Genomic DNA, 466,895 nt, shown 5'->3' on the forward strand with positions numbered 1-466,895 from the left:
TCATGGCCATGAATTTGGTAGGGTCCTAACTATTGAATAACACTGAGCTCTGAGATCATCCAGGAAAGGAAGTATCTTGAAAGGCTGGGGCTTTAGGCCCTGACCCTGTCTAATGATCCTTACTGAGCACACAGATTAGTATGGAGTTGCAGGCTTCCCTGTCCCGAGCAGCTTTGGTTTGTTCCATGTGACCTGTATTAATGACAGATGTGCATGCTCTCCTGGCTCTGGTATTTAATATAAACACACAATGAACTGCAGGCAGATGCTTTCATTCTGCATGTTATTGTGGAGCAGTAAATTCATGTTAAAACATCTTCGCTGTTTCATGTACATCTCAAATCAATTTTTCTATGGTCACCACACAGACAAGAGACCCCACAAGGATGGGACTAATTTATTAAATATTTGGCAGATGACAGAACATGGCTTCCAGTTTACAGCTTTGTATTAGACACATTCCCAACATGTACAGAATCTCGTTTTTAACATTTATGTATGGAACACCCACACAGACATGCACTCAACCCCCCCCCACACACACACTCGCATGGACTTATTACACACACGCACACAGACACAGTTGCAAATAGTACAGCCATTCCACAGTGGTCTCGAATCCCAAGGCAGATTTCTATGCAGTACATGGAAGAAAAGGGTTTGGTCCCTGCCGGCTCGACTTGTGGCCACCAGACCGGATGCGAATGAGCCTGGCTTTGTCTACATCTAGGTGCTACAAGTTAGCAGGGTCTCTGAAGGAACTGGACATCCACTGAGCACACACACGCTGAAGTACTGTACGAGTGGCTGAAGCCAATCTTCTTCCTTTTATACATCACTGACAGAGAGTTTATGTGGAAAATAGCACGAGGGAGACCCCCGTCTGAGGGTACGCTGCTCCCAGTGCAGACTGCGCTGGCTGGGTCATGAAACTCCAGCTTCTGGTACCCAGGACTAAAGGGGAACTCTGCTCCCACCTCAGACGTTCACCTCCCCAACAAACACGAGGTGACACTGGCTGACGAACCCACGATTCCATCACAGAGCTGAAAAGTTTAGCTAGGACCAAAAAAAGGGTTTGTTTTAAACAGCAGTTCCCTTCCCTTGTGCAATGCTGGGCAGGGAGCCGGGTCAGCTCTGGCTTTCCTCATGGAATCTGTTGCTTTGGTTGGCCCCGCCCAGACAGCAGCTCTATAGACATTGCCATGGCAACTAACCTCGCATGTTGCCGTCCTGCTTCCACACCCCACCCGGGGCTCCCTCCCCAGCAGGCCAGGCAGGGGGAAGCGCTAATTCCTTCCCTGGGAATGGCTACGCTTTGCCCAGCTAGCGAACGGTTCTTGTTTTAAACCGGCAGTAAGATGCACTTCATAAAACCAAAGGAATTTTCCTTCCCTAGGTTAACAGCACAATGTACGAGCCTTCGCGGATTACTTGGAACATTTTATCATTCAATCTGACAGGCTGGTTGGCTGGGCTGAGCTGAGCGGACAAGGCGGTGCAGAAAGTGCACACCAACCTGTGTGTCTGGGTGTTCGCGCCCATCGCCAGGAAGGACGAGGCACCTGGGACATCAGAACCAGGGGACGGTGGGGGCTAGCAATGGAAACATGGGGGCTGATCTATATTTCTGCCCACACACATCATTCTGCTACACATCCTGGGAACCAATCTTCCCTGTAAACTGCATGCACATGGTGGGGGCTGGGGGGAGATGAAGGCAAGAGCGGGACCTGGAGTGTCTGTCGCACCCCTGGGATCAGGCTGGACAGTAAACAGGAACTGTAGTGATAGGGCCAGGACCAGGAGCAGCTATCCCTGGTGGCTGGCAAGAGACACGAACCTCTGGGACCTCCCTTCCCAGCCTGTAGCTGGCCACCCTCCTCTGCCCCCCTGCACTGAGTCTTACTCCCCATGCAGAGCGCGCATCCTGCTCCCCCTGCAATCCCTCCACCCCCCATTCAAAGTGAGCTTCCGCCACCTGTGGGAGGCATAATCTCCTCGCCACATCTCAGCCAGTTACAATCCTCAGACCAAGCCACAATTAATTGGGAGGCTTAGTCACCGCTCTTGTCTTTATGCTACAGTTCTGCACTGTGGACATACCTTCCGGTCACCTTCACTACACCTGTTTACACATAGCATAGTCCTTGGTCTGTGGCTGTGTCTTCACTGGAGACAGCCTCTTCTTTAATGAGTATCCATGTAAAACAAGAATTGGGGACATAGCCCCCCACCCAGCAACGAAGTTTCAGCCCCAGAGCATGTTCAAGCGTCCCTTACAAACAGAGCAGAGCCGGGATAAACTGTACTTTGTATGTGTGGCACTTCGGAGGGGTCATTTCTTAGAGAACAGAAGTAGGCCAGACTGCAGGAGTGACACGCACTTGGGTGCAGACAGGGAGCCCAAGGCCCCACCACACGCAGAGGTTGCCATAGTGAGGCTGTTGCCACCCTATGGCATTGCATTGTGAAGACAAGAATGGGTCCTTTTGGCCCCCTTCCACAAAAAAAACAACCCTTCACTGTTTTGTACAGTATTTGCTCAAAAAATGGGCCCTTTTCCCAGTGAAAACAAGGCTACTTTCAATTAAAAAATAGGATGGATTGAGCAGAGATGGCTGCAAAATATGAATTTTTGCCTGTTTCCAGCGTGAAAACAGGCATTTTGGTCAAAGCTCACCAAGACGTGAAATAGGAGGAGGGTGCAAAACAAACAGCCAACATTTCCACACCAAACATCACAGAGACAAGGTCACCAGTTGTTGAGCTTCACTGGAGACGGACAATGATTTCTGCAAAACGTCTCTCTTCTCCTGAGTACCTAGCCAGAGCCATGGCGATACTGCACATTAATGAGCAATGTGGCTTTGCACAATGGGCCTGATCAAAGCCTACTGAAGGTAATGCAAAGCCTCCCGTTGACTTCAATGGGCTTTGTATCAGGCCCTGTATCTTTTGCTCATGACTCTGATGTTATTACACATCCAGGAAAAAGTGTACAGGAACATGTGCAGAAAAAGCTCCACATCTGAAGGAAAAAAGGAAACATCTCTTTGGTGCATTTTTTCCCAATGGCAGCCTTTTGAAGCCGCTCAGGGGTGTGGAATGTCTGAAGGTGTCCCAGCAGAGATGGGCCAGAGGGCAGAGTGCGGGCGATACCTGCTTGACTGCAGTTCATTACATCAGTATCAATGCCGCATCTGTGTGGCCTGCTAGAGTTCTATAGGGTCTCTATATTACACACAGGATCAGAATTAGCTCTATTACATGGCTACTACTCCACTGACCTGGATGGAGTCGATCTGGTGTAGCAGAGAAGAATGTCACCCAGTCTCCAAAGGTTAAATTTTGAGTCCAGTGAGGACTAGCACAGATGGGTAGGACAGTGCTGTTTTCGCTGACATGTTAGAAACCGACTTAGTAAAGCGTGCGGGCATGTGTGACTAGCGTGGGGTAAAGCAAGGCCAGAGAAGACAGCCCTGTAAAATATATTAAAGCCTGGCCTGGAAGGTTGATCCCAGGGGCGTTAAGGCAGTTACTGCAAGGCAAACCATAGTTTATAAGCAGAGTTTCCAACGTTAGCATGTGTGAGTTATTTTCTTCCACATAACGGCATGTCATGTCACCACAGCAAGTGCTCTGCATTGGGGAGTGCAGAGCTATCCCAGGTGTCATGGCACATCACACAGGAATTACGCTGTGCTCACCAAGGGCTCGTCTATCCAGCGAGTTACTGCACGGCAAGCCACCGGGTGAATCTACCGCACTCCAGCTTGCCGCACAGCAACGTCCAGTGTGGGCGCTACTCCAGCACAGGGACTTTCACTGCGCTGAAGCCATGTCCCTGAGTGTGGCAAGCTGGTGTGCTGAAGATTCACACCCTGGCCTGCCGCCTAGTAACTTGCCATGCACACAAGTCCTGACATAAGTTCTCTCATGATGACATGCTGCAGGGGTTCCCAAAAGCTCTGGGCAACGGTACCCATTTAGTCACATTCAAAGCTTCCTCCTTCCCCTGAGCTGCTCATGCCATCAGGAGACGGGCATTTGGAGCAGTCTCATCTCCACAGCAGAGTGAAGGGAGAGCAAAGTGGCTGGAAGGTCGCTAGGAGGGCTCACCAAAGGTCTGAGTACTGAGTACCAATGAGCAGGACGCAGAGCTCCAGGTCCCCTCAGAGACATTCCTGTGTGACAGGTCATGACAACTGGCAATATCACAAGGTTGCTCTGCAGCCTCCTCGCCAGGTTCTCTTTAGGAATTGCTGGCTAGTGCTCCCTAGCAGCACTACGGCAACAGGATAAGGCTGGATGCAAACCTTGTTCCGGACTCAGCACAAATGGCAGTGAAGCTCTCGGGAGTGTACCAGGTTAATGAGGACAAATGTAACTGAAGTTTAGGCCTTAATGATCACACATGGGGAAATGGCCTTGGAGTTTGTAAATGACCCATTGGTGCTCTGCTTCCTGACACTTAATTCCCTAGTTCACCATTCCTACTTCAGGGAGAATTAAAATTGTAAGGTGCTTGGGGAAAAAAGCCACGTTTTCCCAGCTACTCTAGCATGAGAGTGACATAGAAATGGCTTCTGTGCAAGAGGTGGTCAGGTAAACCAACGACATCCCCTCGGTATCACATCCTGTAAGACAGGCTTACAGTATAACTGAAAATCAACCTGCAGACCCCCTCATTACAATAATATGAAGCATTTGCTGAATGCTTTGTAGACTAAAACATATGGCACTGTGGGTGAGGTAATCCAGAAGCATGGCACACAGGGTCACAATTAATATACACAGACTATGCACTGTCTCTGGCTGTAAAAGCCCATTGATCCTGTCAAGAGTTATACGAACAAAAAGCAGATGCCACAGCTTTCTGCAGAAATGACGTGTTTCACTGCATAGTGGAGCTTGCCTATTCAATCACAGAGTTCAGCGTAAAGAGAAGAGTAAGCCAACTCTCTAATTGTCTGATACAGAAAATGCTGTCACAGGTTCCTTAGCTGAGCTTACAACAGGCTAGGACGTGATCATTGTATTGTAATGTCTGCGGGCAAGTGAAATTAGCTTCCTGGAACTTTGATAGAGGAAATGCTCCTCCTTTTATAGTAGGCAGCAAACAACAAAACTAAGGAAGTGCCTTTGGTCCTGGTGGTGCTGCTCAATCGCTATTCCACTGAAGGGGGGTTATCATAACCTCTCGCTATCTGCAACCTGTGACCAAAGCACCCTGCCTGTCCTTCGGGATGGAGGGTGCTATAGATATGTAGCATCACCATCATCATACTATAGTTACCTCATCTCCCAGCTTCCACACACTAGGGCCTTATCCACTACAGTTACCACTAGTTCAACTCTACTGGTGAGAGCCCCAGTGCAGATAAGGTGGTGGCAACCACTGCTGTTTTAACCACTGTCATGTAGATCTGTTACAGTGTAGACAGCCTATAGGGACAGATAGTCCCTTTCTTGTAGGGAGAAGTGTATTCACCTCCAAGAGCTGCAAAAACTACCAGCTAGAGTGGAAGTTTCAGCCTCTAAATATTAGACTAATGGTGGCAAAAAAAAGTGAGGCGGTGGAAAATGAATAAAAAGGAAAAACTTAAAAAAAGAACGAGCAGCTATTTGGTTTGTCCATGTACCTTGCTTTCATGCTGTAATCATGTGACAGAAAAGCTGCAGTATGCACTGTTGTTGTAGCCATGTTGGTCCCAGGATATTAGACATGGTGGGTGTGGTGCTAGCTTGAAAGCTTCTCTCTCACCAACAGAAGTCGGTCCAATAAAAGATATCCCCTCACCCACCTTGTCTGTCTAGAAAAGCTGTAAATCATAGTCACTGGCTGATGTACAGCGTCTCCCCTTCCACTGTAACTCTCACCCAGATTTCTCATTTAGGGGAGAAAAACATATGTTTTCATTTGGAACATCCTAAAGGCAAAAACTTTCACCTACTCCTCTCCCAGACTTACTGTACCACATACTGCCTATTTCCAGCTTATCTTCAGCATCCACCAAGGCCTATTCTAGTTCACAATTCATATTTCCTTCCACAAAGATTTCCGCACACAGCTTTGGCAGTGGTTATTGAAGTTAAATGTGAAGAGGACCTTTGCCTGTCTGAAAGCAGGCTTGGTGGGTGTGACAGAGTGATCCCAGGTACTTGATGCTGTTGCTGGTCCATTCACAGTTGGAGCAATGGAAACTTAGAATCATAGAATATCAGGGTTGGAAGGGACCTCAGCAAGTCATCTAGTCTAACCCCCTGCTCAAAGCAGGACCAATCCCCAATTTTTGCCCCAGATCCCTAAATGGCCCTCTCAAGGATTGAGCTCACAACCCTGGGTTTAGCAGACCAATGCTCAAACCACTGAGCTATCCCTTCCCCCCTTATCAGATGCCAGCATTTTATTAATCTGACCTTCGGCATCAAGGTGGTAAGTAGGGGAAGAAGTGCATGAAAATCAAGGACAAAAAAGAGGGTCCACAGTGAAGATACGATGAAGCCACAGTCAGAATGTCTCTAAGCCCCGATGGCCTCCTGTCTATACCGGCAGGCCCTTGAGCAGGCCACTAGCAAAACTTTCATCCTTTAAAATTCCAGCACACACATCCCTTTCTTGCATCTGTATAGCCGCAATCAGAGTAATGTCTGGGTAACGATTCAGCTAATCATACTGAAAGCGTACAAAGACAGCTACGAACCCTTCCAAGTGTGTGGTGTTTGGCAGGCTAAAGCTAACACACTGAACCAGGTTATCCTCACTTTTCTTTCCTTCTTGACAGCTCATTCACAATATTTATATTTGACTAAACTTGTGGCCACCATGTATGTTTATTTTCTCTCCCCCAAAGAGTTATAGGTACCTAACGAGCACTTTCCTCCCAGAACCAGCATTGCATCTCGGATGAGACAGGGAGAAAAGCTGGGAGTTGGTTTCAGGGTTTATCACTCCATTCCATTCATCGCCCTTGATAAATATTTATAGATGCATTAGGGCACTCAGCTCTTCTGCTAAAAATAACATTCCTAAGCACCAAGAAAAAAGTAAAATAAAATAAAATCACTAGTGATTGGAACTGATTACAATGTTTTCTAAGTAGCTACAAAACTAGAGTCTAGCAAGGATCCAGGTAGTAGTGAGTTTCAAACCTCCGACTACACAATGTTGTTATTTCTCCTTAAATTTAAATAAAAATATACTTGCTTCTTGCAAATGAATGTGCAGGCACTAATCTGAACCTAGCAGTGGTCATCCCTGAATTCCCTTGCTTGCCAAGAACCATTCAAGTAATTTTTAACAGAGTCTAAACGAAAAATACAGAGTTGGGAATCCCCAGGAGGCATCTCATCCAAGTTTTATGGTCCTAATTACAGCCATTCCCCTCTCCTTGCTCTGCATTCCTCTACTCTTGGCATGCCCTGTCATTTACTCTCAGAATGACATGCAGTATCAAACACTATGGCAACCAAACATTAATAGACAGAGTGGTATTTTTAGAAAGTGTGTGTTTTTAAAGGATTTGTACTCAGAGTTCCCTTTGTATTACACACAGGAAAACTCAAACGGTTTAAAATCCATTTTACATGCACATCCAAGATCAAAGGTCATGAGTGAAACCACCAGCGCATGATGAGATGACACTGCTCGGGTAGGAAATCAGAAGAGATCAGTGCACTTTACAAGAGAACAGTTTTCTTTTGAAACCTTCCATAAAAACACTTTGTTGAATTTTTGATGGGGCATTGTCCGATTAGCATTGGCAAACACCTATGAAAATAGTACATGCAATAATCTAAGAGGAAAATGCCCAGAGGGAAAGCGCTTCAGTCAGTTAAAAGAAAGCTGCTTTCCCTTCCCTTACAGCAGGTGGTTGGTTGTGATCTTTCACAGTTGCACAATGGTGTATGTATCAGTTGAAACATGCCTCTTCCAAAGGATGTGGAGACTTCGTTAGAACATGAGCTCGCTTCATAACCCTCTGTGCCTGTGCCATTGGAAATACACACAACAGTTAGTGAGAAACACTTTCCATATGGACAGCATAATTCAAACTTGTGCATATGTTGTAAGGAAATGACAGTTACTTACCAGTAACTGGAGTTCTGCACATTCACATTCATGGGATCAGGGTTTCTATACTGTGAGCTTCCAGAATCTTCTGGCAAGCAGTGTCTGTTGGGGCCACTCACCCCCACCCCTGGAAGTGGGTCCAACCACTCTTCAGTTCCCTCCTAGTACCAGAATTCCTACTCTAGGACTGTCATGAACTGGGGAAACTGGGATGGGGAGTGTGAATTCTCCAGTCAGCAGTGCCAGGTCCTCAGTACTACACTAGGTCAGAGTCGAAGTGCGCTGGATCCTTGGCACCGGACTTAGCTGACCAGGATAGATCCAGAGACCTGCCATCTATGCCAGTCAGACAGCCTGTATGGAGAACATCTCTCCAAAGTCGCTGCTGGACTTACAGAAACCAGCCTTAGACAACAGTCCGAAGAGAAGTCCCTGTCAGCAAGGGGGCGAGGCAGCTCTCCAGCCTTTGAAGGTCCTGATATTGCCCCTGTTGCATGGACTTTCCTCCTCTCTTTTACACAAAGCCTGACTGACTGCCAATCTAACTGCAAAAACAGCTTCCAAGGGGCAGAAAGAAGAAAAACCAACAAGGGAATCGTCGAGGACACTGGGTGGGATCGGAGCCCACTGAACTTTGTGTGGCCAGACAGAATGGAACTGGATTTACACCCTCAGGAGCCTTCATGAGGGGCAGTGAACAGCAACAACACCGCTCACCAGAAGATTCCAGAAGCTCATGGCATAGGTACCTTGATCGCACATGTGGGAATGTGCAGAGGCCACTTGAAGGAGAACAACTAGATTTTAAAGGTGACTTGTAAGTTATTCTTCTTTAAAAAGGGCTTGGGTCCTTTTTTGAGTCACCATGAAGGACACAGAAAGCCTGGAAGGGGACTGGTTGGTATATTTCTATTTGTTTTTTAATTTAGCAATGCCAGGAATGTCAGCTCTGGTCCTTCCCAGGTTTGCTGGAGGACCTGTTGGGGGCTGCAGAGGATTGTTAGCGTTCAACTTTACACGGATGGTTGAAGGTGTTGAATCTTTAACAGAGATGTTCTTCTCTCCAAAATGGTAGCTAATCATTGTAAGTAATTAGGTATTAACAAAAACAAACAAAAAGTGTTTTTAAGCAGTCTGGTTAACAATCCCCTCCCCTCACCACTGCTCGACTTTCAACCTTGTGATAACTCTCCAGTTACCAGACACGTTCCCAGGCTAAACAGGAGCTGAATTTCTAATGTAAAAACAACCCTCCTCCTCCCCAGAATCCTCCGCTGCTCTCAGGCTGCCTTAATCCATATAAAAACCCCAACCCCCCAAAAATGCACAGGCCCCATTTTTCTCCCATTGCAAGTCACCTTAGATGACAATTTTGGTTTTGCTGTGTGGATTGAGAAACTTTTTTCACACAGCCCACTGAACAGATGTTAAGGACTTGGGCCCACTATGTACATGGGCTGAGTTTGAACTGCTAACTTAGAAGATAAAGTCTGTTTTTCTCCTGCCCACTTCTCATAGCTCTAGTCCTCTGACCTGGTGTGGCCTGGAAACAGAAACCTGGAAATGAAAGACTGCATATCCCATTCCCAGTCCCCTGAGCTAACCACTTCTGGATTATGATGTGTGTCTCCCAGGTGATGTTTCTCTGCTACAGAAGTTCTCCCCTTTCCTCACTGAACATGGTGAAAGATCACCTTTTGTGGGTATGCCAAATATCATGTGACGGCCTCCTACAGGCTTTTCACATGGAGGAAGATAAAGATCTTATTCAGGTTTTTCAGGGGCATCATCAACACAGGATCCAGTCTTTTACTGTTACGGTTATCGCACCCTTCCCCACCACCTGTGATGTCCTTTTATAAGCTAGATTGTGAGCTCTCTGGGTTAGGAACTGTATTTTTACTGCATGTTTGTACAGGTAACTAGAGCAATGGGTCCTGTTGCCTGACCTAAGCCTCTAAGTGCTCCTGCAGCACGAACAATAAGAGAATAATGATCCTCAACCTGCTCTCACTGAAGTTAATAGAAGTTTTCCCACTAATTTAAATGGAATCATGATTGGGTTTTAGAGTGAAAACCTGACACTTTAAAGAGGATGTGCAGTAACAGACCAATGGGGAATATTCTCCATCTTGTACATGAATATAAATAAGGAAAAGAACAATGTCAGGTTATGAGTTAGTCAGTCATATCCGTTACAGCAGCATGAATGGAGCAGGGTCTTTGGGAAGAAGAAAGATCCCCATACTTACTTGAATTACTGTACAGTCTGGGTTCTTCCATCTAACCTGCAACACATGGGGAGAGGGGGAGGAGGGGGAAATTTATAAGGCAGGTAACTGACTGCAACAAAATGAAAAAAAAACAACCCAACCAATGTTGCACTTATAGGGCACCTCTCATCCCAGGAATGCAAACTTTACAGGCAATGAATTAAGTCTCTCAAACTCCTTTGGGGTATGGAAGGTAAAGAACAGTTACTTACCTTATAGTAATTGTCTTTCTTCAAGATGCGTTGTCTACATGGATTCCACTCTACGTGCACTCCATGCACAAGAGATCACATTATTTTGGCTGGCAGTGTCCATTGGGGCCAGACCTGCACCCTAGATGTCCTCACCACCCCCACCCGAGAGCATAAAGGGAAGAACAGTCCTAACAGCCCCTCAGTTACCTCACCAATACAGAATCCCAGAGGAGTAGGACTCCATAGTAGCAGAGAAGGAGGGTGGGTTGTGGAATCTTTGTGGACAACATATCTTGGAAAACGAGTTATCAAAGGTAAGTAACCATTCTTTCTTCTTTGCGTGATTGTCCACATGAATTCTACTCTTGGTGACTAACAAACAGTTATAAATTCATGGTACTCCCCATCTTGAATACTGCGTGCAGATGTGGTCGCCCCTTTTAAAAAAAGATATATTGGAATTGGAAAAGGTTCAGAAAAGGGCAACAAAATGATTAGGGGTATGGAACAGCTGCCATGTGAGGAGCGATTAATAAGACTGGGACTTTTCAGCTTGGAAAGAGATGACTAAGGGTGGATTCGATAGAGGTCTATAAAGTCATGGTTGGTGTGGAGAAAGTGAATAAGGAAGAAGTGTTATTTACTCCTTCTCATACCACAAGAACTAGGGGTCATCAAATGAAATTAATAGGCAGCAGACTTAAAACAAACAAAAGGAAGTGTTTTTTTCCCCACACACTGCACAGTCAACCTGTTGAACTCCTTGCCAGAGGATGTTGTGAAGGCCAAGACTATAACAGGGTTCAAAAAAGAACTAGATAAGTTCATGGAGGAGAGGTCCATCAATGACTATCAGCCAGGCTGGGCAGGGATAGTGTCCCTAGCCTCTGTTTGCCAGAAGCTGGGAATGAGCAACAGGGGATGGATCACTTGATGATTCCCTGTTCTGTTCATTCCCTCTGGGGCACCTGACCTTGGCCACTGTCAGAAGACAGGATACTGGGCTAGATGGACCTTTGGACTGACCCAGTGTGGCCGTTTTTATGTTCTTGTGTACTGTTTGCTTAGAGGTGGGTAATAGGAGTCCTACTTAACCAGTGACTTCAGGACAGCGCTACTAAAGCGGACATCCAATTTGGAAGTCTCTACCAAAGAACAGCATCTTGTGAATGTAGAACTGATATACATGTAGCTGCTCTATAGATTTCGGAAATAGGGACATTCTTCAAACAGGAAACAGAGGCTGCCTGAGCTCTAGGGGAATGAGTTCCAACATGAGGAGGTTGCTCTAATTTGGAAAACTCGTAACATGTTCTTATACATGTGGAGACCCATTTAGAGAATTTCTGAGAGGATACTGCCTTATATCCTATCTGCAAAGGCTACAAGGTGTCAAAGTCTAGGTGTGCTCCTACATGACTTCATCTTATTAGGGTAGTATGATTAGTACAATAATGCCCTTACTACTATTTCATGATGTTTAGCTTCCCCTGGAATTGAGTGAGTGTTAGGGAATAAAAATGGGATATGAATAAATTGGTTCTTGTGGAACTCCAAACTACCGCAGGCAGGAACATGGGATGAGGCCTAAGGATGACCCTGTCCTTATGAGACATGATATAAGAGGGACCCACCACAAGGTTCTCTCCCCACCCTTCGAGCTGGTGTAAAAAGTTATTTTAAAAGGTAGCTTTCATTGGTAAGTGGTGTAGGGAACAGTTTACTAAGGGCTCCAATAGGGGACATAAGAACAGTCACACTGCGTCAGACCAAAGGTCCATCTAGCCCAGTGTCCTGTCTTTTGACGGTGGCCAATGCCAGGTCAGGCTTGATAAAGCCCTGGCTGGGATGATTTAATTGGGGATTGGTCCTGCTTTGAGCAGGAGGTTGGACTACATGACCTCCTGAGGTCCCTTCCAACCCTGATATTCTATGATTCTATGATTCTTTAATCAAATGGAGAACGACATACGAAGAACCAATGGCACTGTTTTATGGAGCCCAAGTGCCTGGGATGGAATCTCAGCTCTCTGTGTGCCCCTGGAGAGAAACTATGGGAGGACTGATGTTTAGCTGCATCTTTCCTTTCAGGGTCTGAGGAGGAACAATTTTAGGTAGACTTCTCTAGCTTTAGGAGTTTGTTTTCAGTAGGAGCAACTTATGGACCATTGGCTCCGGGACATGTCCCTCTCCAAGACAAAACAAGCATTGGGAATGCCCATCTTTAAACGTCATTGAAGCTTCAGGTTTTGAACCCTAAGGATTTTGGTTCTGACATCGTATTAGAGACCCTCTGTGGGGAGTAGGGATAGAGGTGGTCCTGGCTTAAAAACTAAATATCTGATTTTAAAATGTTTGGTTTTTTTGGTGCCAGTAGCAAAAAGACTAACAGTACTAACTAACTGTACTAAAGACTAACTATCATCTAGGGCGCAGGCATGTGCTCATCAAATACTGCTGGCCAAACTCTCACGCCTGGGTGCGTGTTCACCCCACACAGGACTGGAAGGGGCTAAGGTGGCCAGGTAGACCTATTAACTGCACCTGCAGGAAGAGCCAGGAAGCAGGGAATTGAGGGCAAGCAGGTTCAGCTGGGCAGGAACAGGCATGGCCCATTAACACCTCTGCAGTCATAGGAGAAAAAGGGGGTCAGAGAGCTACAGATCGTTGTAATAAGCCATATATCCAGTGTCTCTGTTCAGTCCATGATTTTAGTATCTAGCAGAGTAATGAATTTAAGTTGCCAGGCTCATCTTTTGAAAGTGTTGTGCAGGTTTCCTTTGACTGCGAAATCCTTAACAAACATCACATCCACCATAATCTCTCCATTGCGGAGAGGACAGCCGTGAGGTCCCTGAAATCTAACCACTGGACAGTGATCAAAGCAGCAGACAAAGGGGGTTCCACTGTATTTATCAATCGTGATGACTACATTAACAAGGCCAACCCACAGCTGTCCAATACTGCCTACTATGAAGAATTTAGAGAAGACCCCACACCACAATTTACCCAGGAACTTATGGATGTCATCAAATCCTTCCCCCAAACAACTCCAAGAGAAACTCTACAAACACATCCCCCACAAACTCACCCAGGGACCTTCGACATGCTCCCAACATACACAAGCCAGGGAATCCTGGCAGACCCATTGTATCTGGCCACGGCACTCTGACTGAAGGAATATCAGGACTCATAGAAACCATCCTCAAACTATTCACCACAGAAAGGGCCAACTACCTCCAGGACACAACCGACTTCCTCCTCAAACTCTGCAAAATTAACAGCATCCCTCAGAACACCATCCTCACCACCATGGATGTCACTTCCCAATACACCATTGTCCCTCACAATGACAGCATAGCTGCCTGCCTCAAATATTTGCAAGTCAGTGGACAACCCCCTAAAGCCCCTCTGACCTCACACTACTGGTGGTCACCTGCCACCTCACACTGGAGCCCAGATGCAGTATCATCGAACAACTACAACCCATATGCGACGGGGACCCCATTCTGAAAGAAAACTTTCCTGAACCCCTACTTCTGGCCTTTAAACAACCCCCAACCCCTCCAAGCTCATCATCAGAAACAAGCTCCCCACAGACAAGGACACCAATTCAAAGTGACACCAGACCCTGTCAGAACAACAGATGCAAAACCTGCAGACATTTCTCCAGTTCTACAACGATCAGCACCTCACACTGCATACTTTTCAAAATCCATGGGTCCTACACATGCTTATCACAACATGTGATATACCTCATCCAGTGCACTAAATCCCTCAATAAGAATTATGTGGGTGAAACCAGACAATCACTCTGCTCTCAAGTGAACTCACACGGGAAAATGATAAAAGACAAAAACTCCCTATTCCCTGTGGGTGAACACTTTTCACAAAGCGATCACTCTATATCTGACCTCTCAGGCCTCATCCTCAAAGAAAACCTGCACAACACTCTCAAAAGACAAGCCTGGGAGCTTAAATTCATTACTCTGCTAGACACTAAAAATCATGGACAGAACAGAGACACTAGATATATGGCCTATTACAACTATCTGTAACCCACCAACCCCCTCTTTTTCTCCTATGACTCTACCTTGAACGGTTTCTTACAATAGATGCTAACAACTTATGTTAAACAATCTGTTTCACCTTGCATTTTGCTGTGATGCGGGGAGTTCCTTCCCCAGACCAGAAGAAGAGCTCTGTGTGGCTCGAAAGCTTGTCTCTCTCACCAACAAAAGTCCAATAAAAAATATTACCTCATTGACCTCTAATGGTAGCCCAGCAAGTCAAGAAGGACTGGGAATTATGTATTGGCAAAGTCAGTTCAAACATTAGCCGAGGGTTCATTGTGTACTGAAGGCATAGGCAAAAATGGTACCTAGAAGTTACTGCAGTAACTGGCATGCTAGAAATACATGCACAGATTAAAAAAAGATTAGCGAATGTAGGGTAAATGAAACAGATTACTGCTGGTGGACTCAAACAACTACTTCTTACTGTTCAGTGATGACTCATAAGAATCTTCAAACTCCCTCTCTTCCCCCTATTTTCCATGCAAGGTACATTACACATTTGGAAAAAGAGAGTGAACATCTAATAAGCATCCAAAATATCTAATTAAAGAAAAAGATTCTAGGGATAAGAGCCTTGTATGATTTAAAGCCAACATGATATTACCTTCAAAAACTGTTGATTTCACTGAAGTCAGATGTGTTATTGCTAGTAAAAGAAAATCCAAAAGCCCAAACAAGCCTATCATTTCAACTAGTGATGGGCAAACTTCAGAGGAGTCAGAGAAGCCCCAAACATCTGGCTGCTCCTGTAACCCTAAAACCCCCACAATACCAACTGGCAAAGGTTTTCACTATTCTGTAACAGCAACTCCTATCAGGCCTGACAAACTCACTACACCTGACACTGCTTTCAGAGTATTTACCCAAGTGTCTTGTGAGGTATCAAACTAAAGCCAACACCACACTGCTTATAATATTACTATGAAATGTATATACTGACATTATACAAGGAATCTTCTTTGCTTGTGTATAAAAATTATGCTTTCAAGTCTGTAACAAGGCAGAGTGGATGAACAGGTCATCTGCCAGACAAAAGCATGTCTCTTCAGCTATCCCGGTCTCTGAGGTAAATTAAGCATGGTAAAGACGACACAAAGGAAGCCCCATTTCAATGTCGAGTCAACAGGAAAAACAGGTTAATGAGGGATGCAAACTCAACAGGTGAGCACCCCAGAGTATGAACCCCAGGCAGTTACCCTGACTCTGGGAACAAGGAGAACGGCCTTTGGGAAATATACGGAGAAGCAAAAGGACATGGTTATCCATTTCACTGAGCACACCCTTGGCAGAGGGGGATGGTTTGGGAAGGAATGGATCCTGGATTCAATGAAAACCAGTAAACTCTGCAGAGAGACTTTGAGGGTGAGAAACTACATTAGACAAGGGTTGTGGTCTACTAAGTCTTAGACTTGGTCTACACTAGCAAATTAGGTCTGTTAACTAAGTTGGTCAGGGATGTGAAAAATCCACACCCCTGATTAGTGCAATTAAGTCAACCTAAGACCCTGTGCAGTTATTCCATCGATCTAGCTACTGCCTCTCAGGGAGGTGGATTACCTACGCCCATGGGAGAGCCCTTCCTGTTGGCATAGGTAGTGTCTACACTGAAGTGCTGCAGCAGTGCAGCGGTGCTGGTGCAGAATTTTAAGGGTAGACAAGCCCGTAGTCTCCAGAATGAGTGTTACACTTCTGTTGTGTTTGTAACCATTTCTGTTTCCATTATTCTTACTCAATACTAACTTGAATCTGTGACTCTCTGTTCTTTGTTGTGTGGCAAGATGGCCGATGTTAGTATGGTGGGTCCTGCGCTTTTCTTGGCAGGGGGGCTAAGACGCCACCTCTTGCCCCTGCTCTTGGGCCACTGAGGTCCCCGCTAGTGGCCCGGGAAGGTGGTAGAGGAGGGAAGTGGGGGAGGGGTCTGGGTTTGCTCCTCACTCTGAGTCCCAGCCCCTCTCAACCCCCGCAGGTTCTTACCCTCTTCCCCTTTGGGTGGGGAACCTTTGGTCCTTAGATGCTGTGGGAGGGAGTCTCCCTCGCCTGCCAGGGCAGGGTCTCCCTGACTTTGGTTCTCTGGTTTTTCAAATCTTACAGCACACCTCCAAGCTCCAGTCCTCTCTCCTTCCTCCTCCTCCCATGACTGCCTGAAGCAGGGGGTTTTATTAGGTTCCTGACAGGGCTTAATTGACTGCAGGTGCTCCACTTAACCTGTAGCAACCCTCCCTAGTCTACAGGGAACCACACCTTAATTAGCCTAGGGCTTATATATTTCCCCTCTACCACTGCTCCCTGGCCCTCCTGTAACACAGCTGATAAATATATTTGTTTTTACTATACATAGATTACAGTGCTGTGTTGACATAAAGTGTGAAACCTGAATCATAATCTTCCAGCTGTGTATCTCTCTTTGGGAGGCAGCTTACTTGGTAATTTCTGTGAGCGTCCAGTGACAGGGGCTGGATGCTGCAGGGGAATGCTCTTCATGAGAGGCGCAGGGATTTGGGTGCATCTAAGGCAGTCTGCAAAGCAAGATAGGCCTGACAGAGTCCTGAGGACAGTGTCTGAATGGTTTAAAGGCTGGTGCTGTACAAGAGGTGACACCCAGCTACCATAAGAAAAAGTCCCTCACGCTGGAGAAAGGAGGTAACAAGGTGACTCTCAATTCTGGGTGCCCTGAGAAAGGGTCACACCTTCTCAGTACCTATTTGGCCTGGAGATCTTGTGAGAACAGTCTCTTGTGTGAAATGTCATCCCAGCCAGAAGCAGGAAGTGAAGAGGTGCACGGAACGATAAAGAATAAAAATCCAACATTGTCAAAGCTCAGCAAAGATTTGTCTCAGGTGAGACATGAATGTTTGAACTGATACTTGTCTAATCCAAATCTCTTTGTCCAACCTTAATTTAAACGTGGAAAGTGCGAGCAATCAGCTCCACAAGCAAATCAGTGTCACACTTAGGGGCACAGCCTGAACTGAAGAACCTCAGTGCAATCGAGACTCAGTGCAACTACTGTAAATTCCTTTCCTGGCAAAGAGGGAAGAAGAGGTGGTGGCAAATACCTTCACCCAAGCACCCATGGCCACACCAGGATAAGGGGTTTTCTGTTCAGTCATTTGAGGAAGGCACAGGTGAAACCCCCAAACCAAAGTCCAGTGACTGGTATTCCACTCCCCACACCGCTCGCCTGGGTTTTCTTTCTCCTGAGCCCTGTTAGATAGGGGATCATTGGTCCACCCACACAACAATGTTGTGACAGCCCCACGTTACTTCCACATCCTTAGAAGCCAGAGGAAGAGCTACCTGGGGAGGATTAGTTCTAGCTACACTTAGAATCATGGGATTAGACCTACTGTAAGAGGCCTCATTTTGCCGCCTGTGCAGGACTGTTCTCAGCAGAATATTGCTGAACACTGTGTCCAGACATGTTTTAAATGCCTCAACCCACAAGGCTTTTCTGCTTCCCTTGGGTGACAATTCCACAGCCTCGCACACCCAATTTCCAGAAACTTTCCTGATAATTCAGCCTCCATTTTCTATATCTAACCTCACACCATTAAAAGTTCCTCTTGTACCATTCAGAGTAACTCCTTTCCTGCCATGCTTATACTTGTACATGGCCACTTGCTGAAAGAAAATATTTCAATACATCTGAATACAGAGACAATGGAAACCTGGACATTACTAGTGTCCCAAGCAATGGCAGAAATGGAGAGAGCAAACACATAACAGGGCAGTGAGAGGAACAGAAAGACAAGCCTGATGGGCCCAGCTGAGTGTCTGGAGGAGGTGTAACAGCAACAAGGAGCCTCCATAAACTGCCCAAACCCAAAGCCATTACATGAACACCTCTGCAGTGCTTGGCACACTGAAGTGGAGACTTTGCAGACACACTCTAATCTCAGACACAGAAATAAATGGGAAAAGTGTTTTACAGCTGAGATCCTTTTACCTCTGTCCTTGCCATTCTGCATCTTTTCCTCTTCTTCTTCACCTACTTCCTCTGCTTCAAAAACAAACAAATGTCAGACAAACACGCATGGAAACGAGTTGCTAGAAAGCGGTTTTCTATAGGAGGGAGCTCACTAAGAGCCACATTGGCTTGTGAGACTCACACTGGGAAGAGGGAAGGGGCTGTGCTGGAGTGGGAGCCCTCAGGAGTACTTCAGACCGACTAAGCTGGAATTCTTTCATGCTGTAGTGGCAGCTGCACCATCCATTCAATTGGCAGAGCGTATGCTCCTTCTACCGACCGGTTTAATGACTTCCATTTTCACATTCACCCCAGCAGGGGGCAGTGCCTGCACTTGCCTATAGGACTGTGTCTGGCCACGTGTAGCATGATATACAAAGACCATCGGTCCTCTTGTGCACCTGTGCAGCCACTGTTGAGCCGTCAAAGAGACTCAGAGTTATATAACCCAAACAACGGGACACTGGGGAATAGGTCAGACACAGAAAGAAAATGGAGACTTACCTGTTGGGTCACAGTTGTTCTTCGAGATGTGGGTGCAGATGTGTATTCTGCTCAGGTGTGTACTGCCTTGTGCACTGCGAGCTGGAGACTTTTTACCACTGCTTGAGACAGTGCATATGCCTTATACCTCCTCATGGCCCTTCCTGAGGCTACATTAAGGTGGTTCCACCCTAACCACGCTCAGTAGTGCTCCAACAAACTCGAGTCTCTGGGCAGGAATCAGTGCAGACTTTCCTCTGTTCAGGAGAAGATGAAGGTGATTGAACAGGTGGATGATATAGTCAATGGATGGCAATGGACCTGACTGTGAGAGAACCCCTGGACCAGCCAACCATCATGGTAAGGGAAGACATGTATCCCGTTCCTCCTAAGAGAAGGCCACCACACATTTGGTGATGACAGGCCAAAGGGGAGTACCATGTACTGATGATGACAAGTCTGAGGAATTTCCTGAGGCAGGGTAACACAGCTATACTGAAATATGTGTCTAAAAGAACAAGGGCAGCCAACCAACCATTGCCATCTAGAGAACGGAGGATTGAAGCTAGGGTAAGCAGGCGCAATCTCACTTGCTTGATGAACTTGTTGAGAGCCCAGGGATCCAGAACAGTCTCAGTTCCACTCTTGTGTTTGGAGATCAGGAAAAAGATTGGGGGAACTTACTCTGTGCCCCCAAGGTGAGGAGAGCTTGACCCTCCTGAAGGAGCACAGACTCATGAGATGGGTCCCTGAAAAGGGACAGAGAAGGAGGGTAGGGAGGAGGGGTGGAAATGAATGGGACTGAATATCCCAGACCCATAGTACTTAGGACCCACTTGTCTAAAGATATTTGTTCCTATGGGTTGAGGAAGTGGGATAATCTGTCCTCACACTTAGAAGGGATGTGTAGATCATTGTTGGTTGCTATGCTGTCCTCGAAAAACAAGTCCAAAGAGTTGTGTCCCTACAGGAAGTTGAGAGCATGGTGTGTTAGTGGTAATGTTAGATGACCTTCTTTTCTGAAGCCTCTCTCTACTCCAAGAAGCATAGTATCATCTGGGAGGACAGAAGAGCTGTCCATGAAAATAATCTGAATATTTCTGCAGGGGCTTGTACTAACGCTTCTTGGAGGCTGGAAGATAAACCCCCAGGGAGCGGAGAGTCACTCATGAATCTTTAAAAGAGAAACACCTCATCTGGCTTGTCAGGAAATACAAACTGTCCATCAAAAGACAGAATTTCAGTGGTTTGCTGGATATCTGGTGCTATCCCGGAATTAAATAACCAAGATGCCCTCCTCTTGATGATGGCAGTGGTCATTGCTCTGGAAGAATCACACATTATGTTGACAGTAGATTGTAGTGAGGTCTTTGCCACAAGCAAGCGCTTTGTCAAGAAAGCTTTGAACTTCTCTCTTGAGTTGTCTGGCAATTTGTCCATGAATTTAGACATCACCTTCCACTGAAAGAGCTTGCTGGTTGTTATTCTCTCCTGGAGTGAAGCAGTAGCACACATTTTCTACCTAATGCGTCCAGTCTTTCAGGTTCTTTTTCTTTTGGGGTAGAATTAAATCTTCCTTATGGTGTCCTCGCATTAATCACAATTAACGAGTTTGGGTTTTGGTGTGAAATAGACACACTCCAGCTTCTGGGAAGGGACATAATATTGCTTTTCTGTTTGCTTGGCTATTGGGGCTAGTGATGCTGACGTGTGCCACAAAGATTTAGCTGTTGATAAGAGGGCATATGTGAGGACCTGGGGACTAGAACCCAGGCCTGCAGAGGCACAACCAGTGGAGACTAGGGGCCGCAGGAAGTACTGCTCACGAGACCCAGAGTGACAGTCCTTGTGGCCCTCTGATTGGCCAAGAGCCCCAATTTAATCCCAGTGGTTGCCCCAGGAAGGTATCTAGCTAAGTACACAGACTTTGCCCTGCTGCAACACCAGACTTTGCCTTGACTCCTGATCTCTGGTCTCTGATGCCAGCCTGACTTCAACCCTGACTCCTGATTCTAGCCCAGTACTGCCTCTGGTCTCCAATGGCAGCCTGACTCTGACCCCAACTCCCGCCTCTCGGTTCTGACCCAGTACTGCCTCTGGTCTCTGACCCCGGCCTGAGTCTGACCCCGATTCCTGCTTCTCAGTTCTAACCCGGTACTGCTGCTGATCTCCGGTGTCTGACCCTAGATTGACTCTGACTCCGACTCCTGCCTCTCGGTTCTAACCCAGTACTGCTCCTGGTCTCTTGTCTCTGACCCCAGCCTGGCTCTGACCCCGACTCCTGGCTCTCGGTTCTAACCCAGTACTGCCCCTGGTCTCTGGTCTCTGACCCCAGCCTGACTCTGACCCCGACTCCTGCCTCTCGGTTCTAACCTGGTACTACCTCTGATCTCTCGTCTCTGACTCAGGTTATGGGACTTGGCCTTGTAATTCCTCCAACTATTCCTTGGAGACTCCTAACTCTGGAGGGCAGACCTCAGCTCAGCTGTGACTGCTACAGGCAAGACAACCTACGCCCTGGGTCCCTTACAGCACCATTGATAGAGGGGGCAACACCTCCCAGGGCTGAATCCTGGAGGATGTCTACCAATTTGTGAGTATTCTCTTGTACCAGCTCAGCTTAAATACCCAGAACTGCAGCCATTCTCCTGAGCAGTTCCTGGAAGAACTTGAAGTCCCCTGGAACTGGGGAAGCCAAAGTCAGGGCCGCCAGATTGTCCTGGGAGGGTGTTGGCAGTGCTGCTGGAGCCAAAGGTGTCGCCTGTGGTACGGGTTTGTTCTCAGGCGGAAGGTTAACCACAGAGAATAGCCTAGGAGGAAGAACGTCGTCCTGGACTTCCACAACAGGCTGGTCCATGGCTTAGGCCATTCCCCAGGTAAGGGGATCTTACATCCAACCTATGCAGAGAACTGGATCTGTGTGAATGAGAAGCACCCCCAGGCTGGGATTATCAGCCTGGGGTACAACAGGAAGGCCAGTACATTGTGGGCCAGGCAGGTCTGTCTCTGCTACGGAAATGCCTCTTCTCTCAGTACCAGTGCTTACTCCCTGGGTGTTTGGATGGTGTATGTGATTGCATTCGCTGATGTGGGGAACGAGAAGAGTTTCAGGACACTGACCTGGAGTGAGAAGAACTGTCTGAATAATCACTAGGTGTGGTGGATGCCCAACCAGTAGGGCCTCTGGAAAACCTGACTTGTCCACTGTACAACACAGAAAAGGTAACATCGATACTCTGGTTGGCATCATAGACAGTCTTGCATGGGGTCCGGTACAGAGGACGGATCCCCTATTGGTGCTGAGGGGTCAAGATTCAGACCCCACTCTGATGTAGCTACTGATACGGAGGACGCTGGTACCAAGGCTGGTTTTGTAGACAGTGCTGTGAGAGAACGGGTGGAGCCTGCCTCTTCATTGGTACTGGAGCTGAAGGCAATCTCTGCCCCAAAGCTGAAGACAATGAAGGGCCTGAGATAGCCTGGGGCACCGTCTCTTCACTGATATCCTGAGTTAGCAGGAATGCCAGGGCAGCTAGACAAAGCAAGTCTGAAGCTGCCAGGTAACCTTGTCAGGTCAATGGCACTGAGAGCGATGGTGCTGGAGTTTCTGTAGAGACCAGACTTGACAGCAGTCCCACGGATGGTTCTGGAGTCGCTGGCACAGCACTGGGATTCTTCCATCCTGATACTGGGCAGACACAGGTCTGTTCTGGGTACCAGTCTTGTTGACAGTGAGGTCCTGTCTCGATGAAGAGGAGAATAAATCCCTCCTCAGTTTCTGGCACTCCGGTCCATTTTATGAGTCCTCTTATGAGGGATCTGTGAAATAATGATGGACCTCTTTCCTGCCTCCATGACTGATCAAAGTCCCGGGGTCTGTCCCCAACACCCACAGAGGTAGAGGATACCAGTTAACTGAGTGGTTGGAACAGGGTCCTCGTGTCAAGGCAGGTCTCACAGCCTGTTCCAACAAAATGCTGCTTTAGATGAAGATCTCTTGCGGTCTGCATTCTTTTCTTAACAGAACAATAGATACTTCACTATTCCTTGATGTGGTTCTCACCAAGGCACAACAAGTTGCATATGTGGGGGTCACAGGTAGGGACAGGCAATGCCCAAAGCCTGGGGTACACTCCAGAACTATACAAACTAACTGTACCACTAAATACACAAATAAACTAACTAATCTAACAAACTATGGGTGCTAACTGCCAGAAACGATTTACACTATGAAATACTGAATCACCCGAGTGTGACTCAGCAGAGAAATCATGAGGAGATTCTAACATGGGGTGCTCCAACCGAAGCCGCAGGTGGTAAGAAGGAAATGAGAGGGTTTAGGGAAGTGCCACCTTCATATAGCCTCGAGAGGAGCCAGGAGGAGGCACAGAGCATGCGTGCCGCCCCGAGGGGTACTCCAGTGGCAAAAAGTCTCCAATTTGCAGTGCACAAGATGCCAGCACACTGGAGTGGAATACAGGTCTGCACCCACTCCAAGCAAGAAGATCTGCTCTGAAGGAAAATCTGAAACAGTTTTATGGAGATCCAGGAGGAAGAAAACTTGATGTTAATGACTAAAGTTCTCAAAGCCTAATCATGTGGGGTGCCGAGAGACCTCAACACTCACGAAAGTCACTGGGGTGGCAGAGCTGTAACTGAGAACAGATTCTGTTCCAAGAAATACACTTCTCATTAGGTCTCTCAGTGACAGAAAGGAAGTGCATGCTGATGGAGCAAGTAGAGTCACAGAGTTTAATCACAGAATTTAAAGCCAGAAGGGGCCATCAGATTACAGCCCACAGGAAACTAGACTATTGTGTGTCTCCAGGAGAGAAGAGAAGAGACCAAAGAGCCCCAAATGCCAGATACCCCTGCAATGGCAGGGAAATGATTGAGCTATAGCTAGATATTATTGACAAGAGACCTGCACCCACATGCTGCAGAGGAAAGAAAAAACCCCCAAAGTTACTGGCAATCTGGTCTGGGGGAAAATTCTTTTCTGACCCCACATATGGTGATCATTTAGATCCTGAGCATGTGAGCAAGAACCAGCCACACAAGCACCTAAGAGGGAGAATGCTCCGTGCCACCTCACCCCTGACCACCCCATCCTGTGTTCCAACTTTAGCCGTATTGCTTCAGAGAAAGACCAAAATCTTCCCTAGAATACATGGGGGGGATATCTCTTTCTGACCCCCTGCAGATGGCCAACTGAAGCCCTGAAGCATGAGGTTTTAGGAACATAGGACAAACTGGAATTGAGCAACAATGCTCACTTTATTTAACTCAGTTAAGATGAAGTGAATTTATGGGCCAGGCTAGTATTTATATTGAGGAGAATGTGGGCAGAAGGGCAAGTTCCTTCTCATTTGGGGGGGAGGGAATCATATCTCTGTATATAGCATTTCTAGTAACATTATGTAAACAGATAATAGTTATTACAGGAAGTGATATTTCCCTTGACCCATGTTTTAAAATATATAAATAGAGTTTTGAAAGAGAAAAAAACACCTGTAATAGAAAGCACAACTTGAAAAGCTTGAGTAGTGTAAATTGGTTCTGACCAAAGGGGATCTTTAATAGAGAAGTAAAAGAAACTGGCGTTTTTTTCATTGTTCTGACTATGGCCAATTGATAAATATCACTTTGAGAAATCAGAAGTGCTTCTACCAATGGCCTTTTCCATGGTGCCCGACAAGTGAAATATGTAATAGGATGATGGCAGAAATCACTGACTGAAATGAAACAATATTTTTAAAAATCACAAAGGTGAACTGGGGCTCCAAGCAAGTTCCGAGTCTGGTGCTACACTTGTCTCTTGCTTCTCAAGCTAAGTGGGGCTGAGAAAGTTAGACAGCAGCCTGCTTAGTCCTTAGGATAAGGAGTATATGTTACCTTATGTTGCTTTTGAATGACCTATCTGGTCATCGCTCTAAGTGGTATCCAGTATTTCCTGGCCGGGGAAGATTGTGTCAACATGGAACTTTCCTAAGGGTAGGGAAAGGTGGACTGGGGGATAGTCAAACTTTTTGTGAGAAGCCCATGCTTTATACTCAAATCTGTCTACTGAATATCTGCAGAAGCAATTCTTCCTTTCCCTTTTTGCTCTCCTCAGGGCACTGTTTTTTGAATGCAGACGAAGATGCTATAGGGTAAATAGATGCTAGGTACTGTAGCTCATACCTGTGACTCACAAAAACATCCCAAACATTATGTCTGCAACTATAGCTGGCAGGGAATCCAGGCCTGGAGGAGAGTTATGTTCTCCTAGTTTAACTCCTGACTAAGATGTTAAATCCCATTGAATCTCATCAGCTGAATATAATTCACGCTTTTCCTAACTTACACAAGTGAAATTATTTCAGATATTTTCAAGGGATCTGTCTTCTTTAGTATCTGCATATAACCAAATACAAGATAGTAATTAATTTTATCTTCAGTCCCCCATGCATTATAAATGCCTTACATAACAAGACTGAAATAACTATCAACAGCACAAACCTTGCTGTGTTTGTATTTGTCAAACGCTGTACAGATTTCAAAAGAGGCCTGGAGATCAGAAGTCCTGTATCCCTGACACAAGTCACTGTGGGCCAGGGCCTGATCTCAGATACATTAGTGTAAATCTGCAGTACTATGAAAAGCAAGAAATAAATTACTGCAGACATCTGTCTTTGGCTGAGAGTTTATTCACCATGTTTCAGTCTGAGGGGTGATTTACTGAAGAAACACAAGGTCCCTTAAGAGAAGGTTACTCACCTTGTGCAGTAACTGAGGTTCTTCGAGATGTGTGTCCCTGTGGGTGCTCCACTTCAGGTGATTGTGCGCCCCTGCACCTCTAGTCGGAGAATTTCAACAGCACTACCTGGTTGTGCTGCACATGCTCTCTCCCTGTCTCACGCCTGTAGCAACGATTAACTAGGGCTTTGCGGCTAACCCCCCGTCAGCTCCTTCTCTACCACAGAGGACCTTACTAGAACTCCAAAGTACAGTGGAGGAGGGTGGGTAGTGGAGCAGCCACAAACGGCGCACATCTCAAAGAACCTCAGTTACTGCGCAATATGAGTAACCTTCTTCTTCTTCAAGTGATGTCCCTGTGGGTGCTCCACTTCAAGTGGCTGTAGAACCGTGCCCCTCAGTGGAAAGGAGGAGCTTCAGAGTTGGGTCTGTGATCGGTGATAAGACCGTGTGTCCTAATAAAGCGTCGGATGTTGAGTCCTGCTCAATCGCGTAGTGTTGAAGGAATGTTACAGTAGAGCCTCACAGTTACAAACACCTTGGGAATGGAGGTTGTTCATAACGCTGAACAAAATGTTATGGTGGTTCTTTAAAAAGTTTGCCGCTGAACATTGCCTTCATACAGCTTTGAAACTTTACTATGCAGAAGAAAAATGCTGCTTTCCCTTTATATTTTTAGTGGTTTACATGTAACACAGTACTACACTGTAGTTGCATTTTTTTGAGGTCTCTGCTGCTGCCTGATTGTGTACTTCCTGTTCCAAATGAGGTGTGTGGTTGACTGGTCAGTTCGTAACTCCGGTGTTTGTAACTCTGAGGTTCTATTGTATGGGCTTATGCCCAAGTGGATGCTTTACATATGTCTGTAACAGGTACATTATTAAGGAAGGCTACCAATGTGGACAGCAAACTGGTAGAATGTGTTCTAACCCTCAGTGGGTGTTGTAGTTCATGTTGGCGGTAGCAGAGATAAATGCACTGTGAAATCCATCTGGAGAGTCTCTGCTTAGATATAGCGTCTCCTTTAGATCTCTCCGTAGTAGAAAGAAACAGCTTTGGTGCCTTTCTAAATGGTTTTGTCCATTCGAGATAAAAGCCTTGTGCCCTTCTGACATCCAGAGTATGGAATGCCACTTCTGAGGTTTAGGGAAGAATGCAGGAAGATGGATAGGTTGGTTTAGGTGGAACAAAGAGGGTAGTTTAGGTAGAAACTTGGGATGTGGTCTCAGAATGACCTTGTTCTTGAAAAAGATTGTGTAAGGGGGGTATGCCAGAAGGGCGACAAGGAAGGCTATTTTCATTGAAAGGTGTATTAGAGAACATGTAACAAAGGGTTTGAACAGAGGTCCAGTAAGGGAATGAAGTACTAGATTAAGATCCCATGGAGGCACTGGGACTCTGAGTTCGGGATAGAGTTTCCAGACATCTTGTAGGAAACATTTTGTAATTGGATGGGCAAAGACTGAGAACCCATCCACTTTATGGTGAAAGGTTGTGATCGCTGCAAGGTGTACTCTGAGTGAGCTCGTTGAAAGAGCTGATATTTTTTAGCTGAAATATATAGTCTAGGGATAGCGGTAGAACGGAGGTGGTGGCTCTGATTCGTTTGTTCTTGTGGGGGTAGGTCAAATGTGTAGTCAATCATCTGCTGTTTAGCAAGATATCCTTCACCGCTTCTGAGCAAGGAAGCCATGCTCTCAGGTGGGAGTATCTTCAGGTTCAAGTGGAAGATCTGGCCTGCATCTTGTGACAGGAGGTGTGGAAGAAGTGGGAGGACAAGTGGGAGGACATAGAACATTCTGACCTCTGCTGTAGGTATGGAAACCAAGTTTGTCTTGGCCTTTTGGGGGCTATCAGGATGACCCTGCATTGGTTGGTCTTGATCTTTTGTATGACCCTGGACAACAACGGGGTAGGAGGGAAAGTGTAAAGAAGAGGTGCATCCCATCTGAGGAGGAAGGTGTCGCCTCTGGATCCCGGTCCCAAGCCTGCTCTGGAGCAAAATGTTGGACATTTGCTGTTCTGACTCGTGGCAAATAGATCTATTGTGGGGAATCCCCATTGTTGGAATATGTCCTGTGTCACCAAGGTTTACTCCCCACTCGTGATCGTGGGAAAACTTTCTGCTTAACATGTCTGCCGTGGCATTCTGATATCCTGGTAGGTAGGTGGCCAATAAGATGATGTTGTGTTGGATGCATCTGGTTCCACAGTCTTCAGTCCTAGGTGCAAAGGGAGTGTGACCTTGCTCCTCTCTGTTTGTTTGTATGGAACATGCAAACAATGTTGTCCATCAGGATCTGTACAGTTTTGTTTTTGATCACGGTCAGGAAGTGTGCACATGCACTGCAAACTGCTCGCAGTTCCCAGAATGTTTATGTGCAGTGCTGTTTCCGAAGGAGACCACCTGCCCTGTACTGTTAGGTTGTTTAAAATGGGAGCCCCAGCCCGCTAGGGAGGCATCTGTTGTAATTACCATTGTGGGGGAATCTGCAGAAACAGGACTCCTGCACACACACTGTGCGAATGGGTCCACCACTGTAGCAAGTCCTTGACCTTTGGTGGCATGTGGAGAGGCTTGCTCAAACTGTGTTTGTGTGGAATCTACACTGCCCTGTGCCACCCTTGCAGGCAATGCGCGTGCAATCTGACAAGTTTTGCAATATAGGTGGTTGCCGCTATGTGGCCTAATAGTTGGAGGCAAGTCTTGGCAGATGTTTGTGGCTGCTCACTGTAGTGTTGATCAGTGTGGGGAATCTGTGTAGTGGTAGTGAGGCGTTTGTCTCCAATGAGTTTAGGCTAGCCCCAATGAATTCTAGTTCTTGCACTGGTGTCACTGTAGATTTTTGAATGTTTATTTGGAGGCTGAGTTTTGTAAAGAGTAACACTGTCTTTTGTGTGGCTTCGATGGCTTCTTCCCAAGTGGGGCCTTGAGTAGACAGTCATCTAAATATGGGTATATCATGACCCTTTGTTTGTGTAGGTGGGCTGCGGCTACTGCTAGAACTTTGGAAAAAACTTGGGGAGCCATGGAGAGGCCAAAGGGCAGTACCATGTACTGATAATGATCTTGTCCCAAAACAAACTGGAGAAACTGCCTGTGTGATAGATGTATGGTGATGTGAAAGTATGCACAGAATCACAGAACTGGAAGGGACCTCGAGAGGTCACCTAGTCCAGTCCCCTGCACTCATGGCAGGACTAAGTATTATCTAGGCCACCCCTGACAGGTGTTTGTCTAACCTGCTCTTAAACATCGCCAATGATGGAGATTCCCACAACCTCCCTAGACAATTTATTCCAGTGCTTAACCACCCTGACAGATAGGAAGTTTTTCCTAATATCCAACCTAAACCTCCCTTGCTGCAATTTAAGCCCATTGCTTCTTGTCCTATTCTTAGAGATTAAGAACAACAAATTTTCTCCCTCCTCCTTGTAATAACCTTTTATGCACTTGAAAACTGCTATCCCCCCTCAGTCTTCTCTTCTCCAGATTAAACAAACCCAATTTTTTCAATTTTCCCTCACAGGTCATGTTTTCTAGACCTTTAATCATTTTTGTTGTTCTTCTCTGGACTTTCTCCAATTTGTCCACATATTTCCTTAAATGTGGCGCCCAGAACCGGACACAATACTCCAGTTGAGGCCTAATCAGTGAGGAGTACAGCTGAAGAATTACTTCTCATGTCTTACTTACAAGACTCCTGCTAAAACATCCCAGAATGATGTTTGCTTTTTCTGCAACAGTGTTACACTGTTGACTCATATTTAGCTTATGGTCCACTATGATCCCGAGATCCCTTTCCGCAGTATTCCTTCCTAAGCAGTAATTTCCCATTTTGTATGTGTGCAACTGATTGTTCCTTCCTAAATGGAGTACTTTGCATTTGTCCTTATTGAATTTCATTCTATTTACTTCTGACCATTTCTCCAGTTTGTCCAGATCATTTTGAATTTTCATCCTATCCTCCAAAGCACTTGCAACCCCTCCTAGCTTGGTATTGTCCGCAAACTTTAGAAGTGTACTCTCTATACCATTATCTAAATCACTGAGGAAGATATTGAACAGAACCGGACCCAAAACTGATCCCTTTGGACCCCCACTCATTATGCCCTTCCAGCATGACTGTGAACCACTGATAACTACTCTCTGGGAACAGTTTTCCAACCAGCTTTGCACCCACCTTATAGTAGCTCCATCTAGGTTGCATTTCCTAGTTTGTTTTTGAGAACGTCATGTGAGATAGTATCAAAAGCCTTTCTAAAGTCAAGATATACCACGTCTACCACTTTCTCCCATCCACAAGGCTTGTTACCCTGTCAAAGAAAGCTATCAGTTTGGTTTGACATGATTTGTTCTTGACTAATCCATGCTGACTGCTACTTATCATCTTATTATCCTCTAGATGTTTGCAAATCGATGGCTCAATTATTTGCTCCATTATCTTTCTGGGTACATCTTGCAGGTCGAAGGCAAAAAAACAGTGCTGAAATTATTGTTGCTAAAGTGACCATCCTGAACCATTATTCTGACAAACTTGTTAAGGTTTCTCAGGTGGAGAATGGGCCTCCAACCCCCAGTCTTCTTCTGGGTTAAAAAATAATGAGAATAAAACCCCTTCCCTCTTTGTTGTACCAGTAGTGGTTCTACCAGACCCAATTGCAGGAGATGGTCTACTTCCTGTCTCAGAAGGTGCTCATGAGAGGAGTCCCTCCAGAGGGATAGGGAGAGAGGGTGGGTAAGGGGAATGGAGGTGAACTGGATGGAATAGCCAGTGTTGATAATTTCCAGTACCCACTTGTCTGAAATAATAATTCACTCTGCTAGGTAGAATGGTGTTAAACATTTTGTAAATGGATGGTTCATGGAAAGTGGTTTCAGCAACTGGAACTGGGGGAGGTCTGTTGAGCCCTCAACCAAACCTTCAAATTTGATGCCAGTTGTTGCAACATGGAAGGTTGAGATGGGGTTGGACTATGTCTTGTGGGTCTTTGTCTCTGCCTCTGGGTTGTGTGTAGGTGTGCCAGTCTTGAACGTTGTTCTGAGTAATATCTGCCTTGTTTCCATTTTTGTGCAGGTGTACAGAATCATAGAATCATAGGATCGGAAGGGACCTCGAGAAGTCTTCTAGTCTAGTCCCCTGCACTCATGGTCGGACTAAGTATTATCTAGATACCTAAAGATCGAAGAGTTGTGCTAGAGTCCTTCAATGTATGGAGGGACTCATCAGTCTTACCCGCAAACTATTTTGGACCTTCAAAGGGGAGTTCCCCTCAGTGGATTGTACCTCCCTTGGGAATCCAGACAGATGGAACCAAGAGGCCCACTGCATCACTATGGTGGTTGCAATGGATCTCGCCGCTGTGAGTGCCGAGTCTAATGATACCTGGAGAGCTGTTTGTGCCAGGAGGTGGCCTTCAGCGATGACTGACCTAATTTGCTCCTTCTTGTTTTCTGGTATAAAGTCAATAAATTCAGACAGTTTCGAATAATTGGTGTGGTTGTATTTTGCCAACAAGGTCTCATAGTTGGCGATTATAGGCAACTGATGACTGGGAAGAGTTTGTGGTCCTGAGTCTGAGTCTGGGCTGAGAGATTTCTCCATAAGAATAAGTTTGAATTTAAGGTCCCTCACTTTCTTGGCATGGGCCTTAAGGTTGTGGCAATGGAAGTACTTCTAGGGTATGTGCGTTTCCCCCAAGCAGAGGACACACTGGGAATGTCCGTCCGAAACGGTGACTGCCTCTCGGCAGGAGAGGCCACATTTAAAACCCAGGGACCTGGGCAGTCGCAGGTGGAGTTATCCCAGAAAGGGATGAACGAAACATAACATAAAATAATATGTTTTTATTTATATTTTTAAATGAGAAGGAAGAAAAGGGGTAGAGTAGTTAGTTATAACTTGTTTCCTATCTTCTACTATACAGTTAATCCTAAATCCAGATCTGAGGTAAGTCGTGTAGAGGCACTGCTGGAGCCCCGACTTGGACCAAGAGTGGATGAGAAGGAACTGAGGGGGGTGTTGGCCGCACAGTGCTAGTTTAACTGCCGCTAGAGGCGCGAGACGGGGAGCGCGCACGTGGGGCCCAACTGGACACTGCTCTCGAAATTCTCCAACTAGAGGTGCAGTCACCTGATGTGAAGCACCTACAGGGACATCACTCAAAGAAGAACTATAACAGCACTAGTGATTGCTGCTGTAATACATGCAGAACTTTATTAACTCCACAGCTGCCTCTGCAGCCGAGACACAAGGTTTGGACTGGTGAGTGTACTGTTCAGCAGCAACCAGGGCATCTGTTAGGAAAATATAAAATCTGTGTTTAGATGTGAATGCAGATATTCCTAAAAGCACAAGGCCCTTTAACAAATAGCTGAAATGCTGAACAATGAAGTTCTTTACAAGCAAAGCCCTGAGAATCTTGGGATGGGTCTTTCTCAACAAGTTTGTAAGTTTATTGTGGCCCAATTATTCTGTTCACTGAAACCCACTATCACTACTATTATGCAAAAGGCACGCAGGCAAAATTGCCACTTTTTGCACAGCTGTTTAATTCCTGTGTTTAAGTTGAGCCAAATGTATATTTTAATTTTATATTCATGCCTAGAGTTCCCTAATGGGAATTCATTTTAAGTGCATTCCAAATTGCTGTTGCTGTCCAAATACTACAGAATCATTAAGTAACCGTTTGTGTGAACTCACTCAAAAATATATCTCAACTTCTAAGCTCATGTCTTTAAAGAGCTGCTGTAGTAAAAAAAATGACATAAAAGTGGCATCTCTGCTCCCTGGCAAGAGTTCTGAATCCCATATGCTTACTTTACAAGCAAAGAAAAGTTATTAGGGTTAGCCTTGTAGAAGTCAATACAGCTATGACTGAGCGTATTGGTTTCTAGCACCCTAGAATCATCAACAACAGTTTTCAGATTAGCAGCCGTGTTAGTCTGTATTTGCAAAAAGAAAAGGAGTACTTGTGGCACCTTAGAGACTATGAAGTGAGCTGTAGCTCACGAAAGCTTATGCTCAAATAAATTTGTTAGTTTCTAAGGTGCCACAAGTCCTCCTTTTCTTTTTATCAACAACAGTGTCAGCCAGGTTCTGTATGTAGAACAGAATCCTCATTACTGGTGACTTCTCATTGAGGGAGAATTAAATTGTAATCTAATTTTTCGATTTACTTTCTGGATGAGAACTATACTTTACAGATAAGTCTTCAACACATGGCTTTAAGATTACTATCGCTGGTTACATTGCTCTCTGGAGTGTACATGTATGTTAAAGTTTAACTCTCTCACCTGAATGAAGTTCCTTCACCAAAGAAGACATTGTATTTGTAATTGAATCAGCTGCTACCAATAAATCATTATGGAGGTTTCTTCGTGTACCTAGGAAAGAAATGGAGAAAAAGAAAATGAAAAGTTATGGCAGATATTAGACTTCGATTTCCCAAGCTATTCACAAAAGGATGTTCAATCAGATGTTCCTGACCAATCACAATGAGTGATTACTTTCCCTCTGTCAGGAATATAAGAGCAGAACTGCAAACACTCACCTTTGCCTGCAGATCTGCCATGTTGACAGGGTAGCTGTAGTGCAAAAACCCATTAAAACCAATCCTAGGTTAGTAAAGATTTCTGATATAAATGATCTGGAAAAAGGGGTAAACAGCAAGGCGGCAAAATTTGCAGATGATACAAAACTACTCAAGTTTCAGAGTAACAGCCGTGTTAGTCTGTATTCGCAAAAAGAAAAGGAGGACTTGTGGCACCTTAGAGACTAACCAATTTATCTGAGCATGAGCTTTCGTGAGCTACAGCTCACTTCATCGGATGCATACCGTGGAAACTGCAGCAGACTTTATATACACACAGAGAATATGAAACAATACCTCCTCCCACCCCACTGTCCTGCTGGTAATAGCTTATCTAAAGTGATCATCAAGTTGGGCCATTTCCAGCACAAATCCAGGTTTTCTCACCCTCCACCCCCCCACACACAAACTCACTCTCCTGCTGGTAATAGGCCATCCAAAGTGACAACTCTCTTCACAATGTGCATGATAATCAGGTTGGGCCATTTCCTGCACAAATCCAGGTTCTCTCACCCCCTCACCCCCCTTCCAAAAAACACACACACAAACTCACTCTCCTGCTGGTAATAGCTCATCCAAAGTGACCACTCTCCCTACAATGTGCATGATAATCAAGGTGGGCCATTTCCAGCACAAATTCAGGTTCTCTCACCCCCCCACCCCCATACACACACAAACTCACTCTCCTGCTGGTAATAGCTCATCCAAAGTGACCACTCTCCCTACAATGTGCATGGTAATCAAGGTGGGCCATTTCCAGCACAAATCCAGGCTTTCTCACCCCCCCCCCCTTTTTTTTTTTCCCGGACACACACACACACACAAACTCACTCTTCTGCTGGCAATAGCTCATCCAAACTGACCACTCTCCAAGTTTAAATCCAAGTTAAACCAGAACGTCTGGGGGGCGGGGGGTAGGAAAAAACAAGGGGAAATAGGCTACCTTGCATAATGACTTAGCCACTCCCAGTCTCTATTTAAGCCTAAATTAATAGTATCCAATTTGCAAATGAATTCCAATTCAGCAGTTTCTCGCTGGAGTCTGGATTTGAAGTTTTTTTGTTTTAAGATAGCGACCTTCATGTCTGTGATTGCGTGACCAGAGAGATTGAAATGTTCTCCGACTGGTTTATGAATGTTATAATTCTTGACATCTGATTTGTGTCCATTTATTCTTTTACGTAGAGACTGTCCAGTTTGACCAATGTAAATGGCAGAGGGGCATTGCTGGCACATGATGGCATATATCACATTGGTGGATGTGCAGGTGAACGAGCCTCTGATAGTGTGGCTGCTGTGATTAGGCCCTGTGATGGTGTCCCCTGAATAGATATGTGGGCACAGTTGGCAACGGGCTTTGTTGCAAGGATAAGGTCCTGGGTTAGTGGTTCTGTTGTGTGGTATGTGGTTGTTGGTGAGTATTTGCTTCAGGTTGCGGGGCTGTCTGTAGGCAAGGACTGGCCTGTCTCCCAAGATTTGTGAGAGTGTTGGGTCATCCTTTAGGATAGGTTGTAGATCCTTAATAATGCGTTGGAGGGGTTTTAGTTGGGGGCTGAAGGTGACGGCTAGTGGCGTTCTGTTATTTTCTTTGTTAGGCCTGTCCTGTAGTAGGTAACTTCTGGGAACTCTTCTGGCTCTATCAATCTGTTTCTTCACTTCCGCAGGTGGGTACTGTAGTTGTAAGAAAGCTTGACAGAGATCTTGTAGGTGTTTGTCTCTGTCTGGGGGGTTGGAGCAAATGCGGTTGTATCGCAGAGCTTGGCTGTAGACGATGGATCGTGTGGTGTGGTCAGGGTGAAAGCTGGAGGCATGTAGGTAGGAATAGCGGTCAGTAGGTTTCCGGTATAGGGTGGTGTTTATGTGACCATTGTTTATTAGCACTATAGTGTCCAGGAAGTGGATCTCTTGTGTGGACTGGACCAGGCTGAGGTTGATGGTGGGATGGAAGTTGTTGAAATCATGGTGGAATTCCTCAAGGGCTTCTTTTCTATGGGTCCAGATGATGAAGATGTCCTCCATACAATTTCTGAAACCCGATGCGGCCCTCAGGCCAAAAAGTTTGCCCGCCCCTGTGTTACACTATATTTTCCGATGACATGGACAGCACAGGTGGACCACATCACCATGGTCAAGTGTTTCTTTGTCCAAGAGAAGAGTGGTTTGCTTCTCTTTGAAGTGCAGCAGTGCTTCCATTTGTGTGTGTATATATATTGTGATGGGGCAAGACCAGATGGCCATAGTAAAGTAATGGGAGACAGATATATTAGCCACAGGCTAAACAAATCCCTGTTATCAGAATAAGCAAATGGCAGCTGCTCCAGGTCAATTAAGACACCTGGGGCCAATTAAGATCTTTCCAGAAGGTAGGGAGCACACTAGGTTGATTGGGACACCTGAAGCCAATCAGGGGCTGACTGAAACTAGTTAAAAGCCTCCCAGTTAGTCAGGTGGGCAAGCATGTCAGGAGCTGTAGGAGGAAGTTGTGCTGTTGGAGAGACTGAGCAGTACACACCAGATCAGGCACAAGGAAAGAGGCCCTGAGGTAAGGGTGAAGTGAATCTTGAGGAAGTGGGGGCTGCTGCGGGGAAGTAGTCCAGGGAATTGTACACGTCCTGTTTCTAAAAAGTCAGCTACTATAGCTGATACTATTAGGGTCCCTCGGCTGGAGCCTGGAGTAGAGGGCGGGCGCAGGCTTCCCCCTTTTGCCCCCCTGATTAATCACTGAGACTGGGAGACTGTGCAAGGGAGCATAGCTTTTCCTCACCTCCCTCGCTGGCTTATGATGAAAATGGCTCAGTAGGCTGTGACCCTTGCCTTTAGAGAGAGAAGGGCTACGTGGAGGGTCACAGGTAGCCTCTGAGGCTAACGAAATCCGCCAGGAAATGTGGGACCCACAGAGAAAAGGACAGAGCTTTGTCACTATATATATATATATATATATATATATACACACACACACCCCATCAATGAAATGTTTCCAGTCCCTTGTGTATAGTTCTTCTTTCTAGTGACTGATGGAGTAACTCTCTTTCCTGATGGACAATGCTCCAGTGGATAGCAGGCTACCTAGCACTCCAAATTGGCATCCATTGTGATGATTGACATGCTTGGTTTCAAGATTTGCAAACTTCTTGAAAATCTGTGTCCTGTCATCCACCACTGCAGGATCCTGTTCACCGCTAGGGAAACCTGAACCTTTGCCATAGGTTGTGTAAGCACAGATAGTGGCAATGAGCAAATTATGTGGTGTAAAAAAAATCTCATGTGAAACCTGATCCTTCTGATAATCCCTGTGCAAGAGGTTAGCAATACCAAGAGGGGCAGCAGGGTTTGTATCACAGACACCTGCGATTTGCACTTTTTGGATGGCTCTTATTGTCTTCTGTTGCCTCTCTGAGGAACATAGACACAGACTTTTAGGTTTCCCTGGGAGTGCTCCACCCCAAAGCCCTGGCCCTCTCCACCCCGTTCTCCAAGGCCCACACTCACTCCGCCTCTTCCCACCCCTGCTCTGCTCCCTCCCCAAGGCCCTGCCCTCACTCTGCCTTCCTCCCTGAGGCCCCACCCTTGCTGATTGGCAGCACAAAAACAGCTGTGGCTGGTAGTTGCTGAGCACCCACTTTTTTTTTCCTCATGGGTGCTCCAGCCTCAGAGCACCCACGGAGTCAGCACCTGTGCTGAGGAAATAAAGATTCTGGGACTGACAGAGTCTATCCATGCTCCCAGGTACACAATGAACTGTATTGATGATACAGCTGATCTTTCCCCTGCTTATCAGGAACCTGTATACTTCTAGTATTTTGATATTATTAACAAGCCCTCTCCTGTGCCTTGACTCTAAGACCAAGAGATCATCTAAGGAGGAGTCTTGCCTTGTCTAAGGATCACGCTGGCAGGAAATGCTAACAACTATTTCTCAAAAAGGTTCCCTTCTCTGGTCCTGCAAAACAAGCAGAGATCTTCCTCCATTAGCTCTAATAGAGAGGATGTTACAGGTAGAACAGACCTTGCTTTTGCTTTTTTTCTCATTTGTCTGCCATGCTGACTGCTCCCTGGAGCTGCAAGGGAGAAAACGCTGTGGAACCTCAGTGAAGAGCTGAAGGAAAACCTTCCTTCCTATGCACATACATCTGCAAGAACCCAGTAGTAGCACATGCTAGCAAAAATAATTTAAATGTTTGGTGAAAATTTTGGGTTAAATGAAACTCTTTTGGCAAGCATTCTTGGACTTCAGAAAAAGCCTGAGAGTTACTTGATTCTTTCGCGGCATCATCGCTAGTGACTCCGACTGTTGTATTTGAATAACTTGTAGGACCCACTGTACTATTGTTCTACTTCATGCTGCCTGGAAACAAGTCAATCTGCAAAGGGGAAAGGAAACCAGTTGCCAAAGAAAGCAGTTAGGAACGCTCAGCTGTACTCAAACTTGCCGCAGAGGCTAAGAAGAAGCAACTGGACCACCCACGGCAGCAGATGGAGTGCTATGCCTCTGGTATTTGGCACGATACCTCCCTGGGAATGCCTGCTTCTGCTATTGTTTCTGGAAGTGTTCAGAGGGACAAGGAGTTAATCCCTACTGCTGGAATCTGAACGACACATTATTCTTACAAGTGAATTGCAGGGGCCCAAGGTTTGTAGGGCTGACATATTCCAAGGTCTCATCTGTGTATTGACTAAAGAGGTTCTGGTCTTCAAGTAACAGAGCCTCAGATTTTGCTGGATATCATGGGGAATGAACCCTTTAATCAGTATATTCTTCTCAAAGTGTTAGTGTGGTACCAAAGGTATTATGTATTGAAAAAGAGACTTTTTAGCCACTTTTTGCCCCTCTGCTGTAATTTCCTTTGCCTTTTTCTTAGCCCCCTCAGGCAGAAGCCAGTCTTGGGGAGGAAGAATATAGTCTCAGCAATCTTCATTTGAAAAGCTAACAAACATAACACCATCTTCATAGTGAGGTCTATGTTCACAGACTCTGTCTTGAAGTGAAGACTGATTCATACAATTGATGTATTTGACATGGACACTTAGTAGCTACACTGACCACCAAGCAACATGGCACTATATGTGCATAAAACTACTTGTGTCCTTGTGGTAGTAATTGGTATGACTTATCATCTCCTTTAGGAATAAGTGGGATGGGTTCAGGAGTGAGCTGGAGGTCCTTTACTGACTCCAGAATACCATCATTCAGGAGAATTGCTACAATGTTTCTGTGCTGTAGAGTCTGAGATGTTAAAGAACCAGGGGCTTGTCAGGCAATATTGACAGTTCTGGATCAAGAGTTGCTGCCATGTTTGTGGTCAATTCCTGGAAACAATGAAAGTTCTTAGGAGAAAATGACAGAGATGTTAACTCTTGTAAACTTCTTTACCTCATTTTCAATAGGACAGGTGTGAAGCATGGGTGGATGTTCTCCCAAAACAGAGGGATTGCCAGACACTGATCCTCGTGCACAAGCAGGAGATGACTGACCAGGAGCTCCGTCTTCAGCACTGAGGCGTTAACATATGCAAACTAGGCCCTGTTCCATCTTAAAAAGGTAGAGCCATCATAAGGTCCTACGCAGAAGCTTTGAGTCATGGAGGAACAGAAAAGTCAGGTATATGCACCTTTAGTGGGGCTGTTCTAAACAGCCCTATACTCCCTCCAGACGCTGACCTCAGTGAGTTTACCTTGCGGTAGAGCTAAAGTACCTGCTCTTCACTGTGTTTTTACTCCAGAATAGTTCATGCACATTTATGTGCATTAGTTACTCTTGTTAGGATATAGATATTCAGGCCTGTCTGTAAAGGCCTAGACTCTAAGAATTTAGGTGTATTCTTATCACTTGGCTAGTGATAGAGGTATAAAAGAAAGAATCAAAATCACTGTCTGCTGGTGTAAGGGCCTTCTCTCCCCGTGACAGTCTGGGGCCCTGTGCTTAGGCTAAGGCCTTTGGCTAAGCAGCAGAGGCAGCCATAAGCTGGGAAGCAAACAGTCACATCCTCACATTCCACACTAGTCACACTGAAATAAGGTGCTATTCGGCTGTTAGGAATACAATCCTCTCCTGATAGTTCCTATCACCTCCAGAGAAAGGGAAGTGCCTAGAAAATGTAAAAGGAAACTTAGTTTGATAGCATCCTGTCTGGCAAGAACTCACTTATCAATAGCTGGGATGTGAAATCCTCACTTCTGTATTGTTTTGTCATTATAGTTCCCACTTTGCTATTGTTTGTCTGTATAATCTCTGTCTGGTTCTGTGATTGTTCCTGTCGGCTGTATAATTAATTTTGCTGGGTGTAAACTAATTAAGGTGGTAGGATATAATTGGTTACATAATCATGTTACAATATGTTAGGATTGGTTAGTTAAATTTCAGGAAAATGATTGGTTAAGGTATAGCTAAGCAGAACTCAAGTTTTACTATATAATCTGTAGTCAATGAGGAAGTGAGTGGGTGTGGGTGGGGGTGGGCATGTGGGTGTGTGAGATGGGAACAGGGAATGGGGGTAAGAAAATTGGAATCATGTTTTGCTAAAGGGGGAGATGGGAACAGGGAATGGGGGTAAGAAAATTGGAATCATGTTTTGCTAAAGGGGGAAATGGGAACAGGGAATGGGAGTAAGGAAGTTGGAATCATGTTTGGCTAAGGGTAGGAATGGGAACAGGGACACAGGTATAAGGCTCTGTGGTGTCAGAGCTACTAAGGAAGGAAACTGGAATCATGCTTGCTGGAAGTTCACCCCAATAAACATTGAATTGTTTGCACCTTTGGACTTCGGGTATTGTTGCTCTCTGTGCATGCGAGAAGGACCAGGGAAGTAAGTGGGTGAAGGAATAAGCCCCCTAACAACTCTGAAGTACAGAACCTGCCTTTTTTAGCAGTGTAGAGAAGGCCAAAGAGAGCAGTGGAGTCCAACTGCTGAAGCTATCGTGCCCAAAATTTTGTTGCCCAGGCAACCTCTACATCCCTGGCTTTTGTAGGGAGAAAATACGAGGAAGATTCTGGAATGGGACAAACAGAAGAGGAAAAAATGAGAGAGAAAGTATGTATGCAACCTCCGAGTCAATCAGTTTCTCAGCAGAATTGGGTTCTGGTCATTCCACGGTTGCTGAGAGAGCATTTCAAGATAAGCAGATGGTGCAGAAGAATCACTCATTTCCTCATACCGTGTTGATGGTTCCCTGCAGGGAAGAATAACGGGGTGCCAAGTATCTTGACATCACAACCTCAAACTTCTATTTGCTTTCCTTCTTGCAAGATTCTGACTGAAACAGAAGAGAATGATGCCTCTATTCTTCTTCAACACTGAGAAAGAGGTAGTAGTTGGTACCCAGCTCAAGTACTTTTCTTTGCCTCTGGATCTCCAACCTCTTAGACCTTTCTGGAGCTATTCTCTGCAGGTGTCTTATGGATTGAAGATGCCCCTGGCACCAAAAGGTTAAGCATCTCTGAAGCAGATGCCCATAAAGACTTCTCTAACTGGAGGAGCCTAAGTGTAGGCTCACAACAGCTGCAAGTACTGGTGTCATAAATATAAAGGGAAGGGTAAACCCCTTTAAAATCCCTCCTGGCCAAAGGAAAAATCCTCTCACCTGTAAAGGGTTAAGAAGCTAAAGGTAACCTCGCTGGCACCTGACCAAAATGACCAATGAGGAGACAAGATACTTTCAAAAGCTGGGAGGAGGGAGAGAAACAAAGGGTCTCTGTCTGTCTGTATGCTGCTTTTGCCGGGGATAGAACAGGAATGGAGTCTTAGAACTTTTAGTAAGTAATCTAGCTAGGTATGTTTTAGATTATGATTTCTTTAAATGGCTGAGAAAAGAACTGTGCTGAATAGAATGACTATTCCTGTCTGTGTACCTTTTTTGTAACTTAAGGTTTTGCCTAGAGGGATTCTCTATGTTTTGAATCTAATTACCTTGTAAGGTATCTACCATCCTGATTTTACAGAGGTGATTACTTTACTTCTATTAAAAGTCTTCTTGTAAGAAAACTGAATGCTTTTTCATTGTTCTCAGATCCAAGGGTTTGGGTCTGTGGTCACCTATGCAAATTGGTGAGGATTTTTACCAAACCTTCCCCAGGAAGTGGGGTGCAAGGGTTGGGAGGATTTTGGGGGGAAAGATGTGTCCAAACTACGTTTCCCAGTAAACCCAGTTAAAGTTTGGTGGTGGCAGTGGAAATCCAGGGTCAAAGGATAAAATTAATTTGTACCTTGAGGAAGTTTTAACCTAAGCTGGTGAAAGTAAGCTTAGGAGGTTTTCATGCAGGTCCCCACATCTGTACCCTAGAGTTCAGAGTGGGGGAGGAACCTTGACAACTGGGGAGTAAAGGTGCACATTTTAACCACTACCTCTTTGAATGAGTTTTTCCCAAGCACCACAGACCATATTATTCAGAAATTTACATACTGCCCTGGCAAAGCGTATACCATTTGAACCAACATTTTATGCTAGGATCAGCCACCAAAGAACTCAGTGGAACCAAAGGACAGGGCCCATAACCGGTACTGCATGGAGCTAAAGTTGACTGTGGAAACTACAATTGGGGAGCACTAATTAAACCTACTTATAGTACAGACTGTAAAACTAACAATATCACACCAGTAACTACGTCCGGAAGTGTCTTTTGCAGTTAGATGCTAAAGAGTAAAAAGTCACCAACAAAAGACAAGAACGGTGTGACTAAGGTTCTGCCCTTCAGCCAACCAGGAGGAGAAGGAAGTAAGGTAGGCTGGGGGCCGCACCCTCTTTCACACTGTTGACACTGAATGTGCGATGCCCCAGCAGCCATTGGTTTCTAGGGTCCAGCTGGCATATGCATACCCCACAAGTGGGGCTCCATACTGACAATACTCCTTGGAGAACAGTTTAGCTGGGGATGGGATATGTCACTGTCCACTTTTTAAATTTTGTCCACTACTTTTTTTTTCCCCTCATCTTTTGGCTGGTTTTACTCTTGTCCTCCCCTCTCCACACAGTGTTTTGACACTTTTAGGTTTATACCAGAGTGTTTGCCTGTTCAGAGATTTGCATACTGGTTAAGGGCTACATTCAGTTTAGCATTCACTTATTTGCAGTCCAAAATTTCAACTTTTTTTTTTTTTTACCTAGTAATCAACAAGGTGAATGTTAGCTGAACCCTCTGGTTGCGAGTGCTGGTTTTTTTTCCCTGATGGCTACCATTCTGTCCCTCTCTGCATCCTTTGGGACAAATTTTGGTAAGTGGTCTCCCGTTTTGCACTCAATTCACAGCACTGTGACATGAAGTTTACTTACCTGATTTAAAAATATACCTCCATTCTGCTTTGGAATATTCCAAGTGAAATAAGATCAGTAATTATCATATCAAAATTGCTGTATTATATTTGTGTAATAATCAATAATTTCAATGTTTGGCAACAGCAGGAGTTTTGGTTTGTGCTACACTCACCTTGTACAAAAGCTTCCTGCACATCTCCCCCGACTCCCACAAGTGAGTCCTGAGGTACATGAGTTGGGGTAGAGCCAGCGGAAGTGGCTCTGACAGGCATCGGCATTGGGCGACTGGCTCCATGGGTAGGTGAGGAGTGTGGGGAGCTTGCTGCTTGAGCCTGTAAAGGGAAATACAACACGGAGTTTCCAAACTTTTAAGTTTTATATGTTTTGGATCAATGTCTGTAAACAATTCTGTACAAAGCACTTAAGGGACAGAATACAATTCAGGCACTTTACGCAAATATTCATGATATGGGTATTCTGAACATATGAATGGTAGCCCTCACATTCCTTCAACATTAGGAGGCCCAATATCCAAAGCTCACAGAAGTCAATGTCAGTTCTGGTGTCCATAATTCAAGAAGGATGTTAAACTGTAGAGGGTTCAGAGAAGAGCCAAGACAAGGATTAAAGGGCCACATGACCATCTAGTCCAGTATTTTTCTCTGACAGTGACAAATGCTAGAGGCTTCAAAGGTGAGTGCAAGAAACCTCACAGTGGGCATTTACAGAATAACCTGCCTACAGGTGAAGGTTCTTCCTAGCCACCATCACATGGTGTGGGCTTATGACTTGAAGCATGAGGATTTATATCACATACATCAGACTTGGTCATTCTCATTATTCATATAAATATTAAATGGAGCAGAGAATGCTTCATATTTTCAGATCGTTCACTTCACAAGTGGGAAAAATGTAGGCACCTCTTTCCCCAGAGTCCATAAACACAGTTTCTTGTCAGGACTCAGACTACGTGGTGGACCACGTGACTTTGACCTTAAAGACGAGGTCCATGGTAGAAATCCAAGAGAAGGAAGGGGAGAACTGTTCCATTTTCTTTGGCAGAAAAATCCGTACCAGTACAGCCACCCATTTAACAAAATAGTGAATTTCCTTTTTAGGTATCTCAAGTTTCAGGGGACCATTAATTGAGGATAGAAACACTAATTATGGGAAAGGCCACCTCAGAGGACCTGATCTCAGTATGGTGTAATGGATGTTATTGATGGCTCTAAAAGATAAGATTCCCTTTATGGAAAAATGGGAAAAGGATCTAAAAACAAATATCTCTTTGGAACAATGGAAAAATAACTGGAGTAAAGACAAAGCCGCACCTAATTGTGTAACCATTAAGGAAAATTACTACAAACTACTTTATCATTGGTACCTCACTCCATTTAAGCTAAAGAAAATATATCAAAAAGGGTGTCATAAATGCTGTAGAGGAGGCGGAGGACTAGGGGCTTTTCTGCATATATGGTGGGAATGCCCTATAAGTACAGTATTTGAGGAAAATTACAAATAGAACTTTCAAATTAAAAAATGGTTATTTACCTTTCAGCAAATGTGGCTCTTCAAGATGTTTTTCCCACACAGATCCCACTCTAAGAGTACATGCACCCCAACACCATGAGATTGGATTCCTTTTTTACTAAACAGTGTCCATTGGGGCCACACCAATCCCTGCATGTCTTGCACCCCTCACCAGAGTGCATAAAGGGTGGAGCAGATCCAAACGCCACTCAGTTCCTTCACCAATACAGAATCCCAAAGCTAGAAAACATCACATTCGTGGGGAAGCAGAGTGGGTCATGGGATCCCTGTGGACAAAACATCTCAAAGAACCACAGTTAATGTAAGAAGAAAAGGAGTACTTGTGGCACCTTAGAGACTAACCAATTTATTAAATTGGTATTTAGTATTTATTTTTATATTTATATTTAATATTTAAATTTATTAAATATAAATTGGTTAGTCTCTAAGGTGCCACAAGTACTCCTTTTCTTTTTGCGAATACAGACTAACACAGCTGTTACTCTGAAACCAGTTAATGTAAGGTAAGTAATCGATTTTATTTCTTCCACTATGTGTCCACAGAGATTCCACTCTAGGTGATTGGCTAGCAGTTGTCTCTCTAAGGAAGTGGGTGTCAGAAGTTCTACTTAAATAGGGACTGTAGGACTGCCACGCCAAATTGAGAGGCAAATCTAGAGTTGCTACAAAGGAATAATGATTATTAAAAATACGTAATGAGTTCCAAGTAGCTGCCTTACAGATTTCGGATACAGGGATGCTCCTCAAACAAGTTAAAGAGCTTGCCTGATCTCTATTCTGAGAAGGAGCTAATTTATTCAATTCATATGAAATCCTGATGCAGTTTGACACCCACTTCAAGAGTCTGAGTGGAAATACCCTGCCCTCTAGACCTGTCTCTAACAGCTAAAACAGTCTGGGAGATTTGCATAAAGATTTTGTTCCATGGAGATAGGAGGAAAGGGCTCTCAATACATCAAATGCATGGAGTTTTGCATCTGCAGGAGATGAATGAAACCTAGGAAAAAATACTGGTAAATACATATCGTTTCAAGATTCAAGTATAGATTTGAAACTACTTTGGGTAGAAATTTTGCATGAGGTCAAAGAGTAACTCTGTCCTTGTGAAAAGTAGGATAAGGTGGTCCTGCCATTAACGTCCGAATCTCTCTCACTCTCCAAATAAAAGTATACAGTATAAAGAACATGATATAAAGCACATGCTATTATATGAAGAACAAAGGCTCAAATGAGGGTTCCATTAAAGACAGAAGTACTACATTTAAACTCGGGGGGGGGGAGGAGGTTAATTTCCTTAATTGGTGGAAATACATAAACCAACCCCTTCAAAAATTTAGTCAGAGCGAGGTGTAAAAATACAGTGTGACCTTGAATGGGAGCGTGGTAGGTAGATATTGCTACTAAGTGAACTCTGATGGAGCTGTCTGAAAGACTCAAATATTTCAGGGAAACAAATCATCCAGAATGCCTGGGATAGAAGTCTTCAAGGGCTGAAGGGGATATTGCAGCCCTCATTGAAAAACATTTCTACTTGGCTCTATCTGTGAGCCTCGCTGAAGCTATATTGCTCTGAATCAGAATGTTCTGCATCAGTGCAAAGCAACACCTGTCTTATGAAGTTAGCCAGCTAGCATCCACAAAGTCAGATGCAGAGATGATGGGTCTGGATGTAGAATGAGACCTTGGCTCTGTGAGATAATGTATAGAAGAAATGAGGGTGGGAAGCATGGCCCAAATGATAGATGGCTCAGTTTTGAGTCCCAAAATTGGTGTGCCACACTGGTGCTATCAGAATTACTCGGGCCTTGTTCTGTCTTATTTTCTGACGACTCTGGGAATCAGCGGAATTGGAAGTAATACATACAATAGATACATGTTCCACGGGAGCACAAATGCATCCAAAAGGGAGCCTGGGCTCTTTTCTCCTCAGGAGGGAAATATGAGACACTTCTTTTTCAAATATGTTGCAAAAAGGTTTCTGGTGGGACCCCTCCATTTCTGAAAAAATTGTTTAAGGACTGACTCTTAGAACTACAGAACCATAGGGTTAAAAGGGACCACAAGGGTCATCTAGTCTACCCCTCTGCCAAGATGCAGGATCTTTGAAGGCCTGTTTGTGAAGAAAAGAGTACTTCCTGCTAAGATTGACCAGCTAAGTTTTTCTGGACCCCAGGCAAGTGGAGGGCAATCAGACTGCCCCGATGTTGAACACACCACTCCTGTAGATGAGCAGTGTCTTGACATAGCAGGGATGATCTTGCTTCTCTTTGTCTGTACATCACTGTGGTCTTTAAAGTCTATCAAGACCCTATTGATGTGTAGGGGAATTCTTATGTATGACAAGGAATTAAAAATGTTGAATAGTTCATGGATGTTCTCTGGGATTATAGCTGTTTTGATATTCAAGTTCTCCACAATTCTGGACAAGAGATCCCAGAACACCTGAAAATCATCCATGGTCAGTGCTAAAGAGTGAGTCTTGTTGACATAAGAGGATTCTTTGAGTGGAAGGAAGTTGGAACATTTCCTGGGCCCATTCTGCCAGCTTACCCAGCTGCTCTTCCAGTATTGGAGAGGAGGTCCTCCATACTAATGCCGAGGAGGACCAGGATCTCTTCCTCCTCATGGGGACATGGGATGGGACTTGACCCTGGGACTGAAGATATGATAGGACCTAACATAATCCATAGGGCAATGGCAGTAGATCGTACTGGTGTTGGCCAGATTGTTGTGGCCCATCCACTGCCATTCTGGTCAGAGGCCTTGGTGCGGGGCACCTTTCAGTTATCACCTGGGGTGTCAGTCCAGTCTCCTGGAATCAGGTGGTTCAAAGAGAGGGAGGAGAACCAATGATGATGCCTGTGCTGTGCCCAAGTCAGTACCGGCATCAGTGCCAGGAGGAAAGGTGAAGGTGGATTCTCGGAGATGAGCCTTGGCCTAAGGAGTGCCATCAGTGCTGGAAGGGCTCTTGATGTCAAAGCCTCTTTTGCTTTTTTCATCATCATCAACCTGCTCCTGTCTCTAGAAGTGGATGGCCTCAATGGCCTGCCCTTGGATAGAGTCCTCCTTCCATGGCAGATGTGAGGTCTGCTTGGAGCTGTGTTCCACATCTGACACAGTGCTTGTGCTGGGACTGGTGTCAAAGAAGTTGGCACAAATGTCTTTAGTACAGAGGAGGAACCTGTTGGTGTCAAGTCACTTCGTGCCAACTTAGCTACTTTCTATGGTCTTTTGTCCCCACGAGAACCAGGGATTTACCTGCTTGCTGGGGCACTAACTGAAGAGAGTGCCTTAGGTTCCAGATAGGATTTTTCTTCCCCTGGGTCTCAGGCCACATGGATTGTGCCAGGAGGTGCAATTTGAGCCTCATACCTCTTAATTTCTCAGTGTGGGAGGAGAAGGAATGGCAGATGGAGCATTTTGGGGGGATGTGAGCTTCCCTGTGGCAGGAGTGATACCTGGTATGTCTATCTAACAGGGCCATCAGACTGCTGCCCAAAGGACAGGGTTTAAACCTTGAGGGCTTGAGTCTACCATTTTTAATGTTTGTGACTTTTCCCCACTCACCAGTGGGGCATCCGGGGTGTTTGTGTGTGTCGCTCCTTGTCATCTCTATTTCTTTCTCTTTTTTAAAATGTTAATCTAAAATGAAGAATTTAAAATTCAAACAAATGAAACGTATTTCTTCACAGCCCAGTTCAAACCTTACACATAAGCCATAGTGGGTTGGACAGTCCTGGGTCAGTAAATGGGTAGTAAGGGAGGGCCATGGCCACCCTGTTCTTTATGCCCTTGTGTGAGCACAAAGAGGCCCTGGGTGCACGTGTGGCCCTGATAGACACAGCTATTCAAACAATTCCCAGCTCGCACACATAAGGTGCAGGCATACCCACAGTGGGATCCATACTGGCACAGCTGAAGGAGAACTAAAGTTAGGCTACCCACAAACTCCATAGTGGTTCTATTAGGTTACAGATCAAAGGAGGTCGTTGACTTGGGGACAAGGAAAAAAATGACACACTTATATTGGGATCAAATGGATTTTGATCATGTATGGTTACCATTTTTAGAAACTGAACAAAATAAATACACAGATAGTACGAGGCTGACCAAACACAAATGGTTCTTTAAATACAGATGAATAAGATTTGTTAATACCCGTGTAGAAAGTTTATGTATGTTAATAATAAAATAATATACATAAACTTTCTGCACAGGTAATAAAATAAAGAGTAAACAAAAAATAGTGAATTTGTTTGGAAATCTCCTGCCATCTGGTTTCTAACAGTCAGACTGGCTAAAAGGCACTCTAGGCTACTCAGTGACCTTCAAAGAGCTGGCAGCACCCATTGTAGGTACAGTGCTAGTAGCATCCTGGACAAAACTTCCACCCTGCCTCTTGAATCAAATGTCTCTCCAGGACAGTCTAGATGGGAAATGAAAGTGACCATGCCAGAGAGCCTTTCAGTTGTTGGCATCCCATTAGGGGACTGCTCAACATGTGTCATATATTTCTAGAACTGCTGTCACTCATCTGGCTGTTTCTGGAAGTTGATTTGATGGCAGCTCTCCTTCCTAAAGAACCCTAAAAAGATATGCACAGTACATGACTAACAAATAAGATTTATCCAGTGTTGTTGTAGCCGTATTGGCCCCAGGATATTAGAGACAAGATGGGTGAGAGAATATCTTTTATGCAGACATATCTCCACTATTACAATGCTCAACACCCCCTACAACACACCTTTCAAGATCCATGAGTCCTGCACATGCCTATCACAACATGTGGCGTACCTCAGGCTGTGCACTAAATTCCCCAATAACACTATGTGGGTGAAACCAAACAATCACTCTGCTCTCATATGAACTCACACGGGAAAATGATAAAAGACAAAAACACCCTATCCCCTATTCCCCTTTTCACAAAGTGATCACTCTATACCGGACCTCTCAGGCCTCATCCTCAAATGAAACTTGCACAACAACCCAGGGCGGCTCAGACCGGCTGGTGGTCTGGTGCTTGGGCTGGCCAGTGTGGCTGGGCTGCGGCTTCTCCAGCTGCGGGGCCTCAGGTGGAAGGGGTGGGGCTGGGTGCTTGCCTCCCCAAAGAGGGTGTTTACCCACTGCCCATGCTGAACAGAATACAACTATATATGCTGACAACAGATTTCCAAAGGGGTGCACACATCCATTCAAAAATGTTTAGGGGTCTGCAAATGAAAAATGGTTGAGAATGACTGCAATTAAAGATATTATCTCACCCACCATGCCTGTCTAACAAATAAGATGACATTATTTCCATCCCAATGGTTTGCGATCTAAGAGCCAAAGCCTGTAATATTTACTCAGGGAAAACTCTCATTGATTGCAAAGGAAATTCACATAGGTAAGGGCTAGAGAACATGGCCTTAAGTTAGATGAAATAATGGCAAATAAACAACTAACCACGTGAAAGGGATAGAAGGCTGACACAGTAATTTAGACTGTTTAGGTTAGCTGCACTTGCCGGTCCAAAGTTTTTCAAAATATAATTCTAATCAAGTGTTTTGTATTTCATAATGCCAATAGAAGAGCAAGGGAAGAGGTCAGACGTGAAAGGCAGTGTATTAACAAATGCATCTGTTCAGATACCTCGTCAAATGTTTAGATAGTTCAGTTTCCCATTTCATTTTCATTGCCATTAGTTGTCAAGGGGCAGTGACAAAGTACAGGACTGGAGGCCAGGGATTCTACTTCTAACCCTGGCCTTGCCGTTGAATTGTTGCACGACTCTGGGCAGGTCATTTAACTTCTGTGCCTTCATTTCCTAGGAGGATAATATTTACCTATTTCACAAGGGCACTGAAGATTAGCCACAATTTATAAAATTCTTGGAAGAGGTAAAGTGCTAAATTTTAACAACTCTCTAGCTATCCTGATTGTGTATCAGTGATTTGCACCTTTCTACAGTCAGTAAATATTGTCACCAAATTTCAACTTGTGTCACAGACCACTCTAGTCTGATGTAGTTAGCACTGATTTATGACCTTTAAATAAATTTGTAGTCACACACTGTCTAAAGAATCTGAGTAATTACACACTTACAGCATTAAAACTTTACAGCCCCCACATGTCACCACCTGTTTGGTTTGTGCCATTTAATATGGTCTTTGTCTTTTTTTTTTTAAGTTCCCCTCAGCGTTTTCCCCTTTGAAGTGCATTAGTTACTATGGAAACCATGATGTCTTGGAATGACTACAGTTGGTCACACCCGTAAGTGCAACATAAAGTCAGTTTTTATAGTGGTTTGACATTAGACCATGGTTTGGGAAACAAAGCCATTTACACAAGGGCTTCTGGCCATGTATATGCTACAAATCTCTGTCCAGCACTAGGTTGCCTTTATGCCCATTTCCACTTCAATTCTATGAATTCTCTGGCTTGTCTTCATAACTTTACTCCTTTTTCAATGAGACTATCATAGACTCTCCTAGGGATTCTTGGTACCTTCTCTCCCACCGTTCACTGTGAATGCAGTCGCTGATACAAGACAGTGAGCAGTTTGAGGCTATACCTCAAAGCCTTGTGAAATATCAGTTTCCCTTGATATTTTAATTGCCAGCTCTGCCTACGATTGTCTTCCTTCACTGGCAGGCAATACATCAGCACACGGAGCACTGAAAGCTTTCTGGGGGCAGAGACTGTACTGTGGCTTCCTATGTGTCTGTACAGTGCCTAACGCAAAAGGGATCCTGACTGGTGTATTTGGGCACTTCTGCAGTACAGACAGTAAATAATAGCAATAGCTGTACCTTCAACAGGCTCTGCAGCTTTACTGCAATGAAGCGGCCTACAGCGAATCTGTAATTTTTGAGGTTATTTGGTACCCCATCCTCCCTGGGTGCCAGCAGCATGCCTGGTGTATTGTGTCTGAGGCCCGGTCTACACTCCAGAGTTAGGTTGACGTAAGGCAGCTTATGCAGATCTAATTACGTCAGTGTCTACACTTCAGCCTTGTCCCGCTAATATAAGTGCCCTACTACACCGACATAATAACTCCACCCCCACAAGAGGCACAAGATTTATGTCGGTGTAGCGAGGGCGATGCAGTGTCCGTGTAGACGCTGCGTTCCTTACATTGGCTGTTGGTTGTCATTCTTGTCCATTTCACAGTTTGATGAGAAAGGCTGGTAGACTCCTTGCTGTGAACCTTGCGCCTGGCTCATAGCTCTGGCTGTCACCCCAAGGCAGGTGGAGGGCTCCAGCTAGAGCCCGGCTGCACCCTGGGCTGCTGCCTGGGCTCCCAGGTCCCAACTCTGAACCAGGCTGCTGTCTGGGCTCCATCTTCCCCAGGGAGCCCTGCTGCCTCCTGGCTCCCTGCTCCTAGCCCGGCCGCTGCCAAGGCTCCCTGCTCCCAGCTGGGCTGCTGTCCAGGTTTCCAGCTCCCCACTAGCAGCCCTCCTGTTACCTGGGCTCCCTGCTCCTAGCCCGGCTGCCACCCTGGCTCTTGGCAGGGAGCTCTGTGCCTGGAGCCTTGGCTTCTGTTGGGCTCCCAGTGGGGTGTGGGGGGATGATGGAAGTGATGAGGAAGTTGGAGGATGGTGAGGAGGAAGGGGGCTGTACAGTGCGGAGGGGGCTGATGGAAGTTGTAGTCCCCTGCTTTTCAGATGCATGACACATCACTTCAAGTGTTCAATTAGTAGGGGCCTAAATCCCTCTTCATCCTTCCACAGCACTGTTATAATCTCTGCAACATTTCCAACTCTTTGCTGGCACAAGATATTGTGGTCAGATCTTGGGACCAATATCCACTACGTAACAAATGAAAAGCTTATACAATCTTGTCACAAGATCAGCACCTTCACAATTAAAATATGTCAGACCCTTATCACATTGCACTTGCAATTAAAACAGGAAAAGTAGAGGAGGACCCTAGCACCCAGAGAGCCCATTCTGCCACCCTCGTTCATGTTGAGTACTAGCTTACTCCTTGAATAGACTCAATGATTGCTACGAAACTTCTCAAGGAGTAACGCACGGCTCAAGAGGAAAATGGATGGCAGAGTCTGGCCCCTAATTTGTGTCTTGGTGTCACTGTTGTTGATTTCTGTCAATGGCGAATGGAAGCCTAAGGTTTATATTCTTATTAAATACACCGTGCAATACTACTGATAGGGAAAACGATCATTCTGAAGCCCCATTAATAGCGGATTTTGAAAAAATGAGCCAGCAAACCGTTGCCGCACAGCTACAGGAGGCAGGGGGGATTATACATTTCAAAGATTAGATCATTAGCAAGTAGAGAAAATGCTCAGGAGACCTTAACAATTTCATCTTATTTTGCACCACAAAAATATAAATAATTCAATAAAAAGACCAGCTGGATCTGCATAATACAAGTTCTGCGTGTTCATGACTGGCATAGCATTGTGGAGAGCTGTAGTGTTCACTGCCGGGAGAGTCGATTTTAACATGAGATTGGGATCATAGCCCTCGGAGTGGGACAGGACTGAAGAGGGAGGGAACAAGACACTGCAGTACCTACAAAGGCCCAGGCACTGGCTCTGGAAGAAGCTGCTCACTCCCTCACCTTCCCTCCCAGATCTAAGTAAAGTGTCAATCTTGGCAACCGTTCAGAAAAGAAAGAAAGGTCACGCATATATTAAGAATTAAAAACCAGAAACAAAATAAGACTTAATACCCACATCAAATGCAGCAGCCAACTAGCTGGAACTTACCTTTCTCTGAGAAGGATGTAGGAAGGATTTTATACTTTGAAATTAGTTACCCAGGTTACACCTTATAATTATGGGCCCTCATTACAGGTTACCATTAATCACTTAAGACATATTTATAGTGGCAGCTGTGGACGAGATTAAAAATAAGCAGCTTCTTAGAGATTTTTTATCTGGAAGAGTCCAATTTCTAGAAACAAGACCTTTCTCTGAACCCTGGCTCCCTATCCCCTACAGCAGGTTTGTCTAGGCCTGGTCTACACTATACGGTTAGGTCGACATAAGCTGCCTTACACCGACCTCGCTGTGAAAGTGTCTTCACTTAAATTTAGCTCCTGCCGACGTAAGTGCCTCTCTCTGCTGATCTAGTAACACCGCCTCCCCGAGCAGCATAGGATCAAGGATGACGTAATCAGATAGATACACTGTCGGTGCAGACACTGTGTTGCTTATGCTGACTGTTCATGGCCTCCAAGAGCCACCCCCCAATGCCCTACCCTGACAATACAATCGACGCAAGTGCTCCTGGTGAGGACATGTACCGCTGACACAAGTAGCCAAGTGTGCGCACACAAGCCATTTAGTAACTGCAGTGGCTGTATGCCGATATAAGTTAGGTTGACATCATTTTGTAGCGTAGACATGGCCTAAGCCAAGACTGGCCAAATTGCAGCCTGCAGGCAAAATACAAACCTGCCAAGTTCTACGAATGTGCCTCATGGCCACCTCATCTTTATTGCAGATGGCACGCTCCACCTGGATCCGGAGGCAACGTTGAATGCTTTTTGAGTCACTTAATATGGCAAGAATAGGACAGCTGCAACTTAGTACATTTTGTGTAAATTAGGGTCTCAGTCATGGAAACGCTTACCCACCTGCATAAGATCAGGGCTGAGGTGTGACTCTCGCTCCTGGCAACATGCCAATGGGACTAGCTTTCTCTCTGATTTCAGATGAAATCAGAAAAGAATTCAATTTAAATGTAAAGATCTTTTCTTTTTTTACACTTCATATTTTGTATGCACACACAAACACACCCATACTTGCCTTTTTACACACACACAGATATTGCTGCACACTGAATGAGACAAGAGTCCTGTGGAAAATATTGTATGTGATCTTTTCATTTAATTACTAGGATGATGCATATGCACAAGGGGCAGAATTAAGGCTGGATTAATCTGGCATTTTCTAACATTAGTTTGGTTGGCTTTGATTTGTCTCTGCAAATTTGTGGTCAATAATTTCAAATGCAACCTAAGTCATTTAGACCTGTAGACACCTGATTGCACCTGCAAATCAAGTACATAGGTTTTTAAATTAATTAAATTGCTCCTGAAAACAATTGCAGGCATGGAAAAGAGGCCAGTGTATGAAACATGTATCTTATCATCTTAATTTTTGTTCAGCATCTTTTTATAGGGGAAAAAACGTCAAACGATGCTAAATGGCTTCTTAGAGTAAGCACAAATCTTCAGCAGAGAGAATTACAGAAGTTGAATGGACGAGAAAAGGGGGTGGTGTTTTTATTTCCCCACTCACACTATACACATTCAATTCGTTACTTAGATTTACTAAACTTTCCTCCATCTCTGTTTAACTCTCCTGAAATGGCTCTTACGTCTGGCTTGTTCAGGTCAAGTACCATGGAGCTGAAGCTGGTTTATATATTCACTACCAGTAATTGGAGCTTCTCTTCGTGCCGCAGCGGCTTTTTTTAAAGCATAACACAAAGCCCCCTTTTCCTTCCCCGGTCTGTTCCCGGTGTGTCAGTGAGGCGCACAGCACTAACTGTTCCATGATGTGACCTGTACGTGGCTTGTTCTCTTGCTTCAGATGGGAGGCGCATATCTTTCCCTGTCTCAAATCTTCCCCCCTGCCTTGAGACACACGCTCACCTTACAGAGTAACAATAAGTTTAAAAAGCTGATTTTGACAATTTCTCTCCTATTTCAATAGCATTATGTCTGACACTGCATGACAAGCAGTGATGGGACATCATGCCTAACATTAGACGAAGAACCAGCTCATGCCCAGGTCCCCGCGTCTCTACTGAACACTGACAAATCCCTAGCTGGGCCCAGTGTGGCTCACCTGTGTGTTAGCATTGTTAAAACAGGTATTAGAATGACAAGAATGTGGTTAGTGTTTAGACTTTAATAAATGCTTGTGAGTTGCTGCAGGCATCAATCTCACTTACAGCATCTGTATCCCATATTGTAAGGTGATATTTGAGCGCTGGCATTGTAAGCCTTTGTGACTGTATAAATCACCAGACAGGAGAGAGACGTTAATTAGTGAGAAATGCTGGTCTCCAGCAGAGGCTGTTACGTCCTGCCCCAAAAGGAAAGTCCATCAACACCAGATGGATGAGAGTGGAACATTAAAAAGGACAAAAGACTCTTCTGTTTACTTTTCCCCCCAAGCAGATGTGTCTTGCAAGTGGATCCTTCCCATCAGCTGTGTTTGCTGCTCAGAGCACATGGAGGGAAGGGAATAAAAACCCTGAAGAATGAGGAACTGCTTGGACTCTGGGGGGGCAAGGTTTTCTAGGCATAAGCAAGGGATCACCAGCTACTTGGCCCAGGTTAGCCCTAAAGGTCATATGGAACCTGCTTATTATAAAAGTATTAATTACTCTTTGAAATTTAAGATCCATTTGTGTATGCATGTTTACCTGCTTTAACCTTGTAAATAACTCATTTCCTTTTTCTATTAACAAATCTGTATTTAGTTTATTACAGGATTGGCCCACCGTTCCTGGTCTCCACAGAGGCCTCCAGCAGCTCAGCAGCGGGGGCTGGTCCAGGGAGTGTGGAGATCCTGCAGCCTCTCTGAAGGAGCTAACAGACTAGGACTGCTCCTGTAGTCCATTCACCTTGACTGAACCAGGAGGCTCCCTTCTGAGCTTTGCATCCATTGTGAGTGGGCCCAGCAGATGCGACTGGGTGGGGCCCTCTGGGCCTAGAAATACTCGTTAACCTTTGATTCCCTAGTGTGGGGCTCATACGCCTTATCCCATACCAGCAGACTGGAAGAATGCTATGGTGCACCAATATTCAGCCTGACATCAATTACAGGGGAAAAAATGGAATGGCTGGTACAGGATTCACCTGATAAAGAATGAAAGGACAGGAATATAATTAATGGTGGTCAACATGGGTTTATGAAAAACAGGTCTTGACAAACAAACCTGACTTTATTCTTTGATGAAATTGCGAAGAATATCTTTGTAGTTTGATAGCAATAACTGAGTACAAGTAAAAAGAGCAGGAGGACTTGTGGCACCTTAGAGACTCACAGATTTATATAACTGGACTTTTGTAAGTCGTTTGACTCAGTACCACATGACTTTCTCACTAAAAAACCTGCACTACACAGTGTCAATAAAGCGTACGTTAAATGGGTTAAGAAATGGCTTACTGACAGATCTCAAAAGGAGTCATTAAGGGGGAATCGTCACTGAATGGGGGAGCTTTTACTGGAGTTCCACAGGGATCAACACTTGTCCCAGTACTATTCAATGATTTCATCAGTGATTTGGAGGCACGTATAAAATCACCGCTGATAAAATTTGCCACAAAGATTGGCAGAGTGGTAAATAATGGTGAAGACAGAACAGTTAGCTAAGAACTGGATTCATTCAAACAAAATGTGTTTTAATACAGCCAAATGCAAAATTATATATCTAGGAAGAGGGAATGGAGGCCACATCTATGGCATGTGGGACTGTATCCTGGAAAGCAGCGACTCTGAAAAGGGTTTAGGGTTATAGTGGACAAGCAGCTCAACATGAGCTGCCAGTGCTATGCTGTAGCAAAAAGGGCTAATACGATGCTTGGCTGTATATAACCATGGGAGTAGCGAGTGGAAGTGGGGAGGTGCGTTTCCCTCTGTATGTGGCATCTGGAGACAAGAACTGAAATACTGCATACTGTTCTGGTGTCCACATTTTTAAAAGGATGTTGAAAAACTGGAGAAGGTGCAGAGAAGAGCCACAAGAATGATTAGAGGGCTGGGAAAAATGTCTTGCAGTTGGAGACTTAAAGAACGAAATCTGTTTGGCTTATGTAAAAGAAGACTGACAGGGGCCTTTCAGTGAGGGTAGGATTTGGCCCTACGAGTATCTACTTGCAAGTTTTTAGCTCAACTCAGCTTATTGCTGGGTCTTCTCACCCAAAGAAGGTACAAAACCAAATCTCCCATTCACCCTTAGTATTAGTTTCTATACGATCTGACTTGCCCATTGATGATCTTTTGCCTCCCACATTTTTCAACGCTGTAAAATCTTCCTCTCCACTCCAAAACATTGTCTGTCTGAAACTATCAACATACTAGAAGAAACACTTCACTGCTATTTGCCTGTTTTGTAAGTCAGCCTCCCTCCCACCCTTCCACTTGAGGAACATCATCAGCAAAACAACAGAAGTAAAGAGTAAAAGTTAGCTGTAGAAACGATAGTAGCAAAAATAATAGTACCCCTCCCCCAGCATTTATCCACTCTCCTCTTTCATTCAAACAATGAGCTTCACCCCTTGGCCCTTGCAGACCCCACCCTCACTAACAACAAGTTTTTGTAACTTTAAAATATGTATGTGAAAAAGGACAAGGAACTAACATGCTATGTTCTAGCATTACTCTCCCCCAATGGTTACAATGCCATGTTCCTGCCCGGCCTCTGATCACTTGCTTGTATGTTGTATCCCATTCCTCTATCCTTGGTCTGATTTTGTCTTCTAGGCGATAAGTTCTTAGGGTCAGGAACATGCTGTGTGTGGGCGCACACACACATACATGTCCACACTATGCCCAGCACAATGGGTCTCTGCCTCTGATTGGGCCAGAGTATTATCACAATATAAATATTAAATAATACTAAGATTAAGTACAATCATTCTGTATGAAAGTTACAGAAATAAATTGCGTTGTACTGTAATTTAAGATACGTCTCCATTGCCAAGAAAGCTCAGCTATTTAGCAATGTGAAGGGCAGGTAAAGGAAGTGGCACAATGACGACTGGTTTGCTTGACCTGAAATGCATTGGGGTAAAAGGGAAAACTAAAAGTTATGTGCAAACTCATTTGCTTCAATACAAATTTCTTTAAACTACTTGAAATTTCAGTACAGCTCAGAAGTCAGACTAACACAAAGTCAGTCTGATATAATATCTTATCCTCAGTGTCCCACAAAGAAACTAGAGAGATACTGGGAACAAAGTAATTGGGCAGGCAAATGCAGCAGCCCTTATGTATTCAGCAGTAGCTCACACCCATGAAAACCCAACACACTGAGAGGGCATCTTGATGAGGGCACTGAACTTATTCCCCAAGTATTTAAAAGGGCCATGGAAACTTGAAGTTTCAGCTCTGCAGTTTTCAAACACTGGCAGACATGACCTCTGTGTAAAGTCTTATCTGAGGAATGGCACTTAACAGTGCAGCCCACACCTCTGCATGGTGCTGTGTGCCTGGACCACGGTGCTGGTAGGGGACATGAAGGAACAGCCTTCTGGCCCAGTGGTGCGATTCTGACCAACGCTTCCCTTATTTGCTAGTTCACATTTATGAATTCAGGTACGTGTTGTTAACTGTGGTTTTTCTTCTCCATTTTACAATAAAAAAGGTTATTTATGTTAACCAGAAATGTACAAGAAAATTTTTCCTTTTATTGTGCCAACAAGTGAAACCATTCCTTTCTGCGCTTTAACTTGCAAAGAATTCACTTGTACTGGAGTACGTGTGAAAAATCATCCAAACTCTAGATCGGATACTTTGAAGTAATGTTTAAATTTGAAACTAAGCTCAGTAAGATGGGAATATTTAGAGACCCTTCCAAATCAGTCCTAATACACTTACTCCTGTATGAAACCTGGGTTTTATTGTCCTCTGTGGCACATTAGCCATGGCTATCTCTTTAAATAGGCCTTAAACTTCCTGCCTCCTTTTTACGCATTACAGTAAAATGTACAAGAACAATCACATAAAGGAACGCATAAAAAGCTTATTACTTCAGCAGACTAATAACCTTTCTGAAGCATTAATAAACCCTCCCTCTAAATCTAAAGCAGGGCTGTTATCATGGCAACGGAATGAAAGAGGCACTTTATCCATACATTTTCTGTCTCCCAAGCACATGGAAGGCAGCCAGGTAGCAGATGGCTTGTGTGGACAATTACCTTCATTTTGCTGCAGCATGTTTAAATAAAACAAACTCTGTCCTCTTCATTACCAATTTTCAGAATCACTGCTCACATATTGCTCAGCAAACAGCATGAGAAAGGTACTTTAGACAGATAGAAGAGAGTACTTTAGAATGTATTTCTGGCATCCTCACAGGAATATATAGTATAATGTCTGTGGGTTTTAAAAAAATACCCCCCCATCCCAAAAAAAAACAACCCAACAATGTTCTATTTTGGGCCTTTGTTGGCACTGGCTTCTTTAGAACAGCACAGCTGTCTAATCAACTGTTGGAGTGAAAAGAGCAGACAGCATCGATGGGATTATTAGACAGTATATTGTCTGTCACACTGAAAGGTTTGTATTTAATTGTGCAGAATCACGTAATTAAATTAGATACACAAAAATACATTTAAATAACACTTGGGTTGTGACACAGGAAATCTGAAAGGAAGGGCTGCCACTGCAACCCTCACTTGTGGTGTGGAGCAGAGATGCGCCGAGGGAGGGAGGCAAGCAGCAGAACAGTGTGCATGAAGGACTCAGCAGCAGCCTTACTGGCAAACTTCTTCTTAAATTCTAGTATAAATTAAAACCAGCTAATACTGTTTTAAAAATGTGGTTCTCACCCCCCACCTTGGTCTCTTACAGAGAGAGTCTGCAAATGGAATTACAGGCCAGAGCAAATGATTAAGGAAGAGTTATAGTCTAACCCCTCTGAAAAGGCGGGTGAGGTTTCGTGGTAATGCTCACACAAACTTCACCATAATGATTAACTTCTGTGTAACAAAAACTGCTGACTTGCCATAAATAAAGGAGTGTGTTCTGTGATCTTCAAAGTTGAGCCATCACTTTGACAGAGTCCCAGTCTGACTTCCCCAGGGCAGGTCTACCAGTGCAAACAGCTAGTTTCTATGACACACAGACCCATGAGGATTGGAAGGGACCCTCAGTGGAATGTGCAGTTAATTCCTCAGCACTGGGTTAGGCTGATTTCACTCTTCCCAAACCACTGACAGATGGGCATCTAGCCTAAGCCTTGAGTATCTCCACCCCTTTCCTGAGCACCTTATTATATTGCCCAGCTGCTGTTACAATTCACTTCTCGGTTTACTACTCTGAAACATTAATATCACTTATTCAAACCAGGGATAATCCGAGGCAATTTTCAGACAGAAAATGAACATTTAAGTACAGTACACACGCCAAATCTGGCAAGCTGATAAAGGGTAACTGACCTCCGTTCTCGGGTGGAAGAGGACAGCAACTATGGAACACTTTTAATAGTTTGCAACAGACAAAAAATGACCTGCACATTTTCTTGGGATCATGCACACTCTTTGCAGAATTAAACACCATGTCTTCTGAAGGGAGAAGAGTAACTGGAAAACAATTTTCAGTGAACTATAGAATAGAAAAGGCAAAAGAGAACAAAGCTCAGCATGGCCATACCATAGTGAGTCTTCTGCTAGTCACTCACAATGATTGCTTTTAGAAAATCAGCATTTGTCATGAAAATCATGCATCCGATGAAGTGAGCTGTAGCTCACGAAAGCTCATGCTCAAATAAATTGGTTAGTCTCTAAGGTGCCACAAGTACTCCTTTTCTTTTTGCGAATACAGACTAACACGGCTGTTACTCTGAAACATTTGTCAGCAGTTACCACATAGTGGCATCTGAGAGTCATCACAGCTTTTCTTTATCCTTACAATAGGAAACAGCTGAGTGAGCTGTTGGGAAATTCTTACTTTTTAATGGCAACCATCATAGAGCGTAAGTCCTCCTTCCTTGTTGTCCACATTGGACTTTCTCTAGACACCTTCTGCTCTGATTTTGTTCAGTAGCTCAGCTGCAGATTTGAGATCCCCATAGAAATGGGTTTGTACCCACCCACAGTGTTGCTGGATATAAGACAGCTATGTCAACCCTTTCATCCATAAAGTGTTGTTTGTTTTCATTCCTTTCTTTCCCCCTGGCTGTAGGAGATAGCACTGGGATCAGGAAACAATCAGATCTTGGTTACCACATAGAATGCCTTTTTCTCTAGCTTCTTTCAAAGTCTAACATTTTTGCTTTCATCTATCCTTTCCACAGTTATAAGGTGTGTGCTGCCCCCCTTCAGCAGGGCCTCTCGTGGGGGTGCAGGAACAGCATCCAATATAGAACATTGCTCTCTCCACCAATATCTAGGATTTCCTCATAAATTCCCGCTGGGTTTGCTCTCTTATTTGCAGAGGTCCCCAGGACTCTTGCAATTTAAATTCCCATAAGGTTCCCCAGCTGACTCCAATTACACAAGATTGAAAGCCATTGTTATCTTTCAAAATCATCTTAGTTTTGTTGTCAGGCTTCTCAGTTGAGATCACCCTTTAACTTGTTACCTATCTAATGTTGAAAAGTTTTCCACCTTGTTTCCCAAAGTTAGCAATGCCTTTCTGTTAACCATTTTATTATGGAGCAGACACAAAGAAGCCCTTTCAGCCTTTGTGTTATAGCATCTGTCCTAGGTGGGGGTCTGAGAAGGGTCATGTTGTAAAGCCTGAATACTGGATGCATGTAAACAGATAGCTAGATCAAGCCCTAATACAGGAGGTTACTCATCTTCCTAGAGCATACTTGGAAATGGGAGGACCTAATCATGTGACAGACATTGACCTATGAATAATTGCATGTTATATTTTGTCATTAAATAACTAGATTGTGCTCTTGTAATTAAAGACGGTCACAATGCATTAGCACAAGGGTGCAGAGTTAAGGTTATGCATGCAATTTAATGCGGTCATTTCCTAATTTACGAGTAACTCAGCTATAAACAATGTTTTCTTAACATGGGTGATTTGAAAAATTGAATTTCCTAGGTTTGTTTGTATTTTTTAAGCAATAAAAGCTTTCTACAGACAGAAAATCAAAACGTGGAAGAGTTTACAAGTAAGTAGGCCATTTGCTTGAGTAACAGTGGAGGCATGGAATCTACCAACAGAATCAGAACATCTGAATGTATTAAAAGAGGATACTTTGAGGGAAAGCTCCTATTTCACAGGAAGGACACATGTCAGAAAAGCATTAACATTGAAACCATAATATCTGTTTGTTATTCTCAAACAAGATGGTTTCCTACAATACTGGCTTTGTGATTTCTCTTGGTAAGAACTGAGACGCAATATGAAGCTTCTTAGTTTGATAGTCTATGTTATTACATATTAGAGGGAAGCTGGGCTGAAAGCAATACCCTTCATAAGGCAAAAGTTTCTTTCAGATCCCCCGAATGGAACTCCTGAGTCAACCATGAGGTTATGATCAGAGTTTTATCAACCTAAGTGACTAAAGTAATTAGGGCCAGACTGTATCATTAATGCCTAGGCCCAGGACGGGGTCAGTGTGGTGCTGATCTGCCCCAATGAGCACTGGGAGGAACTGTGCCTCAGGGAGGCATAATGCCTATGTGGAGCTCCTCAATTTGCAAGGGATCATGTCTGCAGGATATACATCTCTGTGTTGCAGTCCAGCTCTGCTGGTTGGTCCCAGGGGTGGGAATGCCTGTCTATCTAGATCAATATACTGTACTCATCTCTAGAATATCTGTATACCTTGTCATTGTCTCCTCCCCTAGGTTTTTCTTTGAGGTTTAGGGGTAGCTAGCAGCCACTAGCAGGAAGCCATCCCTATAGCCATCCTTTGTGGAAGGTCCAGTTGGAGAAAGCTTTCATGCCAGGATTAGGAAAAATCTGGGCCTGAGAAATTTTCTAGTGATAGATGCTGGGAAGGTTCTGTAGAATGTTCTACAGCTTAGAGATGAACCACAGAACCATAGGGTTAGAAGGGATCACAAGGGTCATCTAGTCTAACCCTCTTCCAAAATGCGGGATTTGTTGTGTCTCAACCATCCAAGACAGATGGCTAACCAGCCTGTTTTTGAAAACTTCCAATGAAGGGGATTCCACACCTTCTCTAGGCAGTTTGTTCCATTGTCCTACTGTTCTTACAGCTAGGACTTTTTCCTAAGATTTAATCTAAATCTGCTATGCTCTAGTTTGAACCGATGGCCTCTTGTCCTGCCCTATGTGACGAGAGAACAATTTTTCTCCATCTTTCAAATATTTGAAGAGTGCTATCATCTCCCCCCTTAACCTCCTCTTTTCCAAACTAAACATACCCAGTTCCTTCAGCCTTTGCTCATACGGCTTGCATTCCATCCCTTTGATCATCTTTGTCACTTGCCTCTGAACCCTTTCCAGTTTCTCTACATCCTTTCTATACATTGGTGACCAAAATGACACAGTACTAGAGCTGAGGTCTAACCAGCATTGAGCAGAACAGTACTATCACCTCCCATGACTTACATGCTATGCCTTCAACCCAAAACTGCATTTGCTTTTTTTGCAACAGCACTGCATTGTTGACTGATGTTGAGGTTGTGATCCAACACAACTCCCAAATCCTTCTCAGCAATGCTGCTGCCAAGCAAGTTATTCCCCATTCTGTAATTTGTGCATTTGGTTTTTCTACCCTAAATGTACCACCTTACATTTGTCTTCATTGAATTTCGTTTTGTTGTCTATAGCCCAGTTTTCCAATTTATCAAGATCCCTTTGAATTTTTAGTTCTATCCTTCAAAGTATTTGCAACCCTTCAAAGTGTTTGCAACCCCTTTCCGCTCCCCCCCGCCCCCAGCTTTGTCCACAAGCAAATCTGGGCATGCAGAAGGATTCTAATCTCTTATGGAGCTCCCTCTGCGATGAAAAGGAAATCGACTCCAAAGCACTTACAACGGGATAACAGAGATTCAATTAACAAATATTTCTTGTTTGAATAGCTGACTAAGTTTTTACATGAGAAAGGCAGGCTACTTACCTTCCCAATATATTGCCTCTGCATATCCTCAATATAGAAGTTATTTGCCCAACCTCACAAGTCCAGAAGCAAGTCAGAATACATGAATACATGCTGCTCACAAACAGGGAAGAATTGGTAGGGGAATTGGTAGGGGACTATAAGGTGGATAGAAAGCTCGCTAGATCGTCAGGCTCAATGGATAGTGATCAATGGCTCCATGTCTAGTTGGCAGCCGGTATCAAGCGGAGTGTCCCAAGGGTCAGTCCTGGAGCCAGTTTTGTTCAATATCTTCATTACTGATCTGGAGGATTGGATGAACTGCATCCTCAGCAAGTTTGCAGATGACACTAAACTGGGAGGAGAGGTAGATACGCTGGAGGGTTAGGGATAGGATACAGAAGGACCTAGACAAATTGGAGGATTGGGCCAAAAGAAATCTGATGAAGTTCAATAAGGACAAGTGCAGAGTCCTGCACTTAGGACGGAAGAATCCCATGTACCGCTATAGACTAGAGACCGAGTGGCTAGGCAGCAGTTCAGCAGAAAAGGACCTAGAGGTTATGGTGGACGAGAAGCTGGATATGAGTCAACAGTGTGCCCTTTTTACCAAGAAGGCTAATGACATTTTGGTCTGTATTAGTAGGAGCATTGCCAGCAGATCGAGGGACGTGATCATTCCCTTCTATTTGGCACTGGTGAGGCCACATCTGGAGTATTGTGTCCAGTTTACCCCCCCCCCCCCCGCAACTACAGAAAGGATATGGACAAATTGGAGAGAGTCCAGCGGAGGGCAACAAAAATGATTAGGGGGCTGGGGCACATGACTTATGAGGAGAGGCTTAGAGAACTGGGCTTATTTAGTCTGCAGAACAGAAGAATGAGGGGGGATTTGAAAGCTGCTTTCAACTACCTGAAAGGGGGTTCCAAAGAGGATGGATCTAGATTATTCTCAGTGGAACCAGATGATAGAAAAAGGAGTAATGGTCTCAAGTTGCAGTGGGGGAGGTCTAGGTTGGATATTAGGAAAAACTTTTTCACTAGCAGGGTGGTGAAGCACTGGAATGGGTTACCTAGGGAGGTGGTGGAATCTCTTTCCTTTGAGGCTTTTAAGATCAGGCTTGACAAAACCCTGGCTGGGATGATTTAGTTGGGGGTTGGTCCTGTTTTGAGCAGGGGGTTGGACTAGATGACCTCCTGAGGTCCCTTCCAACCCTGATATTCTATGATTCTATGATAAGTGGAAATGGGTGGCAACCTGGGCAGAAGTGACCATGAGATGGTTGAGTTCAGGATCCTGACACAAGGAAGAAAGGAGTGCAGCAGAATACAGACCCTGGACTTCAGAAAAGCAGATTTTGACTCCCTCCGGGAACTGACGGGCAGGATCCCCTGGGAGAATAACATGAGGGGGAAAGGAGTCCAGGAGAGCTGGCTGTATCTTAAAGATGCCTTATTGAGGGCACAGGAACAAAACATCCCGATGTGCAGAAAGAATAGCAAATATGGCAGGCAACAAGCTTGGCTTCACAGAGAAATCTTCAGTGAATTTAAACACAAAAAGGAAGCTTACAAGAAGTGGAAACTTGGACAGATGACTAGGGAGGAGTATAAAAATACTGCTTGAGCATGCAGGGGTGTAATCAGGAAGGCCAAAGCGCAACTGGAGTTGCAGTTAGTAAGGGATGTGAAGGGTAACAAGAAGCATTTCTGCTAGTATGTTAGCAAGAAGAAAAAGGTCAGGGAAAGTGTGTGGCCCTTACTGAAAGGGGGAGGCAACCTAGTGTGGAAAAAGCTGAAGTACTCAATGCTTTTTTTGCCTCAGTCTTCACTAACAAGGTCAGCTCCCAGACTGCTGCATTGGGCAGCACAGTGTGGGGAGGAGGTTAGCATCCCTCAGTGGTGAAAGAACAGGTTAAGGACTATTTAGAAAAGCTGGACATGCACAAGACCATGGGGCCAGATACAATGCATCCGACAGTACTGAGGGAGTTGGCTGATGTGATTGCAGAGCCATTGGCCACTATCTTTGAAAACTTGTGGTGATCGGGGGAGGTCCTGGACAATTGGAAAAGGCAAATATAGTGCCCAACTTTAAAAAAGGGAAGTAGAATCTGGGGAACTACAGACTGGTCAGCCTCACTTCTGTCTCTGGAAAAATCATGGAGCAGGTCCTCAAGAAATCCATTTTGAAGCACTTGGAGGAGAGGAAGGTGATCAGAAACAGTCAACATGGATTTACCAAGGGCAAGTCATGTCTGATCAACCTGATTGCCTCCTATGATGAGATATCTGGCTCTGTGGATATGGCGAAAGCAGTGGACATGATCTATCTTGACTTTAGCAAAGCTTTTGATACGGTCTCCCACAGTATTCTTGCCAGGAAGTTAAAAAAGTATGGATTGGATAAATGGACTATAAGGTGGATAGAAAGCTGGCTAGATCGTCGGGCTCAATGGGTAGTGATCCCATTGGGATCTCAATGGGTAGTGACAGAGGATGTGGAAAAAGCTAATGTACTCAATGCTTTTTTTGCCTCTGTTTTCACTAACAAGGTCAGCTCCCAGACTGCTGCGCTGGGCATCACAAAATGCAGAAGAGATGGCCAGCCCTCTGTGGAGATAGAGGCGGTTAGGGACTATTTAGAAAAGCTGGACGTGCACAAGTCCATGGGGCCGGACGAGTTGCATCCGAGAGTGCTGAAGGAATTGGCGGCTGTGATTGCAGAGCCACTGGCCATTATCTTTGAAAACTCGTGGCGAACCGGGGAAGTCCCGGATGATTGGAAAAAGGCTAATGTAGTGCCAATCTTTAAAAAAGGGAAAAGAAGGAAGATCCTGGGAACTACAGGCCAGTCAGCCTCACCTCAGTCCCTGGAAAAATCATGGAGCAGGTCCTCAAAGAATCAATCCTGAAGCACTTGCATGAGAGGAAAGTGATCAGGAACAGCCAGCATGGATTCACCAAGGGAAGGTCATGCCTGACTAATGTAATCGCCTTTTATGATGAGATTACTGGTTCTGTGGATGAAGGGAAAGCGGTGGATGTATTGTTTCTTGACTTTAGCAAAGCTTTTGACACGGTCTCCCATAGTATTCTTGTCAGCAAGTTAAGGAAGTATGGGCTGGATGAATGCACTATAAGGTGGGTAGAAAGCTGGCTAGATTGTCGGGCTCAACGGGTAGTGATCAATGGCTCCATGTCTAGTTGGCAGCCGGTATCAAGTGGAGTGCCCCAAGGGTCGGTCCTGGGGCCAGTTTTATTCAATATCTTCATAAATGATCTGGAGGATGGTGTGGATTGCACTCTCAGCAAATTTGTGGATGATACTAAACTGGGAGGAGTGGTAGATACGCTGGAGGGGAGGGATAGGATACAGAAGGACCTAGACCAATTGGAAGATTGGGCCAAAAGGAATCTGATGAGGTTCAATAAGGATAAGTGCAGGGTCCTGCACTTAGGACGGAAGAACCCAATGCACAGCTACAGACTAGGGACCGAATGGCTAGGCAGCAGTTCTGCGGAAAAGGACCTAGGGGTGACAGTGGACGAGAAGCTGGATATGAGTCAGCAGTGTGCCCTTGTTGCCAAGAAGGCCAATGGCATTTTGGGATGTATAAGTAGGGGCATAGCGAGCAGATCGAGGGACGTGATCGTTCCCCTCTATTCGACATTGGTGAGGCCTCATCTGGAGTACTGTGTCCAGTTTTGGGCCCCACACTTCAAGAAGGATGTGGATAAATTGGAGAGAGTCCAGCGAAGGGCAACAAAAATGATTAGGGGACTGGAACACATGAGTTATGAGGAGAGGCTGAGGGAGCTGGGATTGTTTAGCCTGCAGAAGAGAAGAATGAGGGGGGATTTGATAGCTGCTTTCAACTACCTGAAAGGGGGTTCCAAAGAGGATGGCTCTAGACTGTTCTCAATGGTAGCAGATGACAGAACGAGGAGTAATGGTCTCAAGTTGCAGTGGGGGAGGTTTAGATTGGATATTAGGAAAAACTTTTTCACTAAGAGGGTGGTGAAACACTGGAATGCGTTACCTAGGGAGGTGGTAGAATCTCCTTCCTTAGAGGTTTTTAAGGTCAGGCTTGACAAAGCCCTGGCTGGGATGATTTAACTGGGAATTGGTCCTGCTTTGAGCAGGGGGTTGGACTAGATGACCTTTTGGGGTCCCTTCCAACCCTGATATTCTATGATTCTATGATTCTATGATCAACAGCTCAATGTCTAGTTGTCATCTGGTATCAAGCGGAGTGCCCCAAGGGTCGGTCCTGGGGCTGGTTTTGTTCAACATCTTCATTACTGATCTGGATGATGGGATGAATTGCACCCTCAGCAAGTTCATGAATGACACTAGACTGGGGGGGAGAGTTAGATACTCTGGAGGGTAGGGATAGGGTCCAGAGTGACCTAGACAAATTGGAGGACTGGGCCAAAAGAAATCTGATAAGGTTCAACAAGGACAAGTGCAGCGTCCTGCACTTTGGACGGAAGAATCCGATGCACCACTACAGGCTGGGGACCGACTGGCTAAGTGGCAGTTCAGCGGAAAAGGACCTGGGGATTACAGTGGGCCAGAAGCTGGATATGAGTCAACAGTGTGCCCTTGTTGCCAAGAAGACTAACGACACATTGAGCTGCATTAGTAGGACCATTGCCAGCAGATCGAGGGAAGTGATTATTCCCCTCTATTCAGCACTGGTGAGGCCACACCTGGAGTACTGTGTCCAGTTTTGCCTCCCCCCCACCGCCCACTACAGAAAGGATATGGACAAATTGGAGGGAGTCCAGCGGAGGGCAATGAAAATGATTAGGGGGCTGGGGCACATGACTTACGAGGAGAGGCTGAGGGAACTGGGCTTATTTAGTCTGTAGAAGAGAAGAGTGAGAGGGGATTTGATAGCAGCCTTCGACTACCTGAAAGGGGGTTCCAAAGAGGATGGAGCTCGGCTGTTCTCAGTTGTGGCAGATGACAGAAGAAGGAGCAATGGTCTCAAGTTGCAGTGGGAGAGGTCTAGCTTGGATATTAGGAAAAACTATTTCACTAGGAGGGTGGTGAAGCACTGGAATGGGTTACCTAGGGAGGTGGTGGAATCTCCATCCTTAGAGGTTTTTAAGGCCCGGCTTGACAAAGCCCTGCTGGGATGATTTAGTTGGGGCTGGTCCTGCTTTGAGCAGGGGGTTGGACTAGATGACCTCCTGAGGGCTCTTCCAACCCTTATCTTCTGTGATTCTATGACTCTCAATAGGGATCTGCAGAGGCAATTTCACGCAGGAGAAAGGAAGGTTAATTATCTGTAACAGGAATTTTCTGAATATAGCACCTCTTCTGATCCTCATGAGCATCCTCCATCTAGCAAGCCATGAAATGTAGCCCCTAGAGTGAGGCTCCTCTGATGAAGGAGAATTTGTCCACAGTTCTAATTCCAAGTTGAGCCCTTGAGTATTTACAGAAGCACATGAAGGGAAAGTATGTGGACTATTCCTCCAGGACTCTTACATGGGATGGCTTTGAAAATGACTATCGATTAGGTCAGGCCATTTAGTTTACTAGAATGTTCACTAAGGAAGCTAAAGATGCTGCTTCAAAATCCATGACAAGAGAAAATAGTGAATTAGTTCACAGGAGTGGTTAAATAATATCCTAAATGTATGCATTATCTAAATAAAAGGATACACTACCTTTAGGGACAAGCTCATCCTTGGTATAAATCCATGAATGTAGTGTCCAAGTGGGGAGGGGGGTAAGTCAAAAGAGGACTCAAGATTTGGGCACAGTGGAGCTTTGCTGATCCCTAAACATTTGACTAAGGAGCTTGAATTTGTTGGGAAAAGGGAGAGGAAGCCAATGAACAGAGAACGTGAGGGAGGGTCAAAAACTCAGGAAAATATTTGAATTCTTCATGGCATCCATCATGTCCTGGACCATTTATTTCCATGTTTTTATGCAGTCCTAGGGGATACTTTGGCCTGCACTTGGGAAGCTCTGTGCTGGTGCAGTGACCGTGCCAAAGCAGGTGTTGCTGTAGTCTAGGTTGGTGCCAGAATAATAAAGTTCAGTGCTGGTACCATGTGAATGGCTGAAGTTGGCATGATGAAGTCAGAAATACGTCCTGCAGCCACACACGTGTGTCACAGCTTGGCCCTCAACTTAACTTTGGGGGCCAGCAGTAGCACAGCACGTGTAAAAGCCAGTTGCCAAATGCTCCTTTGGTGGCGCAGGAGCCAAAATCTGCCTGGGGCTTGAAGAAAAAATGTATTATTCAAAGAAGAGCTCTCTGCTGCCTCTAAAACGGATACTGCTGACAAATTATAGAAGGCCTTTCAGAAGTTGCATTAGGGAGGGTACTGTGACGCTCTTTCTCATTTGGTAAGAGCCAAAAAGGAAGGTCTGGCTGCCTAGTCCAAGAAGTTAAAGAAGGAAATAGTCAGGAAATGGGAATCCTTCTTTAACTAGACAACCTAATGCAAATCTAAAATCAGTCTTTTAACCCTATCTTTTCTGGCTCTAAATAAAACCTTGGGTCACCAAAGCAAGGGAAAAACTAGTATAGGGAACAGAATACTTGGTACCTCACCAATCCAGATCAGCAAAGTCAAAACCACTGATGAAATAGTCATATCGTTTCTATTCAGCCTCAAATGCAGGAGAAATTCCCTTGAAACAAAACTATTTGTCAACAGATTAAGAACACACTGACGTTTTCCTAGAAAAGTTGATAGAGCTATGGTTATCCATGTTGTGAAAGTTCCCAAGACTCAGTCTTGGGCGACTTCAACATTCATGCTGACAATCTCTCTGTCACTAAAGGCCAAACTTCCAAGAACCTTTACACCTTAGGTTTCTCTCAGATAAACTGTGGACCTACACACACAGCTAGTTATGCTCTGGACCGGATCTTCGGACGGGGCATTGATGCAGAATGCAAAAATATTATTCCCCTGTTAGACAATCTTAGAGATGAAGCTCACTTTGGTATATTATCAGACTAAACTGCACTTGCATAAACCCTGCTTTGAGATGGTGCATCATGTCTACACTATGGGTCTGGAGAGAGTGTGTGCATGGGTGTGGGGAAACAGAGAACAAACTGGGGTGATGGAGGTAATCCTGGATGACACCATCCACCTCAAAGAGATAGAAATTTACAATACAGTTAGCAGCAGAGCAGTTTATGCTCAAATGCATTATTGTGCTATTTTAGACCAAATCTAGGTAATTCTGCTACCTATAATGTGCTTTAGCAAGATGTGCCAGGACCCACTAGAAAAGGAGAACACATATGAGGAAATGAGGTGGAAAGAGGGAGAGCATCCTGCAAGGGAACGAGCCAAAAGAGAGCAATACACTTTGTGTAGCAGATGACAAAACTAGGCCCAAATGGCTGCCATGTGCTACCAACCCTTTTCCCAGTGAAGTGGATTTCACGAGACGTCAAGTAATCCCATGCTGACATTTCCTTATCACTATTAATAAGGGCCATGTGACATATAAACCAATGCTAGATCCAGATATCATTCATGTGGCTTTAATTAGTCCCCCATGCTTGCATAATGACTGGAAGAAAAGTGTTACAGATACATATACAAATGCACTTAGTACTGATTTCTCTGCAATTACAGTAATAATAAGACCACCTAAGTCACACAGGAAGTCTGCGGTGGAACAAGGAATTGAATATGAATCTCCCACATCCTAGGCTGGTGCCTAAACCACTGGATCATCCTGTTAGCAGTATCTCACAGCTCTATTTTATTGGATGTTTAAAAATGTGCTATGTGACTATGACACTGGTGTAAGGTGCATAACTGTTAGTACTGAAGAAAGAAGTAATCTGATTAATCACAGAATAGGAACAGCTGCAATGTAAGTTTCTTCCACACTAATGTGTGTCTACTTGCAGTGAGAAGCAACACTGTTCACTAGAATAAGCTCTGGATCAAAAGCCAGGGACTTTGGATTTCTAATTCCAGTTTTGTCATTAACTTGCTGTTTGGTCGTGAACATGTAACAATCTCTCACTCTCAGTCTTCCCAATCTCTAAAATGGACACAACAATATTTATTTACTTAACTCAGAGATGTGAGGATTAATTTTATAAAGCGTTTTAACGATTTTAAATGCTATAAAAGCATTAAGTCTTACCATTATCTGTCCATGACATATATAATGCATCAGTGTTTAGTCACCACCCCAGCTAGGGAGCAGTTAAAGGAGCTCACGCTCTCAGGGGATGAGTATGCAATGACTCATGCTCCCAGGGGATAAGCATGCTTTGCCTACATCACTCCTGGCTGCTAGGTCAGACCTGCAACTTGACAGTTATAATGAGCAATTCTATTGTTGAAGAGACAGTCCCTATAGGGTGCAAGTTCTGCCTTTATACCTAATTCAATTTGTGGCCTCTGCTGAGACAGGCAACAAAGGGGGCTGTGATAGGCATATTTCCATTAGATGGAACCACTAGGAACCAGGCTTATAGCAAATGTCTTCTTGTTACAATTGACCTGGACTGGTGTTGAATTGGTGACCTAGAAAGCTCCATATCCTATTCCCCACAGCCAGGCAATGCATATCGCAGGAAATACAATGAATCTGAATCCTTAAATAATGGTGTTACACATTCAGATGTATAAAGGTAACGAAAACTGCTTTCAATGGCACAGAGGTGTCATCTGACCCAGAATGGCAGTAGCAGATTTAATTTAGAGCCAGGCTAGTGGAAGGACGTGTACAGAACAAAATCCAACCATGGTAACAGGTGGGTGCACAGCTGAATTGTCTCTTACAAAAGTCACATTTTATGATGTAATTGTTGCAAAAAGCCATTGGTTAAATAACTGTTTAGATTGTGTAGTATCAATCTCCTTCACGTGACATCCACTCCTACAGAGGGTTCCACTGACGAATATCCATTACCTCACCATGGAGCAAGTCTTGTTTTATGCATGTGCCTATGACTATGAAGCACGTTGCCAGGGTGAGAGATGGAAACAGTATAAACTTTTTAAAAAGTCCTCTTCTACCGTACCAACACACAGACTGCAGGAACAGTTCTTAGAGTACAATAGCATGTATTGTACTGCTTCAGGGCTGCTATTTCTATCAGCCAGAGGATTTATGCAGTTTATATAGAACCTTTTCAAACCAGCAGTCCCACCCCCACTCCCACCCCCGACACGGCCATACTATCATAGGTATTTACTGTGGAAGTTTCAACTTACAACACATCCTGTAAGAACTGAAACCCTGATACTTTTAGTAGAAGGGTGGGGACAGGAGACTGGTTTTTATTTTTATAACTTCTTTTTTTTTTTTTTTTTTAAATGATCATGTTGTTAATGACCATTTTGTTTTGGAAGTGAAAAGAGGGGAAATTTGTAAGTCTACCTGCCAAAGGATTACAGCAATTCTTTGTGATCCTTTTCACTGTATACAGACACTTTGTTAGATGAACAAGAGAGCAATAGCACCATAACATATAGAAAAGGGGTCGGCAACCTTCGGCGCACAGCCCATCAGGCTAATCTGGTGGCGGGTCACGAGACAGTTTGTTTACGTTGACCGTCCGCAGGCACAGCCCCCCACAGCTCCCAGTGGCCAGGGACATGCTCACTGCCGCTTCCTGCAGCTCCTATGGGCTGGGGACGGTGAACCGCAGCCACTGGGAGCTGTGGGCAGCCATGTCTGTGGACAGTCAACGTAAACAAAATGTCTCGCGGCCCACCAGTGGATTACCCTGATGGTCCGCGTGCCGAAGGTTGCCAACCCCTGATATAGAAACATATAAAGCCCTTTTCCAAAGGCTCCTGCTGCTGCTGTTATATGTTTTGAAATTATTAGCATCAAATTGGAAAAAAAAATATTTTTAGGGTAAAACAAGTCTCATAACTCATCACTTCTCTGATTATATGTGACCCTTTTAGCATGACCAGCTCAGGATTCTCCCTAAACTGTCCACAATAAAATTATAGTACCACCATAACTTTGCACAGAAGTGAATTCTAGAGTGGAGGTTCTTAATCAGTTTCAATTCTAGCCCTGTTTTCACATACAATATGTACGTTTTTAAAAAATTCATTGGTCTCTTTCTGAAGGTGAATCTGTTTTGAAAATTTGAGCAATCCCTCCCGCTGTTTTTGAGTTCTAAAGATTAAAACAATTCTAGCCACACTTCTTTTGTACAGAGCTGTGTTATAAATGACAGCAGCTTGAAAGTTGAAATTTGGTATTGGACATAGTTCTCAGTGAGGGCAAGGTTTGAAAAACACGAATTTGAACAAAGTCATGCCTATTTCACACTGCATTTGGAGTATATGCAGGACAAAATGTTGTTAGGTACAGAGGCACTTGATTCCGGAAAGACATGTAGAATGGCCACTTTGCATAAGGTTCTGAGCTGTGACTGATACCCCTTAAAGGGTCACAGCCAATTTAAAATCACATTTCTACCTGACAGTTTTTTACCTCGTTTTATGACAACCACCACCTAAGATTACTACAACTCAAAGCTATAGGGAAAAATCCCTCTCTCTCCCTTTTCAGTTTATTTTGTGCATTTGACAGCACTTCTCAAACGGGCATCCGCAAGGGTACTTCAGGGGTCTGTGGGCCCCACTGATCAACTCCACCCCCTCCCTCTCTCCCTTCCTCTACCCCAGCACCTCCTGCATGCCGGTGAATAGCTCTTCAGTGGGCGGCGTGCGGGAGGCACTAGGAGAGAGGGAGGGAGGGGGAGGAGCGGGGCAGGGTGTGCTTGTGGGAGGGGGCGGAATCATGTCCCGGGCCGCTAGCCCAGCTGATCAACTTCTCCCTCTCCCTCCCAGTGCCTCCTGCATGCCGGGGAACAGCTGTTCAGCAGCGTGCAGGAGGTGCTGGGAGGGAGGGGGAGGAGCGGGGATGGGGCGCTCGGGAGCGGAAAGAGGTGGTGAAGAGGAGGGGTAGGGGGGAGTGGGGACAGGAAGAGGTGGAGTGGGGACTTGGGGGAAGGGGTGGAGAGGGGCCAGGGCCTGCGGCTGAACAGGGGTCTTGGGGGTCCACAAAATTTTTAACTCAAAATGGGGGTCCTCGGGTTGCTAAAGTTTGAGAACTGCTGATATAGACAATCACTCTTTCTGTGTATAAGGGTCTTACACATGCTCCAAGAGGGGCAACAAAGACATTGTGATTGTAAAACCAATGAAGTGCCTGAAACTAATTTAAACTTATTTGCTGAAACTGACTAGATTTCAAGCTGACTATGTCCCTTTAAGCTGGGTTCTCCCAGCCCACCAGCCCTTCTGTTCTCCAGTATTGTGTTTATTTGAATACTTGGAATAAATGGTTGACAGTAAATTTACTGAAGTAGCAGAGAAGCCAGTTTTGGCCCGTTAAATTCTACAAGAAGAACCAGAGCTGCCTTTCGCCTCTCCTCTTCAGTGTGAAGAAGTACCAAGACCACCACCCTCTTCCTGAAAACTAATGGTCTCAGTAGACAATATGATGTGGGGTTCTCATTTAAGTGGCTTTGATTGAAGCAGAGCAATGCATGCTGGAACTTGTAGTTTTTTTCAGGCTGCACCTTTGTATTACAGATGAGGGCAGCTGCAACCTGCTCCAGTTCCTGCAAACTAGGCACCACACTCAGATTTATTTAATACAAATTACTAACGTGACCTTTGGTTGGTCTAAGTTTGGTTACTGTTATTTCAAATCCTTATAGTTTCTGAGGCAACAAATTCCAAAGCAGCAGGACTATATAGTGAAGTAATGTGCTGTTAACATTTTAGTAAGAGGCCCCCTCCACCCCAAGTTTTCTCTCAGTTGCTGATAAACACGATATCCCACGGTATGTGGACTGCAGACAGGAGGGAGGAAGAATTTGGGAATCTGGAAAAAGGCTAATGTAGTGCCAATCTTTAAAAAAGGGAAGGAGGAGGATCCTGGGAACTACAGGCCAGTCAGCCTCACTTCAGTCCCCGGAAAAATCATGGAGCAGGTCCTCAAAGAATCAATCCTGAAGCACTTAGAGGAGAGGAAAGTGATCAGGAACAGTCAGCATGGATTCACCAAGGGAAGGTCATGCCTGACTAATCTAATCGCCTTCTATGATGAGATTACTGGTTCTGTGGATGAAGGGAAAGCAGTGGATGTATTGTATCTTGACTTTAGCAAAGCTTTTGACACGGTCTCCCACAGTATTCTTGTCAGCAAGTTAAAGAAGTATGGGCTGGATGAATGCACTATAAGGTGGATAGAAAGCTGGCTAGATTGTCGGGCTCAACGGGTAGTGATCAATGGCTCCATGTCTAGTTGGCAGCCGGTGTCAAGTGGAGTGCCCCAGGGGTCGGTCCTGGGGCTGGTTTTGTTCAATATCTTCATAAATGATCTGGAGGATGGTGTGGATTGCACTCTCAGCAAATCTGCGGATGATACTAAACTGGGAAGAGTGGTAGATACGCTGGAGAGCAGGGATAGGATACAGAGGGACCTAGACAAATTGGAGGATTAGGCCAAAAGAAATCTGATGAGGTTCAATAAGGATAAGTGCAGGGTCCTGCACTTAGGACGGAAGAACCCAATGCACAGCTACAGACTAGGGACCGAATGGCTAGGCAGCAGTTCTGTGGAAAAGGACCTAGGGGTGACAGTGGACGAGAAGCTGGATATGAGTCAGCAGTGTGCCCTTGTTGCCAAGAAGGCCAATGGCATTTTGGGATGTATAAGTAGGGGCATAGCGAGCAGATCGAGGGACGTGATCGTCCCCCTCTATTCGACATTGGTGAGGCCTCATCTGGAGTACTGTGTCCAGTTTTGGGCCCCACACTACAAGAAGGATGTGGATAAATTGGAGAGAGTCCAGCAAAGGGCAACAAAAATGATTAGGGGTCTGGAACACATGACTTATGAGGAGAGGCTGAGGGAGCTGGGATTGTTTAGCCTGCAGAAGAGAAAAATGAGGGGGGATTTGATAGCTGCTTTCAACTACCTGAGAGGTGGTTCCAGAGAGGATGGTTCTAGACTATTCTCAGTGGTGGAAGAGGACAGGACAAGGAGTAATGGTCTCAAGTTGCAGTGGGGGAGGTTTAGGTTGGATATTAGGAAAAACTTTTTCACTAAGAGGGTGGTGAAACACTGGAATGCGTTGCCTAGGGAGGTGGTGGAATCTCCTTCCTTAGAAGTTTTTAAGGTCAGGCTTGACAAAACCCTGGCTGGGATGATTTAATTGGGGATGGGTCCTGCTTTTGAGCAGGGGGTTGGACTAGATGACCTCCTGAGGTCCCTTCCAACCCTGATATTCTATGATTCTATGATTCTTCATTTGTTTTCATATTCAAACTACAATGAGTTTCAATACCTGTAGTAGAGAGAGCCTGGAGCACTGGGCCTAGTGCAAGCCCTGAGGCCTGAACCAGAGGCTGTAAACCAAAGTCAGGCAATGTATTAAACCAGACGATTACAAGTTCACTGCCCACTGCACTGCCCGGAATTGTTGCTATATAATAAGCACTAAATATTTACCCAGCCAGTACAAATACCACACTAGGTAGTACTATCATGGTCTGCTAAACCAGCTATCTACACAAAGCTGGGGACAACACTAGGGTGACCAGGTGTCCGGTTTTCGATCAGAACACCTGGTTGAAAAGGAATCCTAGGGGCTCTGGTCAGCACTGCTGACCGGACTGCTGACTGTCCTATTGGCGGCTCTGCCCAGTGGTGCTGGCAGGCTCCCTGCTAGCCTCCACACCGTGCAGCTACCGGGAAGCAGCCAGCATGTCCCCCCTCTGGCTCCTATGCATAGGGGGAAGCCAGGGGGGCTCTAATAAGTGCAGCCAATGTGAGCTGCAGGGGCGGCGCCTACAGACAGGGCAGCATGCAGAGCCACCTGGCCGCACCTCCGCGTAGCAGCCAGAGAAGGGACATGCTGCTGCTTCCGGGAGCTACTTAAGGTAAGCGCTGCCCAGAGCATGCACCCCTGACTCCCTCCCATGCCTCAAATCCCTGCCCCAGCCCTGATTCCCCTCCTACCCTCTGAACCCCTCAGTCCCAGCCCAGAGCACCCTACTGTACCCCAAACCCCTCATCCCCAGCCCCACCCCAAAGCCCGCACCCTCAACTGGAGCTTCATCCTCCTCCGCAACACAACCTCCTGCCCCAGCCCTGATCTCCATCCCGCCCTCCAAACCCCTCGGTCCCAGCCTGGACCACCCTCCTACACCCCAAACCCCTCATCCCCGCCCCACCCCAGAGTCTGCACCCCCAGCCAGAGCTCTTACCCCCCCACCCCAGCCCCCTGAGCCAGCCTGGTGAAAATGAGAGTGAGTGAGGGTGGGGAGAGTGAGTGACAGAGGGAGGGGGGATGGAGTGAGTGGGGGCGTGGCCTTGGAAAAGGGGTGAGGCAGGGTCGGGCAAGGGTGTTCAGTTTTGTGCGAGTAGAAAGTTGGCAACCCGAGAGACCACACAACCCCACAACCCCCCCCCACACACACACACGCAGGCAAGCCAACTAACAACAATAACCAGGAAGGAGGCAGCGGCACTGGGAAAACAAATGTTAATTATCCTACACTTCCATGGAAATGTTTATTCCTGAAAATTATCCTGAAACCTCTCCTGCACATCATCAAGGATCTACAACCTATCCTGAAGGACGACCCATTACTCTCACAGATCTTGGCAGACAGGCCAGTCCTTGCTTACAGACAGCCCCCCAACCTGAAGCAAATACTCACCAGCAACCACTCACCACACCACAGAACCACTAACCCAGGAACCTATCCTTGCAACAAAGCCCGTTGCCAACTGTGTCCACATATCTACTCAGGGGACACCATCATAGGGCCTAATCACAGCAGCCACACTATCAGAGGCTCGTTCACCTGCACATCCACCAATGTGATATATGCCATCATGGACCAGCAATGCCCCTCTGCCATGTACATTGGCCAAACCAGACAGTCTCTACATAAAAGAATAAATGGACACAAATCAGAGGTCAAGAATTATAACATTCAAAAACCACTTGGAGAACACTTCAATCTCTTTGGTCACTCGATTACAGACCTAAACGTGGCAATTCTTCAACAAAAAACTTCAAAAACAGACTCCAACGAGACCCTCCCTCCCCCGCTCTCTTGCTGGTAATAGCTCACCTTACCTGATCACTCTGGTTACAGTGTGTATGGTAACACCCATTGTTTCATGTTCTCTATGTATATAAATCTCACCACTCTATTTTCCACTGAATGCATCCGATGATCATAATGGTCCCTTCTGACCTTAGTATCTATGAATCTATGAAGTGAGCTGTAGCTCACGAAAGCTTATGCTCAAATACATTTGTTAGTCTCTAAGGTGTCACAAGTCCTCCTTTTCTTCTTGAGTATATGGCAATGTTCAGCGTTTGCAATTTGATGGGGAAGAGGAGTAAAGACCTTATCTGGGTGTCTTGGGGTTTTTCTTCCCCCAGGAAACATTCTGTACCTACCTGTTTGGTGTAATCTGGTCCATTCCTAAAAGTCACAAGTTTTTTCACAGAGGTATTTTTATGAACCCCAGGATAAATCTTCTCTGAACAGGATGATTTAGCCACATCTAGAGAGGAGCGAACTCCAGCACAAGGAAGGAAATCACCACAATTTTCCCTTCAATTTGGTGAAGGACTTTTAATATGGGGCTCCCAGGAGCCACCAAAGGTCAGGTCCAGCACATTACTGATGTAGTGTGACTCAGAGGCTTCATCGATAGAAGCTGTATACACAGGTACATCTTCTTCCCAGAAATAAGTTATATGAATATTTTCAAGCTGTGTAAGGTATATATGGCAGATAAACCACCAAAGTGAACACAGGATTAATCTTCATAACTCTATGTGCACAAAGAAGAACAGCCAGGGTGTGCTAAAAACGTGTGCTGCTGAAGAAAAATAACTGAATATAAGGCTGTTCCTTAAACAGAAAAAGGGCTCCCTCTGGAGTGGATCACAAAGTTAACACTGGATTTAAATTTTAGTAGGAGGGTAATGGAAATGGAAATCAGTAACAGCAAAGCATTCTTGTCTCTCATTAGTTTGCACATTTTGTTTGCAATAAGCGCAAAACAGACTAGTCTAGTGGGACTATATCAAGGCTACACGACACGAAGCCACGCCTAGAGTATCAAAATTAGTTTTCATGCATGGACTTGTACATGGCAAACAGGCAAATTCTAGGTTATTCAAAGAGACAAGAAAGCTATCAAAATACTTCAGAGAAACTCTCAGAATATGGAGTAAAACAAGCTGAGAATCTGCCTTTTCAATCTGGTTGATCATGCACTTTTCTAAAAAACAAACAAATATTCTCACTGGTCATGTACTCAAGGCAATAAACTTAATTTGAAAGGGGAGGAAAATAAGCTCACAGTACTTTATTAAGAACATGCTCCACTGGGAACTGAAGAGCTCTGGTTTGGAATTTCAAAAATGAGAAAGACCCCATAGCAGCAACTTTACACTAGCCACGAAGAAAAAGTAATGCATGGTTTATTTACACATATCCCATAGGACAAAAAATGTGTTTTCATGCAGAACCCACCCCCAAGTTAGATCAACTACACACTGAAATCAACTTACTGCCTGCTTTTGTTCTTCTTCCTACAAATGTTGGCAACAGAAAAAGGTGAAAAGAAAAACAAAGATATATTAATCATCATGTTAAAAGGAAACAAACAAACATACAACAGAAGAAATGAAGGAACAGGCAGATGGTAAATTGTAGAAACATCTGTAGATGTAACATGAAACAAAGACACAGTAGCTGTGGGGAGAAAGCAGAGATGCAGTTTGTTCCATGTCTCAAAAGGAGATCTATGTCTATGATGTGCACCTGTGTTAGGTGGTAGAATACATTGAGCAGATCTCAGAGTGATCCCTTCCCTCCCAAAACACCCTTAGTGCCCTCAGCACCTCCTTTGGACTCAGGTGATCCATCAGTTCTCTCTCTTCAACACCTACACTCCTTGAGGCCCTCAACCTTTCAGCGAAGAAGGTCTAAACTAAATCTCTCTTTAAATCTATAAATGTTAGCCATGAAACTGTTTGAAGGGTACTGTTTGCACCGGAGTACTGTCATGGATAGATATAAACTGTTCAGGAAGGACAGGCACGGCAGAAAAGGTGGGGGAGTTGCATTGTGTATATATGTATATATGTATATATATATATATATATATATACACATTGTATGACTGCTTAGAGCTCCCATATGAAACTGCAGAAAAACCTGAGTGTCTCTGGATTAAGTTTAGAAGCGTGAGCAACAAGGGTGATGTCATGGTGGGAGTCTGCTATAGACCACCAGATTAGGGGGATGAGGTGGATCAGGCTTTTTTCCGGCAACTCATGGAAGTTACTAGATCGCAGGCCCTGGTTCTCATGGGAGACTTCAATCACCCTGATATCTGCTGGGAGAGCAATACAGCAGTACACAGACAATCCAGGAAGTTTTTGGAAAGTTTAGGGGACAATTTCCTGGTGCAAGTGCTGGAGGAACCAACTAGGGGCAGAGCTCTTCTTGACCTGCTGCTCACAAACCAGGAAGAATTAGTAGGGGAAGCAAAAGTGGATGGAAACCTGGGAGGCAGTGACCATGAGATGCTTGAGTTCAGGATCCTGACACAGGGAAGAAAGGAGAGCAGCAGAATATGGACCCTGGACTTCAGAAAAGCAGACTTTGACAACCTCAGGGAACTGATGGGCAGGATCCCCTGGGAGAATAACATGAGGGGGAAAGGAGTCCAGCAGAGCTGACTGTATTTTAAAGAATCCTTATTGAGGTTACAAGGACAAACCATCCCGATGTGTAGAAAGAATAGTAAATACGGGAGGTGACCAGCTCGGCTTCACAGTGAAATCCTTGCTGATCTTGAACACAAAAAAGAAGCTTACAAGAAGTGGAAGATTGGACAAATGACCAGGGAAGCATATAAAAATATTGCTCTGGCACGCAGGAGTGAAATCAGGAAGGCCAAATCACACCTGGAGTTGCAGCTAGCAAGAGATGTTAAGAGTAACAAGAAGGGTTTCTTCAGGTATGTTAGCAACAAGAAGAAAGTCAAGGAAAGTGTGGGCCCCTTACTGAATGAGGGAGGCAAGCTAGTGACAGAGGACGTGGAAAAAGCTAATGTACTCAATGCTTTTTTTGCCTCTGTCTTCATGAACAAGGTCAGTTCCCAGACTGCTGCACTGGGCAGCACAGCATGGGGAGGAGGTGACCAGCCCTCTGTGAAGAAAAAAGTGGTTCGGGACTATTTAGAAAAGCTGGACGAGCACAAGTCCATGGGGCTGGATGCGCTGCATCTGAGAGTGGTAAAGGAGTTGGTGGATGCGATTGCAGAGCCATTGGTCATTATCTTTGAAAACCTCATGGCGATCGGGGGAGGTCCCGGATGATTGGAAAAAGGCTAATGTAGTGCCCATCTTTAAAAAAGGGAAGAAGGAGGATCCTGGGAACTACAGGCCAGTCAGCCTCACCTCAGTACCTGGAAAAATCATGGAGCAGGTCCTCAAGGAATCAATTCTGAAGCACTTAGAGGAGAGGAAAGTGATCAGGAAGAGTCAGCATGGATTCACCCAGGGCAAGTCATGCCTGACTAAACTAATTGCCTTCTATGACGAGATACTGGCTCTGTGGATGAGGGGAAAGCAGTGGATGTGTTATTCCTTGACTTTAGCAAAGCTTTCGACACGGTCTCCCACAGTATTCTTGCCAGCAAGTTAAAGAAGTATGGGCTGGATGAATGCACTATAAGGTGGATAGAAAGCTGGCTAGATTGTCGGGCTCAACGGGTAGTGATCAATGGCTCCATGTCTAGTTGGCAGCCGGTATCAAGTGGAGTGCCCCAAGGGTTGGTCCTGGGGCCAGTTTTGTTCAATATCTTCATTAATTATCTGGACGATGGGGTGGATTGCACCCTCAGTAAGTTTACAGATGACTCTAAACTGGGAGGAGAGGTAGATACGCTGGAGGGTAGGGATAAGATACAGAGGGCCCTAGACAAATTAGAGGACTGGGCCAAAAGAAATCTGATGAGGTTCAACAAGGACAAGTGCAGAGTCCTGCATTTAGGATGGAAGAATCCCATGCACCGCTACATGGGACCGAATGGCTTGGCAGCAGTTCTGCAGAAAAGGACCTATGGGTGACAGTGGACGAGAAGCTGGATATGAGTCAACAGTGTGCTGTTGTTCCCAAGAAGGCCAATGGCATTTTGGGATGTATAAGTAGGGGCAGTGCCAGCAGATCGAGGGATATGATCATCACCCTCTATTCGACATTGGTGAGGCCTCATCTGGAGTACTGTGTCCAGTTTTGGGCCCCGCACTTCAAGAAGGATGTGGATAAATTGGAGAGAGTCCAGCGAAGGGCAACAAAAATGATTAGGGGACTGGAACACATGAGTTATGAGGAGAGGCTGAGGGAGCTGGGATTGTTTAGCCTGCAGAAGAGAAGAATGAGGGGGGATTTGATAGCTGCTTTCAACTACCTGAAAGGGGGTTCCAAAGAGGATGGCTCTAGACTGTTCTCAATGGTAGCAGATGACAGAACGAGGAGTAATGGTCTCAAGTTGCAGTGGGGGAGGTTTAGATTGGATATTAGGAAAAACTTTTTCACTAAGAGGGTGGTGAAACACTGGAATGCGTTACCTAGGGAGGTGGTAGAATCTCCTTCCTTAGAGGTTTTTAAGGTCAGGCTTGACAAAGCCCTGGCTGGGATGATTTAACTGGGAATTGGTCCTGCTTTGAGCAGGGGGTTGGACTAGATGACCTTCTCGGGTCCCTTCCAACCTTGATATTCTATGATTCTATGATTTTGGTGAGGTCTCATCTAGAGTACTGTGTCCAGTTTTGGGCCCCACATTATAAGAAGGATGTGGAAAAATTGGAAAATGTCTAGCGGAGGGCAACAAAAATTATTAGGGGACTGGAACACATGACTTATGAGGAGAGGCTGAAAGAACTGGGATTGTTTAGTCTGCCGAAGAGAAGGGTGATGGGGGATTTGATAGCTGCTTTCAACTTCCTGAAAGGGGGTTCCAAAGACGATGGAACTCAGCTGTTCTCAGTGGTGGCAGATGACAGTACAAGGAGCAATGGTCTCAAGTTGCAGTGGGGGAGGTTTAGGTTGGATATTAGAAAACACTACTTCACTAGGAGGGTGGTGAAGTACTGGAATGGGTTACCTAGGGAGTTGGTGGAATCTCCTTCCTTAGAGGTTTTTAAGGTCAGGCTTGACAAAGCCCTGGCTGTGATGATTTAGTTGGGAATTGGTCCTGCTTTGAGCAGGGGGTTGGACTAGATGACCTCCTGAGGTCCCTTCCAACCCTGATATTCTATGATTCTATGAATACTCAGTGATGCACAGTGCTTGTGACAGAACAGCATAAAATCTCTGCTGCACTTTCACTCTTTGTCAAACTGAAGCCATAGCCAGGGACCTCCTGTCACTGGCCCATAGTGACCTTTGCAGATCAGGGTAAAAAAGGCAAGTTGGTACAATGTCAGACATCCAAAGCAGTGGAATGGAAGGAGAGGAGAACTGGGAAAGTAAACACGAGCTCCAAAGGTATGGACTAAATAAAAAAATATGCAGGGAAAAACCTGATTCCTGCACCGCTATAGAGTAACTGTGATGAATGGGGGTCACTGCTGAAAGCGTGATGCTTGAGTAAGGCACGAATGAATGAAGTCACCTTCGTCTGAATGACAGAAACGTGTATTCAGTGACCTGCTGGGCTAGTACAGCTACACTTTTATTTCGACTGCTGAGCATGAGCAACATAATCTAGATTTCTTTTACAAACTCCTGACATTTTCAGAGAGAATTTGCCCCTGCACTCCATAAAGCAGTGGGAACACTGAGAGCAATTAAATAATAAATGAACCCAGGAAAACAACGAGCTATTCTCTAGCTTTAGTAGTCACCACTGCCACTTTTGAGGTTCATAGATTCCAAGGCCACATGGGACAGTTGTGATCATCTACTCTGACCACCTGTCTAACACTGCTATCATATAACATCTCCAAAAGAATTCCTTTTGAACTATGGTATATCTTTTAGAAAAACATCCACTTACGATTTAAAAATGGCAAGTGATGGAAAATCCAGCAAGACCCTTTGTAAAACTGTTACAGTGTATACTTTACTTCCAGTCTGCATTTGTCTAGCTTTAACTTCCAGCCACTGAAACTTGTTAAGGATTGTCTGGTAGACTGAAAAGCCTATTATCAAATATTTCTTCCCTATGTAGGGACTTTTACAGACTGTAATCTAGTCACCTCTTAACCTTCTCTTTGTTAAGCTAAATTAAACTTTTTGAGGATACTGGTGAGGACAGTGGCTCATGTCATACGTGTCGGTGCTACCACAATGTGAATAATAAAATTTGCAGTTTAATTTTGCCGCCTGTTTTTCTGTGCTCAACTTGAGTTCCCTCATGCCTGATTTTTAGAGGTATTGAAAGCATGCCGCCATCTTTATCTTCAGCTAGAGTTTTAGATGCCCTGCACCTCTGAAATGGGCATCCAAAACTGAAACACACAAAACCAACGAACACTTCTCCCCTTACTTTTTTCTTTCTAAGATATAAACAACAAAATTAGATACTAGCAATCGCTACTTGACAGTTATCTTTAATGCACAGTGGCAGGGTGCTTTCAGTGGTTGGCCTCTGGCTCTGGACTTTGCCCCTCCTACTGGTCTGTGAGAGTTTGGGTAGGCCAACCTCCTTTCCTGGGCTTCAGCCTGAGTGGTTGGTTATGGGAATGATATATAGATCAGCAGTGAATGAGAGTTTTCCAATGTAGACTTTGGTCATGAAATCCTATGTTATGACTTAATTTTGGTACCCAGAGACTCTGATTAATTCACCTTATGTTTGCATTATGCTTTGAACATGTAAATTATTATTAATTAGCACTTATACTTTTAAAAAAAGATAAATGGAATTCCGTTTTTCAGGTCATCATCCCATAAAAAGAGTTTTATTCTTTGCCTTCTAAATGGCCAAGTCATTAATATTTGAAATCCACTTTCTGCACACACATAATGACTAGGGCTGTCAATTAATTGCAGTTAACTCCCGTGATTAACTCAAAAAATGTATCACGATTAAAAAAACTAATTGTGATTAATCATAGTTTTAATTGCAATGTTAAACAATAGAATACCAATTGAAATTTATTAAATATTTTTGGATGTTTTTCTACATTTTCAAATATACTGATTTCTATTACAACATAGAATACAAAGTGTAAAGTGCTCACTTTATATTATTACTTTTATTACAAATATTTGCACTGTAAAAATGATAAACAAAAGAAACAGTATTTTTCAATTCACCTCATACAAGTATTGTAGTGCAATCTTTTTGTCGTGAAAGTGCAACTTACAAATGTATTTTTTTGTTACATAACTGCACTCAAATAAAACAACGTAAAACTGTAGCGCTTACAAGTCCACTCAGTCCTACTTCTTGTTCAGCCAATTGCTAAGACAAACAAGTTTGTTTAATTTACCGGAGATACTGCTGCCCTTCTTATTTACAATGTCACCCGAAAGTGAGAACAGGTGTTTGCAGGGCACTTTTGTAGCCAGCATTGTAAGGTATTTACGGGCCAGAGATGCTAAACATTCATATTCCCCTTCATGCTTTGGCCACCATTCCAGAGGACATGCTTCCATGTTGATGATGCTCGTTAAAAATAATGCATTAATTAAATTTGTGATTGAACTCCTTGGGGGAGAACTGTATGTCTCCTACTCTGTTTTACCCGCATTCTGCCATATATTTCATGTTATAGAAGCCTCAGATGATGACCCAGCACATGTTGTTTGTTTTAAGAACACTTTCACTGCAGATTTCACAAAAAACAAAGAAGGTACCAATATGAGGTTTCTAAAGATAGCTTCAGCACTCTACCTAAGTCTTAAGAATCTGAAGTGCCTTCCAATATCTGAGAGGGACAAGGTGTGAAGCATGCTTTCAGAGGTCTTAAAAGAGCAACACTCCGATGCGGAAACTACAGACCCGAACCACCAAAAGAGAAAATCAACCTTCTGTAGGTGGCATCTGACTCAGATGATGAAAATGAACATGTATTGGTCCACAGTGTTTTGGATGGTTGTAGAGCAGAACCCATTATCAGCATGGAGTCATGTCCTCTCAAATGGTGGTTGAAACATGAAGGGACATATGAATCTTTAGCCCATCTGGCACATAAATATCTTGCGGCGCCGGTTACAACAGTGCCATGCGAACACCTGTTCTCACTTTCAGGAAATATTGTAAACAAGAAGCGGGCAGCATTATCTCCCGTAAATTAAACAAACTTGTTTGTCTGAGCGATTGGCTGAACAAGAAGTAGGACTGACTGGACTTGTAGGCTCTAAAATTTTACACTGTTTTACTTTTGAATGCAGTTTTTTCTTGTACATAATTCTACAATTGTAAGTTCAACTTTCATGGTAAAGAGATTGCACTACAGTACTTGTAATGGGGGAATTGAAAAATGCTATTTCTTTTGTTTTTTACAGTGCAAATATTTGTAATAAAAATAAATATAAAGTGAGCACTATACACTTTGTATTCTGTGTTGTAATTCAAATCAATATATTTGAAAATGTAGAAAATATCAAAAACTATTTAAATAAATGATATTCTATTATAGTTTAACAGTGGGATTAATCGTCCGATTAATTGCAATTAATTTTTTTAATCACACGATTAATCGAGATTAATTTTTTAAATTGATTGACATCCCTAGTAATGACCCTTATGAACATAAGAATGCCATAGGGTCACACCAATCATCCACCTAGCTAAGTATCCTGTCTTCCAACAGTGACCAGTGACAGAGGTTTCAGAGAAGAGAAGGTTACTCGCCATGTGAAGTAACTGAGATTCTTTGAGATGTGTGTCCCTGTGGGTGCTCCATTTTAGGTGTTCGTGTGCCCTTGCACTTGTCCTCGGAGACTTTTGGTAGCAGTGCCCTGTTGGGTCGCACATGCGTGGTCCCCATCTTGTGCTGCTTCAGGCAGTTAACTGATACTGTGGGACCAAAACCCACTCTGTTCCTTCTCTACTGCAGAGACTGAGTAAGAAACGCCGAAGTTGAGGGGAGGAGGGAGCGTAGTGGAGCACCCTCAGTTACTGCACAAGGTGAGTAACCTTCTCTTCTTCGAGTGATGCCCTGTGGTTGCTTCATTTTAGATGACTTCAGAGCAGTGCCTTCTGGTGGAAGGAGGGGGCTTTGGAGTTGAAGTCGTGACAGATCACAGAAGAGAAAGTCTAAACGAGGTACCAGATGTTGCCTGCTGCTCTAACGCATAGTGCTGTGTAAAGGTATGGGCTGAGGCCCACGTAGCACCTCCACAAATGTCTGTGACGGGTACATTGTTCAGGAAAGCCGTGGAGGCTGACAGGCTCCAGTGGGATGTGTGAAAATCCCCTTGGGGGGTTGGCAGGCACACTGATAGCATATTTTTTTGCAATCAGAAATCCACTTGGAGAATCCTTGTTTAGATATGGCACTCCCTTTGGCACGTTTGGTGATGGAGATGAATAGTCTGGAAGATTTACAAAATGGTCTTGTTCTGTCTATGTAAAAGGCTAATGCCCCCTGTACATTGAGAGTATGAAGTGTGGACTGCATTCTATCTGTGTGGTGTTTGGGGTAGAATGTCGGTAAGTAAATGGGTTGGTTAAGGTGGAAAACTGAGATGACTTTCGGTAAAACTTGGGGTGCAGTGTCAGGGATACTTTATCTTTAAAAAATAGCCATGTATGGGGGATCTGCCTTGAAGGCCCCCAGCTCTCCTACACATCTGGCAGATATAATTGCCACAAGGAATGCCTCTTTCATGGAAAGGTGTAGCAGTAAGCATGTCGCCATGGGTTCAAATGGGGAATGGGTGAGGGCCTGAAGGACCAGGGTGAGGTCCCATTGTGTAGTGAGAGTGAGATGGATGCCATCTGTTTCTGTTGGCGCCATGCTTCAAATCACCACCACTTGAGCATGTACGTGTGTCGGGTAGTTGCTCTACGATTATTTAATAATATGTTTTGTACCTCTTCCGAGCAGGTCATCTCAGGTCCTGTGAGCCATGGAGGAGCCATGCTCTGAGATGGAGTTTTTGCAGGTCCGGATGCAGGACATGACCTGAGTCCTGGGACAGCAGATGAGGCCGAAGTTGGAGTGTGATTGGTGGATGCACAGCCATCCTAAGGAGGTAAGGACACCAGGATTGGTGAGACCATGCGGGGGCTATTAGGATAACTGTGGTCCCATCCTGCCTGATCTTGTGGATCACTCGGATCAGGAGAGGGATGGGAGGGAAGGCATATAGGAGGGAAGGTTCCACTCGAGGAGGAATGTGTCATCTAAGGACTGTATGCCGAGACCTGCCCTGGAGCAAAACCGGGGGCATTTGGTATTTTGTGTGATTGCAAAGAGGTCTATTGCTGGGAACCCCCACTATTGAAATATGTGTTGAAGTACTCTGTTGCCGAGCTGCCACTCATGGTCCTGAGAAAAATGCCTGCTTAAGGCATCCGCAGTGATGTTCTGGCATCCAGGTAGGTAAGACGTGGAGATGTGGATATTGTGTCTGATGTATCATTGCCAGACTTTTATGGCTTCCATGCATAGGGAGTGTGATTGTGCTCCCCTTGTCTGTTTATATAAAACATACAGTCTATGTTGTCCATAAGGATCTGAATGGCCTTGTCTTTGATGAGTGGTAGGAAGTGGGTGCAGGTGTTGTGGATGGCTCGTAGTTCTAATAGATTTATATGTAGAAAGGATTCTGCAGGAAACCAGAAGCCCTGGATAGAATGTGGATGCAAGTGTGCCCTCCCCCCCAAGAGTGAGGCATCTGTAATGATGGTTAGTGTCAGCGTCTTCTGAAGGAAGGGCACCCCTGTGCATACGTTGGCTCATTGTGTCCATCAGAGTAGGGAGTCCTTTATTTTGAAAGGCATCATGAGATGCTTGTTTATGCTGGGTCTGTGTGGGACATAATTCATATGGTGCCATCCTTGCAGGCAACACATGTTTAATCTGGCATGTCTGCCGACAAACATTGTGGCTGCCATGTGACCAACAAGTTGCAGGCAACTCCTGGCTGATATCTGTGGACTATTTCATACCGTGGATATGAGGCTGGTGAGAGTGAGAAACCGTTGCCTTGGTAGAGAGGCTATGGCCTCGGTAGAATTGAGATGGGCCCCAATGAACTCCAACTCGTGCACTGGAGTTAGGGTGGACTTTTCAGTATTTATTTGGAGGCCCAATCTCATGAAGAGGGTTACCATCTGTTCGGTGGCTTGTATTGCTGCCAGCTGTGTTGACACTTTTAGCAGGCAGTCGTCCAAGTATGGGAATATCAAAATTGCATTTTTGCGCAGGTATGCTGCAACCACAGCCAGTACCTTCGAAAACACTCGAGGGGCAGTAGAGAGGCCGAAGGGAAGGACCTTGTATTGGAAGTGGTCCTGTCCAACGGTAAAACCTGCGATGAGAGGGATGTATCGTTACATGAAAATACGCATTCCTCAGGTAGAGGCCCGAGAACCAATCCCCTCTTTCTAGAGCTGGGATTATGGTGCCTAGTGTGACCATCTTGAATCGTTGTGTTTTGACAAACTTGTTGAATCATCATAGATCGAGAATTGGTCTCCTTCCAACAGACTTTTTCTTTGTGAAAAAATAGTGGAAGTAAAATCCTCTCCCTCTGTGTTCTGTTGGAACGGGTTCTACTGCTCTTAGCTGTATGAGGTGGCTTACCCCCTTGAGCAGTAGAGACTCGTGAGAAGGGTCCCTGAAGAGGGACAGGGAGGGAGCACAGGTAGGGGTTTGGAAAAAAAAAAGGTGGGGAGGGAGTAACCAGTTTGTATGATTTCTAGCACCAATTTGTCAGATGTGATGGTCTTCCAGATTGGATAAACTGGAAGTAGACGATCTCCGAATGGTTGGGAGAGAGATGGTGTCACCAGCACAGATAGGCCTGGGGTTCTCGTGCCCTCAACCATGGATTCAAATTTGTTGTTTGGAGGTTGATGGTTGGGATGCAGCTAGTGAAAAAGTAGATTGGCATCCCCTTGGGGACCTGTGTTTGCGGGCTTATGACTCAAATCATGTTGTTGTTGTTGAGAATATATGGTCTGGCGGTAGCATTGGGGTACATAATAATTTCTCTATTTTTTCTTGGGTTTGGGTGTATAGATTCCCAAGGATTGGAGTGTCACTTGTGAATCCTTGAGCAAGTGGAGAGAGTCATCTGTTTTTTTGGTGAAGAGTTTGGGACCTTCAAATGGCAAATCCTCATCTGTGGATTGAGCCTCCTTAGGAAAGCTGGAGAGATGGAGCCATGAGGCCCTCTCATCATGACAGCCATCGCAACTGATCTTGCAGCTGTGTCCGCAGAATCAAGTGCGGCTTGCAGGGCTGTTTTGGAGATGAGTTGTCCTTCTGATACAAGCGCTGTGAATTGTTCTCTCTTGTCCTCGGAAATAAAATCAGTCAATTCAGACATTTTTGTGTAGTTAATATAGTCATATTTTGCCAGCAATGCCTGGTAGTTGGCTATGCGGAGGAGTAGTGTAGCCAAGGAATAAGCCTTGCGGCCGAAAAGATCAAGTCTTTTCCACTCTTTGTTGTGAGGTGTGGTTTTGGGCTGTTGCCTACCCCGTTCCTGGACTGCATCAACCACTAGGGAATTGGGTGCTGGATGTGAAAAGAGGACGTCTGTGCCCTTAGCTGGTACATAATATTTTTTGTCAGACCTCTTGCAGGTTGGAGGAGCAGTTGCAGGGGTCTGCCAAATGGTTTTGACAGGGTCCATAAGAGCATCATCGTTCATGGGCAAAGTGATTTTGGATGAAGCAGATGTATGCAAAATGTCAACTAGTTTGTGTTGTGTCACTTGGACCTCCTCAAGAGAGATGTCCAGGGAGCTAGCCACCCTTTTAAATAGATCCTGGAATAGTCTGAAATCGTCCCCTATATTATGGGGAAGAGGCATAATGGTGTCATCTGTGGACAGTGATGGTAAATGGGTAGGTGGTGCCCCTTCCAGGATCGGGGGTTCTTCTTCATCTTCCCCCGGTTCCCCTGCTGCCATCAAAGGTCCAGGCACCGAAGTTGCAGGTGACTGCTGTGTGCCAGGACTGGATGTGGCAGGCAATCACTGTTGTGTGGGGTATGCCATCCTCAGGTTCCAGTATGCCCACTGGGGGGCCCCCAGGGCTGGCCGTACCATTGAAAATACTTGGGATCAGTGTAATATGTCCCCTGAGGAGGTCCTGAGTGAGTCGGTTCACGGTAGAGAGGAGATTGCGGAGGGAGACTCGGTGCCGAGCCTGACATGTTCACGTTGGTGCCGATGATAGGGGAGTCAGGGGCAGAGCCGACTAAGAGACCCTTGTGTCTGAGAAACTGCTGCGATGGCTGTTTGATTGGCCCCTGAGGCGGTATCATTGTCAGTGCCGGGAGCTGCTGTGTATAGGCTGGCACTGAAGGCTGTGCTGCTGTGCGCACCGAGCATGCCTTTGAAGGAGCTGCCCTCTGTCCCGTGCTGCTGTGCGTGGGTCGCGGCTTTGGTATTGGTGGTGCCAGGGCATGGGGTTTAGATTTCCCCTTAGTGCCTCTGTTGGAGCCGGCTCTTTTAGAGTCCCTGGCTCTAGTGCCGGGTGGTCCTACTGGGTCGGCTACCAAGCTGATAGTGCAGTCGGTGCCGGTGCCGAGTGTCCACTCGCGGAACGCCACTTCTTGGCCGATTCCTGAGTGGGGGACACAGGTGCCTGCCTTTCTGACAGTTTTTTGGCGGGTTGCTCAGACCCACGGGTTGAGGTGGGACGCCTGTCAGAAGCCGTGGCTGGTGAAGTTTGATCAGGAGGGGTCTGGGCTCCGGGCTCAGATGCAGGTCTGAGAGACTTCTCCATAAGGAGGAGCTTTAACTGCAAATCTCTAGCTCTTCCTGTCCTGGCGGTGAGCTTGAGGCAGCGAACACACTGATCGTGGCCGTCTGAGACAGGTGTAGCAAGCTTGCCGTTGAGACAGCGTTTAAAGCCCGGGAAACCAGGCATTCCTGTAAGACGGGGCTTTCACCCTCACAGAGGCTGTGTATGCAGAAGTTCAACTGAAACTTCTCCCCAGCCAGTAGCTCAAAAGGAAAATTAAAGGAAAAAGTTTTGTTTTTTTCTGAACTAGGTGAGGGGGATAAAAGAAAAAGGGAAACAATGTAAATAGCTGCTAATGAGGAAACTAAGTAACTAACTGTTAAACTAATTAACTACTAAGTAGCAAGGCCCCTGACTCCTAGCCAAGAGCGGAAGAGAAGGAACTGAGCGGGGGCTGGTCGCACAGCATCAGGTATCTGCCTGAAGCAGCACAAGACAGGGACCACGCATGTGTGACCCAACGGGGCTCTGCTACCAAAAGTCTCCGAGTATGAGGGCAGGGGCTCACGAACACCTAAAATGGAGCACCCAAAGGGACAGCACTCGAAGAAGAACAGGGTAATTATCGGCTGATCCATCCTCTGTCATCCAGTCCCTGCTTCTGGCAGTCAGAGGCTTAGGGACACACAGAGCGTGGGGTTGCGCCCCAGGCCATCTTGGCTAATATGGCGGGGTGGCCTTGTCCTTCACTAACTTTCCTAATTCTTTTCTGAACCCAGCTATATTTTTGGCTTTCACAACATCCCCAGGCAACAAGTTTCCACAGGCCGACTGTGCATCTTGCAACAAAGTACTTCCTTATGTCCGCAGAAAGAACAGGAGGACTTGTGGCACCTTAGAGACTAACCAATTTATCTGGGCATAAACTTTCATGAGCTACAGCTCACTTCATCGGATGCATTCAGTGGAAAATACAGTGGAGAGATTTTATATACACAGAGAACATGAAACAATGGGTGTTACCATACAGACTGTAACCAGAGTGATCACTTAAGGTGAGCTATTACCAGCAGGAGAGTGGGGGGACGGGGACCTTTTGTAGTGCTAATCAAGGTGGGCCATTTCCAGCAGTTGACAAGAACGTCTGAAGAATAGCCGGGGGGGGGGGGGCGGGGTTGGGAAGGGGGGAGGAAATAAACATGGGGAAATAGTTTTACTTTGTGTAATGACCTATCCACTCCCAGTCTTTATTCAAGCCTAAGTTAATTGTATCCAGTTTGCAAATTAATTCCAATTCAGCAGTCTCTCGTTGGAGTCTGTTTTTGAAGTTTTTTTGTTGAAGAATTGCCACTTTTAGGTCTGTAATCGAGTGAGCAAAGATTTCAACAATTTCCATCCCACCATCAACCTCAGCTGGACCAGTCCACATGAGAGATCCACTTCCTGGACACTACGGTGCTAATAAGCGATGGTCACATAAACACCACCCTATACCGGAAACCTACTGACCGCTATTCCTACCTACATGCCTCCAGCTTTCATCCAGACCACACCACACGATCCATTGTCTACAGCCAAGCTCTACGATACAACCGCATTTGCTCCAACCCCACAGACAGAGACAAACACCTACAAGATCTCTATCAAGCATTCTTACAACTATAATACCCACCTGCTGAAGTGAAGAAACAGATTGACAGAGCCAGAAGAGTACCCAGAAGTCACCTACTACAGGACAGGCCCAACAAAGAAAATAACAGAACGCCACTAGCCATCACCTTCAGCCCCCAACTAAAACCTCTCCAACGCATCATCAAGGATCTACAACCTATCCTGAAGGACGACCCATCACTCTCACAGATCTTGGCAGACAGGCCAGTCCTTGCTTACAGACAGCCCCCCAACCTGAAGCAAATACTCACCAGCAACCACAAACCACAAGAACCACTAACCCAGGAACCTATCCTTGCAACAAAGCCCGTTGCCAACTGTATCCACATATCTATTCAGGGGACACCATCATAGGGCCTAATCACAGCAGCCACACTATCAGAGGCTCTTTCACCTGCACATCAACCAATGTGATCTATGCCATCATGTGCCAGCAATGCCCCTCTGCCATGTACATTGGTCAGACTGGACAGTCTCTACGTAAAAGAATAAATGGACACAAATCAGACACCAAGAAGTATAACGTTCAAAAACTAGTTGGAGAACACTTCAATCTCTTTGGTCACTCAATTACAGACCTAAAATTGGCAATTCTTCAAAAAAAAAAAAACTTCAAAAATAAACTCCAATGAGAGACTGCTGAATTGGAATTAATTTGCAAACTGGATACAATTAACTTAGGCTTGAATAAAGACTGGGAGTGGATGTGTCATTACACAAAGTAAAACTATTTCCCCATGTTTATTCCCCCCGCACTGTTCCTCATACGTTGTCAACTGCTGGAAATGGCCCACCTTGATTATCACTACAAAAGGTTTTTTCCCCCCTGCTCTCCTGCTGGTAATAGCTCACCTTACCCGATCACTCTTGTTACAGTCTGTATGGTAACACCCATTGTTTCATGTTCTCTGTGTATATAAATCTTCCCACTGTATTTTCCACTGCATGCATCTGATGAAGTGAGCTGCAGCTCACGAAAGCTTATGCTCAAATAAATTTGTTAGTCTCTAAGGTGCCACAAGTACTCCTTTTCTTTTTGCGGATACAGATTAACACAGCTGTTACTCTGAAACCTGTCCTTATGTTAGTGAAATTAATAGACGTCTGGTTTAAAACTAGGTGACCTCTGGTTCTTACAATATGTGAAGGGGTAAATAACACTTTCCTATTCACTTTCTCTACCCCATGAATGATTTTATAGACCTCTATCATATTCCCCCATAGTTATATCTTGTCTAAGCTGAACAGTTCCAGGCTTTTTGTTCTCTCCTCATATGGAAGCTGTTCCACACCATTCATCATTTTTGGTGATCCTTCTCATAATGAGCTTAATATGCATATCTGTATTAAAAGGGTCACAATCCCAGACTGTGATTTCATACTTAGAACCTTTTATCGTCAAAGCCCTTTATAAACATTCACTAACTAACCCTCCTCTACAATAGGGTGAACTTAATGTCCAGGCAGATGTCAACTGTAGACGTGGCTCATAGGAAGAATGCTAGACCTTCAGATAGCCCAGACTCAGAACAATGAAGCGTATTACAGATCAGACCCAACACCCTGAATCACACTCTAAAGCAAACAGGATATAGTGCAGGCTATGGAGAATTAGTGTAACACTTTCTTTTTGGCTCAGACTGCCAGCCAGGCAGGAAGCCACATTCTGCAACATAGTAGCTGTAGCTTCCAAACTGTTTTCAGGCTAAGCCTGGAGCATTCCATGATTACATTGGGACAGTACAGACCATAGGCTGACTGGTTAGTCAATTAACAAATCTATCCTCCCTTTCCCATACCTCCCAAAGCCTGTGAGTGTTCAACAACTTTAACACAAGAAGCAGCATGTGGACCTAGTCGCACATTAACCATCCTTCCCAATATGCAGAGCCGAAATGGAAGTGGCTTTTTACTGTTGTTTACAAGATTATCTGTACATGATCACTGAGGGAAGTAACGACACCAGCAATGTAGGAGTCTAGTGAGAGCAAAGCTCGGGCACATGCAAGGGAGGAAGGTCTGAGACAAAGGGGTTTACCTTGAGCAGTTTCATTAGCCCTTCAAGCTGCACCATCAGTTCCCTTCTGCTCTCTTGAAGTGCAGACATTCTCTGTTCTAGTTCATCCTTTCTCTGCCTATTCAAGTTACATGGAAGAAAGTGTCAAAAGAAATTCTGGCTGTTTCTGGGGCACGTAGGGAAATTCAGAGCTGGCTGATTGGCATATATACCGCATTGTTATATTTCACTTTGTTTAGTACTCCCCCTTAAAGTTAACAAAATCAGAGCAAAACGTAACACGCTAACCACGACTCCTATTGTAACATGGCATGCAACAATCAAATTTTTCACTATGAAATACAGACACCCAAAGTCAGAATTATAATGGTGGGAAGCACTTTTTTTAAACCAATGCAATTTGAAAAGAAAGCCAGCATCCTTTTAATGATGCTGTCAGACCCAGGCATCCAGCAGATCTTTAAGACAAGTCAGACTGAACCACCAAAAAAATGAAAACAGAGTGCAGAGTGCTGGAAGGAAGAGACAATGGAATGCCATTAACTTGAACTGAGAATTTACAGAGCTGCTTCTATCCAGTAATCTGACATACAACTTGTGAAGCATTTTCTGCAATAGAACCTGTGTAAAGTGCAACACAACACAAGCCAATCTGCAGGTACAGAAGGGAATTTTTCCTTTCTGGGTATTGAAAATTATTCCATTCTAAAGCCTGCTAGAATGAAAGTCCTATGTTTAACAGATTTGAAAGAAAAGTGGCTTAGTGTTTGTTTGTTTGAATTTTCAAAGAGAATTAAGTTTCCTACAGTCGGGAACCTAGAATCAAATTAGCATCACATGTCAAAAAGCTCAATATCTTATATGCGAAGAAAGTCATGCTGCATTATTTGAAACCATGAACAAATAGTACAATAACTGCAGAAAAAAACGATAACAGGAGGGGATTACTCATTTATTTCTGTGGTTTCATCCATACAATAATGTCAGGTCTAAGGTTAAAGACAGGATAAATTATATCACAGGCTTTGACCTTCCTTTGAATCTGGAAATTTTCCTCGTGAATCTATACCTATGGATGAATCATTACAAGGATCTTCGTAACCAACTCATTTTAGAAGTGAAAAATGTGATAGCAATGACTTGGAAAAGAAACGTCATCATCTCAAAACCAAATGGATCTACTGAGTATTGTTTGCAGTTACTATGGTAAATAGAAGGGTGGAGTATAGTATGTATTTATTCAAACCATAAAAGTACCAAGATTATATAACAGAATGGACGTCTTGCTCTGCTGGTTAGAGGTGACTGGATCACCATAACAACATGGAGAGAAGATTTTTGACAGTAGAGAGCTCTTTAATCTAAAAGACAAAGGCATAATGAGATCCAATGGCTGGAAGCTGAAGCTAGTCAAATTAATGATAAAAATAAGGTGTAATTTTTTAATACTGATGTTAATTATTAGTCATTACATTTCATTAACAACTTACCAAGCAACCGGATGAATTGTCCATGACTTGAAATCTTTAAAGTAAGATTATGTGTCTTTCTAAAATGTATACTCTAGCTCAACCAGAAGTTATGGGCTTAACACAAAAATTACTTGGTAAAATGTTCTAGCCCAGTGGTGGGCAACCTACGGCCCGTCCGGGTAATCCACCTGCAGGCCATGAGACAGTTTGTTTACAGTGACCGTCCGCAGGCACGGCCCCCTGCAGCTCCCAGTGGCCGCGGTTTGCCATTCCCAGCCAATGGGAGCTGCGGGAAGTGGTCGCCAGCATGTCCTTGTGGCCTGTGTTGCTTCCTGCAGCTTTCATAAGTCGGGAACGGTGAACCGTGGCCACTGGGAGCTGCGGGCAGCCATGCCGGTGGACGGTCACTGTAAACAAATTGTCTTGTGGCCTGCCAGCGGATTACCCTGATGGGCTGCGTGTGGCCTATGGGCTGCAGGTTGCCCACCACTGCTCTAGCCTGTGTTATGCAGGAAGTCAGACTACATAATCATGATGGCCCAGTCTGGCCTTAAAATATCTGAATGCTGCCTGAAACTCTCTGACTTCCAAGAGTCGTTCATAGATTTTAAGGTCAGAAGGGATCATTAGATCATCTAGTTTGACCTTCTATATATCATAGGTGTGAGAGTTTCACCCAGTTAGCCCTGTATAAAGCCAAATAACTTGCGTTTGACTAAGCATCTTTCAGGAAGGCATCCAGTCTTGATTTAAAGACATTAAGAGATGGAGAATCCACCACTTCCCTTGGTAGTTTGTTCCAATGGTTAATCACCCTCAATGTTAAAAAAATGTGCCTCATTTCTCATTTGAATTTGTTTAGATTCAGCTTCCTGACAGTGGTTCTCATTATGTCTTTCCCAAGAACCCTTTAGTACCTGGTATTTTGTCCTGAAGGTACTTACGCAACATAGTCACCTCTCAATCTTTTTGATAAGGAGCTCAGCCCGCTTAGCTTAAATCTCTCACTGTAAGGCAATTTCACAGACCTCAAATAATTTTGGTGACTTATCTGCTCTTGCTCCAATTTTCAATATCTTTGTAAAAATGTGGTCACCAGAACTGTATGCAGTATTGGTCTCACCAGTGTCATATGCAGAAGAAAAATCATCTCCTACGCCTATTCACTACACTCCAGTTTATCCATTCAAGGGTCACATTCGCCCTTTTGCCACAGATTCACACTAGGTCCAGAGCTCATGTTCAGTAACTTGTCCACTATGACTCTTAAATCCTTTTCATAGTCACTGCTTTCAGGACAGTCTCGAATTCTGGAAATACGGCCAGTATTCCTTATTCCTAGAGGTATGACCTTGTACTCTGATGGATTAAAACACATTTTGTTCAAATGGGCCCTGGTTAAAGTGATCCAGACCACTATGTATGATTGCTCTGTCCTCATTATTATTTACCGCGCTGTCAATCATTGTCATCTGCAAATTTTATCAGCAGTGATTTTATATTAAATTTAAATTGCTTAGTCAGAGCTTCTGATCAGTCTATAAAATATTAAGTAATTAGCAGGGGAAAATGTTAACCGGGGGGTGGGGGTGGGGAATGGGGATACCTAGCAGCCCCAGCTTTCTTTAATCTGGATCGCACCAGTCCACTCCAGCCTTCTCTCCATGCAATTCGAAGTACCTCTAGTTCTGGCATCTTCTGAAAGAGCGCAATCAGCACTCCTGGGATTGACATCAGTGCAGCCCAGTTCCTGGCTCCCCACTCTCCTGATCTTCAATGGAAAGTTGAGGGAGAGTAGCAGAAATCAGCATCTTGGTGGTGCACTAGTCCCTCCCTTTCTGCTTCAGAGAGCATGAATGGGCATAATTGGGGGTCAGTCTAAGGCACAGGAAGCAAAACCCCACATTTACATGTTCCCTCATCTGCACTGAGCTCAGTCTTGGAAACACAGAGTCCACTGTTGTGTCCAAGCCCCCCGGGAGTCTCTAGCCCACATTTTGAGAACTTGTGCTCTTGAGATGTTACCAGCAGATGAGACAAAGGAAATATTGGTCAGCAATGCACTGAGAAGTACCGATGGGGCTGAGCTGCTTCTATACAAAAAGCTAATAAATATGTTGAGAGCCTTTAATGTTGTAGTAGCGGGTTGGATAATGTCTTATAGGTAAGGCTGTACAAAAATCGTGGGCTGCAATATTGTTGTGGAAACAAACTTTTAACACACATTGCAACTTTTTATAGTTGTTGCAAATTTGAGTGGCATTGTGACCCTGTGCGCCAGGTCACAACGTTACCTATTTGTGGGGTTGCAATTTCACTCACCCAAATTTTGCCTGGCCGCCTCTCCAGTGCACTCAAATTTGACCCCACACCAAAACTGGAATTTTTACAAACTGTGGCTTCTGAACCAAAAAATCACGACTTTCTTACAGTCTTGCCTATAGGAATTGCCCTCTCCTGGGCATGGAGCAGAGCTGCCCCACTCCAGTGGCACTGTGCCTTAGGGAGAACTCCTCAACATGCACAGAACGCACGCGAACATACAGCACGGCTTCCCTTGCAATCCTATCATAATGCAGTTCTCAAAGGGCTGTAGCTGTCAAGAGCTTAAATTTCAGGATGTGCATTAGGTTTCATATGGTGTTTTTTGAAGGCTGAACTGAGAACTAACTAGCAAAAGAAGATGCAATAAAAAGCAGCCAGAGAATTCAACCTTGTGATTACACAGACAATGACATACTTTATTGCTAATACTGAAAAGTCTTCCCTTGTCACTTCAAAATGCAAACATAATCAAAGGAGTTCGAAGATTGCTCCTCAACTCTGGAGATGTGGTTGAATGTTTGCAGATAAGTGCTTTCAAAACCCCACTGACTAATCAAATCACTGACATTGCTCTTCTGTTCCATTCACTTGTCCAGTAAATAATAAGCAGATGGTCCCAATTCTACTGGCCTCCTTACAAATAACTTTCTTATTTATCTAAAGCAAGAATACACTTCAAGTGATGTTTCTATTTACTTTTAAATCCACTTTATGAAAGTCACATAGTTTTATATAACTGCTAGCTTTCAACAATCACCAGCAGAAAGATTTAAAATGGCTCCTGAGAGTTCTCGTAGATTTACCAGTAATACTGTGTTCTCAGTACCAGATAGGATCATCCATCCTGGAGAGCAGACCACACATGGCTGAAGGGTTAATATGTCACATGCATAAAAGTTTTAGATTTATTTTTTTTTTACCGTAGAAGCCTGAGTTCTGCCAGCAAAGTTGGGTTCTGCTGAGCTTTCTCTGGGGTTGGCTGGGAGGCTTGTTCATGCTCCAGTCTGAGGCGCTGAATTTCTTGCAGTATCTCTCTGTTGAAATAAGGAGACAAGGAGATCGCACACGAAACAAGGCAACAGTTCATACTGTGTTTTCAAATCCTAGACAAAAGCTTCAGATGAGCTTTCTGCCCAGCTCTGCAGCAGCAGTAAGTGCCGTTAATTCCCTTTCACGTGTGAATGGTGTAGGCTGAAATCCAGAAGCGGTGTGTAGTGGAGACCTAAACATTGCCACAAGACTAGCTGGTAGATCTATTACCAAAAAGATGATGAGTCTGAAATTAAACAATGTCACCACTTCTCCATATGCCAGCAATGTCGTTCCTACAATAGGGGCCAATAGAACAGCTCTGTTTTAAAGGGGGAAGAGTGGTATTTTTAGTCAAAGCGTGTTGATCTATTTGCTCCTGCTGCAGGAAATGTTTCAGAGATGCCAAGCCAGCATAAGCTGCAGTGGTGACAGTGGGTAATTTCAAAATCATCTTCACAAGGTTTTCTGGTAGGTCAGCAGGAATGTGAAAAACAACAGCTCCTGGCCACAGAAGCTCACAGTAATGGAGATAAACTTGTCATGAGGGCTCACAAAGGGAATGTAATTAACTAGCATCCCCAACTGCACAGTGTATATTCTAAACTGCTGTCGTACCCTGTACAGCTGGAGGTCAGAAAATATATTGGTAACTGCAAAGAAGTCACTTATTAAAATGTAAATTAAATCCCTCTTTCGTTTAATTGAGATGGAAAATTTATTCTTTAATCTTCATTTTTAAAAAAATTGTTGAACCACCTTCTCTGCCTGACTTCAGAGGAGCACTGAGCCTACAGTTTAGTTTATCTGCTGTATTTGGTCTTGTCATGGGGTGTAGCGCAGGCCCTTTGAGGCCTCATGCTGGAGGCATTGTGGTCCTACGACACTCTGCTCCAGAAAAGGAGCAGCGAAGCTTGGTCCTTCAGGCTTGCCTAGAAAGGCTTCAGGGGAGAAGCCAATCAGAGCAAGCAGGCTCAGATAAAACGAGGTACAGGGGCTGAGCAGGTCAGTTCCGGGCTGGGGCCAGAGGAGCAAGGAAGGGTGCTCCTTGCTAGAGCTCAAGGGAGAACCAGAAGATGGATTCTGGTGGCATTGACATTCAATGAGGAAGGAGAGGAGTGGAGACCTTCGGCCCTGAGGTAAAGGTGAAGAGGAAGGGGCTATGTGGGAAGCGGCCCAGGATATAACAGCAGTAGCTATTAAAGGAAGCTGCACCTGGCTGCTATTTGTTGGGTCCCTGGGTTGGGACCCGGAGTAGTGGGTGGGTCTGGGTCCCCTCACTGGCCATTGGAAGAGTGTCTGAAGCCTAAAGAAGGGGACAAGTTTCATGTAAAAGCCCAAGCACAGGGCTAGAATTTAAAGAGCTCTAGGATGGTGCTGAAGACCCTGCAGAGGGCCAACCATTTGTTGAACTCTGTTACCCTGGGAAGGGGACTGAACTTGAAGGAGTAACCTGGCTGGAGAGTTTGGGTGAGAAGAATTGATAAGGCAAAAAGTAGTCTCCAGGGAAAAAGCCCTGGGGGGCGCTGCTCCATATCAGGGCAGGAATGGTCTTAAAGCTAGCTCAGATAGGGCTGAGAACTGAGCCCAGACACACAGGGGGAGATACCAATGAGGGCACAGTGACAGACCCTGTTTGACCTTTTACCCCAGAAGGGGTGTGTTAGTGCATATTGACTGTGTGTGACTTGGTTGGAGGACTGGGCCACTGACACACACCTGATGAGGTTAACAGCCAATGTGGGGCGCCAGGAGCAGAAAGAGAGAGAGTGCATACTTACACCCAAACAAAGGAGGTGCTCATGAGAAGGGAGTTTCCCCGGTCACAAGTCTGCTCTTTAAGATTCATTCCAAACTCTACAAGCTGTCCAATAGAGGAGAAATCCTCCCTTTTCTCAAATCACATTTCCTCCATGAAGCCTTTCAAAATGCCCCCTTTCCCACACCAGCTGGCACCTAATTTATTATACTGCTATTTTCTGATTGGTTTATTCTACAAAATGTGGGTTCTAAATTACAAGATCATTGGGACAGCGACTGCAACTGCTTTAAGGTGTGTACCATGCTGGGCACACTGCTGGTGCCCAATGAATAAGACAGTTAAGTGATTTCTTGGAGCCTCAAGGGTTCTCAGGAACACAGGACATAAGGGAGACTGTCAACTTGACCAAAATGTTTGAACTTGGGAGCCTCTGAGGTATGTGTCTAGCTCCCACTGTAGTTATCAGGAACCCCCATCTTAGGGCAATGAACAGCACAAAGTATTTGGCATCAAATTCTGACCTAAGATGGGCCACTTTTTTCAAACTTGGGGAGTGGGGGGAGGTCCTAAAGGCAGGCCACCATGTCCATATTTAGACATCTCAAGAAAAAATGTGATTGTCAGAGGTAATTAACAACAGAAACTAATTGCACTAATAAAACAGGTGCACCATTCAACAAGGGAACCTATGAAACTCAGTTTAAATAACAAAATGCTAGAAATAATTAAGTAAGCCTGCAAGTAAATGTTCTGTCTCCACACACTCCCCACTAAACAGCTCTACATGTCTTACCTGTTTTTGTTTTCCAGTTCGGCTATCAGCTGTCTTTGTTGTTTATTGGCATCAAAATTGAAACCCAGGTCTGTTGGTGGGCGTGGCTAGAGGATAAGAATATGTCATATTTAATCACAGTGTGTACTGTGTGCTATACAGATAATGTGCTGCTTGGATCCAGGCTTCCTGAATGACATAGTACAATACATGGAGTATTGTTTGTTATGAAGAACGAACAATTAATAAAATATTGGTCCTAATATTGACTCTTGGGGCACACCCTCAAACTAGGACTGCACAGTTATGCTCATCAGCAGTTGCCCACGCTGGAGAGAAGTGGCTATGACTTAGTTTGTCATCTCTTTGGGAAGGGGCTTGAGAAAAACTGTATCATGTGTTTCGTAGCACACAATATTTCAATGTCATGCAGAGAGGTAGATGCAGAAGCTGGCAGTATGCTTATCGAGAGGTGGAAGGAAAGAAGGAAAAGGGTATAAAAATAGTTGAGAATTATAACATTTATAAAGAAAATCTGTTACCAGATACTGACCTTTTCATATGGCAAGTCCTGAAGAAAAGATACATGATCACCATAATACAACTGTGTCAGGAACTTAGGAAACTAACTATGGAATTGTCATAAATATAAAGGGAAGGGTAAACACCTTTAAAATCCCTTCTGGCCAGAGGAAAAACCCTTTCACCTGCAAATCATAGAATCATAGAATATCAGGGTTGGAAGGGACCCCAGAAGGTCATCTAGTCCAACCCCCTGCTCAAAGCAGGACCAATTCCCAGTTAAATCATCCCAGCCAGGGCTTTGTCAAGCCTGACCTTAAAAACCTCTAAGGAAGGAGATTCTACCACCTCCCTAGGTAACGCATTCCAGTGTTTCACCACCCTCTTAGTGAAAAAGTTTTTCCTAATATCCAATCTAAACCTCCCCCACTGCAACTTGAGACCATTACTCCTCGTTCTGTCATCTGCTACCATTGAGAACAGTCTAGAGCCATCCTCTTTGGAACCCCCTTTCAGGTAGTTGAAAGCAGCTATCAAATCCCCCCTCATTCTTCTCTTCTGCAGGCTAAACAATCCCAGCTCCCTCAGCCTCTCCTCATAACTCATGTGTTCCAGTCCCCTAATCATTTTTGTTGCCCTTCGCTGGACTCTCTCCAATTTATCCACATCCTTCTTGAAGTGCGGGGCCCAAAACTGGACACAGTACTCCAGATGAGGCCTCACCAATGTCGAATAGAGGGGAACGATCACGTCCCTCGATCTGCTCGCTATGCCCCTACTTATACATCCCAAAATGCCATTGGCCTTCTTGGCAACAAGGGCACACTGCTGACTCATATCCAGCTTCTCGTCCACTGTCACCCCTAGGTCCTTTTCCGCAGAACTGCTGCCTAGCCATTCGGTCCCTAGTCTGTAGCTGTGCATTGGGTTCTTCCGTCCTAAGTGCAGGACCCTGCACTTATCCTTATTGAACCTCATCAGATTCCTTTTGGCCCAATCTTCCAATTGGTCTAGGTCCTTCTGTATCCTATCCCTCCCCTCCAGCGTATCTACCACTCCTCCCAGTTTAGTATCATCCACAAATTTGCTGAGAGTGCAATCCACACCATCCTCCAGATCATTTATGAAGATATTGAATAAAACCGGCCCCAGGACCGACCCTTGGGGCACTCCACTTGATACCGGCTGCCAACTAGACATGTAGCCATTGATCACTACCCGTTGAGCCCGACAATTTAGCCAGCTTTCTACCCACCTTATAGTGCATTCATCCAGCCCATACTTCCTTAACTTGCTGACAAGAATACTATGGGAGACCGTGTCAAAAGCTTTGCTAAAGTCAAGAAACAATACATCCACTGCTTTCCCTTCATCCACAGAACCAGTAATCTCACCATAAAAGGCGATTAGATTAGTCAGGCATGACCTTCCCTTGGTGAATCCATGCTGGCTGTTCCTGATCACTTTCCTCTCATGCAAGTGCTTCAGGATTGATTCTTTGAGGACCTGCTCCATGATTTTTCCAGGGACTGAGGTGAGGCTGACTGGCCGGTAGTTCCCAGGATCTTCCTTCTTCCCTTTTTTAAAGATTGGCACTACATTAGCCTTTTTCCAGTCATCCGGGACTTCCCCGGTTCGCCACGAGTTTTCAAAGATAATGGCCAGTGGCTCTGCAATCACAGCCGCCAATTCCTTCAGCACTCTCGGATGCAACTCGTCCGGCCCCATGGACTTGTGCACATCCAGCTTTTCTAAATAGTCCCTAACCACCTCTATCTCCACAGAGGGCTGGCCATCTCTTCCCCATTTTGTGATGCCCAGCGCAGCAGTCTGGGAGCTGACCTTGTTAGTGAAAACAGAGGCAAAAAAAGCATTGAGTACATTAGCTTTTTCCATATCCTCTGTCACTAGGTTGCCTCCCTCATTCAGTAAGGGGCCCACACATTCCTTGGCTTTCTTCTTGTTGCCAACATACCTGAAGAAACCCTTCTTGTTACTCTTGACATCTCTGGCTAGCTGCAGCTCCAGGTGCGATTTGGCCCTCCTGATAACATTCCTACATGCCCGAGCAATATTTTTATACTCTTCCCTGGTCATATGTCCAACCTTCCACTTCTTGTAAGCTTCTTTTTTATGTTTAAGATCCGCTAGGATTTCACCATTAAGCCAAGCTGGTCGCCTGCCATATTTACTATTCTTTCGACTCATCGGGATGGTTTGTCCCTGTAACCTCAACAGGGATTCCTTGAAATACAGCCAGCTCTCCTGGACTCCTTTCCCCTTCAAGTTAGTCCCCCAGGGGATCCTGGCCATCCGTTCCCTGAAGGAGTCGAAGTCTGCTTTCCTGAAGTCCAGGGTCCGTATCCTGCTGCTTACCTTTCTTCCCTGCGTCAGGATCCTGAACTCAACCAACTCATGGTCACTGCCTCCCAGATTCCCATCCACTTTTGCTTCCCCCACTAATTCTACCTGGTTTGTGAGCAGCAGGTCAAGAAAAGCGCCCCCCCTAGTTGGCTCCTCTAGCACTTGCGCCAGGAAATTGTCCCCTACGCTTTCCAAAAACTTCCTGGATTGTCTATGCACCGCTGTATTGCTCTCCCAGCAGATATCAGGAAAATTAAAGTCACCCATGAGAATCAGGGCATGCGATCTAGTAGCTTCCGTGAGCTGCCGGAAGAAAGCCTCATCCACCTCATCCCCCTGGTCCGGTGGTCTATAGCAGACTCCCACCACTACATCACTCTTGTTGCACACACTTCTAAACTTAATCCAGAGACACTCAGGTTTTTCTGCAGTTTCATACCGGAGCTCTGAGCAGTCATACTGCTCCCTTACATACAGTGCTACTCCCCCACCTTTTCTGCCCTGCCTGTCCTTCCTGAACAGTTTATAACCATCCATGACAGTACTCCAGTCAAGTGAGTTATCCCACCAAGTCTCTGTTATTCCGATCACGTCATAGTTCCTTGACATCACCAGGACCTCCAGTTCTCCCTGCTTGTTTCCAAGGCTTTCCAAATGTTTGTTTCCAAATGGTCAAGAAGCTAGGATAACCTCGCTGGCACCTGACCAAAATGACCAATGAGGAGACAAGATACTTTCAAAGCTGGAGGGGGGGAGAAACAAAGGGTCTGGGTCTGTCTGTGTGATGCTTTGGCCGGGGACAGAACAGGAATGGAGTCTTAGAATTTAGTAAGTAATCTAGCTAGATATGCGTTAGATTCTGTGTTCTTTAAATGGCTGAGAAAATAAGCTGTGCTGAATGTAATGGATATTCCTGTTTTTGTGTCTTTTTGTAACTTAAGGTTTTGCCTAGAGGGATTCTCTATGTTTTGAATCTAATTACCCTGTAAGGTATTTACCATCCTGATTTTACAGAGGTGATTCTTTTTACTTTTTCTTCTGTTAAAATTCTTCTTTTTTAAGAAACTGAATGCTTTTTCATTGTTCTTAAGATCCAAGGGTTTGGGTCTGTGGTCACCTATACAAATTGGTGAGGATTTTCATCAAACCTTCCCCAGGAAGGAGGGTGCAAGGTTTTGGTGAGGATTTTGTGGGGAAAGACATTTCCAAACGGGCTCTTTCCTAATAAAATAAACATGGTTAGACGTTTGGTGGTGGCAGCGAAAGTCCAAGGGCAAAAGGTAAAATAGTTTGTACCTTGGGGAAGTTTTAACCTAAGCTGGTAAAAGTAAGCTTAGGAGGTTTTCATGCAGGTCCCCACATCTGTACCCTAGAGTTCAGAGTAGGGAAGGAACCTTGACAGTAATATTCTTCCTTGTTAGACTACACTAGAACTAGATAGTTCCACACACAATTTGTTGAAGCTTTTCAGCATGCTTTCTGGAAATTCTTTGACAGTTTCTCAGGTATAACCTAATACGAATATCTCAGCCAAGAATGTTATTTCTTTTAGGTCCCAATTCCTTACAAGATATACATGTGCTTAACTTTATACACTGAGTAGTCCCCTTGAAATTAATGGGTCTACTCACAAACATAACATTAAGCAGGTGCACAAGTCTTTGCAAGACCAAACACTTAATTTGCAGAAGACTTTGGTGCTCATAAAGCTAAGGACTGAAACAGGATGACACTTGAACTCTGCTGAGTCTGTTTTGAGCAGAAGGGGAAGGCTGTAGAAAGGCTACTACCCTGTTAACTTGCCAATTCTATGGTTACTCTTAGGAGAACTGCTGCACTGAGTTTCTCCTCAGGACAAAAATGCTAAAATATTTGTACTATGCACAATCAACATAGCCCTCATCCAATGGATTAAAAACTGGCTAAATTATAGATCTCATATTATAAGTGTTAATAGTAATCATCAGTTTGGGACTCTGCAGGAATCAGTTCACAGCCAACTCTCCAATATTTTTATCAATGATGTGGAAGCATAAAATCTTTGTGTCATTTACAAAAACTTTACGAGCAAAGATTGGTGGAGTAATAAACAAGGGTAAGGACAGATCATTTATATAGAGAGATCTGGAATGACTGATAAACTTGGCGCAATCAAACATGCTGTGATGCTCTGTTCAGGGCAGCCAGAACTGTAAGCCACTGGGTTACCTGTCTGCCTTAGCAAAAGGGAGCTTTGCTGGGGCTTAAACGGTGAGATTGCTCCATTCCACATCAGCCTGTCTGAATCACCAGCACACTCTTTGAGACTCTGCACGCTTTAACCTTGCCTTGTAGGTTAACAATCAGGGAACCCGAGTTCCCCAGAAATGTATCTCTACAGTGTCCAGTCACTCTCACTGGGCACTCTCAGTAATTAGTAAGCTTGCTGTCTCCAAAGAGACAGTGCACATACTAGGCTGTTAGTTTAGCCAAGGTCCCACACTTTACGTCAGTACATTGCACTGAGACGGTTTATAGTAAAACTAAGTTTGTTAATAAAGAACATAGATTTAAGTCATACCAAGCAAGAATAGAAGGGTTACAAAGTAAACAAAAACAGCATGCCTTCTCATGCCTAAAACGTAAATCGAGGAAGCTATGCCTCTCACTTACATCAAGCAACAGCATCTCCAGCCCTCCAAGCAAGAGAATCCCCCATTCACAGACTCAGAGAGAGCTGTCCCCTTTGGCCACTAAGTGATGCATAACTAGAACGTCATTTTTGCTGCCCTTATGTTTTCCGAAATCTACTGCCTTTGCTTCAAGAGCCATGAAGATCTGCAAGGGGTTCAGATGCTGGTGTGAGATGATGCCCTATAGGTTTATAAGTGGAACAGGTGGACTGATTGATTCATGCACCATGTCAGAGTACCTGAACTGATGCCTCCAAGCTGGAGTTATCAATATTACCTGAACTCTGCCCTGTAAAATCTTTCTTGGAACACTTGGGATTAACAGAACAGAGGGAAAGTCTAGAACAGGTTCTTTCCCCACCTAATTAGAAGTGTGTCTGACAGAGATCCTGGGCTTGCTCCTCCCTGGGAGCAGAACACTGGAAACTTTGTGTTCACATTGGTAGCAAATAGGTCTACTGAGGGAATTTCCCATTTTAGGAATACCTGACCTAGACTGAGTCTTTCTATTCCCATTAGTCACTGATGGAGCTCTTTCTGTTTAAGTGAACTGCTGTATCATTCTGGGCACTTGGAAGATGTAGGGCTACCAAGATGATCCAATGTTGTATGCACCAGTCCCATAGGTGTAGCTTCCTGACATAATGGGGATGACCTTGCTCCCCTGACAGTTTATATATGCAGAGCTGCTGTGTTGTCTTTCCCATTATACAGATTACTCAACAGAAGCAAAGAACACAACATTTAGTGTATTCACACACTACATCCGAGCAGAGAACTGAACCAGTCTGACAACAAGACCCCTTGCCTCTCTAGCTCTTAGACAGAAGTGGTCCTGTACAGCTGGTACATGGCAGTCCTGTTCCTTTGTGTATTTCATGGTGAGTTGGCTAGCCTGCGTCTTTCAGATCTTTGTTAGTTTGATACTGTTGGATACACAGATCATCAATAAATGAAACATCTTCTCGTTGTCCCTTTGAAGACAGGGATGCCCTTGGTGCTTCCCACAGGCTAGTTCAACTGACTCAATCTCTTTGACCTTGTTCACACTTGGATGTTTTCCTAAAATGTCCCACTGCTCCTGCCACTGCTTCAGTTTAACTAGATACAGCAACTACAAGACTTCTAGTGTAAGGAAGGAAGGATAATCCTGCAGTTAAGGCATGAGACTGGGACTCAGGGAGCCAAATTCTCTGGTAGTGTAAATTGACTTACATGGGCATAGAGTCTGACTCTGGAAATCTGGTCTCATCTCTCAGTGCTAGCGCAGACTTCTTGTGAGACCCTGAGCCACTCACTCAAACTATGGAATCATACATTTCGTTACTTTTGTAGGCTAACCTTGCACACAGCAGAGGTCCTTACATCCCCATCTCCATTCTCCCCCACAGACACCTTCTATGACACCCTCCCATTCTCCTCTGTCCAGGACTTGCTGCAACCTGGCCATCCCCATCCTCATGCCAGGTACTCTATGTCTCCCCATTCCCCCCATGCTAGGGACTCTGTGTGCCCCCCATTCTGCCTTCCCAGGACCAAACCATGGTCCTCCTGTTAACCGCACAATTTGGGGCACCCAGTTTATACCCTACCAAGATCCCAGGGTATGACCCAATTAATTTTTTTTAGGGCTTGGGGCATAAGGCACCTACCCTTACTCATGGGGCTTAGGGCTTTACGGGTTTGCAGGCCCTTTTTTAGTGAAAGAGCTTTATATAACTGTGTTTTAAATGTTTATTTATTATCAATATATACAGAATACATATGCTAAGCAATTCTATGATGCTTACCATTTTTAATATACAAATTTTATTTGATGGCTAGTTAGGATTTATTTGTTTGGGGGGGATTGGTGCTTTCATACGTTATTGTTGTGCAGGGTATGATATTTTGTAGCTTGTTGTATTGTAGTTTGAAGTTGATTTTTAAGGAGCTTTGTTTTTTATTTATATCATATAGGTAAATTTTAAAAAAAATTATGAAATCTATTATTTTTAAGTAACACGTAATTAATTATGCATTGTCTTTTGTTTTTTATTTAAGTTTAAATTGTAATTTATTTTTGTGCAGATGGTTAGCATCCATTTGCCGGTTAGAGCTTATTTTATTTGTTATTATTTGTTGGTGTTTTGTGTATTTTTAAAATGGGTAACGCTCGAGCGCTTTGATTTTATAATTTCGTGGGTTATAACTCTTGTTAGGGACATTCCGGGGGGGGGGGGGTACTTTATTAGCAGCCTAGCATTATTTTTCTTAATTTCAGTGATGAAATCCCTGAGTTTCATCCCGGGCTGCCCAAGGCTGGTTTAGTAAGGGGCTTAGTTAGGTCCCAGGCCTACAGTCCATCTGCCATGCACAGGTTCTGTGTAGCCTTCATGCCCAGGTCCCCCATTTTTCACACAGGCCAGAGGCTGTGTATATCCCTCTTTCCCTGCTTACAAGAGTCCCCCACTCTCACACTCCCAACAGAAGTTCTGTGTGCCAGCCCTTCCCCCCATGGACGGGGCTCCGTGTGTGCCCCTCCCCACATTCTTATTCTTTCTTTCTTTCTTTCTTTGCTTTCTCTTTCAGAGTGTCAGCATCTTAAGATCAACTGATACAGGCTGAACTAAAATGAGGGCTCTTGTGATGCTGGAATGATGTTAATTTGTGCCATGATCAGCTCTTTGATCCTTAGAGGATTATGGTGGGGGTTGAAGCTGTGGTTCTGCTAACCAGATGTCAGGGGCACTATATGTCCCCCATTTCCCACTCTTGGTTTCTTTGTTTTTCATCAAAATCATTATGGTTCTGACTACTGATGCCTAGAACAGTCTCTGAAATTTTGGAATCTAGCAGATGTGGTGTTCAAGTGATCATATTACTTCCAAACAGAGAAATGCCATCAATTTGAGCATACGCGCTTCACAAGCTCAGCCAATAACAGAGTATAGTAGGAGTCGGCAGCTCCTGGAATTTTAACCAGTGCATTGTCTGGACCTGCCCTGGTGTTAGCAATGTGTGAATTTACAGAGAAGCCTAATTTAGACAGTCTTGAATTTGGCAATCCATGAGTTTTTTTGCTAGTAGTATTTCTATCTTCATTACATGATTATACATCACTTTGCTAGCAGTAAAACCAAAGACATGAGTTTGTCTGTATTTATACTACCAACTTGTCTATTAGATCAGGTGTGACCTTAGTGCTTCCCACAGGCTAGGGGTCAAATTTACAAAAACTACTTCTAGCTTTAGGTGCCCAACTTTAAACATAAATTCTGCCTGTAGCTGCCTTTACCTTTGATACAGAGATGTGGCTGGCGGAAAATACAGTCCCCAGCATGCACGACTGTTTTCAATTCAGTGGCTCAAGAAGTGAACAGTTGGACCTGTAGTCCCAGCAAACTGCACTTCTCTAGTGAAAGTGAGGTTGGTTGCAACCTGCTTGACTTTATATACATCTTTTACTTTATTCCATTTAAAGTACTGATAATCTGACACAGGGATTTGCAGACATATCATTTCACTGATGCAGACAATTTCCTTGCCTTTTTTTTTTTAAAGGATTATTTAGTACATGATCATATCAACTGAAGAACAATGCCTACAGCTATCTTACCTCTAGGACAGAGCTGTTGTCTCTTTTATGAAAGTTTTTTCTGTGAAGAAAAAAGTATTAAAAAGCTTTTACTGCATCCCCACAAGTCCCTGCTCCTTTGCAATGAATGTCATAGAACAGTTGTCTTGCCTTGCACCCTGTATTTAGAGCTCATTGGGAAGCATTCCATTTGCTGGCTCTAGATATGAAACATTTCCGGTAGAATTCTGATCAGAATTGTTCAGAATATTTTCCTTTCCCTCTATGCACACCTTCTGAAAGGCAAAAACTTGTGATCGTGCCTCTAAAACTTACTCACAAAGTCCATTAGTACTTAGTCTTCATGATCATTTCAAATCTAGAATCACTGTGATAAGCAGAGTTAAATCATCTCCATTTTCAGTCTTACGAAATACATTGAGTTAACTGGGTGAACGGCTTCCACCTCCCTCACACTAGATTAAAGCAACTTTTCTCTTTGTCTTCAAGGCCCTAAAAGCCTGGCTCCTGCTCTCCCTTCTGCTCCCATCACTTTGCATTCCTCCCCCAGCTCTTCCCACACGCTGTAACTTCCCCTTTGCTTCCTTTTCTCACTCTTGTCTCTGGGTCTTCTTCCATGCTGCTCCATCTGTCTCAGCCCACCTTTGAGAAAAAACACACTTCTGCACGGAGGCCTATAAACCCCACCTGCTACCTCACCCATGCTAAGGCACTAATTTATCTAGTTTAAAGAAAGAAGTCTGGTTTTAAAAGACTCCATGCAAAAATCTTTTTTTTTTTGTGTCAGCGAGACTCCGGTTTAGCAAGCCCGGAACAAGAACCACTTCCATTTTGATAGGTAGGTGAGTCTGGTGGAAGGCTTTCTGCTACTTAGTAACGCCTGGTGAACTTGGTCTGAGCAAGCCTGTTCTCTGGGATTTAGTGGAGGACCATCCAGGCCTTTAAATGAAGGGAACACAGGTTTGGGTTGAGGAGCCAACAGTGGCCCTGAGTGATCAAATCCAGGTGCAACAGGAGTGAGACGAGTCGCCATTGAGAGGTCCAGCAGAATGCAGAACCAGTATTGGCAGGGCCATGCTGGGGCTATTAATATAACCCAGGCATGGTCCTGCTTGATTTTTAGTAGCACTCTCTGTGGGAGTGGGACTGGGGGGAAGCAGTTTCCATCCAGGGTAGCAGGGAGGTGTCTGTGATAGAACCCAGAAGGGAGCATAATTGGTAACATTTTCTCTTGTACTTGTTCACAAATAGGTCTATTGGGGGAGTCCCCCACTGCCGGAAAATGCCTTTGGCTACGTCCGGGTGAAGAGACCAATCATAAAATCCTAGAATATCAGGGTTGGAAGGGACCTCAGGAGGTCACCTAGTCCAACCCCCTGCTCAAAGCAGGACCAATCCCCAACTAAATCATCCCAGCCAGGGCTTTGTCAAGCCTGACCTTAAAAACTTCTAAGGAAGGAGATTCCACCACCTCCCTAGGTAACACATTCCAGTGTTTCACCACCCTTCTAGTGAAAAAGTTTTTCCTAATATCCAACCTAGACCTCCCCCACTGCAACTTGAGGCTGTTACTCCTTGTTCTGTCATCAGCTACCACTGAGACAGTCTAGATTCATCCTCTTTGGAACCCCCTTTCAGGTACTTGAAAGCAGCTATCAAATCCCCCCTCATTCTTCTCTTCAGCAGACTACACAATCCCAGTTCCCTCAGCCTCTCCTCATAAGTCATGTGTTCCAGTCCCCTAATCATTTCTGTTGCCCTCCGCTGGACTCTCTCCAATTTTTCCACATCCTTCTTGTAGTGTGGGGCCCAAAACTGGACACAGTACTCCAGATGAGGCCTCACCAATGTCGAATAGAGGGGAACGATCACGTCCCTCGATCTGCTGGCAATGCCCCTACCTATACATCCCAAAATGCCACTGGCCTTCTTGGCAACAAGGGCACACTGTTGACTCATATCCAGCTTCTGGTCCACTGTAACCCCTAGGTCCTTTTCTGCAGAACTGCTGCCTAGCCATCTGGTCCCTAGTCTGTAGCAGTGCATGGGATTCTTCCGTCCTAAGTGCAGGACTCTGCACTTGTCCTTGTTGAACCTCATCAGATTTCTTTTGGCCCAATCCTCTAATTTGTCTAGGGCCCTCTGTATCCTATCCCTACCCTCCAGCGTATCTACCTCTCCTCCCAGTTTAGTCATCTGCAAACTTGCTGAGGGTGCAATCCACACCATCCTCCAGATCATTTATGAAGATATTGAACAAAACCGGCCCGAGGACCGACCCTTGGGGCACTCCACTTGATACTGGCTGCCAACTAGACATGGAGCCATTGATCACTATCCCTTGAGCCCGACAATCTAGCCAACTTTCTATCCACCTTATCATCCATTCATCCAGCCCATACTTCTTTAACTTGCTGGCAAGAATACTGTGGGAGACTGTGTCAAAAGCTTTGCTAAAGTCAAGGAACAACGCGTCCACCACTTTCCCCTCATCCACAGAGCCAGTTATCTCGTCATAGAAGGCAATTAGATTAGTCAGGCATGACTTGCCCTGGGTGAATCCATGTTGACTGTTCCTGATCACTTTCCTCTCCTCTAAGTGCTTCAGAATTGATTCCTTGAGGACCTGCTCCATGATTTTTCCAGGAACTGACGTGAGGCTGACTGGCCTGTAGTTCCCAGGATCCTCCTTCTTCCCTTTTTTAAAGATGGGCACTACATTAGCCTTTTTCCAGTCATCTGGGACCTCCCCCGATCGCCATGAGTTTTCAAAGATAATGGCCAATGGCTCTGCAATCACATCCACCATCTCCTTCAGCACTCTCGGATGCAGTGCATTTGGCCCCATGGACTTGTGCTCGTCCAGCTTTTCTAAATAGTCCCGAACCACTTCTTTCTCCACAGAGGGCTGGTCACCTCCTCCCCATGCTGTGCTGCCCAGTGGAGTAGTCTGGGAGCTGACCTTCTTCATGAAGACAGAGGCAAAAAAAGCATTGAGTACATTAGCTTTTTCCACTTCCTCTGACACTAGCTTGCCTCCCTCATTCAGTAAGGGGCCCACACTTTCCTTGGCTTTCTTCTTGTTGCTAACATACCTGAAGAAACCCTTCTTGTTACTCCCAACATCTCTTGCTAGCTGCAACTCCAGGTGTGATTTGGCCTTCCTGATTTCACTCCTGCATCCCCGAGCAATATTTTTATACTCTTCCCTGGTCATTTGTCCAATCTTCCACTTCTTATAAGCTTCTTTTTTGTGTTCAAGATCAGCAAGGATTTCACACATGACTGGGGAAAGACCTACTAAGATGATCGACTAGCTCATTCTGATTGAATGGGCTTCATAAAAGTCCCATAGGTGAACTGCTTCCTGACAAAGGAAGGATGAGCTAGTTCCTCCTGCCTGTTGAAGTAAAACAGCATTGTGGTGTTGTCTGTAAGAACAAACAGGTTTCTCCCTGTGATATGAGGCAGGGAAGCCTGACAGGCAAGGTGAACTGCCCTGAGCTCTCTGATGTTGATATGGAGAGCTCCCTCGGTGACCAAAGACCCTGAGTCCTGAGGGATCTCTGGTGGGCTCCCCACCCTACCACCGACACATCTGAGACCAGAGTCATTGACGGTTGAGGGCAGATGAAGAGAATGTCCACCTGAATGTTGAGAGGATCCAATCACCAATTTAGGGAAATTAAAATTGAGGAAGGTATTGTGTGTACAGTATCCAGACAAAGACAGCTTTGTGAGGAAGCTGAGGCTAGCCAAGTTTGGAGAGGTTTGAGGTGCAATCTCGCATGTTGTATCACATATGTGCGCAAGGCCAGATGGTGTAGAAGCCTCATACACTTTTGGGCTGTTGTGACTGGATGACATTTGAGGTTTCACCAGGGTTAGGATCGATTGGAATTGTAACTCTGGGAGGAACACCCTGGCCTGGATAGTGTCCAACACTGCCCCAATAACTTTATCCTCTGTACTGGCCAAAGGGTAAACTGTCTGCATTGATCAGTAGGCCTAGGGCCTTGAATAACCTGAGCCCTAGGCTGGCCCTTGACTAGCCAGTCATCCAGGTAAGAGCAGCCCTGCACTCCTAATCTGCTCAGTAGGCATCACTTAAATCAAGGGCGGGATACCAATCTCCAGAATCCAGAGAGGGAATAATGGATGCCAGGGTGACCACACGGATCTTTATCTTTTTGAGATAGTTGTTCACTTGATGCAGGGTTAAAATAGGCCTGAGATGTCCCTTGGTTTTGGGGTTTAGAAAATCATGGAAGTAGAAACCCTTCCTTCTGAAATTCTGCAAACAAAGGAAAAACACAGTCTAGCATTATGGGAACTGGTACCACTTCCTTGAGCATCCCATCAAAACGCCTGCTCAGAACCCCCTGGATGTCTAGGTGGAGCAGGCATTGATGCAGAGGTGGAAGGGGGAGGTGATCTAATCCTATAATCCCTATTCCTTTTCCTCTGTAGGTCCTGATGGGTAGCCAGGGCAGAGTACCAGAGGGGTTGAGGAGGCATGTAGTGATTCCTGGAAGGGGCTGGAGTGTGGGGTTGCCCTTGAGTCCTTTAGACCAAGAAGCTTTGCATCCATCTGCTCCAAAAAGAGTGACGTTCCTTCGAAAGGCAGGTCCTATACAGTCTGTTGGACCTCCTACACGAGCCCAGAGGACTGCCACCAGGAACTCCTATGCATGGCCATCGATGAAGCCACGGACCCGGCAGCCGTGTCCAGAGAAGCTTGTAACAAGGCCCTTGCCCACTAGGAAGGAGAACCCTTGCCTCTCATCTTTTGGCAACAGTCTTTAAATTTTTGCATGGAGTCCCATATGTTAAAGTCATACCTGCCCAACAGCGTTTACTGGTTGGCAATCCTGAGTTGAAACCCCCTAGTAGAATAAACTTTCCTACCAAAAAGGTCTAATTTTTTTGAGTGTTTTTGTTTTTGGGTTGCACCCTGATGTCCCTGCCTCTCTCACAGTGGCAGCAGACGCTACTGGGGACCCCGGGGGAAGGGGGGGATAAGTCTAAAGGAACTCATAATATTTTCGCTCAGCCTCTTTTGAAGCGGGAGGAAGGGATGCAGGGATCTGCCAGAAACCCTTAACTGCACACCCTCCGGGGGTGCAGAACTCATATGGCCCACATTTTTCTGTGCCTCTCCCCCCCCCCCGAAAAAATGCAAAAAAACCCTGCTGGGGTACAAGTGCCTCTTCCCTAGCAGTGCGTCTGTTCCAGCTTGCGTGGCGCAGCCTGAGAGAGAGGGGGCTGACTGTGTGCGCCTGCATGCTTGATCGCCATTGGGCAGACGAGTGTGTGCCAACAAGTGAGAGAGAGAGACACAGACACTCTGTCTCTCTCTCTTGCGACTGCAGCTCCCTGGCGTGGAAGGTTAGGGCTTTTTATTATGCATGAGGCAGGCTAGAGGCACAAACGTAGCAGCCTGACTGTGTAGTAACATTGTTAAAGTTGCTGTTGATGGTTAATTGATCTCATTCTTTGAGGCAGAAATGAAGCAGCCTGCCTACATAGTAACATTGTTAATGTTCCTATTGTTAGTTAACTGTTCCCATTCTCAGTCAATTCCCCCAGGAGCATAAAGCCCGTGAAAGTTTTAAGGCCCCTACATTGCCAGAGTGATGTAAAGGACCCTTATTATAAATGACAGTAACGGACGCCTCAGCTTGGAAGATCTATGGGCTTCCTCACTTTTCTCCTGTGCCAAAGTGGCACAATGGGGTTAGATTACAGCTCAGGATTTATTTTACTTACCCATTTAAAAAAAAAGGCTTTGAGGGCAAATAAAACATTGACCAAGCAGTCAGTAAAACGGCAGGACAGTCAGAACCAAGCACTTCCCAAAGTCCCCAGCCAGGTCCAGGACAATGATTAGCAAAACTGTATGACTTTCAGGTGTGAAATTCTGAGCAATTTAAAATGACATTCTACATTAAAAAAAATTTTTTTTTATGTTGTTTGGTGTTCTGTAATGTAATTTAAATGAAAATCCAGGATTATAACTGGAACGCAGGGTATTAGTTACCAAGTGTTTGTAACTTAACTTTCATGTGTTTAGGAAATGCTGAATAATTATTGTGACTTTTTTCTGTATTGTAGTTTCAATAAATTACTAAAACAATTGAAACTGGTGTGATTATATTGTATTATTTTGACAAATAAAATATGCAGAATTTTTAATTTTTTTATGCAGAATTTTGAAATTTTGTTGGCACAGAATCCCCCCCGGAGTATTAACTGGGTCCAGAATGGGTTTACTGAGAGGCTGAGAACGTCTTCCCAGATGTCATGTAAGGTGGGAATTTAGATTGCTAAAAAGAAAAGCTACATTTTTTCTTGCAAGATTTTTTTCTCTTCATATTTTCCATTCTGTGCGAAAGCCCCTGGGAATGGCTAGGCTGCATCTCTGAGTGGAGTTTTCTAGCTCCAGCATGGTATTTATTTTAATCAGCACTCACTCTACCGACATAAAACCCTATCACTCTTAAACAGCATGAACTATGCAGAATCTGTTGAGCATTTGACATTCTTATCCACAGACACGTTTGAGTTCTAAATATTGAATGTGTGGTGCATCAGCATTTATTTTTATTTATTTATTTATTTATTTATTTGGATTCTTTGATTATGGGATGGTGTTCCAAGAAGGAGGAGTGCCAGGCAGAGATGGGCTCCACCTAACAAAGAGAGGGAAGAGCATCTTCGCAAGCAGGCTGGCTAACCTGGTGAGGAGGGTTTTAAACAAGGTTCACCAGGGGAAGGAGACCAAAGCCCTGAGGTAAGTGGGGAAGTGGGATACCGGGGGGAAGCATGAGCAGGAGAATGCGAAAGGGGAGGGCTCCTGCCTCATACTAAGAAAGCAGGACAAACAGCAAGTTATCTCAAGTGCCTATACACAAATGCGCGAAGCCTGGGAAACAAGCAGGGAGAACTGGAGGTCCTGGCACAGTCAAGGAATTATGATGTGACTGGAATAACAGAGACTTGGTGGGATAACTCCCATGACTGGAGTACTGTCATGGATGGATATAAGCTGTTCAGGAAGGACAGGCAGGGCAGAAAAGGTGGGGGAGTAGCACTGTATGTAAGGGAGCAATATGACTGCTCAGAGCTCCGGTATGAAACTGCAGAAAAACCTGAAAGTCTCTGGATTAAGTTTAGAAGCGTGAGCAACAAGGGTGATATCATGGTGGGAGTGTACTATAGACCACCGGATTAGGGGGATGAGGTGGACGAGGCTTTCTTCTGGCAACTAACGGAAGTTACTAGATCGCAGGCCCTGATTCTCATGGGAGACTTCAATAACCTGATACCTGCTGGGAGAGCAATACAGAGGTGCACAGACAATCCAGGATGTTTTTGGAAAGTGTAGGGGACAATTCCCTGGTGCAGGTGCTGGAGGAACCAACTAGGGGCAGAGCTCTTCTTGACCTCCTGCTCACAAACCGGGAAGAATTAGTAGGGGAAGCAAAAGTGGATGGAAACCTGGGAGGCAGTGACCATGAGATGGTTGAGTTCAGGATCCTGACACAGGGAAGAAAGGAGAGCAGCAGAATACGGACCCTGGACTTCAGAAAAGCAGACTTTGACAACCTCAGGGAACTGATGGGCAGGATCCCCTGGGAGAATAACATGAGGAGGAAAGGAGTCCAGCAGAGTTGGCTGTATTTTAAAGAATCCTTATAGAGGTTACAGGGACAAACCATCCCGATGTGCAGAAAGAATAGTAAATATGGCAGGCGACCAGCTTGGCTTAACAGTGAAATCCTTGCTGATCTTAAACACAAAAAAGAAGCTTACAAGAAGTGGAAGATTGGACAAATGACCAGGGAAGAGTATAAAAATATTGCTCGGGCATGTAGGAGTGAAATCAGGAAGGCCAAATCACACCTGGAGTTGCAGCTAGCAAGAGATGTTAAGAGTAACAAGAAGGGTTTCTTCAGGTATGTTAGCAACAAGAAGAAAGTCAAGGAAAGTGTGGGCCCCTTACTGAATGAGGGAGGCAACCTAGTGTCAGAGGATGTGGAAAAAGCTAATGTACTCAATGCTTTTTTTGCCTCTGTCTTCATGAAGAAGGTCAGCTCCCAGACTACTCCACTGGGCAGCACAGCATGGGGAGGTGGAGACCAGCCCTCTGTGAAGAAAGAAGTGGTTCAGGACTATTTAGAAAAGCTGGACGAGCACAAGTCCATGGGGCCGGATGCACTGCATCTGAGAGCGCTGAATGAGTTGGTGGATGTGATTGCAGAGCCATTGGCCATTATCTTTGAAAACTCATGGTGATCGGGGGAGGTCCCAGACGACTGGAAAAAGGCTAATGAAGTGCCCATCTTTGAAAAAGGGAAGGAGGAGGATCTGGGGAACTACAGGCCAATCTGCCTCTCGTCAGTCCCTGGAAAAATCATGGAGCAGGTCCTCAAGGAATCAATTCTGAAGCACTTAGAGGAGAGGAAAGTGATCAGGAACAGTCAGCATGGATTCACCCAGGGCAAGTCATGCCTGACTAATCTAATTGCCTTCTATGACGAGATAACTGGCTCTGTGGATGAGGGGAAAGCAGTGGACGTGTTGTTCCTTGACTTTAGCAAAGCTTCTGACACGGTCTCCCACAGTATTCTTGCCAGTAAGTTAAAGAAATATGGGCTGGATGAATGGACGATAAGGTGGATAGAAAGCTGGCTAGATTGTCGGGCTTAACGGGTAGTGATCAATGGCTCCATGTCTAGTTGGCAGCCGGTATCAAGTGGAGTGCCCCCAGGGTCGGTCCTCGGGCCGGTTTTGTTCAATATCTTCATTAATGATCTGGACGATGGGGTGGATTGCACCCTCAGCAAGTTCGCGGATAACGCTAAGCTACGGGGAGAGGTAGATACGCTGGAGGGTAGGGATAGGATACAGAGGGACCTAGTCAAATTAGAGGACTGGGCCAAAAGAAATCTCATGATGTTCAACAAGGACAAGTACAGAATCCTGCACTTAGGATGGAAGAATCCTATGCATCGCTACAGACTAGGGACCCAATGGCTAGGCAGCAGTTCTGCTGAAAAAGACCTAGGGGTTACAGTGGACGAGAAGCTGGATATGAGTCAACAGTGTGCCATTGTTGCCAAGAAGGCCTATGGCATTTTGGGACTATAAGTTGGGGCATTGCCAGCAGATCAAGGGACGTGATTGTTCCCCTCTATTCAACATTGGTGAGGCCTCATCTGGAGTACTGTGTCCAGTTTTGGGCCCCACACTACAAGAAGGATGTGGAAAAATTGGAAAACGTCCAGCGGAGGGCAACAAAAATGATTAGGGGACTGGAACACATGATTTATGAGGAGAGGCTGAGGGAACTGGGATTGTTTAGTCTGCGGAAGACAAGAACGAGGGGGGATTTGATAGCTGCTTTCAAGTACCTGAAAGGGGGTTCCAAAGAGGATGGATCTAGACCGTTCTCAGTGGTAGCTGATGACAGAACAAGGAGTAATGGCCTCAAGTTGCAGTTGGGGAGGTTTAGGTTGGATATTAGGAAAAACTTTTTCACTAGGAGGGTGGTGAAACACTGGAATGCATTACTTAGGGAGGTGGTGGAATCTCCTTCCTTAGAAGTTTTTAAGGTCAGGCTTGACAAAGCCCTGGCTGGGATGATTTAGTTGGGGATTGGTCCTGCTTTGAGCACGGGGTTGGACTAGATAACCTGCTGAGGTCCCTTCGAACCCTGATATTCTAGGATTCTATGATTCACAGAGAAAATCTCTCATATATTGGATGTACTCAGAGAACATTAGGACAAAACAAATATGGGACCAAAGAGACAATTCCCACCTTCTAAAAACATAGCCGAGTTGTACAAGTAATAGTCATGGAAGTACTCAAAGCAATGAGGGCCACCCATGTGATTTTGCCCACCTTGCCACTCCTAGCTAGTGAGAGAAAACGTATGTTCTAGGACCCTAACAAACATGGTGTATTCACACTTCCTTTGAAGAGGACAGCTTAACAAAGAGAAGGTTAAGGGGAGACTTGATTACAGTCTATAAGTAAAAAGAAAAGGAGTACTTGTGGCGCCTTAGAGACTAACCAATTTATTTGAGCATAAGCTTTCGTGAGCTACAGCTCACTTCATCGGATGAAGTGCATTTTTTTTTTGCGAATACAGACTAATAAGGCTGTTACTCTGAAACCAGTCTATAAGTACCTGCACAAGGAACAAATATTTAATCTTCAATCTAGCAGAGAAAGGTCTAATATGGTCCAATGGCTGGACACTGTAACTAGATACATTTCAGACCGGAAATAAGGTGTAAATTTTTACAGTGAGGAGTAATTAGCCATTGGAACAATTTACAAAAGTTGATGGTAGATTCTCCATCACAGACAATTTTTAAATCAAAATTGGATATTTTTCTAAACTATCTGCTGTAGGAATTATTTTGGGGAATTATTTCTCTGGCCTGTGCTATACAGGAAGTCAGACTAGATGATCACAATGGTCTCTTCTGGCCTTGGAATCTTTGGCTGTAGATGACTTTGCCAATTACTACTCTGGGTTGAACTTCTCTTATTAACCAAGATAATGAAGGAGTTAGGAAAAAGCAGTTGCAAATGCCACCTCTCAGTTGCCAGTATCCTGAATTCCTCTCAGCCAGGCTTCATGCCCGGATACGGTACTGAGACAGAACTCATTTCTTCAGTGAAAGAACTCCTGACCATCCTCCACTGATACCAGAGTTGTAGATGGTGGGTACTGGACTCAACAGTAGGGATGAGGTTGGCATCAAAATCAACTGTACCAGTGCTGAGGGCAATGATTCAGACAATACTGGGGAGCAGCACTCAGGGGCTCTTGCTCTTACTGGAAGGTTTATGAGAACCCTTATCCACTGAAATACAATGGCTGGAGTCCCCATGACAGGTTGAGGAAACTTCTTGGGTCTCATACAGTTTTTACTTCCAGAGACGTGGAAGTTTTGGCGGCCTTGGCAGATGGCCCTAGGGAAGGGAAGCAATGCCTCTTCTCTCTGTAGGTCTTCACGGGGTTTTCCTCCTTGAGAGAGCCAGAGAGGAAAGAGGAGCAGCCAGAGCACTTCTGGAGGAGGAGTACTCATTTAATCATATAAGAGTCCGGATCCAAAGCTGGAAGCATGGATTTCTCCATGAGGTGCTCCTCAGACATGCTGTGTTCTCCTAGTAAAGGACTTGCAGGTGCTGCACTTAGTCCTTACTGGCTTTTAACCAAGACAAATGAGGCAATGAGTTAATGGGCATAACAGCCTCACATAAAGTTTAAATTGTGGGACGTCTGCATAGTAACGTGGAACTGAAGTATCACTCCAGTAACAAAAACAAAGGAAGATGTATTGCTGGAATACAAAGAAAGCAAGCACTACAAACAAAACACTATGTACATTAAGGCTTGGTCTACACTTGAAAGTTAAGTCAGCATAGCTATGTTGGTCACAGGTGTGAAAAAACCACAACTTGACCGACATAGTTATACCGACAAAACCACCAGTGTAGGTGCAGCTGTGTGGATGGAAGAGTGCTTGTGTCAACAAAGCTAACTTGGTTCAGGGATATGATGTTCCTACACTGAGAGAAAATCCCCTTCTGTCGGTGTAGGTTGAGTCTACACTAGGGGACTATGCTGACATAGGGTATGTCTATGTTATGGAGCCTAAGTCCTAAACTAACACAAACTATTTACACATGAAAAGGTTACTGACAAGCTAGAAAAAACTGAGAGCTTGAAACTGTCCCCTGCTGTGATATGAAGTGGTAGAGCTTGTGAGATAATAAGGCCCTGTGGTATAAGAGTGCCAGTGAATCCTAGACTGGGCCTTGAGTTCCATCCCAAGTAGCAGCAAGACCAGTGTCGGGACTCGTGGGTACTGAGGCTTAATATCTTGGTAAAGTAGAACTGGTGCTTTAAACTTGGAACCTGATGGCAGGGAAATAAGCAATCTCACCAGCACTGATGAGGGCACAACTGGCACTTGTCCCCCTTTCCTGGTGCTCGAAGGAGCAACAGGGAGTGCTAAAGCTTCCACAGTTCTGAAGAGACTGACTCAGCGTCTGCACCTGTCTCATCCTCCCTCAGCATGAGGAACTATCCTGAGCAGCAAATTTCAATAAAATGATTTGTATTCCACAGCCTGGCTTGAGACAAACAAGAGTAATCTATTCAAAACTTTTCCAGAGCCAACATAGATAAAACCAGGATCTAAGAGTGTCTTAACTGGGTTGATTACATGTCAGGAGCTGTGCTTGCAGTATTCCAGCAAATAAACTGTGATTACTGGAGACAGAAGATCCACTGATTTAAGCAATAGGTTATATACTATAGTTAGTAGTTCTGCACTTTCATATTTGAGTTCCTTCAGAACTCTTGGGTGATGCCATCTAGTCCTGGTGATTGACTACTCTTTAATTTATCAATTTGTTCCAAAACATCCGCTAGATGAGACCTGAGTCTGGGACAGTTTCTCAGTTTAGTCACCTAAAAAGACTGGCTCAGGTGTGGGAATCTCCCTCACATCCTTTACAGTAAAAAGAAAAGGAGGACTTGTGGCACCTTAGAGACTAACCAATTTATTTGAGCATGAGCTTTCGTGAGCTACAGCTCACTTCATCGGATGCATACTGTGGAAACTGCAGAAGACATTATATACACAGAGACCATGAAACAATACCTCCTCCCACCCCACTGTCCTGCTGGTAATAGCTTATCTAAAGTGATCATCAAGTTGGGCCATTTCCAGCACAAATCCAGGTTTTCTCACCCTCCACCCCCCCCCCCCCAAACTCACTCTTCTGCTGGTAATAGGCCATCCAAAGTGACAACTCTCTTCACAATGTGCATGATAATCAAGGTGGGCCATTTCCTGCACAAATCCAGGTTCTCTCACCCCCTCACCCCCCTCCAAAAACCACACACACAAACTCACTATCCTGCTGGTAATAGCTCATCCAAAGTGACCACTCTCCCTACAATGTGCATGATAATCAAGGTGGGCCATTTCCAGCACAAATCCAGGTTTTCTCACCCCCACCCCCATACACACACAAACTCACTCTCCTGCTGGTAATAGCTCATCCAAAGTGACCACTCTCCCTACAATGTGCATGGTAATCAAGGTGGGCAAAGCCCGTTGCCAACTGTGCCCACATATCTATTCAGGGGACACCATCACAGGGCCTAATAACATCAGCCACACTATCAGAGACTCGTTCACCTGCATATCCACCAATGTGATATATGCCATCATGTGCCAGCAATGCCCCTCTGCTATGTACATTGGTCAAACTGGACAGTCTCTACGTAAAAGAATAAATGGACACAAATCAGATGTCAAGAATTATAACATTCATAAACCAGTCGGAGAACACTTCAATCTCTCTGGTCACGCAATCACAGACATGAAGGTCACTATCTTAAAACAAAAAAACTTCAAATCCAGACTCCAGCGAGAAACTGCTGAATTGGAATTCATTTGCAAATTGGATACTATTAATTTAGGCTTAAATAGAGACTGGGAGTGGCTAAGTCATTATGCAAGGTAGCCTATTTCCCCTTGTTTTTTCCTATGCGCGCCCCCCCCCGCACCAGACGTTCTGGTTAAACTTGGATTTAAACTTGGAGAGTGGTCAGTTTGGATGAGCTATTGCCAGCAGGAGAGTGAGTTTGTGTGTGTGTGTGTGTGTGTCCCTTGGAAAAAAAGGGGGCGGGGGTGAGAAAGCCTGGATTTGTGCTGGACATGGCCCACCTTGATTACCATGCACATTGTAGGGAGAGTGGTCACTTTGGATGAGCTATTACCAGCAGGAGAGTGAGTTTGTGTGTGTATGGGGGTGGGGGTGAGAAAACCTGAATTTGTGCTAGAAATGGCCCACTTTGATTATCATGCACATTGTAGGGAGAGTGGTCACTTTGGATGAGCTATTACCAGCAGGATAGTGAGTTTGTGTGTGTGGTTTTTGGAGGGGGGTGAGGGGGTGAGAGAACCTGGATTTGTGCAGGAAATGGCCCACCTTGATGATCATGCACATTGTGAAGAGAGTTGTCACTTTGGATGGGCTATTACCAGCAGGAGAGTGAGTTTGTGTGTGGGGGGGTGGAGGGTGAGAAAACCTGGATTTGTGCTGGAAATGGCCCAACTTGATGATCACTTTAGATAAGCTATTACCAGCAGGACAGTGAGGTGGGAGGAGGTATTGTTTCATGATCTCTGTGTGTATATAATGTCTGCTGCAGTTTCCACGGTATGCATCCGATGAAGTGAGCTGTAGCTCATGAAAGCTCATGTTCAAATAAATTGGTTAGTCTCTAAGGTGCCACAAGTACTCCTTTTCTTTTTGCGAATACAGACTAACACAGCTGTTACTCTGAAACCCATCCTTTACAGTGAAGACTGATGCAAAGAATTAATTTAGCTTCTGTGCAACAGCCTTGTCTTCCTTGAGTGCTCCTGTAGCACCTCGATCTTCCAGTGGCCCCACTGATTGGCAAGCTTCCTGCTTCTGATGTACATTAGAATTCTTTTGCTGTAAGTTTTTGTGTCTTTTGCTAGTTGCTCTTCAAATTAGGTCTGCCTAATTATACTTTTATGATTGACTTGCCACCGTTTATGTTCCTCAGTAGAATTTGACTTCCAATTTTTAAAAGATGTCTTTTTGTCTCTAACTGACTCTTTTAACTTTGTTTAGCCATGGTGGCATTTTTTTGGTTATCTTACTGCTTTTTTTAATTTGAGGTATACCTACAGTGTGAGCCTGTGTTATGTATTTTTAAAAAGTTTACATACAGCTTTCAGGCATTTCACTCTTGTGACCTTTCCTTTTGATTTCCACTCTAACTCCTCACTTTTGTGTAGTTCTCCTTTTTGAAGTTAATCCAAATTCATTCATTCATTTTACATATTTCTTTCATGTTCCCTCTTTCTCATCTCTGAGGTAAACAATCCTAAACTTTTCAACCTGTCTTCATATGAGTTTTCCATGCTTCTAATCGTTTTCATCACCCTTCTCTGAACCCATCTAACTCTTCAATATCTCTTTTGAGATGGGGTGACCAATATGCACCCAGTATTCTATATCAGCTCACACCCAGGGTTCAAATTCCTTATGCAGCCTAACATCTTGTTTCCTTTTTTGCCTGTAGCACCACATTGAACTGAGGCCTTCACTGAGCTGTCTCCGATGACATGGAGGACCTTTTCCTGAGTTAAATTGGTTAGTCTCTAAGGTGCCACACGTACTCCTTTCCTTTTTCTGAGTTGATACTCAAGACTAAACATGCCCAGTTTTTTTAACATTTCCTCATAGGTCAGGTTTTCCAAACCTTTTATCATTTTTGTTGCTATTCTCTGGATTCCCTCCAATTTATCCACACCTTTCCTAAAGTGTTGTGCCCAGACTTGGACACAATACTTCAGCAAAGGCCTTACCAGTGCTGAGCAGAGCAGGACAATTAGCACCCAGGTCTTACATACAACACTGCAGTTAATACACCCCAGAATGATATTAGCCTTTTTCGCAACAGCATCACTTTGTTGACTCATATTCAATTTATAATCAACTATAACCCCTAGATCCTTTCTAGGAATTCTACCACCTAGCCAGTTATTCCCCATTTTGTAGTTGTGCATTTGATTCTTTCCTTCGTAAACGCAGTGCTTTGCACTTGTCTTTACTGAATTTTATCTTGCTGTTTTCAGATTAATTCTCTGTTTTGTGAAGGTCCTTTGTGTCTTCTACAAATTTTACTACTTCATTATTCATCCCATTCCAGATAATTAAATATATTTAATAACACCTGACCTAGTAAAGAACCTTTAGGCTCCCTGCTTTTAACCTTTTGCCACAATGAAAATTTACCATTTATTCCTACTCTGTTTCCTATCTCCTAACCAGTTTTTGATCTATGACAATAATTTGCCTCTCACCACATAATGACTTAGCTTCTTTAATAGCCTTTTGTAAGGTACCTTATCAAAGTCCTTTTGAAAGTCTAAATAACCTGTCAACCAGTTCTCTTTTATCCCGCTAAGCCACTTAATACATGAGCTTCTTCAGAACTCCTGGATATACACCATCTGGACTGGATGACTTTCTGGTTTTTAAATCATCGATTTATTTCAGCACATCTTTTTCTGACATCACCAATCTCTGAGAGTACCTCACTTTTAGTAATTTAGAATAGGTCAGGGATAGACATCTCCCCAGCATTCTCTGTGGTGAAGATTGACGCAAATAAATTATTAAGCTTCTCAGCAACTTTAAGTTTTACACAAAGATTACTCAGATTACCCCGTTTCCCACCAACAGAGAACAGTCACTTAAATACTGTACCATTAGAGCAATACATGTGTGTGTAGTGAATTAAATGACTTCAGAAAATTCAAATACAGAGATTTCCTCGACAGCCCCATCAAAGGGATAATGAGGAGCTGATGTGTCCATTTCTAGAATTTTAAAAGATTTCTTGTTATTAAAGGTTTCAGAGTAACAGCCGTGTTAGTCTGTATTCGCAAAAAGAAAAGGAGGACTTGTGGCACCTTAGAGACTAACCAATTTATTAGAGCATAAGCTTTCGTGAGCTTATGCGCTAATAAATTGGTTAGTCTCTAAGGTGCCACAAGTCCTCCTTTTCTTCTTGTTATTAAAGCTCTACAAAAGGAAAATATCTGCTCATAACCCCTTCAGGAATTCAGATCACTGTATGAATGCATATTGATGGAGCTAGTAAAAGGGCCTACACACTGCAGGAGGAGATGATGAGAGTATTTATACTGCCAGAGGTAGCAAGAAGCATTCATATGGCTATTCATAGTCGTACTGTTCAATCCATCTTACACTGTGGCAGAAGAAATTCAGACTGTTCACTGGCTTGGAGTGGATAGTCCTACTTTTGAAGATTGTTTGAGGACAAGGTGGGTATTCATAATTCTGAAATGCTGATGAGGTAGTCATATTATCTGAGCTGGGGATGAAGGGATACAGTGGGGCTTTGAGTGCAAGACTCCATCAACCCACTCCACACCAACAAGCCCAGAGCTAATCAGAGCAGGCCTTAGAGTGTGTCATTAAGGCAGTGTTAGTTGTGCAAGTTTAGAGCTACTATTCAGGGTGGACATAGGAGGTATATCGTAAGGAGTCTGTATAAACAGGACATAAACAATCTTGCATTCACCCTGACCACAGAGTTCTGCATATCTGTAATCTCTACAATGGGCAGGGATCATAGTAGGGAGCATGGCCCCATCACCTGGAAAATCTGATTAAGTGCATATTTAGGTGGCCTTTGCTGTTGGTGCTTTTATAGAACCCTGGCTGTAGTTCAGAGCAGAACTTCCCAGCTGAAACCGGGGGAAGGTTGTCAGTCCAAATGCTATGTCTTCCCATGGGAATGCATCAGCTAGTGTGAAAAAGTCAAATATTTATAACCTTGATATAAACAGCTAATCTTCTATTAACTCTCACTAAATTCTTAGTTCTGCAGGTTCTCCAAGTTCCCTATGATATCTTTTGGCAATTAATTCAGATGAAAAGGGAACACTGGCCAGGAGTGAGTAGGTACAGCTGCAGGAACCAGAGTTCATTGCTGCTGAACTGAAGGATGCATAGAGAGTCCATGTCCTGATGGAAATACTGAGGGAATTCACAGGTAAGTTAATGCTAATGAAGCAGGGGTTCTCTGGGTTTTCCTGTCTGCAACCTCAAAATCACCTATGTTCTTCCCATTCCTAAATCCACATGCCAGATTCCTCTGGGCTCTTCCAGCTAAAGGTGCTAGAAGTACTATAATACATAGACATCAATAGTTATTACATAGTCCTGCCCTGAGTGCAGAGGACTGGACTAGATGACCTCTCAAGGTCCCTTCCAGTCCTACATTTCTGTGATTCTATGTGCTGTGTGAAGAAGTTTTTCCTTTATCAATTTAAATTTTTTGGCTTTTTAATTCATTGGCTTTCCCCCCTTTTTCTTGTACTATAGTGACTGATTTACATTCTCTGTAGCATATGATATTTTATATGCCTTTATCATGTGTCCACCTATTTGTCCATTCTCTACACTATGTAGGACTAATCTATTTAATTTCTTCCCATGTGACAGTCTTTCCATGCTTGTAATCATGTTGCCATTTCCTGGACATTTTCCCTAACCTTCTTGAGAAGGGGTATAGTGCAATACTGGGAAGGTGCTATTCATGCTATAAACAGTGAGAAAGGAGTGGAAAGGGAAGTAATGCCTCATTTTACATCAGCTAAGCAGAAAAAAAGACAATTTGTCTCAATTTAGCACAATATTAAGCTGCTAATCAAAGCTCTGAAAAACATTTTGCTACCTTCCTTAATAAGAAAAGAGCCAGAGAAAATCAAATTGGAGAATCAATGCATTTACTTACTGCATTTCCAGCTTCCGCAGCCAGCCTGGCAGCATATCGGGCAATAAGTCTGTGCTCCTCATCAAGTCTGCTAGGGCTGTCCAGGACACTGCCAAGGGAACAAAAGGTCAACACATCACCAGCAATACGCCTAGCTTCAGCACTGGACATGTCAAAGAAAAGGATGCATCGTTATGTAGAATCAAATTAATCTGAAATGAAAAACCCCTATCAGAAACCATCTACATCGTGCCCTTCTCCCAATCTTGAACGCAGGGCCTAGCACAAGATTGTTCTCTCAGTAGTCTATTCTCCATGGGTTTGTCCAGCCTAGTGTTAAATATTTCAAACAATAAGTTTTCAAAACTGAAAAAAAACCCTATAAAAAGATTGTTAGCAAAAAATATACTGTTTTCCCAATGATATTTTTAATAGACCCCGATCAAAACGGGTGATTAAACTGAATGGTGAAGGTGGAAAGTCCTGTACTTATAAGATCTACATGATGTGTCAAATTGAGAATGGTTTCCAAAAAGAAAAACTGAGTGAATCATGCTAACCAGAGAAGAATTCATGCTGTAACTGAAAAAGATAAACTAAAATGCAGAAATGCTGCTGATAGGCCAGACTGGCAGGAGTAAAATGTACAAGGCATGCAAGGATTCCATTTTGAGACCGAGAATTTGTCCTTCATTCCATGGCTGACAGAGGTTGAGGATGCTGCAGAAATGGCACTTTTAGGGCTTGACCTGACTCCGACTAATTTCAGCAGATGTTGGATCAGGACCATATGGCTGCAGGAGCAGAGGTAAGGACCTTCACATCACTCTGTAGAAATATTATTGCAGCTGTCTTGTGAGAAACAGTAAACGAGCTCTGGAAGCAAATGTCTCCTGCAATTTGACCCACATTGACAGAACCATGAAACAGTAGGAAAAGTTGGAAGTTGAAGGCTGGAGAAGCAAAAGCAAAAATAGGAACTCTGGTGGTAAACATACGAATGGCCACAAGGGGTCAGACGAATGGTCCATCTAGCCCTAATCCAGTTTTCTGACAGTGGCCGGCACCAGATGCTTCAGAGGGAATGAATAGAATGGGGTGATTCGCAGGAACCATCCCGTCATCCAGTTCCAGAATCTGACAGTCAGAGGCGTAGGGACACCCAGAGCCTGGGGTTGCATCCCTGACCATCTTAGCTAATAGTCATTGATGGACCTATCCTCCATGAATTTATCTTGTTCTTTTGAACCCAGTTATACTTCTGGCCTTCACAACATCCTTTGACAATGAGTTCCACAGCTTGACTGTGTTGTGTGAAGAAGTACTTCCATTTGTTTCATTTAAACCTGCTGCCTATTCATTTCACTGGGCGACCCCTAGTTCTTGTGTTATGAGAAGCGATAAGTAACACTTCCTTGTTCACTTTCTCTACACCAGTCATGATTTTATAGACTTTGATCATCTCCCCCCTTAGGTGTCTTTTTTTCCAAGCTGAACAGTCCCAGTGTTTTTAATCTCCTTTTCCATTTCTAATATATCGTTTTTGAACAGATGTTTTCAGAGAACTATCCATAATGACTCCAAGATCTCATTCTTGAGTGGTAACAGCTAATTTAGACCCCATCATTTTGTACATATAATCAGGATTATGTTTTCCAATGTGCATTACTTTGCATTTATCAACACTGAATTTCATCTGCCATTTTGCCGCCCAGCCACCCAGTTTTGAGAGATTCTTTTGTAACTCTTTGGAGTCACCTTTGCACTTAACTATGTTGAGTAAATTTAAGAACATAAGAATGGCCACACTGGATCAGACTAAAGGTCCATCTAGCTCAGTATCCTGTCTTCTGACAGTGGCCAATGCCAGGTGCCCCAGAAGGAATGAACAAAACAGATAATCATCAAGTGATCCATCCCCGTCACCCATTCCCAGCTTCTGGCAAACAGAGGATAAGGACACCATCCCTGCCCATCCTGGCTAATAACCATTGATTTTGTAGTGTCTGCAAACTTTGCCACCTCATTGTTTACTCCTTTTTCCAGATCATTTATGAATATGTTGAACAGCACTGGTCCCAATACAGATCCTTGTGGGACCTAGCTATTTACCTCTCTCCACTGTGAAAACTGACTGTTTCTTCCTATCCTTTGTTTCCTGTCTTTTAACCAGTTACTGATCCATGAGAGGACCTTCCCTCTTACACCATGATTGCTTAGTTTGCTTAAAAGTCTTTAGTCTTTGACAAGGTCCATCGCTTTCTGAAAGTCCGAGTACACCCTTGTCCACGTTTTTTGACCCCCTCAAAGAATTCTAATAGATTGGTGTAGCATGATTTCCCTTTTTAAAATCCCTGTTGACTCTTCCCCAACAAACCGTGTTCATCTATGTGTCTGATAATTTTGGTGGATGATCTTCAGGACTAATAGGAAATCTGTGGTGGGAGGAGAGCACAACATGGGTCTCAAACCATTTATATTTCCAGAAAAGTGCTTATACTAGTCTAGTGAGCCTGGCAGGGCCTACCTAATATATAACACACTATAAACTTTAGAAATGGTTTTAAACTAAACATCTTTAAAAAAAAAACAACATCAGGCTATAGTGGACAAACAGTAAGTTTTGAATTAATTGAAATTAGTCAATATAAAGACTTGCTATGAGCTCAGACTATGGGCTGCAAAGTTTCCATTACAACAAATCAGAAGTGAGATGCTATATGAAAGAGCAGGCTTTTCAAGTTAGTGTTAAATTGAAATATTTGCCTTTGTTGCTGGTGTCTGATTCAGTCACTACAGCATGTCTTTTTTCTCCACTATAGTTTGTCTTTAAAATCATAGGTAATAAAATATTTTAATGAGGCTCAATTTTGCAATGTAGCCTAATGCCAGAAGGGCTTGCTTCTTGACACTGGATCCACAGATGTAGTGCTCGATGTCCGAAAATATGCAGTGTTGTGCACCTATGCATTTTCAATCAAACGCAGGAACAGAATCAAGCCCTAAAAATGCAATTAAGGTAAAGAAATAAATGCTAAGTGCCTGGTAGAATACATTAAAAAATATCTGCATTACATTGTACAATCATTAATTACACCTTAATTTCACAGGCAAATATTCATTTTAATTAAACAGTAGAATTCAAGTTACATACCTCACATTTATTTTAAAATATGCATTTGTTCAAATTCATTAACTTGGACTCCTCCAGAGTTGGACGGTCAGTCAGAGGGGAGGTGTCAGAGGTTATATCTTACACAACAGGGAAGCATGAGGAAGCTGAGTGAAGGTAATGCTGTAATTTACACATTGAAAGGCTTGGAAGTAGGTGTAAATTACACCAGTTCAGATATACTTCTGAATTTGGCCTACTGTGTGTCCATAAACAGAATAATTTAAAGATATACAGTGATCTCGATGCAATAATACTAGAGAAAGAGGGGCCTGTAAGGGAAGGTGAAAATTGAGGAAAGTAGTATTAAGAATTGAGACAAACCATTGTATTGGCCTTGATGATCTTTCCCTGTTTCTATTCCCCGCCCCATAACACTGTATATTCAAAACACTTTTTCTGGACCATGGCACAGTTTTATTGTAGGTCCACCTTCCCTACCTTGCTATCTGAATTTGATTTTGATACTGTGAAAGTACAATGAATTCTATTGAACTTATAATTCATTAAAAAAATGCTACTTGAAGGGTTTGTTGAAATATAGTTGTCAGGAAGAGAAACATTAAGGAGTGTGAGACAATGGGTCCTCAAACTAATTAACTTAGAGCTCCTGCTGAGCTAGGAGATTGGTAAACGTTAGTATGCAAATAAGATATGTATATTTGTCAGTTTCTGCTTCCTTTTGTCTCTTATATTAAATTGGCTTTGGCTTGTCTGTATAAATAAGTTAGCTTGAGCTTTTGCAGGGACTCACATATCTGGGTGCATTGGCAAAGCGCTTTGCTAATAAACAGAGTGGTCTGACAAATTATGTGAGTCCTGAATCTGACTTTGACAATTTGGAGGTCCCACCGAGATGGCAACCGTCTTCACTGGGGCTGTGTGACTCCTGACTGTTCTTAGGACGGCCGTGGCAAGCTGGCACCTGGGCATTTGGCCCGAGCGGACCTCCGCCAGAATGGAAGGGTGCATGACCACAGTGAAGTCTACACCATCGAACCTGTTGGTTCCCACTCTGTTCTGGTACGGATCCCGGGATCTGACATCAGGAATCTGGTCAGGTAATTATTTCTGTGTTTTGTCCGGACTGAGGACTGTCTTGTCTCTGTGTCTGTCCATCCTCCCTGTGGTATGTTTGAGTCTGGGCGCCGTCTCCGTCTGGGGATCGGCTGACCAAAGGGTTCCTGTCCCCACAGTCTGAGTGAGGGAAATCTGCACAATCGCAGCCGCACCGCGCCTGGGGTAAAACCCTTGGTGTGAAAGCAAGGGCGATTGAGGCATTAGCCTGTGGGCTCCTTTTGTGTGTTGCACCGGGCATTGCTCTGACGAACCCGACTTTCCTTCTTGTGTGATTGGTGCGTAAAGTCCTCCTGTATGGGTAACCAGACGTCTAAGTCGGGACAGTTCCCTAAAGGAACGCTGGCTCAGTTTATGTATTTTAGGAACGGTCCGGACTCCAGTAAATTTCTGGAAAAATGGTCTAGGCTAACTCAGGAGAATCCCAAAATTCAGTGGCCACTGTTAGGATCTTGGGACAAAGACTGAGTAGACATCTTAAAAGACAAACTCGGCCAACCTAAAATTAAATTGGCAAAAGGAGAGGTTGATTGTTTCACGCAGTGGTGGGAAGAGGAAAATCATAAGTGGACAGAATCAAAACTTGCCCCTCTCAAAGATTCTGGCTTCTATCTCACCAGATGCAACTCATTTTACTGTTGTTGATTTGTGCTCTGCTTTCTTTTCTGTCCCGGTTCACCCTGACTCCCAGTTCCTGTTTGCCTTTACTTACAAGGGGCAACAGTACACATGGACCACACTGCCCCAGGGGTATACTGAAAGCCCATCGTATTTTTCCCAAGCATTAGTCCGAGACCTTGCTGACCTTGTTTTCCCGTCCAGGTCCATACTAGTCCAATATGTAGATGATCTACTCCTCTGTTCCCCTTTATTGTCTGCCTCTGAAACTGACTCTTTAGTGCTCCTTACTGCCCTAGCAAATAAAGGTCACAAAGCTTCTCGCTCTAAACTACAACTCTGTCAAGCTTCTGTCACATACCTTGGCTTTCTCCTCTCCCAGTTTTCCCGTGCACTTTCTCCCACCCGCGTCCAAGCTATCCTTAGCTTTTCCCGACCCTGCTCCCCACGCCAAGTCCGGAAGTTTTTAGGCATGGCTGGATTTTGCAGACAATGGATTCCCCAATATGCCTCCCTTGCAAAACCTCTCCAGGAACTCACTCGATTCTCTGTGCCTGACCCCATGCCGTGGCTCCCTAAGGCCAATTCTGCCTTTGTTTCCCTCAATCAGGGTTTGGCTTCTGCCCCTGCCTTAGGGCTGCTTGACTATTCTAAGCCTTTTACCCTTTTCTGACATGAACAATCTAGCTGTGCACTTGGAGTTCTCACTCAGATGCACGGAGAAAAGAACCACCCAGTATCTTATTTCTCTGCCACTTGAGACCCTGTTGCCCAAGGCTTACCCCCCTGCCTGCGTGCTGTGGCTGCTGCAGCGCCCCTAGTCGAAATGTCTGATTCCCTTGTTCTCTGCTCTCCTCTTACCCTCCTGGTCCCTCACTGACCTCGCCCTGCTCCAAGACTCTGCCCCAGAAACCGAGAAAGAATTCTGGGTTGCCCAAGATTGCTCTCTACATCCTGATTCTTTTTGGCGCTCGCCTACTGGCGCCTTTGTAGCCCCCTTTTCACTCTACCCGTCTCTGGCCGCCCTGCTACACGGTGTTTCGCATGTCGGAAAGGAGGGGATGGTCTCTGCTGTAACTAAGACAGGATGGTGGGCCCCCCCATTTTAGCTCTTTTGCAGCCCGCCACTGTGCAGCCTGTACCATTTGCCAAAGCCATAATATTGGCAAACCTGTAAAAGTGGCCCAGGGGTTCTGGGGTCTGCCTCAAGCACCGTTCTTGCATTGGCAACTTGATTTTGTACAAATGCCTAAGTGTCAACAATATGAATTTATATTGTTATGGTATGTTTATTCTCTGGTTGGATTGAAGCCTTTCCTTGTCGCAAGGCTGACTCACTGTCTGTTGCCAAATGTTTGTTAACTCATATTATGCCTGCCAAGGGAATTCCTGCTACTCTGTCCAGTGATCGGGGTGCACATTTTACTGGACAACTTGTTCAACACCTGGACTGTATATCGCACATCAGACACCTGCTGCACTGTCCCTCCCACCCACAGAGTGCAGGTGCAGTTGAAAGACGAAATGATGTACTTAAGAATAAGCTTGCTAAAATTTGTGACTCTACAGGATTAAGCTGGCCAGTAGCCTTACTATTAGCCCTTATGGGCATGAGATCCACTCCATACCAAAGGCATAAATTAAGTCCCTTTGAAATTGTTACGGGACGCCCTATGCGAGCTATGACTACCATTACTCCCGTTCCAGATTTGAACTTGACTCACAGTGCGCTCCTTCAGTATTGCAAGGGACTAATGCAAGCTGTAAGTCACTTCCATTCACAGGTTCGAGCCGCCTGGCCCACGGAACCCACCTCTGACGCTTGCCACAACCTCGAGCCAGGTGATTGGGTCTACGTACAGCACCATCATCGAAAGCACGCCTTGGAGCCCCGGTGGAAGGGTCCTCATCAGGTACTGCTTACTACACAGACGGCTCTTAAACTATCTGGCATCGCAGCGTGGATACATGCTTCACAGTGTAAGAAGGCACCATCCCCAGAGAACCAAGCATCACCTCAGGACGACGCAGAGTCAATTTTGACTCCAGAAGAAGACGTAGAGGAACAGTCTGCAATACCTTACAATCTACGCTCTCGTAAGGGTTGCCAGAAGCAGATGACCAAAAAAAAAAAAAAAGGCAGTAGTGAGCCTAGCGCCTACTGCCTGGTGGGTGTAAAACCGTGACTACGGTTCCCTCAGTTGAGGTTGTCAGAACCAGAAGAGCCTTGCCTCCAACATGCACCTCTGCCTGTTCCTCGGCTGCTGGTATCTTATGGTCTGGGGAGTCCACGATGACAATTCTTTTATCCAGCAGCAGGTGTGGACAGCTCAGACCCTAAATATTTCTACTTGCTGGGTCTGCAGCCATATCCCAGCCCACTCTCAAACTGGTGTTCCTGTCCTGGCTATCCCACTCAAGTCCCCAGACCTCACTGGAGGGCCTCGTCCGTTTAACAAAATATGGAACAGCAATGACACTTGGGAAGCGGTGGGAATAAATGCATCTCAATGGATAAATGTGGTGGAGGGAAAAGGTCATTGGTGTTGGGTGTGTAATGGGACAGGGCTGGATCTGGGGAAAAGCCATTGCCTTCAGCGTATTGTGGCCAATGGTGAATGGGATTATTCAAACAAAACTAAAAAGTGGGGGGCCGGGAATGGAGATATGAATTTTTTCTCAACCTGGGATCAAACAGAGAAATCAAACTCATGTTCCCCCTATAGTAACCTTAGTGAAAACAATACAATCTTTCAATGTCATGCAAATAACACCACTCCTCGTAAGGAGAATTACCCTGTACCCTTTGGGGGATACTACTCCTTTGCAAACACCTATATGACAAATGGGTGCAACCGACCCTTCCCGGCCTATAGTAGGCCATCACTGGGTGTGTGGGACCAGAGCTTATACTGCACTACCAGCTAATTGGTCAGGAATCTGTTATCCCGCCCGACTCTTCCCACAATTCCGAGTGCTAGGAACCTTCCCTCGAGAACGCCTCCGCAATTTCAGGAGAAAAGAAGGGACTTAACAGATGCCCAATGGTATGTAAATAACATAAGCCCCTTACCCTGGGAAGAGGCCATTGGCAGTTCCTTCATACCATTAGGGGGAGTAATACACCATGCAAAAAGGCTCCTAAGGTTACAAGCAGTAGTTGAAATAATGGCAAATGAAACCGGAGAAAGTTTAAGAGCCCTGGCCAAAGAAACAGGGGCAATCCGACAGATGGCCCTCCAAAACCGTCAGGCACTGGACATAGTGCTCGTGGCAAAAGGAGGGACTTGTGCTCTCATTGGAAAAGACTGCTGTGTGTATATACCAGACAACACCAATGAGGTAATAGACCGTGCTATCCACTTAGAACAAATCACATATCTTCCCCACGAAGAGCCAAGTTCTTTATTGAAGTGGCTAAGTAACCTTTTCAATTTCTCTGGCATAGGAAACTGGTTGTTTCAGGGAGCCCTAACTCTCTTGTTTGGAATCCTAATAATTTTTGTATGTTTTCAGTTACTTTCCTGTTGTATCCAAAATTGTGTCAGGCATGCTACACAGATAGCTGCCCCAAACCAGAGGGCTAATTTGATTATTTTAAATATCACTGATGAACAAAGAGATAAAGAACGATTGATATGTGGAACCCAGTCATTGTTGGTCATTGCGTAGCTTGACCAAAAGGAGGGATTGTGAAAGTAGAATGAATTATATTGAAATTATAATTCATTAAAGAAATGCTACTTGAAGGGTTTGTTGAAATATATTTGTCAGGAAGAGAAACATTAAGGAGTGTGAGACAATGGGTCCTCAAACTAATTAACTTAGAGCTTCTACTGAGCTAGGAGATTGGTAAATGTTAGGATGCAAATAACATATGTATGTATCAAAGCCCAGGCTGGGATGATTTAATTGGGGATCGGTCCTGCTTTGAGCAGGGGGTTGGACTAGATGACCTCCTGAGGTCCCTTCCAACCTGACATTCTATGATTCTGTATTTGTCAGTTTTTGCTTCCTTTTGTCTCTTATGTTAAATTGGCTTTGGCTTGTCTGTATAAATAAGTTAGCTTGAGCTTTTGCAGGGACTCACATATCTGGGTGCATTGGCAAAGCGCTTTGCTAATAAACAGAGTGGTCTGACAAATTATGTGAGTCCTGAATCTGACTTTCACAACTCCTGTGTGGATTTCATCAGCAATTTAAGTTGTTTGACCCCTTCTTTCTAGTCAGCTCTCTTGCTGCAGGATCTTTCATTCCCTTTGTTCATAATTTGGTATAACTTAACTGTCTCTCACTTCCTGAAATAGTTTCTCTTTATATTAAAATGTATTAGAAAAAATTATTCAAAAATTAATATTCTAATGGGGAAAACCTACAATTTCTTCTTCATTATGTCAGAAGTCTTATGTGTGCAGAAAGGTACTTGAGTTTGAACTTGCCTCTTATACCTCAGACTTCCACATGTCATTTAACACAGAATTCAGGCTTCATGTATGGAAACAGAAGGCACAATTCACCATTCAGTGCAATACACATGTACTATATCTAACAATACTGTAGAAATAACATAAAGGGTATTAAACAGCAATCTGTGAAATGTCACAGAATCCTATATCCTGCTTCATGAAGTAAAGAAAAATCATTTGCTTGTAGTTACTGCTGTGAAGCCAATCTCACGGGATTCTCACTCTGACGACTGTTTCTTCTAACACAAGACCAGCAAAACTCCCACAGCTTAGAATTTTTGGCCTTTGAGGCAGCAGGAGGAGGGTAGAGTGTGAGCCTGAATGAGTGATATTGGCTACCATGCACTACTTGCACAGGCTATTTTCAAAATGGCCCTTTACAAGAAATGATAAGATACTTACAGATAAGCAGTTATGTAGTAACATAATTTCCAATACTTTAAAGACATTGGGCCAAAGTCTCCAGACTGCTCTGACCACTTTGTGCTCCTTGAAGAGTGCCAAGTGGTCATAAACTCACCAGAGATTTCTAGCAGAGAATTCCTTTTATGGAGGGGAATGGCATAGAGTGAGCACCAGTCATTCCCCTTTCCCCAGTGTAAAGGGGAAGATAGGAGCATGTCAGGGACGACCTGAGGAGTAACAACTGAGCTTCACTATGCCTAATCCTTCACTGGGATAAAGGATCTTACCGGTGCTGTCCCTAGCTATTCTGGGGCCCTATTCTGCAAGGGGGTGGGGTCCCAGGCCTCCACAGGGGTGGAGTGGGGGGCTGGCCCCAGACCTCCACGGGGGAGGGGAAGGGAGGAGGGGCTGGCTTGGGGGCCAGGGGGGAACAACCCCCCAGCACGCCAGTACTCACTGACAGCGTAGCTACGGCCGGGTCCCTGAACTTCCTGCCACCAGTGAGTGTAGGCCTGGCCCTGCTGCACTCCTCAGGGTGGGAAGAGGCGGGGCTGGGTGGGGGCAGGGGGGAGGGATAGCTCATAGGGGGGAGGGATAGCTCAGTGGTTTGAGCATTGGCCTGCTAAACCCAGGGTTGTGAGTTCAATCCTTGAGGGGGCCATTTAGGGATCTGGGGCAAAAATTGGGGATTGGTCCTGCTTTGAGCAGGGGGTTGGACTAGATGACCTCCTGAGGTCCCTTCCAACCCTGATATTCTATGATTCTTTGGGGAAGGGGTGGAGTGGGGGCGGGGCCTGGAGAAGAGGCGGGGCAGGGACTGGAGCAGCATGCAGCCGCGCAGGGCACCAGGAAATTTGGTGCCCCAAGTTTCCTGGTGCCCCACGCAGCTGCGTACTTTGCGTATGGGTAAGGACAGTCCTGGATCTTACGTCAGCACCACAGTTTAGAGCAGGGTCCTTCTGCTCTAACTTACGCTGGGGCCAGGCAGCCCCAAATCAGGGTGCCACAACTGGCTCCCTGAGACCATCACTCTCCACTGCAACTTGGACATACTGGAGAAGAAGGGCCACTGTCTCGACAGGATTCTCACACTTGAATAATAAGAAGTTTGAGGATATCCCAAACAAAAAATAGGCTCCAAAAGGCAGCAACAGAAAAGACCATCAGAATCAATGAAAAATTTTAGCTGCTAACAGATACCACAGAGACTCTGACACTGGAATGTGGAGGTAGCAATAAAAATGAGAAAATGACTTCAAATAGAGATATTTGGCCACCATAACATAAAACCCCCCAAATAAACAAAACTCCTCTGGGGATGCAGTGGAGAGAGTTGGTTCTCTCCTATTTAGGAAATATGTTCTCTGGACGCTGTTTCTGATCAATATCACTTTATGGATGCGTGAAGAGAGGTCTGTGTGGCTGCTGTGCAGAGGACAGCCAGGGAGATTTCTTTCACACAGGTAGTAGAGTCAACTAAAGCTTGTTAACAAATTAAAAAATGTTAAGAAATATCTAAATTTCTAAGCTCTTTCCATTTCATAGGGTTCAAGACAGACCCATTTTCATTTTTTCAACATTTTAATTGCATTTTTATCAATGGTTATTGAAATTGGTTTTCCACAAAACCCAATTTTCAATAAATGAAGCATTTTTATAACAGTTTTGATGTTTTTAAAAAATTGATAGAAAGTGGAATGGGGACAGTTGGTCCATGTATCTCTCTTTCGTGTCCCTTGTGGATTCCTGGGTGTGTCCCAACTAAGAGCCAGCTTTCTTGGAGGGGTTGGAGGTGATCTCCATGACTTGTGCACACATGGTTTGATTCCAAACCAATTTCAAAGTCCCACACATTATGGGTGGCTTCCAGTCAGAAAATACAATGAATAAGGTTTACACTGTCGTGTCCCAAGGGCATCTCTTGGACCAGTGAGATCCCTTCCTCTTTTGAAGACCCAGCTATAACATGAACATAGATTCTAGAAAGAGATGAGACAGTTTGACTATTGATAAGCAGGAGCAAGGAATAGTATATGCTTCGCAGAACTGAGGCAAAAATATTAAAGTCTCAAGAAAATCGAGAGGGGCATGCCAAACCAAACAGAACTGATACAATGAGAAAAAATGAAACTAATTAAGAGCCATAAGGCACCAAGATGGGAGGGAAAGGGGGAAAGAGAGGTTGAACTTGAGACATTGAGGCAAAGGAAGATTTAACCATCGGTGGTGGATCTAGGCGTGCTGGGGGGGCTGCCACACCCCCTGGCTTGAAGTGGTTTCCGTTACATACAGGGTTTACAGTTTGGTTCAGTGGCTCCCAGCACCACCACTATACACATTGTTCCACCACCCCTGGATTCAACTCCCTGAGGCAAAATGCAGTGAGGCCCCAAGGCAGAGAAAAGAGACAAATGCAGTGAGGCACAGACACCAACACCCAAGCTTGGCCGCCATGTAATGAGGCAAAAAGAGAATTTGGGCAATTTGGAAGAAAATACTGGGTACTAAAGGGCTCCTTAGTCTCGCAGAAAAAGGCAGAACAAGAACCAAAGCCTGGAAACTAAAGCCAGACAAATTAAAATAGGAAGTAAGATACATTTTTAACAGTGACAGTCATTATCTACTGGAACAAACTAGCAAAGAAAGTGGTGAATTATCCATCTATTGATGACTTCAAACCAAGACTGGATTGCCTTTCTAGAATATATGTTTTAGCCAAGCACAAATTATTGGATTAAATATGGGGTAACTGGGTGAAATTTAATGGTCTTTGCTACACAGGAGGTCAGACAAGATAATCTAAAGGCTCCTTCTGTCCTTAAATTCTATGTATCTATAAAAGGAGAGGGAGTCATTAATTATTAATTATTATTATTAATTGAGTGTGTATGAGTCCTGGAATGGCAGGCCACCTCCACCTTTGGCAATGACTTTTTATGGTGTATAGAGAATCCCACCAGTTTATCGCAGACAGAAGGATGTAACCTGTACATGGGATTCTTGACTGCTGGGAGAGATCAAAAGCATGGATAGTGGAGGTGGAGGCTTCATCGGGGATGTGGAGGAGCACTCTCTCCTGCTCAATTCTGCCAGACACACTGAGGGCAGAATTTATTTACTTTTAAAAAAACCCTGTCAATATGTTTTGGAAGGAGCAAAATCCTCCCTCTGAGATCAAGTGTTCTAACATTTTGCAATGTGGCAGCTATTAGCTACATCTAGTAGTTTCTCAAATCTCATGTATGTGATCATGATCATGGGATCTGTGTGATCATGGGAGACTTTAACTTCCCAGATATAGACTGGAGGACGAGTGCTAGTAATAATAATAGGGCTCAGATTTTCCTAGATGCGATAGCTGATGGATTCCTTCAACAAGTAGTTGCTGAACCGACTAGAGGGGATGCCATTTTAGATTTGGTCTTGGTGAGTAATGAGGACCTCATAGAGGAAATGGTTGTAGGGGATAATCTTGGCTCAAGTGATCATGAGCTAATTCAGTTCAAACTGAATGGAAGGATTAACAAAAATAAATCTGCAACTAGGGTTTTTGATTTCAAAAGGGCTGACTTTCAAAAATTAAGGAAATTAGTTAGGGAAGTGGATTGGACTGAAGAATTTATGGGTTTAAAGGTAGAGGAGGCCTGGGATTATTTTAAATTAAAGCTGCAGAAGCTATCGGAAGCCTGCATCCCAAGAAAGGGGAAAAAATTCATAGGCAGGAGTTGTAGACCAAGCTGGATGAGCAAGCATCTTAGAGAGGTAATTAAGAAAAAGCAGAAAGCATATAGGGAGTGGAAGAAGGGAGGGATCAGTAAGGAAAACTACCTTATTGAGGTCAGAATATGTAGGGATAAAGTGAGACAGGCTAAAAGTCAAGTAGAGTTGGACCTTGCAAAGGGAATTAAAACCAATAGTAAAAGGTTCTATAGTCATATAAATAGGAAGAAAACAAAGAAAGAAGAAGTGGGACCGCTAAAAACTGAGGATGGAGTGGAGGTCAAGGATAATCTAGGCATGGCCCAATATCTAAACAAATACTTTGCCTCAGTCTTTAATAAGACTAAAGAGGATCTTAGGGATAATGGTAGCATGATAAATGGGAATGAGGATATGGAGGTAGACATCACCATATCTGAGGTAGAAGCGAAACTCAAACAGCTTAATGGGACTAAATCGGGGGCCCCAGATAATCTTCATCCAAGAATATTAAAAGAATTGGCACAAGAAATTGCAAGCCCATTAGCAAGAATTTTTAATGAATCTGTAAACTCAGGGGTTGTACCGTATGATTGGAGAATTGCTAACATAGTTCCTATTTTTAAGAAAGGGAAAAAAAGTGATCCAAGTAATTATAGGCCTGTTAGTTTGACATCTGTAGTATGCAAGGTCTTGGAAAAAATTTTGAAGGAGAAGGTAGTTAAGGACATTGAAGTCAATGGTAAATGGGACAAAATACAACATGGTTTTACAAAAGGTAGATCGTGCCAAACCAACCTGATCTCCTTCTTTGAGAGAGTAACAGATTTTTTAGATAAAGGAAACGCAGTGGATCTAATTTACTTAGATTTTAGTAAGGCGTTTGATACTGTGCCACATGGGGAATTATTAGTTAAATTGGATAAGATGGGCATCAATAGGAAAATTGAAAGGTGGATAGGGAATTGGTTAAAGGGGAGACTACAACGGGTCCTACTGAAAGGTGAACTGTCAAGTTGGAGGGAGGTTACCAGTGGAGTTCCTCAAGGATGAGTTTTGGGACCAATCTTATTTAATCTTTTTATTACTGACCTGGGCACAAAAAGTGGGAGTGTGCTAATAAAGTTTGCAGATGATACAAAGCTGGGAGGTATTGCTAATTTAGAGAAGGACAGGGATACCCTACAGGAGGATCTGGATGACCTTATAAACTGGAGTAATAGGAATAGGATGAAATTTAATAGTGAGAAGTGTAAGGTCATGCATTTAGGGATTAATAACAAGAATTTTAGTTATAAGCTAGGGACGCATCAACTAGAAGTAACGGAGGAGGAAAAGGACCTTGGAGTATTGGTTGATCATAGGATGACTATGAGCTGCCAATGTGATATGGCTGTGAAAAAAGCTAATGTCGTCTTGGGATGCATCAGGAGAGGTATTTCCAGTAGGGATAAGGAGGTTTTAGTACCGTTATATAAGGCACTGGTGAGACCTCACCTGGAATACTGTGTGCAGTTCTGGTCTCCCATGTTTAAGAAGGATGAATTCAAACTGGAACAGGTACAGAGAAGGGCTACTAGGATGATCCGAGGAATGGAAAACTTGTCTTATGAAAGGAGACTCAGGGAGCTTGGCTTGTTTAGCCTAACTAAAAGAAGGTTGAGGGGAGATATGATTGCTCTCTATAAATATATCAGAGGGATAAATACCAGAGAGGGAGAGGAATTATTTAAACTCAGTACCAATGTGGACACAAGAACAAATGGATATAAACTGGCCACTAGGAAATTTAGATTAGAAATTAGACAAAGGTTTCTAACCATCAGAGGAGTGAAGTTTTGGAATAGCCTTCCGAGGGAAGTAGTGGGGGCAAAAGATCTATCTTGCTTTAAGATTAAACTCGATAAGTTTATGGAGGAGATGGTATGATGGGATAACATGGTTTTGGTAATTAAATATTCATGGTAAATAGGCCCAATGGCCTGTGATGGGTTTTTAGATGGGGTAAGATCCAAGTTACCCGGGAAAGAATTTTCTGTAGTATCTGGCTGATGAATCTTGCCCATATGCTCAGGGTTTAGCTGATCGCCATATTTGGGGTCGGGAAGGAATTTTCCTCCAGGGCAGATTGGAAGGCCCTGGAGGTTTTTCGCCTTCCTCTGTAGCATGGGGCACGGGTCACTTGCTGGAGGATTCTCTGCTCCTTGAGGTCTTCAAACTACAATTTGGGGACTTCAATAGCACAGATATAGGTGTGAGGTCTTTCTTAGGAGTGGTGGGTGAAATTCTGTGGCCTGCATTGTGCAGGAGGTCAGACTAGATGATCATAATGGTCCCTTCTGACCTAAATATCTATGAATCTATGAATCTATGTATGTGCCTTGAAGTGCAGTCAATGTGACAGCCCCTCATCACTAGCTCCTTTTCATCTTAACCTGAAAAAACTACATGAATCCTTTGACGTAGTGAGTCAGGAATTCTTTGCTTGTTACATGGTGGACAGTGCTGTATGCTGCTGGGTAAACAGGTGTTAGCAGAGAATAGTGACTCAACCTTCAGAGGGAATGACTGACTTCACTCAGTGATTTGGAAAGCTAGAGCTTATCTTTTCCACATATCTGTGGGACAGAAATTGCTAAATGAAAGAATGATGGCATATGGCCTTCTTCCAAAAAGCTAAGCCAGTGGGCATGTGTGGACAGGTTGATGCAAAGCCTCCAGGCACATCCTCTAAGGCTCTGCACCTCCTCTTCCTCTCCAGCACAGATCTGTCTCTGTCAATAAATCGTTAGGCCCCAAAGTGGGGTGGGGAAGACCTGCAGGCCAGGGAAGCAAAGTGGTAGAAAATAAAGTTATGGTGGAGTGAAGCCACCATGCTTCAGAGCTCTGGGGGAAACCTTTCTAGACCTCTCTCTTTATACAGAATCTAGTTTTACAGATATAAAAGATAAATGCACACAGCCACTAATTTTAAATGAGAAGAGAGAGGATCTCTCCAAAGCACTTACCAAACTTCTCTCACACTGTTTAGTAAAGATAAAGGACTGGAGTTTTGAGACCATGGCATGTTACGTAAGTCACGCGCATGTGTATTTTCAGAATAATTTGAAGGATTCTGGACAGACTTGCCCCAGTTGCATCTGCTGGGGCACATATACCCTTGAGTAGAGCAGTGAATAGGATCTAAAAAACAATGGTTTAGTGTCCATGGACCCCTATGCTGAAACCATTTTAGTGTTTGCCTAAAACTACCATTAAATTGTTTACAGTAACAAAGGTGGCTAGTTTTTAATACATTTTTAGGATTAAGTTCATAAGAGTGGAAAAAAAAATTCAAGCGAAAGTTGCACAAAACCTTGAGAAAACTTTGAAGACACCAAAAATATGGTTTCGGTTTAAATAAAATTCACCCTGGGCCTGGGATAAAGGGTGAAAAAAGCTCTGCACACCATATAAGCACCATGTAAGCTCTCAGTAAGAGGCTTCAGTGGTGTGGAGTGCCTTGTGCAGACCTACTGCCATGGGGTGACTTTCACCTCCCACCTGTAAATCTCCCAAAGAAAACAGCATTATTGTCCCCATCCCCACTCCATGAAAGCTTTCCTCACACTAACCGTGTACCATTCTGTAGCCGGCTCACATATGTTGCTATCAGTGCATGCTCATCAGCTAAACGATTGGCAGTGTCCAGTCTGTACTGCAACCTAGTAGTAATGAAGGCAAAGAAAGCAAACAAAACATACAAAATAAATATAAAGCAAATTATTGTGTTAACAAAACACACAACGGTAATTAAAATGAACACAGATTGATGAACAGTTAAAAATACACACATGATTCAACAAGCGTCACATGAAAATGATACCTACTAACAACTGGGTGCTCACAGATATTGCCCCCAAATACCCTATCTTTCTGTGGGGTTCCTTCCAACCTGCATTGAGTAGTTTCATTTCTGGAAGGCACACACATATCACAAGGATTTAAAGATAGCAAGTCATTTTAAAATATGTTTTTGCTTCTCAAATTTCCTGTGCCTGTGTAATTTTCTTTCGTTCCTGTATTAGGAATTCAAACCCGCTCTTTCAGCATGACAATTCCAATTAATTCCTACTCTAGACATGTCCAGGAAGGCATTTGTTTTGGAGATATCTTTTAAAACATGACACCTATTGCTTTCAGTGGCAGTGCACTGAAATCCACATTTCTCAGACACACAAGCTCTTTTCTTCTTTGTAAGGTACAGCTGGTTGCTATATAAATCTGCCTGAAGCATAGCAAGACCTTATAATGAAGAAGCAAAATGGAATTACCCTCGTAAACCCCTATGGGCAACAAGCAACCTTTCCAATAATGGGTATGTAACAAGAGAGAGAATTAACATTAAGCACTGTACAGAAAGAACTCTTGAGCAATCAATATACGCCTTTCTTTTGTGAAACCTGACTACTGTGAGATACTGAAAATCTTTAATTTTAGCTCCCCATTATAGCAGGCATACAGTTGTAACCACTATGCTGAAGATAGCAAAACAGTTTTCCATTACAACCTGTTTCATATGTTCTTACCTTTGTGAAAAATTCAGCAAAAATGGTTGAGCTTTTAAACTTGAAATGGACATAGTCCTCATTGAAGACTAGCAGTTTTAGTTTTTGGGGAAAAAAAAGTTAAAAAAATTTTAATTTAAAATATAATGATGCCTGAAAACTGTCCTGATCATGCATGGTAGATATTTCACTCAGTCTCTAAGTGTATTGCACATGAGTGTGCAACTAAATTAACTGACAAAAAACTTTGTCAATGCAGAGTTAAGTTTGCGCAGTGGCATAGCCTGCCTTTCTGAGTTCAGCAAACCTCAAACCATGGAAAACCAGGAAATGAAGAGTTAAGGTACATGCTGACACCACCTTTGCCGTTGAGGCGCTGCTGTGGTTGGCTAAAGGTAAAGGATACTATTTAATTCCTAAGCAATCCTTCCCCTCCTGTACACTTTGTAGTAATAGTTGAATAACCCCATTCAGCCATTAGCAATTCACATGTAAAAAGTTGCTCCTTGCTGTCTGATGTCCTCTGCTGCTGTGAACACACCACAGGCAGCAGCTTACTAGAGGGCCACATAGTTCCTTGATTATGTGGGCTGAACTGTACATATGCCGAGCCAGGCCCCCTATGCACACAGCAGCCAGGCCTCTCCAGCCATCCTCTAACCCATACAGCTCACTGCTGCTTCAGATGCTCCCTTTCCCCTGACCTCACATAGGGATTGCTGGTACTTGCACTCTGTATTTCCTAGTTTTCAGAGGCTTAAATTTAGCAACACTCCACATTCTAGAAGGCCACCAGGCACCAATGGGAAACCTTAATTCTGCATTAAAGTGCCTGGACATTTAATTCCTTGGTTTGAAACAAAATAATGTTTTAGCGCACCCATTTACTACAGCGCAGCTCTCTTCCTCCCCTGCCTCTGGCCCCTGGGCAATGATTACTCTGGCCACAGAATGTGCTGGCTGCATGCTAGTCCCTTCACTGCCTCTGCATCGTCTCCTAAGCTCCTATCTCTCTGTCTTTCCCCAAACATCCTCCCCATAGACTGCACATGACTCCCGCATTTGGGGAGGCTGGGCGTGAGCACTGGAAGCTTCCTAGAAGTATGTGGGGGCACCTGCACCCGAACCGTGGCTCCACCCCCCTGCTCTGCCCTGAGGACCGCCCCCACTTGGCCTTCTCCCCCTGAGGCCCTGCCCACGCTCCACTCCACTGCAGGCTCCACTCCTGCTCGGCCCCCCCGCCCAATGCTCACTCCTTTCTTCCTCCTTCCCCAAGGCCCTCCTCCTGCTGCTCACGCCAATCCACCCCTGCAGATGGGGCTCAGGGGGGTGCCTCAGGGGAGGGGGGTGGAAAGGCACGAGCGGCGGGCAGGGGGCCCTCAGGGAAAGAGGCAGAGTGGGGAAAGGAAGAGGAGCAGTGTGGGTGGGGCCACAGGGGAAGAGGACAAGCGGGCATGGGGCCTCAGGGTGGAGCACGTGCGGGGTTACGGCCTGGGTGCCCGAGCGGCAGCATTGCACCAGAGGGAGGTGCCCCGCATAATCCTCCCCATGAAGTGACAGGTGTCAGCATGGGATGCGCAAGTGGAGGAGCTGGAGAGCAAAGGCAGGAATAGTGCAGGGACGAGCATGGAGTCAGTGGGGACATGAGTGTAGGGATGGTCCAATGGTTAGGAGTCAGGAGACCTGGGTTCAATTTCCTGTTCTGCAACAGACCCGCTGTGTGACCTAAGGCAAGTCATTTAGGTCTTGTCTACCCAGGCAAGTTCATTCAGATTAAGGTAGGGTGTGAATTTAAAGTGGAATAGCTATTCCTGAATAGCTCTCTGTGTGAATACTTCTATTCCAGAATAAATGCCTTATTCTAAATTAGTTTAATCCACAAAGTGGATTAACAGTTAATCAGGAATACTATTCCTGAACAACTCTCCGTTCGGACAAACCTCAAGTCTCTCTGACGAAGTGGGTATTCACCCACGAAAGCTTATGCTCCAATACGTCTGTTAGTCTATAAGGTGCCACAGGACTCTTTGCCGCTTTTACAGACCCAGACTAACACGGCTACCCCTCTGACACTCAAATCTCTCTGTGTCTCATTTTCCCTTTTGTAAAAAAGGGGATAATAGCATTTCCCTACCTCACAGGGATGTTGTGAGGATAAACGCATTAAACATTGCGAGGACTCAGATACTACAGTGATAGGGACCATGAAGTACCTATCACTCATGGATTGATTTGGAGGGAACAGAGCTGAAATCCCTCCACCACCCCCACTGCACAGATCTAATCCTAACCTTTCCACCCTACTCTTTCCTGCACTGGTCCAACACTCCCCCTTCCTGCTCCAAAGCCCCATCCCCCTCCACCCTCACAACTGCACAGACTTCCCTACTACTCCTTCAACATTCCCTCCAACATGCCCATTGCTTCAAACCTCCCCCTACTCCCTTGCCACTCCAAGCTCCTCCCAGCACATCACCACTCTTTGTGCTTTCCCCAACCCCCAGCTTCACCCTTCTCCTTACCACTCCATGCATCTGGTAAGCTTAGAGGGACAATAGGGAGGTGGTGGGGCTGTGAGGAGTGCCTGTAACAGATGGAGGCAGAAAGGGGCAGGTAAGTGGAGATGCAAAATCCCTATGCTAGATCTGGGCCTAGTGTATGGGGAAGGTGTTCTGCACATCAATCTGGCAGCACAAGAGGCTCAGAGATGTATGAAATGGCCCATTCATCTCAATGAGGTGTTCTCTGCTGAGTGACAACACTTAATTGAGATGAACACAGCCTGAAACAACAGCTCTGAGACATGTGAACAGATCCATTTATCTCACCAGGTGTTCTCATCCCCGCCTCCCCACTGCCCGTGCTTGTGAGTCTGTGACATGTACCTGTCTCAGCACTTTGTGCTTGGTGCACGCTCTGACCATGCCTGTTCTCAACTCTCTGTGCAGAGTGGCAGAGCTTCCACACTGGGGAAGGTGAAAGAGACACTCTGGTGTGCCACTATAATAAGAGTCAGATTGTGCTCTGCTGCTTTGAGGGTACCAACGTATAAGATACACTCCCACCACTCTAGGTACTTATATACCTCCTTTCACAACAGTATCTCAGCACATCATGGACATTAATGAAATCACAGACAAAACACTTTGTTAAGACACAGTTAAGGTTACCTTCTAGGTTACCTTCTACCATCTAGTCCAGTCCCCTGCACAGAGGCAGGCCTGCTGGTATATTTAGGCCTGCCTCCGTGCAGCGGACTGGACTAAATGGGCTATCGAGGTCCCTCCCAGTCCTACATTTCTATGATTCTATCTCTTGCCCTTTCAGAATATCAAGTTCAGCAAAACTCAAACGTCTGAAAACCAGGAAATACAGAGTTAAGGTACATATTGAAGCAACCTTAACTTTACCCCCCTGGAGCTGGCAATAGTCACTGGAATTATCCGCATGCACTTCAGCTGAATTCACTGTTAGGTGCAACTATATCGAATGGAGGAATTAGTTGGAGCAGCTTGGCAGTGCTGTGATTGTGAGATTCATAAATGATCTGGAAAAGGGATAAACAGTGAGGTGGCAAACTTTGCAGATGATACAAAACTATTCAAGATAGTTAAGTCCAAAGCAGACTGCGAAGAGCTACAAAAGGATCTCACAAAACTGGGTGACTGGGCAAAAAAATGGTTAATGAAATTTGAGGTTGATAAATGCAAAGTAATGCACAGTGGGAAAAGATAATCCCAACTATACGTATAAAATGATGGGGGTCTAAATTAACTGTTACCACTCAAGAAAGAGATCTTGGAGTCATTGGGGATAGTTCTCTGAAAACATTCACTCACTGTGCAGCGGCAGTCAAAAAAGCAAACAGAATGTTGGGAATCATTAGGAAAGGGATAGATAATAAGACAGAAAATATCATGTTGCCTCTATATAAATCCATGGTACGTTCACATCTTGAATACTACGTGCAGATGTGGTCGCCCCATCTCAAAAAAGATATATTGGTCTTGGAAAAGGTTCAGAAAAGGGCAACAAAAATTATTAGGGGTATGGAACGGCTTCCGTATGAGGAGAGATGAATAAGACTGGGACTTTTCATCTTGGAAAAGAGACGACTAACAGGGGATATGATAGAGATCTATAAAATCATGACTGGTGTGGAGAAAGTAAATAAGGAAGTGTTATTTACTCCTTCTCATAACACAAGAACTGGGAGTCACCAAATGAAATTAATAGGCAGCAGGTTTAAAGCAAACTAAAGGAAGTATTTTTTCACACACTGCACAGTCAACCTGTGGAACGCCTTGCCACAGGATGTTGTGAAGGCCAAGATTATAACAGGGTTCAAAAAAGGCCTAGATAAGTTAATGGAAGATAGGTCCATCAATGGCTACTAGCCAGAATAGTCAGGGATGCAAAACTATGCTCTGTATTGTCCCTAGACTCTGTTTGCCAGAAGCTGGGAATGGGTGATAGGGGATGAATAACTTGATTATCTGTTCTGTTCATTCCCTCTAAAGCACCTGGCATTGCTCACTGTCAGAAGACAGGATACTGGACAAGATGGATCATTGGTCTGACCCAGGAGGGCTGTTCTTATGAGGTGATCTGGGGGGTTGTGTCCCTCTGGATGTGTAAGTGAGTGCTCTCTGACCCCTATGTGTGTGATCAAAGGAAAGAAGTGCAAATGTTCTCTGAGAGATCCAGTATGCCTCATTTCAGTGCTGTGTTGTGTAGGTTGTGTCATTAGGAGGGCACATGGGTCTTCTTGCCATGGGGAATGTCAGCAGTTAGGGGAGAGAGGAGCGTGGTCTGTGGATTTAACATCATGTGTGTAAGGATGAAGACATACAAGAGTTGAAGGGGTTGTAAAATTTAGCAGATGTGGTGTTCTTTCTGTGAAACGATATACTGGAATTGGAAGAGGCTCAGAAAAGGGCAACAAAAATTCATGGAAGATAGGTCCATCAATGGCTATTAGCCAGGATGGGCAGGAATGGTGGCCCTACCCTCTGTTTGCCAGAAGCTGGGATTGGGTGACATGGACCACTTGATGATAACCTGTCTGTTCATTCACTTTGGGGCACCTGCCATTGGCCACTGTCAGAGGACAGGATACTGGGCTTGATGGACCTTTGGTCTGACCCAGTATGGTCATTCTTATGTTCTTACGAAGCAGGCTGCATGTCATGAACTTTTAGTGTGTGGCAAGTTGGGCTGTAAATCTATAGCACTCCAGAGTGCTGCATACCACCCATCTGTGTGGACCCTGCTGCTGTGCATGAAAAGTTTCCCAGCGCACATTGACATGCTTAAGGCCCTTCATTTTCAGTTTTTATTTCCTGGACATTTTCAGTGTTTATTACAAAAATTAAAAAATGGGTGAAAATCAATCCAAAAAATTAACTTCATGGTTTTCTCAGTAAATATTTGGGATAATATTGGGACAGGAGAACAGAAATAAGCAACAAAGGAAGAAATGTAAGAGTATTGAAAGTAAAATTAATTTAGTGCTGTGGTTTATTTCACGAACTATACATTAACAGTCCATACCCATGCATGTGCATGTGTATCTTCCACTACACTGCCTTATTTTAACAGAGAGTCTTTCACTTACACTTAGACTAGTTTATTATTAACAAACTCAGCTACCTAACCTACTGGATATTCTTAACATAAGCAGCATTTTCACATACATTCAGGTGAAAAAATCAGTAAAAACCAAGTAACAGCTTTTGTAAAACCTGGGAAGTTTTCAGAAAAAAAAATAATTAAAAATTAAAAGCAGAAAATCAAGGGCCTTAGACATACGGTACAAACACAGTTAGTGTGCAGAATGCTGAAGCACTGTAGATTTACAGCCCAGCTTGCTGCTCAGTAAATGTTTGTGTTGAGTATAGGGCATGTGTAGGTAGCATTTGTTCAGTACAGTGCAATGGCTGAGAGTGAGCATGTGTTATGAGCACATTGGGGCACCACTCAAACAGAGTTAAGGTTGTGTGGGCGTTTACTATAAGAAACAGTTATTAACCTTTCAATAACTGTTATTCTTCAAGATGTTTTGCACATGTCCATTCCACTGTAGGTGTTTGTGCGCTCCAGTACACATCTGTCAGAGAGACTTTCCCTTAGCGGTACCCATTGGGGCAGCAAGACAACCCTGTGGTATTTGCGCACAGCACACAGGCAGAAAGGTGGAGCCCCCGCCTTGGCTCCCTCAGTTCCTTTTCACTGGAAGACTCTGATAGAGAGGGGAAGGAGGACAGGTCGTGGAATGGGTATGTGCAACACATCTCAAAGAACAGTTATGGAAAGGTCAGTAGCTGTTTCCTAAGTGATTGCACGTGTCCATTCCATTATAGGTGACTCACAAGCAGTTCCAATTGGAGGTGGGTTCGGAATCTGTTTGAACAAGGACTGGAGGACCACTAGTCCAAATTTAGTATTATCTCTAGATTGCTGAGAGATAATGTAGTGAGAGACAAATCATAGAATCATAGGACTGGAAGGGGCCTTGAGAGGTCATCATGGTAAGATGGTAAGACTACTCATGGTAAGACTAAGTATTATATTCCAGACCATTCTTGACAAGTGTTTGTCTAACCTGCTCTTAAAAATCTCCAGTGATGGAGATTCCACAACCTCCCTAGACAATTTATTCCAGTGTCTAACCACGCTGACAGTTAGGCATTTTTTCCTAATGTCCAACCTAAACCTCCCTTGCTGCAATTTAAGCCCATTGCTTCTTGTCCTATCCTCTAGAGTTAAGAACAACAATTTTTCTCCCTCCTCCTTGTAACAACCTTTTATGTACTTGAAAACTGTTATCATGTCCTCTCTTTTCCAGACTAAAAAAACCTAATTTTTTTCAATCTTCCCTTATAGGTCATGTTTTCTAGAACTTTAATCATTTTTGTTGCTCTTCTCTGGACTCTCTCCAATTTGTCCACATCTTTCCTGAAATGTGGCACCCAGAACTGGACACAATACTCCAGTTGAGGCCTAATCAGCGCAGAGTACAGCGGAAGAATTACTTCTTGTGTCTTGCTTACAACACCCCTGCTAATACATCCCAGAATGATGTTTGCTTTTTTTGCGATGTGTGACATGATGACCAGATTGCCACTTTGCAAATGTCCAAAATGGAACATTAGCCAGAAAAGCCATAGAGGTTGCTTGGGACCTAGTTAAATGACCCAACACTCTATCTGGCAGCTCCACGTTAGCCAGCTGGTAACAGGCAAATACAACTGGATATCCATGACAATATTTTGCATGGAAACATAACAGCCCTTCAAAGGCAAAAAACAATTGAGACGAAGACCAGATAGGTTTAGCCCGTTCCAGATAAAACGCTCAAGCTCTTCTAACACCCAGAGTGTGTAGTCTCTCCTTCCCCTTATACCATGAGGCTTTGGGAAGAAGGTTAGTAAGAAAATTCCTTGGTTAATGTGAAAAGTGGAGACTGCTTTTGTAAAAAACCTTAGTTGAAGACAAAGGCATGCTTTGCATAGAAAACTGTATATGGAGGATCTGATAACAGAACCTTCAACTTCTCCACTCTCCTGGCCAATGTAATGGCTACTAAAAATGCTAACTTCATCGAAAGGTGCAATAGACAGCAAGTTGCTGGAGGCTCAAAGTGAGGGACCCATTGGATCTTATAAAACTAGATTCAGGCTCCACAGTGGAATAGGGCTCTGCAGCTGCAGAAATAGTCTGTCCAAACCCTTAAAAAATCTTACAGACATCGGGCTGGCAAAGAAAGCATAGTTATCCATAAGTGGATGAAATACCGATATAGCTGTTAGGTATATTCTGATTGAGCTAATCATCAATCCTTGAAGTTTCAGGGACAAGAAATTTTATTCAGCACATGCTGAATAGAAGGAAGAACTGGGGAAAACCCTTTCAGTCTGGACCAGATGGAAAACCTCTTAATCTTAGTCAGGTAAGTAGTTCTAGTTGATGGTTTTCTACTATTCTGCAGCATGTCCTGAACTTCTCTGGAAGAGAACTCCTCAACTGATGTTAACCACGAAGCCTCTAGACCACCACGTGAAAGGCTTGAAGACTGGGGTTGAGGAGATGGCCATGATTCTGTGAAATCAAATCTGTGTGAAGTGGGAGTGACAGTGGAGGACTGGTTGAGAGGTTCAAGAGTTGTGAAAACCAGTGTTGATGAGACTTTGCAGGGGCACTCAGTATAAGATGGGCCTTGTACTGTTTGACCTTGCATAGAACTCTGGGCAGTCGAAGGATGGTGGGAAAAGTTTACAGCACACCCTCTGATCACAGCAACAGAAAAGCGTCAGTCAGTGAACCCGGACTGTTGTCTGCCCAGGAGCAAAACTGGTGATATTTTCTGTTGTCTTTTGTTGCAAACAGATCCAGTTGGGAAGTTCCCCAGCGCTCGAAAATGGACTTTGTTATATCTGGGCAATCAGACCACATGTGGTGACTGATAAACAACCTGCTCAGGAGATCTGCCAACATATTCTGAGCCCCTGTGAAGTCGTCCGCTTTCAGAAGTATAGAGTTGCCAATGCAGACATCCCAGAGCAGAATTGATTCCTGGCAGAACAGTGAGGACTGGGCTCCCTGTTTGTTTACATAAAACATGACTGTTGTATTGTTGGTCACCATACCCCCTCCCCTGATGTGAGGAAGAAATGCTGGGCAAGCTAACTGGATGGCTTGTAATGTTCTGATGTTTATGTGTAGACTGAGATTTTGGGTAGACCAGAAACCTGGCATCTTCAGGGGTTCTAGGTGAGACCCCCAACCCAGGTCCAAGGCATCCATAACTAAGGTAAGAGGTTGTTGAGGCAGAGCGAAGGAAATTCCTTTGCAGATGTTGGAAGGGTTTTTCCACTAATCCTAGGAGGCTAAAAGCTGATGTGGTACATGCACTAACATGTCTGTGTGGTGTCCCCTTTGTGAATACACCTCAACCAACCAGCCTTTAAGGAGTCTGAAATGCAACCTGGTGTATTGTACTACATAAGTGCTCGCTGCCATGTGTCCCAGCAGCCTTAAACACAATTTCTCACTGTAGTGAGGAGATAGGCCTTTAAGTCTAGAATGAGCTTTTGCATGAAACCTGACTGTTGTCAAGTCCAGGACTGCTCCAATACATTTTATTTTCTGTACTGGAGATAGGACTGACTTGTCTGTACTGATCAGCAGGCCTAGCACCTTGAAGGTGGGTCAGATTATTCTTATACTGGACCTCGATAGATCTCCTATCAGCCAGCTGTCCAGGTCAGGAAAGACATAGACCCCTGACCTCCAGAAGAATGCTGCTACCTTCGCCATACACTCTGTAAATACATGTCGGGCAGCCAAGAGACTAAAGGGGAGCACAGTGAACTGATAATGGCGACCACTGATGGTGAATCTCAGAAATTTTCTGTGGCTCTGATGCATCACCATGTGAAAGTAAGCATCCTGTAATTTGAGAGCAGCATACCAATCCCTGGCTACTGCAAAGGGATAATGGAAGCTAGAGTGACAATCTGGAATTTCAAAATTTTTAGGAATTTGTTTAACTTCTTTAGATCTAAAATAGGCCTGAGATCCCCTTTTGCTTTTGGGATCATGGCGTATCAGGAGTAAAAGCCCCTTACTCTGAACAAAGAAAGGGCCTCTTCACTCCCACAAGGAGAAGTGATTTTATTTCTTGTAGTTACACTATCTCATGAGCAAGAGGTCCCTGAAGAGGGATGGGGAAGGGGATGGGAGGGGTGGATAGAAACAAATTGGAGTGAGTATCCCACTTCCACCACACTTAGAATCTACTGATCTGTTGTGATATGGGCCCAAGCATGAGAGAAGTGGGTTTGCAAAAGCTATGGAAGAAAAAGATGGCACTCATAGAACTGGTAGTGTGCTCCTGACCCACCCACCAAAATGAGATCTTCAAGGATGCTACCTGTCCTGAGGAATTGGCAGCTGCAGAAGCAGAGGGTAGTAGTGGATGTTTTTTGTGACCTCTGCTCCTCTCCCCTGGCAGGTCCTGGACTTGAGGGGCAAACCCCTGAAATCACTTGGACTGGTGAGGACAGAAGGCCTTCTGCTTCACTGTTGCGGTGGAAATGCCCAGGGACTTCAGGGTCACACTAAAGCCTAGGAGACTATGCAGAATCTCGTCAGTTTTTGCCAAGAAGAGCAATGACAGCCAGTAGATGGAGCAGGTTGAGGTGCATTCAAGAATGCTTTGAATTGAAAGGGAAACCCCATGGGTTCCAAAAGGGCCACTGGTGCAACCCTAGTCCCCAATTGCGTGGCCCAAGGGTCCTTTCAGTAAGCCCACTGTTGATATTGAGGCCAAAACCAGGGTGTGAATGTGGTATATTTCTGATGGTGAGATGGGCTAGGCTGGGAGACATGGGATCCCACTTCAGAGTCTTGTGGCCATGGCGGGGCTGTTCCAGTTCATACTGGAGAGGTAAGTTCAGTCTCTGAAGAAAGGGGAGATGGGAAAATCATGCAGCTTTCCCCTAGTTGGTACTTTCTTAATTGGCACCCTGATGGACCGAATCAGTGTGGCGGTGAAGCCACTAACATCAGTACTGGGTGCTGGTGCTAGGTGAGACTCCTGAACTGCCGGCGATGGCAGTACCGAGAGGTTCAACAACTCTCTCAGAGCCTCATCAGTAGATGGTACCGGGAAAGCACTCTGTGGTACTAGTGTGTGAGGTGATCCCAGTCATGGTGCTTCACGAGCCAGTCTCAACATTGCTGTACTGCGCTCTGGAATCAATGAACCCCCCTGCCTAGAGGTGTGCTTGGGGGAGCAACTATGCTTTGAGCACCCTCTCGAGTCCTTAAATGAGCTCAACCTCTTTGCTTTCTTCAATGATTCTGGTACCGGGTCTGTTTTATGGTGCCTCATCTTTGGTACCAGTGATGCTGATCTGCCTCTCGGTACCGGTAATGCCAGAGGTGCACGACTGAAAACTGAGGTGTTTGGTACCTGGACTGAGGTAGATGGTTCAGACAGAAGACTCAGCGCTGAGCCTAGTAGAAGATATTTCAATCTGGCTGTCCTGTCTTTTTTGGAGCAGGGTTTAAAGCCCTTACAAATACCATATTTGTTGCTCACATGAGCCTCCCCACAAGCACTTAAGGCAGCTAGTGGGAGGGTCACTGTTAGGCATTGCCTTACCACAAGAGTGACAGGGCTTGAAACCTGGACATCATGGCATAGCTCCAGTGCCAGAGTCACACAAACAACAAATGTGGTTATTGTTCTTTTACTACACTATCTATTAAACTACACTAACTAAATACACCTACAACAAAATGGACATGTGCAATCACCTGAAGAACTCTATTTTCTAGTTTTCAGAAGTTTGAGTTTTGATGAACTCCACATTCTGGAGGGGCCTGAGATACTACCGGGCAACTATAACACTGTGTTAACAAAGTTTTTTGTCAGTAAATATACTGATTTTTTTAATGGAAAAAGAAATGTCGTTGGTGGAATTTAGTGGTCATTTAGGCACCAGCAGTTATCAGGAAGGTGTACAACTGAGATGCTGCTGTAGCCAAGTAATTATAATACTTAGCTCTTACACAATGCTTTTCCATCAATAGATCTCAAAGAAATTTACTGAAGGAAAACATCATGCAAATTTTACAGATGGGGAAACTGAGGCAGAGAGGTGAAGTGACTTGGCCAATGACACCCACCAGGCCAATGGCAGAACCAGGCACAGGGTTTACGTTGTTGAGTCCCAGTCCACTGTTCTCTCTGCTCAGACAGAAGGTTGTTATGTTATTCCTAAGTGCTCCCCCTATACTCTTTATTATAGTGTAATGGGGATGATGGTCATGCCTGGAAATGTTTGGTATGTAATTGCTAAAAGGGCTGGTGAAAGGAATCTCATACATGGTCTACCTCCCCCCAAAAACCTGACATTTTCATTACATGGTGGTTACAGTCACTTTTACCGTGTGAGCGAAGACCAGTGTGTCTATCTTCTTCTGCAACGCCCTCTCCCTCACCATGCTCTGCCACATATAACCCCTCCCCCCATTTCCACCTCACCTTTCCTTTCCCATCCTATTAAGCCATTTGCACTTTAGAAATCAAGTGTGTGGGGAAACAAGAATTGCTTGAATCTGTGAACTTTAAGAAAAGCTGTTTTCTCCAATGCTGTGTCCTAGTCACCTCTTGCTCAAATGACCCCAAATTTGAATCACGAGCCCTATCCTGCACATTCTGAGGTGCAGCAAATTTCAAGCCAAGTTGAGTAAGCATGTGGATTTTAGAGCACTTAGTAGAATTGTCCTTTAAACAGAAAGTCGTCTCAATCTTAATTGTAGCAGAGGTGGTTCTCCTACATAATACTGCATGAAATTAATCATCAGCAACTGTTTTGCTATATCCCAATTCCCAGCACAGGATAATCTTGAAAGCATAGCAGGATCTGAGAGGTATGAAGTGGTCCATTCATGTCAATGTGATGTTCTCAGATGAATGCAAACACCTTATGGGGATGATTGCAGCCTGAAGTAATAGCTCTGAGATGTATGAATTGCTCCACTCATCTCGGTGCACATTCTCACCCTCCCTTGACAGTACCAGTGCTTGAGAGACTGTGGTGAGCATCATGCATGACCAGTCTCAACTCCTCATCCCAGTATCAGCAGTGTGTTCTTAGTGCATGCTCTCAGTATGCCTGTTCTCAGTTCCCCATCCAGAATGGCAGGGCTTTCCCAGATGCCAGCTTACATGGGGGCCAGGGAAAGGGGTTCAGGCCCCCTCTGACTAACAGAGGACCCGAGATCCAAGCTCACATGGGGACAGGGAAAGGGACCTCCAGATCCCAGCACACATATGGGAGAGGAGAATATAGGATTGACATGCACCCCAGGGTACTAATCTCTCCCACTTACCCTCTCCTCACTTTCATGTCACCACTCTCAGCATCGCATCCCATCCCTTCCCTTCCCTCCTATTTTTAGCTTTCTTCCAAAGGTTGGGTTTGAATGTACAGTGCTTCGTTGCTTCTCAGGTTCAACAGCCTTGAGGTTCAATAGCTCCTTGAGCCACACAGAGATTTCTGGCTGGCTACCAACCCTCTTGGGCATTCTGTCTGCAGACACACAGTATAATCTGTTTGGTGCCAGAGTATTAGACCTTGTCTACATTACAGAGATTTTTCGCAAAAAGGTAGCTTTGGGTGATTAAACAATGTAGGTGTACACACTACAATGCCACTTTCAGCAATTAAAATAAATATATAATTCTAAAAAAAGTGTGTAATTTTTCATGTATTCTTAATTTTACTGCAAAATTAAAATAAATATATAATTCTCTCTCTTTCATTCTATAGTTATGATATATCTAGGTTTAAAGAACTGACCTAGTTCAATGATTTTTGATAAGGATTGCGAGAACATATTTTGAGAACCAAAGGGGTGCAGGCTGCAATAAAGGTTAAGAACCACTGCCCTACACACTGGCAGAGTGCCTCCTCCAGATAAGAAAGCCCTAAGATGGAGCAAAGAAGACACTTTCCAGGAGATGCTGCAATACTCAGATGCAGAAAAGAGGGAACGCAGGCAGTGAAGGGAAATCGACAGGCAGGACAGAAAAGAAAATGAGGGCTTCATTAGGGACGCAACTGAGAGGAGATAAAAGTTATGGAGCAGCAAACCTAGATGCTGCAGTCCCTCATAACGCTCCAGACTGAGCAGATGTATGCCCGCCCTCTCTTTCAGCACATTCAGAACTCTTTCCCAAGCCCTCCCCAAACTCCACCCGTGCATTCCTTTCTGCTTTCTGGGACTTCTCGCTTTCCTGTTCACTCCACCTCCATGGACACCTTTTCAAATGATAGCTGGTCTTATGCACAGCTCTGAAAGTCAGCCCTCTCCTGGTACCTCTTCTCCCCCAAGCATGTGTGTATGTGTGTGTGTCTGTGTGTGGTGTTGTAGTTTTGTGTGCAATAAAAGCAAAGTTTTTTGAATGGATAAGCACTCTTTATTTGTTTCCATGCAAATTATGATAGCAGATGGCAGCAACAAATAAACAAGCAGTTTAATCATATGCTTACACTGAATCCTAGGCCACAAAAATCACAAGTGCTTCCTTGCAAAACTCAACTTCATTAAGCATTGCAGTCCCAAGCATAGCAACTTACTTTACTGGTTCTCATCTTCAAAGTGTTGCCTCAAGGCCTCCCTGATTTGAATTGCCCCCCAGTTGTGCCCCCCTAATAGCCTTGGTATCTGGCTGCTCAAAAGCAGCAGCCAGACTTTCTGTCTCAGCAATCCACCCATGAGCAAACTTTTTATCTTATCTTCACAAATATTGGGCAACATACAACTTGCGGCTATGACCATGGGAATATAATCCTCATTGAGATCTAACTTGCCATAAAGGCATCACCAGCACATTTTTATTTTGCCAAACTGACATTCCACGGTGATTCTGCACCTACTCAGCCTATTGTTGAATCGCTCCTTACTGCTATTCAGGTTTCCCATGTAACTATTCATGAGCCATGGCATTAAGGGGTACACCGGGTCTCCCAGGATCACAATCGGCATTTCAACATCCCCTACTATAATCTTCTGGTCTGGAAAGAAAGCCCCTGCTTGCAGCTTTCAGGCCGGTGTTCCTGAAGATATGCACATCATGCACCTTTCCACCCCACCCCACGTGGATGTCAATGAAACGCCCGTGGTGATCCAAAGCGCCTGTAACACCATGCAGAATTACCCCTTCCTATTGATTTATTTCATCGCAAGGTGGTCTGGTGCCAAAATTGGAATATGCATGCCCTCTGCAGTTAGGGAAATCCATTTCTGCAAAGCCATCCACTATTTCACACACATTGTCAAAAGTCACAGTCCTTCACAACAAAATGTGATTAATAACCCTGCACACTTGCATTAATGCAGCTCCAAAGAATGACTTCCTGACTCCAAACTGATTCACAACCAACTGGTAGCAGTCTGGAGTCATCAGCTTCCACACTACGATTGCCATGTGATTCTCCACCGAGAGGGCAGCTGTCCTCTGGCTGCCCTTGCACTGCAGGGCTGGGGTGAGCTCTGCACACAGTTCCAGGAAGGTGGCTTTCTTCATCCAAAAGTTTTGCTCATCATTCCAGACCTGCATAACGATGTGATCCCAACACTCAGTGCTAGTTTCCTGAGCCCAAAAGTGATGGTCCATCATGTTCAGCTGTTCTGTGAATGCCAAAAGTAGTCGAATGTTGCTCCTATCCACATCAGACAAACATCAGGAAACTCTAAATCCTGTTGAGTTAGGAACTTCACAATTAACTGCACTGCCATTCGCAATGTGCTCCTGACAAGTAGCAGAGCACTGGAGAGCAGTGCGGGATCCATTCTTTCAGACAGAGATGGTGGGGCACTGAAAAATCCTGTGAACAGAAGATGGAAGCACATGGCCTTAGGTACAACCCTATCTGTAGAACCTGTTTCCTGAACAGCATCTGCAATATTGTTTCCCCAAAGAGGTACAGAGTACCATGCACTAGCTGGGGCAAATGGACCCTTGGGCCCTGATCAGAGTCATAGTTTGATAGCTCAGTGGTTTGAGCATTGGTCTGCTAAACCCAGGGTCATAAGTTCAATCCTTGAGGGGGTCATTTAGGGATCTGGAGCAAAGATTGGGGATTGGCCCTGCTTTGAGCAGGGGGTTGGACAAAATGACCTCCTGAGGTCCCTTCCAACCCTGATATTCTATGACCCCCAGGAGTGTGCAAAAAAGCACTAGTAGAATCTGCCAATCGTTAGAAAAGCTGTTTTTTTCCCCAGAGGGCTGTATCTCAGGAACCAGTTGGTTAAATGAACCCAAATTTGGATTTCTAATCCGATGAGGCATACCACATTCCACAGTGATCTGATTAACCGTTTGGATTTTAGAACACTTAGTCAGATTGTCCTTTAACCAGTAAGTGGATCTTAATCGTAACTATAGAAAAACTACCACTCCACTAAAATATTTATTTGTTGCACCAGAATACAAACCAGTTAAGAAGAGCTAATACCTCAAGAGTCTGATTTCAAGCTATGTCCCTGACAGTGAGTATTTATTATGCTATATATATAAAATCACACACCAAGAGCTAAGTAACACTGAGATCGGAACTATTCAATATTTTGTTTTACCCTCATTGTTTAAAGCGTGGCCCTATCCCTCATTTACAGCACACCACTCAAACCCGGCTTTGAATAAAGAATGACTCATTTCCTCACAGACTTTTCTATGGCACTTGTCACCACAGCATCTGAGTGCTTCCCAAACGTGAATGAATTTATTTTCACAACACAGTTGAGAAGTCCTCTCTCTCCCCATCTGTCTCCTCATTCCAGTCCCATTCTCATCCCTTAGTCACAGGTCTTTACACACAACCCTTCTGCCCATGTCCTTTCAAGCCTCTCCTACTCTGTCTTCTCTCTCACTCACCCGTGGCTCTTCGTCCCACACTCCCTACCCCCCGCCTCCTTGTCCAGTCTCCTTTCCCAGCCAGTCCCAGTCACTCTCTGTTTCCACCCGCAGCAAGCTCCTTGTACCAATCTACTCCCTTCGTCATGACCCCTCTCCCCACTTTTCTTCCCTCTGCATCTGAGTCAGGATGCTTCCTCCTCCATGCTGTCTGGGCACCAGCAGGTGGAGTATTGAGAGCTCTGAGCTCTTGTGCCTGGTACCATAGTGGCTTGCAGCAGTCAGGAGCAAACATTACAGGGAAAGTCCTGCTCAATTCCTACAACCTTTGACAGATAGACTCAATGGAAAATTTAGCTGCCAAATTCTAGCAAGTAGCTACTGAGCATGTGTCTACTCATAATATTCATAAGAGAGGAAAAAAAAAACACATGGAAGCTTCCTTACTAGCACTGTAGCCAACAACAACTAATGCACAGCTGTGAACATTGCTCCTGAGATCGTTAATGATGTTGATATTTATACCAAAGGTAAACAAAATCCCAATCACTTAGTTAGGTTCTGCTGCTTCAGAAATATAGCAAAGTACCTTTGCCAAACAGAGAACATCAGCAGGGAAGAAAAGTTTATTAAGTTTTGATAAAGGATGCTCGAAACAATGGAGTGTAAAAATAAAAAACAATGCGAAAAGTTGGGCTAGTGCCCCTTCGGCAAGTAACTTCATACATGTTCTGTGTTTCATTTTATTCCTAAATCTCCAGAGGCAGCTGTCATCTCGTTATGACGTTATATGCAGCACACCTGCATAACTTTGGCTTAATTCTAACAGCAATTAAACATAATACTTGGTTTAAGGAATGCAAGGCTAAAAGCAGAAATTCAACTCCAACACAAACAGCAGCTCTGAGTCTTCAGCAGGTGATTTCAAGCTCAAAATATCATCCCTCCCCAAATGAGCAACATGCTTTGACTGCATTCTTCAATGTACCTTTAAAATACCTAGAATTTTACAACATGCCTCAGGCACTCTTAATTGAAAAGTAGCTTTTATGTCCCTCTGTCAAGTTCTGGGGTGCAATTCAGACCAATTAGAGGTTGCATCACTGCGTGTAATAGAACCCTGAGTGCCCCAAAATGCTTCTGCTACTTGTGGCTCCCTGTCTGGGACATACACACAGCCAGCATGCACTTTGTGTTCTGTATGCTGTACAGCTTTCATTCAACCACTCTGAATCCAACAGCCTGCCAGCAGTTATCACAGACACACATTTGTCTTTACCAGACTTGGTTAATGTTAGCGAGTGACCCCAATACACCCTCAGTCCCGAACTTCCCCAGACCCATGTGCTCTGATATGTCCATCCCTCTCCTGTAACATTCAGAAGACTAACAAGATTTGTTTGCTCCTTTAAGAAGGCAAACCCCATCAGCTTGTCACATTAACTGGCATTAACACTGACTTTAGTACACAGTCCTGCTGGTTAGCTTAATAGGAAAACAAGTTTATTAACAAACGAAGATAGGATTTTAAGAGAGTTCAAGTGTAAGAGAGAAATCTAGAAATGGCCACAAGCAAATAAAAGTGAACACACACATCTAAATATCTAATACTTAATCTAGCAAGGTTTGGTTCAAGGCTTTGTTCAAGATAGCTTTTCTCACTCAGTCTTCCAACAAGATGGTGACTGCCCCCTCCTCAGTCAGGATCTCCTCCAGAAGCCCAAAGGTGCCAGTTCCTTTGACTTCTTTGGTGAAAGAGAGATCACTTGGGGTTCTCTGCCCCTTTCTTTTATAGTCCAGTGAACCTTTGACATAGATTCTTGTCATAGATTCTAAGGTACCCCTGCACCCCCCAAAGTGACGTTCATTCAAGCTGTGAGGAAGGCATCATTGAGTTTAGTGGTGAAGGAAGCTTCATGCTGTCTCTTCCCCCACTGGTGTTTGCCAAAATAAAATTTTTCTGTTTCCTGCCATCTCCCCCCATTCTGTCTTGATGGTATTGTTTACTACTTATATGTAAACTGAGGTAAACCCACATTACTTTGTTAGGACGGCCCTATTTAAAAACTTTTGTCTAGGCAGGGCTATCTGGTTTTGAACAAGTAACATCATACAGGTGAATTCATAACTGTACATATAATGTTGCTACATGCGCATCATGATATTATTGACCAGCGAGTCATTGGTTTTCAAATAATACCTCACAAGGCATATTTTGTGGAAAGATTATTACAATAGTGTGTAGAGTGTGAATAGAAGGTGCTTTAGGTCACACCCTCTTATTTTTAAAAAGTATTATTTTGAAGAAACAAGATATTGAACAAACTGTTTGGTACTCACAACTCATAACCACTGGGCCAAAGTTTGTGAGTTTAGCTATGAGGAATTCCTTTTGGCATAGACCGCCTGTGCTCCCAACTTGCAGGGTAAATATTATAATAGACAGTAGTAAGAAAACCTACCAAGAAACAGAAGTTCCGTCTGACTTGTTCAGTATGTACCACTAGCCTGCCCACCCCCTGCAAGACAGAAGACTCCAAAGCAATGGTCAAAAACAGTTCAAGAAATAATGTAAACTGCACACCCACCAAAGGGAGGAGGGGATGTGGTAATACTGGAGAAGAGAAAACCTAGGACAAAGGAATTACCAGAAAGTAGTTCATCCTTTTTTGACATTCCCTGTTTTCCTAATTTTGGATATTCAAATTTGAAAAAGTTGGCCTGGGTGGTTGTAATGTTTAGAAATATTGTAAGATCAGGGCAGTCTATCACACACAGCTGCTCTCTCTCTTATGATGAGTTTCCTTTAACAACTCCATGCCCTCTTTTGTTGGGAGAAATTTTTTGATTCTGTGAACTCTTTGGCATATATTTTGAGATCTATATCGATCAAGGAAAATGGCATGAAATCAGTGTGGAGGAGGTTTAAGGGCAATGAGATTTTCAAGGAAGCATTCAAGCTGTGTGGACATAAAAAGTATAGGCCAGAGCAAGAGCTAGGGGCCTGTGAAAGATAAATATGCATGGGATTACTTGTAAACCTCAACTGGGACATCATCATCCTGGAAATCTTCTTCCTTGAATGACCCAATGATGAAAGCATGGACAAACCTGAATCCCTTCTCTCCTCAGGTGAGCTGCTACGACTGCCAAGCAGTTGGTGCTGCTGAAAGATCAAAGAGCCAGGGTCTGCACTGGAAAAGGAATGCTTTCACTTGAAATCTGAGGTATTTCCTATGTACTGGATGTCGACCTTGTAGGTCTTGTAGGTCAAGAGCTGCGAACCAGTCCTAGGGCTCTAATGATGGGTGATTATGCAGGCTAGAGTTACCATCCTGAATGTGAACTTACCGAGACATTTCAACTCTAGGATTGGATGCCACCCCTTTTCTTTTGCAGGATTAGAAAACAATGTGGGTAAAACCTTTCATTTTGAATTTCAGAGGCATTCTCAGTGCTTTCAGTGCTCTGAGCTTGAGAAGGGAATTCACTATTGGTTTAACCGTCTCTCCTGAGAGAAGGTCCCTGAAAAAGGATGAAGAAGTGGGGTAGAAAGTGACTGAAACTGAATAGGATATCCCACGTTTATAACTTCTAAGAGCTCTGAAGTAGTTCAATACCAGGCCTCTTGAAAATAAAAAGGAAGCTGAAAAAACAGGGCAGAGGCAGGTGTAATAAAAAGTTTTAATTTTTTTAAAAAGGTGTACAAGCGAAAAAGAGAAAAAATTATACTAACAACTCCACCTAAAATGTACACACACACATGACTAGCAAAGTTGCATAGTGAGCAGAGAAGTGGACACTGCAGGGGTTCACTCTTACTGCTCGTATAATAAATAGGAACTGAGGGATGGTTTGGTCCACTCTGCTATCTATGCCTTTGGGAGGGGCATTCCGGGTGCAGTCTTAGCCCCAGTGGACACTGAGATTGCATGGTGAGATGGAAGAGAAGGAACTCAATCCAACACCAACACCAAGAGACTCTGAAAAAGATCTGAGGGTCCTGGTAGATAATCAGCTGAACATGAGCTCCCAATGTGATGCTGTGACTAAAAAGACTAATGTGATCCTGGGGTGCTAAACAGGGAAATCTCAAGTAGGAGAAGAGATTTGTATTTGGCACTGATGCGACTGGGATAGTGTATAGTGCTGGTGCCCACCATTCAAGAAGGATGTTGAAGAGCCAAGAGAATTATTAAAGGATTATAAAACATTTCTTATAGTGATGGACTCAAATAATTTAATCTATTTAGCTTAAAGAGACGGTTAAGGGGCAACTTGATTACAGTCTACAAGAATTTACATGGGAAACAAATATTTTATAATGGGCTTGTTCATCTAGCCTAGAAAGGTCTAACAGGATCCAATGGCTGGTAGCTGAAGCTAGACAAATTCAGACTGGAAATAAGGAGTACATTTTTCAGTGAGGGTAATTAACCATTGGAACAATTTACCAAAGGTTGTGATGGATTCCCCGTCACTGACCATTTTAAAATCAAGATTGGATAATTTCTAAATGATCTGCTCTATGAATTATTTTAGGGATGTTGTCTGGCCTGTGTTATACTGGAGGTCAGACTAGATGAGCTCAACGGATCATTCTGGTCTTGGGATCTGTGAATCTATTAAACAAATTTATGTGACCGGGTAGAGCAGTGCAGCCACTAATGACAAGTCTGTACTCTTTACAATGCAAAGTAAATATAACACAGTGAGCAATGACAGGAAACAAAGGAAGGGTGAACTAGGTATGGAAGTATGTGGTTTAGAAAAGCAAAAGATGAGGTGGTGCTTAGTTGTGCTGTTTCTTCGTTCTTTTTTAAAAAGCATACTAAAGTTGGAAGAGTCTAGCATGAAAGGCAGGGTGGAGGTCAGTGATGGAACAACAAATTAAATAAGTAAATCTGGAGTGGGGTTTGAAGAAGCAGAATGAGATTGCCTGGTATACAGGGTTAAGGAGACTATTCCAGCTACAGCTGAATTAATTAATTGATTTTTTGGTTTGGTGACTGAACTGAAAAAGCAAAAAAGAAAAATTTGGTTTAAACTGAAACTGGATTGTGGGGGTTTTTTCCTTGCCAAAACAAAAACACAATTCTTTTTTGTTCTTGTCAAAAGAAACTTTTCAAATGTTGATTCAAAATGAATTTTTTTGCAACAAAATGTCACTCTGAAAATGGTGATTCAAAGCAAGATGCTGAAGTAAAATATTTAGACATTGCAGAAATTTTTTTTTAGCAGAAACTATTCTCCAAGTTCAACCAGAATTCATGAATAAGTTCAGGTTTCAGAGTAACAGCCGTGTTAGTCTGTATTCGCAAAAAGGAAAGCAGTACTTGTGGCACCTTAGAGACTAACCAATTTATTTGAGCATAAGCTTTCGAGAGCTACAGCTCACTTCATCGGGTGCATACTGTGGAAAGTGTAGAAGATCTTTTTATACACACAAAGCATGAAAAAATACCTCCCCCAACCCCACTCTTACCAGCAGGAGAGAGGGGTGGGGGGAGGTATTTTTTCATGTTTTGTGTGTATAAAAGATCTTCTACACTTTCCACAGTATGCACCCGATGAAGTGAGCTGTAGCTCACGAAAGCTTATGCTCAAATAAATTGGTTAGTCTCTAAGGTGCCACAAGTACTCCTTTTCTTTTTGTGAATAAGTTCAGTATTCTGAAAAATGCATTTTTTGGGAAATTTACTATTAAAAAAACCTGCCCAGCCATAAGGAGTGCAATGAAGAAAGACTTGTGGGAGAATAAAACCACCAACATGAGCACCAAGGTGAGCTGATGTGGCAGACTTGTTGTGATAACTGAGCCTACAAATTTACCCTAACTGTGAACTCAACTGTAAAAGTAAAGTTCATAAAGTGTTACAATAACTGTTGATGGGAAAACACGCAAAAAGGAGAGACAGACAGACTGAATTAGTCTGAACAAAAAGCCTCCTGATATAACTCAAGGACTGTGCTAAGATCATGCCTGGTAAATGAGAAAAGTGTGAGACTGGAAAGTAATCGACTAAAATTGGGGTGTCAGAAATTAGGCCTAATTGGTGAATAAAATAATATTCTGTCCTTTGCTCCCTACTGATGCCCTCAAAAGATAAGACTCTTTTTGGGAAAAAATAAAGATGGATGCAGATGCTGGCTGACTGGAAGACAAAAAACGGGGACGGAGCAAGCTTCACCCTGTTGGCTGTTATCCCCACCATTCCCTTGAACCCCAGGCCTTCTTCATCCTAACCTTAACTAGACCAGACCAGAGAGAGGTCTGTGACATCGACATCTGCACCAGTTCCGGCTCAGTCCTGAATGCCACCTGTCATGTGAGACTTTGCCACACAATCCAAATTCCCGGTTGTGTGGTTTTTTCCCTTCCCCACTTTCTTCGGTTTCTTTCCTATCCTCTTTTTTCCTTCTGTTTAATAAAAATCTGTCTTAGTTGGCCAAGACCATATTTTGCAACACCGCTGCAAGCCTGTGACCAAAAAGGCAGCTAAAAGCAATAACCTAATCAGTCCATCAGTAGTGCAAGTTTGTCAGGTCTCAGAGTGGCTGATAAGGCCACATGCTGTGTCTGTGTTTTTCCAGCAATGAGGTTGCAAGTGAGACTCAACGCCAGAGACAGAAGCTGCATTTTCTCCCTTGGCTGTTCTTTTCTCTCCTCTCTTGTGAGTGTTTGTCTTGTTTTGTAGTCTAGGAAATGGAATAGGACTTTAACAACAGCAGCAGCTTCAGCCCAGCTCAACTAACTTTTTCTCTTTTCTCCAAAAGAACAGTTCTTGCCGTCTTTAATAGCACCTAAAGACTGCCAAACAACCAGGTTTTTCCTTCTAAAAACTATCCACATCAAAAGGGAAAGGGAACATGGGATGCTGTCAAAATAAAAGCCTTACTTAATGCTTTATATTTCAAATGCTTTAACTGTTTTTCCCTTTGTTCTGTATCTTTAATAATAGATTAAAAAACAATTTTTAATGGTGTTTATCATGGTACTAAGCAGGTTAAGCTCTCTGTGCACAAACCCTGAACCTTCTTTAAAACTGCTTAACGTTGGACAGTTTCAGGGTCCTGTTAACATTTTTTACTTTTTGGGCCCTTTATTCCATCTAAATTAATACAACAGATCTGTCCTCTTCCTTTGGGACTTTTCAGTACTGACCTGTGAGAATAACTCCCTACCTGTAAAATAACTCCCTAACGGATAAAATAATCATATGTCCTCATCCTGACTACTTTGCTATCTTCTTTTAATACACGGTGTTATGGGATACTTAGCATAAAGGTATAGGCCAATTTAGGCTATATAACTGCTATAGTATTTGTACTTAATGAATACTAAAGCATATATGGTACGGATAATACATATTAGTAATAGGATATAGATATATATACACGCTAGCCAGCATATATTAGTCAACAGTCAGAGGCACTAACAAATATTTTCAGAAGTAGCTCCAACAATTCCTTGCTGGCTTTCAGCAGCTATGAAGGACATGGATCTAACCCACAGGCTATAAGTATATATCCCCCCAGCAGGCTGAATTTCAAGCAGAGATGATGTTTCATAGAATCATAGGACGGGAAGGGACCTCAAGAGGTCATTTAGTCCAGTTCCCTGCACTCATGGCAGGACTAAGTATTATCTAGACCATCCCTGACAGTTGATTACCTCACCTGGTGTTAAAGATCTCCAAGGATGGAGATTCCACAACCTCCCTACACAATTTATTCCAGTGTTTAACCACTCTGACAGTTAGGAAGTTTTTCCTAATGTCCAACCTAAACCTCCCTTGCTGCAATTTAAGCCATTGCTTCTTGTCCTATCCTCAGAGGTTAAGAACAACAATTTTTCTCCCTCCTGTTGTTAACAACCTTTTATGTACTTTAAAACTGTTATGTCCCCTCTCAGTCTTCTCTTCTCCAGACAAAACAAACCCATTTTTTTCAATCTTTCCTCATAGCGCATGTTTTCTAGACCTTTAATAATGTTTGTTGCTCTTCTCTGGACCCTCTCCAAATTCTCCACATCTTTGCCGAAATGTGGCGCCCAGAACTGCATACAATACTCCAGTTGAGGCCTAATCAGTTGAGTGGAAGAATTACTTCTTGTGTCTTGCTTACAACACTAATACTCATGTCTTGCTAATACGTTCCAGAATTATGTTTGCTTTTTTTTACAATGGTGTTACACTATTTGACTCATATTTTGCTTGTGATCCACTATGACTCCCAGATCCCTTTCCGCAGTATTCCTTCCTAAGCAGTCATTTCCCATTTTGTATGTGTGCAACTGATTGTTCCTTCCTAAGTGGAGTACTTTGAATTTGTCCTTATTGAATTTGACCCTATTTACTTCAGATCATTTCTCCAGTTTGTCCAGATCATTTTGAATTTTCATCCTATCCTCCAAAGCACTTGCAACCCTCCCAGATTGCTATGGTCCGCAAACTTTTAAAGTGTACTCTCTATACTATTTTCTAAATCAATGATGAAGATACTGAACAGAACTGGACCCAGAACTGATCCCTGCGGGACCACACTCAATATGCCCTTCCAACTTGACTGTGAACCACTTAGAATGGTTTTCCAATCAATTATGCACCCATCTTATGGCTCCATCTAAGTTGTATTTCCCTAGCTTGTTTATGAGAAGGTCATAAGAGACAGTATCAAAAACCTTACTAAAGTCAAGATATACCACATCTACTGCTTCCCCCCTATCCACAAGGTTTGTTATTCTGTCAAAGAAAGCTATTAGGTTTGTTTGACACAATTTTTTCTTGACAAATCCATGCTATTACTTATCACCCTATTATCTTCTAGGTGTTTGCAAATTGGTTGCTTAATTATTTGCTCCATTATTTTTCTGGGTAGCGAAGTTAAGTTGACTGGTCTACAATTCCGCAGGTTGTCCTTATTTCTCTTTTTATAGATGAGCTCTATATTTGATCTTTTCCAGTCCTCTGGAATCTCTCCCGTCTTCCATGACTTTTTGAAGATAAGTTGAAGTATTTTTCCACTGGGAACAGATTCTACCACCATAGATGTCAACAGCTCATACTGGACTGTCTACCTGAGTTTGTCTGTAAAGCACAGGCTCAGGGACAAGTCTACTCTCGCAAAGCCTTTGCTCAGCAAAAAACATCCTTACTGAAGTCAAATAACGTATTATATAGTGTTTGTGAAAACTACAAGAGTCAATTATTTAGATAAATAAATACTGAAGTAATTTCAATGTAGCTAGGTCAGAGGTACAACAGCAACCAACTTATTTTCTCCTGGAAAGTAGAAGAGAACTACTCGCGGGGTTGTATTGTTTTGTCTGAATGACTGCTGCTGGAAATTAGGTTACAGCAGTAACCTGAGGGATTTTCCTTGGCTCTTTCATATACCTCGTCAATAAAATATATGAAGACCCTTTTAAGTTTAGTTTCTCATTCCCTGCAGGGAATATTAATTGATATATAGCTTTGGACAAGTAGGAGACTGTGATTCACTGGAGACTCTCATGTACTTCCAAAACATACTTCAACAAGAACAAAAGAAACAAATACATGACCAACTGATTTTCTGAGTGTGTCTGCATATGCATACATTACTTTACAAATGTAAAGCTAGTGTATGGAAACCGAAACTTAGCTCAAATTTGAACGATCTTTAGACTCAGGGTTTGGCTTTACAGGGGGCTTAGTCTGCTCTGAAAATGCCTCCATACACATGATCAGTTACTTAGGCCTGGTCTACACTGTGTGGGAGGGATCGATCTAAGTTACACAACTTCAGCTACGTGAATAATGTAGCTGAAGTCGACGTACTTAGATCTCTTTACTGCGGTGTCTTCTCTGCGGTTACTTGACTGCTGATGCTCCCCCGTCGACTCCGACTATGCTTCTCGCTCCGGTGGAGTTCCAGAGTCGACAGGAGAGTGCTCGGCAGTTGATTTATCGCGTCTTCACTAGATGCAATAAATCGACCCCCACTGGATTGATCGCTCTGGAGGTAAGTGTAGACATCCCCTTAGAGTGCACTAACTCTGGATTTATAATGGGCTCTGAAGTTCTCTTTCAAAGTGTACTAAACCTGATGCAAATTGAGTTAGTGTTGTCTGTTGTTTGTGTGCATGAAGTGCTGCCAGGCACTATTTTTGCAGTCCTCCAACTACTATCTCACAAACAGGGACATCACTCGAAGAAGAAGGGGAAGTTACTCACCTTGTGCAGTAACTGAGGTTCTTTGAGATGTGTGTCCTTGTGGGTGCTCCACTACCCAGACTCCTCCCCTCTACTTCAGAGTTCTCACAGGGTCCTCTGTGATAGAGAAGGAACGGTGGGGGCATTGGTTGCATAGCACTAGTTAACCACCATGATGGCATGAGATGGGGTCAGCGCACGTGGGGCCCAACCGGACACTGCTGTCGAAATTCTCCAACTAGAAGAGCAGGGGCGCACAATCTCCTGAAGTGGAACACCCACAGGGACATCACTTGAAGAAGAACTGTCTGTTTACCTTTGAGACCGCAAGTTGACCAGATGACCCTTCTCCTGTTTAAAGCCTGGCACAGTGCCATTTACACCTAGATTCCAATAGATCAGCATTACGGTAATATACTCCAGCAGCCTTTAGAACATGCCTTAAGCAGCCGCTGGGAGCCATGCTGAGACCCTATATCTCATTGCCATCTGGGAGAAAGGAGTGACAACAACGGGTCATACTGAAAGGTGAACTGTCAGAGTGGATAGATGTTATTAGTGGAGTTCCTCAGGGATTGGTTTTGAGACCAATTTGATCGAACATTTTCATTACTGACCTTGGCACAAAAAGTAAGAATGCGCTAATAAAATTTGCAGATGACACAAAGTTGGGAGGTATTGCCAATATGGAGGAGGACCGGAATATCATACAAGAAGATCTGGATAATCTTGTAAACTGGAGTAAATGGGATGTAATTTAATAGTGCAATGAGAAATGGGATGTAATTTAATAGTGCAAAATCAAGCATTTAGGGACTAATGACAAGAATTTTTGCTATAAGCTGGGGCCTTAGCGGTTGGAAGCAACAGAGGAGGAGAAAGACCTGGGTGCACTGGTTGATCACAGGATGACTAGGAGCCGTCAACGTGATGTGGCCATGAAAAAGGCTACTGCAGTCCTAGGATGCATAAGGTGAGATATTTCCAGTAGAGACTGGGAAGTATTAGCACCGTTATACAAGGCACTTGTGAGACCTCATCTGGAATACTGTGCGTAATTCTGATCTCCCATGTTTAAGAAAGATGAATTCAAACTGGAACAGACGCAGAGAAGGGCTAAAAGGGTGATCCGAGAAATGGAAAACCTACCTTCTGAGAAGAGACTCAAAGAGCTTGGCTTGTTTAACCTAACCAAATGAAGGCTGAGGGGAGATATTATTGCTCTCTATAAATACATCAGAGGCATAAATGCCGGGGAGGGAGAGGAGTTATTTAAGTTGTTGGCAGATGTGAACTATGAGTCTTTCCCAGTCTTCAGCTCCCACCTCTCTCCCTCAGCCCACACCGTTCCCCTTCATTGGTTAACCATCTGCTGCTCACATTTTTGAAATGGCAGCTGGACCTGCTGGGCAATCAGCTTCTGTCTCATGCTGAAGTCCTGATCATAGACTGTTTACAAGCCTATGCCATGGAAGGCACATATCCATCTACCTATTTTCCTTTTCCTACCACTCAACTGTCCTGCCCAGTGAACACCCACCCTCCTGCCCCAAACAATAGCGAGAAGCAGGGCACAGCCACAACCTCTGAGAACATAAGAGCCTCTACACCCCAACCTGCCTCCCGCAGCATATTCAAATAATGAAAATATTCAGTGGTGTGAAATTCAACAGTTTATTGAGAAAGTGGTTACAAGAAAAAAAATGTGGTTAGTATTCTCCATTTCCATGAGGTAGATATGGGTATTGCATGTTGCAAAGATACTAAGATTACAGCTTCCTGCTGAGGTATATATGCCTTATAACAGGCATTTGTATAGGAATATATGTTTACCCTAGGGATAGCATACTGTACAACTCTTAATGGCTTCTGATCAGTTTACACAGAAAAAGACCAAGTTAAGGCTTTGAACAGTCACTGCAGAACCCCACCTATTTTTCTCTGCAATTTCAGCAGGTCTGCAGGGGACATAAAGCAGAATCTTAGACTGAGAAATTGCTTGATTTTGATCTGAACATTATGTGGGATAGCTGTGCAGTCATTTGCTCCCCGAGATAGCTTACAATTCCCATGAAGAACTTCTGGCAGAGAGGGAGGGAGGGACCATCTTGATGAGTAACTTCACACCTTGTTTCTCTGGTCTGCCCTTTGCCTTTCTGATTAAGGCCATTCTCTGCCTCCTGGTCACCCACCTCAGTGTAACATTATCAACACAGAGGGGGGGAGGGATAGCTCAGTAGTTTGAGCACTGGCCTGTGAGGGTTGTGAGTTCAATCCTTGAGGGGGCCATTTAGGGATCTGGGGCAAAAATTGGGGATTGGTCCTGTTTTGAGCAGGGGGTTGGACTAGATGACCTCCTGAGGTCCCTTCCAACCCTGATATTCTATGATTCTATGATTACAATCCATCTTGCCCCAGATACCCTCCGGTAACCCTTCTGAGACCATATAACCATCTCCAAGGCACAGCTTAAACCGCAAAGCCAAACCGGGACCATAATCCCCAAAACCTCACAGCCTTCAATGCACATCTACAAACCCCAAAATCCAAAGCTAGATTCCCTGCACACACTCCTTACCACCTCTGAGGTTCTCCCAAACCTGGGAAGAATCTCAGGGAGCGGAAACATGAAATACATGTTAAAAATGCTATCACTGCCTCTCTGGACTATGAAGAATAACCCCTTGTTTTTTCTTCCTACTCCTGCAGCCATAGTGCCTGTAGTGGCCAGATCCTCAAAGACAGGGCCTTTATCAAGGTCTGAGCAGCTTGCTAAGCTGAGGGAGAAGAACTGGAAAATCAGGGAAGAAATGTTTGCAGACCTCACTGCAGACTTCCCCCAAAACTTGAAAACAATAGCAAGCTGGAGATTGGATCTGAGAGACACCAGAGAAAGTGTTGCAGTGGCCAGAGACAGCGTGGCCATGGCAAACGTCACCATAGAGAAAGACAGGGAGATGCAGTAGCAACTCCTGGAGGTCACATAGACTCAGAATGCTCCGTTGCAGCACACAGACATTCCAGTGCCCTCAACCAGGACCCAGCCATGTTCTGCAACCCCTGAACAATACCGAATACTGAGAACATCAGCATATGTTCCCCCAATGAAACCTTACAGTTGTGCTCCCAGTTACCATTCCTCTCCCCAGCTGAAGCTCAGGGCAACAAAAACAATTGTCCCGAGAGCCCAGCTCTTTCATGCCATGTAACACATCTGGTACTTTGAGGCTTGACATCAGAAGGCAGAAGAACAAGAAGAGACAGAGGCAAGACGTATATTCACCTGTGAATTGGAGCCTGCCTTCCACTGCACTGTGTCACTTTAAAGCAGTGTTTCATTATTAAACACTGCTTTAAATATTTCATTATTAATCATAATTAAAGATTTTATTTTTGGTTGTTACATAAATTGTTTTTAATAATAAAAATCATTAAAATTAATTCAAAAAGACTTGGCAATGCATGTGTGACAAAGTAGGAATTTTCTGTAAAGTTTTTATGATTCCTCTGTGAGCCTTAGTTTCCCTCTGCACTTTGCATTGCTAACTGGGCACAAAATGGATTGCATTGCTAAGTGGGTGCAAAAGGTTAAAAAGCTGTTCTTGGGGAAGAGCGGGAAACATAAGGTATTGTCTTACATTATTGATTGGGATGGAATGAAAGGGTCATTAAGCACTGACTGAAACTGACCCATATTGATGGAGGGTCTGCAAAGACAATGGGAGATGTAAGGACTGAACAACGGACACTTATACATGGGAAACTCCAGCAGGCAGGACACGTGAACTCAGCATGAAAGATGTCATGTGGCTGGCATAAAAGTTGGCTTTTGGGAGAGAGACAGCAGTTCTCACTTGAGATTGCCAAAGAGAGAGGGAGAGAGAGCCAAAAATGGATTCCAGCGTAGCTGTGAGGAGAGCTTGCTTGGCCAGAATGAACTACACCTTAACATTGATTTCTCTGCGACTTCCAGAGCTGTGTTCCAGTTGATTGATAAATCCTGCTCTGTTTTGAAAAGGCTGCCTGGTAACACTGAATATCCTTGTGGAGGTACATTGGTCCCTGGACTGCCTGGGCAGAGCTCACCGTGCAAAGCAGGATTACTGGAGCCCAGGGGCTCAGTCTCAGAGGCATTGAGGCTGGGTCCTACCCTAAAGAAAGAGTTGGGCCCCTTGGGGGTCTGGCATACTGAAGTGGTTCCTCCAGGGCACTGTTTAAAAGCTGGGGCATGCTGTGGATCTGTGGCAGCATGGTACACAGAAAAAACCTAAATTTTGCATGTCATAGATTTTTCTAAAAGTATAAAAGCACAGACATGATAAAATAAGGAGTGTCATAATGTGCCACTTCCACCACCCATAAAAGACTCCAACGCTCACAATCCACTCTCCCCACTACTCTCTGGGATAATAGCTGGATGTACAGCTGAACCTTTTCAGGCCTGAGACTCAAAGTAAGAGCAATATACATCCCTGACAGTATTGCCATGGCTGTTTCCATTTTCAACTGGCTGCTTAAACCGCTGAGCAAGTCCCCGTCACTCAGCCTCCCATCGACTGTTAAGGCTCTCCCCTTTACTCTCACAGCCATTTTGCAAAATACATGTAGCTATAATCCTAGGCAAATTAGCCCATAAAGAGAGCCACCTTCTTTTCAGATTGCCGAATACACACTCCACTGTTATTCTGCAACTACCGAGGCACTAGTTAAACAGTTCCTTTCTTCTGTCCAAGTGGTCTGTGAATTGCTTCATTAGCCAGGGAAGCAGAGAATAAACTGGGTCTCCCAGGATAACCAGAGCATTCTCCACACCATTAATGTTCATAGTGATCTGGGGGGAAAAGTCTCCTTTATTCTTTAAAGTAAACAGAGCAGCATTCTGAAAGATACTAGCATTGTGGACCTTTCCAGACCACCCTGCATTTATGTTTGTGAACATGTCATGGTGGTCAACCAGGCCTAGGAGCAACCATGTAGAAATACTCCTTTCTGTTCATAAACTCTGAGCCCTGATGTGGGGGCCAAATGAGAGGGTCCCATCAATTACCCCAACCCAGTTTGGGAACCCCATGTATGCAATGCCATCAAAAATCTCCTGAGCATCACCAAGCTTTAAAACCCAGTACAACGATACCTTATGCATGACATCACACACTTGCCTCACAATGGACCCACCAGCCGGTCTCCCTATGCCAAATTGGCTGGCTACAGACTGGTAGCATTTGGGGGTGGTTGGCTTCTAGATGGCAATGGTGACACGCTTCTCAATGGGTATGGGGCACTGCATGCTGGGATGCTGTTGCTGCGGCTCCAGGGCTAGTTCAGCACTGATCTCGAAAAGGTTGTCTTCACCATTGTGATGGGGTTCACTCACCACTGTGGCACCTCCTGCTGGCTGTCCTGGGGATTAGCTCTGTTCACCAGTGCGCCCTCTTCTGGTGATGTCCAGCTGCCGTCACTTCTGCTTCAGGACCCACATCACTCCAACAACTGCAGCGTCCTCTGCAGGACACAGCCATTCGGCTGTGCCATACTCTGTGCTCCCCCACTTCCAGTATCGCAGTCCACTGTCCAGCCACTTCCCTCAGTGGCTACTTCAGCCAATTGGCCACTTCCTCAGTGGCAAGGCGGGGGATGGGAGGGGAGAAACCCAGGCCCATCTACTACTCTGGCCCAGGGACTCTGTAGATGGCTGCCACTTGCTGCGTCCCCTCCAACTCCTCAGTAGATCTCCCTGAGACATTTCCCCGTGGCCTCAGCACCCTCTTTGTCCTTGCTTCAAGGCCTCAGCCTGCAGATCCCTGCAGCCCATCAGGAGCTGCCTTTAAGTCCCCCAGTCTCTGCCTGTAGCACTGTTCTGTCCAGGGTGCTTGCTGCCTTCAGCCTACAAGGTAGCCAGTCCTCCTCCCTCAAAGTCCAGGGAGTGACTGAAGTGGCTCTGCTCTGCAGTCCTTCTTTTAGGGGCCAACCTGGCCCTTCTCTAATTGGCTGCCTTTGGTGCAGCCTCCCTAGGGCTCTAATAACCCTTTATAGGCCAGTATGGGGCAGATGCCCCATCATCACATCCCCAAAATTCTGTCACCAAATTCTGCTGATCATTCCAGGTCTGCAGAAAGATCTTCTCTCATCCACTGGTGCTGATTTCCCAAGCCCAAGAACCGTGCTGTGAACTGCTCCAAGAAGAGTTTGTGAAGCAGCAGTTGCGCGGTGTCATCCTCGTCTTCCTAGTCCTCTTCCTCTGCTGCGGCTGGAGGAGCCGCTGCTATAGCCCCATCATCTCCTGGGTAGTGCACAGCTGCCCTGTGTGCACACTATTAGTACAGCTTCCATATTGCGCCCTAACCCCTGTGCGTCACACCATATGAACTAAACACCCCATGTAGATCAGGCCTCGGGAATCTCAAAAGAAACTATGCAACTGGTTTCTACTTTGTGTGAAGAACTGGCATTAACAAAGGCAACAAAACAGCAAGACCGGTCTTCCTGAATGGCTTTGGAGGAAATACCCCCTATAAAACTTTAGCATTTCTGTAGTAAAAATTACTCAATACAAGAAAATAGCTCTTTAAAGAGATCAAAAAGCAGCAGCGGCAATCAAGCCTTGTTTTATGAACCTCAGACACACTCGGTGCAGCTGCAGTAGCATTTGAAACAAGTCAGAACACTAACAGTGACACATAATTCATTCTATTTCTACCTCTTGTAAAGATGTAAACAGTAAATTTAGTGAGGTATAGATACCTTTTCGTCGGAGTGGGTGCTCCGGAGGACATATGGGTAACCATGGTGTCATTCATGTTTGTCAGAGGTCGAGGAGGACTAAAATAGAAATAACGTATTCCATGTTAATGATTAAAAACCAGCAGTAAATACAGATAAAGGTGAAAACAAAACTATTATTCTATGTAACATTAGGTCAAAGGTACCAACTAATTCAAATACCTAAGTAACAGGAGTACCTACGTAGGCAGGGGTTTTGTGTTCAGATTGCCTTAAAGAGCTCCTGTGTCAGGTTAAAATGCGGGTAAAAAACGGTTATTTAAATGCACAGTGACTGTTGTTCTTCAATATGCTGTGCACATATACATTCCACAGCAGGTGTCTGTGCACCCCATGCACTTGAGTCAGATTTCTGCCTGCAGTACAACCAGGAAGCACATGTGCTCCTGCTCTTCTCATGCTCTCAGGCAAGGGCATAAAAGAGGTGTGGTCACCACTTCCCTCATTGTTCCTTCGCACTGACATATGTACTGTTCAATGTAGCAGGAAAGCTGGGAGGGTTGTAGAATGTGTGTATGTGCAATGTAAAATGTATGTTGAAGAACCACAGTTACTGTATGGGTAAGTAACTTTTTTTTTTAAACTCTCAGTGATTGTGCCAGCAGGTGACTCCTCAGCAGTTCCCTTGTAGGTGGAGGGACTTTGAATCATCTGAACAGAGACTGTAACACCAACTTGCCAAAGTTGCATCATTACGAGAGGCCTGACTGATGGTATAGTAAGCAGAACAAGTATGTACAGGTGACCATGTCACTTCCTTGCAGATATCAGCTACTGGAGCATTGCTCCAAGAACATGAAGTATTTCTTCAGCTTTAGAAGAATGGAGCTTTGGGGGGAAAAACACTGGAAAATGAATAGTTTGCTTCAGACAATGGTTATGCTTTAGGCATAAACTTAGGGTGTGGTCTAAGGGAAACCTTGCTTTTATAGAAAACCACAAAAGGAGGACCGTTCAGAAGGACTTGAAGTTCTGAAACCATCCTAGAAGAAGCAATCACCACCAGAAAAGCCATCTTCATAGACAATAACAATAGTGAGGTTATAGCCATAAGCTCAAAGAGAGGTCCTATGAGTTTGGAGAGGGCTAGATTGAGATCCCATACAGGTACAGGATCAGAAACAGGAGGGTAAACGTTGACTAGACCTTTCAAGAATTGGAAACAAGAGGGTGAGAGAAAATGGAAAACCCATCACTGGTGAATGTAGCACAGAAATGGAAACCCCGTGAACTCTCACGGAACTAATCAAAAAATCTGATGATTTCAGGGGAAACAAGTAGTCCAGCACATCTGCAACTGCCATAAGATGGGGTGATATGTGTTGAGATTGCACCCAGATCAAAAATCTCTTCCAGTTTGTGGAGTATGTTGCTCTTAGTCTAGTGCTATTAGTCTTCTGCTATTCACCAACATGTCTGAACCCCACAGGAGCACAATTTCTCATGGGAATTCAACCAGAAATGATCTATGCTGTAAGGTGGAGACACTGGAGGTTGGGATGTAGAATCTTGCTTTGGTTCTTAGATAGAAGATACTCGACTAGTGGTAAAGTTACCGGTGACCAGACAGAAAGCTGATGTAGGTCCATGAACCAATAGTTTCTTGGCCACATTGATGCAACAAGGATTAATATTGGTTGTTCTCTTTTCAGCTTCTTGAGTACCTTCAGAATCAGAGGAACTCAGCCAGACATAGGAGATGAATGGACCATGGAAAAAGAAAGGCATCTGTGATGGAACCCAGACTGTGGCCTGCCCTGGAGCAAAATATTATGCACTTGTTATTCAGGTTGGTTGCAAACAAGCCTATTGCTTGGTACCCCCCAGTGGTGGAAGATCTGAAGCAAAATATCCTTCCTGACTGACCATTCATGAAAGCCTTCAGGGAAACATTGAGACAAATGCACAAATTCCAGTTGAGGCTATTTTGCACCTCCCTGCTTGTTTAGATAGAACAAGACAGTGGTGTTGTATGTAAGAACTTGTACCACCTGTTTCCCGACCCTAGACAAACATTTTGCAGACCCAAAGAATAGCTTGGAGCTCTAACACCTTTATGTGGAGGTGAAACTTCCTGAGGTGACCAAAGAGGTTATGTCTGTAGTTGACTGAGATGGGCTCCCCAAACTTTGGTAGACAACTTTCCAGAATCATAGCTGGTTCTGGAGACAAAAATGGCACTTCTTTGGGCACACTGTTCGGGGTTCTAGCACCAGCTGAGAGACTGAAACACTGAGGCAGGTACACAAAGCTGCATGTCCAAGGGGTGCCTGAAAGGATGATATACCAAATGGAGCCATTCCTGTAGACAGTGAAGGTGAAGTCTGGCATGCAGAGTTATGTACGTGCATGAGGTCACATGGTCTGGAGCTGAAGGCAGGCATGTCATTGAGTTGGACTTGAGACTTTCTGAGAGATTGAAACCTTCCCTGAAAGGAGAGCCATAGTGGTCATGCTGTCGAGTTCTGCTCCTATGAGTTGTGTTGGTTGTAACTCTGATTTGTCTGAATTTAGTTTCAGATCCAGATGGGAGAATAGCTGTTTGATGACTAGGATACTGTTTTGGTCCTGGTCACTTGATGCTCCATGAACTAGCGGATCATTTGGGTAAGGAAAATTTGAATGCTCAAATGGCAGAGGTGGGATGCTACTGCTGCTATGTATTAGGCAAAGACCCTTGGGGCAGATGACAGTCTGAAGAGAAGCACTGTGTACTAGTAATAGTTAGAACCTGCTATGAATCGAACTTCCTATGGCAAGGATGTATCACCACATGGAAGTATGCGTCTTGTAAACTGACGGTACCATACAAATTTCCCATCTCCAGGGAAGGGATAATAGAAGCAAGCAGACCATCCTGCAATTGCTTTCTTAGATCTAGAATGGGGCAAGGCCACCAGATTTCTTGGGAGCAGGAAGTAATGGGAATAGAAGCCATTTCTTCTGTGTTAGTAAGGACCTTCTTTCCTCACTTCCAATTCTAGAGATCATAGTTCTTGAAGTAATAGTCTTGTGAGAAGTGTCTCTGAAAGGAACAAGGAAGGTGGGTTGGGAAAAGGGAGGAAGTTCATGGGGTAACATATCCCTCCTTTAATGTGCTGAGCACCCAGTTGTCTGATGTGATGCTTTCCCAAGCACAGTGAAAGAGGAACAGGTATCATCCAAATGGAGGAGGTATAGTTCGTGTGCTGTCCTTGACCAAGAAGTCAAAAAGATTGCTTGGAAGTTGCAGCTGTCTGGTGAGAAGGGACTCCTGCTGACGAAGATGGTTGGAGACATCAAGGAGGTCTTCACTTTCTCTTAGAAGCATACTGTGAGTGACCTCTGTGGGAAAGAGGGTGTGGAGTAAGATTATGGACTGAACTGTTTCCTCTTGTTAACCAAAGTATAAACTCCTATTGAATGAAGTATTGCACAAGAGTCCTTCAATGTGCGCACAGTGTCATCTGTTTTAGTAGAACACAGTGTAGAACCCTCAAAAGGTAAGATTTCTATGGTGTTCTGCAGCTCCCTTGGAATGCCAGAAGCCTGTAGTGAAGAATAATGCTGCGTAGAGATTACAGTGATCACACAATGCAAGGACATAGCAGCAGCATCTATTGCTGCCTTGAGGTATGAATGAGCTGTAAGATATCCCTCTGAAACCAAAACTAAAAACTGTTCTTCATATTCCTCTGGCAATTTGTCAGCAAATTTAGAAATGGCAGAGAAATTAGCAAAGTTATATTTTGACAAAAGAACCTGATAATTAGCAACTCTCATTTGAAGAGTGGCAGTGGAATAAACCGTTTAGCCGTATAAATCAGTCTCTTATATTTCTTATCTTTGGGAGTGGCCTTAATATGGGATTGATGGGACCTCTTGTTAAGCCACCAAAGAATCAGGAACTAGATGGGTAAAGAAACAGTCAAAATCTTATTGAGGGACTTGGTATCGTCTGTCCACTTGCTTGGCTGGAGTCTGCCAGAGAGTTTTCACTGACTCCAGTAAGGCTTCACTGACAGGAAGCACAACACTTCCTGGGGCAGGAGTCTGTAATATTTAGGAAAGTATCTGGATTCTCTTGCACAAGTTCCACCTGCACCCCTAAAGAACTGGTCACCACCTCATGAGGTCCTGAAAAAACTTTGAAGTCCTCTAGGAGGCGGAGGGGAGACAAGAATGGCATTCTTACTGTTAGTCCAGAGCAATCCCATTATTCCAAAACTTCTGGTTAAAAGAAACTTACTTGTGTTCCCCCAACAAAGGACACAGTTGTGGTCATCTGCTATAGAGCAGCAAGAAAAGGGAAGAAAGAAAAAAATTCCTGAATCAAATATCAAGGCTATCTAAGCAGAAGAATTCTATTCTCACAGGGAATTTTAACTATCCACGTATATACTGGGTAACCCGTGGGTATATATTGGGTAACATATCCAAACAAGTACACTCAAAAATATTTCTAACTTCTAGAACTAGAAGTCACTTAATGATTCAGAAAATACAGAGTCAAACCAGAGAAGCAGCCACCTTGAATTTCCTTCTTACTTATCAGAAGAAAATAATTTAGGAAATGAACTTGTAAGCTCTTCAGAGCAGGGACCATGCCCTTCTATGTATTTGTGCACCACCTAGCACTGTGAGGTCATAAGAATGATTTGCATTCTAAACAGATTTGCAGAGACAGCGATAAACATTTCACAGAATGAAGCAGTATATAGGTACTTTAGAGAGATTTCAGAAAGCCAATTTTTAGCAATCATAAAATCATAGAATACTGGGGTTGGAAGGGACCTCAGGAGGTCATCTAGTCCAACCCGCTCCTCAAAGCAGGACCAATCCCCAACTAAATCATCCCAGCCAGGGCTTTGTCAAGCCTGACCTTAAAAACTTCTAAGGAAGGAGATTCCACCACCTCTCTAGGTAACGCATTCCAGTGTTTCACCACCCTCCTAGTGAAAAAGTTTTTCCTAATATCCAACCTAATCCTCCCCCACTGCATCTACCTCTCCTCCCAGTTTAGTGTCATCTGCAAACTTCCTGAGGGTGCAATCCACACCATCCTCCAGATCATTAATGAAGATATTGAAGAAAACCAGCCCGAGGACCAACCCTGGGGGCACTCCACTTGATACCGGCTGCCAACTAGACATGGAGCCATTGATCACTACGCGTCCAGCACTTCCCCCTATCGCCATGAGTTTTCAATAGCTCTGCAATCACATCCACCAACTCCTTTGGTCCCACGGGCTTGTGCTCATCCAGCTTCTCTAAATAGTCCTGAACCACTTCTGTCTTCACAGAGGGCTGGTCACCTCATCCCCATGCTGTGCTGTCCAGTGCAGCAGTCTGGGAGCTGACCTTGTTCGTGAGGACAGAAGCAAAAAAAAGCATTGAGTACATTAGCTTTTTCCACATCCTCTGACACTAGGTTGCCCCCCTCATTCAGTAAGGGGCCCACACTTTCCTTGACTTTCTTCTTGTTGCTAACATACCTGAAGAAACCCTTCTTGTTACTCTTAACATCTCTTGCTAGCTGCACCTCCAGATGTGATTTGGCCTTCCTGATTTCACTCCTGCATGCCTGAGCAATATTTTTATACTCTTCCCTGGTCATTTGTCCAATCTTCCACTTCTTGTAAGCTTCTTTTTTGTGTTTAAGATCAGCAACGATTTCACTGTTAAGCCAAGCTGGTCACCTGCCATATTTACTATTCTCTCTACACATTGGGATGGTTTGTCCCTGTAACCTCAATAAGGATTCTTTAAAATACAGCCAGATCTCCTGGACTCCTTTCCCTCGCATGTTATTTTCCCAGGGGATCCTGCCCATCAGTTCCCTGAGGTTGTCAAAGTCTGCTTTTCTGAAGTCCAGGGTCTGTATTCTGCTGCTCCCCTTTATTCCCTGTGTCAGGATCCTGAACTCGACCATCTCATGGTCACTGCCTCCCAGGTTCCCATCCACTTTTGCTTCCCCTACTAATTCTTCCCGGTTTGTGAGCAGCAGGTCAAGAAGAGCTCTGCCCCTAGTTGGTTCCTCCAGCACTTGCGCCAGAAAATTGTCCCCTACACTTTCCAAAAACTTCCTGGATTATCTGTGCACCGCTGTATTGCTCTCCCAGCAGATATCAGGGTGATTGAAGTCTCCCATAAGAACCAGAGCCTGCGATCTAGTAACTTCCGTTAGTTGCCAAAAGAAAGCCTCGTCCACCTCATCCCCCTGGTCCGGTGGTATATAGTAGACTCCCAGCACGACATCACCCTTGTTGCTCACACTTCTAAACTTAATCCAGAGACTCAGGTTTTTCTGCAGTTTCATACCGGAGCTCTGAGCAGTCATACTGCTCTCTTACATACAGTGCAACTCCCCCACCTTTTCTGCCCTGCCTGTCCTTCCTGAACAGCTTATATCCATCCATGACAGTACTCCAGTCATGTGAGTTATCCCACCAAGTCTCTGTTATTCCAATCACATCATAATTCCTTGACTTTGCCAGGACTTCCAGTTCTCCCTGCTTGTTTCCCAGGCTTCGTGCATTTGTGATAGGCACTTGAGATAACCCGCTGATCGCCCCTCTTTCTCAGTATGAGGCAGGAGCCCTCCCCTTTCACGCGCTCCTGCTCTTGCTTCCTCCCAGTATCCCACTTCCCCACTTACCTCAGGGCTTTGGTCTCCTTCCCCCGGTGAACCTAGTTTAAAGCCCTCCTCACTAGGTTAGCCAGCCTGCTTGCGAAGATGCTTTTCCCTCTCTTCGTTAGGTGGAGCCCGTCTCTGCCTAGCACTCCTCCTTCTTGGTACACCATCCCATGGTCAAAGAATCCAAAGCCTTCTCTCCGACACCACCTGCGTAGCCATTCTTTGACTTCCACGGTTCGACCATCTCTACCCAGGCCTTTTCCTCCCACGGGGAGGATGGACGAGAAGACCACTTGCGCCTCAAACTCCTTTATCCTTCTTCCCAGAGCCACGTAATCTGCAGTGATCCGCTCAAGGTCATTCTTGGCAGTATCATTGGACCACGTGGAGAAGCAGGAAGGTGGAACGATCCGAGGGCCTGACAAGTCTTGGCAGTCTCTCCGTCACATTGCGAATCTTAGCTCCTGGCAAGCAGCAGACTTCTCGGTTTTCCCGGTTGGGGCGGCAGATAAATGACTCAGTCCCCCTGAGGAGAGAGTCCCCGACCACCACCACCCGCCTCCTTCTCTTGGGAGCGGTGGTCGTGGAACCCCCAACCCTAGGACAGTGCATCTCATGCCTTCCAATCGGTGGAGTCTCCTTCTGCTCTCTTCCCTCAGAGGTATCATCTGGTCCACTCTCCGCATTAGTACCTGTGGAGAGAACATGAAAACGGTTACTTACCTGTATCAGCGTTGCTGGTACATGGACGTTCCTCTTTTTCCTTCTGGAGGTCACATGATGCCAAATTTTTTCACCGTCCTCCTGTCCCCGATGTGCAGCCTGCTCTGAATCTTCAGAACCTTGTGCCCATAGAAGCATATCGTGATGTCTGTCCAGGAAATCTTCAGTTTCTCTTATGCAACGCACGGTCGATACCTGTTGCTCCAGACCTTGAACCTTCTCTTCCAATATGGAGACCAGCTTGCACTTTGTACAGACATGGCTTATGGCTTTTCTCTGAACCCTCTTTAATTTATCATCCTCCTCCTTGAATTGTGGACACCAGAACTGGACGTAGGATTCCAGCAGTAGCCACCCCAGTGCCACATACAGAGGTAAAATAACCTCTTTACTCCTACTCAAGATTCCCCTGTTTATCCATCCAAGGATCATATTAGCCCTTATGGCCACAGCATTGCACTTGAATCTCACGTTTAGCTGATTATCCATGACCAACTCCAAAACCTTTTAGGAGTCACTGCTTCCCAGAATATAGTCTCCTATCCTCTAAATATGGCCTAAATTCTTTGTTCCCAGATGTATACATTTAAATTGGGCATGATTAAAATACATCTTGTTTGCTTGCACCCAGTTTACCAAGCAATCCAGAATGCTCTGAATCAGTGACCTGTCCTCTTCATTATTTATCACTCCCACAATGTGCATGTCATCTTCAAACTTGATCAGTAATTGATGTTTTATTTTCTTCCAGGTCATTAGTAAAAATGTTACATAGTGTAGGGCCAAGAACCAATCCCTATGGGACCGTTTGATGATGATTCCCCATTTACAATTACACTTTGAGACTTAAAAAGAAAAGGAGTACTTGTGGCACCTTAGAGACTAACAAATTTATTAGAGTATAAGCTTTCGTGAGCTACAGCTCACTACATCGGATGTAGCTCACAAAAGCTTATGCTCTAATAAATTTGTTAGTCTCTAAGGTGCCACAAGTACTCCTTTTCTTTTTATGGATATAGACCAACCCGGCTGCTACTCTGAAACCTGTCATTTTGAGACCTGTCAGTTAGCCAGCTTTTAATCCATTTAATGTGTGCTCTGTTAATTTTATATCTTTCTAGTTTTTTTAATCAAAATGTCATTCCGTACCAATTCAAATGGCTTACAGAAGTCAAAGAATATTATATCTACACTATTACCTACATCAACCTACTTGTAAGGAGTCGTCAGTGGAGGGATGCAAGGAATGGGGTGATGTGGCCAAAGCAAAGAGCCAAGTAAATTATCTGTGGAGCAACATCTTGAATGCATACAATTGGGGCAATATCACATCTGTCAAGGCCAGAGAAGAGGATGCTGTAGTAGTTGAAATGTGAGATGATGAGGGCCTGGGAGGGAAGTTTAGCTGTGTACATGGAGAGAAAAGGCTGTGTCTTAGAGATACACAGAAAGAATCAGCAAGATTTAGACACAGCCTGGATGTGAGGATCTAAAGAGAAGGCCATGTCAAAGATGACACCCATATTAAAGGCCTGAGTGACAGGAAGGACAGTAGCGTTGTCCACCACGACAGAGAAAGCAAGGATAGAGGAAGGTTTGGGGGCATAGATTAAGAACTCTGTTTTGGCCACATGGAGCTTAAGCTGACAGCTGGTCATCCACAATGCAATATTAGAGTGACAGATCAAGATCTTAATTGAGAGTTCACAAAAGGAGATTTTGAGTGGATAGGTAGATCTGCAAGTTGTCGTCATAGAGATGATAGTTGAATGTGGGTATGTGAATGAATGAGAGGTTTCAGAATAACAGCCGTGTTAGTCTGTATTCGCAAAAAGAAAAGGAGTACTTGTGGCACCTTAGAGACTAACCAATTTATTTAAGCATAAGCTTTCATGAGCTACAGCTCACTTCATCGGATGCATACTGTGGGAAGTGTAGAAAACCTGGATTTCTGCTGGAAATGGCCCAACTTGATTATCATACACATTGTAAGGAGAGTGATCACTTTAGATAAGCTATTACCAGCAGGAGAGTGGGGTGGGAGGAGGTATTTTTTCATGCTTTGTGTGTATATAAAAAGATCTTCTACACTTTCCACAGTATGCATCCGATGAAGTGAGCTGTAGTTCACGAAAGCTTATGCTCAAATAAATTGGTTAGTCTCTAAGGTGCCACAAGTACTCCTTTGAATGAATGAGATAACCCAGGGACAAGGTGTAGAGGGAAAAGGGGTAGGACGGTTTTCCTGCAGTATTTTTCTGTACTGTGTAATAACTGATCTCTCTTTCCTTCTCTTCCCCATCCAACCCTACCAATTTTTCTGCTGTGCTGTGTTATCTTCTTCCTTCATCCCAGTTTCTAACCTCTCTGCTTGCTCCCTGTATCATTCCTTTCCTCTCAAGTTCACCATTCCCAATGCCTCTGCAGTCTTCCCATCTTCATTTTCTCAGACACACACCCTCCTTTCTCATTCATAAGAAAAGCCACACGTGTCTATAAAAAACTCTCTTTCCCCACAAAATCTCTCACTTGCATACCCATACTCTCTTCTGCCACTCCTCAAAGTCAGGCAGAGTTTTCTTCTGCCACCACCCACACTAAAACTCTAACATACACAATAGCTATGCACGGGGTCAGTGGCGGGTGCTGATATTAAACAAAACAAAAACATAGAAATTAGGGCTGTCGATTAATCGCAGTTAACCATGCGATTAACTAAAAAAATTAATCGCGATTAATCGCAGTTTAAATTGCACTGTTGAAGAACAGAATACCAACTGAAATTTATTAAATATTTCGGATGTTCTTCTACATTTCCATATATATTGTATTCTGTGTTGTCACTGAAATCAAAGTGTATATTATTTTTTATTACAAATATTTGCACTGTAAAAATGATAAACACAAGAAATAGTATTTTTCAATTCACCTCACACAAGTACTATAGTGCAACCTCTGTCATGAAAGTGCAACTTACAGATGTAGATTTTTTTTATTACATAACTGCACTCAAAAAAAAAAAAGCAAAACTTTAGAGCCTGCAAGTCCATTCAGTCCTACTTCTTATTCAGCCAATTGCTCAGACAAACAAGTTTGTTTACATTTGCAGGAGATAATGCTGTCCTCTTATTTACAATGTCACCTGAAAGTGAGAACAGGCATTTGCATGGGACTTTCATAGCCGGCACGGCAAGATATTCATGTGCCAGATATGCTAAACATTCATATGCCCTCTTCCCGCTTCAGTCACCATTCCAGAGGACATGCTTCCATGCTGATGATGCTCACTAAAAAATTAATGGGTTAATTACATTTGTGACTGAACTCCTTGGGGGGGAATTGTATGTCTCCTGCTCTGCTTTACCCGAATTCTGCCATCTATTTCATGTTATAGTAGTCTTGGATGATGACCCATGTTGTTCATTTTAAGAACACTTCCACTGCAGATTTGACAAAATGCAAAGAAGATACCCATGTGAGATTTCTAAAGATTGCTACAGCACTCGACCCAAGGCTTAAGAATCTGAAGTGCCTTCCAAAATCTGTGAGGGAAGAGGTGTGGAGCATGCTTTCAGATGTCTGAAAAGAGCAAACACTCCAATGCGGAAACTACAGAACCTGAACCACAAAAAAAGAAAATCAACCTTCTGCTTGTGGCATCTGACTCAGATGATGAAATTTAAACCATGTGTTGGTCCGCTCTGCTTTGGATTGTTATCAAGCCGAACCCATCATCAGCATGGACGCATGTGCCCTGAAATGGTGGTTGAAGCATGAAGGGACATATGAATCTTTAGCCCATCTGGCATGTAAATATCTTGCAATGCCAGCTACAACAGTGCCATGTGAACGCCTGTTTTCCCTTTCAGATGACATTGTAATCAAGAAGCGGGCAGCATTATCTCCTGCAAATGTAAACAAACTTGTTTGTCTGAGCGACTGGCTGAATAAGAAGTAGGACTGAGTGGACTTGCAGGCTCTAAAATTTTACATGGTTTTATTTTTAAATGCGGGTTTTTTTGTACATAATTCTACATTTATATCACAGAATATCAGGGTTGGAAGGGAGGTCATCTAGTCCAAACCCCTGCTCAAAGCAGGACCAATCCCCAACTAAATCATCCCAGCCAGGGCTTTGTCAAGCCTGACCTTAAAAACCTCTAAGGAAGGAGATTCCACCAGCTCCCTAGGTAACGCATTCCAGTGCTTCACCACCCTCCTAGTGAAAAAGTTTTTTTCCTAATATCCAACCTAAACCTCCCCACTGCAACTTGAGTCCATTACTCCTTGTTCTGTCATCTGCTACCACTGAGAACAGCCTAGCTCCATCCTCTTTGGAACCCCCTTTCAGGTAGTTGAAAGCAGCTATCAAATCCCCCCTCATTCTTCTCTTCTGCAGACTAAATATAACTCTACCCTGATATAACGTGGTCCGATATAATGCGAATTCGGATATAACATGATAAAGCAGCACTCTTGGGGGCGGGGCTGCGTGCTCCGGCAGATCAGCGCATCAGCGTGTCTGGCTCCCACACACTGCTCTGAGCAGCATGTTAAGGGTGCCGGGCCGGGGCCGAGGGGTTGGATAATGGGGCCATGGTGGGAAGGGGAACAGGGGTCGATTCAGACGTGCAGGGGCAGCATGGCGAGGCTGCAGCGGGGCTCCACCAGGCTGCGGCGACCCGGGGGTGGCTCATGGCTGGAAGTTCATGCCGCAGCCCGGGTGCCTGCAGCCAGAGGGAGCGGGTCCATGCTGCAGCCCCGGCCCCGAGCCTCCTGCGCCCTGACCAGGGGGTGCTGCACGCTCTGCTGTGCAGGGCGGTTTTGCCGCCGCTGCTAAAGCCACTTCACTCAGCTCCTGCCTCCCTCCTGTGCCCCTGCCCAAGACCCTCAGTCCCTACTAACAAAAATGATTTAGTTCGCAAGTTTACAAATATTTTTATCCTAAAGGAATAAAAATATCTTTCCTAGTTAAATTTCAAAGCACATTATTTCTTTGTACACTCTAATCCTTCTACCCTGATCTAACACGATTTCACCTATAAGGCGGTAAGATTTTTTGGCTCCTGGGGACCGCGTTATATCGGGGTAGAGGTGTAATCCCAGTTCCCTCAGCCTCTCCTTATGAGGAGAGGCTGAGGGAACTGGGATTGTTTAGTCTGCAGAAGAGAAGAATGAGGGGGGATTTGATAGCTGCTTTCAACTACCTGAAAGGGGGTTCCAAAGAGGATGGATCTAGACTGTTCTCAGTGGTAGCTGACGACAGAACAAGGAGTAATGGTCTGAAGTTGCAGTGGGGGAGGTTTAGGTTGAATATTAGGAAAAACTTTTTCACTAGGAGGGTGGTGACACACTGGAATGCGTTACCTAGGGAGGTGGTGGAATCTCCTTCCTTAGAAGTTTTTAAGGTCAGGCTTGACAAAGCCCTGGCTGGGATGATTTAGTCGGGGATCGGTCCTGCTTTGAGCAGGGGGTTGGACTAGATGACCTCCTGAGGTCCCTTCCAACCCTGATATTCTATGATTCCTCATAAGTCATATACTGCAGCCCCCTAATCATTTTTGTTGCCCTCCGCTGGACTCTCTTCAATTTTTCCACATCCTTTTTGTAGTGTACGGCCCAAAACGGGACACACTACTCCAGATGAGGCCTCACCAATGTCGAATAGAGGGGAACGATCACGTCCCTCGATCTGCTGGCTATGCCCCTACTTATACAGCCCAAAATGCCGTTAGCCTTCTGGGCAACAAGGGCACACTGCTGACTCATATCCAGCTTCTCATCCACTGTGACCCCTAGGTCCTTTTCTGCAGAACTGCTGCCTCACCATTCTGTCCCTAGTCTGTAGCAGTGCATGGGATTCTTCCGTCCTAAGTGCAGGACTCTGCACTTGTCCTTGTAGAACCTCATCAGATTTCTTTTGGTCCAATCCTCTAATTTGTCTAGGTCCCTCTGTATCCTATTCCTACCCTCCAACATATCTACCACTTCTCACAGTTTAATGTCATCTTCAGACTTGCTGAGGGTGCAATCCACGCCATCCTCCAGATCATTAATGAAGATATTGAAGAAAACTGGCCCCAGGACTGACACTTGGGGCACTCCGCTTGATACCGGCTGTAAGTTCAACTTTCATGACGAAGAGATTGCACTACAGTACCTGTTATTAGTTGAATTGAAAATACTATTTCTTTTGGGTTTTTTTATAGTTGCCCCTCTGCCATGTACATTGGTCAAACTGGACAGTCTCTACGTAAAAGAATAAATGGACACAAATCAGACATCAAGAATTATAACATTCAAAAACCAGTCGGAGAACTCTTCAATCTCTTTGGTCACTCGATTACAGACCTCAAAGTTGCAATTCTTCAACAAAAAAACTTCAAAAACAGACTCCAACGAGAGACTGCTGAATTGGAATTAATTTGCAAACTGGATACATTTAACTTAGGCTTGAATAGAGACTGGGAGCGGATGGGTCATTACACAAAGTAAACTATTTCCCCATGTTTATTTCCTCCCCCCATTCCTCAGACGTTCTTGTCAACTGCTGGAAATGGCCCACCTTGATTATCACTACAAAAGGTCCCCCGCCCCCCCGCCCCCGTTCTCCTGCTGGTAATAGCTCACCTTAAGTGATCACTCTCCTTACAGTGTGTATGGTAACACCCATTGTTTCATGTTTTCTATGTATATAAATCTCCCCACTGTATTTTCCACTGAATGCATCCGATGAAGTGAGCTGTAGCTCACGAAAGCTTATGCTCAAATAAATTGATTAGTCTCCAAGGTGCCACTAGTCCTCCTTTTCTTTTTGCGAATACAGACTAACACGGCTGCTACTCTGAAACCTATTCACTTATGTGTAAACTACACCATCAGTTTTATCTCCTCTGACTTTAGCCCTAAATATTACATTATTTAATAAGGAGTGCATGGTTTTGTGTGTGCTTCAGTCAACTGTGTGTTCAATACAAGGAAACCACACTGAAGTTTTGCACATTCTTATTGTTTCTCTATGCTGGGGCTTCTCAGAACTTAAAGAACTAGATAGCCACAGTAGGAACATAAGGATTATGCCAGCCATCTGTAAAGGATAAACAAGTCAGGAAGAATATACCTTTTCTATCTTTTCTTCTGGGGATGAGAGACAGCGAATCTGCCCCACACTGGCCCTGACAGGGTTGAAACACAGCCCGGAGGGCTGCAGGGAAACAACCAATTAGGGCAGTGGCTGCAGCCAATTAGAGCAGTCGCTGGACCAGCCACTCAGGGCCTAGCCAGCCCATATAAAAGGAAGCTGTAGACCAGAGCAAGGCAGTCTGCTGTAGGAAGCCCAAGGAAGGGGACTGGTTTCCTAGAGGGCTGCAGAGACTAGGGGCAGGGCCAGGGCCAGGGGCCGAAGGTGCGGGGGCTGTGGGGAAGTGGCCCAGGGAATTGAGACAGACTGGTGGAGAAAGAAAGGAGGGACAGCAGGAAGCTGTTGTTTACAGGGTCTCTGGGATGGGCACAGAGTAGTGGCTGGGCTTGGGTCCCCCCTGCCCCTCACTCGCTGCTGAAGAAGTGACCAGGCTATGGCCGCTGCGAGTAGTGACTAGACTTTTGTGGAAGGAGTCCCCCAGAAGGGGAGAACTTGGATTGTGACATGGCCGGAGGGCTGTGCCACGAAGCAGAGGCCGTGAGACTGGAACTGCAGAGGGTCTGCAGGCAGAGATGAGGACAGAAGAGCCACTACCACCACTGGAGGGTACACCTGCTGATGGAGCTAATGCCAGAAATGGCCAGCAGGAGGCGCCAGTGTGGTGAGTGACCCTGTCACAGGATTCAAAACCTCCCTCAAAAATAAAATGTTATTTCCCCCTTTAAAAATGATGGACTTACTCTTGTTTTTAAAAGGTTTGGTCTTTTTTGTCTCCCCCACCCCTTTAAAATATACATTCATTAGAAATACAGGACTAGGTCCTTAGCTGTACTTACAGCCCTTGTTATACTGCAAGGGAATCACCAGGTAGCAACCCCTGGACATGGCAAAAAGAGGGGGAGATGGAAGAGGAGTGCAGCTGCACTCCAGCTATCCCTTGCTGACAATTCAGCACCTAGGGCAACCACCTTTGCTTCCCCTTTGAATCCTGCACCAAGCAGAGCTCAGCTGGACTGGAGGATCCAGCCCATCTGGTTCTAATTTTTCTCACTGCAGGAGAGAACGGAGCCAATGTTTATATGTCCTGAATAATCATATCACAGCTGAAGGCTGAAACCTCAGCTGCAGCTCTCCTGGTCTCCAGACGAGAGGGGGCTTCTAATACACTTGTAAGGGAACCATATTTGATAAACTATTTACACAGCTTTCTGATATGCTCAAAGAATTAGTATGGATGCATTAAAACTGTTAGAGCTGTGCTTAAACAAGTTTCTAACTGAGATAGGAGCTTACGTTAGAAAACGTTTCTTTAAAAAACCCAACAACACATCATCTTACACAGTTTTGGCCCATTATTATAACAATGCCATTGTTGAGTTTTAGATTTATTGTTTTTTCATTACTCTAGTTTAGCTTTCTTCAGTTTACAAGAAAGAACATGGTTATTCTGTCTGATGTTCAAATCTAACCTGGAATCTCAGACAAGATGGATTCTTTCTGGCTTGTTCATCACCACCAAAAATACTGAAGACCAGAGTCTATCCTCAGTTACACTGGCATAACTCTTATTTTCCTCAGTGGGATTATGCAGGTATAAATGATAGGAGGATTTGGCTCTCCAACTTGAAGTTAACAATTCTGTTGATGATGTATGAGCCATAACTTAATCTGACTCACTTAGCCACATATCTGATGGCTCTGCAGAGCTAACGTTTATTTTAGTTACAGAAGTGAGCAGATGTGACTCTAAATGCATCCAAGGATCAGTTCTGAATAAGGAGGAACCATTTTTATACAGTCATGTTTCAGAGTAGAACTATATGGTTTCCATGCAAGTGCAGACAGCGCCTCAGGGCATCTGAAGATTCAAATCAATTCCCACTTCATCTCTGCTCTATCTAGGTTCTTATTTTAGCTCATGGGAACCTGGGAGAGCTGCTGCTTAGGTTTCAGTATTGAGCTTTGATGTCACCATTCACATCCTCCAAAGATTTACCAAAATTCTCCAGCAAAGAGTGGACAATTGGTACCTGATATTTCTAGCATTAAATAAAATAGAGGGCTGTCTTTATTTATAGTCAAGAAGAAAAAGGGCACACTTTCTATCCTTTGCAGTTCACCTTTAAAATGAAATTCAAGCCATATATATATTCTGACTTACCAGGCCACAGTTTTACAGCAAGTTAAGAACTGCATTTGAGGAAGGCAATCTAATGTAAACCTGTAATTCTACTTATAAACAATGTTTATTGTTGAGGGCCAATTTTTATAGTATTGCAAGGGAAACAGAAACAAAAAAGATCTTCAAATAAGTAAGATCCTAAAACAAACTTTGTTTTCCTAACTTCCTCTTCGTAGGTTCCCCATTCTGCAAATGCTTCTATTCATTTTAAAACAGGCAAAAGAGAGGGGAAGAAGCATACTGTGGTTTTTCAACCATGTTTTTTTTAATTTTAAAGTGAATTTATTTTTGGTAGAAGATATCCAATAACAGAGCTCTGGAGACTCAAATCCTTCGTTTATCTACAGAACAGGCAAAGCACAGGAAATGGCCAGGCAAATTATCTTGTTACCAGCTTAGATGTGTCTAAATGATGTTCTGGAGAAATCAGCTCTGGGGAGGAAAAGAGACATCAGTTTCTATGGCTTATTCAGTATTCGAGTTCTCTGATGAGCGTGCCAACAAGGAGATCAGCAGTACCAAGCTGCCTTTATAACATATGGACCTATGTTCACCAATTCATTCCAGGTGGTTCAAACAATCTTCAAATATGAAGCCTTTTGGCTATTGAAATAGCGAAGACCTAGAAGTAAAAGTCTCCATAGTTCTTTAACAGCTCCACGAGTACCCAGTCTCCAATTTTTTTAACTTTTGTGAACAATGATTATACAGTTATCATAATAATTGATACAACCAACTACCATTCCAGGAAGGCAGAGGGCATTTTTATTTTGCTTTCCGAGTACAAGTGTTCGAATGACAGTCAGCAATTCTTCATTGTATAATATTACTTTCTGACAGTATATTTATGAGAAGGAATGGAGAATTTTCAGTAATTGCTCATACTTCCCCAAGGTGAGCACCAAAAGAAAAAAATAACTTATGCTGAGCTAGCAATCGGTTCCCACAAAGAGGGGAGGTTACAACAACCATAGTGTAAAAATCAGTGACAACCCTTCTATTCCACTGCAAACCATGTGAGCTACTTTTAAAATATTTTATTATAGTTTGCATAGTTATGATCCAGTTCAGATTCATCGGTAATTGCAGTTTTGGCCTGTTTCTTGTTACAAATGATGGGGAAACTGCTAATGGCCTGTGCTTTAACTACTCAATGGGGTTTTTGATTGGTGTGGATTACGGTTGGGAAATGTTGCCCTCCTAAATCATTTTTGAAGTAACTTCCCCCAAAGCCTGTATGGAGCTTGTATCTGTTTTTGATTCCTATCAAATTTTCTACTCTCCCTAATTAATAGCCCAGTCAAAAGCTCTCTTGGGGAATGGGGGAGAGAGAGCAGGAAAAAAATGTATAATCCAACAATTTGGGTTAAATGTATAAGACAACAATAGCAGACTGAATGTTTGCCAAAGGAGATTTTTTTTTATCATCATCTTTGGCTAGTGTAATATTTTTACTACTTAATCATTCATTGCTAATGGCAGGATAACAGCCTCCCATCACTCAACCTGATACTACATTACCACCTGTCACAGGAAAAAATAGCAAAGGGTTTTAACATTTTTTTTATTTTTCAAAATTGCTAAGCTAAAAATATCTGACTGAATTACTAGATAACCTATTTTCACTGCACGGTAGTCTCAGTAACCTAGAGGACAGTTTAGGGTATTTGTGCTTCTGACAAAATTATCAGCAGACAAGTAAAATAAAAATGCTAAATTAAAAATCAATTAAACCTAACAGTGTATTATACTTAATTTGTTCAAGTTTTATAAAAGGACTAGTTCTCAATCTCATGGGATACACTTACATGAAAACTCAGCTTCATATAGTGACTACTTGAAAATACACACAATGTATCACCTGAAAGATTTTAATATGAATTCATTATTAATCAGTTATATTATACAATACAATTTATTTGTATACAGTATCTTGACTATAAAACATTAGGGAACATTTTACCGCTGGTTAGAGTCTACTACTTGTAAGTAGGAATAATATTTAATACTGTTAGTCACTGACATAATAAATCCAATGAGTTCATTAACACATCTCTGCATTCATTCCCAGTAAAGTGGAACATGCATATTACCTGGCATGAGAAAATGCCATTGACAGCTCTGCTACTTTCTACTAATGCCACATTTTGTATGAATAATCTAATCATAATAATTCTGATTGTAAACAGGATATACAGTTATATTTTACTTCCTCAAGACTTTATTCTTGAATCATTTTAGGAAGGTTTAACAAAGATGGAAACTTAACCATTCAGTAAGTTACCAATTACAGTCTGTTCAATAAAATATCCCATGCAATGTCCCTACATGAGCTGCTGTTGCAATCTGTTTGCAATAAACAGAAACAAATAAAACCTAACACCATGGTCATGCTACAGCTCTGCTAATGGCATCACTCTCATTAGTCTGTAATGTTAACTACAAATAATCACATACAAGGGTTACGTTTTAAAACCGTATTCAGAGAAGTTAACTCTGCCTTAACAATGAGCTCTTGCATCCTTAGGGCATGCAAAGATCCTATTAGCCCTTTTAAGCTAAAGCAACAAAACAGAAAGGGAAGCAAACACGCCAAACCTTTGCGCTCTGTAGCAAATGTCTCTTCCTTTCTCTACTGAATAAGCATCCTAATGCACTACACACTGCTGTTGTCTCTAAGGAAACAGAACTGTCACATGACCAAGGATCTCCTGTTCACAAGGTATTTCATTCTACAAAACATTTTTAAGCAAGATAAGGCCCTGCTAACAGCTCATTACAATGTAAATACAGGGCTAAAGGTTTTTATCAATCTAAAATATTTGAATGCTATCAAGGATGAAAAGCAATAGAGAAACATAGTCTTTGTCTTATTAGCCAGAATCAGCACAGATAGCAGCCGGTACAAATGTAAAGGTTTTTTTTCAATAAATCCAAACCATACCACACATTCAAATTTATGCATCCTTCCTCAAACAAATTAGGAATAAAGTTCAAAACTTACACTTCAAGAACATATTATTTTTCACAGGAAATATAAACATGAGATGGAAAAGTTCTATGTTGATCTGCAGAAAGTGCTGGCTTCTATTGGGAGAGTACTTTCACCCTGGATTCTTAGTAGCACTGCTCTTTAATTAAAGTCTGCCTAAGATAGTCACAGCATGAGCTACCTGAACGTAACAAAAATTAAAAAAAAATAGGAATAAACTACACAAAGTTCTATGTACTTAAATTGTTGATGCTTGGACATTTGGGTCTTCGCTGTCCTCAGTGATTCAGACTTTTTTGCATTTCAAGGAGATGACAACTACAGAAGCAGCGGAAGAAAGTCGAACATCTTAATATTTACAGCATTAGTAAACTATCTTCCACTGACCACGTGTAAACAGCTAAAAAGATCCACCCACATATTTTCCTCAGAGTGGAGGAGCTGCTGGTTCTTATTTCTAACAAAGCTCAGATTCAGAAGTGTAGAGTGAGGAGTAAGAGAGAAAAGGACGTGAGAAAGCAAGAGAGATGCAAGAACAAGAGAGGAGTGGAAAGAAAATCAGAAGGAATGATTCAGAAGGTAAGCATAGAGCTGCCACTAAATGTACCTATAGAGAGAGAGAGAAGCACTTAGTTAAACTTTTGTACACTAAATAATATGTAACTTCACATGTATTGTATATTACTGGTACAAACAGGTTAACACTTGACTCCTTATAGACATTTATTGCAGTCACAAAAAAATGGAAAAACTAAATGTAATAGAGAATGTCAAAGGTTATAGGCTCTAAATGTGGCTTACATTAAAGTCTGTGCTACTACCACCAAAAATAAAATACAGTTAACTACTTTTTGAAGATACTAGGAGAAACAATGTTTAGTGTCCCCCTCTTCTGGCTGTAGAAGAATGAAAATACAGTAGAATTCAGAGTTACGAACACTAGAGTTATGAACTGACCAGTCAACCACACACCTCATTTGGAACCAGAAGTACACAATCAGGCAGCAGCACAGACCCGACCCTCCCCCGTTCTCAGAAATTTCTTCTGAATAGTAAAGTTTCAAAGCTGTATTAAGTCAATGTTCAGTTGTAAACCTTTGAGAGAACAACCATAACATTTTGTTCAGTTACAAACATTTCAGTGTTATGAACAACCTCTACTCTTGAGGTTCATAACTCTGAGAGTCTACTGTACTATTTCCACTACTTTACTAGTGCACAATATGGTGCTATTTATGTTCCAAAATTTGTTTGTAGATCTATTTCATTTCAAGTCTGCTGAAATCATACTTGGCAAAAAAGAAAAGGATAAAAAATTAGTAGAAAAAAGTGACATTTTAATTGTGTAAGCTACAGAAAATGTAGTACTTGTATGTATATATCTAGATCAACAAGGAGTCCGGTGGCACCTTAAAGACTAACAGATTTATTTGGGCATAAGCTTTCGTGGGTAAAAAACCCACTTCTTCAGATGCATCTGAAGAAGTGGTTTTTTACCCACGAAAGCTTATGCCCAAATAAATCTGTTAGTCTTTAAGGTGCCACTGGACTCCTTGTTGTTTTTGTGGATACAGACTAACACTGCTACCCCCGATATGACTAGATCGCTATAGATATATGCATATAAAGTTATAAACACTTAAAATAATGGTGCCCCCATAGGTGCACATCTACTTTCAGCACCCAACATGGATTTGTTGGCTGGTTGCAATGGGTTATATGCATAATGAAGGAGAAATAGAACAACTTAGTGGCGCCTACTGAATTTTGCTGGATAATGCCATAATATTCTTCCATTGAAGTCAAGAAGGGACTTATCCAAATAGCTGTAAGTGCCCATGTAGGTGCACTCTCAGAACGGCAAATAAATATTAAACCAATATAAACTGATTTCTCTTCAGTGGAAAATTTGGGCTTCCTTCTAGATCGGATTAGGAATGCCAACTTTCTAATCGCACAAAACTGAACATCCTTGCCCCTTCCCCGAGGCCCTGCCCCTTGGTTACTCCACCTTCCCCCGCCCTCTGTGGCTCTCTCCCCCTCCCTCCCTCACTTTCAACTGGCTGGGGCAGGGGGTTGGGGCACGGCAGAGGGTGACGGCTCTGTCTGGTGGTGCAGGCTCTGGGGTGGGGCCAGGGATGAGGGGTTTGGGGTGCAGGAGGGGGCTCTGGGAAGGATGGGGCTGAGGGGTTCAGGGTGCAGGAAGGGGCTCTAGTACAGGAGGGAGGTGGAGAGCTCTGGCTGAGGGGTGGGTTCTGGGATAGGGCTGGGGATGAGGGTTTTAGGATGCAGGAGGGGGCTCAGGACTGGGGTGCAGCAGGGGGTTGGGGTTTAGGATGCAGGAGGGGGCTCAGGGCTGGGGTGCAGCAGGGGGCTTGGGTGTGGGCTCCAGGAGGGAGTTTGGGTGTGGGAAGGGGCTCAGGGCTGGGGCTGGGGTTAGGGTGTGGGAGGAGATGAGGGATGCAGGCTCTGGGCTGCGCTTACTGTAGGCGGCTCCCAGAAGTGGCCTGCATGTCTGTCGGCTCCTAGGTAGCGGCGTGGCCAGGTGGCTCTGCATGCTGCTACCATCCACAGTCACCAACCCCAGCTCCTATTGCCCGCCATTCCCAGCCAATGGGAGCTGCAAAGCCGGTGCTCAGGGTGAGGGCAGCACGTGGAGCCCTTCTGGCCGCTCCTTCGCTTAAGGGCTGCAGGGACATGTCTCCACTTCTGGGGAGCCGCACAGAGCCAGGTAGTGAGCATGCCAGCCCGTGTCAACCAGACGTTTAACTGTCATTGCCAGGGCCCCTTTTCAACTGAGTGTTCCGCTCAAAAACTGGACACCTGGCAACCCTAGATCAGATTCAGCACAACATGCTTATGATACAGCTGCTATATAGAATCATAGAATATCAGGGTTGGAAGGGACCTCAGGAGGTCATCTAGTCCAACCCCCTGCTCAAAGCAGGACCAATCCCCAATTAAATCATCCCAGCCAGGGCTTTGTCAAGCCTGACCTTAAAAACTTCTAAGGAAGGAGATTCTACCACCTCCCTAGGTAATGCATTCCAGTGTTTCACCACCCTCCTAGTGAAAAAGTTTTCCTTAATATCCAACCTAAACCTCCCCCACTGCAACTTGAGACCATTACTCCTTGTCCTGTCCTCTTCTACCACTGAGAATAGTCTAGAACCATCCTCTCTGGAACCACCTCTCAGGTAGTTGAAAGCAGCTATCAAATCCCCCCTCATTCTTCTCTTCTGCAGACTAAACAATCCCAGTTCCCTCAGCCTCTCCTCATAACTCATGTGTTCCAGACCCCTAATCATTTTTGTTGCCCTTCGCTGGATTCTCTCCAATTTTTCCACATCCTTCTTGTAGTGTGGGGCCCAAAACTGGACACAGTACTCCAGATGAGGCCTCACCAATGTCGAATAGAGGGGGACGATCACGTCCCTCGATCTGCTCGCTATGCCCCTACTTATACAGCCCAAAATGCCATTGGCCTTCTTGGCAACAAGGGCACACTGCTGACTCATATCCAGCTTCTCGTCCACTGTCACCCCTAGGTCCTTTTCCGCAGAACTGCTGCCTAGCCATTCGGTCCCTAGTCTGTAGCTGTGCGTTGGGTTCTTCATCCTAAGTGCAGGACCCTGCGCTTATCCTTATTGAACCTCATCAGATTTCTTTTGGTCCAATCCTCCGATTGTCTAGGTCCCTCTGTATCCTATCCCTGCCCTCCAGCGTATCTACCACTCCTCCCAGTTTAGTATCATCCGCAAATTTGCTGAGAGTGCAATCCACATCATCCTCCAGATCATTTATGAAGATATTGAACAAAACCGGCCCCAGGACCGACCCCTGGGGCACTCCACTTGACACCGGCTGCCAACTAGACATGGAGCCATTGATCACTACTCGTTGAGCCCGACAATCTAGCCAACTTTCTACCAACCTTATAGTGCATTCATCCAGCCCATACTTCTTTAACTTGCTGACAAGAATACTGTGGGAGACCGTGTCAAAAACTTTGCTAAAGGCAAGAAACAATACATCCACTGCTTTCCCTTCATCCACAGAACCAGTAATCTCATCATAGAAGGCGATTAGATTAGTCAGGCATGACCTTCCCTTGGTGAATCCATGCTGACTGTTCCTGATCACTTTCCTCTCATGTAAGTGCTTCAGGATCGATTCTTTGAGGACCTGCTCCATGATTTTTCCGGGGACTGAGGTGAGGCTGACTGGCCTGTAGTTCCCAGGATCCTCCTTCTTCCCTTTTTTAAAGATTGGCACTACATTAGCCTTTTTCCAGTCATTCGGGACTTCCCCTGTTCGCCACGAGTTTTCAAAGATAATGGCCAATGGCTCTGCAATCACAGCCGCCAATTCCTTTAGCACTCTCGGATGCAACTCGTCCGGCCCCATGGACTTGTGCACGTCCAGCTTTTCTAAATAGTCCCTAACCCCCTCTTTCTCCACAGAGGGCTGGCCATCTATTCCCCATGTTGTGATGCCCAGCAAAACAGACTGGGAGCTGACCTTGTTCGTGAAGACAGAGGCAAAAAAAGCATTGAGTACATTAGCTTTTTCCACATCCTCTGTCACTAAGTTGCCTCCCTCATTCATTAAGGGGCCCACACTTTCCTTGGCTTTCTTCTGGCAACTGATGACCTAATATCAGCTGCTTAATCACTGAAAGGTAAACTCAAGAACATTGAAGGTCTTCAACAGTCGTTAGATGCTGTAATAAAATTGTTTTAAAGTATTTAAATGTGTTGAATTTACAGGACACATTAAAGCTAGACTAAGATGCAATTTATTGAATTTGCTAAGAGAAACACTCACCATTTCATTAAAATGCAGTTCATAGTCTAAATATTTTAAGAACTCAAAGGTTTTTTGGCAACTATTACAAAGAATTGCCAACTAGACACATCACATCAGAAATTCACATCTGATGTGTTAGCTTTGTGATGTGCCAAAATATAATTTATCTGGTGAATATTAATTTATATTCATTAATAAGCAAAACTGAAATATACTGGCTTTGACTCTAGATCCATTGTACTACAATTCTTTATCACTAGACTAGTCAGAGTAGCTTAAACTCAAGATGTATTTTAAAAACTGGGCCAGTTTACTTTCTGTACCACATGGGAATTCAATCTAGGCTGTATTACTGAAAGAGAGAAGACGACAGTCTAGTGGAAACCTAAGCAACATCAATCACCTCAATTACATAGAAATGTATCTTTCTGTGTTGTACAATCTTCACCTACAAATATCCATGACAATACTGAAAGCAAACGAGGCAATCTTAACACACTCTGCTGGGACAAGTTACTAGCATTATTCTCTGCAATGAGGCAGTTTGGAGAAAAAGGGGAGCCAGAAGAGGGTGTTGAACTTTCTTGTGTTCCTCCATCTACCAAAAAATCCCTCTTTGAGTCACTCACTGTCTTCAGATTTTATCCTTGAATCTCTTCAAGTTAATCTATTATACTAAATCCACTCCTTTACTTCCTAATCCCTTCATTCTTAAAGTACTCCATATTTCCCTTTCCTCTAAAAAAACCTGGATTTGTGCTGGAAATGTCCCACCTGTTGATCACTTTAGATAAGCTATTACCAGCAGGACAGTGGGGTGGGAGGAGGTATTGTTTCATGATTTCTGTGTGTATATAAAGTCTGCTGCAGTTTCCACGGTAAACATCTGATGAAGTGAGCTGTAGCTCACGAAAGCTCATGCTCAAATAAATTGGTTAGTCTCTAAGGTGCCACAAGTACTCCTTTTCTTTTTGCGAATACAGACTAACACGGCTGTTCCTCTGAAACCTGTCATATAAATTAATGTGCAAGAATGCTTCTGGCAACTATTACTGAGCAAGTTAAAAAGGTTGGAGATGGCTTCTTTCATAGAAACTATTAAAAATGTATGTATTTCCCTGGTATTTTCTATCAAGAACACCATATGCACGTAAAGACTGTTATACACTGGTAAGATTTAATATTGAGTACTCGTATTATGTATACATGCCAGCCAACAAAGGTCAAGACAGAGATTACTAATATTTTGTTTGTAGAAGGAATTCCCCTATATACATTAATGCATACCGTCATTAGACCCAACCTCTGGAATCTGTCTCCGGCCCCATTGCAATAATTGGCCCTACAAATTTGCCCTAATTGTGAGCTGAAGTGTAAAAAGTGACTGTAAGTTCACAAAAGTCACAATAACCTATAACAAAAAATGTCGATGAGAAAAGATGCACAAGACACTGAAAAATTAAATTAGTCCTAACAACAAAGCCTATAATATAACTCAAGGACTGTGTTAACATCATGCTTGGTAAACAAGAAAAACATGAGACTGGAAATCAATGAATCAAAATTGGTGTGTCGGATATTAGGCCTAATTGGTGGACAAAATAATGAGGGCCTTGTCTATTCAATCCAACGCTCTCTCGGGGTTCTTAAATTTTTTTTATAAAGCTAACTAGCAGAGGGAAAAGCTGCAACTACTGTAATACTGGCTGACTAAAAGATGGAAAAAGGGGAAAAAGCAAGCTTCACCCATCATGGGCTGCCAACCCCACCATCTCCTGAGACCCTGGACTTTCTTTGTTCTAACCCTGAAAGATCTCCTGACCAGACTGGGCAGAGAAAGGGAGCTAAATGACATCGCCACCGCCACCAGCTCTGGCTAAGTCTCAAACAAACACCACCCGGAATCTGAGACTTTGTCTTCCCCCACCCGCAGGCGTCCTTTCCTTACTCCACCTAATTTCTTCTCTTTCATCTCTCTCTTCTTTTGTCTTCTGTTTAAAAGTCTGGCTTATCTGGCCAAGACTGCACACTTTGCAACACTGCTGAGAGCCTGTGAGGCAACCAGAAGCAATGCCCTAAACAACCCAATACTAGTACAAGTTTGCCAGGTGTCAGAATGGCATGGGCCTGTGAATTTGGAAGTGAAAGTCAACAACAGAGATAGAAGCTGCATTTTCTGTCTTTACTGTTCTTTTTTTTCTCCACTTGTGTGTGTTTTTCTTGTTTGTCTTCTTAGGAAATGGGATCAGACTTTAACAACAGCCACAACAACAGCTCCATCCCATCTCTAAATTCTCTTCCCACCCACCCGCCCCAAAAAAGGCTAGTTACGACCATCTTTAATACCCTCTAAAAGATTGCCAAACAAAGGGTGTTTTCCTTCTAAAAGCTCTCTCCAGCTAGAGGAAAAGGGAACAAGGGTCGTTAAGTCTTACTAGATATTTTACACTTAAAATGCTTTAACTGTTTTTCCTTCTTTTCTGAATCTTTAATAAAAGGCTAAACAGGATTTTAATGATGTATTTGCCATGCTACAAAGCAGGCTGAGATTTCTGTATACCAAACCTGAACCTTGTTTAAAATTGTTTAATGTTGAACAGTGACTGGGTTATATTAACACCCTTTGGCCCCTGTATTCCGTCTAAATTAATAAAACAGGCCTTATTAAGATGCTTGCAAAAGATGCCTTCAAAACATATCTGTTCATATCCAATATACCGGATCCATCAAAAAGTAGCTTCAGGCCAGGATGAGGTACAGAAACAGCATTTGTAGTGCGCATCTCTTATCCCTGAATAAAGAGCAAACATCCATTTTCTTGCTCTGGGACGTCACTGCAGCACTTGACAACGTCAGAGGATACTATTTTCCAGAAAAGGAGGCGAACAATGATCCAGGGAAATGCTGTGAATTTATTGGAATCTCATTCTCCAGGGCCACACTTACAAGGTAGAAATGGGAAACTTCACCTCTACTGCCAGACCTTTTTTTCCCCCCTCCAGGAGTGCCACAAGGATTATCCCTAAGGAGAATTGCACACACTGGTTCAGATCGGGAGGCCAAAGAAGATAAAGAAATGATTTTTGGTATAAAAGGCTGAGTTTAACCCGACTGAGCAGCCTTCATTTAGATCCATCAAAAGGACCTTTTGCTCAAGGGGGAAGGCAGGGTAGGGCACCCCTGAGAAAGGGTTGGCAGTCCTGGAACCTACCAGCTTCTCCATAGGACTCATGGATGCCACTGATAAGCTTAAAAATGTGTTTAGACCTTTTATTGTTTTACTGACCTGTAGGGTGCAGCCCGAAGAGATTATGTCAAGCATCCAATGGTCCGAGGTTAGCTGCGACCAGGCTGACCGGAAGGGGTGCAGGTGGTTGAGGAAAGAATAGGAAGGTGGATCCTGGGATGTGACTGGGGCACTGTCCTCAAGCGCACCCTCAAAATGCCTGTTTCTGGCTTCCCTGGTGTCTTGAAGGGCCGGGCTGAGCAGGCAAACAGAAGGACAAGGGGCGTTGTCGTTTAAACCGCTTGTCTCTGTCCTTTTTTCTATAGGCCCCCAGGACCTAGGTGGAGGGGGCGGAGCTGCTTCCTAGCCTGCTGAGGAGTATGAGGGCCCAGGGAGTGGAAGCTGGCGCAAGAGTCTTTAAGGCCATGCAGACTTGCATCTGTGAGCTCGGAGAAGAACCCCGCTTCCTCAAACGGGAGATCCCGGAGAGTGGACTGCATCTCCTGGGATAACCCCGAGGAAGGCAGCCAAGAGCTGCATCTCATTACCACCGCAGAGGCAACAACCCTGGCCGCCCAATCCACTGCATCCCAGGCCATCAGGAGGGCACCTTTCACCACTGCTTTGCCCTCTTCCACTAAAGCAGCGAACTCCTGGGTGCAGTCCAGTGAGAGGGCCTCCTTGAATTTATCAAGGGAGTCCTGCAGACTAAAACTGTACCTGCTGAACTGGGCCCGGTGATTAGACACCTGAAATTGCAGACTGGCCATTGAATAAATTTTTCTGCAAAAAAATTCCAGTCTCTTGGCATCTGGCCCTGCCTGTCCTTCTCATTAACTGCCGATACAACCAGCGACCCAGCTGGTAGGTGCTTATAGTGGTATTCAAATGCCGTTGTGGGGATGTAGTACTTCTTTTCCTTTTTAGAAGTAGGTGGAATGGAAGAGGGGGCCTGCCACAAAGTTTTTCTAATTTTAAGGACTCCCTGGGGGGACAGGCAGTGCGATACAAGCCAGGGTGGTGGAAGTTATAATATTGAAAAGGTCATCTGTTTGCTCCACCAACTCCTCAATTTCCAGGTTTAATTGGCAGCCACCCTTTTAAGGGCAGCCTTGTGCTCTTTAAAGTCGTCGAAGGGGCACGGCCAGTCTGGGAGGGCCTGGGCACCGCTTCGTCTAGTGATGAAGATGACGAGTGCATTGCAGGGGGAGGGACGAGTGCCCCTTCCTCTTCTGGGGATGGCTGCTTAGAGGTTGGAACCTGCTGTGCTGCCCCCACATCAGATTCTGCAGCATGCTCCGACTCTGGTGTTGATGGTGGTTTATCCGAGACGGCCAGAGAGGAGTGGTGGAAGTATGGAACCGGCATCATTGGTTTGCCCCAAGGGTTCCAACAAGGCCCTTGAGCAGGCCACTGCCGCAGATGCCGTGCGGGTCTCATGGGTCAACAGCGATTCAAGCTTTCTTGGCGAGGGGCTGAACTCTGGCTGGGACTCAGACCATTCCCCTTCCGGTGACCAAGGCAGGGCTGTGGAAGCCTGTGTCAGCCGACTGACCCTTGCTGGAGACTGGTGTCTGGGTGGGGGGAAATTGATGCCTGCCCATCGAGCAGTACCGGGGCGGTGGAGACTGGTGCTGCGACTGGGAGCAGTCCCGCACTGGTGGGGACTGACGCCTGGGAGATCATTTAGGGAATAGTGACCTGCGCCGGGGCGATCTGTGGCAAGAGGTGGCTGGTACCAAGAGTACAGAGACCAGTGCCTCGATTCCAGCATTCCATACCTCATAGAAGGAGAGCACGGTGCCAGGGACCTGGATTTTCTAGCCAGAGACTGAGGTTGTGGGGCCGGGGTCCTAGGCCGTGGGGATGGAGACATATGCCTGTGATTCAGGGACCGATGGTGCTCCACTGCCCTTGGGGGCGGTCCCATGACTGACTTGCCCTTGGATTGCAGAGCCTTAGCCAAGTCTGGCACCTAGCGCGGCGTCTGCGGTGCCGGCAGGCCCACAAGGTCTTTAATGGCCTGGGCCACTTCAGGCGACGAAGGCCCTAGGAGGAGCCAGGATCCCCTGCCGCTTCCAGGAGTCGGAGGCAGATCCCTGGCTGGGCAAGGGGGTCTGACCATAGCAGTACTCCCTTGAAGCTCTGGGGTGGGCACATAGCCTGAACTAGGTCCTTTACCCAAAGCCCCCTTCTTCTCCTTAGATGGTGCCAGGGAGCCCTTTTTCTTCTGCCACTTCTTAGGCACCGGCGAGGGGGAAGGCTGCCAAGACGCTATGAGCGGAGTCTGATCAGAGGGGCTCCAATGCTGGACAAAGTACCTAATATACCGATGCAGGAGGGCAGCACTCAAGAGGGCACCACATCTGACCCTACGGATACCGCTAAGGCAGTGATTCTCAAACTTTAGCAACCCGAGGACCCCCATTTTGATTTTAAAAATGTTTGCGGACCCCCAAGCCTCCCACTCAGCCCCAGACCCTGCATCCACTCCACTCCTTCCACCAAGGCCCCATCCCACCTCTTCCCTCCGCCGCTCCATCCCGTCCTGCGTCTTTCTGCCGTGTCACCTGAGTTCACTTTATCCCCACACCTCCCACTCCCTCCCAGCGCCTCCTGAACAGCTGTTCACTGGCGTGCAGAAAGTACTAGGAGAAAGGGGGAAGAGTTGATCAGCAGGGCCGGTGGCCCTGACATAATTCCACCCCCTCCGTTGAGTGCATCCTGTCCCTGCTCTTCCCCCTCCCTCCCAGCGCCTCCTGCACTGAGAGGAAGGGGGAGGAGCTGATCAGTGGGGCCCATGGACCCCCTGGAGTTCCCTCGCATAGCCCAGTTTGAGAACTAAGCTAAGGCAAAAATCTCTGACGACCGTGGGCATGCACACACCTAGAATGGAGTCATCCTGAGCAAGCACTCGAAGAAGAATTAGATATAATTTTCTTAGATGGATAAAAGTGCTAAATCTGGCACAGTGGAGATTAATAGATACAAATCAGAAATTTTAGTTCCTTCATTCCTTAGGTATATTTTCTGTCCCCTTTACTTTTTGGATTGGCCATGGAACCATTTGTCCAAAGAATAAGCTGCAACAGTGCTGAAAGAATAAAATATAATGGATACTTGACACACAACTGCACTGTATGCTGATATTATTTAGTTTTTACCCAATCCCCACAAATCCCTTAAGGAAGTAACTATTTAATTAAGTTGCTTTCAGTTTTGGAATAGTGTCAGATACAAAGTTAACCAGACAGTCTGAAATGTTGGGAATAATTTATACCTTTTAGTTATTTAGAATATCCAGTAGCAGAAACACTACTGACACGTACTAAATTTGGGTTTAGTTGGGCCAAAGGTGCCACTGGACATCTCGCAGTACGCTTATTAAGCAATATCGGTAAGTTGTACGACATAAATTGTACCTGATCATGGAAACAAAGCAAAACAAATGTGGAGACATGGAAAAACAACGACTAGATCATGGACAGGCAGGACAGCGGCGATCAAAATGAACACTCTCCCTAGATTTACCTTTTCAATCCACACACTTCCAATTATAATATTATACCATTTATAGATACATTAGCCTGGGAGGAATGGCAGTTCCACACATTAAAGTCTGTTACTGACCTTGACAGTTAAGAGCTATTATTGACTGTGTTCAATTTAACCCAAACACTGGGTACGCATAGAACAACACCACCATTTAGAACTAAACTATTAACAAATTACTCAGTATTCCAGTAATAGCTCATCCTCCAAAAGTACATGAAAACCCAGTAAGAACCACTCTGCTGGCATGAGATAACACCTCATACGCACTGAACAGTTTCTCCTCTCCATTAATCTAGAGTTCAATCTGCAAAAAACCTGGGACTATGTTTTGATATGGGACTATTACAGCATGCATACAATACATCAGTGATATGGCCATTAGGGTAGAGACATCCTAGTAAATTAAAAACCTTTGGCAGAGATTATCACCAATAATTTCAAGAAATACAGAAGACATATCTCCTCCTTAGAGAAATAATAAAAATATAAATAAAAGGAATTTAACGCTGTACTCAAAGACTGTAACCAAAACAATATGCAGCAAACAGAAAGGAAACATAAATTAGCTATGACTACCATGATAATGCTTTATAATATCAAATAAATCAACAATGAAAATGAAATCAAACACTGAGGGTATTGCTGCAACATATGAATCCTGGCAAGATTTTCTAAGTTATTCTGACAAAAATATTTGGTCCATGTGCTCTACTATTAATAACCGGGGGATCTCCCTACATTTTAATGACAGGTTTCAGAGTAACAGCCGTGTTAGTCTGTATTTGCAAAAAGAAAAGGAGGACTAGTGGCACCTTAGAGACTAACCAATTTATTTGAGCATGAGCTTTCGTGAGCTACAGCTAAATTGGTTAGTCTCTAAGGTGCCACTAGTATCCTTTTCTTTCTACATTTTAATGGCACTGTGCATGTGTGCAGAGCAGCGCTTTGTGGAATTTTGCACTGCGCTACAAAAACATCTGTTAATTCTGTCTCATTCCATGTGAATGTGCATGGAGAAGTCCTGCCTCGCTCAATATAGACACAATAAGGAATGATGGAATATTACATGAGCAATGTTAACTTTGGCATGTCCTGACTTTTGGGTCCTTCACTTTGCTACCCTAACCTTTTTTTTTCTTTTTTTAACCATGCTTTCTGCTCTAGGTGTGTGTTCTTTGGGGGTAAGGAGCTTAGTCATGCTGTGTGTTTGTACAGCGCCTACAATGATGGGGTCCTGATCCAGGACTGGAGCTACCAGACACCATCACAATACAAATAACTTTCAGAAATATGAATGCTTGTGGACACCCTTTGCTTGTTATAAATCTGAAGAACTTCCTTAATTTATTAAAATGTAAAATATTTATCATAAGAACATAAGACCAGCCATACTGGGTCAGAAAAGAGGTCCAGCTAGCCCAGTATCCTGTCTTCCGACAGTGGCCAATGCCAGGTGCCTGAGAGGGAATGAACAGAACAGGGAATCATCAAGTGATCCATCCTCTGTCGCCATTCCCAGATGCTGAAAACAGGCTAGGAATACCATCCCTGCCCATCCTGGCTAATAGCCGTTGATGTACCTATTATCCATTAATTTATCTAGTTCTTTTTCAATGCTGTTATATAGTCTTGGCCTTCAGAACGTCCTCTGGCAAGGAGTTCCATAGCTTGGCTGTGTGTTGTGTGAAGAAATACTTCCTTTTGTTTGTTTAAAACCTGCTGCCTAGTAATTTCACTTGGTGACCCCTAGTTATTGTGTTATGAGGAGTAAATTACACTTCCTTATTTACTTTCTGCACACCAGTCATGATTTTATAGACCTCTATCATATCCCCTTAGTTGTCTCTTTTCTAAGATGAAAAGTCCCAATCTTAATAATCTCTCCTCATATGGAAGCTGTTCTATACCCCTTAATCATTTTTTTGCCCCTTTCTGTACCTTTTCCAATTCCAATACATCTTTTTGAGATGGGGCGACAATATCTGCACACAGTATTCAAGATGTGGCTGTACCATGGATTTATATAGAGGCAATATGATATTTTCTGTCTTATTATCTATCCCTTTCCTAATGATTCCCAACATTCTGTTCGCTTTTTTGACTGCTGCTGCACATTGAGTGGATGTTTGCAGAGAACTATCCACAATGACTCCAAAATCTCTTTCTTGAGTGGTAACAGCTAATTTAGACCCCATTATTTTATATGTAGAGTTGGGATTATGTTTTCCAATGTGCGTTACTTTGCATTTATCAACACTGAACTTCATCTGCCATTTTGTTGTCCAATCTTTTGTGAGTTTTGTGTGATCCCTTTATAACTCTTCACAGTTTGCTTTGGATCTAACTATCTTGCGTAGTTTTGTATCATCTGCAAATTTTGCCACCCCACTGTTTACCCCTTTTTTCCAGATCATTTATGAATATATCGAACAGTACTGGTCCCAGTACAGACCCTTGGCGAACACCACTATTTACCTCTCTCCATTCTGAAAATTGGCCATTTATGCCTAGCCTTTGTTTCCTATCTTTTAACCAGTTACTGATCCCTGAGAGGATCTTCCCTCTTATCCATGACAGCTTTCTTTGCTTAAGAACCTTTGGTAAGTGTATCACCATCCGTGACATCAGTATATGTGTGATCTTTACTTCGGGGTTTGCAGTGACGTGAAAAGCCTGAAAAGTCCATCTTAATTATTGTCATTGGTACTATGTTTGTATCCAATTGTGAGTTGTTGGTGTCTTGTTGTTTTTATCTCTGCTTTTACGAAATTGCTAGGATTCCCTGAGATCAGCATAAATCATCTGTTCACAATGAAGTTTCTAGAGGATGATAGCTTACTCTTAGCCTACACTATGATATTCCCAGCAAGCCAGACTGCCTAAACAGGCCAGCATTTGTGTTTTGCTCTCTCTTCAGAGGTTATAAACAGTGTAATTGCCCACAGTTATAAGTTACCACACAGCCCTTTATAAGCAAGCATATTTATTCCTAAAGTGAAAACATTACAGAAAAACATTAAAAACAATGTAAGTTCCTATATGCACACTAAAAGCTTTCCAGAGATCACCCATCACTCTTATTGGACCTCACGAGGCAAAGTCCTTCCACCCTTCCTACAAAGGATTGGGGTCCCCTGTGGACAGAAAGTCCGGTCTGTTTGCTGCATCAGAAAAAAGACCCTAAATCAGCTTAAACTCAGGCTATTTATACAAAAGTCTTTTCTTGTTCTTGTTAAGGAAAAGTTAGCATGTGACTCCATTTTGGTTTGGGGCCCACCATTGTTTAAATGCCAGCACATCATACACCAGGAGGAGTGATCCTTAGATACTGAATCCCTGTGAAAATCCTCCTCCTTGTCTCCAGCCTGCCTTGACTCCCAGTATCTGGTTTTTGTCAGTCTCTAACTCCCTGACTCTTGGCCTTGATGTGAGGCCTCCCATCCTGATAATAAAGGTTACTGATGCATGGCTTTAGGACCATGCTGTGTAATTAACATACTGGTATAGCACGAGGAATGCACCAAGCAGGGATAGGTGGTAGATAAGACAAGGGTTTGTTTATTGGCTAAGGTTTCCGATGCACGAGGGCAACATGCTATGCTAAAAAGTACATAACCTTTGTACAATCTGTATTCAGGGTCCCCTCCTGGCTAGCAGGTGGGCACCATGCTTGAGCGTAATAAACTTAGTGTCTTTTGGGAACTCTGCAGTTGTGGACTTTGTTTATGTGCCTCAGCCTAGATTCGAACTGTGCGTGTCCTATCAGGTATAATTCGCAGCATTTGTGTGCATGTCCTACCAGGTGTAATTCGTAGAATTTGTGTGCGTGTCCTACCAGGTATAATTCGCAGCAGTTGTGTGCGTGTCCTCTCAGGTGTAATTCGTAACATTCTGTTGGTCTCTGTAGAATTCAGTTTGTACAGTATATGCAAGTCTCTCAGGTGTTACCTTTCTGGAGGTGTTACAACTTGAGTGAATTTTCCTAATTATTTCCCACTGTTCAGAGCTCCAGAAGGGCTGTGGTCATCCTCCCCCATGTAATTACATGCCATCCCTGGTCTGCAATAATACATAAATTTAATACAATAAGATCTCTCAAAGATATACCAGGAAAATGTCATATCTTCCACACCCTCCACACTGTCATGATATAGGGATGTATGTAGAAAGCTCTCCAGTATAATTTATTATGTAAAGAATGGTTCCCAAAGAGTAACATGTGAATATATCTGAATTTTGTGCAGAGAAGAATTCATCACACCAATATCTAAGTTTGATCCCGAACTTTTAGGCATTAGAGTCACTATGGGCTTCTCTACATACTGTTAGCAGATTAACTAAATTCCCATTATTCTTTGTAGGTGAACCAAATTCCCATGAATCTTTGTGCTTAAACTGAAATTGTGATTGATGAGGGGCAATATTTTCTATAACTGATAATGACCCACTGAGAAATGCTTTAAGCTTGTCAGGAATTACTGGCTGTTACAGGTGTTTTCTGCCATAACCATTTGAACAGATGTCTTTATCTTATCAATGTGTAAATCAAGTCACCATCCACAGGTGACTAGGTCATTTTCACTGTGTCTGTATGGTCTATAAGGGAGTGAGTTTCTGAGAGCTAGATGGAATAGATCAAGCCTCTTAGCTGCTCCCCAGATTGGTTTGGTAAATATAACTTTCCTTTCTGTACTACTTGAAGTCTCGTTAATAATCAAAATTGAATCCTACCACCCCCAAAAGACGTATTGCTTCAACTATACTGGTACAGTTCATGTGGTACTACCCACACCTACCATAGATGCAGTTGCCCCAGTATAAAGGTGCATTATCCAATAAGAATAGGACTATTCCCACACAGAAAAAGAAATAAGCAATACCGATTGAGGCACCTTTATATCGATATATTTGTGTCCACACCAGGAACTATACCAGTTTAACTATTTCAGTAAAAAAAAAAATCACACCCATAACCAAAATAGTTATACTGGTACAAATGATGTGTAGATAAGCCCTACGAAGGAGCAAGGAGCTGGAAGAGCATTCTAGTGATTGAAGTGTGATGCTGTGGCCAAAAGAGCTAAGACCATTCTTGGAAGTAGAAACAGGGGAGTAGTGAGTAGAGGTAGGGAGGTTATATGACCTCTGCATATAGCTTTGGTGAGACAGATACTGGAATACTGCTTACAGTTCTGGTGTCCATATATTTAAAAGGATGCCGAAAAATTGGAATGGGAGCAGAAAAGAGCCAAAAATTGACAGATTCTCCCTTTCCTGATGTCTTTGAATCAAAATTGGATGCCTTTCAGGAAGATATGCTTTAGCCAAACACAACTTATTGGGGCAACTGGATAAAGTGTGATGCCCTGTGTTCTACAGGTCAGACCAGATGATCTAGAGGCCCCTTCTGGTCAAACTCTATGAATCTATGGAAGGTTATCTTTGATATACGGTTGCACTGACAAGTGACAGGCTGAGCACATTTCTTACTTTTCTGCTTTACCTTCAACTGGGCTTTACTCTAAGTCCTCATGCAGGCAGAACAGACTCCGTTAGCTGTTCCTACCTCTAGCACAGCTGGACTTTGCCCAATATTGCAGAATTAGCTTTAAATTTTAACTTAGACTAAATTTAACTGAAAATGCTTAAAAATAGTTTGAAATTGGTAAGTTCAGACTGAAAGGAGGGATCTTTGGCTCAAAAGGCTTGCAAGGCCTTTTGATAAGGTTCTACAGGCAGGTTTCACAGAAAAGTGCTTAGTCCCAGCTATAAAGAAATCTCTGATTTATTCACACCCAACAGCCATTGAGGGGAAACCCAACATTAGACATGAAGGCAATATAAAAAATGCCGACAATGTTTTGTCAGGTAAGTTTTAGCTCTCCTTCAGAGGGTGGCTGCTTCAGTAACACAAAGCCCTCTGCAAACCTACTGAGGCACTGGTTCAGTACTAACAGTTGGCAAAAATCACACTCCCTGAATCCAAAAGCATCTGGGAGTTCAGTACATGTCTCCCAATAAAGTATTATTAAATGATGCAAGGGGATAACTTCAAAGTCTTACAAGTACTGTTCTTTGATGTATGTGTGCAGTGTTGTAGCCATGTTGGTCCCAGAATATTAGAGAGACAAGGTGAGTGAGACAATATTTTTTATTGGACCAAACTTCTGTTCGTGAAAGTATATAGTCTATCTTTGATGTATAGAGCTGTTGTTTCCAACAACCTGATCCAGCCCTCCCATTTATTGCTAAGCGCATTTTTTAACCCTCCTGCATCGCTTGTGTGTGCCACAGATATAAATACAGCACATGTTAAGAATTCAGAGCCCACTAAATCTTTTAGAACTGTGCTGTCCAGTTAAATAATGGTGGTACAGTTTAAACAGTGGTTCTGTCAAAGGGCCTGAAAATGCCTTTTTTTTTAAAAAAAAAGTCTAATAGCTTGCAATGTTTGCTATTATATATGGAAACTAATTAAACTGCCGAAATCAGGACACACATTTTGACGTTCTGAGTGTTATTCTGAAAATGTTCAAAAGGAACTCTTATGTATAATATTATTTTAGAAGCATCTTACAGTATTTTAAAACAAGTCACTTTACCTTTGAAATGACTTGTCACAAGTTTCCTCCCACTGAGTATTTGAAAGATAATAGATTTTTGATGAGAGATGCTCTTAACTGACCCAATATTCTGCAGACTGGCAGTACAAACCAAGAAGGGACAGTTAAAGGAAAAATGGAGCTTTATTGAGGTATAAAGCTTTCAATTCCTTTTCAAATATTTTGAGATATAACTCAACACGTCTTTATTTACACATCATTCTCTATTTCCAAAACAAAGTGCCTTCCATACCAAAGAATATTTCCACAATTTCAGTTTTTAGTTCTCAATGTCAGTTAACCAAGTTTTCCATCCTTCTCTCTCCAGCAGAAAGCAATATCCTAACCTCTAAAACTACATATTGTATAAGTGGGGAGGTTATTCTAAAAACTAATATCTCACTGTAAACACGCTTTCCCTAATATTCAGCCTAAACTGAAGTAAATGGGGCTGCAAAGGTATGAAGAATTTGGCCCACAAGAATCTATGAAATCAACCCAAAATGAGCCATATCTGACAACAAATTTGGATTTAAATATTTACTAATTGTTGATGTGTCTCAACTTCAGCAGCTTGTTTAGACGAAAATTATGAAAAACAAAAACTTTAGACTTATCGCAAATCAGAAGTAGATGGTGTGCTAACGTTACCTCACTGACAGACAGAAACAAGGAGATAATTATAACAGTACTTTGCATTAGCAAACTGAAAATAAAGTAGATTAAAAACCTTTTGTAATTTAAGGAAAGAATCCTTTTTCTGCACTGATTCTCTAACTGACTTCAACTTCAACCTCCTCTCTGGCTGCTATTAAAGCATCGCTCTGTCTTATAAAAGTCCCATTGTGCCATCTGTCCCACTCCCCCAACCAACTCTCTTAATTTTTACCCCTCTTTGGCTGTCTTTAGTGTAGAATTATCGACACATGAATTAACTCCTCTAGAATTAGTCTAGTCCAACCCCTGCGCATCTGCAAGCCCTGATCCTGCGGCTGTGAGCCCCGACCCCGACAGGGACACGTGGCTGCAAGCCCCAACCCCGGGCTTCATGTGAAGGATGACATCAGATGCGCCCTTTCTAAAACAACACCAAGAATAAAACTTCTTGTGTCAAATACTGTATTAATAGTGGAAATGCTCGAGGCCAAAGCAAGTTCGATAGAACGCGGTTTCACCTATAAAGCGGTAAGATTTTTTGGCTCCCGAGGTCTGCGTTATATCGGGGTAGAGGTATATATTTCATAAAACTGAAAAGTCCTACTGCGCATGCAATTGCTGAATTTAATTTTTCATACCATTAATAGCACTGAGCGTCTTTTCTTTAAATCTGCCCTTTAAGTCTCAGTGAAACAGACAAAAATCCAAGTTTCCAGATTCAACTGTTTTTTTTATAGAATCATAGAATAGAATCATAGAATATCAGGGTTGGAAGGGACCCCAGAAGGTCATCTAGTCCAACCCCCTGCTCAAAGCAGGACCAATTCCCAGTTAAATCATCCCAGCCAGGGCTTTGTCAAGCCTGACCTTAAAAACCTCTAAGGAAGGAGATTCTACCACCTCCCTAGGTAACGCATTCCAGTGTTTCACCACCCTCTTAGTGAAAAGTTTTTCCTAATATCCAATCTAAACCTCCCCCACTGCAACTTGAGACCATTACTCCTTGTTCTGTCATCTGCTACCATTGAGAACAGTCTAGAGCCATCCTCTTTGGAACCCCCTTTCAGGTAGTTGAAAGCAGCTATCAAATCCCCCCTCATTCTTCTCTTCTGCAGGCTAAACAATCCCAGCTCCCTCAGCCTCTCCTCATAACTCATGTGTTCCAGTCCCCTAATCATTTTTGTTGCCCTTCGCTGGACTCTCTCCAATTTATCCACATCCTTCTTGAAGTGTGGGGCCCAAAACTGGACACAGTACTCCAGATGAGGCCTCACCAATGTCGAATAGAGGGGAACGATCACGTCCCTCGATCTGCTCGCTATTCCCCTACTTACACATCCCAAAATGCCATTGGCCTTCTTGGCAACAAGGGCACACTGCTGACTCATATCCAGCTTCTTGTCCACTGTCACCCCTAGGTCCTTTTCCGCAGAACTGCTGCCTAACCATTCGGTCCCTAGTCTGTAGCTGTGCATTGGGTTCTTCCGTCCTAAGTGCAGGACCCTGCACTTATCCTTATTGAACCTCATCAGATTCCTTTTGGCCCAATCTTCCAATTGGTCTAGGTCCTTCTGTATCCTATCCCTCCCCTCCAGCGTATCTACCACTCCTCCCAGTTTAGTATCATCCGCAAATTTGCTGAGAGTGCAATCCACACCATCCTCCAGATCATTTATGAAGATATTGAATAAAACCGGCCCCAGGACCGACCCTTGGGGCACTCCACTTGATACCGGCTGCCAACTAGACATGGAGCCATTGATCACCACCCGTTGAGCCCGACAATCTAGCCAGCTTTCTACCCACCTTATAGTGCATTCATCCAGCCCATACTTCCTTAACTTGCTGACAAGAATACTATGGGAGACTGTGTCAAAAGCTTTGCTAAAGTCAAGAAACAATACATCCACTGCTTTCCCTTCATCCACAGAACCAGTAATCTCATCATAAAAGGCGATTAGATTAGTCAGGCATGACCTTCCCTTGGTGAATCCATGCTGGCTGTTCCTGATCACTTTCCTCTCATGCAAGTGCTTCAGGATTGATTCTTTGAGGACCTGCTCCATGATTTTTCCAGGGACTGAGGTGAGGCTGACTGGCCTGTAGTTCCCAGGATCTTCCTTCTTCCCTTTTTTAAAGATTGGCACTACATTAGCCTTTTTCCAGTCATCCGGGACTTCCCCGGTTCGCCACGAGTTTTCAAAGATAATGGCCAATGGCTCTGCAATCACAGCCGCCAATTCCTTCAGCACTCTCGGATGCAACTCGTCCGGCCCCATGGACTTGTGCACGTCCAGCTTTTCTAAATAGTCCCTAACCGCCTCTATCTCCACAGAGGGCTGGCCATCTCTTCCGCATTTTGTGATGCCCAGCGCAGCAGTCTGGGAGCTGACCTTGTTAGTGAAAACAGAGGCAAAAAAAGCACTTTTTTCACTTAGAGTGCAGAATTTCTGATTCAAACAAAAAATGGATTCACTAATTTTGCCTACTATTCCTAAAAAACTTCATCTCTGAGCTGTGAACAAATATGAGAAATGTAGACTAAAGTTCTGAGCAACTGAAAAAGAAGGGTTGGATGAATGTTGCAGAAAATAAAGGAGGTTATTCCAGACAGCATGGCAGATGGTGTGAGGTCAAGAGTGGAAGAAAGAAATGAAGGGAGCAGTTAGATAAGAGGCTTGTGCAAAGTGAAGTGCACAGGGAGAATGGAGGAGAAGAGTACCCTAGGAAGATATGTGGGCTGAGATGTAGGCAAGAGTGTAGCTGTATCTCTTCCAGAGAAAGACAAGGAGTTTAAACTTGATTCAAAGTCATGGGTCAAGGGATTTGAAAGAGGAAGAATGCAAAAGAAGAAAGGGATTTTAACTGTTGACAATGATGGCAAGGATTGCAAGGGAGTAGAGTGAGAACCAGTCTGCTCAGAGAGAAGAGCTGGTTACTGTAAAAACAAGAGTTGACCAAGGACTGGACAAATATTTTTAGAAGGGATACGGAATGAAAGAACAGGCCAACAAATCAAAATCTATTCAAAATTTATAGTCCTCTTCTCATTTGACTTGTTTTCCTCAGTTCAGTCCCACAGTCTAACTACTGATAATACAATGATGGCCTGCCACTAGCTTAAGCTAGATATGGTTCAAGCAAAGCTTACTTACAGACTAGGGACCAAATGGCTAGGCAGCAGTTCTGCAAAGAAGGATCTAGGGGTGACAGTGGACGAGAAGCTGGATATGAGTCAACAGTGTGCCCTTGTTGCCAAGAAGGCCAATGGCATTTTGGGTTGTATAAGTAGGGGCATTGCCAGCAGATCGAGGGACGTGATCGTTCCCCTCTATTCGACATTGATGAGGCCTCATCTGGAGTACTGCGTCCAGTTTTGGGCTCCACACTACAAGAAGGATGTGGAGAAATTGGAGAGAGTCTAGCGAAGGGCACAAAAATGATTAGGGGTCTGGAACCCATGACTTATGCAGAGAGGCTGAGGGAATTGGGATTGTTTAGTCTATGGAAGAGAAGAATGAGGGGGGATTTTATAGCTGCTTTTAACTACCTGAAAGGTGGATCCAAAGAGGATGGATCTAGACTACTCTCAGTGATAGCAGATGACAGGACAAGGAGTAATGGTCTCAAGTTGCAGTGGGGGAGATTTAGGTTGGATATTAGGAAAAACTTTTTCACTAGGAGGGTGGTGAAACACTGGAATGCGTTACCTAGGGAGGTGGTGGAATCCCCTTCCTTGGAAGTTTTTAAGGTCAGGCTTGACAAAGCCCTGGCTGGGATGATTTAGTTGGGATTGGTCCTGCTCTGGGCAGGGGGTTGGACTGGATGGCCTCCAGAGGTCCCTTCCAACTCTGTTATTCTATGATTCTATGATACTTTTCCCCTAAACCTTTTCCATTTCCATTCTCCACTGTAGTAAACACCATTCCTCTGGTTCTGTGGATGAAGGGAAAGCAGTGGATGTATTGTTTCTTGACTTTAGCAAAGCTTTTGACACGGTCTCCCACAGTATTCTTGTCAGCAAGTTAAGGAAGTATGGGCTGGATGAATGCACTATAAGGTGGGTAGAAAGCTGGCTAGATTGTCGGGCTCAACGGGTAGTGATCAATGGCTCCATGTCTAGTTGGCAGCCGGTATCAAGTGGAGTGCCCCAAGGGTCGGTCCTGGGGACGGTTTTGTTCAATATCTTCATAAATGATCTGGAGGATGGTGTGGATTGCACTCTCAGCAAATTTGCGGATGATACTAAACTGGGAGGAGTGGTAGATACGCTGGAGGGGAGGGATAGGATACAGAAGGACCTAGACAAATTGGAGGATTGGGCCAAAAGAAATCTGATGAGGTTCAATAAGGATAAGTGCAGGGTCCTGCACTTAGGACGGAAGAACCCAATGCACAGCTACAGACTAGGGACCGAATGGCTAGGCAGCAGTTCTGCGGAAAAGGACCTAGGGGTGACAGTGGACGAGAAGCTGGATATGAGTCAGCAGTGTGCCCTTGTTGCCAAGAAGGCCAATGGCATTTTGGGATGTATAAGTAGGGGCATAGCGAGCAGATCGAGGGACGTGATCGTTCCCCTCTATTCGACATTGGTGAGGCCTCATCTGGAGTACTGTGTCCAGTTTTGGGCCCCACACTTCAAGAAGGATGTGGATAAATTGGAGAGAGTCCAGCGAAGGGCAACAAAAATGATTAGGGGACTGGAACACATGAGTTATGAGGAGAGGCTGAGGGAGCTGGGATTGTTTAGCCTGCAGAAGAGAAGAATGAGGGGGGATTTGATAGTTGCTTTCAACTACCTGAAAGGGGGTTCCAAAGAGGATGGCTCTAGACTGTTCTCAATGGTAGCAGATGACAGAACGAGGAGTAATGGTCTCAAGTTGCAGTGGGGGAGGTTTAGATTGGATATTAGGAAAAACTTTTTCACTAAGAGGGTGGTGAAACACTGGAATGCGTTACCTAGGGAGGTGGTAGAATCTCCTTCCTTAGAGGTTTTTAAGGTCAGGCTTGACAAAGCCCTGGCTGGGATGATTTAACTGGGAATTGGTCCTGCTTTGAGCAGGGGGTTGGACTAGATGACCTTCTGGGGTCCCTTCCAACCCTGATATTCTATGATTCTATGATTCCTCCCTATCAATCAGGTTCACAAACTGGGCATAATTTGTCTCCACCCCCTCCTTCCCCTCATACCAATGCTGTTACCAAATGTTGCTCCTGCTTCCTCCATAACCTACAAAAAATCTGGTCCTTCTCTTCAATTTAGATGCATTTTTATCCCCCTGGTTGGTTTAGCCCTGAGTTTCTTTTGGATGCTCTGAATGTATTCTGAATGACAAGGAAGCACTCCTGTGATGTATGCTACTGTTTACTAAGCATTTACCTGAAACCATCAATCTCATTGTGTTCAGTTTTATGCTAACAGCACAAACACTGGCAAAGTTTACTACAGCAGCTGGAATTAAATGTCACATTGGCATACAATTATTTGTTTGTTGTGGTTGTTAATTACTTTTTAAATTTCCACTACAAAATGATCCATATAAACTTAAATTCCATCACATCACCAGATGAGACTTCAACATTTCTGCAAATTTTAAATAGTGCCTATTTACCTTTTAACCTGTAAGACAGTCAATATTATTTTACTCAGATTTAAACTTGTTGAAGTTTTCCAGTTAAGGAGCACTCCGAAAAAAGGTTACCCATTTTTAATAAATGACATTGGCAAGGGGCTATGATTTAATATTTAATGTTTCATGTAATACTTCGTTCCAAAGCTGTTAGGTAGTAATGAACATTGTAAAGGCTGCGGACTAGTTCACAACTGACCAAAGATAGCTGGGAAATGAGCGTACACACCTGCTTGGAATCGACGTGAACAAGCACTCGAAGAAGAACCGGGTTTTATGACACCCAGTCCAGTGTCCTCACCATTGGACTACACTATCCCTTGTCTAAAACTTTTGGAGTTTCCCATATCACAAACTATACAGAAGAGTGAAGTGTATGAAGATAAGCAGTTTTGTAGGTTTCACAAAGGTTCGATATGTGACTCTGAAGATTAGGTTATTATTTAAATGGCAATGTACTCATTTGAATTGAAACATGATATTGCATGTTTGGGCAAGAGCAAGAACAGATCAAATGAAATAATCTTTAAAGAGGATGATAATTAGTTGAAAAATGTGTTAACAGGTATTGGCAGTAATTTGGACATCCACTTGAAAGAAAACTGAAATGGTCAAGTATCCTTGAAATATTTAGTTGCATTTCATTTAATAAATTAAAGATCCTGGTCTTGGTTGTGAGGGTTTCCATCTGTGCTGTTCTGCAGCATAATATGTCATCTGAGTGGCTGAGTAGTATTAGGCCACTTTTCGAAGGGAATGGATTGCAGGGCCTGGCTGGAGCTAATGTGCTGCACTAAGTGAGGCTATCCAATGGTGAATGTGTTTTATATAAAGAAAGATTGGGGAAATTCAACCACTAATGTTACATAAGTTCTTGGCACAGATTCATTTGATCCATTAATCAATTAATGTCTCCCAGCAGAGGACAGAAATAATTCAATGTACTTGTTAATCTGTGCCATTGGTAAAACTTCCACTGGTAGTTTTGGAATTAGATCCTGAAACCTTTATTTACTCCGTCATATTAACTTGAAACTACTTCCATACATTATTTTCATGTAGAGTCACAGAATAAGGCCCTTCTTTCTCAAGAAGTTATACATGTTATAGTACTGTTTTTTTGTTGTAAAAGCTTGCTGGTATCAAAATGGAGGAACTCGTCAGAAAATTCAAAGAAGAAAATATGAACTGACATTGATCCATGATGATCTTGGAATTATGTGAAAATCTAAACAATGCAGACAGTAAGTATCACTTGCCACCAGATTGGGAAGCACCCCACAGCAGCAAACCTTGCCTAAGAGCTAAACAACTCAAGCTGGTTTTCCACAACATGTTTCAGCCAGTCCATGTGGTTAGCTATTGTTTCTAATATTATGGACAATTTGCTTCCTGCTTGTTTTGTTAACATGGGGAGTCATTAATTTACGATAACATACCACTTCTGACTCTGAAATGAAGAGTAGCACTAATAGAAATGTTCTTTTTATGAAAACCCAATTTAACAGAAAAAAGTAGAACAATGATATCCCATTCAGTCAGATCCAACAACTCCTGCTGCAGAGGGTTAAAACCACTGTAAGCATGTGACACAAAAAGTTGATACAAAAGCTGGAAAAGAATCATGTGGCCAAGAATGAATTAGTATAGCTTAAAACTATAGCTTTCAAAAAGTTCAAGAATGGACTACAGTAGGTATCATTTCCTATTCCTACTTACATTCATGTCAAGCTACAGTATCTTCTGTGTTCTTTATAAGGGGAAGACAGATCAGCATTCCACTATATTATAACCATCATCACTATTGTACTCCTCTCACCTTTCCAATATTCTGTATTTTGACTGACTAGCCTCCAGCTCTTCTTTGATGATTGTCAGAACTGTTAAAAGGGGATGATAAAAGGGCCAGTCAATCAAAATCACAAGGCATGGGAGAATAACATGAGGGGGAAAGGAGTCCAGGACAGCTGGCTGTAGTTTAAAGAAATCTTATTGAGGTTACAGGAACAAACCATCCCGATGTGCAGAAAGAATAGTAAATATGGCAGGCGACCAGCTTGGCTTAACAGTGAAATCCTTGCTGATCTTAAACACAAAAAAGAAGCTTACAAGAAGTGGAAGATTGCACAAAAGACCAGGGAGGAGTATAAAATTATTGCTCAGGCATGCAGGAGTGAAATCAGGAAAGCCAAATCACACTTGGAGTTGCAGCTAGCAAGAGATGTTAAGAGTAACAAGAAGGGTTTCTTCAGGTGTGTTAGCAACAAGAAGAAAGCCAAGGAAAGTGTGGGCCCCTTACTGAATGAGGGAGGCAAGCTAGTGACAGAGGATTTGGAAAAAGCTAATGTATTCAATGCTTTTTTTGCCCCTGTCTTCATGAACAAGGTCAGCTCCCAGACTGCTGCACTGGGCAGCACAACGTGGGGAGGAGGTGACCAGCATCCGATGAAGTGAGCTGTAGCTCACGAAATCTTATGCTCAAATAAATTGTTTAGTCTCTACGGTGCCACAAGTCCTCCTTTTCTTTCAGCCCTCTGTGGAGACAGAAGTGATTCAGGACTATTTAGAAAAGCTGGACAAGCACAAGCCCATGGGACTGGATACACTGCAACCAATGGTGCTAAAGGAGCTGGCGGATGTGATTGCAGAGCCATTGGCCATTATCTTTGAAAACTCATGGCAATCAGGGGAGGTCCCGGATGACTGGAAAAAGGCTAATGTAGTGTCCATCTTTAAAAAAGGGAAGGAGGAGGATCCGGGGAACTACAGGCCAGTTAGACTCACCTCAGTCCCTGGAAAAATCATGGAGCAGGTCCTCAAGGAATCAGTTCTGAAGCACTTAAAGGAGAGGATAGTGATCAGGAACAGTCAGCATGGATTCACCAAGGGCAAGTCATGCCTGACTAACTTAATTGCCTTCTGTGACGAGATAACTGGCTCAGTGGATGAGGGGAAAGCAGTAGATGTGTTATTCCTTGACTTTAGCAAAGCTTTTGATATGGTCTCCCACAGTATTCTTGCCAGCAAGTTAAAGAAGTATGGACTGGATGAATGCACTATAAGGTGGGTAGAAAGCTGGCTAGATTGTCGGGCTCAACGGGTAGTGATCAATGGCTCCATGTCTAGTTGGCAGCCGGTATCAAGCGGAGTGCCCCAAGGGTTGGTCCTGGGGCGGGTTTTGTTCAATATCTTAATTAATGATCTGGAGAATGGTGTGGACTGCACCCTCAGCAAGTTTGCAGATGACACTAAACTGGGAGGAGTGGTAGATACGATGGAGGGTAGGAGCAGGATACAGAGGGACCTAGACAAATTAGAGGATTGGTCCAAAAGAAATCTGATGAGGTTCAACAAGGACAAGTGCAGAGTCCTGCACTTAGGACGGAAGAATCCCATACACTGCTACAGACTAGGGACCGAGCAGCTAGGCAGCAGTTCTGCAGAAAAGGACTTAGGGGGTCACAGTGGACGAGAAGCTGGATATGAGTCAGCAGTGTGCCCTTGTTGCCAAGAAAGCTCACTGCATCTTGGGCTGTATAAGTAGGGGCATTGCCAGCAGCGCAAGGAACATGATCATTCCCCTCTATTCGACATTGGTGAGGCCTCATCTGGAGTACTGTGTGCAGTTTTGGGCCCCACACTACAAGAAGGATGTGGAAAAATTGGATAGAGTCCAGCGGAGGGCAACAAAAACGATTAGGTGGCTGGAGCACATGACTTATGAGGAGAGGTTGGGGGAACTGGGATTGTTTATTCTGCAGAAGAGAAGAATGAGGGGGTATTTGATAGCTGCTTTCAACTACCTGAAGGGAGGTTCCAAAGAGAATGGATCTAGACTGTTCTCAGTGGTACCAGATGACAGAACAAGGAGTAATGGTCTGAAGTTGCAGTGGGGGAAGTTTAGGTTAGATGTTAGGAAAAACTTTTTCACTAGGAGGGTGGTGAAGCACTGGAATGGGTTACCTAGGGAGGTGGTGGAATCTCCTTCCTTAGAGGTTTTCAAGGTCAGGCTGGGATGATTTAGTTGGGGATTGGTCCTGCTTTGAGCAGGGGGTTGGACTAGATGACCTCCTGAGGTCTCTTCCAATGCTGATATTCTATGATTTGTGACAGGGTTGGGCCAGATGGCTATAGGAGAGTAATAGAAGGCAGATATATTAGCCCTGGGCTAAGCAGGTCCCTTTTCCCTGGGTAAGGTAACAGGAAAGGTTCCAGAACAATCAGGAACCTTCTGGAGACAATTAAGACAGGCTGATTAGAACACCTGCAGCCAGTCAAGAAGCTGCTTGACTCAATTAAGGAAGACTGGGCACCTGGATTTTAAAAAGGAGCTCACTTCAGTATGTGGTGTGCGTGTGAGGAGCTGGGAGCAAGAGGCACTAGGAGCTGAGAGTGAGAACGCGGACTGTTGGAGGACTGAGGTGTACAAGCATTATCAGACACCAGGAGGAAGGTCCTGTGGTGAGGATAAAGAAGGTGTTGGGAGGAGGCCATGGGAAAGTAGCCTAGGGAGTTGTAGCTGTTGCACAGCTGTTCCACGAGACACTCTAGACAGCTGCATTCCACAGGGCTCTGGGCTGGAACTCGGAGTAGAGGGCGGGCCTGGGTTCCCCCCAAATCCTCCCAACTCCTGGTCAGACACAGGAGGAGTCGACCTGGACTGTGGGTTCAGAAAAACGGCCAAGCTGAGGGCTGCCGTGACGCTCCAAGGCGAGCAAATCTGCCAATAAGCCCAAGACCCACCAAGGTAGAGCAGGAACTTTGTCACAGATTCTAAGGTCAAAGTGGAACCTTTTAATATTAAGCTTTCAAAGACAGAGACACTAAAATTTGGATATCTTGGTTTTCAATTCAGAGACTGTAAAAAGAAGAGAAAACCTCTTAAGATGAATCTGTCTTTCTGACAAGGACAAATGAAAACAGCAATGGTACTAACTTAATTCAGTCTTAAAGCTGCAGTGTTGGTGTCCTTACTGAATACTGTATGAAACTGGAGTCCTCAGTTTTATATAAATTATATCCCCATAGCTTTGCTTCTCTTCCTTTGTTTTTCTCTGAATCATTTTGCTTAATTTTTGCAGACATGAAAAACCTGTGACTTTTGCAAAAGTTAGTGTGGTATTAACTATTGTCTCTTTACAGTCAAGCTTATTACATGTATATGCTGACACAATTTCAATTATCTCATGAATTCTGATTTTGATGTCCAGAACTGATAAGATAAAGAAGCAAAAATAAAAGATTGATCACAGATCTGTCCAAATTGTAACAATACGACAATGTGTCTTTGGTAAAACCATTCTGCCAACTTCACAATAAAGCCACATTGAAACCATAGAGATAACACCACTGAACAGAAAAGCATAGGAGACCAGTCAGTGAGACAAAAATAAATAACTTGTGAAGTCAAGGTCCACAGCAAGCCACAATTTTACACCAGGCTCAGGGTCAACCACCACCATCAGATACTTTAAGAGCATTCTATAAAATATGAACTCGGAAATAGTTACAGGCTTTTCAGTTTTGTTTATGACAGGTTTCAGAGTAGCAGATGTGTTAATCTGTATCCGCAAAAAGAAAAGGAGTACTTGTGGCACCTTAGAGACTAACAAATTTATTTGAGCATAAGCTTTCGTGGGCTACAGCTCACTTCATCAGATGCATGCAGTGGAAAATACAGTGGGGAGATTTATGTACAGAGAGAACATGAAACAATGGGTGTTACCATACACACTGTAACAAGAATGGTCAGGTAAGATGAGCTATTAGCAGCAGGAGAGAAAAAAAACCTTTTGTAGTGATAATCAAGGTGGGCCATTTCCAGCAGTTGACAAGAACGTCTGAAGAATAGCGGGGCGGGGGTGAGGGAGGAAATAAACATGGGGAAATAGTTTTACTTTGTGTAATGACACATCCACTCCCAGTCTTTATTCAAGCCTAAGTCAATTGTATCCAGTTTGCAAATTAATTCCAATTCAGCAGTCTCTCGTTGGAGTCTGTTTTTGAAGTTTTTTTGTTGAAGAATTGCCACTTTTAGGTCTGTGATCGAGTGACCAAAGAGATAGAAGTGTTCTCCGACTGGTTTTTGAATGTTATAATTCTTGACTTCTGATTTGTGTCCATTTATTCTTTTATGTAGAGACTGTCCAGTTTGGCCAATGTACATGGCAGAGGGGCACTGCTGGCACATGATGGCATATATCACATTGGTAGATGTGCAGGTGAATGAGTCTCTGATAGTGTGGCTGATGTGATTAGGCCCTATCATGGTGTCCCCTGAATAGATATGTGGACACAGCTGGCAACGGGCTTTGTTGCAAGGATAGGCTCCTGGGTTAGTGGTTCTGTTGTATGGTATGTGATTGCTGGTGAGTATTTGCTTCAGGTTGGGGGGCTGTCTGTAAGCAAGGACTGGCCTGTCTCCCAAGATCTCTGAGAGTGATGGGTCATCCTTCAGGATAGGTTGTAGATCCCTGATGATGCGTTGGAGAGGTTTTAGCTGGGGGCTGAAGGTGGTGGCTAGTGGCGTTCTGTTATTTTCTTTGTTGGGCCTATCCTGTAGTAGGTAACTTCTGGGTACTCTTCTGGCTCTGTCAATCTGTTTCTTCACTTCAGTAGGTGGGTATTGTAGTTGTAAGAATGCTTGATAGAGATCTTGTAGGTGTTTGTCTCTGTCTGAGGGGTTGGAGGAAATGCAGTTGTATCGTAGAGCTTGGCTGTAGACAATGGATCATGTGGTGTGGTCGGGATGAAAGCTGGAGGCATGTAGGTAAGTATAGCGGTCAGTAGGTTTCCAGTATAGGGTGGTGTTTATGTGACCATCGCTTATTAGCACCATAATGTCCAGGAAGTGGATCTCTTGTGTGGACTGGTCCAGCTGAGGTTGATGGTGGGATGGAAATTGTTGAAATCATGGTGGAATTCCTCAAGGGCTTCTTTTCCATGGGTCCAGATGATGATGATGTCATCAATGTAGCGCAAGTAGAGTAGGGGCATTAGGGGATGAGAGCTGAGGAAGCATTTTTCTAAGTCAGCCATAAAAAAGTTGGCATACTGTGGGGCCATGCGGGTACCCATAGCCCCTAAATGTGAAATAGTTATGGGTGAGGACAAAGTCACAAAGTTCAGCCACCAGGTTTGTCATGACATTATCAGGGATACTGTTCCTGATGGCTTGTAGTCCATCTTTGTGTGGAATGTTGGTGTGGAGGGCTTCTACATCTATAGTGGCCAGGATGGTGTTTTCAGGAAGATCACCGATGGATTGTAGTTTCCTCAGGAAGTCAGTGGTGTCTCAAAGATAGCTAGGAGTGCTGGTAGCGTAGGGCCTGAGGAGGGAGTCTACATAGCCAGACAATCCTGCTGTCAGGGTGCCAATGTCTGAGATGATGGGGTGCCCAGGATTTCCAGGTTTATGGATCTTAGGTAGCAGATAGAATACCCCTGCTTGGAGTTCTAGGGGTGTGTCTGTGCAGATTTGTTCTTGTGCTTTTTCAGGGAGTTTCTTGAGCAGATGGTGTAGTTTCTTTTGGTAACCCTCAGTGGGATCAGAGGGTAATGGCTTGTAGAAGGTGGTGTTCAAGAGCTGCCTAGCAGCCTCTTGTTCGTATTCTGACCTATTCATGATGACGACAGCACCTCTTTTGTCAGCCTTTTTGATTATGATGTCACAGTTGTTTCTGAGGCTGTGGATGGCATTGTGTTCTGCATGGCTGAGGTTATGGGACAAGTGATGCTGCTTATGGAGTCTAATGTAAAGCAAAATAAATAAGATGGGACCTGATCTGACATGGCTATGAGTAGCTCAACTCCCATTCAAGCATGTGAGTTCTGAGGATAGTCAGTACTTTGCAAAACTGAATTCTTAATAAATAAGCACAGACAGAATATAATAAAATATATGGATAAAATCCAGAAAATACATTATCTATAAATAAACATACTCATACTGAAAATCGACTGCAATAAGACAGATATCATGACCTTTAATATTGCCTCACTATCACCAATACGGAGAGAGGATTATGTTCTCACCAATGTAGAAACATTCACATACTTGGGCAGCACCTGGCAGCATCCTGGCATCAGCCAGGATGGTGGAACAAGCGAGGACATCCGGAACAAAATCAATAAAGCCAGGAACACCTTCAGGAGCTTAAATACAGTCTGGAAATCCTCAAAACACAACACCAAAACCAAACTCAAGGTTTATCAGAGCTGTGTACTTTCAATGAGAAAGTATGATATATCTAAACTGTCTTCATTCCATACAATCTGCCTTGGAAAAAATCCTCCGTATCTTTTGGCCCAGAACAATCCCAAACCAAGATCTATTGACACAGTGCAGCCAAGAGGATATAAGCACCATCATTGCCAGAAGGCGTTGGAGATGGATTGGCCATGTGCTTCTGATGGAAACTGATTCCATCACCAGAACAGCAATAAGATAGACACTTGAAGGTGAAAACAAGGCTGACTGAAAACAACATGACGAAGAGCTGTGGAAACTGAGCTGAAAAACCTGGGGCACAGCTGGGGAATCATTGAAAGACATCCCAGAAACAGACAGGAGTGGAGAGCTTCGTTGCTGCCCTAAACGTCAGAGGCATAATGGGAACATGATGATGATGATTACCTATACATTATGTGGCAGTCATTCTTCTACAAACAGAGTATTTATTTAAGAACATAAGAACAGCCATACTGGGTCAGACCAAAGGTCCATCTAGCCCATTTACTTATTTAACATTTTTCCAGAGAACAAACTCATGTAAAATGATAAATGTGTTTAAGGGATCCTTTCTGACTTATAAAACCACATCTCTTAAAAACTCCATGGTGAATCCAAATGGAACTAAAAAACTCAAATTCTGCAGTCAAATACACCCACAAACAGCTACTTTGGTATCGATTTAGTTTTAAGTTTTGATTAAATGAAAGATACATACAAATGGATACTCACACTATATGAGCAAGATCAAGTGGCTTCTCTGGCTGTTCAGGAAATACAGGATGAGGTGGTTCTCTAGTGGGCACACAACCAAGAGATTTACTAATTGCGTGGCTCAGCTTCTTGGCAGGCGATTTCTGTTTTTTAAAGAAAGTCAAACAATGAGTAGAACAATCTGTGCAAGCAGAGAGCACAGACATTTAAACATATCCCACATTAGAAAATCTTTGTGTAAATACCCTATCTAGCTGATTAGTACAAAGTCATGCATTCAGTACAATTCAGACCCTGTAAACAAGGTGAGTGGCTGAATTAATCTCTACATACCTATTGAGATGGAATTTTGAAAGATGGTAGACTCATTCATTAGACTGCTTAACTAAGAAATATCCCAAATGTGAACTCTGACCTTTCTATCATGGTCACACCATTAGCGTTTGTCATGGTATTTCAGCTATTCAAAAGTGGCCTTTTGAGATATAATTTTGAAATTTGATACACCCATCAGAACCTGCCACCACCTCTCCCTTTAGAACACAGCAGGTGCTGCTTAATCAGAAGGAGGAAAGAAACACTTAAGGATACTGTGACGGGTTGGATCACAGAAACCCCCTTGCAGGCTGCCAACTGATGTGCCAAGACTACTTCTGCTCCTGCTTTCCAGCTCAGTCAGCTTAGGACTTCAGTGCCCACCCTGCCGGGTTTGAGCCAGACCTCCTAGCCTGCTGCAAACCCAGACCCAGGTCTGAACCACGTCCCCTAACAGCTGTAGGCTTAACTGAAAGCAGCTTACAGAAGTGTTCCTGTCCTAGACACTCATATGCCCCATTCCCAATGGGGTCGAAACCCTGAATAAATCTGTTTTACCCTATATAAAGCTTATACAGGGTAAACTTATAAATTGTTCGCCCTCTATAACATTGACAGAGAGATATGCACAGCTGTTTGTGCCCACCCCCCTCCCCGGTATTAATACATACTCTGGGTTAATTAATAAGTAAAAAGTGATTTTATTAAATACAGAAAGTAGGATTTAAGTGGTTCCAAGTAGTAACAGACAGAACAAAGTGAATTACCAAGCAAAATAAAATACAACACGCAAGTCTATGTCTAGTACGGTAATAAAACTGAATACAGATAAAAACCTCACCAGTTCCAGTAAGCTTTCTTTTATAGACTAATCTCCTTCTAGTCTGGGTCCAGCAATCACTCACACCCCTTGTAGTTACTATCCTTTGTTCCAGTTTCTTTCAGGTATCTCTGGGGGTGGAGAGGCTCTCTCTTTAGCCAGCTAAAGACAAAATGGAGGGGGTCTCTCAGGGGTTTAAATAGACTTTCTCTTGTGGGTGGAGACCCCCTCCTCTCTCCTATGCAAAGCCTAGCTACAAAATGGAGTTTTGGAGTCACCTGAGCAAGTCACATGTCTATGCATTTCTGAGTTCATGCAAGCCAAGCCACATTCCTGGGAAAGCTCAGATGTGGATTGGCATCTCCAAGTTCATTGTTGGCTTAAGGGCTTCTTGATTGGGCATTTTTACTGAGAACAGTCTTTTCTCAGGAAGCTGACCAACTGCTTCACTAAAACCTACTTAGAATCAAACAAGTATACAACCAATATACATAACTTCGAACACAAAAATGACACTTGCATACAAATAGGATTAATAGATTCAGTAGATCATAACCTCTACAAAGACATGTTACATGGCATATGTAGCGCAAAACATATTCCAGTTATGTCATATATATACATTCATAAGCATATTTCCATAAAGCCTTATGGGGGGCACTATCACAGATACTTAGTCAAGTTCATCACAAGGGTGGACTATTCTTAAATATCAACAACTACTATGTTTTTTGGCTTTTAAGGATTTATATCACATTCATATATGGTAGCAAACCTGAGAGGAGTACTTTCAAGGATAAAACCAAGTCACATGGGCTTCACCCCAGAAAGACTGAAATGAAGACAATAGCTATTTGTGACGCTCTGTGCCTTGGAGGAAACCCCCGCACCACCATGTTCATCCTTATAAAATGATGGTGGTATCCAATGAAAAGTTTATCAGCATGGATTTACCAAGAACAAATCATGCCAAACCAGCTTTATTTCCTTTTTTGATAGGGTAACTGATTTTGTGGATAGGGGGAATGCAGTGGACATAATATATCTGGACTTCAGCAAGGCTTTTGACACCGTCCCATGTGACATTCTGATAAATAAGCAGGAGAACTCAGTAGAACTACCATTTAGTGGATATGGAATTGGTTAAACAACCACAAAGAGTAACTATTAATGTAATGTCAAGTATCAGAGAGGTAGCCGTGTTAGTCTGGATCTGTAAAAGCGGCAAAGAGTCCTTTGGCACCTTATAGACTAACAGACGTATTGGAGCATAAGCTTTCGTGGGTTGCATCCGACAAATTGGGTATTCACCCACAAAAGCTTATGCTCCAATACGTCTGTTAGTCTATAAGGTGCCACAGGACTCTTTGCCACTATTAATATAATGTCATCGGATTGGAGGGAGGTCTTAAGTGGGGTTCCACAGGGATCTGTTTCGGTTCAGTTTTGTTTAACATCTTTATTAATAACCTGGATAGCCATCTGTCTTGGTTGGTTTAGATCAGTGGTGGGCAGTCTGCGGGGCACATGCAGCCTGTCAGGATAATCCATTGGCGGGCCGCAACAATTTGTTTACATTGACTGTCTGCAGCTCCCAGTGGCTGCACCTGCAGACGGTCAATGTAAACAAACTGTTGCAGCAGGCCGCAGGTTGCCCACCATAGGTTTAGACACAACAAATGCTACATCTTGGTAGGGGTTCACACTAGATGGTCCTTGTGGTCCCTTCTAACCCTCTGGATTCTTTTTAAGGGACTCTGCATCACAGGATAGACTGGGTTTGAAGAACCACCATAGGAACAGTATAGTTCTGAATTTTTTTGCCCCCATACAAAATCTACTTGCTAGCTGACCCATAACTGCATCTGAACAATATAACAGAGAACTTAATAGAAGAAAACTCATTTAAGTCACTTATTCACTGTTTTAAGAACACTTCAAACCCCAGCCATTGCAACATTTAAGTGTAAGAGAATGAAAGAGCTAAAAGTCCTTATTGTTACCATAATATTTCTAGGGGAAAAAATCCTGCCTCCCATTAATGCTTCAGACTGAAGTTTATTAATTTGCAAAAATGCCCAACTATAGGTAGTTAAGAACGGCAGCCTCACCTTTTCTACTATAATGAATTAGTTAAATAAACCCAGTGACAGTGAGACTATTTACTTCTTCTAACTTATTAACATAGTATTGAGTTTAAGGTAATGTTTTTGTGTACCAAATGTATTATCCTGTAAAAAAATGGGAGAACATAATTCCCATTTGTTTAATGGAATAAGGGGACAGTCTCCCTGACCTATATATCTCTTATAATATTGCCCACCGTCCCCCCATCCCTTCCATGATCCCAAATTCATAAACATCCCTGAATTCTTAGCAGTTGTGAGTCCCCTCCATTTCTCTCACTCACCTCCACTGACTTTGTAGTTGACTCTCCCAAAATCACTCTCTTCACCCTTAATATTTTTGTCCCTCTCCCATTGCACCATCCACTTAAATAACCATCAACCACTTCCTCCATCCAAGTCCTGTGCTGCTGAAAATCTGTGGAGAAAATCTGGATCACATAGACTTCCTCCACTACAAATTCACCCTTTCCTCCTTCAGGGTTATCTTCCATGAACAGCTGTTCTCTTTTCTTCCCCCATTATGATCCACTCTACAACTCCCATTGTTTGTCCCCCTCCACTCTATCCTCAGGCTCCTTTTCCCTAGGATTCTTCTCAGGATTGCACTGACTTGATCATCAACCAGTTCAGATTTGATCACTTTCCCTCTACCCTTACGTTTATCGCTCATGCATCACATTTGTGTCCAAGTGCTATCATCTCATCACTGTTTCTTTCCCTCCTCGCACCCTTTCCCTTCTGTCACTGACTGATGGTCATTCACTTAATTCTCTGTTTCCCTTACCATAAGCTGTACCCTCAATTTTATCGGCTTCACCCTCAACCTATCCTTATAATCTGACTCCTTCCACTCAAACTACAACCTAGGCTCCAGAGCGGCGGCGAACCAGCTGAGGGAGCGGCGGCGAACCAGCTGAGCAGCAGGGGACAGCAGAGCAGCTCACAGCAGGAGTTTGCCTGGGACTGGTAAGTATCCGAGTGTGTGTTTGTTTGCTTGCTGAGGAAGTATCCGAGCGTGTGTTTGCTGGGAGGGCAGTGTGAGAGCCTGAGTGAGTGTCTGATTGGCTGCTAGCCTGCAGGGGGTGGGCATTACGGTGTCTGTGTGTTTGCGTCAGGGAAGCCTGGCTGTTTAAAAATAGCCAGAGCTTCGCGAACCAGCTGAGCAGCAGGGGACAGCAGAGCAGCTCACAGCAGGAGTTTGCCTGGGAGTTCGCCTGGAGTGAGGCTTACGTCTTGCAAACTTCTCTGAGGAAGCTCATAGTAGGAAGGTGATATGGAAGGGGGGGGTTCAGCTGTTGTGACCTGCACTGGATGTGCCATGTTTGTCTTTCTTCCACAGGACAGAAGCGACTTTGTCTGTACAAAGTGCAAGCTGGTCTCCATATTGGAAGAGAAGATTGAAGGTCTGGAGCAACAGATAACGACCCTGCGTTGCATACGAGAAACTGAGGATTTTCTGGACAAAACTCAGGATAGGCTTCTAGGGGCACAAAGCGCTAAAGATATAGAGCAGGTTGCACAGAGGAGCCAAGAGGCCAGTGAAGAAGCTTGGCAACATGTGACCTCCAGAAGAGGAAAGCGGAATGTCCGGGTTCCAGTAACACAGACACAGGTAACTAACCGCTTTCATGTTCTCCTCACAGGTACCGTTGCGGAGAGTGGACCAGATGATATGTCTGGGGCGAGAAAGCAGAAGGAGACTCTGCTGGTTGGAAGGCATGAGATGCGATGTCCTGAGGTTGGGGGTTCCATGACCACCGCTCCCAAGAGGAGAAGGCGGGTGGTAGTGGTCGGGGACTCTCTCCTCCGGGGGACTGAGTCATCTATCTGCCGCCCTGACCGGGAAAACCGAGAAGTCTGCTGCTTGCCAGGGGCTAAGATTCGCGATGTGACGGAGAGACTGCCGCGACTCATCAAGCCCTCGGATCGCTACCCCTTCCTGCTTCTCCACGTAGGCACCAATGATACTGCTAAGAATGACCTTGAGCGGATCACTGCGGACTACGTGGCTCTGGGAAGAAGGATAAAGGAGTTGGAGGCGCAAGTGGTGTTCTCGTCCATCCTCCCCGTGGAAGGAAAAGGCCTGGGTAGGGACCGTCGAATCGTGGAAGTCAACGAATGGCTACGCAGGTGGTGTCGGAGAGAAGGCTTTGGATTCTTTGACCATGGGATGGTGTTCCATGAAGGAGGAGTGCTGGGCAGAGACGGGCTCCATCTTACGAAGAGAGGGAAGAGCATCTTTGCCAGCAGGCTGGCTAACCTAGTGAGGAGGGCTTTAAACTAGGTTCACCGGGGGAAGGAGACCAAAGCCCTGAGGTAAGTGGGAAAGCGGGATACCGGGAGGAAGCACAGGCAGGAATGTCTGTGAGGGGAGGGCTCCTGCCTCATACTGGGAATGAGGAGCGATCAACAGGTTATCTCAAGTGCTTATATACAAATGCACAAAGCCTTGGAAACAAGCAGGGAAAACTGGAGGTCCTGGTGATGTCAAGGAACTATGACGTGATTGGAATAACAGAGACTTGGTGGGATAACTCACATGACTGGAGTACTGTCATGGATGGTTATAAACTGTTCAGGAAGGACAGGCAGGGCAGAAAAGGTGGGGGAGTAGCACTGTATGTAAGGGATCAGTATGACTGCTCAGAGCTCCGGTACGAAACTGTAGAAAAACCTGAGTGTCTCTGGATTAAGTTTAGAAGTGTGTGCAACAAGAGTGATGTAGTGGTGGGAGTCTGCCACCGGACCAGGGGGATGAGGTAGATGAGGCTTTCTTCCGGCAACTCACGGAAGCTACTAGATCGCATGCCCTGATTCTCATGGGTGACTTTAATTTTCCTGATATCTGCTGGGAGAGCAATACAGCGGTGCATAGAAAATCCAGGAAGTTTTTGGAAAGCGTAGGGGACAATTTCCTGGCGCAAGTGCTAGAGGAGCCAAATAGGGGGGGCGCTTTTCTTGACCTGCTGCTCACAAACCGGGTAGAATTAGTGGGGAAAGCAAAAGTGGATGGGAATCTGGGAGGCAGTGACCATGAGTTGGTTGAGTTCAGGATCCTGACGCAGGGAAGAAAGGTAAGCAGCAGGATACGGACCCTGGACTTCAGGAAAGCAGACGTCGACTTCCTCAGGGAACGGATGGCCAGGATCCCCTGGGGGACTAACTTGAAGGGGAAAGGAGTCCAGGAGAGCTGGCTGTATTTCAAGGAATCCCTGTTGAGGTTACAGGGACAAACCATCCCGATCAGTCGAAAGAATAGTAAATATGGCAGGCGACCAGCTTGGCTTAATAGTGAAATCCTAGCGGATCTTAAACATAAAAAAGAAGCTTACAAGAAGTGTAAGGTTGGACATATGACCAGGGAAGAGTATAAAAATATTGCTCGGGCATGTAGGAATGATATCAGGAGGGCCAAATCGCACCTGGAGCTGCAGCTAGCAAGAGATGTCAAGAGTAACAAGAAGAGTTTCTTCAGGTATGTTGGCAACAAGAAGAAAGCCAAGGAAAGTGTGGGCCCCTTACTGAATGAGGGAGGCAACCTGGTGACAGAGATGTGGAAAAAGCTAATGTACTCAATGCTTTTTTTGCCGCTGTCTTCACTAACAAGGTCAGCTCCCAGACTGCTGCGCTGGGCATCACAAAATGGGGAAGAGATGGCCAGCCCTCTGTGGAGATAGAGGTGGTTAGGGACTATTTAGAAAAGCTGGATGTGCACAAGTCCATGGGGCCGGACGAGTTGCATCCGAGAGTGCTGAAGGAATTGGCGGCTGTGATTGCAGAGCCATTGGCCATTATCTTTGAAAACTCGTGGCGAACCGGGGAAGTCCTGGATGACTGGAAAAAGGCTAATGTAGTGCCAATCTTTAAAAAAGGGAAGAAGGAGGATCCTGGGAACTACAGGCCAGTCAGCCTCACCTCAGTCCCTGGAAAAATCATGGAGCAGGTCCTCAAAGAATCAATCCTGAAGCACTTGCATGAGAGGAAGGTGATCAGGAACAGCCAGCATGGATTCACCAAGGGAAGGTCATGCCTGACTAATTTAATCGCCTTTTATGATGAGATTACTGGTTCTGTGGATGAAGGGAAAGCAGTGGATGTATTGTTTCTTGACTTTAGCAAAGCTTTTGACACGGTCTCCCACAGTATTCTTGTCAGCAAGTTAAGGAAGTATGGGCTGGATGAATGCACTATAAGGTGGGTAGAAAGCTGGCTAGATTGTCGGGCTCAACGGGTAGTGATCAATGGCTCCGTGTCTAGTTGGCAGCCGGTATCAAGTGGAGTGCCCCAAGGGTCGGTCCTGGGGACGGTTTTGTTCAATATCTTCATAAATGATCTGGAGGATGGTGTGGATTGCACTCTCAGCAAATTTGCGGATGATACTAAACTGGGAGGAGTGGTAGATACGCTGGAGGGGAGGGATAGGATACAGAAGGACCTAGACAAATTGGAGGATTGGGCCAAAAGAAATCTGATGAGGTTCAACAAGGATAAGTGCAGGGTCCTGCACTTAGGACAGAAGAATCCAATACACCGCTACAGACTAGGGACCGAATGGCTAGGCAGCAATTCTGCAGAAAAGGACCTAGGGGTGACAGTGGACGAGAAGCTGGATATGAGTCAGCAGTGTGCCCTTGTTGCCAAGAAGGCCAATGGCATTTTGGGATGTATAAGTAGGGGCATAGCGAGCAGATCGAGGGACGTGATCGTTCCCCTCTATTCGACATTGGTGAGGCCTCATCTGGAGTACTGTGTCCAGTTTTGGGCCCCACACTACAAGAAGGATGTGGATAAATTGGAGAGAGTCCAGCGAAGGGCAACAAAAATGATTAGGGGTCTAGAACACATGACTTATGAGGAGAGGCTGAGGGAGCTGGGATTGTTTAGCCTGCAGAAGAGAAGAATGAGGGGGGATTTGATAGCCACTTTCAACTACCTGAAAGGGGATTCCAAAGAGGATGGCTCTAGACTGTTCTCAATGGTAGCAGATGACAGAACGAGGAGTAATGGTCTCAAGTTGCAGTGGGGGAGGTTTAGATTGGATATTCGGAAAAACATTTTCACTAAGAGGGTGGTGAAACACTGGAATGCGTTACCTAGGGAGGTGGTGGAATCTCCTTCCTTAGAGGTTTTTAAGGTCAGGCTTGACAAAGCCCTGGCTGGGATGATTTAACTGGGAATTGGTCCTGCTTTGAGCAGGGGGTTGGACTAGATGACCTTCAGGGGTCCCCTTCCAACCCTGATATTCTATGATTCTATGATTCTATTCTTTCATTGTAAAAATAAATAAATAAATACAAAACCCAAACAGCTTTTGCACCCAATTGCTCCTCCAACAACTGTTCTACTTCTCTTTACGTCATGAATGGGCTATTACAGCCCTTGATTTTACTTCCTTATCTCACTGAATCCTCTCTCCTCTCCATCCAGCTTCCTCCCTCTGCACTCTACCAAGCGTGTTCTTTCATGATGTCTAACTATCTTTTTCTTTCCCAAATCTAGTGATTTCTATTCCATCCTTTTCCTTTGTACTCTTCAAAACCAATAATTACTCTCACATTGAATCCTGTCCCCCTACCACCTTGGTTTCTATAGCACAGTCTTCTCTTGGTTCTCCTCCTACTTCTTATCAGTCCTTCAGTGTCATTTGTAGGGCCCTGCACGGACACAAAATTTGTATCTGCATCCGATCTTCAAACATTGTCTGTAGATATCTGCAACTGTATAGGAATTTTGTGATGCCAAAGAAGTCCATTATGAATTAATTTAAAGCCATTGAACACAAAAGGTATCCCACTTGGATGTGAGTCTCTGGAACTGACAGCTTTAACAAATTAAGGTAGTAAGAAACCTTGCTTCTCATCCCATATTAATCAGTGGATAAAAAAAAAGGTATTCTCTGTGCTTTCAAATTTAAGACATTAAGAAAAAAAGAGTACCTTGTATCAAATGTATACCTTGTGATAAAGTTGGGAGTGATTTTACAACCCAGTTGTCATTTGTATTTTGATAATTAATAGATAAGTATTAGTAGTTAGGAACTGCAGTCTCACCTTTTCTAAAATAATGAATTGGTTAAATAAACACAGTGACTGAGACTAACACTCAAAGGCCCCAGTCAGGATCAGGAACCCATTGTGCAAGGCACAGTACACATCCAGAGGTAGACATGGTCCCAGCTTCAAAGAGTTAAAGATCTAACTAATGAAGTTAATCAGATAAAAAGAATGAGCTAATCCTACAGAGAGGTTACATTTCCTCACAGCGTCTAATAGCTTTAACATCAGAAAAATGTGCAAATGCACACTTGGCAATTCTAAAAAGGATGCCTCGAAGACACACTTGTTTCCACCCTTGTGCTTACACATGCAGTTGTCAGCAAGATTCTAAAAGTTTTCTAAGTCTTCACCAACATCATTCTCATGTTAACATGGCTCGTGACTTTAAGCTGCATAGGAGTGGTCACTGAGAAGCAAGACACAAGGGTCTCTCCCAAAACTGCACTGGGTGACAACAGGTTAGTATCTCTCATTCATACAAGAAATTGCATTTAAGGCCTGGTCTATACTACAAAGTTTTGCATGCACAGCTGTGTGGCCTAGGAGTGTGAAAAAAATCACACACCCCCAGCCAACACAGCTATGCCAGCAAAACATCCAGTGTAAATGCAGCTATGCCTACAGAAGTGTGTTTCAGCTGGCATAGCTAATGTTGTTTGGGGAGATGGTGTAGCTATGCCAGCATATGCCTTCTGACGACTTATGCTGCATCTACACTACAGGACTCAGCCAGCATCGCTAACCAGCCAAGGTTGTGACTTGGCTGGTTAGCGATGTGACTTGGCCAATTGGTTGTGACTCTGAAGTTTGAAGGTAATTTCGGTGAAAGTTGTCATGAAATGATAGATTTCATTATTCTAAGGAAGGAAAGGAGTGAGAACAGCAGAGTAAGGACAATAAACTTCAAAAAGGCAGACTTTAACAAACCCAGAAAACTGGTAGGTAAGTTCCCATGAGAAGAAAATCTAAGGGAAAAATAAGTTCAGGAGAGCTGGTAGTTTCTCAGAGAGACAATATTAAAGGCAGAACAGCAAACTATCCCAATGTGAAGGAAAGATAGGAAGAATGGTAAGAGACTAATATGTCTCCATCAGGAGCTCTTTAATGACCTAAAAAAAAAGCGGAATCCCACAAAAACTAGAAACATGGACAAATTACTAAGAATACAAAAAATAGCACAAGAATGTACGGACAAAATCAGAAAGGCTAAGGCACAAAATGCACAAAACAAGAGCAAGACAAAAGAAAGTGCAGGCCCACAACTTAGTGGGGAAATAGAACTATTAATGGATCACATCAAAAAGGCTGACAGATTTAAAGCCTATTTTACTTCAGTCTTTATTAAAAAGGTTAATTGTGACCAGATTCTCAACACACTTAATTTTAACTACAGGGTGGAAGAAACAAAAACCAGAATAAGAACAGGTTAAATAATATTTAGATAAATCAGATGTATTCAAGTCAGCATGGCCTGATGAAATTCATCCAGATACTTATGGAAATAGTTGGCGCAATCCCAGAAGCGTTAGTGGTTATCTTTGGGAACTCATGCAGGACAGGTGAGGTCCAAGAGGCCTGGAGAAGGGCAAACATATTACCTATCTTTAAAAAGGGGAACAAAGAGGACCCAAGGAACTATACAGCAATCAGCCTAACTTTGAGATCTGGAATGATGCTGGAACAAATAATTAAACAATCAATTGGTAAGCACTAAAGAGGATAATAGGGCAATAAAGAATAGACAAATGGATTTGTCAAGAACAAGTCATGCCAAATCAGCCTAATTTCCTTCTTTGACAGCATTACTGGTGAAGTGGATGGCGGGAAGCTTTACAAGTGATTTATCTTTATTTTAATAATGTTTTTGACATAGTCCCATATGACATTCTCATAAACAAACTACGAAAATGGGTCTAAATGAAATTACTAAAAGATGGGTACATAAGAGATTGAAAGACCACATTCAAAGAGTAGTTAGCAGTGGTTAACTGTCCAACTGGGAGGCCATATCTAGGGGATTCCACTGGGTCTGTCCTGGGTCTAGCACTGTTCAATATTTTATTAATGACTTGGATAATGGAGAGGAGAGTATGCTTTTATAATCTGCAGAGAATGCCAAGCTGGCAGACATAGCAAGCACTTTGGAGGACAGGATTAGAATTCAAAACAGCCTTGGAGTACAAAGTACTACACTTAGGAAGGAAAAATCAAAGGCACAGCTACAAAATGGGAAATACTGGCTACTCAGTAGTACTACTGTAAAGGATCTGGAGATTATAGTGGATCACAAATTTAGTATGAGTCAACATTGTGATGCAGTTGAAAAAAAGACAAATATTCTGGAGTGTATTAGCAGCAGTGTGGTATGTAAAACACAGGAGGTAATTGTCCCACTCTACTCAGCATTGCTGAGGCCTCAGCTAGAATATGATGTCCAGTTTTGGGTACCCCACTTCAAGAAAATTGTGCTCAAATTGGCGAGAGTCCAGAGAAGAACGACAAACATGATGATAGGTTTAGGAAACCTGACCTCTGAGGAAAGGTTTAAAAAACTGGGTATGCTTAGTCTTGAGAAGACTTAGGCGGGAACTGATAATAGCCTTGAAATGTGGAACAAGGATAGCAATTGACCACTGTCTGTGTCAACTGAAGGTGGGACAAGAAGTATTGGCTTAATCTGCAGCAAGGGAGATTTATGTTAGATATTAGCAAAAAGAAAAGGAGTACTTGCGGCACCTTAGCAACTAACCAATTTATTTCAGCATAAGCTTTTGTGAGCTACTGCTCACTTCATCGGATGCATCCGATGTAGCTCACGAAAGCTTATGCTCAAATAAATTGGTTAGTCTCTAAGGTGCCACAAGTACTCCTTTTCTTTTTGCGAATACAGACTAACACGGCTGTTACTCTGAAACCTGTTAGATATTAGGAAAATCTTTCATACTGTAAGGACAGGTATGCACTGAAATAGGGTCCCGAATGGGAGGTTGTCAAACCTCATGCATTGGAGATTTTTAAGAATAGGTTAGACAAACACCTTTCAGGAATGGTCTACATCAGTGGTTCTCAACCCGTGGCCCACATGCAGCCCAGTTAGCTCACAGCTGCAGCCCAGCTGAGTGTTAAAAAAAAGTTCAAAATTTGCCTCTCTGGTCTGGCAGGGCCGGGGCTGGCTGAGGGGGAAGATAGCATCTTGCAGCCTGCACCAGTGCTCCTGCCAGCAGGTTCTGGGGAGTGCTGCTGGTAGGAAGGGGACGGGAGAGTGGGTCTGTGGGTAGGTTTGGGTGCGGGTGTGCTGGGAACTAGGGGTTTGCTGGGGTGCTTCAGCAGCCCTAGGTTTTAGGCGGGGCTCCATTCCTGGCCCCCCTTCTCAGGTCCTGGTGGAAGGCTGGGCACTTCCCTCCTGGCCCATTGCTGGGGGTCCTGGCTGCCCGTCCACGCACTGTGGAACTCAGGGCTTAGCTGCCCATCCCTGTGCAGCGGCACTCAGGGTCCGGATCTGGCTGCTGCCTGGTCCTGCGGACTGGCTGCTGCCCGGCCCCACACGGCGGGCTCTGGCCACCTGGTCCCATGACCAGGGCTCCGCTCCTGGCCCCACTCTTGGTGGGGGGACTGGGGACTGTGGATGGTTTGGTGGCAGGGGGCGCTGTGGTACTCAACCTGCGGCCCAAGTAACACATTGCTGTCCGCATATATGGCCCACACTGTTAAACAGGTTGAGAACCACTGGTCTAAAAATATTCTGGTCCTGCCTCAACCCAGAGGGCTGGAGCTGATAACCTAGATGTACCTGCCCTTACATATCTATGATTCTGTTATCATCTCTAGGACAACTTCTTCTCCTAAAAACACTGCAATTTATAATTGCACATCATCCCCCGGAGACTATTCCTTAAATATCTGACTTATCACAGGAAAGTCTATATGCAAGCTCCATTTTCTGGAAGCTGAAGAGGCTCACACAACACACAGTCAACCTGTGGAACGCCTTGCCAGAGGATTTTATGAAGGCCAAGACTATAACAGGATTCAAACAAGAGCCTGATAAGTTCACAGAGGATAGGTCCATCAATGGCTATTAGCCAGGATGGGCAGGGATGGTGTCCCTAACCTCTTTTTGTCAGCAGCTGGGAATGGACAACAGGGGATGGATCACTTGATGATTCCCTGTTCTGTTCATTCCCTCTGGGGCGCCTGACATTGGCCACTGTCGGAAGACAGGATACTGGGCTAGATGGACCTTTGGTCTGACCTAATATGGCTGTTCTTATGTATAATGATCTTTATCACAATTTCCACAAGCCTGTTCTGAAGACAACTGTCCTAGTTAGAAAGAAAACTATAATTGTAGTCAAACAAGATGTTTTTCTGCATCTTTTTGTCATGAAAGATGCTTTTCACATATGTGGATGTGTGACACCAATGCCATAGCCATTCTACCCTATAGAGAGTGAGTGTTGCTTCCTGTCACAAACAAATGAAATTCTGTTCCTTCAGGGATGTTCCTTCCCTCTTGAGGATGACTGAGGGCACTTTCTAATTGTATGAGGATTATGCACCTCTGATGATTATAAGACCTTACCATTTTCAGCATTCACATCAAAATAATCGCAATATGTTTGTAAGTAATTCCTTCTGAATATTCACTGCTGGAAGGGAGAACATTGTTATCCACTAGGATCACTTTCATTAATTAGAACTCTAAAACTTAAACAAAAATCATCACTATGTGGAATGTGCAGCAATCTACAAGTTGGCAAGGAGCTTCTTTCTCAAGCAGTGTGTATTTCTGTTAAACGGGTTACATAAATATTGAGTGGTGCCTTGGTCAGATTTAGGACTACAAAGATTTATGTAGTAGATCTCCACCTATTTGGGAGGAGATAACCTGGAGTAATTTTCCTGCTTGATGAATATACGTATGTATATAAAGCACTCAGATACCATGGTTATGGAACAAAGACCTAGATACGTACATGTGACTGCATTATCCATTGATTAAATGACTTTTCAGTCAGCTGCCACTTGACAAAATCATTTTTATTGTTACATTTTAGTTTATTACAAAGCTGAGCCCAGTGTCCTGTCTTCTGACAGTGGCCAATGCCAGGTGCCCCAGAGGGAATGAACAGAACAGAGAATCATCAAGTGATCCATCCCCTGTTGTCCATTCCCAGCTGCTGACAAACAGAGGCTAGGGACACCATCCCTCCCCATTCTGGCTAATAGCAATTAATGGACATATCCTCCATGAATGTATCTAGTTCTTTTTTGAATCCTGTTATAGTCTTGGCCTTCGCAACGTCCTCTGGCAAGGAGTTCCACACTTGACTGTGCGTTGTGTGAAAAAATACTTGCTTTTGTTTGTTTTAAACCTGCTGCTTATTAATTTCATTTGGTGACCCCTAGTTCTTGGGTTATGAAAGGAGTAAATAACACTTCCTTATTTACTTTCTCCACACCAGTCATGATTTTATAGACTTCTATCCTATCCCCCCTTACTCATCTTTTTTCCAAGCTGAAAAGTCCCAGTCCTATTAATCTCTCCTCATACAGAAGCTGTTCTATACCCCTAATCATTTTTATTGCCCTTTTCTGAACTTTTTCCAAATCTAATATCTTTTTTGAGATGGGGCGACCACATCTGCACACAGTAATGATTCCCAACATTCTGTTTGTTTGGTTTTTTTTTTTTTGACTGCCATTGGACATTGAGTGGATGTTTTCAGAGAACTATCCATGACACCAAAATCTCTTTCTTGACTGGTAACAGCTAATTTAGACCCCATCATTTTATATGTATAGTTGGGATTATGTTTTCCAATGTGCATTACTTTGCATTTATCAACACTGAATTTCATCTGCCATTTTATTGCCCAGGCACCAAGTTTTGTGAGATCCTTTTGTAGCTCTTCGCAGTCGGCTTTGGACTTAACTATCTTGAATAGTTTTGTATCACCTGCAAATTTTGCCACCTCACTGTTTACCCCTTCTTCCAGATCATTTATGAATGTGTTGAATAGGACTGGGCCCAGCACAGGCTGCTGGGGCACACCACTATTTACTTCTCTCCATTCTGAAAACTGACCATTTATTCCTCCCCTTTGTTTCCTCTCTTTTAATCAGTTACTGACCCATGAGATAACCTTCCCTCTTATCCCATGACAACTTACTTTGCTTAAGGGCCTTTGGCAAGGGACCTTGTCAAAGGCTTCCTGAAAATCTAAGTACATTATATCCACTGGATCCCCCTTGTCCACATGCTTGTTGACCCCCCTCAGAGAATTCTAGTAGATTGGTGAGGCATGATTTCCCTTTCCAAAAACCATGTTGCTTCTTCTCCAACAAATTATGTTCATCTATGTGTCTGACAATTTTGTTTTTTACTATAGTTTCAACCCATTTGTCCAGTACTGAAGTCAGACTTACCGGCCTATAATTTCCAGGATCATCTCTGGAGCCCTTTTTAAAAATTGGCGCCTGTAGCGAGGCGGTTTGCTGCCCCGGAGAGTGACAAGCCTCTCTGGATGCCAAAGTGGGTGGAGCCAGCGAACCCTCAGAGGTCAAGGCACAGGACCAGAAGTATAAAAGCCTGACCCCAGAGCTCAGTTGAAACACAGCCATGGGAGAGGCCAGACACATGGGGTGGAGCTCCCTGCAGGGAAACCACGGCGATCGGCAGCCAACCTGAGGACTGGCCAGACCAGCCAATGCCTGATGCTAGCCCGAGTCCAGAGACACTGCCAAGCTTGCCGTTCGCCAGTTACCCCGAGGAGCCGCCAAGCCAACCGAGCGCCAGTTACTCTGAGGAGCCCATGGTGTGTGATCCCTTGGAGGACACGGGCCGTACCCAGGTACCTCTAGAGGGGGAGATAGGAAGTAGCTCAGGGGCAGCCGACCCTAGTCAGGCTGCAGCACTGCCAGGGCCAATGTCAGTGTGTTGCAGCCAGGAACCCCACTGACACACCGACGGGTCTTCTGCCACTGCTAGGGCCCCGGGCTGGGACGCAGTGGAGTGGGTGGGCCTGCGTCCCCCAGCCACTCATCTCGCAGGTGGCAGTCTCCCCCTCTCCCAGGCCGCTCGGAGCCAGGAGTCTGGGCTTTGCTATTGAACTCTCTGCTCAGCCCCTGCCTGAGAGCCCTGAGCTACTGACTGTTTGTTGCCCCGCCCTGACCAGGGCTTGGGCTTTGCTATTGAACTCTTTGCTCAGGCAGGCTAGTTCCCTGTCACACCTGACAGAAGTAGCAAGGCGATCTGGTTCCCCGCCGCCTCAGAGAGTGACAGCCCCAGCCGGACGTACCTACACTGCCACATGAGAGGAAAGTGATCAGGAACAGCCAGCATAGATTCACCAAGGGAAGGTCATGCCTGACTAATCTAATCGCCTTTTATGATGAGATTACTGGTTCTGTGGATGAAGGGAAAGCAGTGGATGTATTGTTTCTTGACTTTAGCAAAGCTTTTGACACGGTCTCCCACAGTATTCTTGTCAGCAAGTTAAGGAAGTATGGGCTGGATGAATGCACTACAAGGTGGGTAGAAAGCTGGCTAGATTGTCGGGCTCAACGGGTAGTGATCAATGGCTCCATATCTCGTTGGCAGCCGGTATCAAGTGGAGTACCCCAAGGGTCGGTCCTGGGGCCAGTTTTGTTCAATATCTTCATAAATGATCCGGAGGATGGTGTGGATTGCACTCTCAGCAAATTTGCGGATGATACTAAACTGGGAGGAGTGGTAGATACACTGGAGGGGAGGGATAGGATACAGAAGGACCTAGACAAATTGGAGGATTGGGCCAAAAGAAATCTGATGAGGTTCAATAAGGATAAGTGCAGGGTCCTGCACTTAGGATGGAAGAACCCAATGCACAGCTACAGACTAGGGACCGAATGGCTAGGCAGCAGTTCTGCGGAAAAGGACCTAGGGGTGATAGTGGATGAGAAGCTGGATATGAGTCAGCAGTGTGCCCTTGTTGCCAAGAAGGCCAATGGCATTTTGGGATGTATAAGTAGGGGCATAGCGAGCAGATCGAGGGACGTGATCGTTCCCCTCTATTCGACATTGGTGAGGCCTCATCTGGAGTACTGTGTCCAGTTTTGGGCCCCACACTTCAAGAAGGATGTGGATAAATTGGAGAGAGTCCAGCGAAGGGCAACAAAAATGATTAGGGGACTGGAACACATGAGTTATGAGGAGAGGCTGAGGGAGCTGGGATTGTTTAGCCTGCAGAAGAGAAGAATGAGGGGGGATTTGATAGCCACTTTCAACTACCTGAAAGGGGGTTCCAAAGAGGATGGCTCTAGACTGTTCTCAATGGTAGCAGATGACAGAACGAGGAGTAATGGTCTCAAGTTGCAGTGGGGGAGGTTTAGATTGGATATTAGGAAAAACTTTTTCACTAAGAGGGTGGTGAAACACTGGAATTCATTACCTAGGGAGGTGGTAGAATCTCCTTCCTTAGAGGTTTTTAAGGTCAGGCTTGACAAAGCCCTGGCTGGGATGATTTAACTGGGAATTGGTCCTGCTTTGAGCAGGGGGTTGGACTAGATGACCTTCTGGGGTCCCTTCCAACCCTGATATTCTATGATTCTATGATTAGCTATCCTCCAGTCATTTGTTACAGAAGCTGACTTAAATGAGATGTTACCGACTACAGTTAGTAGTCCTGCAATTTCACATTTCAGTTCCTTCAGAACTCTTGGTTGAATACCATCTGCTCCTCATGACTTATTACTGTTTAGTTTATCAATTTGTTCCAAAACCTCCTCTAATGACATCTGCACCTGGGACAGTTCCTCAGATTTGTTACCTAAAAAGAATGGCACAGGTTTGGGAATCTCCCCTCACATCCTCAGTTGTTAAGACTGATGGAAAGAATTCATTTAGTTTCTCTGCAATGGCTTTATCGTCCTTGAGTGCTCCTTTAGCGTCTCGCTTGTCCAGTGGCCCCACTGGACGTTTAGCAGGCTTCCTACTTCAGATGTACTTAAAAAATTTTTGCTATTACTTTTTGAGACTTTGGCTAGCTGTTCTTCAGATTCTTTTTTGGCCTTCCTAATTATATTTTTACACTTCATTTGCCAGAGTTTATGCTCCTTTCTATTTTCTTCACTAGGATTTAACTTACACTTTTTAAAGGATGCCCTTTTGTCTCTCACTGCTCCTTTTACTTTGTTGTTTAGCCATAGTGGCTCTTTTTTGGTTCTCTTACTATGTTTTTTAATTTGGGGTATTGTGATGGGGCATCTGCCCCGCAATGGCCCTGATAGGGTTAAAACCCGGTCTGGAGGGCTGTAAGGAAACAGTCAATTAGGGCAGATGCTGCAGCCAATTAGGGCAGTGGCTGAAGCAGCCAATAGGGGCCCAGCTGGCCCATATAAAAGGAAGCTGCAGGCCAGAACAAGTAGTCTGCTGCAGGAAGCTCAAGGGAGGGGACCAGCTTCCTAGAGGGCTGCTGAGACTAGCACCGTGAACAGGGCTACTAGGGCTTGCAGTCCCGAGACCCTGGGAAGAGGGTGAAAGAGCCAGCGGCAGGAACCAAAGGCGCTGGGGCTGCGGGGAAGTGGCCCAAGGAACTGAGACAGACTGGTGAAGGAAGAAAGGAGGGGTAGCGGGAAGCTGTTGTTTACAGGATCCTTGGGCTGGGATCCAGAGTAGTGGGTGGGCCTGGCTCCCACCCCTTATACTCACCGCTGAAGAACCAGCCAGGCTGTGGACTACCAAGTCGCTGTGAGTAGCAGCTAGACTGTTACGGAAGGAGTCCCCCAGAAGGGGAGAACTTAGATTGTGACACGGCTGGAGGGCTGTGCCACAAAGCAGAGGCAGTGAGACTGGAACTGCAGTGGGTCTGCAGGTGGAGACGAGGATGGGAGAGCCGCCACCACCACCGGAGGGAACACCTGCTGACCAGAGCTAATTCCCGAAACAGCCAGCAGGAGGAGCCAGTGTGGTAAGAAACCCTGTGACGGGTATACATTTAAACTAAGCCTCTATTATGTTGTCTTTGAAATCCCTCCAAGCTGTATGGAAATTTTATTTTTGGCACTGTACCTTTTACTTTCTGTTTAACTAACTTCCTCATTTTTGTACAGTCCCCGTTTCTGAAATTAAATGATACAGCGTTGGGCTGTTATAGGGATGTTAAATTTAATTATATTATGGTCACTATTACCAAGCAGTCCAGCTATAGTCACCTCTTGGACTAGATCCTCTGCTCCACTTAGGACTAAATCAAGAATCCTCTTGTGGGTTCCAGGACTAGCTGCTCCAAGAAGCAGTCATTTAAGGTGTCAAGAAACTTTATCTCTGCATCCCATGCTGAGGTGAAATGTACCCAGTCAATATGGGGATTGTTGAAATCCCCCATTATTATTGAGTTTTTTATGTTTATAGCCTCTCTAATCTCCCTGAGCATTTCACAGTCACTATCATCATCCTGGTCAGGTGGTCAGTAATATATCCCCATTGCTATATTCTTATTATTACAGCATAGAATTACTATCTATAGAGATTCTGTGGTACAGTTTGGTTCATATGATTTTTACTTCATTTGATTCTATGTACCCAGACCTACATGTACCTAGACAAACAGAGCCAGACTAACAGTCAGGGTATGTAGGACAAACATGTTACGGGACAATTTCTTTTCTGGAGGAAAGTGGTAATTTAGGTACAGGTGACACCGAAGAAATTTTTTAAATTTAACAATTAATTTGAAAGAAATTAGTCAACTTTCTGTGAGAAAGTTATTAGTAACATCTAACTACTATGTAATGAATGTGCACCTGGAGCCCCCTCCCATCTACCAGTTTGATGCATCTCAAAACCCCTTTCACTTTTTGGTGGTCTATAAATCTGTCCACTTCCCTTAATTTACCAAAAGCCAGGTGGACATAAAAAAACTAAAATTGTGGAACTAACAAGATGTGTGCTTGCTTTTACCATTTAATCACATTGGTTTTCGTCGTTCCTCTTACTCCCTGCTCTTGTCTGTATGTTGCCTATGCAAGACTGAAAGTTCTTTGAAGCATGGACATTGTAGTAATCACTCTTTAAAATGCCTAGCAGACCCTGATGGTGCTAAACAAATATTACTTTTAGGATCTGATAATATGTAAATAGTAAACGTTGAGTTACTTCAAAAAAAGCAAAAATATTTTTGGTTGAAAACAGGATTTGGAGGTTAATCTTTCATGTGCACTTCATTTTATTGCTGCTAGTTCTGACAGGACCCTTCTGAATACACAGTAACTGTAGAAATTACACAGGATGCAAATATTCCGAAAATTGAAAATAAGTCTCATAGAATATGTGTTGTTTACTTATGCCAAACAATCTGCTCCACTCGGAGGCCAGGTCTACACCACATATTGGTCTAACTATGTCCACACCCCTGAGCGATGTAGTTATACCGGCCTAATCCCCTGTATAGACAGCGCTGTGTTGACATGAGAGCTTGTCCTGGCAACATAGCTACCGCCTCTCAGGGAGGTGAATTAACTATGCCAACAGGAGACGCTCTCCTGTCGGCGTAGTAGCATCTTCCCCAAAGCAATACAGCCGTGCACCGGTGCCGCTGTAGCACTTCGTGTGAAGACAAGCCCTGAATATCCTTCCCAGACCGGAAGAAGAGCTTTGTCACCAGAAAACTTGTCTCTTTTACCAAAAAACGTTGGTCCAATAAAAAATATGTCCTCCCTCACATTGTCTCTCTAATATCCTGGGACGAACACAGCTACAACATTGCAAACATACTTCACATGAAGTCTAACACAGCTCTCGTATTTATTTGAGCATGGACACAGTTTGCCATCTGCTGCGGAAAGAAATTATACAAAATTGTACTGAATATGCCCCTCTTCACTTGATTTTCAGGGCATTTGGCCAATATCGTTATGGTTAAGAATTTTATGGAATGATTTGCAAGTCACCTTTAAAAGATTTTATAAGGGACAGTAAGTGAGTTAATAATACAAAAGAAGGGTTTCTAAGAGAGAGAAATGCTCCTAGGACCCTATTGCAGTTATAATAAGTCCAGCACAGGCAAACTCTAAATTACTTAGGACAGTGAGCTTCTCAGGACAGGGACTATCTTTTTCTTGTGTGTTCGTACAGTGACTAATACAATGGGGCCCTCGTCAGGGCCCAAGACATTACCACAGTACAAGTAAACAACTAAATTTACTTTTAGTTATGTTATTAATAGGTTTTCAGAGTCTGTTGGATTATAATGCTCTATAAATATTCTGTTCTTCTGAAATAGAAAGTGTTTTAGAAAGAACAAGGCACTACTGCACTGGAAAAGAGGCTTTCAAAAGCTACAGCTTTTTAGCTGGTTTCAGCAATTTCAGAAATTGTTCTTCTGACATAGAATATACTCACCACAAAGGGGTAACACCTTGACTACCTCACTGCAGAAGGCCAAACAAAAGCTTTTTTTTAATATCACCCATGTTTAAATACATTTTCTAATGTCAATGGCCTGATTTTCAGACATGCTGAGCACTTGCAATTAACAGGCCCCAACAACAACAAAAAGTCAAAATATTCCGGAAGTCTGTTAATAAGAAAAGGCAATGGGGACTTTGCCGGAGGCTTTTCCTGCTGCCAGAGCCTCTCACTGGACTGGGGAAGAGCAGTGTCGACACAGAAGGCACTGCTTGGGCAGACAGAGAGCCCTTGTGGGATACAAATCTTGGGGATTCAAGCATGTAGGGCACTCTTCTACTCACCTATGCCATTCTCCCCAGCTATACTGCTATTTATACTCATGCTAGCTGGGTGTGCATTGTCTGTACTCTACACACCATCGTAAGAGTAGACATACCTTTAGGGTGAGATATAACGTTAACCCTGTTCTTGTGAAAAACAGTATAAAGGTCTGAATCCTTCCTACCCTCTGGCTCATGTAACTACCACCAGGAAAGCAGTTTTCAGGATGCTGACAGAGATGGATTAGCATTTTGAGACACCGCTGAAGATCTCCCCGAGCGTGCATCGATTTCTCCAGCAGCAAAATTTCAACTTTGCCTCCCTTCCTCTCTGGCTGCACTTGGAGTAAGAATGACTCATGGAATGATGTTCGAGAAAGTGTTAGTATGTCTTTGGGAAGAATACAGAGGGCGACCACTATTGATTGATATGACCGTGTAACATGAAAAATGGGTGCATAGGTCTTAACACTTGGTGACTGGGCTTCTGTCATAATTCTAGAACTCTTGTATGGTGGGAGGAGGAGGTCTTAGGCTACTAAAAATTCACTAAATACATTTTTTATAGGCCACTGAGAAAAAGAGAACTTAATTAACTATTCTGATGCTCATTAATAACATTAAATAACTAAGCTAAGTTAATCGCACAGGGCACAAGAGAAGCAGACACTACCAAGATTTCAGTCTTGCAGCTACAGGCAGTAAGAAGAAACTGAGGGGTGACAACACCTATTTAGGTGGCAGGTAGGGCTGTCAAGCAATTAAAAAAATTAATTGTGATTAATCGCAAGATTAAAAATATTAATTGTGATTAATCACACTGTTAAAGAATAATAGAATACCATTTATTTAAATATTTTTGATGTTTTCTACATTTTCAAATATGTTGATTTCAATTACCACACAGAATACAAAGTGTACAGTGCTCTCTTTATATTTTTTATTACAAATATTTGCATAGTAAAAACAAAAGAAATAATATTTTTCAATTCACCTAATACAAACAATGTAGTGCAATCTCTTTATCATGAAAGCTGAACTTACAAATGTAGAATTGTGTACCAAAAAATAACTGCATTCAAAAATAAAACAATGTAAAACTTTAGAGCCTACAAGTCCACTCAGTCCTACTTCTTTTCAGACAATCGCTCAGACAGACAATGTTTGTTTACATTTGTAGGAGATAATGCTGTCCACTTCTTGTTTATAATGTCACCTGAAAGTGACAACAGGTGTTTGCATGGCACTGTTGTAGCCGGCATTGCAAGATATTTACATGCCAGGTGCACTAAAGATTCATATGCCCCTTCATGCTTCAACTACCCTTCCAGGGGACATGCATCCATGCCAATGACAAGTTCTGCTCAATAACTATCCAGTTTTCATCATCTGAGTCAGATGCCACCAGCAGAAGGTTGATTTTTCTTTTTTGGTTGTTCAGTTCTGTCTTTTCCACATTGGAATATTGCTCTTTTAAGACTTCTGAAAGTATGCCCCACATCTCATCCCTCTCAGAATTTGGAATTCACTTCAGATTCTTAAATCTTGGGTTGAGTGCTGTAGCGATCTTTAGAAATCTCACATTGGTACCTTCTTTGCATTTTGCCAAATCTGCAGGGAAAGTGTTCTTAAAATGAACATGTGCTGGGTCATCATCCAAGATTGCTATATCATAAAATATATGGCAGAATGCAGGTGAAACAGAGCAGGAGACATACAATTCTCCTTTTCCCCAAGGAGTCCAGTCACAGATTTAATAAACACTTTTTTTTTTTTTAAAGGAGCATCATCAGCATGGAAGCGTGTCCTCTGAAATGGTGGCCGAAGCATGAAGGGGCATACGATGTTTACCATATCTGGCATGCAGATACCTTGCAATTCCGGCTACAAAAGTGCCATGCAAATGCCTGTTCTCACTTTCAGGTAACATTGTAAATAAGAAGCAGACAGCATTATGTCCCATAAATGTAAACAAACCTGTTTGTCTTACCAACTGGCTGCACAGGAAGAACTAAAATTTTCCATTGTTTTGTTTTTTGAGTGCAGTTATGTAACCAAAAAAAAAAAATCTACATTTGTACACTGCATTTTCTCAAAGCGATTGCACTACAGTACTTGTATGAGGTGAATTGAAAAATACTGTTTCTTTATTTTACAGTGCAAATATTTATAATAAATTGAGCACCGTACAGTTTGTATTCGGTGTTGTAACTGAAATCAATATATTTGAAAATGTAGAAAAACATCCACAAATATTTAAATTTCAAGTGGTATTCTATTGTTTAACAGTGTGATTAAAAGTGCAATTAATTGCAATTTTTTAATCGCAATTACTTTTTTTTGAGTTAATCACGTGTGTTAACTGCAATTAATCGACAGCCCTAGTGGCAGGGCCTGAGGGAAAAGGCAAAACCCCAGCAAACACCGCTAGCTAAAAATAATCCAACATCACATGCACGAGTACTGAGAGTGTAATGTGGGAGATGATTATTCAAAGAATTCCCCATTGATATCGGATCAGAAAAATTAATCGGGTTATTAATGCTTGCGGTGTTGAAGCCATGTTCGTTCCAAGATATGAGACACACAAGATGGTAATATCTTTTATTGGACCAACTTCTGCTGGGGGAAAGGAAAAAATTCAAACTTCAGAGATTGTTTTCAGGTCCGGACACTCTCGTTTCAATCTTCAGATCTGAAGAAGAGCTCAAAAGCTTGTTCCTTCCCCTAAGAGAAGTTGGTCCAATAAAAAATATTACCTGACCCACCTTATCTCTCTCACTTTATTAAAACATTTAGACATGGCACCAGAACTTTTCAACTACCTAAAAATCACTGGAGTGAAACATGAGTCAGGAACAAAACTCACTGTAGACCAATTGCTGCTGCTGTTTTAAATACACACATGAAGAGAGGAGGGATTGTTTTATGCTTGTGAAGTTGGATTATTTCTCGAATGTTTTCAGATTCCCAGAGGGAAAATACTAGAGAAGTGCAAAATATTATTAAGAACATAACATTAGTGCAATAGCTACGTTGCAAACACTATGTATTCTATCACTCAGAGATTTTAAAGCCAGAAGGGACCATTTGATAATCTAGTCTCTGCTTTCTAGGATACAGTTCCCCATTCTGGCCTGTATATTAACAAACAATGTCAGGCCAAATTCTGGACCCAGTTCATAGTCAAAGTAAACTGACTATGAGTTAATGATTCTGGGTTGGAGTTTCAGTGAAGCCACCCTGCACTCACTCAATGAAGTCGCAACTGATGTATCATTAATCCATTTGTCTTACCCCCACTCTCCTACAACTCATTGCATCCCAAGTTAACCCCGTAAAAGCACTCTTACTTAGGAAGTGCCTGCAAAGTTGTACTCCACTACACACACTGATTCTGCTAAAACCACTTTTTTTTGTTGAGCCCATGATGAAAAAGTCTCCATTTGGCCCAGTAACAGCATCTAATGGAGTCCTTCCTGCTGCGGAGAATGTCCTGTACAGCTGAAGAGCATGTTCGTTCTAAGGCACATGACCACCCAAATACCAACCCAACACGTAGTGCATGTGGATTGGGATATCTGATCTCACTGTTGATCTGAGTCACCAGATCGGGAAAGGCAGGGATGGAATTGGTTGGTGGGAGGACATATGGAAAAAATTGGGGAACCAGGATTGTCTGGGTCTGCAGGGGGTGATCAGAATTACCATCACTCTGTCTTGTCAAATCTTTTGCAGTACTTGAAGCAGGAGCGGTAGCGGAGGGAAGGAGTAATTGAGTTGGTACGACCAGGGAGAGTGGTCAGTTTGGATGAGCTATTGCCAGCAGGAGAGTGAGTTTGTGTGTGTGGGGGTGGAGGGTGAGAGAACCTGGATTTGTGCTGGAAATGGCCCAACTTGATGATCACTTTAGATAAGCTATTACCAGCAGGACAGTGGGGTGGGAGGAGGTATTGTTTCATGGTCTCTGTGTATATAATGTCTTCTGCAGTTTCCACAGTATGCATCCGATGAAGTGAGCTGTAGCTCACGAAAGCTCATGCTCAAATAAATTGGTTAGTCTCTAAGGTGCAACAAGTACTCCTTTTCTTTTTGCGCATACAGATTAACACGGCTGTTACTCTGAATACTGTAATAAGTACATTTATTCCTGTTTACACGTTATAAATGTGATCAAGTTACAATCACTTATTTTTGTGATCAGTAGAGCCCTGTGCAGATATACATGCTAGTCAGTGGCGGATTAGCCACTGGGCCCATGCCCAGGGGTCCCCGGAAAAATGGGTGCCCCATGCCATGACCTGCTCTGTTCACCCGGCTCTCTTGCTGGGGAGTGGGGGAAGGCCTCGCACCCCAACCCTGCTCTCCGGCAGGAGCACCGGGGGGGAGGGGAAACATGGCAAGCCCCGGTGCCCCAATCCCATTTCCCCAGGAAGAGTGGGGAGGGTGGGGGACTGCAGGCGGAAGGGGTGAGGAGGGGCCCCCACTTGCTCTGGCCCAGGGCTCCGTAAAAGCTTAATCCACCTATGGTGCTAGTGTGTACAAGCGGCTTGCACACTTCCATGCAGAAGTCCCTTCCACGCACCAGTCTGTGTCTTGTGTCAGGGAGTGTGTGAGCTGCTTCCACACACTAGCAAAACCAGGGACAGCTGTTTCAACTGTATTTTTTTCTCTTGGCCACACTCAGAATAGCCTTTTGGTTTTTGGGTGTGGATTAGTAAATGTATTAGAAGTATAAACAGATTTAGTTTCACATGAATAAAATAAAGTGATTAAACCATCAGCATCTTATCCTAATATGTTGTTCTTTGCATGTAATTATGCAAACTATAAAAAAGCAAAAATTTAATGGGAGGAGAGATTGTAACTTACATGGGGTTCACAGCAAGTGAAGAAGGAATATAGGACATGACTGAATTAGCTGAAGTTCTTAACTGTTAATTTCCACGTTTTTCCACTTTGAAAGGATTTTTTTTTTTTTTGCAAATGAGTTATTCTATGAAAATTAATATTGTGGCTATTAGGTATTGATACACTTCAATCTTAACTAAATCTTCAGTGAGCTTAAACACAAAAAGGAAGCTTACAAGAAAGCTTGGTCAGATGACTAGGGAGGAGTATAAAAATTGAGTATGCAGGGGTGTAATCAGGAGGCCAAAACACAACTGGAGTTGCAGCTAGCAAGGGATGTGAAGGGTAACAAGAAGTGTTTCTATGGGTATGGTAGCAACAAGAAAAAGGTCAGAGAAAGTGTGGGACCCTTAATGAATGTGGGAGGCAACCTAGTGACAGATGATGTGGAAAAAGCTGAAGTACTCAACTCTTTTTTTTTTTTTTTTGCCTTCGTTTTCACAGACAAGGGCAGCTCCCACAGTGCTGTCCTGGGCAACGCAGTATGGGGAGGAGGTGATCAGCCCTCAGTGGTGAAAGAATAGGTTAAGGACTATTTAGAAAAGCTGGACATGCACAAGTCCATGGGTCCATATCTAATGCATACAAGGGTGCTGAGGGAACTGGCTGATGTGATTGCAGAGCCATTGGACATTATCTTTGAAAACTTGCAGCAATCAGGGGATTGGAAGAAGGCAGTTATAGTGCCCAACTTTTAAAAAGGGAAGACGGAGAACCCACGGAACTACAGATTGGTCAGCCTCACTTAAGCCCCTGGAAAAATCATGGAGCAGGTCCTCAATGAAACCATTTTAAAGCACTTGGCGGAAAGGAAGGTGATCAGGAACAGTCAACGTGGATTCACCAAGGGCAAGTCATGCCTGACCAACCTGATTGACTTCTATGATCAGATAACTGGCTCTGTGGATATGCAGAAAGCAGTGGACGTGATATATCTTGACTTTAGCAAAGCTTTTGATATGGTCTCCCACAGTATTCTTGCCAGCAAGTTAAAGTATGGATTGGATGAATGGACTATAAGGTGGATAGAAAGCTGGCTAGATTGTCAGGCTCAATGGGTAATGATCAATGACTCAATGTCTAGCTGGTATCAAGTGGAGTACCCCAGTGATCGGTTTTCTTCAACATCTTAATTAATGACCTGGCTGATGGGATGGATTGCACCCTCGGCAAGTTCGTGGATGACGCTAAGCTGAGGGCAGAGGTAAATATGCTGGAGGGTAGGGATAGGGTCCAGAGTGACCTGGACAAATTGGAGGACTGGGCCAAAATAAATCTGATGAGGTTCAAAAAGGACAAGTGCAGAGTCCTGAACTTAGAACGGAAGAATCCCACGCACCGCTACAGCCTGGGGGAGTGACTGGCTAAGCAGCAGTTCTGCAGAAAAGGACCCGGGGATGATCGTGGACGAGAAGCTAGATGAGAGTTAACAGTGTGCCCTTGTTGCCAAGAAGGCCAATGGCATATTGGGCTGCATTAGTAGAAGCATTGCCAGCAGATCGAGGGAAGTGAATATTCCCTTCTATTCGGCACTGGTGAGGCCACACCTGGAATACTGCATCCAGTTTTGAGCTCCCTACTACAGAAAGGATATGGGCAAATTGGAGAGAGTTCACCAGAGGGCAACGAAAATTATTAGGGGGCTGGGGCACATGCCTTATGAGGAGAGGCTGAGGAAACTTGGGTTATTTAATTTCTAGAAGAGAAGAGTGAGGGAGGTTTTGATAGCAGCCTTCAATTACCTGAAGGGGGGTTCCAAAGAGGATGGACCTAGGCTGTTCTCTGTGGTGGCAGATGACAGAACAAGAAGCAATGGTCTCAAGTTGCAGTGTGGGAGGTCTAGGTTGGATATTAGGAAACACTATTTCACTAGGAGGGTGGTGAAGCACTGGAATGGGTTACCTAGGGAGGTGGTGGAATCTCCTTCCTTAGAGGTTTAATCTTCTATGATTCTATACCTGGAACTCCCTCTTTAAACTAGTATTATTCATGTCCACCCTGTTCATTTAATCACGACTTAAAACTGGTTTCTTCCACTTAGTCCACCTAGGATAATCTAAATGATTGAGTTCACCATCAAAAAGTGGTTATACATTCATAGATTTTTATGGCCAGAATGGGCCATTCTGATGATCTCATCTGACCTCCTGCAAACATGGACCATAGAACCTCATCAAGTAATTTCAATCAAGCCCACTGTTTGAGCCATAACATACCTTTTTAGAATGACGTCTGGTCTTGATTTAAAGAGAAAGTGGATGGAGATTCTACCAGCTCTCTAAGTAAACTGACCAAATGGTTATTTACCCTCACTGCTAAAAATATTAATCTAATTTCTAATCTGAATTTGTTTAGTTTCTGCTTTCAAATATTGGATATCATTTATGCCTTTTTCTTCTACATTAAAGAGCCATCTACTATCAGAAATCTCTTCTCCAGGTATAGGTACATGCAAGTCATGATCAAGTCATTCTCAGTCTTCTCTTGGATAAACTAAACAGATTTAGCTTTGTAAATCTCTCGCTACAAGGCCTGTGTGATGGGGTCTACCATGCCTTCTTTGTCCCCTGCTGGAGGTGTCTGTCCCCTGTGCTCAAGGAAAACCTACTCAGACCAGGCTACCACCAAGACTTAGTCTTCCAGAGCTTAGAAGGGCCAGGAGGAGACACTGAATAATCAGGAGCCAGCAGAGCAGTTAAGAATGCTTGCCTGCTACTTCTCAGGGGCACCACAGGGTGAGATTGGGACAGAAGAAAAGCTCCTCAGTGCTAGCACAGAACCCAAGGTCCAGGTCAGGGCCCTGCCCTTAAGTGCTTGCCTTGGCATTTTGCTTGTTTGTTTAAAGGCGCAGACAGTGAATTCTGAGTTTTGCAATCTTAGTTAACTATTTAGAGACCTAGAGACTTTAGATGCCAAGCTTATGGCACCAGCCACCCTGCTCCAAGCAGGTCACAACTTGTGGACTAAGACAGGGGGTGGCTCCAGCATCATGCTTGATACTATCAGGGTTGTTACAGAATCACCCCACCTGTAACATCCTGTTTTCCAGACCTTGAATTATTAGCTATGACTTGGGATATGCTCATCATCTTGTCGTCTGGTGTACTATTTTTCCAAATTTTACTGCCCATGTATCTTAGATTATCAGATTCTTGGGTTAAGGATTTGTCTTCCACAATATATACAGTCCAGCTTCATGCACAATGAAGACAAACATTTATTTATTTTAAAGAGCTACTATGTTCAAGAAGAACACTTTGCCGAAAAGAGCACCTTGTGTGCATAGTGTTTTCTTGCTTTGTAAAGACATCAAAATTACGGTGGGTTATTAGGCTGGTAAAAAGAGGGATGTAGGAAGGTATGGTATTGGGGAAAAGAAGACAAGTGCTTTGTTTTATATGTCTCAGATTGCAAGGCACTTGAGAGCAGGAACAGTATCGTCAGCACTGGGCAAAATGATAATGTCAAATAATTAAATAAAATTTCATTCAACTCAGAAAAAAGTATAATATGCCTATTTATAAGCTCCTATTTGAAAAACTTTAAGATTTAACCTGTGATTCTAAGCCTTTTACAAAAACGTCTTTAGCTTTCAAAAGAAATTTGCATAGAGATGATCAGTGCATTATTACAAACAAAGCTGAGTTACCCATGAGGAATGCTCCTTCATCTGATGTTGGTGGCTATGAGGGCCATTTGCATGGCCACGCCAAAAACAGTTTTGGCAGAGCTGGTAGTTGTGGCACTGCTGGCATCGGTACCGGAAACCCATCATGCTCTCACGCCGACAGTATGAACATTCCACAGGATGGAAGACTTCAGGGGGGAAAAGCAATAAGAGAATCTTAGAAAGTGTTGTTTTACTATTATCTGAAAAACCACACACAATAAATCTGAGCCCCCAAAAAGGACGAAGTTCCTAAACATCAATAAAATTTGCTAACAATTTCAATCCCAAAATGATATATGTTGCACAGTGTTAAAATACAGCCAGAACCCAGGTATAAAGTTCTTAGTTTATTTTTGAGCACCCAAAACTATGCTAGGGGCTGTAACAACAAAGACATTGTCCCTGTACCAAAGAGTTTACAATCTAAATTAGACATGACAAATAGTGAGGGTATTAAACAGACCAAAAAATGGGGGGAGAAGGAGATGGGGAAATGATAAACAAACAAAAAAAGAGCATATAATTACTCTGCAAGGCACATACTCCTCTTAGTGGTTCTGTTGACTTAAGTTTTTCCTTTCCAGTTTTATTCGTTTCTTTAGTTTACCTTTTCCTCTCCTTCATTGTTCATATAAGAGATGACAGAAGTGAGTTTTTAGTAGAGATGGAATGAGGTATATGTGAGGTCAAGGAGGTAACTTGAAAATGGAATATATTTGGAAAGGGGCAGCATGGAGATGGAAATGGAAGAAGGGTACAAAGGAAACTTCAAAGCTATCAACAATATTGGAGTGGAGAGAATGGGGTAATGCAAAACGAAAACATGGTCACTGATGCAGACTTTGGCCAGAAGCATAGGGTCTTGAATCCAAGGATAGGGAATTTCAATATGATATGTTGGGCAACAAGAAGATCTTATGGAGTGAAAATGAAGTCAAAACCAAAAGTGGCGGGAAATGATTTTGGTGACAGCATTTTGAATGGACAGCAGGGAGCAAGGTAAGTATCTACAAGATTGGAGAGGAGGAGGTTACAATAGTCAATATCCGCTATTAGAGCATTAACAAGCAATTCAGTCATCAGAAAAAGAACATAAGAACAGCCATAGTGAGTCAGACCAAAGGTCCATCTAGCCCTGTATCCTGTCTTCCGACAGTGGCCCATGCCAGGTGCCCCAGAAGGAATGAACAACACAGGGAATCATCCAGCGATCCATCCCCTGTCGCCCATTCCCAGCTTCTGGCAAACAAAGGCTAGGGACACCATCCCTGCCCATCCTGGCTAATAGCCATCGATGGGCCTATCCTCCATGAACTTAACTAGTTCTTTTTTGAACCCTGTGTGACAAAGTTCCTCCTCTGCCTTGATGGGTCCTGAGCTTATTGGCGGATTTTCTCGCCTCAGAGGTTCATGGCAGTCCTCAGTTTGGCCACTTTCGTGGCTCAAATCTGCCGTTCACTCAGTTAGCCTCATAGCCAGCATGGGGAAAGGAAGACGAACAATCCTTGCAGTCTCTGCTGATCCACCTAGTGGATCGGGGAACAGGCCAGAGACCTTCCCCTCTGGTGGAACCCACAGTCCAGGTCAACTCCTCCAGTATCAAGTAGGGAGTTGGAGGGATGGGGGGAACTCGGGCCCGCCCTCTACTCCGGGTTCCAGCCCAGGGCCCTGTGGATTGCAGCTGTCTACAGTGTCTCCTGTAACAGCTGCGTGACAGCTACAACTCCCTGGGCTACTTCCCCATGGCCTCCTCCCAACACCTTCTTTATTCTCACCACAGGACCTTCCTCCTGATGTCTGATGCTGCTTGTACTTCTCAGTCTTCCAGTAGTACGCCTTCTCACTCTCATCTTCTTGCGCCTCTTGCTCCCAGCTCCTCGCATGGACTCCACAAACTGAAGTGAGCTCCTTTTTAAAACCCAGGTGCCCTGATTAGCCTGCCTGTCTTAATTGATTCTAGCAGCTTCTTGATCGGCTGCAGGTGTTCTAATCAACCTGTCTGCCTTAATTGTTTCCAGAAAGTTCCTGATTGTTCTGGAACCTTCCCTGTTACCTTACCCAGGGGAAAGGGACCTACTTAACCTGGGGCTAATATATCGGCCTTCTATCACTCTCCTGTAGCCATCTGTCCTGACCCTGTCACACATGTTATAGTGTTGGCTTTCACAACATCCTCTGGCAAAGAGTTCCACAGGTTGACTGTGTGTTGTGTGAAGAAATACTTTTTTGTTTGTTTTAAATCTGTTGCCTATTCAGACTTAATTAAGAAGAGAATGTTCAAGATTTTGGTGTGAGAACATTTTCTGGGGGACATCAGCATGTGGATGAAAGGCAGAAGTTTGAAACTATAGCTCAGATGGCAGTGATGCTGAGAGAGAGAAGTGCTTTAAGAACTTGCTGCTACAGTAACAATGACTGTCTTTCACATTTTTATTCTCAGATTGTCCTCCAAGACTTGACACCAACAGCTGTGGTTGTAAAAAGGACAATATATGGTAGGTGTGGCCAAACTTACTGACCCTCCAAGCCGCATATGACAATCTTCAGAAGTTCAAGAGCCAGGGCATGTCTGCTGGGGTTCAGGGCTTGAGCCCCGCAGTGGCGTGGTGGGGCTAAGGGTTTGTGCCCTGTGGGGAGGGGGATCTCAGGGCTTCAGCTTTGAGGGAGGTCCCTGTCTGGACTTGGGGCTTCAGCGTTGCAGAAGGCGCCTGTCTGGGCTTGGAGTTTCAACCCCACTCCTGCTGAAGCACCGAGCCCCAGCAGGTGCGCCCAGTGGGGTTGAAGCCCGAGACCCACTGCCCTGCTGAGAAGAAGCTCCTAGCCCCACCACACCACCGCAGGGCAGAAGCCCCGAGCTCTTCCCCTCCCTGCCAAGTCTGGGAGGAAGAGAATGGGAGAGTTTGAGGGGCTCCGCAAGCCGCACTTCAACTGTAAAAGAGCCTAAGTTTCACCACCCCTGATATATGGCTATGAGACTTCATTCTATCCTGAAAGACTTGGGCTGGCCACACTGATCTACATCTACATTCATGACCTATGGATTTGATTACTTTAAAATAATATACCTAGGGAATGAAATTACTGACCCAAAAAATCTTCAGTTAATTACAAATGTAGCTACCAGCCTAATTAGCACCGCATGCCACCAAAAACCAATCAATCCCAGTGCTTCATTCCTTACAAGGTTTCATGTTAAACACTAAGTCAAGTTTAAAGCTTTGATTGTTAGTTTTCTTCATGCAAACAGCCCAGACTACAAAAGAGACAGCCTCACACTTCACACCTGCTTTCCACTGGAACAACAGAGTTGTCATGAATGAGATTAGTGAGCACTAAAAACAAAGCTTTCTTTGTAGCTAGCCCAGGAATGAGGAACTCCTGGAACACATCAGAATGATCACAAAAACTCACTGTTATCAGAATGGAATGTAACACACCCTCCAAACTAGCTTCCACAATTGACTAGGTACACACACAAGCTAGGAAACTGACATCTTAAGTTTTTCTTTTAAAATCCTTGGAAGGCTCATCCTTGGACTAACTCTCCTGAGAGCTGGCTGGAGAAAATCTCAGAAAGATAGGTCTGAATTTGAATTTCAGTGAGAGTTACTGCACATTTTTCAAGACAATGAATACGTCTTTCTAAGCTCTGCAAATGAGGCATTTTGCTCCACGTTCCTCACATGTTCTTGTCAACTGCTGGAAATGGCCCACCTTGATTATCACTACAAGAGGCTCCCTCCCACCCCAGTTCTCCTGCTGGTAATAGCTCACCTTACCTGATCACTCTTGTTACAGTGTGTATGGTAACACCCATTGTTTCATGTTCTCTGTGTATATAAATCTCCCCACTGTATTTTCTACTGCATGCATCCAATGAAGTGAGCTGTAGCTCACAAAAGCTTATGCTCAAATAAATTTGTTAGTCTCCAAGGTGCCACAAGTACTCCTTTTCATCTTGTAGGGTTTATCCACCATCTCCCCAAATAGATGATGGCCTTTGGAGGGCAAGTGGAAAAAAACAGCTGCATACCTTCTTGTAACTGGTTTCAGAGTAACAGCCGTGTTAGTCTGTATTCGCAAAAAGAAAAGGAGTACTTGTGGCACCTTAGAGACTAACCAATTTATTTGAGCATGAGCTTTCATGAGCTACAGCTCACTTCATCGGATGCATACCGTGGAAACTGCAGCAGACATTATATACACACAGAGATCATGAAACAATACCTCCTCCCACCTCACTGTCCTGCTGGTAATAGCTTATCTAAAGTGATCGTCAAGTTGGGCCATTTCCAGCACAAATCCAGGTTTTCTCACCCTCCACCCCCCCACACACAAACTCACTCTCCTGCTGGTAATAGCCCATCCAAAGTGACAACTCTCTTCACAATGTGCATGATAATCAAGGTGGGCCATTTCCTGCACAAATCCAGGTTCTCTCACCCCCCTCCAAAAACAACACACAGAAACTCACTCTCCTGCTGGTAATAGCTCATCCAAAGTGACCACTCTCCCTACAACATGCATGATAATCAAGGTGGGCCATTTCCAGCACAAATCCAGGTTTTCTCACCCCCCCCCACCCCCATACATACACAACCTCACTCTCCTGCTGGTAATAGCTTATCCAAAGTGACCACTCTGCCTACAATGTGCATGGTAATCAAGGTGGGCCATGTCCAGCACAAATCCAGGCTCTCTCACCCCCGTCCCTTTTTTTCCGGGGGACACACACACAAACTCACTCTCCTGCTGGCAATAGCTCATCCAAACTGACCACTCTCCAAGTTTAAATCCAAGTTTAACCAGAACATCTGGTTGGAGGGGGGTAGGAAAAAACAAGTGGAAATAGGCTACCTTGCATAATGACTTAGCCACTCCCAGTCTCTATTTAAGCCTAAATTAATAGTATCCAATTTGCAAATGAATTCCAATTCAGCAGTTTCTCGCTGGAGTCTGGATTTGAAGTTTTTTTGTTTTAAGATAGCGACCTTCATGTCTGTGATTGCGTGACCAGAGAGACTGAAGTGTTCTCCGACTGGTTTATGAATGTTATAATTCTTGACATCTGATTTGTGTCCATTTATTCTTTTACGTAGAGACTGTCCAGTTAAACCAATGTACATGGCAGAGGGGCATTGCTGGCACATGATGGCATGTAACTGTTTTTCTTTAAGAGATGTTGCATATGTCCATTACACTGTAGATGTGTGCACACCTCATGACCTGGTGCTGGAGTGGGCAGCCCCACCCATGGCCAAGATCTTTGTGAGCCAACTAAGGATATAAAGGGCAGAGTCACCCCACTCCTCCTTCAGTTCCTTTACACTGGAACCCAATGATAGACTCCAACACATCAGGGAAGAATGGTGGGTCACGTAGTGGATATATGAAACATCTCGAAGAATAACAGTTACAGGGTGGTAAGTAACCATTTTTTCTTCAAGTGCCTGCATTATGGTATACAGAATGTCCAAGCTGTTACCGCAGGAGGAGGGGCTCAGAGGCTCATAGAAAGAGGGACTGTAGGACTGCCCTGCCTAGATCTGCATCTTCCCTCAAGTTTCAGAGTGCGTATGGTCTAGTGAAAATTTGAACTGAGGACCATGTTGCTGCTCTACATACGTCCATAATAGGGATGTGTGCCAGAAATGCAGTTGAGGTAGAATATGCTCTGAGCAAAGGTGCTATGAGTGTATAAGGAGATATTACTCCTTTAGCAGCATAAGCCATTACGATGCAGTTAGTGATCCATTTCAAGATCCTGTGTTGTGACTGGATGATGCCTCACTCGTTCTGCATATAACAAGAACAGCTAGGAAGAAACCTGCAATGGCTTTATCCTGTCCAAGTAAAAAGCCAACATATGCCAAACACTCAGGGTATGGAGTTTTCTCTCATACCTGTTCACATGAGACTTTGGAAAGAAAACTAGCAGACAGATTGGGTTAGGTGGAAGTCAGATACCACTGTAGAGAGGAACTTCCAAGGAGCCTAAGCTAGACCTTGTCCTTGTGAAGAACGTGTAAAGGTGGATCAGTGACCAATGCGTTCGGTTCACCTACCATCTTGGCAAAGGTGATAGCCACTTAAAATACTACCTTCACTAATAGGTGTAGAAAGGAGCACAGTGCTAAAGACTGTGAAAGAGGGTCCATAAGCACAGACAACTCCAAATTCAGATCCCACAAAGGTGTTGGGTCTCAGACTTCTGGAAATAATCTGTTTAGAGCTTTCACAAATCTGGTCATGATGGAGTGAGTAAAAATAGTCCTGCCCCTTATATGAGGATGAAAAGCCAAAGTGGCCTCCAGATACACCTTAAGAGAGCTGAGCATCAGACCCAACTCCTTAAGGTACCAAAGATTATCCAGGATTGTCTGAATGCTGGTCTGAGTTGGGGACGCATTTTGGGAGGCTGTCCAGATGGAAAAATGCTTTTTATTCACTCAAGTAAGTAGCTCTAGTGGAAAGTTTTCTCCTGTTAAGGAGAACGTTCTGGACAGCCACTGACCAATGCATTTCCTCCGTACTCAGCCACCAGTGAACGATGCTGTGGGGCTCAGCCCTTAGGGATTTGGAGGCAGCACTCGCTATGGGTTGTGCCTCAGGATGCCCTTTGTCACTGGAAACAGTAAGAGTTCCTGAGTGGACAGTTTGCAGAGGTCTCAACACCACATCTGCCTTGATGAGGCTGCAGCTATAAGGACCAATCTGCCATGATCTTTCTTGAGCTTGATAATGACCCTGGGAATCAGGGACACAGGTGGGAGTGCATAAAGGAGGTCCTTGTCCCATGGACAAAGGAAAGTGCCTGATAGGGATCAGGTGGCTGTGACCTACCCTGGAACAAAACTGGGCACACTTCCTATTCTGCTTTATCAAAGCTTTTGATACGGTCTCCCACAGTATTCTTACCAGCAAGTTAAAAAAGTATGGGCTGGATGAAGGGACAATAAGGTAGATAGAAAGCTGGCTAGATTGTCGAACTCAACGGGTAGTGATCAACAGCTCAATGTCTAGTTGGCAGCTGGTATCAAGCAAAGTGCCCCAGGGGTCAGTCCTGTGGCCGGTTTTGTTCAACATCTTTATTAACGATCTGGATGATTGGATGAATTGTACCCTCAGCAAGTTCTCAGATGACACTAAGCTGGGGGGAGAGGTAGATATGCTAGAGGGTAGGGATAGGGTCCAGAGTGACCTAGACAAATTGGAGGATTGGGCCAAAATAAATCTGATGAGGTTCAACAAGGACAAGTGCAGAGTTCTGCATTTAGGAAGGAAGAATCCCATGGACCGCTACAGGCTGGGGACTGACTGGCTAAGCAGCAGTTCTGCAGAAAAGGACCTTGGGATTACAGTGAATGAGAAGCTGAATATGAGTCCGCAATGTGCCCTTGTTACCAAGAAGGCGAATGGCATATTGGGCTGTATTTTTAGGAGCATTGCCAGCAGACCGAGGGAAGTGATTATTCCCCTCTATTCGGCACTGGTGTGGCCACACCTGGAGTACTCTGTCCAGTTTTGGTCCCCCCACTACAGAAGGGATGTGGACAAATTGGAGAGAGTTCAGTGGAGGGCAACAAAAGTTATTAGGAGGCTGGGGCACATGACTTACGAGGAGAGGCTCAGGGAACTGGGGTTATTTAGTCTGCAGAAGAGAAGCGTGAGGAAGGGATTTGATAGCAGCCTTCAAATAGGGTTCCAAAGAGGATGGAGCTAGGCTGTTCTCAGCGGTGGCAGATGACAGAACAAGAAGTAATAGTCTGAAGTTGCAGTGTGGGAGGTGTAGGTTGGATATTCAGAAACACTATTTCACTAGGAGGGTGGTGAAGCACTGGAATGGGTTACCTAGGGAGGTGGTGGAATCTCCAACCTCAGAGGTTTTTAAGGCCCGCTTGACAAAGCCATGATTCCATGAGAGGTTCCACCTATCTATGTGAAGCATAGGAGCAGCCAATTGGTCCTAGACTGGTGAAGTTGATACTCTTTGGACCTGCTAAACAGGACATCAAGCATGTTCCTGCTCCTCTTAGGAAGGGTAGCAACTACCATTTTCATCAGGAACTTTCTTCTGATTTGGTGAGAGAGGTAAAGTCTAGTTTTCCACAAAATGGGGCTATGCTGACAGGGCTGCAATATTTGGTTGGAAAACTACCTGAGCAGTTCACAAGAGTAGAGGAGTGACCAGTTAACAAATAATTGGGAATACATTCTTCCCCCAGGACTTTTCCCTGGATTAAATATCACTACTAAATTAATCTTCTTTGCAAAGGAACAGGTCAGATATATTTTATTGTCTGCATCATCTTTTAAAGATAAATCCGAAGAAACAAGTTAGTCAGTTAATTTGCTGAAGTTCATATACAATTAATTTGTTAGGTGCCTACAATATAGGCACAGATAAAGACATGATCCCTGTTCCAAGGAGTTTACAATCTATTAAAATCTTTCTAAAAATATAAATACCTAGCTAGGGTGACAGGACTGTCAAGTGTAAAAAGGAGAAAAATAACTTTTCACATTACTAGGGTATGCTTTCCTACATTTCTTCCTCTTTTACAGAGGTAAGGAGGGAAGTAGAATGTAGGAATTTCTTCCACTTGGATTTACAATGGCTTCTTCTTCAGTCAAAACTCTATTTTCTTCCATGGACTTATTTCTACAGAAATCTAACAAAATGGATTAGAAGTCCTACTGAATGGCATATTAGTATTATATTGCACATCTCAAAAACTGAAGCATGTCTCTCAAAAATGATGTCCTAGGTGTCTTTAGGATAGTGTTACTGATTAAAAAAATTTAATTTGATTTAATTGGGGATTGGTCCTGCTTTGAGCAGGGGGTTGGACTAGATGACCTCCTGAGGCCCCTTCCAACCCTGATATTCTATGATTCTATGAACACTTGATCTGATGCCTTGTGAGAGAAGAGAATTTCTCTTACCTGTAAGTGGTATTTCTCCAATGGAATAAACTCAATCCACAACTTAATGGATTTTTGTCTATCTCACACAAGAACAACCACAGGCAACCAAGGAAAGTACACAATTCGGTGCCAATCCAGGTGTCCTCGAGCTTCTCTCAAGTACCCCAGCTGTATCTGCCATATTACTTAACTAGAATACTTACAAACTACAAAGACGATGAGCATCTGATTGGAAGGTAAAGTTAGCCAACAAAGGTGCTCCACTCTGACAAGGTGCAATCAAAAAGAGACTTTTTATAGTATTGGCAATCAGTGAATGGGTCCAGAACTAGAAAAAAAACACTAACTAGATACTCACAAACAGTATCCAAGAATGAAAAATTACAGAGTTAAAATAATAGAAGCAAAGAATGAGAATCAACCAAAACAAACAAAAAAAACCACAAAACATGGGTCACTGTGGATTGAGCTCATTTCATCTGAGAAACACCATTTACAGGTTAGAAAAATTGTCTATTCCTTGTGTGAATAAGCTTAGTCCACAATTTAATGGGATCTTTATAACAATCTTATAACCACAACAAAAAGAGAGGTATTGGATTACTTTTCAAGCATTGAAATTAGAACTACTCTAGTGAAGACTGCTTTGGGGAAGGTATGTACATAAATGTAAGTACAAATACCAAGCTTATAGCTTCACAAATCTATTCTAAAGAAATATTTCTCAACCTGTGAGGTAACAGCACCTCTAAGCAATTCCAGACCCACAGTGAGCAGGGTTTACCCTAGGCAAAGAGAAGTTACTTACCAGCAACTGTTCTTCAAAAGTCAGTCACATATGTATATATGCTGCCCCTTGGCGATAAGCTGCAGAACCTTCTTCAAAGCCAAGCCCAGGGAGGGTGTGTGTGCAAATACCCGTTTGTGACATTGACTTTCAAGACTATGAGAGTGTACACATACTGTCTGGAGTAAAGCCCTGCGGCTGTGCCAGCTCAGTACTCCTGACATCCTAACGAGCCAGCTACACTGCCTGACGGACCGCCCTGCCTGACTGGCTGAGGAAGCTAGCAGACCAGTTCTTAAACTCAGCAGCAGCGGCTCACGGACTGTTCAATGCACATGCCCACAGACTCTCTGCCTCCCTGTGCTTCTTTCTCACCAAGCCCTGCTCCTGCTCTGCTCCCCTACAGCTCCTGCCCTGCACCCAGTCTTGTTTCCATCCTGCCCCAGCCTTGTTCCTGCCTCAGAACCAGCCTTGGTCCTGCCTTCCCTAACTCCGGGTACTCCAGTTCCGAGCTTTGGCTCTGATTCCTGACTGTGACTCTGTTGTGACCCTTGGCATTGACATTTAGACTCTGACTCTAGTTATGACCTTTACCTCTGTTTCCTGGTACTGGCCCTTTCTTGACTCCTGGCTCTGGCTTTCAGACTCCAACTGCTGGGCCTGACTCCTACTCCAACTATTAGGCCTGACCGCCTATGACCCAGTCTCCTGACATATACATCCCACCACTACCCACAAATGCATCAGTTTGTTCTCCTGAACTGCAGTGCGCCAATCACACACAAAACTCCAAGGCAAAGGAGGACAGGAAGCGTGAATACATGAAGGCAATTCTTAAAGAACAAGTTACTAGTGAGTAACCTCTCTCTTCTTCAAGGGACTCTTTGTATGCCACTTGGGGAAAACTAGTGATCAGTACTGCCTGGGTGGAAGGTGGGTGAGGAGTTCATAATAACATATGGATGGTAGCACTACCCTGACAAATAAAGCATTGGAGTATGATGCTAAGTCTAAAGAAAAGCAGTTGGTGAAAGTATGCACTGAACTTTAAGTTGCTACTCTGCTGATTTCAGTATTAGGAAGTGCCTAAGACATGCCACAGAAGCTACAATGGCTCTATTCAAATGGGTCCTTAACCCTGTAGGCCCTGGTAACTTAGCTATGTTGTAACAAAGTTCTACACAAGCCTTAACTCATTTAGATATCTCTGTGTTGATTGGTTCTCTTTAAAAGCTTTCTCTATATGCTACAAGTAGCCTATTAATCTTTTTAATGGGCTTTGTATTCTTGGCATCCAAAGTGTGGAGATATATTTCCCATGGGTGAGAACAATGACTGGGAAACAACTAGGAGGGAAATATACTGGCTAAGGCCATTAGAGCTTGGAGCTCACTGACTCTTCTTGCTGATGTGATCATAGCCAACAAGAATGGTGTTTTAGGGAAGTGTTCCTGAAAGGTCCAGACAGAGTCCGCTTCAGCTTGGTTTGCACCAAATCTAGATCCCAGGAAGGAGGTGGTTTTCTTACTCAGGGTAAAACATTAGTAAGTCTTTTTAGGAAGCTGGCTATTGTTGGATGGGAAAATACCATTTTGTCCTGCACAGGGTGGCAGTGGGCTGAGATAGCAGCCAGGTGTATATTAATGCTGTTAGTGAGAGTCCTTGCAACTTCACGTTAAACAGTCCGATATTGCATGAATTCCTGTTTGAGTCAGGGTAAGATTCTTGCTACTGGACCACATGGAGAATCTTTTCCTTTTTTGGAGATAGCACTTCGTAGTGGACTTCATCCTTGTCCAGAGCAAGCCTGATCAGTGACCATCACAATAGGTTATTATCCAGGCCAACAGGCAAGGTGTCCCTGGGTTGATATGAAGAATTTGGCTGTTCCTCTGAGGCAGGAGGTCCATCTGGAGACAGTGCAAGTGGAAAAGGAGATTCTTTGGAGAACTTTAGGAGCTCTGTATTCCAGTGTTGTCTTGGCCATGCTAGGGCCATATGAATCACGGTTCTGTCTCTCTATCGTTGGTAACACTGGGAAGAAGTGGGATTGGAGTCATCCACTGTTATCCAGAAGAAATCATCTGACAATGACTTTCCAGTCTTTGCTTGATTACTTCACACTTTCTCTGGAGGTGAAGAGATCCATTTATGACTTCTGAATATGGAGATGGTTATTCACTGTTTCAAGAATCATTCAAGTTCATAGAATCATAAAAGTGTATGACTGGAATGGACCTCAATAGTTATTCTAATCCAGTCCTCTGCACTCAAGGCAGGACTAAGTAATAACTAGATGATTCCTGATTCTGGACTTTCTCCAATTTCCACATTGTTCCTGAAGTGTGGTGCCCAGAACTGGACACAGTATTCCAGCTCAGGCCTAATCCGCACAGAGTAGAGTGGAAGAATTACTTCTCATGTCTTGCTTATAACACTCCTGCTATGATGTTTGCATTTTTTTGCAACAGTGTTACCCTGTTGACTCATATTTAGCTAGTGATCTATTATGACCCCCAGATCCCTTTCTGCAGTACTCCTTTCTAGGCAGTCATTTCCAATTTTGTATGTGTGTAACTGATTGTTCCTTCCTAAGTGGCGTACTTTGCATTTGTCCTTATTGAATTTCATCCTATTTACTTCAGACCATTTCATCTGTTTGTTCATATCATTTTTAATTTTAATCCTATCCTTCAAAGCACTTTCAACCCCTCCCAGCTTGGTATCGTCTGCAAACATTAAAAGTGTACTCTTTATGCCATTATCAAAATCTTCTTCGCTGGTTTGAGGCATCTTCTAGGATGCTTTGGTGAGAAGTGTAGCAACATGATGCTTCTCACAAGTCAGTAGGCTGACCAGCATTCAGCATCTCTCAAAGAGCAGGTGATGTACACATCTTTAATGTCTTCAGACTGTACAATTACATAGTCCAGCATGCACTACTGTTTTTACCTAGGATGCATCCATGTTGTCTTAGCCTGTTGGAAGACAGTTTTGGTAATAGTGAGATTAAACTCGGTACACTTGGGGAGAAGCAGTTGGCCATTGGAGTTTGACCTTCCAATGCTGTGATGGCCTAGTACCTTCTTCCATGTATCTGAGTCAGCTCCCACACAAGCACTAAAATCTCCAAGGACAATGAGTTCGGCACTCCTCTGATGACCCCGCTGAGATCTTCATAAAACACCTCCTTGATCTCAGTGTATGAGTCATTTTCAGTGCAGTCACTGATAATGGTGGCATACTGGTGTCTATGTGGAGCACTATAAGTCAGTCATTGACTCTCTTGGGGAGCGAGTCAAGCTTGTGAGCAATGTTGGACCATATGGCGAACCCTACCTCTGACTGTCTTGGAGGGCAGTGATGTCTATGTTATACCTCTTCAGTGTTTTGGCAACAAGAGCTGTCCTTCGTTCCAGTCTTTGCTCATTGTCAAGAAGAGTTTTGACATTCCATGAACCAAATTATCAGTCTGAATCTCTGTTTTATTTTGACCACTGAGTTGAATGATCAGCCAGGAGTAGTAGGTACAGAAATGGCAGGCTGTGTTTAGGATTCCTTTTCAGTTCCCTTTTCCCAGATTGGGGAGAGGAATGCTGTGCCTAAAAAAGGCCTACTCTATCACCTAAGGTGGATAAGAACTCCTTATCTACCCTGATCTATGGAGAATGACCATCACCCTAAGGCCACCTGTGTGAAGTTGTAAATAAGGACGGCCAGCAGCATCCTCTGTCTGGCCCAGTCACCACAGGACTTTGGTAAGTTTATTAGGTTAAATAAGAATGAGTTGAATGAATTGGGTGTGCACACATCTATAGTCTGGTTAAAATATGCTTGTAATACTATTGCCCTGTCATCATTCACTACTCCCCCATTTATTTCACCCATCTGTGATATCTTGTCTTAGAAAAAGATCATCAGATTTTTGGGGAAGGACTTCTGTATAGTGTCTAGAACAATTGGGCCCTGACTTGGTGGGGGCCTCTAGGTGCTACAAGCACCTTTAGGTGCTTTTACAACAGGTGAATGACATATCTCATGGTTACTTATTCCATTAAATGTGTGTGCGCATCTATTTATTACATACACACACATATTGTGAGAAGTCAATGATTTTATGAATAGAGAAAAGCACAGAGAAAGGCACAAAGTTGGGAGAGGGAGAAAAACAAATAGGGCATCGAGGCTGGCATTCTTGGTAAAGCAGAGTGGGTGGGGTAATGTAAAATAAGAGAAGAGTTGAGACATAGACAAGGGCAGAGTCTGCAGGGTCTTGAATGACACACTAAGAAGTTCGAATTTGATATTGTGAACAAGGCACATCCACTGGAAACATTCAGAGAAGGGGATGATGTGGTCCATTTGACAGGCATGGAAGATAATTTTAGCTGCAGGATTTTGGAAAGACTAGAGTACGACAGATATGGGTTTCAGGAAGACTTTAGTGGACGACAACTTAGTAATCAAGGCAAAAAGTTATTGGGGTGGGGACAAGCAGTCTAGCTGCTGAGACAGGCAAAGTGATATGGTTTTTAATATGTTGAGGAAAAATTGGGAAGATTTGATCATACCTAGGAAGCAACAAGAAAAGATGAGGGAGAAATTGATTACCCAAGATTCTGCCCCCCCCACAAAAAAAGAAGGGTTTGGGTTAAGTCCTTGGTGAACCACTGAGTCCACAGAAGATGACTGTCTCAAAAGTGGAAATTGTGATCTCCGAGACTGGAGGATGTTATGCCTCACAGAATGTGCTGACATATCTAGCATGGCAATCAAAGACCAGGTTGCATGCAGTGCCTCAACACAAGAAGTATTTTTGTTGTCCTTTTAGCCTTCTCCAGTTTTTCAAAGCCTAATCACTTCTCAGAGAAATACCTTCTTGTGTAGGTATAACTGGGAACTTGTAGCTAAGAAAAGCACTGGATGTGGATAGAGAGAGGTGTTGTTCACAGTAGGAGGCAGAAAGTGACTGGTGCACTCATGAGACACTCATCAAGGACACCTGAATTGGCACCCAGAAATCTTCCATATCATTAATTGATAATACTTGTTAAAGTGCGGCGTAAATGAAAATCCTTTAAAAGTTGTCGACTGAGCTTGTTCATTAGCAGAAATGTTTTTTTCTGCAGGTTATATTTTTTATTTTAAATCCTGTGTTGTGAATTATGTTAAAAATTAAAAAGAAAAGTTTAAAATAATAGGATTGTTCTAGATTATTGCTTAATTTTCTGTGTAGTTATAGGGTCTCATTTTCAGAAAGGATGAGCAACTACAATTCACACTGAAGTCAGTGGGATCTGTGGGTGTTTAGCTCCTCTGAGAATTAGTCCCTGACTGCTCGGGGACTAACACCATACAGTGGGAACAATTAGAGAAAGCAAACACTAAGATCCAATGTCTGGAAAAGATCATATATACACTTTTCTGAACAGAAATTTCAGACGTAATAAATATCTAACTTACCATTTTCAACATGTGCAAGTCTGTGCATGAGAGGTAGCCACACAAGGCACTGAGGGGGTGGATCAATCATCAATGTGTCTAAAAACATATTTAGCATTATCTTTTTCTGTAAAAGAAACAAAAACATGACTCACTTTCAAAAGAGAACTGCATTCTTTGTAATTATCTCCATCCTATACATCTGAAGAAGTGAGGTTTTTACCCACGAAAGCTTATGCTCAAATATATCTGTTAGTCTTTAAGGTGCCACTGGACTCCCTGTTGTTTTTGTGGCTACAGACTAACACGGCCTGATACTTGACTCCATCCTATGGTTTCTTTAGTATGAAATTTACTGAGTACCAACACTGTATTACATATTGTAAAGGACAGATACAATCACTCTTCCTCCCCAAGGAATTTTCAATCTTAATTGACAGTACATCACAAACAAGATAGTACATACCACACACACAATTTATCAATAAATACAGAACACAAAGGTAAATTCAAAGGGGGTGAGTATGTAGTTAGTACTTTGCGAGTTACACTGAAAGGGTTTACAAAAAAGCGCTTTAAAAGAGGGATTCAAATTCAAAGAGGGAAGATTGTTTAGTGAACTAAGGGAGGATGTTCCAAGCACATGGTACAATACTGAAAAAAGTACAAAGACAAGAAAAGGAGGAATCAAAAGGAGTGTTTAGGCATTACCCATATGGCAAACAAGGGAAAGAGAAGAAATGAGAACAAATAGGTAAAGGCAGAATTGTACTAAAATTTGAAAAAGTGGGCAAGGAAACGGATTTTAAATTAAGAGATTTAGGGAAGGAAATGAGTGAAATTAATTTTCAAGCACAGAACAGTCTCTCCGGACCTAGACCCATGCTTCTCATGATCTCAGACAAATTGGCAAGGAAAGAAGGAAGAATGATTGATAGAATATTGATAAAAATGCATACCAATGAGATTTGTCAGGAAGAAAAGCTAAGGAAACTATGGCTACAAGGAAAAAATATTTAACTAGATAACTTCTTAAACAGTATTCTTCCACTTTCAGAGGAGGAAACAAGACCTGTGGAAGGCCAGCCACACCCTCTACTTTTTGGGAAGCAAATTCCTTACTCTGGCAGGTGATCTGTGGGATAAAAACCACCGTTCAGACAGCCTCTCTCTTCTTGCCTCCCTATACATTGGTGGTGCATCAAAGGGCCACCATGACAGAGATTAAAGAAGATGGTGGCAGCCCTGCATACAGCAGTGAAGCAAAAAAGGCCAAAGCCCTGTTTTCCAGGAGGAAGAAAACTGCCCACAATTCTCCAGTGCAGCAACCACCCCATGACTGAAGCACTCTTTTTGGAGAAGAATGCTACGTCCAATTCACCTACATCTTTTTGGAGTTGGGGGAGGAAGATGTATGTGTCTGCTTTCTCTTCCTAATGAGTACAAAATCATAGAAAGAAAGGGCTGGAAGGGACATTGAGAGGCCATCTATTCAAGCCCCCTATGCTAAGGTAGGATGAAGTATGCCTACATCATCCCTGACAGGTGTTTGTCCATCTGTTCTTATAAACTTCCAATGACAGGGATTCCACAACCTCCCTTGGAAGCCTTTTCCAGTACTTAACAACCCTTATAGTTAGGAAGTTTTTCCTTAATATCTAACCTAAACCTCCCTTGCTACAGATTAAGCCCATTACTTCTTGTAACTACCTTCACTGGACATGAGGACAACTGATCACCATCCTCTTTGCAACACCTTTTAACATATCTGAAGACTTATCAGGTCCTTAACTCAGTTTTCTCTTCTGAAGACAATATACTCAATTTTTTTAACCTTTCCTCACAGGTCAGGATTCTAAATCTTTTATCATTTTTGTTGGACACCTCTGGACTCGCTCCAATTTGTCCACATCTTTCTTAAAGAGTGGCACACAGAACTGGACACAGTATTCCAGCTGAGATGTCGCCAGTGCCGAGGAGAGTGGGACAATTACCTCTTCTATCTCACATAAGACACTCCTGTTAATACCCCCCAGAAGATTAGCCTTTTTCACAACTGGATCACATTGTTGACTCCTATTCAACTCATGATCCATTATAACCCCAAATCCTTTTCAATAGTATTACTAACTCGTCTATTATATATTTTGTAGTTCTGCATTTGATTTTTCCGTCCTCAGTATAGTACTTTGCATGGCTCTTTATTGGATTTCATCTTGTTGATTTCAGACCAATTCTCCAATTTGTCAAGATTGTTTTGAGTTCTAATCCTGTCCTTCAAAGTTTGGTGTCATTCACAAGTTTCACAGGCATACTCTCCAGTCCATAATCTAACTCATTAATGAAAATATTGAATAGTACCTGACCCGAGACAGAACCCTGCAGGATCCCACTAGATATATTCTCTTAGGTTGACAGTAAACCATTGATAATTGTTCTTTGATTATAGTCTTTCAACCAGTCTCAGGGAACTAGAGGGTAGTCACAATTACCTGTACTGATCACCATTAATGCAGGGCTTTAGGAGTGCTTGATCCTCCTCCTTTCAGTTGCTATAGGATGCCCTGTGCCTAATCTTCTTACCCTGCAGCTGAAGAACTTCTCTTCAACAGCCAGGCTGCCTGCTGCTGCCATGAGGGAGTCCCAAGAGAACTCATTCTCAGTCATCACAGCAGGAACAGTCACATTCTTCTTAGGAGAGAAGACGTGCCTGGAGACCCCTAGTCTCCCCCCAAAAGTGTAAAAGTCCTTATTAGACTATTACTGATAATGCACAATGAACCTCTTTTTTTATACAATATGAGAAGCAGAGATACTGAGAAGTTAGTTTCTTTAAGGCATTGGTGTGAGGCCAAGAAAAATCCTTAAATATACTAAACAGACCTTGTGGTGCATAAGGAGTGTCAAGCTGTCTGGAGTGGTTCAAGAGCATGAGTGCCAACCTCAGACAGACTATGATGAAGCAGGGCACAAAGCCCAAATTGCTTGTGAGTTCTATACTTAGATTTCACCAAGCAAGTATAAAGTGTGAACTCCTCAAGCACTGTAACAGCTTTAACATGGGAGTCCCAGACAGTCCTCTTGGGTACGCTGGACTATCTTGCCATTCAGGTAAGCTTGCCTTTGTGATAGTATCACCATAATATTCAGGTTATTCCCAGGTCAACTGCACCTTAGATCTCCCAAGACAGACACTTGCAGCCAATCCTATAAAAAAGATTTATTAACTAAGAAAAAGAAATCAGTTATTTACAGTATTAAAGCAGGTAAACATACAAACACAAATGAGTTACAATCTTAAGTTTCAAAGGGTAATAGAAGCTTCTGTAATACAGAGCTTGCTTATGTCCTTCAGGGCTAACCCAGGATAAGCACTGGGGATCTTTTGCTTATGCTTAGTAATCCCTGACCCTCAGATTCCAAGCATCATAAACATACAGTTTTTTCCTTGTTAGGGATTTTTATTCACTTCCCACAAAGATCAAGCTGATGGGATTAATCGAAATGCATGTCTCCTCTTCATGGGTGTGGGGTGAACCTTTTGAGTTTTGGAATCTTTTGTCCTTTGGTGTTTCACAATGATTGTCTGGTGTCTATGGGCCTTCTTTTGTTGGGCAGGAGGTAACACCTACTGTCGCAAAACTAGTATTTCAAATGTGGTAATGCTTCTCTCCTGACCAGTGGTTTACTGTTTCAGAGCAAAAACAACGAGGAGTCCGGTGGCACCTTAAAGGCTAACAGATTTATTTGGGCATAAGCTTTTGTGGGTAAAAAACCCACTTCTTCAGTTTTAGAGCAAACACTCAAATATTACCTTATAACATGGGACACAGATATTAAAAGTGAGATTAATGCATGCAGCAACTTATAAGCATTTCATAAAGTCTAAACACATTCTTATAAATCTAATACCTATTTTAACAATACTAACACACAAGTAAGTCAGACTTGTTTCCAGCTATGTATTGGTCAGTGTGCATTTGAGGCCTAGGGGCCTTGCATGAGCTGGCACCTGGTCTGCCAGCATCATAAGGAGTTCACATCTTTTACCTCTGGTTTTATCACTTACCATACATAATGTGTGAGTGTGTGTGTAGAACTATTACAGTCACAAAGAACCATCATACCAACAATGCTGAATGGCACTTGGAGAAAATAGAAGTTAATCAACAATTTCTCTGATAATTTTACATTACTGTTGGCAGTGTTTTGACTGGCAATTGAATAATTTCTTATGGTGAAGAAAAAAGTGCTGGATAGCTTGACGCTTGTCCTGAGATTCAGGAAATGAATGGTCCTTCAAGGCTCCTGATTTAACAGCTGTCCTGCCCTATCCTCTTCCTCGTGTATTAAACACTGCCTGAAATTCATGTCAGCAGTTATTCAGGATGCAAGAGATCCAAACAAACAGTCAAGCCATCAGTGCAGGGATTTCTAAATCCATGCAGAGAACAGGATAACATCTGTTTCTGATAACACGCACAATGGGCTAGGCATTGCCAAACATGGACGTTTCAGTCCCCGTCCTGAGGCGCTTACAATTAAAAGACAAAAGTAAGTATTATGGTAACTGGCCATGGTACTATAATGCTGAAGTAACTAAGTGAATTGCATTTTTGGGGGGGATTGGAGGTAGGATGCACAGATTAGTGCCACAAACTCATGGTTATCAGCTAGCTACTTGCAGGTTTCTCATTAGAAGTGGGTTCTTGCAGAGAAAATTGAATGAAAGAGTAGGCCTTTAAGCAGAAATCTCCTCTTGATGGAACAAAGATGGACATGAGAAAGGACTGAAGGGTACAGTGAATTTTGTCTGCTGCCAAAACTATCAGACCCAACAGGCCATGGTAATGGCCTCACCCAAGATGTGGAGATTCAGCAGACAGTCAGGAGTTGTTTCCCAGGGTTTGATCACCATTACTGACAGTAGAAGGGTGAGAGATCCTGGACAGTGCAGGGGCAGGCTCCCAGACAAATGATCTCTGCCAATTCAAGATAGACAGACTGGAGAACTGTGATGGCACATGCAAGTGATTATGGGCAGACAAACTTTCTGGTTTTGATCAAGGGATCAGGGTGGATAAAAATAGATAATTTTTAAAAAACTAAAAATGGGACTTTATTTAAATGCAGATTTTTTAAAATCAAATACTTGTGTATTTTTAAAAATAAATCTGTTTAAGATTAAATTTGAAATTATGACAACTGATATTAAGGTGTAAAATTAGTAGAGGTATGACATCTTATTTTAAAGGTCAGCTCACTCTTTATAAATATGCCACCTTGTCTCCATGGAATGTTATACAGGAACGCTGAGCCATGAGTGCCTGAAGCTCATTTCCTCTTTTGGTTGAAGTAATAGCAAGTAGGAAGGCAATTTACAGAGGGACGTAGTTGAAGGAGCATTCAGAAAGAGGGTCTATGAATCTCAGGAGGATGATACTGAGGTCCCAGGCAGGAGAGGGTCCTCTGACTGGTGGGCAAATATGTTTTAGTTCTTTAAGAAACTTTGATATAGTGAAGTGGTTCTCAAACTTTTGTACTGGTGATCCCTTTCACATAGCAAGCCTCTGAGTGCGACCCCCCTTATAAATTAAAAACACTTTTTTATATATTGAACACCTTTATAAATGGTGTGGAAAAAGGGAGTTTGGGGTGGAGGCTGACAGCTTGTGACCCCCTGAGGGGTCCTGACCCCCAGTTTGAGAACTCCTGATATAGCAGGATCTGGTGGGGAAAACCAACCCTACACAGAGCCAGTAAAGCTTAATGAGTTGCTACACCTGCACTCACTGTTCGGTAATGAGGGGGAAGTTAAAAAGGGAAGAGGGACCACTCAGCAACCAGCTGACCAGCTTGACCTCACTCTCCTCACACTTTTTAGGCTCTGTACTCCTTTCCAAATAATGTAATCTACTGCGTACCCCCATCTGAGATAGGGTCTTAATATATCTGTGAAAACAGGAAAAAAAGGTCTGTGAGGGCTAACATGATGCGTTGTCCGCCATTACAGGATTTTTCTTGCATACCCCATGATGACAGCTTGCGTACCCCTATGGGTATGTGTACCCCAGTTTGAAAACCACTGAGTTAGGCATTTAGCTGGTGTTTTATCTTTTTATTTCCTTGGTAACCAATTCTGACTTTATGCTTCATTACTTGTAGTCACTTAAAATTTATCTTTCTGTAATTAATAAACTTGTTTTATCTTAAACAGTGTGTTTGGATTAAAATGTCTGGGAGAGTCCATTTGGGATTACAAAGACGGTGCATATCATTTTCCATTGATGAAACAACAGACTTTATATGAGCTTGTTTTGTCCAGTAGTGTGCTGGGCAATACAAGATGCACATTTCTTGGGGAGACGTCTGGGACTCGAGAATCTGCTTCTGTTCTTCTGCAGTGTAATTTATAAATGGCTAGCTAGTAGCACTCAATACTGTGTGGCTGGGAGCACGTTGCATGCTGGAGGTTGTATGTTAACAGGCCAGGAGTGGCTGCTCATCAGTAAAGCAATGTAAAAGGCATCCCAGAAAGGAGAAATGAAGAGAGACAGCTATTCAGCAGTTCACATTGTCACAATAACACAATCCAATGGCTGGGAGTTGAAGCGAGACAAATGAGGCATAAATTTGTAATGGTGAGTCTAATTAACCACTGGAACAGTAACCAAGGAGAGGAGATTGTGGAACTGATGCCACAGTAATGTCTTTCTGGGTTAGGAATTGCTGTGGTGCCATAGGTAGTGGTGCTGAGGGTAGTATTATGGTAGACAGATGTCCATTTAACTTGTGCATCGACTTCATCAGCACCAGAGGCAGCTGCGTGACCAGTGCCGTCTCGGTTGCCGGTGCCGTTGTGGTAGGTGCCATGGAGGAAACATGGCTGGATCTATGTCTCGACTCCTTGGCTTTCGGCTCCGCAGCACAGCTGGTGCCAGAGGTGCTGGGAGAGTCATATGTACTGACTCTCGGGGCTGTCAGCACCGATGGTAGAGATCTTGCAGGGGACCACTTCTTTTTGTGTGACTCCCTCTGCGGAGAACTCAAGGCTCTCTTCCTCTTCTCAAGAGAGGATGGAGCCGTGCTCTTTGCTGGTTCAGACTATGTGAGTGAGCACTTGGTGGAGGACTTTTGGTCATCCTTGTCAGATCCTGGGTGGAGTGACTTCTCCATAAGGATCATCTTAAGGAGGAGATCCCAGTCATGACAGACTCTTGCCTTCAAGTTGTTGCAGTGAGTGCACTTAGATGATATGTGTGCTTCACCAAGGCAACTCATGCACAGAGAAGGTCTGTCGGACCTTGGCATCACCTTGTGGCAGGAGTCGCATCTCTTAAAACCAGGGGAGCCTGGCATGAATATTGAAAGTTCATGTACCTGAGGGAGACAAAACTAAAATAGATGTTTTTTAAAACTACTAACAACTATCTAATTAACTATACTAAACTGGAAGAGAATATATCTAACAAGTATTTCTATCTGTTTAACTATACGAAGAGGAGAAGATGTCATACTGTTCTGAGCTCTGTCTTCAGCCGAGGACGGTTGAGAAGGAACTGAGGAGTTCGGGCCATGAGCACGCTGACCGAGACTCCGATGATCACGAGACAGCGGCTACACACGTGCAGCCCAACCAGGCACTGTTATCGAAAATCTCCAATCAACGGCGCCGGGATGCACCGTCATCTGAAGTGAAGTGGAGCACCCACAGGGACAGCACTCGAAGAAGAATCAATATCTCTAGCTAGTAGTAATTCCCCTGTAAAGGAAAGCCAACCCCTCTGTTGGCCAAGTACGCCAGGTGATTGAGAAACCAAGTCTATAGTTGATACAGATTCCTCAGCACCAGAAAACCTCACTTCTTGGTAGATGAGGCTTCCCTGGGTCCTGCCTGTAAGAGCGGGACAAGAACCCAGTGAGCCAGGCCCAGACATCACCAGTGGAGGAAGGGCATACTACTTTCATAGTATTTACTCCAAAAGGGTCAAATGAGGTATCTAAGGACACTTACATCATATTGGTCCTCCCTCAATCACTGTATGACTTATGCGTGGGTATTATTTAAGAAACTGTATGTATGTGCTGCAAATGTGTTTTAGAATCTGTGCCCAGGCATGGTTGGCAAGCTGGTTTTGCCAGACAAAGGAAGTGGAGTCACCAACCTCAGTTCATATATAAATCAGGCATTGCAAAGCCAAACCAAAGGAGGCCCCATTCACATGTGAAAGTTACCAGGAAAAACAGGTCAACTGGGAAGACATTAAACAAACAGACATTCCAGGAAGGAAAACACAGGGCGTCAACCTGACTCTGGGGACAAAAACAACAGACTTTTGGTTATAAGACAAAAGCAAAAGAACGCCTGTTTTATCCTGCCCTTGCTCAGGTAACCAGGCAGTGTGGTTATACCCATGAAAACAGAACTCAGCCAACCTTGGTTGAAATGCTGCAAGAAAGGGCTTACATGAGAAATTGGTTTAGATAAGATTAGCATAGAATCATAGGACAGGAAGGGACTTTGAGAGGTCATCTATGTCATCTCATAGCAGGACTTAGTATTATCTAGACCAGGGGTTGGCAACCTTTGGCACCCAGCCCATCAGGGTAAAGCTGCTGGCGGGCTGGGCTGGTTTGTTTATCTGGAGCGTCCACAGTCATGGAGCCCCGCAGCTCCCACTGGCTGCAGTTCGCTGTTCCCGACCAATGGGAGCTGCGGGAAGCAGTGCGGACCGAGAAACTGGGCTGATCCAAACCATTCCTGACAGGTGTTTGTCTAGCCTGCTCTTAAAAATCTCCAATGATGGAGATTCCACAACCTCCCTCGGCAATTTATTCCAGTGCTTAACCACTCAGATAGGTAGGAAGATTTTCCTAATGTCCAACCTAAACCTCCCTTGCAGCAATTTAAGCCCATTGCTTCTTGTCCTATCATAGAATCATAGAATATCAGGGTTGGAAGGGACCCCTGAAGGTCATCTAGTCCAACCCCCTGCTCGAAGCAGGACCAATTCCCAGTTAAATCATCCCAGCCAGGGCTTTGTCAAGCCTGACCTTAAAAACCTCTAAGGAAGGAGATTCTACCACCTCCCTAGGTAACGCATTCCAGTGTTTCACCATCCTCTTAGTGAAAAAGTTTTTCCTAATCATAGAATCATAGAATATCAGGGTTGGAAGGGACCCCAGAAGGACATCTAGTCCAACCCCCTGCTCAAAGCAGGACCAATTCCCAATTAAATCATCCCAGCCAGGGCTTTGTCAAGCCTGACCTTAAAAACCTCTAAGGAAGGAGATTCTACCACCTCCCTAGGTAATGCATTCCAGTGTTTCAGCACCCTCTTAGTGAAAAAGTTTTTCCTAATATCCAATCTAAACCTCCCCCACTGCAACTTGAGACCATTACTCCTCGTTCTGTCATCTGCTACCATTGAGAACAGTCTAGAGCCATCCTCTTTGGAACCCCCTTTCAGGTAGTTGAAAGCAGCCCCAGGACCGACCCTTGGGGCACTCCACTTGATACCGGCTGCCAAATAGACATGGAGCCATTGATCACTACCCGTTGAGCCCGACAATCTAGCCAGCTTTCTACCCACCTTATAGTGCATTCATCCAGCCCATACTTCCTTAACTTGCTGACAAGAATACTGTGGGAGACTGTGTCAAAAGCTTTGCTAAAGTCAAGAAACATCCAATAATATCCAATCTAAACCTCCCCCACTGCAACTTGAGACCATTACTCTTCGTTCTGTCATCTGCTACCATTGAGAACAGTCTAGAGCCATCCTCTTTGGAACCCCCTTTCAGGTAGTTGAAAGCAGCTATCAAATCCCCCCTCATTCTTCTCTTCTGCAGGCTAAACAATCCCAGCTCCCTCAGCCTCTCCTCATAACTCATGTGTTCCAGTCCCCTAATCATTTTTGTTGCCCTTCGCTGGACTCTCTCCAATTTATCCACATCCTTCTTGTAGTGTGGGGCCCAAAACTGGACACAGTACTCCAGATGAGGCCTCACCAATGTCGAATAGAGGGGAACGATCACGTCCCTCGATCTGCTCGCTATGCCCCTACTTATACATCCCAAAATGCCATTGGCCTTCTTGATAACAAGGGCACACTGCTGACTCATATCCAGCTTCTCGTCCACTATCACCCCTAGGTCCTTTCCCGCAGAACTGCTGCCTAGCCATTCGGTCCCTAGTCTGTAGCGGTGCATTGGATTCTTCCATCCTAAGTGCAGGACCCTGCACTTATCCTTATTGAACCTCATCAGATTTCTTTTGGCCCAATCCTCCAATTTGTCTAGGTCCTTCTGTATCCTATCCCTCCCCTCCAGCGTATCTACCACTCCTCCCAGTTTAGTATCATCCGCAAATTTGCTGAGAGTGCAATCCACACCATCCTCCAGATCATTTATGAAGATATTGAACAAAACCGGACCCAGGACCGACCCTTGGGGCACTCTACTTGATACCGGCTGCCAACTAGACATGGAGCCATTGATCACTACCCGTTGAGCCCGACAATCTAGCCAGCTTTCTACCCACCTTGTAGTGCATTCATCCAGCCCATACTTCCTTAACTTGCTGACAAGAATACTGTGGGAGACCGTGTCAAAAGCTTTGCTAAAGTCAAGAAACAATAGATCCACTGCTTTCCCTTCATCCACAGAACCAGTAATCTCATCATAAAAGGCGATTAGATTAGTCAGGCATGACCTTTCCTTGGTGAATCCATGCTGGCTGTTTCTGATCACTTTCCTCTCATGCAAGTGCATCAGGATTGATTCTTTGAGGACCTGCTCCATGATTTTTCCAGGGACTGAGGTGAGGCTGACTGGCCTGTAGTTCCCAGGATCCTCCTTCTTCCCTTTTTTAAAGATTGGCACTACATTAGCCTTTTTCCAGTCATCCGGGACTTCCCCGGTTCGCCACGAGTTTTCAAAGATAATGGCCAATGGCTCTGCAATCACAGCCGCCAATTCCTTCAGCACTCTCGGATGCAACTCGTCCGGCCCCATGGACTTGTGCACGTCCAGCTTTTCTAAATAGTCCCTAACCACCTCTATCTCCACAGAGGGCTGGCCATCTCTTCCCCATTTTGTGATGCCCAGCGCAGCAGTCTGGGAGCTAACCTTGTTAGTGAAGACAGAGGCAAAAAAAGCATTGAGTACATTAGCTTTTTCCACATCCTCTGTCACTAGGTTGCCTCCCTCATTCATTAAGGGGCCCACACTTTCCTTGGCTTTCTTCTTGTTGCCAACATACCTGAAGAAACCCTTCTTGTTACTCTTGACATCTCTGGCTAGCTGCAGCTCCAGGTGCGATTTGGCCCTCCTGATATCATTCCTACATGCCCGAGCAATATTTTTATACTCTTCCCTGGTCATATGTCCAACCTTACACTTCTTGTAAGCTTCTTTTTTATGTTTAAGATCCGCTAGGATTTCACCATTAAGCCAAGCTGGTTTAACCTCTATCCTCAGAGGTTAAGAAAAACAATTTTTCTCCCTTCTCCTCATAACAACCTTTTACGTACTTAAAAACTGTTATGTCCCCTCTCAGTCTTCTCTTCTCCAGACTAAACAAACCCATTTTTTTCAGTCTTCCCTCATAGATCATGTTTTCTAGACCTTGAATCATTTTTGTCACTCTTCTCTGGACTCTCTCAGATTTGTCCCCTTCTTTCCTGAAACGTGGCGCCCAGAACTGGACACAATACTCCAGCTGAGGCCTAATCAGCGCAGAGTAGAGCATCCTGCATCCTAATCAGCACAGAGTAGAGCATCCTGCATCCCACACACCAACCCCCTGTCCCAGCCCCTTCCTGCACCCTATACCCCTCAGCCCCAGGCCAGAGCCAACTCCTACACCCCAAACCCTTGTGTCTTGCTTACAACACTCCTACTAATACATCCCAGAACGATATTCGCTTTTTTTGCAACAGTGTTACACCATTCACTCATATTTAGCTTGTGGTCCACTATGACCCCCAGATCCCTTTCTGCAGTACTCCTTCATTGGCAGTCATTTCCCATTTGGTATGTGTGCAACTGGTTTGAATTTCACCCTATTTACTTCAGACAATTTCTCCAGTTTGTCCAGAGCATTTTGAATTTTAATCCTAATCTCCAAAGCACTTGCAACCCTCCCAGCTTGGTATTGTCCGCAAACTTCATAAGTGTACTCTCTATGCCATTATCTAAATCATTGATGAATATATTGAACAGAACAAGACTCAAAACTGATCCCTGCGGGACCCCACTCATCATGTCCTTCCAGCAGGACTGTGAATCACTGATAACTACTCTCTGGGAACGGTTTTCCAACCAGTTTTGCACCTACCTTATAGTAGCTCCATCTAGGTTCCATTTCCCTAGTTTGTTTATGAGAAGGTCATGTGAGACAGTATCAAAAGCTTTACTAAAGTCAAGATATACCACATCTACCGCTTCCCCCTCGCCCCCCATCCACAAGTCTTGTTACCCTGTCAAAGAAAGCTATCAGGTTGGTTTGACACGATTCGTTCTTGACAAATCCATGCTGACTGCTACTTATCACATTATCTTCTAGGTATTTGCAAATTGGTTGCTTAATTATTTGCTCCATTATCTTTGGGTACAGAAGTTAAGTTGGCTGGTCTGTAATTCCCTGGGTTGTCCTTGTCTCCCTTTTTATAGATGGGCACTACATTTGCCCTTTTCCAGTCTTCTGGAATCTCTCCCGTCTTCCTTGACTTTTCAAAAATAATCGTTAATGGCTCAGATATCTCCTCAGTGAGCTCCTTAAATATTCTAGGATGCATTTCATCAGGCCCTGATGACTTGAAGACATCTAATTTATCCAAGTAATTTTTAACTTGTTCTTTTCCTATTTTAGCCTCTTCTGATCCTACCTTATTTTCACTGGTATTCATTTTGTTAGACATCCAATCACCGTCAACCTTCTTGATGAAAACCAAAAGAAAGAAGTCATAAAGCACCTCTGCCATTTCCACATTTTCTGTTACTGTTTTCCCCCTTCGTTAAGTAACGGTCCTACCCCATCCTTGGTCTTCCTCTTGCTTCTAATGTATTTGTAGAATGTTTTGTTGTAACCCTTTATGTCTCTAGTCAGTTTGATCTAGTTTTGTGCCTTGGCCTCTCTAATTTTGTCCCTACATACTTGTGTTGTTTATATTCATCCTTTGTAATCTGACCTAGTTTCCACTTTCTGTAGGACTCTTTTTTGATTTTTAGATCACTGAAGATCTCCTGGTTAAGTGAGGGTGGTCTCTTGCCATACTTCCTATCTTTCCTATGCATGTTAAAGTTAAGTGTGTTATACTTTTGTTATATATGTTACCTGTTATTCTTATTACCTGTGCTCACTATGTTTTAGTGTTTCCCTTAGTTAATAAACTTCCATTTGATTTTACTATAGATTACAGTTCTGTGGTGTTATATTGGAGCTGATGCTTAGTTGAATCAAACAAGGTGGGTGGGTGGGTGTGTGCGCGTGTGTACCCTATTCCCTTGGGAGTAGTGAACCTGGTAATTACTGTGAATGTCCAGCGACAGGGACCAGATGCTACAGGGAATGCTTTGGAGTGGCTCTGGAGTTGGGGTGCCCCTATTCTTAACCTGCAAGGCAAAGTACGGGCTGATAGAGCCTTGGGGAGTGTGCTTGAGTGGCTGAAGGGCTAGCAGGAGCACAGAATTGACATCCAGCTACCACAAGAAACTCCCTCACGCTGGAGGCAGGGGAGTAAGTAGGTGACTTGCAAACCCCCCAAAAGTGTCACACTCTTATCACAAAAATGTCTTTGATCAAACTATGCATAAGCCTTCTTTCTGAAGCAGTGAATTTAATCTGGCACTAGAATTGTGCCAAGTCCCCTTTTTGCCTCAGTAAAGACAGTGCCCATTATTTTTATTAAATTGCAAAAAACTTAATTAGTGCAGAATTAAGGTTGCCCCGTGGTAGCTCTTGTCCTTCCAGAATGTCAATTTCAGCAAAACTCAAATTTATGAAAACCAGGAAATACAGAGTTAAGGTACACAGCTATGTAACCTTACCTCTGCCTCCCTGGAGCTGGCAATAGCCACTGGGAATCATCTGCGTAAACTCCAGCTGCCTTCACTGTGTTAGCTGTAGCTTTATTGAATGGTGAAGGAATAAGTAGAGCTGTGATCATGATCTCTGGGGAGGGCTGTAGCCTAGGAGTCAAGGGATGAGCTCTCCCTGACCCTGTGTGTGTGTGTGTGTGTATCAAATGAAAGAACTGCATGTGTGCTTTGGGAGATCCGGTATGCCTCATTTCATCACTGTGTTGTATAAGCTGTGTCACTGACAGGGCACAGGGATTTTCCTGCCATGGGGATTGTCAGCAGTTAGGTGGGAGATGAGTGTGGGTTGTGAGTTTAAGGAAGGGTAAGTGAAAGTAGAGTGTTTGATGGTACTGTGTGCGGAAGGGTGAAGGGGTCATAAGAAGGTTGAAGGAATTGTAAAATGTAGTAGCTACACTATTCTTTCTGTGGAGTAAGCTAAGTGTGAGAGTTTAAGTGTGAGAGCTCTTGTTCAATACAGGGCAAAGGCAGAGAGAGTATGCGCTGTAATGGGCACCACTCAAAGAGGGCATAGTTAGGTTGCGCGGGTGTGTATCTTAATTCTGTATTTCCTGGTTTTCATAAATTTGAGTTTTGCTGAAATTGACATTCTGGAAAGGCATAAGCTGTATCTAGGCAACTTTAAAACTGCATTAACAAAGTTTTTGCCATTTAATTTCCTAGTGTTTCTAGCAGAAAGAAAAGTTGTTGGTAGACATTAGGGGTCACTGAGGCAGTTGTAATTATCATGTATGTGTAGTTCAGATGCTCCTGAGAATAGGTATTTGATAATAACTAGTTTTTACATTGCACTTTTCATCAGTAGATCTCAAGAAGGGAAATATCGTTATTCTCCCTTATGGATAGGGAAACTGAGGCACACAGAGGTGAAGTGACCCGGCCAAAGTGACCCAGCACTCCAGTGGCAGAGCTGAGAACAGAGCCCAGGTTTTCTAAGTCCCAGTCTACTGTTCGCTCCTCTAAGCTACTCCATTGCTCTGTGATTCCAAAGTGCCCTCCTGCCCCCTGTACTCTTTTTTGCAGTGGGAAGAGGATAATGGTTGTGCTTTGAAATATCTGCAGTGTTTAGTTGCTAACAGAGTTGATGAGAGAAATCTCAGACATAGTCTATGTTCCAAAAACTTGACAGTTTTATTACACGGGTAGTTACAGTAACTTAAAGCATCCAAAAGAAGACTGGTGTTTCTCTCTCCTCACCCCGTCTCCCAACTATTCCCTACAACATACAGCCCTCCCGCCACCGCCTCCAGCTCACCCTGCCCTTCCCATCCCATTAAGTCATTAGCATTTTAGAAGCCTGGTGTGAAACAAAAAATAAAAACACTGGTAGACGCTGAATTTCATAAGCTCCCCCCCCCCCCCCGGGGTCTGTATCTCAGAAACCTCTTGCTCAAATAACCCCAAATTTGGCTCACTAATCCTAACTCCCACTCTCATAAAGCACACAAATTTCAAGACAATCTCAGACCCATACAGGTATTGGAATTTAGAAAAATCATCCTTTAAATAGAAATGTTTTCTCAATCTTAATTGTGGAAGAGTTGGTCTTCCTCTGTAATACAGCATGAAATTAATCATCAGTAACCGCCTTACCATATCCAGATCCCCATCAATCCTGAAAGCATAACAGGCTCTGAGAGGTGTGAAGCAGCCCATTCATCTCAGTGTGATTGTCTCAAGTGAATGAGAACACCCCATGGAGATAAATACAGCCTAAAACAATAGGTCTGACACAGAGGTTCTCAAACTGTGGGGGTACACCTCCCTATGGAGATGCCAGTTGCTGTCTTTTGGCCGGGGGATAGCACGGCTGGAGCAGTCCGGACCGTTGCTCTGGCACCTGCACGCTGACTCCTTGGAAATAAAAGTCTGCGTCAGCTTGCACTCCGGCCCCTCTCCCATCTAGGCTCGCACCGGACTGATGCCTGCTACACTACATACCCTGTGCCTCTGCTGTTTGAAACGCTGTACTGGAGTCCAGCCCTTCTACTGAGAAAGGAACTGAGGGCTCTTCACCCAACACTGCCCTATGTACCCTTGCTATGAGGGGCACAAGGACAGATAGGGTGCATGCACAAACTGAGTGGGCAGGGCTACTGAAAGTCTCTGATCAAAGGAACATGAGCACCAATAGGGCCAACAGTCGAAGGTGAACCCATTGTTCAAATGGCCCCAATTTTGGATCAGTAACCGAACCCCACTCCCCCGAGAGATGCATCAAATTTAAAAGCAACCCAAGTAACCATGATGATTTTAGAGCATTTACTGCTAAGCTTTAAACAGAAATCTGATTTCAGCCTTAACTACAGTGGAGTTAGCACTCTGCTATCATTTACTCAGACCCTCTTAGAAGGGTTTGGTGTACACGGCACACAATCTGAAACAGAATGTGCACACAAACCGTAACAGACGAAGCCGCTGGATTTTAGAAGGCTGCACTATTTCAACATGCAATATACAATCACATTTTGTTAACTCTTACTTGTTGTGGGAAACATGTCCGTACGGAATGTTCTGTGTATCCAAAAGAAGGCCCTTCAAATACAGCTGTTGGAAGTTTTAAAACTTCTCTCAAAAACTGATCAAACTTTGTAAATATCATCAATCCATTGGAATCTGACATTTGGGAGAAAATATCTATAAGAAGAACAAAATAAAGTAAAACCTTAGAGTAAATATAAGTTTACTGAAAAATGTATTATGCTTTCCACCACAAAAGTTTTTTTTTTTTTAGTTATGCAATCTATTTCTACTTGTTTACCAGGAACACCCATTTTATATTACTTCTTTCAAAGATACAATATAAAACTGAACATGAATGCACTTCATTTATTATATATCCTCCAGGTTCTCTCCCCACATTCCTATACAATATATTTTTCCAATGTACCAAAAATCTCAAAGCCTAATATGTTGAAGGCAAGACAGGTGAATTTGGGATGTGTGGAGTGTAGTAGAAAGAGAGAGCCTGAAGCATGGTCCTGGTGAAAGGCCTGAATCAAAGTCAGCAAAAATTATGCTATAAGGAATGGTCAGGCCCTGTCAAGAGGAGACGCTTGCCTGCAAGTCAGCATGCAGAACATGAACTCAGCACCAGTGTTGCTGGCATGGCTAAACACCCTGGATGACGTAAACACATTCCAGCAGCCCAGCACAAGCACACTCCAACCTCGCACACGATAAGATGGTTTGACAAAAGTGATGAATTGGCAGAGCCACTGGCCATTATCTTTGAAAACTTGTGGCGATGGGGGGAGGTCCCGGATGATTGGAAAAAGGCAAATATAGTGCCCAGTTTTTAAAAAGGGACGAAGGAGAATCCGGGGAACTACAGCCTCACCTCAGTCCCTGGAAAAATCATGGAGCAGGTCCTCAAGGAATCCATTTTGAAGCTCTTTTTTAAGATCAGGCTTGACAAAGCCCTGGCTGGGATGATTTAGTTGGGGATTGGTTCTGCTTTGAGCAGGAGGTTGGACTAGATGACCCTTCCAACCCTGATATGATTCTATGACTTGGAGGAAAGGAAGGTGATCAGGAACAGTCAACATGGATTCACCAAGGGCAAGTCATGCCTGACCAACCTGATTGCCTTCTATGATGAGATAATTGGTTCTGTGGATATGGGAAAAGCGGTGGATGTGATATACCTTGACTTTAGCAAAGCTTTTGATATGGTCTCCCACAGTATTCTTGCCAGCAAGTTAAAGAAGTATGGCTTGGATAAATGGACTATAAGGTGGATAGAAAGCTAGCTAGATTGTCATGCTCAATGGGTAGTGATCAACGGCTCAATGTCTAGTTGGCAACTGGTATCAAGTAGAGTGACCCAGGGGTCTGCCCTGGGGCCAACTTTGTTCAACATCTTCATTAATGATCTCGATGATGGGATGGATTGCACCCTCAGCAAGTTCGCGGAAGACACTAAGCTGGGGGGGAGGTAGATATGTTGGAGGGTAGGGATAGGGTCCAGAGTGACCTAGACAAATCGGAGGACTGGCCCAAAAGAAATCAGATGAGGTTCAACAAGGAAAAGTGCAGAGTCCTGCACTTATAATGGAAGAATCCCAGGCACTGCTACAGGCTGGGGACCGACTGGCTAAGCAGCAGTTCTGCAGAAAAGGACCTGGGATTACAGTGGATGAGAAGTTGGATATGAGTCAACAGTGTGCCCTTGTTGCCAAGAAGGCTAATGGCATATTGGGCTGCATTAGTAGGAGCATTACCAGCAGATCCGGGGAAGTGATTATTCCCCTCTATTTGGCACTGGTGAGGCTACATCTGGAGTATTGTGTCCAGTTTTGGGCTCCCACTATAGAAAGGATGTGGACAAACTGGAAGAGAGTCCAGCGGAGGGCAACGAAAATTATTAGGAGGCTGGGGCACATGAGGAGAAGCTGAGGGAACTGGGCTTATTTAGTGTGCAAAAGAGAAGAGTGAGGGAGGGATCTGATAGCAGCCTTCAACTACCTGAAGGGGGGTTCCAAAGAGGATGGATCTTGGCTGTTCTCAGCAGTCACAGATGACAGAACAAGGAGCAATGGTCTCAAGTTGCAATGGGGGAGGTCTAGATTGGATATTAAGAAAAACTATTTCACTAGGAGAGTGGGGAAGCCCTGGAATGGGTTACCTAGGGAAGTGGTGGAATCTCCATCCTTAGCGGTTTATAAGGCCCAGCTTGACAAAGTCCTGGCTGGGATGATTTAGTTGGAGTTGGTTCTGCTTTGAGCAGGGGATTGGACTAGATGATCTTCTGAGGTCTCTTCCAACCCTAATTTTCTATGATTCTAATAGAGATGCTTTGTCTAATCAGGAGGAAAGTACAAGGGGAGGTAACAAACATGTCATGAAACATGTAAGGTGATACTTAAGTTGTTTATCCCTGATTGTTTGTCTCAGTCTATAAATGATGGGATACCTCATTTTAACCCTTCGTCCTTACGGGGTAGTGGAAAGTCCTGCGACTTATTAAGCTGAAATTGATCTGGGAAACCAAGGCCATTCTTTGTCAGCAATAAACCTGACCGATTTCCTTCACTATTAGAACGGGTCTTGTGGTCTTATTGGGCAGTTCGATTGGAGCCTGCTGTATAGGCTATCTGGCCAGAGTCGCTGCAGCATGCAGAAAGAACGCATGCACGCAGCGCAACATCTGACATGGAGAATGTAGGAACAGTACTGATATTTTTATTAACAATATCTATGACTCAATTAACCTATTCGCTTTGTATTCATACCCACTGGGTGTGAAGGAGTTAACCCCTCTTTCTCTAGGTCCAGGCACATAAGCATGTTAAGATTGGTAACAATAAACAATCAAGAATTGCACAGAGCTGGCTGACAAGGGGGAAATAAACCCTTTCTACAAAATTTTTTGCATTTTAACAAAAAAAGTTTCATCCTGGAGCAGGGAGGAATATCAAAAATGTGAACATTTTCAAGGAAAGGGATTTTAAGGAAAATTGTTTCAGGAGAACTTAAAACAGAATTTTTCAGCTTCCCAGCTGCCTTCAGGGAAGGCTCTGAAAAAGATTTGTGGATCATGGTAGATAATCACCTGAATCTGAGCTCTCACTGCACCACTGTGGCCAAAAAGGCTAATTTGATCCTTGGATGAGTAAACAGGGGGATCTTGAGTATGAGTAGAAAAGTTATTTTTAGGGTTGTCAAAGGATTAAAAAAATGAATTGTGATTCATTGCAGTTTTAATCGCACTAACAATAATAGATACTATTTATTACAAATATTTTGGATGTTTTCCACATTTTCAGATATATTGATTTCAATGACCACACAGAATACAAAATGTACAATGCTCACTATATATTTTTTTATTACAAATATTTGCGCTGTAAAAAAGATACACAAAAGAAATAGTATTTTTCAATTCACCTCATACAGGTGCTGTACTACAATCTCTTTACTGTGAAACTGCAACTTACAAATGTAAAATTATTTTTTGTTACATAACTGTGCTCAAAAACAAAACAATATAAATCTTTAGCGCCTCTCCTCACGTCCACTCAGTCCTACTTCTTGTTCATCCAATCGCTAAGACAAACAAGTTTGTTTACATTTATGGGAGGTAATGCTGCCCACTTCTTATTTGAAAGTGAGAACAAGTATTCATATGGCAGTGTTGTAGCCGGCATTGCAACGTATTTACCTGCCAGATATGCTAAACATTTGTCTGCCTCTTCATGCTTCGACCAGCATTCTAGAGGACATGCTTCCATGCTGATGACAGGTTCTGCCTGATAACGATCCAAAGAATTGCAGACTGATGCACATTCATTTTCATCATCTGAGTCAGATGCCACCAACAGAAAGTTGATTTACTTTTTTGGTGGTTCAGGTTCTGTAGTTTCTGCATCTGAGTGTTGCTCTTAACACTTCTGACAGCATGTTTCACACCTCATCCCTCTCATATTTTGGAAGGCATTACAGATTCTTAAACCTTGCGCCGAGTACTATATTTATCTTTAGAAATCTCACATTTGTATCTTCTTTGCACTCTTTCAAATCTGCAATGAAAGTTTTCTTAAATCGAACAACATGCTGAATCGTCATCCAAGACTGCCATAACATGAAATATATGGCAGAATGTGGACAAAAAACACAGAGCAGGAGACATACAATTCTCCCCCAAGTAGTTCAATCACAAATTTAATTAACACATTATTTTTAATGAGCGTCATCAGCATGGAAGCATGTCCTCTGAAATGGTGACTAAAGCATGAAGGGGCTTGGGAATATTTAGCATATCTGGCACATAAATAGCTTGCAACTCTGGCTACAAAAGTCCCCTGTGAATGCCTGTTCTCACTTTCAGGTGACATTGTAAATAAGAAGCAGGCAGTATTATCTCCCATAAATGTAAACAAACTTATTTGTCTTAGCGATTAGCTCAACAAGAAGTAGGACTGAGTGGACGTATAGGCGCTAAAGTTTTATATTGTTTTGCTTTTTAGCACAGTTATGTAACACACCAAAAAAATCTACATTTATAAGTTGCACTTTCACAAGAAAGAAATTGCACTACAGTACTTGCATGAGATGAATTGAAAAATATTTTTTTTTTGCATTGCAACTATTTGTAATAAAAAGAATATAAAGTGACCACTGTACACTTTGTATTCTGTGTTGTAACTGAAAGCAATATATTTGATAATGTAGAAAAAGATCCAAAAATATTTAGAATAAATTTAAATTGGTATTCTATTATTGTTTGAGAGTGCGATTAAAACAGCAATTAATCACTATTAATTTTGAGTTAATTTGTTTTGAGTTAACCATTTGAATTAACTGCGATTAATTGACAGCGTCAGTTATTTTACTTCTGTATTTGGCACTAGTGTGACCACTGCTGGAATATTATATCCCAGTTCTGGTGTTCACATTTCAAATCGGATGCTGATAAACTGGGGAGGGTTCAGAGAAGAACCACAAGAATTATTAAAGGATTACAAAATATGGCTTTTAGTGATACACTTGAGGAGCTCTGTCTATTTAATTTAACAAAGAGAAGATTAAGGGGTGACTTGATCACAGCCTATAAGTATCTACATGGGGAACAAATATTTGATAATAGGCTCTTCAGTCTAGGAGACAAAGGTACATAAAGTCCAATGGCAGGAAGTTGAAGCTAGACAAATTCAGACAGGAAATAAGGCATGAATTTTGACCATTGAGGGTAATCTGTAATAAATTAGGTGAAATATTTTGTTCTACCCCATCTGCATTTTTCTGATGTAGTTAAGTTTAGCTGGAAATTTCCAACCAGCTCTACTATCCACATATGAATGGAGTGCTCAAAAGAAACAACAGAAGACCTAACAACTGGACATTAATTCCTAACGACTGCCAGCCAAGAATAAGTTATTTCCTCCAACTCTCTGTCAGGAAAGCAAAGAGGAAAATCCCCAGCAGCTGGGACTAGTGTGAAGAAACTGGGTTTTAAGTTTGCTGTTGCTGACAGACAGACACACAACAGGGTCAGAAAGGAACAGAGACTAAGACCAGCTTCATCAAACCATGGAAAGTAAGGGAAGTTGCTCATGAATTAAGCTTTGCTTTACCATTCTAACCTCGGCTCTTAAATACTGTATGTCAGCTGACTAATATACTCCGGGGGGGATTCTGTGCCACTGCACAATAAAGAATTTTGCAGAAATTAGTGTTGGATGCACAGAATTTCCTTTTTTCCCCCCCACAGAAATGGGCTACAAAGATGCTGGTTGCCACTAGGGAATGATGGACCCTGCAGAGCCCAGCTTGCAAATAAAAGACTCTGCTGGGGGAAGGGGGAGGGAACTGCAGGGTTTCCAGGACCTGCAATTCCCAGCAGGCCCTGAAGGAAGGAGGCGGCAGCACACAGGAAAATCTGTGCAAGCCGGGACCCAGCATCAGGCTGTTTCTCCCTTTGGATCCCTGGGATCTAGGAGGATAGGATCTGTGACTGTCTGGTCCAGAGGTGAGGGGGGCACAACTGAGCTCTGGAGGAGAGGGGATGAGAGTATCTGGGCCAGGGGAGGCCCCACACCTGGGCTCTAGATGGGAGGAGGTGAGAGGTGGTCTGTGTGGGTGGGCATTGCTGGGCTCGGGGTGGGGTGAGTGTGGAAGGGGTGTGAGTGCCTGGCCCCGCATCTGGGCTCTGAGGAAGGAAGGGGCAGAGAAGCAGGAACTGGGTTGTCCTAGGGGTTTCTTTAATTCTCTACTCCTTGGGGGAATTTTTGTGTGTGTTTGTATTGTTAGACATACTTGCTGACAGGTATTTTGAAATAAATTACCAAAATAATTAAAATGGTCATGATTATATAATGTTATTTTGACAAATAAAATTTACAGAATTTTTAAATTTTTGGTGTAGAATTCCCCCAGAAGTACTAATAAATGCTGGTTTGTTTTGAAAAGCCTGCCTTGCATCACTGCAAATACTTATTCGTTGCACTGCTTCTTGGAGGGGTAAAGTCTAACAGGAGTCTGAACTCATTTCCACTCACTGTAGAGCACACAGTGAGAACCGGTGATACTATAGCTTGGCGGTCCAGTCTCTTAGTCATGGGGATGCATGGCTCGCCTTTGTATAAAGCTAAACCTAAGGTCTGGTGAATACTGATGCTCTGAAAGGGACCACAGGAAGGCTGGGGTATTGAACCACCAGTAGATTCATGACAGGAGGCATAGTCAACATTACCTTTTTACAAAGCAGATGTTGAGGCCTAAACTGTATCAAAAATCCTGTGAGGAAGCTGGTAAAATACTATCAGGACAAAAAATTAAATTGAAAACCACAACATTTAAACAAGCAAAACTTAGTAACCCAAACACAGTTTGGCACTGATGCTCCACTTAAAGATCCAGTCAGTAGAGGAGCCAGTAAAACCAAAAAATAAGGTAGGGAAATAGTGGGATGTGATGCAGTGAAGAGAATTGCCTTGAGGCTGAAATTCGCATAATCACTGAGTTGCAGGTAGGTATGCGGGAAATCTAATCTTTACCTCACAGACATTTTGGAGGACAGAGAAGGGGAATAGGACCTCATAACCCAACAAGGTGCATCTTCACTAGGAAAAAAGATGTGTTTTTAACTGAAGTTAGTGAGCATGAGGTACAATCCTAGTGAAGACCAGGCAGTTTCTAATTTCAGCAGGTTGAGTTTGTAATTTCAGCAGACTATACAGGAGCCTAGGATTTATCTTGACCTGCTAACTCATGTGAAAAGTACAAACTGCCTGGTCTTCACTAGGATATTCTCTCATGCTAGCTAACTTGAGTTAAGAACACACCTTTTTCCCTAGTGAAGACAAAGCCAAAGTCATGGTTTGTGAGAGGCTCTGTTGGCAGGTTCTAAAGAGTACATTGCTTGGAATGAACAAACTTCACCAGAGGGCTGTCTAAAGGATAAACTGAATGAAAGTAGGGAATATTTGGGAATGGTGGTCCGGGCAGGAATTAACCCGGAAATTATCTGGTATGGTTCAAATTTTGCACTTTTATTTGAGTACTGATGTAATGCTGGTATAAGGAGATGTGTAGGGGCAGGATGAATTTTCAGGTATACAGGAAGGTAGGAGCAAGAGATGGGAGAGACCAATGCCGTATATCTGCTTCAGCAAGCAAAGGAAGATGCAGGTGGTGATCAGGTGTTTCAATATAGTAGAGAGATGCCAGGGATGGGATGCAAAGAGAACGAAAAAAGTGGCATGCAAGGGTTACAATTGAGATAACCTAGGACAGAGATGTAGGATGTTTGTGTTTTGGGTGATGTTATGGGTGGAAGATAATGAGAGAGCCCTTGTGACTGTGGGAGGGAAGGAGAGGGAAGAAGCTGTTGGCTTTGATGGGGAGAAATTATATATTATATGTTTAATATTTTTAAAGATACTACAAATACAAATTCTAAACTTCTTAGAAATAATTTTAATACTCAATAGCCAGGCAAAAGTTAATTAACACTGAATTAGATCTGTAGCTATGCTTTTTTTAAAAACAGAAAAACAATCAAGAATACTCTACATAAGACCAAAAAGTTACATTAAAAAAAAACTTTAAGCTGTCCTAACGTTATAAATATTGTGACAGAGTTCCTCCTCTGCCTTGGTGGGTCCTGCACTTATTGGTGGATTTGCTCACCTCAGAGGTTCACGGCAGCTCTCAGTTTGGCCACTTTCGTGGCTCAAATCTGCCGTTCACTCAGCCTCATCACTGGACAGCATGGGGAAAGGAAGAAGAACAATCCCTGCAGTCTCTGCTGATCCACCTAGTGGATCGGGGAACAGGCCAGAGACCTTCCCCTCGGGTGGAACCCACAGTCCAGTTCAACTCCTCCCGTATCAAGTAGGGAGTTGGGGGGATGGAGGGATGGGGGGAACCCAGGCCCACCCTCTACTCCAGGTTCCAGCCCAGGGCCCTGTGGATTGCAGCTGTCTACAGTGGCTCCTGTAACAGCTGCGTGACAACTACAACTCCCTGGGCTACTTCCCCATGGCCTCCTCCCAACACCTTCTTTATCCTCACCATAGGACCTCCCTCCTGATGTCTGATAATGCTTGTACTTCTCAATCTTCCAGTAGTACACCTTCTCACATTCAGCTTCTTGCACCTCTTGCTCCCAGCTCCTCGCATGCACCACAAACTGAAGTGAGCTCATTTTTAAAACCCAGGTGCCCAGATTAGCCTGCCTTAATTGATTCTAGCAGTTTTTTTGATTGGCTGCAGGTGTTCTAATCAGCCTGTCTGCCTTAATTGTTTCCAGAAAGTTCCTGATTGTTCTGGAAACTTCCCTGTTACCTTACCCAGGGGAAAGGGACCTACTTAACCTAGGGTTAATATTTCTGCCTTCTATCACCCTCCTGTACCCTGTTGTTCATTAGTTGTCCCCCATAATTATTTGGTTTTCCAGGTCTTGTGGACCCCCCCCCTTAGGTTGGGGGGAGATCCTTTAGCAGTGGGCGGGCTTTGCCAACCCACTTCCTGGATCCCAATAAGATCACTCTCCTGTAGCCATCTGACCCGACCCTGTCACATAATGTACTTACAATTTGACAGCCATTATTATAATATTCCCAGTATTCCACAAAAAAAATCAAAATCTGAAACCCATCACACATTCCTTTATATAACTCTCTTATTAAAAATAACTAAAGATTAATTACCTACACCGATAAATAACAAAGATACACTAGCAAGGCCACAACTTCCATTCATTAATGACCAAACTAAAATGTACCACATAGAATCATAGGACTGGAAGGGACCTCGAGAGGTTATCTAGTCCAGTCTCCTGCACTCATGGTAGGACAACATATTAGCTAGACCATTCCTTACAATTGTTTGTCTAACCTGCTCTTAAAAAACTCCAATGGGCAATTTATTCCAGTGCTTAACCACTCTGAGAGTTAGGAAGATTTTCCTAATGTCCAACCTAAACTGCCCTTGCTGCAATTTAAGTGGATTGCTTCTTGTCCTAGCTTCAGAGGTTAAGAAGAAAAAAAATTTCTCCCTTCTCCTTGTAACCTTTTACATACTTGAAAACTGTTATCATGTCCTCTCTCAGTCTTTTCTTCTCCAGATAAAACAAACCCATTTTTTTCAATCTTCCCTCATAGGTCATGCTTTCTAGATCTTTAATCATTTTTGTTGCTCTTCTCTGAATATCCTCCAATTTGTCCACATCTTTCCTGAAATGTGGTGCCCAGAACAGGACACAATACTCCAGTTGAGGCCTCATAATCTTACTTTCCAAATAAAAAAAGCATCTGTTTCATATCAGCTGGTATTTTAATTTTTTTATGCTGCTACAAGATATTTTGCAATTGTAAATGTAACTATTGTTATATCGCATGTACTGATATTCTGATATTTTAAAATTGAAATGAACCCAAAACATTGTATTCCACTCCATACAGTGGAAAAAACCTATTAAATCTTAACGTACTAAGAAAGTTCAAAAGTCTACTCTTCATCCAGACCAAGTGCCAACCTGTGCTAGCAGCTTTCCATTCAACTCTGGGCACACTAACCTACAACAGAGGTTAGTCTGAGACACTTGGTCTTGAACGACTCCAAAAACAGAGGCTCACAATTAAGCTATGAGAGCCCATATCACCTGTAACAAGTACCAGTGACTGAGGGAAAACAGTTACTTATCCTATAGGTTTCAGAGTAGCAGCTGTGTTAGTCTGTATTCACAAAAAGAAAAGGAGTACTTGTAGACCTTAGAGACTAACAAATTTATTTGAGCATAAGGTTTCATGAGCTACAGCTCACTTGAAGTAGCTCACGAAAGCTTATGCTCAAATAATTTGTTAGTCTCTAAGGTGCCACAGGTACTCCTTTTCTTTTTACTTATCCTATAGTAACTGTGGGTCTCTAAGGTACATTGTCCACATGTATTTCAAAACCCATGCTCCTTCCCCAGTACTGCAGAGTCCTATATGATCTGGATTCTGAATTGATGAAAGAACTGAGGGACAGTTGGGCCCACTCTGCCCTTTATTCCCTCAGTTGTGGGGTCACAAGGGCATTCAGGATGAACATATAGCTCAACAGACACTGCAGGCCAAAAGAATCTGATGTGAATCTGCATTATGAGGCACATGTGCATCACAAATAGAATATATGTGGACAAACAGCTCAAAGAACCACACTTAGGGTTTGACTACACAGCAACTCAGAGCATGGCACACCAGGGTGCAAATCTACAGCACACTAGCTTGCCACACACTAACTCACTGCATGGACCTGCTAAAGGGCACTGAAAATCCCAGTGTGTGAATTAGTATACTACACTTTCAAGTAGTAGTACACTAAGTCACACTCTTGAGACTTTCACTGCACTAAAGCAGTGTCTACAACACAGGACATTACAGCAGAGCGAAGTGTTGCACTACAGATTCACACTCTGGCTTGGCACACAGTATCTTGCCGTGTAGACAAGCCCTAAGAGCATTATATTTACAAAGTTAAGCACTCAAAAATTAGGAAAAGCCAGTATTAAGGTTGTGTGTGCTGTGAAGATACAGTAAAACTTCAGAGTTATGAACACCTCGGGAATAGAGGTTGTTTATAACTCTGAACAAAACATTACGGTTGTTCTTTCTGAACACTGACTTAATATACCTTTGAAACTTTACTATGCAGAAGAAAAATGCTACTTTTAACCATCTTAATTTAAACGAAAAAAGCACAGAAACAGTTTCCTTACCTTGTCAAAAAAAATTTTTACTTTCCCTTTATTATTTTTAGTAGTTTATGTTTAACACACCACTGTACTGTATTTGCCTTTTCTTTTTTGTCTCTGCTGCTGCCTGATTGCGAATTTCCAATTCCAAATGAGGTATGTGGTTGACTGGTCTGTTCGTAACTCTGGTGCTCATAACTCTGAGGTTCTACTTGTAAATTCATGAATTTCTGAAGCACTCAGATGCTACAGTGAGAGATCCATGGAAACACTCATCAGGAAATTAATAATTTTGTACTGAGTACTGGGTTTGGAGAGTATACATCAGTGGTGGGCAACCTGCAGCCCGTCAGGGTAATCCGCAGGCGGGCTATGAGACAGCTTGTTTACACTGACTGTTCGCAGCTCCCAGTGCCCATAGTTCGCCATTCCCAGCTAATGGGAACTGCGGGAAGCAGCAGCCAGCATGTCCCTGTGGCCCGCATCACTTCCCGCAGCTCCTATTGGCTGGGAACGGCGAACTGCGGCCACTGGGAGCTGCGGACGGCCATGCCTGCGGACAGTCAATGTAAACAAACTGTCTCGCAGCCTGCCAGTGGATTACCCTGATGGGCCACATGCGGCTCATGAGCTGCAGGTTACCCACCACTGGTGTATATCATATGAGGCCTATGGCCACCCACTGAATGAGAAGGAAAAAAAGTAATATTGAGCAACTACCCATGTTCACTGATGGAGGCAGGGGTCCTGTGGAGGAAACAGTATGTGATCATGTAATTGAAGTCTGCATCATAATGTAAATGCACAAAGGAGCCAAATAAAGTTGCAAGGACAACATTAATTCTGGAATTTATCAACTTTTGCGTGCTTGATTTTATAACCTTAACATTCTTTCAACATTTTGTTTTTGATGTGATATATAACCATTTCTACAAGACTACTTCTATCTTATTCAGTACATAGGTTGGATGGCACTCAGATAATGAGAGAGAGAAGTCCTGTGGAACCATGATTCATTTTGGGCCAAGTTGTGTTTGAAATTTACCTTCCGAAGTGGCGTGGAATGAGGATTTGAAAACCTAACTTCAATATCACTGAAAATCTAACTTCAACATACCATAGTATATAACCTATCGCTCAAATCAGCCTCTGAACCAGATAACTAGGGGGTAGCTAATGTAAAGCTGATTTTTAAAAAAGGCTCTCAAGGCAATCCTGGCAATTACAGGCCAGTAAAGCCTAAATTCACTACCAGGCAAACTGGTTGAAATAATAATAAAAAACAGAATTATCTGACACAGATGAACATGATATGCTGGGGAAGAGACAACACAGCTTTTGTAAAGGGAACTCATGCTTCACCAACCTATTAGAATTCTTTGAGGGTGTCAGCAAACATGTGGACAAGTGTGATCCAGTTGATATATTATACTTGGACTTTCAGAAAGCCTTTGACAAGGTCTCTCACTAAAGGCTCTTAAACAAACTAAGCAATCATGGGATAAGTGGGAAGGTCCTCTCATGAATCAGTAACTTGTTAAAAGATAGGAAAACAAAGGATAGGAGTAAATGGTCAGTTTTCACAATGGAGAGAGATAAATAGCAGGGTCCCCCAGGGATCTGTACTGACACCAGTGTTGTTCAACACATTCATAGACAATCTGCAAAAAAGAGTGAATAGTGAGGTAGCAAAATTGGCGGACGATACTAAATTACTCAAGATAGTTAAACCCAAAGCAGACGGCAAAGAGTTACAAAAGGATTGAATTAACTGGGTGACAAGATGGCAGATGAAAATCAAAGTTGAGAAGTTCAAAGTTATACACACTGGAAAAAATAATCCCAACTATACATACAAAATGATGGGGTCTAAATTTGCTGTTACTAATCAAGAAAAATATCTTGGATAGTTCTCTGAAAACATCTGCTCAATATGCAGCAGCAGTCAGAAAAACTAAAAGAACATTGGGAACTATGAGGAAAGGGATTGATAATAAAACAGAAAATATCATAATGCCTCTATATACCTCCACGATACACTCATGCGTTGAATAGTACATGCGGCTCTGGTCACCCTATCTCAAACAAGATATATTACAAATGGAAAAGGTGCAGAGAAGGACAACGGAAATGATCCTTCTATGCAAGGAGAGGTTAAAAAGACTGGGACTTCAGCTTAGACAAGAGACGAGTAAGGGGGGATAGGAGAGAGGTTTGTAAAATCATGACTGCTGTGCAGTTTGAGAATAAGGAAGTGTTATTTACCCCTTTACATAACACTAGAACTACAGATCACTCAATATAATTAATAGGCAGCAGGTTTAAAACAAACACACACAAAAAACCTACTTCCTTCACACAACGCACAGCCAACCTGTGGAACTCGTTGCCAGGGGATGTTGTAAAGGCCAAAAGCATAACTGGGTTCAAAAAAGAATTAGGCAAATTATGGAGGATAGGTCCATCAATAGCTATTAGCCAAGACAGTCGGGAATGCAACCCCATGCTCCAGGTGCCCTAAATCTCCAACTGCCAGAAGATGGAATTGGATGATGCGGGGTGGATCACTCAAAATTGTCCTGTTCTGAATACCCTTTGAAGCATATGGCACTGGGCACTGTTGGAAGACAGGATTCTTGGCTAGATGGACCATTGCCTTTCTTATGTATCAAGAAACATCAACTGATGTCCTTCAACTTTGAAACCTTAATAATTTTTAAGAAAGATTTTTGTATGGAATTTCCTACATTTTAAAAAAAGTTATGGTAAAACAAAAACTCCATGACTAAAGTATTTTCTAGACTAGTAGTTTTCAACCGGGGGTCTGCGAGCAGGTTTTCAGGGGGTCTGCGAAGCAGAACTGGTGTTAGACTCTCTGGGGCCTAAGGCTGAAAGCCCAAACCTGAGCCCGAGCCCTGCCAGGCAGGGATGAAGCCAAAGCCCAAGCAACTTAGCATGGAGCCCAGGTAACTGCCCTGCTTCCCCCAGTACCGGCCGGGCTTTTCTATGCAGAAAAACAGGTGTTGTGGCCCAGGTGGGCCGTGACGGTTTTATAGCACGTTGGGGGGGCCTCAGAAAGAAAAAGGTTGAGAACCTGTGTTCTAGAAAACAGTAGACTATTACTTCATCTGCGTAAGATGCAAATTCAGTAAGGGAAACACCATCCCGTGTCTAATGCAATGTACACTTTTTTGCATTAAAAGTGCACATTAATAGCAGCATATGAGCCTCATCCCAAATGCATATTCCCAGTTGAATGTAATGAGGTTTTCATACATACCTTATAGATTCATAGATACTAAGGTCAGAAGGGACCATTATGATCATCTAGTCTGACCTCCTGCACAACGCAGGCCACAGAATCTCACCCACCCACTCCTGCGAAAAACCTCTCACCTATGTCTGAGCTACTGAAATAGTGGTTTAAAGACTTCAAGGAGCAGAGAATCCTCCAGCAAGTGACCCGTGCCCCATGCGACAGAGGAAGGCAAAAGAATCCAAAGAATTTAAAAAGCACTTACACAGGCATATGCAATCACACGGCCACTTACAATTGTATAAATTATACTTTGTGACATTTTTTTGAACAGGTGTAACTCAGTTAAGTCAAAAAGGCTTTTCGCTAGATGTCCAAAAGCCATATAATTTCAATCAAACTCAATCCCCAGTTTGAACATATCAAGGACACAGTTTATAATGAGGAAATAAAGGCACCAAGAGTAGACCAGACATTGAAGGAGTCCAGGTTTGAAAAGGAGGGGACAGAAGAGAGAGTAGACAGTGAAGCAAGAGTGGGGAGACTATTTTATTGTGGGGGAGACAGTGGAATATATCTGAACGTGAGACAAAAGAAACCAGATGAGGAAGAGATTAGGAATGATCAGAAGGGGAGGAATGGAGATCAGGAAAGGGAAAGGAAAAAGGAAAAGAAAGGAAGTGCGGATGAAAGGAGGAGGGCTCACACCAGATGGTGTCAATCTTAGTAAGATTTTGGGCTAAGAGGGATGGCAGGGAGCAGGAGAGTTGTGGGCATATGAGTCAACCAGAGTGGAAAAGTAAGCTGCTTAGGCAAGATACAGTATATGACAGCAGGGAAGGTTACTCACCTTGTGCAGTAACTGAGGTTCTTCAAGATGTGTGTCCCTGTGGGTCTCCACTTCAGTCTCAGCGCTGTCGATGGGAGATTTTTGCTAGCAGTGTCTGGTCAGGGTGCACGTGTACACTAGCTGTCTTGCAGAGCCACTGGCACCTCTTCTGGCACACGCACACCCCAACCCCCTCAGTTTCTTCTCTATCGTGGAGCATTAAGTTCTTACTCCAAAGTAGAGGGGAGGAGCGTGGGTACTGGAGCACCCGCTGGGACACCCATCTCGAAGAACCTCAGTTACTGCACAAGGTGAGTAACCTTCCCTTCTTCTTCGAGTGCTGTCCCTGTGGGTGCTCCACTTCAGGTGGATGTACAGCAATGCCCTCATGAGGATGGAAGGGACTTCAGAGTTGAGTCTGTCGTTGCGGCTAGGGCCGTGAAGCCTACCCTTGTGACTGTGCTCGAGCTGAGCATAATGGTTAGCAAATGTGTGATCAGATGTCCACGTGGCTGCTCTGCATATCTCTATGATGGGTACGTTGTGAAGGAATGCTATGGAAGTTGCTACAGCTCGTTGAGTGTGTTCTGATGCGCATTGGGGCTGCTGTGTTACATAGGGAGTAGCACAATTGGATGCAGTTTTATCCACTTAGATAGTCTTTGCATGGATATAGCCACACCTTTAGATCTTTCTTTCATTGATACAAATAGTCTGGGAGATTTACGAAAGTCCTTCATTCTGTCCAGATAAAAGGCCAGGGCATGGTGGACATCTAATGTATGTAACACCGCCTCTTGGGGGTTGCTGTGTGGTTTTGGATGGAATGTAAGTAAGTGAATCAGCTGGTTTAGGTGGAATGAGGACTATATTTTGGTCATGAATTTTGGGTCCATCCCCAGAGTGACTTTGTCCTTACAGAATATTGTGTATGGGGGGTGAGCCATGAGTCTCCCCATCTCACCCACTCTTCGTGCCGATGTGATGGCTATCAAGAGTGCCACTTTCATAAATAAATGAAGTAAATAACACAGTGCTAAGGGTTTGAATGGTTTTCTGGTTAGACATTTGAGCACTAAGTTTAAATCCCATGATGGTGTGGGTTCACGGATATCCGGGTGCATGTTCTGTAACCCCGTTACGAACCTCCTAGTAATGGGATGGGTGAATACTGATGTCCCATCCACCTGCTGGTGGAAGGCCATTATGGCCATGAGGATAACTTTAATCGAGTTCGTAGCCAGTCCAAAGTTTTTTTAAGGATAGTAGGTAATCCAGGATGATCAGAAGTGGGGCCTGTTGTGCAGATATTTGTTTGGTTTGGTACCAGAGGGAAAACCTTTTCCATTTTTGGAGGTATGTTTCCTGCTATTAATCAGTACTTGTTTTACTTGATCAGAACAGGTTAATTCCTCAGGATGGAGCCATGCCTTCAGGTGGAGTTTGCCTGGAACTGGATGGAGGATTTGATCGTTGTCCTGTAAGAGGAGATTGTGTAGGATGGGGAAAGTGAACGGCTTGCATAGTGCCATGCGGGACAGGTAAGGGAACCAAGTTTGACTGGGCCATGTTGGCACTATAAGAATTAGCTTGGCTCTGTCGGTTCATGTCTTGTGTATGACTCCGGAGATCAGAGGAATCGATGGGAGGGCATATAGGAGAGGGGCGTTCCATTTGATAAGGAATACCTCTCCCAGTGATTGTACTCCCTGTCCTGCAAGTGAGCAGAACTTTGGGCATTTCTTGTTTGCTCGTGTCGCAAACAGATCTATCAACAGAGATCCCTATCTTGGAAAATATGATGTGTTATTTTGTCATTCGGTTTCCATTCGTGTTCTTGGGAGAACTGTCTGCTTTGAGTGTCCGCCATGATATTCAAGCAGCCCGGTAGGTATGATGCTGTGAGAGTGATGTTGTGCCTTATGCACCAGTTCCATAGCTTTAGAGCTTTCACACATACAGAGTGGGATCATGCCCCACCCTGGCGGTTGATATAGAACATACATGCGATGTAGTCTGTTAGGATCTGTATCATTCGGTCTCTTATGAGAGGAAGGAAGTGGCAGCATGCATTGCGGACCGCACATAGTTCGAGCAGGCTTATGTGTAGATGTGTTTCCACACGGAACCATTTGCCCTGTGTTGTATGTTGCTTCAGCTGAGCACCCTCATCCAATCAGGGAGGCATCTGTCGTGATCTGAACAAATGGTGGCTCTTGTTGGAATGGTACACCAGAACAAACGTTCGTTGGGTTTCTCCACCAGCATAGTGATTGTATCACCTCTCCTGTGGGTGTGATTCTCTTGTTTCGACTGTGTCTTTGTGGGCTGTATACTGCATTCAGCCATCTCTGAAGGCACCGCATGTGTAGCCTGGAGTGTTTTACAACGAATGTGGTAGCAGCCATATGTCCCAACAGTTGTAGGCATATTCGCACATGTACCCATGGACTGTGAGATCACTGATATAAGGGAGGTCATAGTGGTGAAACGTAGCCTTGGAAGTGATGCTCTGGCCGTGAGGGAGTCCAGGTGAGCTCCATTGAACTCTAGTTGCTGCACTGGAGCTAGGGTGGATTTCTTTTCATTGATTTGAAGTCTCAGGGAGTGAAAGAGAGAGGTGGTTATTTGAATGCTTCCTTCTGTTTTTGTCTTTGTGGTGTCTTTGAGTAGGCAGTTGTCTAAGTAAGGGAATATCAGTATCCCACTTCTGCGTAAGTCAGCCGCTACTACCGCAAGTGTTTTGGTGAATACTCTCAGTGCAGTTGAGAGGCCAAATGGTAGCGCTCTGTATTGGAAATGTTCTTGTCCTACTGTGAACTTTAGGAAGCGTCTGTGAGATGGATGGATTGTATCATGAAACTATGCGTCTTGTAGATTGAGGGCTGCGTACCAGTCCCCTTCTTCCAGCGTAGGGATGATTAAGCTCAGGGTGACCATTTTGAATCTGTGGGCATGGATGAATTTGTTGAGTCTCCTTAGATTGAGGATGGGTCTCCATCCTCCATTTTTCTTTTGGGTCAGGAAGTAATGGGAATAGAATCCCTTCCTTCTGTGTTGTGACTGAACCAGTTCCACTGCACCTATTTGTAGAAGGTGATGTACCTCTTGTCTCAACAGGTGCTCGTGGAAAGAATCCCTAAAGAGGGATGGGGAAGGTGGATGGGTAGGCGGGAATGATGTAAAGGGGATGGTTTAGCCTGTTTGAACGATCTCTAAGACCCACTGGTCCAAGGTGATGGAGGCCCAGTTGCTATAATATGGTCTGAGTCAGAACCCAAAGATTTGGGTATTAGTCATTGACACTGGTGTTATGGGGAGGTCATGCAGACCCTCTATCAACGCTTCAAAATTGCAGCTTATTTAGTGGTTGTTGGGAACGTCGCGTTCTGTGATTGATTCTGTCGACATCTCTGTATTCAGTTTCTTTGGCCCCGTGCATCGTACGGTCTCTGCTGGCTTTGAGACATATTGTCTCTGCTCCTATTGTAGGGCTGGTACCTTTGTCTCCTGTTAGGTGGTGTGTATTTCCCTAGGGTCTGTAACATTGCTCTTGAGTCCTTCACTGCGTGAAGGACTTCATCAGTTTTTGCGGAAAAGAGCTTGTCTCTGTCAAGATTAATTTCAGACAGAGATCCCTATCTCTCCTGGCCCTTGCCTTTAGGCTGTTGCAGTGAGTGCACCTCTGAGGAATGTGTGATTCCCCGAGGCAGCAGACACAAAGTGACTGGCATGGCATCATTACAAGACGCACACCTTTTAAAAGCTGGGGATCCAGACATTTTTAAAGCTTCCCTCTTTGGGATTTGGGGATGAAATTAAAGGGAAAAAATGATTTTTTTTAACTAACTAACTATGATATTACTGCTATGTTAATCTAATACTAACTAGAGTTAATTAAACTAATTTAACAATCTAAAACTATATTTTTCTATAGTTCGTAGGGACACTGCTAACGGACCCGTCTCAAGCATGGATCCCGTCTCAGCATGGATTCACCAAGGGAAGGTCATGCCTGACTAATCTAATCGCCTTTTATGATGAGATTACTGGTTCTGTGGATGAAGGGAAAGCAGTGGATGTATTGTTTCTTGACTTTAGCAAAGCTTTTGACACGGTCTCCCATAGTATTCTTGTCAGCAAGTTAAGGAAGTATGGGCTGGATGAATGCACCATAAGGTGGGTAGAAAGCTGGCTAAATTGTCGGGCTCAACGGGTAGTGATCAATGGCTCCATGTCTAGTTGGCAGCCGGTATCAAGTGGAGTGCCCCAGGGGTCGGTCCTGGGGCCGGTTTTATTCAATATCTTCATAAATGATCTGGAGGATGGTGTGGATTGCACTCTCAGCAAATTTGCGGATGATACTAAACTGGGAGGAGTGGTAGATACGCTGGAGGGGAGGGATAGGATACAGAAGGACCTAGACCAATTGGAAGATTGGGCCAAAAGGAATCTGATGAGGTTCAATAAGGATAAGTGCAGGGTCCTGCACTTAGGACGGAAGAACCCAATGCACAGCTACAGACTAGGGACCGAATGGCTAGGCAGCAGTTCTGCGGGAAAGGACCTAGGGGTGACAGTGGACGAGAAGCTGGATATGAGTCAGCAGTGTGCCCTTGTTGCCAAGAAGGCCAATGGCATTTTGGGATGTATAAGTAGGGGCATAGCGAGCAGATCGAGGGACGTGATCGTTCCCCTCTATTCGACATTGGTGAGGCCTCATCTGGAGTACTGTGTGCAGTTTTGGGCCCCACACTTCAAGAAGGATGTGGATAAATTGGAGAGAGTCCAGCGAAGGGCAACAAAAATGATTAGGGGACTGGAACACATGAGTTATGAGGAGAGGCTGAGGGAGCTGGGATTGTTTAGCCTGCAGAAGAGAAGAATGAGGGGGGATTTGATAGCTGCTTTCAACTACCTGAAAGGGGGTTCCAAAGAGGATGGCTCTAGACTGTTCTCAATGGTAGCAGATGACAGAACGAGGAGTAATGGTCTCAAGTTGCAGTGGGGGAGGTTTAGATTGGATATTAGGAAAAACTTTTTCACTAAGAGGGTGGTGAAACACTGGAATGCGTTACCTAGGGAGGTGGTAGAATCTCCTTCCTTAGAGGTTTTTAAGGTCAGGCTTGACAAAGCCCTGGCTGGGATGATTTAACTGGGAATTGGTCCTGCTTTGAGCAGGGGGTTGGACTAGATGACCTTCTGGGGTCCCTTCCAACCCTGATATTCTATGATTCTATGATTCTATGATTCAAGCCGAGGACAGTTGAGAAGGAACTGGGGGGGTCGGGCATGCGCATGCCAGAAGAGGCATCAGCAGTGCTGCGAGACAGCTACTGCGCACGTGCGCCCCGACGAGAAGCTGCTAGCAAAAATCTCTGATCAACAGCACTGGGACGCACCGCCACCTGAAATGAAGCACCACAGGGACAGCACTCGAAGAAGAACGGAAAGAACAAAGTCACATTTACAAAGGAGGAAGTCATAGAATCAATCATAGAATATCAGGGTTGGAAGGACCTCAGGAGGTCATCTAGTCCAACACACTAACTACAAATTCAGTGTAGTCCCTGAATTTTCTCAGAAGTGGTCAGCAACATGGGAACAGTACATGTAGGGCAGAATCAGGGTTCCAGCGCAGATGATCAGACTGATTAGTGGGAGGAAAAGAACCTAGCATGTAGAAGGTGAAGTGAAAAGAAGGTGTGTGGGGGCAGGATTTTCAAGTGTTTGAGTTAACAGCATATATCACAGGCATTTTGAAAGTACAGCCCTGAGACCATGGAGTCAGAATGCAGGTGGGTCAGTGAGGAAAGGAAAGATAAACCATTGAAAACAACTGTGCTGCTTGCCAGTGAGGCAGAGTCAGTGAAAGCATAGTATTGAGAATGTTTATGAAGAGCATTGTTTTGCAGATAGAACAGGCAGTCAAGGAATCAGGGATAGGGAAGACCGAAACAAGGAAAGCAGGGGATAGAGATGAGATAACAAAATGAGCATCAAGTAGGAGGGAACAGTGGATTGGGGAGGGGCGGGCAGGTCCGGGAGTGACAAAGATGAGGAGGTACAAGGCAGTTAATTAGGTTCAAAGGGGCAGGTGACAAAAGCTCACAAGTAAACATAAAATGGGCAACCTTGACAGAGCGCTAGGTGTTGGGGGAGACATGGAAAATTACAATAGGGTAAAATAGGAGCAACAAGAGAGAAACAGTGGGAGAATCTGCTGAGCATCTTAGATGTCTGTACACAAATGCAAGGAGTAGGGGAACAGAAAGAACTGGAAGTATTAGTACAAAATTTAGATTATGACTTTACTGGCATCACAAAGACTTGGTGGGATAAATCTCATGACTAGAATGTTGGTAGAGGGTAATAGCTTGTTCAGGAAGGACAGGCTGGGAAAAAGGGAGGAAGTGTTTCATTATACATCAAGCATACATACGCTACTCCTGGGGGAATTCTGCCCCCAAAAATTAAAAATTCTGCATACAATATTTTAAAATTCTGTAAATTTTATTTGTCAAAACAACACTATATAATCACGCCAGTTTCAATTATTTTAATAATTTATGTCAAAATGCCTGTCAGCAAGTATATCTAACAATACAGACACACACAAAAATTCCCCCAGGAATAGAGTGTTAAAGAAACCGCTAGAACAACTTAGTTCCTGCTTCTCTGACCCTTCCTCCCACAGAGCCTAGCCGGGGGGCCAGACACTCACACCCTTTTCCCCCCACCAAAACCCAGCTGCGCCCTCCAGCAGCCCAGACACTCACTCCTCCTACCTGCAGAGCCCAGCTGTGGGCCCCCTCTGGCCCAGACACACATATCCCCCACCCCCCAGATGCCAGCTGCAGCCCCCCCCCACCCCAGATACTCACATCCTCTCTTCCCCAGAGGCCAGCTGTGGTCCCCCCTGGCCCAGACACTCACACCCTCTCACCTCCAGAGCCCAGGTGCACCCCCTCGGCCCAGACACTCACAAACCCTACCCTCCTAGAGCCCAAGGATCCAGAGGGAGAAACAGCCTCATACTGGGTCCCGGGCTTGCACAGAGTTTCCTATGCACTACTGCCTCCTTCCTACTTCACAGTAAGGGTCTACTATACACTAGCAAACCAGAGGAAGAAGTGGATGAGAGATTTATAGAACAAACAGAAATATCCACAACACAAGACCTGGCAGTAGTGGGGGATTTTAACTACCCAGACGTCTCTTGGAAAAGTAATATGGCAAAACAGAAAATTTCCAGTAAGATCTTTAATTGTGTTGGGAACAACTTTTTGTTCCAGAAAGTGGAGGAAGTAACCAGGGGGACAGCCATTTTAGAGTTGATTCTGACTAACAAGGAAAATTTGATTGCAAATCTGAAGATGAAAGGTAATTTGGGTGAAAATGATCATGAAATAATAGATTTCATGATTCTAAAGGCAGGAAGGAGTGAAAGCAACAGAATAAGGACAATGGACTTCAAAAAAGTAGACGTTAAACTCAGAGAACGTCTAAGGTCCCACGGAAAGAAAATAAAAGAGATAAGAGAGTTCAGGACAGCTGGCAGTTTCTCAAAGAAACAATATTAAATATACAATTGCCAACTATTCTGAGGCAAAGGAAAGATAGGAAGAATTGTAAGAGGCCAGCATGGCTCCATCAGGAGCTCTTTAGTGACCCAAAAATCAAAAAAGTCTCTACAGTAAGTGGATACATGGACAAACTGCTAAGGAGGAGTACAAAATAATAGTGCAAGGATGTAGGAACAAAATCAGGAAGGCTAAGGCACAAAATGAGTTATACCTGGCAAGGGACATAAAGGCAATAAAAAGAGGTTCTTTAAATACATTAAGAGCTTGAGAAAGACAAAGGGAAGGATAGGTTCTCCACTTAGTGGGGAAGGAGAGCTAATTCTGATGATATCAAGAAGGCTGATGTGTTTAATGCCTATTTGGCTTCAGTCTTCCCTAAAAAGTTTAATGATGACTAGATATGCAACACAATTAATATTAACAAGCAGGGGGAAGAAAAGCAAACGAAAAATAGAGAAAGAACAGGTTAAAAAATATTTAGGTAAGTTAAATGTATTCAGGTCAACATCTTAAGGTACTTAAGAAACTAGTGTAAACAATCACAGAACCTCTAGCAATTATCTTCAAGAACTCATGGAGGACAGGTGAGGTTCCAGAGGGGAGGAGAAGGGAGAACATAGTACCTGTCTTTTAAAAGGAGAACAAAGAAGACCTGGGGAATTACAGATTAGTGAGCGTAACTTCAATACCTGAAGGATACTGGAATAAATTATTCAATCAATTTGTAAGTATTAGAGGATAATTGGGTGATAAGTAATAACCAGCATGGATTTGTCAAGAACAAATCATGCCAAACTAACCCAATTTCCTTCTTTGACAGTGCTACTGGCCTAGTGGATAGAGGGGAAAGCAGCAGGTGTGATATATCTTTATTTTCATAAGGCTTTTGACAGGCAGTCCCTCATGACATTTTCATAAGCAAACTAAGAAAATGTAATCTAGATCACATTACTATAAGTGCACAACTGTTTGAAAGACTGTACTCAAAGAGTCATTATCAATGGTTTGCAATCAAACTGGGAGGGTGTATCTACGGAAGTCTTGCAGGGGTCAATCCTTGGTCTGATATTACTCAATATTTTCATTAATGATTTGGATAATGATACTGGGAGTATGCTTATAAAATTTGTGGATGACACCAAGTTCAGAGGGGTTGCTCGCACTTTGGAGTACATTATTAGAATTCAAAAGGACCTTGACAAATTGATACACTGGTCTGAAAGCAACCTGATGAAATACAATAAAGCCAAATACAAAGTGCTTGGGCTAGAAAGGAAAAATCAAATGCATAACTACAAAATGGAGAACAACTGGCTAAGTGATAGTACTGCTGAAAAGGATCTGGGGGTTATATTGGATCACAAATTGCACATGAGCCAACAATGTGATGCAGTTGCAAAAACGGTTAATATTATTCTGGGGTGTATTAACAGGAGTGTCATATGTAAGACACAGGAAGTAATTGTCCTGCTTTTCTTTGCAATGTGGAGGCCTCAGCTGGAGTTGCGTCCCCAGTTTTGGGGCCATCCATTAGGAACGACGCAGACAAATTTGAGAGAATCCAGAGGAGAGCAACAAAAATAATAAAAGGTTTAGAAAACCTGACCTATGAGGAAAGCTTAAAAAAAACTGGGCATATTTAATCTTGAAAAAAGAAAATTGAGGCGGGACCAGATAACAGTCTTCGAATATATTAAAGGCTGTTATAAAGAGGACTGTGATCAATTGCTCTCCATGTCCACTGAAGGTAGGATAAGAAGTAATGAGCTTAACCTTTAGCAAGGGAGATTGAGGTTAAATATTAGGAAAAACTTTCTAACTATAAGAGTAGTTAAATTCTGGAATAGAGTTCCAAGGGAGGTTGTGGAATCCCTATCTGTGGTGAAGCAGAAAAAACACCCACCAGCATGGAAGGGGTTAAAGAGAGCCTTTGGGCCCAGCTAGCCACGCCCCCCTTATACCTGCAGCCCATACCAGGCTTGGAAGGGAGAGAAAAGGAGAGAGCCTGGCTCAGTTTGAGGCTGACTGGCGAAAAGGCAGGAGCTCGCTGCTTCCCTTCCTGAGGGAAGGAGCACTACCCGGCCAGTTGAGGCAGCCACCAGGAGCCAAGCACCCTCTTCCTGGCCAAAGGAGACAAAGAGGTCTAGGACCACCCAGCCTAAGAGGCACCTGGGTGGCGAAAGCACAGAGCCCATGTGGGGTTCCGATCCCACCAAACTTACGGCTTCCACACCTGGAGGAACCTGTGACTGCAGCAGGATGCCACCCAGGGTCCACAAAAGGGCACTACTAGAACCAAGCCACCAAAGGAACTTGGATTAGAGGGGCCATGCCCTGAAGGGGAAACAGTAGGAAGTAGCCTAGTGCAGCAGATGTGGACTCCCCGCTGGGAGGTCCCCTACTCAGGGGTTAACTTACACAGGGCCCTGGGCTGGGACCAGGTGGAATGGAAGGGCCTGGATCCCCCTACTCCCCTACCTTCAGGACTGAGGCACCTCGACCACAGAAGCAGGGGGCAGAAAATCAAGTACTCCAACCACTAGGCCGACTAGTCCTCCAAGCTCCCTCTCACACCATCACTGAAGGTTTTTCAGAATAGGTTGGAGAAACACCTGTCCAGGGATGGTCTAGGTTGACTTGGTCCTGCCTCACTGCAGGGGGCTGGACTTGATAAGCTCTCAAGGTTCCTTCCTGCCCTATGATTCTAGGACTAAAAGCTCAGTAAATTCTGAACTAAAGTTTAAACTTTAAAGAAACCCAAAATAGTTTGAAAATATGGAAATATAAGATCAAACACCTTTATTCCCACAATGATGCCAGCCTCCCTTCTTTGTTCCTGTCATATTTTGTAAGGTTTGCTAAACAGGGAGAGAGATCAAGAATTTGTTTTAAAAGGTGTGACACAAACATGCCCATACATACCCAGGCACGTATATTACCCATGTCTGACTATCTTTTCAATATTTCTCCTAAGGCTGTTGTTTGTGATCTTTGCCAAAAGCTAAGAAATAACTGATTGTCATGGTTATTGAGTGATATTTGTATAGGAAACAATTTTAGAGTTATGTAACATTTTTTTATATTGGGTTTCAAAACTGTTAAAGTGAAACTTGTCACCTGATTTGAGGCGGGTCTCAGGGCTCACTCAATCAACATTGAGAACAACTGACATCCATTGAGCCAGCCTCTGATTAGGGGACCTAAAAGACTCTGATTAGGGGATCTAAAAGACTCTGATTAGTGGACCTCTTGGGTAAGAGGCATTAGTCTGTAACTGTATAAGAGATGACAGAAGAACACAAGTTGTGATCCATTACGGAGGAGGCATTCTGCGAGCAGGAGCATCTCTCGTAAAAGATGGATCCCAGCTTTTTGGAGTGGACAAGTGCTGTAGCAGCTAACAATTGGATAGGAAAAAGTATAAGCTATATAGAGTGTCTTTTAGGTTTTTCTTTTACTTGTAACCTTATGTTTCCAAACCCTTAAGCTTGCTTTTATTTTAATCTCGATCTTAAGATTGGTTAAATAAACTTCCATTTGGTTTTACCATCGACTTGTCCAAAAGCCTTGTGCACAGGAGAGTGTTGTACTGAGGTGAAACCAGAGAACTGAGGTGCACTGCCTCCACAGAGACAGCACACTGGTGTACATTGCAGGTGTCCAGAAGATAAGGGACTGGGCACTTGAGTGTAACAAAGTGGAGTGTATAATTTGCTAGGCTGCAGAGGGAAAGAGCAGAGCTTGTGGTCTATTTGTATTGCCAGCAGTCAGTGGCTGGGGAGAGTCTCCCCAGGTGGCATAGATAGGTCTTCCTCCCACTGTAAGCAGCTGGTAGTGATTCACTCTGGACACCTCAGGTAACCCTGAAAAGTGTTCAAAAGGGCTTTAAGAAGTCTGTATCCTATAGCCCACGTTATCAGGCCATACACGGATACTGTGTTAATCTACTGTATGATCCAGTGTCTATTGAAGATAATGGCAAAGCTTCCCGTTACTTCATTTGTACAGTAGGATCAAGCCTTTAATGAATGAAACTTTATGAAGGATAACTGTCAAATAAGTTTCAGGTTTTTGGAGTTTTATTTCACTTTCTTTGAACAAAATATTACTTTTTAAATACAAATTGAGTATCTTCTGTAGCCAGTAGATGGCATGCATTACCAAAAAGATTAAACTAACATAAGATTCATTCCAGTAGCATGACTGCTGGGTAAGTAAGAAAAATGTAGCTAATTTTCCAAAACGTAACAATTAAATACGAAGTTTGTGTGACTAATGGTGGAAATAGAAAATTTAAAATAATGGTTAAATTTACTTGAAAGTACTTACATCTTAGTTTGTCTTGTATTTTCCCACCACACATGGTTGCTAACATAGCTTTAACTGAAAACACTGTCAACTTCCCATGGCCCTCACTGCAAAATAAAATACATGATAAATCATTACTTTATGGAAGGATAAGAACAAAAATATTTCAGGGTCAGAAGAAAAGTTCATTCATGCCTTCCCTAAGTGCTATGCTTTATAAAACTATTTAACAGTGAACATAATACAAAAAATGATAGTAACATTTAGACAGGTTTCAGAGTAACAGCCGTGTTCGCAAAAAGAAAAGGAGTACTTGTGGCACCTTAGAGACTAACCAATTTATTTGAGCATGAGCTTTCGTGAGCTACAGCTCACTTCATCGGATGCATACCGTGGAAACTGCAGCAGACTTTATATATACACAGAGAATATGAAACAATACCTCCTCCCACCCCACTGTCCTGCTGGTAATAGCTTATCTAGGTGCCACAAGTAACATTTAGCTTTGTCAATCAATTAGAACAGCTAACAGGTAGCCAATGACAAATCACATTCTCTTGCAGAATTATGGGCATTCTATGGATGAAGAGAGGCTTGCATTTGTTTTACCTGTCCACAGCTACCTACTACATGGTGGAACCTGATTATTATGAGTCATTCCTTTCTATTTAGAATAAGCCCGTTTAATTATGTTTCTTGCTTTTACTGCTGCCCTTTCTCAGGAATTCCAACTCTTTATGAACACTGCCTGACACTCAGAGAAAGAAGTGGTATTCTAACAAAACAGGTTAGGTTACAAGATATTCTGAGTAGAACAGGAACAAACATGGATGCTTGTTATTCTAATTAAAGGCACCTAGACTGCTGCACTATCAGGAACAGATGGTACAATCAGACAACCATTTCCTAATGTCAGCATGAGAAAAAATTTGTACTAATTCCTTATAAAAACAATGGAAAGATTTTATTCAGCACAAAGTGGTATGCAAAAACAACTATTCTCATAAAAAAAATCACAAAACACTTTACAAGGAGGTGAAACACAAACAACATATAGTAACAGAGGATTATAGAGGCTATATAGAACAGTAATCTCAGGATAAAGCCATTGTTAGTGCTCAGTACGGAGTTAATTTAGTCGGAGTTGAACATAAATTAGGAGTACTGAGAGCATGTACATGAGAGTGTATAAGCAATACATAAATTCTGAGCACTATAATCCTAAATAAAAAGACTGACTGAATTATCTATATTGTACTGTGTGCTATGGATAATACTTTACAGATTTCTTACAGCAACTCTGAAAAGGTAAGATAGTATACAAGTGGAGGAGGAAACTTGGATCCTCTTCAACAAATTCCTTCTGGAGAGGAGACTCCACCTCTTCTAGAAATAAGATTTCAGAAGGATTTCAGAAGAGGAATGGGGGATTGGAGGCAGTCATTCTGGATGACATGCAGGACCCCATTATCAGATGTTCTGTTCCCAAGATGGTAGGGACCCATGATCTCTAGACCAAATGATCTCTAAAGGGAGAAAACTAAATGTATTTGGTTCTGTACTCCCAGCAGACCCACCAAAACAGAGGCTGGAAGGCTGAAGATTGTGGCTGCCTCCAAAAAAACATTTCAGTCATCTGGTTTTATTTCTGTATGGTCTCTTAGCAGCTTGTTTTAGAGGCTGCCTACGAAACTGGTATTTCATCTGTGCAAAGGAAGATAGAAAACATTATCTTGGTACTCAAAACCTCAAAAAGAGAACCTCCTCTTGGGCAGGGAGGTTGCATCAGCCATACAGCTCTCGCAGCTGACCTTACCTCCTTAGTGTGCTGTAAGGTCTTATCCATTTTATTGCGGAACGTTCTTTCTTCCTCAAAGGGAAGATCACAAATTTTGAACTAGGCAAACACAGAAAGACTAGATGAGTTCAACCATGAATGTCTGTAAAGAGGCTATAAATCTTGCCACTGCATCAAAAATGTCATATGGTACCTTCAGAGGCTGAAGGCAAGGTTTTTTTCCTTGGGTAATGTCCTTAGCCAGCTTCTGCTGGATATATGGCAATTGGTCAAGAAAAGGAAGGAGCTACATAGTTTGCCACCTCAATACCCAGAGTTGACTTTTCTGCCAAAGGCGTCCAATCTTCTGACTTCCCTGTCTGGAGGGGCAGAGAATGAAGTTCTCAGATACTTTGCTATGATAACCAATGCATTTGTAGGAGGGTGAACAACAGAACTGAACCTGGGGGACCTGGTATAAAACAACCATCCATCTTTTGCCTTTGCAAGCATGGTGGTAAGGGATGCTAAATGTCCCCCTTTGGATAAAGGGCATTACTTTCCTTTTTTCTCTGGACTGTAGGATGTTGAAGATGCCTTCGCTTTACTGCTGGGACAAATGTGAGCCGCAGCAGTAGGGCTCCAGCCACCACATTGTGGAACTGTTTTGAAGTCAACTCTGGCAAGAGATCAACAGACCATGTTACCTGGGGAGATTATGTCTGTGTCCCAGGATCATCCTGTGGAGCTGTGACCTAATCTCTGTGCTCAGAGTGCACGTGAGAGATGTTAGCCAGAGATGTTGATGGTAGCAGGATTTCTGACTGGAGTTGGTGGCATTACTGTAGGGAGTGTACCCACTGAACACTTGGGAGAAGAAGGATAATTGCAAGGGGAGATGATCTTTGTGTGTGCCTATGAACAGGTTCTCCACAGAAAGTCCACATCGGATCACAAAGGACCTCTCCCCAAGGAGGCCTACAGTGCCCTTTTATATCTTCTTCCCACTTGCTGGAAAGCTCTTTTGCTGTGACCTCGGTCAAATAGTTCCCATTGTCTAGTGCTTTCTCTGTACACAGTTCCTGGGGTAATCCTGGTGCTTGTGTGCATTTCCTCAATGAGCCATTAACATTGTTTGGCCTTTTTACGGTTGTACCTGAAAGGCTGCTTGTGGCTGTTTTCAACCTCACAACACGTTTCAGTAACACCTGCAGAGCCCAACTTCATAACTTCACATATGATAATAGCACATACAATCCAACGAGATATTACTGTCGAGCAGATCAAGACTTTTGGAATGATACCTCACAAGGCATACTGTGTGTAAAACTTATCCTAATTATATGACAGTGGTGAATAACAAGGTGCCAGGGTGTCACATGATGCTGTTACCTTTGCAGCCTGAATAGTGGAACCCTAGATAGCAGTGCAAACTAAGCTAGTTTAAGGCCCTCCTCACTAGGTTAGCCAGCCTGCTTGCGAAGATGCTCTTCCCTCTCTTCGTTAGGTGGAGCCCATCTCTGCCTAGCACTCCTCCTTCTTGGAACACCATCCCACGGTCAAAGAGTCCAAAGCCTTCTCTCCAACACCACCTGCATAGCCATTCGTTGACTTCCATGATTCGACGGTCTCTCCCCAGGCCTTTTCCTTCCACGGGGAGGATGGAAGAGAACACTTGCGCCTCAAACAACCTTTATCCTACAGCTTTTAAAGTAGGCACTGCTAGCTACAGGTGTTATCCAGGAGTCATAAAGTAGGCAACACACCTGTAGGATAACACACCTAGAAATACCACAGGAACAAAGACTGAACGGGGGGAAGTGATGCTCCCAGACTAAAGGGATTTCTAGCCTGTGCATGAAAACCTGGGAAACCCAAGCTGCAAAGCAAAGGCAGCTTAAGAATCTGCCATCCTGTTTATCACTCAGGGTGAGAATTTGCTAATTCATAACCTATCTATCTAGTACGTTAAGCTCAGTTTGCATTTTTGTTTAGTTACTAGGTAATCTGCTTTGATCTGTTTGCTATCACTTATAATAACTTAAATCTATCTTTTTGTAGTCAATAAACTTATTTTATGTTTTAATCCAAACCAGTGTATGTTTGACTAAGGTGCCTGCAGAAAATCTCTGCTTGGTTACCACAAGTGTGCATGGTCCTCTTCACTTTGAGGGAGAGGTGGACCGGGTATTAAACACATACACTGGCCAGATTTGACCAGGGCAGGACGGTATTGCTCTGGGGTCCTAGGCTGGGAAGCTGGTGGTTAGAGAGCCTACATGTAACTGCAGCTGGGTGTGTCCCTACCTGTGTGAATGCTGGTGAAAGTGCAAGCTTGGAAGGCTTTGCAGCTTGTCACAGCAGCACAGTGTGAGAGGGAGCCCAGGCTGGTAGGTCAGAGGGCTTAGTGGTACCCCAGTTCCTGGGGGAATCCGTCACACATCCATTAGTGGGAATGTGCAGAGGACACCTAAAGAAGAACCAGCCCCTCCTCTGAGCCTCCTAAGTTCAATGGACACTGTAGTAGGGTGTCAGGGAGAAGGTACTGGAAAGTCAAAATACAGTACCGTCGGGGTAAACTGGAACAGACACCATGCAGTCCTGGGATTGGTGACGCTTCTTTTGGTGGTGCTTTCCGAGAAGCTTTTTGAATAGCCTTCTCTTCTCTTTGTGCTTTAAACAGCACAGGAAGCACTGAAATGGGGAAGGCCTGTGGGTCTGGGGGACTCAACACGGGCAGGCAAGATATGAATGGTCTCGGAAGGAGCTTTTTGTGATTTGTTCTTGACACCATAACATCAGAACTGGTGTCTGGGAGCATGGGGTAATTGTCCTGGCACTATGTCTAGAGGTCTTGGCTGGCATTGAGGATGAAGTGCTGGCACTGGAATCTTGAACCTTGGACAGCTTCTAATCTGAGGAGTGCTTTTGCACTGACAAGAGACAGGCAAAATAGCAGCCCCAGGCAATCTTTGATGCCAGGGATGTCTCAACAAAAAGAATAAGACCAAAGATCTGCTCTTTCCGCACTATCAGGATGCAGAGCCTTCTCGGATCCCACCTTAACAGGTGGTGTCAAAGTCAACTCATGCAACTGTGAAGTAGTATGTCTTGGAGCCAGGCATGGCACAAAGCCCCAGCCTGGAATGTTAACTGATGATCTCTGCTGGATCAGGAAGTAAAGGCAGCCAAGCAGACATCAGATCTGACCACAGGGGCAGAATGGTCCACCACTGCCAGGCAGAACACACATCAGGAGACAGCATTCAACTTGAGAAGGATCCTGAGACAGGAGCTGCACCATTTAAATATCTTCTTTGGATCCTCAAGGGTTGGCATCAATCCCAGAACAGAGGTGCACACTCAGAAAGGGGAAAAATTGCTCTGAACTATTTATAGCTAGGAAATTATCTAAGAAAGTTAAAACACCAAGCTATGTACAAGAGAAAAAGTGTCTTAGTTGTCTGGCTTGGTCAGACATGGACACAGTTCTGAGGTTCCTTATATCCTCAGTCCTAAGCAGCCAGAAGGAAGTGAGGAGGGTTGGGGCTCCCACATCCGTTAAATAGCCTTGAGCTCTGATCGTTCAGTGCCATAAGGTATCACACAGCTTTCTAGAAGGGTCCAAAACACTGACACAGGCTCTTGAGATCCCATTAGTGGGAACATGAGGAAGTGCTAGATATGCTGTCATAGGAATCTTTCACATGCTTAGCTCCATTATGGTTGGGCTTTAAGAAATTCTTTGACCTTGGAAATTGAAAAACTGGCTAAGGGAATGAGTCCCCTGATAAAATGTTGGGGTTTACTGGTTTACTTCAAAAGCAGGCTGTTCAGATTGGCTTAGGGCCACTTGTGTTTCACTCGGACACCAGGAAGAGTTTTGAAACTGGAGTTTTATTGAATTTAGAAATAAATAAAACAAACCAACCAAAAACCAAACAAATAAGACACCCCTGGTTGCACAAGCCCCATTGCTGCTCATTCCTTTCAGAACACACACAACTCTGCTGCTGCAACCAGAGCTGTTCCCTTTGCCCCTTTCAGCAGACCTTCAATCCTTAAAGGGACAAGACACAGGTAAACTCACAGATTCCAAGGCCAGAAGGGAAAACTGTGATCATCTGGTCTGGCCTCCAGTATAGCACAGGCCACAGAACTTCCCCAAAATAATTCCTAGACCAAATTCTTAGAAAAACATCTAATCTTCTTTTAAAAATTGTCAGTGATGGAGAATCCACCATGGCCCTTGGTAAAATGTCCCAATGGTTAATTGCACTCACTGGTCAAGAATTTACGCTTTATTTCCAGTCCGAATTTGTCTAGCTTCAACTTCCAGCCATTGGATACTGCTATGCCTATGCTAGATTGAAGAGCCCATTATTTGTTCCCCATACAGATACCGATAGACTGCAATTAAATCACCCCTTAACTTTCTCTTTGTCAAGCTAAAAGGAATGCCGCCAATTGGAAGGCATGAGATGCACTGTCCTAGAGTTGGGGGTTCCACGACCACCGCTCCCAAGAGAAGGAGGCGGGTGGTGGTGGTCGGGGAACTCTCTCATCAGGGGGACTGAGTCATCTATCTGCTGCCCCGACCGGGAAAACCGAGAAGTCTGCTGCTTGCCAGGAGCTAGGATTCACGATGTGACGGAGAGACTGCTGAGACTCATCAAGCCCTTGGATCGCTACCCCCTCCTGCTTCTCTATGAGGCATGTTTTCTAACCCTTTAATCATTCTTGAGGCTCTTTTCTGAACCCTCTCCAATTTATCAACACCCTTGAATTGTGGGCAGCAGAACTGGATACAGCATTCTAGCAGTGATTTCGCCAGTGCAAAATATAGAGGTAAAATAACCTCTTCTCTACTCCTACTCAAGATTCCTGTTTATTAACCCCACAATTTTATTAGCTCTTTTGGCCACAGACTCACACTGGGACCACAATGTCTAACCCTGACATTCCCGTATGAGTGCTATAGCCCTCCCTCGTAAATGTAATATCATTCCAACACTTCCATTAAAAAAACAAAACATATAATCCATCCATTTGACTTAATAGCAGTAATCCACGCATTCCACAAGCTCACAACTGTTATTCCCAATTGACAGTTTGGGCCTCTCCTGTGTCATGAGTTCTGTACTAATGGTGAAAGTTTCTGCATCGCTCTTCAGTTTATTTCACAAAGCAGAAAGATTCTGCAGCAATTTTAGTTCCACTATCCAACTAAATAATCAGTTCTGAACACCCTAAATCCCCAAAGATATTCATACCTTATGAATAAGGATACAATTTTGTCACAGAGTTCACGGATTCTGTGACTTCTTTGGCTTCAGCCCTGGTCAGAGCGGTGGGGCTGGAGGAGCGACTGGGGACGGGGCTGGAGCAGCCCCTCCCCCCCAGGGACTGAAGCAGTGGGCAGGGGCTGGAGCAGCAGTGGTCAGTCCCCGCCACAGAAGCAGCTGTGGGCCTGGAGTAGCGGTTAGTCCCCACTTCACTGTCCCTGTTATTTTTAATAAAAGTCAGGAACAGGTTACAGGCCTCTGTGAATTTTTGTTTACTGCCCATGACCTGTCTGTGACTTTTACTAAAAAATACCATGACAAAATCTTAACTACTTATGAAATAATATTTTCTATGTGATCAGTGGTTTAACCATATAGCTCCAAGTGACAGTGCATATGTCAAGCTATTCAGAAAATGTATTAAATTAACATAATTACAAACTATCCAGTACTATAAGACACTTGATATAGAGCAATATCCATACCTTAGGTCAATATCACTTCTTTTATCAATATTACATCAGTCTTGTATAGAAAACAGGATAAGGTACAGGAATAGGCACTTGGTAGGGCATGTGACAAACATGAAGACAACCGGTGGTGTATTCACCAGTCCAACTGTTGGATTTAGATACTGACAAGTAGGTGTCCCTAAACTTTCATATGTCAGTGTCTGAGGGCCTCTTATCCCTCTAGTCAGACGACCTTGAATGTCAGTGGATTGTTCTGGTGATCTGCCCTCTTGTGCATTACTGGTTTCAGGTTCCTTGGCATAATCTGGCATTCATGTCTTTCAGTGCTTGGTGCAAATATTACATCAGTTTGATCAGCAGTTTCCAAGTTTACAGGATTAACATCATCCTTATTTCCCAATCATAGAGTAAATGTTTCTGCTTCTGGATTCAGAGTATCTGTGCCGTGGGCAAAATCTGGTACCATTATGTAATGTTGTTCATCTTCACTCTCCGTATCAGAATTACTGGAGTCCAAGTTCCAGTCCCCATTTTGATCTCTTATTGCACTAGTTTGCCTAGTTCTCTGGGTCGTCTATTGTGGTGGTTTAGAGGGTAGTGTAATCTCCAATGGTAAGAAGTCACAAGGAAGAAAAAGATTTTGGAGAATTCTACCACGTCCTTCTCCATCTTCTGCTTTTACTTCATAGATTGGACTATCCCTTTTCCTTTGAAATACTACATGAATATTACTTTCCCAGCAGGATCTTAATTTGCCTGGTCCCCATCTCTCTGAAAGATTCAGGACAAGTATTCTGTCACCTGGCAACAGGGCAGCACATTGTACTTTCTGATCATAGTGATTCTTAACATGAGCAGCAGACTTTTTTTAGAACATTATGATGCCATTTTATAAGCTTCTGTCAAGCTTCTGAAATGTTGTCTCCACCTCTCAATGTAATCTTTAAAGTCCCCAGGTCAGAGTTTATAGATAGATCAAATGTGAGGTCAATGGGCAAATGTGGTCATCTTCTATATAATAAATACAAGGGTGTAGCCTCATTTCACGTACAGTTATAGGCATAGATTGCCTTCTTAAAGGAGTTCTTACAGTGGGACTTTTATTTTTCTGGCAAGGTTTTCAACATAGCCAGCAGAGGTCAGTTCAGCCTTTCTACTTGTCCATTGCACTGTGGGTGGTGTGGGGTTGTGAGAGATGTTTCACTTTTACAGTAGTGCTGTAACTTTCTGAATACATTATGTTCCAACTCTGCTCCTTGGTCATAATGGATGAGATGGGCAGTGTTATGGGAGAGGGCAAGAGCAAAAAAGGAAGGATGGGAAAGGAAGGAATAGCTAGGGGGACAAACAATATGAAAGGCTATAGATGACATTCTGAAAAAACATGGAGCTGCTAATTAACAGTTGGAACTCTGCAGCTGTCATTCAGAGATCCCACAGAGAACACCTTCTGCCTAAAAAGAAGGATAACAAGTCTAATGAACATGATCCACCCCTGTTGCAACAAGACTGCTAGGAAGGGATGTGGACATATGTTTAAGGGTCCAAACCAAACCAAAAGAAAATGCTGCACTCTGAAGAGACAACTGTAGTCCTTCTATCAGTCAGAAGATGAGGTGTTAGCCCCTTCCTTGGCAAACTCTAGGTGGGATCAAGACTTAGTATCAAAACATGTGTTATATTAACATGGTTTTATGCACCAGATTTAATCAGGAAACTGCATGTACATAAATTTGAGACTCTCCTATTATGCGATTTTACAGCAAAATCATGGTACCATTAGGTTAATGTTATTTTCTATTTTAATTAGCATTTCACAAAAAGGCTTGGCTACAATATGTCCCAGGAACCAAATGTGGCCAGCTAAGAGCCCTCATGTACAACATTGTTGCCCTTTATCTTTAATTCTAATATGTGGCCTGTAGAGACATACAGGTCCCAGCAGGCAGTGATTCATCTTGCTCAAGAACAAAATTTTAAAGATTGATCATTGCTTGCCATGATGTATAAATTTCCGCAGATACCACTACATTACAGATGTGCAATCTGCTCCACTTTATAAAATTTAGGTGCAGCCCTTAAGCAGAGTGTGCCCAAATAAATGAACTAGTTTGAAAAAAAGGAATGCACCTGGAAGAGTTACTAACCTGTCATATGCTGCTATCATAAAGTTGAGGAGAAGGCTGATGGATTGCTCCACACTGATCTGGTGAGTCGAAGGAAGGCGTTTATTTAGCTGGTAGTAGATGGATGAAATGATTGTTTCCAGTCGAGAAACACTGATCTCTGTGTTGTGATCCAATGTATTAAGGCCATTGTCTCGGAAGGCTTCAATCATATTCCAGATATCAACAAGATGAACTAAAAGTAAAGAAAGAAATTAACTGTTATTTTTTGTAACATTCAGTTTTACTCTCTTAGACACACCACTTTCGGAAAACATGTTAATTTTTGGTATTTTAAAAAAGCAGAATCCATCCTCAGAATTCAGAAACGGGGGAAGAGGGCATCCTATTAAAATCACCAAAGTGGAGAATAAATTATATTCCTCACAATGTGTTTGGTCACAAAAACTCACAAGAAAACCTTTCAATTGTCAAAATCAGGCTATAGTGAACATTTAGTCTAATCATGTTCTATTAGTTCTTTAAGAGCTGTTAAAGAGTATATATTCCTGGAATAAAAAAATTAAGGCTGCAAAGCGAAGCACTAAAAGTTAGGAAGTGTTTTAATTTAATTTTTTTCTCATTCTAAACCATAACTGTGCTTCGTTGTGGTCATGCTTTATAGCAAAGTCTAATTACTGGGACATATTTTAGATCATGCAGGCAACCTTCGCTTTGACATTTCCAAACCTGAATGCTTTTCTTAGAGTTTTCAGGGAAAACAAAGAAACTCCGTCATATGCAGCTATTTCATAGACACCAAAAAAGTATTCTGTGCTGCAAAATATGTGGCACTCCAAGAGGCAAAGTGGACCGGTGCTTCATTTGAGCTTGCACCCAACTCACTGAGTACACATTTTTGATCATTGAATGATATGGCTTTGCAGTGTCTTGTCCATCTCTTTCCACAGTAGCCTTCTAAAAGTACAGAGCAAGGCAGGGTTCCCTTTATAAACATCACTTCAACCATTCTACTTCCTTGATCTTGTCATTATGACAGGTACGTTCAGCAGTGGTGCCTAATCCATTATTGTTAGTGTCATATTTGTAATGTTATGCTCAAAGAGGAAGGGAGGTCCAGTGGTTAGGACACTAGCCAGGGACTTAGAAGATCTTGGTTCAATTCCCTACTCTGCCACAGAGTTCCTGTGTGATCTTATAAGTCACTTAGTCTCTCCATGCCTCAGTTGCCATCTGAAAAACAGGAATAACCACACTTCATATTTCTCAGTGGTGCCTCGTGGAAAAATACATTAAAGACTGTAAGGTGCTCATTGTATGGCCAGACAAGTACCTTAAGTAAATTGAAGCTTTGGTGGAACTGGAAGCCTAACACACCAAGCCACTACCCTCATAGGGCACTTCATCTTTTCCATTTGCCCTGTGGAGAGTAATCTCTTAGGGTTATCTTTGGTTTTTCCTCTGCAATACTGAGCACATTTTTGGTACTAAACAAATAAGTACCAGATCAGCTTCTGAACAAAAATAGATATACACACAGTCTTCTACCCATGTCTGTACAAGGCTGTTCCTCATTTCAGTATTTCCATTTGTACCTTTGGACGCATGCCTAGTATAAATGAATTTGAACACTCTGAAGAGCTGGGCTTGTGTTGCTGACAAAACAGCAGCAGCAGCAAACGTAGTGTATTAGGAAATCCCATAATAAACCAGGTTCCCCCACTCTTGCCCCTGGACGCACACACAGCCCCATCATCCCATCTCCCCAGGTCTGGGGGTGCCACGTAAGGCAAGAGAGTACCTACCAGTTTGCACTCCCCTTGACCACGCAAAGGACGAGCAGGCTGCAGCCTGCTAATATAATTAGCCCTGTAGCAGAAAAAAGCATTCCAACCAACTCAGGGTATTTCTATATTGGATATTCTGACAGATAAAAATAAATTGATCACTGAACTAGAAGTTGATGGTTGCCTAGGTTCCAATGAGCACGATCAAATTTCATTTTTTGGGCGGGCTCGCGCACACACACACACACACACATATACAATATAGTCCTGGAACAGTAACTAAAGCCTTAGTTCACATTGAGTTGACACATATTGGTAGACCATACTAGTAGTATGCACATGGGACGACTGTGCCTTCCTTCAATTTGCATTATTACGTTCAGATGTCGGGGGCTTGGTGTGTCCTAAATACTTGGCTTTCTGGGAGGGGATCCCATGGTCCTTTGCTTCACAATTGTGCTGTGTGCATTAGAGGTTTTTTGCTGCACATTATGGGATGTGCAGGGGAAGCCAGTGGAATTCTGGGACTTAGGGTCAAAATTAAAAATTTCTATGATTCCAGTCTCTCTGTCCCATGCTTCCTCTTTCTGGGTGGGCTAGCACCATTTCTGAATTCCTGTCGGCCAACGTGGACCCAACAATGATCTTCACCATTGTGCTAGCAGCCACGAATACGCAGAAGCTATCTGGGCTTCTTGAGTTCCTGAAGCCAGGTGGCCTCAGTTTTGGACTTTGCACTCTGTACCACCAAGCAGATAATGTAGCCAGTAGCAGAGGAAGGAGGAGGAGGAGGACATCGAGCAACTGCTACTACAGAACTATTCCTGGAGCAGCATCACATTGTGCATTGCCATTTCTGGGCTCAGGAAACCAGCGCTGATTAGTGGGAAAGGATCATTCTGCAAAACTGGGATGACCAGCAGTGGCAAAAGAATTTCAAAATGGCGAAGGCAAACTTTTTTGAGATCTGTGCTGCACTAGCCCTGCAGTACTGTCAGGGATGCTTACTGCTTTTACTTTTAGTCTCAGGCCTGAAGATGTGCAGCTGTGAGTGCAGCTGTTATCCAGGTGGGAGTGGGGAATGAATTATGAACATTGCAGCACCTTCAATGTGTGGCCTTGAATATAGCTAATAAGAATACTGTGGCATGGCATGGCTTGGCTTGACTGGATTGCAAATACCAAATAAGTACTTGGGTGGCGTTTCTTATTTCATCTTGCATCTGTGTTTTATATTTTTATAAAAACCTATGGCTTATGGAAAAGGTACAGTTTTTCTGTGTACTATGCATTACCAAATCATTTTAAATGAATTTTTAAAGTTTTTTACTATTAAACAATTTATTGTGTAACAAACAGAAATGAACCTTTAATTAAAACAATGAAATACTGCTTTAAAGTGACATTGTGCGGTGGAGGGGAAAACACAAGAATGGGTATGTTCCAGTTCACAGGCAAGCACACGTCTTGCCTCCGCCTCTTCTTGTTCTGCTTTTTCGGGGTCATGTGTTGGGGCTCTAAGTATCATGCCTAAAAGAGCTGGGTTCCCAGATAAAACTGTTCTCACTGCCTCAAGTTTCAGCTGGAGTGGGGAATGGTATCTGGGAGAACGGCTGTTTAGGGGCTGTGGGGAATATATGCCTGTGTTCCCAGTACCCTGTATTGTCCAGGGATTGCAGAACATGGCTGGGTCCTGGTTGAGGACACTCGATTGTCTGTGTGACTTCTACAAGCATGCAATGCAGCTGGGCATTCTGATTCTGGATTGCCTCCAAGAGCTGCTGCCGCATGTATATCCTTCTCTACCCTGTCTTTTGCCATGGCAACTCTGTCTCTGGCCACTGCAAAACTTTCTCTGATATCTCCCTATCTTTTCCTCTCAGACCTCCAGCTTGCTGCTGATTTCAATTTGGGAGTTCTGGAAACATTTCATCCGCAGTTTTCTGTTTCTTCCCCTTCAAGTTAGCCAGCCACTCAGCCATTCATAAAGGTCCCATCCTTGCAGGTCTGGCCACTGCAGGTGCCATAGATCCCAGAGGGGAAAACATAGTACCTAACTTGAAAAAGGGGAACAAGGAGGATCCAGGGAATTATAGACCAGTCAGCCTAACTGCAATACCTGGAAAGGTACTAGAACAAATTATTAAATAATCAATATGTAAGCACACAGAGATTAATAGGGTGATAAGTAGTAGCCAACACGCAGAGAAAAATACGCCAGGTTTTGTATTGATTGTTTGAAGCCTTAACTGTTTGTCTTTCTCAAACCCTGTGAAAAGCCAGTCAGAGTTGTACAGATATACCATTCCTAAGGTAAATTTATTTTCCTGTACAAATGTGTGTTACAGGGCATATATATATTTCAGCAGGAAGCTGTAGTCTTAATACCTTTAAGGGCATGCAGCACCAATGTCTACCTTATATAAACTGAGAATACGAACCATTTTTTCCTCCTGTAACTTCATCTCAAACTATTGAATTTCACATACCTGAATTTTTCTTTATTTGAATATGCTGTGGGAACAGAGTAGAGGGCAGGTGGGGTAGAGGTTGTGGCTGTGCCATGCTGCCATTCTGAGCACGATAGATGCAGGGAGGGGGGAAAAAAACAGGTTGATGGTACATGCCCTCTATGGCATGGGCTAGTAAACAGTCTATGGTCAGGGCTTTAGCATGAAACAAAATCCAACTGCCGGGTGCAGCCACCATTTTGAAATACAGACATGTATGTGGACTTAATGTTTGTTCATTGGATGTAATCAACACCAAATGGCCTTTGAATTAATAAAGCAGTGCATGTAAGGAAACTAAGTCATGATAAATGTTAATAAAACTAATAGGAAAATAATTTCCAACAGAGGTAGAAACTGTTTCCAGGATCCCTTTATATAGCCTTTTTTTTTCCTGAAGTATTAGGTTGTTTGTTGACTGTTTTTCCCTTAGGAAACAGTGTAATGTCTTATTTTTTTTGTTGTATGACTTCTAGAATGATTAACATAGATCTGGAATTTTCTAAGCTCTTGAAGGAGAAGTGAAAAATAAATCCTCAAAGCATTTTTCTCTTAAGCATTTTCAGTTCTGTCTACATTGGCATGCATACTCAATCACTAGACATGTACATACTCATGCATGCTCTCCATACTTATGCCAAGTGTTCACATATGCTGTGCTGGACACAAATATAATGCTAGCTACGTGCGTTTACTCACATCCACACTGCCACTGTTACACAACATTAGTGTTACCATTACAGGGGTGGTATCCCAGGGCACAGTGCAGACAGGGAGACACTCTAGAAACTGCTTTGTTCTGTGTTCCAGGTACTGTCCCCCACCTTCACAAATCTGTCAATTGCAGTTCCTCATTACATCTTCCCTCACTGTTATTCCCTGCCAAGGTGGATGGAAGACAGAGCAATGGTATGATGATGTGCTTCTGCTCCCGCTCCTTATTGCGGGATAAACAGTTATGCAGTGGAGTAGGTGTTTGGCAAGATGATAGGTGGAATTTGGGCAGAAATTTGACATATCAAAGACTGCTGACCTTGCTGCTAAATGACAAGTAATTTAGCTCATATAGTATAGATATGGTGAATGCCAGTATTGCCACAGTATATCCTGGAGTGGACTGTCACTTCTGGTGCAGGAGAACAAATAAGTGTTGTAGGATCACATCATTTGGAAACCTGGGATGACCAGCAGTGGCTTTAGAATGAGGAACTTCTGAATGATTAAACAGACCTTTATAGAGCCATGTTAGGAACTTGCACCAAACCTCCAGCCCCAGAACACTTAGGTTGCGTGTTCTGCTGCCCCGAGAACTAATAATTTCTCTATGCACAGAGCACCAACTGCACTTCCCCATCATGTGCATATATCCTTGTGACTTCAGATATTTCTGAACAGAGGAAGAGGGGGATGCAGACAGAAAAGTGTTTATAGTATAATAGCAGTAGATGGTTACACCATTGCAATTCATGTGCTGTGAATTGTGGGGCCCAATCCAAAACCTAAAAATATCTTATGTTCATCACACTTAGGACATCAGTCAAGGAAACGATAACACTTGGTGGCATTCAAGGACTCCTGCAAGCTCATCTTTCCCCTCCTGGATGCTCAAGGGTGTCCCCCGGCAAAAGGGTTTTGGGTAACAGTGGAGGGCGTTTGTCCCAGGAATCTTGCAGGCTCCATGGTCTCCTTCTAGTCACTTGGTGGTTAGGTCCTCTGGCTCAGCTGTACCCCGGGCAGCAGCTGGAGAAGGAGGTAGAAGCGGTTGTGCAGAGGCAATGGCAGCAAGCAGACCCCGAACTCAGTCGACTACCAGTTCTATAAGCCTCTCCAACAGGGAATGCTCCCTTTCCCTATGGCTTGCCTTCTGCTCATGAACCAGTTCACCAGTGTGTCTTCCTACTGGGGAGACTAATCCTCTCATGCCCTGAGGAACTCAGAGTGCTCCTTGTTCCTCCTGTCCATCCCTCTGAGTAGCTCTTCCAGGGTCCTTCTCCGTCTGCCTCTGCTGTTTCTGGGGTGCTGCACCTGCCCTCCTGACAGAATGGATTCCCTCTCAGGAGACGAAGGTCCTGCCAATTCAAAGACAAGGGTAGCATTTTTTTTCCTTTGGAAGAAGCTGAGAAATCCCTATCACATAAAATAACTTTGCTGTAGAAGGCCACACTTATGATACTTTTAATCATTCCATGAATGCAACTATTAGACTACCCTTGGTTCTCACACAAGTCTTGCATACCAGGAGGAAGGAGCAGAGGTAAGAATGGTAAGAAAAATGTTCTAATGTTTTTAAAAAAATTAAAATTGTCATAATGTCTCAAAGCAGGGGGAGGGGCAGTTCTGTTCAGGGGCTATGTTATCAGTATGCAAATTATTCTTTAAAGGTTGGTGACCATTTGAAGAACATACCGTTTTCAAGGTACCAAAATAGAAAAGAGATGGCTTTGCAGTCCTGTGGGGAAGATCTGGCAATCTATGCAGAAGATTTTTCTGCTAATGGTCAACCCTCTACATATTGCTGAATGGATGGGTTTGAGTAGCTCTGAAGGTGGGCCAAGAAGATTTGCAACACTGCCACTAAACCTCAAGACCTAGCTGGTGTTTCTGCTATGCCAAAAATTTGGTGAAATATACTTACAGGACTAAGAGGCAATTCAACTGGAAATTGACTATATTCTCAGCTAACATATGGAGTTTCCTTGAAAAGGGAAATGTAAACAACAAATAGCACCAACCACACCCCCGGCATCACCAGAAAATACTGCCCCTGTGCCTGTCTAACAACAGTGAAATGGAGGAAAAGAAAGATACTGCAACTGTATTTCCTTCCCTGAAGTTTCAGATCAGCGCCCTCACTCCTCCACTGCAACTGCCAGTCTGGATCCTTCTCCCACCTCCATTCCCCACAGCTTGCGCAGCATGGCTCAGAGTGGGGCGAGGCAAGACACCAGGGATCAGGACAGGAAAAATTCTGCAATCTTCCAAGGGAGAAAGGACTGCTGTGACTAACTTTTCCTCAAAGTATTCCCTTCCCCTTCCACTGCCCACCCCTCCACCTCAAATCTTCTCCCCATTCCACATGGCTCAGTTTTGTAAGAGGACGATAAGATTGGGGTTGGGTGATAAAAGTAGAGAAACAATGTAATCTTCCAAAGGATTTTCTACAATTTTTACAATTGTCCTGTACTCAACCAGGAACGTGGTAAATCTACCTGCTCCCTTTCCCCGGTTCACACAGCCCCAGGATCATTGCTGCCTGACTGCTCGCCAAGAAAAGTACACACACAGGGCACAGTGATTTTTCTCTAATAATCTGTTTTTTAGACACAGCATCAGCCAAACACATAGTAGTGACTCCTAACCCCCAAGTGACTCATCAGAAATCAATATAAATAATTGATTTATAGCAGTGTCTTGCTCAGGGACATTTCTGCGTTGAGCAGAGCAAGGATTGGGCATAAAATCAACAATGACAGGTTTCAGAGTAACAGCCGTGTTAGTCTGTATTCGCAAAAAGAAAAGGAGTACTTGTGGCACCTTAGAGACTAACCAATTTATTTGAGCATAAGCTTTCATGAGCTACAGCTCACTTCATCGGATGCATACCGTGGAAACTGCAGCAGACTTTATATATACACAGAGAATATGAAACAATACCTCCTCCCACCCCACTGTCCTGCTGGTAATAGCTTATCTAAAGTGATCATCAGGTGGGCCATTTCCAGCACAAATCCAGGTTTTCTCACCCTCCACCCCACTACACAAATTCACTCTCCTGCTGGTGATAGCCCATCCAAAGTGACAACTCTTTACACAATGTGCATGACAATCAAGTTGATATTGACAGGGAAGTGGGGGTCCACTATAACTTACCAGCCTCAGGTTCTGCTTCCTGCCACACCTCGGGGTTCTCCTCAGATTTGTCAGAGCGGCAGGGAAGCGAAGAGGGGATTCCTCAACCAGCTTGTCTAAGTAAAGGTGCAAAAAAAACACATGCGCCTCATCCTTTGGGGTCTTCTGGGAAATCCTCCATAGTTCCTGCTGCCTGCTCATCCTGGCCCTCATCAGCATCCCATCGGACAATGACATACTGACAAAATGTACAAATGCTTTTATACCAATGCTAGAAGTCTAAATATTAAGATGGTGAACTAAAGTGTCTGGCATTAAATGAGGATATTGATATAACAGGCATCATGGAAACGTGGTGGAATGAAGATAATCAATGGAATGGGGTAATACCGGGTATAAATATATACAGGAATGACAAAATAGGTCATACTGGTGGGGAAGTAGCACTACATGTGAAAGAAAGCAGAGTCAAATAAAGTAAAAATCTTAAATGAATCAAACTGTTGCATGGCATCTCTATATAGACATACCATGTTTGAACAATAACAGTTTAGCAGTAGGGATATATGACTGACCCCCTAATCAGGATGGTGATATGACTGTGAAATACTCAGGGAGATTAAAGAGGCTACAAAAAACAGAAAACCTAATAATAATAATAATGGGGGATTTCAACTATCCCCATACTGACTGGGAACATGTCACTTCAGGAAGGGATGCAGACATAAAATTTCTAGACACATTAAATGACTGCTTTTTGGGGCAGTTTGTCCTGGAACACAAAAGGGGAGAGGCAAGTTTTAATTTAGTCCTAAGTGGAGCACACAATCTGGTCCAAGAAGTGACTATAGCTGAATCACTCAATAAAAGTGACCATAATGTAATTAAATTTAACATCCTTGTGGGGGGAAAATGCCAAAGAAACTCACCATAGTACCCTAGAACTTCACAAAGTGAAACTACACAGAAATGTGGAAGCCAGTTAAACAGATATTAAAAAGAACAGTCAGAAGGGTGAAATGCCTGCAAACTGCATGGAGACTATTTAAAAACACCATAATAGAGATCACACTAAATGTATACCCAATTAAAAAAAACTCCAAGAGGACCAAAAAATGCCACCATAGCTAAACACCAAAGTAAAAGAGGTGTTTAGAAGCAGAGAGTCATCCCTTAAAAATTTAAAGTCAAATCCTAGTGAGTAAAATAGAAGGGAGGATAAACTCTGACAAGTCAAGTGTGAAAGCATAAGTAGGAAGGCCAGACAAGAATGTGTGTCCTTAGGTGGTAGTTCTTCAAACAGCAAAATTTATTTAAGCATATCAGAAGCAGGAAGCCTGCCAAACAGCCAGTAGGACCACTGGACCATGGAAGTACTAAAAGAGCACTGAAGGAAGACAGTGCTGTTGCGGAGAAGCTAAATTAATGCTTTGCACCTGTCTTCACTGCAGAGGATATGGGGAAGAATTCCATACCCAAGCCATTCTTTTTAGGTGACAAATTTGAGGAACTGTCCCAGATTGAGGTGTCAACAGAGGATGTTTTGGAACAAACTGAAAAATTAAACAGTAATAAGTCACCAGGACCAGACAGTATTCACCCAAGAGTTTGGAAGGAACTCAGATATGAAATTGCAGAACTATTAACTCTGGTATGTAATCTATCACTTAAATCAGTCTCTGTACCAGATGACTGGATAGCTAATATAATGCAGACATTTTAAAAAAGGTCCAGAGGCGATTGTGGCAATTACAGGCCAGTAAACATAACTTCTGTTCCAGGCAAACTGGTTGAAATTATAGTAAAGAACAGAATTATCAGACACACAAATAAACATGACATTGGTGAAGAGCAAACATGGCTTTTGTACAAGGAAATCATGCCTCACCAATTTATTAGAATTCTTTGAGGAGGTGGACAAAGGTGCTCTAGTGCACTTGGACTTTCAGAAAGCCTTTGACAAGGTCCCCCACCAAAGGCTCTTAAAAAAAGTAAGCAGTCATGGGATAAGAGGGAAGGTTCTCTCATGGACAAGTAACTGGTTAAAAGACAGGAAACAAAGAATAGGAGTAAATGGTCAGTTTTCAGAATGTAGAGCGGTAATTAGCAGGGTCCCCATGGATCTGTACTGGAACCTATGCTGTTCAATACAGGTCTGGAAAAAGGGGTAAAAGTGAGGCTGCAGAAGTTTGCAGACAATATAAAATTACTCAAGATAGTTAAGGCCGAGGTAGGCTGCAAAGAGTTACAAAGGGATCTCTCAAAACTGGTTGACAAAAAGGAAGATAAAATTCTATGTTGATAAGTGCAAAATAACACACATTGGAAAAAAAAATCCCAGCTATACATACAAAGTGATGGAGTCTAAATTAGCTGTTACCAATCAAGAAAGATCTTGGGGTCACCATGGATAGTTCTCTGAACACATCTGCTCAGTGTGCAGCGGCAGTCAAAAAGCTAATAGAACATTGGGAACCATTAGGAAAGGGCTAGACAATAAGACAGAAAATATCATAATGCCATTATATAAACCCACACCTTGAATACTGCGTGCAGTTCTGGTCACCCCACAAAAAAGATACATTAGAAATGGAAAAAATACAAAAAAAAGGACAACAAAGGCGATTAGAGGTATGGACCCATTTCCATATGAGGAGAGATCAAAAAGACTGGGACTGTTCACCTTAGAAAAGGCGACTAAGGGGGAAAGATATGAGAGAGGTCTCTAAAATTATGAATGTGTGGAGAAAGTGAATACAGAAGTCTTCTTTAACTCCTTCAAATAACACACAAACCAAGGGTCACCAAATGAAATTAACAGACAGCAGGTTTTAAACAAATGTAAGGAAGTACTTCTTCACACAGTGCAGTCCAGCTGTGGAACTCGTTGCCAGAGGATGTTGTGAAGGCCAAAAGTATAGCCCCATTCAAAAAAGAATTAGATGAGTTCATGGAAGATAGGTCCATTGATGGCTATTAGTCAAGATGGCCAGGGACGCAATCCCATACTCCAGGTATCCCTAAACCTCCAGCTGACAGAAGCTGGGACTGGACGACAGTGGATGGATCATTTGATACATTGCCCTCTTCTGTTCATTCTCTGAAGCATCTGGCAGTGGCCACTATCGGAAGATAGAACATCGGGCTAAATGGACCATTGGTCTGACCACTATGGCCTTTCCTATGTTCTTATGACAGTTCTAGTCTTTTGCCCTCCTGTACAGGAGCCTGAAGCGCTTGATGCCCTCCTGGAATGGGCTGGAGTCAGCTCAATGTCCACCTGATCCAGCTTCTGTGAAATTTCCTGAAGTACATGTTCCTTCTGCTTTGGCACAGTTGTGGAGGACGTTGTACTCCAATCACATGTGTGGACACTAGAGCCTAGTCTACACAGATTTTGTACCAGTATAACTATTTCAATTAGGGAGTGCTGTATTTAGTAATCATAATAACTGTACTGGTACAACCCCTATTGTACAGGAATTTTACAACTTTTATACCAGTATAGAGCACCTTTATACTGATGTAATTGTTTCCACAATAGGATGGTTATAATGTTTTGACCAGACTAATATAGTTGAGTGTATATTGCGTTTTAGTCAAGTCGTACATCAATTTAAAGTAACATGCACAGATGAAATTGCACTGCCTTACCTAAATTGGTGCAATATCGTATATTTAGTTATACTGGTGCAACTTTCAGTTTAGACCAGGCACTAGTTTCACAAGATTTTTACTTCCTTGGTATTTGCTCTGTCATAATCTTAATAGTTTTTCAATTTGTCAGCATTCCAAGGTAGACAAAACCTGAATTTCTAATGTAAAAAACAAAAATAAGACTTCCAAAAAGAAGTTTCAGCCTTCTTTATACTCCAAATGTGTCATTTATTGCTTAATACTTATTTCCCTTTTTAGCTCAACCTTAAATAAGTCACATGAGAAATTCTTAAAACAAAATGGCGTTGCATATTTTGATGTTCTTAGAGCCTCTTACCACAATGTGAAAAGCTCAAAATGACTCTTGAATTTGCATCTTCCACATGACAGTCTGATTTCTGTGTTGAGTCACTGATCAGGCCAAGTTAAAGACACTTAATTGTATATTGTTAAGTAAGGCTGTCAATCCATGCCTTTGGTTCTTTTGACCCTGTCAATGATGTAATCCCACATGACTGTTGACCTTTCCTTTTTTTTTCTCCTATCATCCATTGTCTGCTTCCCAAGATAAGTCACGCTCTATTTTGGTTGGACTGAAACAAATACTGGTTTACATTTTTCAGAATTTATGCTTGTAAATGGGTATTTTTCTGTCAATATTTTTTGTGTGCAACCCCAAAATAAATTAGGCAGAACTAGAGGATTTTCAGCCTTTCCTCCTCACACTTGCAAGAATGGAATATACATCATGCTTCTAAAATGGTATAAAAGCAAATCTGAAAACAGTATCTCTATAAGAACAAGCTTTATATTCACCACTGGCTTGCCTCCTAGTTAAATACAAATTTTTCTTTATCGTTATTTACTAACGGGAAGCTGAGACCCAGCTTCACTTTTTTCTTTTTAGAAATATTTAGCTACCATATTAGAAACCCTGATCTGGAAACTTCCATAACTTTATCCTTGAGCCATCAGGAATGGAACCATAGCAAAAGAGACCACATTGGACAGTTTAAGCCTCCACTTCAGCACAGCTATCCTCTACTAACTATGAGAGAGAGCTGAAAACACAAGCTTTTTAACAAGATAGGTTATAAAAACTATACAAGTAGAAGCCAAAAATAAAGGGCTTTGAAAAAAATTCAGCAAACAGTATCTTGTGTTGACCCAGGGGAAGTATTTTTCACTCACCTCTATAATTTAAGGGACAATTATTGTCCTCAGTACACAGCCTGATTAAGGGGTTCTCCAAAGGAATGAAGAGAGAAAAGAATCTTCTCCCAAATCACACAGACAATCCCTTTGGCTACTGTTGCAGTAGCACTTATGGCAGGTGCACCATCCCCCATTCAACTCAGCACACAATATTGCACACCTTCTGCACAGTTCCCCAAAGTCATGCTCCGTCTTTCCCCACAACTGAATTACACCAGCTCCACTTATCCAGGGTCATCCAAGGAAAGGGAGGATTTGTGCGTAAGTCCATAAATCTACTCTGCTTTGTGTTCTGTAGTGATCAACACAATAGATTAGAAATATAATGCAAATAACATAGTTTGAAGAATTAATGTAAAAAGTATCATCATACATTACCCTATGGATTAATCTTTATATTAATGAGCTATGAACTGTCTGAGAAAACACTGACTAAAATACTACAAAACTTAACTTCTTAGATCATACTGTATGGTAAATATTCTTAAGTGAATTATATAATCAGCTAATATTTTACCTAAGATTTCAAGAACTGCAGATAAATACTGCACATGCCTTAATTTTTAAAATTTCACTTATCTTTTATGAATAATTCCATCGCTGTTTTTAATTTCTAAAATAAAGTAAAATCGGTTTTAAACTACAGTTTCCTCAATTGCCAAGATATAATCGTTACTCTTTAAACTTACGTGTATAGTATATGCCCAAATCAAGTACATATGTAGTAATCAAGCTGCTTATGGAAGTGTAAAGTGTTATGACTTACGATTACATCTTTTCTGCACAAATCTCAGCTTGCAGGCAGTCCGATATGTTGAAAGTCTGATAACATCAAAATTCTGAGCCCCTATAAATCAAAATGAAAAAACCCTATTTACTTTTCAACCTTTTTTCTTTAACATTCAGTTCACATGGTAAAATATTTCCCTCTAGTACATGATTGCCTGGCACTAGTTAATCAAATCTAAACCTTTGTCATTTTTCAACTGTGAACTCCTCAAGGTATAAAAATTTAGTACGTGCGATGCTTAAGAAATGTAAGAAAAAACACATTATAAACAGATGCAAATTTGGGATAGCTGTATTATTTCCAACTGGCAAATTCATATGTATATTATGAAAGTAAGCCTAAGTGACTAATAGTAGAGACTTTCTACTGCCACAAACACTTACTTGTTCATGCCACTTTTGAAAGTTTTGAGATTAAAGTAATTTGACTTTACAATACGAGGCAATAGATATATATTTTTTAAATTAATTAGTTTGTTTTGTCTCTGAAGCTGGCACAATTGGAAAAAATGGTTACTTGGTACCTGTATAGCAACTGTTCTTCCAGACGGATTGTCCATATATACATTCCACTGTCGGTGTATGTGCACCCAGTACACTTGAGTCAGCACGGGTGCAATGAGGAGGAGAAGGACAGGGGACCCAGTCTCCCCCTGTACATTGGCCCCTTACCGCAGGTAGGTGTCATAACAGCAGAGCCCCTTCCCCACTGGCATAATGGAGAGGTGGCCAGGCCAACTCAAAGTGGCATTGCAACCCTGTGTGCCTTATCGCCCATTCTTGCATTTGCGGTCCTTCTGACTCCCATGGGCACCAGGCACCCCAACCCCCAGTCTCCAGGAGGGTGGGAGAATTGGATCCAGGATTTTGGTGCCTACTGGGGAAGTGGAGACAGGAGGATGGAGTCTGGATCTCCCAGAACTGCCTGGCTCCTGGTGGAGCTCTCCATCCTGACCACCTTTCTGGATAAAAGCCATGGGCTGGCTGTGGGATGGGGAGATTGCAGGGACGGGTGCAGGAGGACAGCTTGGAGCTGGGTGTGGGGCAATGTTGGGGAAAAGAATACAGGGCTGGATGTGCAGAGGGAGAGTGTGGATCTGGGTGCAAAGGCAGCATGAGATAGCTCAGGACTGGGCATAGGGGACAACCGTCAGAGAGCTCAAGGCTGGGTGTGCGGATAGAGGGGGTTGGGAAGGGATCAGAGTATGCAGCACTAGGAGCAGAGTAACAGAGAGAGAACTCTGGGACCCCTCCTTCAGAAAATTCTGGTTCTGCCAGAAATTTTTGGTAGCAGCACTGTTGGAGCAGTGCACATGCCCTGCGCCTGTCATGTTTGAAATGGAGAGCTTAAAGGGTGGGACTACCTCAGCCCCTTCATACCAGAAGCTTGGTCACAACTCAAGCAGTGGAGTATGAGGGAGGCTGTGGAATATATACGTGCACAACACATTTTCAAGAACAGTTACTGTACAGATATGCACAATCAAGTTGCAGTGGGTTTAGGTTGGATATTAGGAAAAACTTCTTCACTAGGAGGGTGATGAAGCACTGGAATGCGTTATCTAGGGAGGTGGTGGAACTTCCTTAGAAGTTTTTAAGGTCAGGCTTGACAAAGCTCTGGCTGGGATGATTTAATTGGGGATTGGTCCTGCTTTGAGCAGGGGGTTGGACTAGATGACCTCCTGAGGTCCCTTCCAACCCTGATATTCTATGATTCTATGAATCATTTGAAGGAGGAAAAAAAGTGTTATATACTAGCAGTTCTTATTTCAGGTGGTGGAGTCTACTGGAACAAAGACTATAAAACTGATTCACTGAAGTCTACAACCAACCTGGGATACCTGAGTAACAGTGCAGTGTCTCAAAAAGGTATGTACTGATGACCATGTAAGCAGCTTTGCAAACATCCAAAATGGGCACTTTACTGAGAAAGTAGCGTAAGTAGCTTGAAACCTGGTAAAATGGGCATTTTACTATCACGGGAGTTGTTAGATAAATCATAACAGGTCCTTATACAAAATGAAATCCACTGAGATTCGTTGAGCAGAGCTGCCTTCCCTTTCATTCTTTTGCATAAGTCATGCTCCAAATTGTCTCATACTACTGATATAAAAGGACAGAGCTCTACAAACATCCAGAGAATGAAGCCTCTCCTCATCACTGTGTGAATGTTGTTTCAGGAGGAAAAATTGGCAAGCTGATAGATTGGTTTTAGTGAAAATCCAAAATGATTTTCAACACACTTTGAATGCAGCCTCAAAGAGACTTGTGGAGAATCATGTCAGGTGGATCCGCCATAAGAGCCTGCAACTCAAACTCTCCAGGCAGATATTATCACCATCAAAGAATCACTATTTTCGCCAATAGGTGGAAGAGAGAACAGGAAGCCATTGGCTCAAAAGGGGGGCCGATAAGCCACAAGAGGAGAACATTGAGATCCAATGCGGAACTGGATCCCAAATAAGTGGATAAACTCTGATAAACTCTTTGAGAAACATGACTACCATGGAATGTGAAAAAACCAAGGTATCCTGTATCAGTGGGTGGATAACTGATATGGAGGCTAATGGAACTCAAAAACTCAGGACTCTTAGTCCATCCTATTTGAAAACATCATAAACTTAAGCCTGAGTAGAAGAGAGCTGATAGGTCACAGCCCAGGCACAGAAACTTTTCGATTTAGTGAGGTAGGTCGATCTCATAGATTTTTGTCGTCTGCAGATCAGGATATTCTGGACTTGCTGATAGCACAATCTTTCCAAACAGTTTAACCAATGAAAATCCACCGCAGGAGGTGTAGTGTGTGGGTCGCAATGCAGAACTCTGCTCCAATCTTGAGACTGCAGATCCTTGATCAAAAGAAGCATTCCTGGGGGTTGAATGGAGGGTCCCTGGAAATCAGTGTCCCAGAAGCCCCAGTTTGGATGAAGCAACATCAGGATAATTGTGTTATGGTCTTGCCTCAGTTCCTGTAAAACTTTGGAAATTAATGAAACTGGAGGAAAAACATATGGAAATACCTCTGTCCAGGAGAAATGCATCTGTAAGCAAACCTGGACTTAGACTCAACAGAACCGCATGCATTTCTTGTTTAGGCTCATCATGAAAAGGCCCATGGATGGTGAATCCCCACCCATGAAACATATCATTTGCCTTTTTGAGAGGCTACTTGTGACAGTGAGTTAAGTTTCTGCTCAGGCAATCTGCTAGAGTGTTCCTCACACCTGGTAGGTGAGACATCCTCGATGTGATGATGTTGCAGATGCAGAAATTCCAGATCAATTACTGTCACACTGAACTGATCTGGCTCCACCCCGCTTGTTCAGGTAAAACAGCAATTGTGTTATCTGTTAATACCTGCAATGTGAAACCTTTGATAGAAAGAAGGAATGTCTTGCATGCCCAAAGTATGGCTCAATTCCAAAATGTTTATGCAGAGGGAAGCTTCTTGTGGCTTCCAGAGAGCCTCAGTTTGTATCTCACCTGCATGAACATCCCACCCCTTAATCAAGGAATCCATTATGAAGGTCATCGTTGGTGCTGGAGCAGAAAAGAAGATTGGAGAGCTTATCCAGGTTCATCCACCAATCAAGGGAGAAGAGCACTCATGCAGGTACATCGATCAATATGCACAGCTGATGCCTGATTAGTAGCAGCAACTGAGGTAAAGTCTTCCATGTTGAGTCATGTAAATCACAGTGCCATACATCCCAAAAGATGTAGGTAGAAGCAAACTGACAATATTGGCTCAGCTTTTATCATAAACTTATGAAGAAATCTAGTCAGAAAGTGGTCTCAAGGTAAGTATGCCATCGCTGTGGTGAAATCAAAGACAGCTCGCACAAATTCGATCCTTTGAACTAGTATCAATGTTAATTTTTCTGCATTTATTTTCACTCCCAACTGTACGAACAATGACTGGATTTGAAGAATATTGTTCTAAGCCTGATCTCTGCATTGACTGCGGATGAGTCAATGTTCCAGGTAAGGAAAAATCTGGATCCCTGAATGTCTTTGGCAGTGGCGGCTACCGACCTAACATTTGGTAAATACCAATGGGGCAGAAGACAGGACAAAAGGGAGTAAGGGTCTACTGGTTGTAAATGACTCACATTACAAATCTCAGGTGTTTCCTGTAGCTCAGATGAATTGTCACATGGAAATAAGCATCCTGCAAAGTGAAGGCAATGTACAATTCTTCAGGGAAGGAATGATAGAAAGCAGGGAGACAATCCTGAACTTTATCTTTTCGATGAAGGTATTCAACTTTCTCAAATCCAGGACAGACCTCAGATCACCTCTCTGCTTGGGAATGAGGAAGTATTAGGAGTAGAACTGCTTTCCCATGTTGTAGAGGGGGTGGGGCGGTACCTCTTCTATGGGAGGAAACAATACCACTTGAAGTAATGCAGTCTCATGAGAGGGATCCCTGAATATGGATCAGTAAGGTTGGTGGAGGTAAGGCAATGACTGGAATTCCAGAGCATAATCTATCTCCACAGTACCCAGAATCAATTTGTTTCTCATTATGGAGTTCCACGTACTGAGGAAAAGGGATGGCAATCTCCAAAGGGAGGGGAAGGATCTAGGAAATCCCAAAGAAGCCACGTGCTGTCACAGTTCATGGCAATTGCACCTGTATTCCCCCTCTGTGGCCCACAAAGGGCACTCATACTCTAGGCTCCCAGCTTCTGAGCTATCACTTCTCTTGGGAAGGGACCCACATCTCTTCCTCTCCTGACCAAGATTTTTTCCAGCAGCCCAGTTCCCTGCCAATGTTGGGAACAGGCCAGCGTCCACACTTTTCTTTCTCTCCTTAAGCCATGGACAAGATAATTGCCAGCAGTTATGTTAGCACACAGCCTTTATAAGCAAGTACATTTATTCTTAAGGTGAAAGCATTACAGAGAAAACATTAAAAAAAATAACCTACACACATGCTCATAAGCTTTCCAGAGATCACTCCTGAACTGCAACAAGGGGTCTGGCAGTAGTCAGTTCTTCAAATCCCACCAAAAGGTCTTTCTGTGCTTACAAGGTCATATCACCTTTGGCTCAGAACCAGCCCAACCATGACTACTTCAGTCTTTCCCTTAGAGACCTTGGACCTTTGATCTTCAGATTCTGGGAACAGGTAATGAGCAGACAATGGTAGTCTCCTCAGGGAGTAGCTTCTGGGTTTTTGTATAAGCTTTTGCAAAAGGCTGGGTTTTCGCATAACTGAGGTGGGAAATTTGCATTCACCTCCCCCTAGAGAGGTTACATACAATCACAGTCAAAATAATACATAAGCCATTAATTTAATACAATGGAACCCAAACATAGTTACTACAACTCCTGAAAGCATCTGTTTCCTTAGGAGGGTAAAGGACTTAAAATATCACTTCTTTGAAACTGGAGTATAAAATCCTATGAGGCAGAGAATAGCCTTGGAGTTTCAGAGTTTTCATGGCAACTTCAGGTTTTTCTGCAAACAGGCTACAACTCTGAAAAGGCAAGGTTTTTATTGTTGACTGCAATTCCTTAAGTATCCCTGAGACCTGGAGCAACGATGATAGCTGCATAAAAATCCAGTTAGCAATAGACCAGGAAGCTGCATCTGCAGAGTCTACAGCAGCGTGCATGGAGGTTTTTGCTGTCAATCATCCTTCTGCCACAATGGCCTTGAATTAATATCTGTACTTTTCAAGCAACTTTTCTTCAAATTTGCCTAGGGAATCCCTATTAATAAAAAAAATATTTTTATAACAGTGCCTGTTAATTGGATAGTCACATTTATAGACTGTCTGTAGAGTAATACTTTCTTCCAAAAAAGTCCAGTCTTTTTTTTTTTAAGCTTTGTCCTTAGGCACTGATTTGGCCTGGCATTGTTTAGTTTCCTCATTGGCCACAGACACAACCAGGAAACCCAGCACCGGCTATATAAAAAAAACTGTTTGAACCCCTGTTTAAGGTAGCAGAGAAGCTGGGGTTTACCAGAATATTTTGTCTGGATCCAAGAGCACTTCAGAACTACAGTCTGGAGAGTATCCAGGAACTTACGCAAATAGGCTCCCAGGGTGGACGCTGCTCTCATCAGCTCCTGGAAAGTCTTGTAATCCTCTGTAATGGAGGAAGACATTTCTGGAGCAATTGCTTAAACTGGTGAGGATGAAGAGATGAGAGTGGGAGGTTCAAAAATATCCTCCATTTCTTCCTTCTCTGATGGATCCAGGCAAGACACCTGGCTCAGTACAGGAGGACGCAGGGTTTCTTTTGTGACAGGAACAGGCACAGGTGAAGGAGGCTTGGGTCTGGAATGGGTGGCAGATACTAACCTTGTGTGATGATGAACACATCAGTGGATCGAATATAAGCAGGGCGCATACTGTGGAGACTAAAGTACTGTATTGGGGTGCCCCATGAAAGGCAAATCTGTAGACACGTGCCTTTCGTGTCATAGGCATGCGTTCAAGAAGAATGTCGCTCAAAAGCTGGCCAAGATGACCATCAAGATCTGAAGGGATCGGTCTGGGGAACCCTACTCACCAGATTCAGAGTCCAAAGAAATATAGCAGTCCTCCTGGACCAGAAGTGCAGTACTAGAGTAGGTATCAAAGAAGGCCCAGTTAGGGTGTGAGGCCCCCAGAGAAGTATGCAGCAGTACTATGGTCAGCACCAGTGCAGGAGCCAGCACTGAGGTTGGCATCATTGTTGGCACTGCAGCAATAGACCCAGCTTCTCTGGGTCTGGAGAAGTGACGAGTCCAGGAGCAATGGGTACAGCTGGTCCTTGACTGCAATGAACACCTGTGGCATGGAAAGCACCGAAATAGATGGAAGCACCTCTACAGATATTGAACAGAAAATCACTAACAAAGTAGGTACCAGTCTCAACAGCACCACGGGTGTCACTACCAAACTTGACAGCACCGGAGGATAGCATTTCTTGTGCTCTGGTCTCAATTCAGTGCTGCAGAAGTATCTGTGATGTTCGTCCTTGTGCAAAGACTAGGAGCCCGTCTCAGATCTAACTCAGTCTTTTTCCAGTGATCTCTTACGGACCTTTGAAGAAGGTCCTGGAGAAGCAAAACAGCATCTCATTTTCACCATGAGCTTTGAATGCTCTTTTGAGATGCAACTAAAGGAGCACTTTTTGTAGAGAAGTACTCAAGCTCTATCAAGAAGCAGTAAACAGGGTCAGAGTAGGCCTGAATCACCTTTCCAACAGGAGTTCTCTGGATTTCTTAGTTAAGATAAGGACCTACATATTGAACATTTGTCCGTGGCCCAAACAAACAAACTCAACGCCCATTGTTAGAAGGCAACATATCTCTGCAGGAGTCCTGCTGTTTAAAGCCTAGAGACTTCTGCATATTTACAGCAGTGCAAACTCCAGGAAGGCATTAAAATAAGAGATCCTTCTAAGGGATAAAGTACTGCTAAGCTAACACTAATGAACTATTTACAATAAGAATTTAACCACAATAGCTAGCTAGAAAGAAACTATATCTCCAAGAGACACAGGGAGCTCTGATTCTCACCACAGGCCGTGAGAAGGAACCGCGAGGGAGTCATAGCAGCCCCACCCTTTATGCTGTCAACTGCAAGCACAAGGACACATAGGGCACATGCAACTACTCCAACAGTATTGCATGGGCAGCTGTCAGGAGCGTAGGTCCCTCCACTGCCCTGGGTGGAGGACCTGGAGGGGGGTGGGGACATGGGCAGGGGGCTACTTTTGCCCCCCCAAGCCGTCGGGGGAACAACAGGCTCCCCTGCCCTGCTCCAACTTTCATCTTGGCCAGGGGCAGGGCGTTCAGGGGAAGAGGAGGGGTGGGAGCAGGCCCTTGGGAGGAATGGGAGGGGTGTCAGAGCCAAGAGGGAGCAGGGCCTCAGAGGACCCCTCACTTTTTGGAAGGCTCCGATGCCCTCGCCCAGAAGGAGCAGGGAGGCCAAGGCTAAGACAAGTCTATTTAGAGGCTTGGGGGGAATGCAAAGAGTAGTTTTCGTTATTTTTAAATCTACTTGTCTAAGCTCTACGAATGTTTGCCCTGTAGTGCCTCCTGCTGACCTACTGTAGTGCTGCAGGTACTGCATTCCTCAGTAGTCCTGTAAATGGTGGCCGCCCCAAACAACGCTCCCTTGGGGCTTTGCATGCCTCTACAGGCACACAGCCCTCAGGCTTCAAGAATAAAAACATAAGAACAGCCATACCGGGTCAGACCAAAGGTCCATCTAGCCCAGTGTCCTGTCTTCCAACAGTGGCCAATGCCAGTTGCTTCAGAGGAGGAAAAAACTGCTGATACTTTGAGTCTTTGGCTAGTTATTCTTCAGATTCTTTTTTGGCCTTCCTAATTATATTTTTACACTTCATTTGCCAGAGTTTATGCTCCTTTTTATTTTCCTCATTAGGATTTAACTTCCACTTTTTAAAGGACGCCTCGAAATGCTTCTTTTACTTTGTTGTTTAACGACAGTGGCATTTTTTTTGGTCCTCTTACTCTGTTTTTTTAATTTGGGGTACACATCACACAAACCCAGAGTCTTTAAATAATATTCCCTTCTCCTGGGGTCCAAATTATTTAGTTCAAACAGCTTCTCCTAAAAACATCTCCCCTTTAAGTTCAGGTGTCTTCCCATCCCTCCTTCTTGGGATGAGGGGATTTCAGTCCTGGCCTGTAGTCTTGGAGAGGCTAACAGGTAGCAGTCATCCTGCTGCTGCTTGGAGCTCCTCTCTTTTAATGGAGCTTCCTTCTCCAGGAGCACCTCCCTGCAACTGAGGCATTATGGTCTTATCTGACCAGGTGCTCATCATTCAGTTAACAGCCTAGACGGACTCACTGTCCTTGAATTAGCTCATCACAAGTATGGAACATAAGCACATAAGAATGGTCATACCAAAGGTACATCTGCATGCCGTATTCAAGACGTCAGCATACCATGGATTTATATAGAGGCAATACAATATTTTCGGTCTTATTATCTATCCCCTTCTTAATGATTCCCAACATTCGGTTAGCTTTTTTGATTGCCGCTGCACATTGAGTGGATGTTTTCGGAGAACTAACCACGACTCCAAGATCTCTTTCTTGAGTGGTAACGGCTAATTCAAACCCCATCATTTTATACGTATAGTTGGGATTATGTTTTCCAGTCTACATTACTTTGCATTTATCAACACTGAATTTCATCTGCCATTTTGCTGCCCAGTCACCCATTTTGTGAGACCCCTTTGTAGCTCTTCACAGTCTGCTTTGGATGTATGTCTTATGGGTCCAGATTCCCCTTAAAGGGGCCAGCTCTTTGTTTTGAAGAAACTGCTTCTGTATCACTACATATTGTTACTGTCCACAAGCTCCCAAAAGAGAATTTTGGCAGGGTCCAAGCTCAGTTGGATCTGCTAGGAGGTAATAGTTGGAATCGGGGAGGTGTAACTCACAGACCCAGATAGCAGTTGGATTGTGATATCCCACCCCAAAGAGGAGTGGAGGCATAGACCTGCCATTTGGAAGGAGGGAACTCTGTAGACTGGAAAACAGTTTCAGAAGGGCAGTCTACCCAGGAACCATGGTATCTTGGACCCAATGTCTTTTCTCCAGTACCTATAGTCTCACACTCTGAGATTCCAGCTATAGTACTGTGTATTTGAAGGGTCACATCTAGTGAGCCACTCTGTAGTCTGAGTACTCTGGCCACTAATCCCATCTCTACTGCAACAACTTTTAACATTTCAAAAACCGTATGCCCTCACACTTCTCCCAAACATGGATTAGGTAAAAGAGAGGATTTATAAATTATGCTGAAGACCTGGACAGGTCTTACGTAGGTCTGAAGCAGGAGAAGTTTCAGATAAGACAGCATGTGAATCACAAAGGCTACAAACATTCATACTTCCCATCAGAGAAGTAGGATTCTAAGCTACAGTGATACAGCATCCAATTCTAGTTCTGGCAGTTCATGTGATCTCAGAACTTAAATCTGCCAATGAACTGAACTAAATACTTCTATTCACAGACTTCTTAAAATACCTGCATTTACCTCATCTTCATTTGGAAGAAGACAACTGTTTTGTCGCAGGTCCCTCTCTTTTAATATTTAGGACCTCCAACAGTTGACACTTTTAAAGTCATCCCAGTGAAGATGAGACTAATGAGCGAAGTGAAATGCCTCAAACTGCTTCACTATCCAGAACATTATAAGAACACCACACTCATCAGGACACAGTAAATATAAATAACCAGGATGAGACTACTGTGAACTAGAGAAAAAGCATTTTTGGTGCTGGGTCTTAGGTTGTAACTCACCATGCTAAGGGAGATCAGAACAGATTCTAGTTTGTCTTCAGTACTTGACATAAAGCCCACCTTCTCAGGAAGGCCAAACCACCACCACCAAAACAGAGGTTGCTTCTATTTAAGAAATGTCTAGATACAAGTGACAACCCTAAAAGTTGAGAACAGAACCTACTTATTTGCAATATTATAAACCTTTAAGAAGTTGTGATAGATGCAAGTATATAATAAAATAAAATAATAATAATAATTTATATTTGGGCAGAATTGGAGACCCCTTGTGCTAGGCATTGCACAAAAAGATGAAAAGGTCTAGCTTATGACAGACCACAAAATTTGAATGTGAAACAGGCAGTAATGAGGAGGGAGAACCAGAGTACTGTTTCTTTTGACAGCTATGATGGGTTTTGGTTTTTAGTTTTAGTAGATTTCTGCCTGTTTTTTATCCCATTAAGACTTCTAACTATATCTCAACAGTATGAGGAAGGTTTAACCATAGGTACTGAAAATTTCCCCTCTTCTAGATGGAAGAGATCCCAGTTACACTGGAGATTACATTTCAAACTATGGACCACCAATGCAGTTGCACTTCACTAATTTAGCACAAATCTCAGTCGGAATGCAGTTTGTGGAAAACAAGGACAAAGCCTAAGGGCATTCAGCTACAAAACAAGCTTAATTTGACAAGAGAAGATTACTTACTTTGTGAGGTAACTGAGGGTGTTACTGATGGGTGTCCCTGTTGGAGCTCTACTTGAGGTGTCGGTGCATCCTGGCACCGGGCACTTATGGTAGCAGTGTCTAAGCTGGTCACACGTGCACAGTAGTGCAAGTTGGTGCCGCGTCTAGCAGGAATATGACCCGAGCCCTCCAGTTCCTTCTCTACCGCAGAGTCCGAGCAGCGAACTCCAAAGTACGGGGGAAGAAGGTGGGTACAGGTGTACTCACTAGGGGACATATCTCGAAGAACCTCAGTTACTGCACAAGGTGAGTAACCATCTCCTCTTCTTTGAGTGCTATCCCTGTGGGTGCTCACCTTCAGGTGACTGTAGAACAGTGCCCCGGGAAGGCAGGAGGGACTTCGGATTCATTTGGGTCATATAGGTAAGTATGGTTAGACCAACTATGGAGTCAGCCCTGGAGTCTTGAGTGATTGCATAGTGCTCAGTGAACGTGTGGACAGAGGCCCAAGTGGCCACCCTACAAATCTCTAATATCAGAACATTGTTAAGGAACGCTATCGAGGTAGAAACAGGTCGTGTGGAATGCGCTCCGATGTGCATAGGAGGATTCGTGTTCTGAATACGATAGCACTGTTGAATGAACGCGGAGATCCATTTAGACAATCTCTGAGTAGACATTGCACAGCCTCTCGAACACTTGGTAGTAGAAATGAAAAGTCTAGGAGATTCCTGGAAAGGTTTGGTCCTTTCCAGGTAAAATGCTAATGCTTGTCTGATGTCCAATGTGTGCAAGACGGTCTCTGTTGGAATCTTGTGAAGCCTGGGATAGAATATAGGAAAATGGATTGGTTGGTTCATATGAAAGGATGATGTTACCTTTGGTATAAATTTTTGGATTGGGTGTAGCGGGACCTTGTCTTTGAAGAATATTGTGTAGGGAGGATCGGCCATGAGCGCCCTGATCTCACTCACCCATCTGGCGGAAGTAATGGTGACCAGAAATACCACTTTCATGGATAAATGCAGCAGGGAACAGGTGACTAAGGGTTCAAATGGTAGTCCAGTGTGGCATTTCAACACCTGATTGAGATCACAGGCTGGGGTAGGTTGGCAAACTTCTGGGTGAACGTTCTGGAGACCCATGAGGAAGTGTTTAGTAATTGAGTGTGCAAAGATCAAGTTCCCGTCAATCTCATGATGGAATGCAGTAATAGTTGTGAGAGGAACTTTGAGCTCGTTGCTAAATCCGAGCCTTTCAGCTCCAGCAGGTATTCTAACACTAATGGTAGTGGTGCTGTGGAGGCCATCAAGTGTTTTTCTTAACACCAGGAGGAGAATCTCTTCCATTTTTGAAGGTAAGTATTTTGTGTGGACCTGTATTTAGTAATATGTGTTTAACTTGTTCCGAACAGGTTAGTTCGCCATGATGGAACCATGTAGGAGCCACAACTGTAGATGGAGTTTCTCCGGATTTGGGTGAAGAGTGTGACCATTGTTCTGAGACAGCAGGTCCGGACAACGAGGGAGAGCTTGAGAGGCGCATATCACCATGCGCATCAGGTAAGGGTACCACGCTTATCTGGACCATGTCGGGACTATGAGGATAACCTTGGCCTTTGGTCTATTCGTGTCTGGTGTATCACATGTGATATAATTGGAATTGGTGGGAAAGCGTACATGAGTTGTGAATCTCATGTGATGAGAAAGGCGTCCCCCAGTGACCGGAGCCCCATCCCCGCTCTCGAGTGCAACATAGCACATTTGCTGTTCATTGAGGATGTAAACAAGTCGATGAGGGGAGTGCCCCACCGGCAAAAAATGGAGAGCAAAACTCTCCCATTCATTTCCCATTCGTGCTCTCAAAAGAAGTACCTGCTTAGCGTGTCGGCCATCGCGTTCTGAGAGCCCAGAAGGCAGGAGGCCGAAATGTTTATGTTGTGGTGCGTGCACCAGTTCCAGAGTGTCATGGCTTCGGTGCATAGTGAGTGAGACCAAGCACCCCTTTGTCAATTAATGTAAAACATGCAGGCAATGTTGTTGGTTACGATGCGAATGGATTCATTCTTCATGTGCGGTAGGAAGTGTCTGCAGGCATTGCGGACCGCGCATAGTTCTAGGAGATTGATGAGAAACTGAGTCTCTGCAGGAGATCATTTGCCTTGAACCATGCGCAGGTGCATATGGGTTCCCTAGCCTATCAACAAGGCATTCGTCGTGATTACTATTGATGGGGGCTCCTGTTGGAACAGGATACCCACGCATACATTTTCTGGTATGTATGCATGTGTCATTTTTGTATTCAAAGTTATGCATACATTTTCTTTGCAGAAACGTCTACACCCTCTTCCTCAGTCTTTTAGAGGAAGGCATGTATCTGTCATGGAGTCACCGAGCGATGCTCTGGAACTACTCCATACAAAGCCAGTCAGGAATCTGGGGAAGCCGCCTCTCCCCAGGGCAAGAAGCTTACACAACTTCGACCTTCCTGGGACTGACCTTGGAGCATTCAGCATCCCCATCCACACAGTGCACTTTCCACAGCAAGTCTGCACAGGCAGGGCTCCTGGGGAAGCAAGGGGGTCCTGCACCCCAATTCCGCAGTCAGACGTCACTCTCAGCCAGCCAGTAAAACAGAAGGTTTATTAGACAACAGGAACATGGTCTAAAACAGAGCTTGTCGGTACAGAGAACAGGACCCCTCAGTTAGGTCTGTCTTGAGGGGCAGGGAGGCCAGAGCCCAATCTGAGCCCCCCTCCATTTCCCCGGCCAGCTCCAAACTGAAACTCTCCAGCCCCTCCTCTCCTTTGTCTCTTTCCCGGGCCAGGAGGCCACCTGATCTCTTTGTTCTCCAACACCTTCGGTTGGCACCTTTGCAGAGGAGGGGCCCAGGCCATCAGTTGCCAGGAGACAGGATGTCGGCCATTCTTTGTGCAGACACCATCACGCTGGCCCCCTAGGGCTCTGCCACAATCACACACCCTTATCCCACCACCTGGATACTTAACTGCATAGGGGAAACTGAGGCACCCACACAGTATTCAGAGAAAACATAAGAACATTCCCACTTTGTCACAGTATCATTTTCAAGTGGAGATCTCAGTTACACTGGGTCTCGCTTTCAGATTACTGCAGTGAGCGCATTTTGTGGGATATGTGTTTCCCCAAGACATCAGACACACAGACAGTGTCTGTCTGAAACGGACATTGCTTCGTAGCAAGAGCCGCATCGCATAAAGCCTGGGGAGCCAGGCATCTCTGACAGTTAACCGACCCTGGTGTGGAGAGGGTAAACTGAGAAAGCAAACTTTTTTTTTTCCTTAAAACTATCACCAACACTAGCTATAACTTTTAAAAGGCTAACTATTTAAACTGATATGTTTTTTTAAAGGTTTGGTGAGAGTAACGAGCACTGCCCCTGAGCTCCATCTTCAGCCAAGGACAACTGAGAAGGAACTGGAGGGCTCGGGTTATGCGCACGCTAGGCCCAGCGCCAATGGCACCGCGAGATGCTTATGGCGCATGCACAGCCCGCACAGAGACTGCTATCATAAATCTCCAATTGATGGTGCCAGGATGTACCAACAGGGACAGCACTCGAAGAACTATGAATCATAGGGTTAGAAGGGACCGCAAGGGTCATCAAGTCTAACCCTCTGTCAAGATGCAGGATTTATTGAGTCTAAACCACCCAAGACAGATGGCTATCCAAACTTCCAGTAAAAAAAGCTTCCCTGACCTCCCTGTCACAGGGTGCACCACTCACTGCTGGACTGGCGCCTCCTTCTGGTGCTCTGGGGATTAGCTCAAGGCTCATACCCCCCATTCGCAATTTGCACACTGTCACGGTCTCTGCTGTCCACCTGTGGCCCCTCTCACAGCCTCTTTGTGGCTGAGCCCTCCGGCCATGTCACAGTCTGTGTTCCCTCCCTTCCAAGGGAGGTTTAGCTCAACAGTCTTAGGCAGTCTTCCCACTCACTGCCTCAGTGCCACTCACCCAGTGGCTGGTAAGGAAACCTGGGCCAGCCCAGGGACGCTCAATCAGCAGTCTGCACTTTCTCTTTCTGACGTCACTGCTCTATCCCTGGGCTGCTTCCTACTACAGGTTCCCCTTTTCTTCCTAGGCCTACCAATTCCCTAAGGCCTCCTCCCTCTTCCCAGGGAGTGACTGAGGTTTGCAGCCTCCACTCACTCCTCCCTTTCTCCTGGGAGTGTCTTCCTTTTCCCAGCAGCCTCGTTTCCTTTCAGCTCCTCATCTTTATATGCCCTGCCTATTCCTGCGCAGCTGAGCCTCCATAATCAGCTGCCTAGTGGGCTCATTGGCCCATCTGGCCTGCTTTAAACCCTTCAGGGTGAGTCACCCCATCACACTCCCAAAGCAGTCTGTTCCATTTTCTGACTGTTCTTACAGTTAGGACGTTTTTCCTGAGATTTAATCTAAATGAAGTCTGACCACTCGTCAGGAAATACTGCAAACCCTTCCCACTTCGATAGAACTTGTCCACTATACATTATGGTTACTTACCCTGAAGTAACTATGGTTCTTCAAGATGTAAGTCAGTGTGGATTCCACTGTAGGTTTGCACAAGCCTTGTGCACGTAAGGGCAGAATTTCTTTAACAGTAGTGCCTGCTGGGACTACGCATGCAACCGGCGTCAATCTGGCGCAAAGAAGGGTCACTCCAAACAGAAAAATAGAGGCTTCAGACAGAGCTCAGTGTCCTCTGATAAGGACTGAATGCAAATCTTCCAGAGATAAATCACCATAACCTGGACGCCATCAAGGACTGGGGAGAAGGAGTGTCCTGCTGTGCAAAAGTCCCTGCCGGCACAGATTGCACCTCTGGCTCCTCAGCGTCCATGCCAAACATGGGAACCTCTATTTTACCTCAGTCTTTTCTTGGCTTGGTATTTCAGGCTGCCTGTGATGGTAGGATGGTCTCAGTGGCTTCAACTGGGGTTGAGGATAGTACAGCTTGAAGGAACAGTGTAAATCCCCAGAGGATAAAGGGTGGCCTTTGAGTCTTTCAGCAAGTGTAGAGCACCATATAGCTAAGTCCTCAATCATGGCCTGTACCTCTCTCAGGAAACCTGATGCTTGAAGACAACACTTTGCACATTGTCACCATGGTGGCCACAGACTTTGCAGCAATGTATAAGCCATCTATCTCAACCTGTAAAGACATCTTTTCAATCCTCTGAATAGCTTTCAGACAGGCTCCTGTTGGACCTGCTAGGTGACAGCTGGCACCCACAAATGTGTAACTCAAAGTTGGAGAGTGACTGGATTGCCAGCTGATTGATGTTGGGGTCATCTTCAATGCCAAGTCCCTTCCAGGTGCCATCTTCTCTCAGCTGGTCTTCGGTGTTGCTTGTCTGCTATATGGGGTTTGGATTAAGCTGACTTGGCCACTAGCAGGATCTTGGAGCTCATCCTTAGGATCCAAGGATGATGAGATATTCATGATTTGTTCCAGAAGGTGGCATTTCAGCCTCACATCTTGCAACTCCAACATCATAGCGGAGAATTTCAGGCACACTGAGCATCTGCTCAGTAAGTGCTATTCTCCTGGACATAAGAGGCACCCATTGTATCTATTTTTAAGGCTATTAGTCTATCATAGCATGCACAGGGCCCAAAGCCTGAAGGTTCAGTCCACCACTTTAAGGAGCCTTGTCCAAAGAAGTGTGTGGGGGAAGGTCATCTATTAGTACTCTGTCCAGATGGGTCAAAGTCAAAGTGGTTGAACAATCAATGTAATCAGAAGAGTTCTGAAGATATTTAGAGGATTTATCAGAAGATTTAGCTATAGCCAAGAGCTAGTGGATTAGACTCACCAGATTCTGCCTTGCTGCCACAGGCAGTAAGAGGGAACTGTGGGAACCTTCAGCCCTTTACGCCCTTGTACAGAACCTCAAGGCGGCAAAGGGCACATGCACAACCCCCATGGACATTCCTGAAGGACACACACCCCTATAATGAGATCCATACTGGCATCTTCAAAGAGCCATTAGAATTACATTCACACCACATCCCACCAAGTCCACTCCCTGAACAAAAACTTCTCTCTCACAAGCAGAGATTTTTAATAATCCAAAAAGGGATAAAAGTCAGTAACTCCAAGAAATCCCCTAGGGACTTCGATATACTGGCAAACTATTTTACATTTCTCTCAACCCAGAACGTCTTTGCAGACATGAGGTGCAGTACAACATTGCCATTCATTCCTGTCAATGGCTTGTTCCTCCATTAAATCCAGCCTGGTCACATCCCTGCATTCGATGTCCTACTATCTAGTCAGTGGTCGGCCTCCAGGTCAAACTGACCTTGGTTGTGCTTACATTGTTTTCTTTGGCATCCTATCATGTTTGTCTTCTGCAGTGACCCCACGATCATACTCTTCATTTTTTTTGAAGAGCTTATCTCCACTGTGTCCATCCTTCTGATGTCTGTTTCCCTTAATACAGCTGCTTCCAGATTACAGAATAATAGTTAACACACTGGTTTGATAAATTTTCACCTTGGTACCAAATTTAATGTTTTTATCAGTCCATAATTTCATTAATTTTTGTGTAGCACTTGCAGCTAAGGCACATCTCCTTTTAACCTCATCTCCATCAGCACTTATCAAGCTTCTTAAGTACACAAGATTCTACTTGTTCTGTGACTTCACAGAGGCTACACTTCAAAACCTCATCTATTATCCCTTTTCCAAGATGTAACTATTTTGTCTTCTTGGCATTTATTGTAAGTCCAAGTTGACTACAGGAATTTTCCACGGTAGCAAAGAGTATCATCATAAATTTAAACACATCTGTCAGTTATGTGTCATCTATATACACTAAGAATCTTAAATATAGATCATCCAATGTCATGCCATCCAACTTGCCTAATGTATTAGTGTCCAGTTTAAGAACAGGATGAAAAGTGATGGCTATTCCATGCCACTTTGTATTATACCAAACTTTGACTTGAAACAATTGTTTAACTTCCCACCAATTCTGACAGCACTGCAAGAGTCTTTTTACACAGCTTTTATAATTCCAACTATCTTACCTGGAACACCATATGATTTTGCTACTTTCAATAATGCTTCCCTCCAAATCAAATCCCCTCATGTTGGGATACTACAATATAGAGAAAAGGAGTAATTGTGGCACCTTAGAGACTAACAAATTTATTTGAACATACGCTTTCGTGAGCTGCAGCTCACTTCATCAGATGCATGTAGTGGAAAATACAGTGGGGAGATTTTATATACACAGAGAACATTAAACAATGCATGTTACCATATAGACTGTAACAAGAGTGAACAGGTAAGGTGAGCTATTACCAGCAGGAGAGTGCGGGGGCGGGGAGAACCTTTTGTAGTGATAATCAAGGTGGGCCATTTCCAGCAGTTGACAAGAACGTGTGAGGAATGGGGTGGGGGGGGGTTGAAATAAACATGGGGAAATAGTTTTACTTTGTGTAATGACACATCCACTCCCAGTCTTTATTCAAGCCTAAGTTAATTGTATCCAGTTTTTTGTTGGATCTTTTCGAGTAGGGTGATCTCCTTCTTGGAGATGGGCAATGACGGCCCGGTGATTGGTGGTCTCGGACCTCTGATCTGTCCCGAGCCGTCGGAGATGGTCAGGGCCAGTCCCAGTGTTCTTGCCAGGTGGCATGTGCCTCAGAGGGTCTGCGCCAATCCACCAGAGAGGAACGCCTCGAGTCCCTCGATTGGTACCCCCGGTGCAGGGACCAAAGAGGGCTCCGCCTCTCTAGTCCTGAGGAGTGACAGCTTCAGGTGGGCAAGCAATGGCAGGACGCCCCTCTCGATGGAGAACGGTGCCACTGAGTCGGGGACACGTGCATAGGTCCCAATGCAGGTTTTCCCGGAGACTAGGGTACCACTGGAGCCAGTGTGAGTGGCACCGGGAGCATCAGGATCTCCTGAGCTGCTTGAAGGGCTTCAACGGCACCTGAAGCTGGCCAGGGCCTCCACCCCTATCTGGAGTCGCAGGTTAAGTATGGGATGGGCTGCACCGCTCGACTTGAGCTGGGGCCTGACTTCCCGAAGGAGGTGTTGAGCTGCCTGACCCGAGTCTTGGCTCACTCCCAGCCCTCTCCTTTCCCTTGCAGGAGGTAGGAGATCTTCCCTTTGGTCTTTTTTGGCTTCCTGACCGGAGCTGTGGAGGGAGACTGGTGCCGGCTCATGTACGGTGCCAGCGGAGCATTGCGCCCGGAGGCCATGGTGCTTGGTGCAGAGTTGGACTGCTGCTCCGGTACCGGAGTAACAATTCCGTTAGGAGTGCTTTAAGATGGATATCGTGCTTCTTCCTCTTCATCCTAGTTTGAAGGACTTGCAGATACAACACTTGTTGCTTATGTTCCACTCGCCTAAGCACCTTAGGCAGCTGGTACGTGGATCACTGATGGGCACAGGCCGTTTGCAGCAATTGCAGGGCTTAAAGCCTGGGGACCAAGGTATGCCCTGTCCCCCGGCTGAGTCCCATTCGGGACTACGAGAACTTCAAGTACTACTACTAAGGGTAACTAGCTGTAACAACAACTATCTACAACTATACTACAAGTTCTACAGAGTTTGTACGAACAGAGAATGAGACAACGCTAGCCGAAGCAGCAGATGCTCCAGCACAGTCACTGTCAGAAAGAAGGAACTGAAGGTGGGGGGAACCGGTGACACCCCTTATACCGTGGCATGTGTGCACCGCTCCAGAGGGCGCCAGAGCCGGTCCCCTACAGATACTGTTGAGGGAAAAACTTCCGGCACCGGTGCATGTGGCAAGCACACACCAAATATGAAATGGACATGAGCAAGTTCTCAAAGAAAAAAGTGTGTGATTGTGTAAATTAAAGAATACCATATACATATGTAAAAAGGAGGAAGAACTAGGGATGCATAAGAACTTTAACTCTGGCTGAGTTTCCTGACTTGAGTGTTTCCCTTAGAAACTGATAACACTAAGGTTGCAAGTACTGAAACTATAAATGTAGAGTGTTCCATAAATCCACTCTCTTTGGAGTAAAAAATGGTTACATTGTTGTAGTTTCTTTAAAAACGCTGTAGCACTGTAGTGGAGTTACTATTTACTGAGTACATCCTTGTGGCCACACGTTTTGTAGGTACCCCACCTCTGTTAACCCCACTCTTGCAGGCCCCTTAAGAACTCCAGGCAGCATTTCATGTGGCTAACAGCATCCCCACACAGGGCTGGTTTAATAACAGAAGTGGTTCAAGCAATCCTCACGGTCCACAAAATAAAATCCATAACCGTAAGAGTTTATACCTAGTCCTGGTTCTTCTGCTACACATGGAACTCTTCCTCTGTCCCAGTCTGACATCCTTCTGGCAGCCACAGCCTGGCAGCTTCCAAACCCCTGCATAATCAGGGTCTTCCCTGCAGAAGCCTCTCTTACTTCCTGCATTTGCCTAATCTTCCCTCCTCACTGCAGCCACCTTCTGCCCTTTATAGGGAATTACGGTATCCAACACAGTAATCAGGGCTGGTCAGCCCCATGCCCTCCAGCAACAAGCCACCCTACCTCAAATACATTAATAATGATTTATCTGCAACACTGTGACTTACTCATATCCATGAATAGCTGTCTCTTCTCTGCCATTGTCCTTCTCCTCTTCCCGCTCTCCTCAATCATTCTACAGACAAAAAAGTAGAAACAGTGTTTATGCTACCAATTCTCCTAGCACAAAACCAACATACTGCAAACAAAGTTTATTTTCTTCATCAAGTGAAAGATTTTGATTTCGACCTGTTCTTGTCAAATCTAGTCAAACAAGTGAAAGTTACAGGCAAAATCAGCAAAAAAGAAAATACTACTGTCAAGCGATTACAAAAATTAATCGGGATTAATCACACTGTTGAACAATAGAATATCATTTATTTAAATATTTTGGATTTTTCTACATTTTCAAATCTATTGATTTCAATTACAACACAGAATACAAAGTGTACAATGCTCAACTTATATTTATTTTTTATTACAAGTATTTGTACTGTAAAAATGATAAACGAAACAGTATTTTTCAATTCACCTAATACAAGTACTGTAGTGCACTCTCTATCATGAAAGTGTAACTTACATACGTAGATTTTTTTTGTTACTTAACTGCACTCAAAAACAAAACAATGTAAAATTTTAGAGCCTACAAGTCTACTCAGTCCTACTTCTTGTTCAGCCAATCACTCAGACAAACAAGTTTGTTTACATTTACAGGAGATAATGCTGCCCACTTCTTGTTTAGAATGTCACCTGAAAGTGAGGACAGGCATTCTGATGGCACTGTTGTAGCTGGCGTCGCAAGATATTTATGTGCCAAATGCACTAAAGATTCATATGTCCCTTCATACTTCAACCACGATTCCAGGGGACATGCATCCATGCTCATGATGGGTTCTGTTCAATAACAATCCAAAGCAGAGCAGACTGACGCATGTTCATTTTCATTATCTGAGTCAGATGCCACCAGCATAAGGTTGATTTTCTTTTTTAGTGGTTCAGGTTCTGTAGTTACCATATCTGAGTGTTGCTCTTTTAAGACTTCTGAAAGCATGCTCCACACCTCGTCCCTCTCAGATTTTTGGAAGGGACTTCAGATTCTTAAACCTTGGGTCGAGTGCTGCAACTATCTTTAGAAATCTCACATTGTGATTTTTCAAATCTGCAGTGAAGTGTTCTTAAAATGAACAACATGTGACCATCTGAGACTGCTGTAACATGAAATATATGGCAGAATGCAGGGAAAATAGAGCAGAGGACATACAATTCTCCGCCAAGGAGTTCAGTCACAAATTTAATTAACGCATTTTTTTTTAACAAGCGTCATCAGCATGGAAGTATGTACTCGGGAATGATGGCCAAAGCACAAAGGGGCATACGAATGTTTAGCATATCTGGCATGTAAATACCTTGCAATGCTGACTACAAAAGTATCATACAAATGCCTATTCTCACTTTCGGGTGACATTGTAAATAAGAGGAGGGCAGCATTAACTCCTGTAAATGTAACAAACTTGTTTGTCTCAGCGATCGGCTGAACAAGAAGTAGGACCGAGTGGACTTGTAGGCTCTGAAGTTTTACATTGTTTTGTTTTTGAGTGCAGTTATATAACAAAAAAAACGCTTACACTTTTAAGTTGCACTTTCACAACAAAGATTACACTATGGTACTTGTATGAGGTGAATTGAAAAATACTATTTATTATTTTACAGTGCAAATATTTATAATAAAAAATAATATACACTTTGATTTCAATTACAATGCAGAAAATGTAGAAATACATCCAAAATATTTAATACATTTCAATTGGTATTCTATTGTTTAAGAGTGCAATTAAAACTGTGATTAATCGTGATTAATTTTTTTGAATTAATTGCATGAGTTAACTGCGATTAATCGAGAGCCCTAGAAAGTACATATTTTTAATCTAGTATTCTTTTGAACAGAGAGTTATCATCTTACGTTTTTGAAGTGCCTTTCACACTTTTGGGTGCCACATTAAAATGATTAGCCTATTCAGAATGGCAAAAGTGATCTAAATTGGAAAACTCCTAAAGATACATTGTATCAAGTATTATTGAAAATATACATAGAGATTTTGCTTCTCAAAATACCAAAGCAAGCAAGAAAGCACCAATTTACATCAATATTTAAATTTTAAAAAAAATTTAAAAAATAAAAAAAATTAAAAAAAAAAAACTTTTCCAACTTGGTGTATGATTGAAATCAAGATTGGATGTTTTCTAAAAGATATGCTTTAGGAATTATTTTTGGGAAGTTCTATGGCCTGTTCTATACAGTTGGTCAGACTAGATGATCACAATGGTCCCTTCTGGATTTAAAATCTATGAATTCCATTTAACTTCTCTTACTGACCATGATTACACTATTATATTCTCCTTAGTAACTGATTCCAGATGTGAATCAACCCTAAAGAAGAGGAAATGTAAGTGACACAGCTTGATGTTGATATAAAACCAAAGAGTTCACACAGGCAAATGTTAACATAATATTCATCAACTACTTAAATATAAATGTATTGAAGATGTTTTAGGGCTTTATTGTTATTAAGCGAAAGGAGCAGATTAAATTACTCCATGATATTAGAATCATTCTGATTAAAAGGAACTTCTGAAGTTAGAGATCTAGTTCACTCTCATGCAATATGGCAGGACTGATTTAATTATGCCTATAAGGCAAAATAAAAAATGAGTAAGTATATAGTCTTGACACTAAATACATTCAGTGATAGACTTTCTACAGCTTCTCTTGGCAGCTTCTCCCACTACCTGTTAATATTTATTTTCTGGAAAGGATCTTTAATTATATGATATTTCATCTTGAAGGATCCAAAACCAATTTAAATTACCCATTGATAATACAAACCACATACACACAGTACATTGCCCATATTTATTTTATTTCCACATTTACATACATATTTAAGAAATCTTTTAACTCAGAACCATTAAACTGTGCATGTAAATTCTCCAGTTTTCTGATGACAAATTCAATAGTCTTTCAGAAACAGCAGCAGCATAGTGCATACTTGTTGTTGCTCTTCTCTGAACTCTCTCCACATCTTTCCTAAAATTGTGAATTGGACACAACACTCTAATAGAGACAATCTGTGCCCAGGAGAGCAGGAAAATTATCTCTCCTGTCTTATATATGACACTTCTGTTAATACATGCCAGAATATTATCCTTTTTGCGCAACTGCATCACATTATTGACCCTCACTCAATTTGTGATCCACTATAATCTCCAGATCTTTTTCAGGAGTACTGCCTAGCCAGTTATTCCACATTTTGTGGCTGTGCATTTAATTTTTCCCTCAAGTGTAGTACTTTGTACTTGGCTTTACTAAATTTCATCAAATTGAAGCAACCAGAGGAGCTAGCAAACAGAAGCAGCTAACAGGGGAATTTTGCAAGAGATGGGGGGACTAGATACACTTAACATTCTTTCAACTTAAAGCCAAAAACACCCTCTGATAAAAACACAACATCAACAAAGGAATGAGCTGCAGCAGTAAAAAGAAATGCAGGCAGAAGTCCATCAACAGAGTGGGGGCTCTCCAGTTTATTGAACTAGGTTGTATTTCAGGCTCCGGTTGAGCTTCTTGCACCCGTTTTGCTGCTGCTGGTGGTTCAGGCTCTGTGGCGCCCTTTGGTGCTGGCTCCCCTGACTCTGGTGGGGTTGCAAGCACGGGCTCTGGTGCTGACTGCTCTGCCAGTTCCGATCCTTGGGCTGGTTCTGACCCTGGGATCTACAACCGCTGCCATAGACTCTGGTCTGGGGTCTGGTTCCACCACCTCTTGCTTGGTCCCCGGGCCTGTGGTACCAAAGGACTCAGACTGGGTCCTTGGAGGAGGCTCAGGAATGGAGTTAGGTGTGGAGGCCTGTTTAGCCTGGCTGCAGGTGACCATCCCCACCCTTTTTGTTAGCCTCACATGGTTGGCTAAGTCTTCTCCCAACAGCATGGGAATGGGATGATCGTCAGACTGCAAAAGTCCATATTCCTGACCAGCCCTTGTACTAGACAGGAAACTTGACTGTAGGCAAGTTAAAAGAGTTGGCCTTAAAGGGTTCACCGTCACTTGGGCCTCTGGGTTGATGAATTTTTGGGGTCCACCAGGGATTGATGGATAGCTGAGACCTGTGCTCCAGTGTTTCTCCACGCAGTAATCTTCCTCCCACCCACACTTACAGTTTCCCTTCGCTCTGGGGTATTTGCGAGGCATCTGGGCCTGAAGGCTCTCGGTGGGATCCCGGGGTGATGAGTTGCAGTCGGTTGGTGCTCCTGGGGCAGTTGGCCTTCACATGTCCCAGCTCATTACATTTAAAGCATCGCCCAGCTGACTGTGGGCTGGGGTGAGGTGGGTGGTTGGAGAGTATGGTGGTGGGACGAGAGGGCATCTGGGGTCTCCCTGGCTGTGTGGAGGGCTCCTCCTTGTGAGGTGGGGCCTTGGGCTGACTCTGATGGTGGGGTATCATCTCAGGTTGCCTCTTCCAGTATCCACACCAACTGCTACTAGCTTTCTTCTTCTCCGCCACCTCCACCCATTTGGCTCAGATCTCCATCCCCTCCATTACCATTTTGGCTTCCCATCTAGAATGTACCTTTCTATTTCCTCAGGAACACCCTCTAAGAACTGCTCCATTTGTATTAGGAGAGACAGATCTTCAGAGACTTAACATTTGCTCCTGATTTCCAGGCATCCCAATTTTTACAATGTGGTAGACGTGTCGGGAAAATACCACATCTGGTTTCCACTTTAGGGCTCTGAACCACTGACAGGCATGCTTGGCTGTTAGCCCCATCCTACTTCTGGCCTTTTGTTTAAAAATTTTATATTTTAATTTATAATTCCTGTCTTCCGCAGTTAGAACTCGGTCTGGGTTAAGGGCATCCCTTCATCTTGGCACCTGGATCTCGGGTTGGGGAATCATAGAATCATAGAATATCAGGGTTGGAAGGGACTTCAGGAGCACTGAGCGCTGACCATTCTCTCCAGGGAAATCTCCAGTCCCCCATCCCCTCCCTTCATTTCCGTCATGGAGCTGGATGTCTGGGCTTGATCTGGGTCTGCCTTCTCTGTGGCATGCCGCTTTGGGAAGACTGGTTGCTCTAGGGTTTCGGTGCCCAACTGCAACTTCATGCACAGGGCTACCCTACTCTAGCCTAGCTATTTCGTTGCCATGAAGCTAGGGGGGAAAAAATAAACTGCTTGTTGGACTCCCTGGCTTTGCAGGCTGAACCCTTTGCGGGCCTGTTACCCTTCAGGCAGCAAAGAAAAGAAAAGAAAAAAAACCTCCCTGGCTTTAAAATGTGTCCTTTTAAAATCCTGAGATCTGTGCCTCTGGTTCAAAATGATCCCACCACTCTGACACCATGTCAAGGCTAATTCTCCACTCTAGCACTTCGAGTGCAGAAGGTGGGTGCCAGCAAGGATTCTAAAAATTAATACTGGCCACTTCAGGCTTGTATTCAACTCCCAAGGTTACAGCTTTTCTCTGACCTTGGATTGGTAGCTGCTACCACCACGCAAGTGCAGAACTCCTTTGAGAGCCCAGAAAGGCACACTTGGGAATTCCTTCCTGTGGAGTACCCTCAAGCCCTGTCACCGCCCCCACCACAACCTCCGGGGAATAGCCGAGAAAGAAAGAAAAAAAAGTAAACCAGCTGTTGCCACCAGCTAATTAAACATGTGCACAAACCTCCTAAGACACAAAAACCCAATTCTGTTCTTCAAAAAGGTAAATTTTATTAATAAAAAAAGAAAAAAATACATCTGGGAACTCAGGCTACTGCTAGATTTTAAAAGAGTAACTACAAGGATTAAGCACAAAGAATAGCTTTCTTGAGATCCAGCTTAAAGGTTACAAGCACCTGGAGCTAGCACTGAGGAATCCAAAAGCCACAACGAAATAAAAGGGATAAATCTAATCGCATCTTCCTAAACATTTCCTGATCTGCTTACATAGCTGGAGTTTCTTTCAAATGAGTAGTTTCTAGATATGATACTGATGATTTTTTCATACCTGGTCCAAGCTTCTTACAGCATAGCTGCTGCCCTGTCTTCCTCTCCCCAGGAGGACAGACAAAAGGGAAATCTTGTTTCAATTTTAAAAAGTTCTAGCCTTTCCTTTGGCTCTTTTGGCCAGGTGCCCACTCACTTCCTTTTACCAATGTATAGCAGCGAGACTTTTTAACCCTTTATAGGTAGGGTAATTAGAGAACAGCTACTACGAGGGATTTTAGAAGTACTAGTTGGCCGGGTGTCCATAAAAGGGAGCTACCCCCGCCCCTTCATTTATCACAAGACCAATTCTCCAATTTGTCAGTCATTTTGAATCCTGATCCTGTGCTGCAAAGTGCTTGCACAACCCTTCCCCAGATTGGTGTCATCCGCATATTTTTTAAGAATATACCCCACTCCATTATTCAAGTCATTAACAAAAATATTGACTAGTACCTGGCCGAGAACAGATCCCTGTGGACCCCATTAGATACAGCCCCCCAGTCTGACAGCAAACAACTGAAAACTACTCTGAGTATGGTCTTTCAACCAGTTACTATGTACCTGATAGTAATTTCCACTAAACCACATTTTCCTCTTTTGCTTATCAGAATGCCATGTGGAACTGTGTCAAAAGCCTTACCAAAAATCAAGGTATATCACATCTACTGCTCTACTCCTATACTCTAGGCTGGTAACCCTGTCAAAGAAGGAAATTAGGTTGGCTTGGCATGATTTGTTCTTGACAAATCCATGTGGACTATTATTTATATAACCCTATTATCTGCAAAGTGTTTACTAGTGGATTGTTTAATAATTTTCCCCAGTATCTATCCAGATATCAAAGTTTCCTGGTACTCCAACTGTATCCATCTGTTATCTCATCTTATACTTCGGCTGATGCTACTTGGGGCAGAGCCTGTCATTTTGCTCTCTTTGTACAGCACCTAGCACGTTTTCCTGATCCGTGACCAGGGCACCTCAGCACTATCATAATATAAATAATATAAAAGCAGAACTAGTAGTAACAAACAGTTAATATTACTCTACACTTCCCACTGTAAAGATCCTGTATTCAAAGGATTATAACTTAGCCAAATTTTAGATGTTTGGGTTGAAATTTTCCATGCAAGTTGTCTGCCTCAGGCTGAAAGTTTTTGGATTGTTGAAAATTATATTTTGCCCATTGTTAAGGCTGATTCCCCACTCTGGCACTTCAAGTGCAGAAGGTGGGGGCCCGCAAGGAGTCTAAAAATTAATACTTGCCACTCCAGGCTTATACTAAACTCCCAAGGTTACGGTTTTCTCTGACCTAAGATTGGTAGATGCTGCCACCACCCAAATGCAGAACCCATTTGAGAGCCCAGGAAGGCGCACTTGGAAATTCCTTCCTGTGGGGTACCCTCAAGCCCTGTCACGATCCTTCCAGGGAAGAGCAGAGAAAGAAGGGAAAAAAAGGAAATCAGCTGTTGCCACCAGCTAATTAAACAACGTGCACAAACCTCTTAAGACACAAAAATTCAATTCTGTTCTTAAAAAAGGTAAATTTTATTAATTAAAAAAAAGAAAAAATACGTCTGGGAACTCAGGCTATTGCTAGATTTTAAAAGAGCAACTACAAGGATTAAGCATCAAGAAGGCTACCGGCATTTTGGGCTGTATAAGCAGGGGCATTGCCAGCAGATCAAGGGACGTGATCATTCCCCTCTATTAGGCATTGGTGAAGCCTCAGCTGGAGTACTGTGTCCAGTTTTGGGCCCCACAATACAAAAAGGTTGCGGAAAAACTGGAGAGAGTCCAGCAGAGGGCAACAAAAATGATTAGGGGTCTGAACACATGACTTATGAGGAGAGGCTGAGGGAACTGGGATTGTTTAGTCTGCAGAAGAGAAGAACGAAGGGGGATTTAATAGCTGCTTTCAACTACCTGAAAGGGGATTCCAAATAGGATGAATCTAGACTGTTCTTAGTGGTACAAGATGATAGAACAAGGAGTAATGGTCTCAAGTTGCAGTGGGGGAGGTTTAGGTTGGATATTGGGAAAAACTTTTTCACTAGGAGGGTGGTGAAGCACTGAAATGTGTTACCTAGGGAGGTGATGAAATCTCCTTCCTTAGAGGTTTTCAAGGTCAGGTTTAACAAAGCCCTGGCTGGGATGATTTAGTGGGGATTAGGTCCTCCTTTGAGCAGGGGGCTGGACTAGATGACATCCTGAGGTCCCTTCCAACCCTGATATTCTAGGATTCGAAGAACAAATTGTATCAAGCCAACCTAGTTGCTTTCTTTGACAAGATCATAAATCCTGTGGATGGGGCTGGGGGGGAAAGTGGTAGATGTGGTATATCTTGACTTTAGTAAGGCTTTTGATACTGTCTCACATGTCCTTCTCATAAACAAACTAGGGCAGCGGTGGGCAAACTTTTTGGCCCGAGGGCCACATCTGGGGTGGCAGCAGCACACACGGGGCCCAGGACAGGCTCCCTGACTGCCTGCCCTGGCCCTGCACCGATCCAGGAAGTGGCCGGCACCACATCCCTGCAGCTCCTGTGTGTGTGGGGGGGGGGGCAGAGGGCTCAGCGTGCTGCCCTCTGCCCTGCCCACTCCCCCACCCCAGGGGCCATAGGGACTTGGTGCCAGCCACTTCCTGGAGCGGTGCAGGGCCCACGGTGCCACAGAGATGGCAACCCTGTGGGCTGGATCCAAAGCCCTGAGGGTCTGTATCTGGCCCGCAGGCCACAGTTTGCCCACCCCGAACTAGGGAAATATAACCTAGATGGAGCTACTATACGATGGGGGAAAGATTTCAAAAGTGGAGTTTATAGCTTCTGAAGTGCTCAATAAAACCCTTTATCAGCTTAATTAAAACCACTTTATATTCCTTTTTAATTAAATGTATATGCCCTTTAGAGGTTCCTGAACTTGAGATCTTGAGGCATCTGCTCTGAAACAGGCATCTCAATGGCTACCTCCTCAGACATCATGCCAACTAGATCAGATTGTATTGAAATGTGGAGTGGTACCCCAGTTCTTTATGATCACATGACAAAGACTCACAGCTTGAGTGAACCAAACACTGCCATCCCATTAATAATCATTTTCCTTGTAAAACAGAGCTATTAGGAACAGCAAAAAAATGTCATTCTGAGGTTATTCTTTGGTCAGGAACTTAGCTATCAGATGTAACAGAAGAAAGATATAGTGGGAGCTTCCCTCCCCTGTAGTTAAGAGAAGAAATCACTCACCAGTAGTTTCTTCCCATAGCTTAGTGCACAACGTCAGTAGTTAGCTCAAAGCTTCTCTCTCGGGGTGAATCAATATTGAAAAGTTCAGGTCCACTACCCCTGATTCAAGAACAACTTGAGTGTATTGACAACCAATCAGCTTAGCCTGTTTACTGTGTTGCATTCATGCCAATTAAGTGTCTGCTAGGAACATCTTGAGACATTATCCTCTCCCATATCTGCAGGGCTTCCTGATAAAAATGGTATGATCCTGTCTCTCCCAAATGGTTTACACAGGACACAGTGACCCAACCATCTGGATCAGACCAACTTTAGGGATACTGCATCCTTGAATGTTAGTAGTCTCTGAAGATAAGGGTTGTCCTGATAATTCATATGCAGATTTTTTATTCCTGTAGACACTAAGTACCTTGGGAGAAGTCACCCTGCATGGACATTTCATCCTCAGGTGCAAGAATCTACAATTCGGAGTGAAGGAATTTGAAGTTCATCCCTAAACCAGTTTGTACCTGGACTGCCATCAGTTCAGTCCAGATCAGTTCACAGATCACCTCATCATTCAGATGTGATACAGGCACCTGTGTATCAGTTGAAATTACTAATACCTCAGGATCCACAGAGGTTGTCTCATGTGGATACTTTCCATGAGTACTATGAAAACTGCTGTAGTCATTTGATCTACCCTCTTTGTTCACACCTACTGACCCTGGTACCTGAAAGAAAAGACAAAAATAGAACAGTCACAAAAGTCAATTGTGCAGGTGTCTCAGTGCAGTGGGAGCTATGAAAACCAGAATCCTAATGCAATGGGCAACACAAGTTTCACCAAGCGCCAGAAAAGCCCTGACGCTCCAGGCAGGAACAAACACTTCAAGGTGTGTCCAAAACTTAGCGTGTCCAAACCAGGAGCTGTTGGTACTGCTGAACAACTTATCTTCACTGGGGTGAGAGCTCCAGCCTAAGGACACACACTATACAATGAGAAAAGTTGAAGTGGTGTCAACTGAGACACTAGGCAGCCCTAACAGCAACCCAGAGAAGCTTATTGCTAGCTGTAGCCTGAAAAACTCTGAATTCAAGCAACAAGAGGGTGCCTACCTCTCATGGCAGGTGTTGGTTCAAGATGCCTATTGCTTAAACCAACCTATTTAGAAAGTTTGAAGAGGTATATGCAAGAGAACATACCTATGAAAAAAAATCCACATACCTAGATGTCTTTTGAAGAATGGCCTCTCACTTGTAGCACTAAAGTGTATTTATTAATTTTACCTACAATTTGGATTTACAAATTACGAAACCCTGAAGCATTTTTTTAATTCAGCATTTTTCAGTCTCTCTTCAAAATGATAAGAACATGTCTACAGAATCTTAAAAACTGGCATTACATATTTTACCCCTGGGGGAATTCTGCACCACTGTGCATACACAGAATTTGTGCCCCCTGCAGATATTTTTTTCCCCTGTAGAAAATACATTCTGCTCAGTAGGTGCTGCAATTATGCCTTTCATCCACTAGGGTTGCTGTGACACCAGAAGATGGGACAGGCAGCTCCGGGCTGGAGCAGCCAAACATGGAGAGGGAGGGGGGAGAGGCTGCTTTCCTCACTGCGCCCTGCCCACCGGGCCAGGTGAGGAGACATGGGATTGGGGTGGTGGGGGGGAGGATGGACAGAACAGGGCATACAGGGGTGCTGGGAGGGGTCACAGACTGCAGTTCAGAACTGCTATTGGGGGGGGGGGTATAGACTGGGCTAGGGGCACAGGAGTCAGTGGGGTGACAGCATCGAGCCAGGGGCTGAATGGGAGTAGGGGTGCAATGACACATAGTGACAGGCATACAGGGACACATGGGAAGAGGATGGTGACTGAATTTTGGTGCAGGAACATATGGAGATGAGGCAGATGTGCCTGACTGAATGGGAGAGGACAGAGATCAGCCAGGGTCTGCATGGGGGAGGCTCCCCAGCTCCCTCACAATCTCCGCAAAAAAAAGTTGTTCCATACTTCTCTCACCTGCACCCAGCAACCCTCCAGGTTCACTCTCATGCGCCTTCCCAGCAATTACTTCCCCTCTCCCTCAGCTCCTCTTTTACCCCTGACTCCCCCAAGCCTTTGCACTGCTTGAGGGGTGCAGGAAACACGTTTCTGTATTGTAGTTTAAATGAATTATTACTGAAAGTTCTTTATTAATATCCCTAGTAAGGAATCTTGTTTATTTATCTTATCTTATTTATCAAAAATCATTTCCTGTATCTTTTCTGTTGTCTGCATTGTTACAGACATACTTGCTGACAGGTATTTTGAAATAAATTACCAAAATAATTGAAACTGGCGTAATTATAAATATGCAGAATTTTAATATATTGTGCACAGAATTTTTAATTTTTTGGCACAGAATTCCCCCAGGAGTAATATTTTACTGATCTATAGGCATGCATTCCCACATCAAAGCCCTGAAAGAATATGAAAGCAACTTGATTGCTTTCTGAATTATCACTTTGCCAGACTCCACAGGAAATAGTTTGTAAATTTCACAGAGGGAAAAATGGAAATAACTTTTATATAGTAATTTTTACTATTTAAAGGGTCTTAAATCTGATCTTAAAATCCTTTTGTTTTTCTTCTCCCACTTTTCCTCCCTTCCTTCCTTTTTTTCTATTTGATTCTTTTGTACCATGTCTCTCCCCTTACTTTTATCTTTTAATTTATCTCCTCCCCAACCCCACCGTGTGTGTGTGTACCTTATTTTCCAAAGCTGCCCCTACTTGGTTAGAAAAGCCCCTACTTGGTTTCAACTTCAGACACTGCTCATTCCAGATAGTTTCTGTGGTACTTTGGTTCCTGGCTTTATAAAAGCACAAGAATGAAAGTAAGCAACTTACACCCAACCTCCTTAGGCCAATACTACAGGACCTATTTTACAAGGTTTCGCTCTTCTTGGAGCTCATCAGCTGTAGGTAACGGCCTAAGTTTTAAGTACTTTTCCCCTTCAAATTGGAAGGAGGGGGCATGATGGCGCAAATATTTTTTCACCTCAGTGAGCATACTTAGTCCTTGGGCTCGTAAGTACAAAACTTTTTAAGCATTTAAATATAAGTCACACCTTTCATACTTTTCTTCCACACCTGCAGCCTGGAGAAAAATCAAGAACCACACTGATGCCATTACTATTATTTTTTTAATAAATTAAATAGCTCTCCCTTATTAAAATCCCACATGTGCAATCATAGATGTTTCTTTGTCACCCTTAAAATTCTGCCTAATCTACTCACCTACAATGAGAAATTGAACAAGATCCACAAAAAGATTCACTCACTTCTCTTTTCTCCCCTTCCTTTCCTTATCTTCCTCAATATCAGGTTTAAACTAGTGTAAATGATGGATTCTCTGTAATTTGAAGTCTTTCAACCATGATTTGAGGACTTGGGGATTGGTCCTGCTTTGAGCAGGGGGTTGGACTAGATGACATCCTGAGGTCTCTTCCAACCCTGATATTCTATGATTCTACGACTTCAGCAGTTCAGCCAGAGGTTAGGGGTCTACTACAGAAGTGGGTGGGTAAGGTTCTGTGGCCTGCAATGTGCAGGAGGTCAGACTAGATGATCATGATGATCCCTTCTGACCTTGAAGTCTATGAATATCTCATTCACTACCTCCAGCCCACAACCTGACACTATATTCCCTTACCCTCCCCACTTCTTACTGGCGTCTCTTTATCCCTTTCATCTTCAACCATTCTGATTCCCAGGTCATTTCCCTCAGTAACTATGGACACTAGTATGCTTAATGCTTTAAAAAATTCTTTGATGAGACGACTCTGTCAGTCACTTTGAGGAAACAGTCAAGTTTAGAGGTTAGTTCAGATGGAAATTCAACACCACTTTAGAGACAAATTTAGGATGAAAACACAGGACCACCTTACCCTTATGAAACAAGTAAGTCACCCTACAGTCAAAGCTCAATGTTTTGTCTGTTTGAAGCAATTGGCACAAAAAAGATTGTTTTACTAGATAAGTAATAAGGGAACAGTCTTCTTAATAGTTCAAACTGTGTGCCCATAAGTTTTTTGAACAATAAATCCAAGTGTAGAATATAGTGTACACATACACATCATGCAATACTGTTAAATATTTGTAGTTGAATCCAGCATGTGAACCTTTCCTGTATCATTAATGTCTTCAGAGACTTCTCATGGTTGGTCCACTGGAGCTCTGCTTAGTTGTTCCTACCAGACTGTTGTTCTTTCCATCCAAGTGTATTGTTAATGGGTATCTCTTGTGAAGGATGCACCATTCCTGCAACATCATTGCCCATGCATAGTTCAGAAGAACATGTACCTCCTTGCTTGTTTAAGTAAAACATTGTAGTGGTGTTGTCTGTGACCACCTGAACTACTTTGTGATGGAGATGGCCATTGAAAGCATTCGTGCCTCATCAGATTGCTCTTCATTCCAGAAAAGTTACATGCAACCTTTTCTGCAGGGAATTCCAATGTCCTTCAGCTGGGAACTTCTCACAATGAGCACCCCAACATATGTTGGAGTGCTTGAGACAGCCAGAGAATTGTGCCCCTTTTACAGCCTTATCCCTAGAAGGTTCAGAAACAGGGAGGGGTCTGTGAACCCTCCAACAAACATGGCTAGCTAGGTTCCACTGTCTGAGCTGCATGCAGCTGGTGCACCCCCTGAAGTGGGAATATGCAGAGGCCACTCAAAGGAGAACCATCAGTTTCTGCCCCTCACCCACAACAAAAACATCTTCTCTGGTGCAGTCAATACAAAAATTTGTAGTATAATGAAACGTTAAGATTTGGTGTCAATGTAAAATAAAAAGATCAAAATAAGTAAGTATAAAGAATACTATACTGCTTTTTTTATACCGATGGGAAGGAGGGAGGTATGAACTTTTACTGACAGTTATAGTCAAGGCCTGATTTCCTATGTGGCACATTAGACCAGAGTGACATAATGGAGACAATAGAATTGTATGTTGGGCACACCTGAATTATGTGGCCTTCTCCATACCCAACACACATTTCAGGTATAATTTGCTCTTCTCTACTGGAGGACTCCAGAGAAAGTAATTTTTTAAGACGTACATATCACAGTACATCCACAACTCCAAATGTATAATTTGCGGTCTATCCTCCTACATAACCTGAAAGACTGTATACTATATTACTGACGCTAAAACCAAGCCATGTTTTCGTAACATCTTGCCCCTTGTTTTGTTCACTAATGAAAATATGCTTCTGAGTTTGTACTTGTTTTATGTAAGCAATATATAAATGAGTAAAGATTTCAAAAGAGTGCTAGGACAGATTAAATTATATCAAAATTATACAAATTCTCAAAATGATGTTCTGAGTATTACAATAGTAGTTTTACTAATACAATTGAAATGACGGCTCTATTGGAGTTATGAAATGAGTTGATTATAAGGTGTTGCAGGCTTATGCAAAGATTGCATGTTCGCATTTTAGTTAGACTGTGTAACAATTAACAGGCAGTTTTTTTGTAGTGACCAATATTGTCAGAAATTAGTGACATAAAATAATATTATATCATAGAAATGGTAAGTCTGGAAGGGACTTCAAGAGTTCATCTAGTCCATTTCCTCATATCGAGGTAAGACCAAGTATACCTGGACCAGTACCGATCAGTATTTGTCTAACCTGGTCTTAAAAACCTCAAACGATGGAGATTCCACAACATCCCTTGGTAACGTATTCCAGTACTTAACCTTTCTTACAGATTGAAAGTTTTGCCTAGTATTAACCTAAACTTCCCTTGCTGCCGATTAAGGCCATTATTTCTTGTCCTACTTTCTCTGGATAGAGAGCAATTGATCATCATGCTCTTTGCAACAGCCCTTAACATAGTTGAAGACTATTAGTAGGTATCCCCGCAGTCTTCTTTTCTCAAGATTGAACATGCCCAACTTTTTAAATCCTTCTTCATAGGTCAGGTGTTCTAAGCCTTTTATTATTTTTTTGTTCTCTTTTGGACTATCTCCAATTTATACACATCTTTCCTAAGATGTGACACCTAGAACTGGACACTGTACTCCAGCTGAGGCCCAACTAGTACCGAGTACAGCAGGACAATTAACTTTAGTGTCTTATATACAATGCTTTTGTTAATACACTCCAATGTGAAAAAGGTTAATATAATTTTGTAGAGTCATTCAATTGGTGATCCACTGTAACTCCTAGATCCTTTTCAGCAGTACCACCATCTAGCAAGTTATTTCTAATTTTATAGTTGTGCATCTGATTTTTCCTTCCTAAGTGTAGTACTTTGCACTTGTCTTTATTGAATTTCATTTTGTTGATTTCAGACCAATTCTCCAATTTATCAAGGTCATTTTGAACTCTTATCCTATCCTCCAAAATGCTAGCAACCTCTGCCAGTTTGGTGTCATCCACAAATTATATAAGCACACTCTCTACTCCATTATCCAAGGCATTAACAAAAACACTGAATAGTACTGGACCCAGGACTGATCCCAGGGGGATCCCACCAGACATATCCTCCGAGTTTGATACAGAATCATTAATAACTATTCCTTGAGTATGGTCTTTCAACCAGTTGTGCACCCACCTTAAAGTAATTTCATCCAGACCACATTTTCCTAGTTTGCTCATGAGAATATCACATGGGACTGTGTCAAAAGACTTACTAAAAATCAAGATATATTACATATACTGCTTCCCTCTATCCATTAGGCCAGTAACCCTGTCAAGGAAGAAAATTAGGTTAGGTTGTCATGATTTGTTCTTGACAAATACACATAGGCTATTACTTAACACTATTACCCTCTGGGTGCTTATAAAGTGACTGTTTAATACTATGTTCCAGTATCTTTCCAGAAACTGAAGTTAAGCTGACTGGTCTGTAATTCCTTGGGTCCTCTTTCTTCCCTTTTTAAAAGACAGGAAACTTTTATGTTGGTAACCTTTTAATACAAAATGGATCTATTATTTACTACTATTTTAACCTCTACATGCATTTTTTAATGTTTGGGAATATAGGTAAGGATGGCTGCTTTAAGTCTGGTGGAGCAATACTGACCAATGAAAGATTACATGGTAGCAGAACTAGATAGATCCCTTAGGTGTTCATTTTCAGACTAATGTTTCAAAGTTGGTGCTAAACTCAGTAGGAACACTTTCAACCTTAACTCTTTTAAACTAAATATTTTGTCTGGCAATATATTTCAGGGAGGGGGTAATGACTCCTATATTTAGGCTGTCTAAAACTTTCTGCCATTAAAAAAAGGGGGGGGTGTTTTAGAAGAGGTCTAGTGCTGTTATGGTTTTCAGCAATAACTTGAAATTTGTAGGAGACCAGGCCTAGGGTCAGGGAGGCACCTAATACTGGCTTCTTGAAAATCTGTTTGTTTTGGGCAGGTTATGAGCTGTCAAATTTGCCACTTCCTGGTGGTATTTTGCTCATTAGTTTGTTCCTGGCTTGCTGCCAAAAACGCCAAACATTCAGTTAGTACTGTGCATGCACCACCCCGGCGAATCACTTCAGCATGCCACACAGAACTAATACAGACAACATAGCAACAGCAGCTGCTTTTCCTTCATCAAAGTACCATTTGGCCTAGAGAAAAGTGTAGTAGGATGGCAACCAGGGGAGCACTAGTTCTGGACTCACTTTTTCTACTTTAAGAAGTTAGGTTTCAGAGTAGCAGCCATGTTAGTCTGTATTCGTAAAAAGAAAAACTGAATGCATCCAATGAAGTGAGCTGTAGCTCACGAAAGCTTCTGCTCAAATAAATTTGTTAGTCTCTAAGGTACCACAAGTACTCGTTTTCTTTTTAAGAAGTTAATAATTCTGCATCCTTCACAACCTTTATTAGTGAGTAAAGAACCTTGTAAACTTTCTTTTCCAAGAGATTACACAAGCTGAAAACAGCATTCAGATTTTTACTGTAGCAGACGCTAGTCTTAATCACTGAACCACACTGTCCTTCAGAAAAAATCTGTTAAATCTAAGTACTCATCTATGCGGTCAATAAAATGGGGCTGTTCATGCTTATATAATAAACAGTTTCAGTGTATTAAGGATCTTCCTCTAGTGGCTGGTCCACAGAAAGTAACAGTACATCAGAGTCAGCCAGGGATTCAGTTTCACACATTATAAAACCAGAAATTCCAGCAATATAGTGTCACCCAACCTAGTACTCAGTCGGGAGGGTTCTAGAGGGCAGAGTACCACCAACTAAATCAAAAACATTTTCCATACCATCAAGGTTTTCCTTTGAGGTCTCCCTATAAATATTCATCAGGCTTAAATTGGGTGACATGACCTCAGGCACGTTTGTACTTTTACACAGAATTGCAGCCCGGACTATTTTTCACATGAGTTGATCTCTTACTTAGATGCACTATGTATTGTATATTTGTCATGAAGAACAAATCAAATGTAAATTACGAGAAGCTGTTTAAATAATGTTATATATCTGTTCAAGCACAAGTCCTGTGTTCAATAACACACAATATTTAGAACAATCAAGATTACCTGGATTACACAAACTCTCTAGAGGCAACTTTCACTTTTCTATCCTTAATTCCTTTTTGAATCTTTAAAGGCTGCCTAAAAAAGAAAAAAAAAAGTTTTCCCTTTGTTTCTTTATGTTGCATAAATATGGCCTGAATATTTTTTCCTATTTGCTTTTGTTAAGAAAAAGTTAGCATATGTGACTCCATTTTGGTTTGTGGCCCACCGTTGTCTAAAAGCAAGCACATCATGCACCAGGATGAGTGTTCCTTAGATACTGCATTCCTGTGAAAACCCTCCCCCTTGTTTCCAGCCTGTCTCAACTCCCGGTTTCTGTTCTTTGTCTGTTCCTAACTCCCTGCCTCCTGGCCTTGATGTGAGCCTCCCATCCTGATAAGAAAGGCTACTGGTGCATTGCTTTAGGACCATGTTGTGTAGTTGAAGTAATGGTTTAGCACAGGGGATGACCCTAGCAGGGATAGGTGGTAAATAAGGGAAGGGTTTGTCTATTAGCTAAGGTTTCCGATGCACGAGGGCAACATGCTTTGCTAAAAGGTATATAATCTCTGTATAACCTGCATTCGGGGTACCCTCCTGACTAGCAGGGGGGCACCACGCTCGAGTGTAATAAACTTAGTGTCTCTGGAAACTCTGCAGTTGTGGACTTTGTTCGTGTGCCTCAGCCTAGACTCGAACTGTGCGTGACCTATCAGGTCTAATTCGTAACAGTTTTCACTTTAGGAGTCTCAGGAAATGTCAAATCTAGTTTTCACTTGAGGATGTGGAGATCTCTGAGATGGAAGGGGTGGAATCTTCATACACAATTTAAAAGCCATCTTCATAACAGTCACTTCCCCTCACAATCCAATGTCAATCCCACTAGCAACCTACTTACATTCAGAAAAACATAAAAGAAAAGACTTGTTTCTTTCACAGGAAAAACAAAAAAAGCACTTTTCCCCCTTTGAAGGTCAGTCTTTGACTATCACTAAGAATATAAATATTTCTGCCCTGAGCATGTCTGACAGGATCCAGGGAGACCAGATGGGTGAAGTAATATCTTTTATTGGACCAACTTCTGTAGCTGAGAGAGAGAAGCTTTCAAGCCAGGAACTGAAGTCTGCAGCAATTTCACTACCTTATGGTCAATACTGGTCAGGTTCAGAGGGGAAGAGAAACAGCCGAAACCTCTAGTGAGCCAGGACAGCTCCAGAGAGGAGCCAAATACACTCCCTACTAGAAAATCAATGAGGATTGTGAGAGAGAGGTGCACGGTGGACATAGATCTATACACAACAGCAGCCTCTCCCCCTAACGCATGGGGGGCACTCCCGACAGCGTGAACGAAACATCCGCCCCCCTTCTGCATTAGGACAGATCTTCCTCGCAACAAGGCACCCGGGCCCCAGTACACAGCCACCCTGGCCGCCCCCGGGGACCCAGGCCAGGCGCCACCCTGGAGCACAGGGCCGGGAGCCAGGCGGAGCGCGCAGGGCAGGAGCTTTTCCCTCTCGCCAGAAGAGCGGCGGGGTCCACACCGGGCTCTGGCCGCGACCAGTGTCTGCGCGGCGACCGATGAGCAGCCTCGGCACCTGCAGGCCCCAGGGTCGGGCGGGGAGCTGGCGCGCAGGCGGCATCCCCCGCGGGCCGGCAAAGCCCGGCTGGTTCTCCCCGCGAGGAGCTGGAAGAGCGGGACCAGCTCCGCCGCCTCGGCCCTACCGGATACCTCAGGTGGGGCGACGGGCCCAACTAGCCCAGGCTCCGTCCGCCTCCCACAGCAGCCGCCCCGGCTCCCCTCAGCCCCAGCTCCGCCCGCCCCGGGTTCCGTCCCCAGAGCACTCACTTTTCCGGGGGGCTGCGACCAGAGGGTCCCCAGGGCCGCTATCCCGGAAGGAGAAGGCGGCGGCCGGGCCTCCGGAAGCCACCTGACTCCGGCTCCGCTACCTACGCCGCAAAACCGCCCGCTCCCCGAACGCCTCCGCGCCAACGGACCCTCCCCGACGGCCTCGCCAGGGCCAAGGCCGACCAATCCGAGAAGGCCTCGGCAGGGGCGCGCGCGCTCACTCACTCAAACCAACCCGACGTCGCCTCTGCCTGCCCCCTCGCGCTCTGACGGCGCTAGCCCACCCCGCGGGCCCCTCCCCTGCTACCTTGTCAAGCCAACTCGCGGAAGCTGTTTTGTTTTGGTTTTTTTTCCCCCTTGGGGGGGGAGCGAGCGCTTCAGCCAATCGGCAACCGACTCTGTAGGGCGCGCGCGCGCTCGCGCCTCGCCGTTGTATCTCCGGCCCTCGTGCTTCCGCCGCCAATCAGCGAGCACGTCTCCTCGCGCGCTCGCGCCCCCCCCCCCCCCCCTCTAACGGTCCGCTCGCCGTCGGTAGCCCGGAGCGCTCGCGTCTCCTCACGCTCAGCGCGCGCGGGCGCAGGGGTTGTTGCTGTGGGCTTGGAAGCAGGTCTGTGGCGGCGGCGGCGGTTGTGAGGGGAATTTCGCTCCCGCATTCTCTGCCCGAGTCCGTGCAGGGTAGACCATAGCGCCCAGGTCACCGGGACCCGATAGAGTCCTGAAACGGCGAAACCTGGGGCCTGAGCCCTTTGATGGGGAGTGACACGACGTCCTGCCTAGCGCCTGCGACCCAGCGCTGCCCTGGCATTTCCCAGCCGGCCGGTCACTGGCGCCAACTTGGTGGTTTATGGCATGGCTCATCATGGTGTTTTTCTCTCAGCGCCAGCTCCTGGCTTCAGGGGGAAAGCTCAGCTTTCTGTCTTGTTTCTTCGTCTCCTGAGTGCTGAGAAAAGCTTAAACATGTGCCCCAAGTTCACCCGAAAGGCCCAGAATCCAGCAGATAAATTAACTCCGATATATATCATTTTTAAAAAATTCTTATGATTAAGCCAGTCCCATGATTTTTGAGCACTTTAGGGTTTGCAGTACTCTGATCAGGGCTTGGGGGGGTTCTCAGCGTAGTTGTGGGAACTAGGGGTGTAGGGCACCCCCACGCTGCCAGACCTGTATGCCCGGGCTCCCAGCTGCTGCCTCAGCTCTGAGTTGGCGGGGGGGGATGGGAACAGGGGTAAAGGGGCTGGCTTTCAGCACCCCCACTATTTAAAATGATCCAGCACCACTGGCTCTCAGTGAGTAAAGCCCAAAGCTCCCCCAATCACATGATCTCCAGCCAAGGCAGGGCACCATGAGAGCCAGGGAAAGAACATTGCCAGGAAGCTGCAGCCTGAGGCCCAAGAGTAAATAGAGGAATGCTGGGGCATGCCAGCGGGTCATTATTGAGCCAGAGTTTCAGTAACCTTAGTAAATTAGTATTAGGGCCTTTTTTTTTCCCTTGACTATCTCCTCTGTTACAGGTACATTGTAGGACTAGAGACCATCTTTATCATCAGGTCGGTGAAGCTAACCGATTGTTCACCATCACCGGGTATTACAATGGAGCAACAGCTTTACTGTGGTTAATTGAGTCACTGTTTAAAATATTACTATTCTTAGGGCTCTAAAATCCACATGGTGACCAAAAATACCTCGAAATTTGCTGTGCTTCATAGAGGTGAAGGATACAGTTAGTGGTCCAAATTTGGAGACATTTGAACAAGGATTTCCCAAGATACAGGGTTCCAGATCCTCCCATCCCCCCAAAATCAGCCATTTACAAAACTGCCTGGTTCTTCTAATCTTGGGGCAGGTCTACACTGAGATCGATCCACCAGCAGTCGATTTAGTGGGTCTAGCAAAGTCCTACCAAATTGACTGCAGATCGCTTTCTAGTCAACCCCTGTACTCTACCCCGACAAGAAGAGTAAGGTAAGTCAACTGGAGATTTTCTCCCATCGACTCCCGCGGTGTAGACCCCGTGGTCACTCAGCCTAAAGTATGTAGCTGGAGTTGCGTAGCATAGGCCAACTTACTGTGGTAGTGTAGACATAGCCTTAGTTTATCCATACTGGGGGTTCAAATTATTGATCTGATCCTCCCCAAACTGATATCGTCTGTTGGGATTTATCTCAGATAGGGGATAGCACACACTCTTCAGGGAAGCCATATCGAAAAAACATGGGAGAGTACTCCTACCTTTTTTATTTGTCCCATTGAAAAAAAAGCTACACTCGAGAAGTCTCAAAGAATCTAGCAAAGCATCTGAGCTCCACCTTCTGAAGGGGCCAGTTGGATATTATAGCCATACTAGGGAAAGCAATTTAGCAGAGCATAGGAGAGCATGCACAATCATTCTGAATAACTGGACAAACTAATGTCTTATTTTGACAGGTTTCAGAGTAGCTGTAGCTCATGAAAGCTTATGCTCAAATAAATTGGTTAGTCTCTAAGGTGCCACAAGTACTTCTTTTCTTTTTGTCTTATTTCGGTGTCTCAGGTGGTCAAAATTTGGTTTGCACACACATCTTAGAACCGTATAACTGATTTTTTTTGTTTCCAGTTTGACTCCTGCCTAAAACATCTTACAACCAACACAATTTCCATTTTAGAATTAAAAACCATGCTATCCACAGATTTAATACGTAGCACTTTAAAATTGGAAACAAAGGGTTACATATAACATAAAATCATGACATGCATTCTCGAGCCTAGACTTAATTAAAAAGCTGTTCTCTTGTCTAATAAAGTTTACCTCACCCACAGTCTTTCTCCCAGCATTTTATAGCGTAGCTAGCTGTGACCCTCCATTTATAAGACATGCGCACTGGCAGCTTGTCTTCTGGGTGAAAGATATCAGGGTGTCCCTTGGCAATCCCAGATATATGAGAACAGTCCTTTATCGTTATTCATAAACCATACATCCTCCTGCTGTGTATTGTTACTTCTAGATTTCACAATCTCTCATCAATGTCTCTGTCTTGTTTAGCTGGTAACTCAGTACGCAGATAGACTTACACTGAGAGACAGACACGAGGCATGTCACTTCTTTGTGACTTGCCTTTAATCTTCAAGGCTTTAAAAACATAATTTCCAGCATAGATATATAACTTTTAAAATACTGTTGTTACAGACATTTCACAATGATTATGATGACCACTGGCTATTGGCTCTCGGTAGAGACCTTACATGCTGCCCTTTGGTGAACTATTCTGTAGCTTTTGGACCCAAAGGATCCCTGTAAACCTCTATGTACCTTTTATGCCCTCTTCCTGTTGGCACCATGGGGTCCCTGCGTCACACCCTCTGAAGTCAGGGTATGGTTCATAAGCCATGGCAGAAGGTGGCATGCAGGGTTCCCTAGAACAACAGTGTGGACAGAGACTCCATTTACAACAGCGTCTCTTGGAGGGAATAAGGTCCTTGTTGCTTATCCAAAAAGTTATAGCCCTGAGCTCTGAAAAATCCTGACATTGTGCACCCTGCTAGTACGTCCCACTTTGATATCCATGAACCTGCTTCTGTGGTCCACCAACGTCTATATAATAATGTAGTACCATTTGTGGTTTATGGGCATATGAGTCCCATCGATAGCCCCAACACAGTTTGGGAAGCCCATTCCCTCAAAGCCCACCACCTCTGGGGGAACAACAGTCCTGATTGCTTCAGGAACCTCCACAACCCACACAGCTGACTTGCCAACACCAAAGTGGTTTGTCATGGACCTGTAGCAGTATGGGGTTGCCAGCTCCCAGATGCCTATAGCAAGCCACTGGTATGGCTGGACTGGTATGGCCTGATTCCAGCAGCAGAGAGCATGCAGACCTGAAGTGGGTCAGCTGGATACACTGGCAGGCAAGGAGCACCTCCAGTCAAATGCCACAGGATGGACAGACAAGGTCTCCCACGATACACCATGAACCAAGCTTTAGAGCAGCTACAGCTAGCAGGGTGCTCAGAATCCTGGGGCTCACCCACAGAAGCCACAGAATCTGACACATGTCTGCATACCACAGTATGGATATGCCAGCATGCGTATGAAACATGCATAGCCATGTGGTGTGGCTGCTCAAAAATGAGCTTTGAAAGCATGGGTTTGCAAGTCACATGGACCCAGGTTTACTATGCAGTGTAGACCTAACCTTGCAGTGGGCTAGCCAACTTCAGCACATGTTCAAGTCAATGGATAATTGAGGGTGCTTTGCACCTCACAGACTGGGGCCTCTATAACTGTTGCTTCAAGTTGTGTGCAAATTCAGGAATGCACTTCTGCATTAATTCATAGATTCCAAGACCAGAAGGGACCACTGTGATTATCTAGTACAGGGGGTCTCAAACTTTTTTACTGGCAACCCCTTTCACATTGCAAGCCTCTGAGTGCAACCCCTCTAATAAAATAAACACCCTTTTAAATATATTTAACACCATTATAAATGCTCGAGTTATGGACAGTTCACGGGCCGTGAATTTTTGTGTACTGCCTGTGACCTGTCCGTGACTTTTACTAAAAATATCCGTAATTAAAATGTAACCTTAGTTATAATATGTTCAAGGCTTTCAGTGACAACATAGAAATATAAATTTCTCCTGCTATAACTTTGGTCAGCAAGAAACTATTCTCCCTGAATTCATTACAATATCGTAAGTAAAGGCTGGGACGGATCTGAGGCAGGGCCCCATGTGTTCTGCATTCCACAACCCAAAATTTGCCACAAAGTGCACCACCTCCAACAGAATATTTTAAAGGTATTATTCTAGCCTTTATGGTTGTAGTGATTACTCTCAGTTCATATTTTCATGGTAACTGATGCAGTAATACCCGGTCAGCTCTGAGCTTGCCCCATTCAATTCAACAAGATGGCAAAATGGTAAGATAGGATGATAATGATGGACACCATATAAAAATGTAGATATGTAGTGTCACCATTGCAGAGCTAGCTGCACCTCTTACCCCTTTTCTAATCTCTAATTGCACCCCACTAGGTGTGAATGAGGCCTCATGCCTTTACCTTTCTCAGGCCAGAATCCTATAATTCTCCCACTCTTGGACTGGCTCCTAGTTTACATTATCCTGTGTATTGACCATGCTTATCTCAACAGGTCTGACTGGATTTGGTACCTGTTTGTTGTTCTTCTATTCGGTAGGTGAGACCACTGATAAGTACAGTGACCCGGCCACCTTCCTAAATCAAAGTATTATTTAATCTTAACAATGGGAACAAAGTGTAATATATAAGAAAATAATTTTAAAAACATCTACATGCATATCTATCTTACTTAAAGGCTTGCCATCCCTTGGCAGAGACCCCGGACAGGTCTAATTTCCCAAACACCCCAGCCTCTGGAACCTGGGTTCATGTGGTAGGCCAGTCACTACTGGGGTACCCCTCGGCATCTGAGCATAGTGTTGTGGTAAGTCTGTCGTTGGGTTTGGTCCTCATGTGCAGGATACTAGTTCTAGAGGCTTGACAGTTAAGTCAGATACTGCCTTACTTCTCTTGGGATATGCAGAGAGCCCAGCAGTGGATAGTCCTGGGATCAATCAAGGAGGTCTTCAGGATTCCCCTGAATCAATGTTTCAAGGTCTCTACTCCCCTAGTTTCAGGGACTTTTTCCCAGGAAGTTTCTCTCATGCCAGAGTAGGGTTTTAGGGGTACCGAGGCCCACCCTCTCCACTGGGTTCCAATCCAGGGCCCTGTGGTGAGCAGAAAAGATCTGCATCCTACAGGGGCAAAGTGAAGACATTAAACAAAATAAATCAAAGGTAAGTCTCAGACCTTCTGAGTGTCAAGAGTCCTTTTTCCTTTGCAGCTCTGGTAACATCACAATAGCCAAAGATGGAAGATAGGTGGATCACAGCATTCCCTCCAAGGAGCTAAGAAGGTAGGTCTGTTCACCTCCACTGCCTGCCTGCTACTGAGCTGGTGTGATCTCTTTTTGAACTCCTCCTCCAGCCCATACATGCTTGAGCCCAGAGTAGCTCCTTAACCCCTTCCTTTTCAGAGCAGAATTTGTACACTCCGTCACAATCCACTTTAATTCCCCCTGTCCTTAAGAGAATGCCTTCAAATGCAGAAAAAAATTCTTTGTTCTCTCAACACATGTGCTATCCAAAAACAGTTTGGTGAGCTCTATAGGGAGGCCAAATCAACCATCTCTATCCTGTTGCCTTCCCATTGTTCTGTAACAACCAGCCCAAATGTTTACCCAGAGGTGTTTTATCTAGAGCCATTGTCTTGCCTTCCTGCTTTTTTTCCAAACAGCCTGCTCTTCAACTAAACCAACATTCATACAGTAAATATTTCAATAAGCAGCTCACATACAATATTAATAAATTACAGAGCAGTACCGCATCTTTCATAGGTACTTGAACAGGCAGGTAAGAACACAAGGTTCTTTCCTCAAGGAGTTTATAATCTGACAGGGACAGTGCAAGCAAGATTGGGCCCTAGGATGGATGATTTAACAAGAAGATAAAAAATACTTAAAATAACCTTATGCTTATTTAATGAAACCTTAATCTTATATTTAGTGTCTGTATAATATAGTGATTGAGTTCCATAGATACTATAGATGGATTTGATTGCTTATCAAACCAGTGGGAGGGAAGGAAAGAAAAACACAGATGTTTTACAGAGCAAAGTCCACTTAGGAGAGCTTCATTTACAAGGAATTCTAATTACATTGTTACTATTCCAGGCATTTGTTGAGGGAGGAAATTGCTTTATTTTCAATATTATCATTAATATTTTTAAACATCTGAGCATGCTAGTTGCTTAATAGTCATAAAAGACAGCCTTGTCTCAAAGAGCTTAAAATCAATTTTACTCAACCTCCAATGCAAGTCTACTGCTTACGTACATATTCTTATACATGCTTCCTATTGAACTACAAATGCAACATTCTTCTCTAGAAACATCAGCTATAAGTACTTTACAAGAAAATCTGCCACTTGGCAAATTATCTGATATTTCCCATTTAAGATCTGATATTTACTGAAATCAAGATAACACCCAAAACCAGCAACCTCTGGGTCAGAGTCAAGGTTGTTCTGTTTAGGTCTCAGATTATGCTTATCACTCTGGTATCTGTTATGTTGTGATGACACATCTATTTCTTTATACTTAGTAGGAGTAATATCTTTATCATATGGACAGCATAAAATTATGTCTAACTGTTCATTTTCTTTATTTAAAAGCATTTGGGCTTTATACTTAGTAACCTTAGGAACGTCTTAAAATGAAGATTTTATCTCCTCTATGCAGGATTATTCCGAAAATATATTTTCTAATGCTTTGGTCAGTCCAATTTTGGTGTGTACTGTCTTTCCTTCTCTTTAACTGTTTACTTATCTCTCACTCTCTCTGTCTCCAAGCTTCTCTATCTTTCCCTTGTTCTAGTGGATCTTTTCTTATTTGTATATGATGCCTTTGAGTGTTACACTCAAAGGAATGAGGGGTTCTCCCATGTGGAGTGTCTCTGTTATACTTGGTCCTAATGAAATAGAATGTGATAACGAGAGTACATTCTTATTAGTAAAGTGAGTGACTTCCTTTCTGTTGATAATGGTGCAGCCACACAGAAAGTGCCTCTATCTGGAGTATTTCCTAGTTTCTGCAGTACCGAGGAAGGGGAACTAGTGGGCTAGCTAACAACGGCTTTGTATTCTATCAGCAATGGCTTTTGGTCATAATGATCTTTTTCAGCAAGCATTTGCTAATAGAGTATCTGGGATGTTGTAAAAAAAAATTCAAATAAAATATGTTACCACATCTATCTTATGGCCCTCATTACTGTCGTGTCCAAGCACTTCATGATTTTTTAAATGTATTTATCCTCACCTTCTGAGATAGGGAACTGTTATCATCATCCCCATTTTATAGATGGTGAACTGAGACACCGAGAGCCTAAATGACTTTACTAAAGTCACACAACAGGAAGCTTCTGCCAAAGCAGGGACTTGAACTTAGGTCTTCTAAGGCTTATGCTAGTGCTTTAACTACTAAACCAACCTTCCTTTCCAAACTGGGCCATCCCAGATGCAGCTAGCTAACAAAACTGGAAATAACTCAAAAGCTGTGACAAAAGTGAGACCAATCCAGCTAAGAAAAGTCTTGCACTGAGTTCTAAAAATAGTGTAATTGGAGGATGTTGTCATGGTGAGAGAGTTCCATATAGAGTCTGTGAACCAAGAAGGCCCTTCCCCAAACCCTATCCAGACAGAACCTTGATGATGGGGCAGCATGTTGACTGTGTGTTCTAATATTCCTTACTATCAAGTAAGCTCCCACAGATAGAACATAGCATAACTTCACTACATAACAGCTTAGGGAAAGAAATGAAGTATGCCATATTGATTTGAAACTGCAGAGGAAAATTTATTGAGGTAGAATATAAGCACCCAATTGGTATTTAGCCCAGACACCAGAACTAACTACTCTTAACTCCTGTGAAAAGTATTACAGGATTGTCAGTAACCACTAATGGTCAGACATTGTTTTTACATGTCAGCTGAAAGACAGGACCTCCAGCAATACAGCAGACCTTAGTACCATATTGGGGCACTGATTCAGTGCTGACTAGAGATAATAGCCCTCTCTACTGAATCACCAACACCACTTCCTGCATCACACATCACACTGGTTATTTCCTTAGAATTCTGCCATTCAATTACTGACCAGGTCTACACTGCTTAGCTTTATCATCACTTTCATTGTAATAATTTTCCATTCTTCAAAAGTAGAAATATTTTTGTTGAAAGTGCCAATCTTAATTACAAGGAGGGTTTCTCATGTATGAGCCCTCTTAACTGAGGAAAGTTTCAGTGGAACTGTTGACTTTTGTTCCAAGTTGGTTGTTGGCAACAGTCATTGTTATGCTAAGATTTGGTTTTGTTTCATTTGTGGATTTCCTGCTTTCTTGCAATGTTCATTTCTCCATAAAAGTGGTTTGGATCTCTGTATTTAACATTCCTCTATTGAAATATGTATACAAAGAATATCACAGGGATTGTATTCACAAGAAAATTAAGTTTGTATTAAAACAGGACTTTAAGGAGTCATGTTAAGTAACAAAATATTAAATACAACTTTGGAGTCAGTGCAGACAGAGACAAGCTGTGTTTAACATCATATTATCTAACAGTGAGTAAACCCTACCAGAACTAAATTCACTGCTCAGTTATAGATTTGTGGGGTAGTGCAGAGTCAGAAAAGGATTTATCATTGCAGGTTGAACAATGCAGTCTTTTTAGAGTTTTTAAACTTTTCTGGAAGGTACAAAGGTAATTTATCAGTCGTGGCTTCGTCACATCATTAGAGCACGGGATAGAATCATAGAAATTCAGGGTTGGAAAGGACCTCAGGCGGTCATCTAGTCCAACCCCCTGCTCAAAGCAGGACCAATCCCCAAGTAAGTCATCCCAGCCAGGGCTTTGTCAAGCCTGGCCCTAAAAACCTCTAAGGAAGGAGATTCCACCACCTCCCTAGGTAACGCATTCCCGTGCTTCACCACCCTCCTAGTGAAAAAGTTTTTCCTAATATCCAACCGACACCTCCCCCACTGCAACTTGAGACCATAACTCCTTGTTCTGTCATCTGGTACCACTGAGAACAGTCTAGATCCATTCTCTTTGGAACCCCCTTTCAGGTAGTTGAAAGCAACTATCAAATCCCCCCTCATTCTTCTCTTCTGCAGACTAAATAATCCCAGTTCCCACAGCCTCTCCTCATAAATCATGTACTCCAGCCCTCTAATCATTTTTATTGCCCTCTGCTGGACTATTTCCAATTTTTCCGCATCTTTCTCGTAGTGTGGGTCCCAAAACTGGACACAGTACTCCAGCTGAGGCCTTACCAATACCGAATAGAGGGGAATGATCATGTCCCTCCATTTGCTGGCAATGTTCCTACTTATACAGCCCAAAATGCCATTAGCCTTCCTGGTTACTGTGTGGGAAACATTTTAGGAGTTTAATGCTGATGGTCTGGATCCAAGGTCCCCTCAGGATTTCTTCCTTATGCAGGTATGTGGTCAAGCACTCAATTGTCACGCAGTCACAGGTCTGATGCTCTGAAACTGCTCTGTATGAAGCCAGCCAGGACTCTGGGTAGTGTGACTCCCCTCAGGGCACGCTGTCCAGGGCAAAAAGCCTACTCAGCTTAGACCTTCCTGGTCTGATCTCGGACCATTCAGCATCCTTGTTCACACTGTACACTTCTCCTTGGTGGGTCCACCTGGATGGGATCCCTGAGGAAGCCAGAGGGCCCTGCACCCCAACTCCACAGTCAGCCATGACTCTCAGCCAGTGTTGTAAAACAAAAGGGTTTATTAGTTGACAGGAACACAGCATAGAACAGAGCTTGTTAGCACAGAAATCAGTGACTTTCAGCAAAATCCATGCATTTGTGTTGTTCTAGCCAATCCTTCAGCCACCCGCTGGCCAGGTTCTCAGTGGCACTCTTTCGAATCAAAATAAGAAAAATGTTTGCAACACGATGTATTCATCTTGCATGTGGTTCTGTTCAGCATTAAAAAACTATTAAGATTGCAGTTTCTGACATAACCACAAAGAAATCAGAAAGTGGAAGGGTCAAAGCTGACACAGAGAATAATTTGCCCACTACTATACTGAGCAAACAACAATGAAGTCTCAAATACTGCTGACCCAGCACACTAACCCAAACCAGAGGCAATGTAAGGACAGTTGGTTAAGCAAAGATACATTGTGCAAATCACGGAAAAAATTGTGGTATATGGGGGAAGAGAGAAGTGGGGAAGCAAAATCTTCTTTATTCTTCCAGTTTAAGATTGTTGCTTTTCTCACAGACAGGTAAGGTTCCACAAATATTTAAAAATTGTAAGTTTTCATCTCTTGAAATAGGAATGATTAGATGGTTCAAAGTATAACTAATGGGCTATGAATTTTTCACCTCCAGACCACTGGTTCCAATCCATCCTAACACATTAGTGACTGAAAATTGTTTCTATCTGACTAGTGTTCAATGGGCTATGTGAAATCATTTGAAAATCTCAGTCTGGTTCTTAGTGGGACATGTTTTCACATCACAAAATCCACCGCTACAATTGAACCTCTTGTTTGTAGTCTCACCAAAGAGACCAACGACTGAATCTGCCCTAGAGAATAAACTATCTTACGTCTCTGTGTGGTACCTCCAGTTGTGAAGCACATTGGTAGTGGGTGATTGTGATGTGGCAGCCGCCCCTCACTGGCAGAAAAGGGGTTAAAAGCGGCCCTAGGGAGGCTGTGCCAGAGGTAGCCAATTAGAAAGTTGCTGAGAGGAGTAGCCAATCATGGCTTGGCAGGCCCATATAAGAAGGGCTGCAGGCAGAGCAGCGTTGAGTAGCTGACTGGAACTCAAGGGAAGAAGCCCCAGCAGCTGGGACAATTCAGTGCTGCAAGCAGGGACCGGAGAGCTAGAGAGAGCTCCTGGCTGGCTGCTAGGGCCTACAGGCTGAGGCAAGGGCAGAGGAGGGTGCTGGAGCTGCATGGGATGTGGCCCCAGGATAATGAACTGCAGTTACCACTGACGGAAGTGGCTGGGCGGAGATTGCAGGTCCCCTGGAAGGGGAGAACATGGAGTGTGGCACAGCCAGAGGGCAGTGTCATGAAGAGGATACCACAGTCCTGGGAGTGATGTGGGTCCAGAAGCAGAGGTGACGGTTGATGAGACACCATCAGAAAAGGGCGCAGAGCTAATTCCCAAGAGAGCCAGTAGGAGGTGCCACAGTGGTGAGCTGCACCCTGTCACAGTGATACAGAGGAAACTTGCATTGCCACTACATGAGCTGTACCTATTCTCTGGAAAGGTAATGTACTGAAGTTTGCATAGCTAGCAATATTGCACCAGGCTCGCTTTAAACTCATAGACTCAGTTTTTAAGGCCAGAAAGGACCATCGTGATCACAGGCCATAGTACTTCACCCCTTGTAAAAGACACACAACCTCTGGTTGGCTTACGGATGTTACCTCTGTTCTCCTAAAACACCAACCCAGGGTCACACTTGTATTAGTTTTATTACAATACCGCTGTTAGGTCAGACAGAAAAGGGAAGAAGCTTATTTATACACTGCATTCGTATTCACATTCACCGCATTCATACCCCCATGTACCCACACACTTACACAAACGGAGGGTTACCGGAGACACCATGGGAAGCCAAGAAGCCGAAGCATGGTAGATCTGGTGTGTCCCCCTGCAGTCATGGATCTGGGCTGGTGAGCAGGTAAAGGAGCAGCAGCTTGTGTGCATGGCTGCTTCCTTTTATTTTGGAACTGGGCACTCCTGTCAAGTACACTGAGTTTTTCTTCTCTGTCCGTCACCGAGAAGCATTCCCAGTCCCTGTTCCTTTCATGCGTCTTTTCTTTACAGCACTCCGTGGTTGCCTTCTCAGGGCAGATTATATCAGACACTCCTGGCTCCAGGCTCTTTTCTCCTTGCATATTTCTCCTGAAGCATATTCTCACCAGCAACTACACATTGCACCATAGTAACTCTTAACTCAGGAACCAATCCATGCAACAAACCTCAATGCCAACTCTGCCCACATATCTACACAAGCGACACCATCACAGGACCTAACCAGATCAGCCACACCATCACCAGTTCATTCATCTGCACATCCACCAATGTAATATATGTCATCATGTGCCAGCAATGCCCCACTTCTATGTACATTGGCCAAACTGGACAGTCCCTATGTAAAAGGATAAATGGACACAAATCAGATATTAGGAATGGCAATAGATGAAAACCTGTAGGAGAACACTTCAATATCCCTGGACACACAATAGCAGATTTAAAGGTAGCCATCCTGCAGCAAAAAAACTTCAAAGAGAAACTGCTGAGTTTCATTTGCAAATTTGACACCATCAGCTCAGGATTAAACAAGGACTGTGAATGGCTAGCCAACTACAAAAGCATTTTCTCCTCCCTTGGTGTTCACACCTCAACTGCTAGAAGAGGGCCTCATCCTCCCTGATTGAACTAACCTCGTTATCCCTAGCCTGATTCTTGCTTGCATATTTATACCTGCCTCTGAAAATTTCTTCTACATGCATCCGACGAAGTGGGGATTCATCCACGAAAGCTTATGCTCCAATACGTCTGTTAGTCTATAAGGTGCCACAGGACTCTTTGCTGCTTTTACAGATCCAGACTAACACGGCTACCATTCTGATACTTTTCTCCTTGCAGTTCCTCTCTGCCCAGTCCCCCATACACTCCCTCGTTCACACCCCCTTATCTTCCACACACACACTCCCTTGTTCACACTCTCTCTGATTGAGTGATGGGATATTACAAAGCTTGGCAGTTCATACAAGTGGTAACTTAAAAAGGTTACAGAGCTTGCAAAGGTTACAAAACTTAAAAGGCTATGCAAACAGTAACTGAAGTTACAAAAAGAAAAGGAGTATTTGTAGCACCTTAGAGACGAACAAATTTATTTGAGCATAAGCTTTCTTGAGCTCTCACGAAAGCTTATGCTCAAATAAATTTGTTCGTCTCTAAGGTGCCACAAGTACTCCTTTTCTTTTTGCGAATACAGACTAACACGGCTGCTACCCTGAAACCTGAAGTTACAAAGTCTGCAACAAGGTTGCAGAACTTAATGATACAAATCTTACAGATCTTACAATCACATTTGAGCGGAGGCTTTACATAACATTTCCTTACCCTTGCTCACCCAAATTGTGGTGACCATCCAAAGGGGAACGACATGCCTCCGCTCATCCATGCCAGTGCTTCCACTGCCAGAACAATTCCAGATTTTCATTACACGTAGCATGTCCACAGTAACAGAAATACATATCAAAATGTTGACCAGAGGATGTAACAATGAGCATCAAACAGCCCTTCTCATGTACAACATTTAGATGAAAATCAGAACATTTGGTGGGAAGGTAAACAATCAGTAAAGGGGGTAGTTATACACACGCTTTTGGATGAAGGTGGCCACCACGGGAATAGGTATGTGATTGACAATTTGGCAGGAGACGGAGGGGTAGGGAAAGGGAGGGGTCTAAGAGTAAAAGAGGGCTGTGAGTATGGTTTATTGCCATTCCTTGCCTAATACGGTATCTTCCCTCTTCCCAAACACCATACACCATAATGCTAGCAATGAGACAAGTGCTACCAGACAAATATGAAACACAAAACACAGAACATGAGACAACACAGAAGGGGTTTTTTTGTTGCGACGATGCACCATGGTATGTTTCAGTTGTTCTTCAGCTGGTACCAGCTCTTTTGATTGCCTAAAAAACAGAAGCTGCAAAAAGGACTTAAACATTGTGAGGCATAAGCTATCATAGAGAAGAACGCTTTTTAGAAAAGCTGGACGTGCACAAGTCCATGGGGCCGGACGAGTTGCATCCAAGAGTGCTAAAGGAACTGGCGGCTGTGATTGCAGAGGCATTGGCCATTATCTTTAAAAAATCGTGGCGAACGGGGGAAGTCCCGGATGAGGATGGTGTGGATTGCACTCTCAGCAAATTTGTGGATGATACTAAACTGGGAGGAGTGGTAGATACACTGGAGGGGAGGGATAGGATACAGAAGGACCTAGACAAATTGGAGGATTGGGCCAAAAGAAATCTGATGAGGTTCAATAAGGATAAGTGCAGGGTCCTGCACTTAGGACGGAAGAACCCAATGCACAGCTACAGACTAGGGACCGAATGGCTAGGCAGCAGTTCTGCGGAAAAGGACCTAGGGGTGACAGTGGACGAGAAGCTGGATATGAGTCAGCAGTGTGCCCTTGTTGCCAAGAAGGCCAATGGCTTTTTGGGATGTATAAGTAGGGGCATAGCGAGCAGATCGAGGGACGTGATCGTCCCCCTCTATTCGACATTGGTGAGGCCTCATCTGGAGTACTGTGTCCAGTTTTGGGCCCCACGCTACAAGAAGGATGTGGATAAATTGGAAAGAGTCCAGCGAAGGGCAACAAAAATGATTAGGGGTCTGGAACACATGACTTATGAGGAGAGGCTGAGGGAACTGGGGTTGTTTAGTCTGCAGAAGAGAAGAATGAGGGGGGATTTGATAGCTGCTTTCAGCTACCTGAGAGGTGATTCCAGAGAGGATTGTTCTAGACTATTCTCGGTGGTGGAAGAGGACAGGACAAGGAGTAATGGTCTCAAGTTGCAGTGGGGGAGGTTTAGGTTGGATATTAGGAAAAACTTTTTCACTAGGAGGGTGGTGAAACACTGGAATGCGTTGCCTAGGGAGGTGGTGGAATCTCCTTCCTTAGAAGTTTTTAAGGTCAGGCCTGACAAAGCCCTGGCTGGGATGATTTAATTGGGGATGGGTCCTGCTTTTGAGCAGGGGGTTGGACTAGATGACCTTCTGAGGTCCCTTCCAACCCTGATATTCTATGATTCTATGAACACGGGGTCGGGGTGGTTCCCCCTACATGCTTCAGCTGTCCCCACTGGACCCACTTCCCATGGGGGCCTCAGTCAATTTGGAACACTGTATCGCTTCCCTTATTACATATAGTAAATGGCCCCTCCCACTTTGCTTGGAGGGGCTTAGTGTTCCATTTCATGTACATTACCTGATCACCCACCTGCCAGGCGGGTGGTTTCTGTCGCCCCTTGTCCATTTTTTCCTGAGCCTGTCCCATTGTTTGCTGCATGAGTTGAACAGCTTGAGGAAGTTCCTCCCATAGAAGATTACACCACTGGATCAGTTCCGGACTGGTGGGGTCGGAGGGGGAGGGGACTGACTGTGATCGCATAAGGTGCATTGGTTGTCCAAACATTAATTGGAAAGGTGTCACTGAGCTACTGTACTGGGATCTACTCCTGATTACGGCTAACACTAAAGGCAAATGTTTAGTCCAGCCCCGCGCCCCCACCTTCTCTGACAAGACTTTAGACAGAGCTGCTTTGATGGTATGATTCATACGCTCTACCTGCCCAGAGCTATGAGGCTGCCTAGGAATATGCAGCTTCCGCTGTATTCCCAAAGCATCCAACAATGCCTTCCAGACCAACACAAACTGGGGTCCCCTGTCCAAATCAATCACCTCGGGAGATCCGTATCTACAAATGATCTCCTTGAACAGAACCTTAGCTATTTTAATAGAATCATAGAATATCAGGGTTGGAAGGGATCTCAGGAGGTCATCTAGTCCAACCCCCTGCTCAAAGCAGGACCGATCCCCAATTAAATCATCCTAGCCAGGGCTTTGTCAAGCCTGACCTTAAAAACTTCTAAGGAAGGAGATTCCACCACCTCCCTAGGTAACGCATTCCAGTGTTTCACCACTCTCCTAGTGAAAAAGTTTTTCCTAATATCCAACCTAAATCTCCCCCACTGCAACTTGAGACCATTACTCCTTGTTCCGTCATCTGCTACCACTGAGAACAGTCTAGATCCATCCTCTCTGGAACCCCCTCTCAGGTTGTTGAAAACAGCTATCAAATCCCACCTCATTCTTCTCTTCCGTAGACTAAACATCCCCAGTTCCCTCAGCCTCTCCTCATAAGTCATGTGTTCCAGACCCCTAATCATTTTTGTTGCCCTCCGCTGGACTCTTTCCAATTTTTCCACATCCTTCTTGTAGTGTGGGGCCCAAAACTGGACACAGTACTCCAGATGAGGCCTCACCAGTGTCGAATAGAGGGGAACGATCACGTCCCTCGATCTGCTGGCAATCCCCCTACTTATACATCCCAAAATGCCATTGGCCTTCTTGGCAACAAGGGCACACTGTTGACTCATATCCAGCTTCTCATCCACTGTAACCCCTAGGTCCATTTCTGCAGAAAAAAAAAATGGCCCCAAGACACACTCTGTATTAAAATGTAATTCATACTTTACTACCATACTATAAATAAAAGGGAGAGCATTTGATGAAGTTTCAGATCACTTACATTTTTGCTTGCCAAGTGCACTTTAACCATCTCAGTCTATTCTTTCACTATTAAGAACTGCATCTGCGTCCAATGATTTGAAATTCGCATCATACATGGAAGAATCTTTTTTCATGTCTACAAACTATCCTGAGCAATGTTATACTCATTTAAATCTATGTAATATTGTTTCATTTCATATATTTTGTCTTATCTAAAGAGATGATTACTACTCAGCTCAGAAGAGATATACTTAGAAACTAATCTAGCACTTTTACAAACCTATATTTTTCCAATAATATTTGAATACATATGAGTAACAGCTATTAAAATGTTGCCTATATATAAGTATCCATAGTATGCCCCTGCTCCTACCTGCACCTTCTTACTGCTTTTAAGGACCAACCTCTTCCCCTCCCCGATATACTCATGCACAAAAAATAAACCACCATAGAAGTAGGAAACCACTAACTCGGTGCTATGGGTTTTCATGGGGAATGCTTCTACCCACCCAAAAACGCATAAGTGAGGTACATCCTCCTTCCCTGGGTGGTAACCCTTCAAAAAAATCTACCTGTAGGCGAGCCCACAGACCTCCCAGCTCTCCCTGATGACCTAAAGGCAGCTGATCCTTGGATTCCCCTGGTTGGCGTGGGTTAAAAGCAGCACATTTAAGACAATTCTGTACCCAATTGGTCATGTCCTGTCACTGTCCTCGCCAGCAGGCTATGTCTGTTAGGCTCCGTGCTTGCTCTATTGAGGTTACCCAACCCACCGATACTGAATTGATCTCTGCTACAGGACATTCATGTTTTGCCCCTTTTGTCTGAAGCAAGACCCTGGGTAGTTGCTCAGCACCTGGGGTATTTTGGTATTGGACCCCTCGATTTACCAAGGCCAGGGTCCACTGACCTGTTAGGGGGCTTATTCCTTCACCCACTTACTTCCCTGGTCCTTCTCTCATGAACAGAGAGCAACAATACCTGAAGTCCAAAGGTGCAAACAATTCAATGTTTATTGGGTTGAACTTCCAGTAAGCATGATTCCAGTTTCCTTCCTTAGTGTCCCCCTTCCCAGCTCTGACACCACAGAGCCTTACCTGTGTCCCTGTTCCCAAAACCCACCTCTTAGCAAAACATGATTCCAATTTCCCCACCCCAGTTCTATTCCTATTCCCTCCCTTAGCAAAACATGATTTCAATTCCCCACCCCCATTCCCTGTTCCCATTTCCTCACCCACCCACTCACTTCCTGATTGACTGCAGACTATATAGTAAAACTTGAGTTCTGCTTAGCTATACCTTAACCAATCATTTTCCTGAAATTTAACTAACCAATCCTAACATATTGTAACATGATTATGTAACCAATTATATCCCACCACCTTCATTAGTTTACACCCAGCAAAATTAATTATACAGCAGACAGAAACAATCACAGAACCAGACAGAGATTATACAGACAAACAATAGGGAAATGGGGACTACAGTGATAGAACAACACAGAAATGAGGATTTCACATCCCAGCTATTGATAAGTGAGTTCTTGCCAGACAGGATGCTATCAAACTAAGTTTCCTTTTACATCTTCTAGGCACTTCCCTTTCTCTGAGGGGATAGGCACTATCAGGACAGGATTGTATCCTAACAGCCCAATAGCACCTTATTTCAATGTGACAAGTTTGGAATGTGAGGATGTGACCAGTCGCTTCCCAGCTTATGGCTGCCTCTGCTGCTTAGCCAAAGGCCTTAGCCTAAGAACAGGGCCTCAGACTGTCACTGGGAGAGAAGGCCCTTACACTGGCAGACAGTGATTTTGATTCTTTCTTTTATACCTCTATCACTAGCTAAGTGATAAGAATACACCTAAATTCTTAGAGTCTAGGCCTTTACAGACAGGCCTGAATATCTATATTCTAATGTGAGCCATCCTTGGATTACTTACTCCTGCTTGGGTGAGATTTCCTGACAATATATATTTTAAGGGGGTCTGGGTGCTCTGAATAATAACTTGATTATCTCCTACCACCACCGTCCCTACTTCCAGCGCCCATATTACTGCCAGACATTCCCTTTCACATGGGCCAAACTTTTGCTCCACTGGTGTTAAAAGGTGTGAACAGAATGCTATGAGGGCTGTTTTCTGCAATGGGTCTGCTTGTAACAACACCCCACAGTCAATGCCTGAGGACTGGTGACGACCCTCACATATATGGACTCTCCAACCCGTACAGGTCGCAGTGTCGCTGCTCGCAACAAAGACTGCTTCAGCTCGCTGAAAGCTGCTTCCTGTTCCGGGCCCCATTGGAACTGTGCCTCCTTCCTCAATAGGCTATAAAGGGGTTTGATGATACATGCATAGTCTCATATGTGGGCTCTTATAAAATTAAAAGCCCCTAATATGGCCTGTGGGCCTCTCAAATCTTGCGGGGTTGGTAGATTCTGCAATGCTGACAATCATTGTTCACTAATAGACCTTCCTGTTTCTGATAGGGTAACCCCCAGGTACTCCACCTGTGGTTCTATTAATTGTGCCTTTTCCAGGGATGCCTTCATGCCATACTGTTGAATCAACTCCAGTACTCGTTCAGTCCTCCCTTGGGCATCTGCGTCGTCTATTCCCATTATCAGGATATCGTCCACATATGAGACCACCCCCCCTTATCCCCTGGAGGGAGATGCTCTAACATTTGGGTCACTACCTTATGTGCAATAGCAGGCCACTGAAATCCCTGGGGTACAAGGGTAAAGCAATACTATACCCCATCCATGTGGAACGCGAATCAATCCTGCGATCCTTCCTCGAGCAGGATAGCAAAGAAACAGTTAAACAAGTCCAGTACAGAAAATCTTTTAGCTTCTCTTGGTATGTCTTGTAACATCTGGGTCATGTCTGCGACTATTGGCGCCCATTGACTCTCCCATAGTCGACACTCAGTCTCCTTGAGAAAGCATGTGTGTGTGTAAGAACAAAATGTAATATTGTATTGATTAATGGACATTGGACTCAACCCATGGTGCCTTATGTTAATCGCTGTTTCTATAATGTAACCACCATTGTTAGTTGTGATATTAAGTTTACTGTGCCTATATGGACTGTACAACATTTAAATGCCTATCCTGAGCTCGACAAGGAGGTTTCTCCCATTTCACTGGGAATGGGCCTCATTGCCATTAAGATAAAAACACAGGCCATCACTCTTGGTGGGAGACTTTGCTTGGGTGGAGCCCCAATGAAACACGTCTTTTAAATATCATGCTTCACCCCATTGTGGTGATCATTGGTTTCCAAATTAGACTAGCAATTGGTCTGGTTCTGCTGGTTTATTGGATACAATGACTGATGCAGCGACTGCAATGGACAGAAGACCAGACCCAGTACCATGGAGTAAGGATGTGATGGGGATACTCGCTCAGCACAAGCACCCCATCAACAGAGGGACTTGATACCAGTCAGCTCTGTGTTTTTGGGGAACCAGGGCACAGTATCTAGCCTGTCTGACTCATGAAAGACACCCTACCACCACCAGTCTCTGCCTGAATCAAAACGAATCAGAGAAAAGGCTTACAGAGAGCAGTGAAGAGTGTTGGGAGACACACCTAGACCCCTCCTGACAAGGGTGACAAGATTAAGACATCTTCATTAGCATACAGAATGGAAAACAGAGACAACTCCCCTAGCCTCCTCTGCACGAAAGATGGGACAGGGAGACATCTCAATTTGCATACAGAATGGAGAACAGAGAACCGCACTGAACTCCGGGATCAGAAAAGCAGGGACACACTGCATCATGGGATTCTCTGCTCCAGATGTTAATGAACCTAAGCCCGCACACTCCCAGCTCAGCAACTATCAGACCAATTCTAGTAATAAATCCTTGATTGATATCCAAAATACTGAAGCAGCCTAGTTGCATTGTGAGCTCCCTTGAAGAAAACACCACCCATAGCCAAGAGAGTGATCAGCTCCTATTGTCTAGCCTAAAGAAAACCCTTAAATCATCAGTTTACCCATAAACAAATCTAGCGTTCTCCCTTGAACCATGGTATTTTCTCTACAAAAACCCCTATGTATGCCTAAGTAAGTGTTCTGATGCTTCGATCCAAGCTATGCAGCAGTTCCACTGGGAATCTATCTTGTCCTACTGATTGTGCTGGGGGCTCTGCCTGTCTCCAGCACTCAGCACCCTGAGCTACCACCATCCCCGGGAACCCCGACCAGCATAGGCGGCGAGTTATATCTCCACGTGGTGCCTTAGGGCCCAGCTCCACCAATATTTGGGGCCGGGTGTGTTCCCCCCCGACCCCACCTGCTGCGGCCCCCCCGTGCCTCCCCTGGCACCCTCTTGCTGCCCCCAGCCCCCCCGTGCACCTCCCCAGGCCCCGGAGCAGAGCATCCCTGCCTCTGCTGGTTTTGTGCAGCTCCATGCTGCCTCCCTGCAGCAACTGTTGCTGCAGGGTCCTAGTGCCGCCCACTCCAATGCCAGGGCAGACGGACTGACAGCCTGCCCTTGCACCTCAGGCCCTTCCCTTTTCTGGCTGGACCCTCCACCAGCACAGGGGGCCACCCTGCCCGCAGTCACTGCTCCTGCCCCATGCTGGACAAGGAGGCAGCCCCAGTGAGGCTACAGTCAGGGGCAACAGCAGGAGAGGAGGCGCACGCAGCACCCCCTGGCATCCACCCCGGGGGAGGGGAGGGAGATTCCCGGGCCTGAGAGGGGCCCTAGGAGCGCATGCAATGACAGTGGTGGGGGTGAGTGTGCTGCTGGGGGGTCGGGAAAGAGGGGCTCCTCCCCCAGAGCTTGCTGCTGCCGGCAGGGAAAGGACTGGGGGGAGTCCTCCTCTCTGGCCCCTGTCCTGGAGCAGCCTGCCTGCACCCCAAACTCATCCCCAGCCCTGCCCCACCCCAGAGCCCAGACCCCCAGCCAGAGCTTTCACCTCCCCACTGCACCCTCTACCCTAGCCCTGAGCCCCTCCAACCCAACACCTTAGCGCCAGCCAGAGCCCTCATCCCCCCGCACCCCAACCCTCTGCCCCAGCCCTGAGCCCCCTCCAACATCACAAACCCGTCATCTCCAGTCCCAGCCAGAGCCCTCATCCCCCACACCCCAACCCTCTGTCCCAGCCCTGAGCCCCTCCCACACCACAAACCCCTCATCTCCAGCCCCAGACAGAGCCCTCATCCCCCCACATCCCAACCCTCTGCCCCTCATCCCCCTGCACTCCAACCCTCTGCCCCAGCCCTGAGCCTCTCTAACACCCCAAACCTCCCAGCCCCAAACAGAGCCCTCACCCACCACACTCCTATTCTCGCCCTGAGCCCCTCCCACACCCAAACCCCTTATCTGCAGCCACACCCCACAGTCCTCACCCCACACCCCTCACCTCTGCCCCCTCTCCCATCCCCAAACTCCCTCCCAGAGCTTGCCCCCTTCACCCCAATCCCCAGCCCTAGCCTAGGGCCTGCACTCCAGACCTCCCCCACCCAAACTCCCTCCCAGAGCCTTGGGCAGGTGCGGGGCAGAGTTTGTTGGGGCAGAGTTTGGGCGGGGGCAGGTTCTCAGCACCACCAAAATTTCTACAAACCTGCCACCCCTACCAACCAGTTCAAGCCTCGTGGAGTGGATGAGATCCCCCTCTTTCTCTCTCTCTGTTTTCCTTTCTATCTTAGGTATTAACCTTTAATAATGTATGTTATGTTGGTTTAGCCCTCTTTGTGTAGTTATCACTATTATTCAATAAATAACTTTTATGGTTAAACTGGTTGCTTCTCTCTCTCTGAACTTTACTCTTTTGTGTTTTTAGCTTCCCCCATTTACTCTGTAGCAACGCTTCTTTTACCTAAGCTAAAGATCCCTATAGTGCTCAAAAATACTGTGGGGTTTGCTCATCAAGTGGGTTTCTACCAGTACAATTGTAATGTGAAAGTGGGATAGGGACGTGTTAAACCTGTGGCATATAAGGGGGGAATGGGGGCAGCTGAAAGTGCTGCTTAGCCCAGCTGATTGAGACCAGGGGCACATAAGGGTGACAGCTTGAAGGTGCTGCTTAACCCAGTCCATTGAGGACAGGGACATATGAGGGTATCAGCTTGAGAGTGCTGATTGACCCAGTCCGCTCAGACTTGCTGTGTTAGTGTGCGAGTGTGTGTGAGTGTGCGTGAGAGAGAGGGAGTATGCATGCATGTGTTCCTCTAGTTCTAGGGCTGGAGGAACCCAGCTCTGGGGAACCGAGGTCTTGCAAGGTAGCTCCATAGGGAGGGGACTTGGAGAAGGAAGGAGTAGAGCTCCATATGAACACACAAGTGACATAAGCAGTACATTAATAGAAATACAGAACCCCCCTCCCCCCAGCAGCGGCGTATTATCGCCTAGGCCGACAAGGCCTAGGCCTAGGGTGGCAAATTTGCAGGGGCGGCAAATTTTTAACAGCATTTTTGTAATCGCGGCATCAGTGACGCGTGCCGTGATTCTACCAATCATAGCGCATATTGAAACCACCCATGACAGCGTGACGCCATTTAGTAAAGAACATGCTTGCTACAATCCTAAGCATTAACAATATGACCGGAAGGAAGAAACTAAGTGGTTCTCAATTCAAAAAAAAATGCTAGAAAGAAAGGGAAAATGAAATCATAGCAAAAATGCGCAAAATGTATTCCTTTGTTGTATCAGTTAGTGCCAATAGTGAGACAGAAAAAATACTTGAAAGTAGTAGTGAAGTAAAAAGTGAAAATATTGGTGTTGATATTGAAAATATTGATGTAATTAAAGTACATAGTGAAAGTAAGGAAGAAATTCCGGCTGCGGTTAGTATTGAAGAAAATGCTCCAAATACTAGCATATCAGAGACTACCGGGAATCATGTTGATCTGGATATCTTTGACAATACTGCAGAGATTTGCGAATCATGTTAATCAGAAATTCAATCTGACATGGAAATATCTACCATAAGTGACGACCCGGCCCAATGGATAGTGATGCTACAATTGAGAATTTATCAATGCATGGTATTAAACAAAATATTGAGAGTGATTTTACTAACTCAGAAAGACAATATACTGATAAAAAGCGTGTTCTAACAAAAAATGTGTTTGAATGACATCTTTTAAACGGTGAAGTAAAGCCACAGCAATATCTTGTATATTCCAAGAGCAAAGGAGCCGTGTTTTGTGCCCCATGTCGGTTATTTGGCGGGATCTCTAGTCTGGCGACGAGTGGATACCATGACTGGAAAAACATATCAGCTTGACTACGTGAACATGAAAATTCGACTGAACATAAAACATGTGTACTGACAATGGTGAAGAGAGGCGAGATATCTGGAAGAATTGATACAAATTTAAAATATCAAATGGAAGAAGACATTATTTATTGGAGAAATGTGTTGAAGAGGATTGTAGAAGTGGTAAAGAAACTTTCAAGCAGAGGACTTGCATTTAGAGGTAAGGTGGAAAAATTTGGATCACCTTATAACAGCAATTACATGATGGCCCTTGAGCTTGTCGCAGAATTCGATCCATTTCTAGCAAATCACATTGCACATTACGGAAATGAAGGTCAAGGTAACGTATCTTATCTTTCATCCTATATATGTAATGAATTTATAAAATTGATGGCTTCAAATAGTGATCTCAAATATTATTAAAGAAGTAAAAGAAGCCAAATATTTCTCGATAAGCGTTGACTCAACTCCCAACATGTCTCATGTTGATCAATTGGCTTTTATACTGAGATATGTAAACGATGATGGCATACCAGAAGAAGGTTTCTTTGTTTTTTACCAGATACTGGCCGCAAATCAGAACAGTTAGCTGATGCTGTACTTTCAACTTTGAATTGTTATGGATTAGATATCGCAAACTGCCATGGCCAGTCGTACGACAATGCCACTAACATGTCTAGTGTACATAACGGGTTGCAAGCAAGAATAAAGAATATAAATCCTTACGCTGTGTATGTGCCTTGCTCTGCACATTCTTTAAATCTGGTTGGAGTATGTGCAGCAGAAAGTTGTCAAGAAGCATGTTCATTTTTCTCAACTGTCCAACATCTTTATTCATTTTTTTCTGCCTCTACTCACCAGTGGGAGCTTTTACTATCTAATTTGAAGCCAGGCAGTAAATTAATAAGACTTGCTGAGACTCGACGGTCATCTTGAGTGGAAGCTTGTCATAATTTGAGTGAAAACTGGAATGCTATAATTAAAGCCTCAAATACAATAAAGAAAGATGCTACTGAGAAACCTGTTACACATAATGAAGCTGCAGGCCTGCAGCAAAAACTCCATCAACTTGAGGCAGCTTTTATGGCTGTATTTTGGAGCTCACTCTTGGAAAGATTTCATATAACTAGCCAAGAACTGCAAAATGTTTATATTGATATACAGACAGTTGTAGAACTCTACAACTCACTAACAGCATACATTAACTCTATATGGGACTTGTTTGATATGTACGAAGAGACAGCCAAAGAAAAATCTGAAATTGAAGACGACGAGTTTGACACAAGACAAAAAAGAAAGCATAAACTTCAATCTGATGAGACACGCGAAGTTGAAGTGGAAATGTGTGGTAGAGATAAATTTAAAGTAGATACCTTTGTAACAATACTAGATCTTGTATGCTCCAAATTAAAACACAGAAGTATGCGTATCAAGAAATTTATGGCAGATTTCAGTCTCTCTCTAACATTACCAATACTTCAACAACAAATATAACAGTTCACGCTAAAAAATTACAGCTATACTACCAAGGAGATTTAGAAGAATCATTCGTGAATGAGTGTTTACATTTTCGATCGTATTTGGAAGGTGTTGAAATTCCTGAAAATGAAAAGAAGTCAATTTTAAGATATTGCAGCCTTCTTCAAAATTGAAACATTCATTCAGTATATCCAAATATTGATATTGCCTTCCGAATGTTCGTTTGCACACCTGCTACAAACTGTTCAGCAGAACGATAATTTTCGGCATTAAAAAGGGTGAAAACTATTTGAGGGCTAATCTCAGTGAAGAAAAAGTAAACTCCCTTTCTCTCCTGACAATTGAAAAGGATCTAACAACTTCTCTGGATTATACAGAATTAATTAATAAGTTTGCCGCTCAAAGGTGTAGGCGTAAACAAATGTAATTACTTACAACTCACATACTTTTATTTCTTTTATTGTATCTACATAAAATAAAAAATAAATATTTGATATACACTGGACCCCCGCTTGAACGCGGGGTTTTGGATCCATGCACAGTCCCGCTCTATAAGCAAAATCGCGCTATACAGACGTGCGTTCAAGCGAGGGTCTGCTATACTTGTAATTTTCTTTATAATAAAACTTATTTTAATTTCAATTATTTTAATGATATTTTGGTTCATTTTCATTCAAATTAATTTGTAAAAAAAATAAAACAAGTTCATATGGGGGGGGCAATTATTTCAGGGCCTAGGGGCGGCAAAATCATTAATCTGCCCCTGCCCCCCAGAAGAGTAACCCTAATAAATGAGCATACCCCAAAGTCACGGGCATATTTGGTAACAACTGAAGTCCTCAAATCATGATTTAAAGACTTTAGGTTACAAGGAATCCACCATTTACTTTAGTTCAAACTAGCAATGACCTGTGCCCTATCCAGCAGAGAAAGGCAAATAAACCCCAGGGTCTCTGCCAATGTGACCTGGGGGGTAAATTCCTTTCCGATCCCAAATATCGTGATCAGTTAGACCCTGAGAATGTTGGTGAGACTCACCAGCCAGACACGTGGGAAAGAATTCACTGTAGTAAATCAGATCCCTGCCCCGTTAGTGTCCCATCCATGGCTATTAGAGATATTTGCTACTAGCAGTTGCAAATTGCCTACAATGGCACGTGTAGTAGGAAGAGGCCCTGAAACATAAGCCCATGTATCAGAGGCCTGGTATGAGGCCTTGGCTAGAGTAGTCAAAACCTTGCTGATATAAAGCAAAGTTAAGTTGTGAGCAAGAGATAGGCCCTTCTCACAGAATTTAGCAAGCATAGGGCTGATATTGCAAGACCATATATTCCTAAGCTAGGCCTAAAGCAGTAACACAACCACATTCCAGAAGCACGGTACCAGAACACCCTGATACCAAACACATTCCCCAAAGACAACAGGAACACACTGACCCAACTTAAGGATAAGGTCAGGATAACAGCATGATGAATAGATATGTTTTGATTGAACCTACAGGTACAAGGCAATGGGTGGCACCCTAATACATCAGAGGGTGGCACCCTGATATGTCAAGGGTGATACATGACCTGCTTGTATTGGTGTATAAAGATGTATCAGAGGGAGTGACTTTGTCCAGCCGAGGGGGCAATGGAAAGTCCCACCACTGACTGAGCTGCGTCCGTTGTTACGGGCATCCATGTGCTAGTGTAACGGTAGACATTGAGCCGGGGAGCTGTCACCGTGCTTTGCTGATAATAAACCTGACCAAGCACCTTTGCACCTTAAAGGATGTTGCGGTCATCGGGCACTTCACTCAAGATCTGCTGTGCCAGCTATCTGTGCAGACTTGGGACAGCACACAGGGAGAACGCACATATACACAGCCAAACATCTGACGACAGCACGTAGCCCATCTCATCGTACCATCCCCTCCATAAACTTATCAAGCTCGGTCTTGAAACCAGTTAGGTTTTTTTTACCCCCACTGCGCTGCTTGGGAGGCTCTTCCAGAACTTCACTCCTCTGATGGTTAGAAACTTTGTCTAATTTCAAGCCTAAACTTGCTGATGGCCAGTTTCTTGTTATTGTGCCAGTATTGGCCCTTAACTTATGTAACTCCTCTCCCTCCCTGGAGTTTATCTGTCCCATCGATTTATAGAGAGCAATCATATCTCCCCTCAGCCTTTGTTTGATTGGACTAACCATGCCAAGCTCCTTAAGTCTCCTCTTGTAAGGTAAGTTCTCCATTTTTCTGATCATCCCAATAGCCCTTCTCTGCATCTGTTCCAGTTTGAATTCATCTTTCTTAAACATGGGAGACCAGAACTGCACACAGTATTCCAGCTCATGTTTTACCAATGCCTTGTGCAATGGGTATTACACTTCCCTATCCCTGCTGGAAATACCTTGCCTGATACATCCTAGGATTATGTTAGCCTTTTTTATGTCCACATTACATTGGAGGCTCATAGTCATCCTGTGATCAACCAATACACGCAGGTCTTACTCCTCCTCTGTGGTTTCCAACTGATATGTCCCTAGCTTATAGCAAAAATTCTTGTTGTTAGTCCTTAAGTGCATGACCTTGCCCTTTGCACTATTAAATTTCATCCTATTTCTATTACTCCAGTTTTCAAGGTCATCCAAATCTTCTAGTATGATATTCCAGTCCTCCTCCATATTGGCAATACCTCCCAACTTTGTGTAATCTGCAAATTTTATTAGCACACTCCCACTTTTTGTTCTAAGATCATTAATGAAAATGTACAATCAGATTGGTCCCAAGACTGGTTCTTGAGGAACCCTGTTAGTAACCTCCCTCCAGTTCATCTTTCATTAGGACTTTTTGTAGTCTACCCTTCAACTAGTTCCTTACCCACCTTTCAATTCTTGTATTAATCCCCATCTTTTTCAATTTAACTAATAATTTTCCTCCCATGCAGAATTCTATCAAATGCCTTACTGGAATCCAGGTAGATTAGGTCTACTGCATTTCCTTTGTCTAAAAAACCAGTTATCTTCTCAAAGAAAGAGATCAGGTTGGTCCAGCAAGATCTAGCTTTTACCATTAAAGTATCTTCTTTAAAGATTGAATAGTAACATCTGAAATAATGAATACAAAATTCAGACAGGGAAAGAAGGGGGAAAATGTCTACATATTTGCCAAAATTCGTCCATTACCCAGGGACCTGCTAACAGCGGAGTTTCCAAGGCAGTGTGTAGTAAGCCGTTTAGGGGCCTTTCTCTATAGGTACAGCTTTGCTTCTGCAGCACAGATGGACGTAGCAGCATCAGCCTTTGTGACCTGCACTGGACAGGCCATGTTTCATTTCCTTTGTGAAGAGAGAAGAGACTTTGTCTGCATGCACTGCAAGCTGTGAGCTCTGATGGAGGAGAAAGAATGTGGTTTTGAAGAACAGACTTCCTCCATAATAACACGGGCCATAGGACTTCCCTGAAATAATTCCTGTTTGAACTAGAATATAATATATATCTTTTCAAAAAACATTAATCTTTTGAAGACTGAGATGCTTTCGTCTTACCTAAGTTATTGGGTCCAACACACAGATATCTGTGTGAAATTTAATGGCCTATGATACACAGAAGTCAGACTTTAACTGAAATCCCTGAGAATTTTGCAGTGTTGTCTCTTAGGTCTGAGATTAAATACACAGTCAACACTCTTCTGCTTCTACGGGAACCTCTACACTCCAAAAAAACAAACAAACCTGAGCAGCAAGTCTCAGAGCCTAGGACAACTGAGAGGCTTGTGCTACAGGGCTAAAAATAGCAGACTAGACATCCCCTTTTGGACTGGAACCTGGGCTCTGAACCCAGCACAGGAGATGGGCCTCAGAGCCTGGGCTCCAGTCTGAGTGGGAACATCTGCGCTGCTATTTTTATCCCCATAGCACAAGCCCAAGTCAGTTGACCCGGGATCTGAGACTCGCTGCCAGAGGAGTTTTTTTTGTTTTTGCACTGTAAACATAACCTAGGAGGGGGTTCTCAACCTTGTTCTTTCTGAGGGCCCCCTCAACATGCTAGAAAAACTCCAGGGTGCAGCGTGGGGGAGGGACCCTTGGGCATAGGCATAGTTTGACTTCTATTTTGGGGGGTGCAAGGGCCAGCGGGGCTCTGGCCAGCTCCACAAAGTGGGGTCCAGGGAGGGAGCACCACCTGCATCCGCTGACTCACCTCAGCAGGCCACCCACCTGTCTGGGGCTGTGTGCCGGGGGCTACTCCCCAAGGGCTCTGCTGGGCCCAGAGCCGCCAGGGCAGCTCTGACCGCCTGTGTGAGCAGTCAAACGGGGCTGGGAGCTGAGGAGCAGCCAAAACCCCAGGCACCAGCAGCAGATGGGGGAAAGCCACAGCTGCCCACTCCATGGCACCACCAGCCAAAGGAGCAGCTGCCGCACACTGCCTGGCTCCGGTTTTCTGCCTAGGACCTGGCCAGAGGGGGACGGGAAGAGAGGAGGCGGCGGGTGATAGAGCTGCCCCCAGAACTGCCTCACTCTATGTAAGACACTGCAGCTGGGGGCGGTGGGGAGAGACACACAACGCCCTTGTGCTACCTCAACTCTGCCCATGGGCTCAAGGTTTCTGCCTGCACTGGGATTTCAGCTGCCCCTCCCCACCCCACCCCTGGCTTCAGCGGGCGGTGGGGGAAGGGAGAGCTCAGGGTTTCAGCCCTGCACTGCTCGCTCCTTGCTTCAGCGGAGGGAGAGAGGGAAGCCTGGGGTTTCAGCCATGTGATGCTCCCATTGCAGCAGTGGGGTGACACCACGGCTCGGAGCTTCAGCCCCACGCCGTTCCTGGCTTCAGCCCTGCGGCGGCAGAAGGTATGCCAGGGCTCTGGGCTTTAGCCCTGCTCCACTCCCCACTTCAGCCCCACACGGGATGCTGGGGCTCGGAGCACCGGGTTTCAGCAGCAGGGCTCTGCAGCCCCCTGAAAGGGCTCGCGGACCCTCAGGGGGCAGTGAACCCCCGATTGAGAACTGCTGCCCTCGGAGAACATCATCTGTATATAAATGCTAGTATATGGCAAAAGAATAATAGCAGCTCTGAATTAATCTTCTGTTAATGGGGACAAGGACAGGTTGGGGTAGGGGGGTGAAAATGCACAGGTGATGTCATAAGTAATTATCTATCAACAGATCAGATAGAAACCAAACTCAACTTTGACTAGAACATTTGGTCACATAAAATCTGCATGGACATCTGATCCTTGTCAACTGCTAGGAGAGTATCAGTCTATGAGACCACCACAGGTTCCACACCATACCAATGCACCATACCAATCTGAGAACCCCAAATTATTCCAAAGATGCCTTACAATAACCTTCTCAGTAACCTTAGCCAAAAAGTCAAGTTAGAAACAGTATAGTAATTAAAAAGATCAATGTCAAGATACTTTTTTGAGCAAGTTTCAGAGTAGCAGCCGTGTTAGTCTGTATTTGCAAAAAGAAAAGGAGGACTTGTGGCACCTTAGAGACTAACAAATTTATTTGAGCATAAGCTTTCGTGAGCTACAGCTCACTTCATCACACACACACAGCTCACGAAAGCTTCTGCTCAAATAAATTTGTTAGTCTCTAAGGTGCCACAAGTCCTCCTTTTCTTTTTTTGAGCAAGGTGCTAGTAACTGCTCATTTGAGGGATACTGGCATCCTACACTCTCTTAAGAAGCCATTAGAGATTTCCCATAACAATTCCCCCAGTGCCTCTCTGCTTGAATGCAAGCCCAAAAGGAATACAGACAACCCTGTAATAAGACAAAGCCAGAGTAACTTTCTAATTAGGATGTATATATTTCCCTTTTAGTTTAAGGCCCACATGCACCTGAAACAATGCTTGCCACTCTCATATTACTCTGTAACACAATTTATATATCTTATCCTTCTTTGGCATCTTCTCCCTTCTCGTATGGGACAACATGCCATCTAATTCTTTTATCATTAGTTTCACTTCTTTGGATTCTCTCCTATTTACCCACCTCTTTTTTATGATGAAGAGCCCAAATCTGTATGCTGCACCCCAAGGACTAGATCTACAGACAGTACTTAAGACTCATTGTTGCAATGCCTAACTTCTAGTTGTCCTGCTACCTATTGGAATCCTGAGTTAGTGCCCCAATGCCTGGGGCAAGTTAGGCACCTAAGGGTATGCCTGCACTGCAATTAAAAACCTGCAGCTGGCCCATACCAACTGACTCAGCCTCGCGGGGGCAAAGGGGCTGTTTAATTGTGGTGTAGATGTTCAGGCTCACGCTAGAGCCCAGTCTCTAGGACCCTGTGAGGTGAGAGGGTTCCAGAGTTACCCAAACCTCGACACCACACTTAAACAGCCCCTTAGCCTGAGCCCCAGTCAGCTGGCACAGGCCAGTTGTGAGTGTCTAATTGCAGTGTAGAAGATGAAGGGACCAAGGACACAGCCCTGCAGGACAGCATCAGAGTGTTGGGAAAAGATGAATCTGCCAAATGAGACACTGAAGGAACAGGCTGAAAAGTAAAAGGACAATGAGTCAAACAGTCACTAAATCTCAGGAAGCAGAAAGCAAGTCAAGATGATGATGTGGTTAAACTGTGTTACAAACATATTAAAGGTGGGGATGGAGAAGAGATCCTTGGAGTTCATTAGGAAGAGGTCACTGGTAAATTTATGAGTGCAGTCACTGAGGGTGGGGAATGGTGGCGAGAGAGGAAGTGGGAGTTGAGGTGCACACACAACTGCTGGCATGGGAGGGAGAAAGGGGGGACCATGGTATGGGGCACACAAAACCCCTGGCAGGAGAGAGATGGCAGCAGGGGTTGAGTTGCAGAGAGTCCCTCAAATAGAGGGGGATGGTAGGATGGCACATGGGGAGCTTGTGGAGTGGAATAGAGAAATGAATGTTGCTCCCACTGCATGCAAAAAGCTTACCTACAGAAGGTACAAAATGTTCAACTTCCTAGTCCTGTAGGGAGCAAAGAGACTTGTTTTGATTCCCAGGCAGATGGCCTGTGAAGTGTAATCCTGTGTAGAGGGTACATAGGCCAGTGCAAAAGACACTGGAGCAAAGGGAAGGGACATTACTTATATGCTGAACCTGTGATGTTTTGAAGAAGTATGAGTCCCTCAAGTATAAAAGGACTAGGATCCTGTGGATGGAGGGTATTCTTTGATGCACAGGCTTGTGAAATAGCCCACTAGCTTGCAGGGGGAGAAAGTGTAGGATTGGGGAAGGTGGGAGAGGATAGGAATGGCAGGAATAGGAGAGTAAGAGTGTTGCCAACTCTCACAATCGTAGTACAAGTCTCGTAATATTTTTATTCTATATATGTTCTTATATCACAGTTATCCCTATAGTATCTGAGCACCTTCCAGTCGTGCATTAAGCAACATGATTAACATCTGTCACACATTTCTTCTCTCATTCGCTCCCAAAGGGCAGAAGTGTATACAGTCTAGTGTAGGGTTTTTTTATTTGTTTTAAATAATATATATATGGTGGCATATGCTTATGTTCAAGAAGGTAATATCAAAGAAATGTCTCTAGCACTTAGCCATACTTACTAAATGGGGGACTTTAGCCTGGGAAGCAGTGACTCTGAAAAAGATTTGGGTGTCACGATGGATCATCCGCTAACTACAAGCTGCCAGTCCAACGCTCTGGCCAAAAGGACTAATATGATCCTGGGATGCATAAAAAGTGAAATCTTGAATAGGAGTAGAGAAGTTATTTTACCTCTGTATTTGGCACTGGTGCAAATACTGCTGGAATATTGTGTCCATTTGTCCACAACTGAAGAAAGACGCTGAAAAAATTCAGAGGAATCAGAGAAAGTACTATGAGAACGATTAAAGGATTAGAAAACATGACACAGTGTTAAACCAAATAAATTGAGCTCCTTGAGACTAAAAGAGAAAGTTACTTGATTACAATCTATAAGTACTTAAATGGAGTACAAATGTTTGATAATGGACTTTTCAGTCTAGCAGACAAAGGCATAATGTGAGCCAGTGCTGGAACCTGAAGCTAGATAAATTCAGACGGGAAATAAAGCATAAATTTTGAACAGCAAGGGTAATTAATCACCAGAACAATTTTCTAAAGGTTGTGGTGGAGTCTCCATCACTGGCAATTTTTAAATGAAGATTACTTTTTTAAAAAAAAGATATGCTCTATTCAAACAGGAGTTATTTTAGAACAGTTCTCATGCCTGTGTTATACAGGAAATCAGATTAGATGATCACAATGGTGCTTTTTGGCCTTGGACTCTATGAATCTTAGGGTAGAAAACCTTAGTTCCTGGGGGATTTCCTTCCACTGTCATAAATTCCAAGGCCAGAAGGGACCATAGCGATCATCTTGTCTGACCCTCTGTACAATACAGGCTGTAGAACATCCCCAAAATAATTCCTAGGAGCAGATCTTTTTAGAAAAACATCCAACCTTGATTTAAAAATTGCCAGTGATGGAGAATGCACCATGATTTTTGGTAAATTGTTCCAAATAGTTACTCTCACCGTTAAAAATATTCACCTTATTTCCTGTCTGAACTAGTCTAGCTTCAACCAGCCATTGTATTGTGTTATACCTTTCTATGCTAGATTGAAGAGGCCATTATCACATATTTGTTCCCCATGTAGATACTTACAGACTATAATCAAGTCACCCGTTAACTTTCTATTTCTTATGCTAAATAGATGTAGCTCCTTGAGTCTATTACTATAAGGTATGTTTTCTGAACCTTAATCATTCTTGTCACTCTTCTCTGAACCATCTCCAATTTATCAACATCTTTCTTGAATTGCAGCCACCAGAACTGGACACAGTATTCCAACAGCGGTCACAGCAATGCCAAATACAGAGCTAAAATAACCTCTCTACTCATACTCAAGATTCCCTTATTTATACATCCCAGGATCACATTAGCTCTTTTGGCCACAGCATCACATTGGGAGATCATGTTCAGCTGATTATCCACCATGACCCCCAATCTTTTTCAGCGTCACTGCTTCCCAGGATAGAATTCTCCCTCCTGTAAGTATGGCCTATATTCTTTGTTCCTTGGTGTATACATTTACATTTATCTGTATTGAAATGCATATTTTTTGCTTGTGCCCAGTTTACCAAGTGATCGAGATCACTCTGAATCAGTGACCTTTCCTTGCGTCTCTTGTCCTTGATTAAGGGAGCTCCATCTGAACTATTTAGTGGAGCTGGTTCTGACTTTGATGGGCCATAAGTGGAGTCATAAATCAGTTTGATGGTATTGGTGTCAGTGTAATGCTGTATTTCTTGTGCATTCTTTTCCGATCAGTTACTACGTAGAACACAAAGTCCTCTTTGAGCCTTGGCTTGCAGGACATGAATTTTTCTTTCTTTGATGTTTATTCTTTTTTGTTTTGCCAAGATAGAAACTTCTCCTTCAGGATCTTTTTAATGTCATCATCATTTTCATCAAACCACTCTTGGTGCCATCTTTGGTTTTTGTTTCTTTTGCCTAGAGTTTCTCCTGACGCTTGAGGGATGTCTCATTTGATTATATTCCACTTTTCAAGTGTATTATTGGGTGATAATATAATACTATCAACTTTTCCTTCAGTTTTTCTTGATGAAATGGATGTCTCAACTTTTCTGTGTTCAACTTTGGTTTAATCTGTTCAGCATTGTTTCACTGAGGGGCAACAAGTAAATTGAAAATGGCTCTGATCATCCTGTAATTGGTCCAGCAGTTTTCTCTTTGCATTGGTCTGGTGATTGGTCGTTGATGTCCCTGATGTCTCTTTGCCATATAATGACATAGTCAATCAGGTGCCAGTGCTTTGATCTTGGATGTATCCACAAAGTTTTATATTTGTTGGCATGCCTTATGATTGTGTTGGTAATAATGAGCTCATGCTCAGCACTCTTCCTGAGCAGGAGGAGATCACTACTGCTTATTTTTCCAACTCCCACTGTTCTTTATTACAGTACTCCCAGCATCACTGGCATTAAAGGTTCCCAGAAGTATGAGTTTGTCTTCACTGTGTATAAATTTGATTAAGTCATCCAAATCAAAATAGAGCTGTTTTTATTTCTTCTATGTGGTTCATGGTTGGAGCATGTGAACTGATAAGAGTCACAAAGTGTGAATTTCCAGTGGGAAGTCAGTGTCATCAGGCATTTATTTTTGCCCACAGATAAATCTTTCAGTGATTTCAGGGGGCTGTTTATAATGATAAAAACAAAACCATAAATTCTGTGTTCCTCTGATGGTTTCCCATTCCCAAAGAAGGTATAACCACTTCCTAATTCCTTTGTGGAGCCTTTGGCTGCCATTCTGGTTTTGCTGAGCACAGCTATCCTGATGCTGTATCTAGCAAGTGTTGGCACCAGAGGGCTACTACCCTGAATGGATCTTGAACGGCTCCTAGTGGAGCAGATTACTGTCACACTAGTAAGAAAGGTCCACAGTAATTATCTTGCATACATAGCAGTTTATTTGAGAAGGAATTACACAAGCGGTAAAGGGTTACATTAAGCACATAACTCCTATGTTAGACATTTAAGAACTATACATTAAGAGCTATACATTTCTCTTAGCCAGCCTCTCTATCAGAAACATACACAAACAGGCCCTATGCTAGCTTCACACAGTTCCTGCTTGGCAAACAGAAACGGTGGTTACCAATTCTATGGACAACTGCTTCTCTCCCGGTCTGGTCTCCTAATCCCTCTGATCTGTCTCAGATTCCCTCGAGGCCAGGCCAGAGGAAACCCCTCTGGTCACAGTCCTACTCGAGCCCACGGAGCAGAGTTTTGGCTACTCAGTCTAGCAGCTTCTTCAAGTGTCAATTAAGGAATCCCCCCCCTACTCCCCCCGACAGTAATTTACTTTGCTTGATTCTTATACTCTTTTTCCTCAAAGGAATCACATGTCTCAAAAGCATTCCCAGTGGGCGTGTGGTTATTAATTTTGGTTGATTAATATTTTAGAAGGGGCTGGGGGGGGGTAACCGAACAAAGATCACTCCATGTTTACTCACTCATCAATCATTCACTCTGGCTCTCTGCAAGGTGTCCTTGCTGTTGGGTCACTATAATCAGGTCGACCTGTGCTCCATGTTGGAACTTTATGCATGTGATATTTACTTTTGCATGGGCCCATATTTGCTGACCAATAGGTTCAATATTGATTGCACATGCAGGCTTTGCCAGTCCTTTATCAAATCTGCTTCTGCTTATAGGGACCCTGCTCCCAGGAGTCTCTGCAGTTCTTCAGCCATGTTTAAGTCACGTGAAGTTATGCTCACACCATTCATTCAGCATGGGCACACCAATTTGGCACCATCCCAACAGCAAGTTCCCTTGAAATTTATGCTGTACATCGTTGAGGTCTTGATTCGTTATCTGTACTCTGTGTTGCCATAGTGTGAGCTCTTGTTTTATGTATAGAATGACTGCTGAGTGGATGATCCAACAGTCACAGCAACCTGGCCAGATTAAATTTGGGCAGCCAATGGTTAGGGCCCCTTTTCTAGCCCCTTTTCTTATTAGGTGAGCAGTGCTGTCCTGAAAAAGGCTGCTCAATCACCTTGAATGTTGCCAGCTGTCATTGCTGCGCAGAATTCAAGGCTGATTGATCAGAGTCCCAGGTTACCTGCATGCAAGTTTGTGACTATGACTCCCAGTCTTCATCTACACTTGTCACTTCTCCACTCACCCATCACTGCTGGACTTTCTTTATTAATGGTGCGTCAATGCCTGTGCATGAGATTTTTTTTTTAAGTGAGAAGAGTGTTGCACAGGAGCAATCTCTCTCCCGGCTGCTGAAGTCGAAGACCAGTGGCACAAAAGATCAAAACAAGTGGGAACTTCACTAGCTGCAGTGGATAGCTACTGACATCTTTTGTGCCTTGTCAAGCCTTGCAATATGTTGTTGTAGTGCTTTTCCAGCAAAGCAGACTTAGTATGCTGGGGATAGTAATTTCCCCTCATGGCTACCTTCTCCCTGGTTTAGCCCACCAGCTAAAGTGGATTCTTGATGTGTGGCCACTGCCTCATACTAGCAGCTGTTGGAGCCACAGGTGAGAGCTGAATGTGAAACGAGGACCAACAAAAGAAAATAATTCAAAGAATGTGTGACCCAGGGACCCCTTGGTGCCAAGCAGCAGAGGACACAGGGGGTGCATAGATTTTTACATGGATCTTCCCGGATTGGATATCTGCATAATAGTTCAGCAAAGGGTGGCATGTGATGTCTGTATCGAGAGCCAGTAGTCATAATAAGTATGTGTGGCTATATTTAAGGAGTTATGTATCTATACTGAAAATTATGTTCTTAAGATCTTGGAGTTAAGGCAGGTCACCATGAGGTGACATACCTTGAAGATGCCCCCTTTCAGGCAGGAGGTAACTGACACCTATCTCTCCCTGTCTAGCCACTTGTGTACTGTATGCCTATGTGTACGCTGAGGCAGGTGTGAACTGAGAGATTGTGAAACCTACAAGAAGAAACAAACAGCAAGGGATGTCCTGTTTGTGAATAAAGACAAAGGATTGGTCTGGTACATCTTGGAGTATAAAAAGATACACAGAATCTTCACGTAAAAGGCATGCATGTTTCATGAAAGAAAGTCAGTCTGGCTGTAAAGCACTGCAAGAATTTTGGTTGAACAATACTTATTAGACATGAGAGTATTTTGTTAATTAAATCTAGGCCTTATATTGTGTATTGTCTTCTAGGTAACCATTTGTTTCCAATGGTTCTACTAGAATCTCTATGCTTTGTTAAATACACTTATACTTAACTTCACTATAAATGAATCAGAGTGCTGTGAATTAAGCCGAGCGGTGATCTGAAGTGAAACTGGTAAGCTGTGGTGTAATGCTTGTTTGGAAGCAGCAGATTGGTGAATACTATGAATGTACAGTGAACCAGGGTTTGGAGACTCCATGGAGATGCCTGGGTTGAAGCATGCCTGTCGCTAACCTGTAAAGTGACAGCAGGGCCTACAAAGCCTAAAGGGAAGTGCTTGAGTTGCCTGTGCCTGGTGAAGTTGGGGAGCTGACCCATTGCAGTCACAGACAGGGCTTCCTAAGAGCAGGTAGTAGCAAGGTGCCTCACAACCCTGGTACCCCCAAGAAGTGTGTCAGGCAAGAGTTAAAATTTAGCTAACAGCTAAGACAGAAACCGCAGATCAAGCAGAAATGCTTCAGTAGCCCAAGGACACTAACAACTGTAAACACTTGATAAACTTATATGTCAAATGTCCTTCCAGTAACTCGGCTCTTAGAACAAAACAAACCCTCCCTTCACAGCCCATCGGATATCTCTAAGCACTCATCCTTACTTCCCCCACCCCGCCTTTTTCCCCCGCAAGGTAGCCATAGATACTTGATGTAATCAGGATGACCTCTATGTGTACATACTGTTCCTATTTTTATCTTTGTTCAGCGTTCTCTCTTGACTTGTAACAATGTCTGTCTTTGTATGTACAGATAAATGCAAATAAATTGATAAGAAAATGTATATAACTGGGCACTATGGCACCATATTTTTGAAGCTGTTTATCAGTCTTCCCAGTACAGTGAATAAACCCCCTTCAGTATTGTCTGTGCCTGCCTGATTCTTGGGAGAAAGAATCTTTTTGCCTAACAAGCGTAACAGACTGTTCTGACTTTAAGAGTGAGTACCTCTCCTACACCTCAGTAAAACAGTGGGATATAGAAGGAGTAAAGAAGCAGCAGTATATGGTCCATGTCGTTTGTGGAGGTAGTTTTCAGCCACTGACAGAAAGTCAAGATTTTATCAACTGGACTCAAAATTGAGTGTGGATGCATGCAGAGGTGTGCTGAAATAAGGAAAGCTTTACTGGTAAAACTTTCTAATGTAGACCAAGTCTTATACTGATACAAGTAAAGCAGCAAAACTCAAGCATACACAATACCAAACCATAGATTTTGGATATATTATTGAAAACAACAAGACTTAGGAAAAGTTTGAATGAAAAAGGATAAAGGAAAGTGAAGGGTCAAAGATGAATATGAGATTGCAGGTCTGGGGAATGAGCAGGATTCAGAACTTTCTAATGCAGTGGTGAGAGAGGGGAAGATCTTGGGTGAGAAGACCTTGTGTACAGGCTGCATGTGGGCTGTAGGCCCCCTGAGTAAGCAGGGTGGCCCCACAAGTGATGGTGAACACCTCACGAAACTTGGAGGAAGGAACCCCAGAAGTGTCCAGCAACAAAGAGCTCATCAAGGAGGGTGACATGGAAGATGCATGACCTGCAGACAGACTGGAGCTCTGTAAGACCCAGCCAAACCCCATGCAGATGAACCCAGACACAGAACCCAATGAGGAAGGAGAAGGGAGCTCAGGTATATGAATTAACATCCACTATCATTTCCTTGTCATCTCCTCATGGGCCCAGAGCCATCATCCCCCTCCTCACTCGTCTTCCAAAATGGTGTCTGAATGTGTGCAGGCAGAGAACAAGGGAATTGCCTTTTCAAGTAGTGATTTTATTTTAAAATTTGCCCTGGCAGTTAAATCAGAGAAGACTGTAGGCATTTAAGGACTATGACCATATAACCATTTATAGATGTAACCTTTTTGCAGGGCAGCCAGATAGATTTTAAACCATCATAAAGCAATGCTTGCAAATGCTCAAATATCAGTTTGAGTATTCAAATACAGTGCAAGAAATTTTTTAAAAATATCTTTAAAAAAGCAAACAAGCACACCAGTAACAGGTCATTCAAACTACATGATTTTTATGAATAAACATGAAAAATAAACCTTAATGTAAACACTGAAAAAGGCAATGCTTTGGTTTTCCAGTCCAAAACCAAAACAATTCACTTGCATGCTGTGCTTTGATTCAGGGGTAGACAATGGTAGAAACAGTATGTTGTTGGCTTAGGGGACTTGACTTTGTTTTGGCTGGCGGCGCTAAGCATCTCTGACAAATCATCTTCACTTGTGGAGTTTTAAGTTTATCTTCTTACATATATCCCTTTTGTCTTCTGGCACAATCTTGGAAAATTTTTGCTCAGTGAGCTTCAGGGACACCATTTTTGTCATGAATCTGGCAGCAAACAGGCCAGGGTGACTTTGAGCAGTTGCCTTCCCTGGGTCTTTGTTATCCTCAAGAGTGATATGTCAGCCATAATCACCACTGCCTGGTAACAAATTTAGCAATATTTACTGCGCTATTCTTACATCTAATGCCTATGCCACCTAGCAGACTGTGCCCCATCCATCCCATGCAGATGCAGGCTTTGAATAGTCCCCCCCGCAAGCGATGAGCTGGTGAGCAGTCCTGAAGATAGCAGCAGTGAAGCAAGTCTTACCCTTTTCATATTTTTATGGATATCTTTATGGGAGATTTGTATAGACTTTTGCCAGTTATCTTTTCCTTTCCACTAAGCCTTTAAATCTGTCTTGTTTTAGCAGCCACAGCCTCCTTGCAAGGTCTCCATATCAGCTGAATGATTGACCTTGATTAGGTGAAAGAAGAAACAGACAAGGGAGGACATATTTTCAAACCTTCTTACAGTCTCTGGGGAAGGTTCTCAAGAAGCAAGGGATTGGAGGTAGCTTCTGCTTGAGGAAAAAGAGAAGGACCAAGAGATGGACTGAGAAATGTACCAAGACATCATGAAATACTTCAGAAAACAAACTTTAATATTTCAGAATACAGTGAAGTAAAAAGGCAAGAGACTTGCACCCCACCAGCCATTGCACACAGTGACCAATTCTATATTTCTAGGCCATATGCTATGCACACATCCCCAGCTGTCAAGATGCCAGCATAGCCTGCCACAGTGCCCATTTCACTTGACCACAGTGGAAAACAAGAACTGCTATGGATACATATATCCTGGCCTGTGACTCATGTAGGAGCATTCCACACCATGCACTTTGTTTTTAATTTCCTTTTAAACTGTTTTTAATCAGATCATTGTTGACTACATCTCAACAATTTTTGTTTTGTAATAATCATGATTTATTTATTTTGTATTACAAAACATTCATCTGACATACCCCAAAATCATCTCCTATTCCATCTTTACAGTCCTAATAGTGCATTTACATAGAAGCCAAGTGGTATTTTCATTATGTGACACAAAAGAGCACACAACAGCACACTTTTATGCTATGGCACACTGTCATAATACTCTCTTAAAGCGTCCTTCAGCTGAATAGCACCTCTGTGTGCTCTGGTTAGTGTCGTTGTGTTTCACTATTAGAATCATAGAATCATAGAATATCAGGGTTGGAAGGGACCCCAGAAGGTCATCTAGTCCAACCCCCTGCTCAAAGCAGGACCAATTCCCAGTTAAATCATCCCAGCCAGGGCTTTGTCAAGCCTGACCTTAAAAACCTCTAAGGAAGGAGATTCTACCACCTCCCTAGGTAACGCATTCCAGTGTTTCACCACCCTCTTAGTGAAAAAGTTTTTCCTAATATCCAATCTAAACCTCCCCCACTGCAACTTGAGACCATTACTCCTCGTTCTGTCATCTGCTACCATTGAGAACAGTCTAGAGCCATCCTCTTTGGAACCCCCTTTCAGGTAGTTGAAAGCAGCTATCAAATCCCCCCTCATTCTTCTCTTCTGCAGGCTAAACAATCCCAGCTCCCTCAGCCTCTCCTCATAACTCATGTGTTCCAGTCCCCTAATCATTTTTGTTGCCCTTCGCTGGACTCTCTCCAATTTATCCACATCCTTCTTGAAGTGTGGGGCCCAAAACTGGACACAGTACTCCAGATGAGGCCTCACCAATGTCGAATAGAGGGGAACGATCACGTCCCTCGATCTGCTCGCTATGCCCCTACTTATACATCCCAAAATGCCATTGGCCTTCTTGGCAACAAGGGCACACTGCTGACTCATATCCAGCTTCTCGTCCACTGTCACCCCTAGGTCCTTTTCTGCAGAACTGCTGCCTAGCCATTCGGTCCCTAGTCTGTAGCTGTGCATTGGGTTCTTCCGTCCTAAGTGCAGGACCCTGCACTTATCCTTATTGAACCTCATCAGATTCCTTTTGGCCCAATCTTCCAATTGGTCTAGGTCCTTCTGTATCCTATCCCTCCCCTCCAGCGTATCTACCACTCCTCCCAGTTTAGTATCATCCGCAAATTTGCTGAGAGTGCAATCCACACCATCCTCCAGATCATTTATGAAGATATTGAATAAAACCGGCCCCAGGACCGACCCTTGGGGCACTCCACTTGATACCGGCTGCCAACTAGACATGGAGCCATTGATCACTACCCGTTGAGCCCGACAATTTAGCCAGCTTTCTACCCACCTTATAGTGCATTCATCCAGCCCATACTTCCTTAACTTGCTGACAAGAATACTATGGGAGACCGTGTCAAAAGCTTTGCTAAAGTCAAGAAACAATACATCCACTGCTTTCCCTTCATCCACAGAACCAGTAATCTCATCATAAAAGGCGATTAGATTAGTCAGGCATGACCTTCCCTTGGTGAATCCATGCTGGCTGTTCCTGATCACTTTCCTCTCATGCAAGTGCTTCAGGATTGATTCTTTGAGGACCTGCTCCATGATTTTTCCAGGGACTGAGGTGAGGCTGACTGGCCTGTAGTTCCCAGGATCTTCCTTCTTCCCTTTTTTAAAGATTGGCACTACATTAGCCTTTTTCCAGTCATCCGGGACTTCCCCGGTTCGCCACGAGCTTTCAAAGATAATGGCCAGTGGCTCTGCAATCACAGCCGCCAATTCCTTCAGCACTCTCGGATGCAACTCGTCCGGCCCCATGGACTTGTGCACGTCCAGCTTTTCTAAATAGTCCCTAACCGCCTCTATCTCCACAGAGGGCTGGCCATCTCTTCCGGATTTTGTGATGCCCAGCGCAGCAGTCTGGGAGCTGACCTTGTTAGTGAAAACAGAGGCAAAAAAAGCATTGAGTACATTAGCTTTTTCCACATCCTCTGTCACTAGGTTGCCTCCCTCATTCAGTAAGGGGCCCACACATTCCTTGGCTTTCTTCTTGTTGCCAACATACCTGAAGAAACCCTTCTTGTTACTCTTGACATCTCTGGCTAGCTGCAGCTCCAGGTGCGATTTGGCCCTCCTGATAACATTCCTACATGCCCGAGCAATATTTTTATACTCTTCCCTGGTCATATGTCCAACCTTCCACTTCTTGTAAGCTTCTTTTTTATGTTTAAGATCCGCTAGGATTTCACCATTAAGCCAAGTTGGTCGCCTGCCATATTTACTATTCTTTCGACTCATCGGGATGGTTTGTCCTGTAACCTCAACAGGGATTCCTTGAAATACAGCCAGCTCTCCTGGACTCCTTTCCCCTTCAAGTTAGTCCCCCAGGGGATCCTGGCCATCCGTTCCCTGAGGGAGTCGAAGTCTGCTTTCCTGAAGTCCAGGGTCCGTATCCTGCTGCTTACCTTTGTTCCCTGCGTCAGGATCCTGAACTCAACCAACTCATGGTCACTGCCTCCCAGATTCCCATCCACTTTTGCTTCCCCCACTAATTCTACCCGGTTTGTGAGCAGCAGGTCAAGAAAAGCACCCCCCCTAGTTGGCTCCTCTAGCACTTGCGCCAGGAAATTGTCCCCTACGCTTTCCAAAAACTTCCTGGATTGTCTATGCACCGCTGTATTGCTCTCCCAGCAGATATCAGGAAAATTAAAGTCACCCCCTCCTCCCTACTGGCAATATTTTCCCCTTTGCTTTGTGAAACACAACATGCAGAGATAACAACAACAACATTTGACTCACTGAGATCCAACCTAGCCATGCAATCATAGACATGTAGGGCTGGAAAGGACCTCTGGAGTCCTTCTGGAAAGGACCCGTGGTGAGTCAGGACCAAGTAATGGAACATCCCTGACTGGTGTTTGTCAAACCTGTTCTTAAAAACCTCCAAAACAGGGATTCCCCATCCTCCTTCACTAATCTATTCCAGTTCTTAAATATCCTTATAGTTAGAAAGTTTTTCCTATATCTAACCTCCATCTCCTTTGCTTCCAATTAAGCCAATTATTTCTTGTCCTACTTTCAGTGGACACAACTGAGAACAATTGATCACCATCCTCTTTGTAACATTCCTTAGCATATTTGAAGACCATAATCAGGTCCCCATTCAGTCTTCTTGTTTCAAGACTCAACATGCCCAGGTTTTTTATTAAACTTTTCCTTATAGGTCAGGTTTTCTAAACCTTGTTATCATTTTTGTTGCTCACCTCTGGAGTTGCTCCAATTTGCCCAAATCTTTCCTAAAGTGTGGTGCCCAGAATTAGACACAGTATCCATCTGAGGCCCCGACAGTACCAATAGAGTGGGACAGTTATCTCCTGTGACTTACGTATAACACTTTTGTTAGTACATGCCAGAATGATATTTTTAGCAACTGCATCACATTGTTGTCTGATACTCTGTGATCCACTATGATCCCCCAGATTCCTTTCAACAATACTACCACCTAACCAGTTATTCCCCAATTTGTATTTTTGCGTTTGGTTTTTCCTTCCTAAGTGAAGTACTTTCACTTATATTTATTGAATTTCAACTTGTTGATTTCAGACCAATTCTCCAATTTGTCAAGGTGGTTTTGAATTCTAATCCTATCCTCCAAAGTGCTTGCAACCCCTCCCAACTTGGTGTCATCTGCATATTTTATAAGAATACTGTCTACTCCACTATCCAAGTCATTAATGAAAATACTGACTAGTGCTGGACCCAGAACAGACCCCTGTGGAATCCCACTAGATACAATCTCCCAGTTGGACAGGGAACCATTGATAACTACTCTTTGTATACAGCCTTTCAATTAGTTGTGCCCCCCCACCCCATAGTAATTTCATCCAGGCCGCATTTCTTTAGTTTATTGATGAGACTGTCATGTGGAACTCTGTCAGCCTAATTTCCTTCTTTGTCCTGCTTCCCGGGCAAAGTGTCACCTGGTCGTATCCCTCTCCTGGGTCTCAGGTTACGAAGGGCATCAGCCTTTGCCTATGTGCAGACAGCTGAGCAGCCTCACCTGCCCTGAGGGCCTCAGCAAAAGTCACACACTGAATTCCCACCACCTAGACATTGGTGTATATGGATTTATATAGTGGATTATGATATTTTCTGTCTTATTATCTGTCTCTTTCCTAATGCTTCCCAACCTTCTGTTCGCTTTTTTGACTGCCGCTGCACCCTGAGCAGGTGTTTTCAGACAACTGTCCACAATGACTCCAAGATCTCTTTCTTGAGTGGTAACAGCTAATTTAGACCCCATCACTATGTATGTATAATTGGGATTATGTTTTGCAATGTGCATAACTTTAAATTTATCAAGGCACTTCTACCCCTCTCTTAAAAAGGGGGCTATAATTATAGCTGGTTGAAAAATGAAACAAATTTTTAATTAAAACTTATCAAATTTTTATCCTTTTTTATATTCAAAATTTCAACGAAAATTTAGTTGATGTCAAATTTAGAAAGCTTTCTAATATGCTCTACAGCAGGTTGAAAAATATGATAATGTTTTCTGTAAAAAATATATTTTTGTTTTCACCCTTTTTCATTGTAATTGTGACTTTCAAAGTGTTTTGTTCAACTAGAAGAATCCTTATAATCCCAATGATCTTAAATTTTTATAACAGACTCATTTTACAATAGCATTGATGTGGCATTGGGTGGGAGAGACATTGGGTGGGAGAGGAAGAAGAATGGAAATACAGTGAGTAGAGGAGCATAGATTTTTACTTCATCTCTCTATATAAAGGCTTTGTAATCTAAGATGCTGTAAAGAAATAATGTATCATATAAATCACATGGAGATATACATGCCATAATCAGTTTGTGTTAATTGAGGAGAGATGAATAAGACTGGGACTTTTCAGCTTGGAAAAGAGATAACTAAGGGAGGATATGATTGAGGTCTATAAAATCATGACTGGTGTGGGGAAGGTAAATAAGGAAGTGTTATTTACTCCTTCTCATAACACAAGAACTAGGGGCCACCCAATGAAATTAATAGGCAGCAGGTTTAATACAAACAAAAGGAAGTTCTTCTTCACACAGCATAGAGTCAACCTGTGCAACTCCTTGCCTGAGGAGGTTGTGAAGATTAGGACTATAACAGGGTTAAAAAAAAAAAACAAGATAAGTTCGTGGAAGACAGATCCATCAATGGCTATTAGCCGGGATGGGCAGCCTTTATATAGAGAGGTCCCTAGCCTATGGTTGCCAGAAGCTGGGAATGGGCGACAGGGGATGAATCACTTGGTGATTCCCTGCTCTGTTCATTCCCTCTGGGGCACCTGGCACTGGCCACTGTCGGAAGACAGGACACTGGGCTAGATGGGCCTTCGGTCTGACCCGGTCTGGCCATTCTGGTGTAATTTTTAGGGAGTTGCATGAGCTATGTGCATTTGTGAAGGAAGTAGTTCTTGCCTGGATATGGATTTGTTGTTCTTTGGCATTCATCTGTATGAAAAGTGCAAGACATTCATACTACTAAAATAAAGAATGCATTATTAACCTGCATGCATGCGTTACCGAGATAGCAGACAAAATCAGATCTGGGGCTCCCATGGGTAGGCCTTATTCCTCCTGTCCTTGCGTTGTCTGCAGCTGCCATCTCCAAACCAGGTGACAATTGTATTTATTATTTTTTAGGGCCACAGCTAGTGACAACTGATGACTTAGCAGCACTATTTGTTTTTATGTAATAAATATATCACAGACTGTAAGGACTATGCTCTTCTGCTTTATAAACATTCCCAGTTGCCAGCCAACAGGATTATAATGATTAAAGCAGGAGCTGAGCGCAAGGGGAGATGCTGAACCTTGTGTATTACTCTCTTTGTTCTCCCTTTATGTGACAGGATAATTACCTTGCCTGAGCTTGCAGTCCGCTTCCGATCTATATTTAGACATTGATTGCAGAGCTCTTCTTTCACTTTTAAGGACTTTTATTCCAAGTTGGCAAGAAACAAAACAAAAACAAAGCAGATGATTGCAAAATTCAGGAAGGCTCTATTAAAGTACAGATAAAAATGAAGAGTTTAATAAGATATCCTTTATACAGCTCTCGCCCACAGCACAGCACATACAATGGTGTAATCATTACTATAAGGACAAGTGTGGAGAGGTGGTTGAAAACAGACTCAGGGAGGTGTGGAGGGCTGATAAGTATAAGTACTCCCTGGTTGTGTGCAGCACAGAAGCTGTTGAATTTGAAATGGATTTTCAAGCACCTCGCCACACTTGCCCTAATAGTTGAGTCATAGAATATCAGGGTTGGAAGGGACCTCAGGAGGTCATCTAGTCCAACCCTCTGCTCAAAGCAGAACCAGTCCCAACTAAATCATCCCAGCCAGGGCTTTGTCAAGCTGGGCCTTAAAAACCTCCAAGGAAGGAGATTCCACCACCTCCCTAGGTAACCCAATCCGGTGCTTCACCACCCTCCTTGTGAAATAGTTTTTCCTAATATCCAACCTAAACCTCCCCCACTGCAACTTGAGACCATTTCTCCTTGTTCTGTCATCAGCTACCACTGAGAACAGCCAAGCTCCATCCTCTTTGGAACTCCCCTTCAGGTAGTTGAAGGCTGCTATCAAATCCCCTCTCACTCTTCTCTTCTGCAGATGAAATAACTCCAGTTTCCTCAGCCTCTCCTCATAAGTCATGTGCCCCAGCTCCCTAATCATTTTCATTGCCCTCCACTGGACTCTCTCCAATTTTTCCACATCCCTTCTGTAGTGGGGGGCCCAAAACTGGACGCAATGCTCCAGACGTGGCCTCACCAGTGCCGAATAGAGGTGAATAATCACGTCCCTCAATCTGCTGGCTTTGCTCCTACTAATGCAGCCCTTTTCTGAACCTTTTCCAATTCCAATAAATCTTTTTTGAGATTGGGCAACCACATCTGCACACAGTATTCAAGATGTGGGCACCCCATGGATTTATATAGAGGCAACATGATATTTTCTGTCCTATTATCTATCCCTTTCTTAATGATTCCCAGCATTCTGTTCGCTTTTTTGACTGCCACGGCATATTGAGTGGGTTTTCAGAGAACTATCCACAATGACTCCAAGATCTCTTTCTTGAGTGGTAACAACTAATTTAGACCCCATCATTCTATATGTATAGTTGGGATTATGCTTTCCAATGTGCATTACTTTGCATTTATCAACTTTAAATTTCATCTGCCATTTTTTGCCCAGTCACCCAGTTTTGTGAGATCCTTTTGTAGCTCTTCACAGTCTGCCTGGGTCTTAACTATCTTTAGTAATTTTGTACAAATTTTGAACAAAACCAGACCCAGGACCGACCCCTGGGGCACTCCGCTTGATAGCGGCTGCCAGCTAGATATTGAGATGTTGATCACTACCCATTGAGCCTGAAGACCTAGCCAGATTTCTATCTATCTGATAGTCCATTCATCCAATCCATACTTTTTTAACTTGCTGGCAAGAATACTGTGGGAGATTGTATCAAAAGGTGAGAAAACTATGGGAGACCGTATCAAAAGCTTTGCTAAAATCAAAGTATATCACGTCCACCATTTTCCTCATATCCACAGAGCCAGTTATCTCATCATAGAAGGCAATCAGGTTGGGCAGGCAGGACTTGCCCTTGGTGAATCCATGTTGACTGTTCCTGATCACCTTACTCTCCTCCAAGTGCTTCAAAATGGATTCCTTGAGGACCTGCTCCATGATTTTTCCAGGGACTGATGTGAGGCTGACTTGTCTATAGTTCCCCGGGTTCTCCTTCTTCCCTTTTTAAAATATGGACACTATATTTGCCTTTTTCCAGTCGTCCGGGACCTCCCCCAATCACTACAAATTTTCAAAGATAAGGCCAGTGGCTCTGCAATCACATCAGCCAACTCCCTCAGCACCCTTGGATAATTAGATCTGCCCCCATGGACTTGTGCATGTCCAGCTTTTCTAAACAGTCCTTAACATGTTCTTTCACCACTGAGGGCTGCTCACCTCCTCCCCATACTGTGTTGCCCAGTGCAGCCGTCTGGGAGCTGACATTGTCTGTGAAGACCAGGACAAAAAAAGCATTGAGTACTTCAGCTTTTTCTACATCATCTGTCACTATGTTGCCTCACCCATTCAGTAAGGGTCCCATACTTTCCCTGAATAGAACCCTTCTTGTTCTATTTTCGTGTCTGTCAGAAGTGTGCTTGTGTAATCTCTCAGATCCTCAGTTATCTCATCTGTAAAAGGGGGTGATTATATTTGTCTGCCTCCTAAGGTAGGGATCTGAGCTCTATGATAAGGGCTGTGAAGAACACAGAATCATTCACACTAATAAGTGCAAGAGGTGATACCAGAATTCATGGTATACTGGCTACCAGACGAGAGCACTTCTCCCTCTTGAGTTTATGCCATGGGTTGCCAATCCTATCCCCTCACACTGTAGTTCCAAAATGGAGGATCTAATAACTTTTCCTATATTTATATTATAGACCTTGTTTTTGGTAGTAGGCACTAGTCTCAGCAACAGGATCCAATAATATAAATTTCCCTCATGCCCACCCCCCAGATAGACAAAAACAAAGCTACAAAGTAAAATCTGGAGTCAACATCCTGAAAGGCTGCAATACACTCAGCCCTTTCACTCATCATGTAGTTAAATTTAACTGCACTATAATTAGGTCCAATGTGGGTCTCTTCTTGATTGCAACAATCTGCATCTACCAAGTAGCTATTAAGTACAGTACTACATTAAGAGGAGATTTCCTTCCCCTCCCCTGCCGCTTCCTCTGCTTTAAGAGGTGGAGATAGGAATCCCTAACTTTTCTGCAGAGGCTCCCAATGGAGATTGTAGGGAATTCTGTCTCCATATCTGCTCTCTGCTATGAGTGAAGTTACAGTTTTCCAAAGGCCCTTCTCCCAGCTCCAAGTGCCCCCAGGCTCTGTCATCACTTCCTGGGTGACATGGATAACATATCTTGCCAGCTAGGGCCCCCTCCTGTTATTGTACAGTGGAAGTATATGGGGGGGAGGGGGGAAGAGTCCAGGATAGCTGGCTAAATTTTAAAGAAGCATTATTAAGGATATGGCAGGCAACCAGCTTGGCTTCACAGAGAAATCTTCAGTGAGTTTAACCACAAAAAGGAAGCTTACAAGAAGTGGAAACTTGGATAGATGACTCGGGAGGAGTATAAAAATATTATTCGAGCATGCAGGGGTGTAATCAGGAAGGTCAAAGCGCAGTTAGAGTTGCAGCTAGTAACGGATGTGAAGGGTAACAAGAAGGGTTTCTACAGGTATGTTAGCAACAAGAAAAAGGTCAGGGAAAGTATGGGACACTTACTGAATGGAGGAGGCAACCTAGTGACAGATGATGTGGAAAAAGCTGAAGTACTCAATGCTTTTTTTGTCTCAGTCTTCACAGACAAGGTCAGCTCCCAGACTGCTGGACTGACAGCACGGTATGGGGAGGAAGTGAGCAGCCCTCAGTGGTGAAAGAACACGTTAAGGACTATTGAGAAAAGTTGGACATGTATAAGTCCATGGGGCCGGATCTAATGCATCCGAGGGTGCTGAGGGAGTTGGCTGTGATTGCAGAGACATTGGCCAATATCTTTAAAACTTGTGGTGATTGTGGGAGGTCCCGGATGATCGGAGAAAGGCAAATATAGTGCCCATATTTTAAAAAGGGAAGCAGGAGAATCTGGGGAACTACAGACGGGTCAGCTTCACCTCAGCCCCTGGAAAAATCATGGAGCAGGTTCTCAAGGAATCCATTTTGAAGCACTTGGAGGAGAGGAAGGTGATTAGGAACAATCAACATGGATTCACCAAGGGCAAGTCATGCCTGCCCCACCTGATTGCCTTCTAGGATGAGATAACTGGCTCTGTGGATGAAGGGAAAGCAGTGGATGTGATATACCTTGACTTTAGCAAAGCTTTTGATACAGTCTCCCACAGTATTCTCACCAGCAAGTTAAAGTAGTATGGATTGGATGAATGGACTATAAGGTGCATAGAAAAATGGCTAGATTGTCAGACTCAATGAGTAGTGATCAATGGCTCCATGTCTAGTTGGCAGCCAGCAACAAATGAGTGCCCCAGGGGTCGGTCCTAGGGCCAGTTTTGTTTAACATCTTTATTAACGATCTGGAGGATGGGATGGATTGCACCCTCAGCACGTTCGCAGATGACATTAAGCTGGGGGGAGAGGTAGATATGCTGGAGGGTAGGGATAGGGTCCAGAGTGACTTAGACAAATTGGAGGATTGGGTCAAAAGAAATCTGATGAGGTTCAACAAGGAGAAGTGCAGAGTCCTGCACTTAGGAAGGAAGAATCCCATGCACCGCTACAGTCTGGGAACCGACTGGCTAAGCAGCAGTTCTGCAGAAAAGGACTGGGGGATTACAGTGGATGAGAAGCTGGATATGAGTCAGCAGTGTGCCCTTGTTGCCAAGAAGGCCAATGGCATATTGGGTTGTATTAGTAGGAACATTGCCAGCAGATTGGGGAAAGTGATTATTCACCTCTATTTGGCACTGGTGAGGCCACACCTGGAATATTGTGTCCAGTTTTGGTCCCCCCACTACAGAAGGGATGTGGAAAAATTGGAGAGAGTCCAGTGGAGGGCAGTGAAAATTATTAGGGAGCTGGGGCACATGACTTACGAGGAGAGGCTGAGGGAACTGGGCTTATTTAGTGTGCAGAAGAGAAGAGTGAGGGGGGATTTTATAGCAGCTTCAACTACCTGAAGGGGGGTTCCAAAGAGGATTGGGCTAGGCTGTTCTCAGTGGTGGCAGATGACAGAACGAGGAGTAATGGTCTCAAGTTGCAGTGGGGGAGGTCTAGGTTGGATATTAGGAAAAACTATTTCACAAAGAGGGTGGTGAAGCACCGGATTGGGTTACCTAGGGAGGTGGTAGAATCTCCATCCTTAGAAGTTTTTAAGGCCTATCTTGACAAAGCCCTGGCTGGATGATTTAGTTGGGATTGGTTCTGCTTTGAGCAGGGGGTTGGACTAGATGACCTCCTGAGGTCTCTTCCAACCCTAATATTCTATTATTCTAACTCTGGTCTCAGAGAGGGCAGATTCAACTTTCATCCACTTGGCCACACCACCTCTTAGGAAGATTGCCAAGTGTGTGTGCTTGGCAATGCACTCTTTGCAAAGGGCGACTCTTGCATGTCCATCCCTACAAAGTACTGAGACACAGATGAATGTGTCTAGCAAATGTTTGCACATGTTGGAATTTCTGTATAGTGAATGAGGTAGAGGGCTGGAGGAGGACAATGGAGGGTGCTGTGGTGAAGGCACAGGTTGGGATCTAGGGGAACTAGATTATGCCTTGGCTTTGCCACAGACTCCCTGGAGGATGCTGGGTAAATCAGAAACTGTAATTCTGAGGGACACTAACCTTGGCCTTAGTCTCTGTGCCTCAGGTCCCCATAGGTAAAACACACACAGGAGTGTTGTGTAAATAAGTTCAGTTACATGTATAAGGTGCAAAAACATGTAGCTGTGCATGCGGAAATGGGGGCACTGGAAGGATCCGGGAGCTCAAAGCTTTCCCAGGTGTAGAGGAATCTGTAATGGATCTGTGCCAGTGCTGGAAGTCAGTGGAGAGGCCCTGAGTCTGCGATCTATAGCAGGGGAGGAAAGAGAGCAGAGAGACTACAGGGCAGGGGGGAAAGTGAGGGGGGCAGCAAAGAACGGCTCCTCTGATGTCTGTGCAGAGGTTCTACCGTAAGTGTAACTAGTTTACATGTGTATGCGTAGGAAATGAACTTCAAAGCAATGGTCTGTAAACTATCATTGGTCCTCATTGCAAGCCGCAGTGAATCAGTGAGGGCAATCCGTATCCCTGAAGCTCTAGATTTATTTGGGAGTGAAGGTTAAGGAAGTTGGTGGATGAGATAAGGATGTCAGTGGAAGTCCTGCCTTAACCGGAAACCCTGCCTTACCTCAGTGTCACAGGAAATGATGTTGTAACCATAAATGATGTTGTGATCAGGTGCCTGGATTGGCCACACTGCGGGCAGACTGCAAGAAATAGGGCAGATAGTCCCCTAAACTTGTGGTTTATTCTATAATTAGATTCACCAAGCCTGTAACAAAAGAGCCTCTGTAGTACCATACTGGTTAACAAGCAGCCAAACAGTCTCTTTTAGGCATTCCAGACCTTGGCTCCCATCTACACCACTAAATCTAATATAGTGAGGAGTTCCTGAAAACTTCATTCACCATACTTAAAGTTCTACCAATCCCAAAGGATCAGACATTTACCCTCAGGTTAATATGAATCTCAGATCTTACCCAGATATCATGCTGTCAGCCAATTCTTAATACTAAATCTAAGTTTTATTAATAAAAGGAAAAGAAGAGTTATAATTGGTTAAGAGATCCATATACATACAGACAAACCTGTGTAGATTTGTAAATCTTTCTGGAATCAATTCAAAGAGTTATAGTCCAATAGGCAGTTCAGGTGTAGAGTTTTTCCATGAGAATTCCAGGGTAATCCAGGTATCTACCTAGAGACTATGGTCCTATAGCTTAGACCTTCCCTGTTAAAATGTAAACAGCCCTGAGATGAAAGGATCAGGCCCAAGGCTTCTCTTCTATAGCTCTTCTAGCAGGTTGACAAGCCTCCTCACAGAAACTGTCACAGCAGGACTTTCCTCCAAGGAAGAATAGGCCATGCAGATCGTTTACAGACCATTGCTTTGAAGTTAATTTCCTATGCATACACATGTAAACTAGGTTTCAGAGGAACAGCCGTGTTAGTCTGTATTTGCAAAAAGAAAAGGAGTACTTGTGGCACCTTAGAGACTAACCAATTTATTTGAGCATGAGCTTTCGTGAGCATACAGAAACATCTGATGAAGTGAGCTGTAGCTCACGAAAGCTCATGCTCAAATAAATTGGTTAGTCTCTAAGGTGCCACAAGTACTCCTTTTCTTTTTACATGTAAACTAGTTAGACTTACAGTAGAACCTCAGAGTTACAAACACCTTGAGAATGGAGGTTGTTCGTAACTCTGAAATGTTCATAATCTGAACAAAATGTTATGGTGGTTCTTTCAAAAGTTTACAACTGAACATTGACTTAATACAGTTTTGAAACTATGCTATGCTGAAGAAAAATGCTGCTTTCCCTTTATTTTTTAGCAGTTTACGTTTAACACAGTACTATACTGTATTTGCTTTTTTTTTTTTGGTCTCTGCTGCTGCCTAATTGTGTACTTCTGGTTCCAAATGAGGTTTGTGGTTGACTGATCAGTTCATAACTCTGGTGTTCGTAACTCTGAGGTTCTACTGTATTTATATAAGGCAATTAACCAGTCCTCCATTGCAACCAAGATAGTTAAACTGAAGACAGTGTAGATCGGGGTGGCCAGCTGCAGCTCCGGAGCCACATGCAGCTCTTCAGACATTAATATGCAGCTCCTTGTACAGGCACCGACTCCGGGGCTGGAGCGACAGGTGCCAACTTTCCAGTGTGCCGGGCGGTGCTCACTGCTCAATCCCTGGCTCTGCCACAGGCCCTGCCCCCTCCCCTGAGCCTGCAGTGCCCTCGCTCCTCCCCCGTCCCCCCCAGAGCCTCCTGCACGCCACAAAACAGCTGATCAGGAGGTGCAGGGAGGGAGGGGGAGGCGCTGATTGGCGGGGCTGCTGGTGGGTGGGAGGCACTGGGAGCGGGGCGAGAAGCTGATGGAGGGCTGCTGACGTATTACTGTGGCTCTTTGGCAATGTACATTAGTAAATTCTGGCTCCTTCTCAGGCTCAGGTTGGCCACCCCTGGTGTAAATAATACTATTAGTTTCTTGTAGTATCTTACATCTTTGATCTTAAAGTTAACTGAACACAGATACATACATAACGTAAGGCTCACGAAAGCTTATGCTCAAATAAATTGGTTAGTCTCTAAGTTGCCACAAGTACTCCTTTTCTTTTTGCGTAAGGCAATTAGCATCTACAAGCTAATCTGATTACATTGTTAAACTTCTGACAAGATATAGGTGAACACAGACAAATACACTTAGCATCTATCCTTGATTTCTGTCACTAAAAATGAACGGGTTAATGATTGCTAGTCTAGAACAACTCTTTGAAATTCACAGACAAGTAAATTGTCTTGATTACAATTGTAGTGCCTCCTGTTAAGTTGTTATGGGTCATACACAGATTGGCTGGTCTGCCAATGTCACAAATGTTATGACCTCAGCCTTTGCCCTGGCCTAGCCCCTTCCAAATCCTGATCTCCACCTGGAAGGCCCAGCTTACCTTGGGAAGGAAAAGGTAAGGGAATGCAGAAACACTGAGATGTTATGGGTTCTGCATCCCAATAAATATTCGTATTGTTTTTGTAAACTTCTGTCAATTATTTTTAAAAATCAGGTCATCCCATTTGCCCCATCTTTCCTCAATTATTAATCTAATACAGGCAACAAATCACTTTATTTTGCTTCATTCGTTTCTTTTGGTTCTGTTCAGGTTACAGTAGAACCTCAGAGTTACGGACACCTTGGGAATGGAGGTTGTCTGTAATTGTGTTTTAAACACAGTTGTACTTACAGGGCAGATTCCCAGACAAACAACTGTGTTAACTGAAGGTTTAAGTGTAAATATTAGTAACTTAAAGGTAAAAATAAATCATAAGGATGTGTAATTATCCCAAATAATACCACACCACACGATCCATTGTCTACAGCCAAGCTCTGCGATACAACCGCATTTGCTCCAACCCCTCAGACAGAGACAAACACGTACAAGATCTCTATCAAGCGTTCTTACAACTACAATACCCACCTGCTGAAGTGAAGAAACAGATTGACAGAGCCAGGAGAGTACCCAGAAGTCACCTACTACAGGACAGGCCCAACAAAGAAAATAACAGAACGCCACTAGCCATCACCTTCAGCCCCCAACTAAAACCTCTCCAGCGCATCATCAAGGATCTACAACCTATCCTGAAGGACGACCCATCACTCTCACGGATCTTGGGAGACAGGCCAGTCCTCGCTTACAGACAACCCCCCAACCTGAAGCAAATACTCACCAGCAACCACACACCACACAACAGAACCACTAACCCAGGAACCTATCCTTGCAACAAAGCCCATTGCCAACTCAGGGGACACTATCATAGGGCCTAATCACATCAGCCACACTATCAGAGGCTCGTTCACCTGCACATCCACCAATGTGATAGATGCCATCATGTGCCAGCAATGCCCCTCTGCCATGTACATTGGCCAAACTGGACAGTCTCTACATAAAAGAATAAATGGACACAAATCAGACGTCAAGAATTATAACATTCAAAAACCACTCGGAGAACACTTCAATCTCTTTGGTCACTCGATTACAGACCTAAAAGTGCCACAAGTCCTCCTTTTCTTTTTATCCCAAGTATAAGCATTCTAAATTTAGGAAATTCAGCGTTACAGTTGAACTTGAAATAAATTCAACTGGAAGCTTAAATCAGAAAGATTCAAATTGTAAATAAGACACAAATATTTCAGTGAAGGTAATTAACTATTACAACAACTTATAAAAGAATGTGGTAAATTCTCCATCACTTGGAATCTATAAATCAAGACTCCTTTAGTACCTGCATTGTCCAGTGACCCTACTGATTGTTTGACAGGTTTGCTGCTTCTAATGTGTTGTGTGGGTTGTGGGGTTTTTTGTTTGTTTGTTTGTTTATTTGCTCTTAGTTGTTGTGTCTTTTTCTAGTTGCTCTTCAAATTCTTTTTGGGCCTGCCTATTTATACAGACAAAGAGTCCTGTGGCACCTTATAGACTAACAGACGTATTGGAGCATGAGCTTTCGTGGGTGACATGCATCCAATGCTCCAATATGTCTGTTAGTCTATAAGGTGCCACAGGACTCTTTGCCGCTTTACAGATCCAGACTAACCCGGCTACCCCCGATACCTATTTATACATTTACACTTGACTTGCTAGAGTTTATGCTCCTTTCTATTTTCCTCTGTAGGTTTTGACTTCCCATTTTTAAAGAATGTGCCTTTTTGCCTCTAATTGCCTCTCTTACTCTGTTGTTTAGCCATGGTGGCAGTTTTTGGTCCTCTTAGTATTTTTTTTTAATGGGGTGGGTGTTATACATTTAATACGACTTTTTATTATGGTGTTTTTAAATGTTTCCATGCAGCTTGCAGGGATTTCACAATTAAATGCCATAAGCCATATATGTTGCTTCTCAATCCAAAATGTGAAGGATTAGGTCTGGTTGGAGAAGAAGGTTTCCAAATAGAGGGGAATCAAAGAGGGAAGTAGAAAGTTGGGAGCATTGCTACTAGTGTGGCAGGAGTCAGATTGCTTCACCAGTGCCCAAAAATGTGAGTTATCAGCCAAGCTGCAGTTAATTACCAAGCAACCAGCCAGCACTGGTAGAGAGAGAATTTTTATTACATTGTTATGTGTCTTCTGGGTTGCTAAACTTTCCCAATAGAAAGACGAGCATTTAAATCACATTTTATGAAGGATGTGGACCAAGAAGGATGTAGGCGAGTTGGAGAGGGTCCAGAAGACAACCACAAAAATAATAAAAGGTTTAGAAAACATAACCTATGAGGAAAGTTTTAAAAAACTGGGCATGTTTAATCTTGAAAATATAAGACTGAAGGGGATCTGATAACAGTTTTCAAGTATCTTAAGAACTGTTATAGGCCAGAAAGAACCATTGTGATTATCTAGTCTGACCTTCTGTAACAGAATAACAGGCCAGACAACTCCCCCAAAATAAGAAAAGGAGTACTTGTGGCACCTTGTTAGTCTCTAAGGGGCCACAAGTCCTCCTTTTCTTTTTGTGAATACAGACTAACACGGCTGCTACGCTAAATCCCCCAAAATAATTCCTCTAGAGCACAACTTTTAGAAAAATCTCCCATCTTGTTTTAGTAATTGCCAGTGATGGAGAATCCACCATGGCCCGGGGTAAATTGCCCTCACTGTTAAAAATGTACACCTTATTTCCAGTCTGAATTTGTGCAGCTTGAACTTCTTCTTCAAATGCTGTCCCTGTGGGGACTCCACTTCAGGTGTTGGTGTGTCCTGGCACCGTCAGTTGGCGACGTGCAGTAGCAGCGTCCGCACAGGTTGTACGTACACAGTAGGTGTCTCACGGTGCTGTTGGTGTCACATCTAGTGCGTGCACGACCCTAGCCCACCTGTTCCTTCTCAACCATCCTGGGCTGAAGACGGAGCTCTGAGGCAGTGTTCATCACTCTTGCCAAACCTTTAGAAATAATAATCTAAACAGTTAGCTAGCCCTATAGAAAGTTGTAGTTAGTGTTAGTTATATTTTTAAAAAAGTTTACTTCCTCCCAGTTTACCCTCCCTGTAGTTTCCCCGCAGCGGGGTCGGTTAACCATTAAAGATCCCTGGCTCCTGAGGCTTTACATGATGTGGTTCCTGCCACAAAGCAAAGCCCATTTCTGACTGGCTCTCGGTGAGGCGCATAGCCCAAAGAAATGTGCCTACTTTAGCAACCTGAAGGCAAGAGCCCAGCATGACCAGGATCTCCAACTCAGAATGATCCTGATGGAGAAATCTCTCCAACCAGAGATGGACCAGCAGACCTCCTCTCTGGGCGGCCCCCCTTCAGGGATAGGAGACATGCCTTCCTCTAAAAGACTGAGGAAGAGGGTGCGGACATCTCTGCAGAGAGCACGGCAGAAACACAGACAGTCTCCTGCCAGGTTGCTACCCCCGATGCCGACACAGGCTCCGGTGAGCACCTATGATGCTCCAGACACCTCTGGCATCGCCAAGTCCTGAGCGAAGGAGACGGAGTCGAGGCACAGATGGAGACATGCCTCCTCCAGGGCACCAAACTCACTTGTACGGGACTTGGTACCGAGTGTCTCCTCAGGCTCCAGGCCTCCGCCCCTGGCATCGACATCGCAGTCGGAACCGGCAGAGAAAGCCAAGTCGGCACCGACCATGCTGACTAAACTGCCACAACATCTGATGGCACCGGCATCGGCACCAAATGTACGGACATCAGAAACGCCACAGAATCCGCTGCAACAGAGAGAGCTGGCTGTCTCGTCAGCACCGAGACCCCCTGCTCAGTACCGAGGGCTCCCCCAAACGTTAGAGCCGGGATCCCCATACCTCTCAGACCGCTTTACATTCATGCCGTGAAGACCATCATAATGACGTGCAGGTACCATACACCTTCTCACCGTACCACTCACCACCAAAAAACTCAAGACCACCGTGTGTTCTGTTGGATCATATTAAAGAAGTTCTGTTAAAATCACAAATGAGTTTGATTCCCCATAGTTTAAATTCCAGGGTATTACTAATTAAGAGGTCTCTTGGTTTTTGGTCTCTTGGTTTTACTGTTGCTCTCCCTCTCTGTGTGAAACTTGCAAGCTGCTAATTGTGTTAGTACATCCTAAGAAGAAAAGGAGTTATCATGCACATTGTAGGGAGAGTGGTCACTTTGGATGAGCTATTACCAGCAGGAGAGTGAGTTTGTGTGTGGGGGGGTGGAGGGTGAGAAAACCTGGATTTGTGCTGGAAATGGCCCAACTTGATGATCACTTTAGATAAGCTATTACCAGCAGGACAGTGGGGTGGGAGGAGGTATTGTTTCATGGTCTCTGTGTGTATATAAAGTCTGCTGCAGTTTCCACGGTATGCATCCGATGAAGTGAGCTGTAGCTCACGAAAGCTCATGCTCAAATAAATTGGTTAGTCTCTAAGGTGCCACAAGTACTCCTTTTCTTTTTGCGAATACAGACTAACACGGCTGTTACTCTGAAACCTGTCTACATCCTAAGACAGAGTCTGTTCTCAAAGCAATACTTTGTAACAACAACTACTCACACAGAGAGAGACTCAAAGCGATACTTTGTAACAACAGAAACAGCACCCAGAGACTCCCCGCCCTTTTGTTTTATTCATCTCACTTTGTTAACAATTGTTTTTAAAATAGAGATAGAGGATGTATGCGATGGATGCTTGGTGTGGATAATAAATGAATTATCAGGGAGGTGCCAGCCTAAGAATCCAGTGTCGATCGTCCAAAGAAGGCATCAAGTGGAAACAATCAGAGGACCCCCGGAGGGCAGACTGGAATCTACCCAACAGCCTCAAGCATGGGAGAACCAAAGAGCAAGATAACATCTGGCAGCACGGAGCCATCAGAAATGTGCCATCTGCTGATGGATTCAGCAACAGCATGATGAAGCAATTCCCATAGACTGGCATAGGAAGAAATTCCTATAAAAATGGACTCTAGAAACTGAGAACTTTGGGGTCTGATTCTGCAAACCAACTTCCAGGAGCATCAGATGTGCATCTGACAAGGCCCTGCTCCCTCCTCATGTCCAGGCCACCTGGCCAGTGGCTTGGCATGAGCAACTAAGGCTGGTAACTAGGATAACAACCTTGCAGAACCTGTGTGTGTGTATGTGTGTGTATGAATGAATGTGTGAATAAATATGAAATTGAATGGAATGTTATAGCTATAACTAACTGCTTACGATGATTCTTTCTGTATTCACAATAAATGTGGCATTTTGCCTTATCCCCTTTAATAAGATCCTGCTGGTTTTTATTTTATTGGTATAACACGTGGACCCATATGGGGTCCAAACACCCTTATAACCAGGTGGCTCAAGCATGGTATGGACAGCTGTGGATGTACCCACCAATGGCCTTCCCAATTCAATGCGCACATTGGGAACCCTGGGCAGCTTACAGGGGCCCTCACTCTAGGCCACCCACGCTCACAGAGGTGAGCTGAGATCTCACCCCACATCCCCCTTCTTGCAGACAATGGAGGCTCAGGATGTCACGGATGACACTCAGATGGGCACGGATCAGGAAGCTACATCTCCTGCACACAACTCTTCCTCCTCCCTGGATGAAGCAATTATGCCACCACTGCCTGCCTCAGCGCATGACTTGAAACAGTTTCAGCACCTGTTTAAGTGAGTTGCCTATAGCCAGGGCATCCCGCTGGAAGAAGTGTACACAAACCAGCACAAACTGGTACAAATTCTGCAACCTTCCTCCACTTCCAAGATTGCTCTGCCCATTAATGATGCAATTCTGGAACCGCCAGAGACAGTCTGGCAGACCCCGGCCTCGATACCGCTGATGTAAAAGGGCAGATAGGAAGTATTACATCCCTGCTGAAGGGGTGGACTTCCTTTTTTCCCCACACATCCCCTAACTCTTAGGTGTTTGATGCTGCAAATCAACGCGGTAAACAACAACAGTTCAAATCGACCCCACACGAGAAAGAACACAAGAGGCTCGACCTCTTTGGACACAAAGTTTACTCCTCAGCCACATTATAATTCAAAGTCGCCAACTATTCGGCCTTATTAGCCAAAAACAATTATGATAATTGTGGGAAACTCAGCGCATTCACTGCGGACTTCCCGAGGAGAAACAATCACAGTTTCAGGCCATTTTAAATGAGGGACAACTCATTGCTAAAACAGTCCTCCAAGCATCTTTGGATGTTGTGGACATAGCAGCCAGAATCATGGCCACGGCCGTAATGATGTGCTGGGCATCCTGGTTGTAATCTTCAGGCATTCCTAAGGAACTCCAAGCCAAGGTCAAAGACTTATCTTTTGACCAGGAAAAGTTGTTCTCGAACAAGATAGACGAGATGCTCCACTTGATGAAAGACTCTCGAGCCACTCTGTGCACTCTGAGGATTTACACCCCACCTGTGAAGAGAAGGAAGTACCAACCTTATCAGAGGTCCAGATGTTATGGTTATAAGACAGAGACTCCCCTTCTAACCAACAGCAGCAATGACCATACAAGAACCAAAGACACCGTCAATGTTCGCAGCAATGAAGAGCACCTCAATCTCAACCGTTGACTTCTCAATCAGCTCTGCCCAAACCACAATTTTGAAGTTTTGGTCGAGGGTCTGGATGACCTCCCTCATCAGACAGTGCTTACGCCCGATCCAGCCCCATGCTTTGATCATTGCCTTTGCCCATTTTACCATATCTGGGCATCAATAACCATGGACCAATGGGTGTTTGAGATCATACGATTGGGATATACCATCCCCTTTACTTCCCGACCAACTATCCTACCCCCCTCCCCGTCCCTCTTCAGGGACCCTTCTCACGAGCACCTGTTACAACAAGTCGATCATCTACAACTAGGTGCAGTGGAACGAGTGCCTTCACAATACAGGAGTAAGGGGTCTTGCTCCCACTACTTCTTGACCCAGAAGAATGGGGGATGGAGACCTCTCTTGGACCTCAGGAAGCTCAACAAGTTCGTACAACCTCAAAATTCACGATGGCCACACTGGGCATGATTCTTTCAGCATTGCAAAAGGGGGACTGGTTTTCAGCCCTCACACTCCAAGATACTTATTTTTATATCACAATACACCCTGCTCACAGGAAATTCCTGCAATTCACAGTAGGACAAGAACACTTCCAGTACAGAGTACGACCATTCGACTTGTCCAATGGGCCAAGAGTTTTCACCAAAACTTTAGCGGAAGTAGCAGCACGGCTACACAAAACAAGGGATAATGATCTTCCCGTATTTGGACAATTGCCTTCTCGAAGGTCCAATGCAACAAGAAGCATGGGACACAGTCCAAACAACTATCACACTGTTCAGCGATCTAGGGCTTCAGATAAATGAACAAAAATCCACTCTAATCCCTGTTCAACAACTGAACTTCATCAGGGCACATCTCGATGCCACAGAAGCCAAAGCATCCCTACCCCTGAACAGATTCACAATGCTGACAAACCTTATCTCAGAGGTAAGAGTCAGCCCTCAAATACCAGCTTATACTGTCCTGCAACTGTTTGGACATATGGCAGCCACAACATTCATGGTACAGCATGCAAGACTATATATGTGCTTCCCACATGGCTGGTTGAGCTCGGTATATATACCCAGCAAACACAGCCTACACAAATGACTTACAGGACCACCTCATCAGTAATAATCATGATGGACTTCTTGCTGATAGGCTGGGGTGCCCACATGCATCAGCACACAGTTCAAGGCAAATGGTCTCTTGCGGAGACTCATTTACACATCAGTCAGCTAGAGCTACATGCAGACCACAATGCCTGTAGACATTTCCTACCTCACATAAAGAACAAATCAATTTGTATAATGACCGACAACATTGCCTGCATATTTTACATCAGTCACCAAAGGGGTGCTCAATCACACTCGCTATGTACTGAAGCCATGAAATTGTGGAACTGATGAATACACCACAACAAACATTTTGGCCTCCTACTTTCCCAGCTGTCAGAATGTGATGTCGGACATGCTAAGTAGGTACTTCTCTTGAGACCATGAATGAGAAATGAATGAGGGAGTCCTGCAATCCACATTCCATCAGTGGGGCAATCTCCTCATTGACTTGTTTGCATCTCCAGTGAACCACAAATGTGCAATGTTCTGCTCAAGAGCAGGAATGGGACCACAATCACTGAGGGACACCTTCCTCATCACATGGGATGCACAACTCATGTATGCGTTCCCACCAATTCCCCTGATATCACACCTGATACACGAGATATGAATAGACAAGGCCAAGGTCATCCTCATAATCCCGATGTGGCCCAGGCAAACATGGTACCCTTACCTGATGCGCACGGTGATATGCACCCCTCGAGCTCTCCCTCGCCATACAAACCCGCTGTCTCAGAACAACGGTCACAGTCTTCACCCGAATCTGGAACAACTCCACCTACAAGTGTGGCTCCTGCATGGTTCCATTATGGCAAACTAGCCTGTTCAGAACAAGTTAAACATGTGTCAAGGTTCCTCCCCCACTCTGAACTCTAGGGTACAGATGTGGGGACCTGCATGAAAACCTCCTAAGCTTATCTTTACCAGCTTAGGTCAAAACTTCCCCAAGGTACAAAATATTCCACCCTTTGTCCTTGGATTGGCTGCTACCACCACCAAACAAATACTGGTTACTGGGGAAGAGCTGTTTGGAAACGTCTTTCCCCCCAAATACTTCCCAAAACCTTGCACCCCCACTTTCTGGACAAGGTTTGGTAAAAAGCCTCACCAATTTGCCTAGGTGACTACAGACCCAGACCCTTGGATCTTAAGAACAATGAACAATCCTCCCAACACTTGCACCCCCCCTTTCCTGGGAAATGTTGGATAAAAAGCCTCACCAATTTGCATAGGTGACCACAAACCCAAACCCTTGGATCTGAGAACAATGAAAAAGCATTCAGTTTTCTTACAAGAAGACTTTTAATAGAAATAGGAGTAAATAAAAGTAAAGAAATCCCCTCTGTAAAATCAGGATAGTAGATACCTTAAAGGGTAATTAGATTCAAAACATAGAGAATCCCTCTAGGCAAAACCTTAAGTTACAAAAAAGATACACAGACAGAAATAGTTATTCTATTCAGCACAATTCTTTTCTCAGCCATTTAAAGAAATCATAATCTAACACATACCTAGCTAGATTACTTACTAAAAGTTCTAAGACTCCATTCCTGGTCTATCCCCGGCCAAGACAGAATATAGACAGACACACAGACCCTTTGTTTCTCTCCCTCCCCCCAGCTTTTGAAAGTATCTTGTCTCCTTATTTGTCATTTTGGTCAGGTGCCAGCGAGGTTACCTTTAGCTTCTTAACCCTTTACAGGTGAGAGGATTTTTCCTCTGGCCAGGAGGGATTTTAAAGGGGTTTACCCTTCCCTTTATATTTATGACAACATGTATTACTGAACAGCAGAAAAGTGACCATGCGTAATGCTTACCTTCAAAAATGAAAGATTCTTCTCCTGGTGTCAAGAAAAGATTCTTCTCCTGGTGTCAATTGACAGCCTGCACGACACCGCCACCGTTAGCGTTGGTATACCGACTGGAGCTGAAATGATGGGGTTTAGCAATGAGCTCAATCAAACTCCATCTTGCGGCCATTACAGCATTCCATCATGAGATTGACAGGACTTTCATTTTCGCACACCCCATTACTAAATATTTCCTTAAGGGTCTCCCGGACATTTACCCAGAGGTTCGCCAGCCTACCCCAGCCTGGGACCTCAACTAGAAGACATTCAGATTCTCTTAGGGGCGGGGTGGGCACCCACTATGATGGCCCATGAGACCCTCCTGCCCGGTTCTGGGGGCAGTCAGGGGACAGGGCAGGGGGATGGATGGGGCCGGGGTCCCAGGGGGCGGGGGTGGGCCACGAGGGAGGAGGGAACCGGTTGTTCAGATTTTGGCAGCTCATCACTGCTCTCACCCCACTTCCCTGTCCCTCTTCAGTGACCCTTCTCACAAGCAGCTCCTCCTTCAGGAGGTCAACCATCTCCTGCACCTGGGGACAGTGGAGGAGGTCCCTTGGAACATGGATGGAAGAGGGTTCTACTCCCGTTACTTCCTAATTCCAAAGGCAAAATGGGGCTCAGACCCACTCTGGACCTGTGTTGCCTCAACAAGTCTCTCAAGAAGCTGAAGTTTTGCATGGTCTCCCTGGCCTCCATGATCCCCTCCCTGGATCCAGGAGACTGGTATGCTGTCCTTGATTTAAAGGATGCTTACTTCTATATTTCCATTTTCCCCAGGCACCAGCGCTTCTTCCGTTTCATGCTGGCCCAGCATCATTTCCAGTTCACGGCGATGCCCTTTGGTCTCTCGTCAGCCCTGAGAGTGTTCACAATGTGCATAGCGCTGGTGGCCACTTGCCTGCGACATTGGGTAGTCCAAATGTATCCATACCTTGACAACTGGCTGATAAGGGGCTGGTCCCAAGACCAGGTGCAGAGGTGTCTCAATCTGGTCTGTTCTACCTGTCATGACCTGGGGCTGATAATAAACGAGAAAAAGGCAACCTTCAACCCCAGTGCAATGCATAGAATTCATCGGAGCGGCTCTTGACTCCACTTGGGCCAGAGCCTTCCACCCCAAGATTCAGTTCCAAGCCACGGTGGACCTCATCTCATGTATACGAGCGCACCCACTCACCACCGCCCACATGTGCCTGGGACTATTGGATCACATGGCAGCATGCACTTACGTGGTCCAGTATGCGTGGCTCCATCTTAGGCCTCTACAGGTGTGGCTGGCATCAGTTTATGTCCCCAACCAGCAGACCCTGGACCGTGTGGTCAGGATTCTGGACGATATACTGTCGTCTCTCACCCGGTGGCAGGATCCCGCAGTGGTGCTGGAAGGAGTCTTCTTCACGGCTGTGGCTGCGTATGTGACCTTTGTCACTGATGCTTTGGACCTCGGGTGGGGAGTGCACCTGGGCGATCTCCGTATGCAAGATCATTGGTCCAGTCATGATTGCTCCTTGCATATCAATGTCTGGGAACTCGGGGCTGTTCACCAAGCCTGCCAAGCCTCCCTGCCTCACATACAGGGCAAGGTGGTTCAGGTCCTTACAGACAAGACGGCCACTGTGTTCTATATCAACAAGCAGGGCAGAGCCAGGTCAACAGCCCTTTGTCAAGGAGTCCTCAGGCTCTGGGACCTCTGTCTGCAGCATGGTATACATCTCATTTCCACCCACCTTCCAGGGGCCAAGAATGCTTTGGCAGATCATCTCAGCAGGACCCTCCTCTCACCATGAATGGTCCCTCCATCCGGAGATGGTCAGTTTCATCTTCCGCAAGTGGGGAACTCCACAGGTGGACCTGTTTGCATCCACACATGACAGGAAATGCTATGTCTTTTGCTTGATGAGGGGCTTGGACAGGGGATCCCTGTCAGACACTTTTTGACTCCCATGGTTGGGGGCTCTGACGTATGCCTTTCCTCCGGTGCCATTGCTCCCCTGTGTCCTCTTGAAGATCAAGCAGGGCAGAGCAAAGGTGATCCTCATAGCGCCGGCCTGGCCACGCCAGCACTGGTACAGCATGCTGCTGGACCTTTTGGTGGCGACTCTGGACTTGCTGTCCCAGAACCATGGGAGTCTTCTGTATCTGTGCCTGGTGGCGCTGCATCTGACAGCTTAGCTCCTGTGTGACTGAATGAGAAGGAGCAGCAGTGCTCGGCGGATGTCCAGCAGATCCTGTTGGGAAGTAGAAAGCCCTCTACCACAGCGACCTATCTGGCCTACTGGAAGTGGATCACGTGTTGGACCTCGGATAAAGGAGTCCAACCCAAGCGAGCCTTGTTGCAGCTCATTCTGGACTACCTTCTGCATTTCAAGCTCCAGGGCTTGTCCCTTTCATCGATCAAGGTCCACCTGGTGGCCATCTCAACCTTCCATCTGCCACTCGAGGGCAGGTCGATTTTCACCCTGAACATGACATTCTATTCGACATTGGTGAGGCCTCATCTGGAGTACTGTGTCCAGTTTTGGGCCCCACACTACAAGAAGGATGTGGATAAATTGGAGAGAGTCCAGCAAAGGGCAACAAAAATGATTAGGGGACTGGAACACATGAGTTATGAGGAGAGGCTGAGGGAACTGGGGATGTTTAGTCTTCAGAAGAGAAGAATGAGGGGGGATTTGATAGCTGCTTTCAACTACCTGAAAGGGGGTTCCAAAGAGGATGGCTCTAGACTGTTCTCAGTGATAGCAGATGACAGAACGAGGAGTAATGGTCTCAAGTTGCAGTGGGGGAGGTTTAGGTTGGATATTAAGAAAAACTTTTTCACTAGGAGGGTGGTGAAACACTGGAATGCGTTACCTAGGGAGGTGGTGGAATCTCCTTCCTTAGAAGTTTTTAAGGTCAGGCTTGACAAAGCCCTGGCTGGGATGATTTAGTCGGGGATCGGTCCTGCTTTGAGCAGGGGGTTGGACTAGATGACCTCCTGAGGTCCCTTCTAACCCTGATATTCTATGATTCTATGACAGCCAGATTCCTCAAGGGCCTTGAGCGCCTCTACCCGCAAGTCAAGGACCCTGTTCCTCCATGGGACTTGAACCTGGTGCTGTCGTGGCTCACAGGTCCTCCCTTCGAGCCTTTGGCTTCCTATTCTCTCCTTCTCCTGTCCTGGAAGGTTGTGTTTCTGGTCACAGTGACTTCATCCCTCCAAGTCTTGGCAATTCAGGCGCTCACTTTGGAACCACCTTATATGGTCTTCTGCAAGGACAAGGTCCAGCTGAGACCGCACCCGGCTTTCCTGCCCAAGGTGGTCTCTCAGTTTCAATCATGTCAGGACATTTACTTTCTTCTTTCCAAAGCCGCATAAGTCAGAGGAGGAGCGTAGACTGCATGCTTTGGATGTCAGGAGGGCTCTAGCCTGCTACCTCAACAGGACCAAGCCATTCCATAAATCTACGTAATTGTTCATCATGGTGGCTGACAGAATGAAAGGGCATCCTGTATCTGCCCAAAGAATTTCTTCTTGGATCACTGCCTGCATTCGCTTCTGCTACGATCAAGTGAAGGTGTCACCCTCGGCAATTATCACCGCCAACTCGACCAGGGCGCAGGCCTCTACGGCAGATTTTCTCATTTAAAAAACTAGGAAAATTCAACCTAGATGGAACATCTATAAGGTGGGTGCATAACTGGTTGAAAAACTATTCCCAGAGAGTAGTTATCAGTAAGGCTGTGTGTCTGTCACGGAAGTCACGGGTTCTAGGTGGACGGGCCAAGGGGCTCTGCATGCTGCCCATAGACGCTGCCCCAGCGGCTCCCATTGGCTGCGGTTTCCAGCTCATGGGAACTGTGGAGCTGGCATTTGTGACAGGAGCAGTGCGCAGAGCCCCCCCGGCCGTTCCTCCCTCTAGGAGCTGCAGGGACATGCCAGTTGAAGCCGGGTAGGGAGCCTGCCAGCCCCGCCACCCCTCGCACCAGCAGGGGTCCCAGACCATGCGCTCCCACCACCTCCCACATCCTCTCCCAGCACCAGCGGGGGTCCCGGGCCATGTGCTGCTGCCTGCCTCCCCCCAGCACCACCAGTGGTCCCAGGCTACCCCAACCCAGCACCCACGGCGCCCCTGGACTGCCCCCCCCACAGCACCTGCAGCCCCTGGCCCAAGTTTTAGTTAGGGGTTTATAGTTAAATTCATGGACATGTCATGGGCCAAGAATTTTTGTTTACAGCCCATGATCTGTCCATGACTTTTACTAAAAATATTCAGAAGAGCAAGTGATTACAGCTGGTGCTCATTATCCAAGTACTTTTTTCCACACCATCCTAGAGCTGAGCTGATCCTCGTTCAAAATGCTGCAGCACATCATGGGTGAGTCAAATCAAGAGCAATTTTCATTTTATTACTCAATGTCTTGGCAAAACATCCAGAAGTGATTTTATTTTTGGCACAGACTCCAGGCATTGAGTAAATCATGCTCTTCTCTTTTTTCTGTAATCCAAGCCCTGGAATATCGGCCAAAAACTGTCACCTGGCACAAAGCTGGGACTTATGGAGTATAGAGCAATAGGAAAAGATAGCTTTGTGGAGTTTTCATCTGATAGACATGCCAACCTCACAAACTTCTTGTGCCACAAGCACAGGGAAGATGAAGTCCTCAGAGACAGACACCACAGATGACTGTAAGCAGGAGTCTGTTTTCCCCAAGAGATTTGCAGTGGGCCAATTTCATTGCAGGTGTAATTTCACTGAATGACTTTAGCTCAGTAGCTATATGTGAAGTTCAGATGCCACTACAGCAGAAGAGTGCCAGGTGTTAAAAACCATCACACACTAGACACCAGGCTGAAATGCACTTTATAAGTATCATAGACAGCTCAGCTGAATTAGACACTTAATAAAGCTCACTGAATGAGCTGCATGATGGCACATGAAATCAGGATTGAGATGCCTATGGTGATGGACTGAATAATATAAGCTATTCACATACAATACTGAATTCTAAACTAACTGTAGTCGCTCAGGAAAGATATCTGGACCTAACTGCAGAGAGCAGAATAAAAATAGTGACACGTCAGCTGGCATGTCACTGGATAGAGACTAGATAACTGTAGCCCATAGGGCTAGTTTGCCTTCACTGTCTTCAGCTGCAATACAAGGCCCCTACAGGCCTGTATGCTGTAAGACATTAGCTGAAACACATAAGTACAGAAGGCCTGCAACCTTTGGCATAGATACATGGCCCAACAGTTACCTTTAGATTTTTGGGAACTAGGCAAAGCTTGCTCATTGGTAGGCGTTAGACCGCAACGGTAACTGGCAACGGCAGGAGCATGGAAGTAATAACTGCAAATTTGCTTACGCAAGTGACATGTATGATACGTTAAAATGGAATGAATATGTTAATTTATGGGATAGGTGCACCTCAGTATTAGGTGGCTGAGGCAGTTAGCTTTGGGCATGGAAGCTGAGTATTTGCATGAATATTCAGAATAGGACAGACCCCCCCCCATGGCGAGTTACTCTTGTTTAACTTAGTGAGCGCTTTCCTTCTTTTGACCCTTCAGTTCTGTTGTTATTTATCATCAGTCTTGGGCATTGAGGAACCTGGACCATCGGAGTCATTTGGCTTGCCAGAGACAGGGCTGGTCCTTTGTCTCTGACCACCAGGTCCTCAAGGAAGGGCGTAAGTATGCAGATTTAAGAGCTTATTCATAAAATAATACCACGGATAGCCCTCCTACTTTTCATTTGGCTTGGAGCTTTTCTGTTGTTGTTCCTTATTTTAATAAAGATTAAGGCTTTGGCCGCAGTGTGAGTGTCCTTGCCAGACACCCCGAGGCTCCCTACAAGATACTGAACTCTTTGGTTTTCATTCTGGATAGCTTGATTCTGGGACAAGAACCTTATTACCTGCTGATCAATTGGCAATCAATACAACTATTATTAACCTTCAGAAAGAGTCAGGCAACAGTGGTGAGCCAGCCAGGAGCCTCGAGTAGCGTGTGGCAAGATTATTCAGGTGTCAGACACTCAGGAGACTTACCTGGGGTAAACTAGCATTAGAGAGCACAAGCTGTCTCGGACTCAGTTCGACAGGTTTCATTGTGCCCTGCGTTTTCTCTCAGGCATGTCAGCACCTTCTTGGCTGTTTCTTGGCAACACATTATTGCTCCTGGTGTGGTTTTTATGGTGTTTCTGCTTCTGTCGCCTCTTTCCTGTCCCTCAGTGGTAGTGCTTGATTGTTTTTTAATCTTGACGAGTCACACCTTGTGGGTGTTGTTGAATCTTTCAAGATGCACGTTTAAAGTTTATAGACGTGCTAAGAGGGCTTTGTTGAATTTGCAATATTGAGGTACCTGACGCTGCAATTGCAGTCATATCGGAGCCCTGTGACACACACTGTGAGGTGGTGGGAGAGTTGATTTATGGTTTAGTTGTGCTCCCAGGAAGGCCACAGCCCTGCCGCTCTCCCCACCCGGCCCAGCCTGGGGTCAGCAGTTCCGCTTCCCCGGCTCACCACAAGCCTGGCCCCAGCAGACAGGGTCCTGGGACCCCCAGCCTGGCCCAAGAATAACAGGGCCCCCCTCCGGCGGTGGGGGTGTTGGCTGGGCTCGTGGGGCGGGGGGGGGGGGCGGGGGGACGGATGGACAGGAAAGGCCCTTTGACAGACACACACATGGAGCCAGACGGGGCCAGTAATGATCTCCCTGATGCTGCAAAGTAACATGGAGCCCACCAAGCCTCCCCATGGGTCCATCCCAGCCCAACCCCTGCTCAGCACAGCTGCCCCAATGGGCCATGGAGGGGGGCCTAGTGCTCCCTGGAGGAGGGGTTGGTGCACTCCAGAGGGAGAGGGGGGTTGGTGTGCCCTGCGGAGGGAGCAAGGGGGGGGGCTGGCCACAGTTCAGAACCTGTGTAGGTCTGCGCTACTTTACGTTAGTCCCCCTGCTCTCCTGGGCTACCCCCTGATCTGTCTACTGAGGACAGACTGTGCCAGCTTGCCACTACACCCTGTGGGGCCCGACAGGGTAAACTCCTCTTGATTGCTAACCTGCTAGCCCTTAAGGGAAGAGAGGGAGTAAACCCCCAATCCTATGCTTTTTTGTGTGTGACTTGTTCAAGTTAATTGTTAAACCCACTTCATAAGCAGTCATGGGATAAGAGGGAAGGTGCTCTCATGGATTGGTAACTGGTAACTGATTAAAAGATAGGAAATAAAGGGGAGGAACAAACGGTCAGTTTTCAGAATGGAGATAGTGGTGTCCCCCAAGGGTCTGTACTGGAACCAGTCCTATTCCACATATTCATAAATGATCTGGAAAAAGGGGTAAACAGTGAGGTGGCAAAATTTGCAGATGATACAAAACTACTCAAGATAGTTAAGTCCCAGGCAGACTGCGAAGAACTACAAAAGGACCTCCCAAAACTGGGTGAGTGCGCAACAAAATGGCAGATGAAATTCAATGTTGGTAATTGCAAAGTAATGCACACTGGAAAACACAATCCCAACTATACATATAAAATGATGGAGTCTAAATTAGCTGTTACCACTCAAGAAAGATCTTGGAGTCACTGTGGATAGTCCTCTGAAAACATCCACTCAATGTGCAGCAGCAGTCAAAAAAGCGAACAGAATGTTGGGAATCATTAAGAAAGGGATAGATAATAAGACAGAAAATATCATATTGCCTCTATATAAATCCCTGGTATGCCCACATCTTGAATTACTGCATGCAGATGTGGTTGCCCCATCCCAAAAAAAGATATACTGGACTTGGAAAAGGTTCAGAAAAGGGCAACAAAAATTATTAGGGGTATGGAACGGCTGCCGTATGAGGAGAGATTAATAAGACTGGGACTTTTCACAGCTTGTAAAAGAGAAGACTAAGTGGGGATATGATTGAGGTCTATAAAATCATGTCTGGTGTGAAGAAAGTAAATAAGGAAGTGTTATTTACTCCTTCTCATAATATAAGAACTAGGGGTCACCAAATGAAATTAACGGGCAGCAGGTTTAAAACAAACAAAAGGAAGTATTCTTTCACACAATGCACAGTCAACCTGTGGAACTCTTTGCCAGAGGATGTTGTGAAAGCAAAGACTATAACAGGGTTAAAAAAAGAACTAGATAAGTTCATGGAGGATAGGTCCATCGATGGCTATTAGCCAGGATGGACAGGGATGGTGTCCCTAGCCTCTGTTTGCCAGAAGCTGGGAATGAGCGACAGGGGATGGATCACTTGAGGATTCCCTGTTCTGTTCATTCCCTCGGGGCACCTGGCATAGGCCACTGTCGGCAGACAGGATACTGGGCTAGATGGACCTTTGGTCTGACCCACTATGGCCATTCTTACGTTCTTATGGGTTACCATTTAGGAGGGATGCCTCCACATTATAGTGTTAAATGTTTATTGTGTAGTGTTAGAAATTATTTATTAGGCTAGCCAGTAGAATTTAAGTGACTTTTAATTTAGGGTTAGAGTGAGTGAATGGTGTTAGCAGGGAATTCTGGGGTTGCCCGTAGCATGGCTTTGGAAATCTTTGTAAGGAAATATATTAAGGAACATGGAGGAGGTGTAGTGCAGTTGAAGGACACTCAGTTCATCTCTGAGCATTCAAATCCATAGGGCTTTATGAGTCATGTGTTTGATGTGGAAGTAGGCACAAGAAAGGGAAGGCTAAGGAGGTGAAAGGGATTGTGGAATTCAGAACTTAAAGGATCAGCTGTGTGCTGCCTCAGCAGACCGGTCAGCTCTTTCCCGTAGGAGTTGGAGAGAAAATTAGAATGGAGTCAGTATCAGGCGCAGGAGGCTTGGGAGAATCACATTGTGGGCAGACCAGGGCTGCTGCCAGCTTGAAATCGCTGGGTGGCTCCATAACTCTACACCCTGTTGTTATGCCAACAGAACTGTGCACACTGTTACTTCAGCTGGAAAAATCATACCTGTAAATGGGGATGCATGTTAACAGATTGGTTTGCAGGAGAAGACTGGGGGGAAAGCTGATGATTCTGCAGAGGAGAGAACACACTCTGCCAGGTTTGAAGTTTGTATTGTGGTTAAAGGACAAGACTGGGAGACAGGACACCTGAATTCTACTCCTGATTGTGGAATCAATAAGTGACCTTGGGAAAGCCAAAGTGAGCTGTAGCTCACGAAAGCTTATGCTCTAATAAATTGGTTAGTCTCTAAGGTGCCACAAGTCCTCCTTTTCTTTTTGCCAATGTGTCTGTGTCTCAGTTTCCTCATCTGCGAATGAGGATAATATTTACTCATACCTTACGGTGCACTAATGTAATTCTAAAGCAATTTGAGATCCTCAGAGGAAACACGAGAAAAACGCAAAATGATTATTAAGAACTTTGTGTTCACAACAAATCTTTCCCCATGAAATGTAAGGAGAGGGTTTAGAAAAACCATACTTGGCATTCCTGCAGTGCTGGACCCGAAATCAAGTCATTCAGCGTTGTGTACCTTGCTGCTTCATGTTCTTGAAGGGGAAGAGAGCAGCATTTAAAAAGACAGTAACAGCAATGGTGACCATAAATCATATGCTTTTATTTAACATAAAATGAAACATTAAGATAAAATACACATTTATCCATGTGCTGAAGAACTATTGTATTTTACATTCATTTATGAAGCAGGTAGTTTTACATGACAAAAATAAGGAGTGAGGGGAAGAGGAACTTAATCTGCAATAAGACATAAGCCACAAGGCAGGCTTTCGCTTTTCAAAGTGCTACCTCCAAAGGACACACATATCTCAAAGTGACAAGATACAAATATGCTGTTTTTAGCACTCCTCAGATCCTTTTTAATGCTGGTGAGAAGTTAAGGTGGAATCTTATACAGCAGACCCCGAAGCAGACTTTTAAAATTATTTTTATTTTTCATTTGGGGAGAGAATCAGTTTACTAGAATGAACTCTGCCAATCTGCAAAGCTGCCATATTACGGGCCACACATCTCTCTGCTGTGATTGCTGGTTTAATGGAATTGACCCATTACGTTTTTTTAAATGCCTGGAAATTGTGTCATTTCCTCATTAAGGAGGAGAGTGAATTACAATAATCTTACTGTTCAGGTCAAACTTATCACTGGATAACAGAAAATGACAGGTTTCTTATTTGACTACTACTTAGTTAAGTTTGATTGCTTGACTCTGCTAGTTTGCAAAGGGACTATTTCAGAATCAAATTGCCAATGGGCTGCATCAGCCATCAGCTCACTTTTCCCAGTGTTGGGGCTGGAGTTCAGCTGTGATGTCATACTATAAAAGACCAAACCCAGGACTATTACACTCTTGGCACAGCTTTTTGCATAGAAACACTAATCAGCCTCTGAGAAGTGCAACTGAAAGAAAACCCAGAGGGGAAAAGTTGGCTTCTAAGTTTTAAACGGGGCAGGAAGGGATGGGAGCTGCAGCAGTACCAGCAGGACTAGGAATGTTTAGACAAAGTGCAGATCAAAACAACACATACTGTATATTTGTTTCTAACCCATATATTTTAAATATTAAAACAAATATAAAAACTGTAACTCCACATCAGGGTTGTGGTAACTCAAACTTTGTTCTCAAAATTCATGTCACCAGAATCCTGAGATGGACTTACAGCCTTTGTAGGTACATTTATGTAAAATACAGTTGTATATACACACACACATATACACTCTAGTTATCGATACGTAGACACACCCAAACAGTGTCACCTTCTTCTAGTGCAGCTGTTCAGAGTGAAAACCCCTTTGAATGTGCAGACTGCAAGTCAGAGAAAGAAAGATAAAACGACTTTATTAAAAAACGATCTCACTCTGTGTATGTAAATAGAGGCCTGGCATATTTGGGGGTGTTTGGAAAATAATCTTAACAATAACAAAACTGTCTGTCTTTGAGTTTTCTTTAAAGTCAAACCCTTAACACAAATCAAATAGCTTTTTTGCATTCAATGTCCCTTCCCACAAACCCTGATCACAGAGAGTTTTTGTAAACACAATTCTTGTTTATCAGAGAGATTCCAGCAGTTGCTGCAGAGCGGTTTGGGCTATGGTAAACACAGTGGCTCCAATTTGGGGTACATCTGAGGTGAGCGCAGCGCCTCCAAAAGGTGAAGGGGCAAAGTGTCTGTGTTTCACCTTTATGCACCAGATTCTGGAGCCTTCTGTCAACCCAGAACAGCCAAAGTGCAGCAAGTTCTAGCCATGCCTCCTCCCTTGCTCAGTATTGCCCCACACCAGGGACTGACAGAGTCAATTCTGTCTCTCTTATGCCACCAAGGGGAGACCTTTCCTGCTGTGGAGATTTGCTAGCTTTACAGCCCCTGTATGTCTGTAGAGTTGGTGTCTGGGGGACAGAGGAAGGCCCAGAATTGGAGCCACTGATCAAAAGGGCAGCAACTTAAATGTATTGTGTTCTTGAATGATTGGGTTAATCTAACCCTGAACATTGCCATAAGAGCTTTACTCTTCATGCATCTGTGATGTAATAATTGGGTGTGGGGGAATGGATGTGATATTACAATACAAATCAGCTGTGACACATACACTATGGACTTTAGTCTAATCCTGTAAGGTGCACTGCAATCTCAGCTGCCACTAATTTCAATGGTAATTGAAGATGCTGAGCACTTCACAGGTTTGGGTCCACTATTAGGTAAACTGCACTGGATGTGCTGTATATAATGCACATGTAACATAGCTGATTGTTAAGGTAGTCTGCAGCCACCTATCATTTCCCTTCTAACTAGAATTTTGTCTTTTTTATATTCATATAATTTGTGATCTTGTACCTCTGGGAATCCTTGTGTCCAAGTTACAGCATCTTGGAAACAGAATTCCTATGATGAATGTTGCCAGCAGTCTCAGCAGATTTACTAGTGCTTCCCCTTAGGGAGTTTTCTAGGGGTCCTGCCCAAGTATAGTAGAAGAAAACCCATTCCATCTTCCAGTAGTGACTGATGGCACACATCACTCTCTACAGTGATATTGGACCCAAGATCCTAGAAAAGAAAACTCGTTAAGAGAGTGTTGCCTTGAAATCCCAAATATACTGAGGCTCTTGGCAAGTTGTATTCATTCCCCATCTGCGCTATCAGAGGACGACATAAGAATTAAACTATTAGCTACATTTATTAAAATTCTAATGGTTGCTTTTGATTTTAGTTGAGTAGCTTTGTACCAGTATGTCTCTTTGGCAGTGCTTGTATAAAGCTCCACCTCAACTCCTTGTCTTCTCACCATTGATTGTTCCGCGATAGGACAGAACATAAACGGACACACAAACAGGACACAAGACTGAAAAAAAAATTCTGTGCTGTATTTCTCAAACAGCTAACCTAGTCCAATTCATTCGTTGCGGCGCGACAAGCTTTTTTGCTACCCTACAATCTGCTGCAGCAGCAACTGCTGCAATGGCAAGAGGCAGTGCTCCTCTCTCTCTCTTTTACATTAATACATAGGTAGGAACTCCAACCAGCTCCAATATTTTTAATACAATTAAACGTAAAATAAAAGAATATATGAAGTACATACAGTATATTTATATACATATTTATT

General features: G+C 44.0%; 1 protein-coding gene across 24 annotated transcripts; it reads right to left on the reverse strand.

Moving 5' to 3' along the window:
• Positions 1 to 378: 378 nt before the first annotated feature.
• Positions 379 to 389,398, reverse strand: DTNB (dystrobrevin beta). 24 transcript variants are annotated; one of them, XR_012157853.1, is made up of 23 exons: positions 388,990 to 389,276; positions 387,168 to 387,242; positions 369,441 to 369,508; positions 348,868 to 348,948; positions 335,105 to 335,318; positions 325,444 to 325,529; positions 298,245 to 298,399; positions 281,681 to 281,786; positions 266,482 to 266,648; positions 235,909 to 236,033; positions 182,775 to 182,852; positions 148,470 to 148,559; positions 131,440 to 131,527; positions 103,917 to 104,002; positions 101,253 to 101,366; positions 96,557 to 96,653; positions 80,522 to 80,542; positions 42,820 to 42,979; positions 33,106 to 33,195; positions 19,092 to 32,106; positions 18,567 to 18,620; positions 10,330 to 10,365; positions 379 to 7,991 (listed from the first exon to the last, which is right to left on the reverse strand). XR_012157853.1 is itself a non-coding variant. In XM_073335462.1 (22 exons), exons 2-21 carry the CDS (start codon positions 379,307 to 379,309, stop codon positions 10,361 to 10,363), a joined length of 1,953 nt encoding a protein of 650 aa, XP_073191563.1. In that variant the 5' UTR covers positions 379,310 to 379,349; positions 388,990 to 389,275; the 3' UTR covers positions 379 to 7,991; positions 10,330 to 10,360. The 24 variants fall into 24 exon arrangements, 6 of the variants coding, with proteins under 6 accessions (XP_073191563.1, XP_073191566.1, XP_073191569.1 ...); XR_012157855.1 differs by lacking the exons at positions 387,168 to 387,242; positions 388,990 to 389,276 and adding an exon at positions 389,297 to 389,398; XR_012157851.1 differs by lacking the exon at positions 387,168 to 387,242.
• Positions 389,399 to 466,895: the final 77,497 nt, after the last annotated feature.

This window comes from Lepidochelys kempii, chromosome 3, assembly GCF_965140265.1.
Source record: "Lepidochelys kempii isolate rLepKem1 chromosome 3, rLepKem1.hap2, whole genome shotgun sequence".
NCBI classification, from domain to species: domain Eukaryota; kingdom Metazoa; phylum Chordata; order Testudines; family Cheloniidae; genus Lepidochelys; species Lepidochelys kempii.

Coding starts and splice junctions, on each gene's coding strand:
- DTNB (XM_073335462.1), bottom strand. CDS start 379,309: ATGACTACAGCAGTTTTCATAGTACTCATGGAAAGTATCCACATGAGA. Junction 369,509..379,241: donor CAACCTCTGTGGATCCTGAG/GTATTAGTAATT, acceptor TTTTGTCTGTAG/AATGATTGAGGAGAGCGGGA. Junction 131,528..148,469: donor CGGCTACAGAATGGTACACG/GTTAGTGTGAGG, acceptor TTCCCTTGGCAG/TGTCCTGGACAGCCCTAGCA.